This window comes from Dermacentor albipictus, chromosome 6, assembly GCF_038994185.2.
Source record: "Dermacentor albipictus isolate Rhodes 1998 colony chromosome 6, USDA_Dalb.pri_finalv2, whole genome shotgun sequence".
NCBI lineage: Eukaryota > Metazoa > Arthropoda > Arachnida > Ixodida > Ixodidae > Dermacentor > Dermacentor albipictus.
This window is the reverse complement of record NC_091826.1, coordinates 98,118,852-98,695,567: the sequence shown is the minus strand read 5'-3', so window position 1 is coordinate 98,695,567 and position 576,716 is coordinate 98,118,852. Positions and strand designations below refer to the sequence as shown.

Sequence of the window (576,716 nt, the reverse complement as noted above, 5' to 3'; positions counted from 1 at the left end):
GTACGTGGGTTTCCTTCAGTCATTTTTGGTAGGTGTCACCTAAATCAAGTCAGAGAAAAGACGGGGAATGCGGGAGATGGAGACTCAAGACGATGAGCAAAACGTGAACAAGGTGAATGCAGGAGCCAACGTTTCGACAAGTGGACTTGTCTTCTTCAAGGCGACGTATGCTCTCCTCGCCACAGTATATATAAGTGGGGTTCGTCTAAAGGGGAGAGGGTGTGAGGCGGGAGGATGGCGAAGTGAGGGAAAATGTGTTAGCGTGTCTAATTGAGAGTAAAAGAACGCTGTGTGCAAGGTCAAAGCCAGGGCACCTCCCCCCCCCCCCCCCCCCCCCGGTGTGTCAATGCACGCGCATTAGCCGGCGTGTCAAGGGCGTCTGACACGCCGGCTGACAAAAAAGAAAGGGAAGAAAAGAAAAAAAAGGGGGATACGCCAAGAAATCAGACTAAGTGCTGTTGCCTATAGCTTGAAATTTAGCATAGCGAATAGCTTCTAAAGCACCCTTTGAAACGTTTATGCCTATTGGTTGCAATGTCTTGAACTTATGGATACGGTACGATTCTCTGTATTTTCTTTCTCGTTCAGAACGGAAATTTGACTGTAAGATGTAGAGTTGATGTTTAGCAAAGTTATGACCTGGTTCGTTGAAATGCTCAGCGACGGCTTTGGGCAGCTTTTTAGTTCTGTCCGCGCGATGTCCGTTGAATCTGACGTTCATTGATTGTTCTGTTTCACCGGTATATTGTTTCTTACAAAAGGAACATTCAAGCATATAAATCACATCTGAACTTTTACAAGTGAAGCTAGATTTGACTTCATGTGTATAACTACTTGCGGTGCTTTTAATTTAAATGTCACTTTGAAGGTGCCTGCAGGTTTTGCACCTAGGGCGACAACATGCTTTTATTACGGGGAATGCTGTTGGCTGACTTTTGCGTGCACTAACATGTCTTTAAAGTTCTTGTTTCGGCAGTAGGTAACCCCGGGTACATTCGGGAACGCTTTTCGCAGACGCTCGTTACTTGATAATATTGAGTGGTATTTTCTCAGGATGTTGTTTATGTTTCGGAGTGCATTAGAATATTTTATTATAAAGGCCGGCGGTCTGTGAGATTCTAATTTAGCCTGTCTTTTCGCCAATTCCGACTGTTTCTCCAATCTTGACGCGGCATCATAAGCTCTATCGAGAGCAACTTTGGGATAGTTCCTTTCTGCTAGCGTTGATTTCAGGTCATTTAGGTGGTGGATATAATCGTGGTCTTCGCTTCAGTTTCTTCTTATACGCATAGCTTGTCCGACAAAAATTCCTTGTTTGCAATGTCACGGGTGATGACTGTTGTAGTCGAAATATTGCTGGCTATCTGTAGGCTTCCGGTAAAGTGTCCTTCTCAGTTTTCCGTTTTCTATGTAGACCTTGGCGTCCAGGAAGTTGATCTGACTAGGAGAGGGGTGAGCAATAAATTTAATACTCGGGTGAAAGCGATATAAACGGCTAATTAAGTTGGTTAAGGCGCTTATGCCATGTTTCCATATTATATATATGTCGTCAATGTAACGAAGATAGGTGTGGGGTTTTAAGGAGTAGGATTTTAACAGGTCTTTTTCAAGCTTTCCCATGAAAGTGTTCGCATACGTGGGAGCGGATGGCGTACCCATGCTAGTGCCGAAAGTGTGCATGTAGTGAATAGAATAGAATTCAAAATAGTTGATCGTGAGAAATAATCCAAAGAGCGATAAATAAACTTCAGGGGTGTGTGCTTGGGGATTGATGGTGAGGGATCTAGACACGGCTTCAAAAATTTCACTTATGGGCATGTTGGTGTAAAGGGCAGAAACATCCAAAGTGACTAAAATAGCGCGGTCGGAAGGATTTGGTTGGCGTTGATGCCATCGATAATTCGAAGGAAGTGCGGCGTGTCTTGAACGACAGATGGTAGGCTGGTGGGTATGTTTGACAGGTGGTGATTTAGGAATTTAGATAGTGACTCAGTAGCTGTGTTGCTATTAGACACATTAGGCCAACCTGCGATTTCTGCTGTGAATATTTCTTCGACTGGAACCCCACACCTATCTTCGTTACATTGACGACATATTTATAATATGGGAACACGGCATAAACGCCTTAACCGACTTACTTAGCCATTTCATTCGGTTTCACCTGAGTATTAAATTTACTGCTCATCATCATCATCATCATCATCATCATCAGCCTGGTTACGCCCACTGCAGGGCAAAGGCCTCTCCCATATTTCTCCAACGACCCCGGTCATGCACTAATTGTGGCCACGCCGTCCCTGCAAACTTCTTAATCTCATCCGCCCACCTAACTTTCTGCCGCCCCCTGCTACGCTTCCCTTCCCTTGGAATCCAGTCCGTAACCCTTAATGACCATCGGTTATCTTCCCTCCTCATTACATGTCCTGCCCATGCCCATTTCTTTTTCTTGATTTCAACTAAGATGTCATTAACTCGCGTTTGTTCCCTTACCCAATCTGCTCTTTTCTTATCCCTTAACGTTACACCTACCATTCTTCTTTCCATAGCTCGTTGCGTCGTCCTCAATTTGAGTAGAACTCTTTTCGTAAGCCTCCAGGTTTCTGCCCCGTAGGTGACTACTGGTAACACACAGCTGTTGTATACTTTTCTCTTGAGGGATAATGGCAACCTGCTGTTCATGATCTGAGAATGCCTGCCAAACGCACCCCAGCCCATTCTTATTCTCCTAATTATTTCCGTCTCATGATCTGGATCCGCCGTAACTACCTGCCCCAAGTAGGTGTATTCCCTTACGACTTCCAGTGCCTCGCTGCCTATTGTAAATTGCTGTTGTTTTCCGAGACTGTTAAACATTACTTTAGTTTTCTGCAGATTAATTTTTAGACCCACTCTTCTGCTTTGCCTCTCCAGGTCAGTGAGCATGCATTGCAATTGGTCCCCTGAGTTACTAAGCAAGGCAATATCATCAGCGAATCGCAAGTTACTAAGGTACTCTCCATTAACTTTTATCCCCAATTCTTCCCAATCCAGGTCTCTGAATACCTCCTGTAAACATGCTGTGAATAGCATTGGAGAGATCGTATCTCCCTGCCTGACGCCTTTCTTTATTGGGATTTTGTTGCTTGCTTTATGGAGAACTATGGTGGCTGTGGAGCCGCTATAGATATCTTTCAGTATTTTTACATAGGGCTCGTCTACACCCTGATTCCGTAATGCCTCCATGACTGCTGAGGTTTCGACAGAATCAAACGCTTTCTCGTAATCAATGAAAGCTATATATAAGGGTTGGTTATATTCCGCACATTTCTCTATTACCTGATTGATAGTGTGAATATGATCTATTGTTGAGTAGCCTTTACGGAATCCTGCCTGGTCCTTTGCTTGACAGAAGTCTAAGGTGTTCCTGATTCTATTTGCGATTACCTTAGTAAATAGTTTGTAGGCAACGGACAGTAAGCTGATCGGTCTATAATTTTTCAAGTCTTTGGCGTCTCCTTTCTTATGAATTAGGATTATGTTAGCGTTTTTCCAAGATTCCGGTACGCTCGAGGTCATGAGGCATTGCGTATACAGGGTGGCCAGTTTCTCTAGAACAATCTGTCCACCGTCCTTCAACAAATCTGCTGTTACCTGATCCTCCCCAGCTGCCTTCCCCCTTTGCATATCTCCCAAGGCTTTCTTTACTTCTTCCGGCGTTACCTTTGGGACTTCGAATTCCTCTATACTATTTTCCCTTCCATTATCGTCGTGGTTGCCACTGGTACTGTATAAATCTCTATAGAACTCCTCAGCCACTTGAACTATCTCATCCATATTAGTAATGATATTGCCAGCTTTGTCTCTTAACGCATACATCTGATTCTTGCCGATTCCTAGTTTCTTCTTCACTGTTTTTAGGCTTCCTCCGTTCCTAAGAGCATGTTCAATTCTATCCATATTATACTTCCTTATGTCAGCTGTCTTACGCTTGTTGATTAACTTCGAAAGTTCTACCAGTTCTATTCTAGCTGTAGTGTTAGAGGCTTTCATACATTGGCGTTTCTTGATCAGATCTTTCGTCTCCTGCGATAGTTTGCTCGTGCCCTGTCTAATGGAGTTACCACCGACTTCCATTGCACACTCCTTAATGATGCCCACAAGATTGTCGTTCATCGTTTCAACACTAAGGTCCTCTTCCTGAGTTAAAGCTGAATACCTGTTCTGTAGCTTGATCTGGAATTCTTCTATTTTCCCTCTTACCGCCAACTCATTAATCGGCTTCTTGTGTACTAGTTTCTTCCGTTCCCTCCTCAGGTCTAGGCTAATTCGAGTTCTTACCATCCTGTGGTCACTGCAGCGCACTTTGCTGAGCACGTCCACATCTTGTATGATGCCAGGGTTACCGCAGAGTATGAAGTCTATTTCATTTCTAGTCTCGCCGTTCGGGCTCCTCCACGTCCACTTTCGGCTATCCCGCTTGCGGAAGAAGGTATTCATTATCCTCATGTTATTCTGTTCCGCAAACTCTACTAATAACTCTCCCCTGCTATTCCTATCGCCTATTCCATAATCCCCCACTGCCTTGTCTCCAGCCTGCTTCTTGCCTACCTTGGCATTAAAGTCGCCCATTAGTATAGTGTATTTAGTTTTCACTCTACCCATCGCCGATTCCACGTCTTCATAGAAGCTTTCGACTTCCTGGTCATCATGACTGGATGTAGGGGCGTAGACTTGTACAATCTTCATTTTGTACCTCTTATTAAGTTTCACAACAAGACTTGCCACCCTCTCGTTAATGCTATAGAATTCCTGTATGTTACCAGCTATATTCTTATTAATCAGGAATCCGACTCCTAGTTCTCTTCTCTCTGCTAAGCCCCTGTAGCACAGGACGTGCCCGCTTTTTAGCACTGTATATGCTTCTTTTGGCCTCCTAACTTCACTAAGCCCTATTATATCCCATTTAGTGCCCTCTAATTCCTCCAATAGGACTGCTAGACTCGCCTCACTAGATAGCGTTCTAGCGTTAAACGTTGCCAGGTTCATATTCCATTGGCGGCCTGTCCGGAGCCAGTGATTCTTAGCACCCTCTGCAGCGTCGCAGGTCTGACCGCCGCCGTGGTCAGTTGCTTCGCAGCTGCTGGGGACTGAGGGCCGGGGTTTGATTCTGTTGTTCATATAGGAGGTTGTGGCCAAGTACTGCACCAGGGTGGCCAATCCTGCTCTGGTGAGGGAGTGCGTTACCGGTTCTGGTCACCGGAATCAGGCCACACTCCAGGCCTGTTTGTGCAATTTTATCAACACGCGGATTTTTTTTAATTTTTTTTTAATCCGGTGGAAAATTGCCGGCACCGGGATTCGAACCACGGACCTCTTGCACGCGAGGCGGGTGTTCTACCTCTACGCCACCGCTGCACTCTCTGCTGCTCACCACTCTCCTAGTCAGATCAACTTCCTGGACATGACGGTCTACATAGGAAATGAAAAACTGAGAACAACACTTTTCCGGAAGCCTACAGATAGCCAGCAATATTTAGACTACAACAGTCATCAGCCGCGACATTGCAAGCAAGGAAGTTTTGTTGGACAAACGAAACGTATAAGAAGAATCTGCAGCGAAGACCACGATTATATCCACCAATTAAATTACCTGAAATCAACGCTAGCAGAAAGGAACTATCCCAAAGTTGCTCTCGATAGACCTTATGATGCCGCGTCAAGATTGGAGAAACAGTCGGAATTGGCGAAGAGACAGCCCACATTAGAATCTGACAGACCACCGGCCGTTATAACAAAATATTCTAATTCACTCCCAAACATAAACAATATCCTTAGAAAATACCACCCAATATTATCAAGCAGCGAGCGTCTGTAAAAAGCGTTCTCGGATGTACCCAGGGTTACCTATCGCCGAAACAAAAACTTTAAAGACATGTTAACGCAGGCGAAATTCAGCCAACAGCATTCCCCCGTAATAAAAGCATGTTGTCGCTTTAGGTGCGAAACCTGTAGGCACCTTCAAAGTGACATTAAAATTAAAAGCACCGGAAATAGTTATACACATGAAGTCAAATCTAGCTTCACTTTTACAAGTTCGGATGTGATTTATATGCTTGAACGTTCGTTTTGTAAGAAACAATATATCGGTGAAACAGGACAATCAATGAAGGTCAGGTTAAACGAACATCGCGCGGACACAGCTGAAAAGCTTCCCAAAGCCGTCGCCGGGCACTTCAACCAACCAGGTTATAACTTTGGTGAACTTAAAGTCTACATCTTACAGTCAAATTTCCGTTCTGAACGAGAAAGAAAATACAGAGAATCATTCCTTACCCACAAGTTCAAGACATTGCAACCAATAGGCATGAACATTTCAAAGGAAGCTTTAGTATCTACTCGCGATGCTAAACTTCAAGCTATAGGCAACAACACTTAGTTTCAGCTCTTGGCGTATCCCCCCCCCTTTTTTTTCCGTCCCTTTTCTTTTGTTTTTGTCAGACGCCCTTGACACGCCGGCTAATGCGCGTGCACTGACAGAACGGGGGGGAGGGGGGGAGGGACGGGGGTGCCCTGACTTTGACCTTGTACACAGCGTTCCTTTACTCTCAATTCAATACGCTAACACATTTTCCGTCGTTTCCGCATCCTCCCGCCTCACACCCTCTCCCCTTTCGAAGAACCCCACCCATATATACTGTGGCGAGGAAAGCATACGTCGCCTTGAAGAAGACAAGTACACTTGTCGAAACGTTGGCTCCTGCATTCACCTTGTTCACATTTTTCTCATCGTCTTAAATCAAGTCAAACATTTAAGGTACATTTCTAAATATGGCGGTTTAGATTTCGACGACTCCAATAATACCCCATATTACCGACCCCATCAGTGCGATACTTGTCGTTAACAATGACAGCCACCAAGTGGCAGCCGTCTTTGATAGTGGTGCTCTTTTCCCAGCAGTGAAGTCTGCATCAGCAGGCGTTTGGTGCGTTGCGACGCCACTTACCAGAGAAGATGATAGTTGGAGCCTCCCACGTGTAGCTCCGCGCAGCTTAGCCGTGTCCGGGAAAAGGGGGATCCTTGGGGTTGAGCCAGTTGTTCGGATTTTTACGGCCTCCCCAGCTGTCTCAACACACATCTTTTGCCTCTGCTTCACATGGATGGCATCTCCAGACAACCACCTGAACGAAACGGGCAGTCGCCTTTTCCTGTCGCTCGCTTCTCAAATCTTCGTCTCTGTCTCCCCTGTTGTTTGCCTTTCCTGTCTTCTTCTCTCTTCAGTTTAGTTCCTTTTTTGTTGGTGGCAATGTTTAACCATGTGTGGCCAGCCAGCCTTGGGCACACCATTTTTGGTTATAGTGACGACTTACGAGTGGCGTCTTGCACACTGGTATACAAGTTCTGCCGAGTCCCTCCGTTGGGCTCCGGGGTGGGCGTTCGGCACTGTTGTCAAATTTTTTAAGTGTGTTCATGGAAACTTCGTTTACCCCACTTCCTGATCGCCCTCTTAAACGAGGGAGGGAGCACCGATGTCTTTCAAGTTTCGCGCAACCGAAAACACAATTTCGCCCCTTGACCACTCTGATAAAGCGGAAAAGACGGTGAGAATGAGCTTCCCCTTTGTCGTCTCGAAATCTCTGACTGCAGTCTTTAGACCAGGTTACAAAGTATCGAAAATGGCAAGTGGTGATTTCTTACTGGAGCTGCGTGATCAGAAATAGCATGAATACGACCTCCGGCGTCGTCTTCGATGCGGGTTTGTTAGAGCTATTTGAAGCTGAACCACTGGAGGCTGGCGTGATCATAAGGTTAACAGTGTCAAACGAATTAGGGCTTAGGCGAGAAGGAAAAGAAATTCAGACCAAACACCTAAAACTTTTCGTTCAAGTGTTTTGCCCGAGACCATTGAGGCTGGGTACCTCAATATTAGTGTTAGGCCGTCTGTGCCAAATCCCCTCAGATTCTTCAAGTGCCAAAGGTTCGGCAAGAGTTTGCATAACTGTCCAGGCCGGCTGACTTGTGTCAAGTGTAGTGACAATGAACACTCTTCTGAAACCTGCCAAAACACTTCAAGATGTGTTAACTCTGATGGCGAGCATGCCACTCACTCGTGGTCCTACCCGTCTTCGACAAAAGAAAACGATGTCGTCTCACTCAAAGTAAAAGAAAATATAACGTTGAAGGAGGCTCGCAGGCGGGTGTTATAGCGGCCACCAAACAGCTTGCCGAAGTTGTGCTCAGGGGCGGTGGCACGACGGCTCCCGGCGGCTGTCTGGCCCACACGCAGTGAGCCGGCGGTGACGCCATCTGCCCCCTTGACGGTGCCCCCGCCCCCAGCAGACAGGGCCCTTGACCTCTGGAGTGGTGGCCTAAAAGGTCTCTTCTAAAGTGCCGAGGCCTTCAGGTCAAGCACAGTGCTCGGAAGAGTGCGTGTACCGCGCCTCGCAAGAGGCGATGGACACAAACACCAGTCAGATGGAGCCACCAGCACCAAAGGAGTGGCGAGATTCTTGCGATCACCCCAAGAAAGGCAAAGCTCGCATCATGGCTCCTGGTAAAGGTCTGTGACGTAACCTTCGTCTCCTAAACACACGGTACAAAACAACATTAGCGTAATGGCGACACAAATACTGCAGTGGAATGCTAGAGGGCTCATTCATTACCTTGATGATATTAGAGGACTCCTACACAAACATAATCCAAAATATCTGCTTGTTCAAGCGACACATCTGCAGCCTACGAACGCAATGTTTCTTCAAAATTACGCCAAGTTCCCAAAAGACCGTATGAGGCTAATTTATCCGGCGCTGTAGCAAAAGTAGCCGACAAGTCTGTAGCTTGCCGACACTTCGCCCTTCAGATGCCCCTTTAGGCAGTGTCAGTTCGGACCATTCTTTTTAATAAGTTGGTCACTGTATGTATGAGTTATATACCTCCGAACCTTCGTATCGAAAACCAGACTTTGATAACTTCACTGACCAGCTTCATGAGCCTTACATACTCGTGGGAGATTTTAGCGCTCATAACAAGGTGTGGAGAGACTCACGATGTGACGCGCGAGGATGACTCATTCAAAATTTCCTTTTAAACTTGGGTGTGCCCCTTTCATAAAAAGGAACCAATCTATTATTACCTTCACCACAATTTATACAAGTCAATAGACCTGTCGATCCGCTCGCCTACAATCTTCCCTAATTTGGAATGACATGTAATTAAAAATCCAATCGGAATTCATTACTTCCCTATACCTCTGAACTTAGCAACCCAAAATGGTTTCCCTGCACATGTCCTACGCTGGAAATTGGCCTCAGCCGACAGGGAAGCTTTTAAGGAATCCACCTACTCGTCACGATATTTTATAAATAATTTTAATCTAGATTATGCTTCATCATTCTTTACCGCTTTTATCATTGATGCCGCAGAAAAGTTCATTCCTCCAACAAGTTGCGCTTCATTCAAAAGATGGGTCCGCTGGTGGAACGCCGATTGTTCAGAGGCACGTAGGAGACAAAATAAAGCTTGGAGCAAATTACGTGAATTTCGAACGGACGAACATCTAATAAAAATTTAACAGGTTAATTCCCAGGGAAGAAGGACACGGCTACAGGCAAAGAGGACAAGCTGGCATAGGTTTCTCAGGCATCAATTGGTATACTCAAGAAGCTAAAATATGGGACAGGCTGAGAAAGCTAAAGAAACAACAAATTCACCCATAGCACCTATTGAATGATGAAGCGAACAGCTTGGAAGACCAAGCTGGCGCTGTTGGCGAACAGTTTCAGCGTGGTTCCAGTTTGAACCGTCATTCCGAGGCTTTCCTAAAGCACAAACAAGTAGCAGAACGCAAGACCATAGACCGCAAATGCAGAGAGGACTAACCTTATAACCTTCCTCTTAACATTGCCGAGCTGAGAGCCTCCTTGACTGCACGTCAGAGCTCTGCACCTGGGCCTGACAGGATCATGTATGACATGAATCAACACCTCTCCAGTGATACTCAAATACCGCTACTTGCCCTTTTCAACGATATATGGACTGCGGGGTACATCCCTACTGCATGGAAAAACGCGCTTTCTTCCGATTCTGTAACAAGGCAAAGGCCTCACATTAGTAAGTTACCGCCAATAGCCCTCACAAGCAGTATCTCCAAACTTTTAAAAAAAATGATAGACCGTCGCCTTTTCCACTTCCTTGAGTCAAACAAAATTCCTGATCTACATCAGTATGGTTAATGAGAATGAAGATCCGCAACCGACCATCTCGTGCCCATCGAAACAAACATTCGCGATGCCTTCGTACATAAACAATCCTTTTCATTGTTTCTTGATATGGAAAAGGCGTACGAAACAACTTCGCGTAACAGAATCCTGCGCAACTAGTTAGCGCTGGGCATCCGCCGCAAAATGTTAAGATGTTAAGCTTTATTGAAAGCTACTTATACAACAGTACATTCCGTGGAAAAATAGGTAATGCAGTGTTGCGTACATTCATAGATGAAACTGGGGTAACCCAGGTAGGCATACTCAGTTGCACGCTGCTTGTCGTTAAGATGACGACAGTTCGTACAAGCGGCTATTTTTTCATTCCGTTTACTAGAAGACCTTAAAATAGGTTTCAAATCCTGCAGCCTAACAGTCTGTGAGAGACAAGTACAACAGTGCTTGAATAAAGTTTTTATGTGGGCAGACTAAAACTGGTTCAAAGTGAACCCGAAAAAAGATTTTGTGTTCTATTCACCAGGAAGAAATGGCTTGCTGCAGATACCATTGTCGAAATGTATGGGCAACAAATACATGTGAACTAAGACATGACATGACATGACAAGAACTTTATTTGAGTCCTGAGGGACTGAGACCTCGGGGAGCCAAACCGAAGGCTCCCGAAGATCAAGTCGGTGGCTCCGCCCACGATGGAACCGGGAGATCAAGTCCCGCGGCAATGTCGTGGGCCCTCTGGACAGCCTGGAGTTGAATGTTGAGGTTGCTGCTCTTGAGAGAGTCCTGCCATTGTTCTTTCGTGATTGGTGGAGAGGCGTTAAGGGCTCGGCACAGCCAGAGCATGTGGTCAAAGGAGCATGAGTCATGACCACATTTGGGGCACGACTGTGAGTGTTCAGGATCTATCCTGTGAAGAGACCGAGGAGTGGGATATGTACGGGTTTGCAGGAGTCTTAGTGTGGTAGCCTGAGGTTTATTCAATTTTGGGTGAGGGGGTGGAAATGTCCTCCTGCCTAGTCGATAATGAGAAACAATTTCGTGGAATGTACTTAATGGATCTTTGTGGATGTTGACCTCGTTCCAAGCCTGGCTACCCGCGACAGCGCGGTGCGTGAAATCGCGCGCTCTCCGGTGGGCCTGCTCGTTAGGATTACATCCAAGCGGGTTAATTGAGTTGTCTAGATGGGCTGGGAACCACGAGATTTGGTATCCTCCTTCGGTACTCTCCCTAGTCCTTTGTAGTGCTTTGATCACAATACTGTACGCCTGTTCAGATATGAGGGCGGACGAGAACGATCTCACCGCGGTGCGCGAGTCCGAGAAGATGATAGCGGGAACTTTTGAGCTGTGAAAAGCCAGAGTGATCGCCGCTTCCTCCGCCACATGGGCAAACTTAGTATAAACAGAGGCTGCATTGACCAGGTTGCCCCCCACGTCTACCACCGTGACAGCGAACTTATCCCCACTGTCATATCTGGCAGCATCGACAAAGAGGGCATCTAGCTTCTGCTGATTGATCCTTTTAAGGATGGACTTGGCTCTCGCGAATCTTCTGCCTTGGTTATGCACTGGGTGGATGTTTCGCGGGACGGGGTCAACCATGATGTGAGCTCTGGTTTCCCGGCTCAAGCTAACTTTGGTCGCCGGTTCATGTCTGGGTTGGATTCCTGCTTCTTGTAAAATCTTAATGCCTGGCTTAGTGGATGAAAGTCTCATTATCTGAGCCGCTGTGTGAGCTTCTATTAGCTCATCGATGGTGTTATGGAGTCCTAGCTCCAGCAGCTTCTCAGTGCTTGTGGACTGCGGAAGGCCGAGCACGCGCTTGAGGCCGGTTCTGATTAGGGAGTCGAGCTTGGCCTTTTCCGCTTTATCCCAATTAAGGTACGGCGCGATGTAGGTGACATGACTCGGGAAGAATGCCTGATAAGCTCTGAGCAAATTATCCTCTTTAAGACCGCCTCTTCGATTTGAGACGCGGGCTACAAGTCTTAGGACATTGCTAGCCTGTCCAGTGAGCCTGTTGAGGGCCGTCGAGTTACAGCCCTTGGCATCAATGAGGAGACCTAGTATCTTGACCGAGTCCTTCCTCGGTATGGGATGCCCATTTTTAGCTCGAATTTCTACCGGCAGAGTTTCCAGAGGCGCAAGATTTCTCACCCCCTGTCTGGACTGGCGGTATAACAGTAGCTCTGATTTAGCGGGGGAGAGTTCAAGGCCTGTGTTTGAAAGAAAATCTTCGGTAGCCTCCAACGCGCTTTTTAACGACTGTTCGAGCATGGCTAGCGATCCGCCCGGCGCCCAGATCGTAATATCGTCCGCATAAATGGCGTGACCCACGTTCGGAATTGCAGCGAGGCGAGTGGAGAGTTTGTGCATGGCTATATTAAATAAGAGTGGGGAGAGGACTGAGCCCTGCGGGGTGCCGCAGGTGCCTAGTTTGTAGGGTCCTCCCGTGACCATGCCTAGTCGAAGGTGTGCCTTGCCATCAGCGAGGAAGGATCTGGTGTAATCATGAAACCGCTGGTCCAGGTTGAGAGACGAAATCTCTGTCAGGATGTGTTTATGCGCGACCCTGTCGAAAGCCTTGGAGAGGTCCAGTGCGAGGATCCCTCTCACGTCGCGAGTAGGGTTATTTAAGATTGCTTTCTTAAGCAAAAGCATAGCGTCCTGCGTGGACAGCGCCTGTCTAAAGCCGATTAGATTGTGTCTAAATAGCTCCTTGTTTTCAATATATTCAGTGATCCTGTTATGTATCACGTGCTCCGCAACCTTGGCGATGCATGATGTAAGGGAAATAGGCCGCAGATTATTTATATGTGGAGGTTTTCCTGGTTTGGGTATGAGTACCACTTTTGCGGTACGCCAGTCTATCGGGACCTGTCCACTTTTCCATACCTCATTTATTTTGGCCGTGACTATCTCGATTGCCCTATCGTCTAGGTTCCTAAGGAGTTTGTTCGTGATTCCATCTGGTCCCGGGGCTGATCTGCCATTTAGATTGAAGAGAACGTGTCTGATCTCTGACACGGTGAAAGGTTCGTCTAGATCAGGTGCCGACAATCCCATGTAGTTCAAACGCTCTACTGGGCGATCCGCGTCTTCGGCGAGGGGGAGATAAGTACGTGCTAAGTTGTTGGCTAATTCCCTGTCGGTGAGACCGATTGCGGTTTGCTTTTTAATGAGCCTATCCGTTGCAAGGCTAAGAGTGTCCTTACATTGTTTATCGTTGAGGAGACTTTTAAGTAAGCCCCATTTGCTACCTCTTCGCATACGCCCGTCCGTTTCGGTACACGTCTCATCCCATTGCTCCCGGGCTAGCTGGGCCGAATAGGTTTCAATCTCCTTGTTAAGAAACGCGATTTTCGATCTGAGTCTACGATTAAGCTTTTGGGTCTTCCACCTGGCTGAGAGGGCGTGTTTAGCCTCCAGAAGGTGAGCAAGTCTCGAGTCCATTTTAGGAACTTCAACATCCGTAATGATTTCTTTGGTTGCTCCTTTAACCGCCTTGTTCAGATTATCTAGCAGATCTGCATAAGTTTCGTCTGGCGGGACTGTTTCATTTCGGATTTTTCGAAACAGGTCCCAGTCCACATACTCATATCTAAGAACTAAGTGAACTAAGAGCACAAATTTCTAGGTGGTATACAGGCTTACTTTAATCCCACACTTAAGATATCTAAAAGCATAATGTCTAAATAATGATCTTAAAATCATATCCGAAACAACATTGGGTAGTGACAAGAAGTGTGTATTGAATCTTTACAAGAAGGTAATTTGATCCCGATTGAACTATGGCGCAGTGCTATATCATTCTGCTACCCGAGTGCGCTAAACATGCTAGATCCCGTCAACCGTATGGCTATCCACCTGGCTACTGGCGCATTTAAAACAAGCCCCATCGAAAGTTAGTGGTCACTCCATTTTACGAGAACTTACGTCAGGTTCCTTGAATAGTTGTGGAACACAAACGGCTAACGACTTGACGTGTGGAACACTTTTTTGTAATAGACCCTTTATAAGACTACCTTTCTCACTCCGTGTGCGAGATATTAGCCAAGAAATGGATCTCCAAATTCTCTAACACCGCGTAATGCCTCCAGCTAAACTATTAACACCCTGGGAATGGAGGTGATAGAATGTGGTGTATCCTTTCTAAAGGTCAGAAAGCTTGTTCCGGAGCGCCAAATCACTGTGCTTTTTCGTGAGCTTCAATCGAAGTACTCCTGCTCCCACTTGTACACAGACATACGAAAGTCAAATGCTGGCGTATTCCACGCTGCTGTTGGTCCCTCTTTTTCTAAATAAGACCTCTTTTACCGCCTAACAACTATCTTCACAGCGGAAGCCTATGCAGTACTGTCTTCCGTAAAACAAATGAAAGAAAAAAACTTGTGAAAGCAATAATATTCACAGACTCGTTAAGCCTTGTAAGACGTAAATGTCTTCACTAAAGCAAAGGAACCATGCTTCTATTTAACTTTACTCTTGCGCAACAATTATCGATCTCGTGTACAGGTAGTGATATCCCGGGTTTCTGGCCATAAAGGAATCGAAGGCAATGTGATTGCCGACAGAATCACCAAATCATTAGCATCGCAAGGTATTCGTTCTGCTGCTGTCCCTGCCACAGACATGAAGCCTTTCCGACGAAACAAACTGCGAAGCTCGGGCAACGCTTGTGGGACGCTGAAACGAGCAATATGCTTCACGTGATTAAGCCCAACTTAGTTTTCTGATCCCAACTACGAAAACACGTACAGATGTACTATTCACAAGACTCGAAGTAGGACACACATTAAGCCCTCATAACTTTCTCCTGACTGGTAACAAGCCCCCAACCTGTGGAAGATGTAGTGACAGGCTTACCGTCGTCCTCGTCTTCCTGGAACGTCGGGTAGGCGAAAGAGACACGAAGAAACAAATTGTTACGCGAAAGACGAGTCAGTAAGACTGGCAACTATTCACAGGTTATATATACAACGGCGGTTGCAGCGCTGACCAGTTAGATTCACAGCGCCAGCCCAGTTTGGTCATCCTCCTATTTTCTCGAATGATGGCGCTCACGCGCCTCGTTCGAACAAGCAAATACCACACACGTGTAGCAATGTTCCCCTTGCATACATCTATTGTGTACCTCTTCATCCGGCTACGTTTCTCGGTCATGAACCACTTTTTAAGGCCAAAGCAATGCTAGCTTTCTTGAATTATGTTGTGCTACATGTTATAAGCGTATTAAATTTGTAGCGCATCCTCTTTCCACAGAACGCCGCTATGCTAGTTGTTTTGTGTAGCACATGTCTCTAGGCCTTTGTGTTTCAAGGGCTCTAGTGAGGCAGTAGTGATCTAGCCAATTTTAGCACCTCATATGTTTTGTATACTTCATCATTCTTTCGAAATGTATTTTAATGCTCATAGTACACGTCATTAGTCATAGCCATAGCCTTACTACACGGAGATTCCCACGTCACATCACCAACATCAAGTTCCCACGTCACAGCCACGTCACATCAACTTCACAGAACTGACGAGTCCATTGTGAACTCATAAACAGTAGCGTGGCGATCTTTATCCATACCTTGCGCTTGCACCACTAAACATCACACGTTCAACTGGTTTCCATTATCAGACAATGAGTCTAAAGCTAGCCGGCCGACTTTCTGAGTAATATAAGGAACTTATATTGAGGATGGATTTCTTGAGAGGGTGCGGTTCAGTGATTATAGTCCTCGACCACGTGGACAGATTTTCTGCGAGCTTAGACCACCTCGATCCCGCGGAACACCAGCGACAGCGCTTACGTGGCGCCGACGACGACGTGACGCTTCTGCCGCCAAGCTGTTCCCACGTGCCCGTAATCTGCGGCAACTTGCACACCAGGACTGGAGTCACTCAACACATCAATGCACTGGTACTGAGTGACGGCGTTTTAATCCCCAGGGCCGTAATTATTGAGCTCGATGGACATGCTGAAGTCCTGCTGACGGATTTTAGCTGGGAACGCTGACACATTCTTAAAGGCACGGCTGCTGCTTACTTCGTCGAATTTGCCCGAATACAATACTGCTTTTCAGCGCAGCACGCGGTGTCCACTGTGCCTATGCCTGCACCTGTGGTTCATGTGAGCCTAACTTTATCGCCCGTCGAACGCAACAGCCGTTTTGAGCTGACCAATCAGTTTAGCAGCTGCTTCTCATCTGCGTCACGAGTTAGCCAGACGCCACTGACAAAGCACCCTATTGTCACTGAAGCCGACACAAGACCCATTCGGCAGAATCCTTATCGTCAAGCATCGACAAAGCATGAGGGAATATAAACACAAGTGGAAACGATGCTTCAGGATGGGGTTACACGGCCATCTAAAAGTCGTCGATCATCGCCTGTCGTATTGGTCAAAAAGCAGGACAGTAGCCGGCGTTTCGGCGTGGTCTACCCAAAACTCAACAGATCAGAAAGAAACACGTTTTTCCGCTTTCTCGATTATTCACTGGTCAGGCTACGAAACACCCGTTACTTTTCGTCGATGGACTTCAAAAGCGGCTACTGTCAAATTGAAGTTTGTGAGAGAGACAGTGAGACATCTTTTGTCACGCTCGATGGACTTCATAAATTTCAGGTGCTTCCCTTCAGTTTTTTTTTTCTGTACCAGCGAAGTTTCAACGACTAAGAGACGCGATACTCTCAACCTCAAATGGCACACCTGCGTAGTGATCCTCGACGACGTGACTGTTTCCTCAGCCACGTTCGAGGAACACCAACGGGACTGAGACGGTCTTTGGAGCACTACTATCAGGTGGTATAACATTGAAACTTGATAAGTGTCTTAAGTGCCTGATAAGTCTTGAAGAACTTCAATTGCTCTACCACGTCGTTAGTCACGATGCTGTCCGACCTGACTCTGATATTATCGCTGTCGTCGCTAATTTCCCGACCCAATCTGATAGAAAGGCCGTTCGGCGTTTTCTGAGTCTTTGCGCCTCCTACCGGCGGTTTAACGTGAAATTTTTGCACATCGCACGGCCATTAACACATATCACCTTTAGTGGTGGGTGAGGCGGGGACAAGACACCCAACGGGCATTTCACGAGCTACGGCAACAGCTGCATACACCTCCTGTGGCTGCACGCTTCGGCAAAGACGCCCGGCGATCCTTCATAAAGATGCCAGTAATGTTGGTCTTGAGCCAGTGCTTGTTCACCGGCAGGACCGCAATGAAAGAGTGACTGCTTAGGCCAGCAGGACGGTATCAAGAACGGGGACAAACTACTCCACTGCAGGAAAAGAATGCCTCGCAGTGGCATGGACCGTCCTGAAATTTCGCCTACATTGGTACGGTCGTTGTTTCACCGTGTACTTCGGCAGCAAATTTAAGATATGCAGCTGGTCGCTTTGCGCACTGGAGTCTTCGGCATCAGTTTATTCTAGCGTTCCTGTGCATTGGTTTCTTCTAGCTCAACTGCAGAGCTTTATTTTTGCCACTTCTAGAAGCGTGAAACTGCCGTGAAGTGTTTCAATTACCAGATGGTGTCAAATCCTGCGTTCGAACAATTTCAATAATGTTTACTGAAGTACTTCTAAGGCCAGGCTTTGTTGAATATGATAAGTTCGCAAACTCAAACTGTTGCTTGAAGTGAAAAAGACGAAGTTTACGCATCTCCCGTAGATACGAGCATCTCAGTTCTCTGTAATAAATATAGTACGAAATTTCTATGTATGAAACGGTAAAGTCGTAAACTTCTCCTTCGCTGCACAGTACCTGAATGGCGTCATCCTCCCGTTATACGTGCTCGCTGTTAGAGGCCAGATACCTATGACAAAGTGCCTGGAGTACTTATATACGTGAGTATGTGTGCTATTCAAAAGACAGATAAAATGATTTTATCCTTTGCAGCAATTTTTGCGAAAGTGGTCAGCGAAGCAAGGAGCTCCCTACTAATCATAACCGGGACTTCAATGCCCACATGGAGCGTGGGGGTACGCTTAGAAAACCCGCAAAGGTGCCTACCTATGGCACAGTGAAGCTAGTCACAACCTAACTTGAACTACCGACCCGTCATCCCCAAGTAGACTCCTCGGTAAATCCTGCAACAAAGATTCCACACCATATCTCACCTTCGTCAAGAACGCGGATTCGGCGAACTGGAACAACATGTAAACGGACCTTGGTAGCGATCACAACACCTTAACCACTAGCAATAATGTGGAGAAGAAACGGCTGAGAAATTTTAGCTTCACAGTTTGGCAACCGTTTCGCAAAATCAGGGGAGAACATGAGCAGTCCTAGGACCCGACCACATTAACGAGTTACCCACCCAGATTACTTCCTGCATGGGCCATTTTGCCGATGACTGCATAATCTACCGTCCTATTCACACGACTGACGATCGCTTGGCACTTCAAGTTGATCTTAACATTATCGCTAACTAGGCAACAAATGGCTCATGACACTAAACTTCACAAAGTGCAAGGTGATGTGCTTAAGCCGACAATGTGGAAACTCTAAATTTTCGTGTCATCTTAATAACACTATGCTTTCCCACACTTCATGAAATAAGTACCTTGGTATTGTTCTTACAGAGAATCTTTCATGGGTCCCACACATCACTTCTACATGCGCCAAGGCATCACCTTCTCTTGGTGTGATGGGTTAGGATCTTCACGTTGCAAAGCGTGTGACGCGAGGAAGATGGTGCATGATGAGCAAACACACGACAATCATATTAGACGGCACGTAAACACGAAGAATTTCTTAAGCTAGACCCACGCATACAAAGTTGTTCGTAAATAGGAAAAATGTAGCCTCACGAAGTTGCGGTTAAGTCAGGAGTGTGGTGAGACATAGAGTCCTTGAGGTGGAACGCTCGCTCGTAGAGTGATGACCAGCGTGGAAGAGCAGACGCAGCAGCACGGGGCAGGAAAAGGTGGACGGCCCACAGTTCCGCAGCCGCGAACAGGCCGCTCTGAAGTCTCGAGCAAGAAGACAGCCCAAGGCGCTCGTTTCGATGACAGACGCCCGGTCACCCGAACCTAGCGCGTACAAGCGGGTTCCGAGATATCAGCCGGCTGACCTGGGGCCTCGAGTAAGGCGACGACCTGAGGCGTCCTCGTTTCGATGACGGACGCTCGCTCTCCCGAACCTCGCGCGTAGATGCGGGTTTGAGGCTGCAGCAGGCCACTCCCAGGTTTCGTGCCGTACAATGACCCGACGCGTTCCTTGTCCCGAAGAGAGATGCCTGGTCAAGTGAGCCTCACCGGTAGATGTGGGCTCCGTAGGCCCACACGAGCCTCCATTCGCTGCACGAGCCTCCCTTCTCTTTTCCTCTTGTTGAGGACGGCCGCAATGTCGTCTGCTTTACGCTCGGTGCTTTGTGAGTACTTCTTCACAATCACCCCCTACTTAAGAAAGTTCTTTCTTTCAAAAAACTTGAGGGTACTTGATATCTGTTGGTCCACCGTAGAACACACGCACCACAAGAGTATTACCACTGCACCACAGTTCCGAGCACAGCACATTCAGCACGTTTGAGTACGCATACATGTTGCCACTGTGCTACAGTTCTGAGCGCCGCACACTCGGTATGTATGAGTACACATAAAAATTACTAGAGCACTACAGTTCCGAGCAGCGCACACTCGGCATACCGACAACATTTACAAGACAACACCACAATAGAGGGTGAAAAAAAAATCCACAATACTAACATGCCAGCAAATGTTGCTCGATAATAAAGTTGCACCGGTTTGAAGTGCATGCTTTTAGAACACCATGTTTAGACACAATGTTTAAAACACCATGAGAGGGCGATGGCGACAGAATCCCGTCAGTCGCCGACGTTTTTTTTTCTTGAAACGGTATGCATGGTCGATTGTCATTTTCGGTGTCATCCGTCTGACAAGCAGTTGACGCTTCCGGTAATGCGGTGATATAGGTGGCCGTTCCTCATACTTTTTCAGTAGATTTATATGGAATAGCTTCGTCCTTGTCCCGAGGTCAATAACGTTATCAACGTCATTTCTCCTCTCAAGTGCCGTAAACGGCCCTCTCCACGTAAGAACCAATTTGTTGTTGTCCGAAGGCAGCAGTAGCAGAACCTTCTCTCCAACAGCTAAATGACCTGGTCTGGCCTTCCGGTCGTAGTGTTTCTTCCGTAAAAGTTTTGCTTTTTGAAGCTCCTCCTTGGCTAAACGACAAGTGTCTTCAAGACGCTTCCGTAGCTCAACTACATACCCGTATGTGGGTTTTGGGGCATCATCAAGATGATCACCTTTCCATAATTCTTTCAATATAGCAATGGGCCCTCTGACATAACGGCCCTACAACAAGTCAAAGGGTGCAAAACCCAGGCTTCGCTGAGGAACTTCGCGATAAGCAAAGAGCAATGGTGCCAAGTACCGGTCCCTTTTTTTCGGGCTCTCTTGACGCATTCGTCTTATCATTTGTTTAAGGGTGCCGTTGAACCTCTCCACAAGGCCATTTGCCATCGGATGATGTGGAGTTGTTGGCAACTGCGTAAAAGAGAGAAGACGGCTTAGCTTCATCAGGCGTGACAAAAATGATGTGCTTCTGTCACTGTCTTCTGTCTGTCCTTTTGACAGTAATAGAGTCGCATCCTGTATCGCGCAAGAGAGTAGCGGAATGTCCTTCAAGCACACCTTCGGCAGTAGGCATAGGCTTTTCGTTTTGTTTATGCGTTTGCGTTCACCCGCGTTCCGAACTTCCGGGAACTCGACGCAAGGTCTATGTCTCTTCGGTATACGCCTTGAACATGCCTACTTGCTGCATCGAGCACGAAGCCTTCTCGGTACTATTGGGTTCTTTGGGGCAGTCACCTCTCTTATGCTCGGTGTGGTGGCACTTTCCCCAGACAGATGTATATGTATTTGGACCCATCGTATTGGTCCAGCAATCAGCAGCTCTGTGACCGGGTTTACCACAAACAAAGCAGCGTGGTCTTTCGTTCTCTTCTTGTGGCTCAGGAGTTCGAGCTTGACCTGGTGGCTTGCTAGGTTCTCTCTCGTTTTTACCTTTGCCAAGGTTGACTAACCCCTGCGCCTCCAGGTAATGATCGGTAGCTTCCGCTAGCTTGTCAAGTCCCTGAGAGTTCCTCTCTCTCAAAAAGACTGCAAGTTTCTCATGGCAAGTCATCAGTAACTGTTCTGAGACAATCTTCTCCCGCAGAGCATCGTATGTCCGGTCCGCATTGGCCATTTCTTGCCAGTGATCAAAATATCCCAATAGACGACCGGCAAACTGTCTACCAGTTTGGGAATTATCGGGTTTCGCAGACGGAAACTTCCTTCGGTAGCCTTTCTCCGTGAACCTGAAGCGTTGCAAAAACATGTTTTACTGTCGCATAGTCCATGGCATGATCCGGTGCCATTCTGCCGACAACACTTAGAGCCACGCCTGTCAAAGAGAGGCTCAGCGATAGGGCCCATTTGTCTTGTGATCAGCCCTGGCTCGTTGCGACGCGCTCAAATCATTGAATGTTTGCATCCAAGTAATCGCGTTCTTCGTTAAATGCTGGGATTAGCTTGTGTGGACTTTGGTAGTCCTCGGTAGCACCTGCGTGCACACTCTCTGTAAGCTGTCCAGTAGTCATGCTACCCGCTGTCGCAACCAACTCCCTCAACATTAACTTGAGCTCGAGCACTTCCCTTTCTGCCTTTAATCTAGCTAGCTGTTCGGCGTCAGCTTCTTTTGCTGCATTGCGTTCAGCCAGACGTGCTTCACGCGCTTTCCTTTCGCGTGCGCACTCTTCGTCTACCCATTATTTCAGTGCCGCGCCAGTCAACCCCAGTTCTTTTCCGATTGCCGCAAGCTTGTCTGTCGCCATCCCCACCCATCAGACACGCATATGCAATGTGCTGCTCTACTCGATAGCGTAAGAGCGGTCCTGTCGCGGACGCCAGATATGTGATGGGTTAGGATCGTCACGTTGCAAAGCGTGTGACGTGAGGAAGGTGGAGGAGACGGCGCATCATGAGCAAACGCACGACAATTATATTAGATGGCACGTAAACACGAATATCTAAAACTAGACCCACACATACAAGGTTATTTGTAAATAGGAAAAATTTAGTCTCACGAGATTGCGGTTAAGTCCGGAGTGTGGTGAGACGTGGAGTCCTTGAGCTGGAACTCTCGCTCGTAGAGTGATGACCGGCGTGGAAGGGCAGACGCAGCAGCACGGGAGAGGGAATGGTGGACGGCCAACAGCTCCGTGGACGCGAACAGGCCACTCTGAAGTCTCGAGGAAGAAGACGGCCCAAGGCGCTTGTTTCGATGACGGACGCCCATTCACCCGAACCTCGCGCGTAGAAGCGGGGTCCGAGATGTCAGCCGGCCGACCTGGGGCCTAGAGCAAGGCGACGACCTGAGACGCTCCTCGTCTCGATGACGGACGCTCGCTGTCCCGTACCTCGCACGTAGATGCGGGTTTGAGGCTGCAGGAAGTCGCTCCGAGGTCTCGTGCCGTACAACGACCCGAAGCGTTCCTTGTCCCAAAGGCAGACGTCCGGTCAAGTGAACCTCACCGGTAGATGTGGGTTCCGTAGGCCCGGCGGCCCTTATCGTGCCGGCGTTCCAACCATCTCCGCTGCGCGAGCCCCTTCTCATTCGCTGCACGAGCCTCCCTTGTCTTTTTTTGCGTTTGTTGAGGACGGCCACAATGTCGCCTGCTCTTGCGCTCGGTACTTTGTGCGTACTTGTTCACTCTTGGCTATTTACGACGCAACTTGCGAAATGCCCCGCCAAACATTCATTTTGCCACAGTTAGAATTCACCTCCCCAATTTAATACCCTCATCAATATTACCTAGTAAATATGACGGAAATGGTACAAAATAGAGCAGCCCGGTTCATATACCATAGCTACGGTATAAACTCAGGCATTACGCAAATTAAACTAGACCTTCTGTTGCCGCTATTAGATTTCCGCCGCAGCATGGCCCTTCTGTGCTTATTCCACAAATATATTTACACTAATAAACGAACCCGGTTACAAGTGCAAATACCCCGCTCTTTTTCACGCAGATTACATAATGAGTTCAATTTCATGCGCATATACGGTAAAACAAATGCATTCAATTCATCTGCACTACCTCGTGCCATTCGTCTCTGGAATGACCTCCCTGATAACATAGACTACATATCTAATCCCGGCACGTTCCGCTCTCAGCTAATCACGCTTTTCCTTTTTAATACTGTTCACGAGTGCGCAATCTAATGTATTTTATCACGCATTTTTGCATGTTGTGTATTATTTTTATAAACAGTATTACTTTTGCTCTGTTAACAGTAAAATGTGTTCGTGTGCCTTCAGATGTTGCTTTGTATTCCTTGTGCCTTCAATAATGTGTAACACGGTAATCTTTTTATAGCACTGTTCATGTTGAAAATTTTTACTTTTTATACCTTTACTGTTTAGGATGCCCCCCTTACTTTATGCCCAACTATATGGCTTGTAAGGGTCTTTTGAATAAATAAATAAATATCCTGGACCAATGGTCAGATCAGCTGAAAGATGTCAGGGTGGCCACCAAGTCGATCCAGACCGACCTCGAAGTCGACAGGATGCAAGATCGTCTGGCGTATCTCTTGGAAGCCATCATTTGGAAGCCAAGAAATTGGTCCACGACAGGTGGAAGGGATAGAGGTTCAATCGCGATCACCCTAAAATATTGCAGAAATGAATAGAACTGCAGAAGAGCATTGTCAGGAGCTACTAGGTAAGCAGCAGTGGGATGAGGTTTACATATCGGTGGGTAGTCAAGTGAGAGTAGGGCGTAAATTTAACCTCCTCAAACACCTCTTAGATGACATGAACTCGAAAACTAAGAAAATGCAAGGGATTGAAAAGATTGTTCACGAGGCGAGGCAATCGAAAACCGAAGGTGTTATTGCCGATCGGCTGGCAAGGGGTTGAGAATGCCAGTACAATCGACTACCCTGCATACAGGGGTGAGCCAAATACAAAGCTCGACAAGCCATTCAGCAGTAGCGAAGTTAGCGCGGTACTGCATAGTCTAAATGGCAAGTCTGCCCCTGGTTCTGAAAGAATTTCTAATAAAGCTCTAAAAAACCTGGACGAAGACTCTAATGAGCACCTCACCTAGGAGAAAAATCGGATCTGGGAGCGGACATTAGTGCCGGAAACGTGGAAGTCGGCATCAGTTGTCCTCAGTCTGAAGCCGCGAAAGCCCCTGGGCCTTGGAAATCTTCGGCCCATCTCTCTCAAGTCCGGCGTGGCTAAGGTGGCGGAGCATGTCATTCACAACCGTATTTCGGAAATACGTTTACGTCTATCGGCCGTTAAAATGTGAGGGTGATTGTGATAAGTTACAAAATGACTTGTACAGGATTGAACGATGGTGCTCAGACTGGCAAATGAGCGTAAATACCTCGAAAACTAAACTTATGAGATTTACTACTTGCAGTGAAATTACGAAACACACATACTTTCTTAATGGTGAGGCTCTAGAAACTACAAAATCATTTAACTATCTAGGTGTTCATCTTTCTCCGACTTTGTCTTGGCATAATCACGTGGGTTGTATTGTTTCCGCTGCATGCAAATCTCTTGGCTTCATTCGTCGAACGCTTCGTCAGGCTAATAGTGATACTAAACTTCTTGTATATACCACCGTACTTCGTTCAAAGATTGAGTATGCCTCATTTATATGGAACCCGCACCAAACGCATCTTATTAACAAATTAGAATCTTTTCAGAACATGGCAGCGCGATTTATTACAGGTAACTATTCGCAACATTCAAGTATCACCAAAATAAAACATGGCCTAGGACTCATCCCGTTGCAGACTAGAAGAAAGATATCTCGGCTAACATTCTTCCACCAGCTTTTTCATAACCCAAATATATTCTCTCAGGCACACATCTCACCAGCCAAAAGAAAATTCTCACGAATTGTTCACGAATTTAAGGTCGAACAACCATTTCCACGTACTAACCTATTGCAGTTTTCGTGTCTGCACTTAGCCATTTCGGAATGGAATCATCTCCCAAGTAATATAGCTGAAATAACTGACCATATTATATTCAAACAAGCACTTAATGAAACATTCGTAAATTAATAACATTAACATTTCTTCCTGCCTTTCTTCAGATGTCATATTATTGCTTGTATAATTTATTAATTATTGGCGTATGATGTTGTCGAATTAGAAGTGATGTAAAGGTTGTATAGCATGTACTACTTCATATAAGGATGGTCGACTCACAATGTATATTGTATATCATTTTATATTGTATATCAATTGTTCTCCCCCCTATGTAATTCCCAAGCTGGGCCTTTAGAGTAAATAAATGAAAAAAATAGCAATTCATTTCCAAACAGCAAGACAGAATTTCGCGTGGCTTTGTCCACACTGGATGCGATGAATCTCAATAAATGCTCAAATAATGTTCAAGCGCATAGCAGTCTTGAACAAACAGATCGCCGTGTACGCGGCCAAACTATGTAAGGAAAATTGGCTGGAGACCTGCGACGGCCTACAGGGGAAGCTCTTGACGTGGAAGACATGGTTGACATGGAAGACATCTCTTGAGGCATCCGATCGACCCGCTGAGTAGCAAAACTGCGACCAATCGCAACCTCGCCAAAGTATTGATTACGTACAAGGCAGATGGCCGCAGGCTCCTGGAAGACCTGAAGGCCAAGTACCTAAAGACAGAGAAGGGCCAGTACCCGGTGCCCGAGAGGTACGAAGGACTCGACAACAAAAAACTGGGCCGGTCGTTTACCATGATGGAGCTGTGGACAGCGATAGATGAGAGTAACAAGAGAAGTGCACACGGCAGGGACGCCATAACTTACAAATTACTCGGTAACATGAGCGGTACAACGGCCCGCGGCCTCCTAGAGCACATTAACGAAGCCTGGGAGAGCTCGCAGTTGCCGAAGGAATGGAAGGACGCCGAGGTCCGCTTCATCCCAAAGCCCGGCAAGGCCTTCACGATATACAACATGCGGCCCATCTCCCTCACATCCGGCGTGGCGAAGGTGATGGAGCGAATGGCCTTCGCCGGCTGCAGAAGCACCTTGAAGGAACGGATCACACGCCAGAGACGATGTATGGGTTCAGGCAACCTCTCAGCACCCAAGATGTGATGATCCAACTCCACGAACTGGTCGTCAAGCCGGCAACGAGGCACGCGCCACGTGGGATACTCGCCCTCGACCTGAAGGGAGCGTTTGACAACGTGTCCCACGCGAGCGTGGTGCAGAATCAAAACAAAACCCGTTTTGGCCGAAAGACATTCGACTACATAAAAGATTTTCTGTCAAACCGAGCGGCCACCATCAGGATAGGGGAGGAGAAGTCGGACCCTGTCGAGCTCGGCGATAGGGGCACCCCTCAGGGATCGGTCTTGTCGCCCCTGCTCTTCAATCTGGCCCTGCTGCCCCTGCCCGATCTACTCAACCAAATCGAAGGCGTGGGCCACGCGTTCTATGCCGACGATATTACGGTGTGGACGGCCCGAGCCGGATCCGATGCCTGGATGGAGGAAGTCTTGCAGCGGGCGGCAACGACCGTCCACGAGTATGCAAAGTCGTGCGGACTGAGCTGCGCTCCCCAGAAATCAGAGCTGCTCATGATCCAACCGGGAAAAACCAAGAAGGAGCTGCCGCCGAACGTGATTATCACGATCGCCGGAACGACCATAAAGCCAAACAGCGGATTAGGTTTCTCGGCCTAATACTTCAGAGCAACGGAAAGGCAGAGGCCGACATGACAAAGATCAAGACTACAACCGAACAGATACTTGGTATGATGCGAAGGGTATTAAACAGAAACCGAGGCCTTAAAGAGCACGATGCCATGCACCTGGTACGCGCGTTCGTCGTGTCGCGGGTTACATACTTCTCCCCGTATCTCCAGCTGACGAAGGCGAATAGGGACACCCTAAACACGATGCTTCGTAAGGCAACGAAGCAAGCACTGGGCATGCCCATATACTCGTCCACGCAAAAACGGCTCGACATGGGCGCCCACAACACGGTGGAGGAGCTCATCGAAGCCCAGCTCTCTAATCAGAGAATCCGGCTCAGTCACACAGAACACGGACGAGTCGTCCTACGCAAGATAGGATGGCAGATCGAGCCAGTACCCATCAAGACGGCCCTTCCGGAAGACTGGAAAACGATCATTCAGACAAAACCCCTTCCCCGGAACATGACACCGGGCAAGGACGACGAGAGGCGCACCGCGCGAGCCAAAGCCCTAGCCCGTAAGCTGGAAGAGAACACCAGAGTCCTCTACGCGGACGCCTCGCTCCGAAAACACATTGACCGTGCAGCCGTGGTGGTTACTTCAAAAGTCAGGCTAATCGTCAGCGCGTCCCTGAAGACAACAGACCCCGCAGTTGCCGAAGAAGCGGCCATCGCCCTCGCACTCACACAGCCGAGCGTGGACACCGTGGTCACCGACTCAAAGACAGCCTACAGAAGCTTCCACACGGGGGTAATCTCCTCCGCGACCCGAGGCATTCTAGCCAAGCACAAGCCTCCAGGAAGAGGCACAGAGCTCATGTGGGTCCTGGCTCAATCGTAGGTAGCAGGCAACACCATCGCCGACTACCATGCCCGAGAAATGTGAATCCGGGCCGAGCACGAGCCGGAAGAGCTACCGCACCCGGTTACCAGCTTTCGGTACATTACCCGGATGTACCGAGAAGAAAGGTGCTGACTGCCAGAACCGCACCCCAAACTCACCAGGCAACAACAGACGATCCTGCGTCGAGCGCAGGCGGGATCGCTTGCGCATCCCGTACTGATGAACCGCATGTACCCTGCGGAATACGATATGCTCTGTCCTTCTTGCCGAAGAGAAAAGGACACCCTACTGCACGTCTTGGCAGAGTGCACAGAACTCAAGACCCCCCCCCTCCTCCCCTTCCCACGAACACCCCCAATCCCGAACCCCTTGAGCGATGGGAGACCTTGTTGTCCAGCCCCGCCCTACCGATTCAGCTCACACTGACGGACAGGGGCCAGGAGCTGCTGGAAATATATGGTTCCCGTAACTAGAGAACCACACCGTCTGGTGCCTGCGTGCACCACCGATTTATTTCGGGCCCAGTAAATGTTGCTTCGTCATCATCATCATCATCATCATCATCATCATCAATAAATACCAAGTCATTGACAACGCAACCAGAGATGTCAATGCTTTCCTGGGTTTAGATATGAAGAAGGCTTTGCTTTTCACAATGTGTCTCATGTTCACATTCTGAATCTCATACCGGAGCTCAATCTGGGTGCTGCCTTTCATAGCTATAAGCTCCTTGTTCAAGGGGAGGCAGGAGACGCTCAAGATTGGTGATCTCAAGAGCGAGGCATTCGGGCTCGGACCTAGAGGCACGTCGCAAGGGGCGGTGGTATTTCCACATGTCTTCAACATAGCAATGAGGGGTCTTTCGGAAAAGCTCTCTGCTATAGGTGGGGTCAGTGACACGCTTTATGCAGATGACGTAACAATCTGGCGCACCAAAGGAAGCAAAGGGGAGGCTGAAACAGGCCTACAGACGGCACTAGATAGGTCGAGTCTTATCTGGAAACCACGGTACTGAGATGCTCGCATAGTAAATCTTAGCTACTCCTTTACACGCCAATCACAAAGGGGCCCAAGACTAAGGGTTGAAAGCCGCTCTCGGACGTTGGACATCCTCATACGATAAAGCATCAAAAGGGTACTCGGCATCCCCATGACCGCTCGTACAGAACGCTTATATCAACTGGGAGTACACAATTAATTGGAGGGTATTATCGAGGCGCAGGGATCCGCGCAACGGGACCGACTGTCCTGCTCTTCGGCGGGGAGAAGAATTCTGACCATCCTGGGACGTAACCCAGTACTTGCTGAAGAGAGAAAGCATCGAATCACTGCCGAGCAAAGAGAAAGTATTTACGTTACACCAATACCTCGCAATGTACACCCTCAGCGCGATGCGGGAAGGCGCAGGACCAAGGCGATTGTGATCCCGAAGAAGATCAAGGACGAACCCCAATCGGTCTGCTTTGCGGATGCGGCTCAATATGCCTGGTCAGCACATTTTGCCATAGCGGTAATATATCACAGAGGCCATGCAGTTTAGACAGCTTCGGTGGCTAAGACCACTTCTAAAGCGAAACAGGTTGCTGTTGCTTTGGCGGCTCTCAGAATCCACTTAATAAAGTTATTCGTATCCTTATCCGTATCCTTCGCGAGATACCAGAGGCGTGCTGCGTAGCGTAGACTACGGCGGGCGCCACGGTGTGTGGCCACGAAACCTCGGGAACTTATTGGACCGTGATACTAAAGACACGATGTGGTTAAACATTGGGGTCATTATATCAATAGTATCAAATGCGTTCCAGGGGCCCTTTAAAGATAAGGCATACTAAAGGATCAATAAGGAGAACGCTCTTCTGCAATCGCTTTCCGCGAAGCTTTGCAATATCGTTAGAAGACAGTAGCTTGTAGCATATTATTACACGTGTGCTGGTGATAGCGCTTTTCCTTCCTGTCACGCCGCCCATATAACTGGGTAGGTGCAAATAAATTCAAGGCGACGACAACAAGAACCACTCACGCTCGCGCAGGATATGTGTTATAAGCACCTGCCGCTACGTTTGGGTGAAAATTCCTTCTGTGCCCTTTCTGTCTGTTCATACATAATATCCGTAGCTGAGTTGCAACTAGTGCAGCATGAAAGCGGTTTAGCGGGAGAGCCGGCTATCCGGTTATTCAATCCACTGGTTATTCCAATTTGAAAACCGGACAACCGGAGTGATCGGTTATGAGGTTGGTAATTCAGTTATCAGTAGCCGTATGTTCGGATAGCTCGTAACCTCGTATTTGTTCGTCTGTACTTGTGCCAAAATTACCCCTTTTACTCTTTTGCATTACATTTGTAGTTATTATTGCAACCACTCGTGCAAACACGATAGCCTGTCTCGTTAACCTCCTTACCTTTCGTTTTAAATGTATCTTTCCGAATCGCTGCCCTCTCTAAAATAGTACTACAGTTTTTCCCCTCAAATTATTCCCAGTGCCAGCTATTTTAGTGGAAGCGCCAGTCAACGAGTCAAAATAATTTATTCTACACGCCACGTATTTTAATCCTAGCCCCAGTGAATTTAATCCAAAGATAGATTAGCCGAGGTGTTAGAGAAGTTCAAAACAACGACGAAACTTTATAATTTTGCGCCAGCCAAACATAACTGAAGGTCTTTCTTGAAGCGCATTGTCATGCGACTACAAAATTTCTTCCCTGCGTGATACAGCATCGAAATACACTGTTATGGATATTACATCACTGCCATCAACACATAATGAAAAACGTCGCTAGTTTGAAAGAATTGCTGACATGCATTGAAACAAAGCGGCATGCAGCAACAAAATGTTCATTGCTAAAGGTGATAAAAACAAGCTGAAACGAGCATCACGTGACCTGTCATCATTTCGATTTCGACAAGGCGCGTTGACATGAATATCAAATGAACGAGCTTTTCGAGCAATCTATGCGATTGTAACCCAGTAAAGCAACTGAGATCACGTGGAAAAGGGTGTTACAGGATCCCACGTAAGATTCGCTATCATATTCCTGATCCTCAACCGTATTGACATGGATATCAAACGAGCGGGCTTCCAAAGAGCTCTGTGATAGTACCCACGACACGTACGCTAGACAACAGAAAAGGAGGTCGCGTGACCTTGCGTATTTCTCGGAAGTCCACACGTGATTCACAGAGAGTGGTGAGATATGCGCGTCAAACAAACGGGAAAATCAAGAGCTATGCGATGGTGCACACGTAGTTAACGTCAAATCACCTGGGAAAGGGTGTCATGTGACCTCACGTATCATTCGCTAGCCCATGCGTGTTTCCCAGCCGTACTGACATGGGTATCAGACGATCTGCATTCGAACAAGGTCTGCGATAGTACGCACTTCGCCTACTTCAGACAACGTGGAAAAAAGTCACGTGAGATCACGTAACTTTAGCCACACTCTTAAAAAAGGTAGTCGCAAGCGACTCTTTTCGCGGTGTATCTGCTCGTCGCACATATGATGACCTTTTGAGTGGTAACACGTACTCTCTTGGAAATACAGTGCGGGCGACTCCCTCACAGTATCGGTGACTCTCTTCCGCAAGACCTACTAAGGTGTATGTATCACTCCCAAAGCAGGAGTTGATGCGAGTACCTCAGCGGTCCATGCAAGTACCCCTTGGTAGTCAGCGGTAACCCTTTGGAATGGCAACAATGACCCTTCCGAGGATAGCCATCTGAAGACTCACAATGGTGGTGTACATGACTACCATGGCAAGAGTTGGTTAAACTACCTTTTGGGTGGTAACACGTACTCTCTTGGAAATACAGTGCGGGCGACTCCCTCACAGTACCGTTGACTCTCTCCCGCAAGACCTACTGAGGTGTATGCATTACCCCCAAAGGCGGAGTTGATGTGACTACCTCAGTGGTCAATGCAAGTACCCCTTGGTAGTCAGTGGTACCCTTTGGAATGGCAACAATGACCCTTCCTAGGGTAGTCATCTGAAGACTGACAATGGTGGTGTACATGATCAACAACACAAGAGTTGGTGAAACTACCTCCTGGTACTTAACCAGACCCTTTGCAGCAACTGCTGTGAACTCTGCCTGGGTAGCCAATAGACTATCTCTACACTAAGATGGAAGCTCACAACCTAATAGATTTTAGTTTGCATGTGCAACAAATGTCTAGTTATTCAGCCACCATCATATGTTATGATAAACTGCAATACTATAAACAACTAAAAAAAACACTGAGCACATAGCACTACAGTGAGTTAAACACCAAGAGCAACTATTTCACCACTATCACTGTATTACCTTAAATGCATCAATGGACTATACCTGGCAAAAACAGAAGACAACAGTCTGATTTGCTAAATTGGAATCAATGGCCAACCTTGAGAAACATTATGCTTCAGTTTACAAGGCATACTAAACAGCTTCAATGTGTCCAAACTCATCAGGTAATTTAGCATTTCAGGCATTTCAACAAGGATTTAATCCTTTGCCACGACAAAGGGCTCATTTATTTCAATATGCCATGGAGGCATACATGGACAGAGGAAATAAATTTCAATATTGATATTAAGCGAGGAATTTACAATCTCACCAAATCAAAGCAATCATACAGCATCGATTCTAATGGAAGAAAAGAAATGTGCCTAAAGGCCAGATAAATGCAAAACTGGACATTATAAATAGCGCCAGTTCAATATCGCCGTGGTGCCCGCATAGTAAGTACATCCCATATTGTTTCAAAAGTGCAACTTCTTGGCCAGAATTTCATCCAAGTTGTCAAAAAAGACTGTTGTCTCACCTCCTAAATGTTTCCATTAGCACTGCCTTCATGTTTGCATCAAATGCTGCCTGCTCCAGTTAAGATCTCAAAGAACAGCACAACTGTAAACTTTGTAAACATTTTATTCAATAAGAGCATGAACACATCACAGTAACCTTTAGCAAGAGCCCATATAGTAATCACAATGAACACTTATTTCTTATAAGCAGAGAATCCAGTTTACAGCAGGAAGAGAGGAGCCCGAGAATAGCTATAATGCATCCGTAGATGTTCTTTTTGAACGAACGACAGATGGCCTTGCCATCAGTGCATATCACAAGCCCACACATGTGGATACACAATAGGCTGAACATATTTGAATAAGTATAAGGATATAAGTTCATTTTCCAGATTCAACTGGAGGGTAGGTTTTTGGCGAAAAGCTGCCTGCACAGCTTGACTGTGTCCAGAAAACCCCTACAAGCAGTAGCACACGAGTGGTGCAGGAAATCTTCAACAGACACACATAGAATAGTCACATTCAATAAAGAGAAAACATTCACTATTTATGCATACAGAGTCTAACAATCTTTGCACAAAATTTGAACAGTAAAATCGAAACGCTGAAACGGTCACACATATGTTCAGAAATAATAAAAGCAATAACCAAGCAAACATGCAGCATCTACTATCAAAGACATAAAATCACATTTCAACAAAATATTTCCGTAGCTCAGCTTTGGTATACCCTTTTGTATGTTTATACGTGTTTAGAACATGGGGCAGGTTATAAGACATTTGTAATTTATAATTACCGCGAAAACATGGTACATTCCGTGTAATTATAGGCCTTGTGTGTATGTTAGCACGACGCATGTCCACAGATGCCAGAGTAGAATAAAAATCGGCAGTAGATGCCATTGAGATATAAATTTTTTGTAACTTAAAGTTATACAAATGATTGACGCGGACAATGTTATGTGCTGCAAAAGCACACATGGAGGTAGTTGTATTATCAAGATTAGCGATTATTCGAACAATTTTCTTTTGTAATACGAGAACCTTATTTATGTTTATTTTGGTCATTGTGGCCCATACTAAACTGCAGTAGTTAAGGTGAGAATGTACATGGCTTTACTTTGCTGTAAGTAATTTGAGACAACAGCTGTCTTCGAATAATGGGGCTCACTGCTGTGAACCTATAGCATACTGCCCACCAATGTCACATTTTCACATGAAATCTACAGAATGTTTCTATTATACATGAATGAAACGCAGGCTGTGATTCTATGGGGCAATGGCACTGAGCTAATGCCTACTACAATCTGCGTAAGTGTGAATGACAGCATCATTAACAGGACTACCCTGCTGATTTCCAAGGAGTCACTCCATCTCAGTAACATCAAAAGCGGGTTGCGCGCATTACAGAGATGAGACAAAGTTCCAAGTAAGGGCCAGAATTATGTAGTATTGTTTATTGATCAAATAATGCTCACTATGTTCTGTCAAGTTAACAATACCACAGCTAATTATAATGGCCGCCGGCAACTCAGTGCTGTGACATACCACGTCTAGCGACTGCCTCATAACACATGATCTTTATGTAATACTCTAATAGCACTTCCCTTTTGCAGCAGGCTGTTAAAGTATTAAAGTACTGCAATGCACTTGCAAAGCAGAGTTATTTCCCCATAGTGGGACCAAGATCACATAATAAAAAGGACACCATAGGTACAGCTTAGAAGATGTGTATTCTGCAGTACTGTATAAGTGCTGAAGCTTCCTTCTTGGTACTGCTGAGTGATTTTAATTCTGCCTAGTTCCTCTTTCGTGGTCTCACAAAGATTGAGGAATGATCAACACATTGCGACTAAGGTCGCTAAAGTTATACATTCACATTCATTGGAACCACTTTATTTGTTTAACCCTTTAATGACCACGCATATAAATACAAAACAAATTATTTTATACCTAAATGTGCAAAAGACATTGAGAATAACCGTAATCAGCGAAAATAAAGGATGTCTTGTAGAAACTCATTTATTAGTATGGGGGAAGAAGTGGGCTTCTCCCCAAGCGACATATGGCTGGGTTTGGAATCTGTACAGAGAGCTCTTTGCATTGTGTGTCTGAGGTAACTACAGCACATCTTGCACTGGTCTGTCTCCCCTGACTGTGCTTTCCAAAGAACACGAGTCCCATGTCTTTTTTTCCCATCCTGTGTTCCTGCTCTAAACTGACAATTGTCACTTGCTGCCAGTTATTCAATGTTGGCTCAATACATTTAACAAGAAACTTCTTACTCAATGCCAAAAATCAGCAAGAAAAATTTAAATTTTTTGGTATGCTGTATGCAGAACTCATCAATAAAGGGTTAAAACAACTGAAGTGTCAGAGCAGCATAGCCACACACTTTTCACTACATCTCAGCATGTATATCAATATACATTACAGTACAAATGCTGTATTACTAGTCTATAAATGCATCTACTACTACATTTTGAACTAATATTTCACTCTAGGTTCAAGGTGGCGATGCGACATGATATTTTGCTTCTTTGATCACCTAAAAAATCTCTGATGACAGCATTGCAGATATTATTGCTATAGCTGGATTGCATGTTTGCCTTTGTTAAAGAAAAAATGTAAATGAAACGAACAAGTACATCAAGAGAAGTAACTAAATGTTTCAACTAAGCCACATAACAAAGAAAGGAGAGTCAGTTTATCTAGTGAAGTATGCATGCAAACTTGCAGCTGATCACCCGTCTTCAAAATCCAGATTTTCAGCATGTGTCAATTTCGCATGCCTTTCTTGCTTTCACTTCTTCATCGACTTCGGGGCATCCTGGTGGCATTCACTTTCGCATGTTTTTGTACTTCTTTCTGCGGCACATATACCATGAGAACTGGAATGAAATGAAAGCAATTGACTTTACATACCTAATCAACAGTTCAATGACTTCCAGTTTTCAGGTTTTGAAAGAAACTGCAAACACAGTACAGTGAAACATGGAGTTGCCCTAACCTTAGCTTGCTTTTTGCACTGTTTCCTTCATGTTCCAAAATGTACCAAGTGAGCTATTTTAGCACACCTTCCAACACAATATCTGTGAATTACTTCCAGTATTGGTGTTGGTCAAAACTTTAAAGCATGAAAACGGCTACAGGTACAAAAACATATTATTTAACCAAATACATATTTAGCTGAGCATGCAATTAATTTTACAAGAGGTGGCCATATGCATGCCAGATGCAGAGGTGCTGCTGATATCTTCATATTTAGTTAAGCTGCAAAGCTTTAAAACCACCAAATCTCTACTCAATCACAAGCACACAGACCTGAACAGCTGCAAGGAAGGATGGCCATAAACGTTACAAAGTACTAAGGAAGACTTTGGCAGCATGCTTAATGTGAAAACAATTATGGGGTTTTATGCGCCAAAACCACGATCTGATTAAGAAGCATGACGTAGTGGGGCACTCCTGAAATTCGTATCACCTGGGGTTCTTTACCGTACACCTAAATCTTAGTACACGGGTGTTTTTGCATTATGCCCCCATCGAAATGCGGCTGCCTTGTCCAAGATATGCTTAAAATCTAAAAGTGCAAAAGAAAAAAAAGTTATAAAAAATGCTCTTACATGGCTACGGGGCAATGTGTCCCTCAGTGCTGGGTACTGGTTTACGAGGCTCCTTGCAGCAACATTGCACGATTTAGTTGGGTACCTGATGTTTAAAAAAGCATGCATCAACCTTCGACATCAAACAATACACAAAAAACAACATGCAACAGCATTGTAGCGCGACCATTTCCATGAACTAATATCAAACAGTTGAACTGTGAGTCATCGGATGGGAGAATTTAAGCAAACTGCACGATGAAAGCATTAGGTGCATGACAAGACCGAGGTTAGAAAATTGATGAGGTGGATTTGACACAGGACAGGGGTAACATTTAATCCTTTTGTCCTGCAATGGCCAAGATAAACAGATAATCGTGACCAGAGTTCACAAACTCTTAAAATACTTTCACCAAAGAAGATGTTATAAAAAGTTTTAATTAATATTTCAAATTAGCTTATTACTAAAACATGCACACAAGGGAAAATTAGCCATGAATATAAACTTGAAGGAGCATCTCCTATAAGAATTTACAAGGGCAGCTTATTTTGTAGTTGTTGATCCATTATCATGAGTGTACAGTGCAAAAGGTAAACGAGGACATAGACACAAGCACTCACTACCAATGGAGGTTTTTATTTATTTTTTTATTTAACATACTGTTAGTCCCACTGGGACTGTTACAAGAGTGGATTTATGAGAAAGATACAGGAATACAGTACAGTACAGTAATAGACCAGTTACACATCAAGCGGGCAACAATACAAACAGTATACAGTACAGTACAGTAATACGCCAGTTACACACCGTGTGGGCAACACAATATCAATACAGTCTGAACATGATCGTCAGGTGTGGATTGTTGACAAGACTGATGAGGCTGCGAGCTCAGCGAACTTTTTAAAGGAATCCTGCGCAGTTATAGATTTATCTAGCCCGTTCCATTCTCTTATGACTCGAGGGAAAAAGGAAAAGTAATATGTGTTGTTAGCACAAGAGTATTCATTAATCGTAAAGTCATGCTTGTGACGTGTTTCTCTAGAACGAATAAAACTAATGTAAGTAGCAGGATCCATGTTAAATGCGTTATGAATTAATTGATAAAGAAACTTGTGTCTATGGAGCGTGGCGCGGCTTGATAAGGTGTCTAGGCTTGCGTAAGAAAGCAGCTCTGTGGGAGAATCAGTGCGCCGGTATCTATGGTAGATAAAACGAACAGCTTTTCGTTGAAATGATTCGAGCATGCGTACATCTTTTTGCATATATGGAAACCAGACGACGTTTGCATATTCTAAGATTGGACGGATAAGGACTTTATAAGCGACTAACTTGGTATCTGGAGTCGCAAAGCGCAAGGTGCGCTTAAGGAAGTATAAACTGTTCATTGCTTTTTTGGTAATGTTTTGTACTTGGGTTTTAGAGCTGAGATTATCAGAAATAATCACACCAAGGTATTTCTTTTCAGTTACTGTTCTGAGAACGCCGTTGCAGGTACCGTAAGAGAAATTAAGTTTTGTTTTCTTATTTGTGACAGACATCACTACAGTTTTTTCCATATTGATTGACATTTGCCATGTATTGCACCACTTTATGACGTTGCCCAAAGCTGTGTTTAACCTTATTTGGTCTGCATGAGTGTTTATTTTTTTAAAGAGCACGCAGTCATCCGCAAAGAGACACACCTTCACATCAACGTGATATGTTATGTCGTTTATGTATTAACTGAACAAAAATGGTGCTAGCACAGAGCCCTGCGGCACGCCAGAAATGACCGGAACGATATCAGAAGCATGGTCATTGTATTGCACATATTGTCGGCGTTCTGATAAGTAGCTGGCTATCCACCTCGTAACGGGACCATCGCCAAGTATTTTGTTTAGTTTGAAATTCAGTTTAGCATGTGCCACACGATCAAAAGCCTTTGAATAATCAAGAAAAATTATATCAGTTTGACTTTGATGATCGATTCCCTCTGCGAGGTCATGAAAGATTTCTGCCAGTTGGGTAACAGTGGACAACCCTGCTCTGAAGCCATGCTGGTTTTGGTGAATGATGTTTTTAGTCTCAGTATGTTCTTTAAGAAATTTTAATAAGATGTGCTCAAGAATTTTACAACAGGTACATGTGAGGGATATAGGCCGGTAATTGGACGGGGTCGTTACGTCGCCTGATTTGTGAATGGGCACAATTTTTGCTACCTTCCATTCAGCGGGCAGACAGCTGTCCTGAAGTGACTTAGAAAATATGAGGTAGTGATATTCACTGATTGGTTCGGCATAGCGCCTAAGAAAGCAGTTTGGAATTCCGTCAGGACCACAACTCTTTCTTTCATCAAGGTTCAACAACAGAGAAAGAATCCCAGGTACACTTATGACCGGAGCGCCATAAAGTTGTGTAGACTCATTACTATAGCACGCTAATGGTCCTACAACACCGTTATCGGCGGTGAATATCAACTGGAAGTAATTGTTAAATGAGTCAGCTTGCTGCTTTCCACGTGTAGGCGAACTAGCAGTGACATTCTTTCTGTTTAAATACCTCCAGAACTTGGCCGGCGAATTTTTAATGAAGTTGTTAAGTGTAGTGCCACAAAATCGTTTCCTAGCTTCGAGTACTTTATTCTTTAATTGTTTTGTTAGTGAAATTATGTTTACCTTTAGTTATAAGTTTGGTCGTTGCCTTAACCTATTAATTTTTAGTTTCATGTGGATTATTTCTCGAGTAATCCACGGATTGTGCTTGCATGTTGCCTTCTTTTTCAAAGGAATAAAATTTGTGATGCAATGCATCACGTGCTCTTTAAATTGTACCCACAAGGCGTCAACAGTAACGATACTCTGAGCATACTAATCATAAAAATCATTAAATTCATGAATAAGATACGTCATAACAGCCGCGTCGTTCGCTCTGTTAAATGCGCGCACATATTTCGTCGGACCGCGCTGGCGACCCAAGTTTGGCAAAAACAGCGTACACAGTACCGTTTCATGGTCAGAAATTCCTTTTGACACTTCAACTTTACAATCATCTATTCTGAAGTAGTTACTAACAAACACCAAGTCTAGTATAGAAGTGGATGATCCTTGCGCACGAGTAGGCTCTCTAACAATTTGTACAATTGTGCAATTTATTGCTGAATACACACAATAGTGATACAGCTGTCTGAAAAATAACTACTAAAAAGGACAACAAAGCATACCATCAAGAGGCACATGATGAAATGTAGAGTTGCGTAAAAAATGCTCGCCGTAGGTGTGACTTCCCAGAAACTAGAGCTCTCTCTCTGATAAGGCAATGGATGGCTTACTGATGCATGCAATCTGCTCCCATGCCAATTGTGCTACTTCAAGTATGATATGGGTAAGGCCATCCCTGTGCTTGTGAATAACTGACATTCTTTCAAACCAAGGAGTGCAGCCACGCATGCTAGTATGATGTGCCAAAAAAACATTCACTGCCATTGCGCACATTATATGCTTGTTCGCACAACCTCGCATAAAGGCAGGAGAGGCAAGCGCCGCATGAAAGAGAAATTTCGTACACCTTTTATGTGGAGTCAACATGCCAAATCTTGCGCTTGACCTTGCAGATGCCTTTCTGACTGCCCTATCAGAAAAAGAGCTAAAGATTTTCTGGAAGTCACGTGAACGGCCTGTATTTTTGATGCAATCTTTTCTTTGTATCTCGATTTCCAGCGTAGTTCATTTTTTTGCCAACTCGTCTGCTTTTCTTGTTCTATCTTCAGAAGTTAATGTTTTTCAGATAGCTCTTTCACTTGCTTGTGTAAATTCAGCACAATGAATAATAACATCTCAGTTGACAGTCGGCACTTGTTTGTGTACCGTTTACCGTGTACACTACCTATAAGAACTGTAACCAGCAGCTAAAGAAGCTTTATTCAACGCGTCATTCTTGCACCCTCGCCCACTCATCAACCCAAGACTCATGGCAAGGAAACCACGGAAGATATCACTCCATTGAAGCATGAAATAAATTATGACTGAGTGTTAACCCCTCTGTAGCTTTCATGACTGTTTTTGTGAAGGAAAAGGAATAGAACTAGAAGAAATGCTGCTGCTGGTAACCGAACCCACAAATTTGACATGACGCATGCAGCGCTGCACCAATCCATATAGCCATGACTGTCTTTCCCTCCTGGTAGCCAAACCCCCATATTTCACACGAAACACGCAGCACTGCACGGATCCATCTAGCCACAACTCTCTTTCCATCCAATTCACTTGGTATTTGTATACCCGCATAAAATGTAGCGCTGCTAGTGTCAGGGTTCGTGTTGTTAGCCAGAATAAAGAAAATGGGCTCAGGGCTGCAATGTCGACATTGCCATTGAATATTTAAATTTCGAGGTCATGAGTGAACTGTAATTCAGAACTAGTCAACGATGTATCAGTGATAAAAACATTTCGAACCAACAATGCCATATACACTGCTAAACACTTAAAAAAGCACTATACAATTTGGACATTGTTCACTGCGCCAATGCAAAGCTTTAGGAAAACAGTTTTTTCCCCTCGGCTATCGAGCGTTTTCAAGGGGAACTACGCAGTAACTAAGTTATAATCATGAATTAGACGACAAAAACTTGGTTTGATTATAGACGCCTCCCACTTGTTTTATGCCATAACCGCATGAGAATGGAGGGTAATACGCTTTCTAATTAACATTGTGCTTACCATTCATATTGCAATACAAGGTTGGGAAAAATTCGCGACTGAACATATTTGAGACATTTACTGTGGAATGAATTCTCATTAAGTACATTATATCCCAACTTTATTTACATCTGGCATAGGTTGGCAAACCGATGCATGAGTCGACTCACTCAGACTGATCTCGAAAGTGAGTCTCAGTGACTCCGACTGAGTCGAATTTCTGTAGGTCTTAGCCCGATGAACCCGGCTGAATAAAATTTTGGTGAGTGTGAGTGAGTTCTCATTATTTTGCTGACCAATGCATCCAGGTAATTGTTGTGACTTACATTGTCTGAGATGACGAATTGTAGGCAATCCATTCAATTTTCTTTTGAAGATTGTCAGGCACGCCTAAGGCTGTAATATTTCAGAGGTGTGCAGCAACGTCAAGAGGCATCGGAGGCAGTGTGTACGTTGACAATTCCTTGTACTGTCCTTTGACTGCATTCTCCACATGTCCAAATGCACTACCAGACAGCCTTAAAAAGAGAAGTATTCATTGAAATCAACAAAAAAATCCAGTGCTGGAAAAACAAAAGGTGTGGTATCACAGACTATCACTCCACTAGCTCAAATTTACCTACTATATAGTTAGTGACGCGCTAAGAATACAGGAAGGGCTCTTGATAAATATAGGCACATTTGCCATGGCAAATGGAGTCCATTACTTTTCAAGGATAATGATGTACAAACAGCAAAAATCACTGACTGAGACAACTGACTCGTTACAGCATGAATGGGCTGTTAAAACGAAATTTAAAGAGGAATTTTATCACCCCCTATACAGATACCTCCTTTCCAACACACCATGATCCCTCTCCCCCTTTTTGCATTGGTACCGTGCACAAGGAAGGCGCATTATTGGTCCCTTCACGGACATGGTACCATGAGCAAAAAGCTCCTCCACCAAGGTGAAATAAGCAACCATAGTGACACACCTGCAAACATTCCTTCTGAGGAAAACTTGTTGCTAGCTACATCGTCTACAACGGTACTGCTTTGTGAAGGGCAAATACTGGGCCATAAAGTGCCAAGTCCAGATTAGCATTGTCTTGGGACCAGAAACAGAGAACAAAAGCAGGTCACATAAAGGCCAAGGATGATTTCATAGAACAAAGATATACTAGAACATTCTGGTTGTTATATACACAAACTAGACCGCTTGTGTTTATCCAAACATTATTAGCTCCCTATCACATTTCTGGTGGCTAATGAATTAATATATCAATGAACGTATTTTTTCTGATAACTTCTTCGTGCTCTTGCTTATAATCTTTTTTTGTGAAACATGGCTATTATTTCAAGCAGGAAGTCAATCTTTCCCTCAGCATTACATAAATCTGAGGTACTGAGATAGATACAAATGTCAAGGTCGGATAAGACTTTGAAAGATTATACGGAAGCATTGAGGAGTCACAAACATGACTGTGCTTCTTAAGCTCTTCATATATAATCAGTTATATTTGGGCTGTCTAGACTGCACAAAATTTTAAAAAAATATTTTGCAGGTTTTTGTTTTTATGTTTTCATACATACACCTCATTTGTCATATCTATTAGTAGCAGGGAATTCCAATATTTAACAAGGACAGTGGTATGCTATAAAAGTGGAAGTAGGACTATATAGATACATAAAAATATTAGGGAGAAAAAACGTTCTATTTTTACATAGTGGAATTGCCCCTATGGCTTGCATTTATTTGTTTACTAAATTCCCATGAGCTTATTCCCCAAAGTTAAGATGCAACCAGGGGCAGAAAAAAGCTTTAGGACAGGAATGAGTCTCACTTGCTACTACTTTACTGAAAGCAAACAGGTTCATATTTATAGGTGAAAGTGGCCATGTGCGCACATATGTTTGCACGCAATACTCAAACAAGTTTGCCCATTACTATTCAGCCATACAGTTCAGAAACTGTCGCTCAATTCAGTTCAAGCCACAGATGTATCACTGATATAGACGTCACATTTCATGTTGATGAAGCAGGCATCCATTAATTCCCATGCAGACAATCTTTGCTTTTACCATGAATGCGGATATGGAAAAGATATGGCTCACACGTGCGGTAATTGCAGTGCATAGGCAAATATGCATTATTCTTATTCCTGGCAGACATCTCATGTTCCCTTGCCGAATCGTTGGTGCAATAGCCTGTCTGGCTGATATGCACCTTGCCGCAATTAAGTGGAATTTCGTACACCATACCGACCGCGCAAGTCACATATGGCCTTGTATGGTTTCTACCACAAAGGGTCAGCTTCAGTGGGTCTGAGATGCGTGGGCAGAGGCCAGTAGGCTTCCGTGGAGCCAAGAAAATAATAGGTATTTGTACCTGTAGGATACTTTGTTAAAATTGTGGGCCACTTCATGCATGTATGGAACAACATGCAGCCTTTTCGCCACCAGTGGCTTCACAAGGGGCATCCAAGCATTCTTTTTGGCTGTGACACTCGCCTCCTTAAATCATGGGTTTCCGGAACTGCAATATTTCTAAGCTATTTATGAGCCAATTAGAAAATTTTTGCAGTAGAATGCTCCCAAGAGGGCACCTAACAACTTCCAGCGTATAATTAAATTAGCTATGTGGCCTGGTGAGGGGCTCTTTAAGGTACTGCTAAAATACTGGTATTATAGCTTTCCAGCATATGACAGGTTTTAATGTTATACAGAGTTAATGCATCAGTACAGATTAAATAAGATCGGGTGCATACGGCTTTTTTGTTGCCTCTGATGCTTCACAGTGGGTTGGGGAGACAAGCAAGTTAATCAATGCTCCATCACACACCGTCGTGCTTTCACCCATGTCAACGTAGCACTGGAACCGGTCGTTGGAAGATCTGAAAGCACACCCAGATGGTTTATCAATAGTTTTGCACATGAGAAGTGAAGCTGTGGACACTGAACAGACATTGATTAATTAAACAGCCTTTTTTATGGCTGCTGTACTGTCCCAAACAGGTTTGTTATTTAGAGCCACCCAGCACCACTAATCCTGCTGCCCATATGTGAGCTAAGTACAGGACGCATTAAGCTAACAAGGCTAAGCATATTTATGCAATGTCAGCAACCATCAGTGTATAAGAACAGATGATTTCACAAAGATAGAACTATATTGCTGATTGCCCAAGGTTTTCATAGTCCTGATGCTGAAAATGCCAGCAATTTTTTTCCTCAGTTGGTTCAATTTAACTTCACTGCTGCGTCAATGTTGCATCGCACAAATGACGACAAAGATTGGACAGGCAAACAACAAGTCCGTTTTCCTCGCCTTGCCTATTTTATTAGTTGAACGCTGCAGAAGTTTGCAGAATATGGCATACTGCTACCAGTTATGCTAACTAAAGCACCATTACATTGACTGAAGCTGTTACTACTCCCTCTTCTACCAGATAGGGAAGCGATTGCACACCTGACCTCAATATCAGTACTAAACCAACTGCGCAAGTTTTCAGAAGATGGAAGTCCTGAAAATGCTAGTTTCCTTGCGGCTTCTCGGCACGGCAATAATTATAGTTGAGCAACGTTGTGTTCGTACGAGCAAGTATGCGCTACACTTCTCAATTTAAGGTCAAGTGCATTGGCTGCGACGAAACAAAAATATTAGTAGTTGGCAGCACAGTGAAGTGACACAGAGCAATTTCGTAACACTCGATCTGTCAGTGCAACGCGCTGCAAACGAATAGTTATTAATCGTGCTCGACATTTCCGCTACGCATACTGTTGCTACTTTGCCGATATGAACCAAACAATCACCAAATCCTCTTTGCGCTCCATAACGCGCAGTACATTTACGCTCACTTGTATTAGAAGATCGTTGCCTGTCATCAAGTACACGAACCCTTCCGTCCGCAGGCTTCCGTGGAGGTCGGCGAGTTTCCGGGCGCCTGTGAGATTCGCGATTTTCTTTGATGGCCCCTGCGAAACGAGGCAAGCCGCTTCTTCCGTACCAGTCGGCGAGCGTTCAGTTGAAGCCGGATGGGACGACATGCTGCCACTGTTGCCACTTTTCACAGGTCCAACGCAAGCAAGAGGCAAACCGCTCCTTCCACACCAGTTGGCGAGCGTTCAGTTGAAGGCGGATCGGACGCCATGCTGCCACCGCTGTGAGGTGTCACAGGCGCAACGCAAACAAGAGGCAAACCGATCCTTCCGCATCAGTCGGCGAGCGTTCAGTTGAAGGCGGATCGGACGACATGCTGCCACCGGTGTCAGATTTTATAGGCGCAACGCAAGCAAGAGAGGAATGCCACTCGCGTTTAGATACTCGTTATCCGCCGTAGATTGCAAGGTGCCGTCAGAGCCATAGCCGCGCTTCTCATAGTTGCGAATCCAAAGTCGAAGTAAATACGAAAGCCGTAAGTCATGTGCTGGGTCAGGATTATTTCGCTGCGCGCGTTCGCAAAACATTTTTCGCCACGGAGGAAGGAAACTAAGGAGAGGCCCTACCCCCTTCGCGCGCTAGGAGAAAAGTGTGGCGGAAATGACGTATAGGTTCTCATTTCTTTTGCTGCTTTTTTATTTTTTTTGCTGCATGGCCACGCCTTTTGGGCCACAATGGCGGCGTTCATCTCATTTTTTGAGCGCTCACACGTGTTGCTCTGGTAGGTTTCGTGCCGTGGTAAAGGCGCTGTGTGGGCGGGTTTGCGTTAGTCACCGTGTCTTGTTGCGCTGTGTTACCTGCACCGTGCTCTGCCGGATGTTGAAGGCGAAGCTTAAGCGTCCTCCAATTTTTTTTTTTTCTTAACAAAAGGCACTTAACTGCGCCAAGTGTAAAGTGGACGCCAAAATGCGATCGCTCTACAATATTTGAGCAAGAACAGAGCAGCCGTTTGCACGTTTTTTGCACAGGAGTTTGCAGAACAGTGCACGAAGTTTGCACATTCCATCGTGGCCGCAATGATTTGATTGTACAAACACGCCACAACGTGTTTACATTCTAAATCTAAAGCGTTGACAGACCACCACGACCCACAGAAGCCTTCGTACGAGGCAATACCCCTCTAAACGACACTGCTTCACAGAAGTGGTGCCTTTTCGGACTGTTACTTTAGATTTTCGCCACCGCAGCTGTGGGCCACATCAACCAACAAAGTCAGCAGCAGCAGCCATGGCAGCAGCAAGTTCACAAGAGCACTGGGCAACAGGTGAGCTGGGCGGCTGTCGCCGCTTCTCCCGGCGGCGGAGGCGCTTCGGCGGGCCGCTATGGCGGGCCCGCTGTTTGCAGCGGCGGTGGGAACGAGCTCGAGCGAGCGATAGAGCGAGTCCTAAAACAACGTCTAGAGCCATTAGAATTGATAATTGCAGAGCTTAAACGCGAAAATGCGCTCCTTAGAGAGGAGAATATCAAATTGAAAGGCGAGGCTCCACAACCGCAGCAACCATCGCAACGTCAAACGACGATGCCGCCGACCTCAGCGCCTCGATCACCGACTCCATCACGGCCTGAGCCGGCCGGGATGGACACGGACAACGAGGGCAGCTCGAGGGAGACGGCGGATGAACGCGATGATCGACCAGTTACCGCGAAAAGGATCGCACTAGATCCCGCAAGACCCGACAGCAAACAGGGATGCGGCCGTTATGAGAAACTACAGAAACGTGTGGACAATATTGAGAAGAGCCTCGAGGAACGTTTTACAACACAGACGGCTCTTATGAACGAAATGTTCAATACCGCGCTAGCTAAGCTCTCTGACCAAATAACACAAATGTTCGCCGCGCACTTGGTGCGCATAGACCACATAGAAACGAGGCTGTTGCCAGCTGCAGGCAGACCAATCAGAACAATGAGCAAGCCATACGCTAGACAGCAACAACACAATCAGCAGCAGCAAAGCACGCTCACAGACGTAGAGACGCAACCGCAGCTGCAACCGCAGCAGCAACCAAGTCGCCTCGATAGTGACGGGTTAAATTAAATACAGGCATCACCATGGCTACACACGCAACGAAGCACACTAACACTGGGAAACAACAATACACAATCTGGCAGTGGAACTGCCGGGGCTACAGGAGGAAGCGGGGGAATCTCCAGCAATTCATACGCAGCCGCGAGACGAAACCAGACGTGATCCTTTTACAGGAGACAAACCATCCGGTTAAACTAGCTGGCTACAAAGCCATAGACGCGACCGCGACGGAGAGCAGGCAAAGAAGGAAACGGGCTACACCCCGCGTGGCGGGCGGCGCTGGGCCGGGGGCGATGGTGCCGCGCCGGCCGTCTCCCCCGCCACGCCCGTTGCCGGTCGCCGCCGTGCTCGTTCGGCGTAATGTCACTGTGGCGCAGCGAGAACTTGCCTGCGTAAATATCCCTCACGTGTTCGTAGAATTAATCCCTAAGAGCGGCCGAGGACTATTCGTCCTTAACGTGTATAGTAAACCCACGCTGCAGCACAGATTCGGGGACCTACTGCGGGCCGCGCGCGCGGCTTCCGGCGGCGAGCCTCTACTTGTTGCGGGCGACTTTAACGCGCCCCACGGAGCCTGGGGCTACACCCGAGAAACACCCAAGGGCAAATACCTTTGGGAAGACTCGCAAGACCAAAGGCTTGCACTGATCGCGAATCCCGCCGATCCTACACGCAGAGGGAACAGCGTGAGTGCCGATACGTTACCAGACCTTGCGTTTGTTTCAAATGTAACAACAGCGCACTGGCAAAACACGCAGGAAGATTTGGGGAGCGACCATGCGCTGATCGAGATAACGATAGGCACGGGCCCGAGCGGTCGTGGTACTTACCCTGAGGGCAAAGGTCGTAAGCTCAAGCTCGTGAAGTGGGACACGTTCCGCAAGAAACGAAAAGAAGCGGGGCGAGGCGATAAGCCGATTACGGACATAGACGAGTGGACCGAGACGCTCAGAAGGGACGTAGGTGCAGCAACGAGCGACGTTCCGCCCGAGGCGAACCTCGAAATAATTGACAGCAGGCTCCTACACATGTGGGAAGCAAAGCGAGCCCTCCTAAAGAGATGGAAATGCCAAAGACATAATAAGGGGTTGCGCAAACGCATAGCGCAGTTAGACAGAGACATCGAAGAACACGCACTTCAGGTATGCAGGGCACAATGGGAAGACACGTGTAACGGCCTCGAGAGGCAGATGACCGGGGCGAGCGCTTGGCGCCTTTTTAGACACCTATTAGATCCGGAGGAGACTCGGGCCGCTCAAGGCCACAAGACTCGTAGACTCCTAAGAGATTATAAAGGCGATAACTTCCTTGACGCAATACGTGACCGTTACTTTAAGAAAGCCGAAAGCATCCAGTACGCTGAGTACGACGGCGTCACAAACAAGAAACTGGACGCGGAATTTAGCGAATCGGAAATTCGGTTAGTCGTGGTGGAACTCAACACTCGATCGGCGCCCGGCCCGGACCGGGTTACCAACAAGACTCTCCGAAACCTAGACGACGAGTCAATCTCCCGACTCGCGGCCTACGTCAATGAGTGCTGGCGAGAGGGTTCCCTTCCCGAGGCGTGGAAACGGGCCCGCGTTATCATGATTCCTAAACCTGGCAAGCAAGTTACGCTCGATAATCTAAGACCGATTTCGCTTGCGTCTTGCGTCGGCAAAGTCATGGAACACGCAGTCCTCACCCGCGTGACCGACTTTCTCGAAGATCATGACGCGTTCCCGCACACCATGCTAGGATTCCGCCGCAACCTCTCCGCACAGGACGTATTGCTTCAATTTAAACACCAGATCGTAGACGACACTACCAGCTCCACTAAGGCAATTCTAGGCTTAGATATTAAAAAGGCCTTTGACAGTGTTAAGCACGAAGCGATCTTAAAAACAATTAGAACATTAGGACTAGGCCAAAGAATGTATAATTACGTTAGAGATTTCCTCACGGGCAGGCGCGCATGCGTCGTCGTCGGTGACGAGGAATCACCGGAATTTCAGACGGGTCCGTGCGGCACGCCGCAAGGATCCGTCATATCACCATTACTCTTTAATTTAGTTCTACTTGGTCTACCCGAGAAATTAACAGAAATAGAAGGATTACATCACAGTCTCTACGCGGATGACATCACCCTCTGGGTTCCCGGAGGGGGATGTGACGGTCACGTCGAGCGAACGCTACAGGCAGGAGTAGATGCGGTTCAGAATTACTTGCGTGGAACGGGCCTCGAGTGCTCGGCTACCAAGTCCGAACTCTTACTGTATAAACCCACAAGGAGAGGTCGTAAAACCCTGCGCGAACAGGAACGGGAATATTCTAAAATACGCATTACATTGGCAGATGGTACTCCCGTACCGCACGTAGAGAAAATTAGAATCCTAGGGTTACACCTGCAGGCAAACGGCCATAACGGAGAGACGGTGCGAATACTTCGTCGTTCGCTAGATGACACCATCCGACTCTTGCGTCGCATCACGAACAGACGCAATGGTATGCGTGAAGAGTGCGCAATCCGTCTCGTGCAGGCGTACGCGATAAGCCGCATAACGTATTTTGCCCCCTACCTGAGGTGGATCGGGTCCGAAAAAAACGATCTACGCCAGCCAAACGTCGTGATCGGCACGGGCAGAGAGATAGATAGTAATCTAAACCGGGAGCACGGCGAAGCGTCGTCAGGGGAGAGGGAGTCCCGCGACGCGCCTGGCAGCGGTCCCAATGCGCGCGCGGCGCGCCTCCTGTCGGGGCAGCGCCGTACATTGAGAGGAGGGGGTCTTCTGTGTTTGCCGCAAGATGGCTCTGCGTGTGCGGAAAGCGCAGAAGAAATGCAGCGGAAACGCACTTCGCAACTCGTGTAATTGTGACTTCTGTACGTTACATGTTCATAATTACCGATATACACCGCAGTATAACTTTCCACGGCTCGTTTCGAAGGCAACACCGCATTCACTAGAGGCGCGTTTGCACCGCTTGGAAGCATCGAACTCGTGGCTGAGTGGTAGCGTCTCCGTCTCACACTCCGGAGACCTGGGTTCGATTCCCACCGGGCCAATCTTGGAAGTTGCTTTTTATTTATGAAGCGCCTGCCGTGATTTATCGCTCACGGTCAACGCCGCCGACGCCGACACCGACGCCGACGACACCGGCTTTTCTGCGACACGAGCTCCTTAACGCTATCGCGTTAAAACAAAGTCGAATGCATGATCCGAAAGGCTTTCAAGAGGGCGGTCGGCGTTCCACTCAACGCGCGAGCACCGACAAGTTTCTAGAGCTCGGAGTTCACAACTCTCTCAACGAGTTAATCGAGGCGCACGACATTGCGCAATACGAACGATTATCGAGGTCAAAGGCAGGTCGATGCATCCTCGAGTCGCTCAGCATCGCGTACCACACTCAGCATGGAGAAAAGATGGCGGTTCCCGCCTCTGTTCGCGACCGCCTGATCATCCCGCCGCTTCCCAAGAACATGCATCCGACGCACCACGCCGGGAGACGCAACAAACGAGCAAGCGACCTTGAGAAGAAGTTTGGTAACAGCAACGAGGCGGTGTACGTAGACGCGGCGCGATATGGAGGAGGGAGAAGCGCGCACGCGATAGCGGTTGTAGACCGCTCGGGTAGGTGCCTCGCGAGCGCCACGGTGACCACGGGACACACGGAAGCGGCCGAAGAAGCCGCGATAGCCCTAGCGCTCGTCGCGGTGCCGAACGCTGCGATCGTGATCAGCGACTCGCAGGTGGCAATCCGCGGCTTCGCGCGCAGTCGTGTCTCGCGGGAAGCGGCCCGCATACTCCAAATTTCTGACGACGGCGACTCGTCATCGCCCTCGCAACCCCAAAATTCTACGGTCTTCCTCCTCTGGACCCCGGCACACACCGATGTTCTGCTAGCGGGAAACGAGGCGGCCCACGCCACGGCTCGAGGTCTCACACGCCGAGCCGCCGCTGATTATGTGGCCGCCTCCGCCCCCGAGAGCGGGGCATCGGATCTGCCGGATCGGGACACTACAACAGAAACACAGCAACAAGAAACACACTGGGCGTGGGGCGATCGCCTAACCACGTTCAGAGACCTCACCCAACACTACAGACTCGAAAGACGCAGATTCCCGCCACCACACGACAAACTTAACAGGAACGAGGCCGTGACGTTACGCTTGCTCCAGACACACACCTACCCTAGCCCCGCTATCTTACACCACTGCTATCCGCGTTTGTACCCAACAGACGCGTGTAAAACATGCGGACGCAGAGCAACGCTGCGACACATCCTCTGGGAGTGTACCGGCAACAACGGTAATCAAAGCAGCTCCGTTGGCGACGCGTCCATAATCGCGGCTGTTGCCAGAGTAGAAGGTTCGAGCACCGTTCTTCCCGACGTCGCCCCGGATGCGGGAGCCGCCGGAGACCTTCTCCGTAGGCGTCGCCGCCGCTGGGAGGCGGCTATCAGAAGTTCAGAGCTGGCAGACCAGCTCTGGGCCGTCCGGCAAGCCGAAGATGCCGCTCGAGTCCAAGAACTTCGAGCCGTCACCTGAGGCCACCACATCAAGAACTGCCGGACTAGTCTTTACTAAAGTTTCTTCTTCTTCTTCTAAAATTCTAGAGGGAGACGAAGGCTGAGAGGTTTACCTCCTATTCAGAGAGGTTTTAGGCATGCTTGTGTCTGATGAGCTTCCCTCAGAGTCTCTTGTTTATATGGAGGTGAAAATTCAAGAATTTCACCGCTCATTCGTTACCCGCTACCCAGAAGCCCTCATAATACCTAAATTACATTGCCTTGTGCACTACCCACGCATGATCTCTCTTTTCGGAGCACTCAAACAAATCTGGCGTATGAGGGTCAAGGCATCAAAGATGAGAAACTTCAAAATCATATGTAAAACACTTGCAGAGCTTCACCAACTTTCGCAAAGCTATGAATTCCGTGAGATTGTCTTCTACCAACGCCACACCATGTGAGGCCTGAAACCTACATACGTGCATTGAGGAGCACCTGCCTGCAGGTAACGTATGGCAGGCAAAGTCAGTCACTATGCCGCAAATGGCATACCATGTGCGAGATGTGCTTTTAATGGCCAAGGGAGGCCAAATTGACTTATGGGGTTTTACGTGCCAAAACCACTTTCCGATAATGAGGCACTTGTAGTGGAGGACTCCGGAAATTTCGACCAACTGGGGTTCCTTAATGTGCACCTAAATTTGAGTAAACGGGTGTTTTCGCATTTCGCCGCCATCGAAAAGCGGCAGCCGTGGCCGGGATTCGATCACGCGACCTCGTGCTCAGCAGCCCAACACCTTAGCCGCAAAGCAACCACGACGGGTAAGGCAGACAACCCACAATTTGCACAGATTGCAGGTATTTTTGCGTGTCAGGATGAGGTTCTGTTCTTGTTAGACAAGATGGGACTTGTTGAATTCAGGAGACATCGATAAGCATTTAAGGTATCTAAACGCAATGTAGTCTGAGCGGCGCAGCCAGAAGATGAGGTGTTACCAGAGTTCCTCAATCTTTATCTGGCAGGGAAACTGGTACCCAGATGTGAATTAGTGTTGTTTCATTAAAAAATAGTAATATTTGCTTAGCTTTATGTCATGAACTCTAAGTGGTGTACTGCACAGTTTGTGTTCTGTTGATATTGTGTGTATATTCGTGTTGTATTTTTTTCTTGTTTTTCCATTCTGTGCATAGTCAATCAATATTCTGCACTCACCCCCCCCCCCCCTTGAGGTGTCTTTCTATACGAAATACATATGAATGTACAGTGTGTTGCACAAATATACCAACCAGTGTTATTACTTTTGGAGTTTGGCTTGTACCATCCTGCTTCAATTATTTCTTACTCAAAATAAAAAAAAAAAACAATGTGCCTTTCTTGCTATCCTGATTATGCGGTAATACAGCACTGCATGAAACGCATTACACTTTTCGCGGCTACAGAGTTGAACTCGGGTAGTTACATATCATGCTGTTTTTGTTGGTATAGTCAATCACTTATTTGATTGAGTGAACCAACGAATCCACATTCGCTGCAACCTGTAACATCATATGTGCCTTTCACTGACTCCCTTCAAGTAGCATGAGAGTCATCCATTTAATGCGTCATTCCCGACTTCATTTTGTGACTACCTTTGGAAAAAAACGGTAGTCAGCGACTGAAAAAAGAGGGTCGAGGTAGTCGTGACCCTCTTTTGACTCTCTTTTTTTCAAGAGTGCAAACCATAGATAATTACCAATCATGCCGACATGGATATCAAACGAACGGGAAAATCGTAAGCTATGCGGTGGTGCACGCGTACGAACCGTCAAAACACTTTTAAAAGGGTATCACGGGATATTATGTAATTTTCGCCAGCTTCATGGGTCTTTGGCAACCATACTGAAATGAATATCAAACAGACGGTCTTCGGAGAGGCTCCGTGATGGCACCTACGCAAGACACTTCAGGCCAAATAGTAAAGAGTGTCATGTGACCTAGCGTATCTCTCGAAAGCGAACATGTGATTCACAAGCGCACTGACGTGGTTATCAAACAAACTAGGATCGCAAACGCTCTGAGATGGTACGCACGTTGCGAATGTCAAATCAAATGGCAAAGCGTGTCACATGACCTTACGTATCTTTCGCCAGGCTCATTGGTCATTCCCAGCCGTGCTGACATGATTATCAAACCAACCGGCTTCGAACAAGGTGTGCGACGGTACGCACGTCGCGTACTTCAGACCACGTGAAAAAGAGTCACGTAACGTCACGTAAGTTTCGCAAGTACATTGTAAATTTGCAAACATACCGGCATCGATATCAAACGAACGGGAATAAAAAAAAAATATGTGGTGGTAACCACGTAGCGAACCTCAGACTAGGTGGCGAACGGTATTACGTGACCACACATAACTTTCGCAGGCCTATGGGTGCTTCCCAATCATATTTTTTTATTTATTTTCACCTCTTGGGACATTGATATTATACGAACTGGCTTCGAAGACGGTCTGCAATGGCACGTACAAAAAGCACGTCAGACTACGCGATAAAGTGTGTCACGTTGTCACGTGCCGTCACGAGACTTTGTCCAGTCATTCGGCGATTCACAAATATCAAGACATCTTCGGCACAGGATTTCGGTGACCTTCAACAGCGTCTGCTTAGAGTTAAAAGCAAACTGAGCATCGTTGGGGCTCTGGCAGGAAAGGTGACGTGATGTAAAAGCTAATAACAAAAGTTTAATGCAGCATTAAGGGTGAGCGAAGGTTCAGCGTGCGTGCTCCGGCACGCATGAGCAGAGACGATGTGCTCGTGGCATCTCGCTTACCTCCTTATACGCTACACAATCCGGGCAATCTCATTCTCTCTTTCTCCCTGGTAGAGGGCCTTGTCATCACACTGGTCAGCCCACAAAGAAAAATACGGAGAAAAACTCATCACTGAAGTAGAGGTGGGGAGTGTCGGTCACGTCGCGTCAACACACTGGTTAACCGACTTGCCAATCCGCACAGAATTTACAGCGATACCACTCGCTGTTGTAGAGGGGAAAAACGTAGGACAAACGAGAGTGGGATCTGCACTGGTGCCTAATCCCATAGCACACACCCAACGGACTAGTCTTTTCAAGTTGAGGAGCGCATCGATTAGGCACGTCGTCTCAGGCGCTTGGCACCCGTTCCATTCATCGCCGCACACAGTGAACCGTAAAGACAAGCGCACTGAACGCTTGGACACCAAAGAGCCAGTGCGTCTTTTGCCACGCAACACCACGAAAGCAGAGGTTAAAACCGCCTCACGTGACATCAGGTAACGCTGCATTGGACGTGACTAACTGCTGAACCGATTGATGCATATTTCACGGGGAGAGGAATTCACCTGGAAAGCCATATGTAGTACTGATACAAGGAATGAATCAATAAAGCTTGCCATACTCTTTTTCTTTCCTGGCGCGCGCGCGCACACACACACACACACACACAAACAGTGAGCTTGAAATGATTTGAAATTCTTGCATCTGTAGTTGCTCTTCATATATTAAAGACGCTATCGAATAAATCTTATTGTCTCATTGCTGGAAACGCTGGGCTGCCTTGTGCACTATGTGCAAGGAAAAAAGATTTTAATAAATTTTATTAGCACGCAATGCTCCCGTGATGGTTGGAAACACTTCCTCTTAAGCTCCTGACTCAGTGCGCAGTAATTACGCACAATGCAATACATCATCCGGATGAACGAGACCATTACAAAAATTCGATGGCATCGTTAATTTGTGAACAGCAACTACACAAACAAGAATTTGCAAATATTTTAGTCGTCCTGTGCGTGTGCAAGGAAAGCCAAAATAATATATGGCAAGCATTACCAATTCATGTTTTCTATCCTTACCAAATTATTTTCAAGGTAAATTCCGCTCACCGTGATATCCACTGAAATCGGTTCAGCAAGTAATCACGTTCAATGCAGATTTACGTGAAGTCACGTGACGCGCGTCCACCTCTGTTTTCGCAGTGCTGCGTGCCATAAGTCACAGTGTCTGTTCGACTCCTAATCGTTTAGTATACATACAAGTATGTCTGTTAAACCATAATATTACTGCAGAAAGCCCCGTGAGCTCTGATAACATAACCCTCCTTCTGAATTCGTATGCTATCCATGTCATTATGGGTTAGAAGCATCTACGGGGCATGTGAAAGTTATGTGCGGTCACGTGACACCCTTCGCCACCTCCTCTAGGTTCGGTACGTGGGCACCACCGCATAGCTTTGTCGATTCCAGTTCATTTGATGTCCTTGTCGGAATGCTTAGAAATTAACCAAGGTCTGGCCAAAGTTACGTGATGTCACGTGACTCTTTTCCGCGTGCTCTGAAGTACGCGCAGTGCGTACCATTGCCGACATTCTTCGAAGACCGATCGGTTGGCATCCTTGCCAGCATGGTTGGCAATCAGGTCACGTGACACCCTAACCCACGTGATTTGACGTTCACTATGTGTACACCATAGCAGAGCTTTTGATTCTCTTACTCGTTTGATATCCATGTCGGCATGGTTGGTAATTACCTATGGCCTGATTAAAGTTACGTAATCTTACGTGACTTTTCCACGTGGTCTCAGGTACCCGAAGTGCATATTATCGCAGACTTTGCGCGAAGCCCGATCTTTTGATATCCATGTAACTATGGTTGGTAATCATGCTTTGGCTAGCGAAAGATACATGAGGTCACGTGACACGCTTTCCCAGATTTGACGAGACTTGAAATGAAATAGACTTCACACTCTTCGTGAATCCTGGCATCATGCAAGATGTGCTTGTGCTCGGCAAGGTGCTATGCTGCGACCATAGAATGGTAAGAACTCGAATTAACCTAGACTTGAGGAGGGAACGGAAGAAACTGGCAGATAAAAAGCCGATCAATGAGTTGGCGGGAAGAGGGAAAATAGAGAAATTCCGGATCAAGCTACAGAACAGATATTGGGCTTTATCTCAGGAAGAGAGCCTTAGTGTTGAAGCAATGAACGACAACCTTATGGGCATCATTAAGGAGTGTGCAATTGTAGTCGGTGGTAACTTCATTAGACAGGATACCAGTAAGCTATCGCAGGAGACGAAAGATCTGATTAAGAAACGCCAATGTATGAAAGCATCTAGCCCTACAGCTAGAATGGAACTGGCAGAACTTTCCAAGTTAATCCAAGCGTAAGACAGCTGACATAAGGAAGTTTAATATGGATGGAATCGAACATGCTATCAGGAACGGATGAAGCCTAAGAGCAGTGAAGAAGCAACTAGGAATAGGCAAGAATCAGACGTGTGCTTTAAGAGACAAAGAAGGCAATATCATTACTAATATGGATAAGATAGTTCAAGTGGCTGAGGGGTTCTATAGAGATATATACAAAGCCAGTGGTACCCCCGACGATAATGGAGGATAGTCTAGAGGAACTTGACATTCCACAGGAAATGCCGGAAGAGGTAAAGAAAGCCTTGGGATCTATGCAAAGGGGGAAAGCAGCTGTGAAGGATCAGGCAACACCAGAGTGAAGTATGGTGGGCAGATTCTTCTAGAAAAAGTGGCAACACTGTAACCGCAACGCCTCATGACCTCGCGCGCACCGGAATCTTGGTAGAACGCCAACATAATCCTAATCCATAAGAAACAGGACGCCAAAGACTTGAAAAATTATAGCCAGATCAGTTTACTGTCCGTTGTCTGCAAAGTATTTAGTAAGGTAATCGCTAATACAACCAGGAAAACATTCGACTTCTGTCAACCAAAGGACAAGGCAGTATTTCGTAAAGGCTACTCAACAATACACCATACTCACACTATAAATCAGGTGATAGAGAAATGTGTGGCATATAATCAACCCTTATATATATAGCTTTCATTGATTACGAGAAAGCGTTTGATTCAGTCGAAACCTCAGCAGTCGTGGAGGCATTACGGAATCAAAGTGTAGATGACCCGTATGTAAGAATACTGAAAAACATCTATAGCGGCCCCACAGCTACCATAGTCGTCCATAAAGAAAGCAACACAATCCCAATCACGGTAACTGGCGACACACGCGTAGTAGAAGCGGAATGCCATACTAAAACGCTGCTGCCACGCACGGAAGTGACGTCACAATAATGATGACGTTGTTTAAATAAGTAGGCGTGTTCGAGTTTGTAGTTCTGCGAGCGCTGCTGGAGCTGCTTCAGCTGTTCAGCTTAGCTAAAACACAATTTTACGGTTTCTTACTGTGTTGTGTGATAGAATGTTCTTCTAGTTAGTTGCGCTAGAAGAACCGAATGGTGTTCGAGCTTGCGATCTCGAGCCACACTTGGGCGCAACGCTGGAGCAGCTTGTTTCCTTATGCCTTGGAGCGCGTTTATGGTTGGTACTGTGATCTTGTGCATTTCCTGTTACGTTTTTCAGTGCTGTTGCTCTTATTTTTTTTAATTTACTGATGTGAATGGGGCATATGTGGGCTCTCAGTTTGGCAGAACTTTTTGCTCTTATGGTGAAAACGTTTAAGCTCGTTCCAAGTGCTTGTTGCTGCAGTTGCCACTTAGCATTGTGCAGTGATCGCGAAAAAAAAATTGTTTCATCCTTCGTAGGATTGCTGTTGCAGGTATTGCCTGAGTAAGTGAGCTGTTGCAATTTTGATATAGCACTCGATGTCGCATTTACCTCTACTGTTTCTTGTCTTGCATGTTCATACTGTTTCCTTGTTTATCTTGGATTTTGGCGGTTAGCGAATCGCGACTTCCTTGAGCACCTGCTTGCCACAGTTCAAAAGGAACATGTTCAGCAACCCCAAGATAAACTATGAAGACAAATATTGCAGAACGTGGCCCAGCCGCTGATTTTTCTATTCTGCCTTAATTTTGTTGTAAAGCTTGGCTGTCTTGAAGACCAAGAAATTTTCTTAAATTTCTTCCAGCTAGCTGCTAAGCTACTATTTAGTATTCTTTTTTTTGATGGCGTTATGCGAGGTACCAGGTTTGCGCAAATGTTCCTCACAACTTGTTTACAAGCACGATGTAGGTTCATTGCAGGAACCTGCATTAGATTATAGATGTCAGATGCACGCTAGTATGACCGGTGTGGCTTTGCAGGTCCATGCATGCCACTCTCAAGCAAATGCCTAGTTTACAATATTTGAATCTTCCTTGACTTCGCAGGGCTTGTTTGGTTAATCGCTTCATCTGTGCAATAGAATGCTCATACGTCTTGAGCCTTAGCCTGATCCTCTTGTCCAACACAAAAATGTTTTAGGCATTGTATTTGGGAATATATCTGAGGGACAATGTGACAATGTTTGCCTCTATAACCTTTCTTTTCTCCCATCTTATCAGTGAAGGGCTTGCTCGAACAGATTGCCGTGGTGTGACAGAAATTCTCATCACAATAAGGAAATCTCTGAAGGAGATTTCAAAAACACTTCATTTGGGCCTAGTTGGTACATACTTCTGAACTAAACGTAACAGCGCAAACATATAAGACGAGCCACAAAAAGAAAGACACGACACACACTGGCGCTGACTAACAACTTCTTTTTTCCTTCTATCGTCGATGCATCTATATACCTCTTCCACATAATCGCGCAGGCGCACAGAATGCATTACTGACGTCAGCCATCTTATCATATACGCAAAAGTATGAAATCAAATTCTGATTGGTGCAGGGACAACGATGTGTCACTAATGCAGTTATTTCCTTGTCTTTTTATGTGATAGTTGATGGGTCACCTTATATGCATAAGGTGACCCATCAACTCAAGAAAGTTGCTTGCAGGCATGGCGTACCTTTGGCAATTTCTGCGCCAAACAAGCTTTCAAAGCTATGTTCCCGCACCTGCGGAGAGAACAGAGGAGCATGCCAACTCGGCATGATACCTCATACGTGTCGTGCGCTGTCGGTGTGGTTTATGGCATTCCACTCTCTTGTGGTAAGACATACGTTGGCCAGACAGGGCGTTGCGTCAATGAGCGACTCAGGGAACATGCGCAAAAAGTAAACAAAAATGTAGATAAAGGAGCGCACCTGGTTGCGCATATAAACTCTTGCAGCAATTGTGAGGCGCGACTTGATCGGTCAATTATCCTTGGAAAAAGCAAGAATGAACATGCGCGGCTTGCCTTACAGGCCTATCACATAAAAAGACAAGGAAATAACTGCATTAGTGACACATCGTTGTCCCTGCACCAATCAGAATTTGATTTCATACGTTTGCGTATATGATAAGATGGCTGACGTCAGTAATGCATTCTGTGCGCCTGCGCGATTATGTGGAAGAGGTATATAAATGCATCGACGATAGAAGGAAAAAAGAAGTTGTTAGTCAGCGCCAGTGTGTGTCGTGTCTTTCTTTTTGTGGCTCGTCTTATATGTTTGCGCTGTTACGTTTAGTTCAGGAGATTTCAGAGTCTGACTAAGACTTCGTCTTGGGCAAGTTGGTGAAGTCTGCCGCACATTGTTTTTGTGCGCGAAAGTCTATTTACAGAGGAAGGACACATGAAAGTGCGAACTACCAGCTGATTTAATGATTGAAAGGATGGAACATAGTGTACAAATTTTGCGCACACGCAAGAGGTGAATGTTGTGACAGTGCTAGTTTGTCTAGTAATATTACAAATACCCATTAAACAAGCGCATCTGTGAGGAATTAAGGCAATTTAAGTGCTACTAACATGCGCACAATATTTCTGATAAAATATACCTTCGTGAGCTCATGCGATGTTTTGTTGCTACTCCTTCCCAGGATCATGATGTGCGAAAGCGAGGCTCACATGAGCAGGACTTGCAATGTGCGCTGCACCATCCGGTTTATTTAAACTGTTTGAATGCTCCCGCAAATCATCTTTCAGGCATTGGGCCGTTTGGTCCACGTAGAGCTTGCCACAGCTGAGAGATACCTCATGACCCACCCATAGCACAATGCACAAAATGGTGGGCCTCATTTTTCATACACATTTTTCTCTTGGAACGATAGCACAATTAGGCTAATGTGACAGGTGTGTAAAGGAACAAATGGGACATTTTATGTAGCAGGCATGTTCTTGAAGCTGTCGGTAAAATTGTGCACATATTTGTACATGAGGTGTACAATTTGTACACCTTTGAACAGACAATTGTCTGTTCCGCTTACATCTGATTAGCAAGTCCTTGTCGAGCTGCTCTTCAGCTTTCGATAAATCGATTCGGCCATGCCACGCATGACCTATAGGATAAACCAGCTTTTAAAAGCCTGTCAATCTGATCTCCCTCATTGTGCCATCAGTGATAAATAATTCACTGCTGTTACTGCAGTACCCACTTAGAATAGTCCTAGGTGATCCCTTTTTGGTCCTAAAACATGGACGCCACACCTTACCTGCAGAAATTTGGATAATAAATTCGTCAGGTTGAGGGGAACAAATATCCTCAATTTTCTTTGATTTGACATTGTACAAAAATAACCGTGTGCCAATTCATTAAGAGTAACCCACAACAAAACAGATGCCTCTCTTCACAACAGCCTACAAGCATGTGGCACTAGCCAGGCGGTGCATCGGTGCAAAAGCTATCATTGCTTCGCACGACAAGTTGAGTCAACACTCGCACGGTGGGACTGGTCTGCCAGTGTTGTGCTAATATCGAAACTGCATGCATGCTCTTGCTTAGAGCAGCAGAAATGTCACGAATTTTGTTTTGTTACTGGAAGCCAATAGCAAAATTATTCGCTTTCACATAGACAAATGTTGTACACTGCTGCGCACATATATGGAGTGAAAGAAGGGGTCTTTTTTTGCTGGAGGGCCAACATTCATAGCAATGGAAACATACAAATTATTATTTTTTACTTTGACAAACCTTATATGAATTTGTGCTTTGACATAGCAATTCAGAAGCGTCTGTGAGCATGACTCGGCTTGATATTCCAGTAGCTCGCTCTTTCATGGCACTGCCTCGACGCTTTAGTGAGCCCTCAATTTTTGCTTACTTTTGTGCGTTAAAAGTGATCAGCCGCTTCTCAAGCTAATGCATGGAGGTAACGATGAAGTGTGACCATTATATTTACGCCACTGAAATATTTATGCATTCAGCTGGATCTGCTAATGCGCTGACACATTTTTTTGCGTACTTACTGCAACCAGTTACGGCCATGGCAGGAGTGGGTATACATGCGAGTAAAACTTATGACATGCAGAAACAGGAACAAAGAAAAAAAAAATGTACAGGAACTACTACATCAGCAATAGCATTTAAAAATGGAGAAATGGGTAACAAACGAACTCCGGCAGGTAACAAATTCCACTCTTCAATCATGCTGAGGAAAACACTATTTGAAATTGTAAGTGCGTGGATGGAGTAGTCTGATATTAGAGGCATAATGAGCTCTAGTTGAAGTTGGGAAAACAGGCGTTAAAAGGGAGGGATCTGATAGGTGAGAAAGATAGTTCTTATAAGAATAAAAAATCTTCAGAGATTCTATGTGCCGCCGTCTAGAAAGAAACTGGAGGTTTAATACCGCAAGAGCAGCTGACGGTGAAATGTCTCAGTCGAAGCGACGGTAAACAAAACGAATAGCCTTCCTCTTTACCTATTCAATGCAATTACATTCACATTGTTTATATGGGTCCCATACGGAGGAAGCATATTCTAAAATTGGGCGAATCAGTGTTGTGTATGCTACAAATATAGCGTCCCTCAGAGCAGCAGACAAAGTCCAGCGGATGTAACGAAGTTTTTTAGCGCTTTACTACAAATGTAATTATATATTTGGACCGTGACAAGGTGGATGTAAAAATGACGCCTAAATATTTGTATTGAAAAACTCGTGTTAGTGGTACACGGTTGCATGTATAATCAAAACATACGGGCGCGCTTCTGTTAGTAAAATACGTTCTACCAGTTTTGTCAAAAATGATGCTCATTTTCCAGGTAGCACACCAGTCACAAAATGAAACAAAGGCATCTTTTAGGCACTGATGATCAGCTAGTGAGTCAGCTGGGCTGTGCATAATACAATCAGCTGCATAGAGGCGTATTTTTGAAGTAACATGGTCTGGGAGTTCGCTAATAAACAATTAGAATAGTAGAGGGCCAAGTACAGATCCCTGTGGGACCCCTGAGGTAACGTCGACTACGGATGAATCCGCAGAATCATAGCGTACGAATTGGGAACTCAAAGAACGGAAACTGGAAATCCAAGGCACTAACTGAGGGTTATTTAGATTAGATTGAAAAATAATTTAGATTGTAGTACAGTGTTGAAAGCTTTGCTATAAGGTCAGTGAAAATGGTGTCAATCTGATTACCTAAGTCGATGTAATGGGAAAGGTCATGAGTGAACTCCGCAAGTTGGGTTACAGTACTAAAACCTCGCATGAAGCAATGCTGAAATCTGTTCAATGGGTATTATCTTCAAGGAACATTATTATATGTTTATAGATAATGTGTTCTAGTATTTTGCAAGAGGTTGGGGTTAAAGAAATAGGCCTATAGTTAGATGAGAGCTGTGTGTCACCAGATTAATATCTGACTCTTTTCCAGGAAGAAGGCACATTGTCATCATCATCATGATCAGCATGGTTACGCTTACTGCAGGACAAAGGCCTCTCCCATGCTTCTCCAAGTGCCCCGGTCATGCACTAATTGTGGCCATGTTGTCCCTGCAAACTTCTTAATCTCTTGCGCCCACCTAACTTTCTGCCGCCCTCTGCTACGCTTCCCTTCCCTTGGAATCCAGTCGGTAACCCTTAATGACCATCGGTTATCTTCCCTCCTCATTACATGTCCTGCCCATGCCAATTTCTATTTCTTGATATCAACTAAGATATCATTACCTCGCGTTTGTTCCCTCACCCAATCTGCTATTTTCTTATCCCTTAACGTTACACCTATCGTTCTTCTTTCCATAGCTCGTTGCGTCGTTCTCAATTCCCGTAGAACCCTTTTCGTAAGCCACAAGGTTTATGCCCAGTACATGAGTACTGGTAAGACACCAGCTGTTATAAACTTTTCTCTTGAGGGATTATGGCAACCTGCTGTTCATGATCTGAGAATGCCTGCCAAACGCACCCCAGCCCATTCTTATGCTTCTGGTTATTTCAGTCTCATGATCCGGATCCGTGGTCACTACCTGTCCTAAGTAGATGTATTCCCTTACCACTTCCAGTGCTCGCTACCTATCCTAAACTGCTGTTCTCTTCCGAGATTGTTAAACATTACTTTAGTTTTCTGCAGATTATTTTTTAGACCCACCCTTCGGCTTTGCCTCTTCAGGTCAGTGAGCATGCATTGCAGTTGGTCCCTTGAGTTACTAAGCAAGGCAATATCATCAACGAATCGCAAGCTACTAAGGTATTCTCCATTGACTCTTATCCCCAGTTCTTCCCAATCGAGGTCTCTGAATACCTGATGTAAACACGCTGTGAATTGCATTGGAGCGATCGTATATCCCTGCCTGACGCCTTTCTTTATTGGGATTTTGTTGCTTTCTTTATGGAGGACTACGGCGGTTGTGGAGCCGCTATAAATATCTTTCAGTATTTTTACATACGGCTCGTCTATACCCTGATTCCGCAATTCTCCATGACTGCTGAGGTTTCGACTGAATCAAACGCTTTCGCGTAATCAATGAAAGCTATATATAAGGGTTGGTTATATTCCGCGCATTTCTCTATCACCAGATTGATAGTGTGAATATGCTCTATTGTTTTCTAGCCTTTACGGAATCCTGCCGTAAAGAACGCACAACGCCGCTATTAAGGGACTTCTGACATATAATGAACGGATATTTAGATGCCCATAGCGAGAATCGTACTAAAAGGAATACGGAATTCCATGAGGGCCGGCTCGTTTTTTAGTACTTAAGTTTAGTACGAGATTCGAAACACCTAGGCTAAGGTTGATATCATCATTTCCATAAGAATCGTTAGTTGTAAGTGTTGAAAGACTGGGGTCATCCGAGGCGAACACTGACTGAAAATATGTATTAAACGCTTCTGAAATCTCTAATGGATCGTTAACAAGACTGTTGTTGATTTTAAAAGATGTGGAAGAAGAAGAGCCAGGGTATATCAAAGACAAGAATTTACGGGGGTTAGACTTGAACAGTTTCGGCAACTGAACATTATAGAAGAAAACTTCGCCCGAGGAATTTTTCCTGCAGTTCATTTTTTACCTGAGTGTACAAAACGCATGCCTGAGGCTTGATTAAGCATTTAGTGCGAAGTCTGCCAGTACGTCGCAATAAGTGCAGCAGTTCTCGGTTCATGCAGGGAAAGTTATCGTTTTTTTCTTAGTTTTCAAAGGAACAAATCGATTTATACATGATTTTACAATGCTTTCAAAACATGCCACGAGCGCATCCAGGTCACTAGATATTCCATGATAGTCCAAGTGCCATTGAGGAAAGCCATGTCACGAACGGATCTATGTCACTAGATAGTCCAAGGTAGCGCAAGTGCCATTGAAGAAAGCGAAATGGAAAATTGATTTAGGGGCGCGTTAAGGTAGATATAAGTCCAGATTTATGTAATAGGGCTGCCTCACGGTCGACTATTGCCGCATTATTAGTATGCATTGCAGTGCTATCACAAGTCGGTGAAAAGCTTCACACTATTTTAAATGTAAATCTTGTCTCTAGTTGCAAATCAGATTAAAGGGTCTGGTTAGGCAGACGCTGCTGATCCATGTAAATAGCACCACCCAGGCGCATACCTTCACTCGACGCTGAAGTAACAGAGCCTGGTCTGGCCGCCAGCATGATACAAGAGAGGCGATGAAGCCTATGAAGTATTGGGGACAGGGAGAATCAAGTGAGGCACAGATCACCCGGAGCAACAATCTAAAGAAAACATGTATTTTATGTTAATCTTGCTTTATTAATCAATTGTCTCGCCATAATGTGGCAAAGAGGACATCTTAACCAAGCCTCTACACGGACAGGCAGAAGAATGAAATAAGTGTCCGCAATGCCGTTAGAAACGTCAATATACGAGCACGGAAAGCGCAGTTGCCGGTGACGTAAGGACTGACGACTTAACAAGTACCACAACGCGGAATCGAAAGCGTATGTGTCAGCTCCCGCCTTTTAAAAAGTTTCATGTTTTTATTGAACACGCCAATACCATGCTGTTTGCCGACCTGGTTCAGCCCGCAAACTGCACTGTCTTGCAGGATGCCTATTCCCCCATCTGTCTCCTAGTTGCGCTTCTGCTGTGACAGGTGTTGCGGCGTTCGCCTGCAAGCCGCACTGTCAGGAGCATATACTAGATTGACAAGTAACCTTATTTCCACGTTTCTGGTCAGCAATCGGGGCACACTTAGCTAAAACTGTCATGTTTAGTGCACTAGTGATTATTTACTCTAAGCACCTTTATGGCAAATCGACTGTCTTTGTTATGCGTTTAGCGGAAAACCTTCCGTGTTTTTAAAACTGATTCTGAACAGTATTCACAATTGCCGACCAAGTCACTTCTTTTGGCCTCCTCGGACGTTCTTATCTTCCAAGCTGAAGTAGCCCGCATGGAGCTGAGCCATACCTGTTTGGCCAGATGAAGAAAATAGGTATTGAACTCGGAGAAAGCATAGGGTAAATTAATTGTGCATTTTTGGAATTTACAAATAGTATGGAAAAGGGAAATGAAAGTGGATGAAAAAATAGTTTGCTGTAGGTAGGAGCTGAATCCACACCGCATTCATTAGGCATGTGGTGGCTTACCAAGTCAGCTACTGTGGCACTCACCCTCCCCTTCCCTTGGCATAAGCCTCTACCACTCACAGCCACAGCACAGACGTCTTAACTGCAGGCATCATGAAATACATCAGCAGGCAACTGTTCGAGGGCTCTGACTTCGGCTGCCCCTTGATGCCCTAAGATAGGGTATGATTGTTTATTGGCCATTTGCCCAATAGGGGCAAGTGGCCTGTTGATGCGATTTCATGAAATGAACAGGCATTTGAAATCCAGCTTCACTCAATTTGTTGTACATGCTGTTACCAAATCTGTTCTTTGAAAGGTGAAGCGTTCCTCACTAGGACACACCATCGGACATAAAAACCACAGATATCACTAGATATGACTTCGTGCCATATGCGCTCAGAATTAGCCACAAATTGAAAAATTTGGCTGGGAGATATGGTGTCCCAGTGGTTTCTCCCGCACCGAAGTGATTAGCCCAATTGTGTTTTGTAACTTGAGTACTGAGAGTCAAGTATGTATGAAGAACCATGCTAACCACTTTGTGTGTTGTGCTGTGGGGGCTATCAGCGCAATACCTCTCTGCTGTGGCAAGTCCTATGCAGGCCAGATTGACTAGTGTCTAAAAGGACAGTAAAGGCAATTAATAAATCAAGCTAAAATAATAGATTACTGCTCAAGAACGTCGAAGGCATGACTGTTATTGCGAACAGAGCTTCAGTAATTGATAAACCGAAGTAATTGCAGGACACAGAGGCTGCCCCAGCACATTTAGGTACCAGCCCGATGATGAAGGCACTCATTAAAGTTCTGTCGCTAGGACGTATCTGCTAGTAATGAAAAGATTACTCCATTGCATTATAAGACGAAAGAAAATGCTACTCGTCCAGTTCTATCTGGTTTTTCGAAAAAAGAACCCATTGAGTTTACCCTTGAAAGCATCGCCCACGCTTACACGTTTTAGTAGTTTCGTTGTCACATAGTGCTGAGCTGGCATTTCTGGCTCACGAAGCTCACACAAACTGCAAGTTACAGAGAATTCGATGTTCATGTGATGTTGCGGGATTCCCGAACAGTCCATGCTACTTGATCAAGAGCAGCTACAGCGGCGAGTACAACGTTTTGTCGTGGCTCGGTTGCTCTATGGCCTCGCTTACGCTGTTTGCACAGAAAACTGTAGCACCGTCTGTAGGGTACTGTTTTACTCACCAATGGAAGTGAAGGGCAGTGATGGCACAACGTCACCACTCTGTCCTCACGAGCAGGCGATTTGAATTGCTCTCAAGGCATGCGAAACCTTCAGACGCCATTTTCTCGTAAGCTAAGTCTTTACTTGTCTCGAAAGAAGCACTGTGAGGTTTATGGAATGCTACTATAATAGACCACATCTACTTCGTGTTTGCCTTTAGTGTACCATTAAATGGCCATATTAGGAAGAACTCAAACAATTCAAATAAATTTCATGGTGTGCATCTTGGCACTATTTGCAAGGCCCACTAAAGTGAACTGTGTTTTCACGTGTTATGATCTTGGGCAGTGCATGAGTTCATGGATGTATATGTTGTTAGAACAATCCTGCATGTGTTAGGTAATTTAGTTCATTTTAATTGCATATGTCCTTAGAAGCAGGCTAGTAGCCAATAAACTCTTGTATGCTACCCCAAGGTATTTAGGCGGTTAAAGTTGGGGCCATCGACCATTTGCCTGCTCCTAAGCCCAATTGATGGCAAATCAGTTCAGTGAAAGCCCGCAAAATCAAGAAGGGTTCAGGAAAAATAAAATTCTCACCAACCTGACTTTAGCACACTGTCCTCGGTTCCATCCCAGGACCTGGAGAAATTTTTTTTTTCATCTGTGAAGCTTTTCTTTGAGAGAAATTTCTTATGGGTTTTTAAAAAAATGCTTTCGGCTGAGAAACCTATGCAGCCATCGTTGTTTTAACATACATGACATGACATAGCCATGGGTACTTACGATTGTATAACACACAATCACTGATAACTTCACAGTCCATGCTTCTCTTTCATATGCTCGTCCAGTGCACATGCAGAACACAACAGTCTGCATGTTGTAAGCTGTCTTAAAATGGCCGGAGTAGAAATCATGCCGTCAGTGTCACGCAATCATAGTCACTGACGTCTTTTTGGTTTCGTTACACACATAGTTCATTTTACACAAACATGTCGGTCCGCCTAGCAACAATCCACGTTAATCATAACAATGTTGGGTTACCAGCAAAATGTTACCACAACATTGGTTCCCATAATGCATGGGAGTCGCTCCGTTTTGATTTTCGACTTGTGTAAATCTTTAACCCTTCTGCTGGAACGCAAATTAACAAGGCCTCATGGTTAATTACATGAATGCAATAATGACTTGCAGGCTAAGGCAATCTTTTCTGACGTGCGACAGAAGCACTGTGAGCAGAGGTGTATGTGCAAAGAAATTGTAGGAAGGCTAGGATCGGTCGTCCTGGTCACCTATTTATGAGAGGCAGCTTGAAGAGGTAGCCACGGCTTGTTCAAGCCAGCCAGCCATGGTGTCACGGGGTTTTGGGAGCAGCCGTTCAGGCCGCGTGCACTAGCATGTTCTATTCTTGCTCTGCTTGTGCGTGAGTCCATCTTCTTTGCCTGTGTTGGAGGCGATATTCGCGCGGCTACAGAGCCCATCTCCTCGTGCAAAATGCAATTGAAATAAAGTGCAATGGTAAAGCCCAGGTAAAGCGTGCAGACAGTGTCGTCATTGGTAATGCCGGGTTCACGCAATCTGAGAGATATACACCAGGCAACACCGGCAGCATAGGTTGTGAGTGAGGCGCAGCCACAACAATACCAGAGTGCGAAATCGCAACCTGCCAGAGGCACTCGTATATCCACGGGCATGTAGAAGTCGGAGCTCCAAAAGTAGACCGTCTGGCAGCTCGGCACTTGCGTGGAGATAACGCAAGAGTTGGTCACTCATGTTTCTGACGTAGAAGTGATTCTCGAGCTGAAGAAACCGGATGGCAGAGTTGCTGCTGCAAAACTTCGGTGGGCCATGCATCCGCGGAAGGTGTGAGCACAACATCGGAAAGCTTGCCAGCTGCTGTTTGAAGTGGAATCTCGAATGCCGATAGCATCAGGGTTGCAGCGGTCACTCAATGCATCACTAAGGTTGTGCTTGCGGCAACGCCGTGTCAGCGAGAGTGAAATTTGCAGCTTCTTGAGTCGGTGGCTGAGCCTCTGAATCGGCAATGAGTGAGTTGCGTCAATTGGAAAGCGGGCAGCTTGTGGGAACGTGTAAGGAAGAAGAGCGATGGGCTGTAGAGTAGCCGAAAGCACTTGCGTTTAGCCCAGTGTATTTCTTGGAAAGAATCGTCGAGCAGCTGCCTTTGAACTGGAAGGAAGCTCATGGACCAAGTAGAGGCTTGACGGTGGGGTCGGCGCATGCTGACGACTGGCACGGGTGGACGCAGGTGATGTGGGATGACCAGATGCAGAATGACACGATAGATGGCGGGAGCTGTTGTGATGGAGCACCAGCTGGAGGAGAGTCAGTGCTCGAGGCAACATAGTAAGCAAGGACGGCTGCCCACGTGTCCTTGTACAAGTCAGAGCAGGGGCTGAGAGCCGGAGCCTGGAACTTTGTTGAGAAGGAAATGGTTGTTTAGCGGGATGAACCAGATGTCCACCACGTCAATGTAGAATCCCCGTGCACCCTACAATCGCAAGATGTCTGCCAAACCGTGTGAGGCCACGTCACTAGTCGCCTTGGTAAAGTTGGTGCGCTGATGCTGGCATGGCAGGGCTCAGTCGTCCTGGTCACCAAGTTGTCGTAAGGCTGGGCTTGGTCAGCTGTGTCGTCGCTGTGAGTGAGGCAGAGAGAAGTAGCTGCCGTAGCCACTGTTTGTTTCAGTCAGCCAGCAATGGTGCCACGGGATTTCGGGGAAGGCTGACACCGCGGCCGCTTTGGTCAAGTGTGCTAGCGTGATCTATTCTCGCGCTACCTGCATGTGACCTCATCTATTTCGTTTGCGTTAGAGGTGACAGTCTTGCCGCTACGAGGTATTAGCCACGTTTACTGTTTGAAGATCTCTGAATTGCATGAGCTATTAAATACACCCATCACGCAAGTGCAGAGCCCTTCCGCTAAGTCTCTTTGGCAGGAGTCCTTTGTCCTGTATATGTTCACGTTTTCCCTGTCGATTGTACAGCTGTATCCTGCTACGTCTACTTGGTCAAATGCCGACGCCAAACTTGGAGGAAAAAGCGATAAAGCTAGATCCTTATTACATGACTTCAATGTGATAGAACTTTTAGAATTATCAGCGTTCAAAATTTGCTCTCATTACAGACCACATATAAATTTGCGTGAAACTCTCACTAAAAGGCAAAGCTTATAGTTTCTGATGAGCCTACCCTGTGAATTTTCATTCCTTAAGGATTTGTGTACTTTTCCTTATAGCTTTTATCTTCAACATTAAGTGAACAGTGTTTTTCAACTCATGGTTAAAATACATTTGCACAAGAACTGAAATTCTTGCTATCTTGTGCTGTCTAGGCCAAATTTCAGCTTTTCTGTGTTCTATGTCATCTTGCTTTTGTGTTCTACTTGGCGCTTAAGCTACCCTGATAGAGAATTTACACACAAACAAACCATTTGTACTACAGACTCTATCTTTATATGCAAAAAGTACTACCGTTGAAGACAGAAAACATTGCAATATAGTAAGAAATTCTGAGAATTGTTTTTCGCGCAAGAAATTTGGTTGGCTTTCGGCAAAGGTCTAAAAATATTGCATAATTTCGTTTCATTAGGTCAGTTTTTCCGTAATACAGCCGTAATCACGGACATGTGTGTCCCTAATTACACATGCGCACACCACATGTGCTTATACATGCGCTTGCTTAAGATACCCCGATAGACAATTTACACACAAACAAACCATTTTATTACCGACTCTTGAACTTTAAATCCAAACAGTACTACCATTTCAGACATAAAATACTAAAATATGGTAAGAAATTCTGCGAATTGTTTTCTGCGCAAGAAATCCGGTTGACTTTGGCCAAGGGTCCAAAAATGTGGCGTATTCGGTTTCCTCAGGTCAGTTTTTCCGTAATACAGCTGTGTTACGCGGTGAAGCATGTCAAAAGTGAACAGAGGCCGTTGTCACAGGACATGCGTGTTCTTTAATTACACAGGCACGCACCTGCTGTCTCCTGTGATACTACAAATACCGACACATGTAATAGCTGTACTGGCAGCCATTCAAAGCTGTTTCTGATGAGATTTAAGGCCCATGTTCTGGGGTGAAAAGTGCGGACCTAGCTGTAAGAAAGTAGCATTTTGTTTATCAAGCCAAAGTTTATAGTGTTCATGTTTTTTTAAGTGTTTATGATTTCTAGAATATTAGCTACATCCTTGCAAGGTGGTTGAAATAAGAGCTCACATTGCCACAGCCATGTCCAAAGTAGCTCTGATGGCCTGCTAGTACAATTAAGAGGTGTATTGGTGCTTTTACTAACAGGAGATGGAGGGTGCACACGTATCATTAAAGGGACATTAGAGTGAAACAATAAATCAGTTTAGTCTGATAAAGCATTGTTTTAAAACCCTGCAGGCAGTCATTTTAAAACAATAGTTTGGTTATTAAATGTGAAAATGAAGTTCGAAGTATCAGTATCTGATATTCGCGCCGAAACCCTGACGCAGCCGCGTCAGTGTGACGTCAGGGATTCCAAAGTATACTTTTGCTGTTGGGCCGCGTTGGCTGAGTAAAAATACCCGAAACTTCATCTTTCGCTCCTTTAGAACACGATGAACTGCATGGCTGTTCACAGCATCATTGCGGAATAAAATCTGCCAGTCTTTATTTATTAAACAATTAACACAGTGAATAACCGAATATTATTTTGTATATTGTTCTAAATTTAAGTAATTTATGGCTTGCACTGCAGTGTTCTTGTAATTTTGGCAGGTCAAAAAATCTCAACAGACCATTTAACTATTTGGAGTGATTTTTTAGCCATTACATATTCACTGCATTTGCCGGCTTTCCACATGGCTACCAATAATCAGTCGATATGATGTCGGTTATTTATTTTTGGAATTGGTATGTTGCCCAAAACCTCATACTACCCAAAAGAAAATAAAGCCATCGCATACATGAAAAAAAAAAGTTTAATGCACCCATGGAAGGGGAAGTAAATCGTAAAGATTTAAGTTAGAAGCTAAGAGTAAGATGGTATTTTGGCGTGAACAGCAGACTACAACAAATAAAGCAGTGACATAAAACAAAGCGAATGAAAGAAGTATTGTTCAGCCTATAAAAGCATTTCACTGTTGCTGCAAGGTGAGAAGACGGAAGCAGCCGTGCACTCACCCCAGCAACTACAGGCAAGACCGAAGGGTCCAAGACATCTCTAACATAATGTCCACACTTGGCCAAAGAAGCGGAGACCATATCAAGAAGCTTGTGTTCTGGCCACATAAGCGGGAGCTCACAGGCCTTGTGTTAGAACTATGTGGGCTCGTGAAGTTACAAACCGTACTCTTGTAGCGATGTGTTGGCCAGGTTTTGATTGGTTGCCTTGGTGCAGTGAAGTCTTGACTGCATGTCTTCAGCACAATCCACGGGACGACCTTCTTACGTGGCTTTGCTCCATGTTCCAGCTATTTCCTTCAATTTTGTCACCCGGGGCTTCGTGGTCCGAAGTGATTTCTCCCTTACTTAATATGTACAAATAGGTCCTTTATTTTCCTGTTTTCTTGCCTTGAATGCACTCGTACCTATTGCAAACAGAAGAGGAAGATTGCATCACTCTTCTATCGTGATCGTTCACATTAGAGTTCCACTAAAGGAGCAAGATCGGGGTAGCCATGTCATCTGTCTCGGTTCTTGACATTTTGTGCCACAATACTCAGGACTCGTACTGTGGTTGCAGTCGTCATCTGTAGGTTTGGGAGGCGGGAGCACCTTCTGCTTGCTTCAGCTCCTGTCTGACCTTCCCCTTCAGCACAACGGCCTAAAGTTCACAAAGCCAGGATGCCCCCAGAGGTGAATGACACAACCTGTCAGCCCAGCTCTTGGAGCAGCCGATGACCTGCATATCGATGCGAAGGACAACTGCAATGACAACTGCAAAGATTGCGAGGCTGGGACGATACATGTCTTCAGTGACATCCATTTTGAAGGTCTAGCTGTTGAAATGAACGGCACATAGAGTGCAAACTTATCTTGCCACCACAACGGTGACTGATCCATAGCACACAAGGCTAGGATAGCAAGTCTCATCGGAAGGCTCATCATGCAGGCCTAGCCCTTGAAACCACCAGCTCTGTGCCTGCCAACATTTTGCGCCATCAACGTGATGGGCACTCCAAGGTTTGCAAGGCTGGAACGCTGAGGTCATCCCATTTGAAATTTGGAAGCCTTGCCCTTTAAGCGTCCAGTACGACCATGGCAGTAATAAAGATGGGAGGAACTGCGAGGATCACTGGTGTTTACTAACAATCATGTAGCATCCTTGGCTGTGCACTCACAAGTGCCCTGGGGACCGAAAAGGCTGAAATACGGGACATTGAGTGGATGAGAATTATGGGAATATTCTTGCACACTGACATCAAATAAAAGTGACAGAATACTTAAATTTATGCCGCAAATAGTTGTTAAGTTCAACTTAGTTTTCTTTCAACAAAAGCGACGAAGAGGCTTGTGAATAACTTGAATTGGACATCTGTTGCAGTAAAGTGAAGCTAGAGGTCCGATAGACCAAATTAGACAACAAAGCACGTTGCACATTCGCTATGCCAACAGGGATCGTAATAAGCAGGCCATAGAGCTGGGTTGGTTCACATGACTTGAGGACGCCTATTGATGAAGCTAAGAAACTCGGTATCAAGAATGCTACAAGAATTTCACACTACTTGAGGTGCAATATTCTCACATAAGATAGATGCGTTGTAGAAGCAACAGTCATAGCTCCAAAAGCACAGAAACTCAGAGGCGAAACTGAATTTGTGCCACAAAAGACATTCTGTCCTCTGTCAGCAGGTCTGCTATGCTGTGTCCGTCAATTAGTGCTGTGTCTGCCCTGAAGACGGTGACAGCTTTCCTTTTACTCGGACTGATAATCCATCTGGCACTACTGCTAAAGAAATGCTGAACATTTGTCCTAAAGACGCAAACGCAAAACAAAGCGGGGGGGGGGATGAAGCTTGCAGAACAACGAGACAAGGATTCTTTGGGATAAGGTGTGGCAGTTAGGATCAGAAACAGAACGATAAGTCGAAGGAGAGTTTTTGCACTTTCGTGTGTGCTGAAACAGACAGGCGTCATACTGAAAGCATCAAGAAGAGCACAACGATGAAGTGGAGGCACTTGGCAGCTTGGAAACACAGAGTCACGCACTCGAATGTAGAAAAATTGTGGGAAACAACTCAAGCACCCGAATGCAAGAAAAGAGTGAAAATAGTACTTTATGTTAAAATAAGAATTTCCTTTCGAACACAATATTAAAATAACACTGCCCCACTGTACGAAACATAAAACATTATAAAGAGCTCCAACATTGCATAACTGCGCAAACTGAACCTGAAAGCCTGAAATACATGGAATAAAACTTGTTCCTTGATAGAAAATCGGGATGTGCGGCTTGGATAAGCTGAATGTGTGCAGTTTTCGCTTAGCAGAAAGGTTATTAATTAGTCAAACTTTTATAGTGGTGACCAAAATAGGAGTTCGGCAATGGGAAAGAAGAAAACATTTGTGTGCAATAGTGTGAGAGTTAACGTGGGCAGAAGTGCAATGTGTAAATAGGGTCTATTTTGGGAAGATATACCGAGACATAAATTGCACTGGTATTGTACTGAATGAAGTTATCTTGACATGAAGCAATAGGCTGCCCTTTAATTTGCGTAGATTTCGCCATACAGTTTGCCAACACTTGGATGCCTGTTTCACTACTGCATACCTCGGCAAAGCCAGATGGCTGTCATGCTAAATGTCATGTATACGGCAGCCATGTATGTCTATCCACGAGCAGGCGCATCTGTGTTTTATGACTGTGCGTAAGTTTATTGTTGACAGATACGGTATGTTGTGCATAACATAAAGTATGTCCTTGCATTCATAATGGATGGCAATATTTTTTAGTTGTGCCCTGCCCCCTCACTTTAGGTCTTTGTCCAGAGAAGGAATGCCTACTGCTTGAGTGCTCATGACAGAGTCGATGCTGCTTGAAGTTTCAACAATTCTTGTGCCAGTTAAAGCTATGCAAACCAATATTTGCACCAAGAAAGCGTTACTTAGCTCCTTCAAGTTTTTCAAAGAAAGTACTTTACCAACAAAACTATATACGTACACTAAAGGCAAGACATTTTTATTATTGACCACGATTCTTAATTTTGGGTTTCTTTTTCAGCTTCGAAGGAGTGAAATGAGTGCAAGATGATGGTTGTTGGTACATTTAGATTGCCACAATAGTGACATTAGTGAAAATAGAGTTGCCGTGAGCCCGTTAAACGCGCATCCAATATATAAAGAAGTAAACCTTAGCAAAGCTGCACTACCATAATTCAGTTCAAGTGCATACACTAGTTAAAAAAACAAGCTTAAAGTATAACGTACCAAATATTAGTTTAGCCGTCATATATACCACTCATAGGTGCTAGCGTGGCTGAGTTAGTGATCAGAAATGATCCTACAAAAACCATTGTTGTAGAAAAACTAAATCCATGTTCTTGCTAGGGTTTGAGTTCATGACTTAATTTTTAAGCCAGGTGTTCCATACATGACATGACAGCAGTTTCATTCTTGTCTTTCTAATGCAGACACAATACAATAATTGTAACCCAGTGTATTTGACGATATTTGAATGTTTCAACAATTTAAATGCTGAACTCTTAAGCGTACTAAAAGTGCAATATTTTCATGTGGGTAGCTCCATCAGTCAATACAGTCATCCTTAGTCCTCTATAACTGCTGTTGTGTTAAATATAAATGATGTACAATACTCGGAAATGTTGAACAAGTAAGCACCATCGGAAGATAAATAAATTTTGTACACCACAGGTCTTAGGACAGTTATCCATGTACAAAAACTCATAAAATTGACATCGTGCTTAAGAAGCCCGAGTATGTTAAAGTGAGCAAAGGCTTTGCAAGTTTAAGAGCTGTCAATCAAGAAAGATGGGTTTTCAGGTAATACTATATCATGGTAAATAGAAATCACATGTGGAACAGTACGAGCTCCGGATTACATTTGGTCATTCCGAGGACATTACTTGAAATGATTATGAGATACTTTCAGCTGTCCCTAGAGTTGACTGTGCAAGCCTTACCTTAATTAGAAGGTTTTGTCCTAAAGGGTTGCCACAGTAGATTGACGCCTACTTGTGTGTAATAATTCATTTGAAGTTCTATGGGTTCTCTTCGTCACCCCACTTGGGAGAACCCTTAGCACACCCCTTTTACTAATGCAAACTAATCTTTCCACTTCCCCTTTCCATAGCCTTCATTTTGCTCTTACGCACCTGCTTATCCTCCTCGTCCCTTGCGAGCGATGAGCTATGTGGAAATCAGTTAATAAGGCAAGTCCCTTTGTCCAAACATTGACTCTTGGCAGAAGATTCTCTTGTACAGTGACTGTGAGTCATTTAATTTATTGTATGGTGCTCTACTTGCTCTACACAAAACCTTGCACAATAAGGTGTAATTTAAAACCACCATAAATTTCTGGCAAAGTGGTACCTCAGTTGGCCAGGCAATTGCCTGACCAAGTGTACTGACCAATTAGCTATATCTAGTTAAGTACAAGGGCATCTCAGTCATTCAAGTGAGTATGGGAAAGAACATTTCAACAATAACTTTGGTTTATTCTCATAAGGCTGCCTTTGTGGAATCGGTGGATTGAAAAAGCACACATGCATGAATCACTGCATGCTTTCATATGAAAAGCTGATATTTCTATTGCGTCATTGTTTCACGCTACAAGTAAATGATCGATTTCATTAATGTGGAAAGCTGGGCTAGTTGCTGATTATTCATCATACCTTGCAGCTAATGTCATAAATTCTTCGGTATTTCCGCCTTGTCCTTGCCAGTGCACTGCTTCACCAGGAAGATATGATAATCTGTTTCATATTTCACAAAGGCTAACTATGAAGCTTTCGAGGACAGTAGATACAGAACTATCAACTGACAACTCTGACTACCTAAAAGATAGAGCATCAAAACGCCAACATGATGGGGTCAAAAGAAAGTAGAGCAGTCCCTGACTGCCATTTTCGTTTCGTATACTAGCGAACGTGCCACTAAATGTTGGACACGTAAATTGACACAACACAACGGCTCCTGAATTTCACAGCTGCAAACACTCCGTCAAAAATTGTAATGTGTAGCGTGGAAGACATTTTTTTGGTGTATTTTGTATGTTTTGGTAGTGCGCTATCAAAGAACTGCGGTGCAGAAACATCGTGAAGCTATTACAAAATCAGCTAAATTTATACACCCTTCGCTGCAACCAAGAACGTTATACCAGAAAGAAGTTCCTGCCTTTTACACATAAAACCAAAGGCAGATTCAAAACCATGCATGCTTAGAGTGTTCAAACAACAGAGCTATCTTAATAATTTTACAAGTACCACATCATTAACCTGCACAACGCCTTGTATTACATTGGAAATAAGAAGGGAAAAATAACCAAAATGTAAATATAAAACATAAAAATGAGTAAATCATTGCACATTGTCCAAGTTTCTAAATACTCGCTCATACAGCTTTAATGGACGACTGCAAACAGCAGACAGAATGAATCACCGATTGGTAGCGCACACCAAAAGACACGTAGTATGAGCCGAATGAGTACTGATTTGAGGGACTGTGAGATCACTGTGACATTGTGAATATGGACAGCACTTCATGGCGAGAACCACTAATTTGTTAGTCACTGAGCAACGAGTAAAGAATATGTACTTCTGACATGCAGCTTCCATGCAGTACAACGTAATAATGAACCTCACTGACAAAAAATTAGAAAGTTGGAAACATCTTCCTCGCACGAAGACACTAAAACTACGACACTCAAGCTAAACAGCTTTTGGCTTAATTTTGCGGATGGTTTATTGTACCAGTGCAGTCGGATATGTATAGTACATGTCGAATACATTTTCACAGCAGCACAAGTTTTATGGGATGAAGCCGATAGATTGTGGTGTAAAAGTTCATCGCAGCTACTGCAACTGCTTAGAGCGTATCGTATAGAATGTGTATGTATATGTTAGGACATATGCTTCTCTGCACTGCCTTTTAAACAATTGAGCCCATGAAATGTCTATGTTGTGGTGACGCTAATTAAAGGAAATTTGTCGACCATTATGGGATGCATGCATGACCTTGCCCACGTGTGGATTTATGCAAGCTATGACTACACTCAACAAAAAGTTTACCCCCTTTTGGTTGCATTCTGTACCCAAACAATAATCGTCATTTCTCTTGCCCGCATTTCCTTTCATTAATGCTGCGAGGCAAGTACATCCTAGTCACAAACGGCTTGTGTGTAATCAGCTTGACACAGCACTCTCGACAGTAAAGTATTGAGCGCCGAGTTTTTAAGAAAGGAAATATGCAAGTAAGGCAGATACGACGATTATCGCTGTGGTACAAGACAAGCCCCAAAGGGTGTAAACTTTTTTAGAGTGTACTGGTGACTGTCAGTGGCTGTGAAATCTTCAACATCTAGCTCCTCTCTTTCATTCGAGAGAAAATTTATTTGCATCTAGAGAAGCCCCAGCCCCAGGCTTAGAAAACCACTCTCCATGTTAGACGGCAAGGGACTAAAGAAAGGAAGTGAGAAAAAAAAGATAAAAGCACACTGGCTTACACTTATATCCGTGCGAAATGCACATTCACAAGTGATTTTCTTTTAGACTTTGTGGAGCACAGCAGAGATATATTTTTGGTTGCACCACAAATCGAGCGTTGTGTGGCTACTGAATTCCTAAGGACATCCCTCACTGTTACAAAGCCTCTGCAGATATAAATCAATGTCCCCTGTCCTAGTCAACACAACAGGCGGGTACATGTATGGCAAGCTGGACAAATAATTCTAAATAAATCCCTCTTGAGCGCATGGCCGTTAACGAAAGCTTTAGCATTTTGTAATGTAAGTTTAGCTCTGAACTGATTAAATTGGTGATATAGCCATGGTCTCGAGGTAGCATTTTCTTGAATCTACTGTGTGAAAACACACTCACGATTGTTGATAGTTGAATTGTTGCAATTGCAATCAGCAGAGAGACCAAATCTCGGCCTACATAGCTATACACACTAAAGGGTTCAGGACACATATTCAACATTCCACCATCTTGCTTGAGTACCATCTCGTTTGCTTGAAAGTGGTGAGCTCTCGAGCTACATTTTCAAGAATCATTGTTACTCACTAGCTTCCACTTTTAAAGATGTTTGCACCTGCTGCAACATCACCATCTCCCTTTCGGGGTGAAAGAAAGCTCTATTCGAACTGCTTATGACATCTGGGCCTTCTTTTTAACCATGGTATTTAGAGGCATACTTGATCAAGTGCCATTAGAAATTCACTGTCCTTCGTTATTAAATGTGACCACTGTAACTGCAAAAATTCCATTGAGTACCTCCCCTGTCAGTCTTTGATGTCCAATGTCAGCCGTTGTAGACTGTACCCAACCAACCAGATACTTGACCTTTCACAGAGGCTAGGATCCTGGATGCTTGGCCGTATTAATGAAGAAAGCTGTACATACAAGCTCTTATGACTTTCTAAAATAAACGAATCTGAAAAGATACTTACAGACACCACCTGTCTTTTGTGCCAGTGAACTGTCTGGACTTGCCTCCTTTTTTTTCTTTTAACCCCTCATACCCTCACGTCCATGCAGGGTAGCCAACTGGATGCACGTCTGGTTAACCTACCCAGCCTTCTTTCTTCCTTTCTTTCTCTCTCAGATGTAAACCCCATGCAGCAAAACTAAAGACCACACAAAACACACAAAATCTAGTCAGCCATACTTATTGAAACTATGATGCGACATGCTTAAACAATTTCAGGCATGTAAATGCACCTAAAATACAAGTACAAAAGAAAGCACAACACACACGTAGCACATGCACTACTGATTCTAGTGCTTTCTTTTTCCTTGTATCTTACATGCTTTTACAAGCCTCCAATGCTGAACCAACTCGCCCATCTACCTACATTGCTTAAACCAACTCAATTAATATTTTGGTTAATGTATACTCAGGAATAAGTGCGATGATTAGGCAGATTTTTCCCTTGGCGAACTTCATTCAACCAAACACCAGAGAAAAGAGTGATGCTGATACAAACACAAAAGTTTTTGGCAGGGAAATATGTTAGCTGGACAAACTACGGCAAGCGATGCATAGCAGCCTGCATTGAAGCTGGTGAGCAAGTTGAAGTGCATGATCTGCAGATTTTCTACCAATAAATTGCATTGTTAGACATCTGTGACGAAGGTTAAGAAAGGACTGCTGGCATCTGGAAAAGGTTTTGGCTAAGTTCGTAGCAACTGCTATCACATTGGAGGACAAAATAAAGCAGCCACTGTGCCACCTGAAGTAGTATTCTCGCTTGTTGCTTAATCCAGCAATGACAGAAAAAAAGTGGAGAATGCTGCCTTCCAAGCTTAATTACAAGCTATGCAAAAGCAACCTTGGAAATTGAATCAACTCTATCATTTTGGGCACAAATGGAAAAAGTAAAAAGAAAGGATGACCTGCAAGAGTACAGAAATATCTGTAGTTCGGCCCAGCACATATTAACTTTATATTATTGCTGCAACTGAAGGAAGCTATGCAAAAAGAAGAGCAGCAGTTGGGCTTGGAGTTCAGAAACTGCATGCCATAATCACAATAAAGTCAGCTTTTGCCATGACTGGCAGGAGCTATGTCAACATTTACAATCATCAATGACCAGCAAATTATAGTCAACCAAAAAGGAAGTGGACTAAACGAGACATTTCCTTGAGCTTTGGGAAATTGTTATTACCTGCCATTTCTACTTTCATGGCCTCATCAATAAAATAAAGTTCCATAAATAATACAATATTGCTTTTGCTGTCATGAACTTTGTATTGTGTATTTTCTGATGTTAATATACAATTTTTGATGCAGTTTTATAGGTGCAACAACGCACAAAATTTTTTTTATAGTTTGTATTGAAAGATTTCAATAATGGGGCTGTTACTCTGACATTTTTTTATGCCATCCCAGTAGCTCAAGTTCTATATTAGCTTGTGCCAGTAGATGTGTCGTTGTGTTGCGTTTGTGATGCCATCGTGTTCGTTGCATTGTCGTCATTCCAGCTTTGTCATGCAACCCTGATGCTACCTGCGCTAGAACCAGATGGCTCAAATGAAAAGATCCGGGTGTCTCAGCAGCAGCACACACCCACCCCTTGTTAGTCGACTCCATTTGAGATTCAAAACGCAAGCTTCACACGAGTGTTCATTTCGGAACGACCGATAGCAACAGCTAACCTTGGCATAGCCAACTGCCTGTAAAATACTTCACATAACATCAATTCCCACATTGCGTGGGATTTACGCAGGTTGATCTTGTGGCGACGAGCGACCTCGTAGACCGGTAAAGTTGGGCTCTCGCAGGAGAGCAAGAACCAACACTCCGTCGCTTAGCATAGCATTCTTTTTAATGATTCTCCTTCGGAACGCTAGCCCGCGCCGGAGCGTGCCAGTCGCTCGAGCCTCGTGCAGACGCGAGCGTCTACGTCCTTCCTCGTGCGACGCCGATGCTGCTGCCGCTACAGAGGGCTCCCCCCCCCCCCTAGAGAGAAGGAAAGTTCGACGAACGATGGAAAGTCCACGTGACGCGGCGTGTCTTGGCGTTGGTCCTCGGTGCCACGTGCACTGGCGGCGGCGAAGGATGCAGCAGGGCCGTGTCGCATACTGATGAACCTGATGGCGCGGGTGCTTCGATGTAGGCGGGTTTGAGACGTTCCAGGGCAATTGTGTCTGATCGTCCGTTGACATTGACAACAAACGTCGTCGGACGACGCTCTAGAGCAAAATATGGCCCGGAGTAGTGTGGTTGCAAAGGCTTCCGCACGGCACAGTTACGCACGAAAACGTGGGTTGCAGAGGCGAGTGCGGGAGAAAGGTACGGGGACCTTGCTTCTTGTGAATGTGTAGGCACTGGGCGCATCTGGCTGAAGAAAGCTTGCAGTTCGGCAACGTAGTCGGCAGGTGATGGCATAGGCGTTTGGGGGGTGGCGACGAAGAAATCGCACGGAAGGCGTAGGTGGGTGCCGTAGACTAGCTCAGCACAGGAGCAACCTAGGTCGCTCTTGAGTGCGGCTCTGATGCAGAGTAAGACGAGAGGCAAATGCAGGACCCACTTCTCCGGTGATTCATGTGCCATAAGGGAGGCCTTGAGATGCCGGTGAAAACGTTCAACTAGTCCATTGGACTGCGGGTGGTGGTCAGTTGTGCGAAAACGTGTCGTTCCGAGTAGTTTGAGTAGCTCGTTGAAGGGCGCTGAGTCAAACTGTCGACCGCGATCTGTGATTATTGTGGATGGGCAGCCGAACCTTGATATCCACGTAGACATGAAAGCTGCTGCAACAGTGGGCGCCGAGATGTCAGATATAGGTGTAGCTTCTGGCCACCGCGTATAACGGTCGATGCATGTCAGTATGTAGCAGTAACCTTTCGAAGGTGGGAGAGAGCCGATGAGCTCCAGGTGTACGGTGTCGAAACGAGCATCCGGTGGAAGAAAAGACTTGGCAGGCGGAATGGGGTGACGCTGGAGCTTCGAACGTTGACACGACAAACAGCAGCGAACCCAATCGCGAACTTGCGCCTTTAGCCGAGGCCAAACGAAACGACTGGAAAGAAGCTTCTGTGTCGCGCGTATGCCAGGGTGCGACAGGTTGTGCACGCTTTCGAATAGACGCCTGCGAAGGGATGCCGGAATGTACGGTCTGGGTGCGTCGTTAGAAGTGTCGTAGACGATGGTCGTACCATCTGGGGTCACAACGATGTCTTCCAATTTCAGGGACTTTGACGAATTCCGGAGGGTACGAAGTTCAGTGTCGTCACGCTGTTGACTGGCGAGTCGGTCGGCCTCGATGATGAAAGGTTCCGATGTCAACGTGGAAACGACATTGACACGACTCAGAACGTCAGATGGAACGTTGTCGGTGCCCTTGATGTGGCGGAACGTTGTTGTAAACTCGGAGATGTAGGAAAGATGTCGAATCTCGCGGGGCGAGTAACAGGACGCCGAACTATTCGTTGCGTGCACAAGGGGCTTGTGGTCCGTCAAGACAGTGAATGCACGGCCTTCGAGGAAATGGCGAAAATGCTTGATAGCCAGGTAAACAGCGAGTAATTCACGGCCGAAAACGCTGTAGCGGGACTGCGCAGGCTTCAGTTTCTTGGAGAAAAAAGCGAGTGGATGCCACGCATTTTCGATGAATTGTTGCAGAACGGCACCAACGGCGGTGTTTGAAGCGTCGGTCATGATGGCAGTGGGTGCGTCTGGCTTTGGGTGTCTAAGCAGCGTGGCGTCGGCGAGGGCAGACTTGACTCTTGTAAAAGCGTCGGTGGCCTCTTCAGACCACTGAAGCACTTTTTTGCGTTTGTTTCCCAGGAGAGCGTCTAGCGGTGCCATAAGTCGTGCGCACTCGGGAATGAATCGGCGGTAGAAGTTGACGAATCCGAGAAATTGGCGAAGCTTGGTGAGTATGGTCGGTCGGGGAATGTTTTCGATGACGCGAATCTTGGACGGCACTGGTCGAATGCCGTTAGCGTCGACGATGTGACCGAGGAACTCGAGTTTGGGTTGACCGAATTCACTCTTGGCGGCGTTGATGACAATTCCTTTACTGGCAAGGCGTGAAAACAATAACCGCAAGTGGTGAAGATGTTCTTCTGCCGTAGAGCTTGCAACGAGAAGGTCGTCAATGTATGCAAAAACGAAAGGCAAACCTCGGGTGACGGAATCGATGAAACGCTGAAAGGATTTGCCCGCGTTCCGCAAACCGAAAGGCATGCGGAGAAATTCAAAAAGACCGAAGGGTGTGGTGATGGCGGTCTTGGGGATGTCTTCTTCAGCGACGGGTAGTTGATGGTAGGCGCGAACGAGATCGATCTTAGAAAAGATCGTCGCACCGTGCAACGCTACCGTGAAGTCCTGAATGTTCGGTAGAGGGTAGCGATCAGGAACTGTGACGTTGTTTAGTGCCCGGTAATCGCCGCATGGGCGCCACTCTCCCGTCTTTTTAGGCACCATGTGAAGTGGTGACGCCCAGTTACTGGAGGAGGGGCGGATGATGCCAAGTTGCAGCATGTGTTCGAACTCCGCGCGAGCAATCTTGAGTTTTTCCGGGGACAAACGCCGGGGTAGGAGTAGACCGGTGGGCCGGAGGTGACGATGTGATGGCACACGTCATGTTGTACCGGTTGCGTCCAGTCCGGCAGGCGCGTCAAAGTGGGAAACTCGCGTAGGAGCGCGGCGAAAGGTTCGTCCAACATGGGAGAAATAGGCGCTATGGGCGATGTGCCTGATGATGGGACGTCGGGAACGGATAGCTGGGTCACGGAGTCGATGAGACGGCGTCGTTGGATGTCCACAAGGAGTCAGTAGTTATGCAAGAAATCTGCTCCAATGACTGCATGACGGACGTCTGCAACCAGGAAAATCCAACGGAACGCTCGTCGAAGGCCAAGGTTCAGCGTGACGGAGCGTGACGAGAAAACTGGAATCCTGGTGCCGTTGACGGCTTGCAAAAACGACACAGGAGTCGCTTTTCGGTCGGAGCGCTGGGCGGGGAGAATTCTGACGTCAGCACCTGTGTCGACTAAGTATCGTTGTCCCGTAACTCTGTCTGTCACGTAGAAAAGGCGACTTGTGTGCTGGGCCGGACCACTCGTCGCCGTTAGAGGTCGGCCGGCCTGTTTCCCTGCCAAGCGCAGGGACGCCGACAGTGACGAGCGTCGTTTCCAAAACGGCGGTGGTAGTAGCAAACGCCAGGCGATGTTGTTGAGGTTTCATTGCGGGTGTCCGTGCGTCTTGATCTGCTGGAACTACGGCTGCCTGGGCGACGAGACGCGCGGCGATGTTCCGCTCCACAGATGATGCGATGAAGAGCAGGGAAGAGTTTGCAGAGCGGTTGTATTGTCACCCGGAGACGGTGCCGTGGCTGCGATGGTTGGGGTGGCTACTTCCATGACTTTGTCAGCCAAAGCGGCAAGTCCGGTAAGGTCCATGGTAGAGGCTGTCGCCAGGACCATCTGCACGTTAGCCGGGAGTCGTTGCAAATACAGTTCGCGCAACAGCGTGTCGTCGATGGATCTCGCGTTGTTTCCGAGCAGCTGGCTCATTCGGCGAAGTTGACTAGGGCGTCGGTCGCCGAGTTCTTCAGCGGACAGAAGCTGCTGGATGCGAGAACGCTGTGAAGCTGCTGTGCGCTGTAGCAGTGCTGCCTTGAGGTCGTCATAAGCGGCGGCAGACAATGGGGAGTTCAACAAATCTGCTACCTCGTCAATGACGGTGGGCGAGAGTGCTGCGACGGCGTAATGAAACTTCGAGGCTTGAGAGCGGATACCAACGACTTGAAATTGCGCTTCGGCCTGAAGAAACCACGCCGAAGGATGCTGGTCCCATTACTGTGGGAGGCGAACAGCGATGGCGGAGCAGGAGGGCTCACCGCGTTCCTCGGAAGGGTTCTGGCCTTGAGCTCTCGTAGCGTTGGTCTGGTCCATGGTCGTTTCTACCACAGGAGCGTACGGCAGTATCACGTCCGGGTCACCAAACTGTGGCGACGAGCGACCTCGTAGACCGGTAAATTTGGGCTCTCGCAGGAGAGGAAGAACCAACACTCCGTCGCTTAGCGTAGCATTCTTTTTAATGATTCTCCTTCGGAACGCTAGCCCGCGCCGGAGCGTGCTAGTCGCTCGAGCCTCGTGTAGATGCGAGCGTCTACGTCATTCCTCGTGCGACGCCGATGCTGCTGCCGCTACAATCTCATAGTTTTTATGTAGGGCCTTTTGGACTTTTATGTGGGGGATAATAAAATGGCTTTTCAAATCTAGCTTCTCTGAAATATATATAATTCAACACCTTGCATGATGAGCTGCAGCTTCTTAAGTCCCACACTGCCATCAAGAAAGCCAGGACCGTATAATGATACTGGGCTGGACAAATCAGTTTCCAAAGATTTATATTGCGTTCTTGACCTCCTTTCCAGAGTTCCTGTGATAAGTTTGTAAGAAACGACATTATCAAAGCTAACATATGTAGACACCAGGCTGAGAAGCTTTATGTCAAGAATGGCTTAGCTGGCTGATGGTGCCTTTGGTGGAGGAATGAATTGCAATTTTTGTATGGTGTTATGAAGATAAATAACACTATAGCATGCAGACTTATGCTGCAGAAAGAAAGGAAGAAGCGAATGAGTAATTGCAAAGTAATCTGCATATATTTACCCAGCTGTATTGTGCGTGCCACATTACGAGATAATCCTGCTGACCTTTAATTAGCCTTTCCAGCGCAACATGCCTTTATCAAGCCACACCTTTACATTGGGGTGATATTTGTAGGGATGCCCTTTCACCTTCATGCCATCTTAGCTTTGTCAACAGCAGATGCACTAAAGCTAAACACTTTTGCTACCTACTCTGAATATTGCAACTGAAACCAAGGAAACACAGGTCTTAGCAGTAAACTTTTAAATGGTGCACTTAAATACTTGTGCAACCTTCTTTTTGGAAAGACCTAGCGGCGCCAAGAGACGTAGCTGGACAAGTAAGAAACTGATGTGCTTTTGTCTAAAAAATAGAATTGTTTTATGTTTTGTGGGACAAGGTGCCCGGTGTCTCAATCAGCACACTTTATTATGGCTGAGAATATGTTTGCCATTGCGTCAGCTTTGAAAACTTGTCAGAATCTTTAATCTTAGTGCATTAGAAAACACCTTGACACAAAATGAATGTAAGCCTTAATGTCAATGAAAGGAAGGTGCTGAAAATAATTCGGTGAATACGCAGCATCAAATGCAGGGAACTTAGATGGGAAATAGGTACGCAATTTACCAACCACGTTATGAATGCAAGCAGCTGACACTTAATAGAATAACAAAGCCCTGGAGCAAGTCTCTGGCTTGCAGTGCAAGACCTGTGCGCACTTATGACATCGCAGTATTCATTGCAGCGACGGAACCATTGAACCTTGCACACTGTAAAACTCTGGATATCTCTTTGAAACCTTCTTCTGCCAACATATACAAAGTGCATGTTGCAAACAGTAAAATCATTGATATTGTCCTAAAGACAGTTTCCATGTTTATCGGATTCTCATATTAACAACTGACTTTAAACTTGCATACTGAGAGCTGGACGAGTTAGTGCGTGTTTGAAAGAGTAGAAACAGTGCACAAAGTATGAAGCACAGTGAAAACGCAATAGGAGCAATGACTTGCAACTGAATTTTTTATTCAGGTATACATACAAGAACAATATGCACACACCTTGCAATGTGAAAAAAGCAAGCAAATGAAGTTCAAACTATTAATCGTGATTGGCATTGCTAGAAAACACAAGCATGAGTGACGTCGTGAGTTAACTGCGACATTGTACTAAATCCATGCAGAAAGCCATGTTAGAACTTACATGGGCATTGTGCGACTCAATGAATTCAACAGTATGCTTAAAAATTATGTACTCTAACATTTTACTTGTATAAGGTGCTAGGACGATCAATCTATATGTAGCGACAAATGTCTCAGTCGCCAGATTTGAAAAGCGGGAGGACTTTCGTTTGTTTAAAAGATGAAAGAACCGCACCTGTTGTGGGAGAATGCTGAGGAATAACAGCGATACTGGGGAGTCCGTTGGGAATAATATAATGTACCAAGATGCATTCAAAATTATGCCTGGATCTCCAAATTTATTAAATTTGCAGACATACTTCTATATTTTAACAATATTATTAGGGCATACAAATTTAAAAAAGAAATGCTACTACGTTAGTATTTGCCATAGCAAATGATTTCCTAGGGGTGCATGTACAATGGCCCCCAATGGAATATTGTAACACTAAAGCTCCACCACATGTGTTTGACCCCTGTTGATTGGAAGTCGCACAAGCCTGTTCCCTTAGTGAGTGAAACTCAGTGAGATAAACTTGGCCTTATTTGTAGAGCAAATACTGTTGGCAAAAATGAAGTACACAAAGGTAGAGAGGTTTTGTTATAGCCTGTGCAGTAAAAGATCCACTCAAGATCCAGGTGCTGTACCGTAGCTTCAGAAGATAAAGCATTTATCTAAACGCGTGTACAGGGTGTAAATGATCGCACTCCGATGCATGTGATATATAATTACAATGACAATGAAAGCCTATCGCATTTTTATTACTTCCACAGGTAATTTTCATGGCTGCTATGGAATGGCTGTCTCATGGCGCCACAATCTATAGCAACTAGTACACTGGGCATTTCATATGGTTCATGAAATGGGGTTGGGCCCTGGCCAGTCTGAAGCAGCGGCACTCCACACACTGTTCAACGCCCAGCCTCGTGAGAGTCACTTGACACTCGTCACGGACACTTGCTGACATTAACTTCAAACGGGAACAGGCCTTTCTGTTAGATTCACGTTTCATGTCCAGGCTTTCGTTACAAGGCTTCTGCATGCGTAAGGCGACGCCAAATGTTGGAATGCACTTTCTTCAACGACAAAGGGCGCCCTTACTATGCAAAGCGACTTGGAAATGTGTATGCATCCTACATCGACGTCAATGCCGATGCGCACCACTTCTGCGTATTCGAGCTCGTGAGCAATGTGTCGACGTACGTGGTGTCCAAGGCCAAACAGACATCCGGCTTTACCAGAAGGCGTGCACACAACTTAAAGAATCGGTACATATGACACACCCTGCAATATGCATCATCCGTGTCGGCACCATATGCAGTAGGCCCTGTTACCACGACTCTTCGAGACCGAAAGTCCAAATGCGGTGACATGTTGTCCTGTTTCGTGGATGCAGAACAGTTCGTTCAGAAGCTTCTGTAGCTTCGTAACGGCAACGTTATTCGTACTTGTCGAGATTACACAGTGATACAGTACTACAGTACTCACCACACAGCCACAAGGAATCACAACGGTCTTCCCACTGCACGCACAGGATTTTAAAATGCGGCATAATATAAATGCTTTATTTATTTGGGCGTAGTGCATTTAACAACAATAAGATAACGTTAGCATTTCATGTACTTTTTATTAGGCTTTCTTTTTGTGCCGCCATCAAGCGTGGAAGCAGCGGACTCCACTTGGTGTCGTCTGCTGCCACGCGCGTGCCCCCAGTGCCTGCCAATCCCAAAAAAGAAACGCGTCAGGCAGGGAGGTACGATCTCTCCAATGCAATTCACAGCGTGTTTACAGGACGTGTTCAGAGACTTGGATTGGGGAGAATTGGGGATTAGAGTTAATGGAGAATACCGGACTAACTTGCAATTCGCTGATGATATTGCCTTGCTAATTAACTCAGGAGACCAATTGCAATGCATGCAAACATACCTGGAGCGGCAAACAGAAGGGTGGGTCTAAAATTAATTTGTAGAAAACTAAAGTAATGTTTAACAGTCTCGGAAGAAAACAGCAGTTTACAACATGTAGCGAGGCAATGGAATCGTTAAGGGAATATGTCTACTTATTGCAGGTAGTGACCGCGGATCCGGATCATGATACTGAAATAATCAGCTGAATAAGAATAGTCTGGGATGCGTTAGGCAGGCATTCTCAGATCACGAACAGCAGGTTGTCTTTATCACTCAAGAGAAAAGTCTATAATAGCTGTGTCTTACCAGTACTCACCTACGGCACAAAAACCTGGAGGCTTACGAAAAGGGTTATACTTAAATTGACGACGACGCCAGCAGCGATGGAAAAAAGAAGGATATGTGTAACGTTAAGGGATAAGAAGAGAGCAGACTGGGTGAGGGAATTAACAGGAGTTAATGTCACCACACTTTCTTATGGTGTCTGGCACACGAGCGACTGGAAGGAAACGTGAGGGCAGACCATATTGCTCGAGGATTAAATGTGCGAGCAACGGCGTGGCCTAGCGACGACCTTCCATTGTATTCTCGTGACATCCTCCTGCAGCAAAGGCAGGAGCGGAGACGTTTTGGACGTCCTCACTCCGGTTTAAATAGCCAACAGGAGACGGAGTGGCGTCGTATTCAGACGAATACATACCCCAACCTGCACCACCTACACAGAATACACCCCACGAGGTTCACCAACGATTGCCCGTGGTGTACAGAAACGCCCACACTGAAACACATCACATGAAAGTGCTCTAGGAGGCCTCCGCACATAGACAGCCCCATTTTACACCAACATCCACTAATGAGGAATAGGCAATGGGAGGCATGGCGTGCGTACGAGAGTCGGGAGAGCCAGTTGGCTCTTCTGGTACCGTCGTGCCTTATTTTATTAATATTCAATAAAGTTTATACTCACTCACTCATTCTTCAAATATAGACATTTGTGGTACAGTTTTAAACTATGCGTTTCACTTATGTATTGAAAGGCTTGGTTTGGCTTTTTCGTTGCAAGCGATGTCCACTTAGGTGCGAAAATATTAGGCAGTAACGTGTTTCGTGTTACGTTCGTGGAATTTGTACACTAAGCACTGTAAAGTTTTGAGTATATTTATTTTTCACAACAATGTACGTATTATCACGTTTGAAGAATTTTATAGAGGCACGTCAGTACGGTTTCCACTCTGTAGGCAGCCACATCGTCACATTTGGAGGTTGAACCTTGACTCGTGCACTCGCTGACGTCAGAATGAACCATCGTGCAGCAGCTACACAAGGCCATATGCCCCGGAGTCCCGCCCAGTTTTTCTCCATCTAGTGCCTTCGTTACTCTCCACTACTCTCTTATTGCTGTAAAGACCTCAAACTGGCACCACCCTCTCCAACCGTCTCAGTCGCAGTGTCTCCACTTGGAGAAGCGACTTTATTCTTTGGCGTTTTCATCAAAACGTAAGGAATCAAGCTGCAGACATGTGCGCCTAATATTCGAGACAAACGTAATAAACGCAATCTAATATGAAGTGGCGAAACGCTACTGAAGGAAAAGGCGTTTCGACTCGGACGGCTCCATGATTTAGGAAGCTGTTCATGTTACTCGTTTACAGCGGCCTCAGTCATACAGACAGTTAAAAACCCACGTTTTATGTAAAGAGGTAGTATGAAAAACAGTTACTAAATACTAAGGTTTATGTTACTGAATAATTTTGACCCTGCTTTTAACCGCGTCGTCATATGGAGACACCGCTTTACCACGCCGACGAACCACATGCACCACACGAAATTTAATACTACTGACACTTTTTGGACTTATTGCGCCATCTAGTGTACTGTCCAAGAAATAACTTTTGTTTTTTACTATGTTTTTTATAGGTTTCAAGTGGAGGCAATATTATATGTAGTACAAATATTGCCGTACACACTGTTTGACCGTGAAGATGGAAGACTGTCACGTCTCAATGTTATATCGCGGATACCTGCGACTGCATGTTTGAGGCCAGATCAATAGAATTTCGTTTGCACGACGCAAACTCGCAGTAGCAGCCCAAAGTGTTAGTTTTGTATTTGAGAATTTTGCCTGCTGAAATCTAGAATTGCTTTTTGAATTTCATTCTTCAATAGATCCTTTTATGTTACCGTCCTTGCTCTAAACCTGATGTGAGTTCTTGAGGTACGATGTCAAGAACCACTGGTATTAGCAAGTCCTGTCGTAGTTTCTGTAGCGGTGCAAGTACGAGAAGGGTGTGGCGAAAACCAGGGACACTGCCAGAAATGCGACGCTTTCTGGTGCAGAGCAGCTCAGGACCCCCTGTTAAAACATCACAGCATGTGAAAAGGTTGATCCCAATGCGTACTTGCGAAAAAGAAAATTATTATTGCGTCATGATGTCTACATAAAAAGATGCAACCAATTTCGCATAATATTAGTCCGAAAGTGGTTAACTTTTTCTTCCCACTCTGGACACCTAAAATATGAAGACTTGGTAGATTAACATTTTCCGTGCAGATTATAGTAATTTGTGACTGAAGGGTTTGCGTGTATACGTGCAAGAAGATACGTTTTGGAGTGATGCGTTGGGATTGGTCAAGTGACCATTTTGAGTGAAGCGGCAATGGTCATCTACTTCTTGGTACGCTAAAATTAAACACAATGACTTCTTCTCACGGGTTGGAGAGAAGAGTATAACGAGAATTGCCACTACTGTGTATTTGATTTTTTTTTCAAAGGAAATGGTGAAATTTAAATAAAGAAGCAGTAAGGTAAATTATAAAAAAAAAAGAAAACGTACACCTGCTGGCGAGAGGTTCAAACAATGCCTCGCGTTGTCGGAGCCGCTTATGCTTTATTTGGCCACCAATACCACGCGGTATTCTGCCATCTCTGGCCACGGATACTACGCGGCGTCACATAGTTGTCGTTGCTAACGTGTTCGTGGCGCTTCCTTGATTTTGGGCAATGGAGGTCGACTTCACCCTGAGCAGCAGTTTGATTGCGATGAACATGATGACGATTCCGGCAACTAGGGCCAGCAGAATCCAAAGGATAACAGGTTGATCATCATTTTTTGTGGCATTCTCCGCATCTGCTGTGGTTGTTGCCGCCGGCTCGCGAGCTGGCTCCGTTTTGGTCGGGCCTGTTGAGGTCGTTGCCGAGCCGGTCAGCATGTACGGCTTTTCCGGCGTGGTCGTGGTTGCTGCTCCAGGCTTCCTGTGCGACACTGCCGGTGTAGAGATGGAAGCTCTGGTTGTGAGCGATTTGGCGGAAATATTGGAGAATTCATACTCTATTCGCAGGCTCCTGGATGGCTTGCCCTTTAGTCCATCCGCGTTGATAACACGCGCCGCTACGTACGCCGTCAGCTTGAAAGCACTGTCGTCTGGAGTGGTCGTTTCCCAGTCGCGAGGAAGTGCGATCGACACGTCGTGCTGCGAACCGGGGGGGAGGGGGTCTAGGTTGCCTTTGACGACATTGGACAGAAGCTCCTGGCTGTCGAAGTCCCTTTCAAGGTTGTCTCTACTAGTGTCACCTCTGATCTCCACTCCCGCAGCTGTAATTGAAGGTACAGAAGACAGCTGTCATCCGGTACGACGACGCGCGAGGCGCAAACACCGCATCTGTTTGCTGACACTCATTACAGGTTTATACAGGCCATGATACCCCAATATTTATGCACACACACACGCACACGCCCACACACACACACACACACACACATATATATATATATATGTGTATATATATATATATATATATATATATATATATATATATATATATATATATATATATATGGCATTGTCCCCGCTATTTAAACCTTTTGATATATTCCTTAGCTACGGTAATGTTACGAAGCTAAGATTTACTGGCAACTCAATTGTTACGTAAAATTTGCTAGCTGAAATAAACAGCATATTTGTTTTGGGGGTGAGCTTTTACCAAATCCGCCATGGTTGCTCAGTGGCTATGGTGTACGGCACGTGGGTTGGGGCCTTAATCCCGGCCATGGCGGCCGCATTTCGATGGGGGCGAAATGCGAAAACACCCGTGTACTTAGATTTAGGTGCCGGTTAATGAACCCTAGGTGGTACAAATTTCCAGAGTCGCCCTCTGCGGTGTGCCTAAAAATCAGATCGTGATGTTGGCGCATAAAGCCCCATGATTTAATTAATTAATTTAATGTTAGTGTTTATCAAGAATGGTTTTACACACGTCAAGACAGCACTGTTAAACAATTCGGGCAAACACTATAAGCAAGATTATGCTATCATATTGCCACAAGAATGAGATGGAACCTCTGCATGATACAGTTAGTCCTCCTTCCCCCTGCCCCCGTTTTATTTAAATTCTGTTTACAACTCCTTTGTTGGAGTAGAGTTCTGCAGTGATTCACAAAGACGCTACCCGAAGTGTATATGGAAGGTGCGGTTGAGTCTGCAAAATGACCTTTATCTAACATAATATTATTATATATATTTCGGCTGTGCCAGCTAACGTCCGCTGAGGTGTTGAAAAGAAATCAGAAAAAGACGCTGTGCGAGATACCATTTTAGGACCTACGGTGTACGGTCGTGAGAGGCGTGATAAACGAACACTGTTGGTCTTCAAATCCTATCTTACCATGCTTTGAACAGCTTGGCTAAGGTTAGCGAGAACACACGGTACTTCCATATACATAAATACCTAGCCATCGTGCAGAAAGTAAAAAAAAAATTGTTGAAGCCTTCTTTGCAATGAAATTAATTGAGTTTTGCTAGCAAGAATCTGAAGGCACGTCTCGTATTCGTCTGTTTTATATTTCTGTTCTTGCCAAATCTTAAGGTTGCATATATCCTTTACTAAGTTTAAATACTTCATTTATTCCTCATACGCCCAATTCAGGAGTTAGAACGACGTCGAATTCATCAGTTGCTTTTGTTTGCCGGGCGCTGTCTTTAGCATGGCTTTGTCTTGTTTCGCTTGCGAAACAAAGCCCAAAATTATTTTAAAATATTCGAAAATGCTTAAGCTTCGCTTCTAAGAGCAGAACGTGACAGCTTCCAAACTACCTCATGGAATCCCCCCACGTACCTTTTGTGCCGTCCTCGACATTGCTTCCCTTCCCTCGGCTTCCCTTCTCTAACTGCAATGGTCCATCTGTTACCTGCCCGCATGCATTACATCGAATGCCCAGCGCAATGTTTTTGTTATAGCGCCGCTGTGTGTGGATAGGATCCCGGGGTTACTTCGTAGGGAAAAGCCGAGAAAAGTCGTTGGTTGGCCGATTGTGGTGGCAGTGCAGGGCATATCAGTGTCTCACACCTCCGTAGGGCAGTGGCTACAGGCAGTGGCTTATGCAAGCAAAAATGGGTCTTTGTTTCCGTATAACAGTGCCATCTTTCTTGTATATTCCAATTACACTCCGACACTCTCATATCTGTAGGTTGTGTGTAAGTCGTACTTTACGAATTTCTGAACGCATTTTGCTTTGACAAATTGAACTAGTTCAGTCACGCCAATGCGCCAAACGGAGAGCCTGTTATAGTTGAGGTTCGGGATGATTGTCTCTGATAGACAACATCGCCCATTGTGGAAGCCGACGCGGTCACCGTATTTTCTGCGAAACGGAGCACTCAGAGCTCTGGTGTTCAAATTTAGAACGAGACTAAGCTCTGGTACCCACCGACGACAGCCCTGTCAAACGTGCTCAGTGTGAAGGAAATTGTCTTGCCTCAAGCACACGGCCAGCAGACTGCCTAGATCGTGCTTTGATTCTGAAGCCAAGCTAAAAAGGGCCTGAACGATACTGTTGTAGCCTTCTGCCAGAACTATCACGGTAACCATGCAAACAGTTAACCGATATTATTTCTAAAAGCATACCTGCCATTATCAGACCAGTTTGTCTTTTTCCCGCCATCTAGCTGTCCCACACTAAACGTGGGCCGAACCCGTACTTGTGTGGCCTGATTCTGAAAAAAAAAACCCTGCTCTGATCACGACGGTAGTGAAGGTTGAAATATTGGCGGTTTATGTGGGCGTGCGCCACTGGGACCACTGGGCTTCAATCAGCCTCTAATGGTCCGAATTGGCTGAAGACGCGTGTTCCACTGGGTATACGTGGACTGCATGGCGGCACTTTCAGAAGGCGTAGCTGGTCTAGTTAGAGTAATCATCATCATCATTTACCTATTTTTTGTCGACTGCAGAACGAAGGCCACTCCCTGCAATCTCCAGCTCCCTTTGTCCTGAGCGAACCAATTCCAACTAGAGCCTGCAAATCTCATATTTTCATTACGGCACCTAGTCTTCTAGCGTCCTCGGCAGCGCTTCCATTCTCTTGGCATCCACTCTGTAACCTTAAGGGTGCAACGGTTATCTAAACTACGTATTACATGAACTGCCAAGCTCCATGTCCTTCTCTTAATGTCGAATAGAATATCAGCTATCCATGTTAGCTCTCATCTTAATCGCTCTCTTTTTGTCTCTCAACGTTATGCCTAGCAATCTTCGTTCCATAGCTCATTGCACGGTCCTTAACTTGTTCTCAACCTTCTTTGTCAGTCTCCAAGTCTCTGCCCCATATGTTAGCTCTGGAAAAATTCACTGATTTTACACCTTCCTTTTCAATTTTAATGCTAAGTTAGCACTGAGGAGCTGACATATGCGATGCAACCATTTTTATTCTCCTCTGAATTTCCTTCTCATGATCAGGTTTTGCTGTGAATAATTGACCTAGGTAAACGTACTCCTTCACAGACTCCAGAGGCTGACTGGCGATCTTGAACTCTTGTTCTCTTGTCCGGCTATTCATCATATTTGTTTCCTGCATATTATTCTTCCATCCCACTTTTACACTCTCTTATGGTCCTTAATCATTTGTTGCAACACGTCCGAATTGTTTCTGAATAGAACGATGCCATCGGCATACCGAAGGTTGCTGAGATATTGGTCATTGAATCTCACTCCCAAGTCTTCGCAGTTTATTAGCTTGAATAATGCTTCCAAGCGTGTAGTCAATAGGATAGGAGACATTTTGTCTCCTTGTCTGACCCCATCTTTATAGGTACCTTCCTACTTTCCCTAGTAGAGAAATAAGGTAGATGTGCAATCTCCTTAGATATTTTCGAATGCATTTACGTAAGCGTCGTGTGTACTTTGATTACGTAATGTCTCTATGACTCCTGGTATCTTTACTGAATAAAATGCCTTTTCGTAATCTATGAAAGCCACGTAGAAAGGGTTATTCTACTCTGCGTATTTCTCTATTACCTGATTAAGACATGAATGAGATCCATTCTAGGGTATCCCTTCCTGAAACGTGCCTGTTTCCTAGGTTGAATAAAGTCCAGTGTTGCTCTTATTCTATTGAACATTATCTTGGTGAATATTTTATATAATATTGGAAGTAAGCTAATGGGCCTGTACTTCAGGAGAACATTCATTTGGGCTAGATGGTGCATACTTGAATTAGGAAGGAACAGCGCCAACTAAGACGAACACAAGAGGGGAGAACCACACAGGACAAGCGCCAACTTTCTCCCCTCTTGTGTTCGTCTTAGTTGGCGCTGTTCCTTCCTAATTCAAATTAATGGGCCTGTAATTTCTCAATTCCTTAACGTCACCCTTTTTGTGGATTAGTTTGATGTTGGCATTCTACCAGTTCTCTGGGACACTTGAAGTCGATAGGCAGTTCGTATACACGGTAGCTAGTTTTCCAAGCATTATGTCTCTACCATCTTTGAATAAATGTAGTAGTATTCCATCTTCTCCCGCCGCTTTCCCTATCTGATGTCTTGCAAGGCCCTTATGACGTAATCGCTAGTTACAGGAGGACCATTCGCATCCACTTCCTTACTGCTTTGAATGAAGGCATTCTGACTACTCTGGGTATTGTAGAAGTCAGTATAGATTTCTTCCGCTTCTTTTACTATACCTGAGATTGCTGATGATTTTACACTGCTTATCGTTCAATGCATACACATTGGTTTGCCCTATTCCAAGTTTCCATCTCGAAGAGTTCAGGCTGCCCCACTTTTTTTCACTACTTCCTCAGACTTCCGCACGTTATGTCGAATATCCGTTCTTTCAGCCGTGTTGATCAGCTTTGACAATTCGACGAATTCTATGTTATCGCTAGAGTTGGACACTCTTATTCTTTTTAGTTTCTTTATTAGGTCCTTTGTTATTTGGGAGAACGTACCTACTGGTTACTTTAGGGCCTTATCTTCCAAATCAATTGCTGCTTCTGAAGCCAGCCTAGTTACGATTTCATTCACTTCCCCTACGTCATCTTCATCTCTCTGTTCTAAGGCTGCACATTTATTTGATAGTGCCAACTTGAATTGGTCTGCTTTTACCCTTACCGCGTCTAGGTTGCCCTGTTCCTTCTTCACGAATTTTACCTTTTCTCTCTTCAAATTGAGGTAAGTCCTAGCCCTCACTAACATATTATCACTGCAATTTACCCTACTTAACACGTCTACATCCTTTGCTATGCCGTGATTAGCTGAAAGTATGAAATCAGTTCTATTTCCTGCCTCACCATTAGGGCTGTTCCAAGTCCGCTTCTTGTTTCAACGCTTCCTGAAGAAGGTGTTCATTATTCGCAGCTTTTTCCTTTCCGCGAATTCTACTAACATCTCTCCGAGAAGTGTTCCTAGAGTTCACGCAGTAGCTTCCAATTGCTTTTTCACCAGTCTGCTTTGCCCCCACTTTTTCATTGATGTCACCCATGAATACAATATACTGAGTTCGCACTTGTTGCATCGCTATGTCAATATTTTCATGAAACTATTATACTTCTTCGTCATCGTGACTAGAGGTTGGAGTGCAGGTTTGTGCTACATTTATTCTAGACCTCCAATTAGCTTTATTGCGACTATTGCTGCCCTCTCATAATTGCTGTAGAATTCGTCAATGTTGTCCGCTGTGTCCTTATTGATTAGGAATGCTACTCCAAACTGCTTCTCATCTGGGAGTCCTCTAAAGCAGAGGACGTGGCCATTTGCCAGCACTGTATAAGCTTCCCCAGTTCTAACCTTACTAAAAGCCCATTATATTCAAAACTATGTCTGATACTTACTCAAACAGTCCTGCTAGGCTAGCTTCACTCGAGAGGTCTCAGGTGTTAAACGTTGCAGTGGTCAGTTTCTATTGGCGGCCTCTCCGGGTGCAGAGATTTTTAGCACTCTCTGCTGCATTACAAGTCTGACCGCCGCTTTGGTCATGTGCTCCGCAGTCGCTGGGTACTGACTGGAATGACTGGAATCAGTCATTTGTGAGGGAGTGGCCGAATACTGCACCAAGTAAGCGAATTCCTGTTCCGGTTAGGGAGTGTCTTGTTGAAGCTTAATGGGTCTTCCTAGTTGGATTGTATCTGGATGAGTACAGCCCCACTTGCTCTTGGCGTTTTTGCAGGTGTCAGGCGCCACTCCAAGCCTAGGGTGGTGACTTTGCATTTTTTGGCAACATCAACACGCCGCATAGTGCGTGCAATAAACACAGCCTATATGTTTCATAATGAACTTCAGTAAATTATTGGGTTTTACATGTCAAATCCACGACCTCATTATGAGGAACGCCGTAGTTGGGGACTACGGAAATTTTGACCACCTGCGAGTTCTTTAACGTGCACCTAATCTAAATACAAGGGTGTTATCGCATTTCGTGCCCATCGAAATGTGGCTGTCGTATCCTGGATTCGAACGCGCGACCTCTTGCGTAGCAGCAATACCTTAGCCGCTAAGCTACCACGGCGGGTTTAACCTGTAAATTGAATACAAATATTTCGTGGATAAAAGATTGTTCATCTGATGCGAAATAATTTCCTGAATTTTTTAGAGGCAGCCATGTTCATAGTAGACAGTTCATCTAAATAACATTTTTTCACTTAACTTTTTTTCACTTGCTGTCTACAGTGGTCATCGTGCGTTCTTCGTTTTTTTTTACTAGTCGGCTGCTTGCACTGAATGTAAAAAATAATTGGTAAACGCTTCTGATTCATATTTGTGTCGAACAACGGCTACAACGCAAATAAATACTGTCTGTACAATACATCTGCGCTTTTGTAACATACAGCGCTACATTCTTACCTAAAGCTGCTCACTTAAAGGTAAGGATTGTTGTTTCAATGTTCTGGCTGATTTCTACCGTATGTCACAAGATCACAAATCAACGGCCCCAAGTTCTCATTGCTATTTTCCATGAACTGGCAACCCAATAGGTATTAAATATGAAGAAGATTTGTTGCAAACAATTACATTTTGTTAATTCACTGCACATACTAGCCCACCCAGTAAGTGAACGGAAGCAAAGATTTTTATCAATTATATATCAGCGCAACGCAACAACAAGAACAACAACAAAAAGAATTAACTTTACCAGTAGGCTTTCGCACTTCTATCTTATTTTTTTTTTGCGAGGCGGTTTGCTAAGACCCTATGTGAATTTGGTCTTTCAAGGCGTTGTTACAGAGTTTAACATCGTTATCACCTAACGTAGTAGACATGATTAGGAACACCTCTGAGAAATGAAATCCGACACTTGACAGACTAGCAACTGAAATCTGTACGCGTTCTGGACAGCTAAATATTGCCTTGCATCCACTATGTATTGTATATTGCAATACGGTTGTCCAAATACTAATCACATTTAAAAAGTAGAGCTTCACTCACTGGTATTACTAGTTATAATGGTCTTGTAGAGTGTCCTCATTTAATTTGTTTCCTAGTGCGAGATGGCCGCTCACAGATAATACGCACCTAATCCATGTGTCATGCGCGCGCCAGGCCATGTCCACGTCAGTCTTAGAACAGCAGTTCTGTCGATCTCGACGTAACCGTCCGGAGCCTTTAGGTCTCTGATTTGACCAGGAGGCACATCAGTCTGCCACAGGTCCCTGGTGACCTTGAAGTAGCTGCCATAGGCGACCCTTTGGAACGGAGCCGTCGGCTCCCTTTCTCCCAGGAGGGTATCCTTGAATGTGTAGTTGTCAGGCGCTAGTACGACTGGTACTGACGCTGCACAACACATAGCGACAGTATAACTACCGCAAAAAAATTAAGCAAGGCAATCTAGCGGTGTGTGGGGGGAGGAGGATTTACCGGGAAATAACATTTACGATTGCATTTGACACCAACCCTGCACGCGGCATTCAATGCTCTTGCAGTACCTGCCGACAACTGCAGTAATAACACACTCAGATGTGCCGCAGGTATACATTGGCTATTTCCATAATACGTTGTTGAAATGGGCTGGTTATTTTCGTAGTTTTTTATAAGATATAAGAAGCTTCGGCCATACATTATTTCATGTGTTTCAAGACTTGCGGTTCCAATATATTGAACTTCTAGACATGGAACGGATTTCGAGAAACCATGCAAGTGTTTTTAGCAGTTATTGTGATAGAAGGAGTTGTGCTATGTCTGTCATACCTGATAGCATCCACCTTGCGTTAACTGGACAATGTTTATAAACTACCAGCGGCCATTGCATGGAAACTTATGTCCAAAAGTTACGCCGCTCCGCACCCTATACAGATCTGCTAATTTGAACTACTTTATAACTATAGAAGAATTTCAGTCTTGCTTTAAACAATCAAAAGATCGTGAATTTATTATTATGCGATAAGCGTTTGCACTATGTAAATAAACTTCGAGGTCAAGCTGAATTGAAGATGAAGGGCCTTGCTAGACATGACCCGATGCATGCGCTACTACGTTGCTCAACGAATCGTTCAATAACATACTTGAAGAAAAACAGCGCTAAAATTATATGAAGGAAAAGAAGAGCATGTACGACGGGCAGGCACTAAACCAGAAATCATGTAACTCTGTCGATTTGTTTTGGAGTTGTGAAGCATATTTCTCAATATGTAAGTCCTAACAACCACGTATCTTTATTTTTGCAAGAAATAAAATACCTCTAAATGGATTTCACACATTATCAAAACGCATTTGATTCAGTAGAGATACCATCAGTCATTGCGGCATACGGGAAGGCTCGACAGCTACCTTGTTTCTACACAAGAAAACTAGAAGGGTGTGATGACCCTAATATGGGGCAAAGGTTCGTGTACTCAATGGTTTGGTTGGTTCTCTTAGGCGGAGCCTCCGAGAAACCAATTGAGGACAAAGCCATTGGTTTAAACACACACACAAAGACTTTTAATCAAACTAAAAAGAGGCATAAAATAAATAGAAGGAAATAGAAAGTATGCCTAAAATAAACACTCAAGCAGACATTGCGGCAGGGAACACGTATAGGGCTTGCATGAGGTTAACGGGTGCGTGAGTCCGGGCTTGCCACGAGGGCGGGGACGCGTCACAGTCTCAACGCGGCGACAAGCTGGCGAAAGGAGTGGTGCCGGTCTCACCGTAGGTCGCGGTGTAAGCTGACCGACCGGGCGACCGGAGCGCGCCAGCTCTGGCTAGGCGAGGTAAAGCAGGCGGCTTGGTGGCGCGAGTAGACGGCGTCGGCGTTCTGAACGGGCAGCTGGCGTAGAACGCGAGCCTGAAGCCACACTATTCTCGTCTCGCCCACGGGCGCAGAAGCTCGAACGCCGGCCTCGGGCAGCAGGTGGCAAGGCAGACGGGGCGGCGTTCTTGCCGGGCAGCTGGCGTTGAACTCGGGCCCGTAGCCCGACTGTTCTCGTACTGCCCACTGGCGCAGAAGCTCACCGGCGTTGAGGAGCTGAGGGCACGCTCGGGTAGACGGGCAACGCACAGGAACAGGTTGGCAGGAGGTCCCGGTCAGGTGAAGTCCTGGTGGGCTCGTGTCCGGAACCCGACGGCCCGTCTTCAACGCCCGCTCCGGTGGTTGACCTCCTCCTGCCGTCGCCTCCTGGGACTCTCCTGGCGTCACCCCTGCGTCTCCTCTGCGTGTCCCCACCGTCTGCCAGCGCACCACGCTTTTAACGCGACAGCGTTAAGGAGCTCATGTCGCAGAAAAGACGGTGTCGTCGGTGTCGGTGTCAGCGTCGTCGGCGTTGGCCGTGAGCGATAAATCCCAGCAGGCACTTCATGAATAAAAAACAACTTGCAAGATGGGCTGGGTGGGAATTGAACCAGGGTCTCGGGTGTGTGAGACGGAGGCGCTACCACTCAGCCACGAGTTTTTTTTTTCTTTATTGCCTGTTTGCAGCACAAACCAATAACACATTCAAACGCTAAAACATGTCAACCACACTTTGGCTAACATTATATATTAAAATCGCTTCAGCTTGATCAGTTCATCAAGAATAGCCACCCACTCGGGAGGCTCACTCTGGGCACGATATATTTCCCGAATATACGCGACACTTTCGATGAAGTTTATCCTCGCCGGACGGGTATCGACATCCGAGTGTCGCACTGCCATTCTCGTTTTCCACAGACTGTGGAGGCCAAGGAGCATAAACATATCGTACGGAACTCCTCCTTCGTTATCGGTTGGCAAATATCGAATACCAAGAGGTGTAATCGGTAGTTCTTTTTTAAGTGTACGTTGTAAGACATCCCAATGAAATATTGGATCCCAGCAATCGATGAAAACGTGTTCAATGGTCTCTGGCTTTTTACAAAGTAAGCAGTTTACTGTCCATGGCACATATATTCCTTTTTCGTCTAACCATGTTTTTACGGGTAGCGTGTTTGTGTGTAGCTTAAAGAAAAACGTTTTTTGAGAGGGCCTAACTGGCATTTTTTTCACCCGTTTCAGTACATCATCTCCTTGGCCTCCCCAGTTTACAGACCTGTACAATGGTATTGGCAACATTGTATCATCTAAGTCTTTATACAGTGTTTTTCTTGTCCCAGAACATAGATATTCCATGGAAAACCGCACACGCAACATACGAAGTGAATCAACCACTTGGCGCAGATATCCCCTAATACTTCCTCCCTTCACATCACTAGTCGTTACAACATATTGCGGCAGTGCTTTTCCCAAACGAACTTGAATTACAGTGCGTAGAAAATCATTTCTCTGATCCCGAAAAAAAAGAAAACGCGACACAATTTGTCTAATAAACAAATGCGACAGACCTAGCCCACCACTTCGAGCTGAACGAAACAAATTGGTTCTGCTTATCCTCTCCCAACTGGAAGCCCATATGAATACGGCAAAAACACGGTGCAGTTTTTGCACACTTGAACGACATATTGATAACACTTGCATAATATACCACACTTTCGCTACTAAAAAGAGATTGCACACAGAAGCACGTCGAAACATTGACAAATCTCGGCCAAGCCAACCCTATGATTTTTCACTCATTCTATCAGCTTCATCGGACCAGTACTGTGCGGTATCAAGTTTAGCAGGATCAGGAAGAATGCCTTCCTTGGAGACAACGTGGCCTAATATGGTCAGTTTTCGAGCTGCAAATCGGCACTTTTTAAAGTTAAGCTGGAGACCAGCATTCCGGAGACAGGTCAAAACTTGATGTAAACGCCGAAGATGGGTCGGAAAGTCAGGAGAAAAGACGACAACGTCGTCGAGGTAGCAGATGAAAGTATGCCACTTCAGGCCACGTAGGATGCTGTCCATCATGCGTTCGAAGGTGGCGGGTGCATTGCACAGACCGAATGCGTTACAGTGAATTCATACAAGCCACAAGGTGTTACAAACGCGGTTTTCGAACAGTCAGCGTCAGCCATGGGCACCTGCCAGTGGCCAGAACGGAGATCTAAGGAGGAAAAAAACTCCGCTCCTTGCAAACAGTCAAGTGCGTCGTCAATATGTGGCAACGGGTATACATCCTTTCGGGTAATCTTATTAAGCCTTCGATAATCGACGCAAAATCGTATGGTGCCGTCTTTCTTTTTAACTAGGACGACTGGTGATGCCCAAGGACTACTAGAAGGCTGGATGACACCGCGATTGAGCATATCGTTCACCTGGTCATTGATAACGCGCCTTTCAGTCGCCGATACTCGGTAGGGACGCTGTCGAAGTGGTGCATGGCTCCCAGTGTCGATAGTGTGCGAAACAGTCGTTGTGCGGCCGAGTGATGTTGCTTGGTAGTCAAAAGACGAAGAGAAGCCTTGGAGCAAGCGAAGAAGTTCGTCGCGCTGTTTAGTCGTAAGGTCACTGGCAATAGCTGGCGTAAAAGAACGCGGCAGTGACTGAGGAGGCGATGCCTCGAGAGCAGCAAGATAAGTGGAGTCGTCCATCGTGTCAAATATTGAAGATGAGGTGAGTGGCTCTGCTCTGCCAAGGCTTTCACGGCGGCGTAGAGTAATTGGTTCAGCCGATGGGTTGAAGACGCACATGACAGAGGCACCAGCTTTGAACTCCAGGACGGCGAACGGCAGTGGTAGTGAACGGCGGCGAACTAAGAGTTCAGACGGAGCGAAGAGTACTGTGCCGTCATCTACAGAGTCGCAAGAGATACTGACAAGAGTGGAAGACCAGGCAAGTATAACGGTGTCATCTGAAACAGCGATTTTGCGACAATGGTCCTTATGGTCAGTGATAATGTCGGTCTAAAACTGAAACAGCTCGATTTCAGCGCGGGCGCAGTCAATGATCGCATGATGGTGGAGAGAAAGTCCCAACCTAATATGACGTCGTGTGAAGATGATGGCAACACGATGAATTCTATGATATAGAGGACCTCCTGAATTACGACACGAGCAGTGCAGGCGCCGGATGGCTCGACGTGCTGCGCGTTGGCAGTTCGAAGAGACAGTCCAGAAAGCGGCGTCGTCACTTTTCCGATCTTTCAGCAACTACGGGCATCTATCGCTGAAAGTGCAGCGCCGGTGTCGACACGAGCTAGCGTCAATGTTCCTTCGATTGCGACTTCAATAACATTCTTCGTAGAAATGTGAGGCCTTATACATTTCGCTGGCACCGCAGTTCTCGCCTCCAGAACTGCGATATTTATTTTTCCTGGCGCATAGGGCTCCGCCGCCGGTGCATGGGGGAAAGCGAGCGGCGGAGAATGCGGTGTCGACGGCAGAAGGAGATTCAAAGGCGTCCGAATAGTTGCGGCGTTGTTGGAAACGTGGTGCATACGGACGCACATTGTTCGGGACGTTCGGTGTAACCAGGCGACCGTGACGTGCCACGTGTCCAGCACGGCCACAATAAAAACAAATCGGACGGTTGTCTTCCGTACGCCAATGGTCTTGTGGTCGTGCATAGTTCGACAGTGGATGGACTGCAGGGGATACGGGTGGGCGCAAAGGTGGGCGAAGGGGGCCGTAGGTTTGTGGCGCAGGCCTCATCTAGACTTCGGCGTACGTCAGGGGAGCGGCCGTTGGAGCCTGTTGAAGAGAAGGCGAAATGTGGTCGGCTACCTGCTCCTTGATGATAGATTGGAGAGTGGGCGCCAACGGAGTACTCGGCTGGCCGTTTGCAATTGGTATCAAAGAAAGCTGACGAGCCACCTCTTCACGGACGAACTCCTTGATCTGTAGCAGCAGCGAAGTGTTATCCGGGGTAGCACCCAAGCTCGACATTGAAGTGGCCTGAGGTGTAGATTGGCGGGTGGCTACGCGTTGTTTGCGCAGTTCGTCAAAGCTTTGACACAGACTGACGAGTTCAGAGACTGTCGAGGGATTTTTCGCCAACAGCATCTGGAAGGCGTCGTCTTCAATGCCTTTTAGGATATGGCGGATCTGCTCGGCATCAGGCATTGCGACGTCAACGCGATTGCAGAGGTCGACAGCATCTTCTATATAGCTCGTAGATGTCTCCCCGCACTGTTGCGCACGGCCACTCAAACGTTGCTCAGCTCGAAGCTTGCGAACTGCGGGGCGCCCGAATACCTCTGTCAAGTTAGTCTTGAAGGCCATCCACGTCGTCAGATCACGTTCGTGGTTGCGGTGCCACACGCTGGAGAGACCGCTCAAGTAAAACGACACGTAATTAAGTTTTTTGGTGTCGTCCCAGTGGTTGTGGATGCTCACCCGGTCGTAGTCAGCGAGCCAGTCTTCGACAGCATGGTCTTCTGTACCACTGAAGATGGGTGGGTCGAGTTGCCGCAGCGGGCCGGGGCAGACCACGGTAGTCACCGGGGCAGCGGGTTGTGGTTGTGGTGGTCCTTCTTCCGGCATTATGAAGACGGGCTGCAGTGTCCGATTACGAAGTTCCAGAATTCTGGTTGTACCCCGCACCTCCACCAATTGTAAAGGGGGTTTATTCGGCTCGTAGAGCAGCAGCGACAAACTCAGCACCAGCAGGCAGGGCGCAGCCAGCGAACGAACTGGGTACGTGCCACGCGATGGCAACGGGGCTTTTCAGCCTGCCGATCTTCTTCGTCACAAGACCAACACATTTCCAAACCTACATAGATACAGTAAAATGTTCCCACATACATATCGCGGCATCTGCCCCTGGTGCGGCGACACACGCCCTACACTCTTTCACATCTCGTGGGGGTGCGAGGGCAAACATCAACACCTAAAGACTCCTAGCACGTCATTTGAGCGGTGGGAGGTACAGCTGACCGGCGATACCCTGGCGGGACAAGAAGCTCTCGTCCAGCAAGTACGTCGAGCAGCCATGGCCAGTGCAGTCCTGGAATGAGGACACCACCCACTCGACCTCAAGAGCAACCAGCTCGATGGTCCGAATAAATGTTTTCTTTCTCTCTCTGAATCCTCAAAGCCATGTGTTGATTTGGTACACAGGCCTGAGCCCTTCAAGGTGCCCATAGTGTCACAAACAGTTTTTGTCTGATTCCAGGGACGCAGTAAAGACCCCTCAATACTTTTGTGGAAACCAAACACGATTCCACAGGAGCCCTGACATTTTCAGGTTCTTCTTGATCATGGTGCGAACCCTCCGACGTGCTATCTTTAGCCTGTAGAAGGTGCTCGGTTCCAACGTTTTCAACCAGGCCCATGCACGGCAGCTCTGAACCCTGCACGAACCAGTCATCGCCTGCGCTGTGCTCACGCGGCACTAGTAGAGATATGGAAGCAATATGCTCCTTGTCTTGTGACCATACCTCAGTGTGTTTGCCTACAATGGCATCATTACAAGGTGTCTCCGTGAGACACTTTTTGGTCGCCAAGACCTGAGGCCATGTCGGAAGGAACCCTCGGGTCACCGCTGCACTGCTGTGCTGCATCCTCAACAATGGACGGCGTCCCTTCAGAGCAAGCATCCGCGAGTGCCTTGCCGCGCACCCTGCGAAGCTCTTCCCCCAGGCGTTCCCTCTCAGCTGCCTGTTCTGCCACTCGCCTGTCGTGCTCTGAGCTTTTTCGCATATTATTACCCATCTGTCTTGAAACCACATCTTCAAGTCTGCCCCGTGCAAACCCAATCGCTGGGCGACGGTGGCTAAGTCAAACAAACTAATTTCTAGCTGTTTCTTGCCCAGATATGCGCCCTCAGCTTCCGCGACTTTAAGCCGTAACTGCTAATTATTTTCCTCTAATCCAAGGTCCTGCGTCTTGGCTTCGCGCTCCGCTGCCCGCTCTTCTCGCGCCCGCGCTTCCTGCTCGTTCAACCATGCCCTCAACTCCGCACCTTTTAGGCTCATGCATTCGGCTAGGGCTAACAGATATCGTGTGCTAGCAGCCATAGTTCCTAGCCTTTAGAAAAAAGATCCAAACGAATGGCTTTGTCCTGTCGCGGACCCAATTTGTGATGACCCTAATATGGGGCAAAGGTTCGTGTACCCAATGGTTCGGTTGGTTCTCTTAGGCGGAGCCTCCGAGAACCCAATTGAGGACAAACCCGTTCGTTTGAACAAACACACAAAGACTTTTAATCAAACTACAAAGAGGCATAAAGTAAATAGAAGGAAATAGAAAGCATGCCTAAAATAAACACTCAAGCAGACATTGCGGCAGGGAACACATATAGGGCTTGCATGAGGTTAACGCGTGCGCGAGTCCGGGCTTGCCAGGAGGGCGGGGAGGCGTCATAGTCTCGACGCGGCGATGCGGCGACAAGCTGGCGAAAGGAGTGGTGCCGGTCTCACCATAGGTCGCGGTGTAAGCTGACCGACCGGGCGACCGGAGCGCGCCAGCTCTGGCTAAGCTAGGTAAAGCAGGTGGCTTGGTGGCGCGAGTAGACGGCGTCGGCGTTCTGGCCGGGCAGATGGCGTAGAACTCGGGCCCGAAACCAGACTGTTCTCGTCTCGCCCACGGGCGCGAACGCCGGCCTCGGGCAGCAGGCGGCACGGCAGACGGGGCGGCGTTCTGGCCGGGCAGCTGGCGTAGAACTCGGGCCCGTAGCCCGACTATTCTCGTCCTGCCCACTGGCGCAGAAGCTCACCGGCGTTGAGGAGGTGACGGCAACGCTTGGGTAGACAGGCGACGCACAGGAACTGGTTGGCAGGAGGCCCCGTTCGGGTGAAGTCCTGGTGGGCTCGGGTCCGGAACCCGATGGCCCGTCTTCAACGCCCGCTCCGGTGGTTGACCTCCTCGTGCCATCGCTTCCTGGGACTCTCCTGGCGTCTCCCCTGCATCTCCTCCGCGTCTCCTTGCGTGTACCCTCCGTCTGGCAGCGCACCACGCTTTTTCTTCTGGTCTGGCCGATTTGGCATTCTCGGATTGGCTGCCTTAAACCCCATGGTCTTTTCTAATTGGTTGCTTTTATTCTTTTTATTGTTTTTCAAGCGCCGCGCGTTCTCGTGCCGGACGCTCTTCGGCGTCGTTGTTTTCCTTCTTCCATCTTGGCGCACGTGCACTCAGTGTCGTCTGCTGTTGACCGTCCCGATCACCGCAACATGTCGCGCACCACACATCACAAAGTACACGTATCAAGAAAGAGGTCTGGCAAGGCGACAGAATATCTTCTGTGCTATTCACTGCATGCTTAAAAGAAGTATTAAATCCATTATTCTGGGAATGCTCAGGAATTAGGATCAACGGCTAGTATATCAGCAACTTCCGGATCGCAGATGACATTGTCCTGTTCAAGAACACTCGGGACGAATTACAACAAACGATTGAGTATCTAATCTTAACATCGAAAGTATAAGGGTGGGGTTGAAGATTAATATGCAGATGACAATGATAACGTTGAACAGCCTGGCAAGAAAACAAGAATTCAGGGTCGCCAGTCAGCCTCTAGATTCTGTACAGGAGTACTGTTAATTTTTCATTTATACACAAGGGACCCTGATCATGAGGAGGAAATTTACAGGAGAACAAAATGGGTTGGAGTGCTTACGGCAACCATTTACAAATGCTGACTTGGAGCTTACCAGTGTTGAAAAGAAAACTACATAATCATTGCATTCGAGCAGTGCTAAAACATAGGGCTGAAACTTGGACATTAACAAAGAAGCTCGAGAACAAGTTCTAGACAGTACAAAGAGCAATAGAAAGAAAATTATCTGTTGCGACGTTAGGAGACAGGAAGAGAGCAGTGTGGATCAGAAGCAAATGGCGATAGCCGATACTCTAATTGGCATAAAGAGAAAAAAATCTACTTGGGTGACCTTTTAGTACAAGTGGTGGACCATTGAAGTTACACAATGAAAGTAATAAATTTGCAGCTAGAAATTGGAATAAGCTAGCGCGAGACAGCGGAAATAAGAGATAGCAGTGCGAGGCCTTCACCCTGAAGTGGACATAAAAATAGGCGGAAATAACTTTATTGAGTCCTGAGGAAACCCTCCCCACCCACTCTTGGTTTAGTGGTCGACAGGGGTCGCGGGCTGCACCAACGTTGGGACGGGAATCCCGTGAGCCTCCGCCCTTTCGTGAGCCCTCTGGACGGCCCGGAGCAGGGTCTGGTGGTCGTCGCTTCGCAGGGCGTCAACCCAGTCTTCTTCTTCATTGAACATGGTGGCCCTTAACGCGGAGCATTGTCAGAGCATGTGCGCTAGCGAGCAGTACAATTCGCCACAATTCTCACATTGCGGCTCTACCTCTGATGAATAAAGGCTCAGTCGGCCTCTCGAGGGGAACGACCCTGTCGGAAGCATTCTGAATATAGATGACTGTGGTCCAGTGCGTTTAGCGTGGGCGAGCGGAAAGGTCCTCCTCGACAGAAAGTGAGAGAGGCACAAAGGAGAGATACCCCGACCTGCACCACTAGTGTATCGCAGGTGGTCCTCCTCGACAGCTGATAGTGGGTTGTTATTTCGTTGAAGGTGAGCAGCGGGTCTCGGTGCTCCCCTCCCTCCCCACCACTTCGTCGCCAAGATCGCCGCTGTGCGTGAGTCCTCGCGCGCGCCCGTGCGCCAGCTCGTTGGCGTTGGGAAAGTCGGGGTGCACTTCGGCCCCCGTGTGAGCTTGAAACCATTTGACGATGTGATGACATGTGGCTCCCTCGCTGCCGAAAACGGCCGCCGTTTCCGGTGATATCCATCCCGATGCGAATGCTCTCGACGCCAATCGCGAATATCTGTACACGTAAGGACGTTCAGGGTCTCTCATTGCCATGACTATTGCCACCTGTTCGGCCACCTCCGACGTTGAGCCCCTGACCAACGCTGCGTTAATGATCATACGATCAAAGCGTATCTAGACGGCCACGTACCAGTCGCTGCGACCGTACTGGGCCGCGTTTACAAATGCCGCAAGTCTCTGGAAGTTGGCGGTCGATTTCAGCAGTGCTCGGGCCCTCGCTTTTCGGCGCCCCTCGTTGAACTGCGAGTGGACGTTTCTCCGAAGCGGTTCTACCTTTGAAGTGCCCCTGACCGCTTCGTTGAGCGCGACATTGCGTGCGTTGCACTCTGCTTCTGCATTTTTCCCTGCTTCTTCTAGGATGCGTCTGCCAACCCTCGTGGTGGACAGCTGCACGACCTGTGCCATGGTCTGTGCTTCGATGATTTCTGCCAGTGAATTGTGGACCGCTAACCGATCGAGGCGCTCCATGATTGGAGTGATCGGAAGACCTAGTACCCTCATGATGCTCTTGCGCATCAGTGTATCTTTGCCGCGTCTCTCTTGGTCCATTTTAGCGCCGAGGCTAGGAAACGTACGTGACCCATGAGGAAGGCGTGGTAAAGTCTCACGAGATTGCTCTCGCTGATCCCTCCCTAGCGGTTCGTAACCCTGAGGATCAGCCGGAGCATGTTCTCCGTTTTGGATGTCAGTCTCATGACCGTTTCCGTGTTGCTGCCTTTAGCCTCAATAACAGCCCCAGAATTCTTATAGTGTCCGTTCTGGGGATCGGCTGGCCGGCACTCGTGTGTAATTTGATCGGTATTTGATCGATTGGCGTCAAATTCCTCATGGTTTGTTTCGAGGGTGTGTAGAGCAAGACTTCCGATTTACTGGGTGACAAACGGAGACCCGTTTTCTTCAGGTACTCTTCCGTTGTGTCCGGCGCCACTTGAAGAGCCCGCTCGACTTCTGCGTCGCATTCTCCCTGGCACCACACCGTAATGTCATTTGCGTGCAGGGCGTGATTGACGATGATCACTCGCGTCAGCCGGTCGGAGAGCCCTTTCATTGCTTGATTGAATAATAATGGGGAGAGCACCACCCCTTGTGGGGATCCCCTCGCACCCAGCGTGTTCCAATCGGACGTGGCCTGTCCTATTTTGATCGTGGCGCTCCTGTCTCTAAGGAAGGAGCCTATGTAAGAGTGGACTTTCCGGCCGAGCCCCTCACCGAGATCGTTTCCATTAGAAATCTGTGTTTCACCGTGTCAAACACTTTCGTTAGGTCCAGGGCCAGTATGCCCCTGGTGTCTCTGGTCATGCCGCCAATTATATGCTTTTTGAGCAGTAACTTTCCGTCCTGTGTAGAGAGACCCGGTCTGAAGCCCACCATGTTTTGTGGGAAGAGGCCCTCTCTGTCTATGTACCGCGATACTCGGTTACGTATTGCATGTTCCACCGTCTTACCTAGGCACGAGGTTAGTGATATTGGCCGCATGTTCTCCGCCGCAAGTGGTTTACCGGGTTTCGGTATTAGTATGACCGAGGCCTCTTTCCAGACCTCTGGTACTCGTCCCGTTCGCCACGCTCTGTTGATTTCTTTGGTGAGCTTCTTGACCGATTTTCCGTCTAGGTTTCTCAACAGTTTGTTCGAGACCCCGTCAGCGGCCGTCGCGGGGCGTCCGTTGAGGCCTTGTAAGGCATCGCAGACTTCCGATTCCATGAAGGGCGCGTCGAGTTCTTCCACCTCTGCCGATGTATTGCGGATAGTCGCCGTCGCCAGACGGGCCCAGTTGCAGATACGTCTCCGCCAGCTCATTTAGGAACTCGCTCTCTCTTTTGCCCTGTTCTTATTGCTTGTGCAAAGTCCTATCGATTGCCAATCTCTGATTGCTTTTGGATTCCCTGTCGTCGAGCAATTTCTTTAAGAGGTTCCATTTGAGCCTGGTTCTCATTTGTCCGTGTAATGATGCGCACACCTCATTCCACTGTTGCTTGGAAAGTTCGATCGAGTGCGCTTCGATTTCCCGGTTTAGTGCCGCTACTTTTTTTCGCAGTCTGCGATTTAGTCCTTGCGTTTTCCACATGGCCGTGATGGAATTCTTTGCCTCTTTTAGGTGTGCCAATCTCGCGTCCATCCTTTCCACGTTTGGTTCAGTTTGGACAACCCTCGTCGTGGTGCTAACGCCCTCTTTGAGCCTTCTAAAAAGGCTGTCTTGGTCCGCGTATTCGCTTGTGTCTTCCTTCCTTATTTTGCGGAAGGCGTCCCCGTCGGTGACCTTAAGCTCGCACGTTCTTGACGAAGGTCAGGTCGGGCGTCGTGTCCCACGCCACCGACGTGCCTAGTTGAGTCGGAAAGCGGGAGTCTGTCATGAGCTTTAGCGAGCTCATAGTGACTGCTTCCAACCGCCGCTCTCCCTTAAGCATTGGCCTTGCATAAACCCAGACTCCATGGCGCGCGTTAAAATCTTCTGCCACTATTAGCAGGGCCCCCTGGCCATTGAGGTTGCCTTCGTTATTAATATTATTATGATTACAGTCATCATCATCATCATCATCAACAACAACATCATCATCATCACTGTATTTTCCCCACTGAATCCAAGGTGAAAAGGGAGAGCCGGAAAAAAAGCTGAAATTTCTTAGGCTTGACAAAGCTCCGGTCTCCCAAACAGGCATGGTTGCGGCAGCTGTAGCCATAAAATGACGCCTAAAGTGTGGATGTAACACTATTTTAAACACAATTATGTGCAGACACTCTCATGTTATGGAAACTAGTTATAATACAGTTCCGTAATATAACTCCCAGTGTACAACTACAATCTCTGATCTTCCATATTAGTATTTAACACAGATTCAATCTCACATATCAGAAGAGTGCAAAAACACTATACATACATACATACATGTACACACACACACACACACACACATATATATATATATATATATATATATATATATATATATATATTTATATATATATATGTGTGTGTGTGTGTATATACATATATATATAACAAATTTCATTGAAGTGTGCAATAAACACGAGTTGGCACCAGGAAACGTTCTTTTTCTAGAAATTATTTTACATACCTGGAAATATATATATGCACCTATGTTAAAAACTCGACAATGAAAATCTGCATATAGGCTGCAGCTTTCGCGATAGACACCCCGGCAACGTAGCCCAGGGCGTCATCACATCCTCGAATTTTAGAAACGCGAAGACTCCCTTTGCAGCATGCAGTTTAGAACACAAGCACTGCCACGTCGTCCAGCCACAATCACTGCAGCGGCTGGATGCTAGGAATAATAGTTACCAGTTTAAACGTATAGACAACGAGAAGACATGAAAAGTTCTGCGGAACTGCTAGAGCAGTTAATAATACACACCTCTATGAATAAATCCAATATTTTAGTTTTGTTGAGAGAAAACACATGAACATTTCGTTGGTTGAAATAGTTAAGCAGGGAAGGTTGTGTATGTTTAAGGCGTTGACAGCCATAATTAAAATAAATTATGGGGTTTTACGTGCCAAAACCACTTTCTGATTATGAGGCACGCCGTAGTGGAGGACTCCGGAAATTTCGACCACCTGGGGATCTTTAACGTGCACCTAAATCTAAGTACGCGGGCGTTTTCGCATTTCGCCCCCATCGAAATGCGGCCGCCATGGCCGGGATTCGATCCCGCGACCTCGTGCTCAGCAGCCCAACACCATAGCCACTGAGCAACCAGGGCGGGTGACAGCCATAACTAGTACGTGAGAAAAGAATCTGCCATGTAGCCTGGCGATGATTTGAATATGTACTTCTATTTTGTTGTAAAGTTGCCAGTGTTAGGAATGAATCGAGTTTTCCCAACATTGCACTTTATAACTTAGTAATGTTTTGAATTTATATATGTCACGAGCTCTGATTATTCTGTTTTGTTGTAAAAGCCCTTGCGTATGTTCGAAAAGACACACGTTCGCTATCGACCGAATCGCGTTCTTTTGAAGTTTTTCCAGTGTTGGAATATTTTGCGCTGTACGGTTACCCCATATAAGTGAACCGTAACTGAGGTGTGAATAGAAAGGAGCACGATAAATGAGACGCTTAAACTTAAAAGGTAATGCACTTCGATTTCGACTTAACACACCAACAACTTTTCGTACCTTTGAGCAAACCTGACTAACATGCTCATTCTAGGACATCTGCACTGTGAATACTACGCCTAGGGTTTTTATGGATGATGTAATGTTAATTTTATATGGACCCAAAAGAATATTATCTGGCAATGTAGTAGAACTTGCTGGAGAATGAAAACCAACGCATTTTGTTTTGGTTTCATTGAGGATGAGGCCGTTCGCCTTAGACCATGCTCGAAGTCCTACACAAACGGAGCTTGCTATGGCGTTTTTTCGTTTAAATCTTTACATGTAAAGAAAACAGAGCAGTCATCTGCCTACGCGACAAATATACACATATCGCTTACTTGTACAATATCATTAATGTAATACAGGAAAAGTATCGGGCCAAGGATGCTGCCTTGGGGCACACCCGCTGTCAAAGGTTTTATCTGCGATCTGTTCCCATTAATTTCAACAAAGTGATGTCGGCTTTCTAAATAGGATCGGATAAGTTCAAGTGTTATTACTCGCAAGCCATATTTTTCCAGCTTTATCAGCAGGAATGTATGGTTGACTCTATCACAGGCTTTGCTGAAGTCTAAGTATAAACATAAAGTCAGAAATTATTTTTCAATGTTCTCTAGAATAAGCTCCTTCTGTATACTTAAACCAGTTTACGTAGACCGTTTTTTCTTAAACCCGTGTTGACAGCCGGTTAGCAAGCCACGTTTTTGCGAAAATTTATCAATACGAAAGTAAACATTTTTTCGAGTCCCTTTGATAGCACAGAAAGTATAGATAAAGGTCGACAATTGCCAATATTATTTTTGTCACCTCCTTTGGGAATAACTATTACTCTCGCTTCCTGAATACTACACGGGAAAACTATGGTTGACAGAGATATATTAAAAATGTGCATTACTGCAAGTACAAGTAAGTCTGTAACGCACTTATTTGCCCTAATTTCTAAGTAATCTACGCCTCGACTGTGGCTATTTTTCAAAGATTAACACGTTGTAATAACCTCAGGGATGCTAGTAGGCTTGAGGAATAAAGATTCTCTTAATGAAACTACATGCATTGTATCTTGAATGTCGTGATCTACGCATCCTACTTCAACGAAGAAATTGTTAAAGTGGTTCGCAAGTTCTGTACCATCTACAAATTGCCATAAATGTTCAACGTATCTGTTCTTGTATTGACTGACTTCCGATTTAATGTTTCGTTAATTTTTTCCATACTTTGTAACTCCTGCGCATGCAATCATTGATAAGTATACGGCTGTAGTAGTCATTTATCGCCTTTTCTTTTTGTTTGTTCAATTTATTCCCAAACTATTTATATTCTTTCCACGTTGACAAGTCCTTCGACTTGATAAAACATTGATAAATCTTATTGTTTTGTTGATTTGCCTAATGAGTTCTTTCAAAATCCATAGCTTGCGCGACTTTCTTCCACTCCGATAGTTTTCAAGCGGAAAGAAGAAGTATTGTAATGATTAGAAATTTAGAGAGGTGGGCCGGATAATGAAGCAGCTGGCGTGCTACTCTACGTAAGTGAAGGGGAAGAGGGGAAGAGGGGAAGGGTCACAATGGGGGATGATAATGGGAGGAACGAGGTGAATGTCACATTACACAAATGGTATCACAGGCGCGAGTCCAGGCCCATGTCACCTAGGAAACGTGAAAGTGCACGCATCGTCTCTGTCGTCTGCCAACTCTGTGGCCACGCGCCTAGCAAGAGGTCCTCCGACAGTGGCCCATTGTGTAAATGTCTCAATGTATCTGCCAATGTCAGTCTTTCTCGCGCATACTCAGGGCACACCACGAGCACATGTTCTACAGTCTCTACAGCGCCACACACTGAACAGTCCGGGGAGTCTGTCCTTCCAATAATGTGCAAATATTTGCGCGTGAAGGCGACGCCTAATCGCAGTCTGTGTATTAGGCATGTATGAGGGCGTGCAATTCCACGCAGAATAGGAAATTTCATATCGGGATCCAGGCTTTTAAGGCGGACGTGACGAGCATCTGGCTGGGCCCAGTATCTTCTCGTCGCACTCCTCATTAATTCCGACAGGAGGCATGTGATGTCCGGTCTGGAGAATGGCACGACAGTTCGCAGGCCATTGCTGAGGGCGCGCCTTGCTGCAGCATCGGCCATCTCATTACCGTTGAGCCCACAGTGTCCCGGGATCCATTGAAAGACTATGCGGTGGTGTTTTTCTTGAGCGTATGAAAGTAGCTCGGTGATTTGCAGGGCCAGAACCTGATATGCGGTGTGGCGCAGGAAGCATGCCAAAATTTGCAGGGCGGGTTTTGAGCGGAAATGATTCAAACGTTCCAGCGGAAATGATTTGAAGTAAAGTGTTTTGAGTTAGCTCATAAACTTATTGTATGATTCATTGGAATCTTCAATGGCCAAAATATCGCTCTAGTTCATTTCGCGTATGGCTTCTCTGAATTTATCTAGCGTTTGAGCCGATATATTGCGGTACGTTGTATTTTCAGTGCATGAACCTTTAGCGGTGCCTTTGCGCTCTAGAAAAAGATATATAGGCACATGATCGCTGATCTTGCAGCATATGGCACCCGATGCCGTGTTATCGATAGCCGAGTTTATTATGAAAGTGTCTAGTAATGATGACGTAGTGATAGTTATACGCGTCCAGGTTCTGATGATGCTGTAGAAGACACTGCACTCTAGGATAGATACAAATTGCGCAGGAGGTGGCTAATTAGTCATCATGTAAATGTTGAAATACCCGCCCAGTGTAAGCACATAGTCGTTTTCAGTTACGTATGACAGAAGGTTATCTAAAACTAAAACAAAAGCAGAGTGGCTGGCATTAGGGGTCGATACGAAACCGCAGAAACCGTCTTTTCTTTCTTTATGGATAAGACTGCGTAATTTTCTGTGGCTGTGCTATATTCTTTAAGAATATCATACCCTGTTAGAGAAGTTACAATTGTAACGCCACCACCTCTGCTTCTCTTGTGGTTCACGAAGAAATACTCGTATCCTTGAGGTATATAATGTTCCGTGTCGTCATTGTACTAAGTTTCGGTAAACATCAATAGGTCGAATTTTACCTTAAAATTATGGAATTTTACGAGCCAAAATCACTTTCTGATCATGAGGCACGCCGTAGTGGACGACTCCGGAAATTTCTACCACCTGGGGTTCTTTACCGTGCACCTAAATCTAAGTACACTGGTGTTCTTGCACTTCACCGCATTGAAATGCGGCCGCCGTGGCAGCGATTCGATCCCCCAACCTTGTGCTCAGCAGCCTAACATCATAGCCACTGAGCAACCAGGGCAGGTAAAATTTTACTTTACATGATTAGATTAGCACAGTGACTTCATCCTTTTTGTTCAGCAGTGACCTTGCGTTCAGATGCATGAACGTTAGCAGCTTTGCTTCGCTGCTAATTTTGTGTCTTAATGATTTCCTGAGGAATCACACAGGCTGAAGATGCCATCTCTACTTCAGGTATGAATGTTTCAAAAGTTGTTTGTTAAAGGCTTGCGATCTTGCTCAGGTCGCCTTCACGCCTGATGCGAACGACAAGTGAAGTCTCTGCGACGCACATGAATGATGCCACTCTTCGCCCACACAAATTTCTAGCTGCGTTCACGTTTGCGTGCACTTGCCTTTCCTAACATTTTCATCACTTCGGGACAAAGGTGTTCATTTGCAAATACAGGAGATTCAGTGGGCAAGCGAAGGGATGCATTTGTTAGACTTTTCTTGTGCGACTTCTGAAGACCGTCATCTCGTTTGTTGCAGCGTTCAAACTGAACAATTATATTTGTCTGATTTTCCTTTTTTGTACGAAATCTGTGACAAACATCCATGTCCCGGCGTGCTATAAGCTCGCCAACCACTTCACCAATTTTCTTTAGTACTACAACCAGATTGTTATTTGGTTTCTCGACTAATACTTTAATTTCAAGATTTCGATTAAGCGTATACTGCTCGGACTGCAAGAGGCCAGACTGGCAATCTTCCAAATGCTTCTGCAGCGTAGAAACATTATGTTGTAGTAGTTCATGTTCTTTCTTCAGCTCATTATTTTCACGTAACGTTGCCATCAATTTTCCATTTGTATCATCAAGGCTCTTCCGGAAGAAATCCATGCTTTTCTTCATTTCATCAATTTCAGTGCGCAAGTTTCTCTCTTCGGATCGAATGCTTCGTTCTAGCGCTTCTTTCGATGTGAACGACTGTCTATGGTCAGAGGGTGGGCTGTACACCTTCACTACGAATACGCTCTTTTTCAGCCAACTGTTCGGTAGGATTTCGACCGTGGTTACTTGCGCTTTCACGTTGCCTAATTTCAAATCTCATTCCTGGAAAGTGCATTTGTTCGCGACGAGGATCGCCACTCCGCGCTTACCCTGTTCGAATTTCGACGAGGCGACCCGGTAGCCGGGCAGGGCAGCCTCGCTACCCTAAGTTCCTTGTAAGATCATGACTTGCGGTTTGTCCGCCTGTGAGACAACGAACTGTAGCAGCGGAGCGTTGCACTTTTTGAAGCTAGCACAATTCCATCGCCACACGACCAGCTCTATAGTTGAGTTGTTCGCCATGATTGATACCTTGGATTTGTTTAGCACCTGCAGGCGCCATCTATGCTTCGATACGCATCACTCTTGTCGCGAGCGCTACCCTGCTTTCCGCTAGTTGCTGGACCATTAGCTGCAAAGCGCTAATCGACTGCTTAATTCCCAATAGGATACTACTGGACTCAGGTTCCGCCAGGCTTCTCTCCTCCGTCAGGGGAGGGGCCCTGCGTTTGACCGAGCGAACTGACTGCTCCCCTTGTGGGGTCGGTGCACTTTGCGGCAACTGCTGTTTCCGAAATAATTCAAAATCCGCCCTCATTTGCTGAATCTCCGCCTTGAGGCACGCGTTTTCTTCCGCTAGCTGCGCTATTCTAGCGTCTTCTGAAAATTCTTCTGAAATATTATGACTAATATGATAACATCTCATTAGTCATTTAAAGACGAGAGAGACTACGCATTGCACGTTAATGAACGAGAGATGAACTCACGAGGAAGTGGTCCTTCCCCGTCCCAAATTTTGGCATCAGGAGGGAATCCCGGCCTACGGTACGCATGGCTGGTCTTGTTGTCCCCGTAAATGTATGCCCAGATGGCATACCTTCCTTCGCCCGTGAACTGGGTGAAGAAGCCACTGTACGTACCATCATCTGCCATGATATCAGGACCTGCAAAATTAGTACGAAGACTTGTTGAAAACGGGATTATATAGCAGACTTTTGACTCCATCAATTTCTTCAGACTTAAATGGTGTAGATATGAGCCAAAGCGATGTGAAAGTAACTTTTTTTCAGCAGATAACACGTAAAATGGCCGATCTGGAAATTTCCGAAGTATGTGGTACTTTATTTTTCAAATATTTCGTTACGTTTGTTCTCTACCAGTTCACACCTTGGATTTAGGAAACGATGATTCTAGCTTTTTTTTGTATCGAAGATTTCATGTTTGGTAAATGGTTTACTGGTACTTACCATTGTCACTGTGTCATTGAGTGTGTGATTGCACGGCCAGCTGCGCACTGAAAGGCCTTTTTGTTTTGCCCCTTCTTACAAATCTCCCATACGAAGTTGAGAATATAAATTGAAACAAATACTTTTTAAACAAAAAGGCTAGAGTTCACAGAAAATTCACTATATCATAATCATACGACACCATTTGCAACACAGGACCACCCGTCTGCTCCGGACACTCAAAGAAAAAATTTTCGACCACAGTTTTCTTTTATAACGTTATTGTGAGAGAAATCACATAGACATTCGCACCACATCCATGCCCTTTAGATCTCGATCGGTGCCACGGTAATGCTTTTGGTATCGAGGGCACTTGAGTGGCCAGCGCACCAACAATTTAGGGTCATGCGATATTCTATGTGTGGGGAAGATAGCGAAGTTCAGAAAGTTAGGTAAAGAAGGGAGATTTGTGGTTTACTAAACAGCTTACTTTCAAGGCCTTATGAGACTCCCTGCGGAGAATATAACACAAAACTGCGGTACTATTCCTTACGGGAGAGCTGAAAGTTTGGCCATTCTCTCAGCATGCCAATGATGCTTGTGGCGCATTTACATGCCTAACCTTTGCCCCCTGGCTTCGATTCACCCTGTGACTTTGCAAAAGAATCATTTGATGCAATATATTGGCGCATAAATGTAGCATTTCCCAACCATTATGCGCTATCTAAAGACTGAAAATGGCTCATTCATACTGGCAAATTGCAGAGTTCACGTGACTACGTTGGTAACAAACTGACTGGTCGCCTATTATACGGCTGAAAACAATCAGTTTGGTCGGCAGCCTGTCGTAGCAGATCATAGCCTGTCGGTAGCAGCGCCGGAGCTCCAGAGTGGCTTGGTCGCAGGATTTTTACGAATAACAACTTGGCTGCCAATAGAGAAGGAGACACACGCAGCCTTCTGTTGCCTCTGCAGTGGAACCAATGCGTTTTTCTTCAATCCCTCACATGAACATTGTCAACGTGCAAACTACAGCTTTGCAGATTCGTATTGCACATACCTTAGTGGCGATGCAACAGGTACAGAACAAGAATAGTAGCAGTTTTACCTGAAGGACCAGCAGCGATAGCAAGGTTTCGCGTTGCTCTTTATCTCTAAGGACGGTATTCGAGAGTGTACGTGGGTGCGAATTCGTGGAGCGATGCTGCACGCAAGTTAACTCGTGCTGGGTTGCAGAGACAATGCCCTGGCAGTTAGCAAACATCTAATAACGTTTGCATGATGAAGAACGCGGACAGTAGTGTTGCAGGTGTACCATATCAAGGTTGCACGAGTTGCACGAGACAGAAGAGAAGCCATGTGCCATCGCAATACGCATATCAACATTGTCACTTAAGTACTTGTGAAAATTTTTAAAGTTTAAATTCCGCATCAGAAGCGGGCGTCCTTCATGTGAAATTAAAGTACGTGTTTTCATGTGTGGAAACCGCGATATGATACGGGACAAGCTAATGAGAGCGACTGCGGAATAATTTTGACTTACAGCATTTATACTACGTACACCCAATGCACAGCACGCGGTGATAGCAGCGCGACGTTGAAGGCACTGCGCCACCACGGCGGGTGCAGTTCACGTGCAGTGGATGCGCTTCACGTAGGCTCCGTGTTTGAGGATCCACTCGACCAGATTTACGACTCACCGAGACATCAAAATCGCACTAAACGATGAATACTACCGAAAAGAGTCTGTTCCGACCGCTGTAGGGAGTGTGAGTGCCATTCATTTGGTATTCTCCGTCTTTGAAGTTTTGCATTTGGGATCACCTAGCTGAGCTTTACGCGGATTCCGCAGCTCACCGAAGGGAACTTTTCGGACTCGGTCAGCCTAGGCAAGATTAGGTTGAGTCACGACATCGGACACCAACCGAGATTGAGCAAAAACCATGTTTTCCGCAAATCGGGCATCATTCAGAAACCGCTACCTCTACCGAAGCCACGGGAATCTTTTTTGAAAAATTCTCTTGTACAGAAGATTGAGGCAGTATCAAGGAAGGACACGATGCTAGATACAGGCGGAAGGTTCATCGCCCTTTACAAGATTCACAGCTACGTACTCGTCGACATCCTGGAACCCGGACCGGGTTCCAACGCAACGAGTGCATAAATTACATTGCTACACCCATATCCTAGAGAACATGCACTCTCGGTAAGACGATTACCGACAGGAGCAGTGTGCCCAAGCCTCGACAACAGGCGGTTGCCCCTTTACTAAACAGGGACCCAAGAGTAATGATAAGAATTACATATAAGTCTCGGGAACGGGTAGAACTTAGTGGCTGACACGCCAAGCCGACGCTATTCAAGGCTTTGGCAGACTGCGCTTAGGCGACATGAACTACGAGGTGGTCGCCTAGGTGGCGGAATTCGACGCAGCCTGTCTCTGACTGGTGCATAGCATTGTTACCTGCAATAATTCTGACTGAACTGTGTGCCCGCAGGCCGGGGTCATCGTGCGAGCTCGCATGCTTGGAAAGCTGAAAACTACAAACATCAGTTTCCAAGGAAAGACGGTATGCGGGTAGTCCGAAGCGTCCAGCGCGGGGCGCACGTCGGCACAGTGGCCTGGCTGGTAGCAGATGTAGCACACTTGGCGGGGCGGGGGGGGGGAAGGGGCAAACCCAAGCCACTTGAATAGCGTACAAGTGAACAAAACAAGTGACCGTCTTTCCTTGGAAAGACGGTCACTTGTTTTGTTCACTTGTACGCTATTCAAGTGGCTTGGGTTTGCCCCTTCCCCCCCCCGCCCCGCCAAGTGTGCTACATCTGCTACCAGCCAGGCCACTGTGCCGACGTGCGCCCCGCGCTGGACGCTTCGGACTACCCGCACTAAGGAGAAGCCGTGAGTGAGCACTTGCACACATGCGAGCCCAAGTGTATGCTGTCGGTGGCTCGATCTAAGCTTACGTGTACAGGGGCAAGCTCAAGACAGGAAAGATGTCCAGGGGGCGAGGAGATAGTTGTTTAGCTCGGACGCGAAAGCAACGACTTCGAGATCAAGGAACTGAACCCCGTGAACCTCCCACTCTAGGTTGAAGTCACTAACGGTCTTCGCCTTGCAACCAGTCCCGAATTAAGGCGAGGGAGAGGAGGGGTAGAAAAAGTCGAAAAATTCGCCGGACAAGCCAATCTGAGAATAAAAGGCGACAGTTATATTTTAGGAATGAATTAATTAGTGATACAAGTAATTACCACTGTTCAAAAGCGTTATGTACGAGGTGTTACTCCAGCACGACTGCAATTTCGCCTTTTCATAAGAACACTCGGCTATGTCTAGTGCCACCACCGTGAGGCCTGCACCGTGAACTTCCGAAATACATAGCGTGTTGCTGCGCGTGAAAGCTGACAAACGCGTCATGCAGCAATCATATCCGCCCTCGCGTTCCTGTCTGGGGACCTGCGCCATCTAGTTGCACTCCGAAGAATAGTTTTCTCGTTTGACCGCACACTCAGTCACATGAACTCAATGTCAAGTTGGCGAGAGGTTCACTGAATAACGGCACATACACAGTGAAATTCATAGAGCTGTTCGCTTAAGCGTGGGCGTGAAAGGCGTTCAATGAAAAGTAGCACATACCCAGAGCAGTCGCGGCGGAGTATTGTATTGCGCCAGGTTCTTGTCCATGAGGAACCCTTGTGACGTGGAGTCATTTCCAATCAGCAATAGGAGAATTTCGGAACCTTTTTCGGCATATACAGCGGCACATTGCCTGTGGATAATTACCCACGCTGGCGTCAAGGAGGTTCGTTGGAAGACAGCAATGACCGAGCGGCATGTACGCAGTTCCCGAAAATGGCGTCGTGTTTAAGCATCAAATGCTTTTATCTCCAGTAATCGGCAACCTCCAACTGACCTTGAGCCAGAAGACAGGGCCCTTACACTCAGAAGAGAACGTCCGGACCTCGTTGCGAGAACAACTCAAGATTATTCTGGCAACCAGAAAGAAATTAAGACAAAACTCAGTGTCCTTCCACTCTGTGAAGCATGACCAGCGAAGCAGTTTATGTGGGCCCCTTATTGGCGAACTGCACCTCCGACGCTGGTCGGCCCGGCACTGCACTATCTTAGCGATCGGCCCACGTATGGTGAGTGCTTAACGCCTGATTCATCTCCGCTCCGGATCGGGCTGGTATTACACTATCTTCGGAATCAGCCCACCTATAGGGAGTGCTTAACGCCTGCTTCACCTCCAACGCGGGTCGGCTGGGCATTGCACTATCTTCGGAATCGGCCCACGTATAGGGAGTGCTTAACGCCTGCTTCGCCTCCGCCGTGGGTCAGGCCGGTATTGCACTATCTTTGGTATCGGCCTACGTAAGGGGAGTGCTCAGCGTCTGCGTCTACTCTGCGCGGGTCGGCCCACCATTGCACTACCTTGGGGATCGGCCCACTTATGGGGCGTTTTCTGTGGAACGCCACGAAAAAATCGTCGGTAGGTAGAAGTAAACAGCTTAGCTGCAAAAATCTGGAGGACGCTTAAGCTTCGCGTTTAAGATTGGCAGGCGATAGTATTCAAACATCCCTGAGTATTTCTCATGCATCCCGGCAAGTGCAGCTCATGTAACCGTAGCGTGTTCCGGGAAACGCTGTCGGCGAACGCTATGTACAAAGGTAAGGTAGCCGCATAGGGAACCGAGGGTGCCGCGCCACTCCTCCTAAGACATTCCTCTGACGGCAGCCGGAAAACGCTATCGCGTCAAAGCGGTTTGTGTTTGACTTTCACGTAACAGCATTGTTTTCTCGTATATCCAATTTACAATCCTACGCTATCATGCCTGTAGGTTGTGTGGTAGTCGTACTTTAAAATTTTCCAGATGCATTTTGCCATGAAAAAGTGATTAGTTCGGCAGATTCTTTGTGCTACATGGAGAGCCTGCCTGGCTGGGCATGCGTATTTCTTTATGCGTGGTACGGAATAACATTTTGCCGATATGACGGTCGACGCCTGGCGCAGTCACCGCATTTTCTGCGACACAGGACCCTTAATGCTTTCGCCTTAATAACCGTGTCTGGACCCGAACCCTTTGTACAGGACCACGTTATATACGCTAGTTATTGCCCAAACAAGTTGCAAAAAATATTGCATTCGGTCTCTTTCTACTGTTTGTTCGCAATATCATCCAAACTGGAACTTCTAGCAAGGTGATTTTTTTTTCAATAGCGTCATTCAAAGGCAGATAGAGGGCACCACACAGTTGGTTGTCATCTTTTAGCGCTGAGAAAGAGTGGGCTGTTCAACGGCACCGGTCCGTTAGTTCTGCGGCGCGGGTTTTGTGCCGTCTCGAGAGATGGCTCTCTGCTGCGTGACCAAGACGGCAGCGTTCGACGCGCAGCGGATGGCTCTTTGGCCGAAATGGCCATTTCATTGGCATTCAGTTCGAAACAGGGTCCTGCGCTGTTGTTTGGTGTGGTAATGTGTGCCATTGCAAACATGCACTATAGCCATCTAATGGTTACATATAATATCACCTCCAACCAATCATTTTTGTCGATAGCCATTTCATGCTTACGTCTACAGATGACGACGCTCGAGAATTACGGAATACAGAGATACTTGTGGCACTACAAGAAGAACTCGCTGCGCTAGCAATCAGCAGCACAATGCAGCCCCTTCGCGCTAGAGCAGACAGTAGACAAGGGGATTGCGCTTCTACAGCAGAAGTTTGAAGACTTTAGGAACATGGTTATGATAATGTTCGAGGAGACACCAACATGAGACTCAGCAATTAGCACAAAAACAACAAGCTGCACAATAGTAATACACTACGAAACCAAATCTGGAAGGAACAGAACAAGAAGAAAGTGAAGTAGAATGCATACATCATTTTCACCAATCATTTTTGTCGATAGCCATTTCATGCTTACGTCTACAGATGACGACGCTCGAGAATTACGGAATACAGAGATACTTGTGGCACTACAAGAAGAACTCGCTGCGCTAGCAATCAGCAGCACAATGCAGCCCCTTCGCGCTAGAGCAGACAATAGACAAGGGGATTGCTCTTCTAGAGCAGAAGTTTGAAGACTTTAGGAACATGGTTATGATAATGTTCGAGGAGACACCAACAAGAGACTCAGCAATTAGCACAAAAACAACAAGGTGCACAATAGTAATACACTACGAAACCAAATCTGGAAGGAACAGAACAAGAAGAAAGTGAAGTAGAATGCATACAGCGTGCCTTCGCTACCTTGTAATTCATAACGTTGACAACAGCCAGCAACGTGACTACTGAAATAAAGCGACGTCTAGTAATCAATGCCGAAGGAAGTAGAGCATCGAAAGAAGAGCGAGCTCGCCGGGCAGCAGACGCCAACTGTGGCCTAGGCCTGGGGTGCCAAACATGAAGACTGCGATATTAATCTCCTTTTATGCAATAAAACTTTGCAACCAATCAGCCAAATAAGCCATGCGCCTGAGGCTAAATGCATAGAGCACAAGAGCTCTGTGCTGGAGGCCGGCACCGTGCTCATGCTCATGCGCTAGCAATCAGCAGCACAATGCAGCCCCTTCGCGCTAGAGCAGACAATAGACAAGGGGATTGCTCTTCTACAGCAGAAGTTTGAAGACTTTAGGAACATGGTTATGATAATGTTCGAGGAGACACCAACATGAGACTCAGCAATTAGCACAAGAACAACAAGCTGCACAATAGTAATACACTACGAAACCAAATCTGGAAGGAACAGAACAAGAAGAAAGTGAAGTAGAATGCATACATCATTTTCACCAATCATTTTTGTCGATAGCCATTTCATGCTTACGTCTACAGATGACGACGCTCGAGAATTACCGAATACAGAGATACTTGTGCCACTACAAGAAGAACTCGCTGCGCTAGCAATCAGCAGCACAATGCAGCCCCTTCGCGCTAGAGCAGACAATAGACAAGGGGATTGCTCTTCTACAGCAGAAGTTTGAAGACTTTAGGAACATGGTTATGATAATGTTCGAGGAGACACCAACATGAGACTCAGCAATTAGCACAAAAACAACAAGCTGCACAATAGTAATACACTACGAAACCAAATCTGGAAGGAACAGAACAAGAAGAAAATGAAGTAGAATGCATACAGCGTGCCTTCGCTACCTTGTAATTCATAACGTTGACAACAGCCAGCAACGTGACTACTGAAATAAAGCGACGTCTAGTAATCAATGCCGATGGAAGTAGAGCATGGAAAGAAGAGCGAGCTCGCCGGGAAGCAGACGTCAACTGTGGCCTAGGCCTGGGGTGCCAAACATGAAGACTGCGATATTAATCTCCTTTTATGCAATAAAAGTTTGCAACCAATCAGCCAAATAAGCCATGCGCCTGAGGGTAAATGCTTAGAGCACAAGAGCTCTGTGCTGGAGGCCGGCACCGTGCTCATGCTCATGCGCTAGCAATCAGCAGCACAATGCAGCCACTTCGCGCTAGAGCAGACAATAGACAAGGGGATTGCTCTTCTACAGCAGAAGTTTGAAGACTTTAGGAACATGGTTATGATAATGTTCGAGGAGACACCAACATGAGACTCAGCAATTAGCACAAAAACAACAAGCTGCACAATAGTAATACACTACGAAACCAAATCTGGAAGGAACAGAACAAGAAGAAAGTGAAGTAGAATGCATACATCATTTTCACCAATCATTTTTGTCGATAGCCATTTCATGCTTACGTCTACAGATGACGACGCTCGAGAATTACGGAATACAGAGATACTTGTGCCACTACAAGAAGAACTCGCTGCGCTAGCAATCAGCAGCACAATGCAGCCCCTTCGCGCTAGAGCAGACAATAGACAAGGGGATTGCTCTTCTACAGCAGAAGTTTGAAGACTTTAGGAACATGGTTATGATAATGTTCGAGGAGACACCAACATGAGACTCAGCAATTAGCACAAAAACAACAAGCTGCACAATAGTAATACATTACGAAACCAAATCTGGAAGGAACAGAACAAGAAGAAAATGAAGTAGAATGCATACAGCGTGCCTTCGCTACCTTGTAATTCATAACGTTGACAACAGCCAGCAACGTGACTACTGAAATAAAGCGACGTCTAGTAATCAATGCCGATGGAAGTAGAGCATGGAAAGAAGAGCGAGCTCGCCGGGAAGCAGACGTCAACTGTGGCCTAGGCCTGGGGTGCCAAACATGAAGACTGCGATATTAATCTCCTTTTATGCAATAAAAGTTTGCAACCAATCAGCCAAATAAGCCATGCGCCTGAGGGTAAATGCTTAGAGCACAAGAGCTCTGTGCTGGAGGCCGGCACCGTGCTCATGCTCATGCGCTAGCAATCAGCAGCACAATGCAGCCACTTCGCGCTAGAGCAGACAATAGACAAGGGGATTGCTCTTCTACAGCAGAAGTTTGAAGACTTTAGGAACATGGTTATGATAATGTTCGAGGAGACACCAACATGAGACTCAGCAATTAGCACAAAAACAACAAGCTGCACAATAGTAATACACTACGAAACCAAATCTGGAAGGAACAGAACAAGAAGAAAGTGAAGTAGAATGCATACATCATTTTCACCAATCATTTTTGTCGATAGCCATTTCATGCTTACGTCTACAGATGACGACGCTCGAGAATTACGGAATACAGAGATACTTGTGGCACTACAAGAAGAACTCGCTGCGCTAGCAATCAGCAGCACAATGCAGCCCCTTCGCGCTAGAGCAGACAATAGACAAGGGGATTGCTCTTCTAGAGCAGAAGTTTGAAGACTTTAGGAACATGGTTATGATAATGTTCGAGGAGACACCAACAAGAGACTCAGCAATTAGCACAAAAACAACAAGGTGCACAATAGTAATACACTACGAAACCAAATCTGGAAGGAACAGAACAAGAAGAAAGTGAAGTAGAATGCATACAGCGTGCCTTCGCTACCTTGTAATTCATAACGTTGACAACAGCCAGCAACGTGACTACTGAAATAAAGCGACGTCTAGTAATCAATGCCGAAGGAAGTAGAGCATCGAAAGAAGAGCGAGCTCGCCGGGCAGCAGACGCCAACTGTGGCCTAGGCCTGGGGTGCCAAACATGAAGACTGCGATATTAATCTCCTTTTATGCAATAAAACTTTGCAACCAATCAGCCAAATAAGCCATGCGCCTGAGGCTAAATGCATAGAGCACAAGAGCTCTGTGCTGGAGGCCGGCACCGTGCTCATGCTCATGCGCTAGCAATCAGCAGCACAATGCAGCCCCTTCGCGCTAGAGCAGACAATAGACAAGGGGATTGCTCTTCTACAGCAGAAGTTTGAAGACTTTAGGAACATGGTTATGATAATGTTCGAGGAGACACCAACATGAGACTCAGCAATTAGCACAAGAACAACAAGCTGCACAATAGTAATACACTACGAAACCAAATCTGGAAGGAACAGAACAAGAAGAAAGTGAAGTAGAATGCATACATCATTTTCACCAATCATTTTTGTCGATAGCCATTTCATGCTTACGTCTACAGATGACGACGCTCGAGAATTACCGAATACAGAGATACTTGTGCCACTACAAGAAGAACTCGCTGCGCTAGCAATCAGCAGCACAATGCAGCCCCTTCGCGCTAGAGCAGACAATAGACAGGGGGATTGCTCTTCTACAGCAGAAGTTTGAAGACTTTAGGAACATGGTTATGATAATGTTCGAGGAGACACCAACATGAGACTCAGCAATTAGCACAAAAACAACAAGCTGCACAATAGTAATACACTACGAAACCAAATCTGGAAGGAACAGAACAAGAAGAAAGTGAAGTAGAATGCATACAGCGTGCCTTCGCTACCTTGTAATTCATAACGTTGACAACAGCCAGCAACGTGACTACTGAAATAAAGCGACGTCTAGTAATCAATGCCGATGGAAGTAGAGCATGGAAAGAAGAGCGAGCTCGCCGGGAAGCAGACGTCAACTGTGGCCTAGGCCTGGGGTGCCAAACATGAAGACTGCGATATTAATCTCCTTTTATGCAATAAAAGTTTGCAACCAATCAGCCAAATAAGCCATGCGCCTGAGGGTAAATGCTTAGAGCACAAGAGCTCTGTGCTGGAGGCCGGCACCGTGCTCATGCTCATGCGCTAGCAATCAGCAGCACAATGCAGCCCCTTCGCGCTAGAGCAGACAATAGACAAGGGGATTGCTCTTCTACAGCAGAAGTTTGAAGACTTTAGGAACATGGTTATGATAATGTTCGAGGAGACACCAACATGAGACTCAGCAATTAGCACAAAAACAACAAGCTGCACAATAGTAATACACTACGAAACCAAATCTGGAAGGAACAGAACAAGAAGAAAGTGAAGTAGAATGCATACAGCGTCCCTTCGCTACCTTGTAATTCATAACGTTGACAACAGCCAGCAACGTGACTACTGAAATAAAACGACGTCTAGTAATCAATGCCGAAGGAACTAGAGCATCGAAAGAAGAGCGAGCTCGCCGGGCAGCAGACGTCAACTGTGGCCTAGGCCTGGGGTGCCAAACATGAAGACTGCGATATTAATCTCCTTTTATGCAATAAAATTTTGCAACCAATCAGCCAAATAAGCCATGCGCCTGAGGCTAAATGCTTAGAGCACAAGAGCTCTGTGCTGGAGGCCGGCACCGTGATCAAATCCCAGTCGGCTAATATTTATATTTACATATACCATACACATATGCTCATATTGCAATGCTGTGTTCACGCTGTGTTCACGGTGAACTGCATATTACGTAATTGACTCTTATTTGTCGACATTTAACACGACGTTGCCATAGGGGAAAATTCTCCTGAACATTCCATGATTCTCATTCTAGTAATAAAGCTGAACAAAAAGCAATAAAATGCTTGTAGTGGGTGGTGACAGCACCAACGGGTTTACTATCGTCTCATCTTGAGAAACACCGAGGTTCCACTGCTCCAACTGCACTAGTGGAACCTTATAGCGCCGCGTTTCCAGACGCGTGTTAACTGCCAGCGCGCTACCTCTGCACCTCAGCAGCTGTTGCGTTCTGTGCGGCCGTGACACCAATCAGGCTGCCCCAGCGTGTTGTTATTGCAGGGTGCGATGAGATTGAACACGAAGGTAATCTGCTCTGCCGTGATCGTTTGCCCTTTAAATGATAATAATAGAAGCTCACCAAGGTGTCCGAGAGATGCAAATGATAGACTGCAAGATGAAGTGGTTGTGTTAACAAGTGGCGTTTCTCCATTTTCTGGGCGGTATGCTTGGATGCTCATGCACGTAGGCAATAACCTGTCTTTATGGACCGCCGCACTTTCTCTAACTTTATCGCAGTTGTTGCTGTGGGCGCAACTGAAGCAGGGACCTCTGAAGCCGAAGAAGAGTGTAAGTTATCTATGGCACAAGAAAATGAGTATTGCCATAAGGTGAACGAATGCGTTGCTATATTTCCAGTAGCTTCAATGTGGTATTTTCTGCGCCATTCTTTTTCCCACCTAAATAATTATCAAGAACTAAGCCACGTAAGGGCATCTGAGAAGCTAAGTCCTTGTGAAGCTGATCATAAATTTGCATGCGTCTGATTGTATTCTGACAAGCATATTTTACTGTTGCGATTACCTGCAGTCCAAAGAAGAATGCAAAGAGAAGAAACCATCAACAATTGACACAAGTCGTCATGAAATACACTCTCTGACATAGGCCCCCTTTGCTATGACACTATGCATGGACCATGTGTCCTACAATAGAGAACGGATCCTGGAAATAGCTCAATAATAAACTACACCTTACTCGGGAGAACGAACAAGCATATGCGCCAAACCTCAAACATCAGGAAAGTAGGCATAAAAATGTGTGCCTAATAAAAGAATTATGCTCTTGATGAGGCATAACCGTTGGTACAGTAATATATTAGGTGTGTCTGTTTTTTATCGCAACGTTATTGCGTAAAAAACAAGTCCAACAACGAAAACATCTCAAATGGTATTGAATGGTCATATTACCCTGTGGAAACCTGGAGTAAAATAAAACAAAGCCTTAGAAAAAGAGCATAAAAATTAGCATGACTTCGAGAACATTAAATTAAATATAAATGAAACAACAGTGCGGCAATAAACCCTTGTGAAAGATCTGCACTGTCAGTGCCGTAGGGCAGTCTAGTTTTCCTATGTTTAAAAACACTTGTGTAACCCAGACAGAAATTTTAATCTCAATACATGTCTAAATATGACATATACAGTGTCTGTACCACATCCAAAATAACACGTTTCGTGTCATTGGTTCGGCTGCTCAGAATACTCATGGTAACTCCATCTTCTCGCCACTAAACCTTTTCTCAATAATTAAAATTATCTTCTACAACGATAGAATCGGTATATATCGCCCACTTAAAGTACACATATACATTGTCATTGGCTGAAATATTCTCAACAGGCCCAAAATTACCAGATTTTCATTCCATAATCTCATTTTGCTCTTACAAAAAAAGAACTCTTGGTTTTGCTGGTATGCAAACTTTGGGTACTATAGAATCTAACGTAAAATCTTCGCGAAGATTAGAGCGTTAACTTTGAAATTATTTTTCAACTTTGTAAACTGTATCCTTACCTCGATGTATCTTCACCTTCACCTTCAGCTTTATTATTTCTTCCAGTATTTTTTCAACTTTGTAAACTGTATCCTTACCTCGATGTATCTTCACCTTCAGCTTTATTAATTCTTCCAGTATTTTTTTCAACTTTGTAAACTGTATCCTTACCTCGATGTATCTTCACGTTCACCTTCAACTTTATTAATTCTTCCAATATACACTAGAAACGTCCTCCGGGGCTAAAAGCTGCTTGTGGCAGCTTTTAGCCCAGGATGTTTTTGGCGCGCATCTTTTTGGCCCATATCCCATGGTTACTGAATATAAGCAGTTCTTATGTTTAATGCGTCATATTAGCTTTTACTGCTTCACGATGGTTAAACTTTTGTAACATTTCTTGGTTATTTTTATTCGCAATGAACGCCTTTTTGACAAATTATAATGTAGCTTGAAACCGGAGACACAACTGAAGTTTTGAACCGTGAGACCTCCTTCTGTATAACGTTATTCATATAAACTTAGCGCTAATAAAACAGGAATATTGAAACTCAGTCGAACTAGCCACGCTAATCTCATCCCTTCACTTATATAGACACAGATTTATAGCAGCGTCACTGGCGCACAAGAGCAATTATGGAAATAAGGAACAAATTAAATGCAGCAGCTAGCTGAAAAGTGCTGCAATAATGATTCATCAATATCCGCTTCTTATAGTTCTTCACTTGCATAAGCGGCTTTTGGCAAACCTGAGGTGCGGTTTTTCAGTGATATGCCCAGAGGAGAAATCAGCACTCAATTTAATCTAACGCAGTGTGCTAGTGTTCTCTATGTGCTTGCTAGAGCTATTGAAAATATGTTTCCTTCTTAACATTGGTATGAAACTTATCCGTGGACAACCGACCACACTCAGGCTCTATTGTTGCAATGAGGAATTCAATACTGCCCTCTTGATTAAAAAGATATCAATTCCTAAAAAAATCAATAGGACGTGGGAGGTTTTCTTTCGATACGATATTAGAATGAAAAGTGGCCTAAGCAAAATCTTTCGGTAAAAGTACCAGACATTATCAACACTAAATTTATACTTTCTAGTCTACGTGCTTCAACAAAGATCCGAATATGATACGCACCTCATTGGGAAAACTGTTTTTGCCAACTTCGGCTCTGAGGATGCGCCTAATGTGAGTGCATGAGTTCACTTTAAATCTGTGAGCGTTGATATGCTTACCCAACTAGAAAACCGTCCGCCCGTCCGTCCGCCAGGCAAGACGATCGCTTTCAAGTGACCGCCCGCAGTAGCGACTGACTTCGTGTTGCCTGTCGCTTCAACGCGAACGACGCGTCGAGAACACATTACTCGCCGACCTCTCAGCCCACGCCACACCCTGCCTGTTTCGCCGATCGCTTTCAAGATACGTACCCGCGCGTCTCTCTTCGACGCTAACCTAGCGGCGAGAACACAGCGCGCCAAGCTATCCGCAGACAGCACTCCCTCACTGTTAGCAAAAATGATCCGATATGGGAGTAAATGACCTGTCCTCTAACGCATTCCGCGATGGGAGGTTAATATACTCCGGGTAGCCGGAGTAAAAGATTTACTCCACTGCTGAACGGAGGTTGTGGATGTACTTATGGGAATATATGTTTACTTCCATCGCGGAGCTTCTGCGGGTAATTATGGGAGTATATGTTTACCTCCATCGCGGAGATTTTGCAGGGCACTATGGGAGTACATGTTTACCTCCATCAAAAAAGCTTTTGCACGGAACTATGGGAGCACATGTTTACCTCCATCGTGGAGCTTTTGTAGGGAACTATGGGAGTATATGTTCACCTCAATCACGGAGTTTTTGCAGGAAGCAATTGGTGTATATGTTTGGATCCGCTTTTGCGGGGAACGATGGGAGTATATGTTTACATCCATCGAGGAGCTTTTGTAGGTAACAGCGGAAGCATACGTTTACATCCATCTAGGAGCATTTGCAGGGAACTATGGGAATACTTTTTAACATTCGAGGGAGGTTTTTCAAAGTACCATTGTATTTCTTTACATTGATCATGGAGGTTTTACAGAAAACATATGGGACTACCTTTTCACATAACTCGGCTAGTATGTCGATTTAAGAATTTTCAATATTGATTTTCCACACTGAGAAATACGCAATATATTGGTTTGCAAGCTGGAAGATGCAAACTAAAGTAAGCAAAGTAGTGACTTGCAGACAATTAATTTATTGCATAAGCACAGAGGCTAGGAAGAAATGGACGTCGCAAGCACAAACTCTCAACTGGTTTTAGATTCTTTCTTGCCCATGAGTTATCACCACAAACCACACATTAAGAATACAAAGCAACACATCCAGCTGCAGGTTTAAGCCAAGACCTTATGAAGTACATCAAAAATACATGGAAACCAGCCACAAGGGCCTAAACAAGGTGCAGTACAGTTGTTGTAGAAATAACATAGCTATAGCAGTGCATCCTCTGAAAAATCTTGACTGTGGTACAACAAAAAGTACAGCAAAGAATAAAGAGGACATCATTTCTCATCGATATTGACATCGGCAAGAGTTAAAGGAGCAAAAAGTGGAGTAGACGCGACAACACTTATTGCACTTCAAAATAAATGATTAGGAAAATGGAAGTTCTCGTAGGCACTAACAGTGCCATTTTTACAGTAACAAGCTGGCAGAGTGGACTAAATAAAGCAGAGTTCAGCTTTGCTTTTTCCCCAATGTTACCGAAAGGCAAGCATGGTGGCTAAGAGAGAGTCATAAGGGATGATAAAATGTTCATTGTATTGTACCCTACCTTAAGAACGGGTGAAAGTGCATGCTGTTACGTTTTGGCCGAGCAGGATGACCGAATGACAAACGACGTTACTTTATTGCGAGAGTTGCGAGTTTTTTGCGAGAGTTGAATCTTTCTTTTGTTCCTCGATCAACGTGTCCTGATCAACGGAAGAGAACGCCTGAAAATCGCGGCTCGTGGGGGGGATGCAACTGGTTTCAAGTTCGCTTTCTTCGTTGACGGATTCCTGCGAGCCTAAACTTGGGCCGCTGTTGTTATCGGCCAGACCGTGATGTTGGTCCGCAGCGCTGCGAGTGATAGCGCGTGGGGGAAGCTGCGGTTGAGTTTCCGCTTTTTTCGCCATCGACCTAGTAACAATCATTACAGGGTTCATGTCGAGCGTCACTCCGGACTTCAGCAGCTCTTTTGCCGTTCTGTTTGATAACTAATATGGACACCTTGGCAATACTTCGTCCGGGATGGTTGCTTCGGTCTCACTTTCACCGAATGAACCTTTCACAGTTACTTTGGCTACTGGTAGGCTCAACGTACTTTTTTCCAAGGCTTGCCATAAAGACGCGCAATCCTCCGTGAAATCTCCTGCCTTTACGAAGGACGAGTGCACCACGTCATACGTTGCGCCTGTGTCGCGCAATACTTTACATTCCTTTCCGTTAACTTCCATGTCATGAGGTTACCGGCGCAGTAAGTCTTCGTTTGGGTCGAGAACAAACTGGACCGGGGACACTTTCGGAACCCGGCATCCCACGACCACTTGTCCGGCTCTCTAGCAGTTAAAGCAGACAATTTGTTTCGGCGCCTCAAATGACATGTGCCGTAAATTGAAGGATTCCTTTAGTTTATTCTTAGCTTTCTCTGGCTTACAAAATAATCTCGGCTGTGCTGTAGAGACCCCTGCTACGCGCCCGCTTTTTTCCGGTATTATCAAAACGGTGTTTAGCGCAGTAGTCATCGGCATACTCCGCAGCCTTCCGTGAAGTTTTCACGTCTGACCTGTCGAGCACCCGTTCCCTCAATTTAGTTGGCAGCGTGGAACAGAACTGCTCTAGGCAAATTTCCTGAAACATTTTCACTTTGTCATCAAACGCATCAGCGCCTTTCAGCCAGTTTTCCAAAAAAGCTTGCTAGCTTGTATGTAAACTCCGAGTAGCTTTCGTCTGGCTGTTTAGTTGCTTCTCAAAACTTTAACCGGAAAGCTTCGGGCGACAAGTTATACTTTGCTAGCAACGCTCCTTTTACGTTCGTGTAAACCTCCGATTCTTCGGGGCTCATTCTGGCTATAATATTGGCGGCTTCCTCCGGCAACAAACTCAGAAGTTTCTGCGGCCAGGAGAACAGCTCAAAGCCCATTCTTGTGCACGTGCGCCTAAAGTTTGTCAAAAACAACTCCAATTCACTACCGATGGAAAAAGGCTGAAGAAAACCTCTCACGTCGTAGGTGACAGGACTCTGTTCTGCCTTTTTTGACAGTGTTTGTTTTACTTGTTCCAGTTGACAGTGCTTAAGTTCTTCGTCTCTTTCTCTGGCTCGGCGTTTCTTTTGGATTTCATCCACTACTTCTGTAATTTCATCGTCTTTGGCCCCGCAAGCTAAAATTTTCTTCACCATTTCGGGTTTCCGAATAGCTTTGCTACATTCCACACCGAGCTCTTCTGCTAAGGATAAAAATCTATTTTAGCAAGCTATTCAGCTGCCCGCAACTGTAATGAAAGTCCCCTGTAGTCGCCTTTCCTATTTCCTGCTTACGCGAAGAAATTATAACGCTCGGCGTACCAGAGTACAAGACCAAAAGCCTCACCGACTGCTGCCGCAGAGCCTCCGGGAATCCGCCATCCCACCGCTGCCACCAGCTGTTACGTTTTGGCCGAGCAGGGCTCCAAGCCGAGACAGGAACACGACGCCGAACGACGAACGACGTTACTTTATTCCGCCGTAGCTGCTGCCGGTTGATACAAAAGCAACCACGGCGTGGCTGCGCTTACCTTTTAACCAGCCTCACCTTCCCAAAGGGAGAGCGATACAACCCTCATCATGATAGGAATCATGCGCGACAGCACCTTATCTCGCTGAATGGCTCGCCGAGCTTCGGCACTTGGTGTAGGCAGACGCATGCGCGTGAGCGCAACAATACCCTTAATAGCAGCACCCCATCACGATTCCTTGCACAGACTCACTCTAGGAACTTTGAAGCCGGTGAATCAAGCCCTTAGCTTCGAACATACATCATGCTTAAATTTCCCCACACAATAACACTGAGAGAAAAAGCTGTCTGAAGAAAAGCAACAAAAGTGGCAGAATAATGACAAGTGAGCTTCTGATGGACACTATCCAAGTTTCCTTACTCATAATCAACCTCGACAATTCTGCTGGTGCACGGCTTACAGAGCTTCTGAACGACTGTCTGGGTTAACTTCTGACGATTAAGTAAAACAAAAAACAGGCAGTGCTGAAGACTGCATCATAAAAGAACACGTGGATTAGTTGAGGTGACAACTTTTGGGAGCTTCGTTCCATGACATCTTGGGAAGAATAAAAAGTAAAAAATCTTTCAGAGAAGTGTGCCAATCTTGCAAGACTTATAAGAGATTTCTCACACCCTTTAGAGGAACAAGGGGTCTAATTGCTGGCTCACAGCCTTGCTTGCACACAGCAAGTGCTCCTGTGCTTGAGCATGGTCAAGGCTCGTTGGTTTAGTGGTAGCCTGCATGCCGGCTAGCAGCATCGTGGCATCTGCTTTTACGGTAGCAGCCATACAAAGTCCTTGCTGACTTTTAACACAAAGCCAGTATAATAAAATGCGACAAACAAAAATTATGACTTACTTATTAAGAAACCGTGCAAAGAAGCTATCTATTAAAGCAAGGTATATGCAGGTAACATTTATTTTATAATTGTTGATAATTACATTTCAAAAGAAATTAAAGGCTCCGAACCAGTGTTGCATTTACATTTAATTCAGCCGCATCCACACTGTAACTCCCGTTAACAGCATGGCTGTAAAATGGTGGAAGCCTCTGTGGCGCTGCATATATTGCACATAATTAAATAAAGAATAGAGACTGTTATCATTGTGAAACTCCTGGTAACACTGTCGCTGTAACAATGACCCTGCAGATATTCCCCTTAGCTAATAAGTAAATAAAGGTACATATAAGCAACAAAATAAAAAGTGCACTAGTAGCAGACAGGGGAGGCATGTTAAATTTCACATTAAAATTGCGTCAGTCCTTTGAATATAATGCTGAGAACACATGTGGTTTACGAGAATCAAGTGAAGCATGCAGAAAATTGTTAGCCATGTTAGCCAATTCCACGGCCTCTAAGACCTACAATGCCACAAACCAGTGTCTGAAGGTGTACACTCCTGGCCATTTGTGCAAGTGAAGTGAACAGAGTACGCTTCCATTCAAGCCAGGGTACTATCTATTTTCCGGTTTGCACTGCACTCTTTTCACATGTTGAATACAAACCACCTTGGCAAGGAACAGTACCAACAGATGAGATAAAACAAAAGACAAGCACAGTGCTGACTGACAGGTGGATACGTTTGCTGCCATGCTATCCCTTTTTACACTGTCAGGAGTCACCGGCAGGGCATGTGCGATAACATGAAGCAGATGACATCGGTAAGTGAAATGGCGAATGGATACCTGAGATGAGGAGCCATGTGAAGTGCCAGAGAAAAACTGACGGAAAAGGGAAGGAAGGCCAAGGAGCAGGCATTCCTGACATAGATGAGAAGCAAGGCAGTGGAATCTGTAGCTGTACTTTGGAGGTGGTAAGTAGTAGCTTCGGACCACGGACAGACGAGAGGACATCCGAGAGTTGGCCAGCAACAGCTTCCAAGACCTGACTACATCGCCATGGCTGCGCTCTGCAACCCCGGCCCAATGCCACGCTGCCGTAACCATCCTTGTCCAGTGCCACAATCACCTGACCACGTCAGCAACACAATGCTCAACTAGTCCAGACCGCGTCCTGTGCAACGCAAGTCTCGTAAGGGTGCTACAACCTTGTCACTCACAACGAAGGTCGGTGTCTACGCTGTGTTGGAACTACACAAGCTGACATCTTGCGCCACACCGTGCCGGCGTTGACTGCTACTCTGACGGTTAGAGCATTCAATTCTTGGGGAATATGTGTCACTTGGCCAGTCAGACTAGGAACATTATACAGCTAATATCTCATTTGTTTTGATTACGTATATACCAAGTGTTGTGATTATCTCTTTTGTGTACAGGATTTATTTGTTGCGCACTTTCTTTGCTGTTCATTTATTTTGGGTTATAAATGCGTCTTGGAAAAATATTTAATTCGTTTGCATTGTGGTTTTTGTCCATTTCTGGAGTGCTGAAATTCGTGACAGTTGGCGAGCCTGTCAGGATTTGTTCGTCCTGCCCCAATCTTCCACATGAGCAAGGGTCTCGCTTATGCCATGGATGTAAGGTATCGAAGCCCGTTTTTTGGGGCCCAGGGTGGGTGGGTACTGCGTGAGCCAGCTGGCACCCTAATGATTCAATGAAGTACTCAGGGTATCCTCAAGCCATCAATTGCCGCCGCACAAGTGCATTGTCCGCAATGCGGTCTCCCGTTGTTAAGCCCACATTTTTTGCCCCACAACACACCTCTTTTGCGAAGCGCATGTGTAGTTGAGGTAGCGACCAGTATTAGTTTGCTTTCTAAACATCTTGAATAACAGGTTCGGCCCTTCGCTTGGAACAAGGGTGTCCAAGAATTTCAGTTGGCCTTCGCGTTCCACTTCTATGGTGAACTTAATTTTGCTTGCATATTGTTTAGGTGAGCCGTGAAGAGGTCAAGGTTTAACTCAAGGTTAACTCGTTTACATAGACACCTAAGATCTTCTTCAGATATCTCGACTTTTTCAGTGTTTTGCAACGACAGAACGTTCACCTCCTCACGGCTCACCTAAACACTAATTCAAGCAGCAATTAAAGGGAAACTGAAGATTGTATGTAAATCAAGAAAACGCTCATATACGGATGCGGGAACCTTATAAACGATGCACGTAAAATTTTGGGCGAGATTTTTCGCTTAGGAACGACGTAATCACCAGTTAAATCTGCGCTGTCGCTCCGCCCCCTGTCGAGCCCCGCGCGCTGCTGCTGACGCTGACGATGCGAGCGGAGACCGGAAACCGCGGCGTAGTGACGTCAGCACTAGTGTTCGGCACCTTCGCAGTCTCCGCGACCATGTCTGACTGCACTTGTTTCTGAGTGCGTGCCGTCATAATCTGCCGCGCTCGAGCTTGCATTTCTTTGCTTGTGTTTGTTTCGAGTGGTAGTTGACGCGCGAAGCATCAATTAAAGTGGTGGGCCGATTATGCCGGCGTTCTGTGCAGCCTACGGATGCACGAACACCAGCGGCCATGCCGATGTTCGATTACTCCCCGCAAGACAAGAAGCTTGCAGCTAAATGGGAGGCTGCTGTGAATGGAAAGAATTTGAAGCGCTCAAGAAGAACAGTGCTGTGCTCTAACCACTTCCGTGACGACGATTACTGCCAGAGTTTATCAATAAGGCGTGAATGAGTGAAAGTGTGACTTTCTGCTAGCAGGCTTTCTAAACGCAGCGCGAAAAGGTCGGGGCAACGAACGCACAAAGGCGGGTGGACGGATGGTAACTGGTCTTGGAAGACCTTATGAATACAGGAACTTGCCTAAACCTGGATTTTGATTTATTACTAGCGCCTTTGTGTTAGCACGCTGAACGGAAAGTACATGCTCATTTCCAGCCCTTGACGCAGGTTTGGTTGGAAACCGCCGTTAATTTTGTATTCGCGTGTGTATTGTGAAACAGCCAAGATGCCGCTACCGTAATGCTGTGCAAGTGTAAAATTTTAATGTGTTTGAAATCTGGCGCACGCCAGGACGCTGCGCTCCCCCTCGCGCATAGAGAGAAAGCGGCTGTCACACGTCGCCGATGGAATTCGCCACCTTTATGGTAAGTTTACCATTCGTGTGCGGATGGCGCGCTGATAAAAGCCACTACACATGCTACGAGAGCTGGAAAGATTTTCCCGCATATAAACCTATGTAAGTTGCCGACAGCCTTGCGGCAGCGCACGAATGTCGACGATCGCATCCCTCCTTACGTTCCACGAGGAGGCATGCAGGTTTGCCCGGAAACGAACTCACTGGATCACCGAATACAGCTTTGCAAAAACCTACTCACGAAAGAACATTTCTAACACGAGGCGATGCTAACATTACGCTTTCGTTCGCGTCGAAAGTGCTGCTTGCTACCAGCACATCTTGCTTCGTGGAGAGGCCGGCTACGCATACAAGTAGGGTGCAATGCCGAACTCCTCAGACAAACGAAAGCTCTCGAAATTTACCATTACCGTCTCACCAAACCACAGCGCCAAACCACCTTGCACCGTGCTTCACGTGTGGCGGCAGCGGCCGGTGCGGACAAACACCAATGTTGACGTCACGAGGCGATCGACCAATCAGAGGCGAAAACGAGGTGCGCGAGCTGCCCGAGTCTGCTGCTGCACTTTTCGTCGAAATAAAAGTTGTTTGCGCTTTCTTTCGCTCAATTTCGATGCGATATTCGGATTCGGAGGGCTGAAAACATATAGCTCTCCACTCATTTTGCTGGGAAACTCTTCATCTTCCCTTTAAGTTCACCATAGAAGTGGAATATGAAGGCCAACTGTCATTCTTAGACAGCCTTGTGCAATGTAAAAGGCCAGACCTGTTACTCGAGGTCTTTACGAAGCTAACTCACACCGGGCGCTACCTCAACTACACAATGGTGCACCCTGCTTCGCAAAAAGAGGTCTCTTGTCTGCTCTCTTCTTCGTCGGGTGAAAAATGTGCGCACAACAGCGGAAGACAACATGGCAGAGAATGCACTTGTGCGGCGGGAATTGATGGCTTGCCGATACCCTGAGTACTCCGTGGACTCAGCGGGGTGCCAGCTGGCTTGCGCCATACCCATCAACTTTGGACCCCCCAACAAATGGGCTTCATTACCATATGTCCACTGCATAAGCGATACCCTTGCAGGCGTTGTGGTCATATTATGTGCAAGCTCTGCACGTTCCAAAACTTGAATACAAGCTCAGGCATGTGAAAGACCCTTCGGAAAAGGATAAATTCTGAGGCGTAGTGTAAGTCATTCGGTGTGCAAACTGTCGGTACGTCTACATCGGAGAAACCGGCAACTTCAAAAAAAAGAATTAAACAGCACAGGAATGATGTCCAGAAACGAAACTTTGCATCGAATGCCCTGGCCGAACACTGCGCAACTACATCACATACAATTACCTTGAAAAAATATCGCTTGATTAATAAGGAAATAAATCATTCTACGTGTCTTTATTTTGAATCTCTAAACATCTATGTCCATGTATGCCATGTACCTTAATCATGTTTTGAGCTGCACATAAAAAGGCTACCTATTTTGCTGCTGGTTTCTTTGTGAACAAAGTTCCCGCGGGAAGCCGAAACGTAAACAGATATTTTAAACAATTTTGGTTGCGTTTGCTTAGTCCTGACATTTTGCATGGTCCCCACGACTTCAATTTAACGAGGCTTAGTGCATGTGCACATGTATACAATTACACGCTTACCTAATGTCTCTCAGCATATCTGCTAGGCTACGGCTCATTTTGAGCATCGCGATTTCTCCTCCTCAGGGGCAACACATCTAGAAAGATATGCATTGAATGCATCTGGAATATTAATCATTTCACTGTAATACACATATTGCTACAAATATCACACAAACAAATTTGAAAAAATCTCAATGATACTGTCCAATTTATTGAGGCTCAATGCTGGCTTCTCAATGACTGCGGTCATTCAGGAAGCACAAACAAGGAGCCCCTGTGATGCTCCTATCCTGAATGCCAGAAATCTCCACACCAGTTTCGCCAGTTCTTTGCAGAACAGGGGGTCCTATCCATGGAACTAGAGCAGGTCCCACTCTTCGTCAATGTATACATTTTCTAGATGTACATGCAATAAAAAAGGGCAGAGGCACGTTAAGACTGTTGTTGTGTGGGAACGTGAAAGCATCTTTAGTGAACCAGATGGCTGCAATGTGACATGCGCAATATGACGCATACACAAGGCACACCTTAAAGCTACTGACAACCAATCTTTAAGTACTTAGTTCTTCATGGCGCGACGCAAAGCTCACCCTCAGTTGCGTTTACATCTGCAACGGTTACTTCCAAAAACGCATGGATATTGTGGCATCACAGACGTGTCCTTGTTTCACAACCCAGGTTATATTCCTACCCAGTCTGCCGAACTTTCTTATTATAGCAGCTAACTTGCTTTGTTTACGGGAACCTCAGAAATCTCACATCAGGTATTTTTTAAGCATTTTTATCGTTTTTGCAATCGGCCATTGGTCTTATGTCACTAACTGCTGGCAGCAAAAAGAAGTATTTCCAGTGGCATTAGTGTAAGGGTTCCACACAAAATTATATGGCTTACGGCTGTTTGAATGTAATCTTTAAAGAGACTATACAAGCAATACATAACCAGGTTCAGTCAGCCCACGTTGACTTTCAGCTTTGTGAAGCGTAGAAAGTGGTACAGCTTGTACGGCATGGTGTTCTAGCACAAAAAATCTGGAAAATGAAAGATTTAAAGGACAGAAAAGAAGGAAAGAAAGACGGCGCCACACTCACAACTGTTTATTAGGCACAAAACTTGCTGTATATATATCGCGCACACTCTCGACATCAGGGGAAGAAAAGAGCAAGCGACTGCTCATGTTGTTTGTGTCAAGCTCAACAATTTCCTTTTGCATCATATAACAAAACAGATGTTTGACTAACACACGCTTGACCAGTTATATGAATGTGACATGCCTCTTGCAGTTCCTGCGCAGTTTTATCGCTACTCTTACCCAGGATTCTCCCCTCAGAAAAATGTTGCTCACAGTACAGCAGCACGGCCTGTAATACGCTGAAAAATGGGCGTTCATATCCGTTTTAATGTTGTTTGCACGTTCCCTCATTCAGTCGTGCACACAACGGCCAGTCTGCCCGATGTTGGTTTTCTCGTAACTTAGCGGTGCCTGGTAAACCACAGCAGTGGAACACTTTACCACATAGTATTTTGCCTGCTTGACTTTGTACATTTGCACTGCACATCCCATGCTTCGGGGACATAGTCGAGACAGTTTGTTCGAGGAAGAAAACAGGTACATCAAATCTGTTCGCCGCCTTGAGGCTGTGGCTCACCCTGTGGTAATAAGGTGCCACTTGAGCCATTCTTCGGGAATCGTGCTGACTTCCCTCACTCCCCTTGGGATTATTGCTACATTTGAGTTTGTGCAGCGAGGTTTCTGCCAGTAGGTGATGACCGAATGAGGAAATCTCGCATTTAACAGCCGCTGGACATGATGCTTGAAACTAGAGAGAAAAGCTATGTGGAAAAGTGGTCCACTGCTGTGGTTTACTAGACACTGCTATGTTATGCGAAAACCTATGTCGGGTAGATTGCAGGTCGTGTGAATGACCGAATGAGGGAACAAATCAATTTAAAAAAGGACACAAACACCCATCTTACTGCGCATTGCAAATCATGCTCCGGTAAGCCACACTTTTCTGAGGTAAGAATCCTAGATTAGAGTATAGATAAAACCGCGCGGGAACTACTAGATGCATATCACATTCAGATCAGTTGTCAAGCATGTGTTAGTCAAATATCTGTTTTTTATATGATGTGGAAACGAAATTGTTGGGTTTGACGCAAACAAGATGACCTGTCACTTGCTCTTTTCGCTGCCCCTGATGTCGAGAGTGTGCGCAGTACACATGTACTGCGCACACTCTCGCAAGTTTTGTGACTAATAAACAGTTGTCAGTGTAGTGTCATCTTTCTTTCATTTCTTTCTGTCCTTTAGAATCTTTCTTTTTACAGTTTGTTGCACTACAACAACATGGCATTTATCAAAGACAAACTCGCTCAAGAGAAAGTTACTGTGTGGTACAGGTTGCACCAACCAATCAGAAGAGCTGCCCTAGTATACCCCTCTGGTCACCCTGTGAGCAATTAGTGATAGCCAAAATACAGCTTGTATCGCTACAACCTTGGCTTGTGCTGTGAGGCTATCATCCCATAAACTATAAATACAGAAGTACATATTAGCATGTTTTATGAAATGCCAGAGTAGTACTATACTGACTGGAAGTGACGTAAATGGTAAGAAGAAACATATTGAGTTTATCAGCACTGACTGACTAGTAATTGAGAAAGTTGTTGCATGTTGATGTTTAACTTTTGCGTGCAACAAAACAAGGGGCAGAAGAGAGACCACAGGGCACAAGAGCTATCAATTCATTGTTTAAGTGTACGGCGGATCGGAACGGCGGATCCAATGCCACCATGTCGCTAAACGGAACGCTTCTCTGCTTACTGCAGGTTTTTCTTGGCTTCACTGCTTCTGGATGCGCGCGCCCCCTTGATGCGTCTTGTGCTAACAGCCAGCTGATCAACAAAGGCCCTTCCTTTTCAACGCTGTCATCATCCGGCGGCGCAACTCTACTGGCCTATCATTTCAAGTACCACAATGTGACGTCATCGCTAGGCGCCGCTATAAAAGAAGACCGGTATGATTTCGTCTTCTGTGGGCACAGCGGATCCAAAGCCGCCATGTCGCTAAATGGAACGCTTTTCTGTTTACTGCAGGTTAGTACCAGTTCTAGTTCAATACCTAGTGATTGTCGAGGCTTAGTGGTTTTGCCGTGCCCACGGCGTTGTTTTGTAATAGCGTATGACTACTTTGTCGTTTAAAACTACTAATTTGCGGCGATGTCGAGGAAAACCCAGGACCTACCCAGAAGGAACTGTCCGAGCAACTACTTCAAGGTCAGACATAAATTTGCAAGGAACTATTAGAAATAAGAACTGATTTTACTAAACTGAAAGAACAGATGTATGACTTTAGGCGTACTATTGAAAATATGGTGTCTGAGCGCTTAGTGGAGAAGGAAAATACTGATCAATTGCAAGCCACATTGAAATCGTTTGAACACGTGATGTCTTTTCAAACTAAAAAGCTAACAGACCTCGAAGACCTTAGCAGACGCTCTAATTTAATTATTCATGGTATACCTGAGACCTCCGTAGATTCAGAAGAGGAACTAAAAATCAAGGTTGGGAAAGGCATTTTTCAAGACAAACTTGAGGTTAAATGCGAATCTGTTGGGCGTATTCATCGACTAGGTAAGCAGGTGGGAAAGTGGCCTGTAATAGTACACCTGCAAGGCTTCAAGGAAAAGAAACAAATACTGAAAAACGCAAGCCAACTGAAGGGCTCAAATATCATTATTAAGAATGATTATTCTAAAACAATGTTAAGAAAACGCAGTCTGCTCTGGAAGAGCGCAAAGGCCGAGGTAGAACAAGGCAAAAGAATCAACCTGATACACGACAAACTAAAGATCGATAAGGATATGTATTTCTGGGACGAAGTCCAAAACAGGCGGTTGAAAGGACAAGCTACAAAAGCACCACCACTCAACCGTCAAAACCGTGACGTAATGTGCATGCGCACGACAAGCAACTTCGTCTCTTTAATTTGAACGCCCGCAGAATTTGGAATAAAATGGGGCCCCTTGAAGTTTTGCTGCTGCAGTACGATCCTCACATTACTGTAATAACTGAGACAAGGTTACATGAACAAGTGAATAATGACGACATTTTCCCGCCTTCGTGTACGATTTTTCGTAAGGAAAGGCAATCAAGGGGAGGTGGTGTGGCCGTTCTCCAACACAAATTTGACGCTGCCTTGCTGGAGGACGTACAGGAACAATAATGAATCTGCATTAAAGCAACCTTGCGGGGCCACGCATTCATCCTATACGCATTATATAGACCGCCTGACTCACCTCTTGAATACTTACTGAAATTAAAGGTGCATATGTCTAAATACCAGTACAACAAAGTTCTTTTGATTGGCGATATTAATCTGCCTGGAGTCGACTTGGAACGCTATGATACCTTTTCAACCAATATCAATCATGCAAATGCTGTGTTTGACTTAATGCCCCCACATAATTTGATACAATTAGTTCAAGAACCAACTCATTATCAAGCCGCCTCTAACTCTGTTTTAGATTTGGTGTTTATTTCTCGTGATTTCGCTACATCCACCGTTGTAATTGATCAAGGGCTATCTGATCACTGGCTTGTCTCAGTTTTCATTCCCCTGGTGCTGCTTTCGCAGACTGCAAAGCCGCCCTTTCATCATGTGAAAGAATATACACGTGCCCTTGATGCACGCATTATCGACCACCTAGAAACTTGTCTAACAGATTTGATTAATACGGATGTTTGAAGTTTGTAGGACCAATTTAAACAAATGTACTTCTACTGCATTTAAAACTTCACACCGTTTAAACGTAAGAAGGTGCTTAAACATCCACCATGGATGACGAGAAGCATCATTCACCTCAAGCGTAAAGCAAAAAGAATAAAGAAAAAGCATGCTGATCCCCAACTTATATCCGACACTGTAAATAAACTTGCAAGTGTGCTGCTTACTTCGAAAGACTACTACTTAATACGTCACTCCCAAACTTCATAATAGAAATGATCCAAATAAGTTTTGGAACTATATCAGCAAAAAAAAACATATCACAGGTTCTTTTCGTTGACTCATTGGGATCTGATCAGACCGCCATTGGTCAACACTTCAATGACTATTTCCATAGTGTATTTTCTGCCAATAATGATTCTTTACCCACCAGAAACAAGGACCATGCTGTAAATGTAAACTTCATTCCTCATCCTGGCATCCGTGCTATGTTGCTTGACTCTAAGACTAAAATTTCTTGTTGGGCTGCTGAGCACGAGGTCGCGGGATCGAATACCGGCCACAGCAGCCGCATTTCGATGGAGGCGAAATGTTAAAACACCCGTGTACTGAGATTTAGGTGCACGTTAAAGAACCGCAGGTGGTTGAAATTTCCGCAGTCCTCCACTACGGTGTGCCTCATAATCAGAAAGTGGTTCCGGAGCGTAACACCCCATATATTAATTTTTAAAAGTTCTTGTGGTCCCGACAATATACCGAACATATTTCTTCGTCGCTTTGCAGAGCCGGTTTCTAAATACTTAGTTATTATTTTTCGTGTCTCACTGCTATCAGCGGAATTGCCAGATGACTGGAAGACAGCCCGAGTTGTGCCTATATTCAAGAAAGGCGACCGTCTAATAGTACAAAATTATCGCCCGATCTCCTTAACAACTTCGTGTTTTAAACTTATCGAACACAGAATAGCTCACAAATTACACGAATTCTTAGAAGAAAACTCAGTTTTATCAACTCAACACGGATTTCAAAAAGGATTTTCTACCACAATACAATTGGATACTATAGTTCACACCTTTGCAGCTTGTCTAGATACGAGCAGTCAAATTGATGTAATATTCCTAGAATACAGCAAGTCATTCGATACAGTCCCACACGATAAACTAATTACTAAGCTTCGGATGATTGGCATACCAGAATTATTCATTTCCTGGATTTCAGCCTATCTGTACAAGCGCAACCAATACGTTCAGGTGGGAGAAGTCTCTGGCTGCCTTCCGGTAACTTTTGGCGTTCCGCAGGGAAGCGTGCTTGGCCCTCTATTTTTTTGCTATGTATTCATGATATCGCCAATGTCGTTAACACCCCAGTTCAGATTCGTCTCTTTCCTGATGACTGTGTTCTGTCTAGAGAAGTTACCTGCATTATTGACCAATATGACCTTAACTCTAACTTAGGCAATGTGTTGAAATAGTGTGAACTATGGGGAATGCTTCTTAAGGCAACTAAGTGTGTCTACCACCCCATAACGCGCAAACAAGTCCCCTTAGACTACACTTACAATTTAGCTGCAGCACCTTTACTGAATGTAACATGCTATAAATATTTAGGCTTAATATTAACGAGTGACTTATCATGGAACTTGCACATCAATACCTTCTGCTCTGCCGCTTTCCGGAAAATATGCCTTCTGCACCAAACAACTCAAGACTGCTCCATCTAGTGGTAAACTACTTTCTTACTTTTCCCTAATTAGGCCAAAACTTGAGTATGCTTCCATAGTTTAGGACCCTCACACAAAAATTAACATTAAGAACCTAGAAAGAATAAAAAAAGCAGTAGGATTTATTTACAGTAAATTTAAGGCTACTGACTCCCCCACTGTTTTACTAACCGATAACGGTATTGAACTATTGCAAATTCAAAGAAAGAAAGTCGGCTAGAGTTTCTTTTGAACTTTATTATTCTTAAGATAGCCTTAGACACCGCAAAAAACGTATCCCCCTTGACAAGCAGACCCACTGGGCACCACTACCCTCATTCTCTAACACCTATTTTCGCAAGGACTGACACGTCTCGGTACTCTTTTTTCCACAAACAAAAGATGGCTGGAATAAACTAACTGAAGCATACCCCCAGCGCCCGTGAACTGTATATCTTTTGTGTAATCTTGCTATTTCGTGTATTATTATAGTTGTATTGTAATCAATTTAAAATTTTTCTTAATCGTCTACCTTACGAGCAAACAATTTCTGTAAAAAACGTGTTACACAATTCTTTCATCTTGTTCTTCTCTGTATATCGTCTTTGTTTTTTGCTCACCCTGCTTTCTGCTTGTCCGCAGTATTGTATAAATAAATAAATAAATTAATTAATTAAAGTTTTATGGAAGCAATACAGAAAATATTTACATTGAATGTGCACTTGAACTGCACAAACGTTATTTTAGAATGAGGGCAAATGTTGCAGTAAAAATGTACAAAAGCATGATAAACAGTACTTGCATAACAAATAAAATTAGAAAGCACAGAGTGATTGCTATTCGGTGTCATTTGGAGAGTGTTCCTCTTTTCCATGCATTCATAACGAGAGCGGACTGACACGGCCCATTATTTTAAGTGGTATTCCTCACTGTTATTGTTGGCCATTCAGTTACCAGAGTTGAACAAAATAGATGAACAATCTAAATCTGATGCACAGCACCAGTCATGTTGATGCATTGTCATGTGGGATATACGGTGCTCTCCTGGGTGCACGTTGAGGCACCCACCAGCCTGCCCCATGTGCATTTAACCAAATATACAGATGATCAAGTACACTACTTCTAACGGACACAAGACAAATTCGGTGGTATCTAACAAGAAAGCCTCCCTAGCATGGGTGCCTTTCTCAATTCACCTGTGGACTACTAGGAATGCACATTTGAACACACATACATATGTGTACACATGCACAACAGTCCACAAGTGAACTGAGAGAGGTTAGCAGGAAAACGAGGTTCGCTTGATTAAAGCAAATGTGTCTAGTGTGTGTGAGAGGCAGTGTACTGTATTCCTTTCAGATGTGGTCAAATTTACACAGGGCAGACTGGCCATAGCTAAATGTGCCAAATGTGTGCCAAACAAATCACCAGTATGGTCGTCCAACTTGGCCGTGCACTGCCGCGATAGGGCCTCTAGCTAAATTAAGATCGTTCATCTGTTTTCACCCACGGCGAAGAATTGACGTGAGAAATCAGTGAGGCGTACCACATAAATAAGACATGCTTGAGCCAGCCGTCATTGACAATAAAAGAAAAGCGTCCTTTCAAGATGACAAGGGATAGAAATTATTCTGCATATATTTACTTTTCTTTCTATGTAAACATTGCTCATCGTGGTTTTATGCCTTTATATCACAACTTACACCTCTCCTCTTACAGAACTTGTGCGCAATATACGCACACATCCAGTGATATTGTTATTTTTAATTCTTCCATGAAACTAAAGAAACAGTTGTTAGCAGCAGTAATGTTGTATGGCCTCCCTTCCCTCCCTGTGTAAATTCTGTCCTGAAAAGTTCCATGAACTGACCGGCAAACTCATAAGGACACTACAAATTTCACCTAGTGAAAAAAGCTGGTTCTCAGAAATTGCATGAATACGGTGATCGGTATGTGTGTGCATAGTGTAGCACACTAACTTCGACACTACTGCAATACTTCAGCTGTCCCATGACTACAGTGCTTTAGAGACCACAGGAGTGTAAGTGCAAAACAAAAACCAACAGGTTCATCAACCAATAATTTGACTTCAGCGAACACAACGTAGGCTGTTTCGTGTGGCTAAAACACTAGCTAATATGTAGAAAGTATATGAACAGGTAAACTTAGCTATAGATACTCGCTCATCCAACTTAAAAACTTATTATGAGTTGCTGGGCATATGACGCTTGCTCTAGACACTGGTGTTTTCAACAAAGATGATTTTAGAATGAGATAAAATACTTTCATCTGCCCAGTAATCGAAGTTTTACTGATAGTATTATAATTTAAACTTGCTGGTTGAAGATATTCTGACCTCAACAGCACCAAGAAGCTTGAATAGAAGACTGCTCACCGTGCAGACCAAATACATAGTATGAAACAGAGCACATTAAAAGGGACCCAAAATATTAGAAATTATTCTTGACAGCTGCTGAAATCGGGCTTGTTGGTTGATAATCACTCTAAAGATTACGCAAGTGCCAACGGGAATGTGATATGTGGTGCTGTTGAAATCAAATTCATTTGATGAGCAACACTGCAACAACGAGCAAATGCCATAGCAAAAGCAACCAGACAATTCAGCACTATGTACGAAATAGCGTTGTTTAATGATTGAGCATCAATATTGATCTACCAGCTATGCGATTTAAAGCGAAAAATAATGTAACTGGACACAGACTCTTAAATGCTGCAATGCCGATTTGCATGAATTGGCATAGCTTACGAATTTTTTTAATGGGAGAGAAAAAATCACGCTTACTAGAAAAAACCTCAGTAGAGCAGTAGCGTCATCAATACTTCCTTTTGGGAGAGTTGGTTCATCTTGAAACATATGGGTAACAGCACAAACAGACTAGAAGATGGCAGACAGGTACACACAGTGCTGACTAACAACTGATTTTATTGGCAAGGATAGCACAGCTTGCATGTCTCAGCACACCTTGTAGGGTGTCCTACATAACTTGAGTCAAGAATTTAAAAAAATGGCCAGGCTCTGCTTGGTTAAGCAAAGAATGCGTTGCATATTGCGCGAGTTGGGGCTCAGCTTTTCCTCCGGTTGTCGTGACGTCACGTCACGTGGTTGCGCTAAAGGTCAATGGTGGCTGCCCGGCCGCGCCCAAGGGCTGAACTTAGTGATTGCAATATGCAACGCATAAAAATAGAAGCAACCTAATAATAAACATAGCAAACTTAAAAGAGAATAGACCCACATATGAGACGCGCAGCAATGAACAATGGCTCATACCCTCAGTGGTGGCTGCCCAGCCGCGCCCAAGGGCTGAACTGAGTGATTGCAATATGCAACGCATAAAAATGGAAGGCATGTAGGAAGCGAACTAAACCGAATGCATATTATTCGCAATGGCCTAAAGTACCTCGGACAATTTTTTTGTTTACCGCATAACTCAATAATTAATAAAATTTTTTTTACCCAACCCTGGCTGAGTTGGGTAACTTTCATTATTGGCTGAGGACCCCAAGTATGACATACACACTTGTAGAGCCCCTTCAGAAACTACCGATCGAGTTGTTTGCTTTACGATACGTCTCACAAAGTCCTTCTTTCTGGACTTTAAGAAAGCCCGCGAAATATGAAACAAGCCACGTGAAAGAGCGCTTGCGCAGTGGTATTGTGCTCCTCTCAAGCATGCCTTCGGTGAACAAGGTCGGTTCCCGTCGGATGACGCCGAAAATGCATGCTGTAGGTGGAGCGCTGCCAATGAGCTAAAGAATGCCCTGCCAGTTTCTCGTCGCCAGTCACGATGCAGCCGACTTTGTTCACGGAACGCACGCTAGAGTAGCACAATAACACTATGCTCCATCGCGTGGCCTTTTTCATATTTCATGGGCTTTTTTTTGCAACCCGGCAAAAAGGACTATATGACACATTTTGTAAAGGAAAGAACGCGATCGGTGGTTTGTGAAGGTGCTCTACAAATCTGCGTGCCATACTTGGGGTCCTCAGCCAATAACTAAATGTTCAGTAATTAAACTTAATTAATTAGCGAGTTATGGGGACAACAAAAATGTGTCTGAATTAGTATAGGCTATTGCGAATAGTATGTGTACGGTTCAATTTGCTTCACACGCACCTTTCATTTTTAAGTTCTTGGCTGAAGTTATGTGGGACACCCTCTATATGCCAGAGTGAAGCAAGGGAAATGAAGGGGAAAATCATGTCAAGGGTGACAGCGTGCCAAGAATACAAGCGCACTAACGCCAACAAAACACAACAAAACGCAAACAATTATTTTTCTTTGCAATCTGAAGCCCCGATAGCAGCACCCATAAGATCACATTCAGCATCAAAGAGAGCAAAGGAAGGGGTGCTAAAGCAGTTGCTACCAAATTTTCTAATGTGGAAAGCTTTTAAACTGATGGGCGCAGTCTTGTCACTGCTCTTTCCTAGAATCGTCCTGTCTTTCAACCGAGCCAGACAATACGTATACTTGCGAACGTGCGCACATAAATGTGTGTATTCGTCATCTAGTGTTCTTTTTTTTCTTCAGTTTTTTTTCTTCAGCGACCAGTTTCGCCGACGTAAAACATCCGACGTGACATAGGGATGCAATACACCACTCTGGTGGAACATTTTACTTACGGCGGTTGGTGGTTCTTCTGGAATGCACGTTTTCTGGCATTAGAGATACGTGGACACAACTTTCCCAGCTCATTTCGGACATTCAACAAATTGGCCCACCGTGCCTACTTGCCACCTTAAGATTGTGGGAAAGATGTGCATGTAAGGGACCACCTCTGTCTTAGGTGCCTACAGTTGATCCCCAGCCATTTTACTTCCACATCCACACTTGAACTTTTCAAGGAATACTTCTGAAACGGCAGTCAAGCCCGAGATGGGGAACCCTGCAACTAAAAGATGGCTTACCTGATTATGAAAGCTGGGCTTAATCTGATGTGGGCAAAATTTTGGGAGAGCCAATTTCATACGTAGCACCTATATACCTCTCAATTGTCTTGGAGTGTGCCGAGTGAAAGGGCAGCAACTGTTTAGCCCGTGGGTTGGAGGCTCAGCCAACGTGTTCATCACTAAACATGATTTCTAGGTATAAAAACTCAAATTAAAGGTCTGGGAGTTTAAAGATGAAAGGCAACTCACGTCCATGTTTGCTAAATATAGATAAAACTTCGCCTGCTGTAGAGGGTTAGGAGAAGGCAGGCTGCATTCAAAAGCAGTAAATAATTGTCCGCATGCATAAAAATGTTTAAAACCGGCCACCCATTCAACACCTGTTCCAGTGTGTTGTCCACCTTGGCCTGAAAGATGTCACAAAGAATAGGGGCTACGCAAGACCCTATGCAGCTGCCATCGCACTGCAAAAACAGCTGCTTGCCAAATAGAACAAAATTCAAGTTCAAATAAAACTGCAATAATAATAATAACAATATATGGCGTTTTACGTGCCAAAACCACTTTCTGATTATGAGGCACGCCGTAGTGGGGGACTCCGAAAATTTTGACCACCTGGGGTTCTTTAACGTGCACCTAAATCTAAGTACACGGGTGTTTTTGCATTTCGCCCCTATCGAAATGCGGCCGCCGTGACCGGGATTCGATCCCGCGACCTCGTGCTCAGCAGCCTAACACCATAGCCACTGAGCAACTGCGGCGGGTAAAACTGCAATAAAGATGGGAAATTATGAACGGCCAAACCAACGGTGTTCTGGAAGGATTCGTCGCTGTTATCTTCAATGCAGTCTTTGACACACGCTAGCAGTTGATCTTGCGTAACCGAATCAAACAAGTCCTCCACGTGTGCCGAAAAACCAAAACCCACATTATCATTTCCCTCTAAAAACTGTACTACTGTGACTGATTTCTTTAAAGGAAATGGGTCGTTCAAAGCTAGCGTTTGAGCTTCTTTAGCAAAAGCTGGCTAACACACTTCTGCCAAGATCCATCTTCACTATCTGCAGTGCTAAAGGATACTTCGGGCTTATGTGTCTTGGCTGTTGAAACCCCCTTGATGCTCTTCCCTCTGCTGTTACATATGTCCCTGGCAAACTTTCCAAGCTATGATTGCTTACAAAACTCAACGAACTTGATTTTTACTCGCACTTCACTTTTCTTTCTGGGGACACAGTTCTTATTAGCCTCTACCAAACTTTTTCATTGTAAATTCTCTTGGGTAAAATGGCGAGCCCACTCTCTTTGTCAGCTTGCGTAAGCATCGGGTTGTTGTTCTTAAAAAAAGATATGTCATTCAATAATCTAGTACAGTGCGTGTCCGGGGTTTATGGAGCAAGCTTTAGCAAGCAGTCAACACCTTCAAGAAGGCAGGGGTCCCGATAATCATTTTCTCAGTGGCCACTTTTCAATTCAATGCAGTGAGATCATATGCAGGAACATCAGTTTCGACCCTAAATTTGGATCCTTTCTGCAGATGACGCATAATCCTCTCTGGTATATGGACGTCCCCATGACACTGACATTGCTTCCATCTTGCGTCATGTTCTTGTCGCCTGAACACCGCAGCAACTCATTCAAGATGCACCTCCTCCTGCACTCAATAAGCGGTAACGGCTAGGCGCTTCAAAGATGCGAGCGTCTTAATCGCAAGCCAATCGGGATGGTCCTTAAAACACAGAATATGGAACCAGCCCTTAAAAAGTTGAACTTGTCCCAGTTCTGAGCGACTTATTCTGCAAAACCTTTTCAGATGCCCCCACACTGGTCTGACAATGCGGAAGAGGACATTTACTTCATTAGGGACATGTCCTTTTCTGATGCAAAAGGTGAAGTGTCTTGCCTTCCTATAATAAGGTTTTAAAGCACCTCCCTTTTGCTCCATCAACTCAGTCACATCGCCCATGCAACATGCTAGTCAAGACAGTTCAACTTTTCCATCCGGACATGATTCGTCCATAATGCAGTAAGTGCCCTCTTCGGCCCTGTGAAACCAGCGGGGGGGGGGGGGTAGTGTTGCACTCGAAAAGACTTTGCAGAATAAGTCGCTAAGGACAGGATGCGTATTCTGTCATTTAAGGACCATCCTGATCGGCTCGTGATTAAGAAGCTCGTATCTTTGAAGGGCCTAGCTGCACAGCTCAGGGAGTGTAGCTGGAGGCGTACCTTGAATTTTCTCTCTGTTTTACGGGAGACAAGAAAATGGCGCACGATGGAAGCAATGTCAGCGTCATGGGGGACGTCAATATACCAGAGAAGATTATGCATCATCTGCAGAAAGTATCGAAATTTGGTGTCCAAGCTGATCCTGCGCATTATATCACTGCAATGAATTTGAAAGTGGTCACTCAGGAAAGGATGATAATCGGAACAGCTCTCTTCTTGAAGTTCTTGACTGCCTGCGAAAAGTTGCTTCGAAAACCCCGAACTCGCACCGTACTAGGTTGTTGAATGACATCTCTTTAAGAGCAACAACCTGATGCTTATGCAAGCTGGCAAACAGGGTGAGTTAATCATTTTACCGAAGGGAATTTACAATGAAAAAGGTTTGGTAGCGGCTAATAAGAACTTCGACCCCGGAGGGAAAAGTGAAGTGTGAGTAAAAGCCAACTTCCTTGTGTTTTGTAAGCACTTAATCTCAGAAAGTTTGCCAGGGACATATCTAACAGCAGAAGTACAGTTTGAGGGGTTTTTTACAGCCAAGACACATAAGCGCGAAGTTCCGTTTAGCACTATTGTTAGCGAAGAGGAATCGTGGGAGAAGCGTGTTAGCCAGATTTTGCTAAAAAAGCTCAAGATGTTAGGTTTGAACGACCCATTTCTTCTAAAGAAATCAGCCGCAGTAGTACAGTTTTTAGAGGGAAATGATCATGTTGGCTTACGTTTTTCAGCAGACGTGCAGGACGTCTTTGAATATGCTCTCCGCAGAATCAACTGCTAGCGTGTGTCAAAGACTGCATTGAAGATAACTCTACTTTTATAGTGGTAATATTGTTGCACTTGGTTGGCTGCATTGTGCTTGCGTTGTTTTCATGTCCATGTAGTTTCTTTTGTAGCAGTTGCTACGAGTAGGTGGATGTCTGATTTGCCCTTTATTAATTACTTCTCTCCACCTTCTGGGTTCTGTCAAACAAAACGAAATAGAAATTGCAGCTAAGCAATTGATGCAAGAAAAAATTGTTAATATCCGGACATGCTAGATCTAGTTTCATATAGAAAACGATATGTGCATAACAGCTATGAACACAAATAAGCAGGAAGTTGCAAAAATACTTAGCCTACTTTGTAAGCTGTGTTGAGTAATATGTTGCTAAACTTATTCACGAATGATACCGAGGTCCTACTCTTTCGAACATATACACCTCATACATACCTCAACCAAGCAATCAGATTACACACTGCGCTATGGCGGTCATTCGAGGTTTCCCTGCACTTCTTTTGGCTCCTCCGTAATGTGTACAATGGTGTGCGTTGATGAGGGGGGGGGGGGGGGGGGGCTCACCCCTACGAAATAGGTTGGGAAAGTTCGCAGTTAATTTATATCAGTGGCACATTTACGCTATCACAGTGTCAACACATGCAAGCCGCATTTAAAATAGTCAAGAAAATTATGTTTGCAATAATGAAGAGTGGCACTGGTCACATGGGGCGAGCGTCATCTGCAGACCTATGCGGCTGTGTGGCCCCCGTGATGCCTTAAATACTAACCAGTACACACTCATGAGCCGTGTTGCGCCCAACAACGTATAGTTGTGAGACAAAAAAATAAACATTTAAGCGTGTATATTGCACGCTATACTTCACTGTAGAAAAAGATTTTATGACGGATTTTCGATTTTGAACAACTTCTGCCATATGCAGCCAGCAAAAGTTTGGCCTTTGAGATCCGCACTTCAAATCAGAAGTCTTCATGACATTATGAGCTCCGGCCCGTGCTACGTGCGTTGTCACTTCGTTTTAAATAACCTTCTGCTGTCGTCAACATCAACTGTAGCCTCAGGAATTGTTGACACGGTATCAGATGTACGCTTGCAGTGTGCGATGTTTCCGTGCGTGTTGTAACTGTTTCAGTCGGAAAACATCAAATCTACGAGCGTTCATCACTCGTGTAGCGCAGGTTACACCGGGGTCGCCCACACTTGCTTTCACGCCGGTGTGTTCAATGTGCGCGGGTTTCCTTCCTGTCGCCCGTGCCTTCTGTGTTTATCGTGCGAATCACAAACATTCCTAAGAAAAAAAAACACATATCTCTGGAGCGTACATGTGTCCTACGTGGTGTGTGCTAGAAATGCGCGGTGGTGTACGATGTTTTTGCAGCCAAGTGGCTGCAGTGCATTCGAGCGAATAAACGCGGTTACGTAGTGTTTCCGCATTATCTTTGTGATTTATCTGCATCTGCGATAGAACCCACGAGGCGTTTGCATGATCTTGCTTTGTGATTGTGGAATTTTGTGTTTGTTTACCTTCTTCAATGACCGGTCTTTTATAAACGTTCTTGCTTGATAATAAAAAAAAAGTAATGAGGATGAAATAATCACGCTTTTCATTCCTTGAAAATTGGCGTGAGTGGTAACTTTACAAGATAATAGCAATCCAGCTCTGGACATCGAGCTGTAAAGAAAAATATCTAAACTTGTTACAGTATGTGAGTATTGCTATGATGTGTCAATATCTCTAGCGTGTTCTCAGTGCTGAGGGCTGTCCATTATGTTAGAGGCAAATGCAATTGTGTACTCATCTGAAGTAGTGTATATGATTTCTTCATATCATTTGTTCCAACTACAAAAAATTTATGGGGGCATTGTTCACTTCTAGAGTTAAAAAGGCACCATGAGATATTACTCAACAGTATGCGTTCCAATCTTTCGACATGAATTCAGGAGTATTATATGATGTGCCGTGCATAGTTATTTCGTACAAGTATTTATATGAATCCACAAAATCTGATTCCTCCATCGCCTGTTTTTTGCCTGCACTGATCGCTTGCTATATACTTCATATTCAAATGTTTTCTAAAAATCTGCGACAAGAATGATCTACCTTAGTTTTGCTTCTACTGCTGACATTGATGTAACAATTTGTGTAGAAAGATGTTCACCATGAGCAAAATACTGATGCAAAATATATAGCTGATGTTGAATCAGTTTGTCTAAAGCTGCAACACCATTTATACTTTGTGCAATAAGCGAAATGTCAAGGCAATGAAGGTAACTGTAGAATGGTGTTTTGTCATTTTACGGGTAGAAACAATTTCTGGTACCCAATCTGAGCTGATGCAGCAACCTCACCCATACTTCACAGAAAAATGTAAAGTTTCTTCACAAGTGACTGATTAACACAGGCTTGGGAATATGTCTAGCATATTTAATGAAATCATTCTGAAACATAACTAACCAGTGTTCTAAAGATGAAAGGGTAGTGGTAACATGGCCAGAGGCTCCAAAGTGGTTGTGTTACACCCCTGTCACAACGGACATTTTGATGTCATTCGAATCGAATGACATTAGCATTCATTGACATTATTCGGTTGCAACGCAGCAATATTTAATGCCATTAGAATCGAATTACTTCTATAATCAAATCAATTTCAGAAAATCAATCGGCTTTGCACTGGCGAATGACTAAATATGACATTGAAAGTCATAATTTCAGAAGCAGTGATGTAAAGAGGTAATTAATTTTGTGTGGTTTAAGGTATCTGCTATTTTTACTATAGAGGAAACCTGTACGGCAGGCTTTCCCAAAATGTTTTTTTACTCTCTACCTCAGCGGCGTCTGGTGGTTGTCGCTTTACTAGTCAGTCATACTGCAAGGAGTCGGGCGCCTGTATGCATCTATTTGACAGTCTCGCCACTTCCTCTGATTGCTTTGTTTACAATGCAAAGCACACATCAACTGCTTCAGCTACCTAGCGTCACCCAGCACTGTGATGTCAGTCGTATTGTTTGTCTTCCATTTATTGGCTATGGCTACTAAGCTGGTCAAGCCTTGTTTTTGCTTGTAGTGGCCTGAAATTCTGGAATAGGAAGTTGTATATGCGTGTTATTTTGGTGAAGTGACATGCCATATTTATATTAAAATAAATTGACTTTTCAGACATTATACATATACCTTGCTTTTGTTTTCTCACCAATTTTTTTGCAATGATTACCATTGATATTGTCACGCGGTAGTGACGGTGAAGAAAGAAGCAGTACGGTGGAATACAAAACTAGCTTTTATTGGGCGAACCTGTGCCCACAAAACAGGCTACACTTATAGCACAACGAAAGCGGCGAACACAGTCGGCGATCGTCGAAAATCTGATCAGCGGTTCAAGCGCGTCGGCTTTATGCCTTTAGTAACATCGTTTTGTGTAAAACGAAGGAGTGCTGAGCATAGACGTTTGTTTGCAGCTTCTTGGCTGCGAAGTATTCTCGTCGTGCTTGCAGGAGCTTGTTCGTATACCACACGAATCGCCGCGCAAACCACTCCGACGCGTTGCACGGCGGATCGCGCGCAAAGCAGGTGTTTCGCGAACGACACGGAGAGCGCCGCCGCTCAAGTCTATTGCTTGCCCTATTGCAAAAACCAGCGTCTTCCAGTGCCTTCCAGTGTGCAACCAGCACGTTTTTATTGCGAAAGCAATACTGCTCGTACACTTTCGGCCAATTGGTGGTCGTGGCGCCTCCTTACACAGCTGCGCGTCACGTGACCGTGTGACGTCATGCCAGACCGAGAGACGGGGCCCCACCTCGCGGCATCGATGGTGTAGGCGAAGCCTTGCGCGCTGCTGCTGCGGTGCTACCGAGAGAGGACACTCGTTGGTGTTACGTCCCACAGACCGAGAAACGGTGCCCCAGCTCGCGGCATCGATGGTGGAGGCGAAGCCTTGCGCGCCGCTGTTGAGGCGCTACCGAGAGAGGGCGCTCGGTGGTGTGACATCACGCTAGGAGGATAAATGGAGCTACAGCTCGGCACCTCGCGATGGTCGGCGCGCTGCCTTGTGCTATGTCGGATGATGTATAGCCATAAGTTTAACAAAGGGTAACCATGTCCACACCATCAGCCGAACCAAGGCGCAGCCAAGGGTATTGCTGTGGCAATCTTCCAGGCTTAACCAAGCTAAGCCTTCAGCCAATTTGTTTGACGCTGGATTGCACTGGGAACGCTGGTGCTCGCTGGGACTGACTGGGACACCAGTCAGAACGCTGGGTCCCACTGGACGAGACGCTGGTTCCACTGCCATGACGCTGGGGCGCACTGGTTTGTGCTGTACTATGCTGTACAGGCACTGGTTCTGGCTGCAGTTCACTGGTTCGCGCTGGAAACTGCGCTGGTTGAGTGCCACGCTGGTTCCAGTGCGTGAAGACGATCGCTGCTGAATATTAAGTGCTTTATACATTTTCATCGCTTCATACTAGTCCGTTGTCCTAAATAAGGTTATATCTTGGGGTCATAACACTATTTCGTGTCGCAGCTTGGAATAAAGGTGCGTAAGCTGCCCTGTTTATACATGCGCATTTCACACTAAAGATCACTCTCGTTTTTTTGCATTTTCCCCTTTGCCTGGGCAGATAGCAAAATTCTTGAACGAAATCACGCAGACGCAGAGGACGCCACGTTTTTTAGTAGTTTGCGCGTAACATATGACTGGGATTTGTCGCCATTGTGGAGTGGAGTATTGTGGAGTGGACATGAAATCCAGAAGTTGTTCAGACGCGCTCGAACGGACCCCGAGTTCGAAGCATACCGCTGATTGATATTATCGCACCGTTAACGAAGCTGAGGCCATTCGTACGCTTCCACTTTCCCTATTGTACTAAAGGAAGGTTCTGAGGCTCAAATACATGCCATTTAGCTTTCACTAGCTACCCGCGCCGAGATCGGTCCCCACCGAAGCTTAGGCGTATCCGCCGAGTCCGTCTGCACGCTATCGGCGCGTCTGGGTTCAGGAATCAACAATTCTAAACAAGGATGAATCACTCCATATTTCAACTTTCGTATCGATGTTCCTAAATAAACCGTTTTTTTTTTCATGTCTACGGTGCCATTATAAGAAGCGATGCGCGCCGATGTGACGTGTCATAAACACAAGTATACGTGCTGTCGCCGAAGGCTGCCAGCACTAGCCTGCGTTTCTCTGGCGAAAATATGTGACTAAACGGACGTGTCGATCGAATCGCATCATTGAACTAAGAAAACGTTGCATATCTAATGCGAGAAGAACAAGAATCGGCTATCGAAATCGGTAGTAACAGCCCTTACAGCGTCGCGGGTCGGCGGTTAATTTAGGACTTATTTCGAAGTTAAAGTACCTATCGCAAGTGAAAATGGATGCTGTGACACTTCCGAGCAACCCGCCGTGGTGGCTCAGTGGCTATGGTATTGGGCTGCTGAGCACGAGGTCGCGGGATCGAATTCCGGCCACGGCGGCCGCATTTCGATGGGGGCGAAATGCGAAAACACCCGTGTGCTTAGATTTAGGTGCACGTTAAAGAACCCCAGGTGGTCAAAATTTCCGGAGTCCTCCACTACGGCCTGCCTCATAATCAGAAAGTGGTTTTGGCACGTAAAACTCCAAATATTATTGTTATTACACTTCCGAGCATACTACTCAATAAGGACAGCAACTTTATTTCTCTGGTACAGGCGTGAGCTTTAGTTGCTGGGCGATAGCGCATCTACTGCCTGTGCGATACCTCTCTCTCCCAAACTTAAATATGGCAAATTATTCTCACGTGGTCACCTGCTATTGTGCCGTAGTGGTAAAGCACTGGGTTTGGGATCTTTAGGTCGGACGATCGAATCCTAACCTGAGCATTTCTTTTCACTAATACGCTCTCTATTGCTTTCTGTAAACAAAAAAGATGTACGTTTCCGGGCACCGCGTATTTCCCGCGCTAGAGCTCCTTTGCGCACCAGTACGCCGCGCCTGAGCAGCGCCCCAGCATGCAGCCCGCGACACAGGGCCGGCGTTGCATTGGACACTGGGTACTGGGTTTTGCAACAGGATTGCAAGGGAAGCGGCAGCGACGGCTGCAGACGACGCAACGAGGACACATTTCGTCGTCTGTTTCGATTACTAAACGTCGCTGTGACGGCGAAGTCGCACTTTCTGCTGCAACTTGACCGTGATTTTGTCAACTGCTGACGACAGTTGTATACCACGACTTGTTTGCGCCCAATATACAAACGGCGCGATTTCGTAGATTGAGCGGCTGTACACAGCCAAACCATGCCTTGCACAGGCGCACGACATCTTGTCGCATTGGCGTTTTCTCGTACACCGAAAATATTATCGTGGATTTTTGAAGCGTACAACACAGGGAAGACGTCCAGCGCGTTTGAGCAGTGAGTGCAAGTAACCTTGACATGTTCACACAAAACACGAATCTGTCGTTGCAGCTGCTCGGTGCACTGATAATTCGTTCTCTCAGCAAATGATCATATGAAATAACCAGCGAAGACACTGGGCTTCACAAAGTTCACACGGACGCGCGCTGACACACGCACGCCCGTCCCTAGAAACTCCATGGGGAGCTTCCAACCACGTGACCTGAAACTCCGTGTGGAGTATAATCGGGTCATGTCGTTTTAAATACTCCGTTCTTAACCTATTGGAGTATAATGAAGACATATGCTGTCTTCACTCCGCTATGACGGAGAAAATGCTTGGGGCATGGGAGGCATTGGGGCTGTTAAGCCGATAAAACTCCCATCTCGGCTAATTTTTGCTTACAGTGATGTTGGCATTACGGACCGTTTTAAAGACAGCGTCCGCGCGGTCACGCTTCGTAAGGGTTCGCCGCGGATGGATAAGGCGCTCAAGAGCTATAACGTCTTATAATGATCGAACAATCATTAGCACAGCTCGCGTCGCCACAGGCAGTACTTTGCTTGTGTCGTCATTGCACATTTAACCGCCGTGCGCAGCAGTTCGTGCCGCCACAGTGCTGACGTATGTACTGGCCGCATCAAGCTTCATAAAATTCATAATGACAACGGACTGCGTGGAGCTGAGCAAGTGGCACTACACTTACGCACACTTAGGCAAATCCCACAGGGGTTCCTGCACAATTTCTTTTTTTTATTGTACTTCGTCCGTAAAAAAATGCGGCCGCCGCGGCCACGATCCAACCTACGACCTCGAACTCAGAAGCGCAAAGCCATACCCTGAGCTACGTGCCGGGTCTGCGAGACATTAGCTTAAATGCACGATAGAACCCTACTACATTCCTTGATCATTTCGATTAGTACAATCACACTTGTCCAGTTCTCACGTGGATTAGTGCCGGAAATGTCTAAGGGCGCTGCAAGTACGTAAATGGGCACTTACGTATACGTCCTCTTTCCCTTATAACAATTTTGGGGGCATTGTACGCTTACTGAACAACATGTATAATATCATAGCCACGTTTAAAATGTCAGATGCTTTTCGTCGAGTCTGAACAGAACAAGCAATTACCGAGATGTCCTTACCTTTGCCGTCGTCACGCAGTCGGGCAGGGCAACTAAGTCCCTGCGTGTTGCGGACCACCACCGTCACGTTTGCGTCCAGGACAACATGGCTTCCTTTGCTCAAATCAACGAATATGATTGCATCCTCTGGTTGCTCGACCTCGTCCTCCGACGCTTCGCACAAAGCCACTATGGGCTCATTGTTGACATCTCTGATTTGGGACGTGACCACCATGGAGACAACGACTGGACCCTTCCTTGAAAACTCCACATGAAGCGTCCACGTACCCGGCTTAAAAAAGAGATCAACCAATCAGTCAATAAATCATGCAATCAATGAATCACTGTATCAGAATGTGAAACGGAGCAAAATCATGACTGCTGGCTACTATGTCGCGAACTCTGTCTCTCTCTCTCTCTCTCTCTTTATATATATATATATATATATATATATATATATATATACACACATATATATATATACATATACATACATTATATATATATATATATATATATATATATATATATATATATATATATCAGCTGGGGAAAGTAACACCATAAAAATGTTTACTGCGCAGAACTTCGGAAAAAAAAACTGGGTGTCCGCCAAACGAACGCGTGCTCGCTTGACAACGACAGCAAAGGTGAAGACGTCATGTTCTATTACTCAAGCCTCAAATATGTATACGTTGCAAGAAGGTGTCCACATAAATTTGCAGTTGAAATAAAGCGCAATTAAAAGAGCGTTGTCGCGCAATCAGTCTCAGCGCCAGCGGCGACGCTACATTGAATATGTCGTGAACTGCGTCTACGCCCCAATCCAGTACGCTCGCAGCGCACCCACACGATTTTTCTACACGCAGCGCCTCAGCGGTAGAGAGCCGTTAGGCCCTCTCGACCATTGTCTACTACACTCTAGCGGTAAGTAGATAAGTAGCTACAGTCTAAGGAAAATCCCGGGGAAAACAAGAGTAACTGGGCCGTGTTGTACCCGTACAACCAGCCCGGATTCCAAATCTATAAGATCCAGAATTATTCTGCGAACTCCCTTTGGACAAACCGGGGGCTGCGCCGAAAGCCACAGCACCCTAACCCTCCCTTGACAAGTCAAGAAGCTGCGCCGCCAGGCAGTCGAGTCCTGTGGAGGAGCATCGGTGAGCGATATGTCCAAACGCGCAAGTGAGTGCTACACAGCCCGGCGCCGTATTTCCTTTCCCTGGAGGTCACCAAGCGCGGCAAACTTGAAGCGGGTGGCAGGCGCTACATTGAATATTGAGAGCCATTGACGGGCTGGTTGGACCTATCGAACGACAGTCGAGTGCTGGCTTTTTATTGGACCGTTTGAGTGACAATCGTTTCTCGGGGCGTTATAAGCCCCGACGCCGCCGCCTGGAAAACCGAATCCACCGAACCACCATGAGCTGAGTGCCGCTCTCCAGTGGATTGAGATGTGTTACACGTTGGAGTCTCGCCGGACGTCGCCTTGCGGGAACAGTGGCGTTTGCGGTTATCTCTCAGCCCCAGTGCCGATCCGATCTTGTCTTGTATAACGACCTGTATTTAGTGCATAAAGTCCCTTTTGTTATTCTCACCGACGCCTGACTCGGAGCCTTCGCCACCGACTAGAGAGCTGGCAACGCTCTGTCACGAAACGGGTGACGAGCGGTACGGGACAACCTCAAAGTCGCAACAGTGGATGACAGCTACACCATTGACGGGCATCGGCTACCTCGGCGCGATGAGTGCCTGAAGTTTACCTCAAACACCAGACTTCCTCTGACACGGGTTATGGTAGCTTAAGGAAGGATTTGTTGTTGCATTGTGTTAACCTTGTGTGTTTCAAGCCTAGTGAGAGTGTTTTGAAAACCAGGGGATGCTGAGGGGCTAAACAGGACAATGTGAGAAATACTTGCGGATGTCTTACTAGCAGCGTTATAGTAGCGTACGGCAGGTATATACAAAAAGGGTAAACAGCAAGAGGACAGTGTGAACGATGGAGAAGTACAAGGTCAAGGAACTTCTCCAAATTTGTGAGGAGTTGGGCACTGAGTTGGGCTCAACAGGAAGAAGGAATGCGATCCTTGAGGTCATGAGGACTGAGGACGTAATGGCTGAGGAAGCCGAAGAGGCCTGGGCGGATATCAATGAACGTCACGAGGAGGAAAAGAAGGAAAAGGAACGTTGCGAGAAGGAAAGAGAAGGAACATCGCGAGCACGAGCTTAAAATGAAAGAGTTGGAAACCCGAAATACCTCGTCCGTGCCTAGTCTCACTTCTAACGGTCCAAGAACACGCGATCAACTTCCACACTTTGTCGTCGGAGAGCATATGGCCAAATACCCCGTCAAATTTGACCACGTGTGCGAACGGAATTGCATTGAACGATCCCTCTGGGCACAGAATCTGTTAGCCTTGCTTCCTGGGGAGGCATCAGACGTAATAACTTGCTTATCGAAAGAGCCGTTTGAGAGTTACAGTGATGGGAAGGAAGCGCTACTGCGGAAGTACTAATTGTCGGCAGAAGCTTTCCGGCAGAGGATCCGGTATGCAAAAAAGGGCAGGGAGTCAAATTTTGACTTCGCATTTTGTCTAAAAGCCGACCTGGTGGAATGCCTGAAGCTTGAAGAGGCTTACGACGACTGCGACAAAATCGTCGAATGCATCGCGTAGGAGCAGCACTACCATTACTTTGATGAGGATGTCAGGCTCTGGCTGCAAACTGGCTAAACTAGGTTAAATAAACAAGGCAGCAGAGTTAGCGGAAGAGTTTTACACCCGCCGCAGCTTGCACAGCAAGGCAGTCCGCGTAGAAAAAGCACATAAGAGAGATGGGTTGTCCGGGAAGCCCGACGAACGGAAGCATATCACGCGTCGCGAGTTTCGGAAAGACAAGTTCCTTACAGAAGAAACTGTAAGGGAAGGACATAATTCATCTCAGAGAGCTAACGATCGTCTCAAGCATTCTCTAGCCAGCGAAACGATACGACGCGTTCTTTTGAAAAACAAAAGCCTTTAACCTGCTACAATTGCAAAGAGCAAGGGCGCAACGCTGGGAACTGGCAAGAGAAAATTTCTTTTGCAACAATACAGGAAACTAACAAAAACATACGACTATTGTAGCCATATATGCAGAAAATTAGGGTAAACAGCAAGAATTGCAGAGCACTTCGGCACTCTTTAGAAACTATGGACGTTGTCCACCCGTCTTTCGACTCCTCGATTGATTTTAAGGGAGAATGCGCTTCCATACGGCATGTGGCAGAGGAGGAGAGTGTCTGTTTACCAATCGCAGCGGTTATTATTGAAGGAGACTTTGGGAAACTTAACAAAGAAGCCGCTGTGTCTGCCGCCCTCCCGGAGTACTTTCCCTACCTCTTCTCAAATAGCTCAGAGCAGCTGCTGATGGATCAGGGCAAATCATTCTTTGCCGACGTGGAATACATGGCCCCCACGCGATCCAAAGCGCGCCAGCTGTCAAAGGAACTTGACTTTGCATCGGTGAGCGAACAGCGGCGCGGCACACGGACCGATAAAAGTAACTTGAGTGGCGAGCAGGCACGGGAGAGGCAGAGCTTGGAGGCTGGCCTGGGCGAGCATGCCCTGGAAGTGACTGGGAGTGACACGTGACGTGCTAGCCACGATATGGACACGACGCTGCAGTTAGGCGACGTGGGCTCCACATTCGCTCCGGTTTTCGCCAGCTGGCAGGAGCTGGCTGCGCTTGAAAGGGAAATCCTGATTCTCGAGCAACAGGAATACTGTTGAATAGCCGATGAGGAAGGGGCCGAAATCCTGAGGACAGTTGATATGAAGGTATGTGGTTTAGAGCTAATGCTGGAACAGCTGACGTTGAACGCGCGACAAAGTGCCGCTCAAAAGGAGGATTAAAAGGGAATCATTTCAGAGTTTAGGGAGGTTTTTTCGAACCGTCCCGGAAAGACCACGGTCCTAGAGCACGACATCGAGTTAGCAACTGAGCAACCGATCCACAGTAAACCGTACCGTTGTTCAGCCGTGCAGAAAAAATCAAGGCTGAGGAGATTCAGCGCATGCGTGACTTGGGGGTTATAGTGCCAAGTGAGAGCGACTACACATCGCCCTTGATACTAGTCCAGGCTCCAGCAAAAGATCCGAGGCCATGCGTCGATTATCGGCGTCTGAACGCGATAACGCGAGATCAGACATATCCGATACCGAAACTGGAAGAAAGGGTAGAGACGGTCTCGAAATCAAATTATATATGTAGCCTGGACCTCGTTGGAAGCTATTGGCGGTAACCCTTACGGAACGAGCTAGCTCCTACGCCGCCTTCATTTTGCCGCTTGGAACGTTCCGCCCACTCATGTTGAGCTTCGGCCTCAAAAACGCGCCGTATTGTTTCTCTAGCCTGACGGACAGAGTGCTTCATGGTTTAGGCGAGTTCGCATTGCCATACCTCGATGATGATGCCATATTTTCGGACACTTGGAAATCACATCTGGAGCACTTGCGAGTCGTGTTGAACACTTTGGAAGAGACAGGCCTTAGTGTGAAACATGTTAAATGTCACCTAGGTTGCCGCGAAGTGACTTATTTGGGCCATGTGGTGGGGCGCGGTCGGCGTAGACCTTCCGACATCAAGGTAGCCGCTATTATGAACTATCCCAGGCCAACCCCGAAGACGGATATAAGGGCCTTTTTAGGTTTAGATGGATATTACCAACACTATGTGAGAGACTACTCTGACCTTGCCAGCCCGCTAACCGACGCGATTCGGAAGTCGAAGCCCGTTAAGGTGACGTTGGACTCGAAGAAAGAAAATGCGTTCCAAATGCTGAAGCGAGCATTGAGCCATAAGCCGGTTCTCACAGCACCAGACTTTTCGAAATGATTCATCATTCAGTGGGACGCGAGTGATTGCGGTGTGGCAGCCGTGCTATGCCAAGAAGATGCTAGTGGTCATGAACGACCAATTTTGTATTTAAGTCGCAAACTAAGTTGTAGAGAAGAGGCATACAGTACCTCTGAGAAAGAGGGCGCCTGCGTTGTGCCGGCCGTTCAGAAGCTGGCTTGTTATGTCTCCGGTTCTAAGTTTCTTGCGGTAACGGACCATTGCCCACTAACTTGGTTAAGTAGCATGCCGTCTGAAAGCGGCCGTTTGCTGAAATGGGGCATGACCCTCCAGCAGCACAGCCTCTTTGTCCGTTATAAGAAGCGAAGGTTGAACGCGAACGCAGATGCTCTAAGTCGTGCATTCTAGGTCTCGCTTCTTTTAGTGACTTAGTAGTTACCTTCTCTTGCTTCGCTACAACCTGTCATGTTCGCAGGGAAATCGCGGAAAAAATTGCATGACCTCCTTTGCTTCCTCAGCAGCATGTTTTCGGTCCACGTGATTTCAAGGGAACCATTCTATATATAAATATAATTGCTGATTATTAATTGTTCCTGATATTTTGGTGTGTTGTTAATTTGAGAAATGGTTGTTTGAGCCGTTTATACCAGATCGTACACCTGCCTCTTGTTGCAGCGGGAGCAAAAAGGGGGATAGCAATTTAGTTAGGTTGATTTTGCTTATGGGCTTGTCTGGTGTTTTACGCGAGACAGAGGGCACTTGCTCGTGTTGGATGTTGCCTTTTGCCGGTCGGTTTTGCAAGCTGCAGTACGACCATCCTTGACAATTGTCGAGAAGCAACGGCATCGGAACGACCCGAGGGCGGCTGGTCGAGGTGCCTTGGCGACAACGCTGTGAGCAGAGCTCCTGTCCCGGCGGCGTATCGACGTTTCTGAACAGGCGCGAGTAAGAGCGGGCGCGAGGGAGAAAATCTGGGGGCTTTTGCTCCTTGAATATTTGACTCAGCTTAGGCACTACGGAGGAGGTTTCTTAGAGTGCGTTGTATTCGTTTGTCCCCTAGACATGCTGGCATTGCGGAGTTCGGCCGAGTTGGTTTATACGCTCCGCCGCTGGCTGCCCGCGCGCTGAGGCAGTGGGCCCGGACGCCGCTTGGTGATCGCTGTGTCTGAAGGGACAATGTTCTGACTGCTGTTTTATAAGTCGCGGGTCGCTTTTTTCGTCGCGACGATAGATCGCATTTTTCTACGAGCACTGCTCCAGGAGGGCACATGTAACCGGCAAACGGAGGCCTCAGGAGAGCACCTAAGGTTATATTAACGCTGGCAGCGCAGGATCTCCGGGGCACCCAAGCGGTAGCGGGGGGGTCAGAGCTGGAAGCCGGGCGGCCCGTGGGTTGAGGCCGCAGAGGCCGAAGCGGGCCTGGGGGTGTTCGCATAAAACATTGGCTGTCTGCGATAGCAAACAGCCAATCTTAAGCTCCCCTGGCACGCGTAGGCCTCTGCGAGCCCCAACTCACGGACCAGTCCGGCTTTTAGCTTTGATATCCCCGTTTCCGCTTTGGTGTCCTGGAGGCGCCGCCAATAATGCGAAACAATGACACGTTGTTTTTACCAGTAAAAACACGATCGAATAAATATGATTGCGTCGAGCCGCCAACTTGCGATGCTAAGTTCAGCACAACCGCGCCCGGCGACTTCTGCCTCACGCCTAGGGACAAGCGCATACACCGCGCGCCAAGAAACTCCTCCGTAGTACCTAGGCAGAGTCACATTTTCAAGGAGCAAAACTCCCCACATTTCTTCTCTCGCACCCACTCTCACTCGCGCATGCGCGCAAACGTCCGTCGTCTCCGCAAGTTCCACGCCCCGCTGTACCTACGAGAAGTTGGAAACACGCGTTCCGGCGAGTGGGACCTGGGCACGTGAAGTTACCAGGCGTCCAGACGCTGGACATGAACTTGGACGAGCCTGACGAACGTGCGCGCCTGGCATCCGAGCCACGTGGAGGCTGCTCGTCTTCCGGGCGCCTTATCTGATCGCGGGGATGCTGTTGTGCCCGTACAACCAGCCCAGATTCCGAATCTACAAGATGCGGAATTTTTCCTGCGAACGCCCTTTGGACAAACCCGGGGCTGCGCGGAAAGGCACAGCGCCCTAACGCTCCCTTGACAAGCCAAGATGCTGCGCCGCCATACAGTGGCGTCCCGTGGAAGAGCATCGGCGAGCGACATGTTAAAACGTGCAACAAATTGCTAGACAGCCCGGCGCCGTATTTCCTTTCCCCTGGAGGTCACCGCGCGCGGCAAATTTGAAGCGGGTATACAGCGCGGTTGCTGGTTGGACCTCTAGGACGACCGTCGAATGCTGGCTTTGTATTGGGCTGTTTGAGTGACAATGGTTTCTCGGGGCTTTATAAGCCCCGACGCCACCGCATGGAAAACCGGATCCACCGAGCCACCGTGAGCCGAGTGCCGCTCCCTATAGTCGGATAAACTTTAGAAAAAAGGGGAGGCCCCGCCCAGATGACCGAAGCGGCGAAGTCACCGGCCGTCCGGCGCATGACGTCGGTATAGAGTGCGCGCCAATTGGTGGATGCTCGTGTGCATTCGCCTCGGAGGAGTAAACGCCCCCTTTTTTCTAAAGTTGTATCCGACTATAGTGGAGTGACATGTGTTACGCGTCGGATTCTCGCCGGACGTCGCCGTGCGGGAACAGTGGCGTTTGCCGTTAGCGCTCGGCCCCAGTGCCAATCAGATCTTGTCCTGTACAATAGCCTGTATGTAGTGCACAAAGTCCCTTTTGTTAGTCTCAGTGACGGCTGACTCGGAGTCTTTGCTACCGACTAGAGAGCTGGCAACGCTCTGTCACGAAACGGGTGGCGAGCGCTACGGGACCACCTCAAAGTTGCAACAACCGTTAATCCTAAAAAGGGCGCTTTCGTCCCTCAAAGGATGAACTGCATGAATGTGCGTGCCATGTGTGAATTTCGGAGAGTAAGTGTTTAGTCCCTGGTCGGAAAGAGAGCAACCGTAGGACGAACGACAACAGTTACTCCCCATGCACTTCGCTGTATTCGTCCGTGTCATGGAGCAATGCGGCGAAAACGGTATTTTCTATAAATCGTGAATAGTTCGAAGTTCGTGCACTGTCTATTGAACTACATGCATAGCAGCACCTTGCCTCATCGTGAGAAAATTGCGTGAAACTTAAAAGCTGCAATGTGAAGAGCCATGCCCTTCGTGCGCACACCATAAGTGAACGATATAGACTAAACGCGCAAGTCATTGATAGACAGCTAGCATTTCTTAGTCAATAGTACCTAAGTTCCTTCCGTTTCAAGGAGTTTGCGAACTGAAGTGATGTGTAGCTCAAATGGGATAAGCTAAGCGACTGAGAAATTGGCCTTCTCCGTCGTCTTGGGTGCCCCGTTTGAGCTCGACGTATACATCGCGTAACGCTTCAGTTTAAATCACTCTAAGAATACTCGGGCTGATTGCTTTTCGCCGTCGGTTTTGGTTGCAAGACCATTCAACGTTAGAGTACCACTGCATAGCGTGCACAGAATGCCAAGTCGCTTTTGCTTTGCCGCACTTGCGTTCCGATGCCTAACTTTGTCTAAATATCCATTCCTGACAACAGACCATCGTGGTGAAGGAGTCTACTTCCGGCAACTGAGCGTGGCGGACGTATGATGATGGGCTCCATCGGAGCGACTACAGCGGCCCGGCCTGGTCGCGGAAACACGCCTATTGCATCGGACAATGAATACCAGGTCGTACTGCCTACTTTGCCTACAGGTCATTTTGTCTTAAACACCGTTTTCCTGCATGGGGACATCAGTCCCCGCCCATACTGGGTGGAAGATTTTCGTGATGCGCTCGCTCCACTTTCGCTCCTGCGGGATGTTATCGCCTTAGACGCGTACGGCATGAGTCACGTGTGGGCGGTTACATTCAAGGATGCCGACGCCACGAAAAAGATTCTCAACATCGCCGAGTTGAAAGTGAAAAATCCGAGGTGTCTTGTGATCGACCCTGCAAACCGGGATGTTCGAAAAAGCTGCACTGGCTCCTTCACACCGTACCAGACGAGGACGTGCGTCTTGCTGTGTGGACGTGCGAGCTGTGGCGCGCTTATGGCGTGTCGGATAAGGGGTCAACTACGAGGATGGTGACCTTGAAGTTGAACGCTGTCGTGAAGCTCGACGACCTGCCGCACCAGGTGAACGTAGTTTCAGAGCGGGCGCTTGTTGTATCGGGCAGGCCACCCCTGTGCCTTCCCTGCCGTGACACAGGTCATATTCGGCGTTACTGCCAAATTTCACGGTGGGGTTCGTGCCATCGCTATGGACACCACGAGGGCCAGTGCGCACGGACATATGCCAGCGCCGCCGGACCAGTGAGCAGTAATGAGACGTGAACACTTCTCATGGATGAGGCCGATGCGGAAGGCGCATCGAAAGAAGCTAGCGGACCAGCGGTGCAGGAGACCACGTCGGCTGCTCCTCGGGCGCACCAGTTGGACGCACAACTCAAGGCTCGCTCATCTTCTGAACAGACGCTTCTACCTATGGGACAGGACGCTGACGCGGCGTCAAAGAACGCAGTAGAAACGCCTGACGCGACTTCGGAGAACGCCACCAAACCGCTGGCGGCGCCCATGAACCTTTCCCCTGAAGGGTCGAGCCACATGACCGGAAAGTGGTCGCACGATGATGCCGTGAGCAAGGCGTTGCAACCGGATGCAATAGGCGGTGATGAGCCTTCTTTTAAAGCATCAGGTATGAGGTGAGCGTCCTGGAAACTGCGGCCAAACATTCCGGCCGAATCACGGCAGGCGGGGAAACCGCCTCCATAGTTTCGCGCTGCAGATCCCGAAATGGGGTTTGGGGGCTTGCGATATTGTCGTGAGGGTGGACACCATAAGATAAGGCTTCTTTTCTCTCGATATGGCAATCCACCTTCCTGAAGCACTACGTGTAGAGACTCGGAATGTACGAGGTTTTGGAGCAAGAAGGCGACAGTGTCAACTTAGTCGCCTTCTCTTTGAAAACAATCTACACGTGGTGGCAATCCAAGAAACCAAAATTGATAGCCAGGAAGTGACTGATCGAATGGTGTCCACTTTCCGTCAGCATTACGATGTTTGTGTGTGTCATTCTGTCGGTGCCTCTGGTGGCTGTACCCTTTTCATCCGGAATAGTGTCGGTATAACTGTGCAATCGCTCTTTTCGTGCCAAAGTGGACGCCTCCTGGTTGTCGATTTTTAGCAATATGGTCTGAATTTCCGTGTCATTTGTGCTTATGCTCCAAATGTAGAAGCAGAGAGAAAACAGTTTTTTGAGCATGTTCAGATTTATCTTGATTGTAAAAACGTGCTAGTTTTGTTGGGTGAGTTCAATTATGTTTGTCGTTCGGTAGACTGCGTAAAAAGGTTTGCCAGTGCGAGATAAGAGTGCGGAGGTCTTGGATGTTTTAGTCCACTACCACAACCTAGAAGATATCGGAAGTGTTGTCACAAATAGCAGGCGTCCGCAATTCACACATTTTCAAGGCGATAGCAATGCACGATTGGACAGGCTGTACGTGTCGCTTGAACTTGTGCCACTATGCACATCGTACGATGTTAAGCCAGTGTCTTTCAGTGACCACTGTCGAGTTATTGCATCCTTTGGTAAAAAAGAACAAAAAAAGTACTTCAAGTGGGAACTTTGGAACCTAATGCGAAATTGATGGAGGATGAGGGTTTCGTTAAGGATGTAGATGAGAAGCTAAAGAAGCTACTCGCAGTGCAATCTTTAAGTATGGGTGTAGAGTGGGAGGAGTTTAACCAATTAGTAAAAATGAAAGCCATAGAAAAAAGTAGCACATTGCGTAATAAATGCATACGAAACGAAACACTGCTTCGTGAGCAACTTGAATTTCTTTCGGGTAAAGAATGCTCCCAACCAGGTACGTACACCAACGAATTAAGGAACATAAAAATTGAGTTGGAGTGAATTGATGCAGAAAAGTACAGAGCGGCGGTTATTCGTGCACGAGCCGAGAAGCTGTGGGCCGGTGAAATGCCCAAAGAACGCGCGTTATCGGACGAAAAACGATACGCTTGCAATAAGGAAATACGGCAAATAAGAAGCGGGAATGACGTTTCGGAGGACCGCAACGTAATGAAACCCGTCGTCGCTGATCATTTCAAAGAATTTATCGGTCAACCACGCACAATTATAGGGGGCTTTAAAGCGGAATTTCTGTCGTTAGTGTAAAGCTGAATGAAGAAGAAACAACGCGTCTGGAACAGCCAATTTCCATGAAAGAAATAGAGGATGCAATAGATTCACTACCTGTTGAAAAAGCACCCGGGCCCTGACTGCCTAGGGGTAGCATATTATAAAACATTCAAACCAATTATAGCCCAGATTCTATTCAAAGTTATCGCTGAGTCGAATCAGCAAAAACGGATACCACTCTCCTTCACAACTTCGCACATTGTTCTGATCCAAAAAACTGAGGCACCTGAAAAACGTCAGTTGGTGGGGCCTTATCGCCTGATAAGCCTTACCAACGTCGACTATAAGATATTTATGAACGTGTTGGCCAAACGATTGCAGGGTGTGATAACGAGGCTGGTCGGCACGCATCAGACCTGTGTTATAAAGGGTAGAAGCATCGCCACCAACATACACGTAGCTCGAAGTGTGCTAGACTGTTGCGATGTATTTGGGGATCGAGTGGCTATGATGTAACTAGATCTCGCTAAAGCCTTCGACCGTGTTTCCCACGATGTTCTCTTCGCCATATTAGAGCACTCTAACGTAGGAAGCGTAATAACAGACGGTGTCAGGATGGCGTGTGCTAACTGCTCAACTCGGGTGATTGTTAACGGGGACCTGACAGACAGCGTGCAAGTGCTGTCTTCTGTCAGGAGGGGACGTCCGCTGTCGCCCCTGCTATTCGCGGCTTGCCTTGAACCTTTGTGCAAGGCCATCCTTGACAATGAACGAATAACTGGCTTCAGGTTAAAGTCAACACAGGTGAAAATATTGGCGTATGCCGAGGACATCGCCATATTCTGTTCAAATAGAAATAGTATTTGTGAGGCGGTTGCGGTAGTTGATCCTTCTGCAAGTGCACCATGGCGCAAATAAACTGGGAGAAGAGTTATGCGTTTTGGCATGGTGATTGGGAAGAAACGCCAGACTACTTCGCTAGACTTCGGTGCTCAACCACTGCAACAACCTACCTAGGCGTGCCTCTCGACTCTTATCGCGACCCTGAGCCGTACTGGAATGAACAAGGGGTGAGAACAAAGGATAAGGCTAACGCGTGGCAGGGGCGACAGCTGTCAATGTCCCCGCGCGCCACAGTTTGTAACCTATTTCTTATGTCCAAGATATGGTATGTCATGAATGTGCTGTGAGCTTCGCGGAACAACATCCAAAAAATTCACCGTATCTTCGCCGTTTTCATATGGGCATCGACTTCGGAAAGGACCAGCCGCACACACTTGTTCTTGCCAGTAAAGAAACGGGGCCTTAGGTTGGCACATTTATTTGTGCGACAAGTTGTGTCGTGCTTTACGCACCTTCGCGATCAGAATGATGTGTTCATTCGCACAGTCATGCAAGTGCTTTTATGTCGTCACCTTCTAGGATTTGTTGTATGCTCGTGTGAAGCAATGCTTGGTGCCGTTAAAGGTTACCTGGGAGAAGTCTTGCTTGCGTACAGAATGTTGCATGTGCGGTTTTCTGTGCAGTACCTCGCTAATATTACTAGGAAAAAACTGTATAAGGACCTTATTGACACTATATATGCTTCTTGTACCGACTTAACGTATGTCAAACCGTGGAGGCCCAGGAGATGTCCTCAAAAAGGGTTAAAAGAATGCCAGTACACCCTTCGGTAAAAACATTTTTCTTTAAATTACACACTAACACATTATCAGTTAAAATATGGATGTATAACAGGGGTATTTTTGTCCCGTGGTCCATTAACTGCTTCTTGTGCAAGAAACCTCAAACGATAGAGCATGCGTTTCTAGGTTGCTGGGACCCCATGTTTTTCTGGGATGTGCTACAAAGAAGTTTAAAGAAAGAGTTACCTTTAGATCCACGTGGAATAAGATTCTTACCGGTAGAAACGGGGGCTTTTCCGTATGACGCTATAATGCTCCTGGGCCTCCAGAGTTTGTGGAAAGCAAGAACGCAGTTCAACAATGCTGATGTCAATTCGCGACATACACGTGATCACTTCATTGAATGTGTAGTACGGTTCAGGGATGTCCATCGGGCGCTCCCTGAACAACCAACATTTATAGACATGTTAGATAAGCTTGCAGCATTGAAAAAATTTTAACATGTCGTGCCAGCAAAATCCTTGTTGACATGTTTGCTTTTTTGTGTATTGTTTGTGTATGTGTAATCCGGCAATAAAGACAAAAAAGAAAACACCATGGTGAAGTGGTGGTTGGAGTGCCTGACTTGTGAACGAGAGGATGTGTGTTCAAATCCTACCTTCGGGCATGTTTCTTTTCCTTTTTTTCAGCTCATTAATTTTTTTATTTGGGTATAAATGCCTAATTTCATCAATTCCACCTTAGCGGAGCATTGAAAACAATTACCGTTACTCCCTTGAGGAGCATCGGAAAAGGGCAACTGTTAGTCCTCGAAGGAGTAAACGCATCGGGAGTAACAGTTCATCCCATGTCAATTAGTCCCCAAAAGGACTAATGTTTGTGACAAATCAGTTATTCCCCAAAAAGACTAACCTCCCTACCCCTTTTAGTCCTTTTTTCTTAGAGTGTAGTCTCTTGTCTCGCCTAGTTTTTTAGAGCACTGCACTCACGGAAAGCTTCACGGTATATAGATTCCAACAGGGCAAGGTAGGATCTGCTGCATCTCTTTACCTAAATAACCATGCCGCATTCTTTTGCTTAATTGAAGGTAGTCATTGCAAGTAGAAACGCCGGTGCACTGAACATGAAGTTGCCTTGGAGGATACCGGGTTCACAAATCAGCATTCAATCGTTACTGAAGGAAACAACAATAAATAAATGGTCAGTTCCCTAATCAGTGAAAGGCTGCACACCCGAAACGACAATAAGGCGGAGTAGCTGCGTCAACAGCGGTAAAAAATAGGCTACGAGCTAAAAATTAGAAGGTATATAAATGGTTTAACTATATATAGCATCATCTACATGAACAAAAAGAAGTTATTTGGTTGCTTACATCGGAAAGTGTTACCCAAGGAGAAACTCTACAAAAACTTTCACGTGATGATTAATGAAAGTAACTGTAAATAGTTTGAAGATATATTTATTTCATTGAAAGTTGTTATGTGAAATACAAAACTACGTATGCTGCTTTATTTATGTACAGAAAGTGAGATTATAACAACTTCCAACGTAAGGATCGGGTAATCCACTACTCCTCTTTACTAATTCCTCGATAACTTTCTAGGGCATTTAATTGGAACTATAATGAAATACGAGTTGAAAAAAAATATGTAAATGTGCGTATTAGCCACAAGTGGTTGGGCCGACCGTCCGAGCAGGGCAGGGACTTTAGCACGAGCGCTGTTTCCCGAGCAAAGCGCCGGAGTGAGTGAGCAATTAGAACGCGCTGGAGAGGATTACCGACTATGGCACCACCTATTCACTACAATTACCGAGGGAACGTAAAAGAAGTCATCCAGCCTCCCTTTGAGTCAATCATAGTACGGCTTGAGACGCTCTGCTTTCGAAATGTTTCGTCCGCGACGGCGCATGTGGGAAGGCTGTTCAACTCGTTCGATCACGTAATTAACGGGGGTGCACGTTCTACGATAAGGTAGGGCCCTTTATACTTGAGAAGTAGTTTTGAAGAGAGCCCAGGTGCAGTGGAAGGAATGGAGAGCCAATAAAGAGCTCTAGCAAGGAAGGTTGGTGCAGAAGTGGTACCACTACAAGTGCTCTTCTGGAAGTCATGATCGTGGTGCTCTTCTGAGGCACGTGCGAGATCGCGGCACTCTTCAGTATGTCTTTGCACTGCGGAAATGCGCGCACATTCAGATACATCCGGAGGGTACGGTAGAATTGTGTGGATGGCGTGCGACGGTGGCCGATACTACACAAAGAAATAGGGTGGAAAGTCAGTGGTGCTCTGAGTAGTAATGTTGTAGAGTAGGTTAGGAAGGGCAGAATGACGTCCCAATTTCTGTCGTGGGAGGCGACGTACATTGCAAGCAGGTCACCGAGCGTACTGTTGAAGCGTTCTGCAAGGCCATCGGTTTGAGGATGGTACGCCGTAGCTGTGCTATGAACATGGTGGCACTCTTTAAGAATGGATTCAACCACTTCGGATAGGAACACACGTCCGAGATTACTAAGTAGTTTCTCAGGTGGCGCATGGCGCAGGATGAATCGAAGAAGCAGGAAGGAGGGAACATCACACCCGCGCGCTGTAGCGGCCGGGAGGGCGACGGATTCTGCATATGGCAAGATGTGCTGAACTGCCACAATGGCCGAGTGGTTTGAAGGCGATGTCAGAGGAAGCGCCCCATACAAATCAATGTCGACGCGCTCAAAAGGCCGGGTAGGGCAAGGTAGAGGCTGCAGACTGGCTGGCGAGAGGAGAGGTGGAGATTTCCGGCGCTGAGCATCGGGGCAAACGCGAACTAGCTTGCGAACGTAGTTGTAGATCCCTTGCCAATAGTACCGCTGTGGTAGGCGCAGATAAGTTTTGAAAACTCCCGAGTGTGCACACTGTGAATCGGCGTGGAATGCTGCCCATGTATCCGAACGGATGATGATGATGATGAAGCAACATTCACTGGGCCCGAAATAAATCGGTGGTGCACGCGGTCTGCGGTCGGTGTACTACTTATATCCACTGGCGCCGGTCAGGGTTGTAAGTACGCCGGTGAGACCGTTTGTCGCAAATAGCGAAATCGTGACCTTGAAGAGGCAACGTGCGTGTGTTTGCTATCGCTTATGGCCGAGAAAGTAGTTTATAAGAGAGACAATGCAATGGTCCTCGCGCTGCTCAGACGCGATGCTGATAAGCTTGAGCGAAGAAACTGCAAGGTGGTAAGGGAAGAAGCAGGCAATGTCGGATAAGAAAAAAAGTGAGAGCCCGCCACTGTCAGTATGCTGGCGTCCGCTGAGGTACAGCACGCGGATATCGTAGTCCTTGAGGCGAAGTGCCCATCGGGCATATTCGCTTGAGGGAGCTTTCAAGGTGGGCAGCCAGCATAGTGTATGGTGCTACGTGAATACATCAAATGGACAGCCACCAAAATAGGGATTGAACTTTGCGAGAGCCCAGCTGAGATGGCTAGGCACTCCTTTCTGTCACCGTTGATTTGTCTCTGTTTTCAGAAGCGTACGACTTTGATAGGCCACTACATTTAAGAAAGGCCTTCGCGTTGGGCGAGAAAACAGGTGAGGCAAACAGCGCTGTTTTCTGTGTGCACCTCGGTAGGTTTTGGGGATCGTATTAGAGTAAAATTGGCAGAGACGTCAGCAAACGACTGAGCTATGCGAACGCCTAGTTCTAGTTCGACGTGTGTGCTACAAATATTGGTATTGTGTTGCGAGAGAAAATCCCAGCCGAGAATAGCGTTAACCGAGGATAACGCTGCAGTGTAGGCCTAGGCAAGAGTTCGGCAAATTGGAGAGGCCTACGGGGAGAGGGTGGTCGGGTCCTCCCGACGACTTCGGCGTAGCGAAGTGGTGCAGTCGACGCGACCACTTCGGATGGCCAACGAGGTCCTCGTATAGCCTAGTTAAACAGCCGAAAGAAGATGTGGGCACTGGTCTGGCAAGATATGGGCGATTACCTGCTCGATTGTACGATGGAGCGGAGGCATAAAAAACAATGCAGGCTGTTGTAGATAAGTAGGCTGGGCCAATAATATCAAGGAGAGCTGTTGTGCAACTTGCACCTGAACGAACGCCTTCATTTAAGCAACGGAGATGGTAGCTAAACTAGCAACGAGATCGTCGAACGAGGAAGGGCGACGTGGCAACGAGCCCTGCCTGCGTAGCTCCTCGTAGCTTTGGCATAGAGTGACAACATTGGTCAATGACTGAAGTTTTCGGGCAGCTAGCATGTTGTATGCATCGTCCTCTATCCTCTTTATCAAATTTCTGATTTAGTCGGACTCCGACATGGTCGCGTCGACATTCTTACACAAGTCCATTGCATCCTAAATGTACCCACCCAGCAAATGATTCACCTTGCTGCTGTACACGTTCTCGAAATTGCGATTCCACCGGCAGCTCGAGCACAGCAGGGCGCCCGAACAAAGCCCCTAAAGAGGTCTTGAACGAGAACTACGTCGGAAAAGCAGTCTCACGGCACTTGTCACAGACTGGCGAGAACCGCAAGAGGGAAGAGCATGTTGTTCAGCTTAGAGAAAAGGTCTCATTTGTTTTGGGCGCTTACTCTATCATATGTCGTCAGCCAGTTCTCGATGTCGGTGTCGTCCGTGCCTGTCAGAATGACAGGATACCTTCGGTGAAGTACAACGCAGCACATGACCGACAGAGGAGGTGCTGGCTTGGATGTCTCTTCAGGCATGAGTGAGCGTAGGGTACGGGATCGAAGTTCCAGGATTGACGCTGTAGGCCTAAACAAACTCCACCATTTCTAAACATGTTTGTTAGCTGGCGGCAGTTAGGCCAGGGTACGAACTCTCAGCACGAGCAGCGTTTCCCGAGCACAGCGCTGGAGAGGATTGCCTAACTATGCCATACCTCTTCTTCGCTACAGCTCACATTTTCAAACCTGAGAGACTCTGATGATCTGTGTTGCTGTGAACTTCCTATTAGCAGATGCGAGAGCAAAATTCAGACTGCCTCGAGCTATGTCAAGCTCTTCGGGTTGCACAGTATTCCATTAATACGGCATTCATAAATGCGCACTAAACGGCGTGAGTGATACCAACCAAACTAGAAGGTCAGCTGAGGACAGACTTTCAAACAGACATATATGAACTGAAATGCTAATCGAACGTGGACTGGTACGTCAAAATTTTTATCATGTCTCTTGACAAAAAACATATTCAAACAAAACTTATCTGCTTATTATACGAATCCTAGCTTCTAAGAGTAAAGTCATACCATGGCTGGGCTTGGTATGGTAAGTAGTTTGTCCTCGTCGTTTTCAGTTTCCAGACAGCTCTGACACCTCTTTCCCGTGGGGTCAACAAGCCAGCCCGTGAGGGAGTCTCTTCCAGTGGATAGAGGCGTGATGGTAGCGATCGTGTTGTTTCCCAAGCCTTCATCAACAATAAATGTTTCTTGGACAGTTCCGGTGAAGCGCTTTGTTTTGTGCATAATCTGTGAAACGAAGAAATGCTAGTTTACTTACTTTACAAGGGGTTCCAACCAATCTGTCAAAGAGGTCTATCGCTAAAAGCTGTTCATCAGATCGGTTTGACACAAGCTCATGCTACCGTCACTTCTCTACAAAGGGATCGGCGATACCAGCAAGCGAGCAACAATACTGAAAAGGACAAATACATAAGATAAAAATTTCCTAGAATACAAGTGCGCGTGTAGCAAAAGTTGTAAGGGGTTCATAATTTTAAAAAATTTGTTAGCAAAGAAAGAACTTTATAAGGCTATTTTCGGAAGTTACATGACAAACTTCTGTGTTCGCCTCAATGTGGGTAGTTCAGCTGATAGTTTTTCTGCGAAGTAGATTATTTAGTCAATAGTGTGTTGCCCATTTTTTTTTTTTTTTTGTGAGTGACGCGATCTGGCCATTCAGGAAGATGTATTTTAAATAGTTCTCGCGAAGGCTCAGGAAAACTGGTTGATATAGCGTAACGCAGAGGACAACATCGGGTACCCAGTATTTAGATACATTACAATGTATCGTCAATTCTTCCTATCACCTTGCAAACAGGTTGTCAATGTTTATTAGGGAATTCTAAACTCTAATTCACCATGAATTTACCTTTACACCCATATATGCGAGGACCAAGAACTTCAATTTCATTAAGGAATTGTGACCTCGAATTCACCCTGAATTTAACTGTACACCTATACACTCCAAGACCAACATCTCCAAATTCAGCTTTCTTCGCCGGCCAACAGAACTCGAACTCATTTAGGCGGCGGTGTTCGTTGTGTGCCATTCGATAACAATGTGTCTATACTTAGCGACAGCAAACACGTGTTTGCGTAATTTATCTTGCTGAACTTGTTCAATCTTGATGGATTTCTCTGTTCATATATATACATATATATTATATATTATATATATATATATATATATATATATATATATATATATATATATATATATATATATATATATATATATATATATATATATATATGTCCCTCTCATAGTGTCCTTTGTACGTACCCACTACCGCACTAGGCCTTACGGGGCTGCAGTATGCTTAAATGTAAATAAATAAAAGAAATAAAAAGGACTTACTGCAATGCTCCCCGCACGCGGTTCGATGCATACTACACCGAACGGAAGGAGTTCATCCACCTAACCACAGTGTGCGAAGTGCCATACTTATATTTATGTTCTTGGGATTCACATGCCTAAGCCCTGTATTTATTTTTTTTATTATGCCTTCGGGGCCACAGACGTTACGGACGGGAGTCCTTATGAACAATCAACAAAAAACAGCAAAAATACCACGCGTACCTAGTAATTTGTACCACATTTAAAGAAATATGCAAGTGCCACGTACAAGAACAGAAGTCACTCTGTTTGCCATCGCTTGCAGCAAGTCAAACTAGTGTATCATGCGTAAATGATTATTTATTTGTAATCATCGTCTCATATATTGTAATTAGAGTAAAAGTATTATTGAGAAAGTACCCAGTCATGCTGAAAAACTGCCGGTCCTGCGTTCTGATATTCAATACGCACCCTATAAATGTTTTTCCACGCGTGAATTAAAGCACACGAAATGCAAAAAATTACCGCGCGACTACTTGACCTTTTAAATAATATATCTAAACCATAAAAAATATTGTGTTACCCACCGACTTGCATGACACAGCTGCTTTGTGAGATAGAATTTAGGAAAATGTTTCCAATGAAAGTATCTGTTTGATGTAAATTTTAAACTAATAGAAAAAGTTTTCATTTCAGCTTAACAGTCGGTGTTTACAGAACAGCGACATCTGCTTGCTGTCCAGCTACAGATATTTATAGTTTTGCACGCTTCGATTGTTTTGAAAGACAACAATTTGGCCATATTGAAAACATGTCAAGCCGGACATCAGTTTTAACAGAATGAATAGAATTTCGCTTCCTCTCTTAAATGCAATAATTACAGTTAAAATTGGTCGAGCGATTGATTCCAAAGTGCATTTCACGCGCATTTGAATAGGTTGATTGTATACATGGATCTGAGCTAACTATCTCCAAAGCGCGGTAACACACTTTGTGGTGGCCAAAAAAACTACGATGCTAAATAGGTGTAGAAACTTCGACTGCCTGCAAGAATAATCTTCGTTCAGCAATACGAAATCTGCACTTACATGCAAGGGCTCGTGGGAGTACTTCTTGTTCAAGTTGAAAGGATCCTTAAAGGCCAGCGAAATGTCGACATTGGGATTGTATCCGTCGCTTGGAAAGCACTCGCCGTCCGTTGACTGAAACGTGACCAATTCTGCAGATTCAGCCAGAATGGTGAGTTCGTTTTTCGCCGTACGTAGCGATATTTCCGCATCGGCTTGGAGTTTTGCTATTTGTGGTTTCAGTTCATGGTGATTGGGCTCCGTGGTACCCTCGTCATGGATCAATGGTTCAGTGGCGTTACGTTTCGAAGTTTGAGTGTATGGGATGAGCCCCTGAAAGGTATAGGTACAATCAGAAGGACCGTGATTACTGAGCTCCTAGCTTAGCTACATATCACATGTGCGGACCCTGGTCGCAAGAAATCAGCGTACTAATCCACTGTTACGTTAGCATATCAAACGAAAATTCTGCAGTAGTAATGGCACAATCTTTGGCCTAAAAAATACCATCCCCTGTCTTTAACGAGCAGCTGAATATTACTCGAACATATATTGTTTACTAACCTCGAAAGTGTTCTTGTCCCCAAATTATTCTTTGTAATGTCACAAATCGGTTTTCCCTGTTTACATTCTTGTGAAAACGATTATGAACTTTCGCGCACAACATGAAAGAAGCACATAAATAATAATCACCTCTCCGTTGCAACTCTTATTTTCAACAGAAATTATGCGGACACATAAACCATGTCCACGCAATTGGCGCTGTCATCCCGCTGCCGTGCTATCGCGGTATGCGTCCTTCGCGCGTGGCTGGTTAGACGGTTGCGAGAAGAGCGCTGTGCGCTTGCCTGCAAAAACCTCAAAACCCATGTGCGCACGCCGTCCCATCGCAGTCATTGCCAAATTGCCAAAACAGCGGAATGAGCTCAGGCCTAAACCGTCCTCTGTTTGTGCGCATTGTGAGCATTGCGAGCATTGTGCGCATTGGCGTTCATGCACGGAATGTTTACACGATACTGCCTCATATCTTGCAGCTTTGAGGTGTGACTCCTGCAAGCGACTGTCGGCGTTCCTCATTACGGCAACGTCGTGAGTCGCGTTGTCTACAGATACCCGGTTTGTAAATATCGCTCATTACTGTGCTTGTAATCTGCTATTGCAAAACTTAAAAATTTTGCAAAATGTACGCAGTTGATGCAGAAAACTCGTTTTTTTACAAATTAGCAACGTGTTTATGCCGATGTGGCTAATGTAATGTGTGTAACTGGATGTGTGGACTTGGTAAGGCAGTTGGCATTTAGCCTTCCCCATGAAATACTGATATACGGTACATACGTAGACGCATGTAAATCTGGTGCACGTTCCAGCTGCACAGCAGCACTTGATTTGGGTGCCAAGGCACTTTGCGCCAGCGTATCGACCCCACGTATCGCTGAAACACCGTCCAAGGAGCTCGAGCACAACAGTATGCATCTCCGTCAATGGGCAAAAGTGCATATGAAGGTGATAGTGTCGATTAGCACGTTGACGATAAGTTTTTTTCGACAAGTTTAATCAGAAAAATTTAGGTGCGCTTGATGAGCAGAACAAAGAACAACAATGTCACATTACATCAACAGCTAAGGCACATTACGATGATACATACAAGTATGGCAGGATTAAGGTGTCAGTAGGGCAACGGCTGCACAGTAATGCCCCCATTGCGGAGTTTTATAAAGCCTGTCGACCATTTCCGCAGGAACTGGTCTTCACTTAGGTTCATCATGTCTCCGAAAGCCTGTTCATACATGTTTTTGCGTAAGTGGCGTAGTAACGGGTTTCAACGCGGCGGCAACGCTGCATATTTTCTTGTGTCAAGTGCTCTGTTGCTAGTAATTCGCACACCTCCGTTGCCGGTTTGTAAACTACTTGTACACTTGGCAAAGTTGGTCTAATTGATTGAAGACTTCGGCATCCATATATATAACATCGCGGTGCCTGTTCCACCGTAGGTCCTCTTCTTACTCCTGATAAAGAGAGCTACCTGGATGTTCCTAGGAAATAGTTGACAACTTTCCTGCCTGGTATTCAGGATTGTTTACGAGGTCGTGAAAACCTGGCAATGCGAGGACGGAGCTAATCATTGAGATACTCGAGATGCTAAGTCCACCCTGGCTCGTTGGAACAGATGGAGCTGATGTGCCCGCAATGTCGTTTTGTCTTCCCGAAGGAAAGAACCACAGGGTGCCGCTAGCGTCTGTGAAGCTTCGCGTGGTGTGCGAGCTATGCGTGCAACGTAGTAAAAAGCCTCGCAAATGCCATATTTTATGTAGCTGCTCTTGGCTAGCGACAATGGGAACTTTGCTGCCACTGACATCTTACGCATGTCTGAGCAGGTAGGTCTCCTAGGCCACTTTCCTAGACGTGAGGAAAACTACCCCCAGGAATTTAATCCCTGCAACCCACTCAAGTTCTTACCATCGCCTTACTTTTGTCTTAATTCAAAACGGCTCCGGATAATTCATAGCAACCGTTGAACAAAGAAGACATACTAGCTGTATTCGTTTCTTCAAAAGAGGGGCGCGTCGTCCGTATGCGTAGAAACCTTTATGTTTCCTTGGCCTGGCAAGGGAAAAACACGTATCGCTGGGCAAAGTGAAATGCTGAGCAGCAAAGGCTCAAGACATACAACGAACAGGTGAGGGCTCAGTGAACGAACTTTCCTAAAGCCGTGTGTGACCGCAAAAGAATGGCTTAGGCAACCATTGACGAGCAGTTTGGCCGGTAAGCCCGAAAACAAAGGCCGATCTTATCTTCTAATTTGGCGTGAAAACCAGCTTCCAGCACCAGTTTCCAGACCAGTTTACAGCACGCCAAATAGATACCGACACTCAACACGATCGAAAGCTTTCACTTGGTCTAGCGAAACAAAGCATCTTGTGTGTTAGTAGCGAAGGTATAACATCCCTTGTGAATGCTAGAGATGAAAAATTGTTTGGCCTGGCACGCTACGCATATGCGCCCGGATGATTACACGCTACACATATGCATCTGGCGATTATGTCAGGAAGGGCAATAATTTTCTTCACTAGCATTGAGGTGACCTTTAGCGGTGAGAATTTGGAGTGGTGCCCTCTTGCGAGTGACGTCACGGCCAGGACGCCGCTCGCTCCGGCTCGCACAGCTGCCGCGCGCGCTCTTGCTTTCTTGGTGCGTGCTTGGGGTATTGGTGGCTTGAGCCGTACTTACAGAGGGTATTTAGGATTATTTCTGTTGCCGTGTGTGGACCACAGTTTTTTTTTTTTTTTGAAACCGCGTGAGTCAATAAAATTTGCGACTTGGATATCGCAACCTATGTAGTGCTGAAGGGGTCTACTGGTCTTGCAATGCATATATGCGCCTTGTCTGTTCATAAATGTTGCTTCAAAATAACACCTGCAAGTGCAACACGCGAAGTTATTTAGGATGCTCCTCTAAACACTTGACATTTTCCTTATACTTCAGTATGGGAGACATATCATTTTACGTGGAAGAAATACATTAAAATCCATGTTACGACCAGGCCCTGCGAAGCTTCCATCATACTTCTTATCCGTCTGGTGAGTTGTTTTAATCTAATATGGCAACTGTATTAAGGCCTAAATGGAAGAGACAGGTGCGAATTTCGGGTGAAAAAGTTGGGTAATTTCATCGTTATCAGAACTAGGCACCCAGGAACGCATTGGCGGTTAGCATGACAGCGCATCGTGCACAGTATATATTTATTTCACGAATACCGTAACAGCAATAACATGAAAGAAAAATACATGTTTAAGATCGAAAGGTAATCAAATGCAAGCGACGAAATTTGTCGTAGTGACCCTCAGTAGCTTTTATCGACGATATCGCACACACCTCCCTTAACGGATGCAACCGACTGTCGTAATGGTGAGGCGCGCTTTGTTCGCGACACCCAGCAGTTCCGTACAACTTCGACATGAAACCATATAGTAGCTCTTTACAGCTACAATTACAATGCCTATTGCATACTCGAGGCACTACAGCGCACCATAGGCTGCGTTGAGATGAAAAAAGCAAGTACATCCTGCCACAACATGTCTCGATCCTGCGTTGTTTGATTACACAGACTGAAAACTATTTGCTTCGTCAGTGTATAAAAGAAAACCTCGCTTACCCGTCTCTTCAAGACACCAGAAATCTCACATGAACACTTATTTGATCTCCACTGGCGAACAATATCTTAAATATGTGCAACACTACTAATGAATGGACCTTCGGCTTCTTGCTGGGTGCAGCGAACCGGTCCAATAGGCATATTTCCCTCAAACATTTGACCGGAGCCTCCTGTGTAAGTTCTCCAAACTGATTAATCATGTCTGTTTCTCAAGCAAGAAGCACCGGTAATTTGCTTAAGTGAGTTGAACGTGTAGCACGGAAAGCGAATAAATATTGGTACATTCCTTTCTGTGTGCTGCAAACAGCTGTAAACCTCACTCAGCTTTGCTTCAACTTACCGCCACCTAAATTTAACCGGGGAAGAACGGCCTAAATTTGAAAACCAGTTAAAAACGAAAATGGTGCCGTCCGAATATAAACTGCAGTGGTATTTAAGTCCTCGTGTTACTACCGAGGGTTTCTGTGAAGAAATGTAAAAATTCTATATGATACCGGGAACTATTTGTCATGAGCAAACATGTTTTAGCGGGTTAAAACCAAGATAAATATTGCAGCAGTCATATATAGTCAGCGTTTAATTGTGACATGCACATTGCACCATGGTGGGCATGAAATCCTTAACGAGATTTCTATGTGCTCTGCTATTACGTCGATGCTTTTATTATTTACGTGGGCTACCACTGGAAAGTGTAGATCCGCGCATGAAAGACCCGTAATGGGCGGGTCTGAGCTCCCTCGAGTGGCACTAAGGCGTTGCCTTCGAGAAATGTTTTGTCGTCTAGGAAATAAGCTGCTTGATTACATTTTTGCGAACAAAGACATCGTAAAATATATATTTGAGAGGCCCGTGATAAGCATACAAGCACTGGGGCCGAGAGTGAACAAACGGGAACACTGCAGAAGGCGTCTGGACACAGCTCGATTTGCAGCAGACGACAGGCGCGAGTCCGTGCCCTGACGTTACGCGAGCGGCGCTCGCAGCGCCCCTCTAGGTCGTTCTCGGGGCTAATATTGTAGTCCGCGTGTACCAAGAGCGTAATTGGTCGCCAGGAGAATGGGTTGGAGGCCTGGCTGCCTGACTTGGGGAGGAGGACGATACGGCTATCGCGAAAAGAATCTGGCTGAACGCCATCTGATACGAACTTATTATCCATGGAGAAAAGCGCTTCTTCCATGGCATGGAACAATCGCACGTAAAACTGGATTGGGATGCTGTCGGGCCGGGCGCAGCTGAGCCATTCATGTATTTTACTACTGCTCGAAGCTCCTCGAGTGTCGCTGGCTTGCACAGGTGCTATAGGACACTGGCTGATACTTCGGGCAGGGCTCGTCAGAATTCCCTCAGTCTGTCACCCTAATCGTTCGTGCACCAGTTGCCTTCATCGGCTGTAAACACCTCGCTGACATGCTGTTTAAAGACTGTGCAAATGTCTGATGAGCGGCCGCTGCGAGCGCCATCCAGAAGCGTAACCTGAGGCATTCGGGTAGAGCCTTTTTTCTATGTCTAGCCCGCACGTATGTACCGGATGGCGGCTGGGTAGGACAAAGGATTACCCTGGGTGGCAGCCTGACTGGCAGCTCTAGACGATAGTCTAAGTGTAATGCTTGGTGTTCAGCAGGTAGGCATACTCATGCGCTGCAAACATATTCGTATGTGCACTGTGGACGATTCAAATCTACCTAATTACTTCATGTAATTAGCGAGTGATTCGCGTTTTTCGAACGCGTCCGGCTCGGGTGAGTAGCGGGCGCCACGCCGCCTTCTAGTCGTCCCAGAAGCGTCACGGTCGCACAAAGCTAATAATGCAGCGCCTGTAGCAGCGATGCTCTCGATATCTGTAAGCAGATTGACATCCATTCGCCAAAATTGCGCTGGATGGCGGTCTCGCCTAGATCGAGACGCATGTACAAAGGGTGATGATCGGAAGTGCGGGGTGTACCCGTGGGAACGATATAATTTAGCAGCTTTCGAGATAGCAGCTAAGCTCAGGGGGCAAAACAAATTTATCTAACCTGCTTGTTGACCAGCCTGTTTCCCAAGCTGGTCCGAATAGATCATCGTGCAACTGCACCCACGCGTCGGATAGGACAATTGGAGTAGAGTGCGGGTGCATATATCACCAGTGGCCTAGCCCGTCACGCGTTCATCAGAAAATCCACTGCTAATGTGCGGCCGTCTAAACGCGTGCGTACACTGCGCTCCATTCCTAAAGCGAGAGTTTACAAGCACTGCTCTTATGTCACAGGACACAGCGTTTGTAAAGAAAAAGAATGCATCGACAGCAGAACGGGTCTTCAAGTTTTACGCATCAAGGCGTGTGCGGTAATGAAAATTTTTACAAGAAAAGGACATCGTCGTCTCGCGCTCGCGCGCAGTGCAGCACCTCTCTGTTGACTGACCTTAACCCGAGACGTTTTCGGGACTTCAGATTCGCTCTCTTTATATGGTTGCTACTCGAGTCTGTTTCTGTTTCTCCAGTTCTCTTTATTCACTGCTTATCAGTGTCCATTGCTTCTGCCAGGAGGAGTAGATCGGAAGCTTTAAACACTGGATCTTTTAACGACGAGCCCGTTGTTCGCGGCATGCGGAAGCCGCTGGCTTCGGCAAGTACAGTCTCTAGCGTGGCGTCAGGTGTCGGCGTTTCCCGGACCTGGGGGCGGTGGCCATGGCTTACCGGACGACGCGGCCTGTAAGGGAGCTTCGCGGCTCGCAAGTCGTCTTCATGGGCTGTGAATCGCGCTGACTCGCCGATTATAAGTTGTAGGGGAGGGGCCGTTTCGCTTGAGCTTAACTCTGTTGCGCTGACTTCGGTAGTGCTCTTCGCAGAAGAGGGGAATGGTGGGAACTGCTCATCTTCCGAGCTGTCTGCAGCCTCCAAGAAAGACATGGGTTCGAAACGTTCGTTGCGGTGTGGTTCTCTTCAGACGAAGCCTGTACATTGGGGTACCGGTCGTCTTTGAGTGCTTCTTTGGAGAGCTCATCATTCTCTTCTTGGTCGCCGTTTTCTTCGTTGCTGACAGAGGTGTCATTGTTTGTGGCTTCCCCGGCATGGGATCTCGGCAAGCAGTAGACCGGTGTGACCTCCTGGTTCACGGCACAGCGGCAGCAAGGGGGCATGCACTTGTGGTCTCGTTACCGAAGACTTCGCACCTTTCGCATCGTGACCTGTGGCATGCCTTTCCTCGGTGTCTTTCCATCCCACACCGTGGAAACACCTTCCAAATTCCTCGGCAGTCGAGCTATATTCGATGGTCTTGTATTGACATAAAATTTGACATGCTCTTTGATATTTCCATGCGAATGAACCTCATGCCGCTACCGATTAGTGGTCTTTCTTTGAACTGTGATTCTTGAATTTCAAAAACTTTTCCATACAGAGACAGGACTGCCGCGAATGTGGGGTCTCCCACGCATGGGGGGACACGGAAGGCGGTAACGTAGAGGTCTTGTGGTCCGACTTGGGTGAGTGGGACCGAGGCACCATTCAGAACGAAGGAGCCATGGAAATGCTCGCGTATTTAAACTAGTTTAAATACGCTAGTTAAATACCCGTTGTAAAACTAGTTTTACAACGGCTGCTGCGGACGCGACAGCTCCTCCCTGGTTTTGGAGGGTCTCAAGACCTCCGGGCCCTACGGTTTCTTTGATGGCATCAATTGATTCATCGCCGCTGCTGCCCAATGGCGCACCGAAAGTGAAGCAGTACACTTTAGGCGGGGGTTCCCTAAACGCCATCTGGTTCAGTTATATGACTAAGTGTAGCCCTGCCTACCACAGCGGGACCACGGCGACCACATCAAGCTGTTGCTCACGTTGGTCGATCGTTGGAAAAGCGCGCTTATCATTCGCGAGCACACGCTGACGACAGGACAAAACTTCCGTCGCAGAAATTCAAGCGTCTTCGTAAAGATCACAGCGGCAAAAAATTTTCGAACCACGCATACCCAGGCTCTCCATGTGACGGAATGAATTTACTGACGTAATTCAATTTCTCAACCTAAGATACGTGGAAACGTAGTAAACCACGACTTACATACAACCTACGAGGCGACGCGATGGCGCTTTCGTCGGCCAAGGTAAACCAATGTTGCTCGTCGAGGCGCACATATCCTAACGCAACCGATCTGCGCTGGCCCTCATGCCGCTGCAGTCAATCCAGACATGAACGACTGTTTTTTATGCATAGGCACGACTATTGCACCTTCACAGATGCGCTGGTCAACGCGTCTGCTTTTTATGAAATGACGCATTTGATCAGCAAACGACTCCTAACTTCCATCACTGCAGCTAATGAATGCTTTCAAGCACCTAATAACCTTAAAGAAACATACACGAGAAAAACCGATCAGTTCCTTTAAAAATTATCCTTTTAAATTTTTAACAGTGAAGAATCCACCGTCACTTTGAGAATGGCTTGGTAAACTAGAAACCACGAACCAAATGCAGACAGCTGGCGACTCCGCCTAAGAATTCCTGTGCCAGCTACCAATGAAGCCATGATTTTGATTGAGCATATTCGGGCCCTTTTATATTTTAACGGGAAAGATGTACTCCACAGAACAATAAATAATGCACATATAGAACTTGCCAAGTTTTAGAATACTTACCATGCTAGAACACTACAAATGTAAAAAAAAAAAACTACTACCAAATCCGCCACGTCACCCGGACGAGCAAGCACTAGGATTTTGGCAGCAAATCTTAGCCAATCTATTGACAAAAATTAGGCCTCCTAACGTGCAACTGATTTCTATAAAATTGGCACCTGGTGTTTTGAAAGAATAAGCTATCCGTTTCAGGACATTTAGTGTTTCCTTAGTATCCCATTATTAAAATACGCAGTTTGAATTAGCGTTCGTCTACTTGTTTATACACACTCGTTGACGGTGGTTTTCCGCTGTTTCTTGCACGAACTATATTTTTCCTCACTCCAGGGATTTTGTAGTATGGGTATGTACGTTCCTAATTCACCTCGTTCCGGACCTCTTCAACAAGAAAAGAAATGCGGGAGCGATGCCGGAATCACACCTCCGTCTCGCAGCATAGCAACCCAAGCTTATTATTTAATAATATTATCCATTACCGTTATGTATAAATATTTGTTCCTCTGCAACCTCTGCCACGCCTACTTCCTTTATGCGAAAACCAAGTATATTTAAAGACGTTTTTCGCGTTCGTCATGTGGCCGTTTCTGGTTTTGTTCGCGCCGTGTTTCGTACAACGCAGCATTCCAGATGAACCAAGTTGAGTCAGTTCTTTGGTGGTAGAAGCTAAAGTTAAGAAGAAGCCGGGTGACCTTGCACTGTTTAGTGGCAGGGCAAGCTCGAATAAACTTTGAGATTTCAGCGCTGCAGTGCAAATACCATGGCTACATGAATGTAGACCCCATGACAATGACACTGGCACGTGAAAGTGCACTACACTCAGTTCCAGATAACGTCAAAATCCGTCTTTCTCTCGCTTATGCTTGTTCACTATCTACGTAGAGCCTACAATGGGCGTGTCCTAAACACGCGTTGAACGGATGCTGTAGGAAGCGTGCCGTCTCGGTCATACAACCGCCGTAACCACTGTCTCGCCGTTGTTCTGTGGTAACAACTATTCCCTTTACACAAACTTGAATATTCCGCAAGTAACGCCTTACGCAACTCAAGTGATTCTTTAGTGCTGCGCCCCGAATTCGCAGTGCAACAGCGTCACCCAGATGGGAACTGCAGCAGCGCTCCACATTGACTGTGACGGCCAAACAAGCGGCTATCTTAGAAGCTACGGCATCCGCCACCCCCCGTAGAGGCGGTAACGAGCATGAACTATTTCCGCAGTATTTCCGCAGTAGTTGAAGTAGAAGAGTTGCGTAAGGCGCAAGTAACGCCTTACGCAACTCAAGTGATTCTTTAGTGCTGCGCCCCGAATTCGCAGTGCAACAGCGTCACCCAGATGGGAACTGCAGCAGCGCCCCACATTGACTGTGACGGCCAAACAAGCGGCTATCTTAGAAGCTACGGCATCCGCCACCCCCCGTAGAGGTGGTAACAAGCATGAACTATTTCCGCAGTATTTCCGCAGTAGTAGAAGTGGTGCCAAGTTGACACCTAGTTCTTGTTACGCGAGCAAAATACACAAGGACAATAAAAATTATGCATGTTAAGAAATAACATATTGCCATGCAAGGTAAAACAACTTCGCCTAGACGGAAACTTCTAAAATTATTAAATGATCACTGTATATAAGAAGCAATGCGAAATTTCAGTGCAACTCTATACGTGTTTTGACAATACATTAGCTAGCGAAGCCTGGTGCAGCACGTTTACATTGGAGCGAAGTGAAGCGCGAATGGATCGCTAATGCGGAGATCCCGTGAACCAGCGCGTGGATGAGGCGTGGGCGCAATTCACGGCAGCCGCCGCCGACAGACCGACCCGTTGCCGCGTGCGACTCTGGCGCCATCTACTATCTATGATCACCACACTACGCGCTTTTTCTCACAATTTCGCAATACCCCCTTCCGCTTCCTTCTCATCGTCCCGCTGCAGCCTCCTCTGCACTTTCTTCATCGTGTATTTCATCCTCCACTGCCCTCAGCATTCGGTTTCATGTTTCGCCATACTCGTTTGCGCGGTCCCACCCTGGTACGAGCCCAGGCGCGGCGACTTTCACCGGAAGAACGGGCGTGTAAGAAAGAGCTGCCGTGTAAAGAAAGTCTGCAGCTAATACGGAACTGTTAAATAAAAGTTGGAACAGGTACATAAGTGTAACCGGAGCTAGACGCCTCGCGGACTGCAGAGGGGGCGATAATTCAGAATTACACGCCCCAATCTCCATGTCTCAGGTCAGAGAGGAGAACAATCGGCTATTAAGTCAGCGGGAGGCGCGGACAGAGGGAGCAATCGAATTTGTTGTTGAATGGCATTGCTCTGTAGGTGGTAAGCCGCGGTAGTATTAAGGCGCATGTCGAGCAGTCTCGCCAGGGCAGAAAAGGACGGAGCATTGAAATTGCTGGCCTCGGTCAGTGGTTATGCGCAACGGGCAACCGAACTGCGGTACCCACGTGGCAATAAATGCTTCCGCCAGTGTTTCAGCCATGACGCCTCATAGAGGGGTCCTCTAAGGCCACCTTGAACACCGGGCGACCCACATGAGGAGGTACTTGAAACCTTGGCAGCGCAGAAGAGGCCCCACCAAGTTTAAATGCACGTGATCGAAACGGTGCTGCGCTGGTCTAAATGGCTGCCACTAAACGCATGTGCCAGGTCACCTTCACGGCCTGAGAGGCTTGCAGCCTCTCGAACATCTTAGAATACCTTTGTTGATCCCTGGCGAGATGAAGCTGCCTGCGATAAGCCTCTGTGTTGCTTTTATGTCGGGATGGCTTAGCCCGTGGACTGAATCAAATATCGGCCGCCGAAATTGCAGGGGCTTGAACTGGAGCTGCCTGGGTGTGCCACCCGTGGCCAATGTTGTGTAAGGAAGCGGCCCCTCCGCAAGCCGGAGAGGTGAGCCTCCGTCCCACAATCGGACCAGTTCCGGATCGTTTTGCAAGGGGGTTGGAGAATGAAAGGTCCAGGAGACACAGCACCCATCCGTGACATTGCATCAGATGACCGACTTTATGTCCCAGATGTGTGGCAGATGCCCACAGAAAATTCCGATAAGTGAAGTTGTCGAAGCTCATGTTCTGAGTACGAGGAAATGTATTAGAAATTGAAAGCTAATGGCTTGTGATCAGTCAGAATGTGAACATTACAAATTTCAAGTAAAAGAAACAGAGATGCTTGACAGCGCAATAAAAGGCCAACATCCCTCTCAAAGGCGTTGTTGCGAGCTTCTGTAGGTTTCAGGCGCTTTGAGAAAAAGCTCAGCGACCTTCGGCTTGTGCCATCGTGCTGCTGCTGTACTGCACAAATTGACACGCTCGATACGTCTACCCCAGGGCGAGTTGGCACGTCGGGCAACGGATGAAATCAGCATCGCTGCAGTCCCCAATTGCGTTTTCGCTTCCTCGAAGAGCTGGTCATGCTCCGAATACCAGTGAAAGGTATGGTTTGTGTTTCTGGCAGGTCTCGCAGCGTGGGGCAACTTCTTCTCTATCACTGTTTATAGAAGGTCAAAAGAGCACCGTTCGGGCACGTGCATTAATCTTGTCTGCTCCTGTCTGCGCAGTATGAAGGCAGGCGAGTACTTCTCTGCGCATCTTGGCAGGAATGATGAGGCGGTTGCTCCGAAACACGAGGCCGTCCTGCGTATGTAGCTTATCACTGAAGCTCCAGTAGCAACGTAGTTCGCCACTGATATCAGCTTTGCTGTCCGCCCACTGCGTTCTAGCATGCTGGCAAAGTTGCACCATAACCGGGTCCTCGTCGGTCTCTTGGAGAACTTGGCTCAGCCGACCGTCTGAAACCTGAAGGCAAGCAATCGTATTCATATGGAAATTCAGGCACTGCTCTTTCAGCAGCGCTTTGCTCGGGAATCGCGATAAAGCGTCAGAGACAAACAGCTGCTTTCTAGGAGTGTATTTTACGACTTTTGGGCACCTTTGTAAGCTGAGGCGCATGCGCTGAAGTCGTAGAGGACATTGGCATAACGGCTTCTTAAATATCATTTTTAGTGGCTTACGATCCGATTCTTCGCGCTACTCGAAAAGACAGTCATGGAATCTTTCACAGACGTGAACGATTGCCAGCATCTCTTTTCGAATCTGAGCATACCTTTTGCTGCGTTTCTGTCAGCGAATGTGAAGAGTACGCTAACGGAGGCCCATCCTGTATAAAAACTGCACCAATTCTGGTCTGGCTGGCGTCTACCGATAGCCTGATCGGTTCACCCTTCCGGTAGTAGCTTAATACAGGAGCTGGGGCAAGCGCTTCCTGTAGAGCCTTGAAGCTTGCTTCTTGACGGTCTTCCTAAACCCACGCGACATCCTTCTTTAGGAGTTCTCTATGCGGCGCCGTTAGGATTGACATATTCGGAACAAAGCGGGAGTCAAAATTTACCATGCCCAGAAACGTCTGCATCTCCTTGTGGTTGCTTGGCGTCTGGACTTGCAATGCGTCGTCTAGCCGCTGTGGATCGAAACTCAGCCCGTCACGTGTCAGAACGTGTCCCAAGTACCGCACAGATTCCTGTAAAAAGCGGCATTTCTTTCTATTCAATTTTAGGTTGTGCTCTTGGCATTGTCGCAGGACGTTGACAAGGTTGATGTCATGCTCGCTTTCGTTCTGCCCCACACTAGAATATCGTGCATGACGGCGGCTGCGCCTTTGATGCCTTCTAGTATCCAGTGCATGGCACGCTGAAATATTTCCGGTGCGGACGAGATCCCAAACGGCATGCGTAAAAACCTGTAACAGCCATAGGGAGTGCTCATTCTGCAGATTTTCGAGCTCGCTTCATCTAGCTTGATTTGCGAGGAACCCGAGGCTGCATCCAAAGTTGTAAAGTACTGCGCGCCGCTGATCGAAGTTGCTATGTCTTCCAATGTCGGCATTGGATAGTGCTCGCGAAGCAGTGCTTTGTTCAGATCAGAGGGGTCTAGGCAAATTGGTACCTTCTCTCCTTTAGTGACGACGACCATGTTGCTGGCCCACTCCGTCGGCTCTGTCACTTGCGCTATCACTCCCCATGTCTCCATGTGGTCTAGCTCTGCTTTAACCTTGCTTTTCAATGCTATTGAAATTCTCCGTGCTGCTTTCACCGCTCCCTGGGAACCAGGCTTGAGTTTCAAGTGGTAAACCGCACCCGCCAATTCACCTAGGCCCTCAAACATGTCTTCGTAAGGCTTCGGAGCATCGTAAAGCTCTAGTTGCTCGACAGAAGAGACTCTTAGGAGTAAGCCTAACTCTTCAGCAACTGCGCCTCTCAATGTCACGGCAACTTCGTCTTCCACAACAAAAAAGTATATCTTAATCTTGCTTCCTCTCGTTGCAACATGGAGACGAATTTGTTTCGTTGCTTTTTTCTGGAAGCCAAAGAACGTGTTTAAAACTACGTTACATTCGTGTGGCTGCTTGTTGGTTACTTTCTGCAACTGGCTGCGTGAAATAATTGAGCAGGTCGCGCCTGTGTCCAGCTTGCAATAAACTGGTTTTCCTTCTATCTGAATGGTAGCCGTCCAGCAATAGTCTTTCCCACGTGCATGAGACACTGTTTCCAACCAGAACTCGCCTAGCGTTTCACCGTCTTGGGTTTCAATAGATGCTACCTTTTGCTCTCTTTAGTAAAATTTTTCGGGCAGCTTTTTGCAGGCTATGGCGAAGCGATTCCTTCCGTCGTATTTTCTGCAAGTGCGTTCTTTTGCGGGGCAGACATGGTTAGTCTGATGAACCTTTACGTACTTCGTGCAACGCCGACCTTCTGCCTGAGATACTGCGTTTATCTCGGCAGCGTAATGGCTTTTGGGGCGTGCCTATATTTCTTCGCACTGTTCCTTGCCATGTTCTCGCGAGCGGCACATTTCTACCGTCTTTGCATATGAAGCATTTTCACACACGAGCTTTTCTTGCAGCTTTTTGTCTCTTATTCCGAGAATAATACGGCTTCTGAGCAAGCGCTCTTCGTGTTCCCCAAACTCGCAATTTTTTGCTAGCACTCGTAGGTCTTTTGACCAGTCGTTGAAGCTTTTGCCCTCATATTGGTCACGCTTTCCAAAACGAAACTCGTTATAGGCTAGGTTTAGTGCGGGCTTGTAAAAGGCCTCAAATTTAAGCTTCAGGACTTCTGCGTCCGACTTGTCTTCATCCGGTGCAAAAGCAAAAGTGCTATACGTCTTGCGCGCGTTCTCTCCGATAATCATCAGAAATGTGGTTGCCTGTACCTCTTTGGGTTGCTGGTTTAGGTACGTTGCCGTTGCGAAGAGCTCAAACTCCCGGCGCCACGTCTTCCAACTTTGCCATACGTCTCCTGTGGTGTCCAGGACTGTCGGCGATGGCAGTAGCGTGGTGACTGGTGGGCTGGTCTGATGGCGCTGTTCCCCGTTTTCCATTCTCGTACAAGTTCGGCCCTTCGAGCCATCCTTGTTGGCTTGCTGACCGTCCACTTTTCCTTCACCGGCTGCGTACATCAGCCGCAGTCCGACCACTTCTGACACCATGTGGTTTGCAAGCAATCATGTGCGTCAAGAAGTGCTTTATTGAACGGAACCCACTCTTATATATACATACTATCAAAGGGGGCGTTGCAGCCAACTGAGTGCGCGTGTGCATGACAGTGCATTGCATGTGCGGCGTGAACGATGTGGTTCACGACGCACATAATTGCGCGAAAACCACAAAAGGTACGCAGTTTCTTGGAGTCACGAAGCAGCAGGTGGGTAAGCGGCTGAAGATCTTGCGCACAGGATGGCAAAGCGTCTGTGAAAATTTATGAGCCCCAGAAACTCTCGCAACTCTCTGAAGGATACGACGTAAGAATGGATAATTGGAGGTATTGGTTAAGCATCACATTGACACGTATACTTATCTTTATCGGGCAAGCACGTTTCGCAGCCTAACAAATGTAATCGCACAGCGTGGGACGCGCCTGTATGTATCCGAAGCTTCTGGATTGTTATCGATGCTTCTATCCACTATCTGTTGTCGTCGAACGTTATGTTATCTGATTTCATCACCTGACGCGAATGGTGCAGAACTTTGTGGAAGGCACGCGGGTCCGAACGATTAGTCTGGAACATTCGACGACTGCTCTCTAAAGCACACACGCTTGACCCGCTGATCAGATTTTCGACGATCGCCGACTGTGTTCGCCGCTCTCGTGCTTTAAGTGTAGTCTGTTTTGTGGGCACAGGTTCGCCCAATAAAAGTTAGTTTTGCTTTTCACAGTACTGCTACTGTGTTCTTTGACGTCACGACCACGTGACAATATGAACTGAAGGCGAAACAACGACGGTGGACGAAGAGTGAACACACACACACACATGCGGCCTCTGTGTGGGTTCACTCTCCGCCATGTGTTTGTGTGGGTTCTCTCTTCGTCCACCGTCGTTGCCGCGCCCTCACTTCAGATCGTGTGTGATGGAGGTTGCAGACGGGAAGTGCTCGATTAACCCCAGCGGGGATTCCAGTGGCTTGATGATGCCTTGAGGTGAAATGCGATGGCCGAGCAAATCCATGGCTTGAACTCCGCAAACGCATTTCTTGGTCTTTAGGACTAGCCGTGTTCATCCAGTCATTCGAATAGGAAACGAACGTGCTCTTTGTCCTCTCTGGCTGTGTGGCTTATGAAGATAATGTCCTCAAGGTAGATGAAAATGAAAGGGAGTCCGCGTGTAACCTCGTCCATGGACCTTTGAATAGTTTGCGACGCATTCTTCAAACCCTAAATCATATGGACAAACTCAAATAGGCCAAATTGAGTAGTTATTGGTGTCTTCGGTGTGTCGCTGGGTTTGACAGGAATTTGGTGGTATGCGGCCATCAAAAAGCTTGCTGTATGTTTTGGTACCGGTGAGACAAGTGCCTAAGTCATGTATGTGGAGAAGGGGATATTGATGGGGTGTAGTGACGGCATTCGAAGCTCAGTATTCACCAAAAGACCGCCAATCACCACGGTCCTGCTTTGGAAGCAGTTGGGGATTTGAGATGTAAAGACTGATTGTTGGAGGAAGAACAGACAATGCCTAGCTGAAGGATATGTTCGAACTCCCAGTGGGTGACTTCCAACCTCTGTTCAGCAAGCCTTGGTGGCCGGGGGAATACAGGTGGTCCGGTGGGTGCAACACGATGCGTTACCTTGTGTTTCACGGGCAGTGCATCGTTTCGGGGCCTCGTGGGTTGCAGGTCTCAGCAAGTATCATGTACTTTGAGAGCGGCCGAAATTTACTGAAGCCAGATTATTTTTGGTTGCACAAAGGCCAAGTACATCGAAAGATGCGATGCTATACTTTATGCGCCGATCACGAATACACCAAGTTTGAAATGGCTGAGGAAGTCGGCTTCCAGAATGGCAAAGGGGACGTCGGGGGTCACGAACACCAATGTGTGCAAGCGCCGGATTTCGACATCTAGCGTCCTTGACCGCATGTCTTCGTATGCTGCGGCCGAAGGCGTACCCGCAATGAAGTCGTTTATGACATGGGCATTATCATACGGTAGCGTGACGAGGACATGCATGAACTTTACTGCCTGCGAAGTGGTGTACCGAAGATGAAAATGGGTCTCTAGCTGCGTACCTGAAACTCAAGAATTCTTAGGCCAGAAACTGGGAAGCTGAAGCTCTGCGGCGATGGCAGGAGACGCAATCGTGGCGTCGTTTTTGTGAGTATGAGTAGCAGCAGCATCGTTCATAACTAGTGTTTAAAAAACGTCAATCCCCTGTGTCACCACTTGTTGGAAGGTCGGCTTAGTGGAGGCAAGAAAGAGATGTTTTCGTAACTTGAAGACTGATAGCCAACTGGGTTTTATTCGAAAGTAAAACAAGGTTTGCGGCTGTGGTAACGCCCCAGTAGGGGAGTTCCTCGATTCCAACTTACAGCAGAGGATAACGACCCCCCAAAGTGAGTAAAACCGGCTTTCCGAGAAGCGCGGTTAAAGCAGGGACACACGGTCGCTACAAGCTCAATGACGAAATTAACCCACATATTATTTCGCCGTCCGCGACTGCGTTTCTTTTCTCTACGCATTCATTCTGTAACCCTAACGGTCCACAGCTTATCTAACCTACGCGTAACGCGACCAGCCTAGCTCCATTTCTTTCACCTCATTTTGATTAAAATATCGATCTGTGATCCACAACGCTCTCTTCCTTCCTCTTAAATTTCCTACGAATAGAAAAGACACTCTCAAGATGGGGAAGAGTACCTTGAGAACATTCAACTGGGCAACAGGGGGACGCAGCAGGGCTTGGTGTTATCACGGACCACCTTCAGCATTGCGATGTTGAGATTTTTGATCAGTTGGGGGAAATTCAGAATCTAAACTAGGCCACATACGTTGATTACTGGGAGAATTATGAAACGCTTCCTAGGTTAGAAGCCAGTTCAAGTCAAACATGTTGTATGATAATACGAAGAGCGAACAGGCAAGGTGGGAAGGGGGAGACACATCACCAGATACTCATGCAAGCCATAATAATCAGTAGGATAGTGTACGTGGCACTCCACCTCGAACTTAACGCAGTAAAACTCAGTGAAATCTTGAAAAGTGTCAAGGTGGTGCTCACACTGCCCTGAGCGGGTCTACCGGCACACTTGTGAAGCTACAGGTATCGAACACTCTCGAACACAGTGAGGCGGCGTTAGGGCGTAGCATCAATGCTATTCGAATAAAAAACAGGGAGAAAAAAATCAGAGATTGGGCTACGAGTCCACACATGAGCAAGTGTGCTAAAGAGCGTTACCGAGAGAGACGGGGGACTAGATAAAGATACCTCCGCTGCCCTGAAACATGAACCCTGTTTTTCACGAAGGCGGGCGTAAATACAGGGCAAAAGCATTGCAAGCTAGGTATATTGGTCGACAGGAGGTACTATATACGGATGCTCCAGGATAAGAGAGCAAAGCGGCACAGGTGGTTAGAGAAGTCGGAACTGCGATGGCGTGCTCCACAGCCAGTGGAATCGAGAAGGTAAAGTATTAGAAAGTGGCCATAGCCTTTACCGCCAGCCAAAGGGGGGTTATGGTGATCATCAGCGACGCCAGAAGCGCTCTAAGAAACAATCAACCGGGGAGAGCGACGGTGTCTGCCAGCCGTGTACTAAAGAAGAATGGAGGACTCGTGGTGGTTGTGCTCGTTTGACATTTGGGCACCAGCTCATGAGGCACGTAGAGGGAAGGGGGTCATTCGTTCACCCGAGTTCTTACTTACCGGTTCACTTCCGCAAGCTGCCAAGTCACCGAAACAATGAATTGAAGAGTGGATATTCGCGCTCACCAGCAAATCAGAATACACGACAGACTATATCCACAAACTGACACGGGAGGTGACAGGACGCTCAATAAAAAGGAGGAGGGTATGTGCAGGAAATTCCAGACGGAGGTTTTTGCAATCCACGTACTCTACAGCAAGGGGCATCCAGGAGTTTTAGGGTCAAAGTACAAGTTTTGTGAAGAGGCAGCAAATTTGATTACATGATGTGGACCTCTCCGAATGAGTACGATAGCTCATACTCTAGAATCCTGGGAGGCTTTGTGCCACAGCCCAGGCCCCAACGCCCTGCAAGACATAATCGTTGAGCCCCTTGCTGCTGATTTGTCTCAAGTGATCCCCGCCGACATCTTAGGGTGACAGAGGAGATGGCTTTCTCTGCTGACGTTCATTGACTGGTGTGTTACTAAAGTTGTCGCTCTCTCTTGAGATAGAAAGTTGGGAAACATTCTTCAACGAAAGTGTATAATGTAACACAGCTTACATACCGCTAAATGACAGAAACAAGGACCGACAAAAACATAATACTTAACGTCTTTATTTGTCGCAAGTTCTTTTGCGTTTGTCACATTGTGTTTACCATTCGGCACGCGTTTCCTTATCACCGGATTCCGTTTCGGCTATTCTGAGGTTGTGTGTGCCCGATTTTATGTGTGCCCCATAAAAAACCCATTGAAATGGTATTTCTATCAGTGAGGCACACCGCGAAGAATAATCAGTTATGGGTGTGCTAATCGTTCGCAGGCAGCCAGAGCATGCGGTGTGCCCTACAGCAGCAGCCACAGCAGCCCAGAGGAGCGCACCGAAGCAGCAGCAGCACCAGTAGGAAAGTCGAAAGAAGATGGAAATGAAGCTTCGCTTTAAAAGATGCATCTGCAAGATAATATGACGTCAAACTTCTTGCTACACTGAGCTGTGGTGGTAAGGAAGCGAGACAGTGTTCTCCGTATATGGCCGCTTTAGACAGTATAGTACACACTTGGGAATCCATTGTTGGTTCAGACTAAAGTGTCTATTGTGTTCTAAGGCTCTCGTGCGTAGAAAATAAATAGCGAAAGCCGAGTTGTAGCTTACGTATTTCTGTTATAGGCATGCGCGACAAACGTGAGAACGGCATCCCAGTAAGTGTGGCCCAACGTGACATCCATAGTCCATAGTGTGATCCATCCATAGTGTGATCAAAGCGCTAGAGTGAATGTAACCGTTCGTTTGCGGTTTCCTAGACGTTCGCTGAACTATGTTCCCGCAGTGAGGAGGGCTTCAATCAGTACCGATAGGCACATACGACCTCTTTCACTGAGTTGTTCATGAAACCGGCAGTTCTTGCCTGCTGAAGTTCGGCTGTTAGCTTTGTTGACTGCTAGAGTGTCAATGACGTAAGGGCGAAAGACAACCACGACGCGGTGATGGGGACCCATGTCTGGCATGACGGCTTCAAGCAGATTGGGAGGGATTTGGCACAAGCTGCATGTCGACGTCTTAGCAGAGTGGGTGTCTATGCGTTGCGACGGCAAGTTGCCACATCGGTTTTACAGAAGGTAGGAGGGTCCCGCTAGGGGGGTCGATAGAAGGCTCATATTGACTGCTGGACTTTTTCTTTATAGTACAATAATTTTTCATTGTTTTGAATTAAAACAGTACATCCCGAAACGGTTGGGCCAATATCCTAATTAGTGGCCGTCAATATTTCCAAACGTTGGCAGCTAATCTTATTAGACATAACAAAATAAAAGATAATAGAAACACGCACGAAGAAAAATGTAGTATAGGTGGAAGCATATCCCTCACAAGAAATGGTATTTCAGTGCAAGTACAAAATTTCTTGACACCAGAGTGTCAAATGTCTAGAATCCTTTTCTGTAGCCCTTCTTATATATGGCACTTTATTACCTTCCCTGTTTTATCTTGAGTGCTCGTAATAAAAAAAATAAATAAAAGGGGATTTACGGGCCAAAACCGTTTTCAATAATGTGCCAAACCGTTGTGGAGCACTCCGGGAATTTCGACCCACTGGGGTGCTTTAACGTGCACCTAAATCTAAGTGCGCGGCTGCCATCGCATCTCTCTTCAATCCAAGTTGGGTCATCGTGGCCAGTATTCAATCACAGTGACCTCGTGCTTTGAAGCGCTTGGTGCAAATATTCTTTAATATTCACACAATCTCTATATGTTTTATTCATGTAACTCTTAGAGGGTTTCAGTCAGGCAATTATTTGGAACTCTAAGCTCTCCAAACCTTCTTGCATGTTGTGAATGCCCTTTAGGCAGGGCTCTATTAGGACATGTAATATATCTTAAATAAACGAAAAAATAAAATATATGCCAAATTTTCGCACCGTAACATTGGAACAATTCCTTACAGTAGACATTGCGAGTCACAAGGACATTGATATTTAGGGTGCTCGGGCAACTAGTGCTAGAGGTTGGTATAATAAATAGGCTTACTTTCAGTGCGTAGTTGCTTATGATGCTATGAATGCTACATGACAACTTTTAAATCAAATACATGTAGAAATGGTGACATGAGGGGTTTTTGAAGAAGTGGTCTGCTTCGTTTTTCTATGTAAAACAGCATCATCCGGGGTGAACATCTGCGGCGAACAATTTGTTGTAGTTATGACCTCGGGTGATGGTCGATGTTGAAAGGTAGGCCAAGCACAGCTTCGAATTTGCAGTATGAAGGATGTTACCGCTATAGTTTTGCCAAATGGCTGGCTGACCATTGAGGCCACGGAACGCTAGAGGGCCGTTCACTATAGGTGCACCCACGACGAGGCGTCCACGCTGTAGGAGACTGCGTCGCAGAGGCACTGTCTTTTTTAAATTACAACGTCGCCTACGCGATCGACGTCAGTGAGTCGCCGCATTGTGACAGCATTTCGTCGCACCCAGACCGGCAAAGTACTCCGCAGACTGTGGTCAGGCCAGACTTCGTGAAGCCGGCCGCCGAGCGAAAACACTGCACGGACAACGACACAGGCGCAGCTGCGGCGGTTCTATTTACACTTGATAGTCGCTCAAAATAATGGAAACGTACTTCCTAAGTTGAAAAGCAAAATCGTCAGTCCTTGTGACCAGTGTTCTGTCGAGTTAGAGGTGGTACCGATTTTGCTAAGAGGAGAACGTACCTGCAGCCGTGGGATTCGTGCACGTATACCCATAACTGTGGGCCTGAACCAAACCAGCAATAGGGTTCACTTCTGCCAGGAGCAAGATGAACTAGACTGCGCTTGATTTCGCACAGTCCGCACGCAAGAAGTGGGCAGCGCCCCCACACGGCAGGGAAAGTGAAAGCCTGCTACGAAAATGAGCAGTCAGGGCAAATTGCGAAACATGGCCGCTTGTATAAGCTCGTGTCTGGTTTATGCGACGCTGATTGTAAGCGGAAATTTTGTTTTGCAGCATTTTGTGACAATTGAAGCCGCCAGTGCATGTTTCAACAAGAATGTTGGTTTCTCGTTTATTTAGAGCCAATGTTGAACGGCGCGAATATAAACAAAGGCGCCTTGCCGTACCTTATGTGGAGAAGAAAAAAACAAGAATGCCTTCATAATACATTGCCTTTGACAACCAGCTTATATAGCTGCCTTTGTTAGTTTAATAGGCTAAGTAACCTAGAATATATCTCTCAAACTGCGCCAACTTGTCCCTAATAGATTGTTGTCGAATTATTATTACTGAAATGAAAAGCAAAAATATGGGTAACTTGGGCGCGATATTACGAGCTAGTGCAAGAACACGACATCATAAATTCCAAGCGCCCACGTTTCGCCTCGAAGGCGCCGCCCTGTTTAGTCATGTGTGGTCGTGCCGTTGCAGTGTGCAAAGCAAATTGCGCGACGCCATGCGGACGGGTCTGTTCGCACCACCGAAAGGCCCCTCAGTGATCCGTGTAGAGACTGTTGACGTCCGTGCATGATGACAGGGGTGCCGAGAGGATCGAAAAAAATCCCACCAATCGTCGGCAGAAAAAAATTGGTGTCGTGTCGACGTAGGGCGAAAGAGCCTTAAAGAAACGTAGCCGGTACGAGGAATGCACCAGCTCAGATCTCGCACATAGCAAAGGACCAGAACGCATCATCTCTATTGCAGTATGCGCATCTCCTTAAGTTCACCCAACCCCTCTACGATGCTTGCCGAAATTATTTCGTGCCAGCTATATTTTACATAGGACAGGGAACTGAATTGTACGGTGCTTGTATAAGTACACGAATGTTATGTTTTGGAGCACTTGTGTGCGTAGTTTTCAGTAAATGCTGTAACTGCACACTTTACTCGCTGATAGTAAATAAGAGAAAAATGTGCAACGTATGCAAGTTTCACAGCGGCAATACATGATATCGACACGCGTACTTACTTATCTTTTTCGGATGACTTTTCACCATCTCAGAAGTGTTATCGCTCAGTGCTTTCCGCGCGCATGTATCTGATGCTTACCGAATGTTACCGATGCTTCAATCTGCTGCGAATTGTCCCCAAGCTTGTGTAATCTGATTGCATGTGCGACGCGAATTGTGCCGTACGTTTAGGAAAACACGTGGGTACCAGCGATTAGTTTGCAACATTGGATGACTCATGCATAGAAGCGGGCACTCCTGGCCGGCAGATGAGATTTTCGAAGATCGCCGACTGTGGCCGCCGCTTTCGTTGAGCTTTGACGGTAGCTCGTTTATATGGGCACAGGTTTGCTCACTAAAACGTTAGTTTTGTCACTCAAAGGTTTGCTACTCTCTTCAACGTCACTACTACGCGACATTTGGTGGAGGGGCGCATAGATCATGTACGAGACGCTCCCGACACTCGGTGATCGAAGCCCGGACCGCGAAGGCACCAACGTCGTCCCGGAAACTCGAGCAAGCCGCAAGCTACAACAACTGCCCCCGGAGCACGCACTTCTACCTGAGAAGACGAAGTGCATGGCCACGACAGCAGCCACGATCACAGCTCCAGTTCCACATCACCTGGTCGTGTTGCAGTATCCTAGGGAACCAGCGACCATAAGCGGATCCTCAATTCAAGACCGAGAAAGTTGGCTGGAAACGTACGAGAGTCGCTACATTCAACCACTGAAATCATAACTATAACCTGCGCTATACTTTATTCCACTTTGAAGATGCCGCCAGAACGTTGTTTAAATAGCACCAGTCCATCTTGACAATGCGTTAGCTCTTCCACAGCAGTTTCTTGAATGCCTTCCCGAGTGTCGACCGCAAAGAGAGAGCTGAGGCCCTACTGGAATCCCGTGCGCAGCTTCCAAACAAACGCGAGCACTGCAATCGCCGAAAATGAGATGACATGCCTGTTCCGCCACGCTAACCCGGACATGTGTGAGGAAAAGATTCGCTTTCCGGTGCGTGGTGTGAAGGACGACCTTTTCGCTGAACTAATCCTTAACCCGCCGAAGTCCGTAGCTGAGCTTTCAATGGCAGCACCGGGAAATCAGAGAACTCTTTGCGTATGTTCTACGCAGTATAACTGCCGCTCCACGCCAGACAACGCAGACCTTCAATCACACGGCTCTGGTGATTTATGGGAAACAATAAAGGCAGTTTTGTGAGAAAACCGCTGGAAGTTTTTCCAAGCGTCGCAGCCGCAAGTTTGTTCGATTGCTTACGCTGTCCTAGAGGAAATTCAGCTGTCACTGGAGCTAGCAGAACCTCTGGCACGGCCTTGAACTCAGCCAGAAGCGATCACACACACCGCGGTCGCTACGCTACCACCTACGCTACCACCTTTCGCATCTTGCAAGGGTGTTAACGAGATATTCTTGGCATGGAGTTCATGAACCAATAGGGCGTTATCATTGACTTGAAGTTGAAGTCGGACACACTATCCGAAGATCAAGCGATACCGCCGGAGAACGGTCGAAGTCACCATGCCTACAACGTGCTCAAAGTTAGCATCCCGCCTTGCTACAGCATTGTCATTTCCCTCAGCGCCTAGACAGCTGTAGATCTAGAAGGCGTCATGGAAGGTGACAAACGTCTACTGCTCGAGCACGAAATTTACGTCGCAACAAGGATTGCTCGATGGCAAGGACGGATAGCGAAAGTGGTGTTGACAAAATTCAGCCAGGAGTACCAGAACATCAACAAGAGTACAAAGATCGAGTGCATCAAAGGAAATGTGGCAACAAAGAATGCGTCTTTCTTCTCGAATTCACCGCATCTATCTCGATGACCACAGTTTTCGATCCAGACTAGGACATAAATTCGAGCCTTACCATGAGTATGCAGCCACATACCACAGGTCTTCTCCGGCGATACAAAGACTACTTTTCAATGTGATCGAAGATTCGACAAAAACCTGTTGCAAAGTGTAGCATAATTACCGAAAAGTGCGATCGATCACTCCTTGAGAGCCCTTACCGCGTTTCCACGTGAGAACTTGAAGCTATAAGGCGACAAGTCGCCGAAATGCTGCACGATGACATCATCCAGCCGTCGAAAAGCCCGTTGGCAATTACTGTAGTATTGGTGATGAAAAACGAAGGGACCCTACGTTTTTACGTCGATTATCGTTGGCTGAACAAATGAGAACTGGGGAGAACGTATACCACCTCCCACAGTAGACGGCGCATTGGATTGGCTCTGCAACGCTAAATGCATTCCGTCGATGGATCTCAAGACGCTACTAGCAAATAGAAGTCGGTGACGGAGATCGCGAAAGGACAACCACGCCCTCTATGAGTTCGAGGTACTGCCACTCAGGCTTTTCTCTGTGCCGGCTGCAACACCCCAGCGCGTGATGGACACGGTTTAACAAGGTTAAAGTGGCAGGCCTGTGTCGTCGTCGTTGACTTCGCCGCGAATTTCAACGATCACCTTAGGCAGCTCTGGACAGCCTTAGAGGCCATCAATTATCAGGGCTCACTCTGAAGCCGGAAAAGGGCCGCCTCGCTTAGGCCGAGCTGCTGTTCTTGGCCACGTCGTCAGCAATTATGGAGTACGCCCTTATCTGAAGAAGATATCTACCCTCGCGAACTTCCGAAAGCCCGCCGACAAGAAGGGCGCGTGCAGATTCTTTAGCACGTGTGCCTATCACATGCGCTTCGTCAAGAACGCTTCATCAAGTTTTCTCACGAAATCAGACATCGATTCCAAGCCGCAAGTGTCTGCAAGCCGAATCGTTCCAAGTGTTTAAACAGCGCCAGCACTCAACATCAGTGCTAGGCCACTTCGATGAGGACGCTGACGCCGACATCCACACCGACGCAAGTAGATAACGCATAAGAGCCGTCCTAGTCGAAAGGCCAGACAGCTCTGAAAGGGTCTTTGCTTCAGCTAGCCAGTTACTGTCGAAAGTAGAAGTCACTCATTAGACGACGCAAAAAGTATTGCCTTGCGATAGAAAAAAAAATTATGGGGTTTTACGTGCGAAAACCACTTTCTGATTATGAGGCACGCCGTACTGGAGGACTGCGGAGATTTCAGCCACCCTGGGTTCTTTAACGTGCACCTAAATCTAAGCACACGGGTGTTTTCGCATTTCGCCCCCATCGAATTGCGCCCGCCGTGGCCGGGATTCGGTCCTGCGCCCTTGTGCTCAGCGGCCCTACACCATAGCCGCTGAGCAACCACATAAATTCCGTCCTTATCAATAAGGCAGGCCCTTCAAAGTCTTTAGCGAGCACCATGCCTTGTGGTGGCTGGCCAAATTAAAGGACTAGTCAGGACCTCTTGCACAATTAACTGTGAGACTCCAGGAATTTGACATCATCGTCGTCTACAAGTCGGGATGGAAACACTCTGAGGCCGACTGCATATTATGCCCCCCATTGACCCATCGCCGCAAGATGCCGAGCATGACGATGCCTTCATTTGAATAATAAGCACGGAGGGCTTCGCTGCAAATCGACATGCAAACCTAGAGCTAAAAAGCTTCGTAGAGTTTTGAAAGGAAACACTGGCGTTGTCCCTAGGTGATTCTAGCCTTGATTATCTCAGTTTTCGCTAGCAAACAACATACTCATAAAGAAGAACTCACCCGTCCCCGCCAACTACCTTCTCGTTCCCCGAGCACTGCGTCTATAGGTAGCGGCCGCCCTAAAAGACAATGCGACCGCAGAGCACCTCGCATTCACACAGACGCTATGGATGATACAGAAAAGGTATGGCTCTCTGCTCCTCTCCACTGGCGTTGCCTGCTTCGTCAAGGTATGCCGAGACTGCCAGAGACGCAGGGCACCACCAACAGGACCCACAGGGCCAGCCTCCTTGCTGAGCATTTGAGTAGAACGGGATGCGACTTCTTGAGACCTTTTTCTGCGCCAATATCCGCAAATAAGTAGATCGTCGTGGCAACTGACTGCCTAAGCTTCGCTGAAACGCAAGTTCTGTCGAAAGGTAGCGCAGTCGAGATGGCAAAATTTTTTTCTTTGAGGATATCCTGCTGCGACATGGCGCCTCAAAGTCCCTATCACCGATAGGAACGCGGCCTTTACACAAGATCTCACCCAAGCGATTCTGTACTGCTGCCAGACTAGCCACAAGAGTGGGTGGTAGACAACTGTCTGTGGGTGGTAGACAACTGTCTGTGGGTGGTAGACAACTGTGTACCACCCACAGACGAATGCTCTTACGGATCGGCTGAAAAATCTCTTGCCGACATGCTAAAATGTACGTCGACGTTGAGCACGGGACGTCGGGTGCAGTCGTGCCGTAGGTAATCTTTACTTTAACATGATAGTGCAAGAATCCACTAAAATGACGCTGTTCAACATTGCTATCGGAATTAACGCATGACGACTCTCCACGCTATACTGTGGCACTTCATTGACATCGAGAATCTCGATGTCACCGCCATCTCCAGCACTCGGAAGATGCCCGACAGTTCACCCGCATAGTTATCAAGAATCAGCAGAGGACCAATAGCCGCCGCTACATCCTTCGAGAACGATACCTGCAATATGAGCTTGGAGACCCTGTTTGGCTTTGCATGCCGATACGCCGACAAGGGCACAGTAAGAAGCTTTTACGCCGCTATTTCTGATCCTACCAGGTCATGTGGCGCATGGGCTCAGTCGGCTATGAGGTCGTGCCAGAGGGCATTTCGCTATCAATTGGTGCAGTTCACGGCTTGAAATAGTGGATATTGTGCGACTTACGCCGTTCTGCCAGCGCTAACGAGCTTCGGCATTTCAAATGGCTGAAGTTCAAACATTTTTTGGAACTTTCTAACTTTGGACGTTTTTTAACAATTGTCCTTTCGTTTTGGCTCTCCTGTGACATTTGTAGCATGGGAACGATCTTCTTGAGAGGGGTTATTAACACGTGTACTTGTTCATTTTTTCGAGTGACCGTTTTCAACCGTCTAACAAACGTTATTGCTCAGCGCATGATGCACCCGCACGCATCCCAAGTTGCTCGAGTGGTATGCACGGCTCTACCTGCTGTCTGTTGTGACCGAAGTTTGTGTAATCTGCTTACATGTTTGACGCGCATTGTGTAGAACTTCCAGGCCGACACGCGGCCGCCAGCGATTACACTGGATCCTTCGTTCACTCAATTATATAAGCGAACGTGCTTGACAGGCAGATCAGATTTTCAACGATCGCCGATTGTTTTGCCACTTTCACTGAGCTTGCACGTAGCCTTTTTTTTTTTCAGAACACAGGGTCAAAAAGTAAAACGCTAGTTTTGTCACTCAGAGTTTTGTTGCTTCCTTCACCGTCAATACTACGAGAAAATCCAAAAATCTTACGATACCGGGAAAAGGACGCGTTTCGCTTAACATTGCATGAGCTTACATGAACGCGAACAATTCTGAACTATTTGCTAACCAATAAATAACGTGTGCACTACAGTGCACATGTTCATCTTCACGCATAAATATGGTTTCCGCAATTGCTTCGGCCAGGAGACTGCCCTTGATATAAGGACTCTAGACAGAGAGAACAAGTGGATTTATCAATATTAACTTAGCACCTGAAATAGGGAACACTAGAATAATGGCTGCTCTCCGCATCATTAACATGGCAAAACCCTCATGTTACGTTACCAGGTGTAGCTTTCTTCATTTATGTCAATATGTGGACAATGAGAACACTAATCTAAATTTATTTGAACTATACTAATGAGTGTGAGAGCTTCCCTGAACAGATATAAATTTCCCTTCGCAGAGAATATTTCACGAAGGCTTTAAAGCATGAGGATATGTTATATTGTTTTTGTTGTACAGTGTGCTCGTTGGTAACAGGATACTCACCAACCCATGATATGTGAGCTCAGGCGCCGAGCTGTTGGCTTCGATGTAGGTTCTCGACAAGTTTTGAAGGCGGTCAGGAAAAAAGTAACTTTGACCTTTTGTTTCCGCAGCCAGTTTCTCAAGCTTCTCTTCAGCTTTGTCACCCATCGCCATTGTCACCACTTGGACTTTTCCCGCTAACAGTTGAGGCCAGACGTCGTCAATGTGGGGCTTCTGATTCTCCACGCCGTCCGTCAAAAGAACAATAATGGCGCCATCAGGACTCTCACTAGGAGTATTCAGAGCCTGCCAGAAATAAATACAGATTCAATGTCGTAGGAATTTATTATTAATAAAAGTTTTAACGTTGTTTTAAAATCACTATGGACACTGTGCATTTAGGTGAACACCATATTTGACTTCTGACTAGTGCGATTCCCATTACAGATACAAATATAATATTATTTTTCATGCAATTTTCTCTAGGTTGCATAAACTTTGTAGCAAGTTCTTTCTTTGTTTTCATAGTCAATGTTTGCCTATGGTTGAACACGTCCCTTACTATCTTCGTATATGTCTCCTTGCGCGAGTATTTGGTTATTGCAGGAATGAATTCCACGCGGCTAAGTAGTACTCAGCGTCATTGATTATGTTTTGCTGATGACTTTGTGTTACCAGAGCGTCGACAGGGTAGAGCATCTCTGTTACCGGCCATATTTATGTACAACGCAGACATATATTTGTATACTTCTGCCACACCTAATAGGAGCAGACACAATATTTGATGCGTCAAAGCCGAATTCAATATTTGGGTTCCAACTAAATTTGTGCGGTATTGTTTTAATATTTTTGTGTCATCAACAAAAGTAACAATTCTACATGGTCTGTTAAACCTTGTCGGAAGGAAGGGCTAGTCAAGCTTCATTGAAGCTTTCTGGTGTGTAGCACTACGTGGAGAGTTCGTCGAAAAAAGTTTTCAATCAAGAAAACCCTTTTCCCGATACAGAAGAGGAATGTGCAGGTAAAACTATTATGCGCGTGGCTGATATATGCCGTTTGAGTTGTAGTAAAAAAAGTAGGGGGTTTTACGTGCCAAAACAACTTTCCGATTATGAGGCACACCGTAGTGGAGGCCTCCGGAAAGTTCGACCACCTGGGTTTCTTTACCGTGCACCTAAATTTAAGTACACGGGTGTTTTCGCATTTCACGCCCATCGAAATGCGGCCGCCGTGGCGTTTTGAACTATAATAACCCACGACCTATTTTATGCGATAACACTTGACACACCACTGAAATATATTCTATGATCCCGTCTGCTTTCGCCCGTTCACATGCGCCAGACGTAGAAAGTAGGCGTAAACCTATGAAAGATGTCTAAGCTGGTAGTAGAAGGCGATAGAGAGCAGACACAACGCTACTGCAACTGCCATACTTGTGAGCATAAAAGGCGACAAAGCGAGAACTAAGACTAGATGATGCTTTGAGTAAATATGTTCATCTTTCTGCTCGTAGTGTTCACGCGTAAATAAAGAATATACGCGGCTGGTGGGGTAATAGCTATGCTGCTGCACTGATCAGCACGAGAGCGCGGATTAATATCCAAGCCACAGCGGCCGCATTTGGTTGGGGGTAGAATGCAAGAACACCTGCTTACTGAGAATTGGGTGCCTGTTAGGGGACCCGGGCATGTCAAAATTGATTCGGAGTCCCACGCATCGGTGCACCCCATGATCATACTGACTTGGTCGGCGTAGAATGCCCTCAATCAATTGGAAGTTTCTCTAAAGTTTTCGGCAGTTCCATCCGCTGTCTCTTGTCACCGAGCATGGTGTTATCTGATTTCTTGCTGGACGCGAACTGCCAAATAATGTTCTGAAAGCACGCTGGCACCCGCGGTTATGTTAGACTCTTCGATGGGTAATGTACAAAAGCTGACATGCTGGACTCGCTGATGAGTTTTCGACAATTGCCGACTGCTCTCTTCGCTGTCGTTGCAGTTGCATTTTCACTTGTTCTTGTGGGCACAAGTTTGCCCAATAAAGAGTTTGGTTTGTTATTCGCAATTTCGCTGTGTGTTCTTCACCGTACTACAACGTCACATCTGTTGGAGGTGCTTTTGTGTTCATGTGCCTGACGCACCCACGACGCCGTGATCCAAGCCAGAGCTCAGAAGACAGCACCAACGTTGCGCCCCCGCCAACGAGCACGCCTCAGACTACAAAACCTGCCCGCTGCCATCCGCACTTCTGCCCGTCATGACGGACCGAGGATTGTCAACTGCTATAGTACATCAACAGCCCAAGGAGGTACCGATTTTCTGTACACCATTGGCTGAGAACTGAATTCTGTCTGGGGGCTTGCAAGAGGACCGCTACGTTCAACAGCTGGAACAGCGAGGATAAGCTGCGGCATGTCTATTTACCTTTGGATGACGCTGCTCTGACTTGGTTCTTACATACAAACGTGGCGCCGATTTCGTAAGACCTTATTGAAGGCCTTCACAAGTGGCTTACAGAACAAAAGGGCTGACGTTCTCTTGGAAATCCTAGTGAAGCTACTGAAAAAGAACACGTAAGCTCCATCGAGGTAATTTCCGGCCTCTTGCACAGCCCGGACACCGGTATGCCTGAGGACAAGAAAATTCGGTTCCTCGTGCGTAAGCAAAAACTCTTCGTTTTACGCGCCATCGACTAATGTGAAAGCCGCCCACGTACAAAGCAGAATTCGTGACGGAGGCAACCATAATTGAGAAGACTCTAGAAATTCGTTCTAGACACCTGAATTGCCGCTTGATACTAGAGACCACAGCCCTTCAAGCGCGCTGCTTCAACGACTTGGGCAAGACGACAACAGCAGTTGTGCGATTGAATTTGATTTGTGGCATAGTCGGAGAAGAAATCCAGCACTTGCGAACAGTTCCCGAAGCGCGGCAGCCTTAACCGGCAACAATTGCCTATACAGCCTTTTCCCGCCGTCATCACTAATTTCATCGCCAGACGCCGCCACCCAGCCTGCCCATGGACCCACGCAACGCCCCGAGCAAGACGACCATTTGAAGCTCCCCCAACCACAGGCCACTCTACTACCACTGAGGAGAAGCAGGCCATGCCTACCACCAGTGTTCATACCGAGAAATGGAACCACGAGGATTTGACCTCGACACGTTGCGCCGACAGCAAGGGGAATTTCCTCGTGATTTCGCCGACTACCTCAATTAAATGTTGTGGAGACTCCGACGACCTTGCCGCGCGCTGTACTCAGGAGGCCTCCTGTCAACGTAGCGCCCATGAAATACTGGCCCAGCACGAAGCTGGTCAGTCAGAACATATCTGGAAAACTTAAAGCAGCAACTAAATGGAGTGTGGCTGCTGTTCGCCGAGGTGCTGAAGATCCTGCTCCACTGAAGATGGTGCTGCAATTTCGTACTCGACGACGCAGCAGCGAAATGCCGACGAGACACAAAACGAAAGGGACAAGGCTTCGCAGCCGTGATAAGACGCCGCGTATTGACCGAAACACAAGACGACTAACTATGAACCTCGGCATGCTTCTCGATGGCCACGTAGTCATGTCGTTAGTGGACGCAGAAGCTGACTACTACGTCATGAGTGGACCCAACGCCGCTCAGTTGATCAAGTGCGCATGGGAAAACCTTCAGAAGCGGGCAGCTGCAGGACACCAGATAACGCCTACTAGAATCTGGACGGCAAGGGTTACAGTGTATAAGCACGCTTACCCTGCGACGATTGCTAACTTGTGCAACGCTCACGAGACGTAATCCACGGCGTGGACTTCATGCGCCAGCACGATGCAGTCATCGGTTTAAGAGGAAGCTTTAGCTCGGGTCAATTTGATTACATGCCAGTTACTTGCCAATTTGATTACATGTAAAACGCGAAAACATTTTTCTGAAGTAACGTCACAACACAATTTAATGGACTTTCTTGCATTCGAGAGATAAACTTAAATTCTAGTTACTGTTGAACCGGCATTTCGATTTACCGCCTGACTTTTGCTAAAACGGTTTTCAAAAATTCAAAACTTTAAGAAATATTTACGAAGTAAAATGTCGGCATCAAGAAGGGATAACGCGGTTCTGTAAACATTACTCATTAGATGATTGATTTCAGTGTCATATGATACTTTACGTGAAAATGTTGCGTTGTGTACAGTGGTGCTGCAAAAAGTTTATTTGCGTATTACAAAGTGCTTTGAATTTCAAGTGTACCATAACAATTTTGTCCGCTCGAGAGGTGCCAATAAATGCAATTCAAAGAATTGTGATATCCTTTTTAATTGTTGAGTTACACGGTTGTAAATGTGACAGTTTCGTTTCCTCATAATTTTTTTACTTTTGCCCACTTTTAATAAAAGATGGACGTCCTTAATCAAAACATTCTAAAGGAACAGTCACTAGAGTTTAAATGTTTATTTCAAATGGAATAGAATATACCTTGCCAAGTATCGTGCAGTCTTGGCAGAGAAAAACGAATTCTCCTTTTACGTATGTTCAGATGGGAGCACTGGAGCTAAAGCTTCCTCTTAATATCCATGTACATAACGCTAATGAAAGACCATTTGATATCCACGGAGAGCTGTCTGAGTCTCCAGGCCTGGAGTGCGCATGGAGGTCAAGCCAGCATTCTGTATCTCTCTAACATCTTTATTGCCGTCGGCGCAAAAATACCGGAAGATGTAGAAAACGTCGTCAGGGCGAGCAACATCTAGTGCTAGACCTGTAATTCACGTCCCAAGATGAATCGTTCGTCTGTATGAAGGAAAAGCGAAATTATAGCAGACAGACCTCATTCAACAGTAGAAAGAACTCACCAACCGCATGACAATCACGTACGTCGAAGAAATTATGGAAAGCAGCCATACGCTTTTTCTTTATGTTTATGTCGCATCTGCCCCGACGGTCATGGTTCTTGACGAGTATTCGACATCAATCCGAGTCTCCCTAGAGTTCGCAACTCTAGTCAAAAGTCTTTTTCCGGTGATACAAGGATTACTTTTGCAGGTCATCGAGGATTCGATATACTCCAGGTTCTAAACATCGCATAATAATGGACGAATGCGCTCGGTCACTCCGTCAAAACCCTAGCCAGAATTCGACGCGGGAACGAGAACCAATTTAGCAAAATGTTGATGAAATTCGACGCGATGAAATGATACGGCCTTCGAAAAACGAGTGGGCACCTGCTGTGGTCTTCGTGAAAAAAAAGGATGAAGGCCTGCGTGTTCATTATCATCGGCTGAACGACATTACGAATAAGGACGTATAGCCGTTTCCACGGATAGACGATATATGGAACCGGCTGTGCGACGATATGTATTTTGCTATGAATAAAGCTAAAGACTGGCAATGACCAAATAGAAGTCGACCAGAGGGATCACAAGAACGTCACCTTCCGCAGGTCAGATGACTTCTACGACTTCAAGGTCATGCCATTTCGATGTTTTTCGGCAGCGGCAACGTTTCAGCGTGTGATATATATGGTATTAGTAGGGTTGAAGTGGCATGCCTGTCTCATATACATGGATGACTTCGTTGTCTTCTCAGAAAAATTGTATGAACAACTTAGGTAGCTAGGATAAGTAGTAGAGGACATCCTATATTTAGGACTCTGGTTAACACTGGAAAATTGTTGTTTCCTTCATTTCTTGTTCATGATTAGTCACGGCGGCCGCATTCTTTGGGGGCGAAATGCGAAAACACCCATGTATACTTAGATTTTGGTGAACGTTAAAGAACCCCACATGGTCTAAACTTCCGGAGTCCCACACTAGGGCATGCCTCATAATTATAATGTAGTTTCAGCACGTAATACCGCAATTTGTTTTAGCTTATGATCCTGAGCCAGGTCATCAACAATTCTACATTCCGTGCTGATTGGCAGAAGACATCACCCACTGCTAACTTTCTAGAGCCCGCGGACAAGAAGGCAGTGCGCAGATTTTTAGGCAAGTTTGCCAATTTAAGCGAATTTGTCAAACACGTCGATAAGGAACGTCGCTGTCAAGTGGAGAACGCCGCAAAGCATTCGAAGTGATTAAGGGACGCCTGGCGCTCCCACCAGTGCTCGCCCACTTTGATGAAGACTTCGATACCAACATCTGCTACGACACCATTAGCGATCGGCGATTCCGTCAAAACTTTAACAGGGATTGAACGCGCGAACGAGAAGCCATCAAGCAACGAGTCGCAGAGCCATCCCTGTCGAAAGGGAAGACGTAGTTGAAGGGGTCATTGCTTCCCTAGCCGGTCATTCTTGGAAGCGGAAGCCACTCATTCTACGACGGCAAAGGAATGCCTTGCCAACATTTGGGCTACCACGAAATTCCGCACTTAGCTTTATGGAAGGCCGCTAATTAGTCGTAAGGGGCCACAAAGCCTTGTGTTGGCTTGAAAACTTAAAGGAACCTGAAGACGCCTCGCACGACGGAGTCTCTAACTCCAGGAATTGGAAACCACGGTCATCTGCAAGTGCGGATGGAAGCATCCTGACGCCGACTGCTTTTCATGCGCGGCCGTTGACCCGCTTCCGCAAGGCCGATAATGACAACGCCTTTCTGGACACTATAAGTGCACAAGACTTTGCTGGGCAGCAACAAGCAGACCTGGAGCTGCAAATCCTGCACAAGTACTTGGTACGCAGCAGGAACTTTGTCTCTAGGCCACTTAGACTGGGTTTGTTCTTGTTTTCGCTGTAAACTGATGTCCTAATAAAGAAGAAATTCTCACCAGTCCAGGCCAACTACCTTCTTGTGCCCTCAGCATCGCCTTCAGAGCCTTTGCATGCTTTGAATGATGATGCGAACGCCGGGCTCCTTGGATTGTTCCTTGCGCTATCGAGGTTACAAAAAATAATAATGGCCGCGTATTACCGCCAACGTTGCCCACTGCCGAAGGACAGGCTCACAGTTCCAGCTAGAGAAGACACCGCAAACAATTAAGGGCAGTGGGATAGCTGCAACCAATCAAACCACCTTGCAACCATTATAGCAGGCCGGAATCGACTTGTTGGGGCCTTTTGCGGTTTCAACGACTGGGTATAATGGGAAAATCGTGACTACCGACTACGTTACCAGCTACGCCAAAACGAAAGCGCAAGTCATAGCAAAATTATTTTGTCGAGAACATCCTCTTACCACATGGTTCCCCAGAAGTCCTGACCACCGACATAGCAAGTGCTTTTACAGCGAAGCTTACTCAAACCGTTCTTCAGTACAGCCAATGTCACCGCAGAACAGCCGCCTACCAAACGCAGAGGAATTAGTCGGTGAGATGTCTAATTAATACCATCGCTGACACGTTATGCATGTACTTCGACGTCGAACACAAATTCTGCGATGGCGTTCTTCCCTACATAACCATCGCTCGCTTACAACACGGCTGTCCAACAAACAGCGCAGATGACGCCGTTCAAGCTGGTTCACTGAAGGAATCCTACGAAGGCACTCGATGCCACACTGGCAGACCTTAGCGACGAACGGTATCTCGACGTCGGGACCGAAGAAGCATTGCAACTTGCCTGCCTGCGCCAGAAGAGCCAGCAAAGGGCGTATAGCCAACGCCACATGGAACACAAGCCCTGTAACCGTTTTAGGGTTTAGACTTTGTTACGGTGAGGAGGCCAATGCGATAAACCGTTGCGCCGCTAATTCAGCCCCTGCAAGATCATCCAACGTATTGGCCAACCGCACCGAACTTGTTCTTGTTTTTGCTTCCTACGTCTACTTTCGGTTTCGGCTATTCGGTTTGTTCGCAGTATTGGAGCCATGCTTAATTGAGGGTGGCATTGACACGTGAAGCTATTCAACTTTCTTCTGTGATAACTTTTCACCGTCTAACAAACGTTTAATGTAATCAGTTGGCGCAGAACGCGCCTGTGTGTATCGGACGTTCCTCGAACTTCAATAATATTTCTATCCATTGTCTGCTGTGACCGATCCTTGTGTAATCTCGTGGTTTGCTTAACGCAAACTGCGACGAGCTTTCCAAAAGCAGGCGGGCACTCGCCAATACACTAGAACCTTCGACGAGACGTATCAGATACGGCGCGCTAGACCCACTGACCAGTTTTTCCGATCGGCGGGTACGCTTTGTGTAGGTGAGCTTTGAGTGTCACTTCTATGCGGGCACGGGTGCGTCCACACCCAATAAGTAATTTGTTTCGTTATTCACCATTTCGCTATTGTGTTCCTCACCGTCATTGCAACCTGAATATATTGCGGTTTTGGCAGGTGAAGCCTCAGAACTAAGAATAACAAATATCGCATAAAACAATTGCATTGACAACTGCACACATGACTACCATTATACATACCATATTCCGCACCAACACGGCTGCCATGCATATAATGCTACACATATTTAGGAGAATAAGCGCTTAGTGATATTCTGCTTCCCATACCCTCTTTTATCATGATTATGAATAGATGACCTCAATAAGCTGTTTCTGTGTCGCTTTTTCTTAAATATTATGAACGAGTATCAATATAGGTGGCTTAAAAGATAATGTGCAGCAAATAGTGAATTAAGCTCAGCCTGTCCAGCTACTCAGTGAATCAAAGATGAATTTTCAAGCAAAAATAAAATACATGAGCTGAATAAAAAAGTACATAGAAAATATGGACACAAAATGGAGATGGTATCCATCAAGATGAGCTTCGGTCCTTGTTTGCGGGAACGGGTGACTTTGAATGCCCGACCACTTGTGCCTAACCTCTACGAAGTAATACCCCTGAGCTTAAACAGCACTCCCACGCGTTTTGCATGTGTGTACAAAGTTTCCAGTGGATATGTATTTTCCTTAGAAAAACTATCACAAAATGCAGTTGACTGATGCACTACGTGAGCGGAAATAAAGAAACGTGAACTGCGCGCCCAAGAAGCCCCCACTTTCAAAATGTGGCATTGAAGAAACGCACGAAATTTAACTGAGCGGGCCCAAAGCGCGACAATGGCCATTCGCAATCACTCGCGAAAGGTAAGTGTTTAAACCTGACATTTCCTTTTTACGCAAGAGAATCAAGGGCTGACAGATGCGCACACAACTGCTACTGATAGCGAAGCCTGTGTTCTGGTGAGAGAAACTTAAACAGAATTGGGCAGAATAGCCTAGCACGAGGCTTGGCATGCTATTTCCTTTTTATGAAATAACGAGAGATCAAAGGAAAATAGCAAAGGTACAATAACGGACATGTGTTATTTTGTGTCAAGCTACGTGGAAGTGTATCTCCACGCAGCTTGATACACTGAAACATTCTGTCGCAGAGGCTTAGGCACAATATTTGCAGATAAAGATCTGCGTACTCGGGTAAAATTTTTAGCACTGATAATACATGTTGCGTAAATGTTGCCACGCAGATGGACGCCTGACGGATATATGACCGTCGCTCTCCGCGTCGCAGCAGTTTTTACGGTTATAGTGACTTATTAGCCACGCTGTCTGGTAGTAAATTGCACAAAAAATGATGGAGAAGAGTCTTCTATAATAAGCACGAATGTGGCGATGGTTTTAACTTCATATGTAGAATTTCAGATGAATCTTGAACCCCAATTTCATCTTTTGTACACCCTATTAAACAGGGACAGCTTTAGAAGTATCCCTCTGCTTGAAAGGATCGTATGCCAATTACCCCGAGAACTTGCCAACAAATCTAGATTTGAAAAACTTTCTGCATTTATTCTAACTTGCTCAGCACTTTTTTGCAGGTATGCCTGCTTTTGTACATTTTTTTTCAGCCCATGCAAAAGTAGTTCTCAAACAAAACGCACTTTAACTTTGCAATCTTCGAGCTGTACCAGGAATAGTAAGACTTCGAGAATTCTATGCGGATATATGTTCCATAGGTATAATCATGTAAGGCGAATATCATTGATTTCAGACTTCGATTCCTAACTTTGATGCTACGCAACGTGAAGAAGGTTATGCTCGTGACATGTTTTGGCAGTTGCTCAAACAGAAAGCAGACTCAAGGAGATTGGCACAACTTGTCCTATCTCTTGTCTGAAACTGAGTGTCGTAACCACTCAAGGAACTAAAACCCCTTCCTTTGCAAGGATTCCAACACGATGGATTACATCACATGGCAGTGCAAGCGGTTTGAGAACATGAAAAACCGATTCTTCGCTCACCAGTTCATGCGGCTTCCTAACACGACAGCAACATCGTCGTGCAAAGACGTACCTGCACCACTGGTACCACTCACCACGGAGCATGTCACCAAGATTATCCGACCTACAATTGAGGCCATGTCTCGAGCTTTCACGTGCTCCTGCACCGTTGTGTCTACGTACCCCATGATACCACTTGTCCTAGCCATTGTTCTTCAGGAGCTGTTCAGCGCTGGCTTGGACTCTGCCTGTTCCATCGCTTTTGCACGCCAAGATAACCATCTCCAAGTCTCCCATGCTCAAGGCCCGAGGCCTCCACTACGCCATCTCAATCCGGCTGAATGGAGGACTGCCGAAGGCCGGTCACGTCGCGCACTATTGCAACAGCCCTTGCATGGTATCGAGCTCCTCATGAAGCCTTTGGGCATAACCATCGCCCGGAGAGGAATCCTGACCGCTTCGAACCTCGCTTCGCACGATTGCGTACCACGAGCAATGACGCTCCCACCATGTCATATCACCCGTTGTCGCTGAATGAACGTCTGTCTTCGGAGAACTATACAATGCAGTGCCCGGAGGAGACGCTGCATCAACCATAATGTCGACTGGACGTAACCTAATAGACGTTAAAGTTGGCAGTGTATGCGTCGCTGCTCTCGTTGACACGGGCGCAAAGAGCTTCCTCATCGCTTAAAGAAAGTCCTCACACCGCCCACGTTGTCAACCATCCGGTCGCCGATGGTGGAACTCCTTGAGTCCTAGGGATGTGCTTACTACACATCAGTGTTGCCGACCGCTACACAACAGTACTACTTGCTGTGCTCAAGCAGTGCTCCCATGAACTCATCCTCGGCATGGACTTTCTATCAGCCCATTCCGCCCTGTTTGATTGTGGAAGCGGTGTGCTCCAGCTCGACCTGCCGCTCTAACGCTCCACCCACATGTCAAATGCGTTTGTGCTCCGTCGATCGCTCTCGCCTGCCACCTCAAGCTATTATGTACGTGAACTTGACTTCCATACCTTCCATTTCCGATGAGGATTACATGTTGAATACATCAACCCATGTTACATTGGCTCGAAATATTACCTTTCCCCACCCAATCGTTACCATGACTAATATCTCAGTGTCACTACCCATCTAAAAGTTTAGCTGGCGCACGCAAATTGTCGATGTAGGCTTGCTCTGACCAGCGTCTCTTCTGTCGCGCACGCCATTTCTGCATTCGCTGCAGGCGGTTCTTCGTCCGCCACTAAAGGCCAACTTGTCGTACATTTCAGCTAATGTCAGTTATAACAAAATGATAGTTCCTCACCTCGTCCCAGCACACACTGCCGATTTCCGACGTGTGTTAATTTTATATCGCGATACGTTTCACTTTGATGAACGCCCGTTGGGCCAGACATCCATCATAAGTCATCGGATTCATGCTGGAGACGCCAGCCCCATCCGACGACTCCTCCCCCACCCCCATTGCGTATCCCATGCTGGGCGGCAAGTGATTCAGCGCCAAGTCGACAAGATGTTCAAGATAAATATAATTGCACGTCCCTGTCGTCCCTGGGCATCACCTGTCATTCTAATAAAGCAGACGAATGACAGCTTATGCTTGCGCGCCTACTAACTGCACTTGAACAAAGTCACACATAAGGATGTTTACCCGCTGCCGCAGACTGATGACGTCCTCGCCTGTCTACTTGAGTGCACCTACTTCTCATGCATTGACATCCCCTCAAGATATTGGAAGATTTCTCTCGATGACCTGGACCGCGAAAAGACAGCATTTGTTAAATTCGACGAACTTTTTTAATATAAAGCTTAGCTTTTTGGCTTATGTAATGCACCGCGATGTTTGAAAGAATAGCAGAATCTGCTTCGTCCTAGGCATCCGAGGCATTTATCGCGGCGTGAAAAGTCACCCCGACAAAATTCCTGTCATGAAACAGTTCCCTGGGCCGCGTTCGGCCAAAGACCTGGAGCTTTGCTAATTTGTTTTCTTAGGCGTTTTGTCAAGTACTTCGCCGACGTTGCCCGTCCGTTAATACAGCTCCTGAAGAAGGAAAGCGCATTTTCATGGGGTCCTCAATGTGCCGCTGCATTCGAAACCCTCACCTTATTGCTTCATATCCTCCCATATTGGCGCATTTTCACCCCACAACACCTAGACAGGCACGAACGGTCGCCAGCGGACACGGCAATGGCGCTATCCTCGCACAGGAGGAACAAAATCTAGACCGCGTCATCACCTACGTCAGTCGCCATTGTCCCTTTCTGAGCGCAAGTTCTGCACCCCTGAACGCAAATGCCTTATTCCAGTTTGAGAAGTCGAAAAATTTCGACGGTACTTGTTTGGTCACACCATTTCGGTCATAACGGACAACCATGCGCTGTGCTGGCTTTCCTTCCTCAAAGACCAGACTCAAATCTGTATTCTTGAAGCTTCAGCTTCAAGAATACAGATTTGATGTCATTTAGAAGTACGCCCTAATGTGCCAGAACGCCGATTACCTATCACGTGATACCGTGAACTGTCCCGATTCCACCGCCTGAGATTCCGACACCTGCGTCCTCGCCTTTTCTGATTTGAGCGAAATACGCAGCCAGCATCTCAGTAATGCAAAGTAGCGCACCGTCATAGATCGTCTGCGCTATAGTCCCTCCGAGCCGCCCCAGCATCTGTTTATGTTCGGAAACAATATTTTCTACCGCCGCAATATCAACTTCGACGTTCCCGAGCTTCAGCTCGCAATACCCACGACCATCCGGTATACTATCCTCAACCAGGTCCACTGCGCCCCAATAACCGGCCACCTGGGATTATCCCGTACATGCGACCGCATGCGGCATTGATTCTTTTGTCCAGGCCTTTACCGTTCTGCGTGCTGGTACATTTCTGGACGCGAATGCTGCTGACGTCGCAAGCGTTCGTTCTTGAAGTCTGGGCACACTATTCAGCCTGTAGACATTCCGACTAGTCCGTTCTACCACATCGGCCTTCATTTCGTTATGCCATTTCCAGCTGCTCTTTTGGGGAACAAGTGCATCGCCGTAGCTACTGACTACGCGACACGATACGACATCACACGGGCACTGCTGATGAGTTGCGCCACAGATGTTTCAGGCTTCCTGGTTCACGACGTCATCCTTTTCCACGGCGGTCCAGGACAGCTGGGGCCTTATAACTTAAAACGATTCCAATATGTTTCTATTCCAATTTCCTGATGTCAAATTCGCGTTACCACCGACGCAAGCACCGGGCGGTCACCCGCAGGGTTGTCTGAACAGACCAATCAAACGCTCTCCTCGGGTATACGAGGTCACTTTTGTTTGCTTGAAAAACGAATAACGTTGCCTACACTGAGTGGCTTGTCGTATATAAATGGCTGACAAGAGGCGAGGAGAACGTTCAAGTGGAGAGAGATTCACTGGGGCAGAGCCAGTGCACAGAAAATCGATAACTGGATGAAGAGGATGGTGCTGACACCTGCACTGGTTGGCTTTCCCTTACTTAGCTTGTGGTGGCTGGTCGAAAATTGCAGCGGCATGCAACGGAAGCTTAAGAATGACGCTAAACCTGACCCTCAGCAAAGAAGAGTTGGCAGAATGAGGCAGTAAACGTGCCGAAAGTGCTTGAAAATGCTACACTGTCACGCAAGAAGTTTAACTATACGCAAATACACCCATGCTCTCCGGCAGGTGTGAGTAGCCAGCGTCTCAGCGATCGGCGGCAGCGATCTTTTACTCCTTTCGGAACGGGGCAGCCTGTGGCTATTCCAAAAAAATTCAGTATTGTTCGGCATGTTAATGCATCTTTATCGCATACACGTCACTTTGACGCGGTGAGTTTGCGTGGTTTTGTGACGTCGTGCGACAGGCAGGTGAAGTGGGTGCAGCCCGAAAACTTTTTACCAATAGCCGAGGGCTAATGGCAACAAGGGGTCGAATCAGAAATAACTGTTTTTATTTTTTTCTGTCAAATCATGCATAATCAGTGCGTAGACATCATATCACATCATCACATCATCAAACGTTTGGAATAGCTTTACGTTATAGCACCCCTGTTCACAGATCGTGGCCGGTATTTTCTTTCACACGTTCTCGAGAATATTCGCTTTTGTTAAACACGTCATATGCTAGCCAGCGCCTACCACCCACTGAATAACAGACTTACAGAACGCCCACACAACAAGCTCATCACAATGCTATCGATGTATGTTTCGAAAAATCGCCGTGATTGTGAGACAAAGTTTGCCTTGCTCGCCTACTACTCGTCCCGCCACAACACTGCTGGCTTTTCCCCATTTTATCTCTAGTTTGGCCGCCACAACGCGCGGTCCTTTGAGACAATACTTCCAGCAGCTGCGCACGCTGCTACGAATCATGCTCATACAGCTTATAGCATCGCCCCAGACCGTTTCTCTGCCTCACAGAGGACCTAAAAGGCCCGTTACGATGACCGCCACAGAACCGTTCATTTCAAACCAGGCTCCTTGGTGCCTCTTTGGACCCTTTGCATCACGTCGGCCTGTCGTTGAAGTTTCTTTCTCACTACTTTCGGCTCTACAAGGTTTTACGCCAGGTCACCGAGGTTAGATAGGAGATAACACCGCTGTATGGTCGCACGTCATCATCAGCTTCCCCCACCGATATTTTGCAGGTGTGCCGTCTTAAGCCGTAGGTTTTAGTTTCGCATAACTCATAACTTTAGATACATGGCAAATAAATGAAGCCTTCCTTCACTTCATGCATGGAGCTTTTTGCATACTTAAAGCGTCCATCGTGAACACTGCCTCTGGGCACCCTTACGGATTAAAATACTCATCCACACTGAGTTTTCTCTTTACAAAATTTGTAATTATCTAAATTTGAAGAACCCACGAAGGAACGTTAAAAGACATCCACAAGTTTACCTCTTTAAAATACGCACTCTTCCTACAACCCATCAGCACAGTAATGTTCCTTTCCTCTCCAATACTTAGCACATCAGGTCATCGCCTGCGCCATATATAAGTGTCGACAGCTTCAAATGCCCATCTTACGCCTCGTGTATTTAACGACACTCGTAGTCTTAATAAGGGTGCTCGAGTGAGCACAGTTATAATCGCCACTCGCAAATTGAGGGTTCGGCGAAAACGAGCTCACAGAAAATTCATCCGCCAACACAATGCAGTAAAAACACGTCCCACACCAGAGCCTTCCTTTTACATATCCCACATAGCTCATCATATACTTGCGTATAGTAAACTGAATTTGTTCTTTACCAATAATAACTTTGAATTTTCCTATGTGGCACGAGTTTCGCGCGAGTTGAACAATCTAGCTGCATCAGTAACTTGCATAGTATCGGAACCAGCTTTCATTAACTTTTTAGATGTTATACATGCTAAATAATGTGTCCCTCAAATTCTTGGGAAACCTTTTTATATAACCTATCGTCGAAGTTTTTTTATTTGGGTCTTGTTCTTCATTTCCTTGGTCCTTGCAGGTCTTGCGCTGTTAATTTCCAATAACATTAATTGCCACGAACTCGCCCAAGCTTATCTTTAAGCAAAATAATTGCTACATTGTAAAAAGGCATGCTACTCCGGAGATTCGATGACACAAAACCTTGCTTTACCAAGTAAGCTGGCAAGTATGATGGGCTGTCGTAGCATAAAGACCAAATAAAGAACTCGAAGTGAAGAAAGGAGTAATTACTAGCAGCGTTTACGGTTCCCTCAGAAACGTTAGATTACAATAACTAAATCTCAAGTTAACGTCCGCTCCTACTCTACAAAAACGTATTCTTGTGTATCTTGTTGCATAAGACTTTGGAATTGCAACACAAGCACAACACGGTGGACGAGGGGCTGTCCTCCTTCGTAGCAGATCTACAAACTGAGCAAGGGGTTGAATTGCTGGGCATCGGGAAGAAATATAGTACATAAGTATCAGCGCAGCTGCCCTAGCTAACTAAACAAATATTACGGAATTCTGCCTGATGTAGCCTGGTTTTTCGGAGAGCACATTTGGCCTAACCATGACTAAAGCCAAAGAAACCCAATCATAATTTCTTGTGTGTGACCTATTACTTCAGCAGTTACTGTATGCGCTCCATAGAGCAAGCACGCGCTATCTTTATTAGTAAATAGAATTAAAGAGCCCAATAAACTAATATGATGAATTAATGTTGGAGGCACACTCGATGCACAATTTTATAACAATCGACAAGGAAAATGCAGTTTAAAGTAGACTTCTCAAAGTTTCTCTAGACTTCTCAAATTCTCAAAATGCAAGTACGCATAAATACGTACCTCAAGAGCGCGTTGAAGGCCACATCCTATGCAGGTATCGCCATCAGGCGACAACATCTTCAGAGCATCCCGAAAGCCTTTTACGGTTCGGTGATTGACTGTCCTCATGGGATGCTGCACGTTCGCGGTGGTGCTGTATGTAACGATAGCCAGCTGTACCAAGTCTTCGGGCAAACGCAGAAGGAGGCCGTCAAGTGCCTCTTTTACTGTTTCTAGGCGCTTATGTGCCTGAAATACAGAAGACATGACATGGAGAAATGATCTAAAATAAGCGGTGCTCTAGAAATGCAGAAATATTTATGGCTGTTGGCTTTCTTCATTGCAATGGCAAGTTTTAAAAACACACGAAAGCGGAGACAAGGTATGTGGCCTAATGCGAGGATATCCGTTTTAGGTCATTATTAGAAGGGTGCTCCAAAAACAGCTCTAACAGCAGTCCTAATTGAAACACAATGATACAAAGAAATCGACTAATCTGTGTGAACGCAATATATTTGGATGTGCCTAGCTGACTAACAAAAATATTATTGCAGAACAAACGAAGCGGCAAATTTACACTTTGCAGTTTACTATTATATTGCTTGTAAATATTGAAATAATTTTTTTATATTCTTTTTCTGCAAGGAGGACACAGTGCTCAATTACGGGCCTCTGTGATTTTTCACTTCTGTTTAACCGTGGGCTGCCAGGGCCAGCCAGGGTGATCTTGGTATGGCGGCTCTCTGGACGCTCTCTGGCCAATAGATTACAAATTGTGGCCAGGAGCGATCGCCGACATTTGTGTGGGGTCTTCACAGATTGCAAGGCCGCCGCTTGAGGATTTTTACCTCGCTCACCCTACTTTGTATGGTCGCCATCGGATTGCATACCTTATACCTTAATCTTTCTTAAGTTATAGCGGACACCGTACGTACGTACGTATGTATGTATATGTATGCGCGGGTGGGGGCAGAGAGAGAAAGAGATAGAGAGAGAGAAAGCTAGACAGGAGGCCGCGCTCTCACTCATCATGTTATTTGCGTCGACTTCCGCACAAATTGTAGTGCGCGAAGTTGTGAGTTTTCTGTTGATCTTTCTGTGGCGTCGCCTATGTGTGCTAGCTATAGGGCGCTTATGTTAAAAGACTCTACTTGTTGAGTATCGACCACACGTGCAGTGCTCAGCACATTAAACGTGATAACACGAGCGCGTGGCTACGGCGCTTGTCGTGCCACTGGTCAGTTCTCGTGAAAGCGAGCTGGTGCATTGTGATATGCGTTGAGGACGAGAGTGTTCGTGACTCACGTAAGCCGTTCCGGCCGAAATTCGTTCGGCCCGTGATTCATGGTGGCGCCGCCCAGAGCGCTTGAGGCCGCGATTTTGGCACAGCGCTAACGTGGTGACATGAACTAACAGCGGACGCGTTTCGCAGCACTTGAATAAATATTTTTCGCGACCTATTAGCACGACTAATGATATGAAACTAGGGCCAAGGTGCTTGAGGCATACTGCGTGCTAAAACAGATATAAATGAGCGCATAAATTAATCCTTCAGCCTTTCCACTTTGTGAAGAAGGACAAGCAGCGAAGCTGCGGTGGCGTTTGCCTCAATCGACGCATCTATGTGTATATAGGTGTTACGCTCAACACGCGTTTGGCCCGTGCCACAGCTTCGTGGAAACTGCCAATAAGATAGCCTACACTCTAAAAACTAGGAAGGGTATCGCAGGAGTGAAGCGGCCGGTTCACTCTTCCAAGCGTCGTTTTACTCTCGCAAAATGTCGAGGAGAGTGAAATGCATTGTTCACTCTCTCACCAAGGAGAGAGTGAAATGTGCTTTTCACTCTCCCCCTTCAGAGAGAGTAGTTCTACTCTTGCGGCAAGAGAGAACAAAACGTAGCGTGATCTTCTGCTTCAACTGTAGGTGGCTGGCCCCGAACATGGCAATGTATTATTCATGCACGCTGAGCAAAGAACACATCGTTTTGCTTCTAAGAGAACAGGCCACCGCAGTTCAAAGGAACGCGTAGCGAGCGCTCTACTTTTTCACTCGGAGTTCTCCACCGCGTGCGCGCGCGCTCAAGATCGCGGAACAACACAGCACCGGAGAAAGGTGATCTTTTATTGTGTCTGTAGCTCTCAATGTACTCATCACGGTTTTTCTTTGAATGCCTCAACCGTTGAGCTTCCTGCTTCTGCTCCTCCAAGTACATTTGTCGCCGGTTCCATGTGCCTAAAACTGGTATCTGCAGCTCCTTTGTAATTTGAACTTTAAGGATGTCGCTTTCCTTCTATTACCTCCACAGACAATTCTCTGTGACATGCGAAGAATGCCACAGAAGGGAAAAAAAAAACACTTGGCAATGTCTGCTATGTCTAGCCAAGTGTACAAATTTAAGGACTTTCCAGTATTTCTAAAAATTCCAGGCTTTTCAATGCCTTGAAAATTGCATTTTAGAAATAAAGGGTTTTCAAGGATCGCTACAAACCCTGGTTTCTAGCACCTAAATAATTTTACAAGCTTATTTTGGCATGGAGTTCGGAAATTCATGCTTTTTAGCTAACGCTGCATCATCTCTGTACATTGAAACCACGAGAGCGCAACCATTTTGGAGTAAAGAAAAATACAGAAAGCTTTTAATACCACTCTTTTTCTATGGAGCTTCGTATTGCCTAGTTAGGTTTACGAATGTGCCTGGTTCTGGTGGGCGTTTCTTCGACATTTTCTGTGAGAAGTAGATGACTAACCCCCGTATTCAGAAATGTATATTAATACAAAGCCCATATGCTTGACTTTATATAAACGACGCCTGGTGCGAACGTCTCCCGGACGCTCACTGCCTTTCTTTTGGTGCGTTCACGACTTGCGTCATTTAGATCAAGTCAAGCATGGGCTTCAAGTTATGATGCATTTCTGAATATGGGGGTAAGCGTGCGCTATTTCGGGCAACGCATTGTGCCATTGACACTGAGAGGAAACGGGGAAAACAAAGTTAACGCCCTATACTCCTAGACTTTCGCGTACCTGTGGTGTGCGTGTATCGTGGAAGAAGAAACAGCGCTAACACCAGGACGAAAAAAAGCCTCGACCACACCAGCGCTTCGTGGTGTTGTCCATGTTTTTGCGTCGTCCTTGTGTTGCGCTGTTTCTTCTAAAATGCTCAACCAACTAGCCGGCAAGTCTATCCTGTGCATATATATTGAACACACGTATGAATGTAGATGGTCTTCGAAGCTTTTAGAACGAGCACTGCCACAGGATACGAGCAGTGCACGCGTAACAAGTGGACACATTACTCATTTAAACATGCGTGCCAATGCATGTGACGCGGCTATCGGCATAAGCAGTCTCCAAATGCTGGAATGCGTGCTCTTCAAAACGCTAACGATCCGCTGCTAATGCAGGACAACAGCTCACAGCGGACTGAACCAAACTCTAAACTAATGCACTTGAAAAGAACGCCTACACGGCAGCGTGAGGCACGTCGAAATGCCTGGTACTGGCATCGCAGTTGACCACATACGAATGGAACTGGCGGAAAAAATAAACAGAAATGCTCACCAGTATACGCGCGACTTAAATTCACATACGGGGATGGTTGGCACGATACTTTGTATCCGCGTATTTTCGGAGAACATATAATGCATGGACTGGAAAAGCACTCGATCGTGAGCTGAACGGCACATTTGTTATTTTCCTGGGGTGACGACAAGCCATGAATAGTTCTCACGTCGTCGTCTACGTTGTATTCCTCCGTTAGTCGTAGCACGGAATGGAAATGATGCAAACGCAAACGTATTCCAGTACACAACAGCACAGCACACTGCAGAGAAACTCCAACCACCGCAGCCGATTCCTCAAATACATTTGTTATGTATATAAGCTCTAAAACAACACGACTGAGCGTGGTGGCTTTGTGGTGTAATGGTTAGGATGTGTGCTTTGAATTGTATAGATGCGAGTGTACGTGGGTTCGAATGCACGTGATGTATAGAGCAATGTGGTTCTCCATAAGTTTGTGATTCCGTCGACTATCGTGTTCTAATTAGATTATGTGTCTCCTGATTGTGAAATATGCGAAAATATTTGCGGATTAAATGTGAGTTAGCTTTTTTATCTCCGCAGTGGCGTTCGGGACACATACGCATAGGCCGATTACGAGCCGTCACGACTCATGGTAGGCAGCAAATAGCCAGGAAAAATGACTTTAAAATCCTGCATAACATTGCTCACGCCTATTCTGAAGGCCGCTTGGAATTGGGCCACTGAGTCTGAGGAGCCGCCAAGAGAACGGTGTATCAGCGACCCTAATTTGATCTGATTTCCTGCCTGCATGCGTGGCCAGGACTTCGCTAAGAGGGTATTGGGAAGAGTAGTTGCACTCTGTTTGGGGGAGTAGAAGTACTCGGTCTGGTGGAGTGCCATTACCCCTACGGTGAGAGTATTACCACTCTGCGGAAGAGTACTAGCACTCCCTGTGGGAAGAGTATTATCACTCTGCAGAAGAGTACTAGCAATCCCTTGCGGCGGAGTAACAAAACTCTGTCAACAGGAGTTGACCTACTCTCTCTCAAAGAGGGTCGATCTACTCTCGAAAAGAGAGTGAAATATGGGACAAGCCGCTACTCCCTCAAAGGGAGTGCCCGGCACTCTCTTAGTTTTTAGAGTGTACGCGACCATGACGTAACAAGAACACAAAAGGGGCACACGAGCGATGATATGTGATGATTGGGGCGCGGTGAAAGGAGCGCAGAAAAGAAAACAAGTTTCTTATTATTTGCGATTGAACATACTTCGTGTTTAATTAGCAGAATGAAACGTGAAAGGACAAGAGCTTTATTTTAGCGTGCAACTATGGGGCTGTCCATTTCCCTCCCGGAGAAGCCCATGTATTGACAGCAGACGGGAATTCCACAATGTGTACAACTTCAATGTGACTACGTAATTATGAAAAGTGGATGAAACTCCGCGTAATGTTAGTGCCGTCTTAGCAGCAAATTGTCATATATTTGTTTCAAGATACTTTGATAAAACAAGAGTTACAGCCGCTTTTTCTTGCCACACTCCCTTTGTAAACGGCCATGTATTGACAACAGAAGGGAATCATTTAACGTTGCAACTTCACTCTGAACTTATACTTATGACAAGTAAATGAAACTCGGCGTAATGATAGAGATGTCTTAGCAAACAGTTTCAGTATAATCTTTTTTTCAAGATACGCAACTTTCATTGAAAGCTAAAAACCATTCGCGAGAAACTGAAGAATAAAATTTGTTCAGGTCGAGGCGACGGGCAGACGGACGGGCATCGACCGCTGCCAAAGGGTATCTAAACACAGCTTCGTTGCAAGAAGGCTTCCTTCATTCATGGCTTTATGCACGCTAGACCTCACTACAGCTAAAAGACCTAACTAAGACCTCACTAAGACAAAAAAAAGAAAAATGCTGACTAACGAATTTTAGAATACTAGAAATATCCACCTCAACCATTCAACTCCGACATCAATTTGCGAAAGATAAACAGAATTACCGTGGATTACTATTGCTGCATTTCATTTCGGCATCCCCATAAATATTTTGACGTCTAGTTTCTCCTTCATCACGCAACTGCAGGGCTTTTGATATTGAGGCCTGCATTACTCAAGACCACTCAAAAATAGCAAAGGCATCTAACGATAATATTCAATCTTCTTTACACTAGAGAGAATGGTCCATGTCAAATTTGAATTCATTCCTTCCGCCCATACCCTATATGGTCATTACTGAAGTAAGCTTATGTAATATGCTCTCAAATATTGACATTAACAATGATATGGTTACGGGGAGAAAATATATGTATTCACAGTATATACAAGTACAAGGGTGTAGCTCAGTGACCAGGGTAACACCGTTAACCAATCTCCGAGACACTTCAATCTCTTCACCGGAGCCGCGGCCCCCCACAGTTCATCGATGGAGGCTCTGGGAAGCGGTCTACAAGATATGGAGCATTTTATGGCTTTAGGGCGCACTTGTGGTGGCCAGTCTAGCCACCCAATGCCTCTTTGCTTGAGAAAACGAGTCACAGACACTGCCATATGGACAGGGCTTCTGTCCTGCCGGTCCTGCCTCCTCTCATGTTAAAATTCGTGCTTTAATATAGCTCCCCAGACGCCGCTGAAACAACGTCCGCTGCTGGCCACTCGCTCAAGAATTCTCTCTACAAGTCTATGAAAACGAAGTAATGTTTGTCACTGTTATGTTATATTCGGGCATGATATGAAGAGAAAGAAAGAGAGGAAATGACGCATAGAAAGGCAGAGAGGTTAACAAGAGGCACTTCCGATTGGCTACCCTGCACGCGGAGAAGAGTGAAGGGGGACATAAAGAGAAAGAGAGCGGAAGCGAGAGATCTAAATAAATACAGATGAGCACTACCAAACCGCGTACACTACCAAGCGGTAGGTGGCCGCGTTCTTACAGTCTATTGTGAAGACCCGCAGACCGCAGGAACCTTATAATGGGAGTAAGGTCTTTAGCGTGAGTGTTCTGAGGGAGTACTGGCCTAAAGCTTTGAATTCTGATAGTGAATGATTGTGCAACTGGTCCAGTACTCTGCACAGTACTTGTCTCTGGGCATTCTATTGCGGGCAGACACAGATAACATGTGCGAGAGTCTCATCGATGTTGCATGTGGCGCACGTGAGGCTGTTGGCCATTCCAATTAGTAAAATCATACGAGTTCGTAAATACAACGCACATTTCATATTTGACATGTTATGAAAACACGAATTGCGAATACAGTCGTGCACAATGAAAGCGTTGGCTTTGCATTATCGAGAATTCGAAAGACAGAATAAGCAATAGAACATCAGGATGCCTCAGTGGTCCATAGCACTGCATCGATAAAGTGCTCAAACAGCTGCTCAGTGAAGCCACGCCGACTATGTTTAACAACCGTGAACCAGGAACAGTTAGCTGATACGAAATTTACGGCGTCTACTCAAATTGCACCCTCTCTACAAGTGTAGTGGGCAGCACTCATAGAGCCGCGTGGTGGAAGGAGAGACTTGACAAGCGCGATTGAGCATGTAATCTCAACGATGGTAGGCGCGACATCAACGCAGTCACCTGAAGTATAAACGGCATTTATATGTAGGCCTTCTGTTCGTACAAGTTGGTTACCTCGGACGTGATACAACAACAGAAGTCTATACGTCTACGAAGTTTCTTCTCGACGGCATGGAACCGGCCGCCGAACAACGAAATCTCGAAGGAAACGGAACGCCTTCCGTCGCCACACTCAGTGCATTCAGTGCATTCCACGGCACCACCTAGGGAACCCGTCTGCAACGAGGCCAGTGCATCCACTTCATATCGCCATCACATCGTGACTTGTCTCGCACGTGTCAGCGCATCAATACACTTATCAAGTTGGAAACTACGCTGGAGGCTGCGGGCAACGCCCCCGGACGGAACCGTGACGTCATCCCAGGACTATAAAAGCGATGTACTGACCGGGCAAAAGGATCATTCGAGAGCAGTCCAGGCAGCTGCAGGATAGGACGGCTACTAACCGCAAACCTTACTTCACGCAGGTATGTGCTGAAGCATTTGAAACGTTCAACTTGCGCGCACTGTAGCTCTTGGACTGCTCTCTGGGTGAAACTTATCAAAATGAGTACTGTAAAGGAGCTGGCTAAGGCAATGTCAGATTTGACTGCACAAATCGCAAAGAATCACGAAGAATTAAAACGTGATCTCATCAAAGTGATTGAGGGCGAAACGGAATCAGTGAAATCAGCAATGAACTTTATTAGTCAGAGTTTTGAAGAAATCAAACTGGAAGTCGCTGCAGTCAAGTCGGACAACATTGCAATAAGAAAGGAAAACAGTCGCCTGTCAAATGAACTGAAGAATGTTAAACAAGAGCTGACTGCCGTTGCACAATACAGTCGTAATAGCAACTTAGAAATTAAAGGTGTTCCAATTAAGGCTGGAGAGAACCTCGGTACCACAATGCAAGCCATCTCTAGCTGCTTGAACGTAGAAAATAAAGACTCTGACATTGATGTGATACACCGCGTTCCTACGAAGAATAATACAACTGCACCAAACATCATTGTCAAGCTTGCTTCTCGAAAAATTAGGGACACAATTCTGAAAAAGGCAAAAAAACAAAGAATTAACACGAGTCACCTGGGTTTTGATTAAGTCACCCCGATTTTTATAAATGAACATTTGTGTCATGCAAATAAAGTTCTTTTGGGTCTTGCACTGAAAGCAAAACGAGAAAAAGGCTGGAAATTCACATGGGTATCGGAGGGAAAATTCTAATGAGGAAATCTGAAAACTCACGTGTAGTCCATATCACAAGCACCGAAGATTTTGCTCAAATTGTATAAACACTTGGAATTAGCAGCTCTCGCTAACGACGTTAATTGGTTTTGATTGCCTATAACCTTGACGAACTTGAAGATTTACATCGTAAGCAAGATAATTTTTTACTTTTGCACTGCAACGTACGCAGTATCGGAAAAAACTTTGAAAGCCTATCAGCATACTTATCGCAGCTTACATTTAATTATGACATTATAGCTCTAACAGAAACATGGCTAAAAACAGGTGAAACAGTCCAGCTACCGGGATACGTTACTGTGTCGCAACCGCGACTGGGGACGACCCGAGGTGGAGGGGTGGCACTATTTATTAAAAGTGACATTGCATATGTTAAGCTCCCTGAAAGCTCGATCTGTCAGTCTCATGCTGAAATTCTATTTGTTCAATTGAAATGCGGTTTCAAAGTAGGAGTCGTGTACCGGCCTCCTTCTTCAAACATGAATGATTTTGTTGCAAGTATGGAGAAAATATTGGTACCCCTTATTTCCACAGATGACACTATAGTCGTTTGCGGAGATTTTAATATTGACCTTTTAAAACAGAATTATTATGATTACATGTTCTTACTTGAATCATTCAATCTAAAAAATGTCATTTCTTCTCCGACACGCATTACAAACCACTCCGAAACTCTTATTGATCACATCTTGTGTAATTTTGAATTTAATGTATCAGCTGGTGTTTACGATATTACCATTGCAGATCACAACCCCACGTTTCTCTTTTTACCTCGTAAATACATGTCCTCTTTGTGTAATACACGCGATAGAAGATCCTCCTGTATAAATTATGCAGAAGTACGACGATTGCTCCAATGCATAGACTTTAAGAAAGTATTCGATTTGCGTGATGTTCACACTAAATGTGAAAATTTTATTCAATGCATCTGCAATGCCATTAAGCATTCTACAAGGGTATATGTGCGCCGCAATTACGAGCGACCACTGTGTCCTTGGATAAACAACACTATACTGGAAACATTAAAGCAGAAAGACTCTTTTTATCGTAAATGGAAACGCAACAAATCAAATTCATATTACAGGGAGAGCTTTAAATACTTTAGAAATATCTCAGTTAGTATGATTAGAAAATCGAAAAAGCAATACTACACTAACCTTATTAAGAACGAGAGTGGTAATACGAAAAGGATATGGGAAATCGTAAAAGAAGTAATAGGAAAAAGCAAAACGCAGAGCATTCAACCTGATAAACCATCGACACAAGTAGCTAATGATTTTAACGATTATTTTGCTAACGTAGGAACGAATTTGACTAACCAGATTTTATCTTGTAATCCCGTACCTGCCCTACCTAGAATAGTTGACAACGACTTTCAGCTAGAAGAAATAACTCATGATGAACTCATATCAACGATAAGTCAACTGCATCTAAAGAAAGCGGCTGGTCATGATGGTATATCCACTAGGATTTTAAAAGACAATATCGACATTCTCTACAGTCCCATATGCAAAGTATTCAATCTAGCGATAGCTTCCAGCTCGTATCCAGATATATTAAAAACAGCCAAAGTCGTTCCCGTATACAAGTGCGGAGATTCGAACCAACCAGAAAATTATAGGCCAATTTCTGTTCTGAGTGCGATAAACACTGTTTTTGAAAAACTTATTTCCAAGAGATTGAAGCAATTTCTAACTGAAAACAATGTAATTTGTCCGCAGCAGCATGGTTTTGTTCCCTCCAGATCGACATCAACAGCAGTGCTAACACTTTCGCAATTAATAAATTCTGCACTTCATCATAATAAAATAATTGTAGCAATATTTTTGGATATAAAGAAAGCATTTGATACCGTTTCTCACTCTATACTACTGCAAAAACTTGAATGTTATGGTGTCACAAAGGACTCCCTAAAATTTTTTTCCAGCTATTTATCCTCACGGAAACAAATGGTAGTAATGGGTGATTATTATTCTACATACAACACAGTCACCAGCGGACTCCCACAAGGTTCAGTGCTCGGTCCTGTGTTATTCTCATTGTACATTAATGACCTCCCTAATGCTCTTCAGAACTCAAACGTTCTAATGTACGCAGATGACACAGCTTTATTATTCACAGGAGACACACTTTCTGCACTGCAAACGCATGTGACGTCTGAGTTATCAAACATTTCTTCATGGTTCTTAGAAAACAAATTGACTTTAAATAGCAATAAGACAAAATATGTAGTTTTTCGATCGAGGAGAAACAATGTCGACACCAGTCAAATAAATATCATGTTAAATAAAAGCCCCATCCAAGAAGTTGATTCGTTCAAATATCTGGGCGTTATATTTGACCAGCATATACATTGGGAAGCACATATTCATAGTGTATGCAAGAAGGTCGCATATGGTTGTTACTCCCTAATTAAAGCGAAGCAATATTTTCCCCACGATGTACTCAAATCCCTTTACTATGCGTTTTGCCATAGTCATATTAGTTATTGTTTAGAATCATGGGGTGTGACCTACATGACATACTTACAACCTTTACAAAAACTACAGAAAAGGGCCCTGAAAATAATTGGCCCTTCAAAATATGCCAGTGATACATTTAATGATGTTTTCGAAACACAACATGTGTTATCCGTTAATGCACTATGTAATCACAAGATCTCAATTTCAGTTAATAATATTTTATGCACTAACTTTCCTATTCCTCGAAACGTCTTTTCATTTCCAACTCGCAGTACAAGACATGCTTTAAAAGGTAACCTCAACTTGCCCAAGTGTTACAATGTATACGGTGAAAGGTTAATTGAACTCACTGGTGCAAAAATCTGGAATATTTTACCCCTTGAAGTTAAAACCGCACGTAATTTCAAGCAATGTAGCAAATTCTTTTTTCTTGATAACCAGAATCTCTAACTTACTTTCATTATGTACGAGTATTTTCAAAATGTTTGTTGTCTGTATAACTCATGACATGTTCCGGAATACTGTGCTGTTCAAAACTGCGCCTGACCTGTCTTTGTAATTTGTCACTGGACCGCAAACTAGCCTTCCCTGGCTATCGGTCCAGATATCTGTATTACCATGATTATGTAAAGAAAATAAAGCACACTTGCACTTGCAAAAAAAAAAAAACTTCTCTAATTCTAGCCCTGAGACGGTACACAGTGGTTCATCCACACTGAGGCGCAGTTTCACCGTCACCGAGTCATGCCTCAGGTGCTCAAATACGACAACGTCGTGAGTGCGCTTAACCCGATCACTGCAGCTTTGGCCCACTACATTTTGCTAGCCCCTCCGCCTATGATCAGTATGCCATCCTTAACGGGGAGTTGATTAGGCGCACCCCCGACTCTGAATCGCGACGAATTTAAGAACGTCTCTCATCAGAGGACCTTGGTGCCAGCAAACTGACCGACCTGCTTCGCCGCATGACAACTCCTGAGAACCGGTCCATCATTAGCAGACTCGAAAATCCTTCGGGAGCTCTTCTTCCAGCGTATACTGAACCAGACACACATGATTTTATGTGCCTCACCTACGATGTCTGTCGAGGCCTTAGCGACAATGGCAGACCAGATCATGAATTCTTCGCATTCTACGATATCGGCTGCTGACCGTTTTATAGAAACCGTTGCGACAAAACCACAGTTACACCAGCAAATTGACGAACCTGACAGTTCATGCACTCACCCTGCTGCACAAATAGTAGAGTTGACTAACCAGTTGGCTGCCTTACGCTTTCATGTGAATAACCACCAGCACCGTCATCATTCGCATCACCAAAACGTGGCACGCCTTCCGTCTCCCTTTATTTGTTCGTACTACGCCAGATATGGCAATGGCGCAGGGCAGTGCCATCCACCTTGCAACTTTCCGAGAAACGGTGGAGCCAGTCACTCATGACGGCAAGGGCTACTGGCCCTACATCAACTAACCTCTTCTACGTCACCGACCGTGTCACGAAAGTTTGCTATATTGGAGACACTGACGCGGCAACTTATGTCATTACCCTACTTTTCAAGACTGAAGAAGACATCGCCACGACACGTCTTTTCTCACTGCCGTCGCACGGTTCCAACATTAAACCATATGGCCAGAAATCTGTCAGTAGTGACTGTGGCTAGCAAGGCCCTTTTAGATGGCTATTCATCGTCGGCGACCGCGGGCCGATCATCAGCGCTGACTTTCTGTGAAAGTATCACCTTCTCGTCGACCATTGACACTCCTGCCTTACTGACTACATAACAAAGCTGTCCGTACAAGCTATCATGACGCCTACACCACATTTGCGTCTCGTGCAATCACACACCCACGTACCAAAACCGTGGTCCACCATGCTGCTGGTATTTCCAGAGCTGTTCCAACCACCCTGGCCAGATCGTCCAATTATGCACAGCGTCGCGCATCACATTGGGACAAAAGGACCACCAATATACGCCCAATCTCGCCGCTTATTCCCAGACCGTCTGACAATTGTAAAGTAAGAGTTTCAACATAGGCTCGAGTTCAGCTTCTTTCATCCTTCCGCTAGCTCATGGTCATCGGCATTACACATGGTGCCCATGAGGTAGGTGATTGGGGGCCGTGTGCCAACTACCGTGCTTTAAAGGATGTGACGTCTCCCGATAGGAACCGTAGACCCAACACCCAGGATTTCAACGCATCGCTTTATTGTTGCTGCATATTCAGCAAGGTGGATTTAGTAAAAGGCTACCAACAGATTCCTGTCGAGCCTTTGGACATTGCTAAAAGCGAAATAATTATTCATTTCGCCACGTTTGAATACGTGCGCATGCCACTCAGTCTCCGCAATAGAGCTCAGACATTTTAGCGGTTCGTTGATCAAGTACTCCATGACCTGACTTGTTGCTTCGTCTATATAGACGACATTCTTCTACGAAGTAGCTCTGTTGGGGAAAGTAATCTGACCTACATAAGCTGTTTGAACGCCTTCTTAAATATGGGCTGGTTCTAAACATCTTGAAGAGGGAGTTTGCCGTTGCCTTCTCGATTTCATGGGCCATCGAGTCGAAGAGTATCGCATCCAACTCTTCCTATCCCGCATCCATGCCATTAGGGATTCCCCACATCCGTCGTTCATCAAGCAATTAGCAATTACGGGCATATCTGGGCCTCATCAGTTACTATGTCCATTTCATTCCTCATTGTGCTGCATTTTTTCAGCCACGGCACAGTCTACTCTTTGGCACACTACGAGCTCACACACCATTATCTTCGACAAATGCAATTGAATCTGCCATTATCACTGCCAAGAGCACCATAGACGACCGCACGCCAAGTTTCATTCTAGACGCCAGCGCTCGTTTCTCCCCTGGCGGAGCGATTTCATCTCCAACGGGTGTAGTTTTCGTCGCCGCTTCCCTTCGCGGTCGCGCCCGCGTTCAGTTCGCGCTGCGCGCGAAACGTCTCTTGTTTGCGACAAGAGACGTTTTCCAGTCCGCCAAGAGACGTTTTTCAGTCCGCCATTTCGGCTACAACCTAGAAGGGCATGAGCTCGTTATTCCCACTGACGACAAACCGCTCTTTTATGCTAATATTTCCAACAGTTCCGCGCACTCTCCCCGCGAAATCTGCCAGCTTGCATATATCTCCGAATTCAGTACTGATATTTGGCATACCACTTGTCCCGATAATCCCAATGCTGACGCTCTGTCACGGATCCATATAAATGCACGCCTAGTAAATCGTTCCGGCATTGACATCGTCCACCATGCTACCACTCAACGCACTCACTGTGAAGGTCAAACGCTCTGGGCTGCCGATTCCCTTTAATTCGAAGATATCTTACTGCCTAGCTGCAACGTTAGTGATATGCGACATGTCTACGGGTCATCCTCGACCGCACATTCCACAAGAATTCCAGCTGCAAGTTTTTAATGCACCATACTCCTTATCGCACCCTGTAGTACGTGCCACACAGCGTCTCGTCCCTTCACGTTATATGTGGCCTCATATAGACGCTGACGCCCGTTGCGGGGCTCGGGCACGCGCAAAGTGCCAGCGTGCCAAAATCAGCCGATAGACGAGAAAACCATGGCCAGGCAGCGGACAGCGCCCCGAATGTGGAAGCCTCAAGCCGCGCGGTCGCGCCGTGGCGCAGTCTCCGCTTTGTTTACACTGTGTTGTCCGCGCTTTTCTTCGCTGCTCGTGCTCACGGCGCTCCGTTTTCGACGGCGGCCCTGCTTGCGCAACAGCGATGTAAAGATTGCCGTGCGGTTTCAAGAAGGCTGCCGACGCCGACAGCTTTTTTCGTGGCGGCAACCTCACGATAGGGGAGCGTCTGTTTCCGAACATGTACGGCGTTGAACAAATTGTGGACGGTGATGTGATAGTGGAAGCCAAGTGCGTGTCACAGGTGTCCGACAAGATCGCAGACGACGTCGAGTTAGAGGTGCGCACCTTGTTCAGAAATTTAGCTACTTTTATTTCAATTACAGCATAAGTCACACTGGCAGCAGGAACTTCTGTTGTCATACTACTCGATGACTGCAGATCCATTGGGCTGCTTCTTGACGGTTCCGTCTATTCACAAAGGCTTGTTCTGGAGTCTGTTTCACACGTGTCTTGCCGCTGCTCACGAGCTGCGTCGCTGCAGTAGGAAAGCACATGTCCCGGTGGTGCTGATTGCTGAGAAGACTGTTGTGATTGCCATTGGTCTGTTTGGCACCGCTTCCACCTGCATCGCACATGAATGAAACAGTATCTGTGCCTATTTGTTGTGGGGATTAAATTACTCCCAATAATACGTTTGCAAAGGTAACGTTCCTGTGATTATGTGCATATATTATTCTACAAGAGTGGTACCACTACAAGTTGTGATACTTGCACACTTAGATACTTAGAAAGCATGGGCAAACAACAAATATAACGCGCACGTCTCGAGCGGCTGCTTTCCGATCTGCCGCTTCCCGACGCCGGCGACAACCGCGGCTTGCATTAAATACGGCCTGCTACCACACAAAAGTAGCGCGCGCGGCCCCTTTCGTTACCTGCACAACTAGTAATTTAAGTTGCAGCGTTTTGAAAAGGGAAATAATTCTCTTGAGCTCGTCCATGCCGATCGCGAGGGAAGGCACAGTGCAATCAAATACATTCGGGGGTTCTAAGTGCCAAAACCATGCCAAAACCACGAAATCAATACGAGGCCCGCTGTAATGGGGAGTCTCAGGAATAATTTTACCCTCTGGAGGTTCTTTAACGTGCACAAAAACCAAAGCACATGGCAACAAGGGTGTTCTTGCATTTTGCCCCTATCGAAATGAAGCCGCCGTGGCTGGGAATCGAGCACGCGTCGTCGAGCTTAGCGGCGCAACATGCCTGCATTTAGCGCTAAGAAACGGCGGATGCCACCACAATTCAACAACGCGACACGACTAAACAAACGGCCGTGCACTAACAACAGGCATATGACTATTCCGCTTTCAAGATATTACACGCGAATGCGAAAGTATGAGACTTACTTGACTCGGCGCACTGCAGTTATTCATGCATGTCGTCTGTCCTTCTCGTACCACTTCCCAGGAAATCTGTAGAACTTCACGGGCGGCGTACGACCTTTCGTGTTTTTGAGGCTGCTGTGGCAGTCAACAACACATCACTATTTCGTGCCACCTTTCCTGGCTGATGAGGTCACACTCGGCATCGCAAAAACCACGCGCACGAGCGCTAACGCAACGACGACCCTCGAAACTTCCATCGGTCCGCTAGGGGAGCATTCGGTGCTGGTGCCACGCGGGCAAACTATAGGTTGCCTCGTCTATGCAGTATGAGTGCGCCTGATAATTTTCCACAGCCCGACGTTCGTTTCCACCACGTTCACATCGATATCGTTGGTTGGAGGACGCTGGTAGCGGATAAAACAAATCGTCCATTAAAAACAATGTTTACTAGATTGACCAGACGTAGCCATACATAGGTAGTGACTGAATTGTTGCTTAGAGATCACTGACCACTTCACAGTCTCACTCTAAAGTATAATTACTCGAAAAATGTAAGGCAAGCCACCGTACCTTGCATTACTAGGCCCCCTATACACAAGATGCTAGTCCCATGGGGTCGTATATGTAGACTCATTCGGACACCACATCCCTCCAATACTGCGCAGTTAAATACCTAGTGCTCCGGGGCTGATACCAGCCGTTTGGCTTTGTTCGTGCTAGTGAGCAGTGGCTTCCTAGATGCCACGTGGCTGCGGCGGCCACTTTCATGAAGACGTCGCCTCACCGAGCTTGCGCTAGCGCCAAGCGTGACGTCATTTCTTGTCTTCTTCGCGGCAAAACGTGGGGCGTACTTTGTAACATTCTGAATGCGTTCATCTTCGTCCGACGCCATTGCCATCGGTCGGTATCCTCGGGGCACGTTTTGTAGGTGGCCTTGATGGCTTACACATAACCGATCCTACCATTACGTGATCTCCGTAACTGCCATAATTGGTGACTGCGACATGCTTCTGTCATACAAGGAAACTATTTGAACGCGCTCTGCGAAATATATGCCTGGCATGGTTGGTGAAGTACGGAAGTCCGCATGCATAGTTTCGTCCTTATGCAAGAATTTACAGAGTAACGCGAGTGATAAAAGCCGGTGTTTTTCACGTACAAAGTATCAGATAAGACGGGCAACCATCGGTGGTTGTCAGAATTTTTCGCCGCAGAGGCTCGAAGCATAAGCTTATCTATTCGCAACAGCAACCTGTCATGCTCCGTGAGCATTGGGGTGGGGTACGTATCATACAACGTCTCGTGCTGGTTGGCAAGCCCCTAGGTCATTCTCCGCCGACAAAAACGGCGATCTCGTGGAAAACGCCTTTCTCCTCCATATTTTTCATGTTTTTCTCTCGCCTTTCACGGACGACTTGTTCATCCTTGCGTTTACCGAAGCCAGTTAACATAACGGCGTGAGTTAGCCGGCTTTGGCTGCACGGGAACATTTGGCGAACGGAAAAATGTATCACGAGTCTTCACGTGAAAGAGAACGATTTACTTATTCAAATATATGGCGTGTTGTTATGTCCACACGGACATCAACTTGAGTACAAGAAATGAACAGAAATCTTGCGCACCTGGGAGTAAAATATTGCAAGGCTACAATTAAAAGTTACATACCATCAAAACAGAGAAAATACAACAAAACACGTGCCCTTAAGGGATCGGGTAAACTAATATGCTGTGCAATACTTCGCTTTCAATACTTCTGCAGTGTCTGCGCTGAAAAATACAGAAAGTAAACTGGATCACAGTGTGCGCCGAAAATACTCAGGCATACGCAAGTTGTAATCTCCCGCTCTACCTTTTCAATAAACTTATATGGCACATCGCCATTGGGGAAAGGAGGAAGGGGAGCTGAGAAGTTAGCTGCGCAACGCCACAGCCTTCGTCTTCAGCAGCGGTCCTGTTTACAGGCCTGCACCGGCTAATGTTGGCCGTCGTGGCCACTCGAGTCGATGTATTGAAGTATTCGGCTACCCATAGAGTGTCATGCTACATAACCATATGCAAAAGGGCTAATGCTGAAAGCGCTCGCAGTGTCTGGTTTTCCTTTTGTTCTTTTGCGTTTATTTTCTTCTCTTTTTGTAGTAAATCCGTCAAATTCTTCTCCGTATGCAGAGGAAATAATATGATGCGAGCAGCTTAACTTTGATTCGAATAATTCCGCCACGCTAGCACGTCCCGAAAACGGCAATTAAAATCATTCGTCAGGCGCGCACAACCAGCTTCTCGCCAAAGCATGTCCGCTTTGAGCGCTGTGGTAGGCCAGCGTTCAATATAAACCACGGCATGCCACGCTCCGGCATTGGCGAATCCCAGACCAAAGGACTGTCGGCTGGACGCAGCCTTTCTCCGCCACCAACCCTCTCGCCCTCAGGGTATACCATAATGCACCATCTCCGTTTCACGAGACCTCACTGGTAGTGCCACAGGCACCGACGGCCATGTGGTCTTAGTTTACCTTTCATTTGCTCGGCACTGTACATTAGATCATCATTTTTCTCTCATGATCGTCCGATATTATTTCTCGTGTAAAACGTTTGCATAGTAATAAGCGACGTGCATTTTCACGTACGAACCGCAGCCCGACCTCTTCAGCACAGGGGCATAAATAGAAGCACCATCAGCCAAAAGCAACTTTACGAAACCAGACTGAAATGGCAGTGGTCGAGCTGCCAGCGGGCTGCCAGAACTCTAAAAATTGAAGAGGCCCAGTCAGAGCTTCCTACATACGTACAAAGCAGCTCACATATCAAGTTCGCATAACGTGGGAGAACTTGGAGAAGGCGGGAAGGCATCATAATATAACGTGACGTATAATCCCCAACTTTATGAGAACACGAGATCGAATAACCGCCACTGTAGAGCCATGACTATGCACCGTATTGTGGCCTGCGGGACTCGTACCCATGACCTGGAGATCAGTACAAAATGAAATTGTAGGTACGATGCCCGGCGGTCATGGTTATTTACGATGCACCCAAAGAATGGTACTCGAGCGTATTTCCATAAAAAAAGATGCCAATACAGTTTCTCCATCCAGCACGAAGGTACACCATCAATCACGCGGACGCATGTGAATAAAACACAGCTGACAAAAATATTTACAGAGGCCTCCACTTCGATGACCAGCTGACCAGGGTGGTTTCAACATTTTACCATAATATTCTCCTTGCGCACGCAGCTGTCGAGACTACAAAAATAATTCAATAACCTACATAGAAACGCGCTCACTACTCTTTGCATACGATGGTATAACAAATAAGCATGCGCGCTACCTTCCACTGCTGTGCGTAAAGAGCAGTTCGTTCACCATCAACAGAAGTTACACAACCGCGGAAATTTTGTGGAGCCCTTGATAATTCATAAAAAATGCCTCGAAAATAGTACAGGCTCATTCTTTGTAATCTCGACCGAAACACTAAAACTACACAGTAGATCCGCTTCCGGCACAGCAAGGATCCGGTTAACACATATATCGCGCACCACTAAAAATAATCTCAATTGCGAACAGAAGTCAGTGACGGTTCACACAGTGAGCGCGGGTGACGCGCAAGGATGTGGGTGCTATACCTAACATTAAGCTATTCGCCGACGGTGTGCCTAGACGGCCAGGCTCCGTATCGCAGATTGCTTTCAAGATAGGGCTGGCCCAGCCGTGCAATATGCAGCAACCGCCTGAGAAGAAAGCCCCACCCCCACTCTCCTGCGGGAAGACGGTGTGCTTCCTCTCTTTTGTCTCCCCTTGCACGCGCGAGACCGTCGCACGCTCTCACAGACACATATTAGCCCCGAGAACGAACACGAGCGGCGCTGCGAGCACCGCTCGCGTGACGTCAGGGAGGGGACTCGCGCCTGTCGTCTGCTACAGTTCGTGCGTTATACGGGCGCTTTCTGCGGTGTTTTCGTTTGTTCGCCCTCGTTCTCTCTGCTTGTATACTTATGGTGGTCGTCACAAATATATTTTTATGACGTCTTCCTTTGCGAACATTTATTCAAAGAGCTAATTTCTTAGACAACAATGCAGCTCTCGAAGGCAACGCTACAGTGCCAGCCGAAGCGACGCAGACCAGCCTATTGCGGGTTTTTCATGCGCGGATAGACAATCGCAAAAGCATAGCCTATAGGAATCCAGTTATGATACCATACCTGCCGCGGTGCAACAAGTATGTCACAAAGCTGGCTATATATGACTACTACAGCAGTTACGTTGATTTTATTCCGCTAAAACAGGTTTGCTCACGACGAGTAGTTCATGGTATAATATCGAATTTTTGCATTTCCTCACAGAAACGCTCGGCAGTAGCACGGTGACTTAACTAATACTGGAGCTTAGATTCTACACGTCTCACTTGCTTTTTTAACTGCTTGTCAACATTAGGCGGTTCTTCACGTGTTTATTTTTTTTAAGCAGCGGAAATTTGAAGTAAAGTTAATGAAGGCTTACAGCTATTTACAGAGTACAAATAGGAATGTACCAATATATATTCCCTTTTCCGTGCTACACGTTCAACTCACCTCTTTAGAGCGCGTTTGTTAATGATTAATAATGTATGTTATGTTCCTCTTTTTTTGTCTATGTTACCAAGTGAATATCATTTATTTATTTCAATGCCGCAGTGTGTTTTGCATTGTTATCGTGGAAATATTTCACTGTGCTTTCATATATTGTATAACTGCAATGTTTTATGGCCACTATATAGATGTAATTTATATGGCGCTTGATGTGTTACCCCATGCAGCCATATTGTACCTAAGAGGGTGAGATTACCTCAAGCCGCGTCTGTGCGGCTTTTTTCCCTCATCCACCTCCATTTACCACTCCTCTGTACATGTGTGTGTGTAAACGGAAATTAATAAATCAAATCACATCAAACTCACTTGAGAAATTTACTGGTGCTTGTTGCTTAAGGAATATACATGACGAATCTGTTTGGCAAACTGACACAGGCTGCTCGGCCCAATTTTTTTATGAAGTATGCCTGCTGGACCACATAGCTGTAGCCAGAAAGCAGTCGAAGCGTCAATGACTAGTAGTATGGGACATATTGAAGATATCGAAATTCCCCCTGTGGAGGGTCAGAAATCAAGTGAAAGTATATGCAAGGCTTGTGGTGCTTTCTTTATGAATGTTTGCGATTGGATTGGAGCAAACTTAAATTAGCCTGCAAGGTTCTCCTTTAAGTACCGACGAAGCGAATAGTCATCCGTTTGTATAATTAAATAATGCTGGATCGAGACATGGTGAGACAAAAGGTGCTTGAATTTTCCTTTTGTAGGCAATCTAAGCTGTGTAGTAGTAGCTCGAGAATACTTTAGCCATTCCAGTTGGCACTGTAAAAAAATGCTTTATGGTTTTAATTCGAAGTTGAAGTGAACTGATGGGTTTCGCGAACATAGCGTGCCTCGCCATACGGACAGTCGATTGCTACCGTTACGTGATCAGGGGTGGGCCATATTGTCGATAAAGGCTACTGAGGGCCACTATGATACATTTCATCACTTTCAATTGAGTGGCTGTCGATCTAAACAACGAAACTTTTCTCTCAGGTGATTGCTACTATGGTGTTTGTGAATTAAATATGTAAATACTCTACATGACACGCCGTCGTGTTAGCAGCCATGAGCAATTCGTTTTTTGGAGGCCTGTTTCAGAGGGGGATGAAAGTAGCAGCAAACATTTTCATAAGAAATGCGCGCCTAACTATTTTTTTACGCATTAATGAATGGCCATATTTGAATAGAACAACACAACAGAGTAGTAGGAATCATGATGACAGCTTCGCTGGGCAGTGTCTTTCTAATATCGGATAACATGTTGACGCCAATTACCAAATTTTTCTTCCACGTAAAATGCAATACCTCTCATAGCTAAATACTAAAGGAATGTTAAGTGTTTAGCGAAGCATCATACACAACTTCGCGCGTTGAATTTGCAGATATTCTCTTTTTAGTCAAAATTTACCGATAGACACGGCGCATATATGCACTGCAAAACCTTGTAGACCCCTTTAACGCTACTTAGCTTGCGATATCCAAGTCGCAAAGTTTCTCGACTCACACGCTTTTGAAGAAGAAACTGTGGTTAAGGTATTGCAGCTGAAAGAAGCCGACTTATTCTTCAATACGTACGGCTCGAGCCACCTATACCCCAAGCATACACGAAGGGAACGAGCGCGCGCGGCAGCCGAGCGAGCCGGAGCGAGCGGCATCCTGGCCGTGACGTCACTCGCCAGAGGGCGCCATTCCTCTTTCTCGGGGCTAATAGCACACAGCACCCGAAGGAACTGCCAGAGGAGGTTAACCCAGCATGCCTCCTCCTACCATCCTCCTTCGCGATGCTTCCTTCTCTCCACCTCCAGGAGCCTTCCTGCTTCGGCGCTAGCTTCCTTCGCAGATTCAAGCATCCCATCGCCGAATGCACTGGCGCTCTACATACGCTTGAAAATCTGTTATGTAGGAATACGTCATTACAAGGTATTCTACCTCTTACCGCCAACTCTTCACTTTTACCCAGAAGACAAATTACGCATTCTACACTACCAAGCGCACATCGGAAGTAGATTGGCTGAGTCTTAAAAGTAGCTCGCATTTGAATAATGCTGAAAGCAGGTTGTCAATTTGGACTGTCGTTCACGTGCTGTTTGCGCTTACGTTTTCCTTCATATCGCACATCAAGTCCTGGTTTTCGACATGATCAGCAACTACAGAAAACGAGGCTGTACACTATTGGGCGTGCCTTGTACCGGGCACTCTTTTTAATTGACAGCACTCCTCCTTTTAATTGTCACCGTAACGTGCAGTTAAAGCACATTTTATGCGCCACAATTTCGAATGTTTCTGCCTACGACACACTAGGCATAAGCCAAGCTGGGTTTGCCTTAACGAGCCGCACTGCCCTTAGCCAGTGAACTGGTGCCGGCACCCCTTGGCAGTCGTGGTATGTACGCTATGTAGCCGAACGCCGCTAATCAATGAAAAAAAAATGAAGTGCCCCACGACGACCTATAAAAAGTCCACAAAAAATTAACGAGCCTTATGTTGAGAAGACGGCGTTTGTCAGAAAGCTGACTTCGCGATCCGCTTGCTAGATACGCGCACTACAAACGGCCGCAAAATTTGGCTCATATGTTCAAAGGTGCGTATGCTAGTCGTAGACTATGTTATTTAATGAAGCGCCAGTAGTTGTTCAGCGCCCCATTAAAAACGCGCGCCGATGCATCCTCCCAAAGCCTTTCTTTTTTTCTGGTGCCATGAAATATTCCACTGAAAAAGAAATACCTGACAATTACAACACTCCATAATGTAGAAGTTAGAAAGCCGCTATATGTGTGCTTCAATTTTGCGCGTGAATATTTTGCATTATGATTATATAGGTACATGGTTTATAATTGAACCAGAACGCTTTGTGTAACGTGCTTTGTTTCCATACAAACAAGGTGCGCTACACTGACGCCATATCGTAGCCATAGTGTCCGCACAGCTCTTACTGCGCTGCGCTATGCTTCTCACGCCTTTCGTTTCACCAAAGAAAATGGCGGCGTTTCGGCGCGGGGAAATCCTGCTACTAGTGCCACCGGCGACATCAACCAAGGGACCTGTATGCCGAGCCTTTCTAGTACCCACCCGCTATCAGTGATCACCGTGAACAGTGATCCCCGTCATAGACGCTGGAACCTCGGACTGACCTCAGCAGCTGACGCCGCCGACGAACGCAGCCGTCCCTACCACACGCCGCCCTGGTGCTCCCTCGCGAGCGCAGATGACATCGCCCACGTGGCGGTGGATGCCTTGGTTACCGGCAACTCAGCGCATGCGCAGACCATTTTCCCCAGCCACATGCTTTCACTATGCTCTCTTGCTTCTCTTTCCTCCTCGCGCTTATTTCTTTGACGCTGCGCTCCGCGCTCGCTTTCATGTTTCGCTATGATCGTTCTCTCGGTTACGAGGTGTTAGGCCACCGAGGCACGCTGTCGCTCAACGCAGGAACGGCCGCCTAAGAGCTACGCTCTGATACGTTTCCGTCAGCTCCGAGAAGGTTTGTGAACTTTCGAAAACTTTAGGTGGGAGCGAAATCATACGTCGAAGTCAGTCAGTCAGCCCGTTTTTATTTGCGGGAAGATCACATCATCTTGCAGGTGGCAGAGATTAAAGGCATGATTGCCTGACTATATCTCTGCCCCCGTAACAAATGGAGCAGTAACAAACAGAGCAGTTACAAATAGTACACGCGCACATCCTACAACATACATACATCCTATAAAATATGGCTGTACTTAAGCAATATGGGCAGTTTATTTTTAGGAATCACATTGAAGATTTGCTCATATCAGAAGAACACTTAGAAGGAAGTCAGCAACTCAAACGAAAATTTACATTTATCATTGTTACTTAACAATTTCAACGGAAAACAAAATTGACCGCAGTTCACGTTTGAACGTTTTTCTGGGTAGGCAGAAATCCAAAATGCAAGCACAGTTATTTAACATGTCCACTACCTGATATTCGAGATCTTGTTTTTAATAATTTGTTCTGACTTCTTTATTTCTCTGTTTGGGGTTACGGATATCATATTGCGCCAAGACAGGTGTGTAAATACTGTAGAGTTTCTTCTTACATATTCGCTGTGCCAGTATCCATAAGTAGGTAAAACATCAAATCTGGGAAAAAGTGGTTGCGTTCGCAACAAACTAATAGAGATGGTGTGGTTCACCAAATGGTTTTGCATGTTTTTGCAGCATTTGTAGCCTATCATAGTTGCCTTTTGTTGTTGTCCGCCAGACCAGAATGCCATACAAAAGTTTAGAATAGAACAGGGAGTATTATAGTGATTGTTTTAGCCAGAGAGGTAGAAGAGGAGCTAATTTTGTAATACACCCAACAGACTACGCGAGTTCGGAGAGCAGATGATTGACATGAGGGGTCCAAGACAACTCTTCACTACACCATACCCTAAGGAACTTTATCACACTTACTTCTTCTAAGTTATGTCCTCTGTGCTGTAGGTTAATCATTTTTTATGCTCATTGATTGGCCTAAATATCATGTACTTTGTTTTTACTACATTCAACTGAAGTTTGCTTTGTTGCAACCATGTGGATAAATCATGTAGATACATATTGGCCGATTGTTTAATGTCATGCAGTGTTCTACCTGTAAAGAATAGACTAGTGCTGTCTGCAAACATGGTTATTTTGGGTGTTATTTGTAGTTCCGTAATGTCATTCACATATAAGAGGAAAATCAACGGGCCTAATATCGACCCTTGCGGGACACCTAATTTAATGTGAAGCTGTTTTGAAGAACTATAGTCTATTTTAACAAACTGACGCCGAAACGATAAGTAGCTCTTGATAAGGTCCAATGTGATACCTCGAATTCTATTGCAATCTAATTTTATAGCTAAGATTTCGGGGTCAACAGAATGAAAAGCGTTGCGCAGAACGAGAAATATTCCTAAGGTGAAGAGTTTATCTTCAAAATTTCTGATTATTTGCTGCTTGACGGCACGAAGAGCGTCCTGAGTTGTCCTATTTTTCTGAAAACAATACTGTGAAGGTGATATGATACTTGGTTCAATATTCTGACAGCCTGTTATTGATTGACAATTCGTAAATCTTTGAAAACACCGGTAGCACTGAGGTTGGCCGGTAATTCGTAGTACCGTCAATTCTACCTCCTTTGTGTATTGGAATTGCTTTGGCCAGTTTTCATTTACCTGGGAAGACTCCAGTAGAAAGCGTGAGACTAATACAGTAGAGACTCAGTAGACTCTCATGTTTCTACTGAGACAGTAGAAACGTGAGGCGTAAGACGAACGTGAGACAGGGCTGATAAATATTGACACTCACTTTACAGGTTCAACTTTAATTTCATCATACCCACTTGCGACATTATTTTCAAGCGTGTTATAAGACCGTTGATTTCTATTTCAGTAACGGCATTCAAAACGAATGAATTTACTCGAGGAGAAGGCCAGTAGAGCCCACTTCGTTGAATAGACGGCTGGGGTACGGCTGCAATAATGAAATACCCGTTAACTTCATCTGCCAGCGTCTTGCCTCCTATAGAGTCATTGATTACTATTTGGTCAACTTTGACCGGTGATGGTTTCTGCCAGTGAGGTAATTTACCTGTTTCCGGAACATTGCTGGATCCGTTATTATTCTAGCAAACATTGCTTCATAATATGCAAGTTTGGCTTCCTTTATATCAGCGTTTAATTTAGTGCGATATTTTTTTAAATTCCTTGAACAAATCACCGTCTTTGCATTTTATGAATTTGTGGAACATATTAATTTTCTTCTTGATGCGTTTTAGTAGGGTGGTGTCATTGGAGGGATCTTTAATTTTACGATTCCATTTTTTTACTCTCTCAGTGGAAATGCATCATTGTAGTAACTAAGAAAGACCCGAAGAAAAGCCTCATACGCAGAATTTGCATCCTGCTGTAAGAACACATTTGACCAGACAGCCTGCTCAATTAAAGAATGAAAATAGCTTAAGGAGGAGTCATTCACTACCCCATGTTCAAGCCAGCTGCGTTTATAGTTCGTGGTTAGGGTGTGTTGTGTGGCAAAGAATATAGGCAGATGGTAACTGATGTCGCATGATGATGCCCCTGCTTTGAAATCTGATGCATTCAGGTTTGAAACAGATATATCTATAGAAGAAGAACTTTGTGAAATAATTTGGATTGGCATAGAAATAGCATTTTCGCACGCATAAGAGGATAAGAGATTCATCAAGCCCCGCGCAGAAGAGTCGTCGGCCAACGAGTCGATGGTTACATCTCCCAAGAGAAGAAACTGCTTATTAATATTCATACAATATATTATTACATTTTCTAAATACTGTAGGAAATGCCGCTTGTATTCAGTCGGTGGTCTGTACAGATCAGCAATTATAAACGTACTGGTTTCCACCGTTAGGCACTCTATATCCCTATTCATAACTGTGCACTCATCATCAATATGATATGCGTACTTTCGTTGTATATAAATAATCAGACCACCACCTCTACCAGTTCTGTCTAATCGTATTGACATGTAATCAGTAAAACTAGCGGAAGACTTATATTTGCTTAACCATGTCTCTGTGAAGATGAATGCGTCAAAATTAACTTGCAGGGACTTTAGCCGAATGCCCAGCTCATCTTGTTTGTTCCTCATGCTACGGTCATTTAAGTGTAATAAGGAAAAAAACATGGCTGTAAATATTGAAGATTTGTTTGTTGTTAAGTCGATGGGCATCTTTCATTTTCTTCAGTCGGAGCGCAATATTCGCCTATAGGTGCACCACTATTGAGGCCGCCGCTGCAGAGATTAAGGTGGTAGGCCAGATCACGTGACCGCGGCTCATCGCGGTTGTCGCAGTGGTTTCCAGTGGGAGGCTGAATGTCGGTAAACTGCGCGCCCACAACCGTACTATTCCTAGTATCGTTCAGTACAGTTGATTTGCCATCGCAGACGTTATTGTGATAGCTATAGAACGATGGATTTATCAAACAGCGCGAATAATACGATGTTGAACTGCCCGCTGCAAAAATGTATGACGTACGTTTGTAAAGCCTCCGCTTTACATATTGTCAGAAAACTAGATTCTCCAATAAAGTGGGCTATTCGAACTCCTATATGAGCAGCGCATTGCATGATGTGAAATTACTGATCAGTAGTCGCTTATCTTTGTATGTCGCCTAGGATATTCAAGTGCAATTCTTTCCATTCGCTGATTATTCCGAAAGGTTAGTATTACAAAACAGACCAGGAAGCAAAGGCTCCTACCTTCATACTCCTGGAAACGTCAATAACAAGGACAGCTCGCAGGCTTCTGCCAGGTTTCTGCTGAATTTCATCAAACTTCACCAGAATGGGCTTGGACATATTGGGCGGAGGAATGCTGAAGGAAAGGTTGCAGACACAGCGCACTTGTTACTTCGCAAGAAATATATGGATATTGTTAGGGAAAGGCTGCCAACTCAGGTGAAGACAGGGCGAGTATATCCAGAGCCCCACGGGCATAGTGTTTCAGTTTAAACACAAGCTTTTTCTTCAGCAACAGAATTACGCAGCGACAACAAATGATACCTACACATTCTCAGTGCGATAAGTATACAGCATCAAGAGCACAATTTCATTATTAAAGCAAGCCTTTGTATGCCTACATTCCTAAATTTCAGGGTTTGGTGCATCTATGCTTACATTCCAAAGGTTTCGGGTTTGTCGCATCTGCTTAGTGAAGTGGTGGAGCGTACAACTGCACTATTTCGTGGATCAGCCAGCGCTAGGATGCGTGCCTTCTGGTGGATACAACAGACACCCTACATGCTAGTGTTGTTGTTGCGCTTAGGCTCCAAAGCATACAGTGTCATAGCAAAGGGGCCGATCCAGGGGACGGTGCAATACGTGGACGCGTGAATGATGAGGAGGGGGTCTCTGCGTCTGGCCGTCTTCAGAGGCAGGCTGGTAATCGCGATGGTGCAATACGCTGCGCAAATTAAAATCTGTTGTATTGTCTTTATTGCAGTGCTTATGAATAGCTTTGCGTTTCGTAAATTTAACATATTCATTTAGGTTCTCTGTTTTTTTTATACAAGGACGGAGCAACCGCGAAAGTTGCAGCGTTCTGAGCATCTTCACGAAGGCAGCAAGCACCTTCTTCGGAAGTGATACACAGCTTAACATTAAAAGCGTGCTTTGGAAAGGCATCTAATAACGAATATTTACGCATATATGTGGGCATAAAATTTATATAAAGACCCTTAGGTTATAATTTAGTAAGAAAATAAGGACCGTGAATGTATATTACCACAATAGGATCGCTTCTACACATAACATGCACAGAGCGAACGTACAAGGTGACACATGTTTAGTCATATATATATATATATATATATATATATATATATATATATATATATATATATATATATATATATATATATATATATATATATATATATATATATGATGCGCAAAATTTTATTGTTGTTCATGACGTTGTGGAACGCTAGGTATATCAAGGCACTGCAATGGCAGTCGTAGCACGGGGCTCACTCACTATCACGGCACGGTCCTTCGTCTTCTTCGTCCTCTTCTGTCAGCACATACACAGGGGTACGTCTACGTCATTACAATGCCCCCTGAGCGAAGCGTAGCCATCCTGGCGACTGAGGGCGCGGAGAAGATAAGCGGGTAGTAATACGGTTTCAGGCGGTTGACATGTGTTGTCCCTCGCCCACGGCGATGCAGGTCTGTTGACACTGTGAGCTTCTGGCCGATGTACTTGACCCGTGAAGTGGCCTCTATGATGCGGTATGGACCATGATAACGCGCCAGGAGTTTGGAAGAACGGCCAGGACTGTGGGCTGGTATCCATAGCCTTAAAAGCGAACCAGGAGCAAAGTCGTGCGGCGGTTGAAGAGTACGGCCATGTCTTGTCCTTTGACCTTTTTGAGTCTCACTAGTCAGGGTTCGCGCCAGCTGACGGCAATCTTCAGCATATTTGGCGACTTCGGAAAGCGGAGTATACTGTGTTGCGTCAGGTTGGCACGGCAGTATGGTGCCCAATGAGCATGAAAAAAAAATTATGGGTATTTACGTGCCAAAACCACTTTCTCAATATGAGGCACGCCGTAGTGGAGGTGTCTGAAAATTTTGCCCACCTGGGGCTCTTTAACGTGCACCTAAATCTAAGTACATGGGTGTCTTCGCATTTCGCCCCCATCGAAATGCGGCTGTCGTGGCAGGGATTCGATCCTGCGACCTCGTGCTCAGCAAACTAACACCATAGCCACTAGGCAACCACGCCGGGTCCAATGATCATGAAGGCTCAGAGCCATACAGAAGGAAAAAGGGGGAAAAGCCGGTGATCGCTTGGGTCGCGGTGTCATATGCGAATGTAAGAAAGGGGAGTATGGTGTCAACGTTAGAGTGCTCGGATGAATCAGAAATCCGCAACATGTCGACAAGTGTGCTGTTGAACAGCTCAGTCAGACCGTCAGTTTGGGGATGGTGCGCGGTCGATTTGCTGTGAATTATCCTGCACTCAGAAAGGAGAGCTTGTATACCCGACGACAGCAAGGCACGACCCCTATCAATCAGAAGTTCTCTTGGAGCACCGTGGGGAAAAAAAAAACATTGTGAAGGATGAAAAAAACCAACGTCACAGGCGGTCCCTGCTGGCAGAGCTGCAGTCTCAGCGTAGCGACTAAGGTGATCTATGCCGACAATAATCCACCGATTTCCACACCCGCTGGATGGAAACGGGCCGTAGAGGTAGGTGCCGACGCGGTCGAACGGACTAGACGGGCATGGTAGCGGCTGGCACGGTCCTGTTAAACGCTGGATCTTACCTTGTTGGCAAGTAGTGCAAGACTGAATGTACTTTTGCACAACGTTGTACATGCCTCGCCAATAATAGCGTTGACACAATCTGGTGTAAGCTTTCAGGACGCCGGCATGAACGCTTAGAGGATCAGCATGAAAAGGCATGCAGAAGCCAGAGCGCATATGACGAGGTATAGCAAAGAGCCATTTCCCACCGTCGGCCATGCAGTTGCGGCGATATAGAATGTTGTCCCGTACGGAAAAGTGGGTTGCTTGGCGACGCAGTGCTCGTGTCGAAGCGACATCAGACGGAGCGGAAGGGTAGTCAAGTAACATTATAAGTGTTCGGTCCTTGCGCTGCTCTGTAAGCATGTCAGTGATGGTCGCCGGTGACAGGGTGGACGAGGAAGCTGACAGAGACCCCAAATTAGGCATCAGTGGGGAGCGAGACAGCGCATCAGCCTCGGAATGCTTGCGACCGGATCAGTATACGACGCGGACGTCCCACTCTTGCAAGTGAAGCGCTCAACTTGCCAAGCATCTCGGCGGGTCTTTCAAGGAAAAAAAGCCAACAAAGGGCATGGTGGTCTATGCCATGGCCGTAGACCGTAGTTCGCCGTAGTTACCTAGACATTCACCGTAGTTACCTACGGCGAATGATAGGCCGTAATGGCATGGGCCAAACTTGCTTAGTTCCCGGATGATCGCTAGGCACATCTTTTTTGTGACGGAGTAATTGTGCTTTTTGTGAGTACGGCTCGAATAAGCGGCAAAGTATTCATCGTACCCAGCTTTCCGTTGCGCTAAGACCGAGCCAAGGACAACTCCGCTGGCGTCAGTATGAGATTACGTGGGAGCATCAGGGCCGTAGTGGCGAAGAATCAGTGGTGAGGTCAACAAGTGGCGCAACTGCTGAAATGCTGCATCACATTCGGGTGACCACGCTGCTATGCCGTTAGTGGTGGAAACTAATCTTGTCAAGGGCGCCATGAAGGATGCGAAATAGCGTACGAAGCGGCGAAAATGAGAACATCAGCCAATAAAACTTTTGAGGGTTTTGATAGAAGTGGGCGCCGTGAAGTCTGCCACGTCGCGGCGCTTGTCTGGGTCCGGGAGGATGCCGTTTTTAGAGATAACTTGACCCAAGATGGTTGGCTTGCTTGCAGCAAAACGGCACTTTTTGAGGTTAAACTGTAGGCCGGCAGATGCGATACAGGTCAGAATGTCATGAAGGCGATCGAGGTGTGTCGCAAAATCGGTTGGGAAGACCACGATGTCGTCGAGGTAAGACAAACAAGTCTCCCATTTGTGGCGGCGCAGGATGGTGTCCATCATACGCTCAAATGTAGCAGGCGCATTGCGCAACCCGAAGTGCATTACGTTAATCTCGTAGAGGCCATCGGGTGTAACGAATGTGGTTTTCGGACGGTCAGGTTCATGCACAGGAATATGTGAGGAATATGTTACCCCTTTTTGACTTGGAGAAGAGGCCAACGTAATTCATGCGCCCAAATTTTTAGTGGAAGAACGGCGATTCCAAACTTGGTGTTATTGTTTCGAAGCTTTCAACGCGACCTTGTCATACTTGCAGAGAGCACAGGCTCCAATATTTGCTTGCACGTGCTGTTTCATGTTGCGCCACCAGCAATGTTGAGAAACTCGTGCGTAAGTCTTGGTATATCGGGGATGACCAGTAGTAGGGGCATGAAGTGACTTCAGGACGTGCAACAGGAAAGGTAGTCGCACCGCAGGTATCGACATATGAGCCCGTATCTCCGCTCCTAACGTGCAAAAGAATTTAGCCTCCAACTTTGTAGCGTCCCTGAATTCGTGTATAAGGCGAGCTCTGTTGGTTGGACCCACTGGCACACCCAAATATTGTGATGGGTTTAAAATCACAGCCTTGTGCAGTACTCGAGTCTTCGACCCCCATTACTGTTACATCATAACTTGACAAAAAGTAGGCGTCTTGGTCCGTTGTGCCACTTATACGCACAATTGCGAACTATTTCTGTAGCAGCAGGGACCACCTTGCTAAATTTGGACTTAAGTGGCTTGACGATTGTGACGAAGCTACTAGATTTCTATCTGCCATTACGGTAATGTACCGGCCGTATTAGTAGCTAAGAAATTTCTCCACAGCCACTATAACCACCAGACATCACAACCGTAACAAATGACGACGTAGCTCCACATCCGAGGGCTGAGAGTAGGCATAAGACAGTATTCACGGCTCTACTTCAGACCATCTGTTGTAACAGCGCCAGTGCTGACTTGACTGGCGGCCGTGAGCGAAATAGTCGCAGCGGTCTCATAGAAGTGTACCACTAGTAGTGGCTGCAGCAAAGCGCGCCTTAAGGTCAGCAAATGCGTCTCCTTGTTCGGGTGTCCAAACGCACACAGCGCTTTTCCTACAACATGGTTGTCCCAGGTATACGTCACCGCGCAAGACCTCTACTCAAACGGTGGGAATATGAAGGAAAGCTTCAAAAAGCTTTTCAGTTTGCTTTGCGCGCAAGGGCCATAGCAATCCACTAAAGGACTAGCTTTATAGAATCTGAATGCATGCAACTTTTTATGACAACGTGACCGAGATGCCTTCATCACAAGGAAAAAGGAATATTTAACATTAAGACAAAATCATAGGCGAGCTGGGTGATCAAGGCTAGTGGAAGCCTGTACGATATGAATGCTACGTAGACGGACACCTCCAAGGTCATGTTTGCCGTTGCTTTGAGATGCTGAAATCTTTCATTCTGCGTATATAGGTGCTTAGTCTTAATTATTCAGCTTCTCAAATATTATAATAGATCGAGCGTCAAAGAGGAGATTCTAGAGCGACATGAAAAACTCCCGCTGCACATTTCTGTGCCTCAATACGTGGAACATAAAAGAGTTTTTCCAAGCGTGAAGGAAGCCCGTGAATTCACGCAATGTGCTTCGCGCGGCCAGTCACACTAACATTCTGGGTGCGTTTGTGGACCTCTTTCAGTCTCGGAAAAACACTTTTATGTAGCACTTATTGAGCAACGTGAAACTGTAACGGGAATTCTTCATGTCGCCTAACAATGTTCTCTTTGGCACTTTTTATCTAATGACATTTTAGAAGTTCAATAAACAATTAACTGTAATTATTTAATTAGCCGGAATAAAAGAAAGCGATTTCAGCAGCTCTAAGTGGCGGCAAGCAACATTAACTTGGTTCTGTTTAGCTACATGGCATTCCGATGTCTTAATCTCCGCTTCAAATTAGGGCACCCTGTTAATGTGCATTGTGCACTTTTCCTGCCAGGTAACATATTCGCGTAGTGGGAACAGAGATGAAAATAGTTTATTTCGATGTCAGGTACGAGCGAAAACTTCCTAAATCACATCAGAAGAATTGTAACAAATAAAAGATCCACTTAGTCAAATTGCATGTCAGGAGCTGATAAATACATTGGCTCCAATTATTATAGGCCTGCTCTTTTTCGCGTATGATAATGTTTCTTTTTGTAAAGCTTCGAGGATGGTACCTTGAAGCCTTAAAACTGCAATCAATACCAATTTCCTCTTGCTGTAATAAATTTACACCTGAAGAAATTCACGATTCTACTAAACTCCGACGCCACGAGGTCACAAAGACCACTGTACTAAAGCTGGATTTCCATGGGCGTCATACATTTATTTTTGAAGGAGCACAAAAAGGAGGGACACAGGGCGAGTACCCTGTCCTTCAATTTTTGTGTGGTCGTAGCTTGCCCCACTGATTAAACATACACGCCAATTACAACTCGCCCTGATTTGACGTTAATGCGTCAGTGGTTTTCCAAGCAATAATTAAAGGCGCGTACCGCATGAAGTCTTTGTTCCGTCTGATGACGTCCCAGGTGGATTCGCCGTTGCAGATCTCGTTCTGCATGTTAGGTGCTAAGTTGTTGTGTCTATGACTTCTCTGCTTCGAGTTGCAAAAATGTTTTACCTATAAAGCAAAGAACTCATTTTAAGGAATAGGTATCACTGTGGTTTATAAAATATCACCTCCAATGTGACGACTATTGGCTTATACCCAAAGACGATAATTTTGTTTTATCGGCCGATATGAAAACAATCATACAGAAAGCATCGTTTATGATTTTCAATTGACACATACAGCCAAATGTTTTTAGAAAGCTACTCGTTTTATTATTGAAATTATCTGTTAGAAGGTTTATCTTGGCTGTGGCGATCCTTCAAGAGCGTTTATTTACTGCCCATTTCGTGTAGATAAGGCAGCCCTTAACCAGCGATCCGGAGCCGTATGCAGGTGCATATACATATCATTCGCCTTGTCATTGGGGGCTGCCTGCAGCGGCACGAGCGCCGGCTTGGAAGACGACTACCACCCTTATCTCCCACTCTCATAATCTTCTCGTGCGGCTGCGTCATGTGAAACGGCCAGTGGGAGAAGTTCAGGGGCGCTGTCTTTCGCTAAAGCTATGCCAAAGTTTGTAAACTTCATGCGTGTCAAAGCAGTTCAACGGCGACATGCGCGACTCTATAAGCTACAGCGCCGGACGCCGGCGTAAAAGTAAATTTTTTTCTCTGTCTCTCTCTATAAGCTACATCCATCAGATAATATAATTTCTGTGTTAGACATTATAGTATATATATATATATAGATGTAGTTCGTTGACGAAAGTACCCGGCCACTCGCTCGCCAGAGCAGTCCCTTTGTGATTCAGAGCCTCTGTTGGTGGTTACAAGGAAAACGCAGTGCTGTTCATGGTTGTAACGAAAACTCAGTGCTATGCGTCGCTACAAACAACACTCAGTGCTATTAATGGCTGAAGTCACAACTCAGCGCTGTTACTGTTTGAAAGCAAAACGCACACTTGTAATAGGTTAGAAGCAAAACTCAGTAAAATTCATAGTTCCTTGCAAAACTCTGTTGTTCAAAGTTACAAGCAATACTCAGTGCTATGCCTAGTTTGAAGCCAAACAGAGTGCTGTTCGTGCTTGCAAGCAAAACTCAGTGCTGTTCACTGTTACAAGAAAAACACAGTCATGTCCATTGTTACAAAAAACTCAGTGCTGCCAATCGTTACAACAACAAATAGGCGCTTTTCATGCTTACAATGAAAACAATGTTCATGGTTAGAAGCTAAGCTGCTGCAGCATGGGTAACTACAACATAATAGGTGGTGAGCTATGGAATATTTTATTCAACTTAGTGTGGCTGCTTTAGTTCTGTGCCAATCAACCGAAGCTTGTGCACTTCGTGATGCGATGAACGGTCTTGCATTGACGCGATAGGGAACTACCTAATCCTTAGAAACCTAGCCTCTTGGGTGGTGGTCTTCTGTGCGTAGAACGCCTAGGAAGTCCGAAGCCCGCCGTCAGACTTGGTTGCTTCCCTGGAATACTTGGATGTACCAAGCAACCTGTGTCACGACGGTCCGGTGACTTCAAGTGCTGGGTCTTGATCACACACTTAGACTTGGTGTGAGCAGATTTCTTGCTTTACTTCACCTGCTGCATGTCGTGGGCGCACTTGGTCCATGTGAAGGCGCAGCACCTCTCTTGCGGTGCCCACCATGAATTTAGTACACCGAGCTCTTGTTGGCGTCACCGTGCCGGGTAGCCATCACTGGCCAGTGTGATTGTAATACCGCGAGAAAAGAGGTGCTCCCGCAGAAGATACTTGTGACAATGGCCAGGGGCCTACTCGGCCTCGGGTCCCATGCCACCTCTCCCTCTGGAAAGTGTGCACTTAGGCAGGTCCTAGGTTGAAAACCCCACAGAATTCCGGTGGGCGATATGCCTTCTGAGGTCAACGTTGACCTGTAGCGTAACAAGAGTGTACGAATACGAATGAGCAGACTTGCATCCTTATTTTTCTTGATGCCTTCCTCATTGGTTCGCACTGCGCACTTCGTCAGCCTATTTGACTGAGGATAGTATGGAATAGAGCTAACATGACACACATGGTCCTTTCAAAAATCTTTTTGTCACTGAACTGTTGTCGCCCGTTGTCCGAAAGGACTGTGTGGCGTAGTCAAAAATGCGCGCAGATCACTCGCAGTTGCCCAACAGTAGTTTCTGCACTAGCTGTGGGAAGGGGGACTTCCTCAATCGATTCTGTTTCCGCACTACTCTCACCAAGATCATGTGAACTTTCGCCTGGCCTGCTTAATCAATATGCAGGCGAGACTAACGTTTGCTGATTTTCGGACAACTTGAAGATACCTGTCCGTCTGGCATGGACCAACATTACGCACGTTTCCGGCAGTTTATACAGCTTTCTCTATATCATGGTCCAAACCGAGATGCCAAAACATCGTACGAGCGAGGCGCTTCATTGCCGTCACGCCTGGATGGGTGTCGTGACATTCTCACCGAACAAATGCCCTCACGTACTCGGGCAGTGCAACACGATGGCCGCAGTAAATCAGTGCTTTATTATAAGCGAGTTCATGTATGCGGGTGAAATACGGCATAAGGCGCTGCTCCTCAGTCCTCAGTTAGTTTGGCCAAAGTGGCAGAGAACAAGTCTTCACCTGTCGAAGCAGCATGTCTTCGCTGGTGCTGTCTTCCAAATGCGGTGCGCAAAGAGAAGAATCTGTAAAAGCTTGGGCATCTTGCAGAGATTCGATGGGATCATCTTCACTAGGATGATTTTATTGTGGCAGGGCAAACCGCTCAAAGCATCGGCATTCGCGTTCAATGGTCCTTTCCAGAATTGTACACTGACACGCTGATAATAGTAGCCCCCAACAGTGTAAATTGGCCTCCGCGATCTGTTAAATCGGTCTCTTTGGATGAAACAGCCCTGTCAACAGCCTATGATACTTTATCAAAGGAAATTTATTTATGAAAAGATAGTCTCGCCACCTCGTCTCACTGAAATCTAGGGCAAGAACTTCCTTTTCCAGTTGAAATTAATTGCACTTAGCCGGTGTCAATGTCCAAGAGCGAAAAGCTCGCCGATCATTTTCGGCCATGATGAGATGGGACAGCCCTGCGCCCAAGCCTAACAATGACACTTCACATTAAAGTTGAAGGAGTTTTCGCGGGTCATAATGGACAAGAAATGTGGTCTTGCCCAAGGCACTCTTTGCTTCCTGAACTTCGCTATCGTGGAACGCCGCCCACTACCACATCCCACCATTTGCTAGCTAGTGATATGAAAAAGAAAGCATTTGTAGACAAGTTGGGCAAGAATTTAGCATATGTAACCAAGCCCTAGAAATATTTCTCCTACCTTACAAATGGTGCGTTCGGCACGGCGAGTACCATTTCAAGGTTATCCTGCTGAGGGCGAACTTTGACATCCATGCGTTGGCCCAGAACAGGCAGTTCGCTTTTTCAACTTCAGGCTGTGTTAATGAAGCCGCTAAAACAGCTACCGTAGTACAGAGGTGTCACTGCCCTTTTCCACCACGGTGATGTTATCTATGCACACTTGAGCATTCGGTAAATCTTGCAAATCAAATTCATGCGTCGTTGAAATGAGCCGGGGACTGAAGCAACTCCAAATGCTAAGCGATGTTAGCAGTAAAGACCCCGGTCTCTGTTTAATACCACTATCTTTCTAGTTTGAGCGTAAAACGGCAGATGATTGTACGCGCTGGGCTAGACCAGAGCGCTCAAAACTTAGCTTTCAGAAAATGCCACAAATACTTCTTCAACATAAGGGAGTGCATACCGTTTCAAGGATGACGCCGGGTTCAATTTTAAATCGAAATCCTCGCACACTTTTATATCGCGTTTGTTTGTTTTTTGCTTCCGTAACCACCGGTGTTGCCCAAATGAGGCGCTTACGTGGAATCTACTCCGTCTTGTACAAGATGGACGATTTCGGCCCACTGTTTCGAGCGCATCACATAAGCAACTGTACGTGTCCCAAAGAAACGTGGGCGGCCTCCTTTGACGTGCAGTGGTACAACAGGGCTCTTGCAACTGTCAAGCTTGTTGCCGAAATGAACGGAATATTCATCAAACACAGGCTTCGACCTCGTCATTATCAAGCACAGCATTTAAACTGTAGATATTTCCAGTGCCCCAAAAGGACAACCCCTCTTACTGAAGTTCTCTATTCTGTTCCAGACGCAGAGCAGTGGCCCGTTATATGCCACCACGAGTTGCATGCTGCTCAGAACAGTCGAACCGCACAGTACAATCATGCTTATCCGGCCGAAAAATGGTAATTGCCTGAGGTAGAAAGTTAGGCGGAGGGATGTCTTTTCAGTGACGGCCCCCATTTGCTATGTTCCTAATTATGTTCTTCGGGATGACGTCGACCAGAGAACGCGTTCTATAATAATTCCAAATTTCCCGCCCTGTCATGTAAACTCTTCTTCAAGAGGCTTCAACGTGTCGGCGGGGCTGCACCATTACTTTTTCGTTCTGAGCTTCCATTTCCTCCACGGCAATGACACCAGGTTCCCGGGAACGGCCACTGCTGCGAACCTTCCCCAGATGACCTTTCCTGCCACACTGGCAACACTTCGTGTCCCAATGACGGCACGTGTATGGAGCCACCGCAAGGCTCACATGAATGGTTCTTTGCCGCGTTCCGCCGCTGCGTCCAGGGCCGCCGTCCTCCCTTCGACTGTACAATATTAATGCCGGTTCCCGTAGCCACTGGGTCTGCTTCTCGCATGTCTCGACCGTCGTCTGGCGCCTTCTTTGAGTCTATGGCAAACTCTTGTGCCTCCTAGTAAGTTAACTTCTTCCGTGTTAGTGGGCTGCGTCGGGCCTCGCCGTCCTGGGTTTCCGCATACTATGCAGTCTCGTAGAATACGGTGCAGCGATTTGCTGAAGGTGGAACTGTCTGCCAGTCTCCAGAGTTCGACGATGTATTCCCACATTGCCTCGCCATCCCTCTGTTTAATTATGAAGGATGAGAATCTTCCCACTATTTCATTAGCTTGAGTATTGTAAGGTTTCTCGAGGTATTCAACCACTAGATCGTATTTCTGACTGTTCAAGAATACGGTCGTACGAAGGCCTTGCATCATGCGCATGACATTACCGCTCAATGAGGACACCAGAAGAGCTCCGCGTTTCGCATAGCCGGATATTCCATTGCCTTCCAATCGTATCCTGTACGTGCTTCGACGGCTCACCCTCTCGTCAAAAACAGTTGGGCGAGATGCCATCCTGCACTCCATTTAACTGGAGAGAACTCTCACATGAAGTCCCATCTTTGTTACGACTGCTGCAGCGTGGGCAACAACCACAGATTCAGTAGGTGTAAGCGATGGAATTGTTTATTGGAGATAGTGTTGTTGTTTGTTTTTTATTCTGTGCGAGCGTGGCCACTGCGTGGCGCGGTAAACGGGCTTCCCTTGACTAGATGTAGCATAAATTTAGTGCTGTTCTCGGTTACAAACAAAGCCGAGTGTTGTTCATCGATAGAAGCAAAAAAGAGTACTCTTCATGGTCACGAACAAAACGAATTCTTCTTATTTCCAAGAAGCTAAACTCATTGATTTTAATGGTTATAAGCAAAACAGAGTGCAGTTTAAGGGCATAAACTATAGGCAGTGCTGTACATGCTTGCAAGCAAAACTCAGTGCCTTTCATTGTTACAAGAAAAACTGAGTGCTGTTCATAATTAGAGGCGAAAGACGATGCTCCTCATGGTTATAACGAAAACTCAATGCTGTCCACGGTTGCGAACAAAACTGAGTGGTATTCATGGGAACAAGCAAAGCTCAGTGCTATTCATGTTGACACGAAAACTCTGTGCTTTCCATGGTTACAAGGAAAACTCAATGCTGCCCACGAGTAAGCAAAAGTGAGTGCTGCCTCGTGGTAACAAGCCAAACTGATCTCTGTTTATGGTTACAACCAAAACTCATTGCTGTTAATGGTTACGAGCCAAAACTCAGCGCTGTTCATGGTTACAAGCACAACCAAGTGTTCTACCTAGTTACAAGGAAAAAGCAGAGCTGTTCATGGTTGAAAGTGTTACTCGGTGTTTTCGCGCACATAGACGAAGAATGAAGTGCGATAATGGGCTGCTACATCTCTGAACACAGCCTTGTTGGGTCTTCTCGTGTGCGTACATTTGCTCACTTGCGCACCTGTAGTAGGCAATCTTACACACGTGGCGTTCTTCTCAAAGAGCCAACTGGCGTTGGTGCGTCAAAGGTGTACGTGTGATTGCTGCGCAAAGGCTGGAGCATCTGGCTGCTGTGTCTTGGAGCGAGGCTTGATGCTACCATCGAGAATGTAATCACATTTTTGTAATTGTCAAATATGTGCTATTCACCAAGGCAGCGGGAGCAGACTTTGTCAGTGAAACCTGGCAATTACAGAAAAAAAAACCTTTCCTTGAAAACTGCGATAGTAGTGCTCTTGTATGAGTTCAAACGTAGCGGTAGTTTTCGTGCCTAACGCAATTGCCCATCTCTATATCATCCCCTGATCCAGGTACATTATTACGGGTGCGTCAACTTGCCCAAACAGACTGAAGGTGGTTACAAAGTGGAAATATGCAAAGGCAGATGATTTATTTAAACGTATATAAGGCGCACGCTGTGTTTCCGCTGTGCGCGCTGCCCTTTCGCCACATGTCCGCATGGGCATCCTTTTTAAACCTTTTACTGCCCTACTCCATGCTTCATGTAGCCTTTACTGTCTACCGTACAAGAAGCACTAACTCTCCATGGTGTTTAATGTACTCTCGCTGCGAGCCAGTTACCTTATTTTCCGCAGTATTGGTGGTGCTTTTTATTTCTGTTTGTCGACTATTTTGCCCCTTAGACCTAAGCAGAGTGTTTATGTGGCAAATAAATTGCGCGGTATTTTTTATCAGAGTGCAAGAAGCCATGCTCGGCAAAATCGGGAAAGAAATCGAAACTTTTAAGAAGCCTTTAGCGACCATGGCCTCAGATGTTAGTTCTTAGAGCATGCCATGTGAGTAGGTAGCGTTGCGCCAGTACCTGGGTAGTAGCAGTCAAGACGACCAGCGTGGCAACTGCGATATAGGCGCCTCCGTGACTAGAACTAGCGCTTTAGTTGGCTATGGTAGGTTAGTTAAGAAAACGCTTTAAAAAGACGCAAGAATGGATACATTGTGTCACTACTTTCTTTACCTTGCTGCGTTCGTGATATACCTGTTACAAAAGCATCGGTTATCATCATCATCAAGTATATGGCGCCGCACGACATATCGCTGTGCTATCGGTTTCCGACGCCATTCCGCTTTTTGTGCAGGAATTGAATGTAGCCTTCGATAAAGAGTGAAAAAAAAATAGGCAGACTCGACTTCTATATACTTCAGGAAATGTGAATCATGCTTGCTTTCGTAGAAAACGGTGTAAGTGATCAAATATTGATATTGCTATTGTTCGCACACTTTTCCAATACCTATACAGCATGTACCGCACTTCTAGTGCTTAAGCAACATAGCAGACTTAGGAGGCCATTATTTGCACGAACTGAAACAATGAATATTGTTACGCGCAGGACGAGTCAGTAACACGAGCAACTACTTAGAGGTTATATATAAACAACGGTTGGAGCGGTGACCTTTTTAATGCACAGCGCGAGCTCACTTTCTTCTTCATCCTCTTATCTCGAGTGATGGCAACAACGCGCCTCGTTCAAAGAAGGAAATACCACACGCGTGTAGCATAACACTCGGCGGCTGAAGCGACGTCTCAGAGCGTCTACATGTCATCACTTGGAGGGTCATACTGTTTCCGTCGTGCAATGTGCCCGACGTCGCTTGACTGGGAAGCAGATTGGGCGTCAGGGGCGATCTCGTGACGGGAGTGACGGCGCGAAGCAATCGGTATGGGCTTATGTAACGAGAGAGAAGTTTTTCTGACACGCCGACCTGACGCAACAGAGACCACAGAAGCACAAAAGAACCAGGCGGGAAGTTCATGTCTTGGTGCCGCTGGTCGTAGAAATCCCTGTGATTGTCCTGGGACATCAGAAGGCGGCCACGGGCAATTTGTCTTGCGTGGGCGCAGCGGACGATGGCGTCAAGTGCATATTCACTTCTTGGTGCCACGTGAACAGGGAGGGTTGTGTCAAGGGGCAGCGCTGGTTCTCGACCGAACAGAAGGAAAAATAGGGAATAACCGGCTGTGTCATGCGCGAGGAATTATAAGCAAATGTGACCAACGGTAGAGCGAGATCCCAGTCAGTGGGGTCAGAAGGGACATGTTTCGCGAGGATATCTGTGAAAGTGCGATTGAGACGCTCTGTGAGGCCATTTGTTTGCGCATGGTATGGCGTGGATATCTTGTGCCTCGTGTCACAGCACTGCAGTACGTCTGCGATAACTTTTTATAGGAATGTCCGGCAACGGTCTGTGAAAATTTGTGGCAAAGCGCCATGTAATAAAATCACGTCGCGTAGAAGAAAATCGGTGACATCTGTGGCGCAACTTGTAGGAAGCGCTCGGGTGATGGCGTAGCGGGTGGCGTAATCCGTAGCCACAGGGATCCACCTGTTCCCAGAGGTAAAAAGAGGAAAAGGGTCAAGTAAGTCCAAACCAACCCGAAAGAATGGTTCCTTGGGAATGTCGAGTGGTTGAATGTAACCAGCATGAATCATCGATGGTGTCTTGCGTCGCTGGCATTTCTCACACGCCGCTACGTATCTTCAGACGGAGCGAACAAGCCCTGGCCAAAAGAAGCGTCAGCGGATCCGGTCGTAGGTACGTGACACACCCAGGTGACAGGCAGTGAGGAGATCGTGAAGTTCGTAGAAAACACCTGAGTGAAGGTGTTCAGGGATTACAAGGAGTTATGCAGGAACGTCGGGGTGAACGTTGTGGCGGTAGAGTACGCCATCTTGAAGTGTGCATAAGCGAAGAGAACAGTCGGCGAGTGATGATTCGAGGCAGTCAATGATGATATGCATTGGCGGGTTACGGCGCTGCTCGTCGGTGACATGGAGCAGTGGAAAAACAGAGAACACCGCGTCGGTGTCACCATCAGAGGTAGAGGTCGCGTCTTCGACTGGGTAGCGACAGAGGCAATCTGCGTCCTGGTGTTGGCGTCCCGACTTGTAAGTCACTGTGTAGTCACTTCTTTTAGTCGGAGGGCTCAACGACCAAGCCGGCCAGTAGGATCATTCAGTGACGAAAGCCAGCAGAGCGTATGATGGTCTTCGATTATTGAGAAGGACTTGCCATAGAAATAAGGGGGAACTTTGAAACAGCCCAGACGAGGGCAAAACATTCGCGCTCGGTAATGGAATAGTTGCGCTCTGCAGCTGTCGGGAGCCGCCTAGTGCAGGCTATCAGGTGGTCGTGTCCGTGTTGGCGTTGCGATAAGACAGCGCCGATCCCATAACCACTGGCATCGGTTCGGATCTTTGTAGGTACGTGCGGGTCAAAGTGGGCCTAGACCGGTGGATTGGTGAGAATTGTGATAAGGCGCGAAAATGAGGCAGCCTGAGGGGAACCAACACGTAAAAGGCTTCAGTGAGTGGTCGACGGATCGCTGCGAAATCTTTCAGGAACTGTCGGAAATAAGAACAGAGCCCCAGAAAACTCCGGACGTCTTTGACAGAATGAGCTACAGGAAAAGCGGTTACCGCTTGAACCTTCTCAGTCTCGGGTTTTACTCCGGAAGCGTCGACCAGATCGCCAAGCACTGTATTCTGTCGGCGCCTGAAGTAGCGCTTCGATGACTTTAATTAGAGCCCGGTCTTGCGGAAGGCTTCAAGGATAGCTGCGACGCTTTCAAGGGGCGTCTAAAATGTAAGAGACAATGCAAGGACGTCGTCGAGGTAACAAAGGCAAGTCGACCATTTGAAACCTTATAGCAAGGTTCGATCATCCGTTCGAACTTGGCGGGGACATTGCATAAATCGAACGGCATAACCTTGAATTGGTAGAGGCCATCTGGAGTGACGAAATTTGTCTTTTCTTGGTCTCGTTCGTCGACGGAAATCTGCCACTACCGAGATCGAAGGTCGATGCACGAGAAGTATTTGGCACCATGAAGACAATCAAGAGCGTCTTCAATTCGCGGTAAAGGGTAAACGGTCTTTTTAGTGATTCGGTTTAGTTGGCAGTAATCAACGCAGAAACGCCACGTGCCATCTTTATTTTTGACGAGCACGACCGGCGACGCCCAAGGACTCGAAGAAGGCTCAATAACGCCTCTGGTGAGCAGCTTAAATTCCTGGTGAATAAGTTGCCCCCTGTCGTGGGCAAGTGATACGGTCGGTGGATCATGGGGGCAGCATCACCAGTGCTTATCCGATGCTAAGCAATGGACGTCTGACCAAGTGGTCAATTGTCATTGTCAAATAAATCGCGGTAAGAAATCAAAAGGCGATAGAGGGTGGCTGCTTGGTCAGGTGTGAGGTCCGGAGCGACGAAGGGACGTAATGGGGCGTCGAGGTTCAAGGCATCCTGCGGGTGATCAGGAGGATCTAGAGACACGTCGGCTACAAAAGCAGTGACGTGGTCGTCTGTCACTGACCGGAACATGGCCACCACTATGCCTTCAGGTCACACTTGCTTCGTCAAGTCAAAATTGATAACGGGGAGACACATCCTATTAGCGGCAAGGGTTACGACGGAGTGTCGCACAGAGATGTCGCGCGCCAGGAGGACATCACGACTAGGTGCGCCGACATGGTCGCCATAAGGCGCGGCCGCCGTTTAGGCCACTATAAACGAAGGTTAGGGCTTTCGGAGGTAAGCGAAGAAACGCTGTAGTGCAGAGGGTGTTCAGTTGTTCGGGGCGAACGTCTGGAATAAGAGTAAGCTCTAGGCACAGCGTACCGGTGGCGCAGTCGACGAGGGCAAAATGCGTCGTCAGAAAGGCGAGCCCGACAATTAGGTCATGAGTGCAACTGCTCAGCACGGTGAACAGGACTGGAACTTGGCACCCACCGATTCTTATGCTAGTAGTGCCCATACCCCTGATGGCAACAGTGGCACCACTGGTGACGCGTACGGCTCGAGTGATGACCGGCGTAATGAACTTTTTTTAAGGAGACAACATAGATTAGCACTCATTATGGACAACAGTGGCACCAGTGGTGATGCGTACGGCTCGAGTGATGCCCGGCGTAAGAACTTTTTAAGGTGACAACATAGATTAGCACTCATTATGGACACTTGGGTTCCAGTATCGATTTATGAATTCAACGGAAAATTATGTATGTCTACATAATCAGGTTCGTGTTGCTGAGGAGCGTCAACGGAGGATTTGGACAGGACGAATGTGATGCAGCACTACCTCCAAGACCTGCATAGCCTTGGTTTCAGTTCGTCGGTTTGGCGAGGAAAAGCAACGTGTCAAGGGGAGGCGGAGGAAGAAGAAGCATCGAAGAACATGTAGTAAGATCGGCTCCCGCTTTCAACATCGGTTTTGACCCTTTAATCAGAATCTACCCTTGGCTGGATTACATCAATCGACGCTTCACAACCAGAGGATCTCGGCAACACCACCCGCTCGCAGCAACAACTGTCTGGCTCGCTGTTATCGGAACCCGCCAGCGATACCGCCGCCCGGCCTGCTGCCGGCGCCCATCGCTGGTCGCCCAGTTTCGTCCTTTGATGTCCTCGCCGGAGCAGCCGTGCTCCCTAACGATGTACCCATGCTAAAGGCAACGCGCCAGATTTTCTACACCGGGCCACCGGTATCCCCAGCTACTCAGTCAGAAGCCAATGGAAACGCCACCTTCGCGGATGTAGTTAGACGAGTGAACGCGCACCTAACAATCAGTTCCAGCAATAGTACAGCGCTTCCCTCAACCTGAACATTCTCGTCCTCTGCGCTGCAACCACCCTCAAATGGAGTGGCGCAGCATACTCGCAGGGACCCAGCTCATTAACGGTGCTTACACCTCCCAGCGATAATCCATATCTTCGCCCCCCCCCCCCAACCACACTTCACGATCTCGAGCGACGTCCTGAAAATCGTATGGGGCTCTTGCATTGCCCAGGGGGCGCTGCGAAAAAGGTGCTAAAAAGCGCCCTCTGTCCTTAAATGGGTCGTACCAAGCTCGGTCGTCTGCTTCGGAAAGCACGTTTACAATATGGACCCGCCGCTTTCGGTTGTGTTGTATCAAGGCCTGCAGCGAATATCCGGTGCCGAAGATTTTTTCAGGGGTGGCACGCTGCGTAAAGGCAAGAAATTATGCAGTGCCGAATACTTGTATGCCGTTCAAGAATTAAGCGGCGAAGTTTTAGCGCAGTGTCAATCGCAAGTGAAGCGAGTCGCGTACGAAGTGGAACTTCAGCTTAGGTTTGCACCCTGCTAGATTCAGGCGCACGAACGCGAGGAAATGCTTGATATAAATGAATCCACAGCAGCGATAAGCAGACATCATGTGTACGGAACTGCTCGAGCACACGGCCGTACGCGCCGCGATGGCAGCGGTCTTTCGACATGCCGCGAAACGGCGGGCCTCCTGCAATCTTTGTTGACTGCATGCCGCTAAACAAGTAGTTATGTCTGCGTTGTCGTAGCGGCCATCTGTCCCTTTTAGTAACTGGTAATAACTGATGCAATGCATATAAGCTCGCACGTACGTGCGAATCGCGCTGCAGCGCGAGCTCGTGCACTGCTGGCTTGACGCAGCTTTTAATGAAAGCGCTCGAACATCAATCTGGTGTAATCAATACTACCTTGCTGCGCTGCCTCAACATGGTCACTTGAGGTCAGTATGAGTACATTTAACTCTCTAACCTGTGCTGCTCGTAGTGGGGTAGTGAATTGTCACCGAATCAGCCCGGCCATTTGTGGTCATTTGCACACACCTGGTCACTTAACCACTTCGCATCGGTAGAATTGTTAATTGTCGCTGTGGCCGGGTCTCGAATTGTGAATTACCGGCCATGCCTGCTGCTATGTCGGTGTGCTGTGGGGACTGTAGGTGCAAAAGACCGAAATTTAGAACGCAGATAATCAAGCAAGCTTCAAGACAGGCGAAGCAGTCAGCATGGCACGAAGTTTCGCTTACTCAGCGCGACGAACTGCAGCTATGCAGCGCGCCCGACGCTCCACTTCGTGAGGCCTTGAAGGAAAACGGTAGAATCTGATGTTGGGGTTCAGGCCTTCTTGTTCATGGCAGCCCACGACGCAGAAGTAATGACGGTGACGCCTTCTCGAGGCTGGGCTAGGTCTCTCCGGATCAGCGTCACCAATTCCGTCTGCTGCCAGCATTACGTCCCACGGAACACGGAGAACCTGTTTTCGTTAAATTATAGGCTGCGGCGACCTCGCAGCGTGGTCGGCATGGTCTGTGCGAAGTGACGAGCCTTTTCACACTCGCAACAGGGCAGAAAAAAGTGCGAATCGACGCAAAACTCGGCCTAGAAACGTGCTTCGCCATAGCCAGGGCTCAATACGACCCAAGCTGGTACGACCCAGATGTCGTTTCCCGCGCCGCCACCAGGCGCCGCTACTATACCTCAAACTCCAGCGCAAGACGCCCATGGTGCAAATAGAGAAGTCCATCCATCAAAGCGTCCAACAGCTTATTAACAGGGCCATAGAAACATGTGTCCACACCATAAAGGAGCCTATCATGCTTTCCGGCACTCTCCCTTTTGGCACAACCTCTCCGACACCCGCAGCAGCACCAGCAATGCGTACGCCTTGGGTACCACCAAGCTTCATTGCTGCTGCAACAACACAGCCTCACCATGTCTAGCTCTTCAAATTCATCACCATGGGCAACTGTCCTGCAATGGAATTGTCGTTCTCTTTGTAACAAGAAGGCTGACATGATCACCCGGTTCTCCAGCAAGCGAGACAAGACCAGTCCCTGGGTCATTGCCCTTCAAGAAGTCAACGGCCCTGTGCTGAGCATAATCGGCTATTACGGCTACGCCCCACCTGTAAAAGTCGCTGAACCCACAACGACAGCATTGTACGTGTGACGGGGAACTACACACGTGCAATTAGACACGTAACCGTGGTGCAGCGTTACTCTTAGCGTTGTCGGATGCCGGTTAAAAGTCTCATCACAGCGTACAATGCTCATCTTTTGTGTCTACCTGTTTCCCGAGAACACAAGTAATAAGGCAACTAGGGCACTCGTTGATCTCACCTTCATCTCCTACTTTAAAAAAGTTTATCCGCAAGACGCCATATTGTTGTGTGGGGGCTTTAACGCTCAGCACGTCGCCTGGGGATTCAACAAATGCAGCCAGCGCAGTCGGCGCATCATGCAAGATACCTCGGAGTACGGGCTGACACTCCTCAATATGCCTCAAGCACAAGCAAGGCTAGGACAGACAGTTCACCAAGCAGACACATCACCAGATCTTACCTGGAGTACTCGTCCACAGCTTTTTCGATGGGAGGTGCTGGACGATTGCATGGGGAGCGACCACTTTCCGATCCTCATACGCTTTCGCCGAGGCCACCCCAATCTGAATATGAAGTCACACGCCACTACACGGCTAAGCCACATAGCCCACTGGGACAAATACCGCGAGTTACTGCAGCAGCAGTCTCCAGCCAAGAACATTGACCATCTGGTATCACAGCTGTGCGTAGCGAAGCAAAGAGCCACCAAACACTTATGGGTTCCCTCTGACCACCCAGAGCCTGATAGACATCTGCTCACCTTATGGAATAGAAGGCACCGGATACTCGCACAGTACAGGCGGTCTGGTCGCACTGCTCACCACAAAGCAGGGTTGCGCAACATACAGCGTTTGATCGAAGAATATACGACTATGCTCGCGTCAGACCGTTGGATGGGAATTTGCGAATCCATCAATGGACAGACTCATACGTCCAAGCTTTGGGTCATCCTGCGCTCTCTTCTTGGCCAGCGCAAGACAAACAATGGCGTGGCTCGTGTGGCCCTCTGCGAAGGCAACAGCACTCAGGAACTTGCCGAACAGGCTGCTGAACTGTTTTTCCCGCAGATGACTCGCCCCGCAGACACCACATACCAGAAGGATGTACATTCTGAAAATAATGAACCACTTAACAGCCCCTTCACCATGATCGAGCTGGAGCACGCCTTGCAGCGTGCTAACGTGCGTAGTGCTCCAAGGGTTGGTGAGGTGGGCGTGGCTCATCTAGGCAATCTGCCCCTTGAACACAAGCACGCTCTTCTCGAAGAATTTAATAGAGTCTGGGATACCGGGATGCTACCCTCCACTTGGAAGTTTTTGGTGGTCAAGCCCATTCCGAAGCCTGGTAAACCACCACATACCTTATCCAACCTCCGTCCGATCTCTTTGACCTCGTGTGTCTGTAAAGTAACGGAGAGCATGGTCAACACACGCTTGATGTGGTACCTTGAAGATCGCGACCTTTTGGCTCCTACACTGTATGGATTTCGCCGTGGGCTATCAACACAGGTTGTGCTAGCCCGCCTAAAACAGCACGTCCTCGACTCTAATTCGGTGCGCCCGCGAGCCGTTGTCGCAGTGGATATACGCGAGCATTTGATTCCGTCCCACATAACACTATAATGATCAAAGCATGTGCCCTTGGCATTACAGGGTAGATGTACAACTTCATAGCGGGTTTCCTTGAAGAGCGAAGCTACCAAGTCGAAGTTGGTCACGACGCCAGTTCCATACGAACCAACCACGTAGGCGTCCCCAAGGGCTCGGTTATTTCACCAATGCTGTTTAATATAGCTATGCACCAGCAACCTAAGCGCCTTGCCGGCGTATCGGGCCTGAAACACGCGCTGTACGCCGATGACGTCACCGTGTGGACGCATCAAGGGTGCATCGGGGAGCAGGAGGACGTCTTGAAACGAGTTCTCGACATTATTCACGCCTATGCCACGGAAGCGGCTTTACACACTGCCCCAGACAAAACATAGTTTGTCGTCATTCATGGTGGCAGGTCTACATTTTGAAAGCAGGAAGAAAAGCAATCTTTTAAACTGTACATCGGTGACCAACCCATAACACAGAAATCTACTATCCGAATACTCGGTATGCACCTAGGCGAGAACTGCACAGCGAACACTTGGTTCCAATGCGTTACGAAGACCAGCAAACGAATCCTGCACGCTTTACGCAGAATCTCTTCCCGCACCCATGGAGTAAACGAACGTGAAATGCGGCAGTTCGCTCAAGCTTTTCTTGTCTCCCGTATCATGTACGGGCTGCCGTATCATCCAGTCAACTGCACACAGATGCACGAGGTCGACCGGTTACTTAACGAAGCCAAACGCATTGTAACTCGACTCCCAAGGTACACAAGCCTCGAAACGCTTAAAAGTTGTAGAAAACTCAACAAACTGTCCGAGCTCGCGGACATGCATATCTATACACAAGAGACGAGACTTCGCGCCACAAAAGCCGGGTGACACACACTCATGCTCCTTGGGTATGACGTCCACAAAATGCCCATTTTGCCCAACAACACGCCGCCGTGGGAAATCACGGCTCTCACCGATGGCAGGCCACTTCCTCTCAATATGGACCCTACTCAGCGAATGCGGCGCCTTGCATATGCCAAGAGGCATGGCAAGGCTACGAGTTCACTCTCCTTCACTGAACGCATCGTATACACGGACGCTGCACTGCCTGCAGACAACATTAGTAACACCTGTTATGCGGCTGCGTGGTATGAGCAGACAAATGAAAATCAGAACCGCCGCCATCATATATCAGCAGAAACAATGTCCAGCAGCCGCGCTGAGCTAATGGCCACCCTAGATTATTTGGAGTCGGCCCTCGCAGCTTCCTCTCAAACTGACCCAGTTCACCATCATGTGTACACAGATTCCCAGGCTGCCCATCGGGCATGTGCTAATGTTATTTACACCGACCCCGTACTGCAGAAGATCCGGCACCAGGCCCGCCTGCTCCGCGAATGCGGTCACGGTGTTACCATTCAATGGGTCCCTGCGCACTGCGGTATCCCCGGAAACGAGAAGGTTCCTAGACTGGCGCGCGCTCATCTCTCTACCGCGCTAGCCAGAGCCTCCGATAATCCTCATCCTCTCCTAGCTACCACACCTGAGGTAGCAGACCCAATGGCAGGCAAGCATGCGACCAAACAACGACGTGCCGCCTACAAAGCAGCAGTGGGCAATCCACTCTCTATACCGTCACTTCCACCGAAGGTATTCAGTCGGCGAGAGTCAGTCTTGCTTCGGAGAATACAGACAAGCAACCTCCTTACTCCTCACTTGTTGAACCGTTTCCACAAGGGTGGCACACCACCACCCGTAAGTGGGTACTGTTCCATGTGCACATGTCGTACTGATGTAAACCACCTTCGTAGGGAGTGCCCCCTCTACATCCCTGCAAGGCTTCGTGCCCTAGCCACCATACAACGGAGACCCTGGCCTTCTTCTCTCCGGACTTGGGCTTGCCCGGATACCACGTCTCCGGACCATGCCATCGAGCTCTGGCGAGCACTGCTGCTTTTCCTTCAGGACCCTGCAGCACCACCCGTCGGCGATGGGCTCCGCGACAGCTATAAGCATCATGCGGTCCCTTAGCTGCCTCCAGGACGTTCATTAAGGGGAGCTGAAAGGTTTTCCAAAAAAAAAAATGAGTGAACATCTGTACATAATGGTTTTCAACCCTCCGAATTCGAATATCGTATCGAAATTGAGCGAAAGAAAGCGCAAATATATTTTATTTCGACGAAAAGTGCAGCAGCGGACACGCCCAGCTCGCGCGTCTCGTTTCCGCCTGTGATTGGTCGGTGCGCCTCGGTACGTCAACTCTAGTAACCGACCGCTGCCGCTACACATGAAGCGCGGTGCCAGGTAGTTTGGTGCTGTTCTTCTGAGACGGTAATGGAAAATTTCGAGAGACTGCGTTTTTCTGAGGAGTTCGGCGTTACTCCCTACATGTACGAGCCGATTGCGAAGAGCCAGCCTCTCGAAGAAGCAAACGATGCTGGTGCGAGCAGTGCTTTCGACGCGAACGAAAGGAAAGTCTTGGGATCTCCTCGTGTTGGAAATGCTCTTTGGTGTGTATGTTTTTTGCAAAGCGATCTAGTGATCTCGCCGATCTTTTGCCGATCTAGTGAGCTCGTTTGCGGTCAAACAACTGTAGTGTTGTGTTCCTGCATGCCTCCTCGTGGAACGTGAGCGGGGATGTGATTGTCGGCATTTGTGCGCTGTCCAAAGCTGTCGGCAATCTACGAAGACGGTTTAAATGCGTGAAAAGCTTCCCGGTTCATGCAGTACGTGTAGTGACCTTCATCTGTTGACTACCACTCACGTTGACTACCACTCACGCTGATTACCACTCACGTTGACTACCACTGTACATACACGCAGACGCACCAACAAAGGAATGCAGGGTCGATCGAAGCAGATTACGATGGAACGCACGCAGAAACAAGCGCGGTCAGGCACGGTTGCGGACGCTGCGAAGGAATGAAACACTAGAGTTGACGTCACAACACCGCGGTTTCCGGTCTCCGCTCCACACGCTCACTCGACGGGGGGCGGAGCTATAGCGCACTTTCAACCGACGATTACGTCGCTCCTAATTGAAAAAAAAAACCAAATTATGCCTGCATGGTTTATAAGGTTCCCGCATCCGTATATGAGCGTCTTATTGAATTCGACAGACTCTTCAGCTTCCCTTTATAAAACGGAGGCAGCCTTACGCTTTCCCCTTTTGAAATAACACCCCTCCTCTTTCCACCGCAGCGTCTTGGGCGCATTTTAATGTGGAATAAACGTGCTTTCATTCATTCATTGAGTGAGTCTACGGTGACGGGGAGCTATGGCGTTGAGGCGACAACGATCGCACGGAGGAGCGGCTGTCAGGGGCATCAGAAATAGGGTACAGCCGGCGAGGTGAATAACTGCGAACGCACGCGAGTGGGCGAGGAGCAGAGAATGAGCTCCAGTGCGCCGGCATCCAGGTGGTGCGGCAGTGGCTGGATACATGACCAACGCGGTGGCAGCGGAAGCAGATCGGTTTGTCGTCTGGGCTTCACTATTCAGCATGATTGCGCCGTCTGGGAGCGAAGCACAGGTCATTAACGCTTGTGGTTATCCGGATTGGTGCCGAATCAGGTCGGGAGACAGAACAGGCGGTAGGGATATCAAGGTTTGCAATTTCTTGCCACACAACGGCTTGAATAACGGAAATAGAGGGGGCCGCTTGGTCATCATAGTCAGCACAGATTTCTTAAGAATTTATCTTGCGATTCTCAGCTTGCACTCTTTATAAATTTCACCAGTTCCCAATCAGACCTTAATGTACCCGTAGACTCATTGTTTTTAGACTTCTAGAAAGCTTTTGATAAGGTACCCCCACAGCCGTCTTTTCATGAAAGTTTCAGTCCTGAATCTCAATCTTCTAATTTATAATTCGTTGCGCAGCTTTCTGACTGAACGGCCGGGAACAGTTCGTTTTTGCAAATAACATTTCATCCCCTCTGTCTCCTGTGCTTTCTGGGGTTCCTCAAGATTCTGTTCTTGGCCCACTCCTCTTTTTAAATCTACATTATTGACCTTCCTAATGACATATCTTCGAACATACGCCTATTTGCGGACGACTGTGTTATTTACCACACCATTAACAATAGCTCTAATAACCCTGTCCTGCATTGTGACCTACAAGCAGTTGAAAAACGGTGTAATACATGGTTAATGCTATTAAATGTCAATAATACTCATTATTCTCTTTCAATCGTCGGCATTCTTATGTAGCACCTTCATATCTTTTAGGTAATTCAACAATATCATCTTTGACCTGTTATAATAATTAGGGCTTATCTTAACGCAAGATCTTTCATGGTCGTCTCACATCGCAAAAATAACTAACGAGGCTAACCGCACCTTAGGCTTTCTCCGGCGCCATCTGAAATTTGCCCCTCCTCAGGTAAAAACTCTTGCCTACAAATCTGTGGTAAGGCCGAAACATGAATACGCATGCTCAATTAGGGAACCTTATCATAATAATCTTTCGAACATGCTTGAATCTGTCCAAAACCGCACAGAACGATTTATCTTCCATGACTATGCTTGATATACTAGTGTCCCTGCGCTAAAATCTAATGCGAATTTTCCTAGACTAGATGCGAGACGGCAAGTGCCCAGGCTCATTATATATCACAAGTTTTATCATGCCCCAATCGGTAACAGCGTCATATCGCCAGCTCATCGCCATTCATCCCGGGCCAATCATTCAAAGTCAGTGTAATCGCCGCATGCGCGCACATCATCCCATCATCATTCGTTTTTTCCACGTACGGCGAGAGACTGGAATGATCTGCCTGAAGAAGCGGCGGACCACTCCAGTGCGACTGCGTTCAGGACTGCCACCGAACACATTTTTTTTTGAAGCAGCCCACCCCTTATGTAAAACCCCTCTGCAGGGGCATTTCAGTAATAAACAAAAAAATAAATAAACAAGTAAATAAATAAATAAGAAGGTACAGTCAGGGGGTCGTGGATGAATGGGGGTCAGTCTCGCCGCTTCAATATCCCGGCGAACGATACGGGCGACGTTCTCTTGAAATGGTCATGTGGCGGTAAGAGCGAAGCAACGGGACGTGGCAGGGATGTTTGGGAGCCTGGAAAATTGTGGGAAAACGCTGCGGCTTTTGGCGACCTCGAAGCGGCGGCATTTTTTGACGATGTCGTCGACGGTAAAAACGCCGTTATAGACGAGCCAATTGAAGGCGTCGTACGCGATTCCTTTTAGGATTAGGCCTACCTTGTCAACCTCGGTCATGCGCTCGTCGAGTTTCCGGCAAAGCACGAGCGCTTCCTGTATGTAGGAGACATACGATTCCGCTGATGGCTGGACACGGCTGGCAAGCTCTTCTCACGGAGCCTGTTGGCGACCTGATGAGTTGCCAAACAGGCTGCGAAGCCGCTATTTGAAAATGGCCCACCTGCAGAGCTCGTCCTCATTGGTGCGAAACCAGACATGCCGTGACCCGTACAGATAAAAGATCACATTGGCAAGCATGATGGTAGGGTCCCAGTGGTGGCTTTGGGTAACGCGCTCATACATGCTGTGCCAGTCGTCGATGGGAACGTCATTTTGGGCGGAGACTGTCCCAGGATCACGGAGACTAGGAACAGTAACGTACGTTGTTGTAGTCGCCGCAGGTGTAGGCGGCGGTGGGGGACGGGGTGGTTTCATCGGAAGCCATGGCTTAGAAGACGACGGTGCTACTGCTTCGGAGGTCCGTGGCGAGGACGGGGAACGTTCCACCCCCACCACAATGTTACGCGAAGGATGAGTCAGTAAGACGAGCAACTATTTTAAGGTTATATTTACAACAGCGTTTGCAGTGGTGACCGGTTAGGTTCATAGCGCGAGCCCAATTTGTTCTTCCTCCTCTTTTCTCGGGTGATGGCGTCCACAGGCCTCGCTAAAAGAAGCAAATACCACCCGCGTGTAGCAATATTTTTCTAATTAACATTTGCGCTGATTACTTTATAGCACTTATTGAACTTCATGAATAGTAGTGTATTTCGCTTTTGGTTCATATCTACTTGGGAGGAATTTGGAGCATGGCGCCAGTTTGAGGCATTCGTCGCGAAAGTTGACGACGTGATGCATTGCTGTTCCATTTTTTCCAGAATTTCAATGCAGAAATCACTATTTTGGTAGAAACGTAGGTAGAACAACCCTGCAATTGTGCTGCGAAATTCACAGCACTTACTTCAAAATGGCTTGTATAGAAATACGTTCCAAATGAATGCGGCCACTTAAAGCACTGGCATGAATTCGTCGATTGCAGTGCACGCTCTAAAGTAATTAGTTACAGATTTAAAACAGGAGCATGTACTCATTCAGTTATGCATGTTGATTTCTACTGTAAGCGATATCTGCCGCTTTGACACAAAAGTTTAAAAAACAGACGACCTGGTGCCTCAAAAAACAGGCGCACCGCTAATATATATATATATATATATATATATATATATATATATATATATATATATATATATATATATATATATATATACATATATATAGAACCAATTGGAACTCCAGAAACCTGAGCTCTGCTGCGAGTAGAAACGGCGCTGTTGCTTCACAACACGGCTTGCGTCTGCTCAACCTATATATATACATATATATATAAATATATATATATATATATATATATATATATATATATATCTTGTATCTATATTGTCACGTGGTAGTGACGTTAAAGAACACAGCAGCAGTACTGTGAAAGACAAAACTAGCTTTTATTGGGCGAACCTGTGCCCACAAAACAGGCTACACTTAAAGCGCAACGATGGCGGCGAACACGCTCGGCGATCGTCGAAAATCTGATCAGCGGGTCAAGCGCGTCGGCTTTTATAGAGCAGTCATCGAATGTTCCAGAATAATCGTTAGGACCCGCATGCCTTCCACAAAGTTCTACACCATTCGCGTCAAGTGATGCAATCAGATAACATAACGTTCAGCGACAACAGACAGCAGATAGAAGCATCGATAACGTTCCAGAAACTTCGGTACATACAGGCGCGTCCCACGATGTGCGATTACTTTTGTTAGGCTGCAAAACGTGGTTGCCCGATAAAGATAAGTATACGTGTCAATACCCCCCTCTTAAAAAGCATCGACCCGATGCTGCAAAGAAACGAAGGTAATGAACAAAAGCACTCGTAGCAAAGAAAAGAACAAAAATGGCGAAGTTTGTCAGCGTCCGTAAAAGGGTTTAAGGCGCACCACATGGACCACTTCAGATCGTGCGCGGCGCCGCTGTGAATGCGAAATGCCGTCTGGCACGACCTCATAGTCCAGAGCGCCAATGCGTCGGATGACCTTGTAGGGCCCGAAATAGCGTCGGAGTAGTTTCTCACTGAGTCCTCGTCGGCGTATCGGGGTCCATACCCAAACACGGTCGCCGGGCTGGTACTCGACGAAGCGTCGTCGGAGGTTGTAGTATCGGCTGTCGGTCCTCTGTTGGTCCTTGATCCGCAGGCGGGTGAGCTGTCGGGCTTCTTCGGCGCGCTGGAGATAGCTAGCGACGTCAACATTCTCTTCGTCAATGACGTGGGGCAGCATGGCGTCGAGCGTCGTCGTCGGGTTCCTGCCGTAAACCAGCTTAAACGGCGTGATCTGTGTTGTTTCTTGCACCGCCGTGTTGTAAGCGAAGGTTACATACGGCAGGACCGCGTCCCACGTCTTGTGCTCAACGACGACGTACATCGCTAGCATGTCGGCGAGGGTCTTATTCAGGCGCTCCGTGAGACCATTCGTTTGCGGATGGTAGGCAGTTGTCCTCCTGTAGCTTGTCTGGCTATATTGCAGAATAGCTTGGGTGAGCTCTGCTGTAAAAGCCGTTCCTCTGTCGGTAATGAGGACTTTTGGGGCGCCATGTCGCAGCAGGATGTTCTCGACGAAAAATTTCGCCACCTCGGCTGCGCTGCCTTTCGGTAGAGCTTTTGTTTCAGCGAAGCGGGTGAGATAGTCCGTCCCCACGACGATCCACTTATTCCCGGATGTTGACGTCGGAAACGGCCCCAACAAATCCATCCCAATCTGCTCGAATGGTCGACGAGGAGGTTCGATCGGTTGTAGTAACCCTGTTGGCCTTGTCGGTGGTGTCTTGCGTCGTTGACAGTCTCGGCATGTCTTAACGTAACGGGCGACGTTGGCGGTCAGACGCGGCCAGTAATACCTTTCCTGTATTCTCGACAGCGTCCGGGAGAATCCGAGGTGCCCAGCGGTTGGATCGTCGTGTAAGGCGTGCAGTAATTGTGGACGCAGCGCCGACGGAACAACAAGAAGGTAGTTGGCGCGGACTGGTAAAAAGTTTTTCTTCACGAGTAGGTTGTTTTGAATCGTCAAAAGATAGTCCACGCTTAAAAGATAGTCCACGCTTAAATGCCCTAGGGACAACGTCGGTGTGCCCTGCCAAATACTCGACAAGGGCTTTTAGCTCCGGGTCCCCTCGTTGTTGATCAGCGAAGTCTTCCGCGCTTATTATTCCAAGGAAGGCGTCGTCATCCTCGTTATCTTGCGGTGGTGGGTCAATGGGGGCGCGTGATAGGCAATCGGCATCTGAGTGTTTTCGTCCAGACTTGTATGTTACAGTAATGTCGTATTCTTGTAGTCTGAGGCTCCACCGTGCCAGCCATCCTGAAGGGTCCTTTAAGTTAGCTAGCCAACACAACGCGTGATGGTCGCTGACCACTCTGAATGGCCTGCCATATAGGTAGGGGCGAAATTTCGCTGTAGCCCAAACGATGGCGAGGCATTCCTTTTCCGTTGTGGAATAATTGCCTTCCGCTTTTGACAACGACCGGCTAGCGTAAGCTATCACGTGTTCATGTCCATCTTTTCTCTGGACTAGGACGGCACCGAGGCCTAGGCTACTGGCGTCAGTGTGAATTTCGGTATCGGCGTGCTCGTCGAAGTGCGCAAGTACGGGCGGAGTCTGCATGCGTCGTTTGAGTTCTTCAAATGCGTCGGCCTGCGGCGTTTCCCACTTGAACTCGATGTCACATTTAGTTAGCTGTGTCAGCGGCTCAGCGATGCGTGAAAAGTCCTTGACAAATCGCCTGTAGTAAGCGCACATGCCAAGAAATCTACGCACTGCCTTCTTGTCGGTGGGCTGCGGGAACTTTGCGATGGCAGCTGTCTTCTGCGGGTCGGGGCGGACTCCAGACTTGCTGATGACGTGGCCTAGGAACAGAAGCTCATCGTAGGCGAAGCGGCACTTTTCTGGCTTCAGAGTGAGCCCTGATGACTTGATGGCCTCGAGTACTGTTGCAAGCCGCCTAAGGTGATCGTTGAAATTTTCGGCGAAGACAACGACGTCATCCAAGTAAACGAGACAGGTCTGCCACTTCAATCCTGCTAAAACCGTGTCCATGACGCGCTGGAACGTTGCAGGTGCCGAGCACAGTCCAAATGGCATAACCTTGAACTCGTAGAGGCCGTCTGGGGTGATGAAGGCGGTCTTTTCGCGATGTCTTTCGTCGACTTCTATTTGCCAATAGCCAGACTTGAGGTCCATCGACGAGAAGTATTTAGCGTTGCAGAGCCGATCCAATGCGTCGTCTATCCGTGGGAGGGGGTATACATCCTTCTTCGTGATCTTGTTCAGTCGACGATAATCGACACAGAAACGTAGGCTTCCGTCCTTTTTCTTTACCAGGACAACAGGGGATGCCCACGGGCTTTTCGACGGCTGGATGATGTCGTCGCGCAGCATTTCGTCGACTTGTTCTCTTATAGCTTCACGTTCCCGCGTCGAAACTCGGTAAGGGCTCTGGCGTAGTGGTCGAGCGCATTCTTCGGTTATTATGCGATGCTTTGCGACTGGTGTTTGTCGAATCCTCGATGACGTCGAAAAGCAGCTTTTGTATCGTCGAAGCAGACTTCTGAGCTGTTGCTGCTTAATCACGGGGAGACTTGGACTTATGTCGAAGTCTGGCTCGGGAACTACAGTCGTCGGGGTAGATGCGACAGAATCCGAGAGGACAAAGGCATCGCTGGTTTCCACAATTTCCTCGATGTATGCGATGGTCGTGCCCTTGTTGATGTGCTTGAACTCCTTGCTGAAGTTTGTCAGCAACACTTTCGTGTTTCCTCCGTGCAGTCGAGCGATCCCTCTTGCGACGCAAATTTCACGGTCGAGCAGAAGACGTTGGTCGCCTTCGATGACGCCTTCTACGTCAGCGGGTGTTTCGGTGCCGACCAAAATAACAATGCTGGAGTGAGGCGGGATGCTCACTTGATCTTCGGGCACACTCAAGGCATGGTGACTACGAGGGCTCTCCGGCGGTATCGCTTTATCTTCCGACAGCGTTATTGACTGTGACTTCAGGACGATGATTGCGCCGTGTTGGTTCAGGAAGTCCATACCGAGAATGACGTCTCGTGAACACTGTTGGAGGATAACGAAAGTGGCAGGGTAAGTTCGGTCATGAATGGTTATTCTTGCCGTGCAGATTTCAGAAGGCGTGATGAGGGGTCCTCCTGCGGTGCGAATTTGAGGGCCTTCCCATGCAGTCTTAACCTTCTTCAGCTGGGTGGCGATGTGTCCACTCATGACGGACTAATCAGCCCCTGTGTCTAATAAGGCGGTAACCGCGTGTCCGTCGAGAAGCACGTCGAGGTCGGTGGTTCTTTGTCTGGCGTTGCAGTTGGGTTTTGGCGTCGGATCACGGCTGCGTCGTGTTAAACTGAAGCTTGAACGTCGCGTCGTCAAGTCGTCTTTCGTCGGTGTAGTTTTGGCTTCCTGACTTCGTCGGGACGGCGGCGTGTCGTCATTAGGTCGTCGAGATGGTTGCTTCGTCGTCTTCGTCGGCGGCGGAGGATCTTCGTCAGTTCGACGAACAGCAACCGCACCTCCATCGGTTGCTGCTTTTAGTTTTCCGTATATGGGCTGACGGACCGGCCGCGGGCTGGGCCAGTGTATGGTCGGCGCTGCGGCGACAGGTAGCGGCCTGGTGACGGCGAACCTGGAAGCTCGTCGATGGCTCCACTGAGTGGCGGCGAGGTAGTCGGCAATATCGCGGGGTCGTTCGCCAATCTGTGGCCGCGGCGCGTTAACGGCGAGACCTCGCAGTCCCATCTCCCGGTATGGGCATCGGCGGTACACATGGCCGGCTTCCCCGCAGTGGTAGCAGAGCGGGCGGTGGTCAGGAGCGCGCCAAACATCTGTCTTCCTCGGGTAGGTGCGATGCGCGACGGGTGGTCGTGCTGGCGGCGGCGGCGGACGACGAAACTGCGGCGTGACAGGGCCCTGGCGCGGTCGCGGAGGGGGGCCTTGACGGCGTGCGACGGCGGCGTAGGTCATTGCTTGCGGCTCGGGCTGCGGCGATTCAGGGGCTACTCCAAGTTGTTGTTGGAGTTCCTCACGCACGACATCGGCAATCGAAGCCACCTGAGGCTGTGATCATGGGAACAGCTTTTGTAGCTCCTCCCGCATGACAGCTCGGATAGTCTCGCGCAGGTCGTCGGTGCCCAGTGAGTGAAGTCCGGCGTAGTTTGTCGCGTTCGTGCGGCGGTCGAATTGCCGGTTTCGCATCTCGAGTGTCTTCTCGATGCTGGTTGCCTCGCGAAGGAACTCTTCTACGGTCTTCGGTGGGATTCGTACCATTGCGCCGAAAAGTTCTTCCTTCATACCACGCATGAGAAGGCGGACTTTCTTCTCCTCGGGCATATCCGGGTCGGCGTGGCGGAAGAGACGCTTCATTTCCTCCGTGAAGATGGCAACGTTCTCGTTCGGTAGTTGCACTCCGGCGTCCAGCATGGCTTCGGCCCTTTCCTTGCGCACGACGCTTGTAAAGGTGCGCGTGAAGCCGGTACGGAACAGGTCCCATGTTGTCAATGTCGACTCCCTGTTCTCGAACCACGTTCTGGCGGCGTCTTCTAGGGCGAAGTATACGTGCCGCAACTTGTCGTCGGAGTCCCAGTTGTTGAAAGTCGCGATTCGCTCGTACGTCTCCAGCCAGTATTCCGGGTCCTCAGTTGCTGCTCCATGGAAAGTTGGTGGGTCCCGAGGTTGCTGTAGGATAACGGGGGACACTGGGGCAGCCATTTGGGTTGTCTTGATCACTATCTTCTTTGTCGTTTCAGGCAGAAGTCCGTGCTCTGGGGGCAGTCTTTGCAGTCTGCGGCTAGCACGCTGGTCTTCGGCGATGTTAGTTTTGTCCTCGGGCTTTGGGCTTGGATCGCGACTTTGCGGGGGCGTTCGGTACATGAACGCACTAGCACCTCCACCAGATGTCACGTGGTAGTGACGTTAAAGAACACAGTAGCAGTACTGTGAAAGACAAAACTAGCTTTTATTGGGCGAACCTGTGCCCACAAAACAGGCTACACTTAAAGCGCAACGATGGCGGCGAACACGCTCGGCGATCGTCGAAAATCTGATCAGCGGGTCAAGCGCGTCGGCTTTTATAGAGCAGTCATCGAATGTTCCAGACTAATCGTTCGGACCGGCATGCCTTCCACAAAGTTCTACACCATTCGCGTCAAGTGATGCAACCAGATAACATAACGTTCAGCGACAACAGACAGCAGATAGAAGCATCGATAACGTTCCAGAAACTTCGGTACATACAGGCGCGTCCCACGCTGTGCGATTACTTTTGTTAGGCTGCGAAACGTGGTTGCCCGATAAAGATAAGTATACGTGTCAATATCTTATATAGGAGGTTTATTGGGGTTCGTAGCGACCACCGGTTCTACGATGCACCGAGCACAGTCCCCGAGCTCGAGCCTCTGCTGCGCGCTTGATGCTGCCGATGCTGCTGACTGCACGCACGTTCCTCATCTTCCTTACAATGGCCCCGCGGAAATAAAGGAGTCATCCTGGCCACTTAGTTTTCTGGAAGGATGGCAGAATTGTGATACGGCTTGAGACGCTGAACGTGAACGACTTCGCGGTTACGACGTCGCATGTCGGACGGCGGCGTTAGCGGCTCAACCAGATAATTAACGGGTGATATTCTCTCGAGAACGCGGTATGGACAGTCGTACTTCGGAAGGAGTTTTGAAGCGAGCCCAGGCGTGCGGTGTGGCGCTAACAGCCAGATGAAATCGCGAGGGAGAAAAGTGGGAGGCGAGTTCTGGGCATCGTGAACAGCATTTTGGCGGTTCTGGTCGTCCGAGGTGAATCAGCGGGCAAGCAGGCGACATTCCTCTGCTTGTCTGGCGGCTTCCGAGAGCGGCAGGCATTCAGATGGGTCCGGCCGGTAGGGCAGAATGGTGTCGGTGGTGTGCGAAGGATGACGGCCGTAAAGAAGCTAAAAGGGTGAGAATCCGGTAGTGGCCTGAGTCGCGGTGTTGTAGGCGTGGGTGACAAAGGGAAGAACTAGGTCCCAATTAGAGTGATCAGGTGAGACATACATGGCGAGCATGTCACCAAGAGTTCGATTAAAGCGTTCCATGGTAACGTTAGTCTGTGGATGATAAGCAGTGCCTTTACGATGAACAATAGCGCATTTAGCAAGCAGTTGTTCGATGACTTCAGATAAGAAGGCGCGGCCTCTGTCGCTTAAAAGTTCACGCGGACCTCCATGACGAAGGAGAAAACGACGAAGTAGGAAATTGGCGACCTCCTGCGCTGTAACGTTTGGTAGAGCAGCAGTCTCCGAATAACGAGTTAAGTGGTCTACCGCAACGATTATCCACTTGTTGCCGGCAGGAGTCAACGGAAGCGGCCCGTAGAGATCTATTCCCACGCGATCAAAGGGTCGGGATGGGCACTGTGAAGGCTATAATTCACCGGTGGTATTGTGCGGTGGCGCTTTCCGGCGTTGGCACTCATGACATGAGCGGACGAACTGAGGGAAGAGGATAATGTGCACTCGCAGGGGGAGTCGTGACTGGCCTTCGGGCGAAGTGGTGATCGGGATAGCGCGTGAGCGTCGGAGTGCTTTCGCCCAGAACGGTACACCACGCCGATGTCGTATTCTTGGATTCTCAATGCCCAGCGGGCAAGGCGGCCCGATGGATCTTTCAGCGTCGACAGCCAACATAGTGCGTGGTCGTCGGTCATGACGTCAGAAGATCGGCCGTATAAATACGGGCGAAACATACCAAGCGCCCACACAATTGCCCAACACTCCTTTTCTGTAACGCTGTAATTGGTCTCCGCCCTGTTTAACATGCGACTCGCGTAGGCGACGACGTATTTTGGGTGGCCAGGTTGACGCTGTGCCAACACAGCACCAAGGCCTACACCGCTTGCATCGGTATGGATTTCGGTGAGCGCTTGTGGGTCAAAATGGCGAAGAATATATATATATATATATATACATGTATATATATATATATATATATATATATATATATATATATATATATATATATATATATATATATATATATACAATGCGATGAGGTTTATTCTCGTTCACGACGTTGTGGAACGCTAGGCGAAACAAGGCACTGCAAGGGCTGTCCGAAGCACGGGGTCGCTCGAGATCACGGCACGGCCCTTCGTCTTCCTCTTCAGACGGCACATACACAGGCGCGCGTCTGCTTCATTACAATGCCCCGGGAGCTAAGCGTAGCCATCCTGGCGACTCAGGGCGCGGAGAAGATGAGCGGGTCGTAGTACGGTTTCAGGCGGTTGACATGTACTGTCTCTCGCCCACGACGACGCAGGTCTGGTGACACGGTGAGCGGCTCGACGATGTAGTTGACCGGTGAAGTGGCCTCGATTATACGGTATGGACCGTGATAACGCGCCAGGAGTTTGGAAGAAAGGCCAGGAATGTTGGCTGGTATCCAAAGCCACACAAGTGAACCAGAAACAAAGTTGGGCGGTGGTTGATGAGCACGGTCATGTCTTGTCTTTTGACGTTCTTGAGTCTGACTAGTCAGGGCACGTGTCAGCTGACGGCAATCTTCAGCATATTTGGCGACTTCGGAAAGCGGAGTATACTCTGTAGCGTCAGGTTGGTACGGCAGTATGGTGTCCAAAGGGCATGACGGCTCACGGCCATACACAAGGAAAAAGGGGGAAAGCCGGTGGTCGCTTGCGTCGCGGTGTTGTACGCGAACGTAACAAAGGGGAGTACGGTGTCCCAGTTGGAGTGGTCGGATGAAATATACATCCGCAACATGTCGCCAAGTGTGCGATTGAAGCGCTCGGTAAGACCGTTGGTTTGGGGATGGTACGCGGTCGATTTGCGATGAATTATCCTGCACTCAGCGAGGAGGGCTTGGATGCCCTCCGACAGGAAGACACGGCCCCTATCACTCAGTAATTCTCGGGGAGCACCGTGGCGAAGGACAAAATTGCGAAGGATGAAAAAACCAACGTCACGGGCGGTCGCTGCTGGCAGTGCTGCAGTCTCAGCGTAGCGAGTAAGGTGATCTACGCCGACAATAATCCACCGATTTCCACGCCCGCTGCATGGAAACGGGCCGTAGAGGTCGATGCCGACGCGGTCGAACGGACGAGACGGGCATGGCAGCGGCTGCAACGGTCCTGTGAAACGCTGTGTAGGTGTTTTGCTTTGTTGGCATGTAGTGCAAGACTGAATGTACTTTTGCACAAAGTTGTACATGCCTCTCCAATAATAGCGCTGACGCAACCTTGTGTAAGTTTTGAGGACGCCGGCATGAGCGCTTAGGGGGTCAGCGTGAAAAGACGCGCAGACGTCAGAGCGCATATGACGAGGTATAGCGAGGAGCCATTTGCGTCCGTCGGGCATGTAGTTTCGGCGATATAGAATGTTGTCCCGCACTGAGAAGTGGGTTGCTTGGCGACGCAGTGCTCGTGTCGAAGGGACATCAGACGGAGCAGCAAGGTAGTCGAGTAACATTGCAAGGGATGGGTCTTTGCGCTGCTCTGTGAGCATGTCAGGGATGGTGAACGGTGACAGGGTGGACGAGGAAGCTGACAACGACGCCAAATCAGGCGTCAGTGGGGAGCGAGAGAGCGCATCAGCGTCGGAGTGCTTGCGACCAGAGCGGTACATGACGCGGATGTCGTACTCTTGCAAGCGAAGCGCCCAATGTCCCAAGCGTCCAGACGGGTCTTTCAAGGAAGAAAGCCAACAAAGGGCATGGTGGTCAGTAACAACGGCGAAAGAACGGCCGTAAAGGTATGGGCGAAACTTGCTTAATGCCCAGATGATCGCTAGACACTCCTTTTCTGTGACGGAGTAATTTAATTCTGCTTTCTTTAGAGTACGGCTCGCATAAGCGACGACGTATTCATCATAGCCAGCTTTCCGTTGCGCTAAGACCGCGCCAAGGCCAACTCCGCTGGCGTCAGTATGGACTTCCGTGGGAGCATCAGGGTCGTAGTGGCGAAGAATCGGTGGTGAGGTCAACAAGTGGCGCAATTGCTGAAATGCTGCATCACATTCAGGTGACCATGCTGCTATGCCGTTACTGGCGGAAAGTAAACATGTCAAAGGCGCCATGATGGATGCGAAATTGCGTACGAAGCGACGAAAATAAGAACATAAGCCAATAAAACTTCGGAGGGTTTTGATAGACGTGGGCTTTGGGAACTTTGCAACAGCGCGGAGCTTGTCTGGATCCGGGAGGACGCCGTCTTTGGAGATAACGTGACCCAATATGGTTAGCTTGCTTGCAGCAAAGCGGCACTTTTTGAGGTTAAGCTGTAGACCGGCCGAGGCGAGACAGGTCAGAATGTCATGCAGGCGAGCGAGGTGCGTCGGAAAATCGGTTGAGAAGACGACGATGTCGTCGAGGTAACATAAACAGGTCTTCCATTTGTGGCCACGAAGGATGGTGTCGATCATACGCTCAAAAGTAGCAGGCGCGTTGCACAACCCGAAGGGCATGACGTTAAATTCGTAGAGGCCATCAGGTGTAACGAATGCGGTTTTCGGACGGTCAGGCTCGGCCATGGGAACTTGCCAGTACCCGGAGTGCAGATCCAAGGAACTGAAGTATTCTGCGCCTTGTAAACAGTCGAGAGCGTCATCGATTCGAGGCAGAGGATAAACGTCTTTCCTCGTTATCTTGTTTAGGCGTCTGTAGTCGACACAAAAGCGAATGGAGCCATCTTTTTTCCTCACCAATACGACAGGTGAAGACCAAGGACTTTGAGAGGGACGGATGACTTTACGTTGGAGCACGTCGTCCACGTGCTCTGTGATGATTCGGCGCTCTTCGGCAGAGACACGATACGGGCACTGTCGCAAGGGGGAGTGGGAACCAGTGTCGATGATGTGAGAAACACCGGTGGCACGGCCCAGTGACGTCTGATGACAGTCGAAAGAAGAGACAAACTTGTGAAGGAGAGCGAGAAGTTGGCGGCGATGAGATGGGGAAAGTGCAAGGTCGATGGCCTTGTCAAAACCCACTGAAGGTGATGAGCCGGAGACCGAAGCGATGGCGTCAAGGTGACGGAGGGAGGCGGCAGGAACATCGAAGTCGTCGACGTAGTCGACCGCTTGAAAGTATCCTACCGTCTCTCCACGCAGTAGGCTGATCGGGTACTGGTAGTAGTTGGTGACCAGCATCACAGTTGAGCCAGAGGTTACAGTAAGCACGGCAAACGGAAGAACAATGCCCTTGCGTTGAGCAAACACATCGGACGGCGTGAACACTACGGTGGCGTTAGATGCGGAATCAGACGACAAGACAACAGCCATCGACGACTCAGGAGGTACGGTTGTGTCGGCATCAACAGTGAGTTTGTCGGCAAAGTGAGGAGAGCTGGTCGGCAGGGATTCACATAGTGGTAAAAGCGACACTTCTGCACGTGAACAGTCAATGACAGCATGATGACGTGACAGGAAATCCCAACCAATGATGAGGTCGTGAGAGCACGATGGTAGCACGAAACACTCGATTATGTACAGAACGTCGTTGATGACGACACGGGCCGTGCATACAGCTGAAGGGTGGATTCGCTGCGCGCTGGCAGTAGCGAGCACCAGGCCAGAGCGAGCTGTAGTCACTTGTCGTAGCTTGCGGCAAAGGCCCTCGTGAATGACGGAAACGGCTGCTCCGGTATCGACTAGTGCCACTGCTGGTACTCCCTCTACAAAAACGGTAATTACATTTTGCGGCGAAGATTGAGGTCTTGAGAAAATCGACGTATTTGCAGTTCTTGCCTCAGGAACTGCAGCAGTCAGTTTCCCTCGTCAGTGGGAACTCGACGACGCAGGGGCGAAATCGAACGCCGACGAGGGGAAGGGGAACGCCGAGTTTCCAACCGGCGATCAGTGTCGAGACGTCGCGGTGATAATGGAGGCGTGGCGGCGTATTGTGGTGCGTAGCGGGGCCTGTCAAAGCTGGTACACGCAGTTGAGGCGCGGCGGCGACAGAAGCGTGCCACATGGCCAGCAATGCCGCAGGCGAAGCAGATAGGCCGGCTGTCTTGAGTGCGCCACGTCTCGGTGGGACGAAAAAAGTGTGGTGACGGTCGGGCAACTTGAAATGAAGTCGGATTCATGGGCGATGGAAAGGAAGCGGTCTGCGCAGGTGGCCGTGCAACCACGGCTGCATAACTGAGCGGCAGCGACGTAGGGTGGTTCGCAAAGTTGGTATGGGCCAGCGGCACACTCATAGGGTTGGGTGGGGGGGTTGTAGGAGCTGCAGGAAGCGCTTCAGATATGTGATTTCGGATGGCTTCCTGCAGCGTTGGAGGCAAAGCTGCCGTAGGTGCGTCACTGTGAGGCAGCAGCGAGAGCTGCCTGGCCACCTCTTCACGGATAAAATCTTTGATATGCTGCGAGAGGGTCGAGTTGGTGAATTCGGTAGAAACCGCGATGCTGGAGACGGAATCGGCGTGCTGGATGTTCTGGCGGGCGATGGAACGTTGGCGGCGCAGCTCGTCAAAGCTCTGGCAGAGGTTAATGAGGACGGATACGCTAGTTGGGCCTTTGGCCAGCAACATCTGGAATGCGCTGTCCTCGATGCCCTTGAGGATGTGTTTGATCTTGTCATCCTCTGACATGCTGGGATTGACCCGCTTGCACAAATCGAGAACATCCTCGATGTAGCTGGGGAATGTTTCTCCAAGCTGCTGTGCGCGCTGGCGTAGACGCTGTTCAGCGCGTAGCGTACGCACAGCTGGGCGATCAAACACTTCTGCAAACAGAGTCTTAAAGGCGGACCAGCTTGTAAAGTCTGATTCGTGGTTGAAGAACCAAAGTTTGGCAACGTCGGCGAGGTAGAACGGCACGTTGGTCAGCTTAGACTGGTCATCCCAGCGGTTATGGGCACTTACACGTTCGTACGATGAGAGCCAGTCTTCCACGTCATTGTTCGGCGGTCCCACTGAAAATGGGTGGGTCGCGCTGACGAGGGACGCCGGCGCAGATGACAGTGGCAGCCGGTGGGGCGGGCATCGAGGTGGCGGGATCAGGCATAGTGCAAGGCGATCTTGTTGGCAGGGTTCGAGTGCGGAGCTCCAGGATGAGGCGAAGGATCTTAGCAACCTCCACCAAATGCGATGAGGTTTATTCTCGTTCACGACGTTGTGGAACGCTAGGCAAAACAAGGCACTGCAAGGGCTGTCCGAAGCACGGGGTCGCTCGAGATCACGGCACGGCCCTTCGTCTTCCTCTTCAGACGGCACATACACAGGGGCGCGTCTGCTTCATTACAATATATATATATATATATATATATATATATATATATATATATATATATATATATATATATATATATATATATATATATATATATATATATATATATATATAGTACAAAGCGCATAAATTCAGTTCGCGTGAATACAGTAACGTCGCCTCTACTGACCGTCACCAAGAGGCTACTGATCAATGACAGGGTCATCGTTGAAAAGCGTCGACAGCAGTTAGTTGCCTCCGTTTGTTCCACGTTGGAGACCCGAGCAGCACGTAGAAGACAGAAGAACCACATTAGAGACCACTGAGGGACGACAGATGTGGTTACGATTCAACGTTTGTGATTTGGTTCGTGAATTGCCTCAACAAGGGAAGATGCAAGAAAGGGGCAGGAAAAGCGGAACGGGCCTGTTGTGAAGAACAGAGACGTTCGGACATGCAAAGACGCCACTATAGTGTGCTCGAATAGGTGGAGCCGTGTTGTAAAACTGATTCATGTAGTTTTTTATTATAATCCGTTTTTAATACTCTTCCACGTCGCTCGGATCCGTTCTTTCTCCAGGCACCTGGCACGGAACCTTCCGTGGAACCTTCGTTAGCATTAAGGAAACCTACTTTCACAACAGTGTCTAGACTTGAAAGAGCAATCTGTGTTCAGTGGTACGGCAATCAAGAGCTTTACACTGATACATGTATATTGCGTGTTTCTTGTGGACGATGCACGCATGCACCCCGACAAAGACGACGAACGCTCTCTGGCTCTGTAGCTGTGGGTCCGAACTGGCCAGCGCTGCATTACCCTTTGTAAATATACTTTGTAAATAGTCTCCAGTCCAAAATACATCGTTCGCGTAACATTTTGGTAGAGAAGGCCGTTCCCCGTCTTCGCCGCAGAGCTCCGCAGCGGCCGCACTGTCCTGCTTTCTGCCATGCCTCCCGGTGATGACACCTCGTCTGCTTCTACTCCTGTGACCTGGCAAGCTGAATAGACCAGCGCTACATTATCCTTATAAATATACATTGTAAATAGCATCCAGTCCTTAGTCCTTCGTTCGCGTAACAATACTCTCACAAGTGCGGCCTAAATTTGGAGCAAGGGGTGCCAGCATTTAATGGAAAGCAGCTTCAGACGGAACGCTATGATATAATGGTTAATTTTAGTTTCGATGTAGTTTGCTGAGGTGCACAATTCTTTTAATATATTTACACATAAGTCATGTATGAGTGCTCCATATAACGATGAACAGAAGGAAAACAAGCTAAGAACAGCAGCCAACGTTTCGAAAGTGCACTTGTCTTCTTCAAGGCGACTTGAAAAGTCCATTTGTCGAAAATCTGGCTCCTGCTTTCACCTTGCTCTCGTTTTGCTCATCGTCTTGAATTTCCATCTCCCACCTTCCCAGGGCTTTGCCTGGCCATGCTTTGCCTCAGTTGCTTTTCTTGTACTGGTCTATATTCAATATCAGCCCATGAAAACAACCATGAGTTGACTCAGAGATGCATGCCCAGTATTTAAATTAAAAACAAGTTTTTGCCGCCCAGTACCGGAAGCTACAGATAATTCCTGCATTTTCGAGAAAGCAATGTCAGATGGATGCTTCATATTACTCGTGCCGTAGCCGAGTGAATCGAGGTATCTCAATATTTTCATTTAGTTGCTAAGAACTACATGCGCTACGAGGGAAACTGAATGCTTTATAAGCTTTCTATCCATCATTTATGCTGTTACTAATACTTTGCCTGGTAGCTCATCAATATTGTTGACCCGACAAATACATCAAGAATAAAATGCAAATATAAATATAAATCTCTGCCGCTCAATTTATAGCATTTTTTTCTTCATGCTCAAATGTGGTATTCACAAAAATGTCAGTCATCAGCAGTGACACATGTTTTGATGAAGAAATTGGAGGACTTCATCATTCCCTTAGCGCACACGCTGGTCGTATTTTCGCCAATGCATTTATGTTTGTTTATGAAAGCTGTTATTTTTTAATCCCTACAGAGGTGAATCTCCAGGACACGCATTTACCTTGCCAAAGCCGTTTTAACCATATACTGAGCTTCAACCAGCTGGTCAACAATATTTTTGACCGACTGTATCTCCCTTAGTTTTCAGACAATGTCTTCAATATTTCTGTTAGTGTGCATTTCAGCAATATAATGAAGAAATAAAGCAGCAAAAATATTCTAGGTGAAGCCTTCCTCATCATGCCAGTTAAAGCTTCAAAAAAGATCTTACGTGACAGAAGTAACTTCAAACAACTTACATTGTGCAGACGCGGTAGGAACATAATCGACGATTCAACGGGGTCTTGTTCTGGCTGAGTTATGGAGACCTCACAGTCTTCGGTGGCATAACAGCCGTCATGATATTCGCAAATATCAGGGTTAAGAATGACATGGTGAATTCTATTCGAGCACGAGTTCCATCGTATCGCATCCTGGAAGCAAGAAAGTATGCTAAATACCAGAGCATTTTGAATCAGACATTTTAATATCCACAGACTTCCCCCAAGAACTTATGCCCTGCAGCTATAGGGAAAAGATCACGTGGGACAATCGCATAAAATATTCTTTTACTTCTAGGGCATATATGATTAGTTAATGGCGGGAATTACACAATTAAATTTCGGAAAAATTTGACCCGGTATAGGTTGACTGAAAATCTTTTGCCTTAGAGATGGGCGTTAAAACTTTAATATTGTGCTCTGTATTGTGGCTGTATTGCGCAACATGTCACAATATTTTACATCATAGGTAAGCGCCAGCAATAGTATTTAATTAGAAGGTATTTTATTAATTCAGAACATTTTATATATCTGTTAAAGCAAAAGTTATTTTCGCAAATATCAAGACCCGTCAAGAAACAAGCAACCAAATTGTCATGAGGAAGTTATCTCATATTATAGCGTTTTTTTGCGTTGGTAGTTAAGAAAAAAAGTACAAGGGATATGCAAAATACTTGATTACTGGTCTACCGTTACAGGGCAGTGTTTTCAGGCAATTGTAGTAGAAAAAGCACGCGTTCATTGGCTGCAGGTCGGTTCGAAGTGTGGCGATTGAATTACTTAAAATTATAGCGGGGGCATGCCATGCTCGCAGGAAAATGGTGACGCAGCTGCCTATCGCTAACGCTCCACTTTAGGGCGGACCGTTTTGAAACGCTTGTGGTAAATTAGGCGGCGCAGACCTGCCAGTTCCATGCTCTCCTGTTCTTCCAATTCCTGTATTTGTTAACTCGTGACATTTTGCCTCCCCCTTCCCCAAGCTTCCAACCTGGCCGTTGAGCTGAAGTCGACGAGCTTTCCTCTTTCTTCTAATTCAACCAGTCTCTCTGCCACTGGCTCTTGGTAAATACGCAGACTTCTACTAATTTTACACATAATCGAAAGCACGGTTATTGAAAGGCACGAGTGCAGAGACATCATTTGGAAAATGGTGTAAATCATCTCTCTGAGAAGTTTCTACAGAGAGCATTTTTTTGTTTGCTTTTCCGGTGGGGAAGGGGAGGGGCGAGGTCGATCGGTCGCCTCAAATTATGAGTGCTGCTAGAAACAAAAAAATTCATGGGGTCGCGTGGCATTCGAAATCATCACATTTAGGCTAGCTTGCCAGTTGCCCCAATCACTTCACTGACGCAGCTACATATACATTTACATATAAGACTACACATTTACAAATAAGAAACCGTTTTCCAGCTCGGCGGACGTGTGACGAGACAGCTAGGTCTGTCATACCATACAAAGTACCACAGGGGCTATGGTCACTTAGCACAAGTCGACAAAAATAAGGGGAGGTAGGGACAAGGTGAGAGCAAGTATTACTGTGTTAGGTTCCTTCTACAGTGGGCCATAATAAGGCTTCTTATAGCGCTCATCTTGGGTTTTCCTCCCCTTTTTTTGTAGATTTGCCTTAAATGGCGATAGTTCCTGCAGTCCGTAGTGCAGTATGAACCGAATCGCCCAGCAACAAGTATCACTAGGTGTGCAACCTTAGGCATGCTCCGGAAATAACTAGCATCGAGCATCAAAATGCTATCTTTGAGACAGAAATGACAAACACTAGGCTGTGCCGCTGCAAGCTTCTTAAGACCATGCGTGGCAGGAAAATGGCAGTTGGGAGGAGTCAGTTGCGCAACTTTTTGCATGCTTCGCTGGCAACTGGAGTCGAGCATTCTAGGCAATGCAGCTGTGTGCATAACAAGAAACCTGCAGCTTTATTGGGCGATGAGTAATAAACGACAACGTTTTGTCAGAGGGAACGTCAACGGATGTCAGTAAAATGACATGGCACCAGTACAGGCTTTCATTAAGAGGTAACGCCATACACTATTGGGTTGTCTGCTTTCTTCACTATACAGAATAGTCAACCTCGCCTAATGTAGAAGTAATGTGATGCGCTATACAGAAAAATCAATTGCTGGGTACCCACCTCATTGCAACAGGGGCAGTAGGACAGAGGGTATTTGTTGTGTCCTAAGCGCCCGTACTCATAAAACACACCATAGCGGTAATGCGCCCACTCATTCACGAAGGCGTAGGCTGAAATGCAAAAGAATTCTAGTAAACACTGTTTAACAGATGCAGCTTTGAGAAGGGGCATTTCTAAAGGGAGTAGGCATTGAGCGCTATTGCAGTGTGCGCGTGACGACAGCTACATTTTCCAACTAATATATTGATTTGTCCATACAAGAGAACACATGTTTGCACGACAAGATGTTCTGAATTGCATGCTCAGAACCGTATGCCTACTGCGCCATAATCCATAAACCATAATCCTACTGCGAATTCTGCGACAAACATCTCCGTTCAGTTTTAAGCTGTAATGAGTCCAGCGCACCCACGTTTGGTTATTGCGGAGAAGTTAGCTTGCCTGGTGAAAATGAGCTACATTGGGTAACAACGATTAGCAACGCGAAAGAGCAATGCCGATTTAATGAACTTCATTGATTTACGCACTGCTGCGGGCTCTAAAGGCATAAAAATATGGTGTGGTAAAAATACCAAGTTTATTTTTCATGAGCTAATCATGGCATGGCAGATATTTACTCGTTAGCAGAAGTATTTGCTTTTCACTGTTATATATTTATGCACTGATTAGCTGTCTTGTGGAACTTTAGAGTCCACTTACGAATCTAAATATACAAATCGATTCTCTGAAAATCTCCTTTCTTTCTAGATAAATAGGGTAATTGGACTGTGCATGTGTAATCTGTATTTATTTTGGAGACGTCATTACGTATCCATCAATATTTACGATGCACTAACACGGATACGTGAAAAAAATCTCTCGTCGATCATAGTTTTTCTATATAGCGCACAGTTGCTTTATACAGACTCTTGCGCTTTTCTTCATATATAATTCACGGCTGATCGCAGCCACCGCTATGCTCTTGCAAGAACGAGACATGATAAATTACCATGACCACCTTGGTCTTAAACTAGATACCAAGTGGACGCTGCGCTTCTTGCACAGTACATAACATTTTTTTTTCAACCACAATATTCGCCCGCGCAGGGTAATTTGGGTGTCCCCAGAGCCCACTGCTAGCGGAAAAAGTGGCGGCAGCCATACACTCTGGGTATCGCGTCACTGTGGATTGCAAGCAGTGTGGCTGGCAGCCTGAATTTCACAAATTGGATATGTTAAAAAAGTTGCTACCAAACTGCCCTGGAAATAATCGAAGCACACATATAAATATTGGAAGATGAATGTGTCATTGCACAGTATATATTGCGGTTTGGCTAAGAAATTGCATGCATTTTTGCATTTACTTCTCACCTGAGAAATTGTGTCTATTCGACCGGCCTCAGGCACCATTTTTATGTCTGACGTGTATTTTTATGCCTCTGGTGATATGGTATACTTATACCGGAAAAAGGTCAATCCTCATTCAAAGAGTTAAAAAAAATATTGGAACTCCATTTTCAAATAAGAAGATACGGTCGCAAAGAATCTTCGGAAACACGTCGGTATGTCTTGTCTGGTCCATGAAATCTTTAACGGGGATTCGAAAAGCAAGCTCATGGTAGTAATTGTGAAGTTAACTTATATAACACTTTGCCATCATATTATATACTGCATTATTGCTTTTCTTGAAGTAGGTTCACCAAGTGCAATTTTTGTTTTTAATTTTACTGTAATTTAGATTTCTTTAATTGTTCTTCATGTCTGATTGATGTCTCTCTTTCATTCGCCACGTGCATCTTATTTCTCCATATCGTCCTATAAGCCGAATAAGGCTCATACTGGTCTGTGCGTGTTCTTCTGGATATTTGGTGGCGAGAAATATTATTATTATTATTATTATTATTATTATTATTATTATTATTATTATTATTATTATTATTATTAGTTGTAGTAGTAGTACGAGCCATGGTAGTCTATCATATACTATTACAATGTTGTTGGAAAATGAATAGAAAAGTGCCATACTTGCGTCGTTTAGGGCCTCCTTTGTTGTGTTGAGCTCCGCCAGAACGTCGGGCGAAACACGGATGAAGTCGCCACGTTGCCCACACCTCCTCCGTAGCTTTGTACTGAAGGAACCTCCTTTGTGGCCGCTCTTCAGAGCTTCAACACGTACATCGCTCTTTGAGAACAAATATTTAGGTTCGCTTCGAGCTGTTATCCTGTGCGGCCACGTGTTGGGAAACTCCATAACCACTTGCTTGATAAAAACCAGGCCACCAGTGGCCTCGTGCAGGAGCTCTGACGACGATTGTAGGAGGTCCTGCATGTGACAACATGGCGTTTTTTTTTCTGGCAAGACACAAATAAGCTTTGTGGTTTTACGACCGCTAGCGTGTAGATCCGCCGTGGGTTTTTCATTCATTAAACAACCACAGCGCGAAGGTATAATTGATGCAGGAAATATTTGTAAATTCGGCTATTTGTTTGAAGTCAGAGTTACAGGCATAACCTGACAGCAACCGACGATGACTGGAGCGCCTCGCATCGGAGGCACACGCGCATACTAAAATTGAATTCGCGCAGGGTGTTAGAATGCATGGAAAAATATTGAAGCCTGGAAGTTCAGAGTAATATTGATTTCAACGTACGACTCAGGAACGTGAAATAAATGGGTTGCGGGAATCTTCAAGTATTTCTATACGAAAAATATTAATGATGTACACTGGAGCAAATCAAGCGACGAGGCTTTACCAGCAAGCATGAGACCGTTATGGCAACAAAGAACGTTAAACAATAAAATCAAAGATGATGACACAATGCTGTAGGTGTTGTGACTATGGAAAAGGAACCACCTATGAGTAACTACTTATTGGTTAAACCAAAATCAGGAAGGAAACAACTTTTCTTAACTCAAAGTGAACCTCCTTACTTTTGGAAGCAAGATCAATGATGTCTTAAAACGCGTAGCAAGAAAATGACTTACACAGTGGAAAAAGAGACATGGGCTTGCTATGGTAAAGTTAAGAAAACGATGGATCAAATTTAACTTGAATAGGAATACGTCTACCTACTTGCGCGTTTAGGCTCACATAGCCTCCCTGAATCCTCTGGGTTCAGGTATAAAGAGGACAAAGGTAGAAGGTTTGGTACCAGAAATGTAGCCAGACAAGGCACAACGGAGGCTTTCAAAATCAAAATTTCTAATAGTAACTCAGAATGTTTGATGTTGGAAAACTCTTTTCTGTAGAAGAAAGAGAACACTTTTGGCAAAACTAGAAAAAGAGGTTGGTGGCGCCACAGATATCTCAATTTCAAAGGGGACGATCATACCATCAGTTCATACATCCATCCATCCCATGTGCGCGAAGGGTGTCTTTACTTTGGCTTGCATGCAAGATGCGAGCTTATACCTCCGTGGTCTTTGGTGGACATTGTTCGAAAAAGACAGTAGAAGTTACCGGCATTTCAAAGTGATAAAGCCATTTTATTGAAAAGTCACTTGGGCTGTAGTTCCGCAATGTTCGCGTGAGTACACGGTGTCTTTTCTTTATTCCGTAAAGACATTGTGTGTATGACAATGGGCAATAAGTACAGCCCGAAACTATCAGAAAATAGGAAGTAACAGGTTAAAACTGTCCCAATGAAATTATACATTATGGTCTGAAGAGCAGGAATCAGCAGCAAAATAAACGAAAACAATATGTCATTTTTGGTCGAACACGTTTCAGTACCCCGTTTGAAAACATTCTATTAGAATAAACGTAGATTATCGCTCGCAATTTCCCACATGCCTTTAGGTTGTCGACAATCGCTTCATCTGGTAGGGTGTCCGGATGGATCGAGACTAAGAGGTTAACGTAGCCTCCGTCTCCATCGTCGATTTCAAGTCCATTCTCGTTGCCCAGGAGACAAAACAAGGCGAGCGCAAGCAGTAGACGCTCGAACATGACAAGGGCTTCTTCTGTAACGGAAGTGACAAAACATAAGGAAATATTTTAACCATTGATTTACCAGTTGCTTTCACCGTTATCCACAACCTTCGTATTCTGCACGCTTATCTCGCAGCTGCGATTTCATTTCTAACTACGGCTGAGGCTAAAGTATTTACGAAATCTTATTGCATCTAGCGAAAAAATGTGGACAATATGGACATTTATTAGACCACAGACGTCATCGAACAATGTATAAGCTCAACGAAACTGCAATAGTTGTATACGCACAAATGTTTCGAAAATTCAGCATGTTAAAATGTTACGGAAAACTGTCAGACGAGGAAACATACCGTCAACGCCAGTACAACTGAATAAATCAGCGATGCGCCGGGCTGTGTTTTATGCGCTCCGATCCGGTGAAATAGAACTAAAGAACCTTCGACCATCGGCTTGTATCTTCGCGCAGGTTAAAAAGGTCAATTCTGTGTGAGCATAGAAAAATGAAGGCAACATTGGGACAGTCTGCGCGCCAAAGACAGACAAGATACGGGATCATTATGGATGAAAATTGGTAAGCAAGTAGCGAAAAAAATATTCAGTGCCTTAATTCAGTGCCAGTACTCTGAAGATCGATGATCAGCCAAGCGATGTCCAGTGGGTATGTTAATTGAAAAGTGCATCTCTGCTGCAGGTTGGCCCGGTATTGCACTGTCTTAGGGATCGGCACACGTATGCGGAATGCTTGAAGCCTGCTTCACCTCCGCCAAGGGCAGCCCGCATAGCATCATCTATGAAGAATTGTTGGTCTACGTGCATGGTGACGAGATCCGCCGGAACCTAGCCATAAACAGCTATGCTGTGACAATCAGTGGGCGATAGCATATGCGCAGCAATGAAAAACACTAACAGAGTTCGCGATAATACTAATACCTAAATGCTCATTTCACTTTCCCTGGAATAACCGCTATGTCTTAATACCCAATACACTAGCTAAACCTGAGTCTATCATATCTACAAGATAATGTATGTGGAATACGCGTGTAATATATAGAAGAGACAATTATTGGGCTTGTCATAAAAAAGCTAAATTGGCGAATTTGCGAAAATGAACAGTTTGTATTCAACACACACATGGCAAATTGACTACACAAACACAAAAATGACAAACAATGGGAAGAGATGGGGGAGAAGTCTAAGATACAGCAATTCCTTCTGAACTTCACTTTTTAACTCTAGCCACCTATTGTACAGCTCTATAATATACCACCGCTTAAGCGTCCATCAATTTCGTCATCCTAGTTTCCAGTAATATATCGGATACCACATTTGCTTCGTAATATGCCCTCTCTTCCCAGCCCTTAACGTTACGTATAACACTTTTTATTGTATTGCTCATTGCCCCGTCCTTAACATCTCAAACTTCTCTGTAAACCTAACAGTTTCAGCGGAAGACCTTAGTTCCAGTTAAATACAAAAATACTGTAGTCTTTTCAACGATAGCGGTAAACTGCCAGACAGGACTTGGTAATATCTGTTGCATGCTGCCCAGTCATTTTTCCTCGTGTAAGTTTATTCCTAATCACCATGTTCTCCCATTATTAGGTGCCCTAGATAAACATGTTCTTACAGAAATTTTTACACCAGGAGTGCCAATAAAAAATTCTCGCTCTCGTGCCAGGCCATTTAACGTTGTCTATCTCTTCTCAGTTGTAATGTTCTGACGTGCTCTTAAACATTGTCGGCTAATTTGGCTTTGCTTACCCTTTCTTCGAGAAAGTCACGCTTGTATTTTATAAGCCTAACGCCACATTGTGATTATGTGTGAATTCATCTTACCTTGCCATACTATTTATTTTTGTGGTTTTGTTGTGCAGGAAGCGTGCGACACATCAAGCGTTTGTGACGAGCCGCTTTGTCACCAGCACTTGCGCTGGTGTTACCCGTCGTGCAGCCTTTTGCAGGAGACCGCGTACATTTCCATGCATTCGCCCTCGTTTAAACACGTTCGATGTCACGGGTGGTCTAACGAAAAGCTGAATTGCTGTTTGTGTGCTGTAAAAAGTCCTTCAAGAGATCCATTATGAAGAAAGAACAAATCGGCTCCGTTTTGAAGCGCACGTGGAAAGACGCAAGCCACCAGCCAATCGTTCTAATAGAGTATGAGCCTGCGACGAATGAAATACATCACGAATGTAGGCGCCGTTGCGAAATCGGTTTCAAAACACAAGAACTGTAAAGAACGTGGGCGTCTGTCGGCCACTTTGATGCATCTTCTCGTTAGCGAAACCCGATTTCGAAGCGCGTATTCGAAGAGAAAATATTGCACAGCTCTCGCACTTAACGTCTAAGTCTGCACTCCCTTTGAGTGTTGCAAGTAGAGGCAGTGATTGCGAACTTGTATCATAAGTGTGTATATTATGTAAATAATTTCACTCATGACGAACGGGACCAGAACTTCATACAGTGACGACTAAATTGTACAATTGTTTTCTAAGGGGTCAGCGTACAGTTGCTGTGTTGCTTTGGCCACCTGCATTCGCGAAAAGCATTTGTCTTTTTCGGCTTCGCAATATTTACGTGTGGGTGCTGGGTATAAAGACGGAGCTCTCTCTCTCTCTCTCTCTCTCACACACACACACACACACACACACACACACACACACACACACAAACACACACACACACACACACACACGCCACAACTGCCATTAGCACTGCTGCTGAGATAAACCGTCGAATAAAGCAACTGCGAGTCCTATATAAAAAGAACAGACCTACACCGCCTATTTATTGTGAGACACAAATGCATTGTTGTTTCTTAGTAGCACCGAATCGTTAAAAACCGCCTGTGGTATATAGCACAATTCTAGCACTTGACCTTATTACTTGATGAAGGGGGCATCCCTTCTACGTAAAAAAGCTTGTTCGAATAGTAATATTCAAGTAAGTTAAATGACTTGGAGTTCTTTGCTTTACGGCAAATAATGCATTTTACAAACTGCAGCCAGAGAGTTCGCAAGGCTCATCTGCTTTAAGCGAATTGCCAGGATGACACATTTATTTTTTACCATATTACAAGGTTAAAAAAAAAATGGAGGACGCTTAAGCATCGCCTTCAAGAGTGGAACGCGATAGCATTATCGCACCCCGTTTGCACCGCCCACTCATTCGCCCGGCATACTCTTGAGTCACACAAAGACGAAACGTGTGCCTGAGCAAGCGGAACCAACCAAAGAACTCGGTATCTCGGAGAGAGAAACGATCTACGCAAGCCAAACGTCGTGATCGGCACGTGCAGCCGGGGCCGCGACGCGCCTTGAAGCCGGACGCGATCATGGGGCTGACGCCTCGTTGGGATCGTCCTTTATCTCGCTTTGGAGCACCACACCGACGCATGCCTCCTCGCCAGTAGCACGGCACACATCGCAGGGGACGTTTTCCCACCACACGCGCTTCGGTGCAGCGATCACATCAGAGGCGTCCCGCATCGAACGCTGCACCTAGGAATCGCGCTGTGAGCAGAAAGAGGAGCCGCGTCGCCGAAACACGTGGATTGGAGTGACCAATGCTGGAAGTTGGAAGGGGAGAGAGTGAGAAAACTTAATAAACGCGAGGGCGTTGGGGCATCCTCGCACCGGTCCCCGCACGGCCCCAATGCGCTCAAACGAGACGAAGGGGAGAAGTGGGCGAATGGCGCGCCATCTGTTGGGGCAGCGCCGTACATTGCGAGGAGGGGGTCTTCTGTGTTTGCCGCAAGCTGTGCGTGTGCGCCAAGTACAAAAGAAATGTAGCAGAAACGTACTTCGCCACTCATTTAACTGCGACTTCTGTAATATACATGCTCATAATTACAGATATACACCGCAGCATAACTTTCTACGGCACGTTTCTATGGCAAAACCGCATTCACTAGAGGCGCTTTTGCCTCGCTTTGAACCACCGAACTCATGGCAGACTAGTAGCGTCTCCGTCTCACACTCCAGAGACCCTGGATCGATTCACACCCAGCCCATCTTGCAAGCTGTTTTTATTTATGAATTGCCTTCCGGCCATTGCTCACGGCCAACGCCGACGACACCGGCTCTTCTGCGGTACGAGCTGCTGAACGCTGTCGCGTTAGAATGCACATCACTGCTGATATCAGAGGTGCCGCTCAACTGACATTCCAGCCGCCTCATCCCCATGCATCTACGTAGCAGGCGCCCGTGACGTAAGTCAGACGAGCTAACCGAGCGGCTTCCCATGTTGCGTTGGCGGGATTTTTTGAAACATGCCGCTGCATTAAGCTCATTTTTAATGACGCACGTATGCAAAGTAATGTGTGCACCTTTAAAAAATAAGTGCCCAAATTTCATATACCTCGCCGTTTCCTCAAACGGATGGCCTACTTCGGTATGGAAATGCGGATCGTTTGCTACAACCCTTGCAACTGCAGCCGACGGGACGCGTATGTCATCGCACATGAATATAGGAGCGGCAGTTTCATATGTGGCAGCAGGAACATTAATGGTACCAGCAATGTATTACGTTCGTCTTGCAGTGCAGGCGTGTGCATGGAACAAACTACAGCGACTACAGGCTTGGTATAGAGTTTGCCTAGAATGATAGCAGAAAAATATCCTTGCTAGGTGCGATACGTCACAAAGAAAGGCGTTATGAAGACAATTCAACGTGTGTTAGGAAAGGTGAGAACGTCCGTCAAGAAGCCACAATCTTGAGTTGTAGTGTGGTGGAGCAGTACCACCTCCGCCTTCCACACAGACACTCAGGTTTTATTCCCAATGGGTGTACTTTTCTGTTCGCCATTATTTTTTGGTCTTAAATCTATGAGTAGCAGAAACCTTAAAGATAACCGTCTGAACACATCAGCAACTTGGTCGCAGAACCTTCTTTATCGCCACCGTTTACTGACAAATCTCACAAAAGTATTATATAAACATTCGAAAGCTGATGGGTTAGATTTTCTTTATTTTATCAGAAGGTGATACAACCTAAACAATATCTGTAACAGATGCTTTGTAGTTTGCACATGCGGTAAACGCCCGTGGTGGCATCCGTCTCCTTCTAGCACTAAAAGAAAGCGATCAAACATTGCCCGTAGAGTGCCGTTGTATTTGGGTCCGTCGCGCGGAATGTTCTTTAAATTTCGCTTTGTGTAATACATGCTTGACAATAAAATGGCGTAGCAGAGACACACAGCTACAAACAATGTTTAAACCAATATGATGTAGTCATCATGTGCGTCACCGCTTGAAGGAGATGCGACATAGCCATGGCCACGTGGCATAATATCTGAAGGGAATCACCGCGGCTTTAAGGGAGGACAATGTTTACCCACTCGTACTAGCCTTATTACGGTGCACTGAAAGGAAATTCTCGTGAGGAAGCATTGACTGATTTCTCGCGCCTGCGGCATAAAGGATGTTCTACATCCACCACCTAGCTCTGAGTTGTGGCGCTGGCTAACACTCACAGGGTTCTACTCGGAAAGCAGAGATACAGCCTCTCTGAAAATGCCTACGAAATAAACCCTTTCAGGAACGCTATACCGATAGTACTGCGGATTTTAACACCTATACCTAAACAGTTTAAGGTGTATAATAATTTTACTCCGCGTGAGAAATTATTTGGCATTTCCCTACAGTGCATTCGGATGTATCTTTGAAGACACGCTTGGTAAGAAGGGTTCACTCTAGAATATAATGAAAAAAATATATAATTATGTGGACTGTCACTGATAATGTACTCATTCCTCTTAAGGAAACGTGTTCCGTAACCTTCGCTGACGTTCATAGATATTTGTTTAAATATTTGCAGCGATGATACGTTAAAATGCAGCAAGCCTACAGCCTAAGGCTGCCACAGCAATTATACATGCGCCCCAAACCACTTCCCGCATGCTACGTAGGAAGCGGGCGCTGTTTCTATATTCCTTTATCTTGTAAGCATTTTCGCAACCAACTTCATTTGTAGTGGTAAAAACAATAACCATAGAAAGAGTTCAACCTCTCCTCCGAACCTACATTAATAAAAGTCGCATTCTGGTCAAACAAAAAGAAATTACGAAGTACGACGGGTTGTAATAGTCCTACCGTGCCAAATAAACATTATTATTATTATTATTATTATTATTATTATTATTATTATTATTATTATTATTATTATTATTATTATGCGCCTCTACGTATGACAGACTTGCGTCAATCCAGCGAACTTGGATTTGGAGCGAATGAGACTGAGAATGCAAGCTGGCTTACCGATTTATCAGCTGATGAGGACCTCAAGAATGCTTGAGTACAGGACTCGGCTGGCACAGAGCACCCAGTTCCACCTCTGCTGAACTTAGCACTCCCAGTGACGTTCGACCAGAGGAGGTAGCGGTCAACTCGGTAAAACCACAGCTCTGGCGTTTTCGGTTTCTGCAACGGAATAATACTTAAGTTAGAGGGCACCATAGGGAATGGCATAGAGTTGAGATTAGCGTGCAAACAATTTACACATACAAATATATACAGCACCAAATTCAGAGGCAAATTACTAACTAACGGGAACACAAGGCGTCCAGAGCGATCGCGGCCTGCTTGAAAGAATAAAGATAGACTGGCTGCCACATAAAGGCCCTTCGCAAAAAGGATACACGAAGAGAAGGGCTAAAAACGAACAAGCAGCAAGAAATTCAGTATTACTCACCTGAAACGAAGAACGTCGGCCGATTGCGGAGCTTTTCTTCTTGTACGAGCACGGAAAATCCGAATGCTACCTCGCGCGGGATGCTCGTGCAGCGTTGATGGCCCAGAATTCGCTCAGAAAATGGCACGCACCCACTGCGCGAGGTAAACCAAGAATCAAATGGTATTATGAAAAGAAAACGAAAAGTACGAAAACAATACCATGAAGGAAAAACAAAAAAATGAAGATTTTTGTAGCCGGCCATAAAAAACTGAAGAGGAAATAAATCGAATATAAAAAAGTTGCAGGGTGATTTACCGTCTGCTCTATGTAGATGAAGTAAAAGTTCGACCTGGGCACGTTGTGAGTGAGAATAGGATGTTTTTACTATGATGTTTATTCCGAGGCCCTAGGTCGAGCATCAAGGTTTCATGGACGTCATCTAGAGTTTTATGCGACATGCAACATCTTATAATGCGTTATCGCCATCACGATCACCGCATCGCGCCTACATAATCACCATTAGAATCATCATCAGGATCACTATCACCTGCGTGCTTCTCCTAAGAACCTATACTACAGCACTATATAATTCAGGATCATCAGTTAGGTCACAGTTTTCTATATAATGTCACGGGAATCGACGCACGAATAAGCTGAAAAGTGGCTTTCGAAGTAGACGTACCAGAAAAGGAAAAGAAACCGTCCTGTCTAGGCCGCATGGTTACCTGTACGGGGAACCCACTAGGATAGCGACGAAACAACTTCGTCTATTCTCAATAAATTTCCATCATCGTCATCCCGTCTTTCCTACCAAGCTATTGAGTCCATCGTTATAGATAGCCTACTACCCTCCTCGTTCAAACAGCGCATTCGCCGTCGATGCGATAACAGTGACGTCCCGAATGCGCTTCGAGCGTTAGTATAGTTGCTGACGCAATAATAAATAGTTGGATGACCGTGTCATGACCTTAACAACTACACCGGTGAGCACAAAGTGAATAAAAAAGAACCCTGCGCCAACCAACAGTTCTGGCCAACTCCAATGGTTGCTGTCGACTCTTATCCACACGATTACCATGTTGACATGCGCAACAATCCCACAAGGACTCCTATGGTAGACGCATATTTTCTAAATTATGGGGTTTACCGTGCCAAAACCCCTTCCTCATTCTGAGACACACCGTAGTCGAGGACTCCGGAAATTTCGACCACTTGAGGTTCTTTAACGTGCACCTAAATCTAAGTACATGGGTGTTTTCGCATTTCGCACGCACCAAGATGCCGCACCAAGGCAACGTGAGAAGAGCAGCAAACGCTACTCCTTGGCGCGACAGCGGTTACGCCAAACTAAATGAATTTTAGTTTAAGGTGTGGTTTCTGCTATTTGTGAAAAACAAACACCCTGCATACTTCTCAAGCGGACAAATGGCCCATGGTGTGCCGACGCAAAGCCGCATCGAAGCTCCTAATTAGTGTCTAGGCGACACCACGGAAGAGGTCGCACGTCAAATAAACACTCCCGGCAGGATTGCGGCCGTAACATTGCTCGATGTGGCGGGTTCGATCCCGACCGCGCCACCGCGTTTTGGCGGGGGCGAAATACAAAAGCACTGTTGCACTTATATTTTGGTGCACGTTAACGAAGCCGGGGCAGGGGGTGTTCAAAATTATTCCGGAGTCCGCGACTACGTCGTGCATCGTAATCCGTTTGTGGCTTTGACAGGTATACAGCCCCATAATTCAACTAAAGTTAACATTTGTCCCTCAAGGCGACGTGCTGTGTGAGGCCATAGCAATACTAACATTCTGAGATGTCATGAACACTGGCGCCCGACAACGCCTCAAACAAACACGACTCGCGGTTTGTTCTGTGTACTACGCAGAGAATGGGCATTTACGCAAGGTAACGTTCAACTTGATCACGCCAGTCTCATATTCAACGAAACTCTGAATAAATTAAAATTTGCCGCCAAGGTGACTGCTTAATGTCGTCAGTAAAAGCAAACAATAGAAAAAACATCGCTTGCATCGATTCTCACAGGGTGTCGGATCCGTATTGTTCTCTCTAAAATTCGCTTGACCTTCCTTTTTTTGCTAATATGTATATAGTTTCATCAAACGTACCCGCGGCTAATACAGTTGTTAGTGTTAGAATTATGGGGTCTGACCTGCCAAAACCGCTTTCTGATTATGAGGCACGACGTAGTGGAGGACTCCGGAAATCTCGACCACCCGGCTTTCTTAAACCTCCACCTAAATCTAAGTACACGGGCGTTTTCGCATTTCGCCCCATTGAAATGCGGCCGCCGTGGCCGGGACTGTTGTGAAAACACTTTTCCAATCTGTTGTAGAGGTTGCTGTGAACATGTGAGCTAAATATAACTGCTATGGGTGCATCAGAGATTTACAACCTCTTGTCAGATACTACAAAAATTTGGTTTCTCTCACTTCCGCAATGCCATGATGTAGCGTTCTCGAACTTAGCTGGCCCGCCAAAGCTACTTGCTAATTTCGTCATGGCGAGGCCAATATAGTATCAAATATTTACTCATGTTGAGGTAAATGGATGAAAAATAAAAGCAGGAAGACTGGAGTGTAGCTGACGTTTAAGTAAAGCGAAGCCTTTATGGGGCCACTGGTTCATTCGCCGTTTGTGTGCTTACATGAAGTGTGGCTTTTCAGGTATAAATACCACTTTTAAAGAACAGCATGCTATTCTAGGACTAATTAATAATGACTAAGGACTAATTATTAAAAATTCACTTATCAGGTTTTCAAATTATTACATTATAGCCCATATTGAAAGTTACAAATTGCAGCCGTGTAGTTCGCAAGGCGGATCCACTTGGTACAAATTTTGAAGATGACACCCGTTTCGAGATACCAATTCCCTAACTTTGTGGAGAAGGGCATTGACGTTCCACTTAATTCGTTAACAAAACGTGGATTCATGCACTGAAGCACACAAGTAACTGGAAGTCCAATTAATTTTCCGCAAAGTTCGCAAATTTATTTCTAGGTACGTATATCGTTCTGAGAACTCATTTAAAGTGGATCCGCCTTGCGTAGTCCACTGGTACAATTTCTAAATTGCAATATGGGTCATAAAATAATTAGTTACAAATTTATGAAGCGAATTCTAGTTGATGAGTTGATTTTGCATATAAATTCTTTGTGCGAGAAGTGTCCGCTGCTTTGAGCAGACCGGCTCATAAATTAGAATCGAGCTATTGCCACATGCCACCTTTCAAAAATTTTGAAAGTGTTCGCTGAAACTCCCTGTATAATATTTGCTCATGTCTTCATTGGTGATTCATAGTGTCGGGTAGCACTCGTGGTTTTTCTGATGCACCAATTTCTTCTATTGACGCTGCGGTTATAAGCGCCCAAAATGTCTCGACGCGCTAGCTTTTATGCCAGAAAGCCTATTCGATAGCACTTACTGAAGCTTGCACCTGTGGCGTAACGGTTTCAATAACAGGTTGCTGAGCGAGAAGCCCTGTGTTGAAATACCGGCCTTCGGACAATTTCAATACTAATATTGTGATAGCAAATATATGCACACTCCTAGCGCATACCTGCCATCGCCGTCGCAGTGGCCTTCCGCATAAAATCCGAGGGCGAGAAAATCGACGCCACGCGCCGCGTGCCGTATTCTGCGTGTTGGAGCGAAAACGTGCGAGAGCCGACGATGGCGGCTTAACCTTGCGCACGAAAAAGAGATAGCCCGGCGTTCTGCATAGCGCACAAGGTTTCGGGGGGAGGGGAGGGTCGCTTTCTTCCGGGCGGCTCGTGTGCCTGCCTGGGATGGGTTAGATATAGGGGGATGAGCGCTCTACTAGGGGCGGTGCAGAGTCCGCCGGCGCAGAGGGCACTGACCATCGCGGTTCAATCTCGCGCCCCATATATGTAGGAAAGTGGGAAGGCTGCGCGGGAGGAGGGGGTGCGGCTTCGTCTCCCACAGACAATTAGTAGTTTGCACGGCCGCGTGTTTTTGCGCGCGCCGTACTTGACAGTTATGTGCAAACGGCCCACACCTTTGTTCGCGCTGTGTTCTCGTCGCTCCTGCGTTGAAGCAATGGACCACACGTTCACAGCCTTGGCTGCTGCTGCCGCATTTGCTCGCACCAGCATTTTAACAGTGACTGTCCGCACTCATCGAGTGGCGTCTGTTCATGTTTGCTTGTGTGCGCTGCCACCATGCTTGGTAATTCTGTTAGTAAGCGATTGTTTCCGAGCTTATAAAACCGCTAAAACTACTACCCTCATTTGTACAGCTCTCCACTAATTTGGTGTCGCAATTGATGCTTCGCCTGTCATGCAAAAGTACGGCGCACTCGACCGCGCCCGGACGTACAAACTACGAACTTGTTGGCGGAGCAGTTTTGCCATGTTGGACAAGGCGGCGTGGCCCAAAGCTAGACAAACTGTAGCTGAAATGTGGCAAACACTAGAATGAGCAAAAAACGTAAGCGATTAAAGCCATTTTTTATTCAGTTTTATTTGTATATACATTTTGACATTTGAATACGGCAGTCCCTTTTTGCACAACACGTCGTAACAAAATGTCCGTGACGCCGCGACGTACCCTTTAGACCAACAACTGCGGCATCATGTTTGCACTCACAACACGTTTTTATTGGTCCCGGAGAATCGGGACCCGGAGTTCAAGAGAATCGCTGTGGAGGGCCAACCAATCGAAACGAGTCTCGAATGTAAGCACGAACAACAAACTTGCAGGAGGCTTCGGCTTTAAAAGTGGAACGCGAGAGCATTCAAACATCTATGACTGCTTCTCACGCTTCCCTGCAAATGCAGCTTATGTAACGCTAATGTTTATCTGCAAACGCTGGCGGCAAACGCTATGCACGAATGTGAGCTTTCTGGTTCTTTTTAGTTTCTTTCCCCTCATGCGGGAGGCGCCACCACCACGGCTGCGAGCTCCATCTGGTTAATTTTGCAAGGAACCCAGCAGGGCGTGCAGCTCCCACTATGACAAACCTCAGACGGCAGCAGGAAAAGGGGTTTGTGTTTGAGTTTCCGAATAACAGAAATAAATTATCTCGTATATCCAAGCTATAACATGACGCTGTCATTTCTGTACCTATGTGTAAGTCATATTTAACGAATTGTCTGACGAATTTTACTTTGACAAATTCAATTAGTTCAGTAACGCCTATGCGCTAAGCGGAGGGCCTGCGTGGTTCGGTATCATTTTTTTCATGCTGACCATGGCGGCCACACCGGATATACTGCAACACGAGGCCCTTAACGCTATCCCGTTCTGATTCATCTTGCAGGCAAGGGAAAATGACAGTAAAGCTTACCGTGAGAAACGTGTAGTTGGTCGAAAGCTGTGCCCCGCGAGATACTTCACCCAGAAGCCATGGGGGCGAACACACTGGAGCGTGACATCTACCCGTGCTTCCCTTATTTCGCACCGGCGCAGCGGTTGCTTTACCGTATCTCATTTCCCTCCCTTCACTCTGCACCATTTCGGTCTTATCTTGCCAGAAAACAACAATCGTGATCGATCTTGTCCGCATTGCGTTTCTTTAACGCTGGAACCCCGCTGCTTTCAAGTCACGAATGACATGCGCGATATCAGCGCGACAGAGCATTCTCGACAGGACAGAAGCGAGCGCATTGTTATCAAGAAAGGAAACGCAAGCAAAACAGATGATTCTTGTGTGGGAAAACAGTTGCACCTTTTTGGGTTCATATTGGCCGCACAACGATAATCGTCATCTATCTCGCTTGTGCTTCCTTTTTTTGTAAACGCTTTACTATCGACTGCCTGTCGAGAATCCTCTGTCATGCGGATAATGCGCTTGCCGTCCGCGACTTAAAAGTACGGTGCTCGCACTCTTTAAAAAGGAAATGCATTTCTTTTTTTTTTGGCTACGAGCTCGGTACTTCCACGTCACGAACGACACGCTCTTTATCAGCATGACAGAACATTATTGCCAGGAAAATGATGAGCGCAGCGCTTTGAAGAAAAAGACAATGCAGGCATGACAGATCGCAATTGTCTTTGTGGGGTGAATATGCGCGCAATAGAGGGCGTATATTTTTAGAGTGCTTCTGAGCATAGCCAACTTAGTACAGTGTACTGGGAAACTTCGTATACTTCCTGGTTCATCCCGATGCTCGGGTGTTTGATGACTGAAACAGGCAAGACAAAGATGAGACAATGTTGCCGCGTGATAGCAAGGTGAAGCACGGTTTAACTTTAAGTGCATCAAGGATCAAAGCTATCGCCAGCAGCCAAAAGAGTTCTGAGGTGAGGGTGTGTATTTCGCGCACGTTCACACCCACGGCTGCACTCCCGCTTTAGGCAGATAAAACACAGCCTTCGAGACTTGTTTCTACTCGATGAGAGCGACCCCTTGAGCGTGGATTATGGCGCCACTTGTAGCCCAAACACAGACAGGTCGCAGATGTTCCGTCGCGCAAATGTAGCCACGCAGCCGAGTTGCACAAGCCGATGCAAAAATTTTTTTATGTTGCCAAATTGGCTATATTTCACCAAACCTGGCAATGCTGTGGCGCCACAGCAGCCCCATCTCTCCCACGCTGCCTTCCCACGTTCCTCCATAAATGGCGCGCGAGATTCCGGCGCGTCAGTTGCCCCTACGCCGCCGGACTCTCTAGACGTCACAGATGGCTTTCAAGATCAGCAGTCCGTCCGGGCGCGCGAGAGGAACGGAGGAGAAATGCCCCATCTCCCAGAGCCTTGCGCGTTAGGAAAGACGGCGCGCTATGTCATTATTGTGTGCGAGGTTTAGCCGCTATCTTCGAATCACCCTCACGTTTGCACTCGAACCTGCAGCATAAGGCGCGCGGCGACGATTTTATCGCAATTGGACTTTATACGGAACCTCATGGTGACGGCGACGGCAGAAACGTGATATCGCAATGATAAGGCCCCTCCCCCCATTATACCTATTTCTATAAATATTATGAAAATTGCCCGAAGGCCAGATTTCAACACAAGACTTCTGGCTCACCAACCTGTTATTGAAGCCAATGCGTCACAGAGGCAAGCCTCGAGAAGTTACATAGCACAGCTTTTCTGGCGGGCAAGCTACCGCGTCGGGACACTTGGGGCGTTTAGAAAGCGGTGCATCAGAAATACCACCAGTGCACCACGGCAATATGAATCACCACTAAATATATATATATATATATATATATATATATATATATATATATATATATATATATATATATGTGTGTGTGTGTGTCTGTGTGTGATGTGCTGCATGTAAATATCTGTATATAATATCCAGCCTCACTATATTTCAAAGCTAAAATTGATTTTTTCGAACAACATGCTCCTCTTTCACAGCAATACTTCTGCTAGCCGCCTGGTTAGCTCAGAAGGTAGAGCGGCTGCCTCTCAAAGGCTGTGGTCCCGGGTTCGAGTCCCGGACCAGGACGAACTTTTCTTCAACCATGAGGCTTTTCTTTCGAGGAACCCGTATGGGTTTCCTTTGTAGCAATTGCTACGAATGGGTGGTTGTCTCATTTTCCCTTCATTCATTACTTCTCCCCACCTTGCGGGTTTCCGCAGAACTACTACATCACAGCAATACTTATACTCAAAAACCACGTTTCATAGACACACACAAATGGTGAATGAACCACTCCCACCAAAAATGCTTCGTTTCACGTAGATTTCAGATAGACTGGAGCCTGGCTGTTCTTTTTAAATTTATGCAACTCGAAATTTGTAGAGAGACATATAATTGATTTGAAAGATGACAGTGAAATCGGCCAAAGCTAACGCGCTCTAGCCTGCTACTCTGCACAGCGGGAGAGAGAATGGGGTATATAAGTGTGAGGAAAGATGGTGATGAGAAAGAGGGCTGCGCAGGGTTGGAAGCAAGTTAAAAATTCTGATAATAAACATTCAGGAAGCTCGGCCACGAATACCCTATTGGGTTCCATATCTAGTCTGTAGTCACCAATTCAAGGGAACTTCAAGGCGCTAGGAGTAAGCTGGTGTCTGGGCCTCTCCAGGGTGAGCAGCACAAACGCCAAACAAAAGCTTTATGGCAATAAAGAGCTGCAATAAGCGGCTCCGCGACGGCGAGCACCTGCAAAGCTATTTTATCGGCCGGATTCTGGAGACCACCGAGTATCTCGCGCATTGACTCTACCAGGGGCTTCAACATTTTCTGAACGCTTTCCTTCTTATTGTGCCCATCTCTTTGCTTGCCAGTATTGTCATCGGTTTCATTGGCCCTATCATTCTTGGCTTCATGGCGCAGACGACCACTAAGGCCGGCTGGCATGGCCAGGGGCCTAGAGGGCAGCAAATCACATTCCGTGTTTAAGCCAATGGAGATGAATGTTTGCCGCGTGCTGTCATCGACCTTGAATTAGTAGTAGACACCGTTAGCGTCATCGATGCACGCACAGGCAGGGGTGGTCGTCGCGCCTGTGCCCTGCTGTGTAGTTCTTCGGAAATGGCTTTGTGACGCTTCTTTCGCGAGCGTTGGTCACTTTGGGGAAAACATTGAGCAGCCTCTTAAGTGAATATTGGTCTCTTGCCATTTTTCGAAGAATACGGACTTCTTATTTCATCTTTGGGCATTCCTTCGTTGTTGCTTCGTGAGAGCCAGTACAGTTGGGACATTTAAATGAAGACGAATCACAGTACGTGGTATCATGCATGCCACAGCAACGCGAGCAGGCGGCTTTACTTCTACAAGCAGCGCTGACGTGCCCTATCGTTAGACATTTCCGGCACAGAACTGGTCTCGGAAGGAATGGTCGTACGCGTTCTATCACGTAGCCCGTTTTTACAGACACTGGCAATGTCGAAGAAGAAAATATTAACTTGATACATCGGGAGTTCCCAAAGCGGCGAATCTGTAGAATGCATACCAATGACCTGAAAAGACTGTTGAAGTCCGCCTGCTTCATTTCGAGCTCCACGTCGAAAATCACAGTCATTGTTTTCCTTCCCGTAAATAGTAAAGGAGCGGACGGGAATTGCGCCTAACTATGGAATAGTATTTCACTTCATCAGTATTGCGGAATTTTTGACATCTATTGTCCGGATGTTCTTAGGAGCGTTCATACTGATTTATTTGTCCAAGGACCACGCTTTCAATATATTCGGTTAGAAACTGCCTGCTCAGAGAGTTCATGCTGTGTGACGTCGAGAGCGGCACGTAAGAAACCATGAAGGATTCCTGCTCACTCTGATTCAATGAAGTCGCCTCAGTCGACATACGGCGCATCTTCTTCATACGGCGGCGCATGGCTACGATGTACTCGCTGTCAGAATCTATGGCTTCTGGCATTGAGCTCTCCCAGGAATCGAGCTTCCAGAGACACGTCGTCCAAAAATGAGCGATGAAGCCGGGGACTGACCTTGTTCAGATGGTCGTGGGAACATCTTCTTGCTCCTTCTTGAGGAAATGACTATCACAAAAATGGCAGAAACGTAAAAAAGTGCATAACAACGAGAAAAACTTGTAAATATAGGATGCTAACATGGCCAAGCCATCATGAAACTAGCAAGTAGATTTGGCTGGCCAGCGACTTCGGAGAACGCTGCATTATGTCATGGCGGAAGGTAGAGGAACCAAATTTTTGTAGTATCTGACATGAGGTTGTAAATCCCTGCTGCCTCCAGTGCAGTGATATTTAACTCACATGTTCACAGCAGCCTCCACAACAGAGGCACAACGTGTTCTTAGAACATTAAAAGCGTATTTCAGGGCTCCTTGTAGGCTACAAACTGTGTTGCTCGCACGTACGTTTGACGTAATCATAGACATCGAGAAAACAAAGCTAAAAGGAACTTGAGGCAGAAGTGTACGGATCCCACGGACTCAGTTAATCGATGCAAGTGATGTTTTTTGAGCTGTTTGTGTGGATTGACGATATTAAGCAGGGATGTTGACGGCAAATTTTAATTATTCAGTGCTTAGTCCAATCGAAGATTGACGAGTTCATGTTGAACGTTACATTGCCTAAGTGTTATTCGACTGGGTAGTACAGAGAACACACCACGAGTCGTGTTTACTTGAGGCGTTTTGTGCGACATTGTTCATAACCTTTCAAAAGCGTAGTATTGTCATGGCCTCACATGTCAGAAAGCATTGTAGCACACATTTTTAACTTTAGTTGAATTATGGGGCTGTAGTTCTGAAAGCCAAAATCAGATTATGAGGCATGGCGCGGGATTATGCGGCGTGCTGAAGGTGATCTTAATGATCACTATATAAGGGCGATGTGATGATTGCAATGGCGATAACGGATTACATATAGTTGCAAGTCGACTTCATCTCTAGCTGTCGCGGACGAACAGTTGGCGCTCCAGCGAGGACCTCGCAATAAGCTGCACAGCAGAAACACGGTATTCTCACTCATAACTAGCCCAGGTAGACATTTTCTTTCATCTACTTCGACTAGACATTAATTCGCCACCGAAGGTTTTTTTAATTTTGATTTCTTGTATTTCTTTAAGACTTACTGCGTAAATTGAAATGTTTTTCATTTATGGTATTCTTTGTTTTACTTTTATTTTCTGCTCTTCTCATAATGCCATTTGATTTTTTGGTTAGCTCACGTAGTGGGTGCACGCCATTCCTTGAGGAAATTCTGGGCCATCAACGTTGCGCGAGAAAAACACGTCGGGAGCATTCGGATTTTCCGTTCTCGTACAAGAAGAATGGTTGCTTAATCGGCCGACGTTCTCCGTTTGAGCTGAGTAATATTGAATTTCTCGCTTCTTGTTTGTTTTTATTCCTTCCCTCCATATTTTTTGTTTTCTGCAGGGCCTTTCTGTGGTAGACAGTCTAGCTGGTGTTGCCTTTTCTTCATTCTTTCACGCGGGCTGTCATCGCTCTCGACGGCTTCCATTCCTTTACTTGGGAATTGGCCTTTTAGCTTCGAGGTATGTATAGTTGTATGTTTAAATTCTTTGCATGTTAATTTCAACTGTATGTCCTTCCGTATGGTACCCACTAATATATTATTCCGTTGCAGAACCCGAAGACACCAGACCTGCGGGCTTGCCAAGTTGGCCGCTGCCTCCTCTTGTCGAACGTCACTGAGGATCATAAATTAAGCGAAGATGGAATAGCGTGCTCTGTGCCAGCCGAGGCCTGCACTCAAGCATCCTTGAGGTCCTTATCAGATGAGAAGAAAACCGTAAGCCAGCGTGAACTCTGTCTAGTTCATGCCGAAGCCCTCTTCACTGGAAGCCCTCTCCATATATATATATATATATATATATATATATATATATATATATATATATATATATATATATATATATATATATATATATATATATGGACGAGACGAAATGGGGTTAACCGAGGGACCCGATATTTATTAGTCATATAATGAGAAGCCAACAAACACTGACACCAAGTACAACATAGGGGAAATTGCATGTGCTTAATAAATGAAATAATGATAAATTAATGGAAATAAAGTGGATGATAAAAACAACTTGCCGCAGGTGGGAACCGAACCCACAACCTTCGCATGTCGCGTGCGATGCTCTACCAATTTCTTTCTTCTCGTCTATTACATAACGAGGGTCTCGAATCCGGCAACATTGGTGCCTTCAGGTAGCATATGTGGGTTTATTGACCAGTTGCCTTCACCCGAAAAGATCACGTTCTCGTGACGCCTGCGGCAAATAAGACGTTCCACGTCCGCCGCCAAGGTCTGTGAGTGGGGGCGCTGGCTAACACTCCCAGGGTTCTACTAGTACACATAAATACCCAAGAAAGTGGATGGGGAAACGCCGCCGCGGTAGCTCAATTGGTAGAGCATCGCACGCGACATGCGAAGGTTGTGGGTTCGGTTCCCACCTGCGGCAAGTTGTTTTTTCATCCACTTTATTTCGATTATTTATCATTACTTTATTTCATTTATTAAGCACATGCAATTTCCCCTATGTTGTACTTGGTGTCAGTGTTTGTTGGCTTCTCATTATATGACTAATAAATATCGGGTCCCTCGGTTAACCCCCTTTCTTCTCGTCTATTACATAACGAGGGTCTCGAATCCGGAAACATTGATGCCTTCAGGTAGCATATGTGGGTTTATTGACCAGTTGCCTTCACCCGAAAAGATCACGTTCTCGTGACGCCTGCGGCAAAAAAAGACGTTCCACGTCCGCCGCCAAGGTCTGTGAGTGGGGGCGCTGGCTAACACTCCCAGGGTTCTACTAGTACACATAAATACCCAAGAAAGTGGATGGGGAAACGCCACTGCGGTAGCTCAATTGGTAGAGCATCGCACGCGACATGCGAAGGTTGTGGGTTCGGTTCCCACCTGCGGCAAGTTGTTTTTTCATCCAGTTTATTTCCATTAATTTATCATTACTTTATTTCATTTATTAAGCACATGCAATTTCCCCTATGTTGTACTTGGTGTCAGTGTTTGTTGGCTTCTCATTATATGACTAATAAATCTCGGGTCCCTCGGTTAACCCCCTTTCTTCTCTTCTATTACATAACGAGGGTGTCGAATCCGGCAACATTGATGCCTTCAGGTAGCATATGTGGGTTTATTGACCAGTTGCCTTCACCCGAAAAGATCACGTTCTCGTGACGCCTGCGGCAAAAAAGACGTTCCACGTCCGCCGCCAAGGTCTGTGAGTGGGGGCGCCGGCTAACACTCCCAGGGTTCTACTAGTACACATAAATACCCAAGAAAGTGGATGGGGAAACGCCGCCGCGGTAGCTCAATTGGTAGAGCATCGCACGCGACATGCGAAGGTTGTGGGTTCGGTTCCCACCTGCGGCAAGTTGTTTTTTCATCCACTTTATTTCCGTTAATTTATCATTACTTTATTTCATTTATTAAGCACATGCAATTTCCCCTATGTTGTACTTGGTGTCAGTGTTTGTTGGCTTCTCATTATATGACTATATATATATATATATATATATATATATATATATATATATATATATATATATATATATATATATATATATATATATAAAGAAAGCAGTCCCAGTAAAATCTGCCATAGTTGATTAGTGAAGCAAGGTGTCGCGGGATCCAATCCCGGCCACGCTGGCCCCATTTTGATAGGGCGAAATGCGAACGCACCCGTATACTTAGATTTAATTACCCGTTAAAGAATCGCTGGTATTCCAACTGTGCGCCATCCCCCCTTCCGCATGCTTGGTTATCACATCCTGGTTTTCGCACGTAAAACCCAACATACTGTTTTATTTTTTTTAGTCCTAGTAAGCTGGTACTCGTTATCTGCGAGCACTAATGAGTATTGCTAACCATTGCTAAAAAAAGTAATGTTTATTTTTGCGTGCAATAAACACCAGAAAGCGACGTATTCCGTAAATTCTATTTTATTTAAACTGTACGCGATATTCTCAATGTAGGGTCGAATTGGGAGATCAACTTGTTCAATGGTTATTGATTTTCATACAACTCTTGCACTTCGCGTACGCCTCCCACGCAGATTAAGTTCGTTACGAAAGTGCTTACAAACTAAAGGAATAGAGCAACCACGCCCGCTTTCAACGTAGCATGCGCGAAATATTTCCGGTTGCATGTATACTTGCTATGGCAGCCTTAAGTTAAAAGCTTGCCGAATTTCAATGTATCATCGCCGCAAATGTTGAAAGAGAACAAGACTGTAGAACTCGACATCAACGTGATGGCAGACGGAGGTTCCAGAGCAATCTTCCTGAAGAGCAATAAGTAGATTATCAGCGACTCTTCACATAATATTTTCCTTATTATTTTTTAGCGTGAACCTTTCTTGCCAAACGTCTCTTTAAGAATAAGAAATGTTCACCTCAAAGCAATGTAAGGAAATGCCAGACAAACGATTTCATGATGAGTAAAGGTAAGCACACTTCGATGTGGTGTAGAAGAGCTGTTAAAATGTGCGCTAGTTCGAGTGTCATAGGGTGCCTGAAACGGTTTAACTTTTGCGCCTTTAGACACGTAAGGTATCTTTCAAGGAAAGCTTTCTCCCAAAAATTTCGTTTCATAGTGCCCTAATAACGCAGCTACGAAAGTGTAGACATTGCTCTTCCTTCGTTATTAAGGTCCCTTCCATCACGAAGGAAATTATTTGCATCAAATACACATCGCGTTCCCCATCATTGCCTCTACTTGAAACGCTCAAAGGAAGGGCAGAATGAGACATCAGACGCGAGAGATGTGCGATATTTCGTCATCGCATGCGAGCGTAGAAATCATTTTCATTTACGAGAAAACGCATCAAAATGGTCGAGAGACGTCATCGTTCTTTAAAGTTGTGCTCATTTGAAACCGGTTTGGCGACGGCACCCACGTTCACGTTGTCTTTCATCCGCCGCGAGATAATACTCCTTTAAGACGTTGCACCGATGGCTTTCGCCTTTCCACTTGCGCTTCTAAAACGTAGCCTATGCCCTCTTGCTTCATATTGGATCTCTTCAAGGACTTTTTACAGCATACGTAGTGAAACCATCTTTTCGTTAGGCCGCCCGTGACATCGAAGGTGGTTAAACGAGGGCGAATGTATGGAAATGTACATGGTCTGCTGCAAAAGGCTGCACGACGGGACACACCAGCGCAAACGCTGGTGGCTTTGAAGCCCGTCACACAAGCTTGATGTGTCGCATGCTTCCAGTAGAACAGAACGGAAAAATGAATACTGTAGGAAAATAAAGTGAATTCACACGTAATCAGAATGTGGTGGCGGGTTTATAAAATACAAGCGTGACTTTCTACCAGCACTGGCGAAGAAAGGAAAATTAGGTGACAATGTTTAATGGTACGTCAGAACATTTGACGTTCGAAAATATATTTGAGATTACAGGGACGGAGCAACGAGCAATGGAACAAAAATTGTTATGCGTAACCTTAAGGGCTGGCAAGACCGCGGCGTATGGTACAGTGCAAAGGCGGTAGCCGATATTGTACTGGAAACTAGGATGACAAAATGACAGGACGGTTAAGCGGTTGTCTATTAAAGAGCTGCACAATGGGTGCCTAGAATTTAATTGTGGAGTTGAGCATGGCAGAAAATACGTGAATTAATGATAGTGCTAATAATATGGGGATAAAATAATGTGTCACTGGTATTAGTAAGGATTGGAGGTCGTTGTGGGAAGCCTTTCTCTTGCAAATCACACGAATAGGCTGATAATCTTGAAGAAAGGATGGTGATGATCAATGTTATTTGTATAAAAATGTCAGCAAACATCTAAGAATTTGCATTGCATTTATAACTTTAAAGTGGCATTCAAGAATGAAAGCTTATTTCAGATGATGCTGATGTTTGCAGTGAAAGAATCTGCTTCACGGACTTGTTCTTTGTGTTTTGATTAGCTAGTTCTTACTGTGAACTCCTTAACACTGAATATCTCTTTGAGTAACAACTTAACAAATCTGGAGAATCTGAGCCTAAAGCATACGTTCGACGTTAAACAACACCGAGGCGTAATATGCTTATTGCATAGAGAAAACAATAACGACTTTATCGGGCTCTCCGCAGATACCTTTACACCTACATGAGTTGGATGAACCCAACAAATTTGCGTGCGCGCGACACCACGTTGGTTTCCCACCCCCATCGCGCACGGGAGCCATGCGTTCGAGCCCAGGATGAGCGTAGAAGTTGTTATGGGCCCCGCGCTCTCTGCATCCTGTTTCACGCAGTCGATTGTGATTCGAATATAAACCTTCTGGTTTGAGCAATGGTGTGCGTTACAAAACCGTTTCTTTTCGTGAATGTTGAGGTATCCACGGTAAGGCAATAAGGCTGATGATATGGTATCGTTCATTCCACCGGTAATTCAGCAGAAAGGTATAAACCCGGAAACCGAAACCGCGAAACCGGAAAGACACGTTATTTGTGCTCCAAATAAAAATGATCAGAAACTTTACCTTTTGTTTTTTCGCTCCTCGGCGAACCTGAAACGATAAAACAGCTTTCGGTTCATGTTGGCTACCTTTACTGCAGCTTTTGTTCCATGCATTGCCTGCCTCGTGGTTCAACTATGCTGCCTCATCTGTCAATACACGCCATTTTTTGGTCATCTTCAAAGCAACAACACCCTTACCACGGTTTTCAGCGTGTTGTGCCATTGAGCACACTGTGTGTGCCTTACGGCGGCAATATCGGCATCCCATTTGGTGAGTGGGCTGGTCAGACTCTAATGCGTGTAAAATGTGCGACAGTGCTGCACATATCTTTTTTGCTCGTCCACAGCATGACTGTGAATGGCATGTATTCATCTTATACTGAGTGTCACTTGACAATGGGCTGTTCAGAGAAGACGTGTTACTGGGACGTCAACCGGACACTGACGCACGCCATCAAGGACATCTTGTGATATTTATTAAAAATGCCCATATTGAAGGAGTATCAGAGGCATACGTGATTATCTTGGAAAATACGCACAAAGATTCCACAGTTGCCTTGGTTTTCCACAATTACAAATTACCTACCGAAACGGTCAGGCAAGCAGACACAATCTCTCAGAAGACTATTCACCGAATGTATTTAGGTATTCAAGACATTACTCTGGGAAGGCTTAGGAGTCGGTATCAACAGCAGTTATCTCAGCCCCCTTCGGTTTGCAGTTGAAGCTGTCCTGTCCAGCAACACTGGCTGGACAGGACAGCTTCATTAGAATAAATGATTGAAGTCCCTAGCCGACATAGTGTAAGATTGGGATTGAATAATATGCAGAAGGCAAAGATAATTTTCAATAGCCTGGCGAGGGAATAGAAGTTCAGGATCGCTATTCAGCTCCTCTAGTCTGTGATCCAGTACGTTTATCTAGGTCACTTACGCACAAGGGATCCTCATCGTGGGAAAGAAATTTACATGGGAATAAAAATAGGTTTAAGTGCATACGGTAGGCTTTACCAAAGCCTGTCTCGGAGCGCCGCGTTGTCGTTGGAAAGAAATATGTAAAATCATTGCATTCTACAGTTGCAAACATATACGGTGCAGAAACATGAACATTAACAAATAAGCTAAAAACAACTTAGGGAGCGCGAAAAGAGCGATGGAATGAAATATATTAGGCCTGATATTTAGACCCAAAAAGATAGTGGTGTGAATCAGAGTTCAAACTGGCATGGCCGATGTCATAGTTGAAATTCAGAGGAAAGAATGGCTCGAGCAGGCCATGTCATGCGCAGGGTAGACAACTCGTAAACCAATAGTCAATGAATGGCCGCCAAGAGATGGAAAATGGAGCTGAAAAGGGCAAAAACCAAGGTGAGGGGAAGAAATTAGAAAATTTTCACGCGCAAGTTGGAATCAGTCAGAGCAAGACATCGGTAAATGGAGGTCGCAGGGACAGGCCTTCATCCTAACATGAAATGACATGAAATTAGGCTAGACATGAAAGTAGGCTATTGCTGCAGCAGCTGTTTATCATGATGATCATGAAATTGCAGGCCATGGACAGTATTTTCGCGTGCTACTACCTCACCGATCACTACACCTCTGTCCAATATTTTGAATGAACGTATCAATTCACGAAACTTACTCGTGTACTGCGTAAAAGTAAAAGTAACACTGCGTAAATGTAACACGTCATACTTATTTTATTTTATCTTATTATTCCTGCAGAAAGCTGCTATGTCACTCAAAAAGATTACAGACCCCAACGAGGCTTTGTGGCTTTTTGACTGTGCCCCCAGGATATGTATGCATATAGCGTTTCGTATTGATGCTGAAATAAGTTTGAGTTAATATTTAATTTTTATACCCTAGCTTGCGCACACCTATAACAGACTGTTTTAATGTAAGCTCACGTGCATTCACCCCTTTTCATTATAGTCTCTGGGGCTGGCATAATATAGGTTGCATGATTTCAGTTACTGATTCACGTTACTACCAGAAAGCGTCAGTGATCTAGTATTTGCCTTTTACATCATCCGGAATCTCTAATGCTATTCATGGTACGCTGGGAAGAAGTGTCGAGTATAAAAAACAGGTGATGATTAGGAGTTACAGTGTAAGGGTGCTTCACAGACACCTTGGTTTGCAGATGACGATACGAGGCTTAACAATGCTGGTGATGGCAGTCCAAAATCATTCAGGACCTTAGAAAGGTAACGTGAAACGGTTGGAATGATGCTTCACGTGCAGGATCGAAAAGGAAGAGATGAAGTTAGCGTCTAGAATATGCGCAAGAGCATGCCCTTCTAGGTAAGTTACTGCAAGCTCAACTTGTTCGTGAGAAATCTATTTACAGGAAAATGAAAATGGAGGTTGCAATGGGTAAAGCAGGTATTAAGCAGCCATGACCAGAAGCTTACCGCAATGATTTCAGCTGATACTTGAGCAATCATCAGGGACAGCTGATACTCTAGATTGCACCACGAAATTTTTTGATTTCATCATCTAGCCTAACTTTCTATTACCTACTGCGCGTCCCTTATCTTGAGATCCATAATGTAAGTCTAATGTTCCACTGGTCATCTTTGCTACATGTTTTATGACCTGCGGGCTGAATTTTGCCCCAACAAGTTGGAATAGTCTTCCGCAAGACAGGGGTAACTGGAGAACGGAAGATGTTGTTTTCGTCCTGCAGTGCTCCTGCCGCTGCTGCTGCTGCGGCTGCTGCTGCTTATAATGATATTGAAGACTGAACGATTATTCCGCTTGCCACTGCCTGTCCTCATCATTACACCCCAGTCGGCGTTGTTCTTTTTTTTGTTTTCCTTTTCACCTTGAGTATAGCAACAAGTTGAATGACTTTCCGTTTCTCAATATGTTCTATTCTTTCATTCGATCCATCCCGAAATTACGTTTCGGTTCACATACATTCCAGCATTGTTCTTGGATCTGAATAATCGTTCGGTTACTTCTTGTGGCCTGAAAAGTAACACGTGTAATTTTTCAGTACAGCTTGTTAGTAGCATGAGATTTGGTATAAAAATAAATTTGATCAGTTTTCTAGTAATCATTGTTTGGTTGTGCAAATGAAATCCAATCGATTCGAACAGGTTCGTACCGTTATTTTTCCGCTCGAGAGTTCAGCCGCAACTGCATGCATGGTTTTCGATGAACCAAATCAAAAACCGGAACGAAAAAAGCTTCGGTTTGATACTCTGGTGAACAGAAATGAGGCTATGGCTTGCACTTGTAGACACGTGGTTAACGAGATGAAGAAATATCTTTTAATTAACACTGTCTACATTATTTCATTCCAAATAAGAACGAATTCGGTGGGGGCCGGCACTGCGTCTTATGTGACAAGAGTTTTAAATTGAAACATGAAATGATGTAACAAAGGAAAGGGAGCTTGTGCACTAGATGAATTTCGGCGCAGTGGGTCAGATAAGTTGTCCGGGGGCCTGATCAGCAGCGCTCGCGAAGGGGCATTTAAGACAAGTCCGCGGCACGGCCGGTGTAGTTGTTAATGGCTGCATTTGTGGTGCGCCATCGTTGCGCCGCTCCACGTAAAACGCTCAAGTTACGTTATGGAACAGACGGACCATGATAGGGGCGCATGCTTGTGCGAAAGTTCGGTGAGGGTTGCCTTAAGTCGCGCTAGGCAACAACCCTGCGACCTTATTTGCTTTGTTTACTACTCGTAGGATAAGAAACATAGATCACCATTGTGTTGCGAAGTTGGTATCTGCGTTCAAGGCTTGGCAATCTGGAGCCATGGCATGGATAAAAGGAGGTTGGCTTGGGTGGGACTGCCGCTGTGGTGCCAGGAACGGTGATTGATACGCCGCAGTGTCGTCGTTGTGTGGCTCACGCATGATACGATTATCTTTACTAATTCACTGAAACACAGCTCGAGTACTTGTGACACTTAGATTGTACAAAGTAGGCATGTATATGCGTGCCCACTACATTGGATCTTTTCATACCCGCCTGATGTTCCGCACCTCGACTCACTCGCCAACCCAAAAGCGCCCTTGAAGTAGATGGCTCGGGTGCCATCGCAGAGTTTGCGCGAGTAAACAGGTGACGAGTTTCTCCTTAGCTGAAAGCACTAGGCTGATCCATGTGAGCAAACAGCTGCCAGGGAATAGGGCTGCTGAAACTTTGCTTGTAGGGATGTCTTGAATGTAGAGGATAGAAGTAAGACCCTGAGCGCAGAAGAATGAAGAATTTCTTTGACATCGCATTTTTGACGTCGCTTCTAAGGCAAAAGTTGTTGCTTTAATTTAATAGTAGAAATAATCTTTATTTTGTTGATTTTGTTGTGTCGTGTAATGAGTAGTGCAAATAAATAAGATTGGTATGTCATTCAATAGAGCGTTATTGTTTCTTGCTCACACTAATGAGGTTACAGTGAGGAAGCCACGCTTCAGGTGTTTTGCGCGCAAAATGTCACGAAAATTTGTTTCTTCTACAGATTTCATCAAGCTGCGCAAAACATTTAAATTCGCTTAACATGAATTCACCTTTATTGTCTGGAACGGTACCACCATATACGACGCCGACTTCATAAAATGCATCTTAACTTATACCATCATCGCTTTACTAGAAATGGCGCAGGATGTTGTTCTAGAACTGGCTGCTACTTTTTGGAAACCTGAAGGTACAAACCGCCCGTTTCAGCTCCGAGCTCCAGCTTGATATCCTCCTGTGCCTTGACTTGCTCGTTCGTATCCTACCTCAAATTACGCCTAAGAAGCCAGTGAATGCCGACATTTAGACGTTCCTCTCTGCCACAACCAACATTTGATTTTCTTATAAGAAACAAAAAAAACAATATTGTTTTCTTTTATTTTTTGCTAGTTGCTTTCATTTTCGTGTTTGTGTAGTGTATTAGCCATGCGTTTCTTTAATACAAACTGGTCATTTTCAGAAATTTTCTAATTTGTTTTTTTTATTATGATGAGCCCAATACATTTCCCTTTTATATATTATGCGCCAATTCCACATACATTACCATGTAAATCTACTTAGTAGTATATTGTGTAATAAGAAATAAGGGTTGTTCCAAGGAACGTTAAATGAGCATTTAGGTATTACTATTTTCGCGAATTGTGCTCTTGTTTTTCAATGCCACACGTATGCTATAGCCCACTGATTGTTACAGCGTAGCCGTGTATGCCTAGGTTTCGGCGCATATGGTCTCCGTGCAGACCGACCCTCGGCGGAGCTGAATGAGGCTTCAAGCACGTGTGCCGATCCCTAAGATACGTGAGCTGATCCCTAAGACAGTGCAATACAGGACCAACCTGTGGCGCAGATGCAGTTTGCCAATAACATGCCCACTTGCCATCGCCTGGCTGGTCATCGTTCTTCAGTGTAGGAGGGCACTGCATTTTTTTTCTTTGCCTGCTTATCAGTTTTTAGCCATAGCGGTCCCGTATCTTGACCATTTTGGAGGCGCAGACTGTCCCCATGTCGCCTTCCTTTTCCTGTGCTGACGCAGAATCGTCTTTTTTTAACTTCGCGAAGATACAAGGCGATGGTCCAAGGTTCTTGCAGTTCTAGCTCACCGGATTGTATTGAATAAAATACAAGCCGGGGCATCTGAGATTTATTCAGTGCACCGGTGATAACAGTGTTTTCCAAGCTGGCTGCCACCAAGTTTGTTGTTCAGTGGAGGGCACAAAATTCTCCAAATAGATATTTGCTGCCAGAATTTATGCATGATCATTTCCTCTACTGACAGTTTTGCTTAACATTTTTACAATGGTGCATTTTCCCTAAATTTATGCATTTAAAACATTCGCAGATTGGTCGATCTTATACATTGTTGGATTGCGTGTGTGGCCCAGTAAATGTCCACATTTACTCGCCGTGGTTGCTCAGTGGCTACGGTGCTGGGCTACTGAGCACGAGGTCGCGGGATCGAATCCCGGCCATGGCGGCAGCATTTCGATGGAGGCAAAATGCGAAAACACCCATGTACATCGATTTAGGTGTACGGTAAAGAGCCCCAGGTGGTTGAAACTTACGGAGTCCTCCACTACAGTGTCCCTCATAATCAAAAAAATGTTTTGGCACGTAAAAACCCCATAATTTAATGTTTTTCGATGTCCATTTTGTATGAATTTTTGGCTAGATGCAATAAGAGTTCGGAGCTACTTTAGCCCCAAACCTAGTTACAGATAAAATTGCAGATGTGCGATAAGCGTGCGGAATAGGAGGGCAGGGATAACGGTGGAAACAGTTTGTAAATCATTGAATGCTTAAAATGCTTACGTTTTTTGACTTTCGTTACAGAAGCCGTCGTCATGTTCGAGCGTCTACTGCTGGCGCTGGCATTGTTTTGCTTCCTGGGCAACGGGAATGGGCTTGAAATCGACGACTCGGACGGTGGATACGTTAACCTCCTAGTATCGATCCACCAGGACACCCTACCAAAGGAAGTGATTGTCGACAACCTATAGGTATGTGCCAAATTCTGAGCAATATTCTACGTTAGTTTTAAAACAATATTGCCAGCGGGGTTCATATCTATGATAATCCACAAATGACACATTGTTTTCATTTATTTTGTTACCTATAGTTGCTCGTGTGACTTTTGTGTATAGTTTTATTCGGAGAGTTTAATCCAACATTTCGTATTACATGATATTTTCCTGTTCTATTTACTGCCCATTGTCACTGACGTAATTTCTGTACAGAATAATGAAAAGGCACGGTACACTCACTCAAACATTGCGGAACCACAGCACAAATGACTACGAAGACATGTCTTTCCAGCACTTCTTTTATCACTTTTCAATGCCGGCAACTTGTGCGCGCAGGGGCCCCCTGCGCGCACAAGGGATGGTTGGATGTATGGTTTGATGCTATGAGCATCCTCTTTGAAACGAAATGATTGGTGGCGTCACAAAGCTGTTCTTTTTTCTAAATTCGGAAGAAATGTTTTTTACACACAAAAGTTTTTCAGCATCAAACATTCTGAGTTACTTTTGGGAACGTTGTTTTAGAAGGCCTCCGTCGTTATTAGTCTGCCTACTTTCCTACTAACAAACCTTCTACCGGTATTGACAAAGTTTTGTCACGGACGTGTTTACTTTGCTCTTTCTAACCCTGAACCCAAAAGCGTCAAGGAAGCTACCATAGCCTAAACCGAGAAGCGGGTAGATGTCTTCCCATTCAAGTAAAGTAATTTCCATCATTTTCCGAACTTTACCACAGCAAGGGCATGTCTCTTATTGAATAGTGTAAATCATTTTCCAACTACGCGTTCTAAGGCATATTTGACCTCACTTCTAAAAGGAAAGAGCTTCGCATTGAGTTATCATATGTTGTTTCCTTCCTGATTTTGTTTTAACCCCTTATTTAGTTACTCATAGCTAGCTTCTTTTTTACTGTCGCCACACCCAAAACATTGTATCAGCCTCTATTGAATTTGTGCTTAACGTTCTTTGTTGTCATGATGCCTAATATACCGGTCGCATATGTGCTGGTAGGCTTCGTTTGTTTTCCTGCACTATGCATTATTAACATTTTTTCCTATACAGATACTTGGCCATTCTCGCAACACATTTCTTTCATCTTCCTCAGTGGTTCATCGAAATAATTTTTTTATCTCTGAACTTCCGGACTTCAATAATTTTCCAGGCTTTATAACACCCTGTGGGAATTCAATTTTTAGTATCCGCGTCCGTATCCCATCGCAGGCACTCCACTCACCCTATGTCAAGTTGCAGTTATACCTCTGACTTCATGCAAGTAGCTGAATTTACAAATCTGTCCTGCAGCCATCATACTTTCGCGCTGTGGTTGTTTAATGAAAGTAAAACATACGGTGGATCTGCACATAACCTGTCGTAAAATCACAAACCTCATTTGAGACTTACCAGAAAAAGAAACGCCGTGTTGTAACATGCAGGCCCTCCTTCAATCGTCGTCTGAGCTCCTGCACGAGGCCACTGGCGGTCGAGTTTTCATCAAGCAAGTCGTTATGGAATTTCCGAAAACGTGGCCGCAGAGGATGACAGCTCGAAGCTCACCTAAATGGTTGTTCTCAAAGAGCGATGTCCGTGTTGAAGCTTTAGAGAGCGGCCGCAAAGAAGATTCCTTCAGTACAAAGCTTCGGAGGAGGTGTGGGCAACGGGGCGACTTCATTCGTGTTCCGCCTCACGTTCTGTCTGAGCTGAACACAACAAAGGAGGCCCTAAACGACGCAAGTACGGCTCTTTTCTACAATGTTGTAGTAGTGATGCTATAAACTGCTACTTCTACTACTACTACTGCTATGATTAATAATAATAATAATAATAATAATAATAATAATAATAATAATAATAATAATAATAATAATAATAATAATAATAATGTTTATGGCCATCAGAAGCTTGTAGGATGATGTATAGGAACAAGATACATATTGCGAATGAAATGCCGACATCAATCAGACATGGAGAACAGCGAAAAAATTAATGACGAGAAATTGAGGACAATATTGCAATTGGTTAATTTTCTTAAGGACAATAAATTGAAGCAGTAATATTATGATACCAAAGTGTACCGAGAGTTAGTTTCACTACTACTACTTCAATAATTCCGTCAGCTTGATTTTTTAATCCGCGTTCAAGATTTCATAAACCAAAACGACATACCAGACGTGTTTTCCAAGTTTCCTTGCGGCGCTATTTCTTGTTTCTAAATGGAGGTCGAATAATGTTTGACAACTGTTTCTATTAGCAAGTTTTGAAAATTTGGTAGAACAAGCTTACTTAACACATTTGGAGCTGTTACTGGTGTGTTATTGTTGCGACAGTTTTAAGAATAATTTCTATCATCCTGTGTAGCATTCATCACCAACAATTTGCGCAGAAGAGACGCATTGTAATGCCGTACCTCAATGCCGCGTAGCGCAATGCATGTTGAATAATTTTCTTTTCCCCAAAGGGGCGCAAAGCTTTCATTTTAAGCAACAGCCAAGCGACTGACTCATTTTGAACAAATAAGTGAAAAATGAGCTTGCAAAGACATGTTACTAACGAAAGATATTCCAACAAACTTACCACAATCCAGGTATGGAATAGGCGTTCATATAAAAGAAACACAGCTAGACCAAGGCCAGCAGAGAGGTATGGTAATTATAGGAGTGTTAAGTGGAGAGCGAAAACAACCCAGTTTTTTTGTATTGATAACAACTCATCATTAGTGAACCAACGCATTTCGATATACGTGTCATTTTGCAATATTTTATTGGACATTTATTAAGAAAGATGTACGGCTAGTATCACATTGTAATCACCTTGCCGGAACGCCGAACATTCAGAAAGTGCCATAGGGAAGTCACCAACAAGACTTTAAACACCAATTTCGAGAACATTGACACCTGAGGAATAGTAGTATTCAGCTACAACATAGAAATGAAAATGTCCTCGTCATCGGTAAGGACCCGTTGAAATCGGATGTTGAAGTAATATTCAAGAATGTTGTTAAAAGGCCCAGAAACCTCAAGAAATAGTTCACTTAACAACACTTTGGGCTTCAGGCGGCCAAAGTATTTCGCCACACCTAAGAAAACACATGTGAAAATTTTCTGATCGAATGCCGAGAATAGCTCGTCTGAAAATTCCTGAAGCTGTGCAACAGTATGACGCCCCCAAACAAAACCAAACTGTTGATCAGTCAGGATGGGAAATTTGTTACAAAATGAGACATAGTTGGGAAGATATATTTTTCTATGAGCTGTGCAATAATTTGGAAGACAGAAATTGGTCAAAATTTCTCGACCATACCCGTCTTCCCTTACTTGCGTAATGGTATGACAGTTGTAGTCTTGAGGTATTCCAGAATAATACCGGACGCCGCATCCAGATTCTTTCGGATGATGTGTAATGATAGTATTCCTTTATATCACGGAGGCTAGTTAGGACGCAAACTGGAAAACATTTCTTGCAGATGACATTTCGAAATTCTCTGAAGAAAACCTCATGAAGATATGGATTTCGTTAACGACTGAGTGTTTGGGAATAGAGAGAAATCCCTTTGGGAGGGACGCTCTTACAAAGTGCTTCTTGAAAGCATAAGCTACTACTGTGGGATGTTGCTAAAAAGAATCGAAAAGAGACCGTTATGGAAAACTCAATCCTCTGCGATGATTTATGAAAGACCTAGCTTGGCATAAACTATTTTAAGATTACTAGAATAAGTTAAAAATGAGTGTGGTTCGCGCCCCGCAGAAGAGCAACAACCCTATTTCTAGGCGACTTATAATCTAATCTTAGTGCTTGGTTGTAGCATATTTTGAAGTTTCCATAAAGTATCTCAAATCAAATTCGCAGCAATCATTTCCGTGTTCATCTAGCAGTGACCCTTACTGATCGGTGCAGCTACTACCCGCGTGCAACGTAATTCGAAATGTTGCAGTTTTGTAGAGAACCTTTTATACACTTCGCCTGGGGAGTGCTCTTTGCTTAAGGTTGCCCAGTCAAACGAAATTATAAGACTCTCAAGCTTAGATTGCTTATTACAGGGACAAGGTATTTGTGCTGGCCAGATGTAGTTCCGACCGACAGCGTTCCAGACGCGTCCTGTAATACAAGACGGCATGCTACAAGGTAGTTGTCAACTAAGCTTCGTCGAATACTACATGACCTAACTGAATAGTTGGGTGCTGTGCCCGAACTGTGTCCTAAGCAGGACTGCACTACGCAATTATTAACTAATTCCACTCTAGTTGGAGCTCCAATTGCACCATTCAGACCACAAATGTCAGCCTAGAAATATAATCACACACACCGTTTCGGGGCGTAAAATGCTGGTAATAATGTCGCTGATCGAACAAAATTGGTCTACTGAGACCCATAGCCACATTTATTATCAGCCTCTGCAAGACAACTTGAAAGGCTGCATGAGGGTGGTCCATGGAGGGTTAAGATGTGCATACAAAATGATATCTTACAACCTTTCACCGCCATAAATTCGGCATGTACAAAAAACGCAATACCGGAAGGAACTCATTATGCAAAAAGGACGTGAGGCGTGCCGACAGGACACAAGAGTAGAGAAGTAGACAACACGGATGCCGACTATCAACTGAAGGGAGCACTGAGGCGAAAAAAGAAAGAAGACACAAACTCATCCGCGCAAGCTCAGCAATGGTATCACCAGGTTCAGTGGGGTACACGTGCCGGTTTACGTGAGAGATAACTGTTAAGGCACTTAATCTCTTCCTTGTGTAAAGTAATCGAAGGCTGACTCACGCACGCACTTCTACCATTATAGATATGCCATGCCTCTACTATAAGACGCGTATCTTCATTCTTATGCCTGTACAATATCGCGCATTCATCTAACTCTGGCATGCAGTTACAATATTGGCAATGTAGGGAAAAATTAGAAGGCGATCCAACGGTTAGCGACCTTTTATGTTCCATTAGCCTCTGATTGATACACCGCCCCGTTTGCCCTACGTAGAACTGGCCACAGCTAAGGGGAATTTTATAACCCACACCCGTACGACAGTCAGTGAACCTGTTGTTTTTATTGTGCTTCGCTGAACAAATATGTGTTCTTTGTTTGCCTTTCACGTGCTCCTTTTTCCTCCGCACGGCAGCGCATATCTTACCTAGCTCATTGGGAGCACTAAAAGCAACTATAACATCAGATCTACTTGCAGATTTTTAAAGCTTGTGCGGCGCTGAATGAATGTACGGAATAGCCACTGCTCTTCTTCTGCTATTACTTCTATCAGAAATTACGGCCGTCCCCCTCGAAAGCGACTTCTTTAGGCGCTCAGCCACAGTGTCCGCAGCTACATTAGGATAACCTGCTTCTGATAGGCGGCTGATCTGCCCATTAAAACTGGCGCTCAGTTAAGGCACGACATGGCAATTCCTTTTTTTACTACGTTGGAATGCTTGGATTGAAAGTTTAGCAACGGCTTCGAAGATCTTGGGAAGTACTGCTAACAAACGCAATCTTGTTCGAAGACCAATGAAATGTCAAGAAAATGACTTACGCGTCGCTGAGGAAATTCCTTGGTAAATGTTAATCCTCCTCCATAATGTTTAAATTGCTCACTTACTGAGGTAGCAGCGAAATCGAATCATTCCCTATTGCAAAAAATCAGGTAGTCATGAAGGTAGCGATGCCCTAATAGTTATCTCTTACGTAGACCGGCACGTATACCCTACTGACACGTGGTGATACGATTCCTGAGCTTGCGCAGATGAGTTTCGTGTCTTCTTTCTTTTTACGCTTCAGTGCTGCCTTCAGTTGATAGTCGGCGTCATTTTGTCCGCTTCTCTACCCTTGTGTCCCGTCTGTACGCCTCACGTCTCTTTTGCATATTGAATCCTTACCAACTAGCTCAGCTTTGGGTCCTTTTAAGCCAGGGGGAACTGTACAATACCTCTGCACGATGCCCACTTCGTGTAACAAAATTTGCTAAAAAGCCATGCGACCTGAAATATCAAGGCAAGCCTAGGAAGCATTGATTACTGTTATTACAACAACGTCTACAAAGACAGCTGCAGACGCAGCCTGAAATAAACTGTTCCTAGTATTTAAGGACGCATAGAATAATAATGCTTACAACGCTAAAGCTTTGACAAGAATTGCATCGAAATTCGTTTTAGATGAAATGAACTCTGTTTTTTCGATGAAAGAAAAAAAGTGATGTTGGCTGAACAATGTTTTCCACGCCTTCTTGTTTAGACTCGAGCAGCAGACGCTGTTTCTCCTTTGCCGTCGTTCTGGCTGTCCAGAAGGGGTGACGCTTACCTTTGGTTAAGTTATCGTTCACGTAGGTCTTTACAAATGACACATTTTCACGTAGTTGCTTCAGCTTTCCACACGCGCTTGAAACTATTTCTTTTTCCGAGTTACGGATGTGAAGCGCACCAGCACCACAGGTGTACAACTGATATTCACTTTCAGGCACTGAGTGACCACAATGTCGTCAGATAAAAACCCAGAAAGTTCCTGTTTTGTTGCATTTGCATAATTATTTGTGTTAAGCTTTGGTTGCTTTTCAGCTGTAAACCCTGAATGTCAAGATTCTTTCATCTGCTTTACTGCTCAACATATCTTGAATTTCTTCTGGATTTTGCATTACTCCTGTCCGGATTATCACAATTCTTTTCGGAGCTTGCACTTCAGCACACTCAGACATTTGACATTCAAGAATTTCATGCTGCTGTTTCAAAATATAATCGTACTTTTCGCCCAAGAAGGACACCGGTCCTTCGAGTTCCGCGACTTCGATAAAGCCTGAACTATTCCTGCTGCAATAGTAGAGAATCGACCTTCTTTCGCAGAGCCGGCTAACAGTGCAAACACATTTTTTCTGATTTCATTTAGTTCGTCCAAGGGTGCTGACTCTGAAACACTGCTTGCTTCAAGATCAGTCTCTGTGCCTGTGTTTAGGGTCTTGTTACTTCGGCACGTTTTACACACCCAAGCATCTCATTTAGGTTCACCCCTCGGAATACGTAGTCGAACCTCGACATAACAAAGTTGTATTTACAGCAAAAACTTCGTTAAATCGCCACTTTTCTTATTTCGATGTTTTAAAATATTAGCAGTAAATAATTTCACAAATTGCAGGAACAATCCCGGTGGATATTACTTTGTCTCTAATGACTTATAAATAAATCCCAGGAAGGTACGGCCATAATAGCCTGGTTATGAGCGCAAGCGGTGCAGTTCGCACAGAGAGCAATGCATCGGCGTCGCCAACTGTCCGTAGTGCCCTCAACTGGGCATAGCGCCCTCAATTTCAAGAGCGCAAATGGATAAGGATATTCGCTCTAAGAGAAAAAAATTCGCAGTTACCCAAAAACGCGGAGCAGTGGCGGCATTCTCAGAAAGACAACTACACGAAGTAAGGTTCGTAGCTTTATCGGTGTCACGGGCGCTCTGGCAACGATCTCTTGTAGATCAAATGACTTGCTGCAGTAACGCAATCGAAGGCATGGTACCACTCACCCGCCATGGTTGCTCAGTGGCTATGGCGTTAGGCTGCTGAGCACGAGCCCGAGTCCGGGGCACGGCGGCCGCATTTCCATGGGGGCGAAATGCCAAAGCACCCGTGTACTTAGATTTAGGTGCACGTTAAAGAACCACGGGTGGTCGAAATTTCCGAAGTCCTCCACTGCGGCGTGCCTCATAATCAGACAGTAGTTTTGGCAAGTAAAACCCCACACTTTTTTTTCGTACCGCGCCTCGGGAACTTGAGATTACGTGACCGCCAACGCCAGACGCGCGCGAACAAATGTCGCATGAAGGCCGAGTGAAATTCTGAGGTGACGTTGTGACATGTATAGGTAAAGTGCAACTTAGCAACTGTCTCTCGATGGAGGATGCCTAAACTGTGCTGCACTATGTATAGCGTTAAGGGCGCGCGGCTTCGCTTGCTTAGCTTGTGAAGAGAAGTTCAGCGTTTTCTTCAAGTGTACGCGACGATTTTTACTTTCATCCAACCTCGGCATTAGAGCTCACCAAAATATGTATGATAATCGCACATGGTGGGTTATCCGCGCGTAACTTAATACCATAGATTTGGAACCATTTATTAGTACTTACCCTCTTTGCACCAGCCCCGCAGGGGCGTCTGCGTTAGCAGGCGTTTGGTGTGTTGCGACACCACGGACCCGAGCACACGAGGGTCGGACCCTCCCGCGTGTAGCCGTGCGCGGCTTAGCCGTGTCCGGGGAAAGGGGGATCCTGGGGGTTGAGCCGATGCCGGGTGTTCGGACCTTTAAGGCCCCCCGGCGTAGGCAACACACCTCTTTGGCCTCTGCTTCACGTAGACGGCACCCCTGGACTGACCCACCCGGGGGAAATCGGCAGTCGATTTTTCCTGTCTCTCCCTCCTTCAATCTCCGTCTTTATCTCTCACTTTTTGACCTTTCCTGTCTCCTTTTCTCTTCTGTTTACTTCCTTTCTCCTGGCGGCGAGGGTTAACCCTGTGTGGCAATCCAACCTTGGGTACACCATATTCGGTTATAGTGACGGCGTACGACTGGCGTCGTGCAGTCTTGTATGCAAGCTCTGCCGCGTCCCCTCGTTGGGCTCCGTGGTGGGTGGTCGGCGCTGTTGCCGAATGTGTATATTTCTTCATGGAAACTTCTTTCCCTTCCCTTGTTGATCGCCCTCAGAAACGAGGGCGCACCGAAGATGTCTTTAAGTTTTTTGGACGCCAAACTCAGAACTTTCCCCGCTTTCACGTTGTTCATTCTGAACAGCCAAACAAACCCGTGCGAAACATTTCACCATTCCTTGTTTCAAAGTCCCTGACTGATGTTTTTGGACCAGGTTATAAGGTATCGAGGATGACAAGCGGCGATCTTCTCTTGTAGCTTCGCGATTTAAAACAATATGAGAAACTACCGCAACTATTGTCATTTGGGGAGACTCCCATAACAGTAACCCCGCACCGTACAATGAACACCACCCGTGGTGTTGTGTCAGATGATGATTTGATTGACCTGACTGAGGCGGAGCTCCTGGAGGGCTTCAGCGAACAAAATGTGATCAACGTCAGAAGAATTAAGATGAGGCGGGACGGTAAAGAGATTCAGACGAAGCACCTTATAATTACTTTTGGATCAAGTATCTTGCCCGAGTCAATCGAGGCCGGGTACATCAAGCTCCGTGTTAGGCCATACGTGCCAAACCCACTCCGTTGTTTCAAATGCCAGCGCTTCGGCCACAGCTCGCAGAGCTGCCGAGGCCGCCAGACTTGTGCTAAATGTAGTGCCCAAGAACACCTCTGAAGCTTGTGAGAACGCTTTGCACTGTGTAAACTGTGACGGGGATCACGCCGCGTACTCGCGGTCATGCCCCTCATGGAAGAAGGAAAAAGAAATTGTAACGATCAAAGTAAAAGAGAATATATCCTTCAAAAAGGCACGCAGGCGGGTTTCATACCTGCCCAAGAAAAGTTTTGCCGATGTGACGCGTCAGGGGGCAGCGACACAACGGCCACCGGCGGCTGTCCGACCCACAACCAGCGAGTCGGCAGTCACGCCATCTGCCCCCGCTGCGGTTGCAGCTAGCCCTGCTCCGTCAACCCACCAGACGGGGCCACCGACCCTGAAGGTGGGCGCAGCTGAGGCTGCCCCAACCTCCGCGGCCCCTTCCAGCGCTGGCAACAGCCAGCGCAGCCAAATCCCCCACGGAGCCCCATCGACCTCCGGGCTGGTGGGTGCAGGGGTCTTGCCCTCCAAGGCAGGGCCCTCGCTGGTAAATTCTCGCTCGCAAGAGCACGTGTCCGGCGCCTCACAAGAGGCAATGGACACTACAACTATCCTCAAGGCGCACCCAGCGCCTAAGGAGCGGCGAGGCTCCCTCGAACGCTCCAGAAAGAGTAGAACGCCCGTTACAGGGCCTCGAAAGAGCTCTGTAACTTAAGGCATCACCTCCGTTTCCATACACAAAGCACTTATTTACCTTCAAAATGGCGATACAAATTATTCAATGGAACGTCAGAAGTCTTTTTAGGAACCTTGATGACGTGCAAGAGCTTATACAAAAACACAATCCAAAAGTGCTGTGTCTACAGGAAACACATTTAAACCCACAACACACAAACTTTCTCCGACAGTATGTCAAGTTCCGCAAAGATCGCGATGATGCTGTCGTATGTCAGGCGGCATTGCCATTTGTATTCGTAAAAGTATTTCCTGTCAGCGTTTACAGCTACAAACCCCCCTTGAGCCAGTGGCGGTTCGAGCTGTTCTTCTCGATAAACTCGTCACCATTTGCTCGATCTACGTACCCCCACACTACAAATTAAACAAACATGAATTTCAGTCATTTATAGACGGGTTGCCAGAACCCTATGTTGTTCTTGGCGATTTCAATGCGCACAGCTCCCTGTGGGGCGACACTCGTACAGACGCGCGAGGTCGTCTTGTTGAACAGTTCCTTTTTTCTTCAGGTGCGTGCTTGCTCAATAAGAAGGAACCCACGTATTACTCCCTAGCAAACAGAACCTTTTCTTCAATAGATCTTACCATAGTTTCCCCGTCCATACTGCCCGAACTCGAATGGGAGGTCACGAACAATCATTACGGGAGCGACCACTTCCCTATACTGATAAGAACAGCTAAAGAAAACGAATATCCTCCGCAAGCTCCTAGGTGGAAGATAGACACAGCTGACTGGGAGAAATTTCGAACTCTCACTAACATCTCATGGGCCGACATGTCTTCTCTAGAAATTGATGCTGCTGTGGAGTATCTTACATTATTCATAATAGATGCCGCATCAAAATGCATATCCGAAGCGAGTGGTCTGGCATGCAAACGACGTGTACCGTGGTGAAACAGCGAATGTAGGATCGCCCGTAAGAATCAGAACAAGGCGTGGGGGTTGCTACGCGCTTCTCCCACTGCAGAGAATCTTATGAACTTTACGAAAACTAAATCGAAAGGCAGGCGAACCCGCCGACAGGCCAGAAGAGAAAGCTGGCACAAGTTCTTATCGAGTATTAACTCGTTTAGGGATGAGGCCAAAGCCTGGAACAGAGTTAATAGGATTAGAGGGCGGGAAACACATTCACTCCCCCTGGTAAACACACAGGGCGATACACTGCAAGACCAGGCAGACTCACTTAGGGAATATTTTGAGAGCGTTTCAAGTCAAACAAATTATACACAATCCTTCCTCAAATACAAACAAACAGAAGAACGGAAGCCATTAACAAGAAAAGGTCGAGAGAATGAGCCTTACAACCGTCCTTTTTCTATTGCTGAATTGAGAGCTGCCTTGAGCGCATGCAACAGCTCCGCACCAGGATCTGATAGAATCATGTATGAAATGCTCAAACACTTACACAATGACACGCAGGTTACACTACTCACACTTTTCAACACCATTTGGGATGCAGGGTACCTTCCAGCTGCATGGAAGGAAGCCATTGTGATCCCTGTTTTGAAACAAGGCAAGGACCCTTCCTCAGTGGCAAGTTACCGCCCGATAGCCCTCACAAGTTGCATTTGTAAGGTGTTCGAAAAAATGATAAATCGGCGACTCATCTTTTTCCTTGAACAGAGCAAAATTCTTGATCCTTATCAGTGCGGCTTCCGAGAAGGACGCTTCACAACTGACCACCTTGTACGTGTAGAAGCAAATATCCGGGACGCATTTGTACACAAACAATTCTTCTTATCCATATTCCTCCATATGGAGAAGGCGTACGATACGACGTGGCGTTACGGAATCTTAAGAGACTTGTCAGAAATGGGCATCCACGGTAATATGCATAATATAATAGAAAGCTATCTGTCAAATCGTACCTTCCGCGTAAAAGTCGGCAATGCACATTCACGCCCTTTTACGCAAGAAACGGGTGTAGCCCAAGGAGGCGTGCTCAGCTGCACGCTCTTTATAGTGAAGATGAACACGCTTCGTGCTTCATTACCACCCGCCATCTTTTACTCTGTCTACGTGGACGACATTCAAATAGCTTTCAAATCTTGTAACCACGCAGTCTGCGAGAGACAGGTACAGCATGGCCTGAACAAAGTCTCAGTGTGGGCAGACAAGAATGGATTTAAGATCAATCCTAACAAAAGCTCTTGCGTTCTTTTTACAAGAAAGAGAGGCCTGGTTCCGGATCCTTCCTTAGAACTGTGTGGACAACGAGTACCTATCAGCAAAGAGCACAAATTCCTAGGTATCATACTTGACTACAGACTCACTTTCGTCTCCCACATTAGACATCTTCGAGAAAAATGTCTGAAAACAATGAATATAATGAAACTTCTATCCCAGACTACCTGGGGTAGTGACAGAAAGTGTTTAATGAATCTATATAAAAGCCTCATTCGATCGCGACTAGACTATGGTGCCGTGATTTATCACTCTGCCGACCCGAGCGCACTAAAGATGCTAGACCCAGTGCACCATCTAGGAATCCGACTGGCCACTGGCGCTTTCAGGACAAGTCCCGTTGAAAGTTTATACGCAGAATCGAACGAGTGGTCACTTCATCTCCAGAGAACGTACATCAGCCACACATATTTTCTGAAAGTGCACTCTAATCCTCAACATCCGTGTTATAATACCGTTAATGACATGACATATGCTACACTCTTTCATAATCGTCCCTCCATAAGACAGCCTTTCTCGCTGCGTGTGAGGGAGCTTAGTCATGAAATGCATGTTCCACTCCTCGAGCTTCACCTAATGCCTCCAGCTAAGCTGCTACCTCCTTGGGAGTGGCAGATGATACAATGCGATATATCTTTCATGCAAGTCACAAAACACGCTCCAGAGATTGAAATACAAATGCATTTCCGGGAACTCCAATATAAACACTCCTGCGCGGAGTTCTACACAGACGCATCGAAGTCACGCGAGGGCGTGTCATATGCAGCCGTCGGCCCATCCTTCTCGGAATCCGATGTACTGCATCCGGAAACAAGCATCTTTACGGCTGAGGCCTACGCACTGCTGTCGGCTGTAAAGTATATAAAGAAATCAAAGCTCGAGAAATCAGTTATATATACGGACTCCCTAAGTGCTGTGAAGGCCTTAATGTCATTTTCTAAGCACAAAAACCCAGTCATCAACGAACTCTATTTCGTCCTATGTAAAACGTATATATGTAACCAGCATGTCATCATATGCTGGGTGCCCGGTCATAGGGGCATCGAAGGCAATGTTCTGGCGGACCAGATGGCCACATCAATTGCATCGTATTCTATAAATCCTACCGCAGCAGTCCCTGTCACAGATCTGAGGCCCTACTTGCGCAGAAAACTGCGGAACTACTGGCAACGCTCGTGGGACATGGAAACAAATAATAAACTGCATGTAATAAAGCCACAATTAGGTTTCTGGCCTCCTGTAACAAAATCCCGCCGGACAGATGTCCTATTCTGCCGTCTAAGAATAGGACACACTTTTGGCACAAATAACTTCTTACTCACGGGAAACGAGCCTCCAACCTGTGGTAGGTGCGGGGAGAGGCTGACCGTCCTCCACGTCCTACTGGAGTGTCGGAAAGCCGAACCCGAAAGAAAAAAACACTTTTTCTTAGCCTACAGGCACCACATCCCCCTTCATCCTGTTATGTTACTTGGCCCAGAACCACTCTTTGACACCAACGCCATCTTAGGTTTTTTGAAAGATGTTGTGTTGCATATTATTAGCCCCACACGTTCGTAGCGGTTCCTCTCTTCAGAGGGATGCCGCTGCGATAATTATTTTGAATAGCACATGCCTCTAGGCCCTTGTGGTTCAAGGGCTCTGGCGAGGCAGTAGTGCTGTAAGCAATTTAACGTCTCGCATATTTTAAACAATGCATCATTCTTTTACGATGGATTTTAATCTTCACAGTCGTCGTCATTAGTCATCGCCATAATTTTATAGCACATAGATTTTACGTACTTCACAGTGACTATTTTTAGGCCACTTTACAGCCAAGTCACATCTTCCATACTACATCGTTAACACCACTATTTGTCATGGCGCTCTTTGGCCAAACCTGGCCCTTGCGCCACAAAACACCACACATCATCATCATCATCTTTGCACCAGTTCCTGGCGTGGCAGCAGAGTGTTCAGTAGAGTCGATCTTGCTTCAGCCTAATGTACTTCTATTATAGCGAGCGCTGCAACGTTGCGTCGTAGTTCTCGACTCGCGGTGATGCCGCCACGCAAACGCGCGAGAAAGAAAGGAAAAGAAGGCGGATGTCGAAATCAATTTGCTCTGCACCTCTGTGCGTGCCACAGCGGTGTAAAGACAGCAACATATAATTTCATCGTTTCTCTAAAGAAGCAGACGATGGGCGTCCGAGACTGACATGGAAAAGAATCTTACGCGTTCAGAGGAGGTGAGCGTTACTGCGATGGTTTGCTCGCAACATTTCATTTGGAAAGATTTCTTTATTTCCGTAGAGTAGACCACTGCTTTCTTTTTATATAGTTTCACTATGTCGCCGTCCTTTCAGCTCCCAGAGTGTACTGTGTTTAGGCAGGCACTTTAATACCTTATTGATGTATGTTTAAGCTTCATTTTATTTCCCTGCATTAGTGTTACTTTAATGTCTAAGGCAGCAGCAATATGCTTAGTATTGTACCTTTGTCTCCAGGCACCGATAGCAGGAACGATAACTAATTCGCAAGGCCGTATGTTCATCATGACACATGTGAAGCCGCGCCGCGACTTACACTTCTGATTGGAAACAGAATATGCCGTTTTCTCGTTCAGTATGGTGAGTTTTGAGTTTCTTTGTTCCCAAGAAATTTATAAGCAACTCCAAGAAGAGGTCATTCGCGATTTAGCGTTTAGTACCTGTTCCCAGCCCCTCTATGATGCTTTCCAACTCTGTGCACAGAGCTAAATTTATTTACAAACCCAGTTGAAAAAGACAACAGGAATTCCTGTCGCAACTACAGAAATTTATGTTGTACAACAGGATTTTTCTGTAGTAACTACAGGTTCCTGATGGAGCGACAGACTTTTCTGATGTACAACAGACATTTGTTGTTGCTACTACAGAAGTACAGTCTGTCGTATGTCTGTTGTTACAACAGAAAGCTGAAGCTCTACAACAGATTTTTGTAGTACTACAGAAAATTCTGTTATACAACAGAATTTTTCTGTAGTAACTACAGATTCCTGATGGAGCGACAGACTTTTCTGATGTACAACAGACATTTTGTTGCTACTACAGAAGTACAGTCTGTCGTATGTCTGTTGTTACAACAGAAAGCTGAAGCTCTACAACAGATTTTTGTAGTACTACAGAAAAAATTGTCATCACTACAGGCACCCTGTTGTCCCAACAGAAATACTCCTGAAGTAACCCGAAAAACTTCTGTAGTGCTACAGAGAGCTGTTGAAATACTACAGAAACCTATTGTGGCAACAGGCCCCCAAATGTCACAACAGAAGTGTTTCTGATGTAATGCGACCAACTTCTGTTGTACTACAGAAAAATGTTGTTGTACGACAGAAACCTATCATTGCAACAGGCCCCCAGTTGTCATAACAGAAGTGTTCCTGAAGTAATGGACAAACTTCTGTTGTACTACAGAGAACTGTTCCACAACGGAAACCTATCGCCGCAACATATACCCAATGATGACAACAGAAGTGCACTGAAATTGTGTGATGCGACAAGCTTCTGTAGTGCCCGGTTGAAAAAGACAAAAGGAATTCCTGTCGCAACTACAGAAATTCTGTTGTACGACAGAAGTTGTTGACATTTCTTAATTGGGAGACATTTCTGACGTTACGACAGAAATTCTGATTTCGCAACAGAAGCATTCTGTCGCGACAACAAGAGGTCTGAAGTCGGAACAACAGCTTTATATCCTGACAGCGACTCCGACGTTACGACACCAATTCTGACTGACGTCGCAGCAGAAACATTCGGTCGCGACGGCCAAGAGTTCCGAAGTCGCAACAGAAGCGCTTCCCGTCGCGGTCCTTTAAAATTGTATGTTTTTGCATCGGTAGTGTACACTGTACTTTTCTCCTGCGCGGTATTCAATCGCACTTCTCTGAAGCCGGCAATGCTGACACCGATGGCACCGACACTGGTATTAAAGTCGACGTGGCGAATAGTTATAATTGTGCAGTGACGACGCGGCACCAGCAACGCCCTACCGGCCTCCTCTAAATCGGCCGTTGATCAAAATCATACCATCTGCGGGAATGGCTGCGTATCCGTTTTTTTTTTTTGGTAAGATGTGGCACACAGGCCTGTGGACTTACATGTGCTGTTACACTGACACATTAGTTAATTTCCCAGGAATATTTCACAAGCCTATGCGAAGCGGAAAAGAAGATTTCGGTTGTTCCACAAATTTGCGTGAAAAGCTGTCTCGCTCGGGTCTCATTAATCTGATACAGTGCTGCCGTGAGAAGTCAGTATGCTGTCAGAAAGAACTCTCATCCACGAATGTTTATGTAGCTATTTTGCATTGAACACACGAATTATATGCGCGCTCAAAAGTGTAAAGAACGAGAGACAACTGTCGAAACTAGCAGTAATAACCCTAAAAGTCAACGTTGTCTATTTCTGAATTTCTTATTTAATATGGATATCGTACATCAAAATCGATGTTCTAGGACTGCACGATGTACTTGTCGATGGTACTCTTGCTCTTCTAGAGATGCGGCACTTGACGCGGTGGAGTGATAGCGGATCTTGGCTCTCAAAATGCAAATGTAAACATCAGCGCATCAGCACGTCGTACTATTCACATGGCCAAAACGTACAGTCGAAGACCATGTGAGGGGTGGTGCAGTGGTAAGATGCCGGGCTAGGAATCGAGAGGTCGCATGTTCGAATCCTAGGCAAGAACGTTTTTTTTAATTTTTTTTTACTTTTATGTTTTTCTTTTTTGTGCTAACAAATTTACATAATCTTACGGACGTCTCTGTCAATTTTTAATTAAATATCGATCAAGAACTACAGCACTTTCTACTACAGGACGTCACACTACAGACAACAGAACTACAGGCAACAGAACTACAGGCAACAGAACTACAGGCAACAGAACTACAGGCAACAGAACTACAGGCAACAGAACTACAGGCAACAGAACTACAGGCAACAGAACTACAGACAACAGAACTACAGACAACAGAACTACAGAAACAACGTCCCAAAATACAACAGACTGGTAAAATTTCCTGTTGTGTTTTTCAACTGGGAATGATTTGAGTCTCTAATATAGGTGAGGCTGCTCATAGGAAAAGCCTCGCAAATCTTCAGAAACATTTTGGAAGAAACGCAGCTTGGTTCAACTGGTTATTTGCTTCTCACGTTTCCCCGGGCTTTGAGAATTCCCACGGACAGTGGGTGTCTACTGTGTTCCTATGCCTGGACCCAACCTTGGGCTTCGCGTACTGTGAGCACCAGAGGCAGAAACTGACCTGCCGTTTGTTTTAATCCCATGACGCTATGACCAAAAATAGCGCTACAATTTAGCAGTTTTTAGCCTCGTTCTTTCACTGCATAATATTCGCATTTAGCTCCTCATGACACGACATGTGCGCTGCAGCCTCTGTATTTTGCTATGCTATGTGATATATTGCACGACAAATCGCAATACCAAGTTTCTTATATGAAAATCGAAAGTATCGTCCCGTAGCAGTGGAGCAACGCCACCAAAGAGTGGCTGCACCTTTCGGAGGCTCGGAACGCACATACACTTCCCTTCTTTACCTTACGGTTCGCTTTAAAGCCTTTAAAGAAGACCCATGCAGCTCTAGGCAGGCCAGACTTTTGCACGGACAGCGCAGTTACTTCCAGGGCTTCGTCGCAGAAATCTGAGAGGCCGATCATAAGGTAATCGGCCGAAAAGACCCTTTCCACTTCGACGAAAGAGCTCGAGCCTATGTCGCAAACGAGAAAGTTCAGAAAAGCACACTCAACGCTACGACAAAAAGTCGCCGTGCACCTTTATGTCGTAGCCATATTTGTTTATATAGACAGTATTGCCAGCATAGGTAACGAATTCTGCAGTGGCCAATGACTGCCAAAGTTACATTTACGAACATTAGTAAGAAAAGAGGACCAAGAACGGATCATTCTAGAATTGTCCTAGCGACATGTTAGCAATGAGAGCTTTGTTTATTTATGCAGACGAAGCACGATCGATTGGTCAGGTAAACAGGCAACAGGACAGTGACGAAAAAATACGTCCTTTTGAGAGATGGTTTGTAATGAGGAGCTCATTGCAAACTACACCAACTGTTTCAGTTAGGTCAATGTAAGAAGCGTCTTATTCCCGCGACCATGTACCACGCTGCAAACGTGGGTCTCAAATATACCCATGTTTGCTGTTGTAGTGATGCTAAGCCATCCTGTTCGATTATAATGTTGGTAGATCTAACGTGAATCACCGAATGCAGCGGAGTTTTAAACACTTTTGATGCAATGCACAGGATAGATATAGGCCGATAGTTGCGAGAAATCCAAGGACACCTAAGGATTTCTGTTGAGTCGTTAATGTGACCTCATTAATGCGGAATTTACCGTTGCTTAGCGGTCCTTCATGTTTTGCGCGGAGAGTAATGCTTTCTAGTTTTACTGCAGGGTATGTTATCGAGCCTTGTGATTAGGTTGGTGCCGGTAAATTCTTTGTACAGTTTTTGCCGTTTCTTCTTCAGCATATTGTCTGAAGACTGGATCATGTGGAGGATATTACTGAGAAATGAAGGGCGCCACATGTAACTGAAACATCGCGTCACGGTGTTTGCTCCTTCGAGGTGCGCTGATGACGTGGCGTCGTGGCTATTCCCTCTGCGCACCCGCAACATGCAGCATGCTATTGTCGCAGCAGGTGTCCCATTTCGCCTACCGTGCTTCATTGAGTCCCGAGCCAGCAAACGCGAGGCAAGGTCTGGAGTGGTCCCGTTTCGCTGCTACAGATGCCATCAACTTTTTCGCTCAATGGACATTCGACGCTGTCGCATCAAGAATCAGTCAGTCAGTCAACAAACTTTATTAAGGTCCTAAGGAACTACTAAGTCGTAGTTGCGGGCCGCACCCACGTTGGGGCCGGAAGACCATGGTCCTCCGCCCGTTCCCGGGCCCTTTGGACAGCCCTTAGTTGGTCCTAGGGATCGCCGCTTTTAAGGGCCTCTTCCCAGTCCTCTTGTTGAATAAAGGATGCGTTTTGTAACGCAGAGCATTGCCAGAGCATGTGTTCTAACGAGTAGTACTCTTCACTGCACTCGGGGCAGTGTGGGTCGATGTCCGGAGCAAAGCGGCTAAACTTTCCTCTCGAAGAAAAAGGTCCCGTTTGTAACATTCTCAATGTGGAAGATTGAGGTCTAGTTAGCTGTGGGTGTGGCAGCGGGAATTGCCTGCCCCCAAGCTGATAGTGTTTAACTATTTCATTAAAAGAGAGTAGAGGATCAGAGTTATGCTTACAATCCCGACTGCTTAGTGTATCAGGACAATTGCGGAAAGTTCGACCTCGCGCCTGCTCATGAACTAGCTCATTCGGGTTGGGTTTGCTGGGATGTACATTGGTTCCCATGTGCGCCGGGAACCACGCGATAGTGTGAATAGCATCAGGCGGTCTTTGCTTGATTATAGCCGCCGCCTCTTTCGAGATTAGGCCAGATAGAAAGGCTCGTATGGCTTATCTAGAGTCAGTGTAGATGTAAGGCTGCGAGGGGTCATTCATAGCAAGCGCGATGGTAGCTTGTTCAGCCGCCGCTACCGTGGTGTGTCTTACCGAAGCTGCATTGAGAATTTTTTCGTGAGGATCACCTACAACAGCTACAAATGAATCTGTGCGCCCATACTGGGCAGCATCTACATAGGTAGTTAATTGCAGGCTTTTGCGCGCAAAGTCAATGAGAGAGCGTGCTCGTGCCTTGCGTCTAGCTGCATAATATTGGGGGTGTGCATTCCGAGGGAAAGGGCTAACTTGAAAGGTTGCCCTAACGGTGTGAGAGAGCATGATGCCATTCTCGTCGACCGCCAAGGGAGCTAGACCTGCGGACTATAATATGCTTCTGCCTGCCTTCGAAGACCAGAGGCGGACGGTTTGTGCCGTTCATTAAGCCTCGATTATCTCCGTCGGGGTATTGTGAACCCCTAATTGTAGGAGCTTCTCCATGCTGGTGCTAGTGGGAATTCCAAGTATGTGTTTAATGCTTTTTCTCATCAGTGCATCAATTTTGGCCTCCTCCGAGCGGGACCAGTTGAGCGCCGATGCTACGTAGTTTATGTGACTCATGAGGAAGGCATGATACAGCCTAAGGAGAATGCTCTCACTGAGGCCGCCTCTGCGGTTCGAGACTCTTGTGATTAATCGGAGCATGTTTTCCGTTTTTGCCTTGACGCGGACAACAGTTTGATTGCTGCTTCCCTTTGCATTTAGGATGAGACCTAGAATCCTGACCGATTCGACTCTAGGGAACATCTGACCAGATTCAGCGTATAGGTTAATAGGAATCTGTTCGAGAGGGGTAGAGTGCCTCTTGCTCCTGCGATTCGGTCTATAAAGCAGGAGTTCTGACTTTGAAGGTGATAGACCGAGGCCCGTCCCTGTTAAGTACTCTTCCGTAATATCCAAGGCCTCCTGAAGGGCACGCTTCACGGCCCCCTTGGACCGCCCACCGGTCCAAACGCTGATGTCGTCCGCATAGAGCGCATGATTCGCGCCCTCGACCCTAGCCAGTTTTTCCGAGAGGCCTTTCATCGCTATATTGAAAAGAAGGGGTGATATCACTGCACCCTGCGGAGTGCCCTTAGCCCCTAACTTGAACTCCTCGGATCTTAGTTGACCGATTTTAATAGTGGCTTTACGGTCCCTTAAGAAAGAGCTGACGTAAGCGTGAAAGCGTTTCCCTAAGTTTAGGTGCGAGATAGATTCCAGAATGAATCTGTGTGTGATGGTGTTAAAGGCTTTGGCAAGATCTAACGCTAAAATCCCTCTGACCTCCCTGGTGTTCACTTCGATGATCTGCCTTTTGATGAGAAGCATGATATGCTGCGCGGATAGAGAGCGCCTGAAGCCTACGATGTTATGCGGGAACAGTTCTCGTTCCTCGATGTATCCCGTTACTCTCTCATGGAAGACGTGCTCAGCCACCTTGCCCACAAAGGACGTGAGCGAGATTGGTCTAAGATTCTCAGGTGTGAGCGTTTTACCTGATTTCGGGATAAGGACAACAGAGGCCGTTTTCCAGTCCTCTGGGACCCACACTGTAAATACGAATGAGCCCATATGGGCGTTTTAACAGTTGATATGCCATTTTCCCCCTCTAGCCTAAAATGACTACTACCACGAGAAGAAGTAAAATAAGCTAGAACCATTATTATACTTCCGGCCCCATTTGAAGGGCCACTTCGGTTGTAAAATGGGGGTTTTCAAGGAATAACGGTGGAGTACGGGAAAGTGGGAGTGTTGAAATATACCCATATCTGAGACGAGCCAAATAGAGAAAAGAATAACTCAGCCGTGACCAACAAGGCAGGCAGCCGCAGCGACAATTTCAGTAGGATTATTTCTGCAGTCACATTCGAAATATCCCGCGCAATGTGTGTCGGCGCTGTTTTTCTGTTCGGAGTAGCCGCGCCTTGGCGCTGCACACAGGACGCCGAAAGTCGGAGCGGTCGGAACTACGCGCGGAGGAGCACAAGCCTTCGGAGCGCGCGCATGGCGCGCGCGCGGGCGTTGAAAGCCTCAAAGGGGCAGCCATTGTCAGCGGCGGCGCATTCTTCTACCGTCGTTGTTGTTTCTCACAGCATTGAACCCCCAAGACTCAACGGTAAGTGACTTTGAACGATTATTACACGTTCTCTGAGTGTGCATATGTTCTAAGTGAAGAGACGCGCTGATATGACTTATTGAAGGTCTCAGTACAACATGGCGCGACAGTTGGCCGTCTAGAACCATATTGCACGATCACTGTGTTTCTTCGAGCTTTGTCGTAATCGAGGTGACTTGAGTGTTTAGGGTCAAGCGAGTTTACTTAAACATTAGAATTTTACATGATGAGGGACTGTGCCGCGTCTTTAATAGGGTGGATGTGAACATTCGACATGTTCCCCGAAGCGCAAGCCACTACCATAATAGTTATGTGCAGTGCAAGGTGAGCTAAGCTTCGCCGCTTAACCACGGCCTGAAAATGTGGCGGCTCGTTAAGGGTTTACTGCGGTGCGCGTGTGTGAGTGTTTGTACAGCGATCATTTGAGCGAGAACCGGCGGCGCTTCTTTGTGCGCGGTATCTGCTAGCTGGCACGTACGCGGCGCCAGTCCCCTAGCTCGTGCGATTGTGTGCAGTAGGTCGCTCACTAAGCGCGCATTGTGCAGATTTGCCAGTACGCGCCGTGCTATCGTCTGTGTCTCTTCGCGCTCACGCCGCTGATTGTGCAGGGAGTGTGCGACTGCGGCGTGTAGCATGTAGACCCTGCGCCCGTCGACTTTGATCTACGGGCGTGAAATGTCGGCGGCGCGTTTGTGGTATTAAAAGCGTGTGGTGAGCTTCCAACGGCACTACGGGTCAACGCCGCATGAACTGCCGGTCAGAGTATAAGAAACGCTTTATAGTTTATAGTTAGCGTACTGCTTGGCGGTAACAGTGTCCTTCTTTGATTCAGATTACTGGATACGCCGTCACTTGAACCTCGGCGGCCGGAGCAGGTGAGTACCAGTGGCGCCGGCACCTCGGCGGCCAGAAAACGATGCGTGTGCTAAATTTACGCGATAGAATTGCCGGCGATGGCTCATACGGGCGCGCCGCTCCATGGCTGTGTTCTTTGCTGGAGGCCGCCACTACGCCTGCCGTGCACATACTACGCTACATCTATACAGTCGATGCTTGTGCAGTGTTGTTATTCAACAGCTGGCGCTGTGCACTGGATACCTGGACTTCTTTAATGTTTAATTACTTTGCTGCTGTGCTGTTGCGTATTGGGTACAGATATTGAGTTTTGAATTCTAGGTGCCAAATTCACACAAAAAAGTGGCGCTTTTCAACTCAGGATCATATCACACATCATAGCATCATCCTATATTGCACGATTATTAATAACAAAATTTCTACTGCTGGTGAAAAAAAGGCAGACCGATCAACCTGTATCTGTGAGAAAAATGTGCTTGAAGTCTGCCATCTTCTATTATAAAAAGGTAGTTACTTTGGTATTCAATGTCAGTAACACTCATAAGTTATGCATCCTTTTGTGTGAAATAATTTGTCTTAGAAGCCATTCATTGTAAGGGATCAGTAAACATCTCATAGCTTAAGTAGTGCATAAGTGTATGAGTTAGGCAAAGGTTTTAGTTTGTAAAGAGCAAAGCCATTAAGGTATAAAATTTTGGCAAGCTTAGTTTAACAATAAGCTGACCAATATACAAAACCTAATGTAGTAGCAGATGCTCTCTAAGATAAACTGGCGACCAGCTTTTTCGTGTTCTATGTGATCATTGTAGTGTCAACTTTTTCTCTTTTATTTCAGGACTGTGGTTGCGGTCGTTTCGTTGCCAGCTGTGAGGATGAAGCAGCTTCATAACCGGAGATCAGTCGCCTCCCATCAGTTTCCCTTTTCAGCAATAGAGGTCTTGGTATGCTCTTACCTAGAGTTTACTTTTATTACCCTATATGTTTTAAGTGCAATGGCTAGTTTAGCGGCATCACTTAGAGTGATTGGTGTGACACCTGTTCCATGGGACGTATGCAAGATTATCCCACGTAACTTTAGCAAACTTAAAAAAAATATGCATATGCCACCTAGCTGCACAGAGCCTAGGTAACGTTATTTCCTGTCTCTTGGAAATACTTAGATTTTCTGCATTTTGCCTAATTACCTAATTATTCTTAATCAAATAATCAACTCAGATATTATAATTAGATAAAAAGTCTCAATTATAAAATTGTAGTGCAACATGAACATTTTCCAGTACAGCTTTCTGTGGCTCAATATGTGCTACATAACGTGTAGCATAACGGTGTTTGTAGGAGCATGAAAAAAGCCTGAGAATCCCGCAGAGTGCCTTGAGTGTGTGTGTGACAGCACCTGTGTTGTGTTCTTCCTTCAGTCCTCGTCTTTTGCGCTGTACAAACATGTCGACCTCAAATGGCCAGTCCCGTGGCAGCTTTGCATGTATTTGAGTGTGTGCCCTGTATAGGCATGTGTGTTCCAGTAAGAAAAAAAAAATACTGAAGGAGCCAAACGTGATGTATTTCAGGACAAGTGTATGATGTAAATTACTATGTGAAAATAAAATAGGAAACCGAAACAAGACTTCACAGTAGAGATATGCAGGTGTGTGCATCAGCATAATGACGAAACCCTCATGCAAGTTTAGAAAAATATTCATTAAGTTAGTTTCTGTCATTCTTCTCTGTCACATTATTATTGCAAAAATGTGCTCTCTAGTATTGCACCATTAAAAACGTAGTTCAAATACATCATTTGCTGGCACCTTCACATTCATAGCAACATAGAGAGGAATGGTTAAAAATTTGCTTTGCTTCTCTGACCTTCATTTTAGGCCCTTCTCATGTTTGCTGAGCTTCTTAATGTATCATAGACACCCCCCAGTGTTTACAGGCAGCTTGAGCACATTATGCCAGATTGTGTAGAAACTGCAGAGGTCGCAGTGTCTATAGCGGGGCCCGGTATATGCAAGTTTCTTGCATGATGCATTGTGCTCAGTACCAATATTGTCAAGACAAAATGGCTAAAGTACATCCTTAAGAGTCTTAAGCGCATTTGGATGACTTTACAGCATGTAGCAAAACAAGAATGGGAACTGAGGTGCTTAATTTTTGTTCATTATTACCATATGGCACCAGCATGCAATGAAGACAAAAGAGGAAGAGAAATGAAGTGCACCAAAGGGCAACTCTATCCTGATGGCAGCTGCATTCACATCTGCATGGTGCATGCAATCTTTGAGTTATAACAGCAGCTATCCACCTGTTCACTTTGTTGCACATTTGTATTGTTTATGTACTAAGTCTGGCCCTGGAAGTGCTGGCAGTGCCACTTGTGGCGTTGGTGTGGCATGCAACACATCCTTCTAACCACAGGTGTCATGTATTATGTGAACCTAAGTTCAATGCATGTAAAGCACAAAACTTCCATTTGAAAGGATGTGCCATATTTGTCACCATTGCCATGAGTAGCACTGGCTGACAGTCACAGGGCGAGACGTTAACCTTGCTCAGCTATTATGCAAAACTATTTTACATACAAATGTAGTAATTAGTATACATGCCAAAAGCCTCACAGAATAAAATTTTTGATCCGCATCTTACAACGATTTTTATTTTGCTTTACCTCAGGATGCCTTTCTACCGGTGTTGCATCCTGTGACTGACCACTCCAACGATCTCGGCAGAATCGTTACGCAGGTGTGTTCTTTTGCGATTCTCAGTACTGATATTTTGTAGTTTACGTTCGATGTAAATGCACAGATCGAATGAAAAACAGGTTAAAAGATGAGCTCACAGGCACTGTGTCCAAACATTTGTGAGGAAGGAAAATCTTTGTTACAAGTTGTAATTATAGTAACACAAGAGAGTGTGCACATCAAACCACTAGTACCTAGCAAGCCTTATACACAGCATTATACCGCAGAAGCCAAAACATCAGGTGAAAACCTGTACTAAACTAGGGACTGTATTAAAACGTTTAGGAGGCTTGAAGTATTTCTTGGGTTACTCGGTCTAATTGCTTGAACTGAACTGACGTGTCCTGCAAAACAGTTTGCATTCGCATTTGATACAATCTGCAGCAAGATCTGAACAAAGGGCTGCAATACTGTAAGGGCTTCCTATTGAAGTAGCAACCAGTCTTCCCAGTGTACTGCAGCCTCAGGAAAATGAAATGTGGTACACTGCACCACATGCACACACAACAAATTTTAATTTATAAGCATCTTTACACTGTGCTTGTGCAGGACTGGGCAACTGCCTGTTTGTTTGTGACCGAAACAACAACGTACATCAAGACTGTACTGGGAAGCCACTATCTTTTTCAGTTAGTGTAACTGTCCATAAACATATGCATTTACATGAACATTTTGTCTGCCACACTTTTCATTGTCGTTTTTTTTTCGCTCTTGCTTTGATGGTTGGGAGACATTTCAGGCTCGCTGAAAAGACAGGTAGCCCAGTAGCTGCCCTCACAAAGTCGTTATTTTGATTTTTAAGAGCCAACTTGCTTTGGACAATGTTGAATAACACATCAAAAGGCCCGGGATTATTGACGAGGTTAGAATGACTTTGAAAGAAGTTTATGATTGTTCTTTTTTAACTCTGATCTGTCTGCTGAGACCAAATCATGTCAGCTTTTAATGAAGCAACGTTCAGGTTCGAAAACTGCAAGGCTGTGTGGGTACTCAAACAACATCAATGCTTCAGCTAGCTGAAGTTGCTCCATGACATCAAGGCAGAAGCAAATGACATGGCAAAGGAAAGGTTGGTGGCAATTATGTAGGTTCAAGGGCTATTGCACTGAGTAAGAAAATGTGTTCCCGATACAGCGTGAACATAGTGTTAATGCTGAAGAACAAACTGGCACCATCTGCGTAGTCCTACACAAGCACGTGCACAGAAAGGGATGCCTGTTGGCCTTGAGGGCCGCCACTAGAGAGATCAGCTGCTATCGCTATGACATAGAATGTGACATCAGATGACTATAGTTCACACCTATGCTGCAGCTCGCTGGCTGGGCAATTGAAGCCTTGATTGTAAGGTTGAAAAGTTTCAATCTCAAGGTGGCAATTTAGTTGCCAACTCTTACAGCATGGTTCACTCCTCAGTGATGCAGTGCTGGACGTATTCGACCAAGCCTGGTGCGAGTTCTTATGAGTGCCTATGTTCAAGCTGCCGCTAGATACTTAGTTGATAAAGTCACTGAAAACGAAATATGGTCATCGAAAGTGTCATGAAAACGATGCACGCAAGGTTTGTAGTGTGCTCACTTGGTATGACATTAGTCAAAACACTCTGTGTAGATGTTCTAAAAGGACTTCTTCTTGGGCAAGTTGGTGCTTAGATTTCTTAGGTATACATTGTGGCGCAAAATACATTTCTTGAAAAGGGATAGAAGAAAGGAAGACAGTGAAGTGCCAAACTACCAACTGTTTAATGACAGCCTGAACAAACGTATAGAAGAAAATACAACTTCCGCTCAAGCGCAGGGAGCCTAGGTGCGACAGAGCAGCATGGTCGCGATAACGTACTTTGGATGAAGCACATTTGAAGCACAGGGAAAATCAGACATCCACCCGTTCGTAGCAATTGCTACAAAGGAAACCCATACGGATTCCTCGAAAGAAAGGCCTCATAGTTGATGAAAAATTCGTCCTGGTCCCGGACTTGAACCCGGGACCACTGCCTTTCCGGGGCAGCCGGTCTACGATCTGAGCTAACCAGGATTTTCCCTTTATTCATTACGTCTCTCCACCTTGCGGGTTTCCGCAGAACTACTTCGTCAAACTCTTGCCTTTGCTTTGTGTTGACAAATTCGACTTCGCCCTGCCATCTGCTAGCCGCCTGATTAGCTCAGATGGTAGAGCGGCTGCCCCGGAAAAACGGTGGTCCCGGGTTTGAGTCCCCAACCAGGACAAATTTTTCTTCAACTTTGAGGCCTTTATTTCGAGGAATCCGTATGGGTTTCCTTTGTAGCAATTGCTACGAACGGGTGGATGTCTGATTTTCCCTTTATTCATTACTTTTCTCCACCTTGCGGCCCGCTCTCGGAGGAAGAAGAAGAAGACGCAAAGTGCGGATCTGTGTCGCGTCGGCTCCGCAGATTTTGAATGATTCTTGGCGTACATTCGAAGAATTCACCGACGCCTTATTATCGAGAAGGAAGTGCAAGTTCCACGGACCACCCTGATATCATTCTCAAGTAGGTGGACCGTTTATTTTCGGCACATCGACCACTTTATATAGCGCCACGCCGACACGGCCGCTAAGCCTAACCCAACGAAGCTGGTGGCTGGAGCCCCGGTGGCTGGAGCCCCGCCTCTTTTCGGGTTAGAGCTGGAAGATGGCAACGGTGCGCGTCGAAGGGGATGATATACCGAGAGAAGAGTATGAGGACGAAGCAGGTTGGCGTGTTGTGAAGAGAGGAGGATGTGCCAGTGAGCGGACAAAATCTCACGGAACCCAGGATCAGGCAGCGCGCTTCTCCAGCGAGAACGCATTCAGTAATAGGTGGAACAAGGGACAAAAAGCAAGACAAATCATGGCGGCAAGCAGGATGCCCATTTTGCCGAAGGCGGAGTACAAGATAATAGTGCGCCCACGTGACAGCTTCAACGTCACAGACTATGGGATCAATCGCCTAGAATGCTGCGTCGCCAACGCCGCGGGAATCCCCAGAAAGGAATCGGAAGATGACACGGTGTGTGCCAACTACAAACAGAACATTCTAGTGATCAGCACGCCATCGGAGGAGCGCGCCGAAAAATACAGGACTATCACTCGACTGAGGATGGGAGACAAGGAGTTCGAAGCCAACGCGTACGAGTCGGCTCCGGAGGATACTTCTAAGGGAGTGATAAGAGGAGTAACGCACGGGGTGTCTCCTAGAGAAATAGTGGAGATGCTTGTAACACCAAAGAATCCGACGGTCCTCATGGCCAAAAGGATGGGAAACACCACGAATGTTATCATCCTTTTCGATGGGCATCACGTCCCAAACTACGTGAGATACGGAAGAGCACTGGTCAAGTGTTCACTATACCGGAAGCAAATAGACATATGCTACCATTGCGGACGCCTTGGTCACAGAGCCGATGTCTGCCCGAACCCGAACAGCAGGATATGCAGAGGCTGCGGCTTGGAGAACCCGCCACAGGACCACGAGTGCGAAGCGAAGTGCCAGCTCTGCGCCAAAGACCATCCTACGGCGGATCGCCGATGCAATGCCAGATACAAGTTACCGTATTTGGTAAAGAGGCGCCGCTGGGAGCGAGTCAGACGAGAGGAAGAAGAAACGATGTACCACGAAAGGGAAGCTGAAAGACTGTACAGGCCAGGACGGGAAGACTGGGGACAGCGGTCGGAATATCGGACAAAGGACGGATCTGGACTAGAAGATTTCCGCAAGCTCCAGGCAAGGGAAAGGGGCCGCTCGACGTTGAATAGAACCAAATCGAGATCGCGGTCTAGATCGAGATCCAGACCCAAGACCAGTAATACCGAATCTACCAGAGCGCAGGGGGGAGGAAGATCGCAGAGCCCAAAAGGAAAGAGCAACGTCAACGACGCGGCAGGACCCTTACAGGTGAGCTGGGCGGACGTGGCTTCCGGGGCGCGTGCGGAGGCAGAGGCTGCTTTTCAAAATAGAGTTAAGACGCTAGAGAAAGAATTGGCGCAAATAAGGCAGAGCAATGTTGCGTTCATGGATGAAATTAAAAAACTCAGGCAAGAGAACGACCGTTTGAGGAGCGGGAAAGTGCCACGCAACGAGGAAAGCTCGCGAGTTATAAGGGAGGAAAAAGAGACAGCAATGGAGGAGGATGTAGCCCTCACCGCCATTAAACGTAAGACCGAGAACGCTCCGATTGAAACCGGAGTAAAGAAACCCAAGCCAGCCACGACGCTCCAAGGAAGACAGGAGGAATTTGAACAGAAAATCGAAACCAGCATCAAACAGAACGAAACAAAATTTGAAACTAAACTAGAACAACTGGAAGTGCGGCTTGAGGCGAAGATAGAGGCAAAGATGGAGGCGCTAGGAAAGGCGATACTACAGCAAGTGCAACAAATGATGGCTGACTTCGAAGCCAAACTAGCAATATGGGGACCGCAAACAAGTAGGGGGGGGGACCGGTTAAGACGGCCATTAAGCCGTACACTAGGCCCCCCGTACCCGCCGAGGGATTGGAGAACCTGTAACGCCGCCATGGACAGACGAACTAGATACACGATTTGGCAATGGAATTGTAGAGGATACGATCGAAAACGATACATTTTGCAACAACACCTTAAAGACAAAGAAAACCCGGATATTATAATGATGCAGGAAACAAATGGGCTGGCAAAATTGTCGGGTTACAAGTCCTTTGGTAGAGCCGAAGGGGAGACGAAGGCGCTAACGACGTTGGTAAAGCGAAATCACTCGGTCGTTCAACACGACACGGAAGTTAAGTCAATCGATCACATTCTATTAGAACTCATACGCATGCGGAAAACGAAGGACAGCCTCTTTGTATTAAATATTTATAGCAGTCCAAAGTGCAGACACCATAAATTTCGGTCGCTCTTTAAAAAAAACACTAGCCGTAGCGGACAACCGAGCGGTAGTGATCGGAGGCGATTTTAACGCCCAACACGCGGCGTGGGGTTACAAAATCGAAACTCAAAAAGGCAGGAACCTATGGCTAGACGCGCAGCAGGAAGGTCTGACCCTCGTGACCGACCCATCTGTTCCCACGAGAATAGGTACCAGCGTTTGCGCGGATACTACGCCAGATCTAACATTCACCAAGAACATACGGGACGCGCAGTGGACAAATACGCAACACGACTTTGGGAGCGATCACAATATACTAGAAATAACGGTAAGGGCAGGACCGCGCAAGACAAAGGGTAGACCACTTAAGATTGTCGACTGGGACAAATTCAGGAAAATAAGGGAGGAGGCCGACGACACGACACAAGGTATTGAAGAATGGACCGAAAAACTAAAGGGAGATGTGGCGGCAGCTACGAAAATGGTCCCGCCAGAGGCGCATCTAGAGAACGTAGACAGTAAGCTTCTACACATGTGGGAAGCAAAGGCAGGGTTGCAACGGAGATGGAAAAAACAAAAACACAACCGGACGCTTCGTAGAAAGATAGCTGTTAGGCCGCTCATCGTCGAACGGCTGCATGATTGTTTTGTATATACTTTTGCAGTGCCGCGAGTTGCCCGCGCGTTTTGTGAATGGGGACGCGTCCACCCCCCAGCGCCTCGGGCGGCGACCGTTTCTGTGGTGAGGGGTCGGACGGCCCGCGTGGTGTTGGGTGACGAGCCGAGGCGCGCGCCGCCGCGGGGGGCGCGGGGCAGAGGCAGAAAACGGATTCGGAGAAAATGCTTTTACGCGCGCTTTGTTGACATTCCGCCGATGGTCATAATAGGGCCACGCGGACAAAGCTCGAGCGGACAAAGGTTGTATACGCGACGTTGTGGCGCCGGCTCTTGAGTCCCCTGCTAATTAGAGACGCAGCTGCCAGCAAGGTTGACCACGTCTGGCGCGTGCGGAGCGGGGGGTTCACCCCCCTACGCATTCGGACGGCAGCCCCGTGCATCTTGTTTTGAGCGCTGGGGAGAGCCCGCTTTGTGTCGTGTTACAGCATGCAGTGCGCGCCGTAGAGAGGGGCGCGGCGTCGTTTGAAGAGCACCCGAGTCCGGATGCCGCCAGCGGTAATTAGTTTTCTACCAGGAAAAACCTTGAGGGGGGCTACGGTACGCGGTGTTGGGACACCAGCGCCCGAGCCACCCTTGCTGGCTAGAAACGCCGCTGAGGCGCGAGATGGCCTCAATAAATCATGCAGGCCTGGCGTGTTTGACGAGGCCGTCACTGACCACGTGGAAATAGGAGGGGGAGAAGAAGATGCGGGAAGAGGGAAAACAGGGTAGTTTTCCAATAGACTCACTTATGAGAGTAAGCCCTTCCCTTTGGGTTGTGGCTTAAGAAACTGTCAACTCTCATTGGCAATTGCTTCCGTGGGATGGGCTAACGACCCTACCGCCCTTTTTCTTTGTCTCTTTCCCCTATAACAACCGAGACGAGGTGCTTGTTCCTCAGTCTAGGCTGTAATCACTAAACCTGATAGAACAGTAAGACTCCGTACGATGCAATGCTAGTCTGGGCCGTAACCACTTAGTGGTAGAACAGTGAGACTCGGTTGATCGTATGTAGTGACAGTTGTCCTAGGCTCTAACTTAAGAGAGAGTAGAAGAGTAAGGCGCTGTTTACTTGTGTGTTTTGTATCAGTGTTCTTTTGCTCACTGTGTATTTGACTGTGTAAATATTTCCGTTGCAATATATCTTCAAGTTTTGTTACCTCCAACCTGCCTCCTGCTTCATCAACGCCGATAAACACCTTGAAGAGACTTTGGTCGACTTCAAGGAGAAAAGAACAAAGTAATCAACCACAAAAACTTAACTGGCGCAGCCGACAGGATCGGCGAGCTCTACAACATCGAATCCTGGACCAGTGGTGAGAAGATCAAGTCATCCAACGAGCACCTCCTGCACCTTTGAGAAGATCCCACAGCAGCCAAGCCCGGCACCGTGGAGGAGATCCGAAAACGACAGTGCATTCAGCAAAGGGTGAGCAGGATTTCTTGCGTCTTTCTCAAGTTGGCATGGCAGTTGATGTGTAGAGCAAATGGTGAGGACACGCAGGGGCGCAGAGACAATGGAGTCTAATGGAGTTGAGGGTGCGACGGTGGCGGAAATGGATCGGAATCGGGAGTTATCAAATGACGATAGGCTAAATTCCGATAAGTCAAATGAAATGAGAGAACCCAGTCAGAGCCAGGAATATTCGCAGCAGGCATCTCAGCCTTTGCAAATTCCGAATGATACAAGAACGCTTGAACTTGAAATTCAAAGGCTCAATGCTCAGACTACCTGTATACAACTTCAGATTGAGTACGAAAGGCTGTTGCAGGCAAGGACGAATGCTGAACGTCTCAATGGCACGTCGTCCAGCGCTGAGTCGGAGCGGGGCGATCGGAGGCGAATGGGCTTCGACTCCGTCGCGCAATGCGCAAAAGTGCTGAAAGGGTTCCGCCTGCCGGGTGACGCGGATGTACCCTTATGGTTTGAGGAGGTAGAGAGACTTTTTGCTACTTACGGGGTACCGTATGAGAGTCGCGTGCATTTAGTCATGCCAGCTCTAACTGAGCGCGTTCGCTACCTACTGCGTAACCTCAACCAGGAAGAGAGTACAGATTACGAGTCAGTTAAACAGGCAGTGTTGATGGAACTGAAGCTTTCTCCGGCAGAGTATCTGCAAAGGTTTGAGAGAGCAGTGAAGCGGAAGGAGGAAACGTGGTCACAGTTCGCGTCGCGAGTGAAAACGTATTTTTCCTACTACCTTCAAGTAAGAGGAGCCGACACTGTAGAAGTTATGGCAGAACTCATGGTAGCGGATCGTATAAAAGCGGGCCTTAGTATAGAGGGTCTTGAATACGTGATGCTACGAGAAGGCGAGGGATGGCTTAAGCCACCTGAGATTGCCAAAGTACTACAAACTTTGGAACAAGCCAAAGGCAAAGGATACGCCTCAAAGCCATCAGTGGCAGAGATGGGGCAAAAGCAGACGCGCGTAGCGAAAAGCGCCCTCAGGTGCCACGTATGTTACAGCTCAGGCCATTTCGCTAAGGATTGCCCGATGTCTAGTGACAAGGAAAATCAGCCAAAGAAGGCTATCGAGCCAAGGCAGAGGGCACAAAGGGTGTCGATAGCCCACGAGACGGGAAGTGAGATAACGAATGGAGTCCTCACTGCAAAGGTAGAGGCCTTGAAACACAAAGGCGAAGGCATGACTAACCTGCAGTTGATCCCTATCTCATGCGGAAACGTATCCACAGATGCGATTCTAGATACGGGAAGTGAAATAACTGTCATACGCGAGAGTCTCCTTCCGAAAAGTATCGTGGAGCCATCAGGCACAATAAGATTGGTGTCTGCATTTGGTAAAACTATCGAGGCAAAGCTAGCAACGTTGCCGGTAAAGTTAAATAGCCCGCAAATGGCGGCGGAGCCCCAGAACATTGACCTACTCTGCGCGTTGACTAATGAGCTCGTCGAGGGCACAGATTGTTTGTTGACCAAGGAAGATTGGGAACATTTATTCAAGGCCAGCAGCTCTCTGGAATCCATTGTAGCACCGGCCGAGCCTGCTCAGAGGATAGAGCGATCAAATGAGAAAGCCGAGGCAGTAGCCTGCAATGTTACTTTGGAGGAGGAAGGTGTTTCTGGAGAAGTTGAGCTAATTGATGAAGAGAGGGATGCGTCAATAAGCCAGAGAGAAGAGTTCCGCAGATTGCAGCTAGCTGACGCCACCTTAAAGAAAGGTTGGGAAGATGCTCGGAGTGGGAAATCCGGCATGTTCGTCTCTGATGGACTCTTACACCACTGGGACTCAATAGTAGGCACCCGAGTGAGACAACTAAGTGTTCCCAAAGACAAGCGCAGTGAGGTGATGCGTTTAGCTCATGAGTCACTATGCGGAGGGCACCTAGGGCCAAGGAAAACTAAAGTGCGTATTAGGTGTAATTTTTTTTGGCCTGGCATGGAGAAGGAGGTATTAGAGCATTGTCGTTCGTGCCATGATTGTCAAATTCGCTCTGACAGGCGTCGCACGGACAGAGTACCTATAACTCCTCCCACTAGGCCAAATCACCCTTTTCAAATTGTCAATGCAGACATCATTGGACCCTTAGACAGACCGTCAGCGAAAGGTCATAGGTACGCGCTATGCTTGGTGAACATTTGCACAGGGTGGCCAGAGGTTGTCCCACTGCGCTCTTTGACAACTAAGGCGACTTGCGACGCGTTGATTGAAATTTTCAGTCGCACTGGCGTTCCGGAAATGATCTGTTCCGACCCGGGCACTAATTTCAAATCACAGCTCACACAGTCGATGCTCGAGAAATTAGGTTGCGCACCAAGATTCTCAACCCCAGAACACGAAGAGAAAATAGCTGCAATTAAGAATGTGGCGACACCACGCACTAAAAAGGAGCTACGCAGCCTGCTAGGACTGTGCGGCTACTATCGCGAGTGCGTCCGAGAATGTGCAGAGGTGGCGAGCCCGCTCACGCGGTTAACAAAGAAAGCGGTACCCAATAGCATACCCTGGCCGGAGGAAGCTCAGACGGCATTTGAGACACTGAAACAGTCCCTGTGCGAGGCCGTGGCGCTCAGCACTCCGGACCCATCTGAGCCCTACTGGCTTTTCACAGACGCATCAGCTACGGCGGCGGGCGCTTGTTTGGCGCAAATGACAGCTGAGGGAAAGGAGAGGTCTATTGCCTTTGCCAGCCACCGCTTCACGCCGACTCAGACGCGACGGTCGACAATTGAGAGGGAAGCGTTTGCTATTATATGGGCCTTAAAGAAGTTTGACTACTGGCTTTTTGGTGCCGAGATAAACGTTGTTTCCGACCACAATCCATTGTCGTACCTTACAACTTCGACTCCACACGGGGCAAAATTGACAAGATGGGCGCTGGCTTTACAGCGATATCACGTGTCAGTGCGACATCGGAAGGGTGTCAGTAGTGGTAACACGGATGCTTTGTCCAGGCTTCACAACAGCTCATGGGAGCCAGCGTAATACTATAGTGCCATGCCAACTGGATGGGCGTGAATGTTCCTGCTCACTTGGCGCTGTATATTGCGGACTTTGTGAGTGCCGATTCAAGACACAGAGACACTAGAGTGCTCTTACAGTTTGGAACTGCAATCGTGTGCTTAATAGTTTGATGACATGTACTGTGTATTTCTTTTTACTCTCTTCTTGCTTTGTTATTTGAAAGTGTTTGTTGTTGTGATGTAATTAGGCTAGGGTGTGATTAGAATGTTCATTACGTAATCGCGGCAGTGATTTATCGTATCACTGAGCGAAAATCAGCCCAGTATACTCTTTAGGGGGAACGTGTTAGGCCGCTCATCGTCGAACGGCTGCATGATTGTTTTGTATATACTTTTGCAGTGCCGCGAGTTGCCCGCGCGTTTTGTGAATGGGGACGCGTCCACCCCCCAGCGCCTCGGGCGGCGACCGTTTCTGTGGTGAGGGGTCGGACGGCCCGCGTGGTGTTGGGTGACGAGCCGAGGCGCGCGCCGCCGCGGGGGGCGCGGGGCAGAGGCAGAAAACGGATTCGGAGAAAATGCTTTTACGCGCGCTTTGTTGACATTCCGCCGATGGTCATAATAGGGCCACGCGGACAAAGCTCGAGCGGACAAAGGTTGTATACGCGACGTTGTGGCGCCGGCTCTTGAGTCCCCTGCTAATTAGAGACGCAGCTGCCAGCAAGGTTGACCACGTCTGGCGCGTGCGGAGCGGGGGGTTCACCCCCCTACGCATTCGGACGGCAGCCCCGTGCATCTTGTTTTGAGCGCTGGGGAGAGCCCGCTTTGTGTCGTGTTACAGCATGCAGTGCGCGCCGTAGAGAGGGGCGCGGCGTCGTTTGAAGAGCACCCGAGTCCGGATGCCGCCAGCGGTAATTAGTTTTCTACCAGGAAAAACCTTGAGGGGGGCTACGGTACGCGGTGTTGGGACACCAGCGCCCGAGCCACCCTTGCTGGCTAGAAACGCCGCTGAGGCGCGAGATGGCCTCAATAAATCATGCAGGCCTGGCGTGTTTGACGAGGCCGTCACTGACCACGTGGAAATAGGAGGGGGAGAAGAAGATGCGGGAAGAGGGAAAACAGGGTAGTTTTCCAATAGACTCACTTATGAGAGTAAGCCCTTCCCTTTGGGTTGTGGCTTAAGAAACTGTCAACTCTCATTGGCAATTGCTTCCGTGGGATGGGCTAACGACCCTACCGCCCTTTTTCTTTGTCTCTTTCCCCTATAACAACCGAGACGAGGTGCTTGTTCCTCAGTCTAGGCTGTAATCACTAAACCTGATAGAACAGTAAGACTCCGTACGATGCAATGCTAGTCTGGGCCGTAACCACTTAGTGGTAGAACAGTGAGACTCGGTTGATCGTATGTAGTGACAGTTGTCCTAGGCTCTAACTTAAGAGAGAGTAGAAGAGTAAGGCGCTGTTTACTTGTGTGTTTTGTATCAGTGTTCTTTTGCTCACTGTGTATTTGACTGTGTAAATATTTCCGTTGCAATATATCTTCAAGTTTTGTTACCTCCAACCTGCCTCCTGCTTCATCAACGCCGATAAACACCTTGAAGAGACTTTGGTCGACTTCAAGGAGAAAAGAACAAAGTAATCAACCACAAAAACTTAACTATAGCCAAATTGAACAGGGACATAGAAAAGTACGCCCAGCAGCTATGCAAACAACAGTGGGAGGAAAAATGCAACAGCATGGACAGTCAGATAGGAATGGCAAAAACGTGGAACATCCTTCGATATTTGTTAGACCCGGACGGGACAAAGTCGGCACATAGGCAAAATATAAATCGGCTAATACAAACGTACCGAGGGACAGAGCAGGACTTCCTCAAGGAAATCGAGAAAAGATACATCTCGCAAGTGCTGCCCGTCTTACACCCTGACTACACAGGGCAGGTTAATGACGAATTAGACAGCAAAATCGGCGAGTCAGAGGTCAGGGCAGCTCTGCAGAAACTCAATACCAAGTCGGCACCCGGACTAGACGGTTTAACGAATAAAACGCTAAGGAACTTGGACGATGAGTCTATAGCTAAGTTAACCGAATATATTAACGAATGCTGGGAGGCAGGGCAGATTCCGGAGCAATGGAAGACGGCACAAATCGTATTAATACCTAAACCGGGCAAGCGACTGCAAATTGAGAACTTGAGACCCATATCTCTCACTTCTTGCGTGGGGAAACTCATGGAACACGTGGTCCTAGCTAGGATGACCACCTACCTCGAAGACTGCGACGCGCTCCCGCCCACGATGATAGGATTCAGGAGAAACCTCTCAGCGCAGGACGCTCTGTTACAACTAAAACATCAGATCATAGACGATTCGGGCAGATCGACAAAGGCAATTCTCGGGTTGGACCTAAAAAAGGCCTTTGATAACGTAACACATGCAATGATACTGGATAGAGTAGGCGAACTAGGACTGGGAAAACGCACGTACGATTATGTACGCAATTTTCTAACGGGCAGAAAGGCAAAGATCACGATAGCGGACCTAGTTTCGGAGGATATCGAGATAGGCAGCGCAGGTACGCCACAGGGCTCGGTCTTATCACCGATGCTATTCAATCTAGCGCTTATCGGGCTGCCAGCCAAGCTACAAGAAATCGAGGGTCTAAATCATACCTTATACGCAGACGATATTACCCTATGGGTAAGAAACGGAAGTGACGGGCAGATAGAACAAACGCTTCAAACAGCGGTCGAAACAATCGAAAAATATCTAGAGGGGACAGGGCTAACATGCTCGGCAGAGAAATCGGAGCTGTTACTGTACAGACCGACTCGCAGAGGTCGCAAACCAGGCAGCTACAGGGAAGAGCTCACTCATAGAGAGGAGATACAGTTAAAGACGGCCGATGGGAAACCCATACCCAAGGTCGATAGGATCAGGGTATTGGGGCTCATCATTGAAGCCAAGGGCAACAACGGAGAAACCCTCAGAAGATTGGAGGGAACTGTAGCGCAAATCATGAGGCTAATCAGAAGGATAACAAATAAACATAGCGGGATGAAAGAGGAAAACACAATCAGGTTAATACAGGCCTTCGTAATAAGTAGAATAGTGTACGTAGCGCCGTACTTAAAATGGCAGGTCGCGGAAAAGATCAAACTAGAATGCCTCATTCGGAAAATATACAAACTAGCCATAGGACTACCGATCAGCACCAGCACGGACAAGTTGCTGCAATTAGGCCTACACAACACTATAGACGAGCTCATTGAAGCGCAATGTACGGCACAATATGAACGCCTCTCTAAGACTAGAGCAGGCAGACACATCCTAGAGAGATTAGACATAGGTTACCACACACAGCATGGTGTCAAGGTGGACATCCCGAGAGATACAAAGGAAAGATTGGTAATACCTCCCCTACCAAAGAACATGCACCCAGAACACAATGAGGACAGAAGAAAGAACAGAGCGATGCAAATACAGAAGAAATTCGGCAGCGACAAGGAAGCAGTGTTCGTAGACGCGGCTCGATACAGTCGCAGACGGGGATTTACGGCAGCCGTAATCGATAGGGATAAACGGTGCAAGACATGCGCGACGATACGCACCACAAGTAACGAGATAGCTGAAGAAGTAGCCATAGCGCTCGCAGCAGCTCAGACTAACGCAACCGTGATAGTCAGCGACTCTCAGACGGCAATAAGAAACTTTGCCAACGGCCGAATCTCCCCGGAGGCACTACGAATTCTTCTTGCAGGAGGGCAAAATTACAAAAGAAAGATATATATCACCTGGACACCCGCTCACACCCTCGCGGAGGACGGCAACAACGAGGCGGCACATGACGCGGCTCGAGGGCTTACGGACCGAGCCGCAGTCGCAAGTGACGCCCCGACACCCTCCGGACGTGACGGTACGGTAAATGAGTGGGAGTGGGAGGACAGAATGACAACATATCATGACATTACGAAACATTATAGGTTACAGAGGTGCATATTCCCGCGACCTCACGCAAAATTGACAAAAAAGCAGTCTGTCGCATGGCGGCAGTTACAAACTAGGACGTACCCGAATCCTGCGCTCTCGCACATCATATATCCGGATGTATATCCTACGGACAAATGCAGAACATGTCAATCCAGAGCCACTCTGGAGCATATATTATGGGAATGCCGAGGGCTAAATAGCAATAAAGAAAACGCGGCCTCTAGCAGCAGCCTTCGCACGCGTTGGGAAGCCGCGCTGCTCAGCCCCGCCCTCGAAGATCAATTATGGGCCGTCCAGCGGGCCGAGGATGCCGCCAGGACCCAAGAACTCCTGGCCGTCACCTAGGCGGGCCCTTTGGCCCTCCCCACCAACTCGCAGGGCAAACAATAAAGTTCTTTCCTCCTCCCTCCACCTTGCGGGTTTCCGCAGAACTACTACATGAAACTCTTGCCTTTGCTTTGTGTTGTCGACAAATTCAACTTTGCCCTGCCATCTGCTAGCCGCCTGGTTAGCTCAGATGGTAGAGCGGCTGCCCTGGAAAGGCGGTGGTCCCGGGTTCGAGTCCCGGACCAGGACGAATTTTTCTTCAACTATGAGGCTTTTCTTTCGAGGAATCCGTATGAGTTTCCTTTGTAGCAATTGCTATGAACGGGTGGATGTCTGATTTTCCCTTTATTCAGGAATGAAGCAAATTCACTCTTTGCACTAGCCTATTGCAGAAACAAAATATGACAAACTGAGCTTTTAAGGGGGCCCTCAAAGGGGCCCAGTCCATGTGTGTCTTCATTTCTAGCGCAGCTGAGCACATCTGCAGCCTGCACATCCTGTTCTAGAGGTGATCTGCTGCGTGTGGAAAGACTAGATGTGCTGATATGGCGTGGTATTATGTGCACAGTCTTCCCACGTGTTTAGTACTGGGGGTTGCATAATCTGTAGTTTCAGAGATGCATTGAAATGAGACAGACATAGCATTCGCCTCCACTGCCAGCACTTTTCATGATAGTGTCGTCCCACTGCGTGTGACAGTATCAAAGAGGACAGAGTGGATGAAAAAGCAAGGCTGGGTTTGCTTCATACTACCTATGTGAAGGTATCGGTGACACACCGTAAAACCATATCTTTATTCGCTGACTCTCAAATTCAAAATTTGAAATCGTACTAAATGGCTTTGTATTACTGAGAGTAAGGGTAAGCTGCAATGGCAGGATTGAAAAGACTAGGAAATCTCTTCAGTTAAAGTTATTTCACAGCATATACTGTTCCAAACATGTAGAGATAAGGAAATTCATATCAGGCTATCATCATACCTCACAAGGAAGAGATTACACTAAACAGGTTTACTAATTTCCTTAGTGGTGATGCCTCACATTGTTTTTTCCTGGGACCAAAGGGACTGCAAGGTTTTTCCGCATGCAAATGATTGTATAGTTTTCAAAGGTAATTCCCTCCCTGCTTTGTTTGTTTGATTTGACTGTAAGTTACATTACACAGAATGTATATCCCCCTGCAACGCCAGTACAGGCGAAGCAGGTACTAAATGAATAACCACGAAAGGATTTTGGGGCGAGCAAAAATGGCATGTGCAATAAAGATATGCACAGATGTCCCGTCAGTGTTGCTGTCAAACAAGAAATTGTGATATTGAGCGACTGAGCAAAATAACTAAAGGTGTGCTTGCTGAACTATAGCTGGCATTTGCACCTTGATTGTGACTTAGCTACAAGAAGAAATTTGTTTTGTCTTGTTCTTTTTGTGTTAAAATGTAGTTTTTTTCTTTGTTTACTTTCGTTTGGGTTTTTGTAGCTATAGCATGTGCACATGTGACTAATAATGCCGTCTGGAAGTTAGTGGTTGTTGGTATTTCTCACTGCCTGTCGTTTGTTCAGTGTGTCCTAAAGTCAAAAGAGCACCGACCAGTATAAACCAGTGTGTTGAATTTATTTTCTTGTGTTAGTGCGAATGATCTGACTGGTTATGTGTCCAAATAAACAATTAGATTATGAAAACAAAGTTAATCAGAACATGTCATTCGTTTTACTTATAATTACCTTATTTCAACTGCAGAACCCACATGTTCAGACATGTAGATTTAAGTAGAACAAGTCTTTTTGCGATTGTTAGTTCTGAACAGGTGAGAGCAGTGCTAAGGACACAAAGTGAGTCCACATAGATAAATGGCATGGTGCACTGTGCACGGACCTGATAATTGATGTGTTTTTGCAACAGACAAGCAAATAAATATCTAGTAACACCTTGTCAAAGGCACGAAAGCACATAAAGAGGCAGGGGTTGGCCACATACAAATGTGCCGTGGTTGTAGGTTTGTTAACAAGCATGCCACTTTCCTGTAACTTCAGAATATAGGTGCTGCACTGACACATCTCTTTTTTATTATGCGAAGCATACTAGCTGCACAACCATGCTCTTCCTTGCTGCGGCGCGCGCGGCCGCGTAGCTACCATATGACGTCATAACAGCTGCAAAAGCGGAGGCTCAAATCGTGCGCTCGCTTGCGGCCGCGTAGCTACATAGCCGGGTCTCAGCTCGTGCGCTCGCCTGCATGAGTTGTTTCTTCGTCTAGCCGAACCAAATTTACCCAAGCAACAGCAGTTCACCAGGCTAAACAGTGGTTCAACAACTAAAATAAAGGCTAGTATGCTTCGCATCTTGGCCTTAACCTTAGTTAAGCCACAGCCACTTTTTTGTGGGATTTGATTAGTTTCGGGGTTAATGGTTGCTGCTTTCGCCAACATGTTGCACTGGTGATATTCGGGACATCACCTGTATTATTTACAGTGTATGTACCCTAATGGTCACATAGTGGTGCTTAATCGTGAAGGCTCTCATTCAAATATTGCCTGGTCTACATATGCTTTTCTTCATGCCAAAAAAATAAGATATACTACGTTTGTGTCAGAAGGAAAGACACTGAGTAGTGTCTATTATTGCACATAAATCTATGCTTAGTTGCGTTAACATTTTTGCATAATTTCAACAACTTATTTGCTGCATTTCTGTAACATTAACACTCTGGCTTATCCACTTAGGTGCAACGAATAATAAAGGCAGAAAAGTAAAGCATTGCAGTGGATTTAACCTACTGCTATTGATTCTGTTACCTTTCCGCAGCTTTTCTTTTTGGAAAAGCATATGTACAAAAGCACGTTTTGACCAAATAGGCTGCTGTTTGCGAGGCTTTGCAAGCACCACTATAACGTGACAAAAGCAGTGTGGCCATTTGGTTATACAAATTCTGGTGTGTTGGCACCACAAAAAGTGAACGAAGAAAGATATGTACGCATGACACAAGCACCGGATTTCACTTCAAGCTTTAAAATAAGGAAACGCAATATTTAATAACAGGTGGAGACATTATGTGATGATATCTGTTAAAAGAAATTCTTTATGCAGTACAACTAATCGATCACTGATACATTTATCATTCTTTTTAAATATTGCAAACCACAATTACGTTGCATGTTGTCAGGTCATAATATCTCGCTACAACGCAAGTTTTGTGGAATACAGGACCGCGGTCACATTCTTTGCAGCATTTATCACTGTGTGAGGGAGGGTTGTTTCACACAGATGACTCATACTGCCTCAATCTCCCTGATTGCGCATTAATAGAGCATCCCATCTGTCCAATGTAGGCACGGCCTTGTGATGGCAGCAGACTACGCAACGCTTGCAGCCTAGCTCACTAGATGCATATTGTGCTTCAAGCCACAACCAATCTCTTCCTTTTTTTTTGGCTTCTGCCTTTTGTTGCAGCACAAAACTCTCCTTACAAGGGCCTGAGAAAAAGGATTTGCGCAACTAAATCAGGCATGACTAGGGAATATAATGAATGAGATGATGAAGTAAAGAAGTGGTTGCAGTTGTTTCGTATGCATTTGGGATTTTATTTTCGTGAGTAATTGTGTAGCTGGTCCCTATGGGCAAACATTTTTTTTTGTATGAAACATGTGAAGAGAGATTTGCTCTGATGAGAAAAAAAGATTGAAGCCAGGAAAACAAACTAATTAGTTTGTTGCGTGCAGCACAATTTGCAGGCGTTGCACTGTGCAACGGAGGTTATGTAGTCTGCCATTGCTATCCAGTCATGCTTGCATTGCATAGACACGCATTGTAATAATATGAGATTGAGGCTAATGAAGTTTGTGTGCAACAACTCTCATCCGCACATTGTGATGCACTGCAAAATAGAGTGGTTCGTTCCAGTGTTCTTCGAAACTCGTTGCCAGAAATTATGAGCAAATGTACATAAGATAATTAAGCTTTGGCAGATTAGCGTGAAAAGGACAAATGCACCAGTCATTCTCAATTAAATTGCATGAAGAATTTGTTTTTGAATTAATAACGTCACTTCGTGTCACTACGTGTTGTATATGTCTGTTTTCTTATTAAAGCCAGAGTTGAGGTTAAGCACTTGTGTCCTGCATGTCTTTGTCTTCATTTACTTCTGCGGTCCCATTACACCAGAGTAAATCCATGACAGGAGCTGCCAGTCCATGCCGTTATACTACATTGGGCTTAGTACGGCTGGCAGCCTGAATGTGACGAGTGCGAAGTAGCAGTAGGAACTTCAAAAGGGTAGAATTTTGTGTCAGTTGGTGGCGCATAATATAGTATGGTGTAGCGCTATAGATGAAACAGTGCGAGGCGAGACAGATGGGAACGTACTACAGAGAACTGTGAAAGTTTACTGGAAAGCTTTGCTGCAGCAGGACAATGCGTGCATTATCCTGGTGCAGCAAAATTTGCTAATGTTCGTAGTTGTCAATAGCACTTCCCCATCTACATTACACTTCACCATACACTAATAGCAGTAACAACAGCAGCCAACTGACCCAAGCAATAATCAGTGCCCACAGAATTGCCAAATTGTAGGAGAAATGTTTCAGTGTAACACGTTTTGTTAACTGATAAGTAAATGGCACACATATCTGCAAACCGATGATCAAGTGCATTTTTCATGCACATACATTATTTCGTACAACTGCTTCCTGCTTTGGTTTTTTATGGCTTTTAGGAAGCATTCCAAAGTACTTAACTGTTTGTCTGTTCTAATATTAAATGTGTAGTCAGCCAGCACTATGTGTCATTACTGTATACGCCCTTACGTCGTCAGTGTTCTTCGCGCTGTTCCCAACTAAATATGAATAACCAAATAATTTTTAAAAATTTTTAGGGTATGAAGAGAATACTCTTAATATGTAATTAATTAGAAAAAAATTTCTCAAATTTAGGAAGAAGTCCGGCTGGCCCCAAGCCTGGTGTGAAATGAAGAAATGGCACTCCATATCAATTCATGTTTACTTGTCGTCATAACCAGTCTGTTAGCTTAATTTTGGTTCTTCTTATTGAATTATCAAGAAAGGTACCAACTCTGTCATTCATTGAAAACGAATTTTTGCACTTGGGGACGCAGCCATGCACAAAGCCTTTTAGCTCATTAATATTTTTATTCTTAAAGAAAGTGCAGCTCCTGCGTGGAGCAATGGGTTGAATAAGTCGAGGGTAAATGAAAAGATGGCGACATTAATTGTCAACAGTTGTCCAACAAAAACAGTCTCAAGCTGGAGCCAACATCATTGCAAGGGAACCAAATGGCTCCAGCCTGAGACATTCGTTGTTCAACCTGGCAAGTCTCCTTGTCGAAATATTTCCTCTAGCCTGAGACCTATATCCACCCTCGACCAACGACACACCCATACATTTGGCAACCCATGGCAAGGTAACAAATTCACATTCAAAGAAAGAGAATGTAGTGTGCACCCTGGAAGGTAGCATGAACAGTTTTTTGTTTACTTAATGAAATGCAGGTTTGCTATCCAACTACTTTATTTCGGTCCCCATTTTATAACTGGACAGCATGGTTCTTCAGAGAGAATATTTATTCAAAGCTCACGCAATTTTGCTCCTGTATGTCCGTTAAATCTGTCCTGGTTGCTACACTACCAGCCCTGTCTGCAATTGCACAGCAGTGTTTTAAGTATGCATCTCAATTCAAAAGAATAGTTAGGCATCTACCTCAGAATGTCTGCTACTGCGTTGCAGCTCGAATTCTATATCTAGGTGGTGACTGTGATGCCATGTGCTTTTTAAATAAGACCAATATGCTATCTGAAGTGCAATTAAATGAAATCTCAATGACCTCAGCGCGGGGATTGACACGATTGGAAACCAATGTGATCAGGAGGATTTGATTTCTAAAAACAAGGCACTTAAACATGAGAAACCAGTACTAATCTCGTCTAAAGATGCTGTTATTGGGTATGATAGGGGAGTTACTTGTTCGTGGCTGCATTTGCAGCATGTTACATTGCTGGCTTTATATATTGCACTGGGTACAGTGAAATGTTGCTGCTTGCACAATATTCAACTAAACATGGTAGCCATGCTAAAGTGTCCATGCAGAACACAACTCATCCGCTTTTAAGAACTGCAGTGGAACCTTCATAAACGAAAATCGCTTAAGCGAAACTGCCGCCTAAACAGGACACCATCCTGATGGTTGGTTGGCTCTCTGCAATGTCTCGCACTAAATAGAATGCCTGGTAAATGGAACCGATTTCCCCGGCCCCTTGAGGCTCCATTTAAAGAGTGCCCACTGTAAAAATATAGGGGGAATCCTGTTCGGAACTTTCGCAAATCTAGTCGTAAACAAAACTGCATTTCAGTGGGAGTGAAATGCAAAAGCACCCGTGTACTTAGATTTAGGTGCATGTTAAAGAAGCCCAGGTTGTCCAAATTAATCCGGGGTTACTCGCTACGGCATGTCTCATAATCAGCAGGTGGTTTCTGGTTTGTAAAATACGGTTTATTTTTAATAGCCTGCTCGGAAATACAGCCCAATAACTACACTAAATTATGTAGCTTGTTTGTGTGTTGAGTCCCAATTTCTTAATTTAGTACTTTGACATTTATCATATTTGTGTGCTAGTCCATGCAAAATACCACTGATCAGCCTCATTATACAAGCCAATGTTAATTTAGAATGGCTTAGTCAAGCAACTTAAACTTACAGCACAAACACCTAAGACGGACCACAAAAGGAACATACGACACATCGAGGCTAACAACTTCTTTATTTCTTCGTCGTCGATGCAATATAAACCCTAGACCACAAAACCGTGCAGGCACTCAGATTACATTACAGAGATCTGCCAAATTATCACATAAGCAAACGTAGGAAGTCAAATTCAGATGGGTGCAGGGACAAAGATATCTCACTGATGCAATTATCGCCTTGCCTTTTTATGTGGTAGGCCTCTATGGTAAGCCGCGCATGCTCATTCTTGCTTTTGCCTAGAATCGACGTCCCGTCAAGTTGTGCCTCATAATTGTTGCAAGAGTTTATATGCGCACCAAGGTGCGCTGCTCTATCTACATTTTTGTTTACTTTTTGCGCATGTTCCCTGAGTAGCTCATTGACATAATGCCCTATCTAGCCAAGCTATATCTTACCACATGAGAGTGGAATGGTGTAAACCACGCCGACAGCGCGCGACACGTATGAAGCACTATGCCGAATTTGGCCTCCTCCTCTGCTCTCTCCGCAGGCGCGTGAGCATAGCTTTAAAAGCTTGTTCGGCGAAGAAAAAGCCAAACGAACACTATACCTGCAAGCAACTCCTTTGAGTTGATAGATGACCTTATGTATTTAAGGGACCACGCAGGGAACATGCGCAAAAAAGTAAACAAGAATGTAGGTAGAGGAGTGCACCCTGTTGCGCGTGCAAACCCTTACAACAGTTGTGAGACACGACTTGATAGGACGTCGATTCTTGGCAAAAGCAAGAATGAGCATGCGCAGCTTGCCTTACAGGCCTACCACATAAAAAGGCAAGGCGATAATTGCATCAGTGACATATATTTGTCCCTGCATCCATCTGCATTTGACTTCCTACGTTTGCTTATGCGGTAATTTGGTAGATCTCTGTAATGTAGTCTGTGCGGTTGTGTGGCCTAGGGTTTATATATGCATCGATGACAAAGAAATAAAGAAGTTGTCAGTTAGCGCCAGTGTGTGCCGTATCTGCCTTTTGTGGTCCGTCTTAGGTGTTTGCGCTGTAAGTTTAAGTTCAGAATTATGTACCAACTAGGCACAAGCGGAGTTTTACTGTTGGTCAAGCAAGCTTAATGTATAGTCTGTGCAAAAGTGTGGAGTGTCAGTGCAAAGTAACAGTTCAAACACATGGCTATGTAGTTACAGTTCAGTATGAAACGAGATAAGATTTCATAGCATTTCTTTCATTTGCTAATTTTATTGTGTTAGGACATGTAGGATACTAGTAATTGGCATGCATGCTTACAATGTACAGTATTCTTTTTTAAAATCAAGACAATTATTTTACTGGGGCAGAAATTTGCTTTCTTTTGGGCCCGAAAGTGAACATATATTTCTTACATTTGGTGTTTAATAAATTTTCTTTGCTGTCAATGTGTGTCTCGTGCATTTTTCCTTTCAGCAAGTAGCAACTGCTCTCGAAGGCGTTTGCTGGCCTCGGAGGCACTTCCGGTAACTAGCATTTTCGATAGGACGATTGTATAAAAGCTTTGCAACGAGGGGGGCTCTGTGATCAGCGAAAGAAAAAAATGAAGACGGGCAGTGATGGGTTCATTCACCATTGGACCACGTGTGCGCGTGACTTGGTCGATTCAGCGGTGGCCGTGTGCCGTCGATTGGACCACGTGCGGCGAGCCCGCGGCGAAATGCTTCGTGGCGGTACGCCGCGCCTATGCAGCAGCAGACGGAATACTGGAGGCCACAGTGTCGGACGCCGGCGTTCGCTCCGAGCAGGTGTGACGCCTGCTCGGGTGGCAGCTCACGGACGGACGAGTTCCCTTGAGCCTTGATCGCCGGCGTTCGACATTTTGGCCTGCGGCGTTCCGTCTGGTGCTGCGTAAGCGCGGGACCCGCGCCACCAAGCATTTCGATACGTGCTTGCCGCACCTGCACTAAAATGCCTTTAATTCCTTCACAAAACTCCCATTGTACCTCCCCGTCCAATGGGGGTGAAGGGGGTGAAGTGGGCGTATTACGGTACCCCCGTTTTGTGCACAATTAATGCCCATGGCATGGGAGTTTTATCGTACGCCCATTCCATGGGAGGAAAAAGATGTACAAAAGGGAATGCGCTAGAGGACAAGCAAAAAACGCCCATCTGGGTGTTTTTCTGTTTACAGTGCAGCCAGTTTCCCATGTGCGGTTTATCTGTTCCGTAAGCTTCTCAATAGATTTCTCATCGAGGTTACGCAGGCGTCTGTTGGAAATGCCACCCGGCCCGGGTGCTGAGCGGCCGTTCAGCTCGTGTAGCACCTTTCTGACTTCCCTTTTAGTCACCGGGGCATCAAGCTCCTCCATGGGTTCGCCTGTATCCTCTGGGTAGTCCTCGTTCCCCGTGGGGCCTACGGGGAGATACCTGTCTGCTAGGCTCTGAAGTATGTCTACATCTGTTAGCCCCTTTCCTTTAATATCATGAATAATTCTATCAATAGCTAGGCCCTGATTGCTTTTGGATTGTGAGCCATCTAATAGTTGCTTCAGGAGGTTCCATTTGCCTCCCCTACGCATCTGTCCATCAACTGCCGAGCAAACCTCGTTCCATTGCTGCTTGCTCAACTCTTGGCAATACGCTTCGATTTCACGATTTAACATCGCTACTTTTTTACGCAGCCTCATATTGAGCCTCTGCGTTCGCCATCTGGCGAGTAAGGAGTTTTCGGCCTCTACCAGGTGCGCCAAGTGAGCATCCATCCTGTTTACTTTTAAGTCAATTTCAACTGTTTTAGTAACAGCCTTGACGTCCTCTTTGATTCTCCTTAAGAGGTCTTCGAAGCACGCGTACTCCTCCAAATCCTCTCCCCGGCGTTTACGGAAGGCGTCTCAGTCTACTACGGTGAACGCCCTAAGCGGGGCTGCGGCAACTTCCAGAGAAATCTCCACAATAAATTGGTCACTTCCCAGGTTTTCTTGCTCGATGTGCCAACTAACAGAGGTGGCATTCTTAACGAATGCCAGATCCGGCGTGGTGTCCCGCGAGACAATTACCGATGCGTGTGGGAAAATGTGGGTCCGTAACCAGCTCTAATGAGCAGTTTGTAACCGCTTGAAGGAGATTTATTCCTTTAGGGGAGTGTCGCACATAACCCCATGCTTCATGCGCTGCGTTAAAGTCTCCAGCTACCACAAGTGGAGCATCCCTTGCTTTCGCCGCCGCCTTGGCTATAATCGACAAGAATGCCTGGTGACGGTCTCTCGGGGAACTGTAAATGTTTAAAATGAAAACGCTGTTTTTAATCCAGCTGCTGGGAATGATTTCGATAAGCATTACTTCCGCCCTCGTGTTGCCCAACTGCAATTTGTGCTCTTGAAAGGAACACTTCTTTGCAACTTGGACCGCCAGGCCGAGTTTGCCCTCTCCGGTTGCCGAGATAGCTCGGTAACCTGGAAATGACTTAATTTCAGTTCTAGTTTCCTGTAGTAAGATAACATGCGGTTTGTTCGACTGCGTCGCGATAAATTGCTGCAGTGGTGCCTTTCGCTTCTGAAAACTGGCGCAGTTCCACTGCCATATGACAAATTCTTTAATGTGGCCCGCCATTGTTAAGGCTTGAGAGGACCTCTAGGACGCTACCTGTAGCTTCTCTAGCTGCCGCTGGAGTGACTTCCATACTCACTGGTTGAGCGCGCTTATTTGCGCGTTTTCTAGAACTTGGACTCTAAAGAACAGCATTTGATTTCCCTTGATCAATTCATTCACGGATTTTTGTAAACCGTCCAGCGAGCGTTGCATCGCTGCCTCTGCCATGGCAGTTTCTTCGGCTGCCTCCTGCGAGGATGTGGCCCGGCGTTTAGCAGTACGCGCCTGCGCTTCTCCGATTGCCGAAGAGAACTCTTGCCTTTGTTGTAAGTTTGCTTGCCGAAGTGCCTCGAAATCGGCCTTCATCTTTTGGATTTCTGCCTTGAGGTTAGCGTTTTCTTGCAAGAGCTGTGTTACTCGGGGGTCTTCCCTATGCTCTGGCAATGTTATCTGCGTTACCTTTCTTGGTGCCATGTCAGTCTTGGACTTGACTCGGTCGGCCCATGAGGGTCCAGGTCCTTCTTGGAGGCGCGCCCGGGATTGGGAACGCGCCTTGGCGCGGGAAAGCCCTCTGGAGTGGAGCGGTCCCTGGAGCGAGACCGAGGGCGCCCTCTGGAGAGGCTGCGTTGACGATCCGCTGGCGTCAGCGAAGGCGCACGTGCAGGCGCGCTGGTGAGACTGGAGTCACGTGAACGAACTTCCTCGGCCGCCTGTGACATCTTGGCACGCCTGCACCGTCGTCGTCTTTGTCGTACTATGTAGGGCAGCTGGAATCGCTGCTTGTACTTGCGGTCCGCAGTGAGGTGAGGACCCGCGCAGATGGAAAACTTTGGCGTGCACTGATGATTTTCGGCTGGGGAGGCTACACCGCATCTCCTGCATTTCTTGCTGCTTGGGTTAGGGCACACATCAGCTCGATGTCCCAAATCGCCACAGTTGTAACACACTTCCACTTGTCTTCTGTATAGCGTGCAGGGCAGCATGCTCGCGCCACACATGACGTAGTTTGGCAGTCTCATACCTTGGAAGAGCACCACCACCGTCGTAGTAGTCTTGATGCGTGTTACCTCGAGCGCTTTCGGGTTCCGTTGGTTGACAATCATTGTGCGCAGCTGAGCATCGCTGAAGTCGGCGTCTACCCCGCGAACGACTTCCTTGCATGTGTTGTCCGAGGCGGCTAAATAAGCTGCCACATCGTACTTGCCTTCCCTGAAGTGTATCTGCTGAACGCACGCGTAGGCACACGCGTTCTTCCTCATTGGCGTAGAAACCACCAGAATGTTCTGAGCAGCGTTGGGGCATATGATGTCTTCACCAACTTCGTACGGAGCTAAGGCCGCGGCCATGGCCAAAGCTTGGGCTAGTCGAATCGTACTGACTTTCTTAACGTCGAGGCGTCCTCTTGGTCTGACGATGATGCGTATATGATCCTGAGGCATTTTCGGGAGTCTTGAGGCATTTACGAGCTGCATCATCGCGCTCTGACGGGTGGCCGTGTGGCGGCCACCTTTCCCGCCATTGTGCGTCTCCGTGCTGGCCATCACTTTTGGCGTCTCCGGTCGAGCCTTCTTGTTTCTGCCCACTGCTGTGGTCCAGCCCGGGCAATTCGCTTCGGCGGGGTCGATCTCGACCCCTTCCACCATCTCAACTTCAGGCATTTCGCCCCACAACTACGAGTAGGCCGTGGCTTACCACGGACGCCGCGCCGACGCTAGGTTGCGTCCGGTAGGGTGAGCCGACGAACACCTTCGTCGGTAGTTCAAAGTCTTTGAAATTGTCGAAGAACTCACCTATCGACAAGAGTCCGGTATGGGCTGGTTCCTTGCTTCATACTGCGTCGAACGATGCACAACTTTCCAGGATTTGGCAAAAAAATTCACCAAGATCATTTGAAAAAGCATGAGCCGATGTTTGCACGTCCGCACTACTCGGCGCCCCCTGGGGTCTATATCAAGAATAATGATGATTTTTAATAATATTATGAAATAATAATTATATCATTTGTATTAATAAGGTGAAGAAGAAAAGCCATACAATAATTTATATAACGCGCCCAGGGAAAGTACTCAGTTCATAGTTTTGATGCACACATAAAGAAAAACAAACGAACCAATGCAAGGCAATAAAGGAAACGTTACGGGAAAAAACTATTAGAAAAAATTTGAAACTTGACAAACAGGTGCACAGTGAGCACCAATCAAGCAATTACACGAAATTCTGAGATCGAAAACGTGCCGAAGGCGAGAAAAACTATAACAGGTAGAAAGCGTTACTAGAAACAAGACTCTAGAGCAAGTGCAAAGCACGTTGCAGAAAGCAAACAATAAGTCTTGGAAGATATGAGAATGCCGAAAGCGCCCGTTGCAAGGACTTCGCTTCTGCGGAGGTGCGAGTGCCTGTTCAAAGAGGCATTGCCATTGAAGGGATTATGTTCCTTAGCATTCTTCTACGGAGCCTGCAGGGAAGCAGTTTGGTAGTTCCGAGCGTATCAAGAAAAGCCAACAAAGACAGTAAGTACAGCACAGCAGAAATTACGTGTACTTACTAATTGAATTAAATAATAAATTATTGGCAATGAAAGTGGATGACAAAGCATCTTGTCGCAGGTGCGGAAAGATCCCGCGTCTTCGCATTACATGGCGGCCGTGCTTACATTACGAGTGATGCGAAGACTTGGGATATTTTCACCACCTGCGACACATTATTTTACATCCACTTTCTTCTAAGCGAATATAAGAAATATTTGGTTTTCGAAGAAATTAACATGAGCCAGTTTAACTGGTATGTTTAAGGAATGACCACAGGTTAGACCACAGAGCGCGACAGTCCTCAATATTGTGTATCTTCTTAAGTATTCTAGTATCTTCAGCGTAAAGAGCGAATGAAGATTTCTGGACTGCTAGCGAAACATCACTTATTAAAATTAGAAGCAGACATAACACATAACGTTCCGAGACACGAATACATATTGAATAGAGGAAAAAATACTAATCATTGACACTCTCAAATAACGAACAATTGAGCCAACATATGCGTAGTAGAGTTACAATGACAAGGCTCTAAAACACTAGTGCAAGACTGACAACGCCTACGGCTTTGCTAAGGTCGCAGTACACAACAACAAATCTGTCCATTCGCGTAATAGCCGTGGAAAGCTGCGTAATGAAGCTGGCAATATTAGTGGTACAGTACAGCGGCCATAAAAAAAATAATGCTGCTTGTAAAGGAGGGCACTACTTTCAATGTACAATGCTTGTAAATTGAAGAGAGAAGTGAAATCATTTGATAGTATGTGAATATGGTTTTGTGGCAGCATTTAAAGGCAGAAAACCGCGATCGGTATTCCGAGCACGCGGGCATCTCGATATTTAATAAACATTCATGTCAGCCGAGGCACAAAGATACAGCCTTAGGCTTTGATAATGTCAACCTGGATGCCATCTGGGCTGCATGGCAAAGATGGACACCGGCACTTGAGGCATTCGTGATGAGACTTCCATCAAATAATAACGAACTGGAAATTCCAATAGAAGAGCACGGCTGGTGAAGGATGGTGCCGTAAGGTGATTGCAATATAGAGAAATAGTGTACCGCGAAAAAACACGGACTGCTTGCATTTCTCCACCGCAGGGCTGGAGTAGACGGATCGATCACCACATTTCCTGCAGCACACACGATGTTGTCAAGAAGACTGCCGGCTGGCTAGAGGCGCTCTTCTCGAATTAGTCTGCATAAGACTGGAGATGCCACTAATGTAGGCAATTACAGATGAACTGCAGGAGGCAGAATTTTCCCATACCTTTGTTGTGCTCGGAAAATTTGGCTTTATAGCTATACCACATCACGAGGGGCGTGAAATGCATGTTTGACATAAAGATAGTGGAAGAGGCCGGTCGAATAGACAGCATAGCGCAGGAGCGAAGTAAATGCGGAAATGTACGTATGTGTAATTTCTTTGCCAGATAGCAAAACAGATGGTGTTATGACACTTTTATCTCCCAATACTTCTATGCGTGCATCGATTATTTCCAGGACAGTTTGGTAGCTCCTTATTTTAAAATATCGCATTCATGAAAAACGGGCTGTCAGCCTCCCTGCTTACAAAGCACAGTGCTCAGCGATTACAACGCGATATCCAAAAGTGTATAGCTTCCGCCGATTTTTGCGTGGTAGTGGGATCCAGGAACGTACAGAAATCGCAGGGCGGGCGAATGTTATGGGTGATGGAAAAAGTAATGCTACAGTGCAAGAAGCGCTGTCACCATGAGGGATGTTGTTAAGACTACAGTGATTATGGCAATTTTTGATGTCTCGTTGTTGCAAGTGCACTGCGTTGGTTGCGATCAGCCATGAATTCTGAATCAAAGAAAGCGCGAGCTTCCGTATAAAGCAACTGTGCGGTATATAGAAAAGTTAAGAGCTATCATTTTTCCAGGTACCTGTGTTAGTGCTTCGTAAATATGGATAAATTCGTTTCCCGTTTCTCCTAAATAAATACAAATTTCAAATGGAAGGTCGAAATACGGTAGTTATGCAGAAGAAAAAGGGGTTCCCAGAGAATTTAACTGCGGAACTGGAGTGATAAGTGGACTCTACAGTTCCACAAGACAACTGACGAGTGCGTAAAAGTACAAGAGTGACTAGCGAAGATGTTTTCTAAGGAGTAAGTCTCTGCAATGCCATGATTAGCCCATAAATTTAGATTGGTACGCTTCCCAATCCACGTTTTTGTGCGTTTAGAACCCGTAGCAGTGCATAAATCAACCAAGTTCATCACATCTGTATTGCTCTTTCGCTATGTAATTGTTGTTGTCGAATAGAGAGGGTTTGTGGCAGGAAAATTAGACTTCTCCGAAATAACCAAATGTGCGCGCACAGGATTACTTACACATTAAAAAAAGTGGACATGTATTTGCTTTCAGAATTCGTAATAGTATAATTATAGCCTATGCTTTGGAACATACAAACCCGCATATCTCGTCTTTTAAGTATGTGCATACGTCTTGTATGGTCAAATGAATGTCTTAGTTTGAAATTTAGCTCTGGTCACGCGCCCACACCACAATCGCGTTCAGCACATAATCTCTTTAGAAAGCACCCCTCTCAAAGGCGCATCTATTAAGCAGTGTTCACTATAATTCTTTTTCATTTCAGCCTACGCATTCGTGAATGAGTGGGCCCACTTCCGGTATGGCGTGTTTTATGAGCACGGACGCTTGGGACACAAGAAATACCCTCTGTCGTACTGCCCGTGTTGCAATAAGGTGGGCTCCCAACATATGATATTTCTGTGTAGCGCACTGCATTACTTCTTTATTAAGTCAGCCTGACTATTCAGTATAGTGAAGAAAGCTGACAACTCAATAGAGTTCCCTCTTATTAAAAGCGTGTACTGGCACCATATCAATTCAATGACGTCTGTTCACGTTCCCTCTGACAACTGGTTTGTGTTTATTCTTCACTGCCCCTTAAGTATGCAGGCTTGCCGTCATCCACACAGTTCTATTGCCTTGAATGCTCTACTCCAGTCACTGGCGAAGCATTCAAAAAGCTGCGCAACTTACTTCTCGCCACCGCCATTTCGCTGCCGCGCATGGTCTTAGGAAGCTTGCAACGGCCCGGCGTAGTGTTTGTCATTTCTGTCTCAGAGATAGTTATTCGGGTTGGATAGTAATTCGGGGAGCAAGCGTAAAGTTGTGGAGCTAGTAACAATTGTTGCTGAGGTATTCGGTACATATTTCACTATGGAATATAGAAACTATGGCCACTTAGCGCAAATCAAAAAAAATTGGGGAGGAAAATACACGGTGAACGCTATCAGAAGTCATATAAGTGACCACTGTAGAAGAAATTTACCTCAGCAATACTTGCTCTCACCTTGTCCCTCCTTCCCCTTATTTTTGTTGATTTGGGCTTAGTGGCCATAGTTCCTAAGGCATTTAGCATGGTATGCAAGACCTAATTGTCTTGCCGCACTACCGCCGAGCTGGAAAATGGTTTCTCATATGTAATCGCTTCAATGCCAATGCGCTTGTAGAGTGATTGGAGCAACTCGCAAGCTATCCTAATTGTCGTGAATTTTAATGCCACGCGACCCCGTGAGCTTTTTTCTACTAAGCACCATTCACAATTTCAGGCAATTGGTCAACTATGCCCCTCCCCTACCCTTCCCAACGCCAAAAAAGTAATAAACAACGCCCTCTGTACAGACTGCTCAGACAGAGATGCTTTAGGACATTTCCAAAATATCTCTGCATTCGTGCCTTTCAATAACTGTGGTTTCGATGATGTGCCAATTAGTTGAAGCTTCCGTATCTACCATGAGTTAGAACCTGAGAAATCGAGAGTGAGAAGAGAGGGATTTTTTTGGACTAAAGAAAAGAGGGAAGCTTGTCGACTTGTGATCAACTGCCAGGACGGAAGCTTGCGGAAGGGTGACGAAGTGGCGCAAGTTAACAAATGCATGAACAGGAAGAGAAAAAAATGGGACGGAACCAGCAGGTTTGCGCAGCGTTTGCTGCCACCGTCGCTGCAAAAGGTTTAGCCCTAAAGCGCAATGTTAGCGATAGGCAGGCACGACAGCATTCTTGTTGCCAGCATGGTATACCCCCTGTGTAATCGTAAATAATTCAATCGCCACAATTTCAACCGACTTGCAGCTAATGATCGGATACATTTCCTTTTACACTCACCTGAAAATACTGCCCTCTGACTACAAATCAGTAATGGTGTACTTTTCATGTGCTTTGTTTTTTTTTTTCAGAGCTCCTAAAGCAAGAAAACGGTAGTCTAAAATACAACTTGTTCCAGACGGCTAGGTTGCTTGTTTCTTGACGCATGTTAAAATATTTCCGAATAGAACCTTGTCCCAAACAAATAAATAAAATATTCTTAGTAAATAAAATACTCTTTAATTATATGCTATTGCTCACGTTTACCTACGATGAAAAATATTGCTGTATGTTATGCAATGCAACCACTATATACTGTGCAATATTATGCTATAATGCCCAAAACCTAACGCAGTAAACTTCCAGTGAACCTATACCGGGACGAAAAAATTAAGAAATCTACTTCCGTAAATCCGGCCATTACCTAGTTCTATATGCCATAGAAGCAAAACAATGTTTCATTGGATTGTACCACGTCATTTTTTTCCCGTAGCTCCAATGCATAAGTTTGCAGGCCGGCCCGTGGATAGTAAAATACGTCTGTTGTTTAGAACTCGAAGGCATTTAAAATCCTTTTTTGCTTCCAGAAAGAGGTGCGTTGGAACTCGTGCTCGGATAGAATTCACCATACCGTTCTCAATCCTAATATTTGCAAATATCACGAGGGCTGTTATGCTACTGAAGAGTGCGTGGTCGCGATAACTCAGCCTGAACGAGACCCCGTTGAATCGTCAATCATGTTCCTACCACGTCTCGACAATGTAAGTTTTTCGTAGTTACTTCTGTCATGTATGGAATTTTATTTAGCAGCGTAAATGATGGATAGAGAGGTTATTATACAATTCAATTTCCCTCGTTGATGATGCAGCAGAAAGCGATGTCCTAACTTCGCGTTTCTTCCATTGTGACTTTTTAAGACCTTGGGATAAAGCCATTAAGGGAGGAATGTGTGCAAGTAACCTATAAAACATGTAGTCTTGAACACACCTATTGCAATCGCCTAAGACGCTTATTGCTTTTAGCGTTTAGGCATCGTGTCGCGTGTATGTCTAAAACACTGGTCAAAGTGGGCTGTTCTCCGAGCGACGTGTGCGGAGACACATGACACGAGGCTTAGCGTGTCTACTCATAGTTAACGCATTGCGTCACCGGTGATAAATAAAAATAATCATAAACGCCCTGAACGGGAATTTTAAGGTATGCGGAACATTATATGATGGACAGCGCGGTGCGGAAATTGTTATGCTTGGTAATGGTGTGTGTGAAGGTTATGGTGATGTCGTAGGCGCTATTCATTTTTATAGGCGTGAGAATTAAGAGCTATGCGAATTAAATACTATGCGAATCTTCAGTAGTCCCCGTTCAAGGAGGATTATCTTAATAAGTTTGCACGATGCCCGGCCGGGCCTAACCAACCCGTTGATGACTGTCGTCACCAGCGGAGGGGCGGCGGCTGCCTGTGCGTGCCTAAGTATAGCATGAGTGGGGGATGGTGTCGTTTAGCATCCCCTTTAGTAGCCTTCCATGCTCACTGGATTTTTAGAGGGCATCCCATCATGCTTGCTATCCTCCTTTTAGTACTAGCTTAGGGATTTCTGCATTAGGTTTAACGCCTCTTTTCTTTGTATCGCATGTACGGAATGGCGAAAGCGGATGGCCTGGTAGAATGTTTGGCTGCAGTGCGCCTATTCTTATTGCGTACAATGGGTCGTTGGTTACTTTACTCCGGATGTCAGCCATCTATCGCACACACAAGGAGAAAAATACGCATTCTCGCCTTGTATTGCGTAACAGGTTTTCTGGCTTTGCATGGCATTTTTCGAGTGACTGGCCATGCTACGCTAAGCTAAAAAAAAACACAATGGCCACCATCGGGCGGTAATTATTCCAAAGCGCACGTAGTTCACAGCTACTGAATGAAAAGGTAAGGATAGCGCCAACTAGGTTACGACACGAGCAGTAGAAAGCATTCATTTGACGTTGTTTTCACCACAACGCAGGAATCATCTGTGGCTTCTCGCACTGGGCGACAAATGCTTGGATCTTTTTGATTGCCAAGTGTTCATCTCTGCGTGAACATAGTGTTGTTGCGTGTGTCTAGCTATCTTTATGAGCTGATCTCGAAAATAGTACAGTACAAGAAAAGCAACTAAGGCAAAGAAATGAACCGCGTTATATTGAGTAATAATACACGACTTAGGGCAAGCAAATTAGGACAATTGTGTAACGAAATAAACTACGTCGAAATTAAAAATGAACCATACCGTCATTGCTTCCCTTCTAAAGCCGCTTTCCATTCAATGCTGGCATCCCTTGCTCCATATTGAGATCGCACTTGCGATAGCATAAAATTCTTCGGTGGAGTCCCGCTGAACCCACCTAGCTCATAGACGTTCCCACACACATGCGCTGATAAAAGGTTTGTGACCGCGGTGCATATAATCTGCATGGATACCCACACACGCAAGTAAACACACGCACTCACACACGTATATATATATATATATATATATATATATATATATATATATATATATATATATATATATATATATATATATATATATATATATATATATATACATATAATTAGCAGTGCAGACTCTCCTGCTGGTAGTGGAGCTCCCACTTTTGGAGTTCCGTGTAGTGTTATTGGGTGCAGGATCACTCCCGAAAGAGGCAGAAGCAGCACGCAAAAGGACAAACACACATCAGACTTGTAGTGACACAATTGACACAGAAAACGGCACACACACGCGACAGTTCCCCAATATACCTCATATACGACATGCAGCTATATCTATGTATCGGCCGCTTATAATTGGCCTACAGTTCAGGCGGAAGCGCACGTAACCGTGTCGGAGACCTCGTGGAACCGGTGTCAACCAGTGGGGTCGGCCAGCAGGGTGGGCCAGCAGGGTTGAGCAGCCGGTTTGAACAGCCGGGTAGGACAACAGGATTGGACAAAAGGGTCGGACAGCAGGGTCGTACCGTCTGGAGGGGCTCAGGTGGCCCTGTGCAACAGTCGATATACTGGTGCCCCCGCGTGCCCGGCTTCCCTCCGGCAGGGTTTGTGTTCGGTAGCCCACGGCCACAGTCACCGGCTCACGTCCACAGCTGGCGAGGTAGCCCTCGGGCCGCTCACCCGAACGCTCGATCACCCCGATTCAGGACCGCCAGCCCTCCTGGACCAGTTGACCAGTGGAAGAGCGGGGCGAGAAAGCTTCTCAGCGGGCGACAGCGTTGACTCGGAGGTGGCGTAGTGACGCAGGCGGCGATAGCTCTGGGCTGGACACCCAGCGAGGAAGCTCTTTGCCGTCGAACGCCGAACCTCGCGCACTGCTCACGCCACGGGGCCACGGGCCACACTCTCTCGCGCCACGATTTTGGAGGCGTCACTGCCGACGCTCCCAAATCGGTGTCGATGTTGATGATCGTCCTTTTCGCCACCGCACGGCGCACTGTCTTCATATGTTTAGGCTTCCAACTGCCGCGTACCATAGATTATCACACTCCGTGCGGTGTTGAGAAAAATGACGTGGTTTCGCTTGAAAGGTAGGACACCGATTTCTAAAGCATATTACGAGACAGGTACACGAATTACGGTTAGTACTTTTGTCGGCCTTATAAAGTTGTGAACATTTGCTTACTAACTAAATTAACAAGCACGGTGTCACGCGTGAACGGGTTAACTTGAGCAGATCGCGCTCAATTAGCATGGAAACGCTGTGTAGAAACGGTGGAGTGCGGAAACGCCAAAGCACGAGCGTGCGAATTGTTTCGCGCGCTTCAACGCGAACTAAGCGTTGAAAACACAGCGCATGAGAAGCTACCGGCAGTCGGCGCATGCGCGTTGTCTACATCGCAGATCGATTTGGAGATGAGGCCTGCTCGGGTGTCCACTTTGTCCAGAGCGTATATCACTTCAGGGTACGGCCCCCGCACGGCCTCGGGTATTGAAAAAAGTATGGCGCATGTTTTCCCCACCTTTTTCCTTCGCCGAGCGATTGAGCCTTGATCTTCTGTAGAGCCTTGCAAGTTCTGACAAGCACATACAGCATACAGCGCGCGGCTACAATTTCATCGTCCTTGGATTTTACACTGAACATCACGGCGCAGACGACGCCGACGGTAGAAATACGACAGGAGTGCCCACATAGTTATTATCGGATGAGGTGCTGCCGCTGCTTCTGCTGCTACAGTATCCGGTCATTCCCTCGCCTTATATTTTGGTGGAGGTGGCTGCGCTTTTTCTCCACTCTTGAATTAAATTAAATTATGGGGTTTTACGTGCCAAAACCACTTTCTGATTTTGAGGCACGGCGAATTGCAGGACTCCGGAGATTTCGACCACATGGGATTTTTTAACGTGAACCTAAATCTAAGTACACTGGTGTTTTCCCATTTCGCCCCCGTGGAAATACAGCCGCCTTGGCCGGGATTCGATCCCACGACTTCGTGCTCAGCAGCCCAACACCATAGCCACTGAGCAACGACGGCGGGCAGACAGAGCGTGCGAACTCTTGAAAGGTGCTTCAAACAATGCCTTTACAATTATTAAAAACCAAATGACTGTTGTGCAGGTCACCGAGCATTGTAAAGCTTTAAGAAGCGCCACAGGTAATGTATCCTCACGTGGCGCCCATCTGCGTTAGACGAAGCCCTTTCGAGCATAACCACTGCTCCTGACTTCGACCACGTGGAGGACGGCACCTATCTCTGCTACCATCTGTCGCGCAAGAGCCGTAGTATTTGCCCGCACAACTTCGGCAGGTGATACAGGATCAAATTTGCGAAGCTCTGCCTTCCTGCGAGCGTCCGCCGGCACCTAAGTCTCGTTGCCTATGCCGAGGTAAACGCACCCCTCATCTGTGCGGTCCTCTCTTCCTCCGGGGCTTTCGCGCAACCACTACACCTTATATTTTAGCCGTTTCCGATACCTTCAGCAGTGCATCCAGCTCTTCGCTTGATTAAGCCGACGCAAGCCATAGCAGTGGACGATGCTGCACCTCTGCAAACTGGCCAAATTGTTTTCCCTGTGCTTTACCTGGACACGTCCCACGATTCTACCATTGTAGCATGACGTCACATCGGTAGAGCTTCCAGCACCTATCGTGCGTGTTTCCCCGTACCTGTTGTCCTCTGCGTCCCGCAAACTGACCAGCCATCACGGCACTCAGACCGCTGATCTCTCGCTACCCGCGGCAAGAAATTGACCTATTTCGCCAATGTGTCTTCTTCCTCCTACGCTCGAAATCGAAAACTAATTACCACTGTTCCTGGGGCAAGAACTGCGTCGTTGACGAAAGGACTAAGGACCCAATCTTCTGCGACAAATGTGATGTAGGCACGCGTGGGCGTCCATCACATTTCCAACATGTCATCACCGCAGCCAACGCGTGCAGAGAAGTTTTTGATTGTCTGCAACCAACACAGGGCATGGCGATCAGTCAAAAACGTGAAATGTCAACCGTGGAGGTATGGGTGAATTTTCTGAATAGATCACACAACTGCCAAACACTCTTGTTCGCTTATCGAGTATTTCTTTTCCGTGGAAGTGACAACGCGGCTTCCATATGCAACAAGCTTTTCGCAAAATTTGTGGTCGCGCTGCAGCAGTACTTCGCCAATTTCTTAACCACTAGCGTCAGTATGCAGTAATGCGATCACCTTGTCATCAAAATTACAACGAACAGGTGGGGATGTTAGTACACGCTTGAGTTCTTCTAGCACGGCTAGACACTGATGGTTCCAACCGAAGGAACTGGAACTAGCAAGGAGCTTGTGGAGGAGTGAGGCAATGCTGCCGAAGCTCCAGATTAAACGTCGAAAGTTTGCGGGGAGCCCAAGGAAGCTGCGCAGTTCTTTTCCACGAAGTGGGTGTGGAAAGTTGAGCACTGCAGAAATCCTCTCTGGATCGGGCTGGATGCTGTCTTTGCGAACGAGATGACCCAGTACATTAATAGTTGTGCTAGCGAAACCGCGATTCCTCGTCTTTAGTTGAAGTCCGGCATTAGAAAGGCATGTGAGCACTTCATCTAAGCATCGCATCGCAGATGGTCAGTGAGAGTCGAGGAAAACACGGCGATGTCGTCGAGGTAACACAGACAAATTTTCCACTTGAGACCGCGAACAGTGTCTATCGTTCTTTCAAATGTGGCAGGAGTATTGCATAGGCCGAAAGGCATTGCGTTAATCTCGTAAAGACCGTCCGAAATAGAAAAGGAGGTCTTTTCTTTGTCCGCTTCATGGATTTTATTTCGCCAATACCCGGAGCGAAGATCAACGCTGGAAAGGTATTTCGCGCCTTGCGATGAATAAAGGGCGTCATTGATAGGGGGCATCGGGTATAAAGTATTGCGGGTGATCTTGTTTAGCGCGCGTTAGTCAACACGAAATCGTACTGACCCATCTTTCTTCTGCACTAAAATGACGGGTGATGACCAAGAACTGGTGGAGGAAGGTATGATGTTTTTTTCAGCATATCGGCGACGTTCTCCTTGATTTGGCGTTCGACCGGAGAGACTCGGTAAGGGCGGCGGCGTGCAATAGTCTGGCTATCGGTGTCGATAGGCAGGGAAGAAACGGAGGTCTGTTTGAGTGACGAACTATTCATATCAAAGGAAGCCTGTTGCTTCGTGAGCAACTTTAGCAATGCTTCACTCTGATGAGCCGTAAGGTCAGGACAGTGTCACAGACGCAAGGGCAGATCAAGCAGATTTACCCTCTTGAGGAACAGCTTGTGAGGCGGCAATAGGAAGCAAGGAGATTGGTTGGGTGCCCACATAAAAGGTCACCGCAGAGCCTTGAGGTAGGAGGATTGTCTCAGTGGCCATGTTTAAAGCGATGAATAATGCATAGCTTTCCTCGAACCGTACCAGGTGGGACAATCTCACGGTCAAGAAAGCGGCCGTAAGGAGCGATGAAGACGTCGCCATTGGTGATGTCCGTGGAAGAGAGAGTTATGATTTGCTCGTGCGCGGGCGGCAGCACAGAATCGGCAGCAGCGAGAAAAGTACATCGACACTCCCACCGCAATGAACTGCCTCGGTCATATGTGCTACACGTCGACGAGAAGAGATTAAAGTGGACGCTATCGATACGAAGTCCCAACCTAAATTTACTTCATGTGCGCACGGGAATAAAATCTCGAACTTTATGTGATGACGGACACCATCAATGAAGACGCGTGCTGCACGTTGGGCTGATGGCCAAATGATTGTTCCATTAGCCCCAATCAAGGATGATCCAATATAAGGCGTCTTCATTTTCTCTAGACAAGAGCACAGGTCCGCAGGCATAACCGATATAGTAACTCCCGTGTCAACCGGAGCTAACAAGTGGACACCCTCCACAGACACCAATAACATGTTCGACAGACGTTCAGGAGGGCTTGAAGCACTTCGCTGCGGTGCAGTTATTTCTCCAAAACTACTCTGGTCAGTTTTGCAGTCGCTGCACTTGGAGTTGGGAGACATGCCGAAGTGGCGAAACAGAACGTAGGAGCGGCGATGGGGAGCGGCGTCTCAACACACGTGAGTTGTGGCCGGTGTTACAGAAATCGGCCGGAGACGGAGACCGGCGAGTGGGTGGATTATTGGCATAAATGCTGTAGACACGAGGAGGTGGCTCATTGCGTTCAAAGGTGGCGTAACCACGATGTTCGCCTTGCTGGCGGCGTCGCCAAAACCACCAGGTATGTCCTCGAAAGCTGCAGTGATAGCAGATAGGCCTCGACGAACGCCAGGCAGAGCAGTAAGGTGGGGTCCGAGCTCGGGCGACTAAAGGTGCCAGGTGATCGGGAAGTGGCACAGGTGGTGTGATGGGAAACGGTGCGGCTGGCATTGCAGCAACTTGGGAGTAAGAAGCAGGTTGTGGGCAAAGCGTTGGCATGGCGGGCGTTCTGCAAGGAGGCCAATTCCTCCGTAAATATTCCACGCAGCTCAGTAGAAGCAGGTCGGACCGGATCCCTGCTGCAAGGGGGTTAGCCATGCGCTTGCAATTACTCACACATTGGGGCTTGATTAATATACCAGAGCGCATTAATGTTTGCCAGGGGGTTGTTTGAAAAGTCCTATTGCAAGCGGATTGGTTGCAGGGCGTGGAGGCGCTGATAGACGGAGATGACGTCCGACACAATGAAGGGTTTTGAGTGTCGAGTGCGCTGAAGGCAGTTGATCCTATACCCTTAAGAAGGTGTCGCACACGGTCAGTTTCTTGCACAACACTGTCGACGAGGCAGCAAAGCGCGAGGATGTGCTCAATGTACGAGGTATACGACTCTACATAATACTGGATGCGCTCAGACAGCCTCTTTTTCGCAAGTTTTGAATGAACTGGGGGTGTGCCGAAAATCCGCCGTAGCTGCTTCCTGAAAGACGACCAATCACGGAAGTATTTCTCGGGATTCAGGAACCATGTGTTGGCTACTTGACATACGTAAAATGGTACGTTGTTTAACCTCGATGTCTCGTTCCAATTGTTGCACTCGCTGACACAATCGTAGTTGTGGAGCCAGTCTTCAACGTCCTCACCGGGCAAGCCAGAGTATATTTCAGGATCGCGATACCGGTTGTCGACAGCGCTGAGAGTGGGGGTGGCTGCAAGGAGTTACGATGACTTTGTGCAGATGAAGATGCAGTCCGCATAAATGCTTCCAATATATATATATATATATATATATATATATATATATATATATATATATATATATATATATATATATATATATATATATATATAGCTCATTATATTAAACATATGTCACATAAATGTCATATAACTGATATTAGAGCTCATAGATTCGCTCATGCCGCCGTTTGACTGCTTTGATGTGCCTGCAGTGTTACGCTTTCATGTAGCGCCCGGGAAGGACAGCGAGCCTCAACTTATCCCTTCCGCCTTTTCACTTGTCGCGGCTGCACCTGAACACTGTGGCAGTGGTAGATAGGGGTGGTAGTCGTCTGCCAACGAGGCGCTCGCGCCGCTGGAGCAAAAGACCAATGTCAAGGCGCATGCGTTAAAAGTTGCCTTATCTGCAGGAATTGCGCAGCAAAATAAACGCTTTTCAACGAACACTAACAGCCAACACAAACCTTCTTACTGATAATTTCACTACATAAGTCAGTAGCTTTCTAAAAGAGGTTGGCTTTTTGTGTATATTAACAATAATGAATTATGCCTTCTGTGTAGTTTTTTATATCGGGCAACAAAACATAATACACGTCTTCATGTTCGTGAAAAAAGTACAGAAAATAAACCAATGCTCATCACTTTGGAGGCGATAACTTATAGGCGATTGTGACGCTTATTTCCTAAAATCAGTCCCTTGCTTCTCAGGTAAAACACTTTTGCAACTCGGAGCAGGAAAGTCATAGACACAACCATTTAGCACCTAACATGCACAACGAGATCTGCAACGGCGAGTCCACCTGGGACGTCATCAGACGGAACAAGGACTTCATGAGGTACGCGCTCGTCATTATTGCTCAGGAAATCAGTGACGCAGTAAGGTGGGAAATGGGTGAGTTAAAATTGGCGTATTTTTTGAATAAGCGGGGCCCGCCGCGCCAACAAAAAAGGGAAGGACAATGTGCTGGTCTAATGTCCTTCCGTTTTTATTCATTGGAAATGAATTTGTGACGCCCACGCAAATCCAGCTTTAGCACAGTGGAGTTTGTGACCTAGTGGTGTCGCCATTTAGTGTCACCGTAAATTTGTATACGTGCATGATTATACAAGCGAGTGAAAATTGGTATTGATTGCATATTAAAGGGTCATACGTATCATCCATTAAGCTTTGAAAAAACATATATCATTGTACGGGAAAATGAGCAAGTCTACAAAACTTGTACCCAAGTTGAGGAGCCGCAGTAGTTTTCAGCTCCTGACATACAATTCGAAGTAATTATCAGACCTTTTATATCTTCCTGCTCTTAAGACGTGATTTAGGAAGATCAGAATGGTAACAGACGTTAAATTAACATATTTTCACCGCTGTTTGCACCGTGTGAATATTTTGCCTGTAAAAAAGGGCACAACACATATAAACACGGTGTCCTAGCTAACTTTATCCAGAGAATTTAAACACCTCTACACCATGTCTGGAACCACAAATTTCCCACTTCGAAATGGTGAGCTGCTTCCTTAAATTAAGAGCGCTTCACAAATTCTTAGTTGTTATCCACAACTGTTTACAAAGTTGATCGAAGCCGAGATAGTTCCAGACACTTCTGGACATCATCCAGTACAATTTCTGAAGGGGAGCCTCGTTTCAGGTCAAGTAACTCTGAAGTCCTTCCTAACAGACCACTGCAGTTTGTTTATTCAGGGAGAATTCGACACAGCCCTAGAGACCGGCCGTGAAGCACATGTCACTACAACGGGGGTGGGCCACAGGCAGTGTAATGGCCTTGTCATACCTAGAAACCTCACTTCACATACTACGTGAACGCTTAACATACTATTTGGAACCACTATCTTCCTAATATCCTATTTGCTGCCAATACACAATAATAATAAACAGCACAGACGATTCCATTCTCCCTTGTGTAATAAGGGGATCTTCGGGTCGTCTAGATTTCACGTCCGACGTGCCATCGAATCGAGCCTTTGATTCTCCAGAAGCATTAAGGTAGCGATGTCGTGACCCCATACAGTATCTTCATGGTTCCTGTGGATGGATGCAGGCGAGAAAAATGCAGAGCTTCAGGTTTTCGTAGTCGTATAAGCCTGGTTGCCTTTTCTTTAGTTCGTCGTTTAGTTAGCGTCGCGAGAAGTGCTGCAGACTTTCTGCCATGGTTTCGTCTGCCTTTTGGGCCCAGTGACCTACCTACATGAATATTACAGCAACCTTCGGACCATGTGTTCCCTGAACAGTAGTCTGACATGAAACTCTTTACCTGCAGACGCACCACCGAGAGTCTGCCTTATTCTACCCTTTCTGGCACTTCATATTACCGTGAACTGGTAACAGCCCATCAACCATAACTAGCCATGCAATTCGCACTCTAATTCTACCACCACTATCGTCTACAGTACGACAGGTGGATATAGGACACGAATGTTCAATCTCACTGTACGGCTAGCCTTGAAATTCGCAAAATAAGTTCAAATCCTGGACTATGTTCCACCTTCCAAGTACCTGAGGCTGCAACCGTAATCTCTGACATCCAGATATTTGGGGTAAAGAAAGACTAGATGAACAAAGGCTACATTATGTATATAGTGGGTGTGTATCTGCGTTGTCAGAAGCAAGAGACGTCCCGTGGTTAAGATGCCGTACTTTCATTCTAAAGCCCGCGAATTTCACCGTCTGCTTCTGCAGCCATTGCGTTCCTTGATGTTTACACGGTTCGCTTTTCCCTCGAGAATGTCTCACTTCAAAAGGTTCAGGATAACGCCATAATTGGCTGACCTGAGCAGTGTCGATATCTCTAACTAAAAGCTCACTGGGCGGTTAATATTATAGTTCACTGGTGATAGCTTGCTTAAAATATCGCAAACACCTCCATGACGGAACTCATCTTACGGCTATTGGGATGACAAGGTGTTTCGTAAAATACTGAGTCATCGCCTTGAATCTCAAGCGGGAGAAAGTTCCTGTCATTGATTACTTTGTTTGTATCGTGGTAGGTGAGCAAGCTGTTAAACTGCAGTTTTCCTCGCTTGCTCCATAGCTTCATCTCGCCGCTTCATTATGGCTGAGTAAGAGGTAATTACATACAGCAGGTGCATAAGCAAAAACTTTGTCGGGTGTTCAATTATGTTCGCCGATGACACCCGATTAGACCTTAGTGCAAGACTTCCGTGGTTCATCTTTTACTTTAAATTTAAGTGTGCTGACTATGCCTTGAATTGTACGCTCATTTACACAGTTGCATTATGGACGATGAGAGGACTTGCAGAATTGATGTATTTAATATGCTTTAGGAACTGCTTAAGCTTTCCGGTTGCGAACCCTGTACCGCAATCTCAAAGAAAATTCCGTGGTTTGCCGGCAGCAAAAATATTCTTTCAGCATGAAATGTAGACGTAGCTGCTTTCATTTTTGTGGCCTAACGCCGTAACATAGGTAGTGGCATGGTCAATGACCATATAGATGGAACTTTTTGATAAGCGGTATCCACAAAACCATCCAATGTAATTGCCATTTTCAAGGAGTCAAACAGGTTATTCAGCTGCAGAGAGTGAGTGAAGTGATCGGCACTTCTTTGATGATTTGGTCCTCTTGCACTTCGGCACTATATCACAATGTTGAACGTAGGTGGTGACACCGAGTATTCTTTCCGGCTGATGCCATTGTAGAGATAGGAGAAACAATCTCTTGTTCACGCCAACATGTACAAAATGCCGACAAGTGTTCGCAAATAAGGTTGGGTGCAGTTAATAAGGCACGTATATCTCATGCATTTCCTTCTGATGAAGACGGGCGATGACGGCCCTTTTATAGCGATAACCTTCCTTTGGAGCGCTCCTTGCTACATTTTTAAATTGATGGGTGAGAGAAGGTGCACTAAAGGAGCTCGGGAAAGTGTGCTAGCTTCAACTTTGCTTACTCCTTTCGCTTGTTTAATGTTCCAGTCATGTATTCACAACTTCGACGACCCCGGAAAAGCAGACATTGAGGATTGTTGACATTCTTCAGGCACAGTTTATGCACAATAAAGAACTCTCAAACTCACTCATACGGTAGCACCGAATGATCCGTTACAACAGTGAACGTTTTTCTACGAAAATAGCAATGTTGATTGTCATCTGGCTGCTTCCGCTCGGCACCAATCCCTTCACCAGATGTATCGAGGTATACAATACATGGTCTTGGAGCGTCGTTTATGCGAAGCACTGGTTCTGGAGTCACACGCTTCTTGAATTCCAATAAGGCTTGTTCCCTTTCTGTCCCTTCGATGCTGCACTTGTTCTGTGGCAGTTGAAGAATTATTTCTTCGTAACTATTTCTTCTGTTTACGGATCGGACAACGCTACAGTTATTTCGCTTGTGACGAAGAACATCGGCGGGCTGAAAAGACCCGTTGCTATCGCCTGGCTCCTACCCAGTTAGTTCGCTGGCTGCGCCCTACCTGCTGGTGCTGAGTTTGTCGCTGCCGCTCTACGAGCCGAACAAACCCCGCTTACATGCTCATCTTTTGTGCAGAAGGCTGAATATAATAACATACTTAACTCATATGTTATTATATGCAGCCTTCTGCATAAAAGATGAGCGAAATAACTGTAGCGCTGTCCGATCCGTAACCATGGCAGAGGAGAAGATGGACTTCTCAGCCTTTGCGATGACGCCAACACGCAGCAACATGGTCTCGTTTATCGAAAGATATTTCAGGTTCTTCATACTTAGGTCAACTTCGAATCGTAAATCGATGGTCCCAGCGTCTTCCTCTCCTCCAACTTCTTTTTTTAGTGCTTTTTCGCGGGAAATTGTTATTTCTAAGTGCTGCAAAACCCCGACTGGTCGCTACATTAGCTAGATCACTGCCTTAGGACTTCAAATGCTACAAACCCTCCGCTCTCGAGCCATACACAGGAAAACCTACGCTTCATCTTTATGTTCTGGCTCATTTTTATTCTGTGGACTTTTGAATGTCACTGGTCTCTTAGCTATGTGGCGCCATTTTTGAGCTGCCTCGAAAGATGGCGCCATGCTGTGTGGCGCATTCTTCAGCCACTTTTCTTCTTGTAGCTGCGCAGTGCGCTCCGTCTCCCTGATGTCTTCCGCTGCCTATCGTGCCGCTTCAGGCGCTTTTCTTCTTGTAGCTGGACAGCGTTCATACAGAACAGGGGTAATTCGCGTTCATACAGTCTAGGGTAATTCGAGTGCTTACCATCCTGTGGTCCCTGATGCGCACCTTGCCGAGCACGTTCACATCTTGTATAAGGCCAGGGTTAGCGCTGAGTATGAAAGGTGTTTCGTTTCTATTCCGCCATTAGGGCTGCTCCACGTACACTTTCGGCTATCTTGCTTGCGGAAGAAGGTATTCATTATCCGCATATTATTCTGTTCTTCAAACTCTACTGATAACTCTGCCCTGTTTTTTCTAGGCCCTACGGCATATTCCCCCACGGACTTGTCTCCATGATGCTTCTTGCGTACCCTGGCACTGAAGTCGCCCATCAGTAGCAGTGTCCAACAGTACTTCATCCATCGCCGATCCTAAATTTTCAGAGAAGCTTTCGACTTCCCCGTTATCATGACTGGATGTAGGGGTGTAAACCTGTATGCCCTTCAATTTGTACCTGTTATATATAGCACAACCAGACCTACCACCCTCTCAATAATGCTATAGAGTTCCTGTATGTGACCAGCTATATCCCTATTAATCAGGAATCCGAATCCTAGTTCTCTTTTCTCCGCTAAGCCTCGGTAGCACAGGACGTGCCCGCTTTTTAGCATTGTATTTGCTTCTTTCGTCCTCCTAACTTCACTGAGACCTATTATATCCCATTTACTGCCCTCTAATTCCTCCAATATCACTGCTAGACTCGCCCCACCAGATAGCGTTCTAGCGTTAAGCTTTGCGAGGTTCAGATTCCACTGGCGCCCTGTCCGGAACCAGGGATTCTTAGCACCCTCTGCTGCGTCGCAGGTCTGAGCGCTTCCGTGGTCAGTTGCTTCGCAGCTGCTGGGGACTGAGGGCCGGGGCTTGATTGGTGTATTCATATAGGAGGTTGTGGCGAAGTACTGCACCAGGGTGGCCAATCCTGCTCTGGTGAGGGAGTGCAATACCGATTCTGGTCTCCGCGATCACGCCGCACTCCAGGCCTGTTTATTACATTTTATGAACACGCGGATTTTTTGTAGTCTGGTGGAAATTTGTGCGGCACCGGGATTCGAACCACGGTCCTCTTGCATGCGAGGCGGATTCTCTGCCTCTACGCCACCGCTGCACCTGATATATATATATATATATATATATATATATATATATATATATATATATATATATATATATATATATATAGATAAATGTAACTGTAATTCACTCTCATTCACTCGATTTTTAACTCGAACTCTAATATATATGAAGCTCTAAATTATCGTTTGTTGTTTCATTGCTTTATTGCAATGTATCTTCCATCCTATGCTATTATACTCTAGACCTTCCTATGTATTTATTAAATATTTCAGCAGTTGGAAAGTTTCGCTCACCGTTTGCACTCGTACAGATCCTGTTCACGGCGTTGCTTGGCCAGTCCTGTTCCACGCCACCGGCACCACTGGCTCGGCCTCGGCTGAGCGAATGCTGCCACCACAACCAGTTCTCAAGCAGCGAGCCATTTTCTACAAAAAGCGGCCGGGATCCACCAGATGTCGCGCCGACAAACCTAATTGATAGTCATCCACTCTGCTGGCAACTCGGAACCATGTCAGCTGACCTGCTTGCATATAACCACGCACCCTTCTTCCACACTTCGGGCCACGACACCGCAGTTGGAATGTTTCGCTCACCGTTTGCACTCGTACAGGTCCTGTTCACGGCGTTGTTTGGCCAGTCCTGTTCCACGCCACCGGCACCACTGGCTCGGCCTCGGCTGAGCGAATGCTGCTACCACAATCAGTTCTCAAGCAGCGAGCCATTTTCTACAAAAAGCGGCCGGGATCCACCAGATGTCGCGCCGACAAACCTAATTGATAGTCATCCACTCTGCTGGCAACTCGGAACCATGTCAGCTGACCTGCTTGCATATAACCACGCACCCTTCTTCCACACTTCGGGCCACGACACCGCAGTTGGAATGTTTCGCTCACCGTTTGCACTCGTACAGGTCCTGTTCACGGCGTTGTTTGGCCAGTCCTGTTCCACGCCACCGGCACCACTGGCTCGGCCTCGGCTGAGCGAATGCTGCTACCACAATCAGTTCTCAAGCAGCGAGCCATTTTCTACAAAAAGCGGCCGGGATCCACCAGATGTCGCGCCGACAAACCTAATTGATAGTCCACCACTCTGCTGGCAACTCGGAACCATGTCAGCTGACCTGCTTGCATATAACCACGCACCCTTCTTCCACACTTCGGGCCACGACACCGCAGTTGGAATGTTTCGCTCACCGTTTGCACTCGTACAGGTTAGTTACCTTGAAGCTTCATGTTATCGTAGGAACAATCCTTGTCTCATTGCGGTGTCGTGGCCCCCTGATATGTCCAACGGTATCAAGCGGTTTGCGCGTACAGCACTGTATCTTTGGCGCCTCTTATTGCTAGGCGGAGACATTGAAGCGAATCCTGGTCCAATGACGAAAGCACAAGAAGAAAAACTTGATATGGTATTCAGTGCCGTACAACGCTTGGAAGCGAGTAATTCTAACTTTTTGGAATCAGTGAACAAAGTGTTACACATAAACATTGGACTAAAAAATGACCTTGAAGTACTAACTAAACGCGTACATGAAGTTGAAGCTAAACTTGAGTCACTTTCCTCCGAGAGACCAATCTCAAGCCAAGACGTTAATCTAGCCAAAATGCAAAATCAAATCCAGCATTTAGAATCAAAGTTTGCATCAGGAGTGTCGCCTCAGTCTTGCAGCAGCAGCAGCGAGCGTGATATATCGATAATTCACGATAAAATAGACGATTTGGAAAACCGCTCAAGGCGCTCTAATCTCCTCTTTTATAGCATACAAGACACGGGCGATTCGGAAGACTGGGAAACGTCCGAGCAAATAGTAACTAAATTCTGCAAAGATCAACTAGGAGTATCAACAGCTTCAATCGCACGCGCCCACCGCTTCGGACGATTTTCAAGTGCACGCACTCGACCAATTATTGTGAAGTTTTTCAATGAAAAGTAAATCGAAACAGTGCTTAGTAATGGCCACAAGCTGGAAGATACTAACTTTGGCATTTCTCGTGATTACTCTGAGGCGGTTCGCGATAAAAGACGTAAACTTTGGCAGTTCTCTAAAACCATAAAGAAAGAAAAAGACCGTGTAAGCCTTGTCTTTAACAAACTAAAAATTAACAAGGAAGTGTACGTAGGGGACACTCAAGCAAATTGTGCGAAGCTCGTTTCCACGGTTGTATCTCCAGTTTGACATGGCGCCAACCTTTCAACTACACCTAAGGTTCCACAAACACCACAAACATTAACAAATAGTACGATTAATACTGAGGACGGTTGCTGCTTTTTATACACTAACATTAGAAGCGTTATGTCTAAAAATGTCGCACTATCTTCACAAATCGACTCAACGTCGGCAACAGTAATAGCATTAACTGAAACTTGGTTGAACGGTGCTACTCCTAATGAAAACATATTCGTTTGTGAAGCTGATTTTAACATCTTTCGTTGCGATAGGAAAAATCGTCGAGGTGGTGGTGTCCTCCTTGCAATAAGCAGACAGTATATCGTAGCGCCCGTTGTTATGAGCACTTTCCTTGAATGCGTAGTAACTTGTTTTAAGTTCAGATCAAGTAACGTAATTATTGGTGTCTTTTATCGCCCACCGGACCTCACTCATGGGTTCACAGCAGAATTTCATCGCATTTTTACTGAATTTACTCATCGCTTTCCACACTCTAATGTAATCATTTTTGGTGATTATAATTTCCCCGACATAGCATGGTCCGCACAATCAACCTGTAGCACACAGTCAGAGTCGCATGCGTTCCTCCAGTGTTGTCTAGATTTCAGCCTAACCCAATAATTTCAAGCCCGACACGATGTTCTGCACACTCTTCTAATATTCTTGATTTGATCTTAACAAACAATCAAGATATATGTTCTGAAATAACTCATATTACTGGTCTATCCGATCATGATGTTTTAACTGGTCGCTTTGTTCCTTCATTTACCAAAAGGCAAATTATCAGCAAGCAGATTAGGTGCTACAAAAGAGCTAACTTTGATCGTATTAACAATGAACTATCGCTTATTTCTATCGACTTTCTGAGAGATTACTTGTCGCGGACAAAAGAAGAAAACTGGTTACTACTTAAAAATGCACTCACTAATCTCATAGATAAATACATCCCGGTCATTACCATAAAATCTGATAACACTGCTCCTTGGTTTTCGCTGTACCTTCGTCGCCTAAATAACAAGAAAAAAAGATTATTCAGGCAAGCTGACAGAAATAGATTATCTAAATCCTGGCGTCGGTACAAGGCATGTGACGAAGAATACCAAAGTTTACTCAAAGCCACGCGCAGACAATTCTATAAACGGGACCTGTCATCCATGTTAACAACTAACCCTCGGCGCTTTTGGCGTGTCATTAATCCCAAGCATAATTCTGACATCGTCCTTACTGATCATGACGGCGCAGAGATAACTGACACTGACTGTTCCCAACTACTGAACGAAACTTTTTCATCGGTATTCACGCGCGAATGTTTGGAACCGTTAGCCACCATAACTCGCACTGATTCGTTTATGCCGGAAATAATATTTACCGATCCTGGAATTTATTCTCTCCTCACTAATCTTAAGATTTCATCTTCCGCTGATAACACAGGCTTAAATAAAACAATTCTAAAAAATATTGCCCCAAGCATCTTCCCAATACTGTCCGCCTTATTTTCACAATCACTGTTAACAGGCGTTATCCCTCACGATTGGAAGGTGGCTAAGGTAGTGCCATTTTTTAAATCTGGGGATCGTTCTTCACCGCTTAACTATCGACCAATTTCTTTAACAAGTAACATTTGTAAATTAATCGAACATATTATGCATTCCCAGGTCATTAACTACCTTGAAGAACATAACCTCATATTTAAGCAACAGCACGGTTTTCGCAGAGGCTATTCATGTGACACTCAGCTCGCTGGTTTTATTCACGACATACATTCATCAATAGACACCGGGTTTCAAGTAGATGCCGTTTTCCTAGACTATTCAAAAGCATTCGACCGTGTCCCTCATCGTCGACTTGTTCACAAACTTACACAGCTGAACATTGACTCTACTGTTGTCACATGAATAAAAGACTTTCTTTCTAACAGGATGCAATTTACATCGGTTAACAATCACAACTCATCTCTAGTCCCCGTAACATCTGGGTTACCACAGGGAAGTGTACTTGGGCCACTGCTTTTTTTAATTTATATTAATGATCTACCAGACGGCATCAAATCCAATATCAGACTATTTGCTGATGATTGCGTCATATACCGTAATATTCACTCTAACTATGATCACGACATTCTTCAATCTGACCTAAACGCAATAAACGTATGGTGTTCAACTTGGCTAATGCCTCTAAATCTTACTAAAACTAAATACATGTCTTTTACTAATCAGGTGCCCCGAACATCAACATCTTACATCTTAAACAACAGCCTTGTTGATCAAGTTACCAGCTACAAATATCTTGGCGTACTCTTAACCCCTAACTTGACGTGGAATAATCACATTAACCATATTCTCGCTTCCGCAAACCGTTCGCTTGGTTTCCTTAAACATAACCTCAAACATGCTCCCGTACACTTACGCAAATTGGCATACACAACACTAATACGCCCTAAAATAGAGTACGCGTCCGCCATATGGGATCCCCATCAGGCATCCCTAATAACTGACTTAGAAGCCCTGCAGAACCGTGCTGTACGCTTCATCTTCTCAGATTATTCACGAGAAACCAGTGTAACAGCATTAAAACATCGCGCCGAGCTTGAAGCCTTCTCACTTCGCCGTAATGTATCCCGTTTAACACTATTCCATAAACTTTACTATCACGCATCTCTTCATAACGAGTTCATGTGTGAACCCTCAGCCATCTTTCCGCGTCGGGATCATTCTTGCAAAGAAAAAAGCATAATGTGTCATTCCCTCGCATTTGGTCAGTCATTTATACCTCGCACCGCGAAAGAATGGAATAATCTTCCATCACACATTGTCACCGAAACAAATGCCTCAAAATTTACAGACGCTCTACGCGGTACCCTGAATACATAATATATCACGTCTGACTCTCTGATTTATAAACATTTCTTTTCTCTTTTTTTAATGCGCCGTTAACCAAAGCTTCCACGACAGTGTCCCATTTTGTACAAATCATTTAGAGTTGCTGTACTGATAACTATCATTATTTTTTGTGTTTGTACGTTGATGCACTGTAATTAATTTTTTCCCAGTTTTGTTTTTCCATTGTAATTACATTTACGCACTGTTCACCTCACCAATGTAACATTTACCCTATGTAATACCCTCCCTAGAGGGCCTTTAGGGTTATTGTGAAATAAATAAAATATGACTAAACAATTATCGGGTTCTACGTTCTCTAAGTATAGATTAGGTCTACAAGCGCTCCTATAGCACAAATATATGTACGTAGTCATTATTTCTTCGCACTCACTTATAACCTAGGGGTCTGCATATAATTTTGTGCCGACATAAATGAGTGCAATATTCGTTATATTTGCGTGTCTGAAGCATGTTTGCGACCACTATCTGTGCATTGCTTCCGAATAAGAAGCCGGCTGCCTCCGTCATGCTGCTACGTTAACTATAGATGTTATGCGGTTGCCCCCTCCATCTGATAAAAGAAATGTAGAGCGAAAATAATATGATTATGTTCAAATATCTGAAATGCGATGCTTTTGTGAAGCAGTGTAATCAAGACAATACAACAGATTAAAATCTGCATGAAGTATTGCACCATCACGATTACAGGGCTTCCTGTGAAGACGGCCAGACGCATAGACCCCCACCACACGACACACGTGATCACGCATTCTACCGTCGCCTGAATCGGCTCCCTTTGCTATGAAGCTTTAGGCTCTGGAGGCTGTGTGCAACCACAAGACTAGCATGTAGGCTGTCGTATCCAGGGGCGGCTTACAGCTTAAAGAGGGCTGATCTTGGAAATAGTGCAATAGTATGCTACACCTCTTTATCGACGAAAAATTAAGTAGATGCGACAAACCTCAAATCTTTGTATTGTAAATCTAGACTAAGCAGATAAAACAAACTCTAATTCTTGGTAATGTAGGCATACAAAGGCTTGCATTATTAAAGGAAATGCGCTCTTGATGATATATATATTTGTTTTAGTGAGGATGTGTTTCTATCATTTTTGTCGCTGCACCATTGCGTAGATAAATAAAAAAAATATTATCTATAAAGGGAGAAACTATACCCGTAGGGCTCTATTCGCCTTGTCTTCACAAGCGTTCGCACGTGGCATACCTTAACAATATCCATACATTTCTTGGGAAGTAAAAATTGTCCCGTGCCTGCCTCCTTTCCTTCAGCCTTCCTCCGCCCAACATGTCCAAGCCCATCGTGGTGCAGTTTGATGAGATTCAGCAGAAACCTGGCACAGGCCTACGGGCTGTCCTTGTCCTTGACATTTCCGGTAGTATGAAGGTAAGTGCCTTTGCTTCCTGCGCTGTTTCTTAATATTAACCTTTCGGAATATTGCGCGAATTTGAAGAATTGCGCTCGGATCTCTAAAATGACATACATCGGTAAACTATTACAAAGCGGTAATTTCACCATACTCCTCCATAAAGAAAGCAACGAAATCCCAATAAAGGCGGCCGTCAGGCAGGGAGAACCGATATCTCCGATCCTATTCAAATCGTGTTTACAGGATGTATTCAGATACCTGGAGTGGGAAGAATCGGGGATAAGAGTTAATAAAAAAAATTGGAGGACGCTTAAGCTTCGCCTTCAAGAGTGGGACGCGACAGCGTTCCCGTCGACCCGCCAAGGGGTATAAGACAATGCGCTACGGCACAGCAATCACTTACGATGCGCCCCGCATCGGACTTAGCGCCCACCTATTACGCGGTGAGCGTCGAGCAACGCAGCGTTCGGCGTGGCAACGAAACGTGCGCCTGAGCGAACGAAACGAACCAAAGAACTCGGTGTCTCGGAGGGGAAACGATCTACGCCAGCCGAACGTCGTGATCGGCACGGGCAGAGAGATAGATAGTAATCTAAACCGGGAGCACGGCGAAGCGTCGTCAGGGGAGAGGGAGACCCGCGACGCGCCTGGCAGCGGTCCAAATGCGCGCGCGGCGCGCCTCCTGTCGGGGCAGCGCCGTACATTGAGAGGAGGGGGTCTTCTGTGTTTGCCGCAAGATGGCTCTGCGTGTGCGGAAAGCGCAGAAGAAATACAGCGGAAACGCACTTCGCAACTCGTGTAATTGTGACTTCTGTACGTTACATGTTCATAATTACCGATATACACCGCAGTATAACTTTCCACGGCTCGTTTCGAAGGCAACACCGCATTCACTAGTGGCGCGTTTGCACCGCTTGGAAGCATCGAACTCGTGGCTGAGTGGTAGCGTCTCCGTCTCACACTCCGGAGACCCGGGTTCGATTCCCTCCGGGCCAATCTTGGAAGTTGCTTTTTATTTATGAAGCGCCTGCCGTGATTTATCGCTCACGGTCAACGCCGCCGACGCCGACGCCGACGACACCGGCTTTTCTGCGACACGAGCTCCTTAACGCTATCGCGTTAAAAATACCGTAGTAACTTGCAATACGCTTATGATATTCCCTTGCTTAGTAACGCCGGGGACCAATTGCAATGCATGCTCGCTGACTTGGAGAGGCAAAGAAGAACGGTAGATTTAAACATTGATCTGCAGAAAGCTAAAGTAATCTTAACAGCCTCGGAAGAAAAAGCAGGTTACGATAGGTAGCGGTGCACTGGAAGTGGTAAGGGAATACATCTACTTAGGGCAGATATTGACCGAGAATCCGGATCATGAAACTGAAATAATCAGAATAAGAATCGGCTGGGGTGTGTTCGGCAGGAATTCTCAGATCAAGAACAGCAGGTTGCGATTTTCCCGCAAGAGAAAAGTGTATAACAGCTGTGTCTTAGGAGTACTGACCAACGGAGCAGAAACCTAGAGGTTCACGAATAAGGTTCAACTTAAATTGAGGACGACGCAACGAGCTATTGGAAAAAAAAATGACGGGTATAACGTTAAGAGATAAGAAAATAGCAGATTGGGTGAGGGAACAAATGCGAGTTAATGACATCTTAAATGGATTCAAGAAAAATAAATGGGCATGGGCAGGAGATGTAATGAGGAGCGAAGCTAACCGATGGTCATGAAGGCTTACTCACTGGATTCTAAAAGAACGGAGGCGTAGCAGCGGGCGGCAAGACGTTAGGCGGGCGGATGAGATTAGGTAGTTTGCAGGGACAACATGGCCACAATTAGCACATGGTCGGGGTAGTTGGGGAAGTATGGGAGAGGCTTTCCCCTGCCGTGGGCGTAGCGAGGCTACTGCTTCTGCCGCTGATGATTATGAATTTCATATCATGCCTTACTCTGCTGATATAAAAGTTCGAATAGCCCAGTTTATTGGGCAATGTTGTTTTCTGGGAATCTGTAAAGCGGAAGATTTATGAAGGTACATACATACATTATTGCAATGGGCCGTGCGTTACCATATTATGCATGCTGTTAGATAACTTTATTTTTCTTTAGCTACCGCATAACGTCTACATAGGCATATCAGCCTTAGTCAACGATCCTAGGAATCGGTAACGGTATGGGCGTGCAGTTTTCCTACTGTGAGCCTCCCACTTAAGACCACTCCGACAAACGCGGTGGGGCGTGGTCCAAGACCATGCCTAGACACCTAATTAATGCAGCGCCCGTATACATAGTTTCGCAACTCTAGGCTAACATTCCGCTCCGACGGAAGAAAGAGAAAGATGTCCATACACTTCAATGTTACATTGCGCTGCCACCAGAAGTTTATGAAACGTTCACAAACCTTCTACAAGCTGAGGGAAAGGTATTAGAGCGCAGCTCGTAGACACCCGTTCCTGCCTTGAACGATGGTGTGCCTCGCCGTCGTTGTACCTCATAACCTAGCGAACGAGCATAGCAAAAGATGAGAGCGAACACTGAGCGCAACGTGAAATAAAAGAGCGGGAGTAGGAATGTCGAGGTGGAGGACATAGTGAAACCACGAGGCGGAAAGTGGAGGAGGAGTGGAGGGGCAACGGCCTTTCATATGCCGAGTTGCCGGCATCCACAGCATCCCCCGCTACGTGGGTGATCTCACCTGCGCTTGGGGGGAGGGGTGCCAGGGTGGCGTGGGGTTGGGAGGCCGACGCTGATCGGCGGCTTCAGCTGCTGAGGTATCAGCATCCGTGGTACAAGCGTGCATGACGGGGATCACTATTCCAGCAAGAGGCTATAGCGAACGGCTACGAGAGAAGTTTGGCGTGAGGCTCCCTTGGGTGTTGTCGCCGCTGTCACTGGTAGCCCAATTTCACGGCTGCGAAGGGCCGCTCCCTTGAATGGTGGAGCGAAGGCGTGAGAAGCATATTGCCGCGCAAGGCGGGCTGCGCGGACGCTATTGCTACGATATGGTGCCAGAGAAACTCTCGTCGTCTGTACGGAAACAAAACGTGCTACTCACAGCGTTCTGGTTCTAATATAAACCATGCACCTATATAACCGTAATGCAAAATATTAACAAGCAAAATGAAAACACGTATTTATTTGCGCTAAAATTTAGTATTAGGGAGTGTCGTATTCGTCGGTGATTTTTTTTAGTATAATATTCTATGGTGCGACAACAAATCCCTTGGGAGGACGCTTAAGCATCGCCTTTAAAGGGGCCTTGTACAACCTCTCGCACTTGCTGAAATAACGAAATCCGCGGGTTGCATACGCTGTTGCGAACATCTGAGCCAAATTTTGTTGCCGCACGCGGTGCGTGGAGCTAGCAAGCGGATAGCGAAGTCGCCTGTCTCTCTAAGGCTCTCTTAAAAGAAGGCCCTGTCCTCACTTTTTTTCTGGACATTTCATGTCCTGATGGGGGGGCTCTATTTTGTCAGGCCCTTAGACGGCTCTTATTGGTAGGTGCGGTCGGTTACATAGCGCAGATGGCGTAGCCGCCGAGTAGTGCCGCCACAGCTCCACGGGCTAAGCGCACTGCGGCTGGCTGAGGACAACCGCGTTTGGCTTAATGGGACCCTAAAATAAAATACTGGGTCGAGGTGGACTCTTTAAATACCTTTCCTGAAGCCTCGCAATGCTTGTTTCGGGCCAAGAAAAACTTTATTTACGAGAAAATTGTATCTGGAGGGTCCAAATACTTTTTTTTCGAAATTCAGACCTCCTGCCACCCAACTGGGGGAGAGGAGACGTTTCGAAATTCAGATCTCCTGCCACCCAACTGGGGGAGTGGAGACGTTGCGTACCCCATCACCGCCCTTTGCTGCCGTCAATGAGAAAAGCGGCGCCCGACCGACGGCGGCACCTAGCCATAACAGAGCGGCTGATTCGCTACTGCAGCTGCTTTTTAAAAGGTCAAGTGGCGTAGACCGTTCGGGCATCCCGCGACATCACATGGAAGTTGAATTCTCTGCTACTTGCTGTTCTTGCGAGTTTCGCGAGCCAGCAAAACGAGCGATGCACTACACGATCAGGACGATACTGAAACGCGAAAATGTGGGTGGCGCATAGTGCAGTGAAATCGAAACCTTTAGACCGCCAACGTCGTTGTCGACGGTAATTTCAATGGGTTCTTTTTTCTAAACATAAAATGGAACTGGTGCAGCAGCATTTTATTTCATCTCATAATACGATACGACGATGGTTCTTGCAGCGATTAGTTGAGTACTAGTGACAGAATTTAACTGATGAGTGCTTTCGTCATCTGGCAAGGACTTGAATGTCCCGGAGGAGTCTCTAATAATCTTGCAGTTGCTTTAATTTCTCTATTATCAAAGCTATCCGCGACAATATTGACACCTTAGAGATTCTTGAGCACTAATATATCACTTTAGCTTGACTTAGTATTTGCCTTTAGTGTCCTATTACGTTTAGCGTGTCGTAGGCCGCAACTTGGAATTCGTGGCGTTTATAATGAAGTTTGACTTGCGCGCCACGGTGACAATTAGAAGTAGGGTGTGAGACCGAGCCAGTTGGTATTCCATATTGACGCAACCAGCGCAAGAGTGGACAGGAGGACATAGTACGACAACGACACGCGCCGACTTCCAATTGGCGTTTATTACAAAAGGCCGTGCATATATAAGCTTTCGCACTTAATCTCAACCAGATACAATCGTGCAAGTCAACATTGCCACTACAAGTCCACAAGAGCGCGTCAAGGCCGAAGGCGGTCCCCTGCGTACAGACCCCAGGTAACCAAATTCTTTACCAGTTAACGCTATGGATGGTTTGCTAACATGGACGTCCTAGCTGTCGTCGGTGGCTTTCGCCATCCGCCGGACATGGAAAAAGGATCTGGAAGATCCTACGCTCTAAAGTGTTGAGGGAAGCACGATTGTGCCGAGAGTTCCTGCACGTTCAGATGGCCCGGGGTCCTGGAAGCCATCAAGCCAAAATGAAGAAGAGGCGCGAATTGAATACTCTCATAGACAACTCAGTGGAATGCACATGGCGGCACTAATTGTTTTTCCTCAGGCGTCGTAATCGGCCGGTTCACAATCAATCTTCCTGACAGGTCCACACAGAAGAAGGCGTCTCCCTACCGGACTTCTTCAGACCGACCCTCGCCCTAGGTCCTAGGTTTGCTGCCCAAATACACAACTCGCCCGAGGAACTCGTCACGTTGGTTCGTGAAGTGCGGAAGCAGGTCGCGGAGGGCGAAGTGGAACTCTGTGTGTCTGAAGGCGCGTACATACTGTGTCAGTATTCTCATCGTGTAGAAAACATTCCTGTTGGACGGGGGACTTCTTACCTAAAAAGTAACAACCAGCGTCTTTTGGCACCAGACAGAGAAGGTGGGTTCAATGTCACACGCCATGCGTCCTTTCTTAGAATAGCGGAAGTTGCTGTGAGGGCACTTTTTAACCTCCGGCCAGATGTTAATCTGAAGCTTGCCAATTCTAGAGCAAAATGTATGTTAACCAAGCTAAATGTAAGCTTACTCGCACAGTCCGTTGAAAAGAAAGGAAACGCAGCCCTGCCAAAGTTTTTCTCAGCAAAAACGCACAAAAGCTGTACGACGGTTCGCGTTATTGTCTCCGAAAGGGGAACGCGGCAAACGTCGATATCTGTTTCCTCCAGCTTCACCTCAAAGTGCTACTAATTAATGACCCATTTTTGGTTGATATTTCATCGCAGATCATTCAGCATGTTAAGGAGAATAATGATGATCCGTATAAGTGTTTCGCTATCGATATTAAAGATTTGTACTATTCGATTCCACATCGCGCGGTTACCGGCGTTGTTGAAGAAGCCATTTTTTTTTATTTGGAGCTTTGGCGTTCAAGAATTAGTCTGGAATCACAGTCAATGGTTTTCTGGATGTTATAACAATTTACGTTAACTCCACCTTCGCAGATTGGAACGGAAACGTTTATCTGCAAAAAAGCGGCGTTTCTATCGATTCAGGCATTGCCCCTATTCTGAGTGTTCTGTTTCTGGTGCAGTCAGATAGGAAAATTTAAGCTCTTTGCGGTACAGTACACATTGTAAATTGTTTTCGGTTCGTTGATGATTACCTTATCATGTTGAAATGCAAAGATGTCGGTTTTGATCCTTCCCTCCTGCAGACACTGGCGCTGTTTAGCGATTGCCTGGAATCGCTGGCTCTCACTCACGAACGTCTGAGAATAGTGCCTTAGGGTTTATAGATTTGAGCTTGTCCTTTTCAGGCGGACATTTCTGCTGGAAATATGAGCCCTGCGCTAAAAAACCCCTGCTGCCTTTTGCACGAGCCCGTTGTATATTGGTCAAACTCGGCATGGTCCTGGCTTCCTTGAGAAACGATTTTCTGAAATCCTGTTACTACTCAGTTCAAGAGAGCTTCAGCTCGCAGGCAGCTCGTTTTAAGGCTATTGGCTATCCTAGCTGCCTTAGTGTTTCCGTTTCAGAGACGCTGCGTAAGAACTTGCAATCTTGTGAAACTCTTCCGATCAACGTGATACCGGTTGTAGGAATCTAGCGGTTATCCCATATATTCACGCTATCTCGCATAAACTATAGAAGATAGGCCACAGGCCACAGGCCGCAGGCAGGGAGTTTCCGTCATTTTTCTGCGCCTTACAAGCTATCTCATTTATGCGCGAGAACGCACCCCTTCAGCAGACAATCAAAATCATGCAACAATGCGCACAGAAAGGGCTTCGCCGATTGCAAAAGAGGAGTAGTGTATATCATACCACTTTCCTGCGGGCAGCGCGACGCGCGACAGACGGGAAGGTGCCCAAATTTGATGTTGCAGGAGCAGAATCATAAAATCCAAAAAGGGAGAGAGGGTTTCCTCGGAATATATTGTTCCCAATGTAAATGCCGTAAAACGGAAATACTGGCTAAAATTCGCATGGAAACACAAGACTCATCATTGAGGCAGCGGCTATCGCAGAAGGTAACTGTGTTAGGAAACCCCCCATAAGGCTAACTTCTAACGAATTTGCTTACCTGGGCTCTGTACGCGGGATGCCGCCTCACGCCTAGGTGCGCTCTCATTGATTTGTGGTCACCATGCTGACTTGCGCGATTGTATCTGATTGCGATTAAGTGGGAAAGCTTACATATGCATGCCTTTTGTAATAAACGTTAGTTGCAAGTCAGTGCTTGACCTTGTCACCGTACTATTGTCGCGTGTCCACACTTGCGCTGGTCCCATCGACAATTAGAGGGCGGAGTGTTGTGGGCATGCCTCAGTGCTAGGCACTGAAGATGGAAAGGGAGCATAGCTGCAACAGCCTCTGTCAATATCTAGGATTATGCTTAACGCATTGAAGTACATATTTAACATATTGAAGTACATTTCACTTCAAATGCATTTATACACTTCCATTAAAAGTGATTCGTGGCCTGTCTAAGAGCGGAACGCGTTTGCGTCTCAAGATACTTGACCGCTTCTGGCGCTTCCCGGCAGCTGCAGCTTATGTGCCCGTAATGTTTGCCGAGGAACGCTTTCAGCGAACTACATGCACGGAGGAGAAATTTGTGGTGGAAACGCGGCCTATTGTGTGGGCCGCGATGCGGCGTCGACTAGCGCCATCTGTAGGGGCTGCAAGGAACGGCGGCGCCATCCCAGGTGTGTGCGCCGTCTGATGCACCCAAATCCCGGAGGCCGTGACCGCGCTATGAATGGTAGAAACGCCAGAAACGGGATTTGTGTTTGAGTTTCCGTGTAACAATATTACGTTTTCTCGTAAACTAAAATTACAATCCAACGCTATCCTGTCTGTAGGTTGCATTTTGATTGTACTTTACAATTTTCCGGCACATGTTACTTTGAGGATTTCAATTAGTTCAGCAACGTCTCTGTGCCACTGCCTGCGCGGATATGCTTCGGAATGATTTTTCACCAAGCGACATCCGACCCGTCCGACGCTGGCATCAGACTTTTCGTGACACGGTGCCCATATAAGTGCTCCTAAAAAGAAGACGCCCGAATACATTACCTACCCGACCATGCGTTTCGTTTCGTGATCCAAAATACCTACCAGTATAGCTGTGCAGTCTGCGCCATTATTACTTTCGCTCTTACACCATAGAATAGAGCCACTTTTGGTGTGGTTGCAGATTATGTCGGAAAGCAGGACTTGGTACCAATTTTGAATGAAAACGCCAGCGTAAGCACCTGAACGATAGTGTAAAGTTGCTACCTGTTGTCAGCATTATTGAAATGCGAGCTATGTTTAAGAGACCACCACACTATTTTCGATGTGCGCTTGGTAGCATGGAATGCGTCATTTATCTTCTGGGTAAAAGTGAAGGGTTGGCGGTAAGTTTAATGATTAGACATGACAAGGCAGAATACTTTGTATTGACGGATTCTTACGTCGGAGAGCTTCGATTTTTTCGCGCAAGCGTATTGAACTCGCCAGTGAAATCGGTAACGCGATGCTTGAAAAAGCGAGCGCCGGAAGAGGAAAGCACCTGGCGGTTGAGAAAAGTCAGGCGGGAAGGAGAAAAGACAAGCGTAGCGTAGTAGGAGGGTAGGTGGAGGCACGCTGGGTTTACCTCCGCTGGCAGCTACTACGGATGCTGTGTACTGTATGCGCCAGTGAACGCACACGATCTTCTCGCGCGTGAAAGGGAGGAAGGCAGGGAGGAAGCGCAGAATCTTCTGCCCGACGAAATAGGGGGGAGAAAGGCGTTCTACACCAGCGGGTGCTGCGCATTGCGCGGCCGCGCCAGCCCTATCTTGGAAGTTATCTGTGATGCGGGCCGTCTAGCGGCTATTCCGATCGGCCTCCAGGGGTACTGACCTGCGAACTTTTCCCAACCCACTGCAGCTGTTTCGATCGTCCTCGCCGGGGTAGCGATCTTCGAGCCCTTCCTGGCCCGCTGCGACAAGTAGCTTTTGAGAGCCAACGAAGCGCCTCCTTCGGAGAACTGGCGACGCCTGCAAAGTTAACCGACCATGCACCTCCTTCGGAGAGTCGGTGATGGCAAGAAGGCTACCCACGTTCGACGGACCTAGTATTGTTACTTGATTCGCTGTCGCCTTCATGGTCTACTTGGAGCAAGAGGACTCCTGGAAAAGGTTGTCTTGCGGTGCGTTTGGACGGGCCGCATAACTGGTCACAGTATGCTCATAGTCGCGCCGGCTACCTAAGTTGTCCGCTCTGCAATCAACAATTGCCGCCTGGGGTCAAGCATGACCACTGTGTACGAGGACCCGCTAAACTCGGTGTGTTCTGTGAATCTAAAGTGCGGATATATGTGTGTAAGCCCTCACCCTCAAAGACGGTTCGACTGCGCCTTCCACGACAACTTTGGACGGTCTGATTGGACGGACGTTGAACGGCAGTTTTCCTCCCCTAGAGAGTTAGGGAGGACCGAGGGTTTTTAAGCAGCAGTTTTCTTGCTGTGTGCTTCGTGCTTGGTGCTTCGTATTTCGTGCTTCATTTGGGAGTCACGCTAGACTGTTGAAATGTATCGCCGGTCGTAATGTAAATATTGCAAATAAATCCCGTACTCCAAGTTCTCGATGAGACGAAGTTCCTCCCTTCAACAACGTCGAAACCTTACAACTGACTGACAGCAGTGGTATTGTCATCCAACTCTTAGAGGGCATAGCCGCAGCAAGGGTGGATAGCTTTGTGTGCGCTATACCACCCATACGATTGTGTGTGACACGCGCTTTCTAAGTAGAACATCACCAACTTTTTCTGTTCGTGTTTCAGTGCTTTGTAGTGGTACATGACACACGTGCTCACAGCATTCCTGCTGCGCCGGAAGCGGATGTAGTGTAGCGGATGTAAGCGGATGTACTACTATCCCGCAGTACTGGAGTGGTATGTTGTCGAACGAGCCTATACTCACGACCCGATGGAACCAGCACCAGCGTATCCGGGAGACTAGTGACGCAAGCTTAGGTCGCTTGCCTCACAATGTTCTAGCAACTAAAATGAGAATGAGACTTGAAGGGGTCAGGGATCTCTAAGCAACGATATAGTCGCTACCTATGTATTGCTACGTCTGGTCAATCTACGTATGCATTGTTTTTCATGGATGATTGACTTCACATATATAGAGAGGGAGGAATTTGAGCAGACGCCATAAACTTCCTATTGGTTAACATTTCCTTCTTCGCGGTTGCGAAACCTATCAATCAGCAGGACTTCACTGAGTGGCTCTTCGTACACCTTATCGGTGCACCGCTATCGACTGCCAAAACACGCTGATGTTCATCTGCCTGCTCTGTCATTCGAATACTGTATCACATGCAGCTAACGCTTTCGTTGTGCACCACTATATTCGCAATTCGCGTTTTCACGTCACGCCATAACATCATAACACTGACCAAAATTCATTTTCATACACTTGAAGTAGGAGATCTTAAGCGAGTGGACATCTCCGGACGCTGCACTGTCAGCGTCTGGGGAGCCTTATTAGAGGGTGCATTCAAACAGGCGAGGAGACAAAATAGGCAAGACAGAAGCCACGTCCATATGACAGTGTCGGTGGCTCGTTTTCTGGAGCAAAGAAGCATTATGGCGTTAGAGTGACCACCGCAAGCGGGCCTAGATGAATATAATGGAAAATGCCTGGGGAGCCATAAACCATCAGTGTCTCGTAAACCGCTTCAGAGAGCCTCTGTCCATTACCTGTGGGTGGCCATTGAGGCCGAGCAAAATCGTCTGGCGCGTACTGACCTCGCCTTCCGCCTGTTCCCACAGCTTTTACCGCCGGAAGGTGGCTGTCGTGGCTGCTCGAGCAGACATGACGAAGTCCTAGTATAACAGAAGGCCAAAGCCAAGTGGACAGATCTAGCGTGCGTAAAGCCACGAGTGAGGGAAACCTTCATACAGCGAAGCTCTATAGAGTTACCCTCTTGCAGTGGTCGATGTCCGTCCGTTTACACGTCGCGTCGACCTATTAGTCCACAGTTTCTCGCGAATGGTGTGTAGCTCAGTGGAATTTCCGCATCTTGGAAAAACATTCATAGTGAAATTGGTTGCTAGGACATCTCTGTCGCTACGCCGAGTTTCCTTTAGTTGTCATAATTATAAGTTCAGAGTGAAGTTGTAAACGTTACAGAATTCCCGTCTGCTGTCAATGGCCATCTACAGAGGAAGCATGGTTACAGAAGACGGCTGTAACTCTTGTTTATACAAAACAATCTGGAAACAAATGATACAACTTTGATCGGCTCACACGACTCTAAAAACATGCAGAGTTCCATTTACTTTTCTTAATTATGTGGGCCCTAAGGATAAATGGGCTTCTCCGGGATGGAAACGGACAGCCCCGATTTGTAAGCTAGAACCAGACGTAGTCCTTCCGAATTTCATTCCGGTAATTAACAAGCAAGTATGCTCAATCGCAAATTACAAAGAAACATTTTTACTTTCGTGCATTCCTTTCGCCACGTCCCGGAAAACACAGTTTTTAACGGCCAGTTTAACGGCCACCTGCGTCACCACCAGTGCGCGTTGCGTGTTGCGGTTAGGTCAAATTCGCCTAGGTGACCTTTTCGACAGTGTCGACATAGCTCTGGCATGGACCGGATGGGTGTTGAGCGTAATAAATATATCTACATAGATACGTCGATTGAGGTAAAATACTACGGCCTCCCTGCTCGACCTTCTTCAGAGAGTGCAAAAGCTGATGAATTATTTTCTGCTGCCATTCACCTCCTTCCTTTATTGAGCGCGCAGTATCCGTCAAGCACCTTGGCCCTACTTTCATATCATGAGCCGTGCTAGCACAACGCAAAATAATAGTCAAAGAAGTGCTGCGAAACGCGTGCGCTGTCAGTTTCCGTAACCACGTTAGCACGCTGCAGAAACCACGTCTTGCAGTGCTCTGGGAGGCGCCACCGCGAAACACAAACTGAACGACTTTCGGCCGAAACAGATTACGTGCGTAACGAACTCTCTCGCCCTCAGTGTATACCACAATGCACCAGCTCGCCTTCATGAGACCTCGCCAGAGGCACGACAAGGGCCGTAGCCACGCAATCCGGGTATCGCTTTCCTTTGCTCAGCACTGTATGAGGGGTCATTACTCAACCGTGCATTCCTTTAACATCAACGGCCTATCGTTAGGGCACATCAGTGAAACCAGAGACAGATGTACCAAAAAGGCACAACTTTGTGGACCGCAACTTGCGCGGAACACTCTGCAGATCACATGCACGCATAATCGAGTGCGCGGCGCGCCGTCTAGCTCTCTCTCTCTCTCTTCCACGCGCACAAAGACATACATACGTGCGTACACGCGTACGCCATGACCTTAGAAAGATAACGGTAGAAGTAATGCAATGCGAAAGTGAGCATCCCCAGTTGGCTGAGCGAGGTAAAAGTCCCCAAGCGCCCACCTTGCCATCCGTTTTCGCGTTTCCTGGGCAGAGAGAACATCCCGGGAGCAGCCAGTCCAAAATTAGACTGGCTGGTTCTGGCAGCCCGCGGCTTGCAGAACCGTCCAACACGAATAAAACGAACGCGAGGCGGAAGGACGTCGCGCGGTGGAAGGAGCAACCTGAAAACGACGAAGGTACTGTGGTTGGTTCTGGCAGACCGCGGCTATCTAGAAGTGGAAATTCAAAGAGGCCCACAGTTGAGCACTGTGTTCTTGCTGCAGAAAAGCAATCTTAGAAAATATTTCAATTTTTCAAACACAACATATATATAGTAAACAGGAAATATTTAACTTGGGCCTGAATAAAGTCTGCCTTATCATTTCTATTCACCTTCTCACATCAATATGTACTGTGTTGATACAGATTAGTCCGATTTCTTTTTTTCGTTGCGTTTCTACTACCACTGCTTTTCAAAGCTGTTTTTGAAGCCTCCTCTTCAGAATTACCCAAAACCAAGATTCGCTCGTTGAGCCACAGCATTTGTTTGCGCTTTCTTATATCTTTTTAGAACTTGCCAATGCAATAAAAACAGCCAAGAGGACCCACTACTTAAATTTTTCCTGCCTTTCTAGAGCACCTCATCTTTTTGATAATTTCTGCAAGTCATGTCTTCTATATTTCAGGCGCATAGGAGACTAGAAACACTAAAAGAGGCACTTGATGGCTTCCTCCTGCGTTTGCTCGACGACTTCGTACAGCTCGCCATCGTCGCATTCAGCACCACCGCAAAGGTGCAGCACCGCATGATGACAGTCAATCACCAAACCTTAAAAGGCTTTCGGGAAGCTATGAAGAAGTTGTCGCCGGATGGCAAGACCTGCATTGGATGTGGTCTTCAGCGCGCTCTTGAGGTACGTATTTTTGCTTACTTGCACAACAATAATAAAAAAGAATGGAGATGTCCAGTTTAAACACCATTTTTTTAGTTCAGCTTTACAGAAATGTACATCGCTGGTGCGTCCAACGACAACTCCTAATATATAGTTTTTTGGGCGCTTTCATTCCAATTACTAAAGAAGAAAGCGCGTGATTCTTCTACGCAGCGCATATGGTAGCTCGCCTGACGCAATAGTCCTCTCAAAGGAATCGTCATTTGATGTCTTTGGCTTTACTCATGGTTATTCCAAATGTTGTTTTCTGAAACGCAGCCTACAACAGGCACAGTTTCGTTAGATTCCTTTAGCTAACTAGCACCTATTTACTTTTATTTAGGTAATATTATTCCGTGCCGATACCAAGCAGTAGAATCCCTTGCTCAGTTTGTAGGCCATATGCCACGACGTACAGCCCCGTTTTGGTTTGAGCCCGTGTTGTGCGTGTGTTGCAATTCTAAAGCCTTGCGTTGCAAAATAGGAAACAATAGCTTTTTGCAACGTTTCGGAGGATGTTAACTTCAGATTTCATTATTCTACTGTTACGTTTTGTAGGGCGCAGTACAAGCTGTTAGTAATCACTCCTTCCTTCCCTTCAAGTTGTTTACGCAATCATTATGCTACGACAACCCATCACCCTTGCCAGCTCACATGGTAGAGGAATGATTTATGTCACCAAGTCACCGTAGTAGGATTCTTTCTTACGACGCAGCGATTTTTTAATTTATTTATTCTTTATTTTCAATACTACCAGTCTCGTTTCGAGGCCATAGAAGGCGGGCATATGACTCCATGATGTTTCCTTTATGCAATGAACATTGAAGCACGTACATACTGCTGCAACGTCGAAAACAGGTGTCGAAGAGCAGTGTTCAGGAGGCACAGCGGCTGGCGACTTTTTAATACAAAGCGCAACAGAGATTTCTTCTTCTTCATTGCGCCTTGACAAAAAACGCTCATGCATACTCGCGTGGACCTCCTCTTTAACGGATAACAGGTGCCGCATTTCCGTAGCGCCGTAGGAAGCATCGAACCAATGTGCAATTTAAGGGGGACAACGGTACAGTGGGACAGAGCACAACAGGACAGAACCCCACATTCTAAAAAAAAAGAAACACAAGAAAAAAAAGTCAGTTCTCCAGCCACGGCTTCATACGTACAACATGCAGCACTTCGGGTAAGTGCTTGCGGCGAGTGGAGCTATTGTCACTGTCGGGGACAACCTCGTAATTCACGCCGCTCAGGCGGCGTATCGCTAGGCAATGCCCAAAGTACCGTCTTAGGACCTGAAGGAGTCCACAGCCACGCATGAGTATCCAAAGTCATACTTTGTTGCCGGGAGCGTAGAAAACTTGCCTTTTTCGAAGATAATATCGTTTGGCATCTTGGTCTTGCTAAATGCAGACACGTACGCGGGCAAGCTGCCTGCCTTCTTAGGCGCGCAGAGAGACTTCAACGTCGGTAGGTATATCTTCAAGATTATGCGGCAGCATGGCATCCAGCATTGTCGTGGCTTCCCGTCCGTGGACCAAGCTAAATGTTGACATTCCAGTAGTTACTTGTCGAGCGGTATTGTAGGCGAACGTTACGCAAGGCAAAATCTGAACCAGTTCTATGTTCTACGTCGACATTCATGCATAGCGTGTCTGCGAGGGTCTTATTAAGATGCTCGGTTAGTCCGTTCATCCAGGTATGATATGTTGTTGTTTTCCGGTGGCTTGCACCACTGAGTCTGAGAAGCGAGTGAAGAAGATCGGCAGTGAAGGTAGTTCCCCTGTATGTGATGACTAATTTTGGGGCGCCGTGACTAAGGAGGACCTCGACCGGATGTAAGAGGCCAGCGGGCTGGCCGGGAGGTCTTTTGCGTCTTTGGCAGTCCGCGCATGTTTATGCAGGGTATTTTACAGCAACGGGCAGCTTCGTCCAGTAGTACTTCCGTCCGAGTCGGGACCATGTTCTCGTGTAGCCTAGATGACTTGCTGTGGTTTCATCGTGGCATGCTTTTCGCATCTCTTTCTGAAGTGACGCGGGTACGACAAGCAGCTACGTGCTGCCACTGGCAGAAAAGGTATTTCTTCAGAGAACATCGTTCCGGAGAGAAAACGACGGCAGTACCTTGGCATAGAGTCGCGGAACATCTTTAGCTAGGTCTTTTAGGAATTCATGAGAGGGAGCAGCTCTGGGTCGTGGCGCTGCTCCTCTGAAATGGTGACGGCATCGACGAGGCCCAAAAATGCAGCGTCCACGTCCGCGTCAGCGGTAGCTGCGGATGCACCGAATAGGCAGTGGGTATCGGCGTGCCTCTTTCCTGATTTGTAAATTAAGGTGATGTCGAATTCCTGGATCCTACGGCTCCAGTGCTTCAGACGGCCAGATGGGTCTTTCAAGTTAGCTAACAAAGAAAGTGATGATCACTGACAAGCTTGAATGAACGGCTGTACAAGCACGGGCAACATTTGATAACCGCCCACACCACGGCGAGGCATTCCTTTCGGCAGTTGAGTAGTTTTCCTCCGTATGAGAGGGAGTTCGGCTAGCGCGGGTGATTACTTGTTCGGAGCTGTCTTGCCACTGCACCAGTACGGCACACAGACCAACGCTGTCTGCATCAAAGTGAAGTGCTGTAGAGGCACCCTAAGAACAGGAGGCGTTGCAGGCGTTGGCGTAGTTCGCAAAATCCTACTTGCTCCTAGACCCCCCCCCCCCCCCCCAGAAATGGAACATAGTCGCGTGTTCGCAATAAATTAGCGTCTATAATAGGCGCACAATAAATAAAGCGTCTATAATAGGCGCACAACCCCAAGAAGCGCCGCACTGCTTTCTTGTTGAATGGTGTGGCGAACTTTGCCGCAGGGTCTGTGTTGTGTGAATCAGGTCGCACACCCTCTAGGCTGTGCAGACGTGGCCGAGGAGGCGCGATTCATTGAAACCAAAATGACATTTCTCGTGTTTTAACGACCGGCCAGCCGAGCGTATGGCTTGGCGAACAGTAACTAACTGCCTTAGGGGTTCCTCAAATGAAGCTGTGAAGAATGCTATGACGTCGTCTAGATAGGCGAAGCTTGTTCGCCGCTTCAGGCCTTACAGCACGGTGTCCATTAGACGTTGAAAACGCGTTGGCGCTCAGCACAAACCGAAAGGAAGGGCCTTAAGTTTGCAAAGACCGTCGGGGGTAACGAAGGCAGTTTTCTCATTATCTCTCTCATCGACCTCGATCTGCGAAGAACCGATTTGCTGGTCCATTGATGAAAAATAACCTGCACGCGGCAGCCTGTCGAGCGAATCGTCGATGCGTCGCAGCGGGCAGACGTCTTTCGTCGTGACCTAGTTTCATTTGCGGTAATCGCTGCAGAATCGCAAACCGCATCTTTCTTCTTGACTAAGACCACGGGTGGCACCCAGGGACTTCATCAGTGTTACTATTCGTCAGCGTCATGTCGTCCTCACGGGGAGTTGGGGGGGGGGGGGCTAATATATGTCGTGGGGAGCGTGTGTGTGTGTGTATATATATATATATATATATATATATATATATACAATATGGTGTTGCTGTCTATTTACTGTAAATGAACTATGCAAGTTACCATCTTGGGTACACTGTACGCACGTTAGAAGACAGTTTAACAGTGCTATAAAAACGAACGCGCACAACCCGAAGAAAGTACCTTTGACGTAGATTATGTTAGAAATAGTTGCGAGAAAATTGGGTGAATGTTTTTTAGCATTTATAGCATCTTCTAAGAACTACTGAAAACCGGTTGCGATACTACGCAAGTTATTAATGCAGCTAGATTGTTCAACTCGCACACAACATGTCGGGAGAAGGAACATTGAAATGTATTGTTATTGCAAAAAAGTAATTTAGTGTACTATATGCAAGTCCATGACGAGCCATGCGGGATGTATAAAAGGAAACCCACCGTGAGGGGCCTGTTTTTATTCCGTTGTGTTGGTGTAGGAATTTTCGGCAAGCTCATTTTGCTCGAAGCCCTAACGTTTATGGTGACGATTAGAAGTGTGTATACTCGAGCACCCTCACTAAGACTACGAGTGCCGTAAAATATACAAAACCTAAATTTAAAATTAGATGTCGACACTTATGTTTGATGAAAGCGATTACCTGACGTGCTAAAAATTAGAGAGGGAAGGGAGAATATTGTCCTCATGGGTTGCCAGAATAGTGCGTCGTTTAAAGAGGTAAACTTGTGGATGACTTCCAACCTTCCTTTGTAGGTTTCTTAAAAATAAAGAATTAAAAATCTTATAAAAGACGGCTCAATGTCGACAAGCATCATTATCAGGAAGGGTATACAAATTATACGAAATGCTTGTTGCACGAAAGGAAGTAAGGTTTTATGAAATAGCATTGTATCCAATGTTAGAAGTTAGGAAGTCAACCCTAATAAAAGCAGTTTGCTCAGAAGTGCCGAAGACACGCATGCGGACGTGGTCTGCAGTACCTTTGCAGTTTCGTAATCACGGCATCGGTGTCAAAAAAAGGGGACAAGGATCTGAAACTGGCAACGCCTACATACATTAGGCCCAAATGTCGTGGATTGCCGACGAGGATCCTTAGTAAATGAAAAGCCCGTTGTACGAGCTCCATGAAACGCTGCTGTATTCAACATGTATCATATACCAGCGCCACCGATGAGTGCAGTGACGGCTGCATGTGTGTGTCTCGCGCTTATATTCAGCAGCTTACAGCAGGTCAGTGCGGTGTGCACCATACGACAACTGAGATGCGCATCGAAATATTTCGGAAGTATGCTACGGTCTTACGTGTCAAAGGAGCGACTGAGGCTGGTGACCAATTCCGCTATTTTTTCAGAGACTGGACCTGGCCATGTGCCCTCTTCAGGAGTTGCATTTGATTTAACGTAAGAAATACTGTTGCCTTAGCACTGGATTTAACGCACTGTACATGCTTCGTATAAATCTCTATAGAACTCCTCAGCCACTTGAACTATCTCATCCATATTACTAATGATAGTGCCGGCTTTGTCTCTTAAAGCATACATTTGATTCTTGCCTATTCATAAATTCTTCTTCACTGCTTTTAGGCTTCCTCCGTTCCTGAGAGCATGTTCAATTCTATCCATATTATACGTCCTTCTGTCAGCTGTCTTACGCTTCTTGATTAACTTGGAAAGTTCTACCAGTTCCATTCCAGCTGTAGGGTTAGACATCGGCATTTCTTGTTCAGATGTTTTGTACCAGTGGCACCAACGACGATAAGGGAAAAGAGAATCGTCTAGAGGAATTTGACATCCCACAAGTGACGCCAGCAGATGTAAAGAGCGCCTTGGGAGCTATGCAAAGGGGGAAAGCAACTGGGGAGGATCAGGTAACAGAAGGTCTCTTGAAGGATGGTACGTAGATTGTTCTAGAAAAACTGGCCACCCTGTATACCCAATGCCTCATGACCACGAGCGCACCAGAATCTTTGAAGAACACCAAGGTAATCTTAATTCATAATGAAGGGGACGCCAAACACTTGAAAAATTGTAGAACGATCAGCTTACTGTACATTGCCTACAAAGTATTTACTAAGGTAATCGCAAATAGAATCAGGAACACATTAGACTTGTGTCAACCAAAGGACCAAGCAGGATTTCGTAAAGCCTACTCAACAATAGACCCTATTTACACTATCAATCAGGTGATAGAGAAATGTGCGGAAAATAACCAACCATTATTAATAGTTTTCATTGATTACGTGAAAGCGTTTGATTCAGTCGAAACCCATGGCAGCCATGGCAGCCATGGAGGCAGTGCGGAATCAAAGTGTAGACGAGACATATGTAAAAATACTGAAAGATATCTATAGCGGCTCCACAGCCACCGTAGTCCTCCATAAAGAAAGCAACAAAATCCAAATAATTAAAGGAATCAAGTAGGGAGACAGGATCTGTCCAATGCTATTCAGAGCACATTTACAGGAGGTATACAGAGAGCTGGATTGGGAAGAAGTGCGGATAAGAGTTAACAGAGAATACCTTATTAACTTGAGATTCACTGATGATATTGCTTTGCTTAGTACCTCAGGGGACCTATTGCAATGCATGCTCATTGACCTGGAGACGCAAAGCAGAGGGGTGGGTCTAAAAATTATTCTGCAGGAAACTAAAGTAATCTTTAGCAGTCTCGGAAGAAAAAAGCAGGTTATGATAGGTAGCGATGCACTGAAAGTGGTAAGCGAATACATCTGCTTAGGGCAGGTAGTGACCGAGGATCCGCATCATGAAACTGATATAATCAGAAGAATAAGAATCGGCTGGGGTGGTTCTGGCAGGAATTCTCAGATAATGAACAGCAGGTTGCCATTATCCCTCAAGAGAAAAGTGTACAACAGCTGTGTCTTACCAGTACTCACTTACGGGGCAGAAACCTAAGAGGTGAACGAAAAGGCTTCTACTTAAATTGAGGACGACGCCACGAGCTATGGAAAGAAGAATGATGGATGCAACGTTAAGGGATAAGAAATGAGCAGATTGGATGATGGAACAAACTCGAGGTATGACATCAAGAAATATAAATGGACATGGGCAGGAGATGTAATGAGGAGGGCAAATAACCAAGAGTCATTACGGGTTACGCACTGGGTTCCAAGGGAAGTGAAGCGCAGCAGGGGGCGGCAGAAAGTTAGGTGGGTGGATGAGATTAAGAAGTTTGGAGGCACAACATGGCCACAATTAGTACATGACCGGGGTAGTTGGAGAAGTGAAACTGAAAAGGTAAAGCCTTGGAGGGCCCGGAGTACTGGGAAAGAAGTTTCAATGACAGGCTGAAAAGGCGGCAAGGGGTCCATTGAAGGACTAAGGACACTGGCTTTATGTCTACGGCTTTGTGCTGGCTACCGTAACGGGCCTTTTGAGTCAGCTGCCAGGCAGCGCGGTGGTCACGGACGAGGTTACGACCCGTTTGAGAACGAGCATTAGCGTCGCGAGCATATTCTGTGACAGCTTGCGGAGATGATGGCGGTAGTGTCTGAAAGGGCAACGTGAAGACGCCGCTAAACAAGAGATAAAAGAGGGAAAAGCCAGCGTTATTGTGGCGGAACGATCTGTACGCGAATGTCACATACAGGAAACCTTGTCGCAATCGCGGTGGTCTGCCCAAACGCAGATGGATAGCATCGTGATCAGGTTGCGGTTAGGGCGTTCTGTAAGTCCGTTAGTAAGCGGGTGGTAGGCGGTGGTTAGCTTGTGAGGTGTGGAACAATAGCGAATATTGCTGTCGACAACGTGTGAAAGAAAAGAGCGACCACAATTTTAGAGCAGCTGCCATGGAGCGCCGTGGTTTAGGATTATGTCGGGAAGAAGGAGGTCAGCAACGTTCGTGGCGCAACTGGTCGGCAGTGCCCGTGTGATGGCGTGCCGTGTCATGCAGTCAGTAGCTATGGCGATCTACTTGTTCCCCAAAAGGAAGTTGGAAATGGCATATCGAGATCAAGGCCCATGCGGTAAGACGGACTGCTTGGAATGTCGATATGATGAAGTGGGCGGGCAGGGTGTAAGGACGAACGCATGCGACGTTGGCAGAACTCGCCACCAGAAGCGTACCGGAACACTAAACGGTAAAGGCCTGGGGAAAGGAGTCAACGCCCCACACGGTCGTATGTACGGGATAATCCGACGTGGCCAGCTGTTGGGACATCGTGGAGCTGGTGGAGACGAGTAGAACGGGGGGACGTAGGCACTACGAGCAAAGCTCGGGAACGTCGGAATTGGTATTGCGATGGCAGAGCATATTGTTTCGGATCACGAACAGGGGCAGGGACGCGTCGGAGCGATTAGAGCGTAGAGGATCGATGATAAACGGCAAGTTTGCATCACTGAGACATCGCGTATATCACTCAAGTCGGAGATGGCGATGACGCAGGTGCGAAATCTAGTGCGGTGATATAGGTAGTGTCCAATGCTGACGTGATGGCCAAACAAGGGCTGTCAAAATTTTGAGGCTGCCCAAACTAGCGAAATGCATTCGCGTTCAGTGATGAAGAACCTGCACTCCTAAGGGGTGTGGAGTTGAGAGAGGTAGGCGATTACGCGGTCTAAGCCTTGTTTGTGGTATGCAAGGATAGCGACGATGCCGTGTCTGCTGGCGCCCGTTCGTACATGTGTACATGGTGGGGGTCAAAATGCGCCAAGATGGGAGGAGTAGGAATCAATAAAGTGAGCTTTTCGAATACAGTGGCATGTTGAGGACACCATTAAATGAAGTTTTCTTCTCCAGAAGCTGTGTTAGCTGACGGGCATTGTCGGTGAAGTTCTTTGCAAAACGTCAGAAGTAAGAAAACAAGCGTACAATGCTCCGGACGTCTTTGGCTGAACGCGGCACAAGGAACTCTTTCATGACACGAATTTTCTCTGGATGAGTTTGGACGCCGAAAGAAATCGCAAGATTGCCTAGGACAGTAACTTCACGATGGCCGAAACTGCATTCGAAGAGGTCAACTGAAGGCCAGAACGTCGGAAAACACCAATCTCTGCCCATAGGCTTGTCAGGTGGCTCGAAAATTTTGATGGAAAAATGATCACATCATCTTGAAAACAGACGCATGCCGACGCTTTGTAGCTACAAAGCCGCAAGTCCATTCTTTCAAACGCAGAAAAGGCTTTTTACATAAGCTAAAGGGCATAACGTTAAATTGAAAATACCTGCGGATTTATCGAATGCGGTCTTTTCGCGGTACAGGTCACCGACAGAGGAGAGATCGGTGGATGATAAGTAGGTATACCCGTGATTAAAGTGGAGGGCGTCACCAGTCTGCGGCAGCGGGTAAACGTCCTTACGTGTGACATTGTTCAAGTGCCGGTAGTCGACCGGTGATGCCCAGAAACTACATGAACGTTCAGTGACGGCTTTGGAAAGCAAAAAGGTGAGGCGTGCAGACAGGACACAAGAGTAGAGAAGTAGACAAGACGAACGCCGACTATCAACTGAAGGGAGCACTGAGGCGAAAAAAGAAGGAAGACACAAAACTCACCTGCGCAAGCTCAGGAATGATATCACCACGTGTCACTCGGGTACATGTGCCGGTCTACGTGAGATATAACTGTTAAGGCACTTAATACCTTCCTCACCTAAAGTAATCGAGGGCTGACTCACGCATGCACTTCCATCATTATAGATATGCCATGCCTCTACCGTAAGACGCGTATCTTCATTCTTATACCTGTACAATATCGCCCATTTATCTAACTCTGGAGTGCAGTTGCAATCTTGGCAATGTAGGGAAATATTAGACGGCGATCAACCGGTTAACGACCTTTTATGTTCCATTAGCCTCTGATTGATACACCATCCCGTTTGCCTTACGCAGAACTAGCCACATCTAAGGGGAATTTTATAAACCACACCCATATGACAGTCAGTAAAAGTGTTGTTCTTATTGTGCTTCACTGGACAAATATCTGTTCTTTTCTTGTTGCCTTTTACCTGCTCCTTTTTCCTCTGTACGGCAGCGCATATCTTACCTAGCTCATTGGGAGCAGTTAAAGCAACATTAAAATCATAGCTACTTGCAACTTTTTTAAGCCTGTGCGACACTGAATAAATGTACGGAATAGCCACTACTCTTTTTTTGCTATTTCTGCTATCTGTCATCAAGTCCGCCCCCCTCGAAACCGACTTCTTTAGGCGCTCAGCCATAGTGGCCACTGCTACAGTAGGATAACCTGCTTCCAGTAGGCGCCGGACCTGCACATTAAAACTGGCGCTCATTTTGTGCATGCAGGATCTGGTGAGAGAAGACTAAAGGAGAATCCAATCTTTTTTGCATAATGCATCCTTACGAACTAGCTCAGCTTTCTGTCGTTCTAAATGTTGGTTTTGGTGAGCATCTTGTCGACCTCGCGCTGAAACACTTTGCGCTGAGCATGGGACACGCTATAGGGACGTCGTCGGAAGCGAGTGGCGTCTCCAGTATGAATCCGATGAGTTACGACGGAGGTTTGACGCAACGGGTGGTTATCAAAATGAAATATGTCGCGATAAGCCATCGACAGCTGTTAGATAATGGTAGTGTGTGCTGCGACCACGCCAGGCACTATTACGTTGTCAGAACTGATATCGGTTGAACTGGACTAGGAGATGACGTTAGCGGAAGGGGATGAATCGTCGCCAGAGAATGCATAAACGGCATGTTCATGGACAGAAGAGACGCTCGCCAGAGCCATACTTACATGTATAATTTGCTTGCACAAGCTAAGCTTCAAGATAGCTAGTGACACTGAGTAATTAGCGATGGTAACAAGGGTGTAGGAAACGGTAATATTTCCGGCAAATGGAAGTTTGGATATTGGAGTCAACAAGTAATCCCTCTCGGAAATGGAAGTTATGGAAGTCAAGTTGACGCACATCAGCATGTGATGCCAGTCGAACGTGATCGACAGAGTACAAACGCAGTTGACGTGTGGGCGGAGCGTCAGAGTGAAGTGGCAGATCAAGCTGGAGCACACCGCTTCCAAAATCAAACAGGGCGGGATGGACTGATAGAAAGTCTATGCCGGAGATGGGCTCATGAGAACGCTGCATGAGCACAGCATGTAGTACTGTCGCGGGGCAGTCGGCGACCCTGATACGTACTTGAGCACATCCCTAGGACAGGGAGCGTTCCGCCATCGGCAACATGGATCGTTGACAATGTTGGCAGTGCGAGTCCTTTCTTCAAGCGATGACGAAACTCTGAGCACTTACAGATATCTGTGCGCCCGTGCCAACGAGAGCAACAATGCGTACACCTTTGCGTCTATTAGGTTACATCTAGACGGCAGCCCGGTTAGAGGATTTTGCGGGAATATCGTTCATTCAGCGTGCTCTCCTGGTGCTGCATCGTATAGTTTTCCGCAGGCGGAAGTCCAATCGGAGCCTACTTGGGGCAGAATTGAGGCGAGTCAAATGACTGACAATGAGAGAGCAGCGAACGGGACTGGTGTCCACGTGGGGATGGTGAGCCTGGATATGACATGGTCGGAGCGTCATTGATGGTGGTATCTGATTGAGTGAAATGAGGTTCGGAACGGTAAGGATTGCTCTCAGGGAGATGGTTATGGGCAAACAGTCCATGGCGTGAAGAAGCCACTGTACACGGATAATCCAAGCCAGCATTGGACAGCTCCTGATGAACAATGGCTTCGACAAGTGGTATCATCGGGGATGTAGACAGCGGTGCGGGAGCACCTGGAAGCGGCAGACATGGCCTAAACTTCGCGTCGGATAATCATTGTGACATGCTCGGTGGTGAGTGGTGCCAGTGAGGCAGGTAAGTATTCGTACGACGACGTTGGTGTCGTGGGAGGCAATCGCATATACTCCTGAATGGTGCGTCGTCTTTGGGCGTTCTCGAAACGCTTGTATTACCGTATTATGGAGTCGAGCGTGTTGCAGCCCTTCCAAATGAGCAGATTGAATGCTTCAGTTGCTATCCCTTTTAAAACATGTCCCATTTTGTCCGACTTCATCATGTCATCATTTGCCAGTCATCTTCCGCCTTGCGGCAAAGGGCCAGCACGTCTACGGACACCGTATTTATTTGGGTATTAACCCCAGCACCTTCTTCGTCGCGGCCGCACGACCAACGGCGTTTCCAAAGAGATCATGCTTCTTTTGCTTGCAGGAATCCGAACTTCTGATTTCAGCTTTGCGATTCACGAACCAGATATTTGCGATTCCTCGTAAGTAATCTATAACATTCCCCCAGCATGACCGTATCGTCCCATCGGTTGTCCTTGCACGCTTGTATAGGGCCAGCGAGTCGTAAATATCGGCGTTATCGTTTCCGGAAAACTTGCGCGGATCGCAGTGATCGCAGTGCGTTGACGTTGCCGGCGCTCAGGAAGAGGCCGCCTCTTCTGCCATTGTGGAAAAATCCTAGTTACGGCCGCTGCGGAGCTCCGTCGTAACGATTTTTTACCGCGCACATCCACCAATAATGTGACGTAGCTAAATATAAGGAAAAATTATATTTGCAGTATATTTACACAGAAGTCACAGCCAAGATGGCAGAAGAAGCACGAAACACGAACGAGCTCTCCATAGTCGTCTTCATCGTCTTGCAGAGCACTTTCATCGGGATGCAGGAATGAGGTGTAACATTATTTATGGCACCTCCTTGGTGGCAATCATAGTCTGCCGATAGGAGAACTCAAGATGTGCTCAATTTGTTTTCACGAAATGGTGTGATTGTGCTTGGCGGGCGAAACACGCCAGAAGTTCAGGCTTTGTGTCCTATGTACCGCGCGCCTTTTGAGCACGGCTCGCTCAACATTCGGGCAACATTAGGTCTGAGGTGTATTCACCGGTGTTGGGCGTTTGGCTGTAGTCCTGTCCTATGGCTCTTCTGCCTCATTTGTTTGTGAAAGTTACTACTAACGTGCTTACCTATCATGTAACCAGAACCGTAAAAACTGCTGCGACTCACCAAGCTTACACCAGTCTTACATCCCGCAGGCATCCATCAAATTAGCAACATTTACGCACCATGTAACATAAGTACTAGACATCTACACGAGTATGCCGACTTTAGCTATGCCAACTTTTATCTGCAAACATCCTGCGTAAACCTCAGCGACTAGACTGTTTTAATATATCCAGCTATGTGGAAATAAACTTCAACGTAGCTTGACACAAAAGTTAAGCATACCGTTATTTTTTTTTTGTTCTCTTCTTCTGCTATCTGCTTATATATATGAAACATGAAGTGTCATGCCAAGCCTTGTGCTTGGCTATGGTCCCCACTTCTCTTTCAATTTTTCTTAATACTGATGACGTATTTTCAATACTGGTTTATACTACAGTTTTCTTCAGACGTATTCTTGGAATACGCAAGGTGTGCGTACGATGCACGTGTTATGCGGCGTAAGTACGATGTCAGTGCGTGATCAGGAGAGAATTGGCCTAGGCTAGCAGCCTGACGAAACGCAGAATCAAAAGTCCTAGCAGTTAACCTCACCGGACGAAAATGCTAAATATCACACCTTTTTGTTGACCGCTGTATGTAATCCAAATCGTAGTACATCGGTTTCTCGAGCTATATCGTCCGACTTGTCTTTCTTTGCACGGCGACGTACAAGAGACGCCTCTGTTTGGTAGGAAGACAGGTAGAGGAAATAATGAGATTATTGATAATAAACTCTTGCTGACCGGTGGAGCACCACGTAAGCTTTCGCGTGCTGCTGCAATTGCAAGAGTTCTCTGAATTTTTGAAGGCGGTGCAGTTTCTTTCAGGCATCACACAGAAAAGATTTGCCTAATGTGGAGGCTTCGCTATCAGTAGCAGCAGCAGTGGTTGCTTAGGTCAGCACTTGATTCTCTTAGGTAAAAAGGAAATGTCATGTTAAACTTTACCTTTCGCGAGTGGCCACCCGGGCCCATAGGTGATGGGTTTGAGCACGCGCAGATAACTTTTGTGCGTTCCTTCAATGCCGCATCTATGCAGCTTTTCAATCGATAATCGTTGTTAGTGTTAGTGTTGATTCTTGAATGTATTTAACAGAGTGGGCTTGCAATAGCAATTATCGCTACTAAATTACTCGAGACGAAGCTTTGAAAAAAAAAAGTACGTTGGGAAACAGACAAGTTGGACACAATTTGAAAGTGTCGGCTTATTGGGCGCGACGTTAGTTTCCAAACCGTCATCACCGCTCTCAAAGCTGACGCATTTGAGCAGACAAGTACGTTTTGTAATAGTTTTATTGAGAAAACATACCTACTGCAAGCTTTGTACACACATACCAAACACTTGCGAGTGCTGTCTATGCTCAGAAATGTTACTTCTAAAACGTTAGGCAAGCGTTGTTGGACATTCAAGGTCACCCGTTCATGCGTAGCTCATCTCGTGGGATACCAGATTCAGTTTGTGCCTGTGCTAAGTTTGTGTGTATTCATCTCATGTGCTTTATTTTGACGTGACCCGCCGTGGTTGCTCAGTGGCTATGGTGTTAGGCTGCTGAGCACGAGGTCGCGGGATCGAATCCCGGCCACGGCGGCCGCATTTCGATGGGGGCGAAATGCGAAAATACCCGTGTACTTAGATTTAGGTGCACGTTAAAGAACCCCAGGTGTCGAAATTTCCGGAGTCCCCCACTACGGCGTGCCTCATAATCAGAAAGTGGTTTAGGCACGTAAAACCCCATATATTATTATGATTATTATTTTCACGTCAAAATTCATCTTTGATTCACGGAGTAGCTGAAGATGTTGAGCTTAGTTCGTCATTGGCTGCATATTATCATTTCAGCCATCTGCGTTGATAAACGGTGAAAATATTTGTGGAAAGGGCAGCGCGGAAACTGCTTATTGACGTAATTAGTAGATAATCGTGTTCAAAGAGGGGGGAAATCTAAATGTTCCCATATGCGTATTTTCCTAAATTCGCGTAGCATTATATGCATGACAGCCATCTTGGTACGGCATATGTTATGTACAGCAATTATGTGGGCACAGTTTATGCAATTGATTTTTGCAACAAATATTTATATTCTTCTTTCTGGTATTCTTCGTGAGCTTGGCCGTAAAAGCAGTTTTCATGTACGTGATAAGGACTTTTGGAGTGGCATGTCATAACAGGATGTCCTCGACAAAAAATTCTACCTTTGCAGAGCGCTTTAGTTTCGGCGTAATGGATAACGTAGTCCGTAGCCACGATGAACCACGTATTCTCAGTTGTTGATGCCGGAAATGACCTCAAGAAGTCTATTCCGGTCTGCTAAAATGGTTGAAACGTGGCTGGATTGGCTGCAGAAATCCCGCTGCTCTGGTTTGCGGTGTCTTCTGTAATAGGCAGTCTCGGCATGACCTTCGGTAGTGGGCAATGTCAGTGGTCAGACGTGGCCAGTATTACTTTGTTTGTATCCTCGATAGCATGCGAAAAAATCCAAGATGCCCAGCGGTCGCATCATCATGAGAACCATGCAGAATCTCCGCACACAATTCTGAGGGCAAAAGAATGTAGTTGCCCGCACTGGTGAGAATTCTTTATGGGGACAACAGTTTGCAACAAAAACGAATACAAATCTTACGTAAGGACCCTACGGACAACGTTGCTGTTGCGTTCCAAGTAGTAGTGGAGGCTTTTTAGCTCAGAGTCTGCTTGCTGGCGCCCACCGAATTATTTCTCACTTATTGTTCCCAGAGATGCGTCGTCATCATCGTTGTCTTGCGACAGCGCGTCAACGGGAGCGCGTGAAAAGCAGTGGCCGTCATGTTGCTTCCGTGTGCAGTTGCAGACAACAGTAGTGTCGAATTCCAGAAGTTAGTGACGCTGTTGTGCGAAGCGTCTTGAGGGTCTAGAAGAACTTGTTGTTGGGCGAGTTGGTAGATATTAGCGAGCATTGTTTAACTGCGCGGACAAACAGACCACAATGACAGCATGGGGCATGGACAGGCGCACACTTGCAACTAATGTTTATTCCACAACGACCACATATAAGTACACCCCCGACATACACCACTGCGCGTGTGCGCTGGCGTGAGCATGAATTGTCAATTAGAAATAAAAGGAATGGGCACCTGCCTGTCCATTGCTTGGCGTGCACGTGGAAGCCGATCACGACGGAAGTAAAGATTTTGTGCCGCAGCCGAGAGAGCCGAGCCAGAGAGATACTCGAGGCGTACCATATTAGCAAGAAGGGACAAGAATGTGTCAGTGACACCTCAGTTTATTTACACAACAATGAGATGAGGTTTACTGACGAGCGTAGGTAGGTCGCGTTTTCCTTATACAAGGTTTTACGTTTCCTTCATCTTGCCTTTCTTTCTTTCATGCACGCGCAGTCGTGCATGTCAGGAGTTTACTTATATGTGGTCGTTGTGGCATAAACATTAGTTGCAAGTCTGCACTCGTCCATGTTCCATGCTGTCTTTGTGGTCCGTTTGTCCGCGCAATTAAACTATCTTGAGGGTCCTCTAAATTTTTCACGCAACACAAGGCATCGTGCTCCCTTACGATTAATTAAAGGGCCTATCATAAAACTAAAGGCCCAATTTCGTGGTAGCCCAAATAATGGCAAGGCATTCTTTTCCTGTCGTTGAAAAAGTGGCTTCCGCTTTCGAGAGTGACCGGCTAGTGCAAGCAGTGACCAAATCAACTCCGTCTTACTTTTAGACTGGAAGGGCACTGATACTTGCTGCTTTATGGCTTCTCATACGCGCGTCAAATGCCGGTAAGAGTATTGACGGAGTAACCAAGCGCTAAGGGCGTCGTTTTGGATGTCCGTGTTGATGTCTTCAAGGTGGGCGAGCACTGGTGGTGACGCCAAGCGTCGATGAAGCTGTGCTAATGCTTTCCAGCGTTTTCCACTTGAAAACTACATCGTATTTTTTTAGGAATGTCAGAGACTGGGCAATGCGTGAAAAGTCTTTGACGTGGCGCCTCTAATAGGCAACAAGAAATGTGCGCACTCCCTTCTTGTCGGCAGGTTGTGGAGAATCAGCCATGGATGATGTCTTCTATGGATCAGGATGGATTGCAGATTTGTTGGTGACGCGGCCGAGGATCACAAAATCAATGAATGCGAACCAACACTTTTCCAGGTTCAGCGAGAGTCGTGATTATTAGATGGCATGTAATCATCATCATCACCATCACCATCATCATCATCGTCGTCATCACCATCATCATCATCGTCGTCATCACCATCATCATCATCAGCCTGTTTACGCCCACTGCAGGGCAAAGGCCTCTCCCATACTTCTCCGGCCACCCCTGTCATGTACTGCAAACTTCTCAATCTCACGCACCTACCTAACTTTCTGCCACCTCTTGCTACGCGTCCCTTCCCTTGGAATCCAGTCCGTAACCCTTAAAGGGAAGCTGAAGCACTTTTCAGAAAAAATGAGTTCTCTGCGGCATTCTACAGTTTAGAGCCCATTGAACACGAATATATCCTTTAAAAGGGCGTAAACAACCGCAAGCGGCTGTTTTTTGCAAGAAAACGCGAACAAGCGCCTCAGGGCATCGCGCAAACGCCGCTGTTGCCCGTGATTGGTCGGAACTGCTGTGACGTCATTCCCGGGGATCGCCGGTCAGCGCCGCCGCTTATGAGCGAGCACGCTGTTCTGTTCTAGCTTCACAGCTGAGTTGTAAGCATTAGGGAACATTCTCGCTGGCTTGGACAGCTTGTATCTTCGCCGTACATGTTCGAACCGACATCTGATACAGAATACGATGGCGGCAACGGCGGCAACGACGATCTTGAGTGTGCCAACAGTGAGAGCAATGTTTGCACTTTCTCGTGCGATGGAAATCTCACCTGGCACTTACGTTTTTTTCATGTACCTGCACGTTACATTGACGGGAGAAAAAAAAACGTGCTAAAGTGTCACTGGGAACTTGCTGCTGGAAAAATGCTGAAGCACTAACTTCTCGGTAGATTGCAAACACGGGTGCGATTCCGCGATGTCAGGCACCTTGCTTCTGCTTGTCTCAAGTCCCGCGTTTTTTTGCATGTTGATACACGATCGCGAACATAAGTGCCGTGTTTAGCAACTTCAAACTCTTCAAGATTATCTGCCTGTGTTACACTGGATGCTTCAAACTCTTCGATTAGTGATGGTAGTGGAACAGGTTCATCAGGGGCTCGGCTCTCAAGGAGCTCTGCTAGAACCTGCAAGAGTGCAAGGCATGGATGTCATGAATTTCAGCATATCATGCATATCAGAAAACATGACAACAGTGGGATTACCTACAGTAATTGAAATACTTCTTTAGTAATTTATGTGATGGATTAGTTGTCTAGTGATTTAGCAATGTGAATTATTTGGTGTCTATAATTTCATGGCTAATGTAATTTATTAATTACGGTAAATATGCACCAGTAAGCTGTGTACGGCGCCAGAACGTCGGTAGTGTGATGAGGTGTCGTGGAGAAACATGGGGGGAGGGCATGAAACGTTGGCAATGGTATGGTACCTTTAAGAAAAGTTGGCGTCCCTTCATACTTTGAACGTTTGCAAGCAATAACAACTGTTTGAAGCAATAGCATTTCTTTTCTGAAAGTGGTAATTGCTAATGTAATTCAAATCAATGAGCCTAAGAGGAAAGTAACGAGTAATGTAGTATAATTATTTCAAATAATAATTTTCCATGCGCGATACATAGCTTGTTCTCTAGGTACCATGGCAAGAAAAAATTTTTTGTCCAGCGCCGATGCCTGTATTGGGCTAGAGCACGTCGAACGTTGACAAGTTCAATACCTCACAACGTTACTTCATTATTTAAGCCTGTTCGCCTTACCACGGGCGCGACTGTGCCGACGCTCGTTGTTGCGGAATTTCCCTACTGGTAGCAAGCTGTGAGTGCGAAATCTACGGAACGAAGTTTCTACACGCCGAGTTCAACTACCCTAACGCGAGCATGAAAATATTACCGTATTGCCTCATGTCGTGCGATTTAACACGAATGCTGAACGGTTTAACCTGCAGGCACCGCGTGGTAGGAAGAATAACAAATATCACTGAAAGCGCAAGCGTACCTCCGGCAGGTATTTCACCATATCAAAACAGCGCGGAACAAACAGCCGTAGCACAGTGTTCCGTGACAAAGCTGAGTGGCAATACAGGACGAAAACGGCAAGAACTTTGCACGCATGCGCATATTCCCAGCTGTGACTCCACCTCGCTTCGTCATAGGCCGCTGTAAGGCCATTTGTTCGATACTCAGGTGATCATCTGTTAAAACATTGCCCGTGTGCACATTAAAACCATTACCTCATGCTTTCTCCTCTTTGCGAAGGCCGCTCTTGGAGCTGGCGAGATGTTACTCTTGAGGGAGGTTATGGACGGAACAACGCCGGGCTTCAGTAGCGCTGATATAATTAGAATACCGATTGCGCGCATCGTTGTCATGCTCCGATGATAATTACTGTCGTGGAAATGGTCCGAGCACAGCATAGTTGATTTCGTCGGCACCAAATTATCTCTCCTCACCGCACGGACCCACTGCGCTACAAGGTTCTTGTTCTTCGGGATCATGTGAAACATCACATCGTCTTGCCCGCCTGTGTTCGCACAGCCACATCCTGCGCAAAACGAAGGCATGTTGGGTGCCCTTGGCTGTAGGCACTCACGCAGCACAGAACGGAACTCACGCAGCACAGGCGGGCGAGTGATACAATTTTAGAGACGCGACGTGGACCACGTCGGAGCGATGCTGAGCCACGGTTGGTTCAAGAGGGGCGATTTCGTACGTGACGTCAGTTACTTGACGCAAGACATCGTAAGGGCCGGAGTAGCGTGAAAGTAATTTCGCCGAGAGGCCAACGCGTCGCGACGGCGACCAAAGGAGAACCAGGGCGCCCGGTGTGTAATGGACGTCACGATGGCGGGCATCATATAAGCGTCGCTGATTGTCCTGCAACTCCACAAGTCGATGTCGAGCAATATGGTGTGCTTCTTGTGCTTTGAGGATAGCTTCATGGGCGTACTCAGATGTGCAATTCAGACTAGCAGGCAGAACGATGTAGAAAGGTAACTTAGGGTCGCGGCGAAACAAGAGGACGAATGGAGAGACGCCTGCGGTATCATGGCGAGACGAATTATACGCGAAAGTTACAAACGGCAGCGCAACGTCCCAGTCGCGATGGTCATCGCAGATATATATGGACAGCCCGTCTGTAAGGTTGCGGTTAAGGCGCTCGGTTAGACCGTTCGTTTGTGCATGGTAAGCAGTAGCAAGTTTGTGTTTAGTCCCGCACGAGTGTAGAATGTCATTGACAACTTTAGAAAGAAAGTAGTGGCCTCGGTCAGGAGCTCTCGATGGGCGCCGTGGTGAAACATGGCGTTTTCTAGGAGGAAGTCGGCGATATCGGTTGCACAGCTTGTCGGAAGAGCCTGTGTGATTGCATATTGGGTGGCGTAGTCTGTTAATTGCTACAGAAATTCGCTTGTTTCCCGAAGCAGACGAAGGAAAAGGGCCTAAAAGACCACCACCTACACGGGAGAATGGTTCTGATGGTACGTCAAGTGGTTGAATGCGACGAAACATTATGTCACCTCCACCACTGACTAAATGGATGTTTATCCTATCGCCTCCTGCCACTCTTCCCATTTTCATGACTTGCAAGGCCCTTCTGACCTCATCGATAATAGCAGGAGTTTCTGTATCCAGTTCATTACTGTTGCGAATGGAATTATCCTGAGTCATCTGGCTACTTTAAAGGTCAATATAGAATCCTTCAGCTTCTTTTACGATGCATTCGAGATTGTTGATGATATTACCCTGCTCATGTCTCAGAGCATACATCTTGGTTTGTCCTATGCCAAGTTTTCTTTTCACTGATTTCAGGTTAGGTAAATTTTTTACGGCTTCTTTAGTCTTTCTCACGTTATAATTTCAAATACCACTTCTTTTCGCTTCCTTGATCAGTTTTGACAGTTCCGCGAATTCTGTATTACCTCCAGAGCTCCACACTTTCATTCTTTCTTCTTTCTTTATTAATTCTTTTGTTACTTTAGAGAGTTTGCTTACTGGTTGCCTTGGTGCCTTGCATCCCACTTGCATTTCTGCCTATGTAGCCAGCTTAGTTACAGTTGCATTCATTATACCTATCTCATCTTCATCTCTCTGTTTCAATGCTACATATTTGTTTGCAAGTACCAGCATCAAGTTGTTTGGTTTTAATTTTACTGCCTCTACTTTGAAATATTTTTTTGGAGCAATTTTATTTTTCTCTCTTCAAATTGAGGTGAATCATAGCCCTCACTAATCTATGATCACTGCACCTTTACCTTACCAATAACTTCCACATCCTGCACTATGCTGGGATTAGCAGAAAATATAAAATCAGTTTCGTTTCTTGCTTCACCATTGGGGCCTTTCCAGGTTCACTCTCTGTTGTTGCGCTTCTTGGAAAATTTTTTTCATTATTCGAAGCTTAAGACTTTCTGCGAATTCTATCATCATCTCTCCTCCAGTGTTCCTACAATCAACGCCGTTGTCGCCAATTGCTTGTTCACCAGCCTGCATTTCTCCCACTTTTGCATTGAAGTCGCCCATTACTACAGACTACTGAGACGTTTTTTATCGCTTATTCAGCGTCTTCGTAAAACTGATCTACTTTATCATTATCGTGACAGGACATTGGGGAATAGGCTTGCACTACCTTCAATGCATACATCTTAAGTTTGATTACGACAACTGCTACCCTTTAAATAATGCGGTAGAATTCGTCAATGTTGCCGGCTATGTCGTTATGAATTATTAATCCTACCCCGTATTACTTCTTATCTGGGAGTCCCGTATAGCAGAGGACATGGCCTTTAGTCCGTAATATATAGGTCTCACCAGTTCTTCTCATATCGCTAAGGCCAATCATATCCCAAACAATATCTGATAGCTCCTCACAGAGTCCTGCTAAGCTAGCCTCAACGACAGATTTCGGCTGTTAAAGTTGTTAAAGGTATTTCGGTGTTAAAAGTTCATTTTCCATTGGTGGCCTGTCTGGATCCAGAGATTCTTAGCACTGTCTGCTGCGTTCCAGGCCTGAACACCGCCTTGGTCAGGCGCTCCGCAGCTGCAGCGGACTTGGAGCCACGGGATAATTGTAGGAGTCATGAGGGAGGGGGTTTGCCGTATACGGCACAAGTGAGTCCAATTCCTCTTCTGGTCAGGGAAGGTCTTTGCTGAAGCTTAGAGGGTCTTGGTAATTTGCCTGTACATCGATTATTATAGCCCCACTTGCTCTCTGCATCTTTTGCCGGCGTCCGGCGTCACTCCAAACCTACACATAGAGTGAACCGGAGGAGGTCAAATTCAGGCACACCTCTGTCATATAAAAAAAAAGGAAAAGAAAAGGTAGAGGACTCGGATTTCCGACTACTGCAACCGAGCATTCGACATAGATTAGTCAGATAATCAAACAGGCGGTGAGGCTACCCCATCGCCGAAAAGAACAGCCGCAAGGGCCCTACATGCCTAAGAGATGCGTGGATTTATCCGCTTTCTGGAGGTTTTAGGCGGACCTAGGTCGCAGGATATAGTGTCAATTATCAGTAGTCCTAACATCTTTATTACGAAATCTTACGCACACATGCGGCCTTGAACGCGTGTGAAGCTTGTACGAAAAAAAGAATAGGAAAACGTTTTCAGCGCTCACCAAGAAGCCCCGAGGCGCGTATCGCCCGCGCGTTGTCTTCCGCATCATATCCTTGTCTTCCTTCGCGTAGTCCGCTCGCCGATATTTACTTACGTCAAAATATTGAATTCGGCTTCGATACATCAAATTTGTCTGCGCCAATTAGGTAAGGCATAGGTAGACAAAGAACCTCTATGCGTAGTGTATGAATATAGCACGTCATAAAGACGCTCAATCCTGTCAACATTCCCGTAACACTTCGACCACGCCATGGGCGAAGCTTAAGGTAATCCGTGACCATTAGAATTACTCGGCGGCAATACGTTATTTCCCGCGACAACCGCACACTCGCTCTAGGAGATATATACAAACAAACAATAGCAAGTCTTAAACCATAGGCAAATATTGATTATGCGAAGAAAGGAAAAACGTTTGCGACAAAGGTAATGCAGGGTATTAACATTGCACGGGAAGTGCTGCATATGTTGTTGATCAAATTTCGTATTACTTTATGGCTATTGCGCAAGTGTAAACCCAAAATCGCGTAACCTAACATATATATGTTTGGTTACCGCAAACGCACATGTATCTAGAGATTTTTTAAGAATGCTAAAACTTATGTTATTATACCATCCGTAGAACATTGTATCTATTTATTATGCGCAGGTTTTGAATACTTCCCCTGAGAGTCCTGAAGGCGCAATTATTGTTCTTTTAACGGACGGCATGGAGAATGAGCAGCCCTACATTGACGACGTCTGGCCTCAACTGTTAGCGGCAAAGATCGAAGTTGTGGCAATGGCGATGGGTGACAAAGCTGAACAGAAGCTTGAGAATCTTGCTGCGCAAACGAAAGGGCAAAGTTACTTTCTTCCTGACCACCTTCAAAAGCTGCCGAGAATCTACATCGAAGCCAGCAACCCGGTGCATGAATTCACATATCATCGGTTGGTGAGTATCCTGTTATTTACGAATAGAATGTACAACGAAAACAATATAGTCTCGTAACGCTCAAAAGTTCACCCGCCGTGGTTGCTCAGTGGCTATGGTGTTGGGCTGCTGAGCACGAGGTCGCGGGATCGAATCCCAGCCACGGCGGCTGCATTTCTGTGGGGGCAAAAATGCGAAAACACCCGTGTACTTAGATTTAGGTGCACGTTAAAGAACCCCAGGTGGTCGAAATTACCAGAGTCCTCCACTACCGCGTGCCTTATAATCAGAAAGTGGTTTTGGCACGCAAAATCCCGTATTTTTTTTAACGCTTAAAAGCCTTCTTGCAATGTTTTCTTCGAAGGGAAAGTTATATCTGTTCACAGAAGTTCTCAATCTCATTATAATAGTTCGATAAATTTAGATCAGAGTTCTGTTCGTGCACAGATAGAATTAAATGAGGCACAAAGCCACAACTTCTAAAGTAAAAAGGGGGCCTGGACATGTTTTACATGAGGACTGGGGCAATAATTGTTGTTTTCTGTACATCAGGGTGCTGCGTAGATATTGATAAATCCGCTTATACTCTCTGTCTTGAGTGCTTATATTAAGCGCACTATACTTGCAAAAGCAATTTTGGCAAACAAGATATACGCAATAAGATGAACATGTGCTGTGAAATGTTTATGTTAGTTAACGGTTTGGAAATAATTCTGAAATGTTTGTTTTCATTAAAGCCTTAAGCTAAGCGCGTACTTTTCAGGGTATCCTAAGGTGACTATATTGTCACGTAGAAGTGACGGTAAAGAAGCAGCCAAACTGGGAAAGATGAAGGAAGCGTTTTATTGGGTGAACTTGTGCCCTCAAAAACAAGGTACACTCTAAGGACGGTGACAGCAGCGAATACAGTAGGCGATTATGGAAAATATATTCAGCGAGTCAAGCGCGTCGGCTTTTATACATCAGTCGCCGAATGTTCCAAAGTAATCGCTGGTATCCGCGTGCCTTCCACAATACATTATTCGCGTCGCGCACACATGCAATAAGATTACACAAGGTTCGGTCACAGACAGCTAATGGAATCATTGATAACAATCCAGAAACTCCCGATGCATACAGGCGCGTCCTGCGCTGTGCGATAACATTTGTTAGGTGGTGAAACGTGTCACCCGATAAAGACAAACAAGCGCACGTGTCAATAGTGTCACGTAGTAGTGACCGGTGACACAGGCGGGAAGTTGGCATTTTTACGGGGACAAGCTGGGGCCCGACAAGTTTTGCGAAGGCGCTATATTAAATATATTGTGACGCAGCAGTAATCACGGCATTTATTCCGCGTCAAAAGATTAGGCGAACCGACCACGCCCACAGCACGGAGCACACACGAGAACCAGCCCCACAAGCGATGATGAAGAACCCCACATGAACCCCATATGATGATGATCGTGTACAGATGACAGAATATAGCTTATAAATTCCCACACTAATGTCCCCTCGCGCGAGAGCGGCCAGCCTGGCCGCAATTCAAAGGGGCGGTGAACGTCTCGTGAAAGGCTTCATACGGGAAACGTGGACAATCTCAGCGGCGCGGCAGCGGCGGTCACTTGGAACAATAACTGGTTCCACGTGATAGTTCACTGGAGAAGTCTGCTCCAAGACTCTGTAGGGGCCGATGAAGCGAAGCTGAAACTTGTCACACAAGCCAGGAGTACGAACTGGTGTCCGGAGTAGCACTTCCTCGCCAGGGCGTAAGCACACGACGCGATGAGAGGCGTCGTAATGCTGCTTGCGGTCCTGTTGCCGTGCTTCGGTGTTGATGCGGGCGAGCTGGCGACAACGCAGAATGCGGGACACATATTCTTCGCAGGAGGAAGGACATTGATGGACAGTTGGCGCGAAGAAAGAGACGTCAAGACAGGTAGAGGGCGAACGACCATAGACAAGGCAGTATGGCGAGTAACCGGTCGTGCGTTGAACGGCGGTATTATATGCAAAGGTAACGAATGGTAAAATTGCGTCCCAGTTTCTGTGATCCGGGTCAATGTACACGGCTAACATGTCAGACAGCGTGCGATGAAAGCGCTCTGTGAGGCCGTTGGTTTGCGGATGGTAACTGGAGGTAGTCTTGTGGGTGGTTCCGGAGGCTCTGAGTACATCGTCTAGTAGTTGCGAGAGGAATGCTTTTCCACGGTCGCTCAGGAGGACGCGAGGAGCACCGTGACGCAGTATTAAGGATTGAAGTATGAATGCAGCAACTTCAGAGGCCGACGCAGAACTCACACAAGTTGTTTCGGCCTAGCGTGTCAAGTGATCAACGGCTGTCACAATCCATCGTTTACCAGTGAGAGTCACAGGAAGAGGGCCATATAGGTCAACTCCAACGACCTCAAATGGTTGCGACGGACAAGGAACCGGTTGCACTTGTCCGCGTGGAGCTGATGTAGGGAGCTTTCGACGCTGACATAGAGCGCAAGAAGCGACATACCTCGCTACACTGGCGGACAATCCAGGCCAGTAGAAGCGCCCTTTGATGCGGTCATAGGTTTTCTGGAAACCAAGGTGACCAGCAGTCATGGCGTCGTGAGAAGCCTGCAGGACATGAGCACGTAGAGAGCGTGGCAGGACAGGAACCCAGCGTTGACCGTCAGGGTGATAGACATGACGGTATAGGACGCGGTTTTCAATCTTAAATTGCGTCAGCTGCCGACGAAGATGGGCGTTAGGCGGGCGCGAAGCTCCTTGAAGGTGGTCTATGATGCGCCGACAGTAAGAGTCGGCAAGTTGATGAAATTGGAAGGATTTGTTGTCGTGTGGAGGCATCTCGTCGACAGTGGCCAACAAGAAAGCATCTGAGGAGGGATCGAGCGAAAGCTTGTCACGGATGGTAGTTGTAGCTCCATTGCATGGTGTCGTAGGAAGCGGACAGCGAGAAAGCGCGTCTGCATCTTGGTGTTTTTTCCCGCACTTGTAGTTAATGGTAAAGTCATATTCTTGCAAACGAAGAATCCGCCGACCAAGTCGTCCAGACAAGTTCTTCAGCGTCGAAAGCCAGCATAATGCATGATGGTCTGTAACGATCGTAAAGTGGCGGCCGTGAAGATGAGGTCGAAACTTCTGGACAGACCAAATGATAGCTAGACATTCCTGCTCCGTGATGGTGTAATTCTTTTCGGCGTTTGCCAGAACGCGACTTGCGTATGCGACGACCCTCTCACCTAAAGTGTCGCCTCGCTGTCGGAGAATGCCACCAATTCCGTGACCACTAGCATCCGTATGCAGGAGGGTAGGAGCAGCTTCATCAAAATGGCGTAGTACCGGTTCAGATGTGAGAGCGCGCTTCAGATGGGTGAACGCAGATTCACATTCGGAAGACCACACAAATGGAACATTAGAACCCAGTAATTTGTGCAGAGGTGACGCTATTGAGGCGAAGCCCCGTATGAATCGCCGAAAATAGGAAGCGAGGCCTAAGAAACTACGCAAATCTTTGGTCTTTTCAGGCCGAGGGAAGTTCTGAGCTGCGGAAACCTTGTCAGGATCAGGACGAATGCCATCTTTGCTCACAATGTGACCTAGAACTTTGATTGTCTTGCTGGCAAAATGGCATTTCTTGGTGTTTAGCTGAAGTCCAGCGTTGGCAAGGCACGTGAGAACTTCATCCAGACGTTGCAGGTGCTGAGAGAAGGTGGACGAGAAAACAACAATATCGTCCAGATAGCACAGGCAAGTCATCCACTTTAGGCCACGAAGAACGGTGTCAATCATGCGCTCGAACGTTGCGGGCGCATTGCAGAGGCCGAATGGCATGATATTAAACTCGTACAGCCCATCTGGTGTTGAAAACGCTGTTTTCTCCTTATCGTCCTCATGCATAGGTATCTGCCAGTAGCCGGAACGCAGATCGATGCTGGAGAAGTACTCGGCACCCTGCAGGGAATCCAAGGCATCGTCTATTCGCGGCATAGGGTATACATCCTTGCGCGTGATCTTGTTAAGTGCTCGGTAGGCTACACAAAATCGAACAGAACCGTCTTTTTTCCGAACCAAAACAACGGGGGAAGACCAAGGGCTAGCAGAGGGGCGTATTATGTTTCGTTGGAGCATGTCGGTGACGTTCTCGTCAATGACTTTCCTCTCGGCTAGCGATACGCGATATGGTCTACGGCGCACGATGGATGTACCATCTGTCTATATCCGATGCGTCGTAATCGAAGTCTTTCCCAACGAAGTTGAATGCGCGTCAAAGGAAGCTTCATGTTTTAGGAGCAAAGCAAGCAATTGTTGTGACTGCGAAGGCGTCAGGTCGGAACTGATGGCAGCTGCAAGAGCTGAAGGAGATGCGGCCCATCCGGTACAAGGACCTTCAGAAGAAGCTGGTTGAAAGGAAACAACAGATATAGACTCCGATTCAGTGGCGCAAGCCAATGTAGTGCCTTTAGGGATGAGAATCTTTTCGGATGTCGGGTTTGTAGCGTAGAGAAGTACAGAGCCATGATCAAACCTAACCAGCCCTGATGCAAAGGCTATCCCTCTTGCAAGACAGCGTGTAGATGGCAATACGAGCACGTCGCCGCAGTCAATCACATCAGATGTGATAGTAACGATGCTTTGATGGCGAGGAGGTAACGCGGTATCTTCTGCAGCAAGGAAGTGAAGGGGTGCGGCATCTGCATGAAGTGAATAGGTCGTGTCGGTCATGTGGAGAACGCGTTGTCCACAGCAGATGGAGGCGGAGGCCGTAGAAAGAAAATCCCATCCCAATATGAGCTGCTGGGCACACGAACTTAGCACTGCAAATTGTACGTGATGTAGAAGTCCATCGATGGAAATACGAGCTGTGCACCAGGCGATAGGTCGAATGGAGGCCCCTTGAGCAGCGAGTAGCGTAGGTCCGTCATAGGGGGTCATAACTTTCCGAAGTCGCGAACACAAATCACGGTGAATGACTGAAACACTAGCACCAGTGTCTATTAAAGCTTCTACTTGTACACCTTATACTACAACCAATATCACATTGTACGGACGCGATGGAGGAATTTCTGTCCTGTCGTTCGATGCAGCTTTTCCTCCAAAAGCTGCATAATTCAGTTTTCCGGACGACGCTCGGCGAATTGAGAAGCAGGTCTCAGTGGGGACGTAGAGCGGCGAAGGGGTGACGGCGAGCGGCGTCTCGCAGGACGGTAAGCCGTCTCGGATGCTACAGTAGGCGATGGAGAGCGTCCGCGCGGTGGACCATAAGGACGGCGTTGGTCATGGAAGTTCCCTAGACGATGGAAAGTAGCTCCGGGCGAAAAGTCATCCCGTTGGTGTACATCATATCCGCGACGCTCGTCTTGCTGGCGCTTGCGGCAAAAACGCGCTATGTGGCCACGATAGCCGCAGTAGTAGCAGATGGGACGAGGAGGACGCCACTGCGGATAGCTGGTTTGGGTAGGTGCGCTGGTAGTCATGGAAGCGATGTGAGCCGGTGTTGGTTTTGGAGGCTCGGTGGGACGATGACCGGAGTAGCTGCGGCTACTTGTGTGTACGTTGATGGGGCCCTAGGGGTTAGAGGGTCCGTGTACGCTGCACCAGCCATGGATGCCAATTCCTCCTTGATGACGTCTCGCAGATTGGTATCGGAGGCAGGAGAAGGCATAGGTCCCGCGGCTAAGCCAAGATACTGGAGCTCTTCTCGAATTATTGCGCGTATCATCGCTCTTAACGCAGGGTCGTCGGTGGTAGTGTTTGTAGTGGTGTCTGGCTGCAACCGTACTGATTCGAGTTCGTCAAGGCGCTGGCAAGTAGCGACGATATCAGTGACGGTAGCGGGGTTCTGGATGGCTAAAGCATTGAAAGCAACAGCTCCGATGCTTGGATGACGATTGCTTGGATGACGTCGTCATCTTCGCTGGCTATTTCGAGGAACACCTTTGGCGGCTTGCAACAGTACTAGAGGCAATCAAATCATCAGGCCTCACTCTGAAGCCGGAAAATTGCCGCTACACTTACAATAAGCTTCTGTTCTTCGGCCACGTCATCAGCGAATCTTCAGTCCGCCCTGACGCGCACAAGACAGCTGCCACCGCAATGTTCCAGCCGCCCATGGACAAGAAGGTAGTGCGTAGATTCCTTGGCATATGTGCCTACTATAAACGCTTTGTCAAGGACTTTTCATGCATCACTGAACCGATAACACACATAACCAAACGTTATGTTGCGTTCAAGTGGGAAACGCCGCAGTCCGACGCATTTCAAGAACTCAAACGACGCATGCAGACATCTCCAGTAGTTGCGCACTTCGACGAGGACGCCGATACCGAAACCCACACTGACGCCAGTAACTTAAGCCTCCATGCCGTCCTAGTCCAGAGGAAAGACGGACTTGAACGGGTGCTTACGCTAGCAGGTCGCTGTCAAAAACGGGAGGCAATTATTCTGCGACGAAAAAACGATGCCTTCCCACCACTTAAACTACAGCAAAATTTCGCCCTTACCTATGTGGCCGGCCATTCAAACTCGTTAACGACCATCACTTCTTTTGTTGACTAGCAAATTTGTAGGGCCCTTCAAGACAGCTGGCGCAGGAGAGCCTCAAACTGCAAGAATATCAGATCCCTGTCACATAAATGTCCGTAGGTAAACACTCCGATGCCGATCTCCTATCACGCACCTCCATTGACCTGCCGCCACCGGATTGCGAGCATGACGACGCCTTTCTTGGAATAATAATCGCGGTAGATTTCGCTGAGCAGCATCGAGCAGACAGAGAACTAAAAAGCCTCGTAGAGTATTAGGAGGGACACACCGATGCTATCCCTAGGGCATTTAAGCGAGGACTGTCCTCTTTCTCACTACAAAACAACCTACTCGTAAAGAACAACTGCTCGCCAGTCAGCCCCAACTACCTTCTTGTTCTTCCCTCAGAGCTGCGTCCAGAAGTATTGCACGCCCTACATAGCGATCTGACAGCTGGGCACCTTGGATTCTTCCGAGGGCTATCGAGGATACAAGAAATGTTCTACTGGCTACGCCTGACCTCCGACGCCGCTCGTTACGTGAAGACATGCTGAGCTTGTCGAGGACGCAAGGCACTACTGACAAGGCCAGCGCTATTACTAAGGCCGATCGAGCCTCCCAATACCGGCCATTTCAGCAGATAGGGATGGTGTGGGCCCCTTCCGACGTCAAGAACTGGAAATAAATGGATCGTCGGGGCGACCGAATACCTAATCCGCTTCGCGGAAACAAAAGCTCTGCCCAAAGGTTGCGAAGCTGAAGTGGCAAAATTCTTCGTCGAGAACGTACTGCTGAGAAATGGCGCCCAAGAGGTCATCATCACCGACGTAGCAATGGCCTTGACAGCGGATCTCACCCAAGCCATTCTGCAATACAGCCGGGCCAGCCGCAGAAGGACAGCTGCCTACCACCCGCATACGAATGGTATTACGAAGCGCCTGTGATAGGACCCTCACCGACATGCTACCAATGTACGTCGATGTCGAGTACAAGACCTGAGATGCGGTCCGACCGTACGTAACGTTCGCTTACAACACAACGGTGCGAGAAACAGAAACAGCGCAGATCTCGCCATTCAAGCTGCTTTACGGAAGGAACCCGACGTCGACTCTCGACACCATGCTGCCGGACGTCGCTGATGTAGAGACGAACCTATCTCCAGCGTGCCGAAGAAGCCCGACAGCTCGCCCGCCTGCGGATCAAGAAGTAGCAGGGGACTGAATGCCGACACTTCATCCTTCAACGACGCTAGGTTATGTACCAACCTTGCGACCGTGTTTGTATTTGGACCCCAATGAACCGAGAAGGGCTTAGCGAGAAGCTTTTATGCGGCTATTTTTGACCCGACAACATCGTCCGACGCATAGGTGCACTCGACTATCACATCGACGCCACTTATGGCCTGAAATAGTCCATGTTGTGGGACTTAAGCCGTTCTCTTAGCGTTAATGAACTCTGGGACTTTGCGGAGCGGAACTCTGGACCTTCTATTTTTGGACTGTTACATTGGTCTTTGTTTCTTTGTTGTTTTCTCACTTTTGTTTAATAAGCGTCCTTTTGTGTTTCACTCCATTATGTTTTTAGGATGGGGATGGTATTTTAAGAGGGGGGGTTTTGACACGCGTACTAGTTTATCTTTATGCAGTGACCATGGTTCACCGCCGCATAGTACAGGACGCGCCTGCATGTATCGGAAGTTTCTCGAGAGTTATTGATGGTTCTATCTGCTCTCTCTTGTCACCGAACCTTGTGTAATCCAATTTCATGGAATGACGCGAATGCTGGAGAAGGTTCTGGAATGCATGCGGAAACCAGCGATTACTCTGAAACCTTCGATTACTGATGTTTAAGTGGATTCCCTTGACCCGCTGGTGAGATTTTCGACGATCGCCGACCATGTCGCCGCGGCGCCGCTCCTTGAGTGTAGCCTGTTTTTGAGGGCACAGGTTCGCCCAATATGAGTGACTTTCAACATTTGCAGTTTTCCTATTGTGTACGTCACTATCACCACCATGTGGCAATATAAGCTGATCCTTCATGCGTGCGCTGACTGTAGCGGCATGGCCACCAGCGGAGATAAGTTTCGCGAGAATATCTACACCTCGAAGGGCAGCATTGGTATGCCTTCGCAAACAAACGCGTCCTGCAATTTGCTTGCGTAATAACACGTCACGATTCTGACGGAATCTTTCTATTGGCGGTGAATGTCTGACAACTAAACACGACTGACTACCAAGAAGATGAGCGAAAAAGCCAAATAAGCACTGTCGCTTGAAAAAAAAATGTTGCTGATAAAGCGAAACCTTGAAAGAAATTGAAAGAAATTGCAAGCTCCTTGGACGGTGTTTCAGCGGTAAGCGCGGTCGACATGCGGGCGCAACGCGTTTTGATACCGGAAGCAGCTTCTCCTTTGCAGCTGGAACATGCATCAGTTTGACATGCGCCCATGTTTGCGCCATGTGTCGGCCGTTCAGTAGGAAGGCTAAAGACCAACTGCCTGACGAAGTCCGTACACCCATTGACGCACATTGCACGAGATACATCGCCATGAATGCGTTGATACCTTGTAACACAGGAATGATTGCTATTTATTATCCTCGTTTCTATAGACTTGGCGATTCGCAGCGCTCTTGTAATGAGGAACGGCGACAACCGCTTTCGGGCGTCACACCTTGAAGCTGCAAGTGTTGAGACCGTGTCGTGTCAACGTTACGCGCACGAACGCTTGCGCGCACAATGCTCCCATCGCTCACGATGCGCACAAACACAGGAAGGATTAGCCCTACGCTCACTTCGCTCCTTTGCCCAGTGACTGCAGTGGGATGGCGTGTGCCCTTCGGCTTTGTCGTTTTCGTAGGCAAGCGCACGGCACTCTTCTCCCAACCTCCTCACCAGCCACACGTGAAGGACACATGCGCCGCCATCGATACCGCGACAGCAGGACAGCGACGTAACAGCGCCAACTGCGGGGACACAGTTCATGTGTTCGCATATATTCGGTCGAAAATAGGAATTGCAACTGAGAAGTGATTAATATTCATGTACGTCTTTCATTTTGTGCGTGGAAGTTCGTAATCGTTTTCAGGAGAGTATAGACAGGGAATACGGGTTTGGGACATTACAAAGAAGCAGTTGAGGTTAAGAACACTTGCGAGGTTAGTAAAAAATATATGTTCGAGTAATTTTCAGCTGCTGGTTAAAGGAACAGAAGGGTATTTCGGAGGTCAATGTTTCTTCCCAATATTACTGCATAATTTCTCATTTGATATGCAAACATAAGTGCGGACGTGTCCGTTGACTGGATTCGCCACCAACGTCCACTCACGTAATATGCAGCAAAGGTAAGAGCTCAGTAATCAAGATCCTTCCGGTGGTACCTATCGCTTTCAGGGGCTCATCACAACCAGTGAAACTGCAAATGTTAACGCCAATGAACCAATGGTTCAACGCCAGGTTACCACGAGGGCCGTTCATCATGAATTCACTCTGCAAGTAGCACCATTTAAAGCAGATGCGGAACTGTCTCATCGTAAGGCGACAAACGAGCTCACAACCCTGGCTGAATCTACAGGATTGATCATCTCCCAGTCTGCTGACGGCGAGTGCTTTCCAAACGACGGATACAATCCCCAACTCGACATTGACATGGCCTTTGCAGATCCGTTCAACCTGGGCAAGAAATACCTCGAGCCTATACCTGTAAGCATGGATTTTGAAGCGCTCATAGAAGAATATTTATACAGGCAGTTCAACTTTAAGCACCCATTTAAAATCCTGCTATTTTTCGCCACCAGAAAGTGCGTTGTCGCTGTTTGAAGAATGAACAGAAAGATATGGCTCCGGACGACCTTCTATTCACCACTTCAAATGCACGAAAAATGCACTTTTGAAACACTTATTCGACCAATTTTACCGATATTCATTGCACTGAGGAGAGGAAGCGAAATTCTAGTCATTCTACAAAAACTGATGTCTGGCTTCACATGTTTTCAGTGCGGCCAATAATTGGCGTCTTTCAAAGCATTCGAATAGTGTTAAACATTCAAATTATTTACCTGGACCGAAAACACACATCGCGTTTGGTAAACAGCGCCGGTTAATCTCATGCGAAAATATTTCACAGTACTTTACTATTTACATGAAACAGTAACTATGATCGCGAACGTTTTCCGATAGTCCTGCTCGCAAATTAGCGGTGTAATACAAATCGGTGAGCAAGACATTATATTGGTATACTTTTGATTATCCGCATTGTCGAATAGGAACGTGCAAATTTTTCGTATTTCATGTGCTTTATTTCGGGATTGGCAAAAAACTTTTATGCAGCACGTATAGAGGATTGGAACGCTGGATCGGGTGTTCTTTACTATCGCCGACTGCTCTCTCAGTAATACTTTTGCTCTGAATATAATATGGAACGAGGTGATTAATAAGAAATAATGATTTATGCGTAATAGAATAGCATGACTTGCTGCTAGCCACAGCAAACACAGTCACTTTGGTTATGTCCTTCTACGTGGCATTTGGGCATTTGCATATTTTTAAAATGTGGCGCTAATGAGGAGAAATTCATGGTATTTTTCATGGTTTTTTGTTTATTGTTCATAAACACTGCCATCTGTAACGCGTTTGGTCCTGAAAGCATAATAAATAAACATAAATGAATACATAGGTTATGCCCATGAATCCCTAGATCATAAATATAAGACTGACACTTCGCACACTCGATAGGTGCAGGAACGCCTTGCGTTCGGTGTAGAACGCATGGAAACGCCTGCACGGAACGTTGCAGAGTGTAATTTTTATTTCTTTTAAGCATACTGCAGCCCCGTAGGAACTGTTGCCGGAGTGGGTACGTACAAAGGACAAAATGAGAGTAATATATAAATATATAAACAGAGAAAACCTATCAAAACTATACATGTTCAGAAAAATAAATCGTGTAAACATGAGCTTTCTGTCGCTAAACGTAGACACACTGCTATCGAGAGGCACACATCGAGTAACGCCGCCTAAAAGCCTTCGAGTTCAATCGTCCGAAGAAGGAAGCTGAAGATGAAGGTGTTGTTGTTTGCAGTATCAGTATAATGGAAAATGTATGGTTAATTAGAGTTCACAATTCTTTAATAAACGTTGACAAGCTGTTCGCAAGGCGACAGAAATAATTGAAGATACATTGTAATGTTTCTAAAGACTGGGTACCCAATGTTGTCCTCTGCGTTACACCGTGTCAATGGCAGTATTCATGAGCCGTCGCGAGAACATCTGAACATTTTAACATGTACATCTCCCGGAATGCCTTGTTCTCGTCACCCGCAAGAAAAAAATTATTGGGTAGTTCACTATTCCCTGAAGAAACTACTTAGCAGAAAAAAATATCAGCTACAGTACACACCTTTAGGGGAACGCAGAAGATTATTGTGTAACTACCGAAATAAGCCATAGAAATTCATTTCTTTCCGAACGAATAATTGTTTTTTTTTTCATTATGAACCCTTACATCCTCTCGTACACGTACACTTGTATTCTAGAAAGTTTTTACCTCACGTATTTGTCCTTTTTTATTATTGTTGCTCGCTTGCTGGCATCACCGATCACTTTGTACAGAGGTGGCTGTAGCAAGTGCTACTGTCCACCGCTCCGTTGTACCGCTTTAAGCCACCAAGTCTTCCATCTATTTGACAAATATGTCTGTTTGCATCACATTGTACAGTAAGTAAACTAGCATTTATTCGTTTCGCAGATTATGTACAAAACGAAGGGCTTCACCGGAACTGTCCAAGAAACATTTATTCTTGATGAAGGCCTGGGAAACAACACCATCGTTTCCATCATCCGTGAATCCGCTGGAAGTTACTCCCTCATTGCCTGGCTTGTGGACCCCATAGGAAAGAGGTGTCACAACTGTGAGGAAGTTGAAAGCGACGGCAAAAAATCACTGACCATACCAAGCCCGGCAATGGTACGGCTTTACCGTAGAAACCAGTATTGATAGAATATGCGGATTACTTTTCTTCGGATATATTTTTTTTACAAGTCATCGCTCATCACTTGCCAATCGTGGTAATACTGTAGGCACAGTGCCCTTTGGAAAGTGAATAAGTGTTGTACAGTTACTCGAAGAAGACCGATAGAAATTTTAATGTCCCATTCGAAGTTCGAGTACCATTTCAGTTCAGACATGTCTATTTGAATTTCTTACCTAAACTAAGCTCCCAGTTTGTTTAGCGTCTCTCACACTGTTGAGAGTGTAAATATGAATGAAGAACTTATGTTATACTCCACAACCCGGAAAGCTTGATATAGCTCAAGGAAGCCTAGATTTCGCTCTCGCACATGCTAACGGGATGTTCACAGCAACACAGATTGTCAGAGTCTATCAGGTTTGAAAACGTTAGCTGTAGTGAAGAAGGGGTACGCCATAGTAGGCAACGCTGCCTGTGCTGAGAGTCCGTGTCCTGCTCCGACGGTCGGCCCAACCACCAGTGGCTAATAAACACCTTTAGAAATGATGGAGTTCGTTTCGGCCTACAGCGCCAATCCTGGAACTTCGGTCCTGTGCCCTACGCTCAATCATGCCTGAAGACACATCGCAGCAAACGCCCACTCCTCAATCCCAGTCAGGGCCTCCTCAGTCGGTCATGTGCTGCGATGTACCTCGCCACAGGGACCTTGCATTTTCAGCGGCGCGGACGAAACCGAGGCCGACAACTGGCTCACGACATATGATAGGTTAGGAGCCAACATCAAATGTGACGAGCCCGTCAAGCTGTGCTACGTGCCCTTCTCTCTCGCGGGTGCATCTGGCAACAACCCCGAGGCTGATCTTGCTATGCGTACTTATTCAAGACCTATTTAGTGGCTGTGTTTGGTCGCCCTGCTGTGCGTAAACTGCGAGCAGAATCGCGTTAGCAAGAGCATGAACCGCAGCCGGGTGAATCATTTACCGGCTACATTGAAGATGTACCGGAGTTAGCAAAGTCAATGCGACGATGTCGTAGTTCGTCTAAATCAAGAATGCCGTGTAGGGGATGGCGGACAATGCATAGAACATATTACTTGCCAAGAATCTTCAGTCTGTGACAGACATCGTCACTATATGCCAATGCTTCGAGGAGCTACGCAGGCAGCGCTCGTTGCCACGTTGCCCGTCTTCGCTCGACGACCTCGTTGCTGGTTTGGATACCATCTCCCACCAGTCAGCGTTGTTTGTTGAAATAAACGCGTGCGTTCGGGCGGAAGTTGCACGCCAGCTCTCCTTGATGTCCTTGGCTTAGCGGCCGCGTCTACAATAGCCTGCATCGCATTTTATGTATCCGCTCCATCGCACGATTGAGCAGGAAGTCGCCGACATCTCGGCAGACCATCGCCAGCATCTTGTTCCGGCTGTTCCACTAGGGTACGCGGACATCGTTTTGCCGCCACAACAGGTCCCTGCGGCTGCACCACTCAGCTACGCTGATGTTGTCGCGAGCACCCAACTATTCCCTCCAAGTATGCTCCTCTGTTATGCCGAGTTCGTGCCTAGGACTGGTCTGCAGTCCCGCATGCAGTCTTGTCAGCAGCTGCCCCGCACAATGCGTTCTGTGACATGGATGGGACCTGCCCCGGTAGCGTCCTTAGAATTGCTAGTACGCACAGCGGGGTGTGCCACTTGCGGTGACGACGGACCTTTGCGCGCATGCACGACTATGAACCAGTGCGGAAAAGGAAATGTGAGGATTTTACGTCATTGGAGGAGTTTCTTAGAGCACCTTATATGCGTTTGTCCTTAGGCGTGCCGGCAGAAGTCGCGGTGCGTGGCAGTGCTCAACTTAGCGTAACAAGTTGGTGGCTGGGCGTAATTATATTTATTCAATCCTCTCTTTCATTAATTGTAACAACGTGTCATTATTTCGCATTATTGGTAGCGCTTCCAGGACATGAACGCGGCAACGGGGACACCAAAGCTATAACCAGCACTACTCCGTGAGTTGGGACTCGCCCAGTCCTCCGCGTTCTAGGGGTGTATAAGATCGGATGTCGGTTATCGCGGACAGCCAATTTTTTATGCGAACACATCCTGGCACGCTTGGGTCTCCGCGGCATTCACCCACGGACCTCACTGCTTCCACCTTTGATACCCCAGCTAGCCCATGGGTGCCCTGGAGATCCTGCACCGCCTACTTTATTTTAACTTCAGGTACTCTCCTTAGGTCTCCATTTGCTAGGTGCAGTGCTTCTAAAGAATCCAATCTATTGTCGCGACGAAAAAAACGGAGCCGCTACTTATACAACACCAGTAAAATCTTGCCCCTTCAGACACAGCGATCATCAAGTGGGGCGTCCGAGCCCACTGCCTCACCGCACCGGCCCCCAGCGGTAGAGCCTAAACAAAGTGGACCACACTCCGCAATGCCGGCATGTCTAGGGGACAAACGACTACAACATGCGCTAAGAAAACACCTCCATAGCGCCTAGGCAGACTCATATATTCAAGGAGCAAACGCTCCCAGATATCTCTCTCGCGCCCACTCTTACTCGCGCCTGCGCACAAACGGCTGGCGATCCCTCAAATGAACGTCTCCGCCGAGTGCTGCGCCCTCCGACATTGCATCTGAGATTCAAGTTTGTATATGCTGCGACGCGGGGCTTCCGCCACAGTGAACGCGATGCAGCAGTGGGCACTGACACCCATTTGGTGATAGAAGCACGCATCACTTGAAATGTGGTACATCCGAGGCACGTGAAAAAACTTGAAACGCTTCAAGAAACGGTTGTGCAACGTTAGGTAAGGATTGCGTGCCGGCCTTTGACAGCACCACGTCTCGCTGCCCAAAGCTGTGTCGCTCCATTTTCAACTACGCTCAAGAAGGATTCATGCAGAACGTGGACACGCGCCATATCCAAAAGGAAGAAAACGGTGGCCCCATTTGATCAAGGAGCCACGAAGTAGCCGATTCCTTAGAGCGAGCTTCTTTAAAAGGTCCGGTGATGTGTGTGCTGCCGGCAACAGCCCACATCACTGCACCCAAATATAGACAGTTTTCTTTGACCTAAGACAAAAAAGGGTTATGATTCGCGAAATCTACAGGTTTCACTTATCTAAATTATTCTTAGAACCGACAATGCTATCCTAACCAGCAATTCTATGTATCATTTACAAATCTACCGTAGCCGTATTGCAACACATGCAGATATGTGGTCTGGCGGTACCCCTTTTATGCTACATCTGCAATGCATCTGAATCCATCGATCATGTTTATTATCACGTTGGCAATTATTTGCTCATCGAAAACGATGTCTAGAAATTCCGCTTTGAAATCTTAAGACTGCCTTTAGGCACTAATGTTATTCTCTCCCTTGGAGCAATGGTATTAGTATACAGCCACCGGAAAATTTGCCTAGGCATATTTCAATTTTTGTGTGACGCAAGAAGACTGGCATATTATTTGTTAGTCTCCATATTTGATTTATTTCTTCTTCATATTAGAAAATTCTAAAAGTAAAAACACATTCACAGGTAAAATATTATTATTCAAAACCTAACTTGTTCATTTTTATGTATATCCATTACTTTATGTGTTTCAGTATTAAGTTCTTGTTACTTTTCCTGTCAAGGCAAGGCAGACTTTCATATTGTCACGCGGTAGTGACGGTAAAGAGAGAACACAGTAGCAGTACTGTGAAAGACAAAGCTAGCTTTTATTGGGCGAACTTGTGCCCACAAAACAGGCTACACTTAAAGCACAATGATAGCGGCGAACACAGTCGGCGATCGTCGAAAATCTGATCAGCGGGTCAAGCGCGTCGGCTTTTATAGATCAGTCGTCGAATGTTCCAGATTAACTGATGGGACCCGCCTGTCTTCCACAAAGTTCTACACCATTCGTGTCACGCGATGAAATCTGATAACACAAGGTTCGGCGACAACAGACACGCGGATAGAAGCGTCGATAACTTTCCAGAAACGTCGGATACATGCAGGCGCGTCCCTCGCTGTGCGATTACAGTTCTTAAGCGGCGAAACGTGGTTCCCGATAAAGATAAGTACACGTGTCATTACCCCCCTCTTATAACAAGCATCGACCCGATGCTGCAAACAAACGAAAGTAACAAACAAAAGCACTCGTAGCAAAGAAAACAACTAAGGAAGTTCATCAGCGTCCGTAAAATGGTTTAAGGCGCACCACGTGGACCACTTAAGATCGTGCGCGGCGCCGCTGTGAGTGAGAAATGCCGTCTGGCACGACCTCATAGTCCAGAGCGCCAATACGTCGGATGACCTTGTAGGGTCCGAAATAGCGTCGGAGTAGTTTCTCACTGAGTCCTCGTCGGCGTATCGGTGTCCAAACCCAAACACGGTCGCCGGGCTGGTACTCAACAAAGCGTCGTCGGAGGTTGTAGTGTCGGCTGTCGGTCCTCTGTTGGTTCTTGATCCGTAGGCGGGCGAGCTGTCGGGCTTCTTCGGCGCGCTGGAGATAGCTAGCGACGTCAACATTCTCTTCGTCAGTGACGTGGGGCAGCATGGCGTCGAGCGTCGTCGTCGGGTTCCTGCCGTAAACCAGCTTAAACGGCGTGATCTGTGTTGTTTCTTGCACCGCCGTGTTGTAAGCGAATGTTACGTACGGCAGGACGGCATCCCACGTCTTGTGCTCGACGTCGACGTACATCGCTAGCATGTCGGCGAGGGTCTTATTCAGCCGCTCCGTAAGACCATTCGTCTGCGGGTGGTAGGCCGTGGTCCTCCTAGGCCTTGTCTGACTGTATTTCAGAATGGCTTGGGTGAGCTCCGCTGTAAAGGCCGTTCCTCTGTCGGTGATGAGGACTTCTGGGGCGCCATGTCGAAGCAGGATGTTTTCGACAAAGAATTTCGCCACTTCGGCTGCGCTACCTTTCGGCAGTGCTTTAGTTTCAGCGAAGCGGGTAAGGTAGTCTGTCGCCACGACGATCCACTTATTTCCGGTTGTTGACGTCGGAAAGGGTCCCAGCAAGTCCATCCCGATCTGCTGGAATGGTCGGCAAGGAGGCTCGATTGGCTGTAGTAATCCGGCTGGCCTTGTCGGCGGTGTCTTGCGTCGCTGACAGTCTCGGCATGTTCTGACATAACGGGCGACGTCGGCGGTCAGGCGCGGCCAATAATACTTTTCTTGTATCCTCGATAGTGTCCGGGAAAAACCGAGGTGTCCAGCGGTCGGATCGTCATGTAGGGCGTGCAATACTTCTGGACGGAGTCCTGACGGGATAACAAGAAGGTAGTTTGCGCGGACTGGTGAAAAGTTCTTCTTCACGAGTAGATTGTTTTGAAGCGTGAAGGAAGATAATCCGCGCCTAAATGCCCTGGGGACAATGTCGGTGTGCCCTTCCAAATATTCCACCAGGCCTTTTAGCTCCGGGTCTGCCCGTTGCTGTTCAGCGAAGTCTTCCGCGCTTATCATGCCAAGGAAGGCGTCGTCATCTTCGTCATCTTGCGGCGGCGGGTCAATGGGGGCGCGTGATAGACAATCGGCATCGGAGTGTTTTCGTCCGGACTTGTAGGTTACAGTGATGTCGTATTCTTGTAGTCTGAGGCTCCACCGCGCCAGTCGTCCTGAAGGATCCTTTATACTCGCTAGCCAACACAACGCGTGATGGTCACTGACGACTTTGAATGGCCTGCCATAAAGATAAGGGCGAAATTTAGCTGTAGCCCAAACGATGGCGAGGCATTCCTTTTCGGTCGTAGAATAGTTGCTTTCCGCTTTTGACAGCGACCGGCTAGCGTAAGAGATCACCTCTTCGACTCCGTTTTTCCTTTGGACTAGAACGGCACCGAGGCCTAGACTACTGGCGTAAGTATGGATTTCTGTATCGGCGTACTCGTCGAAGTGCGCAAGTACCGGCGGCGACTGCATGCGTCGTTTGAGTTCTTCAAATGCGTCGGCCTGCGGCGTTTCCCACTTGAACTCAACATCACATTTAGTTAGACGTGTCAACGGCTCGGCGATGCGTGAAAAGTCCTTGACAAAGCGCCTGTAGTAGGCACACATGCCAAGGAATCTACGCACTGCCTTCTTGTCGGCGGGCTGCGGGAACTTTGCGATGGCAGCTGTTTTCTGGGGGTCGGGGCGTACTCCGGATTTACTGATGACGTGGCCTAGCAACAGAAGCTCGTCGTAAGCGAAGCGGCATTTTTCTGCCTTCTACCCCGCACCTCCACCAGATGTCACGCGGTAGTGACGGTAAAGAGAGAACACAGTAGCAGTACTGTGAAAGACAAAGCTACCTTTTATTGGGCGAACTTGTGCCCACAAAACAGGCTACACTTAAAGCACAACGATAGCGGCGAACACAGTCGGCGATCGTCGAAAATCTGATCAGCGGGTCAAGCGCGTCGGCTTTTATAGATCAGTCGTCGAATGTTCCAGATTAACTGATGGGACCCGCCTGTCTTCCACAAAGTTCTACACCATTCGTGTCACGCGATGAAATCTGATAACACAAGGTTCGGCGACAACAGACACGCGGATAGACGCGTCGATAACTTTCCAGAAACGTCGGATACATGCAGGCGCGTCCCTCGCTGTGCGATTACAGTTCTTAAGCGGCGAAACGTGGTTCCCGATAAAGATAAGTACACGTGTCAATATTCAACACTACATTATCGCATTCATTATTAGTTAATTTCCCATTTTACCTGACATGGTTGCTCAGTGGTCATGATGTTAGGCAGCTGATCACGAGGTCACGGGATCGAATGCCGGCCACAGCGGCCGCATTTTGATGCAGGCGAAAACACTTGTGCACTTCGATTTAGGTGCAGGTTAAATAACACCAGGTGGTCGAAGTTTCCGGAGTCCTCCAATACGGCTCGCCTAATAATCAGAGAGGGGTTTTGGCGCGTAGGATACAATCATTATTTTTTTTCATTTTAGATAATTCATTTATTTTCATCGTTTGCGTTAGGTATTTATTAACGAATTTATTTTATTTTTCATTCATTTTACTACCGGATTCGTCGCCTATCCCCCGTAAGAGGTTTGTGCCATTAAATGCAGCTTCATCACCGGCATCATCCCCATGTGTTCAGGCCACAGCAATAAGAACGACATGGCAAGTTTTTGTGGCACTTTAAAGTGCACATTTCCGAGAACGCTAGTACGATCAGGTAAGACTTAGCGTCGCATACGTTATGCGGAGCGCGCACTCATCCAAAATATTTCGACCGCCCGTGGAGTGACTAAGTGCATGCCACGCAGAATGAGAAGCGCGCATATATTTGCACAAGTGCGTGCATAAGCCTTCAAAGCATGCTTCAAAGCATAAGCCCTTCCCCGCTGCCACGCGCCAGGCTTAGCTCTGACGCCCGATTTTTCGTGGCACAAGATTTTCTTATACCCGCTAGGCGTGAAGGAAAAGCGCGTGGCCAAAACATAATCGTCTCGTCTCTTATTGGAATAAAGTGCAGAGCAAGCATGGAACTTTACTAAAACACCGAGTTTGTTACCATCTTTCAGTTACGAAAAGAAACTTACCAGTTCTGATGGCTTCAGCGCATAGCTTTACTGCAATGCAGCGAAGCATTCAATGTAATGCAGTGATGCAAGTGAGAATTTACGCGCCTACGCAGTGTAAGAGACGCGTTATTATAAAAACTGTAAACTTCCCTTGGCCACGCTTCTAGCCTTTATTATCCCAGGTGCTCGTCTGATGCTTCCAAGCTGAATCGCAAAGTGAGTCGCAGTGAAGGAAGGAGAGAATTTGCGCGCGTACTAAGTGTATGCAACATCTTATAAAAACAGGAAACGCCACTTGGCCACGGTTGTAGTCTATATTATTATCTCAGATGCGCACCTTAGGCCTCCGTCTTCCTATACAATTCCTCTACAATTTCAGCGCAATAGCTAGAGGTATAGGGGAGAAGATTCTTAAAGCACATTCACCATCTTGAAATGCCCGAAAGCCCTCCCTTTCGCCTAAGAAAAACAAGAACAATACCTACCGCATCACAAATGACGCAAACTTTCGTCTATAAAATGTAAGCGGAAACAAAAGCTTACATTCAGAAATCATCCCTCATCTTGTGTATATACGAACATGTCTAGGTTTTTTTTTTGGCATTGTTTAGATACATTTTTTTGAAACCAATGCTTATTCGAACCAGGCATATAATCTGAAAAAAGTGCAGTAGATTCTGTAATGCTTTTGGTTGCGAGCTCAAGCAGAAACACTTGAACGACATCTGGTACGCTAACGAAAGACCTCAGAGAAACCACCTGACAAAACAAAGCAAGTGGGGAGGTTATCCGCTTGATGACCGTTTAATGGTTCTGCACTTGCTATTATAACTTGGAGATCATTCAACTAGCCTAGGAGAAACAGTGTGCTGACTGGGAAGCACTTTTTAATTAGCTCTTAATTCTCGAGACATGCTTAAATAATCTTGAGTTCATTATTTGTGCGTGCAGTAGTGGGGTAATTGCAAATGCTTTTATCGAAACCTGTAACGTTGCAGAGCGTCGTCCTCACGAGCAACAGTAGACTTGCACGTTGTTATTTTGCCATCAAGCCTGTTTGATGATTTACAGCATAAAAGGACGTATACAGAGACATACAAGAAGAAACGCATTTCATGATGGTGAATGTGCTTCAGAAAACTTCTCCACAAATACTCATGTGCACAGCGCTGAAATTGTATACCAAGCGAAAAGAAAAATAGCGGCAGTCTGAGGCCTCAAGTGGGCCTCTGAGATAATAATAGACTACAGCCATGCCCAGTGGGGTTCCCAGTTTTTATAACAAATTCTCCCTTTGCTTCACTGCACCACACCCTAGCTTCAGCGTGGGGGCCTCAAGTGAGCACCTCCGATAACAATAAAGGCTAGAAACGTGACCGAGTGAGGTTTAACGTTATTATAATAACACGTTGCTAACACTGCGTATGCGCGCAAATTCTCACTATTTTCGCTGCAATACACTGAATGCTTTGCCGCATTATACTGTTCCTGTGTGATGAAGCCATTAGAAGTTACCATTTTCTTTTAACTTTTCCTAAGAATCGAAGCAAGCTCGGTGTTTTATTAGTTTCCAGCTTGGTCTACGTTTCATTCCAATAAGAGACGAGACCATTACGTTTTGGCCGCGCGCTTTTCCTTCACGCATAGCGTGTATAAGAAAATCATATGCCACGAAGAATCAGGGGTCAGAGTTAAGCCCCGCGCGCGGCAGCTGGAAAGTGCTTATAGTTTAAAGCATTCATTAAGGGCTGATGGACGCACATTTGCAAATATATGCGCGCTTCTCATTCCGCGTGGCATGCATTTAGTCACACTGGGTGGCGTCGAAATATTTTGGACAAGTGCGTGATCCGCCTAACGTTGCGGCATTAAGTATTATCTGATCGTACTACTGTTCTCGGAACAATGCACTCTGGACTGCAAAACGCCAGACCGGCTTGTTTCTTGCTTTGTACGTTGCGCTTTACCAGTTCTAGAACCAAAACTTACCGTGTCGTCCTTACTGCTGTGGCCTCAGCACATGGCTGCACGATCATGCCGCCGGCGTCTTCTTCCTTGTCGATATGGCGCGTGTCCAAGTTCCGCAAGAATGCGTTTTCAGCGTCGTTGTAAAAGGAGCGACGTGGATTTCGGCAGCGAAGCGTGGTGTTGTCAAAGGCTCACAGGCCTGCATATGTTGTCGCCTCCCTGACAGTGCTGCTCACTTTACTCTCAAGCGTAACGCTATCCTGATGCACTTAGTGACTAAGTACTCGAATGCATGTATCTTGTTCTTCGGTGTTTTCAACTATGCAAAATTTGACTGGTTTCCTGTGCAACTACGTTCAAACCGAGCGGGTGATAAGGATTTTCTTGACGTTTGCTTTAACTTTAACTTAATGCAATTAGTAACTAAACCAACATGCGTAAGATAAGCTAATGAGAACATTTTAGATCTTATACTAACCAGTCATCCCGAAGATCTGTCAACCATTAACTACCTCCACGAAATCAGTGATCATAAAGTAATCCCTGCCACCTACACTTAATACCCAGCTTACGCCGTTCTTACGAAAGGATCATCCGCCGCTATGACAAAGGCAATTAGGCTGCAATAAGTCAAGAAGTACACAACTTTTATGAAATATTTGAATCAAGTTTGCATTCGCGCTTTGTGGAAAACAACTGGTCTCTCTTCAGAGTAAACTTAACGCCCTAGCAGAGACGTACGTTGCAACTATAACCGTTCGCACTTACCGACATCAGCCATGGTTTAACAAAGCGCTTAAAACTTTCGGAAACACAAAGAAACGTCTTTTTCGGTTTAAAAGAATGAAATCAAACCCCGATGTCTGGGAAAGATACTACGAATTTGGACGTGTCTACCTGGACACTATCCACAGACATGAACACTCGTTTTATGATACCGACTTTCACCACATGATAACTGATAAGCCGAAAAACTTTTGGCCCATCATTAATCCCCACATACCCAGTACCATCAGCATCCCAAACCCAATGGGTGATCCTTTATCAAACGCTGACTGCGCTAACGTTTGTAACAGAACTTTTTCTTCAGTTTTCACCATGTAATCCAATACGCGCATTCAATGCATTTCTGCTCCTCCCATGTTGTAACTTTGTCTGGCCCAGACAAAGTTACTTCAAAACTCCTAAAAACACTAAGATCATTTCTGTTTCATTTTTAACCTTGCTGTTTTCCCAGTCATTACCAACAGGTCCCCTACCCAGCGAATTGAAAATGGGCAAGGTTGTTCCGGTGTACAAATCAGGTAATAGGAACTCGCCTCTAAACTACTGCCTGATTTCCATAACAAGCCTCCCTTGCAAAATAATGGAACATGTCATTTTATCAGAATTAATGTACTTTATTAACTCAAACAATTTTTTTCTTTCATAACAGCACGGTTTGCGCAAGACATTTTTTGTGAAACCCAGTTGGCCGTCTTTCTTCATGATGTGCATTCAAACCTCGATACTAATACACGGACCGACGCAATTGTCCCCAATTTCGCAAAAACCTTTGTCAAAGTAGCTCATCAACGCCTGCTTCTAAGACTTTCACAGCTGAATATCCACCCTAACATAATAAGATAGATAAAAGGATTTGCTACTAATCGCTGTCAGTTTGCGCCAATAAATAATAGTACTTCTAACCCGCTTCCTGTAACATCAGGCGTTCAACAGGGCTCTGTGGTAGGGCCCCTCCTGTTGCGCATATATGTTAATGATCTACCGCCTAATGTCTCAAGTCACATCCGCGTATTTTCTGATGATTGTGTACCATAACTAACATCACCGCACCATAACTAACATCAGTGACCAAGTATTGCTTCAGAACGACCTGAACAATATTCAAAATTGGTGTGATGACTGGCTAATGCTACTAAGTCCTTCTAACTGCAAAGCAATGTCAGTAACCCACCGTAGAAATCCCCTCGTATTCTCTAATGTAATAGAAAAAAACCGTATTGAACAAGGTAAATCTTTCCAATACTTAGGAATTCCTCTTTCTCACGACCTTGACAGGTGTTCACATGTGAATAACGGTATAACATTTGCTAACAGAAAGCTCGGTTTTTTTTAACACTACTCACAAAAAGCCCCTCCCCACGTAAAACCATTAGCATATAAATCGTTCATCAGACGTAAACTTGAATACACTTCTGACATCTAGTGCTCGTGTGAAATTTATTAACGCCCTTGAAGCCGTACAGAATCGCGCAGCTTGGTTCATTCACGCAGCATACTTTTGCATCAGCGCATCATCCTTAAAAGCAGATTCCTGTTTACCAACTCTTTCATATCACTGAGCACGTGCTGGTGGTCGAGTTGGTTATGCATCATTACAAAAGAAGGCACCAAACAAAACAACAGACGAAGAAAAGAGACACAAGACGTACGCGCACTAATGACTGAGTGTTTGATTTTTTGACAAAGGAATATATAGCTGCTGTCAAGGATCAAAACAAAATATGAAACAGCGCCGTCATCTACATCGCACAAGGAAGCCACGATAAAGAATAACTTCGGAGTGCCAATCCCATGATAAGGCAGTTTCTTTGTCGAAAGAGAAACTGAGGCTTCACTGATACAATAATCACCACGCTTCTTGATCTCAAGCGCTACCAATATCTCCCTTGTCAGTTGATCATCAGGTCTGTTTAAAACACAGGTTCTATCAAAATCTGGAATGCACTTCTCAGCATTACAATGAGCACTTATATGACCGGAGAGCTGGTTTCGATCTCATATCGATGCTTATGCAATCTGTCATTCAGACATCTGCCCAGGTGGCCTACATATGATGAACCACACGACAAGGGAACCGAACAAAACTAGTTTCCTTAGACATCCGACATGTTTCTGCCAATGTTTTTTGCGCACACCTGTTTATTTTGAGTTTTATTTTCAGTATTTCATCATTTTTTTTCAGTTTAAAACAGCCTTGCATCGTCTAATCCTGACTCACGAGCTTCCGGATGATAACTGTTTCAGATTTTTAGGTCTAGTGTTCACTTTCTCATCGTGTCTTGTGTGCTGGCAGTTCAAGTCAAGGGCTAGCAAGCCCATCCACTCAAAAATGATATAGAGAGGCTTCATTCAATCATGTCTAACCAATGCACTCAACAAGTCATGTGTGCATCGGCTGCTAAGCAGTTTTCGTTGTCAGGTCAGCCGCCTCAAAGGGGCAAGTTATCCTCACCATGTGATTGTATCTGCTGGAGAAAAATGCTCAGACAGCTCAAGCAACCTAACGTTGTAAACCAGGGTCGAGCACGCCCTTCTGAAACCAGGTGTGCTATCATTCCATATGTTCACGGCATATCTCACCATCTAAAAGAAGTAGGCAAACGAGCCGGTGTTCGGGTTTCATTTTCCGCTCCGAAAAGTCTTGGTTTGATGTGTGCCAAGGTGAACGCAGGACATCGGGAAATTAACTGGTGTGAGCAAAAAAACATGGGCAGAAACATGTCGGATGTGTAAAGAAAGCAGTTTACTCAGTTCTCTTGTCGTGTGGTTCATTATATGTAGGCCAAACGGGCAGATTTCTGAATGACAGATTGCATGAGCATTGATATAAGATGGAAACCAGCTCTCCAGTCATAGAAGTGCGCATTGTAAGGCTCACAAGTGCATTCCAGATTTTGATAGAACCTGTGTTTTAAACAGACCTGATGATCAACCGACAAGGGAGATATTGGTAGCGTGGTGCTGATTGTATCAGTGAAGCCGCAGTTTCTCTTTCGACAAAGGAACTGGCACATCTTGGGATTGGCGCTTAGAAGTTATTCTGTATCGTGGCTTCCTTGTGCGATGCAAACAACGGCCCTGTTTCTTCTTGTTGTTTTGATCCTTGACAGCAGCTATACATTCCATTGTCAAGAAATAACAGTCAGTCGTTAGTGACCCTGCGTGGCTGTCTCGCGTCTCCTTCCTTCATCTGTTGTTTTATTTGACGCCTTCTTTTGTAATATTTCGTATCGCCGTCGCATCGCCCGCTTATCAATATTTCACAATTTTTTTTCCCAGCCGCTCGCCATCGCACCATACATTTCACCGCCGGCACGAACATCACATCGTACTGGTCAATCATGAAGTGTCGCTCGCCCCAAAACACGCACTGTCACTTTTTCGTCCTCCTTTTTCGCTCGTATAGTAGTAGACTGGAACGGGCTACCTTACGACATCACTGCCATCACCAGTTCAGCTGCATTTACTGAAGTGTCAGCGATTCTCTCACCCTCATTAATATTGTTTTAACTATTGTTGTAATCTCACCCCTTATGTAATGACCCCGTGTGGGGTCTTTAAGGAAATAAATAAAGAAAACGAAACCCTTGCGCAACCTTGCACAGGCGTTTCTTCTTGAAGCATTTCAAGTTGCTTCGCGTGCCTCGGATACACCACAATGCAAGTGATGCGTGCCCTTATCACCAAATGGGTGTCAGTGCCTACTGCTGCATCGTGATCCCCGCGGCGGTAGCTCAGTGTCGGAGCGTAAACTAACTTAAATCTCGGAGGCAATGTCGGAGGCCGTGGCCCTGGGTGCCGCCATGATAGCGGAAGTGGTCTGTAGCGAGAGCCAATAGGCGCCCAGGGGAGATGTCCGCATAGGCGGCCCGGCAAGCCGGTGGCGCACTCCCGTCATTGGGTCTTTGCGTGCGGCTACGCCGATACCATCGCAAGTTATTGTAGTTGTGTGCAGCCACCTGGCGCTCCACCACCCGTGTTCAGCCAGTTCAACTGTCCATATTACGACACCCCATCGGATATGTCGCCGACATTGCGCCCGACGACAACTATCCGCCGTTCACCTTCTCCACACCGTCGCTTACAGTCACCCATGCTACCGCGCCCCGTAACTTGTGACGAGGCAAAGTAATCGTCGCAGTGCGAGATGCATGGACAGCGACACCGTCGAAATGTGAAAGTCCTCAAACCTTTCCCTCCAACGTAATCAAAGTGTTTGTTAACGATATTGATGCATCTGTGCTCATGCACACAGGCGCCGCCGCATTTGTTAAGAACGCTAAGCTTTGCCCTTTCAGAAAGTCACGACCCGCCTTTCTTGACTGTCCCTCCGCACAACCAGTGCTAAGGACCCAAACATGGTCAATCAACTCGCCTGTTACGCCCTCGTTCGCCCGAATGCTGACGCCCAAAAGTCGGATGGTGTAGCAAAAGTCGATTCACGTCCAATCCGCACGCGCAATCCTATTGGGCGATGCGACCTGTTGACAGCTGGCAACCGTTCGGCGGAGCAAAGTGTTCAAGCTTGGCAGCTACTTTTGACAAAATAGATCGTTTCCTTTACGTAGACGAGGCGCTGCAGCAGACGACACTGGCACATTGTTGCAGATGTGATTTCATGTTTCCGGGTCACGGTAAAAATGCCACTCTAGGCTGCCACATTCTGTTCTGCAGCCCCACATGTTGCATTGGCACCGCGTCATCCCTCTGCAAAACACTGCACAGTCATCTTATCTGGGGCACCTTTTACAGATGTATTGCAATCGCATCATCTCGCAACATGCAAAGTATTCTCGGATGGTTACTTCTAGCGCGCGCTGCCTTGGCTGATTGAGCAAGACCTCTCGAATTATCCAACGTGCTGCGTTCTACGACACGCGAATGTGATAGCATCGCCGGAAGCGATTCGTGAGAAATCGCTGTGTGCGGCGCAATGGCGCAATTTCTGCAGTGCTAGGGACAGCTTGCAAGAATACGGAACACAATCACATCGGTCGCGAAATACGGCTGCGTAGGTCGCCAAGACTCTTTGCCACTGAGCGCGCGTGTGAAGCTCCGAATACAGCTTGCTAATATGCTTGCATTTGCGCACTCATGTCTTTTTTTTTACTCTGCACTTGTATGCATGAGATGCCTTTTCCTTTTTTTTACATATATAAAGCCACCAAAGATGAGGCATCACATATGCATATTAGAATACTTGCTGCTTGTAAGCTTTCCAAACAAAATATAACTTTACATGGTGTGCTCAATGATGAATGTTGTGTGCGAAAATGGTGTGCATAAGTGGTTAACTTCATGCAGCAAGGAATGGAAGCTTAAGCCGTGAGTGTACAATTCATTATGATCGGCATAAAAGCAATATGTATGTATAGCGATTATCTTATGCAGATATATACTCATGAGATGTTTCCAAGGGGAGTACTCATTTGGAAGCGAATAATTTATATTGCTGATAAAAGAACCTATTTTGAGTGAAATCGAACAATTGCATTCTCTCTTGCTAACCTGGATGGCCAATGTGTTGCCACCTTACTATTTAACATACCTAATTTAACATTTCAACAATGTACAAAACATTACCAAAGTGCGCAAAATTAAGCAGTACCCTCGCAAGCACGCTCCGTCTCTCACCCATGGCAGCAAACAAGGATCTTCGACTTGAGACTGTATGATTATGTCAGCATCATACACGCATGTTCTATTTCGATTGCTCTACACATAAAAAATAAGCTCACTCAGGATGCACATAATGCATGAACTATTGAAACCTCTACTCAGGATACTTGAATTAGTTGGGCGTGGGCTGCATGTTGTTTATGTATTCATGCAGTAACAACCTTGCTAGATCATGCACAGCCATATTTTAGGAAAACGAAAAATGCGTAACATAAATAGCTGGCCACTGCCTGTATTTACTTGAAAGCAAGCGGAGATTACCAAGTGCAGCTTAGCAGTGAGTTCAGTGACCTCTTGTGGTGTTAAAAGGTTGATGTAGTTAGAAGTTGTGCGTTTCTCTATCTTAATTAGGAGCCGTTTTAACATGCGCATGACAATAAAATGAAGGCTCATATGGCGGAAGACAGGGTCACACAAAAAAGTAAGCAAACACTTATTGCCATTTTTTTATTTGCATAAAAAGCCAGCGAATAGTTCCGTAGGTTCAGTTTTGTGAATACTGCGCAAGGTGTTATGCGTAAAACTGAATGATTGTTGTGCTCCATTATATATTAACTATTCGGGTAGCCAAATGAATGATACCCCCATTAGCACTGTGAGATCACAGAAATTGGCAGTCATGAGGCCACAGTGGCTCAGCCTCTGTGCCAAATGTAAGATTGTTCCAGAAGAAAGCACGCATACTGGTGAATTGGGTATGTATTAGCATCTACTATTCAAATCCACACATCACAAGTAATCTTTCATTCCTTGACGCATTGCTCACCATTGTACATACCTTGTTTCAGCGCTGTGTATGTGCAGTCATATAACTTGGCAAATCAAAGTTGTAGGTTTTCAGTACACTGAAAGCAACTTTGCGTCAAGGTTATATAATATAATGATCCTACGTATGGGTCACCTTAGTATTATGAGTCGCTTTGTTTACTAGTTGATTAATGTTATGCCTGGACTATTCGGTGCCACTGGACAATGCTGTATTCCTGCAAGTGCTCTAGAACAGCTTCGCTATGGACAAATATCTCTTTACATCGTGCTTAAATTAAGGTGGTGTAGATTTGCTGTCAGAATGTGCTTATAAGCATAACTGCTGACCATTCAAAACTGTGCTCGAAATGTAAGGGTGGATACTCAGCTTTGAAGGTGGGGGCATTTTACATTTATAGTGCAAGGTTACATTGATGGACAGGAAAGATACCACACAAATGCTCGGGTTGTGACCTCTCAGTCACAATTCACGTAGTTCCTGTTCCTCTGGTTTGAGCGGTGTATGAAGGAGTGACGAAATTAAATGATGTCAGTTGAGAGTAGCGCCTTGCCCTGTCGTCTTTCTTGTGTCTGTCGTTTTGCGCTAAACAAAGTATTCAGGCCGATGCGAAACTGAGCCTAGAACTCAGGACGCCAAATACAGCCACCATGTATGACTGAAGAACAACACGTGACACTTCGACGAGCACTGGAATTCATTTCACTTGTACACAAATAATCGCAGCTGCATTAAGTATTTGACTGCTGGTATACTAAACACGAACTTTTATATCAGTTGTTTGGATGGCACCATCAAAAAGATCCCTCTTAATAATAAGCGATGGCAAAAGCTTATTAAAAAACTGCTGCACTGATGTAAAATATGCATTCTGGCATGCAGTGGATACAGTCCATAAATTGGTTTACAAACAGGTATGAAGTGCTTTATTTGCAACATGAGATAACATTTAAATATTATCGGCCGAATACCACATAGAACATCTTTAATGGGGTAAAGTTGATGCAACACATTACATTACATTAGAAGTGCTGTTTTGTTCACACACACATGCACGTAAATGCAAGCTACACATACATTTGTGTTTTATTTATTTATGGGGTTTTACGTGCCAAATTCACTTTCTCATTAGGAGGCATGCCGCGTTGGAGGACTAAAGAAATTTTGACCACCTGGCATTTGTGTTTACGTTTTACTGCGTGCATCAAATGAACCGCACAACCTATACTACAAGACATAAAGTGAAATATTTTTCTTACTACCAGTCTCATTCCTATTAGCTATGCAGTGCTTTTTTATAACATGCAGCAACTCAACTCCGTGCATAAGTTAAGCTGATGTTGCTAATACAAGCTAGACATGGGTGTCATGTCCAGAATATGATAAAATAAAGAAGTGCCTATGTATATGGGCCTAAAATTGCTGGTTTGACAATATCTAATCTGGCTGGGTAGTAAATTTGTGTCACAAAAGAAAAGCCGTATGGCTAGCATAATATAGGGAGCAGACACTCTGCCGTCAGAATCACTTGAAAATTTTGTCAGCAGTTCGTCCTCATTGGCTGGCTTCGATCACAACACTAATGCTGACATAACCGTGAAAATGTGTGTTCAGAGTAAACTCATGCCAGCCAATAGGCACGTTTTATATTGTGATAGCAGCTGACTTGTCAGGGGCAATGCACTGTGGCCATGAACATGCTAAAGAATGACATGAGACGAGGCACCCCTTTCCATAGTCTGGCAGCGCAACTGAAAACGGTTCAGTTAACGAGTGCAACTGTGGCCTGTGCAACATAAAGATCAGTGACATAGCACTTACAGCATCCAACATCCTACATTCACGAATGATAGCAACAGTAAGCTTGCACAGATAGATAAAGTGTACTGGAAAAACATTTAATGGACATACTTTGCAGGCCTAAGTTAGTGTTGTGCACAATATTTGGTGGTGATGGTTGGCGAAGTGAACACGTGGAAAGATAATAAAGCACTTCGCAGACCCATAATGAGGGCACTTGTGCCATTGACCACTTTACACTTAATGCTCCTGCCAAAACTGGTGACCCGAACGAGATAATCAAAAAGGTGGTTATACAAGTTAACAGCAAACTTTCGCTCACCCAATTCTGCCTGTATTAGTAACGTGACAATAGCTAGCCAGTGACGAAGAACACTAGACAAAATCTCTTTCACAAAGTTCTGCTGGTTGCTAGCAGAATATTATATAGTACCATACCTGTGACACTTACTAATCGTCTTACGTGTTCATTTTTACATTCATATTGCTTTTTGTCAGCAAACGTAACTTTTTTTACTTAATAAGCAGCAGCTGTCCAGTTCTTACCTATAACACATTCATCTACCATGCCACTGCTGTCTTCACAAACATTCTGTACTTAGTCACCAGTCAAAAACAAGCAGTAGAATTTTTGGCTACGTAACCCTCTTGCATCGCAAAATATAAAGCAGTGTACTTCGTTAAATCCAGAAATTCTTTCTATTCGCAGCACTGTGCATATCATAAAAAACAAGACGGCCAGAAATTTTCATTCAGGACAGTGCTGTCAGGCGTGTCCGCATTTCAGGACAGCGCTGCACGTCTTGACGCATGTTACTATTATGATGTTCCCTGCACTCCACCACAAGAGAACAACCTTCGAAAGTGTAGTAACAAATTCTGAAACAAACGATAAATGCAAGGGGCATAATATGCTGGTGTGATAGGACTTATCTACAAGGGTACGACATACGAAAACGTGATAGGCAACAATTCTGCACAGTGCACTTCTGAGCACACTTACATCACGCAGAATGGGCACTTCTACACCCAGTATTACTACGACACATCGAACATATATGTCAAGATTTGTAGCTGGCGAGCACACTTCATAGCAGCAAGAACACAGCTCCAACGTCGCGGTCGCCACGGCGCATCGCAGCGGGCAAAACGGCGCACACACAATGGCAGTGATAACGAGGCAATAAAAAGTTATCGCTACTGATCGTATCATTACTTCTGAAAGTTGCGAGGACTGGAGTTCACCACTTCGCCGCAAGAAACCGAATACACAGAACAGATACCAATCGCGTACGCTAGGTGCACCGATCGCGCACTATTTATTTCGCCAAGCCCTGAACATGTGTCCTGCTCAGAATGCACGTGTATGTGATGAACATCTCGTTCGCGACGCACACGCGAAGCGTGGTACAAAATCTCACAATGTCGACGGCTTAAAATATTTATTTCGATGCTCTCGTGAACCCAACACACCCTTCCTGCACTCCGTTTGTTTCTATCAGCGATCGCACGCACTGATGAGGCGTGGAAGGGTACACCGGCTTGCTGCCTTCAATGTCTATCTCTGTAGGTGCCAGATAACTCAAGTAAAAATCACAAGAAAAAATAGACTGTTCCTAGCTTATATAGCTCAGCTTAGGACTCGCGTTCCCGCTTCGCCTCGCTTCGAGCAAGCGCCATGTTTGCTGTGATGACGCCTGACACCGTCGGCCTCAGACCAGCCAATGAGAGACGAGTATGTGTGAGGACGGGAAAGTTGCAACCGCTCGTCTCTCGCCACTAGAGAGCCATCAACACGCGGGTGAACGAGGGCGGAATGGACGGGTGGATTGACCATGTTTGGGCTCTAAGCGCGTTCGCCCCTTAGCAGATTTGCACTCGTCGTGTGGCCACCGACGACGACCTATGCGCCATAGAACTCATAATCCTTGTGTTTTCATGACGTTATCCTCCGCTAGGATGTACTATCATGCTAAAATGCGGTTATTCGTTGCGCATCAGCCGAACTTGAACTCTCTATGCTTTTGTTTTGCCCCTCAGTGACAATTCCGCGCTTTCGGTGACACTACTTGTGCAATCCGACACACACAATTCTCGAACGTGTCAACGCTGGCGCCCATGACCTGCAGCGGAATCTCAAGCGCTGTTGAAGTACAACCTTCATCTGACCGCTTTCTAACTAGGAAAGGCCTGCCGATATCTTTTCCGACAGTGCACATCACGCAAGGGTACATCACAATCATCGCTTGCAACACGTTTGCATATCCTGTGCTGCTGCTCCCAGAGAAAAGTCTCGGCGATGTAGATGCGATCCAAGGCATTCAAGTTATGGACGCGGCCAAAGATTACTACTGTGCTAGCTCCAGTGCGCTCAGTACTTTTATATGTGTCCCCTCGTCCATTGATGTGTTCGCTTCTTCCATGGCCGAAGACGTTGCAACGGCCCAACGGTCTCAGCTTTTGTTCCTTTTAAAAGAATTTCGCTTTTGTTTCAATGTAGGGCAATCTTCCCTCGGACGGACGCCGGCTGTTGCACATCGCATCGATACTGGCTCGCAACGGCCATTGCGGGAATGTCCGTATCGTGTATCTCCTGCAGAACGTCGTATGATCAACGAACAAGTTGACATGCTGCGCTTTGAGGTGATACCACCTTGCAACAGTACAGAGGCATGCGTTGTCGTCGTAGACACGAAGAAAGATAGTTCCATGCGGTTCCGTACCAACTACCACCTCCTCAACATGATCACTAGCAAGAATTTCTACCCTCTCCCGCGCATAGGCGACACTGTGGACAATCAACAAGGAGCACAATTTTTTTCAATTTTAGATTTGCACTCAACGTATTGGCAAGTACCAATGCAAGACGCCGATCGGCCGAAGACAGCTTTTGTCACAAGTGACGGCTTTTGCGAATATAACTTAATCCCTTTTGGATTTTGTAATACGCCGGCAACATTTTAGCCATGATCTACACGATTCCACGAGGCTTTATATGGCACAAACTTGTGCTATCTCGACGACGTTGTTGTGCTTGTTCCTGACTTCATCACACACCTAGAATGAATCCAGTCTGTTTAAAAACATTTAACAAACGCTGGGCTACCAATGAACCTCAAGTGCCGATTTGCTGCTCTTCAGCTGACAAGTCTAGGTTACGGCGTATCCAAGGAGGGAATTCTCCGCGATTCAGCCGAACTTGGGGCCGTCATTAAATTCAGAACGCCAAGTTCCATCAAAGATTTACGCATTTTCATCGGTTTGTGCTCTTACTTCGGACGTTTCATTCGGAATTTCGTCGCCATCATACCGCCCCTGACAAAGCTACTTAGAAGCAACGGCTTCTCACTTCTTGTTCGTTCGAGCACGATGAGGCCTTTACAAAGCTGCGTCGTTTGCTAACGTCTCCACCAATTTTACGCCATTACAATCTGACAGCCCCAACCGAGGTGCACACAGATGCCAGCGGTGTTGGCCTCGCCTCAATTTTCACCCAGCGCAAATGAGAGTTTCCATAAATGTAGCGCCTTATGCAAGACGTACGCTTAAGGAAGCTCATATAAGTTGCACTGTGACAGAAAATGTATACCTGGGCTTCAACAAGGCTTTCACCAAGTTCAGGCCTTATATGTATGACCGTCGCTTTGATGGAGTTACGTATTATGATGCAAAATGTTGGTTGTCCTCCTTGAATGACCCCTCAGTCCATCTTGACCGATGAGCAGGACTACGATATCCGCGTGCTGCACTGCAGTTGACGCCAGCATTCTGACAACAACGCCCTCTCGCTCTCTCCCTTGCCTGATGACAATGACTTCTGCTCACTATCCCACTTTGCCGTTTCTTCGCTCGGTCTTGCTACCATCGCATCTGAGCAGCGAAATGACCATTGGAGATACTGCATTATAGAGTTCCGTTCTGGTCCATCACTACTACCAACCACTTGCACGTTGCGTCGTCAAGCTCGCCATTTCAACATTTGCGACAAACTGCATCATAACGCAGTTCGAATCCCGCCGAGCGCCAATGGGTATTAGTAGAAACTCGCAGTTTCCGTTCAGCCATATGCGTAGCATTTCACGCCGATACACGGAGTGTACACTCGCAAGTTTTCAAAAGTTATCATGCCTACGACATTCGTACTGTTGGCAAGGGATGTATTGCTACGTTGAGAAGTTCTCTCGCTCATGGCTCGACTGTCAGCGCTGGAAATCCCCACTCCTCCTCTCGCAAGCCGATCTGCTGCCTTTACCTTTCCCTACGCAGCCGCTTGGGTTCGTCGGCATCGAGTTGCATTAGCCCCTTCAACTGACATCGGCTGTCATCCGCTGGACTGCTACAGCTACAGCTGCACCGAACGAGGATCGGCGGATCAGGCAACGTCCGAGTTGCTAAGCTCTTCCAGGAACCCGAAGGCCACAAACCTGCCTAGCTTCCTGGAGGTACGCTTCGCGAAGATGTGGCAGACCGGGTGGTCGATACTGCGAGTTGTCGAGGCCTTGCAGGTACGAGAAGGCCCCAAACCATTCACGGAAGCACACCTGGTCCGGTCTTTCCTCTACCACGTCCTGATGCGTGCATGCAGCCGGTCCCCAGAAGTAGCATCTAACCACTCGCTGCCATTTCTCCGAACAGAGGCGAAACGACAGAGAACCACGCAGGTAGCAGGAATGGAAGATCGCACATGAAGATCCTCGTCGCTCGAACGGTGCCGCTTCCACGAGCGCCGATAACTGACCTCGAGTGACCATGAGGTTGTCGTCGTAACCGCCATTGAACTCCTCTTCATCGGAATTGCCATCGCCGTCGTCACTGCCACTGCCACCGGCCGGCGCCTAAGAACCGCTGTGACAGACCAAGACTTCGCCCTCTTCGTGCTCGGACGAGGACAACTAGCCACTCTCGGTCTCGGCTTCGCTACCCGACGAGCGATTCTTCCGAGCCGTTTTCTTCGACAGCTTGCCTGTGTGTGCCTTGGCGGCTGTTTTACCGTTAACGGTCCAGTCAGGACTGGACCACTGACGATGGCCCAGTCGGAGTCGCGACGATGCGTCGTCGCTCTCCGACGGCTCCGAGTAGCTGGACGCGGTCGTGCCACTGGGTTTGGCGTCATGCGTGGTATGCGTGCCTCTAAAACTTGTCGCGTTGATACAGTAACCGAGCAGGCAAATCCCTTCTCCAACGGTGTCGCCGGAAGCTTCCGTAGCCAGTAGGGGACTGCTCCACCCCAGTGTCCCATGCCATATCGGATGACGGTGACAGAGGGAGCTGTGGGAAGCGTGCCTGAGCGAACACCAGACATGTAGCTCGTACCGTGGAGATGGTGACGTACCAGGCAAAGCAGGCGTAGCTAGAGGCCGTGGAATGTGGGCAACGCCCGCCTTCACAAATACCACGGTTCATCCCGGAACAAAGGCGGTGTCCCACGTTGGGCACCACTGTGGAAACGGCATGGTCCCCCCAATCACACCAGTAAACCCTCGTCCTGGCCGGCCGCGTGCAAGAGTGCCCAGCCGAGCCTCGAGTCACTGCTCGCACACACGAGTCGCTTTGTCCTCCACTTCTTGAGATTATACATATAAATTCATGAAAAGCTCTGTAGGTTTCCGTGCATAGGTAGTTGAAGAAACGAAGGGGCGCACCTACAAAAATTGCATGTTAAATAATTAAACTTTTTGACCGTGGCATGGCCAAAACGTTGAATTATTAAACAGGCAATTTTCGTAAGTGCGCCACTTCATTTCTTCAACTATATATATATTGAGTTTGCGAATAGCGCAAGGCAGCAACGCTTTGTTCTACCTATTTCTTTTACTAATAAATTGATTGGATGATTGACTGCATAATTTATTGACTCATCGATTGATCTACTTTTTAAGCCGGGTACGTGGACGCTTCAAGTGGAGTGTTCAACGAAGGGTCGAGTCGTTATCAGCATGGTGGTCAAGTCCCAAATCAGAGATCTCAACAATGAGCCGATAGTGGCTTTGGCTGGCGTGGTGGAGAGCAACGTCAGCAAACCAGAGGACGCAATCATATTCGTTGATTTGGGCAAAGGAGGCCACGTTGTCCTGGATGCAGACGTGATGGCGGTGGTCCGCAACCCGCAGCGACTAAGTTGCCCTGTCCGCCTGCTTGACAACGGCGAAGGTAAGGACATGTCGGCAATTGCTTGCTCTGTTTAAACTCGACGGATAGCGTGACGCATTTTAAACGTGACTAGGCAATTATAAATGTGGTCCAGTAAATGTACAAGAAAAAAATAGTGCCGATAAAAAGCTACCAGTCTTCATATAATGAAAGGAGGACGTGTATGTAGGTACCCATTCACATACTTGCAGCGCCCCTAGAAATTTTCGGCACTAATCGACGCGAGTACCGGACCACTTTGATTCTGCTAAACGAGAGGATCAACGCATCCAGTAGAGTGCTATCTTGCATTTAATGTCTCGCAGACCCGGCACCCGATAAGGGGTTATCGCTCTTTAGCGCCTTATCCCTCCACGTCGAAGCATTATCAAGCGTGACCAAACTTACTACGCTGGCAGCTCCGTATGGCACCACAACGCAGACCGTATCTTGAAAGCAATCCGCGATGCCGACAGGGAGTTCCGACTGCTGATAGCTTGGCGCACTGCGTTCCCGCTGCTGGGTTAACGTTGAAGAGATACGCGCTGGTTCGTATCTCGAAAGCGATCGGCGAAACAGGCCGCGCGCAGCATGTGCTGAGAGCTCGGTGACCGATGCATTTTCGCCGCTCCGTTCGCTTTAAAACCACAGGCAGCACGAAGTCCCTCGCTGCTGCGGGCTCTTGGTTGAAAGTAATCGTCTTGCATGGTGGATGCCGGTGCGGACAGTTTTCTCGCTGGTTAAGCATAGCAATGTTTATGCGTTTGAGATGAACACCTTTGTACTCAGATTAAGGTGCCTGTTAAGAGCCTCTGTGGCAAAAAAAAATTGCCCAGTATGGTGCATATCATATTCGGATCCTGGTTGAAGCACGTACCTCCGAAGAGCAATTTTATAGATCACGCGGATTGTGCTGGGCGGCAACCTTTACGAAGTCAACTCTTACGTTGCGGCACCGGACGGAGTGGCCCGGGGCGTCATACATGGAATCGACCCGGATACCGCGCCCGAGGAGCTTATGACTCACCTAAGGGTTAGGACCCAAGGCGGGGAAATCGTGCAGGCCCGCATGCTGGGAAAGACCAAGACAGCCTTGATCACGTTCAGCTCTCACGTAGTTCCACGATACGTCTACTACTACGGAGGGGAGACCGAGTGCCACGCCTACAAGCCCACAAAACAAATCTGCTATGTGTGCCAGCGCATGGGACACCGATCGGACGTTTGTCCTACCCCGAACGTCAAGATCTGTCTCGCTTGCGGGACGCGTGACCCGACGGACGGCCACGAGTGCTCGCTCAAGTGCGCCGTCTGCGGCGAAGCCCACGCCACGGGGTCTCGCGAGTGCAAGCAAAAGCTAAAAAACAAGAGCACTACCACCAAGAAGCATCCTCCACCCGGAAGGAGGAAGGAAGACGACGACAATGATGGAGGAAGGCCAAGGCGAAGCGGCCTACGGTGGTTCAGCTCGGAACCCTCGGCGAGCCGCTCGAGGTCCCGGGCCCATTCCAGGTCAATGTCCCGGTCTCGGTTCCGGTCCCGGTCTCGGTCCCGGTCCCGATGCCGGTCCCAGTCCAGGTCCAGGTCCCGATTCCGCTCGGAGTGGCCAAAGCTAGGAGAGAAGCAAGGGCAGCGGCAGCCTTCTACCTCGACATCCACGTCTAAACAGAAGAACCAAGCCAACAACAACAAAATGAGCCGGAATCAGCCTAGTACCTCCTCCGCTCAAAATACCAGTGAAAAAAGTAAATGCTCCCCAGAATGTACGCGCATCAGGGAAGAAAATGAAAAACTGAAGGCTCAGGTTAACGACCTAAACCAACGCATGCAACGCTTAGAAGCGTTGCTAAGCAAAACCGGCAACAACACACAGGCAGGGTCGCAAAGCGGAACGATAGGCCACGAGCCCGCCATCTCCATTCCTCCCCCCTCAAGAACCACCACGCCCTCATCGCTCCCCTGTGCGGCCTCGGCAGCGGCAGTCCAGTCAAGTGTAGTCACCCTCGAAGTTATTTATGCTACGATACAACAGATGCTTCCCCAGATAGGCGAATTAAACAATAAAGTCAAGGAGAACACACTAAGCCATGAAGACCTCGAAAGAAGAATACGCAACGTTGAGTTTGGCTCGCGCAAGCGGGTCGACGACGAGATCAGCAACCCACGCATCAAGGCGTACAGGCGCATAAATTACACGGGTGACGTCAGGGACGCCGACAACTGCGACGGTGGTGGCATGAACGTCAGCAATGGCTAACACCACACGCAGCGCGCCCGAACACCTCGAGATCTGGCAGTGGAATTGTCGCTCTTTGAACAAGAAGGCAAGTTCACTCCAACTCTTCATCCAAAATCACCTATACCCCCCCGACGTCATCTGCCTTCAGGAGGTCGGGAACCAGCCAATCAGGCTACGGGTTTACTACGTAATTAAACACGCGGGATCACCGAAAGTCGCTGTTTTAGTGCACAAAACTGTGACGGCCGTGGGACAACATTATCAACATCATGACATTAATCACGTGCTAGTGGAAGTCCTCCCGCAGAAGAGGGGTAGACGTAGCACTTTCATCCTGAATTTGTACAGTCCGCCGAGGGCTCAGAAAGACGACTTCCGCAACATCATTTACGACAGCGTGAGAGCCGCTGGCTGCAACCAGCTGGTAGTTGTGGGAGACATGAGCGCTAGACACACGACTTGGGGCTACCAACAAGACACGCAAAAGGGAAGGTCGCTCCTCGATGCGGTTGACCAAATGGGCCTCGAATCGATAACCAACCTCCTCCAACCAACCCGAGTAGGCAACAGTGTAAGTCGAGACACGTTTCCGGACCTGTCATTTGTCAAAAACGTAAGGGAATACTCATGGGCGCACCTGGGCGAAACATTGGGCAGCGATCACTATATCCTCAGCATCTCGGTATCCACGCCGAAACTCAAGAGAACAATTGGCGAAATTAGGCTTACGGACTGGGAGGCATTCAGGCAGTACCCCCCGCCCGAAAACGGTTTAACATACATAGCGGAATGGATGCAGCACCTCCGGGACGCCCACATCCAAACCACTAAAACCATCCAGCGCACGGTCGAGACGCCCGAAGTCGACCGCCCGCTCTTACACCTGTGGGAAGCCCGTGAGGGCCTCCTCAAACGGTGGAAGCGACAGGGGTTAAACCGGAAGCTACGTCTTCGAATCGAGAAAATAACAGACGAAGCCAGAAATTACGCAAATGAGCTGACGCAGCAAAATTGGGTACAGTTTTGCACCTCGCTCAAGGGTACCCTGAGTACGGCCCAGACGTGGGCCATCCTACGCTGCCTGATCGAGCCCGACAAGGCGAAATCGACAACTAGTCGGACGCTTCTAGAAATCGCTCACAAGTTCCCCGGAAACGACCAGGATTTGATTGACACCCTAAAAACCAGGTACCTGGGTAGCTACCCCATACAACCCTGCCTCCTAAAATATGAAGGAGAACCAAGACCAGAACTGGACGCTCCCATCACGGCGGAAGAGGTGTATGCCGCGGCACGAACCTCCCAGCGCAACACAGCTCCCAGAGTTGACAAAATCACCAATGCAATGATTAGAAACCTGAGCCCGATGCACATCCAGGACTTGACCGAATACCTAAACGAGGAACTCTGGAGCAAGGGCCACGTACCAAACGGGTGGAAACACGCGGAAATCGTGACCATTCCCAAACCCGGCAAGAAGCCCGCGAACGACGCCCTGCGTCCCATCTCGCTGACTTCGTGCCTCGGCAAGCTGTACGAGAGGGTCATCGAAACCCGCCTCCAACATTACATAGAGGACGGTGACCTCTTCCCGCACACCATGCTTGGCTTCAGGCCGGGACTTTCGGCTCAAGATGCGTTCCTAATCCTAAGGGAAGAAGTTCTCAAGGGCATCCTGAAGGGAGGAGAACACCTCCTGCTCGCACTCGACCTAAAAGGGGCCTTCGATAACATCTCCCACGAGGCCACTCTCAAGGGACTAAACGACATCAGCTGCGGGGAGCGCATCTTTAGTCACGTTAAATCGTTCCTGACGGGCCGGACGGCAACCATCGCAATAGGCAAGACTCGATCGGATACGATCGACGTGCCGAACAAAGGAACACCGCAGGGGGCAATAATCTCCCCGATTCTCTTCAATGTCGCGATGCTAGCGCTGACCAAAGAGCTGCGGAAGATCCCCGACCTAGGTTACGCCCTGTACGCAGACGACATCACGCTCTGGGCCACCAAAGGCTCTCTAGCGCAAAAAGAGGCGACCCTTCAAGAGGCCGCGACGGCCGTGGAGAGATTTGCGGCAGCGATCGGGATGCGTTGTGCGCCCGAAAAGTCCGAGGTGATCCGGGTGCACGGAGGAGGAATCTACAAGTCCCCCTGCCCTATCGACCTCTATCTTGAGGGCCAGAAGATAACGGAAGGCGATAAGACTAGGATTCTGGGTTTTTGGATCCAGAGGAACCTGAAAGCCTCCCACACCATCCAAACCCTAAGGTCGGCCACCAACCAGATCTCGCGGATTATAAAACGAATTACAAGAAGCCGCAAGGGCATGCGAGAAGAGGACACGATTCGCCTCGTCCAGGCTCTGGTGATCAGCAGAATAACGTATAGCATGCCGTATCACTATCACTCGCTAAACAAACGCGACCAAGAACAAGTCGATTCCATTATCAGAGGCGCGTACAAAACGGCCCTGGGTCTCCCTGTCACCACCTCAAACGAGAAGTTAGCGGCCCTCGGGATCCACAACACCTTCGCTGAGCTGTCGGACGCGGTTATGGCTTCGCAAAAGGCCAGACTACAGAACACGGCGGCGGGCAGAGCCATCCTCCACCGGACCGGAACGGCAACGGAGCTCCGTGCCCTCGATGGGCAACGATCACTCCCGCCTGAGGTCAGAGGCAAGATCAAGGCGAATCCGATACCGAAGCACATGAGTCATGAACTCCATAAAGGACGACGCAAGGCTCGCGTCGACAGACAGCGCCCACAATTCAAGGGTGACCCGTATGGGCCGTACGTGGACGTGGCGGCGTACCCAGTGGGGGGCCTCTTCGCGGTAGCCGCCGTGAACGGGAGAGACAACTCCTTGACTCTCGCGGCCTCCGTGAGGGCAGAGACCCCAGCTGCGGCTGAGACCATAGCCGCGGCGCTAGTAATAAAGCAAGAAGACAGGGTAGGCAGGGAAGTCCATGTCGGTACCGACTCGCAACAGGCCTGCCGTAACTTTACGAACGGACGAACACCGCTGCTGGCGGCTCAGATTCTAGGCCCGAGGCTGCAAGAATACCATAAAATCACGTGGACGCCGGGTGACGCGGGTCTGGAGGGGAACGAAAGGGCGAACGCCCTAGCTCGAGCGCTAATCAACCGAGCGGGGCAAGACCAATCGTCTCATCAATCCCCAACCTTTACCTTCATGCCCCTGCCATCCAATTATTGCGACCGACTGGAGATCCAGCGACTCAACCGCAGGATTTATCCCCCGCCTCACAAAAAGCTCAGCACTGAAGATGCCGTAGCTCTCCGACTTATACAGACCAACGCATTTCCAAACCTACACAGATACAGTAAAATGTTCCCACATACATATCGCGGCATCTGCCCCTGGTGCGGCGACACACGCCCTACGCTCTTTCACATCTCGTGGGGGTGCGAGGGCAAACCTCAACACTTAAAGACGCCTAGCACGTCATTTGAGCGGTGGGAGGTACAGCTGACCGGCGATACCCTGGCGGGACAAGAAGCTCTCGTCCAGAGAGTACGTCGAGCAGCCATGGCCAGTGGAGTCCTGGAATGAGGACCCCACCCACTCGACCTAAAGAACAACCACCTCGGTGGTCCGAATAAATGTTTTTTTCTCTCTCTCTCTTGTTCATAAGGTCTCACACGTTTACCGAAAAATTTTGATTAGGCCACTTTTTATTGTAATTCCTGTATCGAAAGAAAACATCCCAGGTCCTGTGATTCATTTTTAGTGATTCCTATCTTTTTTTTTCACGAGCGCAGCATTCAATTACTAATTACAGTGAAAGCTCGTTAATTCGAACTTCAATAACTCGAATTTATGGATAATTCGAACTGTACAATTTGGTCCGGCCAAGCTCCACAGAAGTCTATGTAAAAAAAAGTCCGTTAATTCGAACGCGAGAAGGTTCCCTCACGGATAATTCGAACTACGCTCGCCTGGCACACGGCCAGAGAAACGCGCCTACTGCCTACACACAAGGCTGTATTGCCTCCGAAACGGAGAGAACGGCGACAGAAGGCAAAATCGGAAAAAAATCTAACCGACGCGGGGTCAGCCAGAAGGCAGCGGCGGCTGCCGCCCCTCTGTTCCACGTAGCCTCCGAGACTTCTTGCCCGTTGCGAATCTCGGAGGCTTTGCAAATCTTGCACAGCTGCTAATGTTGTGCGGAGATGGCACGGGAAGCGCCAAAACACAGCGAATCAAGTACGTCGCAGCTGCGCTTGCAATCAAGAACAAACGAATCAGGGCCTTCACTACCTTCAGATGTTCAGCGTCTTTGTCTCGGCAGTCTTCATCGGTTGTGCACCTTTGTTTTCAGCTTAGGAGGTATCGGCCGTCGCGATTCATTGTGAGGTGTTAAGCCTCGGCTGACGTTCGTTTCGGTGGACATCGGTGGTGTGGCACAGTCGGACCCAGAGCTTCGACTTGAACATGGCGTGTGCCCGCGGCACACGCCATCACTTTCTGACACGCCAAATTTCTGACATGCCCTACTGCTTCCAAATCGCAGTGTACTGTTGCTCTCGTTCACTTTCGTTAGTTCGAACTTTCGTTAATTCGAACTGAAGCGGCTTCCCCTTGCGGTTCGAATTAACGAGCTTTTACTGTACCATAAAATAGCTTCAGTGTAATACGATGTCAACGTATAAATATTATACCAACGCTAAACATGAGACATATAGTTGATGCCTCTTGCAAGGCATAGAGAACAGTACCACTCTACGTTAGATAAAAATTAGTGCTAATTTCCCGTGTGGGAAAATTAATTTAAAATCACATCTCAGATTCACCAAAGCCGCTTCTGCAAGAGAACGTCTATAATGAGCGGATATTGACAAATCATTTTTGCTACAGTTTTTAGCTAGCTTCTGCACCCCAATTTGTGCCTTAATTTTCATAATTTCTCTGGTGCACTTCATGAAGCGATGTTGCAACAAATCTGTCTTAATGTCGAAAGCGATGAGATTAGTGTGGCTAGTGCTATTGAGATTCAATCTTTCTGCTTTATTAGCTGTAAGTATATACGGAACATGTTATACAGTATGAGGGATAATGGTTTGAAACTTCAGCTGTGCCTTTGGTTTCTAGGTACATGAGAATTTGTAACAATGCATTCATTGCGAATACAAGAAGAAACAAGAAATGTTACATATGTTTAACAATCCTGAAGCAATAAAATATAAGACGACAAATTATATTATAAGAACTGTTTCTATTGAGCAACCACAGGATATGGGCAAAAATATGCATCGGAGTAAGGATACAGCTTACAAAATTTGAAAATTAAATTCTTCGTGTACGAATGTACAATGGTAATGCTGGGGATTATAACATTGGCTTGTATAATACTCAACACTATCATACGAGCAAAAGCAGAAGTTTTTTTCCGGCAGTTCTTGCGTGATTGTAAGAGAAAATTGTCATTATGGAATGAAAATCTGGTACTGCTGCGGTTGGTGAGAATATTTCTGCCAATGAAGTAATGTAGACCTGTATTTGTAAGCGGGCGATAAATACCGACTCTGTGGTTGTACAAGGTAATTTTAATTATTGGGAGACGCTTTAATGGCGAGAAGACCATGCGCGTTGTGAGCCTCCGACCGAATGACACGAAACACGTTGTTTGTACGTAGTACAGATACTCTATACGTGATATATAGGCCCGTACTGAGACTACAATGTCCATCGGTGGTACAAAAGTTGTTTCAAATTTTGGGAAACTAGATTGCCTTACGACGCGGGGAGTGCGGATCTTTCACAAGATCTGGTGATTGCCATAGCACTGTTTGATTAATTTTCAATTAGGGAATATCGAAGTCGTGCTAAATTTTATGCTCTTTGTCTAAGTAGACTAGTATGCTTTATTTTTTTTTACCTTAGATTTCCGCAGGGTTCAAGAACTTGGCAAAATCACAATCGAAATTTACTTATTCCGGTGAACGTCCAGGGACATAAATCCCACTTATGCTTTCTGTTTTGTGATTGTGGGTGCCACTGCTCTCCTGAACATTAGCTTATACGCAGGGCTACAGTGCTATCTTCAAAACCATTTCAGTTGTCCTGGCTGCTAGCATTGTTTTCTACGCAATAACTTGTCATTAAAAAACACAATACCTAATATCTTCCTATACCAACGCAGATACCCCATCAATTGCATAATTCTTTTATTAGACGCATATTTTCATGCCCACACAAAAGTTTGAGGTTTGGCGCATGTGCTTGCTCGGTCTTTTGCCAAGTACGGTGTAGCTTTCAACTATTTCCAGAGGCCGTCCTCTATAGCTGGCGAGCCATCGCTGGATACTGTGTCATAGCAAAGGGGGCCTATATCAGAGAGTATATATTGCATGATATCGTAGGTAGAGTGTTCGGGGACTCTTCTTCTTGCATTATTCTTTGGACTACAGGCAATCGCAATAGTACAAAATGTTGGAGAGAATACTCAGTTGCGTAGCAATCTATTACCAGCTTCGCTAAACCTTTGCTACTCTGATGCCTTTATGACGCATAGTTCTTCATAAATGTATTCTTGGTAAAAAAAGAACGTTGCAGAAAATACCACCGTGAAGCAACGAGAAGATTGGAAACGTATTACGTTACTGCATGACATAGGGTACCTATTTTCTCATACCACAGATCGCTTACACTCGTCTTCGACTGTTGCGTTCAAGCTCACCAGAGAATGCTCTAAGAACATGCTGGGATGGCCTAAATGGTGTCACGACAGCTCAAGAAGCAACAGCTGCTGAGCAGAAGACATAGTGGTCAAGCAGTTACAACGCGTCTGCAAACACTAACGCTATGAGGAGTACCGCTAGTTGGGTTGAAGGCATCGAAGCTCAGTGATTATTAAGACTACAGGGAAACCCTTGATGTTTGCCAGCACCCAATAAATGTATTTCTTAGCTTTTGCTTGACGTATATTACCGTGCTATTACCATGTTACTGCTTTGGGAGTGACATTGCCAGTCCAGGAGAATTTCCACTACCGGCATTGCCGTGTTGTATGTTAGAGAAAAAATCGCTGCTTACGTAATACGCAGTTTCTGGTGCCGTCTGATACTTCACCGTGAACACAGCATTGCAGTATATGCATATATGTATGGTATATGCAAAAAGCAATAACAGCTGACAGGATTTCATCACGGTGCCGGCCTCCCAGCACAGAACTTTAGTGCTCTAACCATTAGGCTTCAGGCACATGCCTCATGGGTCGGAGTGGATTGGTTGTATAATGTTATGGCTGAAAATGAAGGAAATATCGCAGTATTCATTGATGGCACCCCTGGTCCTGGGTATATTTGGCTTCTGCTGCTTGGCGAGCTTGTTCTTCTGGTGTTTTAGTTCTTTCGTCGTTGCTAACTAGACGTCACGCCATTTCAGTTGTCTCGTTGCTGGTGGTTGTGAACGTTATGAATTGCAAAAGAGCAACGGCTGGCTGTATGCCTTCTACTTTACTTTCTTCGTGTTATGTTCTTTCCACATTTGGTTTCGTGGAGAATTGATCTTGTGGTGCTTGTTGTTTTTGTTGTGGTAATTACTGAGTCTGCTGTTGTGCCTCCTGGTAAGTCATAATTACCGTGTTGCTGAAGTAGTCAAACATCTGCTGTAGAATAGCAAGCTTCTTGTCTATTATCTGCTCTAACGTGAAGGGGTTGCATTGTTTAGTTGACTGCTAGCACAGAGAACTGCCGTTTGGTGCTACAAGACGTTTAGAATCGCTGTATTCGGTGATTCTCCAGCTTCGTCAGCCGTCATTGAAGGTCGGCGCCCTCCGCTTTCATTATCTTAAGTGTACACGCCAGCTGCTGGTATTTGTAACAGTCTAGTTTAATTTGCTTTTGTGTGGGTGATGGATAGTGAGGGTTTAGGAGCAGTGGGAGTACCGGAAGGAAAGAGCAGCGCTGTCCATGTTACCGTGCTATGCGGACTTTTCTTTTATTTAGTGCATTACCATACTTATGGTAATTCACCCAATTTCCGCTGGCTATCTATCTATCTATCTATCTATCTATCTATCTATCTATCTATCTATCTATCTATCTATCTATCTATCTATCTATCTATCTATCTATCTATCTATCTATCTATCTATCTATCTATCTATCTATCTATCTATCTATCTATCTATCTATCTATCTATCTATCTATCTATCTATCTATCTGCCAACCTACCTACCTACCTACCTATGTTGGTATTTAGGTACGTTTGTATCGACCCGTTTTTGCGCCTACCTGGGTCACAGGGTAGTCAGTGGTCGAATCAAAAGCGCATCGAGCTGCTTTCTTTAGGTAACAATGTTCGGAAGCAGCCATCACGCGAACTTCCGTCACTTGTGTCTGTCACCAAAGTGCACATACGCGCCGCTCTTCAACGAACCTCTTTCATACCGACGTGGATCATTATAAACGAGGGACTTCTTAGGTAGCATCGTTTGAAAAAATCACGGCTATCTCGTATTCGAAAATAGATGTAAGTATGAAAATGCCCACCAGTAAAGCAGATTGCTTGGATAGGATTGTGTGATATTAGCTACAATTTTTGTATGCATATAGTGGGTGTTCGTAACGGCACATTCCATCACACCACACATCAGCTGAGGAAACGGTTTCGAGCTGAATCTCACTGCAAGCGTCGTTTCGGCCAAAGAGCCGTCCGCGGCGCACAGGACGCTGCCGGCTTGGCCACGTAGCGTGGCGCCATCTCTGGAGCCGGCGCAAAACCCGCGCGGCTGAACTCATGGAGCACTGGCGTTGAACAGCAACCCTCTCTGAGCGCCAAAAGATCACAATCAATTGTATGGGGTCCTGTATCTGCCTTTTGAACGTCGCTTCTCGAAATGAATAAAACTTCCACCTACAAGAAGTTACAGCTTGAATGATATTGTGAACAAATACTAGAAAGAGCTCGCATGCAATAATATTTTTCATGTGATTGGGAATTATCAGCGTATGCAATGCGGTCCCGTACAGAGGGTTGGGGTCAGATACGGTTATTAACGCGAGAGCGTTAGGGGCTTGTGTCACAGAACCTTCGGCAACGGCGTCAGGCGTCCATCATCGTATCGGCAAAAAATCACTCTGATCAACGCAGATCCTCTGTGAAGCACAACGAAGCTACATAACTGATTGAATTTCACGCAGTAAAATGGGTCTTAAAAATGGTAACGTACTACTTAAAACTTACAGGCATGGTAGCATCGGATTCTAAAATGCACATGCGAGAAAACAATTCTGTTACGCAGAAACTCCAACACGTACCCCCTTAACGTGACAGCGTTTTCCAGCTGCCACTCGACGTCTGTCTTAGTAAGAGCGGCTCAATCCCCTCGGTCCCTTGCACACCATCAAAAAGAACCACAAATTTAGCCGTAGTGCATAGTTTTCGCCGTCAGCGTTACCCAGTGGACATTAACGTTACATAAGCTGCAGGTGCCGTAAAGCGGGAGAAGCACTCAGGGATCTTTGAATGCTGTCGCGTTCCACTCTTAAAGGTGCAGGTTGTGTAGTCGAAATTTTTTCTTAAATTTTGACTGATTGCCAGGATGATCGTGATTTCTTTTAGCAACGATATCCGGATATTCTCGTCTCAGTATAACGGTTCTAGCTTTTGGCTCAAGGTCACTTGATGTTCGCCGACAACTGAAGATAAAAGATTTCATGCTTAAAGCTTACGCCGACTTCGAGTACTGGGTATGTGTCACTTGATCTTTTCTGTCCTCCATCGAACCACTTTGATGCCTACTTGAGTCACTGGGTATATGCCAGAAGGTGTGTGGCGCTCTTTATTGAACGTCTTTGACGCCAACACATGTAACTAGGCACAGGGAATGTGGCACTCTATAGGATCAAGAAGGTTCCTAATATCTCCGATGCTTAGTGGAATTAACTCAACGCCACAAGGATTGCTCAAGAACAAGAACATGGCGCACTAAAAGGCTGCACCACAAATGCTGTGGTTATGGCCTACGTTTCACTGAACGCCTTTCACGCCAACGCTTTCTCAAGCAGCGCTATGAATTTCACTAGGTATGTGCCATTCTTCAGTGAACTTCTTGCCAACTAGGGTCCCTGAGGACGGGCGACAGAGTGTGCGGTTAAACGAGGAAACTGTTCTCAGCTTTCGAAGGCACCGGAGCGCCACGCTTCTCGTCTCGAAGGCCACATGCGGACTTCTCCGCAGTGCAACTAAACGCGCAGCATGCCCAGAAAGCAATGCGAGAGTGGAGCATGATTGCCGCATCAAGAGTTTCTGTGCGTTCGCGCGTACAAACACGCCATGCACTTCGGAAGATCACGGCACAGGCTTCTCGGCAGCAGCACTAGATAAAGCCGAGTGTTCTCGGAGAAACGCGAAAGAGGGGTAGCGGTGGAGTGGCGCCTCGTACATAACTCTTTTCGACAGGGGAATCTGTTGTATTGTAAATTAATTCATTCTTAAAGTATAACCGCCCATAGCTATTCTCTGATTGGTTTCTGCCGCAAATTTTTCGTTTTTTCTACCCTTTCCTGCCAGCCACATGCTTCAGGACTGGTCCCAGGCAAAAGGCCAAGAGGGACACCAACCTAGAGCGAGAGGTTTGCGGGGCTCTGCTCCTCGATGTTTACGCCAATGTTTCCGCTTCCGAGCTAAACAAGCATCTACTTGCCGCCTGGACATCATACCTTTCTTGACCTCTCCCCTCTACTCGGGAGCTCCGATCGAGCTCCGCACAGCATACACCTGGTTTCACATGCGCGGAAGTGCTTAATCATGGCTTCTATCTCGTTCTGGCAGGCCTAAGCGTCCAGCGTGGGTTACACAACGGCACAGTGACCTGGCTCGTACCAGACGTATCACAATTGGCGGGTCGGGAGGGTAAATCCAAGATACCCCAATAGCCTAATAGTGAACACACCAAGTACCCGTCTTCTCTCTGGAAGTCTTGACCGTGGTTTCTGGCTTTCCAAGCATGCGGGCTCCCATGTTTACGCTCTGCGGGCGCACTCACGTGTGCCATCAGTTCAGTCAGAATGAGTACCGGCGACAAGGTTGTGTACTAGTCAGTGACAAACATCTTCGGAAGCGGCCACCTAGGCAGCCACGTCGTAGTTCTTGTCACCGAAGCGCAGTCTGGCAATGCCTAAAATAGCGGCGGCTTCGCAGATTAGCTATTATGAAGGTAAACCCGTTCCTGAGTCTTACATGTGAGTCATTCTCATTAGTCCTCTCGCAAGAATATGCGCTGGCCTTGGCCCGTTATATGCCGAGTATCTTCACCTCGAGTCCATTCTTTGGTCTGATCAATAAAGTCAATCTTATGTATAGGCGGTAACGTCTTCATGTCGAGGCTTAGGCACTCTGCCTCTCTCTGTAGTCTTCCTATGTAGGTTTCTCTAGGATATAAGTGGACAATGCAATTCAATGCAATTTGCGCACTTGTTTTGTTTGATCCTGGTCCGGGTTGCAGGATTCCGGTAAGTAGGGAGTCGCGAATCTTGTATGGTGCACCATGCACCTGTCTGTAGGGTCATCTCCTCCCCAGAACGTGCCTCATTTTTCTGCACAAGATGATATTTTTTAAAAAAAAAAGATTACCGTGGTTTCGGTAGCGCTTCCGGCTGGTGGTGTAGCTCCACTTCTGGAAAACATGTATTTTTTCTTCAGTTTCTGTCAGTGCCCGATGTTTACCTCAGCATAACCTTGCTTAAACTTGGCGACGTCCACAGATCCCCATAGATGAGCGGCGGGAATCGCGTTAAGCTCATTTGCATTGTCTGCACATCAAAACTTCAAAGAGTGATAAAACCACATGGATAGCACCTACAGTACACAGTGGTATCAACGAACTGTTCTCAGTAGTATCCATGTTTTAGTACACCTTTTTTGTCTCGGTGAGTCGTTAATCTGGTCTGTTGGATCTCCAACACAGAGCCCACATGAAGCGTGTCCACTGCACGTGAACTGCACTCGCCGCGGTGGCGCAGTGGCATAAGCTTTGTGTTCCTATTGCCGCGGGCGCCGGATGAAATCCCGTCCATGGCGGCCGCATTTCGATGTGGGCGAAATGCTAAAAGAGCCGTGTGGCGTGCATTCGGGACGCGTAGGTAGTCAAAATTAATCCGTAGTCGCCCACGACTGACTGCCTTGTGTAATGTTATGGTTTTGGCAATTTAATTTGTAACATCAAAGACGCCCCCCTGTAAAGCGTAATGGCATGACCTTGAAATCATCACGTATGCAGAAGTGAAAATGTTGAGGAGTTTTGCAAACGCCCATGGCTTGTCCTCTGTCTCTTCTCGTGCAACATTAATGTGGCACGCCTGCAACACCATTGCCGACGTTCTTCAACAATCATTGTCAGACTTTTCAATAGCTGGCAGGGCTTTGTTCCTTTGGCCCAGCAGGAGTTGAACTGCGTGATGCGTCGCTCCATGAAGTCGCACCCGCGTATGCTTTTGTATAGTATGCATAGGGCTAAAGATCAATGCTGAACTGTGCAGCCAAGTGGTTCTTCGCAAAAATTCTGCTACCAAGCCACTCTGGAGCTCCGGCGCTTACCGACAGACTACGATAGAAAGCTTTTCATATGTTTTGCTTCAACCTATATTTTGACGTCGTATATTTTTTAAAAATAATTTCCAAACAGCAATAGTTCTCTGGATGATGCAAGACCTTGCAATTATAGCTCATTTGTTCCAGTCATCGAGCGATGAGCGAGTGGCTCAGGACAGACGCTTTGCAACCAAAGCGATTATTTTCGTCGATATAATAGGCAACCGATCGCTTTCCGACCAACTTTGTCACGTGACCCTCACCTCCCCCCCCCCCTTATTCGCCAGTGTGAATGAGCCATTTTCAGCCTTTTGGATAGTGTATAATGATTGGGAACTGCTGCACTTATGCGGAAATATTTTGCTGCGGATGATTCTTTCGCGAAATCACAAAGCCATTCGAAGCCAGGGGGGCAGAGTTTACTGAAGTTCATGCGCCATAGGGGCGCGCTGACTGGACTGTCATGCTTTCTGCTCTACCGTAAGGAATAGTACTGCCGTTTTGGGTGATAGTGTCCATATAACACTCCGCGGGAATGCTCGTCGCTGGCGTCTCGGAAGACCTTTAAGGTAAGCTGCGTATTAAACCTGGAACCTCTCACCTTCACCTATCGTCCTCAAATTCTCTGTCTCTCCGATGCACACCATATCGCCTGACGGATCGACCTTGCGAGTTCCCAGGGAACTATCACGTGACATTGTGGGTGCTCTGCCCGCTCAGGTGCCCCCATACCACAAACAATACCGTGCAGCGATGGAGGAGTAAAGGGCATGAATATGGCTCGGACGTTGTCGCGATTCGTGCAGCAATGAAATTTCAAAGAAAAAGTGCAATGGGGAATTTTCCTCTAGGTGTGCGGAACAGATGAGTAGTCCTTGTGCCGCAAACGGGATCGTGTAAATGTGATATACTGCTGTTTTATCATCTCTGGGATTGCCGTTTCAATTTTATTTGTTAGAGTTTATGCTCTGCACATGGCACGTGACATATGTAATGAGAAGGGGTAAGAAGGTCTACCAGTGCGACGGTTGTCGTAAAATCACAGGCACTCAATTGCAGAGCGACAGTGGTAGGTATCAGTAAAGCATTTGACAAGCATACAATCTCCAATACAAAACAAATAACAAATCGTCACTTCTGGAATCCAAAATTTTAACGGTTAAAGAGCATACATAACAAAGTAAGAAAAGAAAACCAGTACCACGATTCAGAAATTTCCAAATCAGCCATTTTACGTGATATCTTCAAAACAAGTTCCCTATGCGATCACCTTAGCTCATCTCTGTGACAAACCAGAAGAAATTGATTGATTCAAGAGTTTCCGTAATTGATTCCGTTTTCAACAGCTATTGCTACTAATATTGCAGGTCCTGATATTATGCAAGACGATGGTTCATACAGCGGCTACTTCACGCAGTTCACGGGCAAAGGAAGGTACGCCATCATGGCATACGTCTACGGAAACAACAAGACCAGCCATGCGCATCGTACACCAGGATTCCCTCCTGATGTTCGTGTTAAGGAGAAGGAAGAATCAGCCCCTAGTGAGTTTATCAATGGCGCATTAACCTGCATTGCGTAGTCTCTCTCGTCTTGCTTTTGCTTGGGCAAAAGGGTAAAATGACCGTTGAGACGTTATCATAACTGTAACTCTATTCTTTCAGGAAAGAATTTGTGCGGAACTGAGTCCAAGGCAAGGACAGTTGCTACATTTCACGCACGCTACCAAACATTGTTCAAAACAGAAATTTAAGTGAGCAGAAGAAAAGCGCTTAATAGCTTGAACTGGCCTTGTTCATTTTTGATAGCGACAGCAATTGTATGGACATTCCAGGCCCATATCTACCTTAGGCTTCGCCGTGAGCTTCTGTATAAAGACCAAGCGTGATAAAATCCTCACAGCAGGCCATATACTCTTTGTGAGAATGGAAGAATGCTATGGGAAGTTGGCAAACGCTGCTGAATCTCGCGTCCACGAGAGACGAAGCCAGGGTGGAAAAGCGCCCCCTTATGTCGCCCGCGAAGCACGGGAGTAAGTAGTGGGAGTGGAGGGGGGGGATCTTCTCCAGCGGCTGCTGCTTACAGCACAGCGAGTGGGGTGACATATTTTGAAAGAGATGTGCGATATGGCCAAGGTGCACGCCAGCGCGTGTCTCACGTTCAAGCAATCTGCGATATTTGCAGGGTGCGCGTAGGGCCGGCCGCTTCACATGCGTTGTGCTTTGGACATTTTCTTTGCGTTGAAGCGAGTGCTGCAACAAGCTTAATTCGCTCGCTGCTGCTACCGCCTTTGCTTACTCCAGCATTACGGCAGCGTGTTTCCGCGGTCATCCAGCGATATCTGTTCAGGCTTACCTGCGCAGGTGTGACACCGTACTTGTTTTTTTTTTTGGTTAGTAGGAGCAGGTTTACGGGTTTATACGGCCAATAAAGCTACTATCCTTACTTCATATAGCTATCTACTAATTTGCTTTCACAATTCTTGCTTCGCCTTTTCAGCGAAACAATGGCTTTTAGTTGGTGCCGCTTCCTAGTAGCGCAGCTGATCAGCCACTTGGCCGTGTTTCTGTTGTAGTAAGGCCTGATGGTCGAGGTACTTTTGCGATAAAGCTCTACTACTTCTTTGGTTACTCCTTAAAGAGCCCTACAGGACATGCGCAAGCTACAAACGGCATATGTTTATGTGGCCAGAATTCGTACGCTAGAAACGCAACAGAACCGTCAGAAATACGTATTCTTGTACAGCTTCACAACGACAATACTGAAACTGCAGCAATAGAGGTCCGTTCATATCATCATCATCAGCAGCACCAGCCTGGATACGCCCACTGCAGGGCAAAGACCTCTGCCCCTACTTCTCCAACTACTCTGGTCATATGCTAATTGTGGCCATGTTGTCCCTGCACACTTCTTAATCACATCCGCCAACCTAACGTTCTGCCGCCCCCTGCTACTCTTCCTTTCTCTTGGAATCCAGTACGTAAGGCATAATGACCATCGGTTATCTTCCCTTCTCATTACTTGTCCTGCTCATGCACATTTCTTTTTCTTGATTTCAACTAAAATGTCATTAACTCGCTTTTGTTCCTTCACCCAATAGCCTCTTTTCTTGTCCCTTAACGTTACACCTATCATTTTTCTGTCCATGTAAATTATTACAACGCATAGAAAAGCGCATCACTGCTGATTGCAGCGGCGCCGCTCAACTGCCACTCCAGCAGCCCCATCGCCATGCATCTACGTAGCAGGCACTCATGACGTCAGTCAGACGAGCTATCCGATTGTCTACCCAGATTGCGTCTGCGGCAATGCGTGAAATATGACGCGGGATTAAGTTTACTTTCAATAGCACTCGTTCGCATAGTAATGTGTACTCCCTTAAAAAATAAGTGCCCGAATTTCCTAAACCTCGATGTCACCTCCAACGAATTGCCTAGCTCAATGCGTCATCCTGAATTTAGGTATAACCCTTACACAGCTGTTCTATACTTTTCTCTTCAAGGATAATGGCAACCTGCTATTCATCATCTGAGAATGCCTGCCGTTTGAGGTTTATTTATTGAGGTTTATTTATTGATTTCTTTCTGTACATCAACAGAAATCGAAGCAAAAGCAAAAGGCTATACAGCCTGACAGAGGCTTTTGCTCCAAGATACAGTTCAGCAAGCAGGCATAAGCAGACAAAAGATAATCATTGAACTATCGAAATTGTCTCTAGGTATAAAAAACAAAAAAAATATAACAGAGTAAAGAAAACAAGCAGATCGACATTGATATATTGTAACAAGCAGCAAAACAAAAGAAAGAAAACTTTCTAGTTTTCTTGTGTAGAACCAAGGTAGGTGTGGAATATCCGTAAATATTTGCCAAGATCATGACATGTGGCTCTTGTACTCCTCCATTGCGCCATTTCTATGAATGATGGTATCTGTACTCAATCAAATGATTTTTCATAATCTGTGAAAGCCACATTTGCCACAAAAAAGGATTAGTGGTTGTTAAGAACTACATATTAGGAACGTGCTTTAAAATCCCCCCAAAAAAAACCAAAGTATTACTTGATAGTTTGATGCCTCCACAAAAGCTTTACATTCGGAAGAGCCTTGTTTCTGTTATGGCGCTGTCCATCGTACATGCTCTTCATTTTGCTGTTGTCTTTATTAGCGCTGTTTTTCTTCACATATGGTAAGGAGCGAATTGATGTCCGATGTAATGTCACATGCATCGGGTCGTGTGTTTCACGTCGATTGCACTGCACCTTTGCGTCTACCATTGAGAATGACCTGGAAGTTGATTTACATAGTGCGAGTACTATACGCATATAAATAAGTTGACAATGTTTGGTCATATTAAAGCAATGGTAATGAGGATGTTCGACTTATCTTATCACTTTTACAATTGGTGGGGAGCGGCATAACTATTGCACTTGAGTTTCCAGACGACAACCACCGGCAGGTTATAATGACTCCTTAACGCAATGTGCATGCTGCCTTGTATGACATACATAAAAGGACTACTTCAGTCCCAATAGAATGTTAAAAACGCTTGCATGGATTATTCGAAATCGATGCCGTGCTTAGTAACGCAGTACATTGGAACCGTAAGTCTAGAAATACATTCTTAGTTTTTTATATAATGTATAGCGGACGGTTATCATATTACATAAAAATGTCTCCTAGGATAATCAGGTAGTTCTGAATGACGCAGCTGAAAAGATAGCAAAATGATGTCAGGACTGGCAGATGACGCTAAATGAAGCAAAAACTGTATGCATGACAGTCACGAAAAAGAAAGCACCACTAACCTTTCCATACCAAATTCAGCAAAGAGAACTACAAAGGGTTGAAGAATTCAAGCATTTGCGTATCATTATTTCTTCCGATCTATAATCTAACAAACACGTGTCATACGTGGCAACAAAGTCATTCTCAGCGCTTTTTTCCCTCAAACGGTCCCTCATATACGCTTCACCCAACGCCAAACTACTCGCTTACACGTCACTTATTCGCTCCGTTATAGAATACGGCGCCATATGCTGGTTCCCATACACTAAATGTGCCATAGCGAAGTTATAGAACGTACAAAGAAAAGCAGCCATATTCATTTATAATAAACGCCGTCGTCATGATTCCCAAACCAAACTTCTGCGCTTAGCCGTACTCCCAACAATTAGCGATCTTGCTAAATATCTCAGACTAAAATTCGTGTTTATTCTCCATAGCAATGCCCTAAAAATAGACAAAAACAAGTTTTTAGTACACTCTAACGCTTGAATTTAGAGAACGAAACACAATAAACAATTATCTGAGTATAGGTTTCACAACGACACCTTCAGGTATTCATACTACCCACAAGCTCTCAGAGAATGGAATCTGTTACCACAAGAGGTTGTCGATTGTACAACCCTCGATTCCTTTTTGTCTAAGCTGTCTAACCCTCTCTATCTTGCTACGTGATGAAATGTGGTTTGTACATTATGTTCTATTGTCACCAGGAATGTGCATTTTCTATATCGCTGTACGTGTGTATGAATAAGCTTGTTTTTAAACCAAAGCTAAGGCGTCCTGTAAATGATTATCATTGAGCCATGTGTGAATGATGTATTTTCCCTTTTATGACAGTACGGTTTCTCTCCAAAGCCTTCGTTAAGGCTAGCAGTATATACGAAATAAATAAATGTTCGTAAATTACCAGTCTATTTTAACGATGCACTATTGCAATAGCTAATGCATACCTGCGGCATAGTTCAGTCTGTTATTACCGTAATTACCTGCAGGTACTGCAGGAACGTTCAATGTCGCATACAGGGCCAGCGTCAAATGTATCCTTAAATGTTATTTCCCGGGAAATCCTCCTCCCGACCATCCATTAGATTGCTGCACCCTAAATTGTCGCGGTAGTAATACTGTCATTATGTCTTGTGCAGCGGAAGAACCAGTCATGGAAGGGATTGAAGACTCTGCCAACTACACATTCAAGGATACCCTCCTGGGAGAAAAGGAGCCGACGAACCCATTCCAAAGAGTCGCAGCTGGAGCCTACTTCCAGGTCACCAGCGACCTGCGGAAAGCTGATGTTCCTCCCGCCACAATGAGAGACCTAAAAGCTGTCGAGGGTTACATCGACATCGACAGAACACCCGTTGTCAGACTTACATGGACATGGCCGGGCGCACACATGACACATGGAAAGGGTGCGTATTGTCTGTGAGCTACCATCTCGCATTCGGGAGGAAATTAACTATGAACACTCAACAGGAGAATTATGATAGGTAATACGACTGAGTGAAGCTATATTTTTTCTAACGTATTCCCATTCTACCCCATTCTAACGTGCAACGCACAGTGGATGCAAAGTAACATTTTGCTTTCCAGAACGCGTAGGTTTCAGTTTCTCCTCAGTTAAGTGTCGCATCGCATTTTTTAGAAGGGCTCCTAATCATCGCTAGTATGGTAGGCTGTAAAAGATGTTAAACGCGAACAAAACACCTTGAAACGATCAATTCAAATAGGGCCTCAGCAAACCGCCTCGCAAGGAAATGCAATAAATAAAATAAAACCGAGTCAGCGCACACGTACAGATCTTATTTGTTTTCTTTATTTTCATGCATTGCATTGATTAGGCTCAGGCTGTAGCCATCAAAACATCAATTCATTGACTGAAAATGTCGGCTTCCGTTATTGTACCTGGTGCATTAGTGAGTAGAGGGAATTAAGAGTTTTCTTCGTGTGCTACCGTATTTTCGTCATATTTCATATTTATTAGATGACCGAGTCATGGAAAGTAGCAATGATAACTAGCGGCAGCTGACTTGTGATTCTGTGAAATATGGGAAAAAAATATGCCAGAACGTTGAAACAGCACTACTAACCCCTTAGTAACCAGTTTTCGGTCACAATAAAGCGCTGTATATTACAAACCCAAAGACGTATTGCTTAGACTGCAAATCTTGCATTCTAGCTGTTATCCCGATGCCTACAAAGAAGACGCATAAAAGTTTATTAAGTATTTAAATAGTTGCCCACATTGGAACTTTACGAGAGGCACGACTAGCACCAAGTTCGACACGAATATTAATTAGGACCCTTTGCAAATTATTTTTCTGCATTCATTGTAAGCAGCTTCCAAGCTAAAAGCTAGCGGAGAAGACAGGATGGGCACCATAAAAAGCAAGCGAAAATACATTTAAATAAACTGCCAATTATGAACATGGCCGCCTCTCAACAAATTGAGATTATTTTTTAGCGTCAAACCAAAACAAACATTCACCGCGAATGAAAACCACATTTTCACTTCAAAGTCGTACGGAAGTTTTGGCGAAATATGTGTATTCAAATTTCACGTTAAGAAATATTTGAGCACCGAATGTAGCTGCTTAGTGGTGATGGTGTGGGGCTCCTAAGAACTAGGTCACGAAGGCAAAATGCCAAAACACCCGTGCACTTAGATTTAGGCGCACGTTGAAAAACACTGAATTTCTGGACTCGCCCACTACGGCATGCCTCATAATCAGATCGTAGTTTTAGCAGGAAAAATGCCACATTTTAATTAGATAACGAAATATTTCCGCTGTATTTATTGCATGGGTTTGTTCCGATTACGTAGTTATATTTGGCATTTACGGCCTGGTGATTTTGCCAAAGTAGTGTGACCGATAGGTTCTCCTGAGCAAAAAAGTGTTGTAAGGTGCACCACTTTCTAAGCTGTTCATTTGTTATCATCGCCGTGGTAGCGTGCCGTCTTTTAGCAGCATGTAGGTAACCACAAATCATCGCGATGAACGCTAGTAGGAAGTTCCTGAAGCGTTTCTCGCTGGCGAAGCGCGAGCGTACGTTTGACAGACAAACGTAAGCAATCTTTTAAAAGAAGAAATTGCTGTGATAAGGACTAGTAACGTGCCTAAATAAATTCTGCGGTTTCACGTGACAAATTTAGAGCTCAATACAACACTCGCATTCGAAACAATAATCCCGAGCATTTCACTCATGAAGTCTGTATCTGCTAATGTAGGACTCTTTTTGGCCACGGACTTTTTGTGATTGGGACTTCTAACACGCACGACTTATATCTAGATAATATACAGTACCTTAAATGTGTTGATTCGTGTTGTCGACAAATTCGACTTCTCCCTGCCATCTGCTAGCCGCCTGGTTAGCTCAGATAGTAGAGCGCTGCCCCGGAAAGGCGGTGGTCCCGGTTTCGAGTGCCGGAACAGGACAAATTTTTCTTCAACTCTGAGGCTGTTCTTTCGAGGAGCCTGTATGGGTTTCCTTTGCAGTAATTACTACGAAGGGGTGGTTCTCTGACTTTTCCTTAATAACTTCAACGTGTTGGTAACGCTACCGTATTTGCTAACCTGGATTCGTGATATAGCGCTTCACGACGTGCCCGCTGTATATTACGTACGTGTAGTTTACCGATCACAATGTTCGGGGTGCGACATTTTGCGTCAGCCATTTTGAAAGAAAACCTCTTGAACATGAAATACACACCGTAAGGCTGAACGCTGTTTTCGAACCAAATTTTTGACTGAAAGTGCTCGAAGAACGGCTCGCTATCGCGCTAAGCTCAAAACTTATTCTACCATTTGCCATAAACAAAGCGTTCCACTACAGTTTTCGAGGTCGCATGTAAAGTTTTTCGCCGCCAGCGAGCGCATAGCCAGAACTGACGTTCACTTGCATGTCGTAGCGCAACCAGACGTATCACTATCCTGCACTGAGAATAGCGCTATCGAGGCACCCTACTCTACCTGGACACGCTGCGCCTTCTGGCGGCACCACTGTGAAGTATGCGCCTGCACAGTGGTGCCAGAGAGGCTTATTGAAGCCCTGTGGACCCAGTTGCACAACCCCACTTGAAATGCCAACCTTTCAGGCGTCACTAGTGTCGGATTCGGCGCACTTTTTTTTACTGATTTGCTGACTACGCAACCTTAAGTGCGAGATAGCTAGATAGCCGGAATAAAACAAAATGGTCTGATAATGTCAAGGAAGCTATTTGAACTAACATCGTTTAATTATTTGCATGGTTACCGTGATGGCCCTGCCAGAAGGCTGGAAAAGTATCTTTCAAGCGCTTTCGGTTGCCTTCCTAACCACAACAAACACTAGGCGCTTTTCAGGGCGGTGTGCCAGAGCATCACCATCTAGATAGCACAAGGACTGTTTACTCCGATCCATGAGGTCACGTTACCTGGCGAGAAATTTCTACTAACAAGGCTGACGAGATGAAACGGTGGCGTCAAAATACTGTTGCCTACTCTGGAGCATTCCCATTGTATTCGATGTCAATCGGGCCAGGTAACATGACGTCATGGATCGGAGCAAAAATGCTTTGCGCTGTCTAGGTGGCGTTGGCTAGAAGTAATTCGATCTCCTTCACACTGAGCACGTTTGAAAGCGCTGTCATCGGTTGGTACCGCAGCATATTCTTGCGGTATATTTTAACACGATAGCGTTAGGGGCTCCGTGTCGCAGAAAATGCGTTGCCCGTGTCGGCGGCTTTCGTCGCCAGTGTTGCACATCAGTGAAAATCATCCTGAACAACAAACACGCGTCCCCTACGTGTGGCGCATGCGCGTCACTGAAATAATTCAATTTCTCGAATTAAAATGCGTCAGAAAAGTCGTAAAATAATACGTACGCGCAACCGACAGACATGAATGCGTGGGATACTAATTTCAATATACAAGAAAGATAATTCGGGTAAGCGAAAACTAACACACAAAGTTCTTTTTGCTTGCAATGAGTCACTGCTTGTAGCCTTTGCCTTACGGGGCTAGGAGCCACTGCTGTGCCTTTTACTGCCGCCAAGTTCGGCTGACCACTGTTTTCTGTCGGCGTTACGCCACCAGTTGATCCCTCAATCCTATCATAATCAGCTGCGCTGAAAAAATGAATTGAGCTGGCCAGGCTATGTGATGCGTAGGGCAGATAACCGGTGGTTCAGTACCGTTATGGAAGGGATGCCAAGGCAAAGGAGGCAATGTCGAGGAGAACACAAAATTTTGATGAGTTTGATGAGGGGGGGGGGGGGGGGGTTGACGTGAGGTTGTTTGTAAGCTCAAGTTGGAATCAGCTAGAACAAGACTATCGTGTTCACTGTTCAACACAAAGCTTGAGCGTGCTCCAAGCATGTAAATTATTTTTCGGGCTTTCTTTCACATGCAAAACAACAAAGAACCGTGCTGAAAAGAACGCCCCAGGAACAAATGAAATTTATGACTGCGACCTCGATTTAAATCCGAAATGTGACGTATCGGATCTAAATGAAACACATAAAAACATAAACAGCACATGAAACAAGTACTGCAGGACTCAATTCATATCTGCAAAAAATACTCCAACTCGTACTTTTGTATTCCCTGCATGATAGCTAGCATTCGCCGTGCACACACACACACACACACACACACACACACACACACACATATATATATATATATATATATATATATATATATATATATATATATATATATATATATATATATATATATATATATATATATATAAGAAAGAAAGCAGACCCACGAGTGTAAAATAACTTATATTTACAAATGATGGATATGGCGTTCAGGCAACCGCCAGACTTCGTCTTTTTCTAGTCCAACTCAACGTCTTCCTTCACTTCACCGTAACATCACCCTCCCGGTGGGGGAGCTCCGTCCCGGTGCAAGTTAAACAGCCTCACTTATTGGGGGGACATAGGGCTTGAGCCTGGTGACGTGAACAACATCACTGGTTAAGTTGGGAGGCACGGAAGGCTGACCGAGTGGGGCGATCTCGTAGGTCACGTCGGACAGTTGGCGTAAGATCTGGTACGGACCAGAAAAACGGGACAGTAATTTTTCCGACAAGCCGACACGACGTGAAGGCGTCCAGAGAAGGACAAGGGAACCAGGTGAAAAATGGTGGTCTCGGTGTCGAAGGTCGTAGCGTCGCTTTTGAGAAGCTTGCGAGACTGTGAGGCGATGACGGGCGACATCTCGGGCCTGGGCGGCTAAGTCAATAGCCTCGCGAGCGTAAGCAGTGCTGGGTGACTGTACTGCGGAAGGTAGCAACGTGTCAAAAGGCAAGGTGGGGTCGCGGCCGTACAAAAGGAAAAATGGTGAAAATCCGGCAGTGTCGTGACGGGACGAGTTGTATGCGAAAGTGACGTATGGTAAAGCGACGTCCCAGTCGCGGTGATCGTTGGAGACGTACATGGCGAGCATTTCAGTGAGTGTGCGGTTGAGTCGCTCGGTGAGGCCGTTCGTTTGAGGGTGGTACGCGGTAGCAATCCGATGTTCTGTAGAACAGGAGCGGAGCAGATCATCAACGACCTTCGATAGAAAGTAGCGGCCGCGATCCGTCAGCAACTGGCGAGGGGCGCCGTGGTGCAGGATGACGTCTTTTAGTAAGAAGTCGGCGACATCTGTAGCGCAGCTGGTTGGCAGGGCTCGTGCGATGGCATATCTAGTGGCATAATCGGTTGCTACAGCAATCCATTTGTTTCCTTTGATGGAAATTGGAAACGGACCAAGGAGGTCGAGGCCCACACGGAAGAAGGGCTCTGTAGGTATATCAATGGGTTGAAGCAAACCAGCGGGAGGCATAGCAGGCGTCTTCCGGCGCTGACACAGGTCGCAAGAAGCGACATAACGGCGCACAGAGCGATAAATGCCAGGCCAGAAGAAGCGGCGCCGCAGGTGGTCGTAAGTACGAGTGACGCCCAGATGTCCAGCAGTAGGAGCGTCATGAAGTTGCTGGAGCACGGTGAGTCGAAGGTGCTTGGGGACGACTAGGAGGAGCTCCGGGCCGTCAGGACGAACGCTACGACGGTATAAAGTTCCATCGCGCAAGGTGAACATCCGAAGGGACGGGTCATTGGGCGAGGAGCTTAGGCGGTCCATAAGTGTTCGAAGAACAGGATCCTTGCGCTGCTCGTCGCCAATGTGGAGGAAGCCGGAGAGGGACAGAATACTGATGTCCGAGTCTGCATCGGTATCGTCCGGTTGATCCACGGGATTGCGGGACAGGCAGTCAGCGTCTTTATGCAGGCGTCCTGACTTATATATAATAGAAAATGTATATTCTTGTAGGCGCAATGCCCAACGTGCAAGTCGTCCAGTTGGGTCCTTCAAAGAGGAGAGCCAGCAGAGGGCGTGATGGTCGGTGACAACGCAGAAGCTCCGACCGAAAAGGTACGGGCGAAATTTCGCGACCGCCCATACGAGCGCGAGACATTCTCTCTCAGTAATGGAGTAATTTCGCTCGGGCGTGGAAAGGCGGCGGCTAGCGTAAGCGATGACACGGTCTTGGCCCTGTTGACGCTGAGCGAGGACAGCGCCGATGCCATGACCAGAGAAGGGTCAAAGTGGGAGAGAATCGGGGAAGTGGTAAGCCGCTCAATCAGGGTAGAGAAGGCTTTCTCCTGTAGCGGTCCCCAAGAGAAAGAGGCGTCTTTCTTAAGAAGGTCAGTGAGAGGGTGAGCGATGTCCGCAAAATTTTTCACAAATCGCCGAAAATAAGAGCATAAGCCCAGAAAACTACGGACATCGTTCGTTGAACAAGGTACAGGAAAATTTCGCACGGCGTGAACTTTCTGTGGATCAGGTTGGATTCCGGCGGCGTTGACGAGATGACCAAGCATGTTAATTTCACGGCGACCGAAATGGCACTTGGAGGAGTTTAGCTGAAGGCCAGCCCTGCGAAACACGGAGAGTATGGTTGTGAGGCGCCGCAGGTGGCTCTCAAAGTTCGGCGAAAACACAATCACATCGTCGAGGTAACACAGGCATGTAGACCACTTCAAGCCGCGCAAGAGAGAGTCCATCATGCGCTCGAATGTAGCTGGCGCATTGCATAATCCAAAGGGCATGACTTTAAATTGGTACAGACCGTCCGGTGTGACAAAGGCGGTTTTCTCGCGGTCCATCTCATCGACGCTAATCTGCCAATAGCCGGAGCGGAGGTCAATTGATGAAAAGTATTGGGATCCGTGAAGGCAGTCAAGAGCGTCATCAATGCGAGGCAAGGGATAAACATCCTTCTTTGTTATCCGGTTGAGGTGACGGTAGTCAACGCAGAAGCGCCACGAGTTATCTTTTTTCTTTACTAAGACAACCGGTGATGCCCACGGGCTACTGGAGGGTTCAATGATGTCCTTGTCCATCATCCTGTCTACTTCTTTCTGTATGATGGCCCTTTCTGTTGCCGAGACACGATATGGCCGCCTATGAATGGGGCTGGCGTCACCGGTGTTGATGCGATGCGTGACAACAGATGTCTGGCCAAGTGGACGGTCGTCCAAATCAAAGATGTCCCGATAAGATGACAGGAGATGACGAAGAGCTGTGGTTTGCTCGGAAGGAAGGTCGGGGGCGATCATCTTAGAAACATCGTCCGCAGGCGTCGAGTACGAAGGAGTGGATGACAAAGGTCCGTTCGTACTGAGGAAGGATTCAGAGGTCAAAACAGAAATCTGAAATTCTTCCAAAGGAGTGATATGCGCTATGGCGATACCGTGTGGCAAAACATGTGACGAGAACCCAAAATTCAGGATGGGCACGCGAGCGCAGTTTTCGCGGATCCGAATTAAGGTGCTCGGTAGGGCAATATTACGCGACAAAACCACGTCAGTAAGCGGCGACAGGACGTACTCGCCATCAGGTACGGGAGGACAGGGCGTCAGCAGGACATTTGTAGCAGCCTGTGGAGACAGCCTTGCAAATTCAGCAGCACATAAGCGGTGTGGAGCACAAGTGGTTGCGTCGGCAGGAAGTGGCAGGTCCAACTGTACAACACCTGCGGAGCAGTCAATTTGGGCAGAGTGTTTCGAAAGGAAGTCGAGGCCGAGAATTAGGTCGTGTGGGCAGTGTTCAAGGACGATAAATAGAACAACGGTATAATGGCCCCCAATGGTCACACGTGCTGTGCACATTCCAAGGACAGGTGACGTACTCCCATCGGCGACTCGCACGGTGCACGGTACGGCGGGGGTCAGAACCTTTTTGAGCCGGCGGCGGAGAGCAGCGCTCATAACTGAAAGCTGCGCTCCTGTATCAACGAGAGATCTAACAGGAACGCCATCGACTTCAATGTCCAGCAGGTTTCCACATGTAGGCAGGGTCAATAGAGGATTTGTGGGCCGGGTCGGAGTTGCAGCTTCACCTCCGGGAGCTGCACCGCCTAGTTTCCCGAAGCGAAGCGACCGGTTGCAGAAGGGGACGAAGAGCGGTGAACGAGAGGCGAACGGGACCTACGACCTTGCGGAGACGGGGATCGGCTGGATCTTGGTGGAGCACTGTCGGCGTTGATGTTCCTAGTCGGCGTATAGGGCGAGAAAGTGCGATTGTCGGGTACTTGGCTGTAGTGACTCGGAGACGACCACCGAGGAGGCGACGACCAGTGGTTGCGGCAATGACGGGCGATGTGTCCAATACCGGAACAATTAAAACAGATGGGTTTATCATCCGCTGTGCGCCATTCAGCTGGGTTGCGACGGAGAGGTGGAAAGCTTTGCGTCCGGGAGCGAGCGGTCGGAGAAATTTGGTAGGTGTTGGTATGGCGGACTGAGCAGAGAGATGGAATGCCCAAACTTGCTATTTCCTCCCGAACGACCGCTTGTATAAGGGAGATAGCGGGTACGCTTTCCCGACAGTCTGAACGAACGGGAGCCGGGGCCATGGCCTCAAGCTCACGGCGAACGATGCGCGTTATTTCTTCCGGTCCTGCGGGCTGAACGAACCGCGGCGGGTCTTCGCAAGAAGATGTCGCGGCGGTATTGGGCAACCGGTCGAAAGTTTGAGTGACGCGGCGGCCCTTCGCTTGTTCGAAGCGCCGGCACTCCTTAATAATAGCATCCACAGTGGCACAATCCTTACACATCAAGAGATTGAAGGCATCGTCTGCAATACCTTTCAATATATGGCCAATCTTGTCTGCCTCGGTCATGTTGTCATCAGCCTTGCGACAGAGGGCCAGCACATCCTGTATGTACACGACATAGGATTCTGTGGACGTCTGAGCGCGGCACGCAAGTTCTTTTTTAGCTGCCAGCTGACGACCGACAGGTCTGCCGAACAGGTCTCGCATTTTTTCTTTGCAAACATCCCAGCTCGTTAGGTCAGCTTCATGTGTGTCATACCATTGCTTCGCAGTTCCCTTCAGATAAAATATTACGTTTGCAAGCATCATTGTAGGATCCCACCTGTTGTTGTCGCACACTCGCTCGTACATCGTAAGCCAGTCCTCGACGTCGACGTTGTCCGTGCCACAAAATGTTCCCGGGTCCCGTGGGTGAGTGAGGATGACCGTGGGCACGGGCTGCCGAGGCGTTGTCGCTTGTGTCGGTTGATTTGCCATTGTGGCAGCAGGTAGATGACGTCCGCTGCGAAGTTCCGTGGTGGTACCCCGCACCTCCACCAAAATGTTGCGGGAAGAAAGCAGACCCACGAGTGTAAAATAACTTATATTTACAAATGATGGATATGGCGTTCAGGCAACCGCCAGACTTCGTCTTTTTCTAGTCCAACTCAACGTCTTCCTTCACTTCACCGTAACATCATATATATATATATATATATATATATATATTTCTTTCTACAAGTTGCCGCTCTTCTGTCTTCCTTCTGGGCCCCTTCTCTATTGTGCCCCCCGCCACCCGCTCCCGCTACAACGGCAGCCGACGCACTGGAGCTGCGGAGCGACCGCTTTCTCCCTCCTTGCCTCGGGTGCACGGGAACCTAGCTGCCGCTACTTCCCGCCCCCCTCCCTCTCCGTCATACGTCTGCCTCCTCCTGAGTGCTTTTTTCTTTTTCTTTCCGTTTTCTTTCTCTCTTCCTTTTTCCTTCTTTCTTTTTTTTCCTTCTTTTTCTTTCTTCTTTTTTTTTCTCACACACCTCCTTGCTCTAGATACATGTGACTCCGCCTTCCTCTTGCCCTGCATAGCTGCCAAAGGCCGCTGTAAATCTGCCAAGGCGCCGAAAATTAATCACTGTCACAACTGTTCCTCTCGGTTTGATGTATGTAAGAACGACCGGGTACCCGGTCTGGTGTCTTCTCTACCACGGCCGAACTGCCATTTTTTTGTAAACCCTGACGAAGATCGGTCCACCGATCGCAACTGTCGAAATTAAATACTTGTTCTGTTTACCTTGTAGCACCACTCAAGTTTACGTTTGAAAGGTAGCCTGAAGAAACCCTCTTTGCCTACTATATATATATATATATATATATATATATATATGCAGTCGTCCTTAATGGTTACGGACTGGAGATCACGAGAAGGGAAGCGTAGCAGAGGGCGGCAGAAATTTAAGTGCGTTGGTAAGATTACGAAGTTTGCATGGACAACATGACCACAATTGGCACATGACCGGGGCAGTTGCAAAGGTATGGGAGAGGCCTTTGACCAGCAGTGGGTTTAGCCAGGCTGATGATGATGATGATGATGGTCGTGATGATTATGATATAAAAATACCATGCGCCCTGCATAATCTTAGCCATGCAGTTCAAAGAAGAATAATGATTAAAAACAAAGGTCAAAATACGATTTCTAGACCTACGGTGTTTGATAGGCTTCTGAAGACGGCATGCCGTTGGTCCCGAAATCGTACCCCGCACAGAGGCTTCTTTTCCTTATTTATTTCAGTACCTTGGCTGATCCTAGCTCGGAGTGCGTAAATATATGTATTACAAGAAATAAACCGCATCAACACGATAAATTTATTGTCGATGTTTTGGCCAAGGACCAAGTTGATCAAGATTATTTTACGGACATAACGTCACGTTTCTTATACACTTCGGATAGCATGGTTGTGCAGCATTGTTGAACTAGATTTACACAACTGAGTTGTGAACAGAAGTTAAACAAAACAGGGGGATGGGGATTAACGTCACAATGCAGAGGTTGCCTCTGTTTTCGTTACAGCTGCGGAAGTGGAAATCAGAGGTAGCACCAATGAAGAGAACCTTAAAAGGGACTTCGACAGCCAGGAGCGTCTGTCCACTGTCGTGAAAGGCAACCTTGACCCCCTCCCCGGCGGTTCGAAGCACGACGTAACGATCGCACTTCCTCGCGAGTGGGAAATGACGAGACCAGGCGACAGGGACTACAAGCTAGAGGCGTACCTAGCGGCGCGTGTTATTAACGCAGATGGACTAAAGGGGGAGCTGTCTAGGAGCATTACATTATTTTTCAGAAACCCAAATTTCACCGCCGAATATATCCCAACAGGAGCGTCCATCCCCACACAGGCAATGCCGAACACGAAGCCTGGACCAGGAAGAACCAAAACAACGCTGGCTAAGCCGTACACGAAAACAGCTAAAGCAACGACCTCAACACCCCCGCCCAAAGCGGAGCCAGCTCGCAATACGGCGGCAACAGCCACACCAGAGGTGGATCATGCGAGAAAAAATGACCATTCATCCGTCATAATTTGGATTCTCCTGGCGCTAGTTGCCGGAGTCGTTATGACAGCCATGACAACTATACTGCTACTCAGGGCGACGTTGAACCCTATTGCCGAAGATCAGGGCCTCATCACGACCACGGCAACACTGACAACTATGTGAAGCCACGTGGTATCCTTGGACAAAATAAAACGTTAGGGGCACCGACAACGCGTGGCATTATTTTAACCTCTGCGTAGCACGAACACGATTCTCTTCTTTTACAGTTTGCCTAACGCTTTCTTTATTTACATCGACAGTGTGATTATTTCCTTTGGGAAAAAATATGAAATCTAAAGCAGTGAAAATTCTTGTGCTGCTTTTCCCTGGAAACCATCGGAAAAAGGTATTGTGTTTAATTTCTACATACCAAGAAGGCGATGTCCATTGCCGCTTCCACTACAATGGCTTCGCTCAAGATGGTCACGTGACTAACTCCAACGCATTCCTCGAACCGCAAATTTTCCACGTGAATATTTAGCTCCTTCAGGCATGAATACCTACTCTGCAGGAAAAACTTTAAAACATACAGGTATCGATATTTTAGGTGTCCAATCTGCGAAGAAAACCATTGACTTCTCTCGGACCATATTTATGCAAATTTGGTCACGTAATCAATGAAGGTATCGTGGCTGAACCCTAACTTTTCTTTTTTTTGAAAGCACGCTTTGGCAGTTAACATAAAAGTAGGGAACAATTTATTCGCAATTGTGGAAGTGGAGCATTAACGCGTTCGCGGGTTGTAGTATTGGAAGAAGTCCTTAGCTGCGATTCGAACAAGAAGCCGGCAGTGACCCTGATTTTCGCCACACAATTCTCGTCCTTTGCCGTACTACGGAAATGGCGACAGGAAATACTGATACCAGTGATCCTTCCCATTGTACATTGCAGACTTGTATCAGGTTTGCACGTGTACTTGCTTATCGCGCGGTCGCGTTTCACCGCCTAACAGATGTTATCGCACAGCTCACGACGCACCTGCAGGTGTCGGAAGTTTCTGGAATATTGTCGATGGCTTCACCCGCTATCAGTCACCGACACTTTTGCAAACTCATTCTATGTATGCGCTACGCGAATATTGTAGAACTTTTTGGAAGACACGCTGGTCTCAGCAATTACTCTTGAACGTTCGATGACTGAAAGCCGGCGCGTTTGACCCACCGATCAGATTTCCGACGATGGGCGATGATGGCCTTCGCCGCTATCGTTGTGCTTAGGCGTAACAAGCTTTCGAGGGCACATGTTCGGCCAATAAAGGTTTAGCTTCGCCGTTCACAGTTTTATACTGTGTTTGTCACAGTCGCTAACACGGATGGTGACATAAAATCGTCTATTGAGAAATGACGTTAAAAGAAACTGTGCTAAATTTAGGCTCAAACTTGTCAAATACGGACAACAACACTCTGTTCGTTCTGCTTTTCAGCTTCTCTCGAACGATATTCTATGGATCTGGCCTCGAACTACCAGTCAGTGATATGCGGACAACCACTCGACACATGCGCACTGCCTTCTTTACGCTGATGACACCACTATTTTCGCATCTGATAGAAATTTATTTGCATTGCAGGATAAACTTAACGCTGACCTAACGAATGTTCATCCATGGTGTGTAAAAAACAAGCTAACCATTAACCCATCTAACACAACATTTATGGCATTCCATTCTTCAAAAACTTTGCAAATTGACTCTATTGTAGTGTCTCTAAATAATAATGTACTTGCAAGATCCGCTTCTACTAAATTTCTTGGTGTAGTGCTAGATGAAAACCTAAAGTTCCAGTGCCATATTCAACCACTTATTCAAAAAATCTCATGTGGTATTCACATTATAACAAAAACTCACTCTTTTTTTCAGCAAACCATTCTCATGTCTTTATATTACGCGTATATACACAGTCATCTCTCATACTGCCTGTCATCTTGGGTTAATACATATACCACACATCTTCATCAGTTAGAAGTTTTGCAAAAGCAGGCATTACGATTAATTGCATTCCAATCGCATACATCTCCCTCTGCTCCAATATTCCGTTCCCTAAATGCTTTACCTTTACGCGTGTTATTCAATCATAAGCTGTCGCTACTTATGTTTCGTCTTATAAATACCGAGTTTAATATTCCAGGTTTTAGTCGCTCTAGCCTCATCAATTATAATAACACAAGATTTTCAGCACAACTCAATCTTCTTCTTCCAAAAGCAAGAACTAACTATGGGAAATTTACCGTTGCGTTTTCAGGCATTTCTGTTTGGAATTCTGTACCATCTGAAATGAAGGCGTCTACATTATTATCATTCAAGCGTAGAACGAAGGAGCATTTCATGAACACTTTATCTGACGAGTAGCATAATTTAAGAAACCTAGAATTAATTAGATGTTGTTCACTTTACCATTACACAATGTACTTTTCAATTACCGAGTTACTAAATCTTGCCCTAATTGATACTTGTCCTCGTTGTTAGCTTTACGTGCCATTTATCCTCGTTTGAATTGTTGCATATTATTTTTGAGATTTCTTGAATTCTTTCTTTTAACTCTGTGAATATACTTGTGATACTGTTAACAGATTTCTTTTTACCTTTACGCATGGTATTCAATCATAAGCTGTCGCTACTTATGTTTCGTCTTATAAATACCGAGTTTAATATTCCAGGTTTTAGTCGCTCTAGCCTCACCAATTATAAGAGCACAAGATTTTCAGCAGAACTCAATCTTCTTCTTCCAAAAGCAAGATCTAACTATGGGAAATTTACCGTTGCGTTTCCATGCATTTCTGTTTGGAATTCTATACCATCTAAAATGAAGACATCTACATTATTATCATTCAAGCGTAGAACGAAGGAGCATTTCATGAACACTTTATCTGACGCGTAGCATAATTTAACAAACCTAGAATTAATTAGATGTTGTTCACTTTACCATTACACAATGTACTTTTCAATTACCGAGTAACTAAATCTTGCCTTAATTGATACTTCTCCTGGTTGTTAGCTTTACGTGCCATTTATCCTCGTTTGAATTGCTGCATGTTATTTTTGAGATTTCTTCAAATATTTTTCTTCTTTTTAACTCTGTGAATATACTTGTGAAATTGTTAACAGATTTTTTTTTCTATCTCATCGTTTATTTCCGATGTAGAAACTGTATAATATATGACATGACTCACTGTTTGCCTCGATCCTACTATCCCCTTTTCATGTTTTGTTAGGAGGTCCCCCCGACAGTTGTTACTTCGGGACCTCCGAATGTGTACTTATGCCCATCTTGTATTTGTTTGGTGAAAATAAATATTGAACGCGACATGACTACCAGACCACCGTCGTTCATTTGATGGTCCAGAGACGTGATCATCTACCATCTTCACAAATAAAAAGTGTGAACTGCAATGTTTGTTCCACGTTGGAGAATTGCCGCAACTAGAAATTAAAAGGAATGGTAGGAAAGTAAATTTCATTTTTCGGCAGTGATCTAGACAGGCGTAACATGTCCAAAGAGAGTCAGTAGTTTTATTTCTTCAAGCGGTGCATATGGTTATGTGGTGCATATGGCATGTGGTAAAGGAAGTGAGTCACAGTGTCTCCGTACGCAGAGGTGGTTGAAAACAGGGTCAAAACTAGTTAGCAACAAAACGCTTAGTATGGAGTAACTCTTTTGTAAAGGAGTAAATTGTAAATTTTGTAAATTGTAAATGAGTAATTTTAGCAGCGTCCAACCATAGCTTCAGTAGTACGTAGACTCGTTCGTATTTAGCCATCCTTTCTTTCACCTGTGTGTCACCGCTTCACATCAAATGGCGTTCATTACGTTTATGTCTCAAATTTTAGCACCTCCTGTATGCAGAGTGACTCCTTCGCTTTTGGATGAAGAAAGACAAAGACGAATTTCGCGTCTCCTTAAGGAGGCACCGCCACTTAAAGGGTTGGAAAGGGCCGTCTCCGTTGTGATGCAAGTTTGAAGTCTTTACAGTAATAACAGTCTAGCGGAGCTTCAAAAGGCACTGGATGGGGAAAAACAGAACCGGACTTCAGGGCGTGTGCCCTTTTGTATCTGCTGCACAAGCGTTCATTTTTACGTCAGCGAGTGCGCGAGTCCCGCACCAGACTCCAAAGGTGTCCATGCGGCTGCCGATAGTGTGGAATGCGTAATGATGTGCCTCTATGAAATCATTCAAACGTAATAATAATACTGTTACGGAAGGATGAAAAAAGGACAGAGGATGAAGATCGCAAGAGGCTGGCTGCGTCGTATTCTTGGTGGTCACCCATTTTATCTACTCTGACTCATGTGATATATATTGTTACGAAGCGTTGCGAAGAAATGGTTTTATTTACAGCAGATGGACGATGATTGTAGGGTGATCGCACCGCAGTCCGGCCTCTCAAGCTCCTCGTTCTCTTCGTCTTCCCTTCTTTTTTCTTGTATTTGCCATTCCTATCCGTCACATTTCCCCGCAAGCAGATGAAGCCCGTGGCGCGAGTCAGGATAAACAAGCAGGATAGAAAGTCTTCAGGCGAGCAATATCAGTCAGCTGAGTTCTGCTTGATCGCCGACCATTGCATAGGAGGCGAGCTATGAAGTTAGTGAATTCGCTCAGGTGGTTCACAACTACAAATGGGCCTGAATATTGTGACAAGAACTTTTGGCACAATCCGCGCTTGCATTTCAGTGTCCAAAGATGAACCAAGTCGCCTTTTTTGAACGATACTTGTACGTGACGGTCATCGTATCACTCTTTCGAACGACTTTGCAAGGCCAGAGTACGAATACGAGCTATTCAACGGGCTTCTTCGGCAAGACAAATTCTTCGATACAGAATCACCATTGTGCTAAACGAAGGGTAAGAAAGTGTCCAGAGGGCTTCGCAGTAGCCTCGTACACGACGTAATAAGAGCTATAGTTCGTGGTTTCTTGTTTCGCCGTGTTGTATGCGTAAGTGATGAGGGGCTGCACGTCGACCGAGCTCTTATGATTGGAGGAGCTGTTCATCACAAGCATGTTGGTCAGCGTTCTGTTTGTGCTTTCAACGAGGCAATTGGTATGTCGAGGATACGGCGTGGAATGACGGAACTGTGAAGTGCACAAACGAAGTAACTCTTCGATGGCGTCAGCAGTGCACTGGCGACCACGTTCGCTGATGATGACATGTGGTACGCCATGGCGAAAGACCATGGAACGCAGCAGGGAGACCGCTAAGCAAGCGGCGCATGAACACGGTATGGCTGTAGTTGCTGCATACCGTGTAAGATGGTCTAGGCAGACAGGCATCCAACGGTTCTGGTTGTTAAGTAACAGGAATGGACCCAAAAGGTCAATGCCTACTTGCTCGACCGGCGTACTGAGCGGTGTCAATGGCCGAAGGGGACCCGGAGCTGCGGTGGTCAGTCGCTTGTGAGATTTACACGTTTGACAACAAGCGACATAGCGCTTGGTTTCGTACATTTCGGGGCAGTAAATGTACTCCTGCATGCGGTGTAGCGTTTGTACGAAGCCGAAATGGTTGGATGTCACATCGTCATGCATGGCGCGTAGAACGTCGGAACGGAGACTCCTGTGCACAACAAGCAGAACACGCGTTCCATGCCCGGAATAATTAGTTTTTTTAGCGCAACTTATCACGGACAGTAAAGCGACCGCTGCCTTGAGAAGTATGGGCGCCGACAAAAAGCGGATCGAGGGTAAGGTCATTCCGTTGTTCCCGCTGAAAGTCTGCCGCATCAAGGGAAATGAAAATCCCCTTGGTCCAGTGAAAATTCATCGTAGGGTCCTAATTGCCCTAGGCGCGACGGCATAGCTACGTTGTGTGCGTCATCAAGGTTAGTATTTACTGGTAACCTTTCTTTGGTTGTGTACCAAGGTCTCGTCTTCGTCTAAGAGGATTATATTGTGTCTGAGGCTTCCGTATATCAATGGACAGACGGTAATGGAGCGGGGTTTATTGCATGCTAGTAACTGAACTGCGCATATTACATATTAACAGGCAGAAAATATACAAAATGAATGTTCACCCCAAAGTCACGCAGGGTTTCATACCACTTATCCTGCCCGAGCATGAGTGGTTCTTGTTGTTGTCACCTTTAATTTATGGGCACGTCCGTAGTGACATGGGTCACGCGAGAGAAAGGAAAAGCGCTGTAAGGAGCGCACGTGTACTATTATGCCACAAGCTATGGTCTTCTCAAAATTTTGCAAAGCTTCGCGAAAGGCGCTTCCAGAATAGCGTTCTCCTTATCGATCCTTCATTGTGCCTCATCTTCAAGGGGCCCTGCAAGACTTTTGAAACTAATAAGATAATGGCCTCATTATTTTAGGACGTCGTCTCATGAATCTCGTGGCTGAAAGTTTCCAAGGGTGTGTGGTCACAAACTGTGGCGCCCGCGGTAGACTGTGCTACGCAGCCCTCCACTGGTATCTCGGAGTCCATGCGCCACAACGCAAAGCATTAAATGATTTTATCTCTATTTTGAATGCATCACATATACTGCACATATATATGCATAGTCCAGGCACTTATTTGTAGGTATCAGGCCTTCAACACCGAGAACTTTCAACCGTAGGATGGTGTCATCAGTGCAGCCAAGGAGAAATTTACGACTTTACGAAGCAAGTCGTAAATTTACGCAAGAATTTACGAAGCAAGTCAGTTTCCCACAATAATTACTACAGAGAACTGCGGCACTCTCGCCTACGGGAGAGGCCTGAACTTCGTCTTTTTCGCATCAAACTGCTCTTTGACTTTGCCTACTCATCATTTTAAACAAAGCCCTGCGTCAGAAGTAATTATGTAGGCATTACTAAAATTGTTCGAAAGCCGGGTTTTATACCAGCCTGTTATTGAAACCATTGCACGGCAGGTGCACGCTTGTGAAATGGTACCATAGAGGAACAGTAGAAGAAACACATGCATCAGAAAAACTACGAGTGCAACTTGACGGTATGGATCACTACCAAAATTATGAACAAATATATATGATGCACTGCGTTTAAATATTTGTATGCAATATCCAGCCTGCCCATATTTCATTGGTAAGAAATCATTTCTTTAATAACGTGCTTGTATTTAACAGTAATATTTACACTCGGAAAACCACGATTCACGCACAGAGACACATGGCGGATGAGCGACATACGCCAAAAATGCTTCGCTTTACGAAGATGCGAGCTAGAGTTTAGCCTGCCTGTTTTTGTTTTAATTGCGATAGAATTTATATAGACTCTCCAAGCGCATTTCCCGTCGACGTTGTCACCGTCGGCGTGAGATCCTTTATAAAATACAAGGGCACCCAGTTGAAAAACACAACAGGAAATTTTAACAGTCTGTCGTATTTTGGGACGTTGTTTCTGTAGTTCTGTTGTCTGTACTTCTGTTGTCTGTAGTTCTGTTGTCTGTAGTTCTGTTGCCTGTAGTTCTGTTGCCTGTAGTTCTGTTGTCTGTAGTGTGACGTCCTGTAGTAGAAAGTTCTGTAGTTCTTGATGAATATTTAATTAAAAATTGACAGAGACGTCCGTAAGGTTATGTAAATTTGTTAGTACAAAGAAGAAAAACATAAAAAAAAGTCTTTGCCTAGGATTCGAACTTGCGAACTAACGATTCCGAGTCCGGCATCTTACCACTGCACCACCACTGACATGCTTTTCAAGTGTACGTTTTGACCATGTGAACAGTACGACGTGCTGATGCGCTGCTGTTTACATTTGCATTTTGAGAGTCAAGATCCGCTATCACTCCACCGCGTCAAGTGCCGCATCTCTAGAAGAGCAAGAGTGTTCGTACCATTGACAGGTACATCGTGCAGTGCTAGAACATCGATTTCGATGTACGGTATCCATATTAAATAAGAAATTCAGAAATAGACAACGCGTTGACTTTTAGGGTTATTACTGCTAGTTTCGACAGTCGTCTCTCATTCTTTACACTTTTGAGCGCGCATATAATTCGTGTGTTCAATGCAAAATAGCTACATAAACATTCTTGGATGAGAGTTCTTTCTGACAGCATGCTGGCTTCTCACGGCAGCGCTGTACCAGATTAATGAGACCCGAGCGAGACGGCTTTTCACACAACTTTGTGGAACAACCGAAATCTTCTTTTCCGCTTCGCATAAGCTTGTGAAATATTCCTGGGAAATTAACTAATGTGTCAGTGTAACAGCACATGTAAGTCCACAGGCCTGTGTGCCACATCTTACAAAAAAAAATGGATACGCAGCCATTTCCGCAAATGGTATGATTTTGATCAGCAGCCGATTTTGCGGAGGCCGGTAGGGCGTTGCTGGTGCCGCGTCGTCACGGCACAATTATAACTATTCGCCACGTCGACTGTATTACCGGTGTCGGTGCCATCAGCATTGCCGGCTTCAGAGAAGCGCGATTGAATACCGCGCAAGAGAAAAGTACAGTGTACACCACCGATGCGAAAACATACAATTTTAAAGGACCGCGACGGAAAGCGCTTCTGTTGCGACTTCGGAACTCTTGGCCGTCGCGACCGAATGTTTCTGCTGCGACGTCACAATTGGTGTCGTAACGTCGGAGTCACTGTCAGGATATAAAGCTGTTGTTCCGACTTCAGAACTCTTGTTGTCGCGACAGAATGCTTCTGTTGCGAAATCAGAATTTCTGTCGTAATGTCAGAAATGTCTCCCAATTAAGAAATGTAAACAACTTCTGTCGCACAACAGAATTTCTGTAGTTGCGACAGGAATTCCTTTGGCTTTTTCAACCGGGCACTACAGAAGCTTGTCGCATCGCACAATTTCAGTGCACTTCTGTTGTCATCATTGGGTACATGTTGCGGCGATAGGTTTCCGTTGTGGAACAGTTCCCTGTAGTACAACAGAAGTTTGTCCATTACTTCAGGAACACTTCGCTCCGTTCGAAGATACGTAGTTTGTGGCAGAAGTACCACGACGCAAGACACCACAGACGCTCCCGGCTGGGTACCTTCAACCACTCGACCTTCCCCCGAACCATTGTTCCGCGTTCGTTTGGACTTAATTGGCGCTTTTCCTCTTTCTACCTGTGGGAACAGGTAGATAGCGGTGGCCATGGATACCGCCACGGGCTATGCCATCACGCGAGTGCTTCCTACAAGCTGCGCCACAAATGTCACCAATTTTCTTCTACGCGACGGGATTTTATCACAGAGCTCCGTGACAACTTCTCACAGACCGTGGCCCGACATTCCTTTCCAAAGGTATAGCGGACATTCTAGAGTCTTTGCCACAAGGCACAATCTATCCACGTCACACCATCCGCAAACAAATTGCCTCACGGAGCGTGTCAATCGCACTCTCGCAGACGTGCTCGTGAAATATAATTCTCCAGACCACACAGACTGGGACCTCGCTCTACTGTTTGCCACATTAGCCTGTGTTTCCTCGCGCCACGACACCGCTGGTTATTCCCCATTTTTCCCCCTGTTTGGCCGACAACTAGCACGGCCCCTCGACACTGCCCTCCCTGTTCACGCAGCACCATCCAGTGAATATGCACTTAGCGCCATCGCCCTCTGTACTCACGCAAGGGAAATTTCCTGTGATCGCCTTTTGAAACCCCGAGAGAGTCGAAGGCGTTTATACGACTGGCGACACCGAAACGTGCGCTTCCCGCCAGGATCTTGGGTGCTTCTATGGTATTCATCGCGTCAGGTCGGCCTGTCAGAAGAACTGCTTTCTCCTTACACAGGCCAACACGAGTCCGTGCCGTGACTTCCGTCACCTACGAGATTGCCCCTGACGCCTAATCTGCTTCCCGGTCCAGTGATATCGTGCACGTGACACAACTGAAGCAGTATGACCACCCCAGTGATTACATTTAGACGCTCCGAGACGTCGCTTCTGCCGCCCGGGGATTATGCTACACGCGTGTGATATTTCATAACTTGAATGAGGCGCGTGGGCATCATCACTCGAGAAAAGAGGAGGGAGAACGAACTGAGCTCCCGGTGTGAATATACCCAGCTAGCGCTGCAACCGCTGTTGTAAATATAACCTGTAAATAGTTACTCGTCTTAGTGACTCGTCCTTCGCGTAAAAATATCAGCATGTTATAAGGTTTTTCGCGTAACAGCATGTTATAAGGTTTTTCACGCATTTTTATGTTGATCAAGTGTTGAGAGTTGTCGCCTAGTTTTGGTGATGTTTGGTGTGATTAAATCCTCTGTGTTTCGCCACTTGGCGTCACTCAATTTCATCTCTGGAACGCACGCCCCCAAGATCGGTGAGTACATTGGCGAGGAACGTGCGAGGACTTCATTCCAGACCCGTCACTGATACTCAGGAGTTGCCGAGATAGAGTGGGAACGCTCGGCCCCAACAGCTAAGAATATAAACTATCAAAGCAGGAGACGATGGCGTTCTTTGAGAAGGCTCAGCGGGACCAGTATAAACATCACGAACTCGCATAAGAACTGTACGTCATTTGTGAGAACAGTAGGAACGGGGAAAAGAAATCCTTGAGTGGAAGTACGGCTAGCGGGGATAAACGTTTGTTCCGGCGATGACACTCGTGCACCAACGTTCACATCATCCGACGCATCCTCACCTAGAGCGGGGCAGTTTTGTCCCAGGAAACCAATGACGCCTTATGATGAACGAAGAGACGACCTGGATGCGTATTTGCATCGATTTGAGGGAATTGCAGTCGGCCAAGTTTGGAAGCAAAGCGAGTGCGCCAGTGCACTGAACCGTGTTTAGTGGGTATGGCATTGAGTGTGTTTCGCTGAATATCAGTGGAGAAACCACCAGACTACGAAAAAGTCAAGAAAACTTTATTTCAGAGGTTCAGGCTGAGCGCTCAAGTGTTTTGTGAGAAGGTTAGATTGTGCAAGATTGATGATTCCGAAACTGGAAAACAGTTCGTGTGCCGCCTTCCAAATTATTTCGACAGGTAGATAGGCCGATCAGAAACAGAGGAAACATATCAAGGCTTCGCGACAGATTTGTGGGAGATCAATTCGTTGCCAGGTTCCTAATAGATGGGCAATATTTATTAAAAAGAGAAAACTACACACGTTGGACGAAATGGCCGAACACGACTACCAGTTTGTAGAGGCGCAAGCATTAAGAAATATTGGAAAAAGTGATGAATATGCGCACACGGCAGCAGTAGGAGAAGTGAGGAGGCAGGTCCAAACTAACAATCAAAGAGCGCCAGATAGACGTTTACTAATCAGCCAGTTGGGTCATTTAGCAGCGAAGCGTTTGGTAAGAAATGGCCCACGTGAACCACAGCTGATGTGCCAGTTGTGCCATAAGAAGGGTCACAAGGCAGACGAATACAGAAATAGACTTGTTAAAGGACTGCACGTGTAATAGGTCACGAGAAGAGGGACAAAAAGGAAAGAACATGCCTGCAGTGGAAGGTGATATACAAGGGCGCTAAGCTACAGTTTGGAAACAGGGGAGCCAATACGGTTCTAGGAAAGAGGAGTTTAGTGTTACCAGAAAGCACGACCAGTCCCGTTAAATCTGTAACCCTTGTAGATAAGTCCAATAACTAACTGCCAGATGATCTACACCAAGTACCGACTCCACCTTACACAGGGTTGCTTACGTCCAAGTGTGTGGTGGGCCTTGTATGCGATTTTGTAGTAAGAACTGTACTGGGGATGAGAACGGTAGTGGGCCCGCACACAAGTTGGAAAGGGACAGGGTAGGATGGGGGAGAGAAGGAACACAGAAGCGGGGAAGCAGACGTAGCAGCTGTGGTGCAAACACGACCAGGAACTAAGGACACCAAAGTTGGGACGGCCGTGCAGGTTTCAAATATTAAGGCAATAAATATAACCGCAGCCAAATTTACGGAACTACGTGACAAGGACAAGAATTATATATGAATCCATGAACAGAAGACGGGAGAAATAGAAGGAAGAAAAGTTGAGCAACACTCTTAAATAACGAGAGTCAAAAGAGTCATGACTACCTCGACTCTTTTTTGTTCAGTTACTGACTGCCTGTTTTACGAATGGTACTCGCAAAACAAAGTCTGGACTGACGCATGAAATAGAGGACTCCCATGCTGCTTGAAGGGAGTCAGTGAAAGGCACATATGATGCTATAGGTTCCAACCAATGTGGAATCATTGGTTCACACTATGAAATAATTGATTGACTACACCAAAGGAAACATCATATATTTAATTACCCCAGTTTAACGATATAGCCGCAAATGGTAAAATGCATTTCATGCAGTGCTTTATTACTCAATAATCAGCAAAGCGAGAAATACACGTAGCTTTTTTTTAATTATTCAGTACGAAATAGCAGAAACCAGGTGGTTCAACGCCAAACTCCCAAAGTAAAAACACTGGATGGTATCTATATAGAACACGCTACACATAAATGTGTACTTTGTAAATAAACATACGTTAAAGTGGGGGCGGTAGTACATAAATATTGAGAGAACACGCATCCAATAGAAAAAAAGGAATGAAAATATGACACGAATATACACACAGTGTCAACAGAATCTGTGAAGTACACCCCGCGGAGTCATCATGATATAAGGCTAAGAGGAGGACGATGAATAAACTTTATTAGTGAAGCGGTCTGCGCTGGGCGCATGAAAGAAGACGAAGGAAGGTGCTAGGGGAGAAGTGAGAAGGAAGAAGTTGGAATAAAATGGCGGACGACACCCGTCTCACTTAGATGATGTCATTTCTGTTGCCGTTCTAGTTAGGAACGCTACATTTTGGCGCAGCCGACAGTTTTCAAAGACCAGCGATGTGGGTGACGTTTTTCGTCGACCAGGCGTCATCAGAGTCTGTTGTGTTCACCCGATACCAAGTGCACGGTGAGCCAGCGACGGACCTTTCTCTTGAAGTTAGTTCTACCGCGCTGATCAACGTGGTACTGCAACAAGCTGCAATCAGCCGCCAAGCCCTCGTGCAAACAGGATCGGTGACAGTGAATCTACAACTGCAGACACTGAGCGAACTCGTTCTGGAACCCATACGACGTGGCACCCTCAAAGAGGAAACCCCTGCCGGGAAGGTGAGCCTAGACTTAAGTGTTATGGAACTGCAAAGGAACAATATACAACAGATCGAAATAATGAGAACTTTCGTGCAAGCGCTTAGTCGAGAGCAGTCAGCACGAAGTATTGTTGAACCAGATGTTTTTGAAGGAAAATCGCAAAATGCACGCTACTGGCTGTGTTTTTTCGAGTAAGCCTGTGACAAGAATCTGTGGCACTCCGACGACACAAAGATTTTGCATATGCGCCGCTATTTGGGCGGTATAGCCAGAAAATGGTATGACGTGCAACTCATGGATTATGGAACAACATGTTGGGAACTGTGGAAAAGCAACTTTTTAGGGGTTTTCGAAGGCAACGCAGTAGAAAGATGGGATGCGGCACTGCGGTTCAGTTATACAGGTGGCTCTCTGCTTGAGTACTGTCTTGAGAAGCGTCGCCTGTTGTATTCTGCAGAACCGAAGCTGTCGTCTTCTGCTGTTGTACCTTTGATAACGCAAGGGTTGTGTATCGAGATCTGTTGTCATGTCCAGCTCAAAGGTTCAAGAACGTTTGATGACCTTCTGAACTTTCTACAGAACTCAGTGCCAAGAATTACATCGAGAAGACAGCCAGATGGTAGAACAGAGCAACTTGATTCCAATCTATAGTCGTTGCCGTCAACTGAATGTGAACACAGCTTCATAAACAAATCTCTGGGAAGCGTAAATCATGACTGTGAGGATGGTGAAGAACCAATTACCGCAGTTCACGGCAACCTACTCCCACGTAATCTGTCTACCGTGCATCACAAGCCCCAGAAAAAGAGCTTCAGTGAGACAGTATATTTGGTGTCGTCAAGCTTATTGTACGCCCCCATTAAGGTAGATGGCATTGAAGTGAAGGCTCTCGTTGACAGTGGAGCTTCGGTATCTATTATCAACAAGACTCGAGTGGATGCCAGTCGTCTGCACGCTGGTAGAACATTGCGTGTCCAAGCCTACGATGGGTCAGTGACCATGCATAGCGAATGGGTAACCCTGGCTATTGAATTTCAAGGAAATGCTATTACCAGTGACGTATTGGCCATTCCCAATGTCACCTACGATTTTCTTTTGTCCCGTCCAGACATGAAAAAACTTAAGATGAACCTCTATTGGGATGACAAGGTAATGGCCGAAGACACGATAAGAACAGAAGACCCTGGTGAAGAACCTAGTGTATCAAGGCTAATTTTTCACCACGAAGACATCAAGACTAAGTACCCAGAGCTTATATGCATAGGAAGCTACCCTCCAGCAATGAAATCCCATGTCGTTCCTTTCGAGCTCGCAGATAAAACAGTGGTTCGTAGAACCCCCTATAATATGTCCAGAGATAAAATGGTGTGGCTGAAAAAGGAGTTGCAAGAAATGTTAGACGCAGGTATCATCCGGCCTTCTGTATCCCCATTTGCTTCTCCTATCACTATTGCACCTAAAGAAGACGGGACATTCCGCCTCTGCACAGACTACCGGGCTCTCAATCGTCAAACTGAATTGATACCTTATCCAATGCCGAGAATCGACGACATCATTGACGAAACCGGTGGTTGCCATTGGTTTTCACGAATAGATCTCTGCAAGGGCTTTTGGCAGATTCCACTAAGTGAAGAAACGAAGAAGTACACCGCGTTCATAACCCCATTTGACTTGTTTGAGTACAACCGCCTACCATTTGGTTGGAAAAACTCCCCTGCGTGGTTTCAGAAGATTATGACGGACATTCTGAAACCTTACCTGGGAACATTTTGCAATGTGTACATCGGCGACATCATCATCTACTCAAAGACAAAGGACGAACACCGTAGTCATCTTTCAAAAGTTCTTCATGCCCTCAGTCTTGCCCAACTCAAAGTCAACTTCAAGAAGAGTGCGTTCTTTCAAGATACCGTAGTATTTCTAGGCAGGGTGTTTGATGGACAGACTAAAAGCACCAAGCAAGAATCGGTTGAGAGAATCTCCAAGCTGGTAAAGCCTTATGATGTGCCCTCCCTGCGCGTTTTTCTTGGCCTTGCAGGACACTTCCGGGCGTTTATCAAAGACTACGCACTGAGAACAAGGTGCCTCACATGTTTAACTCAGAAAGACGTGCCTTTTCATTGGGACGAGAAGTGCGAAGCTGTCTATCGTGAGCTTGTAAAACTAACATCGTCGGACCCCATCTTGCGAATACCGGATTTTTCCTTGCCTTTCGTGCTGAACACGGACGCATCACATTATGCTACCGGTGCAGTTCTATACCAGAAGCCATCCAAACAAGCTGATCAAACCAAACACTACGTCGTGGGGTATTACAGCTATACCCTGAAACCCGCCGAAATCAATTACTGTACCACAGAAAAGGAAGCTCTGGCCGTCTTAAAAGCTGTGCAGTACTTTCGTACTTACCTGGAAGGTGCCAAATTCATACTTTTCACGGACCATCAAGCATTGACTCAACTTCTGAGCATGGCCCAGCCAAGAGGCCGCATTGCTAGATGGGTGCACGATCTGCAACAATTTGATTTCGTAATTTCGCACCGTCCTGGCCCACTCCTCACTGACGCTGACGCACTATCAAGATTACTTGTACACGAATCAAGCAATAATCCAGATGCAATCAATCATATTAAGCTATGGGAAGGTACAGAAGAGCTCCAGGTTTTCAATGGAAGGTATCACGTACCACCAACTATGATTCCAAGGATTCTTCATCTATACCACGACACCCCTGAATCGGGTGGACATGATGGCTTCTGGCGCACTTATAAGAAATTGCTCATGAGATTCACATGGCCGGGCATGAAAAACGACATCAGCCATTACATCCGCACATGCCACCTCTGCCAGGTGAACAAAGTTAAATTCAAGCAATCGACAGACGTTATGACAAACCCTGAATATTCAAGCATCCCGTTCGAAGTAATTCATTTGGACTTCGCGGAGCTCAAAAAGAAGGGGGAAGGAGTCAAGCGAATGCAAGCTTTCTTGCTCTCCATAGATGAGTGCACACGGACGATTGCGGCTAAAGCTGGCAAAGAAGACGCAAACAGCGTAATAGACCTCCTCAAAGCTGAGTGTTTTAAACACACAAAGACGCTTGTCTGCGACAACGGGCCGGCTTTTCGGAGTGCCAAATTATCAAAGTGGGCCCAGGAGCACGGCATCATGATAAAGTATTCTTCTCCATACCACCCGGCAGCAAACGGCCTAGCGGAACGTGCCATACGAGACATCAAACCGTATCTGAAGATGTATCCAGACTTTGCCGGTGGCTGGAAGTGTTGTCTCGAGGCCGCTGTGAAGCATCACAACAGATCATACAGCACTAGTTTAGGCTGCAGCCCTCATTTTGTAACTTCAGGTACAGCGCCCATACTTCCTGCAGATCGTGAGCTAGGTCTTCTAGAGAACCTCGAACTTGCGGAAGTAAGGAAAACTGTCAAAGAACAGGAGATCTACAAGCGCCGCATGAAACGAAACTTTGATAAAAGGCGCAGTAGCCAGATACCGGACATACAGCCTGGAGACTATGTCCTTGTAAGGAAAGGAGCTGTGCCCTCAAATTCAAAATATTGCGGACCATTTCAAGTTATTAAGACTGCATGCCAGCATGGAATATTGAAGAATGTCTGGTACGCCGGAGCCTCGGGCCAAATGGAGTGCGCTGCTATTGGAAACTTATTCAAGTATTACCCCAGGAGGTGTAATTAAAAGAAATCCGGAAGAGTGAAGCGGTCTGCGCTGGGCGCATGAAAGAAGACGAAGGAAGGTGCTAGGGGAGAAGTGAGAAGGAAGAAGTTGGAATAAAATGGCGGACGACACCCGTCTCACTTAGATGATGTCATTTCTGTTGCCGTTCTAGTTAGGAACGCTACAATTAGTAGAAATGAGCCGACGGTAAAATCGTCCGAGGTGGGCGGCGTCCCTAGTCCACGATGACGTGGGCCTGAGCCGATAGCTCGGCCCTGCTCACCAGACGATGCTGGTCTTCAGGGCTCGAGCTTTTCATCTGGGCCTCCCACTGCTCGACGGTTGATCCGGTGAGGCGCGGTGACGATGGGTTTTGTTGACATTCCCATACCATGTGTTAGAGGGCAATGGGCGTAGACAGAAGGCGCATTTGTGAGCATAGCTCGTAGGATACTTGGCGTGTAGCAGGGTGCCGTGCGGGAATGTGGCGGTCTGTAGTTTTCGGAAGACCACTGCCTCTTCTCTTATCAGCTTGGGATGCGGGGCTGGATAGATCCTCCTACGCAGTCTGTAGTGGCTTAGGTTATTGGCGTATTTTTTCGGGGCGCTATCTTGTTAGTCTACCGGTCCGTGCTCGTGAACCCGGTGGGATAGCCCGGAGAATCTGATCTCGGGCAGAAGCACCAGCTGCTAGATTACCCGCCAGGGACTCGTGTCCCGGGGCACAGACAATGTACAGTTCTGGAAAATTGTCTCGTTTTTCGAGGATGCTGAGGGCTTGCTTGGAAATGCGGTCCTTTTGGTAATTTCTACATGCTGTTTGTGAGCCGGTGATGATTGTGATTTGATCTTCCTCTCGCTGGCCCGTAGTGGCCGCCAGGGCTATCGCCGTTTCTTCCGCGCAGTCGATGTCTGTAGTGCTCACCGAGGGTGCTGCTACCGATTGTCCTTGGGCGTTGCTCACGCTGATAGCGTCGGCCGCTCTGTTCTTGTACTTTGCCGCGTCGGTGTATCGGATTTCTCCTTGTTTTGGTCCTTCGTAGGCCTTATGTAGAGCTTTCACTCTCGCTTGCCTCCCTTCTCTGTGGTATTCAGGGTGTATGTTTCCCGGGATGCTGGCCACCATGATCTTCTCCCGCATGTGTAGAGAAACCCGCTGTTTTGTGGACTCATACTTAACTGGGTAGCTTATTCTTATTAGCGTGTCCCTAACCATGCTGGCGACCTTGAGTCGCTCTATCTGGTTCGTCTTGTGGGCCTCTACCAGTTCCTCCAAAGTATTGTGGATGCCCAGGCTGAGTAGCTTCTCCGTCGACGTCATCGGCGGAAGCCCCAGTGACAGCTTGTAGGTCTTTCGTATCAGGGTGTTCAGTTTGTCTGTCTCACTATTCTTGAGAGCCAGGTACGGGGTGCCGTAAGTGACTCTGATGATTATCAGGGCTTCTATTAATGTGATTGTCTCCTGCTCTTTCAGGCCATGCTTCGTGTTTGTCAATCTTAGCCAAGCAGCAAGTTACCAAGTGCGCAACTTGGGTAACTGTCGCTTGCAGTTTTTAATGGTGGTGAGACCGGCACCGTCATTCTGGAAAGTGAGGCCCAGAATACAGAGTGTGTCCACCTTGGGTATGTTGACTTCATGTAGTGTCAACGTTGGGCCAGCTGTCTCCTGCGGAGGCCGCCCTGTTGTCCTATTTTTGAGGATCAGGAGGTCCCATTTTTCCGGCGCGCATAAAAGGCCGCAGTGGTGTAGATAATGCTCGTTCCTGCCGATGGCTTCATGCAGGGCGTCTTGTTGTTCGCCCACCAACCCCGTGCACGTCCACATGATCTGGCCATCTGCATACATTGCGTGACGAATACCCCTGATGTTCTCCAAGAGGATGGGCAATCCCCTCATCGCTATATTGAACAGCAACGGGGAGATCACCGATCCTTGGGGGGTTCCTTTCTGTGGTATTTCGAACTTCTAGGTCCTGAGGCTCCCCAGGCCAATGGTCGCCGTTCTACCCGTCAGAAAGTCCCGGACGTATTTGTGTGTCCGCCGTCCGCAGTTGGTATGTTGTAGGCTGTTTAGCACTCTTTCATGTGAGACATTGTCGAAGGCTGCCTTCATGTGGAGTGCCAGGATGGCACTCTTGTGGCATGTGCTAAGGCCGTCGATGACTTCTTCTTTAAGCTGAAGTAGAATGTTCTGAGTGGAGAGGTTAGGCCAGAAACCAAATATAGTGTTCGGCAGGTGCCCACCTTCTTCCAGGTAGGGTGAGAGACGATTGTGGACCATGTGCTCGAAGAGTTTTGCCGCGCATGACGTGAGAGAGATCGGACGCAGGTTCTCTAGGTTGATGGGCTTGCCGGGTTTCGGGATCATCGTTACGTCCGTGTGCTTCCAGGAAGCCGGTATACTGCTGGTCTCCCAGCTTTCATTGATATACTTTAGTAAACTCTCCGTAGCCCCATCGTCCAGGTTACAAAGGGTCTTGTTAATTTTATCCCTGCCGGGCATCGTGTTTCTTGAGAGATTTCGTAAGGCTGCCACGGACTCCGACTAGGTGAAAGGTTGGTCTATATCCGGTTTGGGTTCCCCCTCGTACTCTGGTTGAATGACTGGCTGCCTCTTCCGTTGTTGCTCGTCCCCGATGTATTTCCTGGTGATGACTTCGAGCACTTCTTCGGTTCCCAGGAAGTTGTGTATAAGTCTTAGTATGTGTTGCCCCGTGACAATTTTTGGTTCCGTTTTCGCCAGAAGGGTCTTTAGAATGGGACAGATCTTTCGGTTGCTGAGGGTTCCCTGTAACTGGTCGCACACTTGATTAAAGTTCTGACGTCCGAGTTTTCAGCATACTCCTCCGCCTGCCACTAGACTGCGGCAATGCGGATCTTGAGTTTGCGGTTTCTCTTCTGCTTCTTCCATCGCTTCAAAGGACCTCGCCTGGCCTCCCAGAGGTGAAGTAGGTGTAGGTCGACTTCGGGATTGTCCTCAGTGAGTTGGAGGGTCTTTGTGTACTTGGTAACCAAGTCCATCACGTTCTTGGTCCACTCCTCGATGTCCTCTAGGTTTCTGGGGTGTTCTTCTTTCCGGAAAGCAGGACAGTCCGCAATTCTGGCTGGCCTAATCTCACGGTGGTATTGTGGTGCATCATTTCGGTTTGGATAATATGATGATCACTGCCCAGAGTCCCGTCAAGTCTCAACCACTCGAATTGCCTTAAGCCAGTGGAGAAGGTCAGGTCTGGGCTGGTGTCTCTGGAGACACTGTTGCCGATTCTAGTTGGTATTAGAGGATCGGTCTACAACGTCAGCTGGTTGTGTGGTGCCGCGTTGTGCACGTCCATACCCTTGTTGGTGGATTGGTAGCCCCAAGCCACGTGTGGAGCGTTAAAGTCACCCACCACAAGAATTTTTTGACCATTGGTGACTTTCTTCACTTCTGTCAGGAACTTCTCCAAGTCCATTAGTGTGTCGCGTGGAGGACTGCATACACTCAGGATGTAGAGGCTCTGCAGGGTTTTCTTGGGAGGAGCGAGCTCAATCAGAGTGTGTTCGATTCTGTGGTTGATTTCGTGCTGCTGTGTCATGTAATGCTTCTCGATGAGGATGGCGGTCGGGGTCCTTCCTTGGGCAATGTGCCTTTTGTAGCCGCGCATCGTTATATTATTTGTTTCTGTTTCCTCTAGCGCGATGACATCAGGTTGGTTTAGGGTGCATAGGTGAAGTAAATTTTGCCGCTTCCGATTTATTCCTCTGCAATTCCACTGCCAAATTTGGAGGGTTTTGGTCGCTTTTTGCTTCTTTTCTATCTTATTCGCCATCTTGTTTCCCAGAGTGTCGTTGAACTGGGCTTTCTGATGGAGTATTTTGGATTTTTCCTTGCCTGCACTTTTTCCTTTTCTAGGATGGAGATGCGTTGGCTGAGCTCGTCGCCCATCTGGGCGATCTCCTGGCGGAGCGTTCGTACGGCTGCTTCGGCGGTGGCTGCCACAGATTTGCTTATGGTGTCGACGGCCTCAGCCAGTTCGGCTCGGAACTCATTTCTGAGTTCGGCCTTGTCTTCGGTTCGGGCCTTGTTCATCTTGCAATATATTCCCGATTCTAGGCCTTCTATCGGGGGAATATGTTCCCTCGGCGGCGTTGGTGTTGTGGTCTGTTTCTGTTGTTTTTGCAATTGGTCAATGAGATGTTGGAGCTTCCTCTCCAGGGCTTGTTCCCTGGCCTGAGCTCTTCGGTCCCGTTCCTGCTGACGTCTTCTTGCTCTTCTAGACGCTTCATGAGCAGTTTATTCCGCTTCATCAGGTCCGCGTTATGCCTTCTGAGGGAGGAGATGGTTTCCTTGTATCTCGAAGTTAGCTCTTGTGTCGGCAGTGAGGGAAATGGGCCGGTTGTCGACTTGGAACTGGCTATCACTTCCGCGCAGCTGATCTTCTTCTGTTCTTGCTGTAGCTTACTTGTTCCATATTCCAAGGAGCTTGAACTTGTCTCCCTTGTTATAGATGGTTGTCGGCCTCTTGATTTACTTCCCTCCCTCACCTGCAGGGGTGGGGGTCTTGGCTTGAACCTTTTCTTGCACTCCTTGCTTGCAGTCTCGTGAGGTAGCCCGCATAGTTTGGACTGCAACTGGCAATCACGGTCTGCTTGTGGGTTCAGCACCCCACCCCAGTTGCAGATATGTTTGTCTGGGTTGGGGCATACGACCTGCCGGTGGCCGATTTCTCCGCAGACCTTGCAATACTGTACCGATCTGCGGTATGGGCGGCAACGTGTGTACGAGCCGGCCACCTTCACATAGAAAGGGATGTGCGGACATTCGAAGGTGACAACTGCTGAGGTAAATTTCCCGAGCATCCTCGCATGCAGAATGCCACAGTTGGCTGCCAGTAGTTCCGCAAGTCCTTTCTCCGTCGTACACGCAGTGATACCGTGCACGACTCCACGTAGTGCTCCTGGAAGCAGTTTGATGTGCGGCGCCATCTCGTATGTGGCCGCCCGAAGTTCAATGCCGGTGATGGAACCGAACTTCAGTGCGTAGTCCTCGTCTGCGGTGCACACATTACCAGCAGGCAGACGCACGTAAGTAAAACAGATCCTTGCACAGGTTTCAGGCCTGACATGGTGTGGCTTTGGTTGAGGACAATCTCACTAAATTGATAGCTTTGCAAAAGTTGGTGACGCTCTGCCAGCGTTTTACATAAGTTTTTGAATTTTTTGTCTTCGATGACACACTCGGAAGTACTGGTGTTTGGCCACCGACCTCATACACCGCCCTTTTGTTTTAGGGCTCTGAAAAGAGAGATTATGCGTGGTCTCTGCACAAGGTAACGTTGGTATTATGCGGGCACCTGGGTAGCGGGTAACGTATGAACGGAGACATTCTTGAATTTTCATCTCTATATAAACTATGAACTCTTAGTGAAGCTCATCAGACAAAAGCAAATCTACCACTTTTCTGAACAGTATGTTAACCTGTAGTTCTCGTTTCCCTCTAAAATTTTAGAAGCGAAAATCTGAGGCAGAAGTCTGAAAAGGCAACTTTTCTGTGAAGCAGTGCACTTAAGCGCGGCATTGCCTGGTAGGAAGGCTTCTGTGGGTTTTGGTGGTCTGTTTGTACAATCATGGCGGCCATAGAGGAATGTGCGAACTTCGTCCAAGTGCAACAGTTCAAGATTATTGCCTTGGAGCAGCCCTTTGAGTATATACTGCATCGCAAGTGGGAATACACCTTTAAAAATATCATACCTAATGACGCTGTGAGGTAACATCAGGGAAGCTGTGATGTGACATTAAAGTTTGGAAGGCAGTCCATTGCTTGTGGCTCATTTACGCCATAAAGTTTCTTGTACAGAAGTAAATTTAGTTTAACGGCCAAGGAGTGGCTTCCATGGAGCTGTTTTGTCCCTATTTGATAATTCTTTTCTTGTAAGAGATGCAAGATTTTTTATTTGCGCCATGCAAAAGCGACAAATTGCACTTCGCGAGAAAGAGCATGTAAAGCCCCCAAGCCATCTTCATGGAAAAGTTATCTCCACAGCATGCTGGGACTAAAACCCTCAAGGAAATTTCATTTTTCGCTTTTTAAACTATTATGCCCCTCTCTCGCGGCTCCTCTAGTTCATGAATCTGTGGTTTCGGAAAAGGTTTTGAACTATATTTCTGTACATCAGCACACCTCGCATCAATTGCAAGATGCATAAATTTTAATTGAGAACGGTATTTTGGATGCACATTCAGCAGCGTATAGTACACAGCCAAAACCTTGTGCCCATCCCTGGCAGAGCCGATTGGCTTAGATATTTCCACTTCGTGTATGTAGAGGAGTATGTGAAGTATCTTAGTGTCTGAGCTGGGAAGCACAGTGTTTACCTACAGTTTATAACCTCAACCGTCCCGAAAAGTGCGAGGTGTAGCACTTTCATCAGCTTCAGTCCTCAAACATGTTCACATTGTACAAACTGACGTATGACACTACCAACTGAAATCTACTGATATGAAGCTCGGTCATCACCTGGATGGGCACGCTTCTGTGCCTCAACCAAGCGAACAAGAAAGTTGCAGTCCAGGATCCAGGACGTGTGTCAAACTTTCTGGGAAAGCACAGCCACATTCAATGAATACCTGTTTTATGTACCCGGCGAAGTGCCGTAAGAGTGAGTGCACCAGAGATTGCATTTACTGAAGCAAGCTGTCACTGACTGAATATGGTATTTTTCCGCTCTCAGAAATCCCAATGATGTTTGCAACGCTTTGCAGTAAAGCCGTCACGAAGCACTGCATTGTTGACGGATCCAACGGTTCTTGGTCAGAGGTCCTGGTAGCGAAGGTGGCTCACTTTGCAGACGAGAGGAAGAGGGGCTGTCAACATTTCCGTCGTCAGGACAAGCTGTAGAAGCTAAATCAGAGGCATCAATCAGATCACACAATTATTCTGAAGCTTCTTTTGCTGAATCTCTGCAACATGTTGAAAGCAATCGCTGGTGTTGGCGCTAGGCGCGCTTCCGAAAGCATCCAACAATTTCCTAAGTGTTTTGGCAGCCTTAAATAGCACAAGTTATTCTGATTTCTGGGTGTGACGAGTGTACTCCTAGCTGCCAAATCACACTTGTGAATTTCTGTGAGAAAAATGGGCGTCGCGGGCACGTAAAGTTGCAGGCGGAACTCATGATTCTCTGAAGCGTTTGAAGCGTACCCTAGCAGAGGTTCACAGCTCATTTTTGTCGTCTGATTGTACACGACTACTTTGCGCCGTAGTTTCAACTATCGTCAATAATACTAGTATGGGTACGATTGAGCACTGCAAGGAAAAATGATACTAGTTAACTAGTGAAGCTCGTTTCTTTAATTATTGTTCAAACAAATGTTTCTTTATTTTTGCGAAACGTTGTAAGTAAAAAATAACTATAAATAGCCACATATTGAGCGGGATTGATGGCCCGCCCTAGCCTGCGAAAGCATAGCCTTTGAAATTTATTTTAAAGACAGGTCACATGAAGTAATTGAAAGGGGCTTGCAGCACACAAAAAACATAACCTTCCAGATTTGCAATTGCTCGCAGTGTCGTTTTGGGTTTTTAGTCCAGGCGCTCATAGTACAGGCTCCTAAATATTTCGCTGTGCGTGTTCGAAATAAGATTTTACGCTAACCCCTGCACGGTTCTTACTCGCATTTTGCACAACAATCCCATTTTGGCGTCAACTTTGTTTAGTATAGCACTTGGCATAGTTGATTGCCTTGTTTATTAAAAAAATGTAAATTTGCTTGCGCTTACGGGGGTGCAAGCTGCTGCCGCGGGGCAACCATAAACTTATGTTGCCAGCTGCCGTCAGCTGCAGAAAGCAGCGTCTCAGAGAGGGCAGTCGCCTGTTCCAGTAGTGGGCAACACGCGGCAGTCCTCCCTCAAACTCTGCTTTCTGCAGCTGGTTGCAGGTGGTGACACAAGTTTAAGCTTTCTTCCTCCATGGTGTTTTCCCAGCCGCTTCGGCAAGTCGGGCAGTGCCGAGCCCTCCGTCTCTTCCATCGCCAGCCTCCGCTCGCACTGGAAGACCGCACTGCTCAGTTCGAACCTGGCAGCAAAACTCTGGGCCGTCCAGCGAGCCGAAGAAGCCGGTTCTAGAGAAGGTCACGGAAACGCCCCCATGGCGGGTGCCAAGAACCACTAAAAAGATGCCGGACTCAAATCTTGATTTCAAAATAAAGTTCACGCTCTCTACATGGTGGCTAAATTATCCCTTTCGTATTTTTTTCGACTTTGGTTTCGCAACTGTAAAAATGGCTGCAACGGCTCCTTGGAATCAGAAACCACGGGGACAAATGACTATTGAAGTGCGAGTGACATTTTTCTCTTGCTTGTGTTGTGCCTGCGAAACCTGCCAGCGGAGACACGGTGTCGTTGGAACCACCTTCAACTCAACGCTCCTCGATTGAGGAGAAAGAAGCGGTTTGCTCGTTTCACACGGGCCATCAAAGAAAATAGTGAAGCTCACAGGCACCCGCAAACTCGCCGACCTTCACGGATGCCTGCGGGCAGGTAGGTTCGCGCACCTGATGGCAGGCAACGATCTCCTAATACAGGTGAGCGTAAATATTGTGCGCGTTAGAGTATTTGGTCTCTGTCTGGTTCATATGGTCAAAATAGCGACAGCATGCATAGCGGAAATGTCGAGCGCTATTCGTAACAGTGAAGTGCCCTGTGTCACTTCGCTGTGCTGCCAAATACAAATGTTTTTGTCACGTCGCGGCCAATGCACAGTGTAGCGCATACTTGCCCGTACGAAAACAACGTTGCTCAACTCTAACTCTTGCCGTGTGGAGAAGTCGCAAGGAATCCAACTTTTCTAGGACTTCTGTCCTCTGAAAACTTATGCGGTTGGTTTACTACTGATATTGATATTACCACTGTTGATGGAAGAGTTGCTTTCACCACATCTCTTGCCTCTCCAGGATGTTAGAAATTGCATAGCTGCAGAAGAGATGAAGAATTTTCAATGATTTATCGAGATTTGTCAAGTCTACCAAATTTCGACTCCATGCCAAAACTCACTACAGAAGCACAAAATATGCAAACATTTACTATTTCTTTTTTGGAAAAGCGTGAAAAGCACTTATCCAGCCACTTCAAAATTATGCCTGGTGCATGACATTGTGAAAAACAATGAAAGAATTCTATCCGCTCCATACAACATACTGACACAGAGTAAGACACCCCGCCGTCTACCTTCCCACTCATTTTGCTAGAACATTCTGCACGTTATTCAAAATTGCAGCACAGTTTCAATAATAAGTGTTTCAAGCTGTATGAAAAACATTTTAAATAACATTACCTTCATGAGTACTCTTGCTCTCCTATCGCTACCCTATTCAATGGGAGAAGGTGAAGTACTAGCAGCTTCTACCATTGTAATGGTGCTTTAGTTAGCGTAACCCGTCATAGTATGCTATTGTCTACACATTTCTGCAGTGTTAAACCCATTAACAGACAAGACAAGGAAAACAGACTTGTCTGCCTATTCAATCTTTGTCCGATGTGATTCGTGTGCTGCAGCAATCACGCAGCAATAAAATTAACTTGAGTGAACTGAGGGGAAAAAGTGTGTTGAGATTTTCAGCAATATGACTACGAAAACCTTGCTCAATCAGCAATATGGTTCTAGCTTTGTGAAATTATCCGTTCTTATACGCTGAGGGTTGCTGACATTGCTAAGTGAGAGCAGACTTGCTTGCCTAATGCGTTCTCTAGTTAGCTCAAATATGGGCAGCAGGATTAGTGCCGCGCTATGCTGGGATTCGTTTAAATAACAAACCCATATGCGACAGTCCAGATTTCCGTCCAGGTTTCTGTTCCAGTCTGTTTAATTAACCAATGCCTGTTTGTTGTCCACTGCTTAGCACCTATTGAGCAAAAGTATTCATAAAGAACCTGGGTGTGCTTTCTGATCATCAACGAGCGGTTCCAGTGCTACGTTGACATGGATGAAAGCACAACAGTGCATGATGGAGCACTGAATAAGTTAGTGGTTTCCCCTAGCCACTCCGAAGCATCAGAGTCATCAAAAAAGCCGTATGCATCCTGTCCTATGCAATCTGTACTATTGAATTATTTCTGCATAACATTAAAATCTACCTTCTGCTGGGAGGCTAAAATATCGGTATTTGAGCAACAAATTAAAGGGCCCCTCACCCACGAGGCAATGCAGCTAATTTGGTTATACGCTGGGAAAGGTTACGTGCCCTTTTGGAACTCCTTACCACATGAATACTTCAAATTGGTTGACTAATAGCCGAGTTAGAAATATTGCAGTGCCGCAAACCTATGATTAAAGGAGGCGAGCGTAACCGCCAGAAAGAACACTTGGAAAAATGGGCGCAGGTTTTTCCATACATGCACAAAGCGGGACACACTCTAAAGAAAGTGCTCAGCAGGTACAAAATACTTATTATTTTTTGGCTCCACATAAGCTGACCCTATGTGGTAAAAATCTTGCAAGGCCATATATGACTTGCCCAGTCGCTGCGGTGTGAGAAATTCCACTTAATCACTTCAGGGTGCATATGTGCCAGACAGGCCATTTCATCAGTGATTTGGCAAGAGAACACGAGCTGTCTGTCAAGAATAACATTAATGCACATTTTCCTATGCACTTTGATTCCCGCATGTGTGAGCCAGATCTTTTGCATATCCGCATTCTTGGTAAAAGCAAAGTTTTCATGGCATGTGAAATAAAGGAGGCCTGCTTCATCAACATGAAGCGTCACTTCTATGTCAACGATACCTGTATGGCTTGACATAGCACTGAACGGCAGAGAGAGAGAGAAAACATTTATTTATCATGAGTTTGGGCGACTTCCTCGCAGGGTGGAGCCCTTAGTTCAGGGCCCCATTGGCTCGCGCCACTCCGCGCGCCCGCCGGATCAGCCGTCGCTGCTCTTGCGGGTCTGAGCTGGTCAGCGCAGTCTACCAGGAGGAAGGGGAAGGTGAAGGAATAGGGGAGTAGCCCGAAGGGTGTGGGCACTTCCAGGTGCAATAATATACTGTCGGCTTTGCTCCACAATAGGGACAGTATGAGGGATATTATGTGGGGTGGAAGAGGTGAAGATAAAAGAGGCAGGGAAATGAATTAGTTTGCAGCTGTCGCCACGCGACGGCATCTTCTCGATTAAGCGAATTATGTGGTGGAGGGTAGTGGCTCCTGGTATCTCTGTAATATTGTAGAGTTTCAGTGCAGTTCAGTGGTTCTGTCGGTGCGTCGTCTGGGTTGGACAGCTCTTCCAATGGCGCCCGGTTAGCGAGCTCTCGGGCTACCACATTAGCGCGTTCATTACCATGGAGAGAGGCTTGTCCAGGTGTCCAGACGATACGCACCCTGTGTAACGCTGAGGGGTGTAATGATGTAAGGATGCGGTGTGTGTAGGGTGCCACCCTCCCTTGTGCCAAAGTCCTGCAGGCGGTCTGAGAATCAGTGACCACTGTGATAGGTCCATCCGGCGCCGGCATGGTTGAAGCATGTATGATGGCTAGGGCAATAGCTGCCTCTTCCGCCGTGCCACTGTCCACAGTGGTGAGCGTGACCGAAGCTCTCAGAATGTCTGCACTGTCTAGTACGACTAGACATATGGCACGTTTTTGTGGGTAGCGGGCCACGTCGGTGTATAGGACCGGAGTGTTTGATTTGTCATCGCCAAATAGGCGAGCGACGGCTTGTGCTCTTGCCTTTCGCCGACCTTTATAATGGTCAGGGTGCATATTCCGGGGAATTGGGGCCATGAATTTTGTTGCGAAAGCTAAGCGGAAGAAGTTTGCGGTTTTCCTGTTGTAATTTTCTTGGTATTTGGTATCCTAGCTGGGATAGTATGTGGCACCCTTGCATTGTTCGTTGCAGACGTTGGAATTGGGTGTTAAAATGACCTTCAACTAGTTCGCGGATGGTGTTGTGCACCCCCAGTCGCAGTAGGAGCTGCGTAGACGCATGTTGGGGTAGTCCTAGCGCTGCCTTTAGTGCCGTACGGAGGAGGGTGTCCATCTGGTGCATCTCAGTCTGAGTCAGATTATGATAGGAAAGGTGGTAGGCTAATCGGCTAATTATGAGGGCTTGCACGATTCGGAGTACGTCTTTTTCTTTCAGTCCTTGTCGGCGGTTTGTAATGCGCTTTATTATGTGCATTATTTGGGTAACTTGTTGGCGGAGCACGTGTAGGGTATGTGTGGCCTTCCCGTTGTGTTGTATGTGAAGTCATAGTACACGTAGTCTGTCTACCCTTGCAATAACGTTGCCACTGAGATGCAATGTGATGGCTGGTGGAATATCGGCCTTGTTCCGTTTTTTGAATACAAGCAGGAGCTCCGACTTCTCAGCTGCGCATGTGAGTCCTCCGGCTGTCGCATACTCTTGAACTATATTTACGGCTTCCTGTAGTGCATCTTGAATGGCGCCGTCTGACCCTGTGGTCACCCAGATTGTAATATCATCGGCGTACAGCGCGTGCTGCAGGTTCGGAAGTTTGTCGAGGAGCGCTGGTAGCTTTGCCATCGCCATGTTGAACAGGGTGGGTGAGAGAACCGAACCCTGGGGAGTCCCTCTGCCGGAAAGATTTATGATATCTGATCGAATATCACCTAGGCCGATGGTGGCTGTTCGGTCAGATAAAAAGGCTCGGACATAATCATATATGCGCATACCGCATCGGGAGAATGCAAGGTTGTTTAGAATGAGGTCGTGTGAGACGTTATCGAAGGCTCCTTTGAGGTCCAACGCCAGAATGGCTCTTGTTTGAGCTTCACTTGGACCATCCACAACTTCCTCCTTAAGTTGTAGGAGTATGTCCTGCGCAGTAAGACCTGGTCGATAGCCGAATAAGGTATTGGGAAAGAATTGGTTCGCTTCGAGGTGAGGCTGGAGGCGGTTTAGAACTACGTGCTTGATAAGTTTGCCAATACACGAAGTCAAGGAAATGGGTCTGAGATTTTGGAGTGACAGCGGTTTCCCGGGTTTCGGAATTAAGGTGATATCGGCGTGTCGCCATTCCTGTGGAAGCGTTCCGTTTTGCCAATTGTCGTTGTAGTATGCAGTGAGTTGCCGTATGGCCTGGTCGTCGAGGTTGCGTAGCAGTGCATAGTGAATGCCGTCTGCTCCGGGCGCCGTGTTTCGTCTTATGCCTCGTCTTACTTCAGTCTCTGTAATATCGTCGTCCAATTGGTTTGCTTCCTCGTGTGGATAGTCTTTGTACTCCTGTCGGTGGCCTGTAGCAATGTAGCTTTGTCGCAGTGTTTGGAGGAGCGCGTAATCATTCATTTGTTCTTTGTGGATTATAGTGCAGACTGTGTTCGTTTTGTGCGTTTTTGTGTGCTTTGGGTCGAGCAGTGCTCTGAGGAGGGACCACGTTTTGGAACTACTTAGTGTGCCATTGAGGCGGTCGCAGAGGTTGTGCCAATTGCTATTAGTGAGGCTGGTGGTGTATTCTTCAGCTTCTGCTGTGACCCGGGCGATTCCTTGTTTCAGCATAGGCTTGTGCCTCTGCCTCTTCCATCGTTTGGCCAGGCCTCTTCGAGCATCCCAGAGATGGAGCAGATGTCTGTCCACATCCGGTGTCTCCGTTGTTGCAGTAATTTGCTTAGTGGCCGCTTTAAAATCTGCTTGTAGCTGTTGTGTCCACTCGCGTAGAGATGGCGGGTCGTGTTGTTCAGATGTGGTTCTGTTGCACCTGAAAGTGTCCCAGTTCGTTATATTAATTGAACGTTCTGGGGTGCGTATGGCCACTAGTAGGACTTCTGTGGCCAGAATGCTGTGGTCACTGCCCAGATTCTCCCTTAGGTTGTTCCAGGAGCATCGACTCAACCCCTTGACCATTGTTAGGTCAGGGCAGGTATCCCTGCTTACACTGTTACCCGTTCTCGTTGGTTTGTCAGGTTCTGTCAGCAGAGTGAATTGATGAATGTTCATGGTGTGGGCTAGACGGCGGCCTTTTGGAGTTTCTGTTTGGTACCCCCAGGCTGGGTGGGACGCATTGAAATCTCCCAGAATAATCAATTTTGTGGCTTGCTTACTGGCGTCGCGATCTGGGTGCACGGTAGATATTGTTGCAGGAAGAAAGCAGGCACACGAGTGTAAAATAACGTATATTTCCGACTGGCGTATATGGCGTTCAGGCAACTGCCAGACATCGTCTTCGTCTAGGCCAATCCAACTTCTTCGTTTCCTTCACCGTAACAACACCCTCCCGGCGGAGTAGCTCCGTTCCGGTGCAAATTATAGAGCCTCACTCATTGGGACGACATAGGGCTTAAGCCTGGCGACGTGAACAACATCGCTGGTGACGTGGCGATGCACTGAAGGCTGACCGACTGGGGCGATCTCGTATGTCACGTCGGACACTTGGCGTAAGATCTGGTACGGACCAGAATACCGGGAAAGTAGTTTTTCCGACAAGCCGACGCGACGTGAAGGCGTCCTGAGAAGGACAAGGGAACCAGGTGAAAAATGATAGTCTCGGTGCCGAAGGTCGTAGCGTCGCTTTTTAGAAGCTTGCGAGACAGTGAGGCGATGACGCGCGACATCTCGGGCCTGGGCGGCCAAGTCAATAGCATCGCGAGCGTAACCAGTGTTGGGTGATTGTACTGCGGAAGGTAGAAACGTGTCAAAGGGCAAGGTGGGGTCGCGGCCATACAAAAGGTAAAATGGTGAAAATCCGGCAGTGTCGTGACGGCACGAGTTGTATGCGAAAGTGATGTATGGTAAAGCGACGTCCCAGTCACGGTGATCGTCGGAAACGTACATGGCCAGCATTTCAGTTAGCGTGCGGTTGAGTCGCTCGGTGAGGCCGTTCGTTTGAGGGTGGTACGCGGTAGCAACCTGGTGTTCTGTTGCGCAGGAGCGGAGGAGGTCATCGACGACTTTCGATAAGAAGTAGCGGCCGCGATCCGTCAGCAACTGGCGAGGGGCACCGTGGTGCAGGATGACGTCGTATAGTAAGAAGTCTGCGACATCTGTAGCGCAGCTGGTTGGTAGCGTTCGCGCGATGGCATATCTCTGGCATAATCGGTTGCTACAGCAATCCATTTGTTGCCTTTGATAGAAATTGGAAAGGGGCCCAGGCGGTCGAGGCCCACACGAAAGAAAGGCTCTGTGGGGATATCGATTGGTTGAAGCAAACCAGCGGGAGGTGTAGCAGGCGTCTTCCGGCGCTGACACAGGTCGCAAGAAGTGACATAACGGCGCACAGAGTGATAAATGCCGGGCCAGAAGAAGCGGCGCCGCAGGCGGTCGTATGTACGAGTGATGCCCAGATGTCCAGCAGTAGGAGCGTCATGAAGTTGCTGGAGCACGGCTAGTCGAAGGTGCTTGGGAACGACTAGGAGGAGCTCCGGGCCGTCAGGACGAACGCTACGACGGAATAAAGTTCCATCGCGCAAGGTGAACATGCGGAGGGACGGGTCATTGGGCGAGTAGCTTAGGCGTTCCATAAGTGTTCGAATAACAGGATCGTTGCGCTGCTCGTCGCCAATATGGTGGAAGTCGGAGATGGATAGAACACTGATGTCTGAGTCTGCATCGGTATCGTCCGGTTGATCCACGGGATTGCGGGACAGGCAGTCAGCGTCTTTATGCAGGCGCCCTGACTTATACATAATAGAAAATGTATATTCCTGTAGACGCAATGCCCAACGTGCAAGTCGTCCAGTTGGGTCCTTCAAGGAGGAGAGCCAGCAGAGGGCGTGATGATCGGTTACGACGCAGAAGCTCCGACCGAAAAGGTACGGCCGGAATTTCGCGACCGCCCATACGAGCGCGAGACATTCTCCCTCGGTAATGGAACAGTTTCGCTCGGGTGTGGAAAGAAGGCGGCTAGCGTAAGCGATGACACGGTCTTGGTCCTTTTGACGCTGAGCGAGGACAGCACTGATGCCATGACCACTCGCGTCAGTGCGTACTTCAGTGGGCGCAGAAGGGTCAAAATGTGACAGAATCGGGGAAGTTGTAAGCCGCTCAATCAGGGTAGAAAAGGCTTTCTCCTGCAGAGGTCCCCAAGAGAAAGATACGTCTTTCTTAAGAAGGTCAGTGAGAGGGTGAGCGATGTCGGCAAAATTTCTCACAAATCGCCGGAAATAAGAGCATAAGCCCAGAAAACTACGGACATCGTTTTTTGAAGAAGGTACAGGAAAATTTCGCACGGCGTGAACTTTCTTTGGATCAGGTTGGACTCCGGCGGCGTTTACGAGATGGCCGAGCATGTTAATTTCACGGCGACCGAAATGGTACTTGGAGCAGTTTAGCTGAAAGCCAGCCCTACGAAACACGGAGAGTATGGTTGTGAGGCGCCGCAGGTGGCTCTCAAAGTAATGCGAAAACACAATCACATCGTCGAGTTAACAGAGGCATGTAGACCACTTCAAGCCGCGCAAGAGAGAGTCCATCATGCGCTCGAATGTAGCTGGCGCATTGCATAATCCAAACGGCATGACTTTAAATTGGTACAGACCGTCCGGTGTGATGAAGGCTGTTTTCTCGCGGTCCATCTCATCGACGCTAATCTGCCAATAGCCGGTGCGGAGGTCAATTGATGAAAAGTATTGGGATCCGTGAAGGCAGTCAAGAGCATCATCAATGCGCGGCAGGGGATACACATCCTTCTTTGTTATCCTGTTCAGGTGACGGTAGTCAGCGCAGAAGCGCCACGAGTTGTCTTTTTTCTTGACTAAGGCAACCGGTGATGCCCACGGGCTACTGGAAGGTTAAATGATGTCCTTGTCCATCATCCTGTCTACTTCTTTCTGTATGATGGCCCTTTCTGTTGCGGAGACACGATATGGCCGCCTATGAATGGGGCTTGCGTCACCGGTGTTGATGCGATGCGTGACAACGGATGTCTGGCCAAGTGGACGGTCGTCCAAATCAAAGATGTCCCGAAAAGATGACAGGAGCTGACGAAGAGCTGTTGTTTGTTCGGAAGGAAGGTCAGGGGCGATCATCTTGGAAACATCGTCCGCAGGCGTCGAGTACGGAGGAGTGGGTGACAAAGGTCCGTTGGTACTGACGAAGGATTCAGAGGTCAAAGAAGAAATCTCACATTCTTCCAAAGGAGTGAGATGCGCTATGGCGATACCGTGTGGCAGCACATGCGACGAAAATCCAAAATTGAGGATGGGCACGCGAGCGCAGTTTTCGCGGATCCGGATTAAGGTGCTCGGTAGGGCAATATTGCGCGCCAAAAACACGTCAGTAAGCGGCGACACGATATACTCACCATCAGGTACGGGGGGACAGGACGTCAGGAGGACATTTGTAGCCGCTTGTGGAGACAGCCTTGCAAACTCAGCAGAACATAAGCGGTGTGAAACACAAGTTGTTGCGTCGGCAGGAAGCGGCAGATCCAACTGTACAACACCTGCAGAGCAGTCAATTTGAGCAGAGTGTTTCGAAAGGAAGTCGAGGCCGAGCATTATGTCGTGTGTACAGTGTTCAAGGACGATAAATAGAACAACGGCATAATGGCCCCCAATGGTCACACGTGCTGCGCACATTCCAAGGACAGGTGAAGTACTCCCATCGGCGACTCGCACAGTGCACGGTACGGCGGGTGTCAGAACCTTTTTGAGCCTTCGGCGGAGAGCAGCGCTCATAACTGAAAGCTGAGCTCCTGTGTCAACGAGAGATCTAACAGGGACGCCATCAACTTCAATGTCCAGTAGGTTTCCACATGTAGGAAGGGTTAACAGAGTATTTGTGGGCCGGGTCGGAGTTGCAGCTTCACCTCCGGGAGCTGCACCGCCTAGTTTCCCGAAGTGAAGCGACCGGTTGCAGAAAGGTACAAAGAGCGGTGAACGAGAGGCGAACGGGACCTACTACCTTGCGGAGACGGGGAGCGGCTGGATCTTGGTGGAGCACTGTCGGCGTTGATGTTCCTGGTCGGCGTATAGGGCGAGAAAGTACGATGCTCTGGTACTTGGCGGTAGTGACTCGGAGACGACCAGCGAGGAGGCGACGACCCATGGTTGCGGCAATGACGGGCGATGTGTCCAACACCGGAACAATTAAAACAGATAGGTTTATCATCCGCTGTGCGCCAGTCAGCTGGGTTGCGACGAGGGGGCGGAAAGCTTTGCGTCTGGAAGCGAGCGGCCGGAGAAATCTGGTAAGTGTTTGTATGGCGGACCAAGCAGAGAGATGGAATGCCCAAACCTGCTATTTCCTCCCGAACGACCGCTTGTATAAGGGAGATAGCGGGCACGCTTTCCCGACAGTCAGAACGGACTGGAGCCGGAGCCATGGCCTCAAGCTCACGGCGAACGATGCGCGTGATTTCGTCTGGTCCTGTGGGCTGAACGAAGCGCGGCGGGTCTTCGCAAGACGATGTCACGGCGGTATTGGGCGATCGGTCGAAAGTCTGAGCGACGCGGCGGCCCTTCGCTTGTTCGAAGCGCCGGCACTCCTTTATAATTGCATCCACAGTGGCACAATCCTTGCACATCAGGAGATTGAAGGCATCGTCTGCAATACTTTCAATATGTGACCAATCTTGTCTGCCTCGGTCATGTTGTTATCAGCCTTGCGACAGAGGGCCAGCACATCCTGTATGTAGACGACATAAGATTCTTGGACGTTTGAGCGCGGCACGTAAGATCTTTTTCTGCCCCCAGCTGAGGACCGACAGGTCTGCCAAACAGGTCTCGCATTTTTTTTCTTTGCCGACATCCCAGCTCGTTAGGTCAGCTTCGTGTGTGTCGTACCATTGCCTCGCAGTTCCTCTTAGGTAGAATATGACGTTTACTAGCATCAGTGTTGGATCCCACCTATTGTTGTCGCACACTCGTTCGTACATCGTAAGCCAGTCCTCGACGTCAGCGTTGTCCGTGCCACAAAATGTCCCTGGGTCCCGCGGATGAGTGAGGATGACCGTTGGCAGGGGCTGCTGAGGCGTTGTCGCTTGTGTCGGTTGATGCGCCATTGTGGCGGCAGGTAGATGACGTCCGCTGCGAAGGTCCGTGATTGTACCCCGCACCTTCCACCAAAATGTTGCAGGAAGAAAGCAGGCCCACGAGTGTAAAATAACGTATATTTCCGACTGGCGTATACGGCGTTCAGGCAACTGCCAGACTTCGTCTTCGTCTAGGCCAATCCAACTTCTTCGTTTCCTTCACCGTAACAATATTAAGTAAAAACAAGCTGGTTCATACGACAGTTTCTCCCCTGTATGATTTGATAGTGATACAAACTTGTTTGAGTATTGTGCGCAAACATATGTGTGCACATGGCCACCTTCGCCTATAGGTATGATCCCGTCTGCTTTGAATATAGTAGGACGTAACGCTTTTTCCTGTCCTATAAAATTGAGGGAGTAGTCTTGCAGGACATGAGCCTTTAAAAATTCTTTTTTTCACCGCACCGCTACTGAATGTTATGCTCTTTTGGCTGATGAAGTAAACTGCAATATTGTTGAGTCGTTCATGGCAACGCTGCGGCAACAATCCACTTGACCTCACCTCGTCGTACGTGCCCCCTTTCCCCTATCTGGCCTCGCTCAAGGCCCGCGCAATATGCTTCAAATAATGAATTACCTTTTTATTTATTTATTTTTTTTTCACAATAACCCTAGAGGCCCTCTAAGGAGGGTATTACATAGGGTAAATGTTACATTGGTGAGGCAAAGAACACTGCCTAAATGTAAATACAATACAGAAAACAAAACTGGGACAACATTATTAGTGCATCAACGTATAGAAAAGAAAAAAAACAAAAAAATAAAAACAGTTATGAATACACCAAAATTAAATGATTTGCACAAAGTATTGTGAAGTCTCGGAAGCTTTGGTTATCGGCGCATTAAAAAAATGTTTACAAATCAGAGAGTGAAACGTTATATATTAGGTATGCATGGTACTGCGTAGAACGTCTGTAAATTTCGAGGCATTTGCTTCCATGACATTGTACGATGGGAGATTATTCCACTCTATCGTGGTGTGAGGTATAAACGTCTGACCAAATGAGAGTGAACGACACATGATGCATTTGACTTTGCAACAATGATCCCGACGTGGAAAAATCTCTGAGGGTTCACACATGAAGTCGTTATCAAGAGATACGTGATAGTAAAGCTTATGGAATAGTGTTAAACGGGATATATTACGACGAAGTGACAAAGCTTCAAGCTCCGCGCGATTTTTTAAATTCTGTTAGACTGATTTCTCGGTAATAAGCTGATAAGCTGAAGCGTACAGCACGGTTTTGCAGGGCTTCTAAGTCAGCTATTAGGTATGTTTGATGGGGATACTATATGGCTGACGCGTACTATATTTTAGGGCGTTTTAGTGTTGTGTCTGTTAATTTGCGTAAGCGTACGGGAGTATGTTTAAGTTATGTTTAAGGAAACCAAGCGAACGGTTTTCAGATGCGAAGATGTGGTTAATGTGATTATTCCACACCAAGATAGATGTTAGTTGTACGCCAAGGTATTTGTAGCTGGAAACTTGTTCAACAAGGCTGTCGTTTAAGATGTAAGATGTTGAAGTGTGGGGTGCCTCTTTAGTAAAACACATGAATTTAGTTTCAGCAAGATTTAGAGGCATTAGCGACATTGCACATCGTACGGTTATTCCGTTTAGGTCAGAGTGAAGAATATTATGATCACAGGCAGAGTGAAGATTACGACATATGACGCAGTCGTCAGCAAGTCTGATATTGGATTTGATGGCGTGTGGTAGATGATTATTATAAATTAGGAAAAGTAGGGGCCCAAGCACACTTCCCTGTGGTACACCAGATGTTACGGGGACTAGAGATGAGTTGTGATTGTTAACCGTTGTAAATTTCATCTTTTTAGAAAGTCTTTTATCCATGTGACGACAGTAGAGTCAATTTTCACCTGTATAATCTTGTGAATAAGTCGACGATGAGAGACATGGTCACATGCTTTTGAATAATCTATAAATACGGCATCTACTTGAATTCCGGTACCTATTGATGTATGTATATCATGAATAAAGCCAGTGAGCTCAGTGTCACATGAATAGCCTCTGCGAAAACCGTGCTCTTGCTTAAATATCAGGTTATGTTCTTCAAGGTAGTTATTGACCTGGGAGTGTATAATGTGTTCGGCTAATTTAGAAATGTTACTTGGTAAAGAAATTGGTGGATAGTTAAGCGGTGAAGAACGATCCCCAGACTTGAAGAATGGCAAAATTAGCCACCTTCCGATCGTTAGGAATAACGCCTGTTGACAGCGATTGTCAAAATAAGGCGGACAGTATTGGGAAGATGCTTGGGGCTATATTTTTTAGAACTGTTTTATTTAGGCAGTATTGTAAGTGCAAGATGAAATCTTAAGAATGGTAAGGATAGAATTATTTCCAGAATCAGTAAATATTATTTCTGGCATAAACGAATCAGTGCGAGTCATGTTGGCTAACGGCTCTAATCATTCACGCATGAATACTGAAGAAAATGTTTCGTACAGTACTTGGGAACAAGCAATCTCAGGTAAGACTGCCACGTCATGATCAGTAAGGACAATGTCAGGATTGTGCTTGGAATTAATGACACGCCAAAAGCGCCGAGGGTTAGTTGATAACATCGATGACAGGTCCCTTTTATATAATTGTCTGTGCGTGGCTTTGAGTAAACTTTGGTATTCCTTGTCACATGCTTTGTACCGATGTCAGCATTATGATGGGGTAGGGAGAGCTAAAGTAGAACCGATGGAATATATACAAGCTATGTGGAGGCCTAGGCCAAAAAACAAGTGAAGTCGTTCTCATGGCTTGCATGGTTTTATAGAGAATTTGTCCCACAGTATGCGGAAATAGCTGTACCAATGATAGATTTGACAAGAAAAGGGGCAAGTATCGAAGTCATGAAAGAGCGTTTGAAATGCAATAGAAAAGCTTAGCACATCCGCTGGTGCTTTTGCCATCAGAGCTGCGAAAGGAGTTTGTGGTACACACCGGTGCTCCGGACGAGGCATCACAAGCAATAATCCAGCAAGCGGCAAAATAATCCCTCCGGTATTCTACACTAGTAAGAGACTAAAGTCCATATTCTGAAACACTCCTTTCCTTACTAAGGACGTCTCACACGCTGTATGGAGACCTGGCGTCAATTCTGAAACGGAGTACCAAGTAAGGGACTCCTTGGTGCTTCTCACGTTTAGGGAATTGGCATGCTACCTTCTTGCTTCGTAACCGTGCTCCTCTACCTGATCGCATGCTTCTCCTGAGGGTGTTGCACGCGGTACTTTCGGCTTGGGTGGGTAACATGCGCAGCCAAGGCCGTGGTAGCCAGCCGCCGTGTATTGACGTCCAGTTCGGTTCCGCGGACCGCGTTTTTGTCATTTATTGTTATTGTGATTCTGTGAAAAGCGAGTAGCGAGAATGGCGACCTCGCGGTATTCATCCGAATGCCATAGCTTTGAAAGCTATGCAAGGTTTCTTCGACGTGGGGGCAAATGGACTTCTTTACGGGACTGTGTACAAGCCCTCTCCTTTACCTCCAGTCCGGCATCTGATTAACAGGCAGAATCCACTTGTATGTTACAACGAAGCGTACTTCCTATCCCGGTGTCGTTTTTCCAAGCGAGCTGTTAAAGCTGTACTGGCAGAGTTGCAACTGCATACTAACACTGACAACAGAGGAGCGCCGCTACCTACTCTGGTGAAGGTTCTCATCGCAGTGCGTTTATTAAGGAGCGGAAGCCAAGGAAACTGTTGTAGGTGACCTTGTCTGTGTGTCTCAGCTCTGTATGTGATGATGTGTTTGGAAAGTGACACAGCTGATGTGCCTGTATCTCATGTGCGTTCGGCTGCCAAACGCCAATGAAGCGCGTTCAGACATGACCAGGTTGTATGGGATCGGAAGATTCCCCGGGGTTACTGGTTGCATCGATTGTACTCATATACCCATTAAAGGGGCCGGTGGAGACGACGCAGAAGTCTTCCGAAACAGGAACATTCTCACATGCTGCACTATCTCCATGAATGTGCAGGTGAGTGGCCCATTCTTTCGTAACCTGTTTGAGATTAATGCAAGACAATTCGCGTTTCTCTTCCCTTCCGTAGATGAACCACGCAGGTGCTGACACTGTACCTCTTAAGCTCAGCAGGCAAACGCAAACGTCATACATGCAGAGGAAGTCCACCCATTTTGAGTGGTGTTAACACGTGTGTGGACATCGCATCTGTGCACACGGAATACATCAGCTCATGTCGTACTGTCTTAAATTATTATTTTCCTTTGGCATGCGCTCTGGTGGTCCGAACTTGAGTTTTCCGAAGTCGTGGCAAGCCGGCCTGGCACTGTTCTTGACAGTTGAATTTTTACTAACAGAAGAGTGTCATGTATGAGCAGAATGCGGTAACTGGCATCCTCCTTGGCAATCAAGCTTTCGCATGTTCGCTTTGTCTTATGACCTGACTGAAGAACCCACAAAGGACTGCAATGAAAGCTTAGGAAAAAAGAATTTTGCTCAAGCAATGTGAAATAGGCACGAAGTCATTACTCTGCTATGATCCCGACAGGTACAACAGGAGTGAAATTAGAACGAGTAATTCCACTGCGCGGGCTTTTGGACTCTGGAAGAGACTATTCTGCATGCCTCAGGACAAAGCTGGAAACGCTGACAGCTTAAAATTAAATCAAATTATGGCGTTTTACGTGCCAAAACCACTTTCTGATTATGAGGCACGCGGTAGTGGAGGACCCTGGAAATTTAAACCACCTGGGGTTCCTTAACTAGCACCTAAATCTAAGTACGCGGGTGTTTTCCCATTTCACCTCCATTGAAATGTGGCCGCCGGGATCGGGATTCGATCCCGCGACCTCGTGCTTATCAGCCCGACACCATAGCCCCTGAGCAACCACGGCGGGTCGCTGACAGATCGAACGGTTACACGTATCATTACATGTCCAGCACTGCACAACATTCCTTGCAATTTGCGTGAGCCCATCCCTAATGACAATGAGCCCGAGTCTTAAGATGCAGGCTCTGGCTTACCGGGTACCCAACATCGAAGGCGCCTTGTACAGTGTCACTTCACAAGTGCCCAAAGTGAAGATGACAGTGATACGGACACTGTGAAGAGCTAAAACTGCGATCAATGCTGCGTAATTAAAGTGGAGAAGTGTTCGCATACCAGGCAGGGCCGATTCTTTACGTTAAATGAAACTGACTTCATTAATTGATGTGGCATGAGGTCAGGTTTATTATTGCTGCCTCCACTGAGGAAAACGGCTTGTGGCCCGCGGCCACGTTCAGTTATGCCTCCTGGCCAGGGGCGTAGCCAGGGGGGGGGGGGGGGGGGGTAGGTGCTTATGGGGTTTCAGCGCCCCTCCGAAATTTTTTCGTGCTCTCATGCGCCGCCGACGAAAACACCTCCCGGCGCCCGAAATCATGCTCGATTTTGTCTAGAATGTCCTTAGTTCACGCTCGAAAAGACATTTTAGCGCAAACATTGAGAATTCGGGCTAGATTTCGCGGAAAAGCCCATGCATCGGGACTCGCATATCGTAACGCAAGGAGCCCCACCGAGCACAAAATTTCAAGGGCGTTATGATGGCGAGCGGGCTCGTCTCGGCATCTCGCGGAGGCTGCAGTATCTATGGAGCGGTTGGATTTCAATACTGAAACCTTGTGGGTATAAAGTTATAATAACATTTTGATGCGAAAAGTGGATTGACATTGCCAAAGTTGTGCTTAAGATTTTCAATACCGGAACTATGTGGGTTTAATGCTGTTGTAAACATTTGACGCCAAAGGTGCATCGACTTTTCCAAAGTCGTACATCGGGCCATACAACCGGACAAGCAAAATCAACATACTATCAGACAAGTTGAGAAAGCACGCAGCGAGGTCCGACGAGACAAAGCGTTGTGGTGGTTCATTTGTGCCGTCAGTTCACAGAAAAGAATATGAACATTTTTTTTCACCTGCGCCAAAGCATCCATGTCAAGACACTAAAGCCACCATTGTAACTAATTTCTTATTTATTTTTCTACCTAGACTTTTATTCGCGAGAATGCATTGAGCCTCTTTATCTTTTTTTTTTGTTCTCGCAGCCTATGGGCTGCCGATCCAACCAGAGCGCATGCGTTTTTCTCGTGCTGCATCGACAACCGCGCGGCGCACTTGGATGCGCGTTCGTTTTTCTCTGGCCGACTGCATTTTCACCTGGCAGAGTTTTGGACGCTTTCTGGCTAGCAGACGAGAAAAAGAAACAATGCATAGTCGCTCATCGCCAGCACTGCGGGGACTCGTCGGATTGTAACGCATTCGCTTGAGCGCAACCTCTCCGGAAAATTTTGTCTCGCCTGTGTAGGATACCGAGCAGTATGCGTACGGTTTTCTGTGGACCAAGCGTCACACGTTTTCTTCGATATTCCTTCGGTAGCCACACTAGGTACCCAAAGTAGGCATTCGATTGTGGCCAACATGCTTTCCTTTGCGTTATTCTATTTCGCCACCTCGCGCCCCACAAAAGAAAAAAAAAAACATTGTTGTGGCGCAGCGAATTGTCGCATGGTGAAAGTTCGATTTTGTTACTTCTTTTGCGGAAAGTAATGGGCCACGGGACGCTTCAGTTGCCGGATACTATTATATTATTGCGATAGCAGCTACATGAAGACTCCAGGCGCATTCCTGCCGTTGCCCTCATGTTCCGTATAAATAAAGGCCAAGGGCGATAACATCGTGACCGCATGCTCTATGTGCGAGTGAAAGCGTGGGGGGAGGGGTTGAGCCGATGATGGTGGCTCAGTCTTGTGTGCGCAAGGGAGAAAAGCGGGGAGGAAGCGCGCCGCCTTCCGTCGCACGCGATACATATTGGGAGTGGAGGGAGGGGGGGTGGGTGCTGTGATCTGTGTATCTGTGGTTGCGCAACCTGTTTATTTGCTTTGTTTGATGCATTATATATAGTGGCTTTTTATTGGGTACGTAGATTTATTGTAATCTTATACGTATATTTAAACATCTTGTTGCGAGGTATTGTGTATATGCTCAGTGAACTTTGTTTCCAGTGACAATGTTTTGCCCTGTATCAAGCTGTATAAGCTTCACGTTTGTATATTCCATCGTATCTTCGCATTTCTAATGTACGAAGGCGGGTCAAATGAAAGTGAGACAACCCGCGCCGCGCAATAATGGTTCGGTTCATTATTTTCGAGCAATGCGCGTAGCACATTCGCATCTCATTTACAAGTGACATGCAGAAGTGAGGTTAAATGTTCTTTAATGCTTTCAAACACTGGGTTGAACATGATCGCGTGACATTACGGACACTCCAAAAGTTGAACAGCTCTGTGTCGTGAGGTTTTTGACAAAAGAAGATGTTTCCCAAAAAGAAATTATTCGCCATATGGCTGCCGTATGGCTGCCGTATGCGTGGAAGATTGCGTTTCATTGGCCACTGTGAAGCGTTGTAGCAAACTTTTCAAAGGACATGAAAGTCACAAAGACGATCCATGCCCGGGCCAAAGCCACCATGCAATCACCCTCAACACAACTGAAAAGGCCGTGGTCGCTCAGTGGCTATGGTGTTGGGCTGCTGAGCACGGGGTTGCAGGATCGAATCCCGCTCACAGCGGCTGCATTTTCATGGAGGCGAAAACACCCGTGTACTTACACGTCAAAGAACCTGAGATGAGGGTGACGACTCTTTGTCTGCAATTGTGACCGGGAATGACTCATGGTGCCGCTACTACCAGCCTGAAACACTACGGCAAAGCTTACAGTGGAAACATTTGAATTCACCACTCCTAAGGAAAACAAAGGCCGTCATTTCTGCCGGAAAATTGTTGACTTCTTTTTAGAGCGTTAGGGGCCATTATTGATCGAATTTTCTAAACCTGGAGAGACTCTAAATCGTTTCAGATATTGTGAAAGGTCGGATCAGCTGCGTGTCGCAATCAAGAACAAACGACGTGGAATATTGAGCATTGGGAACATCTTCCTTCACGAAGTTGCCCGTTCCCACGTCGCTGATGTGGTTAATACAAAACTGGCAAAGTTAAAATGGGAAATGCTGCAACATCCCTCATGCAGCCCAGACCTGTTGCATTGCGTCTTCCACATTCGGTAAAATTTGAAAAAAACTACTCAAGGGAACCAGATTCGTGTCGGAAGATGACGTGTAGTCATTTACAGATTTTTGAACCAGCAACTCAAGGAGTCTTATGAGACGGGAATTACGTGACTCGTTAGTAGGACAAGTGTCTAAATACTCATGGTGACTAGTTTTAAATAACGTACCCCGTTTGTCATATATTCGCATTGGCTCACTTTCATTTGACTCGCCCTCGTATATTTTGCAGAACTCCTGCTTTTTATATGTGCTCTCTGTTGCGACTATAATTTCGGAGCAATTACTCGCAATACACAACCGGTGACAGATGCTCCTGCGCAATACATTCTAACAAAGGACAGCGTCATGGAGATTTTCCCCTGGTCGTTGCATATGTACGAAAATGTAAACAAGGTTGTTGAATGACAGATATATATATATATATATATATATATATATATATATATATATATATTATATATATATATATATATATATATATATATATATATATATATATATATATATATATATATATATATATATATATATATATATTGTTCCCTCGACTAATTCTATTAGGAGGAGGCCGGGCTGCAAAGTGAGCCACCCATGAACGAAATTTCTGGCTACGCCACTGCTCCTGCCATGAGGAGTTCATGCTGTTTTGTTAGAATTGCTCGACCCTCGCTTTAGCTTTTAAAACGCACCCCTTCATTCTGTACAGTGTACTCCGTTAGCCCCGCTCATCAGCATATTGCTGCATTTTTGAGGCATGTTCCCCTTCTATCATGTTTATCCTTGCCTTGTCCTCAATACACCTTTGATTTCTGCCGCCATCTGCAGCCGGAAGGCGAGCCTCCAGCTACGTCAACAATGCATTGTCGAAAGCACAAAGACGGCCACATTGGTGACGGCGGACAACTGACTCAGCTTCTGAACCTTAGTCCATGAAAGCCTCTTCTGCATTTTGGCTGCACGATGACTTTGAGGTTCCCATTTCTGAAGGCAGACCTGCACTAATGAGAGGAAATGGTGGCGAGCTCTGCTGTGTTGTAGTCTATGCAAATCCATTTTCTGCCGGGCTAAGGTGACCGTACCGCACGAACTCTGCAGCTAACAGTGTACAGCTAACAGCTAACAGCTAACAGTGAACGATTCAGAATGTTTTCCTATAAAATAAATAAACTGTTCACGACTGAAGCAATATTCTTCATTCCACTTCACCCTATGTCCAGAACAAAGAATGGCAGCAATTATTGCACTGCACGACTATACTCTACCTCCTTTATGCACTGCTTCACAAAGCACATCATGCATGATGCGCACTAGGTACATGCTCAACAGCTAGTTCCTTGAACACAAGCTCACGGCGCTTTGTTGTAATGGTAGCTTGAATACTTGCATTCACAATAGACATATGGTTTTTGCCGAACCATGTAGTGGCACTACTAGTGCATACAAAGGGGTATCGGTTGTCTATGTTCCTGGAAGCACAGCAGTGCGGTATTGGGAGAGTTGGGGAAATATCCAAATATCTTCGTAATGTGCAAAGGAATGGGCTGTTTTTTTACACTATCTGGTCATGTGTTCATTGCGCAAAACCTGCTCCTAGAGCGGAACATATGCGTCAGAATTATAGCAGCAAGAACTAATTACACTGGCATTCATTATTACCTTATATTACGCATGGCAAGTGGTCCAACCACAATTTTGTTTTTGTTCATGACGGTGACGTCGGACAGCGAGACCAGCAAGTGTTTGGGCTATTAGTGCAATGAAATGGCCCGTGAGCAGCACTCCCGGAAATAATCCACATCTTGAGGGGTGAGGCGCGCTCAGGTGGCAGCAAGACTACAGAAACGATTGTAGTAGTCACATAAACTATGTTCTACTTACCATCGTCACTGTCGTGACACCATGCTTCGTTCTTCAGCATCATGCTGGCAATTCTGTCTTCAACGTAGTCGCTGGCTGGTGTCTGCGACTGCCTGTCGCTGCCAAATGGATTTGGCACTCGAACTGCCACATGTGGCACGACCCTATTGAAAAATTTGTATGAGAAATTGAACGAGATGTCTGCATGTCGCACAGATTTGACGAGAAATCGAACGAGATGTATGCATGTCGCACAGATTTGACGAGCAATGAACGATATGAAATGCGTATTGGACGAACTCTCATAGAAAATGGGCGAGATCTGTATGATGTGCTACGCAGACTTTTACGAAGAGCACGAGATTTATGCGATGTGCGATAAGAATGCATAGAGCTTGTAGGACATGTGTGCGATGAGTTGTGTGGAGCTGACGAGATTATGTATGACGTGTGTGAGGTGGCGTGTGATGTGTACGCACTGTAGTCGTATGAGCAACTTGATCTTTGAACATGACTAGGAATTGCATAAAAAGTGTGTGCACTTAAGTAGTAGTGCATACAAAAGCTTATTAATGACAGTCAGATATATGAGTTGTTCTAGTAAATGCAAGAGCGTGATCAATGTGCTGTATGATCACATTGAATCATTGTGGCACATATATACCAGCATAAACTACAGAGCAAATAAGACGTTCAGAGCTCAACTTCTGGAATTTCATCCCCATCAAAGCTGGTGTCGGTACTATTAATGCAATGATTTTCACTTCGGGACATATTCTCGGATGAACACTTATGGCGATACTACTGTCTTTGCATGACGCATTCCTCGACCAGCCAGTAAGCACTGGATAGCACAATGTTATTGTCGAAAGCTATCATCAGAGTTTGAATCCCTTGTTCAGAGTAGATCTGCCTAAGATTTTATTGCAATATAGGAGTCAGGTACCATAAAAGTTTCATAATAAAATGTTACATGTTTGTTTGAGCACGCAATAAAATAATCTGGCAATTTGATTATAGCAAATTGGAGATGCTTCAAACAAGGACGAGTTGGCAAAGTTTATTGCAAGCAGTTAGATCAGTGATAAATTATGAATGCACTTTGCCACATCCTAATAATATTGCTTGCATCAGAGATATAAGTCAGAGGTAGTATAAGGGCAAACTTGAACCTGCATATTTTCCAAATAGCCAAGTGCGTCAATCACAATACTCTCAAATACAAATCTGCTAAGAGCATGTTAGTGCCTGTTTATGTCCAATTGCAGAACGCAGGCATGCGATCGGCCATGCATGCCTGTAAGGTCGCTCTGATTGTTCGTGTTCTTAAGTGTCACGAATCGGCCTCGTGCTTTGTGTATAAAGAGGGGGTTCGCTTCCCCCCATGTCAGCGGGGCGACAGTTGCTGTGTTATGTGGGGTCACAGGCAACGCGCGGGGTTGGGTGACGCGTCGCGGCAGGCGCCAGGCGGGCGAGTGCCGATTCCGGGAAGTCGGTATTGTGCGCACGATGTTGACAGTCCGCCGACGGTCACACAGACCAGCCTTGAAACGGACCGCTGTACAAGGTATTGTGGGTCTGGCGCCCCAGTGCCTGACTAATTGGAGGCGCCGCCGAGGTTAAGAAGGACTTAGCAACTCTGACCCCGTGCCGCATGCAGTGAGCATGGACCTAATCTGCTACGCGTCCGGAACGTAATCGCCAGCCTTGTTGTTGGGTGCGACTGCCTGTGTGGTGTCGAAGGCCAGCTTACCGTGCACGCTGTAGGAATGCGGTACACACGTAAAGAGTGCATTCAGACGACGGCGTCTTGGAAACACGCACTCGGAGAACTTTGTCTTGTAGACAATAAGTTTGAAGGACAAGGAGGGCCATCCGTCTCCCACACGGCCAAACTTTGAGTACAGCGGCACTTCGTGGTGTCGATGCCCCTGCTTCCGAGACATTTGCGGCCTAGACGGCGTGGGGATTTGAAACGGTCTAGCGATAACTTGTTCGGGCCTGGCGTGTTTTGCTGAGCCCGTCACTAACTACGGAGAAATGAGAGGGCAACCGAGTTTTGGCGAAGAAGGAAAAGAGCTTTGTTTTCCAATATGTTTATTTTTGAGAGTAAGCCCATCCCTGTGGGTTGTGGCTTAACAAACGGTTGATTCTGATTGGCAACTGAACCTGTGGGACGGGCCAACGGCCCTACCGCCTTTTTTTCTTTGTATATTTGGGCTATAAAAATCGGGACGACATGCTGTCCCTCAGACTTGGCTGAAATCAGGATTGCTGATAGATCAGTGAGCCTCCGTACTATGTACGTTAAAACGAGTCTGGGCTCTAACAGTCATTGAGACAGTAGAAGAATTAGACTTTGTTTCTCAATTGTTCAACTTTGTAATGTATTTGTTTTACCTGCCATGTATATAGAAAAGTTTACTTATAAATATTTCTTGTACATCTGACCTCATCGTTTCCTGCCTGCGTTTGATCAACAACTGCCGATCATCATCCGAGAAGCTTCAAGATCCAACGGTGAAGCGAGGACGGAGAACGAACGAAACTTTACTATGCCCACATATAAAAATAAAAAGCAGAACCAGAAGACAGTGCAAATAGGTTGGTGAACATATAGCCGCAGTCAAAGTCCATCGCACATTGTCACAAATAAATAAAAAATATTGTAATTAAATAACAATCCCTAAAAATGTCATGTGATAAATTGTGGTAATGATCACAGTTACTGCTGTGAAAACTTATTTGCACTAATGTTTCACAACTTGCTGAGAGAGCTTGACCTAGTAAAAAATCCTTATGTGCACAGCAGTGGCAAAAAACGAGATGAGCGTCGCATCTTGGTGACCATTATCTCCCTACATACTACACAAAACTGAATTTGAATTTAAAGGAGAAATGACAAAGCAGTTCATGTGCCAATGATGGTTAAGTGCACTGCAATGCCTTGCCATGCGTTGAAAGCTGACCTCCAAGCAACCAAAATGTAAGTTACCCTACATTGAAGCAGGGTCTCTAAATGACGAACGTGTATCACATCCTGGCAATCGCGGACGCAGTCACCAAATGAAAAACACCTTTGCAAATCGCAATAACGAGGAATGTCACTCGCGTGCGCACACGGACAGTATGCGAGCAGTTTCCGAAAGCACTCGCGAAAGACTGTACGGACGTTCCTACGCGTTCCACGCATATCAGAAGCGCGCGCGCGCACGCACGCACGCGCGCACGCACACACAAACACACACACACACGCACACACACACACACACACACACACACACACACACACACACACACACACACACACACACACACACACACGCACAAAAGGCGAGCAGCTTCCGGAAGCACTCGCCAAAGACGGCACGGATGTTTTTACAAAAAAGCAAATCCCGCCGGCGTGGCACCATTCCCCGATGCACAAACAGCACCACCAATTAACAGTAAACATACGTAGAACGGCGCACAAGCCGGAAAAAACCGCACACCACTCGACGCCAAATCCGTCGTCGATTACGCCGCTGAGAAACACGAACACCTTCTAACATTCACAAACCAAACGACGATGTGCTGCGAACTTCAAACAGATTTTACGGCCCTGTCTGGTTGATAGGGCTGCTCCACAGGCTGTCGTCGCTGTTGAACGCAATGTCAGCAAAGTTGTTGATAAAGGTCGCCTAAAACACGCAAGAACATTGAAATAATACGCCTGCACTACCCACGGTACCAATGCGATCACGGTTACCGGAACCACAGACGGCGAAGTAAACAAAACACGTCATTTCCCTTCATTTCGGACCGAGACCTAAAGTAGTTTCTCAGTTGCACGACGCTTCCTTTCGAGCAGGGCGCGACTTGTTCCTAGGACTGTGAGGGCGCTGCGGTCGAGCTATGCCCCAAGTGAGCGGCGCTGCTCTGCTGACATGTGCACGTTACTTGCGGGTGTTTGCGCTTCTTGTGCTGTAGCCGATTTTATTTTCTCACTGCGTGTGCCTTGTCACTGTCCTCGTGCACGTGGCTGGCGGTCGAGGTCTTTTATGTCCTGTCCAAGTTTTGCGCTCACGGAGACGCCAGTACCGGCGAGAAGTGGGTCACCGAGCGTAAACATTGCGTGTGCACTTTGGTTTGTAGGCCCACCTTTTTTTCCATCTCACTCCTTTCTTCGGACGTGCACCCTCAGGTATGGTGTCTGTAGGATATTATACTTCAGCTTCAACAACAACAGAAAGAAATAACGGCTGCTTTATTCAACGAGCACCATGTAAATGCCGAGTGCCGCGACTAACAACTATACCTGTGCCAGGCTATAGCAGACGACGCTCGGATGCTTGTCGCGGAGGTCGATGGCAGTGCTGCGGTGGCGGGAACGGCAGCGGGCTGCATGGTGCGCATAGGCGAGGAGTGGGGGTGCTTAAAGAGGATCTATAAACGTTGTTGCGCCAGGCCGCCGCTGTGATGCTGATCGTTTGATCGTTTGATCATATTTACGCGGTGCTTAGAGAACATGTGCTCCTTTTTTTGTGTGAATTAACGATCACTAAGCCCTGGGGCCTGTGCAACGCTATTAGCTCGCTGTATGTTTTTGTACATTTTTGTGCAGATGCATACGAGCACTGTTTCAAAAACGCCGAGCACTGTGGGTACGGAGGCAAGGAGGCTGAAAGACCTGAACAAGCACCTGGCCACCATGCTTCGGGATGCAAAATAAAGATGGTTTGTGTGCATTGTGGGCCCTAAAAAGTGTCCTCTTTGTCTCTGAGCTGGCACATCGGCCGACTCACGTGACCGAAATTAATTGCTGCAATGTTGGCAGGAGGTGTTAGTGTGTGGAACTTCACCAAAAATATTGCATGAACAAAAGAACTCATTCAACACAAATGCGAACACTTGTAGAATGTAGCTAAACAAGAATAGTGTCATTTTGCATAGCTGAATGAGAACTTTTTCATGTAGCATACACAAACTTGAACGATATCATTGAGGATGGCTGTGCGAGAACTATCTTGTCAAGCATAGCTATGCGAGAATAATCTCGTTTAATATACCCACACGAGAACGATCTCGTTCAGTGACGATGTCCAATCGTACACATGTGACGTACGAAGTCGTTGAGTCTACGGAGCAATAATAGCGTACAGAAGTTCTCGTGAAATTCTCATACATATTTTTTCAATGGGGGAGCGTCTCCACTCAGCCAAGCTTGTTGTGTAGTGGTTCTGGCGGTGGCCCGTCGCCCGAAATACTTTACGATCGATATTTGCAACTTTCAAGGAAAAGAATATTTCTAACGTTTATGGGAAACAAACACGTAAACGTACCTGTGGTCATGCGGTTGATCTACAACACCTTTGCTTTTTTTTCGTTTTTGTTTCTGGTCATCCCACAGTTTTTTAGTTGTTTCACTTCGCATCGGTGCACGTGCAGCATTTTATTATAGTCTGTGCACAGCCGCTCCCACGCTTTCGCCTTCGCGTTCGGCAACACAGCGTCTGTTTTCTAGCTTTCCGTCACATTGCTCTACCTGTGCACATGTTCTGTGAACAAGTATTTTTCTTCCTTGGTGAACGAAGCTCTGCCTGGCATGGCAAATCTACACACACACACACACACACACACGAAACAAAACGCAGGCGAAAAAAATGGAAAGTGACGCCTCATCAACCATACTTTTAGAAGCTGCCACAGTTGCTAGACTGAGTTGGCATTCCTGCCGTATAAATCAATTTAAAAGATTTTTGCGTTATTAACCAAACAAATGGAATTGATGCCCTGGTAAAGAAGTAGAAATACAATTTTAACAGCGCCGGCACTTTGGCCATTCATTCGAAATCGTTTACATTTTGTGTAAGTAATCTTGAAACCCGAAACCTCTAATGTTACACTTCCTTGGGTAAGGCGCTCCTTGCGCAGGAAAGGCGAAAGATAGCTATTAGAATTCGCGGTTGACATTGGAGGGCACCTAACGTAATGTAGGAAGGAAGATTCCTTGCGGAAGGTAGGGAAACTGTCTAAGTTTAGGAGTATTTCAGAAAGCGGCCCTATGGCTCCAAGAATGAAATCATGCTTAACTCAGTAAGTAGGCCTTCAATGCCGTGAGGCCACCTTAGGTCATTCTGGAAGGTTCCTTACTAAGGAGTCCTGTGAAAGCTTCTTTGGTGCTTTCTCTGCCAAAGCTACCCTCTTGCGTCATTACGATGCTCCTGGCCCAGAACGACGCTTCACCTCACTGCTGGCCCATGTTACGTTAGCTTGCGCATGCGCGCTGTACATGCGCGCTTAACCACGTGCGGTTAAGCACGAGCAGGCTTCCAGGCATCAGCGTTCATTTCATTCACACATTCGGCACGATGGGCGTCTCGCAGCGCCGGCGGGCTAGTGTTGCTAGAACGTATCCAAGTCTTACCGACGACTGTGGTGGTATCTCGCGTTCAGCGAACAAATTTGGAAGAAAGCGTTCACGCGTCTCCACATTAGCAATTTAATTTAACAATTATGTGACCATCCAGCTTCCTTTTATTCAGTATAGGTATTCGCATGAGGCTTATGAGGTGCTTAGAACCCAGGTATACGGCTACCGTTCCTTGCATGAGGACTGGCGAAGGGAGCTTTCAGCGTAGGCTGGCATCCTCCATTGGCCCTTCGCTGAACGCAGGCGTCAGGTAAGGTTAGCAAGCGGTCGAAGGAACAGAAAGTTTCATTGTTTAAGCCTACGTAATGAACAACAGAATTACTCTCCTGTTGCGAAAGAATGCCTCTTTCTCGCATGGGCAGTAAAAAAAAATTCACACTTACTTGTTTGGAAGACAATTCCGCTCGCCAACGGATCACCAGCCCTAATATATTTGAGTAAATCCAAGATCACCAACCGCTGAATAATTCAGGAATACTCTTTCCACATAGAATACATAAACCCGACACAGAACGTAGGGACGGACTTTATGAGTATGGAAATTGAAGGATGAAGTGAAAGGAGTATAACACTTAAGGGCGATGATGATGTTTGTCATGGCGATAACAGATTACAAAAAGTTAGAAGTCGACTAAAGCTCTAGCTGACGTCAATGAAAGGTTGGCGCAAGAGCGAATGCCTCGCGATAAACAGCTTTGCATAAACACCACATTCTCGCTCACAACGCGTCCACGTAAAGATTTACTTTCATCGCCATCGACTAGACATTAATACATCATCCGACATTTTTATATTTATCTTTATTTCATTTTTAAATTTTTTCCAGGTTTGCTATGTAAATTGAAACGTCTTTCTTAATTTATGATATTGTTTTCTCACTTTTACTTTTCTTTTTTTTCTCGTATTACCATTTTCTTCGCTTAGCTCCCACAGTGGGTGCGTGCCATTTTTTGAGAGAATTCTGGGCCGTCAACGTTGCGCTAGCATCACGCGATCGGCAGCATCATGATTTTCCGAGCTCGCACAAGAAGCTAGGATCCTCAATCAGCTGACGTGCTTTGTTTCAGCTGAGTACTAGTGAATTTCTTGCTTCTTGTTCGTTTTTAATCCTTCTCTCTATGCTTTTCTTTCGGCAGGGCGACGCTGGTAGCCACGCTAGCTGGTGTTGCTCTTCATTCTTTCGCACAGGCCGTCATGGCCCTTAATGTCTTGTGTTCCGTACTTGGGAATAGGAAGTTCAGCTTCGTGCTATTTATATTCATACGTTTAACTTGTTTGCTTGCTGATCTCAACTCTATAGCCTCGACGATGGTACCCGCTAACTTATGGATTATTTCGTTGCAGAATCCAAAGACACATCAGAGCTGCAGTCTCAGTAAGGTGGCCACTACCTACTCTGGTTGGACGTCACTGAGAGTCATATGTTCAGCAGATTCCGAATAGCGTGCTCTGCGCCAGCCAAGGCCCGCACTCAAGCATCCTCGACGACCTTAGCAGCTGAGAAAACGGTAAGCCAGCTTGCACTGTCAGTCTTGTTCATGCCAAAGCCCACTTAGCCATATTACCGCACCTCTGTCACACATACAAGCGCATAATAATATTTTAATAATAATAATAATAATAATAATAATAATAATAATAATAATAATAATAATAATAATAATAATAATAATAATAATAATAATAATAATAATAATAATAAATGAGGCAGTCAAGGTTTAACCTACCGTGTTTTCTAAGTGGCTGTGGGGTTGAGCTGCTAAGCACGACGTCACGGGATCGGATTCTGGGGCCCTATAACGTAAAACTATTCCAATACCTTTATATCCAATCTCCTGACGCCAAATTTCCATAACCGCCAACGCAAGCAACGGGCGGTGGCCCGCAGTGTTGTCTTAACAGACCGATCAAACGCTCTCCTCTTTTATTGGAGATCACTTTTGTTTGCTTTAAAAACGAATAACATTGCCTACATTGAGGGGCCTTTCTTACCTAATTGGCTGACAAGAGGCGATGAGCATGCTCAAGTGGAGAGCGATTCGATGGGGCTGGGCCGATCGATAACCCGACAAAGAGGGTTGTGCGCGGCGTCCGCGATTGTTCCGCTTTCACTTACTTGGCTTGAGCTAGCTGGTCCAAAATCGTAGCGGCATGCAACGGAAAGTTAATATTGCCGCTAACACGGATCCTTAGCAAACAAGAGTTGGCAGAGCGAGGTCGTAAACGTGCCGAAAGTGCTTTAAAACGTTACACGTCCACAAAAAAGGTTTATTTTAAGCAAGTAACCCCATGCTCTCCGGTCGGTGCGAGTATCCAGTGCCTGAGCGATCGGCGGAAGCCATCATGTATTCCTTTCGGAACGGAACAGCCTGAGGCTATTCAGAAAAAAAATTGGGTTTTGTTCGGGATAATATTGTATCTTTAACGCGTGCAGGTCACTTTGACGCGGTTAGTTTTCGCCGTCTTGTGACGTCACGTGACAGGCAGGTGAAGTGGGTATAACCCGAAAACTTTTGACCAATAGCCGAGGGTTAATGGCTAAAAGGCGTTAAAGCATAAATAACTAGTTTTTGTTCGGTCCAAAGATGCATAATGAGTGTGCAAGCGTCATATCAGATGGGGAACTATCACCGTTTTTTTGACGTTACGTGAAAGATAGGCGAAGTGGGAGTGGAATCGCATAGGGCTGCTTGCAAATGGGAATAGAAATGTTGGAATAGTTTTGCGTTATAGCGCCTCTGTTCCCAGCAGCCGCACTTCGATGGGGCCGAAATGTGAAAACACCTGCCTACCTAGATTTAAGTGCGCGTTTTAGAACTCCTGGAGGTCCAAATTTCACGAGTCCCCTACTACAGCGTGCCTCAAAATCAGATCATGATTTGGCATGTGATACCCCAAATTTCATTTTTTAGTACCAGTAAATTGGTACTTTGCTAGGGCCAGTAATGGACAATTTATACAACTGCTGAGATAAACGAAAGGTTATTTTTGCGTGAGAGAAATAATAAAACGCAACATACTCTCCAATTTATATTTCACTGGAACAGTACGCGAGTTTTGTGAATGTAGGCTCGGAACAGGGGTTGAACTTATCCTATGGTTATTGATTTCGCTGCTACTCAGTAAGTACGCTACGAAAATGGTTATAAGCTGAAAGAATATAGTGAAGCGTCTGCTTTCTATGTAGCATACGCGAAATGTTTTGGCACGCATGTATAATTGCTGTGGCTGCCTGAGGTTAGAGGCCTGCTGTATTAGAACGTATCCTCGCTGCAATTGTTGAAAACAAGAATAAGACTGCAGGAATTCCCGATGGACGTGAAGGCAGACGGAGGTTACGAAGCGTGTTTCCTGAAGAGGAGTGAGCAGATTATCAACGACACTTCACGCCATTATTTTCTTTCATTATTAGAGCACAGCGCTTTGGCACCAGTTCCTGCGTTTCGCGTCGCCGTCGGCCTCGCCGTAACCAAGCTCATCCTCGGCGCGCTGCTCTAGCAGTGCGCGCTCCTGCTGCCATCTCTCGCGCGCGACGCACGTCTTGCTCGCGCCTTCTCCTCCAAAGCCGGATCACGTGCTGTCGCCAATCCTCTCGCCCCCTTCTTCGACGCAGCGCCGTTTCGGTGACTCTCGCCGCTAGCGTTCACTCCGCCCTCGCTGTCCCGT

The 576,716-nt window shown here is 46.6% G+C and overlaps 2 protein-coding genes, 1 long non-coding RNA gene and 1 other non-coding gene across 9 annotated transcripts; 3 read left to right on the top strand and 1 right to left on the bottom strand.

Annotated features, from left to right (window-relative positions):
- Positions 1-92,324: 92,324 nt before the first annotated feature.
- LOC139061301 (calcium-activated chloride channel regulator 1-like) lies at positions 92,325-320,665 on the bottom strand. Of its 4 annotated transcripts, XM_070541077.1 has the most exons (18): positions 320,537-320,665; positions 315,228-315,361; positions 314,795-314,956; positions 308,888-309,019; positions 308,397-308,566; positions 306,628-306,925; positions 304,624-304,733; positions 302,460-302,633; positions 265,131-265,258; positions 258,754-258,868; positions 231,148-231,375; positions 214,753-215,037; positions 185,557-185,868; positions 183,160-183,378; positions 165,248-165,518; positions 119,951-120,127; positions 100,257-100,514; positions 92,325-93,067 (listed from the first exon to the last, which is right to left on the bottom strand). In XM_070541077.1, exons 5-18 carry the CDS (start codon positions 308,550-308,552, stop codon positions 92,424-92,426), a joined length of 3,375 nt encoding a protein of 1,124 aa, XP_070397178.1. In that variant the 5' UTR covers positions 308,553-308,566; positions 308,888-309,019; positions 314,795-314,956; positions 315,228-315,361; positions 320,537-320,665; the 3' UTR covers positions 92,325-92,423. The 4 variants fall into 4 exon arrangements, with proteins under 4 accessions (XP_070397178.1, XP_070397179.1, XP_070397180.1 ...); XM_070541078.1 differs by lacking the exon at positions 308,888-309,019; XM_070541079.1 differs by lacking the exon at positions 308,888-309,019 and having other exon boundaries at positions 308,397-308,563.
- Positions 320,666-331,259: 10,594 nt separating this feature from the next.
- On the top strand, positions 331,260-521,196 carry LOC139047078 (calcium-activated chloride channel regulator 1-like). Its single transcript, XM_070521028.1, has 15 exons — positions 331,260-331,355; positions 337,384-337,550; positions 339,005-339,302; positions 392,586-392,695; positions 394,690-394,863; positions 403,442-403,569; positions 415,308-415,422; positions 428,469-428,696; positions 451,463-451,747; positions 461,615-461,923; positions 463,968-464,186; positions 488,578-488,848; positions 505,000-505,176; positions 509,559-509,825; positions 520,550-521,196. The coding sequence occupies exons 3-15, from the start codon at positions 339,077-339,079 to the stop codon at positions 521,194-521,196; spliced, it is 3,156 nt and encodes a 1,051-aa protein (XP_070377129.1). The 5' UTR covers positions 331,260-331,355; positions 337,384-337,550; positions 339,005-339,076.
- Positions 359,287-363,113, top strand: LOC139046982 (uncharacterized). 3 transcript variants are annotated; one of them, XR_011507022.1, is made up of 4 exons: positions 359,287-359,338; positions 360,171-360,213; positions 361,029-361,134; positions 362,861-363,113. It is a non-coding gene; the product is annotated as an uncharacterized lncRNA (long non-coding RNA). The 3 variants fall into 3 exon arrangements; XR_011507021.1 differs by lacking the exon at positions 359,287-359,338 and adding an exon at positions 360,004-360,094; XR_011507020.1 differs by lacking the exon at positions 359,287-359,338 and having other exon boundaries at positions 359,987-360,213; positions 362,861-363,109.
- On the top strand, positions 377,342-377,416 carry TRNAS-GGA (transfer RNA serine (anticodon GGA)). Its single transcript has one exon. It is a non-coding gene; the product is annotated as a tRNA-Ser (tRNA).
- Positions 521,197-576,716: the final 55,520 nt, after the last annotated feature.

Bases quoted from the DNA above. Each gene is read 5' to 3' on its own strand.
- LOC139061301 (XM_070541077.1), bottom strand. From the start codon at position 308,552: ATGTTCGAGCGTCTACTGCTTGCGCTCGCCTTGTTTTGTCTCCTGGGC. The intron at 258,869-265,130 runs GTACGCGCCTTT...CCTTTCCTTCAG, and splicing joins CGGAACAAAGACTTCATGCG to CATTCCTCCGCCCAATATGT. The intron at 215,038-231,147 runs GTACGTATTTAT...TATTTCTGGCAG, and splicing joins GCCTTCAACGCGCTCTTGAG to GCTCTGAATACTCCTAGTGA.
- LOC139047078 (XM_070521028.1), top strand. From the start codon at position 339,077: ATGGAATTTCCGAAAACGTGGCCGCAGAGGATGACAGCTCGAAGCTCA. The intron at 461,924-463,967 runs GTAAGCATGGAT...TTCGTTTCGCAG, and splicing joins AATACCTCGAGCCTATACCT to ATTATGTACAAAACGAAGGG. The intron at 509,826-520,549 runs GTGCGTATTGTC...TTTTCGTTACAG, and splicing joins ACACATGACACATGGAAAGG to CTGCGGAAGTGGAAATCAGA.